This window comes from Apus apus, chromosome 9 (genome assembly GCF_020740795.1).
Source record: "Apus apus isolate bApuApu2 chromosome 9, bApuApu2.pri.cur, whole genome shotgun sequence".
NCBI lineage: Eukaryota > Metazoa > Chordata > Aves > Apodiformes > Apodidae > Apus > Apus apus.
This window is the reverse complement of record NC_067290.1, coordinates 20,578,184-21,151,076: the sequence shown is the minus strand read 5'-3', so window position 1 is coordinate 21,151,076 and position 572,893 is coordinate 20,578,184. Positions and strand designations below refer to the sequence as shown.

Below are 572,893 nucleotides of genomic sequence, written 5' to 3'. Positions count from 1 at the left end.
ATTGGTGTGTGGCAGGGTAGGGTGGCTGTGCTGGAGCCCTGGAGCTGGGGTCTGGCACACACCAGCAGCCGAGGGGTGAAGGCACCAGCCTCCAGATCCAGGAGGGAGGGAGGAGGGAGGGTAGGGCCCATCAGTGGGGGGAGAATAACCATTGACGGGGGAAACCGCAGCTCAGCTGGAGTTTTTCAAAGCTTAACTGATCTGAATCTGCAAATATTTGCAGTGCTGTTTTATTTGTGGTCCCTTTTGAGTTTTATTTTTGTAAAGAAATATTTAAGGAAGGGAAAGGGACTGTCTGTGATTTGGGAGGGTTTTGCCAGTGGTAAGGCAGAGACTGTTTAAGGACAGCAGCTCCATTAGGGTTGCCCATGGCAACCCATGGCACAGGGTGAGAGCTGGCTGCTGTGGGGCTGGGGCCAGCTCTGCACCCCTGCACTGCTGGGTAGGAAAGTCCTTAAAGGGGGATGAAATAAGCTCTTCTGAGCTCTTCCAGCACAGCTTTGAAGCACGAGGCCAGTTCTGTTCTGCAGGATTTTTCTCCCCAACCTAGAAGAGGATGTTTTGCTCCAGCTCAGGAGGTGTAGAGTTGGATTGATGGTGATCAGGGTGCCTTTCATGTGATTCGCTAGAAGAAAAGCTAAGCTGCATCCTCCCTTACAATGTTTTTCAAGAAAAAAACTCCAACTTTTTTTGGTATTTCTCCAATGAATTGACTCGGTCCTGCCTTATTGTAATCAATGGGATTCTTATTATTTACCTTGGTGGCAACAAAGAGCCATAGAAAAGTTGTTGGTCTTGGGTATAACTCAGTAAGAATTTGATACCTGGGCAGAAGACAATTGCCCTAAGTAGAAACTTTTAAGGGGTTTTGCTAGCACAGTCAGCTCTTAACATAATGTGATTTCAGATACCTGTAACTAATAAGACTCAAAATTCAGTGGCTTCAGGTGACAAAAACATAAACCAAAGGCAGACTGAGGTGGCTATATAAACACTACAATAAAACTTGCTTAAAAGCCCCAGAGGGAAAAATTTAGAGGTGCAAAAACAAGTATTCATGAAGTGCTGGTGTGTTTCAGTGGAAACACCTTTCCAGAGACCGGCACCAGCTGCTCCTTCAGGGCTGAGCTAAAGAAATTTCCTATGGGTAAGTGTTGTTCTAAAAAAGCTGAGGTTAATTATGCTTATATAAATCTAATTGGAGCTTTTATTTGCTTTTTAGCTCAACTTCTTCAGCCAAATCACCAAAAAAAGCATTATTTTCTACACTGAGGTTTCTGTGTGCTGTTGCCCTGTTTCAAGAGGTAATGGGCATGTCTCCAGCAGCCCCATGCCCAGTGCTCCTCCCAGGGGGCTTCTCCTGCCCTGCCCGGCTGTGGGAGCACCTGGTGGGGCCTCACCCCCCATGAGCTGCTGTCACAGCACTCAGCAGGGAATGGGGACTTGTCTGCCTGGAGAACAAAGTGCCTTCTTGACAGTTGGGATGGGCAGTGTTCAAGTACCCACGTCTGCCTCAAGCAGCTCCCAGGGGTCAGCTCCAGCCCCCCTTGCAGCCAGGGTCCCCCATTTTGGGGAGAGCTGGGGGCCTGAGTCACCATCACTGGAGGCATCAAAAAAAATGTGTAGAGGTGGCACTTCAGGACAGGCTCTGGTGGGCATGGTGGGGTTTTTCTGGGTTGACAAGTTATACTTGGTGATTTTGAAGGACTTTTCCAACAGTGACTGATGATGCTGTGATTTGAGGTGGCCGTGGATGAAACAGGGCAAACCCTCTGCAGTGGGACCCCAGGTCTGCAGGTCCCGAAGGTCACAGGCGTTTCAGTCCCCTGGAGCTCCACTGCCCTCACCACCCTCCAGTGTGGGAAAAAGCTCTTCCCATGAAGCAGTTTCTGTCCCAGAGCAGCTTCAACAGGTGAGCTGCAACAGACCTGGGGGGAGAGAGCATGCACAGCAGGGTGGGCTATGCACTCTGCCTGTGCTGCCAGCTCCTGCCTGCCCCAGCACCAGCTCTCCTGGAGCTGCTGGCGAGGCCGAGGGCTGCCTCCCTCCCCACCCAACAGGGAAGGCTCCATGCAGCTGTGTTAGTGCTGAGCCAGATGTTTCATTAAGGCTTAGCAAATTCCTCCTGAGCCCCACAAGGGCACTGGAGCACAGACTGTCAGAGACTGACGTTTTCTCTGCACATGAACTTGAAAAGCCGAATGAGACACAGGCCAACTTAAAGACCAGTGAATAAAGGTCTCTTTTATAAAAGAAACCTATTAATGCTTTGCCAAAACATTCCCTTGAGACTGCCTAAATAAATTTCCTTAGATTGACAAGGCTTGAAAAGCAACCTTTCAGTGGAACAGGGCTCGAAAGCTGTTCAACTGGAAGGCACCAGCCCTCTGGTTTTGCAGCTCTGAATTTACTCACAGAAGAAAGATCATTTTTCAAATCCAAGGAAAACTTATTGCAGCAATTTTTCTTCTCTGGTGCTTTTACAGAAAGTGAACAATCACAGACTTCGGGAATCTCCAGATTAATAACAACAAGTCACCTTTAATTAACTACGCATGGTAATCTGTGCCTAATGATGAAGGGTTTTCATAAATTCCCCAGGGTTTGGGATGGACCTGCCCATGGCTGGAAGGAAGCAGAGCTGTGCAAAGTAGCTCAGCAGTGCCACTGCCCAGGGAAGAGGAGGGATGTGGGAGAACAGACCATGAAAGGTGGTGAGAAATCAAGAGGATCCCTCTGTAAACCCTGCCAGCCAGTTTATACACAGGAGCTGAAGGAAAGACAAGAAGTGACAGGTTAGGGTGAAAAAACAAAATCCTCCTTGCTGCAATTAGTGTTGCATTCCTGTTCATCAGCCCTGCAGACCCACTGCTGCCAAACGGGGTGTTGGGTCATGCCTGGGCTGACAGGAGGGACACTGCCTGTCCCCATCCGTGGCATGGAGCCCGTGCATGGGGGCTCCCCAGGATGCAGACCCAGCTGCTGGGGCCAGGCTGGTCTCCAGGGGGTGAGAGGAACCATGCACAGCCCCAGCCTGGCTGTAGGGTCGCGGCAGCGCAGGGAACCTCATTTCCCTGCTGCCCTGTGGCCACCACTTTCAGCTTGTTCCACAGTGAACTAATGCAGGAAATGAAAGGTGAAATAGCAGAGGTGAACAGTTAGTGGCCTGTCTTCTCAGTGCAAAGACTGGTGCCTGAGGCCCAGCAATGCCTCATGAATATTCAGAGCACAGCTCCCAGCAGCCTCTGGCTCCTGCTTTATTTTTGGGAGAGAAGAAAAAAAGGGTGTCTGCAGACTTGCTTTCCTAATGTTTTGGCTGATCAGCTTAATTGTTTTTCTGCACAGTCCTGAATCATGCCTGTTCCTGCAGTTATTACCCAGACATTACTTCCACAGATATTAATGTGTCTCTTGTTTACACAGCGGGTGCCAATGTCAGGCCCTGAACCCTGTGCTGCTCCAGGAGCGGGAGGAAATCCAGGCACTGCCTTGCAGGTTGGCAAGGGCTGGGGCACAGCCAGGGCATTAATCTAAACTGAGGAGTGCTGGCTGTGTTTTAACACTGTCCAAATATTAACACCACCCAAAGGATGTGGAGGTGTTACCTTGACCTATCAGCATCCATGGCCAGATGTTACATGTCCAAGACACCTCTTTAAGTGCAGGTCTTGGCCATAAACTATCCAAAAGAAAAGACTGGGAACAAGGAAGCAGAGCAGCCTGTGTTGATGCTTTTACAGCCCGTGTCTCTTTCTAAGGCCTTCCACTGCAACTCGTCTAAAGCCACTGTCACACTGGTGCCCTCCAGGTCCAAGAAAGGTGAGCTAACCCCACAGCACTCAGAGCGGGAAAATTAAGCAGCTCTAGCATGGAAGTGGATGGGCTTATGGATTCCAGAGGGGGTGGATCTGTCCACCCTGGGAATGCTAGGGCAGGGACAGTCCCAGTGGTGTGTGCCTTGCACATTGTCCCCAGGTCTGCAGTGTGGCCACCACCCCCGGGGACAAGTGACAGAGGGGCAGATCTCTAACAACCCATCTGGCCAGCAGGTTGGCATCCAAATACTTTACATCGGGTTTGGAGGCAATCAGGTTTTATCCCATAGCATCTGTTTCCAACAGAGAAACAATGGGTTGGCAAAGCACCAGCGCCTTGTGGCAGGGCTCAAGGGGCAAACCCCAAACCAGAGGTTTTTAGCAGGAAGATGTTGCATTGTTTTGGGCCTCCTAGAAAATGTATTTTCAAAGAGCTGAAATTGCACCCAGCACAGCTGCAACTGGCTTTTCCTGGGGCTTCTGCCTGAACCCCAGAAGCCTGCAGCTCTGCCAGCTCCTTCATTGTCCCCAGCCTCACTTCCAGGGATCTGTGGGTGGGCTTCCAGCCACACGGGTCCCAGCGCAACAGTGGGTCCCCATGGGGCATGGGAAGACCCCAGGGACTGCTCTGCCTTCACCCTGACCCCCGTGTTCCAGGGGGGATGCAAAGGCTCACCAGTGTCCTCTCAGCCATTGCTGGAGCTTTGGGGTTGCACCATGTTTCACAGATGTCAGTATTTCCTGCAGCTTCTCCTCCAAGTCTGGCTGCAGCACCGTCGCTTCTTCCTAGGAAGCATCCTTGGGATCACACAACCCTCAGGAGCAGTTCCAGGGCTCTGGAGAACTTCCAGCTGGTGTTCACCTTTCTCGTTTTTTACTGCAACTGTTAATGTCTGCCAAGAAAATGTCAGTAATAGTGATGAAAGGGTTTATGTATTTTATATATATATATATATATATATAATTTTTTTTTTTTTTAATTACTATTGTTTACTGCATAAACCAGAATTTGCAGCCTGCCAAGGCCTGCTCCAGAGGCAGGTTCCTGGTTTAGCACATCCTTTATGGGAGTGCTTTACACCGGGTGCCTCCAAGGACGAACACAATCCCAGCATTTCCTTTGTTCTGTTTGTCTGAAAGGAGCTTGTTCCCTCCAGGTGACTGAGAACAACATAGACATTTGTGTTATTATTTCATACAGCTCATAAATCTTTGCCTGGTCATGCCAAGGAGCCCCATCTGCCAGCAGTGATGAGCCATCCATGCTGGGTCTTGGCTCCTAGGGAGGAGCTGAGCTGGGAGCAGAGTGAGGATGAGAGGACCTGGAAGAGCCCCGGGTGCTCCTGGCCCCCCAGTCCTGCAGTGTCCCCCTCCCCAGCAGACAGGTGGGTCCCCAGTGCAGGGGCTATGTCCCCCTGCCAGCACTGCCTCAGGTTGATCAGCTGGGAAAAAGCCAGGGGAGAGGGAGCTGGAAAGGAAGAGCAGGAGCAGGAAAGCCCTGCAAAAACAACCCAGCCAGCTCCGACATGTCCTGGCACTGCACTAACCACAGCCCAACGCAGAATTCCAGTTAGTTTTGGAGTATCAAATACCAAGTGTTTTGTGTGGGGCTAAATCACAGATTTCTGTGAGTGATCCTGATTCTGGGAAAACAAGGTTCAAACAATTAAGGAAAAAAAAAAAAAAAAAAAAGTGGTTAAAAGACTTCAGTTAGCTGCAGCTATCATGTTTGCTCCCATTTGTCTTGGTCCCTCCCTAGATTCTCCTCCTTAATCCCAAAATGAAACTCAATTTCTTTCATATGTTCTTAGTGCCTAAACCAATTCATGTATTTTCTCATCCTTAAAAACATACTCCCTTATGATAGCAAGCCTAATTTGGAGTAATTTTGAACCCAAGAACTACATGGAATAAAGAGTTAGAAACATTTGCTTGTCTGGGAAAACAAGGAGCTCCACAGACAATCACACAAACTCTTTTGAGCTGCTGCCCAATTGCTAATTACTCTTCTATGGCAAGGACAGCCCTGCAGGAGCAAAGACAGCAGAGAGCAAGAGATAAAATCGTTTCTCTGCTAGGCTGGGCTTTGACAATGACAATGAAGTTCTGTCCAAGCTCCAGCAAATAAACATCTCCTGTCTGGAGAACCTGTACAACAGGGCCCAGAGGGGAAAGAAAAAAAAACACACAACAAACAATGTCCTGATGATGCAGTGGGTTACAGAATGGGTCTAATTAGTGTTTTCCTGTACAATAGTAAAGAGTTGGTGTTTCTGTTGCTGTCCCCTGGTGTAGCAGGGGTGGTGGAGGAAGCCTGGTGCTCGTGGCTCTGCAGAGGCTGCCCCTGCCCTCCTCAAAAACCTGCACCTCAGTTTGTTGCAAGAGCTGGGACTGCTCCAGCCCTTCCCGTGGGCGCGTGGGAGAGGAATGTCCTTGTTTTGCAAGGAGCAGGGCCAGATGTGAGCTGATGGCTTCACCAGCTCCACCAGCTCAGCTGCCCCCGTCAGAAACCGAGGCAAGAAGTCAAGGGCACTCCAGCACCTGCCCCGTGACCAGAGGCACTGCAGCAGCTCTTGCTGCTGCTTCCTGAAGAGTGCTTCAAATATAGACACTTCTGTAAATGTTTTTCCACCCTCTAGGTTCTCGTCATAAGCAGTCAGGGCAGCTTAAACTGAAGAACGTCCCTGGCAGGGTCCTGTTCGTGCTCTGGTGGCAGGGACAGCGAGGGGTGCCTGGAGGAGCAACCCCCACCAGCACCTGCAGCATCCTGCATCCCCACCCATGGCTGAGCCCGAGGCTGTCCTGCTCCCTTTCCCTGTTCATCTCCTCCAAGATACACAACACTGGAAAATAGATTTTCCTGAGGGAGGGCAAAGGAGCATCCCTGAGGGATGGGTGCTGTGCTGCCTCCTCCCAGCCAGTGGCCACAGACATCCCCAACCACATCCTCCTCAGCCATTGTATTGCCAGAAATACCAGCAGCACGAGCTGGCAAAACCCACTGCTTGTAATAAAATGACTCATATTAATTTTTAAATGTAGCAAAACAAATTAGTTTATCTCTTAGGAGTCATTAACATGCGAGTTTTGTTTTGTTTGGGTCTATGCAATTGGGGAATAGCCCTAACCCAGGAATACCCACTTCATCTGACTTCTCAAAATTAATCTTTTTATTTCTAATTAGCTCTTGGCACAAGTTTTCTTTTTATATAGTACATCTCCAGAAGGAGATTTACAGAGTTGGGCTGTGAATTTCTGACATGGCAAGAGAAAAGTTCTAGAGTAGAGAATTAAAGCTCATTGTCCCAGGTCATCCCAGGGACATAAAGCCAGTTGTCCTGGGCCATCCCAGCTGTGGAGGAGCAGCCCCACAGCCAGGGCAGGACTTGGGTAGCAGTTCCCTAGCCTGGCTCAGTGGGATAATGCCCCATTCACTGGTGCTCCCCTTCCAGCCAGAGCTGCCAGGCAAGAGTGGTCACAGAGGGGACAGGGACAGAAAACCCTGGTGGGTGATGTTGTGAGGCTGGACATGCTCTGACCTCCTGTGTGTGGGTTATTCAGTAACCAGTGGAGTGGGAGCAGCAGCATTTAGAGCAGAACCTGCCTGTGAGCTGTGAAGCTGGTTGATGGTTATTCCCAGGGAAAAAGGTGTCTGGCTTGTACTGGAGCAACTAGCACCTGGAACTGAGTGGGGAGGGGGATGTGTGAGTGCCTGGGGCACATTTCCATGCAGACATGCCTGGAGTCTGGGCTTCTGTGGGAAGCTCCCTTGAGACACAGCCCCACGGCTACTCGGGATGTGTGCCAGACTGGTGGCTGTCCCCAGGTGCCTCTGGGAGGGGACACCAGCCCCAAGTCCCCATTCTGCCCCCCAGCTCCTTGCTGTGCTTTGAATCAGCTGCCAGGGGGGTGATGTCACTGGAATTGCCCGGAGGAAAAGGCCAAATAAGGCAGCATTTTAAGGAAAATATATCCTAAAATGGGAGCGTGAGTGATGATTAGTAAGCACAAAACACAGATATGATGTTACCATGTTGAGAGCACAGAGCCCCATGCAGCTCCTCACTGGTTCCTGCCCTGGTGCTGGGGCAGAGCTCTGGGGTCTCCAGGCTCTGGCAGAACTCGTAGAGCAGTGCTCTGGGCTCCCCTGCACTTCAAAGCCCCCCGAGCCCCCGTTGCTGTCCCCTCTGTATTGTTCCCCAGCTGTGGACACTCACAAAAAGGTACTTGACAAGTGCCAGGCTGCAACCACGTCAGCACAGTCACACTCAGGGAAGTTCTGCATCAGAGCTGCCAAGGTTCAGTCTTGTGCTGCAGCCACAACATCGTCTTTCCCTTGGGAGAGACTTTTGTACTTCTGTTAGTAATAAATCCTCCTATAACCGCTGAACTTCTATGTTTAATTAATGTTTAACCAAAAATGACTAAGACTTCTGGCCATACCCAGAGATCTGGCACACTGGAACCTCTTTGTAAACCCGTGATGAGGTTTTGGGCTGGTGCAGGCGGAACTTAGGAAAGGAGTCTGCTGACTGGAAGGGAAGGAACGGACCGTCTTCAGCTCCCTTTGGTCTTGGTATATAATTCAGGATCCACTTCCCAGTATAAATTTCCTCTTTTTTCAAAGCAATAGCCATGAGAGGCATCTTGTGGCACCCTGAGCACCCAGACTTCTTCAGGGGACACCTTCGTGGAGCTGGGGGTCTGACTGCTGTTTGCACTCCCACCTGCAGCATCGGGCAGCTGAACTGTCCTTCCCAACCTGGCTCCAACAAAAACCAGCAGCCCAGGTTAGCAGCTCTCTTGATGAAGAGCAGTGAATTCCCTCTCTTGTCCCCATTCATTGCAGAGAAGACCATTCATGTTCTGCTAGCACGGCCTAGGATTTATGGCTGTGATTTAGTAGGTACGAGTTACCTGCTTCTGTCGCAGACACATTGCCAGAAGTCTGGCATGCAACCCCCCCTGACATTACATGGACATTCCCTGTATTTATCTCCATTTCCCCATTAGTTGTGTGTTAATCTTGTATATTACCTCCTTGTTACTCTTTAAAAACTGCCAGCTCGTTTGTCTCGCGGAGGCTCCCACTCAGGTGCAGCTGGCAGCTGATTTGATTTAAGGAGCAGTAACTCTCGGACCTGTTGCTGGGAAATCTGCCCTGCTTTGGCTCCAGGCTGCCTCGAGGAGCTCCTGTCTGAGCCAGCCTCCAGATGGAGGGGCTATTAAAACACAGCTCTGTCCCAAGAGTAGGGGTGGGACAGAAGCACATTTCAAAACCAATGAATCCCAGAATGGTTTGGGTTGGAAGGGATATTAAAGCTCATCCAGTCCCATCCCCTGCCATGGGCAGGGACACTTCCCACCAGCCCAGGCTGCTCCAAGCCCCATCCAACCTGCCCTTGGACACTTCCAGGGATGGGGCAGCCACAGCTTCTGGACAACCTGGGGTGCTGCTGGATGCCAGCCATTCCATCGCTGAGGCAGCAGAACAGCTTTAACTGCGCCGGGAAAGGTAAGCTGCTGTTTGAGATCTGTTAACCACCTTTGGGCCTCTCCCAGCAGAGTGTTTCCTACCCAACACATGTGAGCAAACCTGCAGCTTCATGCCCAAGCACCCTCCATCCACCCCAGAGCATTAGAAGGTGAAGGAAACTCAGCCCAGAAATGGGAAAGGCAGGAGTGCTGAATTGGGAAACTAGCAATGGGGTTGAGAGATATGGCCAGAGGTGCTGAGCAGGGGATGTGGGACAACTGAGATGTGCTGAGCACATTGCTGGTGATCTCTGAGGAATGCAGCACTGAAACCTGTGATTGGGAGTAGGGGAGAGGACGTTTAATGATTTTAAAAGAGAAACTTATTTCTGTTCTCTGATTGGGTCTTTGAAGCATCTCCCTCCTGGGAAATTGATGTAAATGAGAGACATACTCAAGTTACCATCCAAAACCCACCAATATATTAATATTTTAATTCTGTAATGTGGTCTCAGCAAAAGAAACAATGCCAGAATGTAGAATGCAGTGATGTGCAAAATAGAAAGTCTCTTCTCGTTTGCTGGAAGCAGAAATGATCATGTTTCATTTAAGCTCGAGAGCTTGCAGAGTGCTGGTGCGGAACCTTCTTCTGTGTGTGCACCATGAACTGAGCTGAAACCCTCTCACATAATAGCAGTTGATCATCACATCATAGGAAAAATGAGAGAATGATGTGAGAGCTTGCAGCACCTCTGGGTCCTACAGAAACAGATGAACCTTCTGGGGGGGCTGGGGCTCCCCAGCTGCAAGCTGAGGGCTGTGTCCTGTCCTAGCACCCAGCAGGCAGAGCTGGTGCACTGCAAGGGTGAAGAAGGCCCAGGCAAGATCCTGGTTCCTCCAGCACGCTGAGGTGTTGGCTCTTGCTTTTCCACCAGGTGTGAGATAACAGACACCATCTGATCTGAGGTAAAGCTGGTGTAGGGTGGACACCACACATGGCCTGGCATGAGGGAGCAGCCAACCATGGCATCAGTTTGTAACTGATGAGTGTGTCATGTGTCCTTGGTGGCTTTATGAGTGACCAGGAGCTCTAGAGATGTTTTTATAGAAGCATCACGTGATGGTCTGAGTTACAATCTGGAGAAGGTGCCACTGGATATAAACTTACCTAAGAAGTTATGAGAAAATCTGGGAGAGAAAGTGAGGAAGTGGCTGGTGGTGAGGGTGGTGTCTCCATCCATCCCATCCAGCACGCACCCACAGTCACTGCATGGTCCTGGAATGTGGCTGTTGGGCACAGCCCAGCCAGATTTATGGCTCCTTGTGGCATTGCAGCTCGTGGAAGCAGATCTGGGCAAAGGAAGTTCCCTGTACCTGGTGTTGTACGGATGGTGTGGAGCAGAGTTCCAGCAGGATCCTGCAGTCACACCAGCGGGAGGAACAGAGCACTGCCTGGACAAGAGAGGGCTTTGCCTCTGGTGCTCCTTGGACTAAGAACATGATAATGCAGCTCCAGGTCCCTGTCACAGAACATGGGCATAAAAGAGCCCCGAGACAGACTCAACTCCTGCAATCCCCAACAGGTGACAAAACCTGAGCAGCTCAGTAGAAATGTGCTGGGAGGAAGGCAAGAGAGGAGGCCTGGAGGAGGGATGTGGAACAGACCAGTACAGGTAAGGGGAGCCTGCCTCTCCTGGGAGGACACATTTATTGTTTTTAAGTGATAGAGTAATAAAATAAATGACTTTGCTAATCTCAGGTTACAACCTGAGTTGTGTCTTATAATTGTTCTAATACTTTTAGAGAACAAATCATCTGCCTTTTAGTGAATTCTGGTCTTTTGGGTTGAATTAGGTAACCAGTAAATGATGATTAAATTAGGGATATTCTTCTGTTACTCCATAAAATGAAATGGGATTAGGGAATATATGAATGCAGCTCTGTAAGTAACAGTCTTATCTGCAAGGAAAGTGGCAATACAGTTCTGTGCATAAATATTGGGGAAGGAAAGCTGGGAGTGACCCAGCTGAGGAGAAGGTTTGAGCTGGAGCTCATATCTCACTGGTAGGACAGAGACCACAGGCAAGAGAACCCAAGTGTGTCCTGATGCCTTCAACGGCACCAACTTGGGTCCTATTCCACTGGGCAGGGCATGTTCCTCACAGCCTTCATGGAGACCTTTCGGTGTCCGGGTGGACTTGGCACTGGAGCTGCAGGGACCCCAGCCCCAGATGTGCTGAGGGAGCAGGAGCCTTTGGGATATGGGGCTGGCAAATCCCTGCAGGGAGAAGGGATGAGCAGGTGGGCAGGGCTGCATGGTCTGACACACACAGGAGCAGGGCTGGGGCTGCCGGTGGACCCAGTCCCAAGCACAGGAGGGGACCAGTGGCAGCTGCTCACCTGGGACACACCAGGGCCATGGGACCTGGGGGTGGTGGGAAGGCACCCAAGCCCCTAGGGGCTGCCAGGATGGGCTGCTGGCTCCTGTCCTGCCTGCAAGTGCTGCCTCAAGAGCAGGAACTGCGCAGTCTGAGGGGAGAACACCAAACAAAAGGCAGGCCAGCAAGCTGGAGTGTAAGTTAGAGCTACCCAGGGATTTCTTTAATTCATTTTCTGGCCTCAGTTATAGTCTTATATGTCTCTTTCCTTTAAGCAGCCAATAAAAACAGTCCTTACTATGGCAACTACCTCCTTCATCACTGAGACAGGCAGAAGGCACCATCCTAAGGGCGCTCATGCCAACTAGCAGTGAAAACTTTCCTAGACAATGTGTTTGAAAGGAGCTACTCAGTCCCATTAGCATTTGCCATTAACGTATTTCTTTTCCATCCTCCCAGGCGTGTTGGAGGTCTGCTTCCAGCTCTCTTGGGGATAATGAACACTGGACATTTTGCAGGGATGGTTCTTCCCTGCGAGAAGTGGGAGGGAGAGTCCCAGCTTTGATGCACTCGTGCTTGGAAGTCCCAGCAGAGCAGAGTCCTGAGTCCAAAGACAAAGCTGCTTTTTTTAACTCCCAGCTGCAGGGTGGTACATACCATGTTTGCAAGCCAGAGCTTGGCAAGTCTGCATAACTCATTGCTGTGGAAAGAGTCATCAGGATGATGTATTGAAGCAGCCATCTCCATTATGGTATGCCATGTATGTTTTTAAAAGCTATCTTTAAAATTAATAGTACTCTGTAATGCTGATAAAGTAGAAAGCATTTATAATTTGTTGCACTTCCAGCCTCTTTCTAAATCCACATTAGTCTGCTTTCCACTTGACTGAAGTGCATTTTTTTAAAGATATGATGGTTTGAAATTTATTAATAGTGTATTAAGGGAACAAAACCTTTATTATTTAAGGGGCATATCATTTTAAAGAGTTGTGCTTACTTTCCACCACTAATTTACATCTCAATATTTCGTGTTGGGCTCGCAGTGCTTGCTGCCACAGGAATGCTTGTGCTTATCTCACAGGCTTCTCTCTCTTGACCAGGGGTTGAATAAGGTCTGGTTCTGCTCTACTAGGAGTCATAGCCCCTTCAGCAGCTCTGGCTGCTTCATCCACCTGGGAGAGTCTGCACACATGGATGTGAACATCAAGGCAAAGTATTTCATTCCACTGGGGAGGCTTCAGGAAAGGCCACTTTGCACTACATTGAACTTTGATGGTTTTTAACCCTCAGGTTTGAAAGACCTGGGTTTTAAGAGCCTGAGGTTCAAACAGCGTGAATTATCCTTCAGCTTTCTTCTTTAAACAGGCATCTCTCCCTCTAAGCCTGTGCCTGACACAAAGAGTGGGACCTTGGGGTCAGTTACCCCTTTTCCACCTCATGAAGTCAGGACCTGTGGAAACTAAGGTGACCTCAGCAGAGCTGCTGCCTTCCCACACATCCCTCTGTGCTTCTGGTCTCGTGTCTCCAGCTCCCAAGGCTCTGCAACCACTGAGCACTGAGACTCGCCAGTTATTTTTCTGCCAGGTGATCACAAGGAGCTGGACCAAGCAGAAACCTTTCTGCTGGTGAAACACCTTGACATGCTGGTATTGCTCCCAGGAGGTCTCTGGTTTCAGGAGATTGTCCAGATCTGTCCCTACCAGGGGGTGGTGGCCCCAGAGCCCCCATGCTGGCGCTGCAGGGCCATGCACCCTCCTGGCAGGGTGGAGGGGACAAAGCATGTCCTCAAGGACATGGCACCAGAGAGGCACTGAGCTAGGACACAGACAAGCTCTGCCAGGGCTCCTGTGCTGCCAGATTCCCACTGTATAGGATACTTGATGCAGTTGGACAAACACTAAGGCATAAATACGCCTGAAAGGATCTATCAAAGTTATTAATGGTGTTTTTCTAACCTTCTTAATGAGGAGATACTCACTTCCAACAGCACTGCCAGTGCTGGCATCCTTGTGGTCTTTTTTTTTTTTTTTTTCCAAAGAGATTTAATTGAGGTAGGTATAAATAGCATATCAGTAAACAAGACCCTTTGGCTCTGTGAATCACGTCTGAAGTATTTGCAAGCCCTCCACAGCCTCTCTGATGGTGAAGAATGTGCTCATTAGGCCTGTCCGGATGCATTCTGCAATCCAGCAAGAACCTCACTTCTGCAGCAGATAAATCACTGCAATATTAATGCACTTGTTTGCAGACAACAAGGCCAAGGCAGCTGCTCAGAGGACCTTGGTGCGTGTGTCTGTCTGGACTCCCCACGTTCACAGAGTTCCACCCAAAAAGGGGTTTTGACACAAGAATTGCAGGAACCTGTGTTGATTTCATTCCATTTAATCCACCCCCTGCCTCTTAGTATTCCCCAATGACTCTAAAACAACCCCATAAACAGACCTGTGAAATGGACCCTGGAAAAAGCAGGCATCTTTCCTCTGAGTTCACTTACTTGAGATTTTCTCAGCTGACCACTTATATGACAAACATCTCTATTTAATCTTGCCTCAGCAATTTTAGCGAGTGGTCCCCAATGTCCTCGGGAATGCATTTTGTTTTCCTTCAGTAATCTCCATGGCATTAATTGCTTATGTTGAAGTGCATGTGGAAGTGTTTGCAGCACTGGGAACTCTCTCTTTATTTCTAGAGCCAAACTAGACATCAAGCCACACCTACACGTGGATACACACCTACACACTACCCACCTAATTACCTACATTATAAAAATTACTTGTAAAGCCAGGGTCAAAAAACACAGACACACAAAGCCTTGAAGGTGAAAGGTACAGAGTGTTGTTTTGACCTCAATAATAAGAGTTAAATGTATGATCAAAAATATTCTAGAATATACTTCGGTCCCAAATTCTTTAGTTTTCCTTAACATTTTTCCCTCAGCCCCTGAGAACAGCACACATCATAACTGCAGTAAATACATCTTACAAAGCTTCCCAGCTCTTCTCCAGAGCTGTTGCACTTAAGACACCTGGTATTTTGCCACTTCTGGTTGGGATTTAATAGGTTAAAATGGAAACCATGTGTGCCATGGAGGTGGCTCAGATGTCTTTCAGGTGTTTGGAGGGTGGTTCTGTTGTGGGAATAAACCTGGGCAGCTCCCTGCCTGGTTTATTCCAAGCTCGGGAAGAGCAGAGCCCTGGCTGTGCTCAGGACAGGCCCCCTGGGCTCCTGCTGGTGGGACACACACCGACCTGCCCCCAGCACCTGCTCAGAGCACTGGTGGGTCCTGCTGCTGGAAGGGACCTCCCGTGGCTTTTGCCAGCCCTTCAAGCAGGAGCTTCCACAACCCTCAGGCACAACAGATGGTTTCATGGTGATAGTCTTAGTGCTAAGGAGACTCAGAGAGAAGAACTGTAAGTAGAGTCCATAATCTTCAACTAGATATTAAATTATTGTTTTCCAATGATTTCCCAGCTCTTTGATGCAGCCCAGCTCACAGCTCTCAGCCTGGCAGCTGGCTCAGACACGAGGGGACACGAGAGACCCTCTGAATGAGGCTGGACCCTCCTGGTGCTTGTGCTGTGGGCAGACCTGGGCCCTGGGAAGAGGCTGAGGGTTTGGTGCAGCCCCAGAGCCCTTCATGGGTGGGTGGCAGATTTCAAGCTGAGCTCTGCAGAACTCATTATCTGTAATGAGCTACAGGCTCAATGTGTTGTGAAATTTCAGTGGGCACAGAATGAGGTAAGAATGAGTTTGTCACTGTTCTGGTCTCTGAGTGCATGTACTGGGGTGGTCTCAAACACACACCATCATGTGTCACCTCCACAAAAACTGAAGAAGTATTTTAGTTCTACTGCCCATTTCCAGGCACTGCACTTTCATGTGCTGGGAAAGCTCGTATATTCCAATGAATCACAGGCTTTTTCTTGTATAATCACCACTTCCCTGAACTGGCAGAGAAGTAACAATTCACTTAAACTATTTGTAATGGTAGGACGAGCTCTGTGGTGCCTGTAAATCAGCACCTCTCTGCTGACTCCACTGAAGCTACACTGATTTACTCCAGACCTGAAACTGCTCTGTTCATTTTTTTAACTGAGCCTTATTCTTTGTTGCTGTGACATCTGCGAAGGTCACAGGTGTGTGTGAGATGCCATATGAAAGGAAAGAGTACAAGGAGATACTCTTCAGTAAAAGAACCAGACAGTTCATTCCAGTGGATTCCCATAAAGTCCCAGTTCTCCTGCATCCCTTGAAGGCACTGACTGTAAATTCCTGAGTCCAGTCATGAAGGGACAGTTCATTTCCCCCTGAATAATTCTGCTGAGATTGTCAAACACGTGAGCTTTTAGTACAAGCTGTGGTGATACCCCCTGTGACTTGGTCATAAGCCTGTTAAGAGCCACTGGTTTGTTTCAGGTTTGTTTCAGTGTTTCACAAGTGCTGGGTTTCTGTAAATCCTGAGAGAACAGGAATTGGACCAATGCAAACTGTGTCTTGCTGAGATCCAGGCAACTACTGGTTGACTGGAGAACTCTGAGTACAGGAGGGTCCCTGCTGACCTACACTGGGTCGATTCATCACCAGTTGCCTTACTGGACAGCAGGGGCTTCTTTCTCTACCATCCAAAGGACGACACCTGGTTTCTTGCTCACGGTGTGAAGGATTTCCCAGATCCAGAAGAGTAACCTTGGCAGTGGGGTGAAGCAACCCTACGTGAGGAACTCCTTCAGAAGATGGCCACACAGACTCAGCAGTGCCCCAGAGACTCCGCAGCCTCTGACACCACCCAGGGACCTGGCTCTGCCAGCAGAAGTAGCTTGGGGAGGGTCTCTTCCCTGAGGAATCCTGTCAGAGGGAGAAGAAATGTCAGGTAGTGACGTGCTCCTCTTTGTGGATCGAATGCCAGCATCTGGCCCTATGCTCATACTCAACCTTTAAGTGTAAACTAGAATCAAGAGGCGCACCCCCAAAGACTAAACACGTACGGACTGAGTAACATCTCCGTTCGGTGAGGTCCCATCTGCCACCTAGGGAGCCGTGCGAGAAATGCAGCAGAAAACCTCGTCCAACCTGGCCTTAAAAACCTCCAGGGATGGGGCATCAGCAACCTCCCTGGGCAACCCATCCCGGTTCCTCACCACCCTTAGAGTGAAGAAGTTCTGCCTAATATCTAACCTAAACCTCCCCTCTCTCAGTTTAAAACCATCACCCCTTGTTCTGTCACTGTCTTCTCTGATGAAAATCCCCTCCCCAGCTTTCCTGGAGCCCCTTCAGGCACTGGAAGGTGCTCTCAGGTCTCCCTGGAGCCTTCTCTTCTCCAGGCTGAACACCCCAACTCTCCCAGCCTGTATCCAGAGCAGAGCTGTTCCTGGCCTCGGGTCATCTTGGTGGCCCTTCTCTGGACCCTCTCCAGCAGGTCTGTATCTTTCTTGTGCTGAGGGCAAAAAGGCAGAAAATGGGCCCACGAGCTCAATTTTGTCTTCATGGCAAATACTCTTGTTGTAAGATGGAAAGAGAACAAAAGTGCACCAGTGAGTGCTACTGAACAGGGCTTGTGTTCCCATCTTGCTGATGACGTCCCAGCAGCGTGGAGATGGAAGCCACCAGAGCTCCCTGCTCTGATCTCATCATTTAGTTAATAATCTTCACTTTTGGTAGCTGTTTTTAACCTGATGTTGTTTCCCACCCCCACTCTGTTAATTTCTTGAAAAATAAACCAATCATCACTGAAAATGCCAGGTCAAGAAATGAAAACAAAGAGTTTATTCCCACAGTTAAGAGCACAAGTCCTAATGCAGACTCAGTCCAGCAGCCTCTTGACTACCACTACAGCAAAGACACATGGAGTTTATTCAATAAATTCTGCTTCAATTTCTTGTCACGAACTGCCAGTACTCACCATTCAGTTCATCACAAAGTTATTTCTGCAGACAGTTCTTGATCTGAAGTTCATTTGTAGTTCATCTTCAGAATTAATTTCTTTTTGTTGGACACATTAATGGCATATTACTTGTAATTCTTCTAATGAGGCTGCCAGCATGAACACTTGCTTTTGCAAGTTCAAAATAGGCTTTACAAAAATATTCCCCAGTTGCTTAACATTGATTTACAAAAATGTCCAAGTTACTGGCGAAGTATTCATGAGAAGTGGATATAAAATACCCCTGAGCAAAGATGAAATTAGCTAGCCAAGTATTTTGGAGAGTCATTTCTGGTTGGGAGGTGAGGCAGCTGGTGGGCTCCAGGGCCTCCCATTAGTTATCCTGTCTGGAGTCCCTGTGGGCTGGTGGGTTCAGAACCACAGGTAACTCCAGCCTGGCAAGTCTCAGGCTTTGGGTCTTCCCTCAATTCCTGTTACAATTCCTGCATGCTAATTATAACACAGGGGCAGGTCACTGGATGGAACATGTGAGAGCTCAGGACTCTGATGCTGGTTTGGCTCTTGTCATCTTGCTCTGCTTTTGGTTGGAGTTCAGTGGCAGAGGCACCCTTCTCTCCCTCTGTTTTCCCAGTGGCCTTCTAGTTAGATTTTGTCTCTGAGCAGACTCATCTTTAAGTGATCTTAATCTTGATCTACAATTTCTCATTAAAAACTGTTCCCACATTGACTTTTTAAGCCATTCTGTCAGGGGTGCTGACTACTCTGTGCTAAATGAACAGTGGGTTAATGAGTGGCTCTACTTCTGTATTGAATCTTCTTAATGTCTTTTAGTTCAAAATCAGAATCAATAATCCCTTGATCAAGAACATGGAGATTTTAGACAATAATATTTTTCATGGCTCTATTGAGAACAAATGTGTTTGATGCTTCTGTAGGAATGCCAGCAACAAAAGCAGGGTTATCTTGGTCAGAACCTTTGCTGGATTTCTCTGAGCTCTGTGTCTGTTGGAAAAAAAAAAGGCCCTATTTAAAAGACAGAGCCTTTGCCACTGTCTCCTGCAGGTGAAGTCCCTGTCCCCTGCAGACCAAGGCTGAGCTCCCATCAGGATCTGAGCCAACATGCTGGCTCTGGGTGCTGAGGGGTTACTGATGGATTTGAGGGCAGCTGCGGAGCTTGAGGTGAAACCAACCCCCAGTGCCTCTCTCTCTGCTTTAGTGGGAATGCTTCTGCTGTGGCTTTGGCACCTGACATCCCTTCCTGTGGGGGGATGTGCCCAGGGACCCCTGAGCTGAGCAGGGCTGTGTGCTGGGGCTGGGCAGAGCCCAGGGACCCCCACACTGGGGCTGTGCAGGGACCTGTGTGGCTCTTTCCAGAGTTCTTGGCACATGGGTGTAATCCTTACCCAGCAGCATGGCCTGTGCAGCAGTAATAAATGCCAGCTGGCTCCTGAGGGGTGGTGCTGCAGCCCCCCAGGTCTGCACCCAGGGCAGGCTGTGCATGGGAACACGACCAGCACTGCCCCGGCTGCCAGGGGAGAACTTTGCTCCTGTAAAAATAAAAGCAGCTGAGCAACAGTCTCCCTAATCCTCTCATTCTTTGACACAGCCAGGGATTTGCAGCATGTTCCTGAGGATGAAATATGGGTGATTAGCATTTAAGCCAGGGCTACTCCTCCTGCATCTTTGATTTCAGCTACACAAAGCAGCTGCCAGGTTAAGGGGAAGGGTCAGGATCTCAGGTGAACAGGTAATGTGCCGGGAGGACCTGCCTCCTGCAGCCTGGAAATGCTTCCATCAAGCTCTCCTTGCAGCAGAAGAGGTTGCAGGGCTCCTGTTGGTATCTGGGGTATGTACATGAAAATAAACTGCCCAGGAATAATCAGAGGTTGAAGAGAACAGAGAGCTCTGCGGGCAGGTTAAGACCTTATTCTGCCCTGTCATGCCATAGGTATCACCAAAACATGTGTTTTCTGGAGACCAACGTGGGTGAGCTTGTGTTGCCCCAGGTTTTGAAAGGATCAAAGAACACAGAGGAGGCAGGAAAGCTGCCCAGGCTCATGTCAGAGCAACCTGGAATTGAAGAGAGCGGCCACAGCCCGACCTACCAAGGTGGGCAGCATCTGAGCCCCCCGGGCTGGGCTCCTTCCCCCTGGGTAAAGCTCTCGGGGGCATGTTTGGCACAGGGGGCACGACAGAGAAATGCTGCTGCCCTCACATGAGTAGAGTAGTGGTAGTGGGAAAGCAGATGTGCCAAGCAGCCAGTCCACTTCCTCAGGAAATCCTGGGCAGCCTTGTTGCACCTAGCAGCTCATCCTCCAAAGAGCTTTTATTCATATTTTAAACTTGGCCTCAATCCTGTTGTATCTACTTGGTCAAAATGAGTAATGACAGATCAATTGGAATGTTGATTGAGAAAGTACTGAAAGGTTTGGCTCTGAAAATGGAAAATCTGACTATCTAACAACATAATTCAGAGACCTCTCCTTAGATAGTAATGAAAAAATATCCTCTAAGTGAGCCTGGGTGATTCTTAACATATTTCTTGTTCACTCCTTAGAGAACACTCTCTGTCCCTTAAAAACAGAAGACAGAGGAGAAATGGGAGCAATGTTCTCAGCACAGAGCTCCAGCTGGAAGCAGCTCCTGCCCTGAGCCTTGCACATCAGGGCTGGGAATGGTTTCAGTGGAATTGCTTCAACTTTACACCAGTTGGTGACATTCCTGATAGGCAGGAGGGCTCTGGGGGCTTCCCAGGGGCTCTGGAGGCTGCAGTCCCATAAATCCTGTTGAAATTCAGTAGCTGTTCTGTCCTGCTGTGTTCTAATGCAAATACAGTTTGAACTTGCCTTTATGTTTTATCTCCTTTTCTGTTTAAAATGTATTTTGCTGCATTTGACCTCAGGGATCATAAACCCACACAGGTGGATGGGAATCCGTGGCACCTCCAGCTCTGCTCTCTGAACTGGGCTGTGTTTGCCGGACTCCGGTCGGTTTGTATCCAGGACTATTCTGATCTCTTTCTCCAAAGAAACTTTTTCATCCCCCAGGGCTGCCTTTCGTTTGGAGCTGTTATGTGTCCGGACTACGTGATGCTGCTGGGAGAGCTGGATTGTCAGCACGTTGTGAGTTTCCTGAAGAAGGTGCCCCTGCTCCAGCGCTGGGCTGTGGAGCCGCCTGTCCCCGCGGGGCTGCCTGCCTGCCTGGCAGATATTTGCAGCTGGCTGAGCAGCAATTTTCTGTAGCTCAGTAAGGCAGAGACCAAGGCAATCTTCTTCAGCTCCAATGAAGCAATTAACTGCCACAGCTCTGGTGCTGGGGGGTGGATTTCAGCAACTTGACCCTTTGATGTTTGGACCCAGAAATTATTCAGGTTTATTCTGTCATCCAGATGAAATTCAGCTTATCCAGAGCTTTCATCTAGAAGTAGCTGTTGCTGCAGAGGAGGGACAGAAGTCACACTGATCCTGCACCCTTAGAATTCACTGCTGGGTGAATGCCCTGAATGACACCATGCGGAACTGGCTGCTGTGGAAAAACAACTGAATCCAGGAATCTGTGGGGCTCAGCCAAGCATCCCTTGCTTGCTTTCAGGAGACACAAAACTTATTTTCTGCATCAGAAGCAGGACCAAAAATACCCTTTTTCTCTTCATTGTAATAAGGAGCAGGGCTTCATTCTGGGATCAGCCTGGTGTAAGTGCAGTAACAAGTTATTTTTAAGAGGAATGTATCACAGGATCACAGAATCATATCTATGAATACTTTAAGTTCTTGATAGCACAATGCCAAAATGAAGCAGCTGCATTGATGAGCACATCTCAAAGCCTGTCCTGGAGCCTTTCAGCAGCAGGAGCAAGATTCCCATTTATTTCCTTTGGTGTTGGAAAAGGCACCAACAGAAATAAACCAGAAATTAAAGCAGACACAATTTGATGGATACCTGAACAACTTAAGACCTACAATGGAGAAATCCAACAAAGTAACAGCAGTGTGCAGTCCCTGCCAGCACCTAATAGCTTTTTGAAGTCCTGCCCAGGAGGGGACACCTGAAGCTGCATGGAGGACACGAAAGTTTGGGTCATTTCTGCCTGTTTTTTTATCTAAGGCAAAGAAACTTGCACAGCTGCACTGTTCATCCAGAACAATGGGCAGGTTGTGTGTTTAGAAAACAATAGGGTTGTTCTCCCCTGACTGGTGCAGATGGTGTGTTTTCCTGGTGAGACCTGAGTGTGAAAAAAAGTAAACTCACATCATTAAATTAATTTTAATTATCTCAATAAATTATCCAGTTATTTCACTCACAATTTCTGCTCTTTGTAATTCAAAACCAGATGAGAAATAACCAGCTTACATTCATTCCAGCGCTTATTACAGCTCCTTGCAGATACTTTGCAAGGGTAGAATCAATTTTTGAAGAAAATGGGGTTTTTCCGTGCAAATCTGTTACTTCCACAGAACTCTGGAGTATAGTTAAGCAGGCAGGTCCTCCAGGCAGAGTGTGTTGCTGCATTCAGAGAAGGTCACAGGTCTCAGGCTGTAAAATGTGATGAAATGACTTTATATCCTGCAGACAACTCGAGGTTTATTTATTTCTGTATTCATTGCCTTGCAGCTGTACTGCCTGTGACAGCCCAAAGGCAGGCAGACAGGTACTTGAAATAAATGCTGGAACCAATAACAGTAATATCCTCTCTCCAGGACATTTTCTTTGAGTCAAGAGGTGATAAAAGACATAACCCTTCACCTGCAGGTCACTGTTTTCAATCTGATACACATCAGTAATGACCAAGCACTATCATCCACCTTCTCCGGGGCAGCCCGCACAGAACAGTCACTAGCTGGTGTTTGTGGAGTCCCTGGAAGATTTTCTCTACACTAGAGCAGCTACTGTCACAGTTGTCACCAGGTAACTCCTACTGCAGCCTCAGAAGGAAGGGGAAAGTGGACTGGCAGGGAAAAGGAAGTGCCTCTTCACCACCATCATCCACTCCTTTGTGTAAGACGTGGGACGTGCTAATAGTACTGACTTCAAGCGTTACACGTGAATTAAAAAGCAAATGCTTCTTTCCCAGGAAAATATTGACCCAGGGAGCTACGGACCCATCAGCCTCACCTCTGTGCCTGGCGAGATCATAGAGCAGATCCTCCTGAGGGCTCTGCTAAGGCAGAGGGTGCTTGGTGACAAGGGGTGCTTGGTGACAGTGTGTCCAGCTCTGGAGCCCCCAACAGAAGGACATGTAGGTCATGTCCAGAGAAGGGCCAGGAAGATGATGGGAGGGCTGGAGCAGCTCTCCTAGAAGAACGGGCTGAGAGAGCTGGGGTGTTCAACCCGGAGAGGAGAAGGATCTGGGGAGACCTTGGAGCACTTCCCAGTGCCTGAAGGGGCTCCAGAAAAGCTGGGGAGGGACTTTTTACACCAGCAGGGAGAGGACAAGAGATAATTTTGTTGAAAATACAGAACACATTCCAGACGCTTGTCAGGGCCACCTGTGCCTGCCCAGCTGCTCCCTTTCACGTTCAGCACAGGTGAACCCGGCATTTGAGGTGATGCGGCGCCAGGTGATGCTGCTACCTTGACCAGCCACAGCCCAGGCGAGGCCTCAGCATGGAGAATAAATAAATTGACTTCGCTCTCCCTGCCCCCCCTGCTGCTCCTGTGCCGGCCCGGGGGCGCGCGGGGCTGTGCGGGGTGTGCGGGGCGGGCGGTGCCTGCCGGGCAGCGGGACGGCCCGGGGGGCTGCGGGGGCTGCGGGGCTGCCCGCCCGGGGAGCAGAACGGAGCGTCCTGTCCCGTCCCGCCGGTGAGTCCTGGGGCGGCCGCGGGGTCCGGAACCTGCTCGCCTGGAAACGCCCCCCGAGGGGCGCGGGGGCTCGTGCTCCCGCTAGCTCCCTTGGGGGGGGGGGGCTCGTGCTCTCGCTAGCTCCCTTGGGGGGGGGGGCTCGTGCTCCCGGCTAGCTCCCTTCGGGGGGGCTCGTGCACTAACTAGCTGACTAAGTCGGGGGGGCTTGTGCGCTCACTACCGGGGGGCTTGGCGCCAGGTGACCCTCCGGGGGCTCTGGGGCTCGCTCCTGGCGCTGGGCAGGCAGCCCCGCAGGGGAAGCGTCCCCCCGGCTCCCCACGTTGGGCGCCCGCGGGCGGGGGGCTCTGCTTGCTGCCCCTCTGGGGCCTGGCGGTGAACTTGGGGGTGAACCCCCCCGTGCGAGGGAGCAGCGGCTGCGCTGAGCAGGGTGTGGGGCCTTCCCTGTCCCCGTGTGGGGTGGCGGTGAGAAAGCTGCCTCGTTCCTGTTGTGGCAGTTTCCTCATCTGTTAAAATGCAGGTTGCTGTGTTGTGCCAACAGGAGAAGAGCAAAGTAAATGTAAGGCATGTATTTGTTTGTTAAGCTCCATGTGCACATCCCTCAAATGGGTTATCTGCTATAAAAATAGGAAGAGGCTTTGCCCGGGAAGGGCCAGTGCTGGAGGTCTGGTCTGTGTGACCCCAGGTGTGTTTCCAGAGGGTCTGGGTGCAGAGCAGCCCCTGCTGTTCCCCTCTCCCACTGCTCAGGTGGCAACATCCTGCCCGGGGCTGCTGGCATTCTTCTTCCTGCTTTCTTCTGGAGGTGGAACAGTCTGGTGGGAGTTTTTTGAAAGGCAGGAGGTATTTCAGGGGCTGTGGAATCACAAAGCTGTTTGGTGGGTTTGTTAGCTCTGAGTCCCACTACTTGGCAGGGCAGAGGCTTTTGCTGTCAGATCTACCTGACTTGCACTGACCTACATTTTTATGGGATGAAATTGATCTCCTCAAAAAAACCCTGTTAAGCAGATACAGCTCATAGAAAAAATGTGTTTCAAAGAGGTGATGATTCCTGGTACTTCTGTGGCCTTTCTGCTCTCTCCTGGCCTTCAGGTTTCAGTTCAAGTATTTCTGGATGCTCTTTGAAGCACATTTTTTTTTTTTTCTCACCAGGAGAGCAGCACTGCAGTAAGAGAGTGATGCATGCATGGGGATTGATAGCTTTGGGTCACTGTAGTTCCCCAGCCTTCCAAGGATACTGCTGCTGTAGAAGGCCTAACTTAGAAGCAGAATGTAGATCTCAAGAGCTGACGATTAAATGAGTGATGGCAAAGCCTGGTTCATCTCTCTGCGGTGTGTTTGGTCCTGTACCTCCCAACAAGCCTCATTCTGTCAGGATTTATTATCGAAGGAACAGTGAATTGAGAACCTGGCAGATCTAAAAGATGTGGGTTAGAAGAGAAGTGATCTCGCCACAGTCTTTTGCACATGTCATGGTAACTGCTGCTGCTTCTCACAGCAATACCCAGGGGAATTCCACAGGAAGCATCTCTTTTTTATTTTTATTTTTTGTATGCTCCAGAGGTTTTAGATTTGACTGGACTGAGGGGAATTTTGATGGTAGTTCCTGTCTTGTTCCTGTAGCTGACAGGACCAGGTGTGTAACTCTGGGAATGCGTGGTGTGACGGGGAACATCCTTATATCATTTGCCACTGGTGTCACGTTTGTGGGTGACACTTTGAAGCCACAGCAGATTCTGACTTTTTGTAAGGGCAGTGTGTGCACTCTCACTTTTCTCATCCCAAACTCAAGGTTGTAAGAAGAAGATTGAAATGAGTCTTTGTTTCCCCAATAAGACAAGAAATAGAGCAGAAACCTGCTTATGTTTGGCCTAAGAAATCAGCACTCGGTGAAGGCTGCCTCTGTGGTCTGCTAGGTGGGCAAACCTCTGCCAACCACCTCTGCACAATTCCTGTTGCTGCCAAGCTGTAGCACTGGCACACATTGAAGAGTGTTTCATGGGCACAGATTTCATCCTAGATGCACAGCTTTTCTTACCACCTGCATCGTGCAGAGTAATGAACTTGTATCGACAGAAGCAAGAGCCAAAACAATCAGAGCGGGTTCTAGTTTTTGTTCCCACTTAAACTCTGTGTCTGTCTCTCTCTGCAGTGCTTCACTGTGGGACTGCCCTGCAGGTTTGTTTGAGCTGTATTTGAAATTAGGGGCAGCTTGTGATTTCTGGTAACACGTCTCAGGAAGAGGGAAGGTGAATTTCTCAACACTTTAAACTCTGTAAGAGGGAATCAGTGACTTGCAAGTCTAATCTGTGCTTCCACCTAGAAAGTCAGAGGACAAAAGCAAGCTACAGTGGGGGTTTGATTGAAGACTTGGCCAGCAGCTAAATATTTCCTGCCACTATGCTGGCTTGTAGAGGAGTCTCAAGAAAAAAAAAAAAAAAATTAAGTGGGAAAAAGTCATAGATATCAGAGTTCTCATTCCCAGTGCTGGAAAAGCCTCAGGCTGAAGTAATTGGAAAATACTTAAGATCTTATTGTTATAAGAGAGCCACATTTTGTTTTAGAATTATAGTGCAATAATCTTCTTTACTGATGTGAAGAAGCTTGGTGAATTTTAAAAATACTAATAAAGAGTAGTTAGGAGTGGTTCTATTTTCAGTGAAATAATCCCGTTGCTCTTGCTGGCTCTGTAGTATCTGCTAGTACAGCGTGGGGTGGCTGTGACACCAGGGTGCAGCAGCCTCCAGCAGGGGGGCAGAGCTTCCCTGGCACTGGTGGAGGTTCTGTTAGCAGTGGTGAGCCTGGAGGGCTGTAACAGCCCCCTAGTTTTTGCTGCAGGAAAAAAGGGTGTGCAGAGGGTGACTGGGCACGGGAGGGGATGACAGTGCTGCGTCCAGCTGGTGGGAGCCAGCTGAAACTCTGAGGGGCTGAGTTACTTGAAGACCCACAGAAAGTGGGCAGCATTCTGGCTTGTGCTGTGACTGAGGAGCAACGGTGCAGTGCAGGTGGTAAATGGCCTTTGGCTCATCTCTCTTCTGTCACATTGGAGTCTTCTAGGCTGGTCCCCAGGAGGAGCTGCTGTGGGTGCAGGGTTGCAGTGGGGCTGCGGTCCCCAGCAGCTGTGTCCTGTAGGGGAGGGCTGGTTGGTGTGGGTGCTCCTGTGGGCCCCTGCCCTGTTTCAGCGTGCTCCCTGCAATGACTGCAGTGAAGGTGCTCTTCTCATGGTGTCTGGGATGGGATTCCCCAGCCTGCGGAGCCCTGGGCAGTGCCAAGCCCAACCCCATGGCTGCAGAGGGATGGTGCTCCAGGGCTGCCTGGAGCAGCTCTGAGCTGGAATTCCCTGCTTCGCTCTGGGGGTATCTGAAGCTGTGTTGCCTGTGTGAACTCCTGAGGGCCTTTTCAGTCTAGCCTTTCTGTGATTGCACAGAATATTCACCTGCATATTTTCCCGTTTTTCCTTGAAAGGGCCTTAAATAATCCCTCCCCTCACCTTTCTGCGCCGTTCCCGCTCAGGCTGCGGGAGTTCTTCTTTCCTCACACATCATGATGCACAGTTAGTGTCACAAGATACTTTTCATGAAAGGAGACAGAGAAAGTTTTTTGTATAGTTCTTGCATGCTATTTGATCTCAAACTTCCAAGAGATTCAACGGAAGGAAGGAGGCTAATTATGTATCAAGGGTGTGCTGGCTGAGAGCACAAACTGGTTTGCATGCTGCTTCATGTGAAAGGGAGGGCAACATTTGCATCTCCCTATGTTGGAAACGGTGCTAGAGCTGTAACACTAGAGACTTTGTGGTGTTTGTTTACAGATACCTTGGGTTCTGATGCAAATTTTTACAGCACTTGGGGCAAATTAGCATAATTTAATTAGATGAATGATGAGAATGTTTACACTTCATTTTTAAATACCTGTATCTGTGGCTTAGCAAATAGCATACATTCCTGACTCTTTCTACAAGTGGTGTGTTAATGTCAAAGCATATATTGCTTCATTTTCAAAAGTTCTGTCCTTCATCTGTTCATTTCATTACCACCTCTAGGTCATTAGTGAAGTGACACACAGGGGGGAAATGGGAAATCAAATGACAATGTAGGTGATGTCTGACATTAGCAAAATGTCAGGCTTTCTGATGGAAGCATCAAAATTAATCTGAAAATGTTATACCAGTTTTAGTCATTTTCCTAAGAGATTGAAAATACAAGAGGCAGGCTGATGACATTTTGATTATAGTCTCAAATCGCAAAGACCTTACAGAACATGTCTTCTCCTCTCACATAATTAAAACCTTCTCTTGCCTTGATCTTTATTGTATTCTTCCATGTCGTGGCAGGTTTCAAGTTTTGCGTGCTATTGTCCCTTGTTGTTTGAGTAAATTTGACATGTCAATATTGCTGAGATGAGCACATGGCTCTTTCATTTTGTATTTAATGGTAGAGATGGCAATAAATTACGTGGTAGAAGCAGCACTGAGAAATTGTCAAGTAACTGGTACCCCAATAAGTGCATGAAAGTCAAGTCATGACTCGCCAGAACACCTAAGCACGTGTTCAGCTTTAAGCCCTGGGGTTAATCCCACTTGGTGCAATTCCTAAGGGGACCCTGGAGCTGTCCTTAGCCTACATGTCCTGTTTGCAGGTGCAGCCTCAGGTCCCCCTGGCGTGGCAGGCTCTGCAGGGCTGGTGCCAGTGCCTGCCTCCAGCTGGCTGCCTGCCCCTGTGCTCAGGGGGAGTCTGGGTTGGAGGGGCTTTCAAAACCACTCTGGGCTGCTGGGGCTGCCTGGGGGGGTCACTAGGCTGCTGAATCCAGAGCCAAGACCCATCTGAGCCTGAGAAGTTATTCTTAAATGAGAAAAAAACTTACGTACCCTATGTAGTTACTATCTAAGCTGCTAAGTAGATGCATCCTGAGCATCTAAGGAAGCCTGTCAAACATATAAGCCTGCTGATCCTGGGACTGGCAATGTCTTAAAACAAAACAGTAAAATTAACCCTTGCTACAGCAGTCTGTGTGCTGCTGACTAGTCCATTATTAGCCAGGGAAGGCAGAGGAGCACTGGCAGGTGGGCACCATCACAGCAACTTGTTGCCTGAGCCCTGCTTTGGAAAGCCAGGCTGGTGTCCATGCTGCAGACTTCCTCGTTTGGGTGGCTGTGCTGCCTCCTGGGGACAGCCCTGCTGAGCAGCACCAGGAGCTCTGCGATGTGCAGCACTCAAGAAAAGCTTGCCTTTCAACAGATGCCTCATTTCAGAGCTGCTGCTGCTTTATCTGCACACTAACCCAGGAAAATGAATTGTGTGATGGCCAGAGAGGGGAAGATTTTTCCCAATTTAAACCATTTTAAAGCATATTTAGTTCTGCCATCTGTTGTAAACAGTGAAGCATCCTGCCTGAGTGTATTATAAAGTGACATTTTTATGGTGACTGAGGGTATAATGGGCTCTAATGCAGTTGGAGGATGCTGTGTAGAGCTGTAGTGGTGAAGAACGTTGTTCTGATGGGGATGCAGTGGAAGGGCTGGGAAGCCCCAGGTTCAGCAGCTGAACAGCTGAGACGCTTTGCAGAACAACTTGGTGCTGATCTTTAAGGGAGGGTTTCAAAGTGTGATTTCCTAAGGAGACTTTCTGACCCCTGTTAGAGAATGTTTGCTAATCCTTCAGCTCTAGCAGGGTCACAAGACAGTCTAGCAGTACAAAAAATGGGCAGCTTTGCAGGGCAAGAGTGTCCTTGGTGTCACAAAACACCTGGGTGCTTTTCTGTACACGCTGCTCTTTGTAATCCCTAAGTTGTCAGTGTTTTCCTGCTGCCCTCCCCAACACAAACATAGCAGGACTGAAAGGATTAGCTTTAAGTTTTGATTTAAATCTCACAATCTGGAAGCTGCTGCTTAGGTTATTGAGGATGTTTACACCATTTGTATGAAAACAGGAAACAAATGTGTTGTGTCCAGCTCCTGGCATGGGGGTGCTGCACGGCTGCCACTGGGCTGGCTTGGTTCAGCTGCTTTCAGGGAGGGTCTGTTGTTGCTTCACATGTGCTTTCTACTTTCTCTCTGCACAAACGCTTCTCCCTTTGAATTTTCTGCCCTGAATACAGGTGATTGAAGCCTGGCACTGCTCAGTCCTGCCACTGCACTGCCTTTGTGCACTCTGCCATTGCCAGCTCTGGCAAGGGACGTTCTTGAAGCAGAAATATTTTGTTACTTTGATCCTCAGCTGAAACCCCAAGTAATTTTGCTGGTATGAAAAGCCGAAGTATCACAGGAAGCTGCTAGCCGGTGGATGAAAACTTATATAAAGTTATTGTGAAGGTTTGGGCTTTTGGTTGAAATCGTTGCCCACACTGATGGAACCACTTGATGTTACAGATGAATTGAATGTCTCTGCTTCAGGGCCAGGGAAGCACCTCTGTCCTCAGGAGACCTGTCCAATTTCTGCCCTGCACAGTTCTGGGCAGGTGTGCCCAGGAAAGAGGAGCAGGAATGCAGATGGATGTGGAGGAAGACTTTTAGGATGATTGTGGGAATACAGAACCTTTTGCCTGGGAAAGGAGGAGAACTTCTAAAATGTGACATTGCATGGAGAATGTCATCCTCCTGACTTGTCTGGGGAGGCCAGGGCATCTGCAAGTCCATACAGCTTGTCAGCTCTGGAAGTGAGCAGAAGCTCTTATTTGAATTGACACCATGGAGAATTTTGTAGCAGGATTTTCTGGCCTTCAAGGAATGGTGTGGCACGTAAAACAAACGTGTGCCATGTAAGATTTTTAAAGTAGTAGATTGTTTGGCCATTGACTGCAAGTATGATTTTTGGTATTAAACTCCACTGCAAGGGGAAAAAAAAGAGAGAGTGTCCCAAAAGGTTTTGCTGGACTATCTTATCCTAAAGATTTGTGCAGGGTTTCCTGTCAGTAGCTTTTATTTGCTGGTGTATCTCCTGACAAGTGCCTCTTGAAAAGTAAGTGGTCTTTAATTCACTTGTGCTCAAATTTGCATTCCCTTAATGCAAAACAGATGCAGCGATATCACCAGTGACAAGGAGTTAAGCTCACTTCAGACTTTTCTCAAGGATATTAAAATGTTATGGAAGACAAATGCCTAGACAGGAAAAATCCCACAACAGTCCTAAAGCAATCACGAAAAAAATGACGTGGGTATTTGGACTTTACGTTTTAATGAGTCTCTTTGAAAACCTTAAATCCATTTGCTTCTCCTCTTCTAGGCTTATGGAAGGGAGAAGACAATGTCTGTGAAGAGAAAATTTAACATTAATGCTGGTGAAGAAAAGTGTTATGTTAAGTATTAAATTGCTTTGCAGATACCCTCTGCAAATAGTGAATAAGTAGAATAGTTTTAAGAAACACTGTAAAATTAAACTTTATAAGATTACTTTTTTTATGGAATATGCAGTAGTGCCACATAGAATGAATGTATGTTTTTCATTATATTTTTATTACACATTTAAAGCACATTAAGGAGCAAACAACCATCAAAGAAAAAGAAACTTATTAGATTTAGCAAGTAATCATATTGGTTTTATGTCTGGTTGTATTTCTTGAAAACAGGGAGTGATGCATGTCAGGTGTCCTTTCAGGCTATTTAGTAAGCCATTTTTCTTTGGGAGAACAATATTAATGGCTATTTTGCTATGTTCACGCTGTATTGCATGAGCATTTTGTCTTTTTTATTACAGTTTCTTATAAGTGTGCCATTACAGCCTGAGCAATCCAGTGGAGCATCTGGCAAAATATATCGCTTTGATTTTTGTCTCTAAATGGGCAGCACTTTGTGTGGGAGCTTCTAAATTGTTTAAACATTTAGGCAAACGTTGGAGGTTTTGTGGGTGGAGCTGGAGAGTCATTCACATTGTCCTCCAGAAATGAAATGTGGGCATTTGAGTGAGGAATTTGATGATTGTTTAACACTGTTTTGGAATTTTTAGTGATCTAAAACTGATTTTCTCTTTCAGTTTCTCTTATGTGGTTAATGTTATTGTCAGTCATCTGTTCATCACCAGTATTATATCTGCCTTGGATTTTTGGTCTCGTCCAGGCAAAGCTCCATTGATTTCTTTCTGCCCAGCCCCTTGGGCTTTGCCTCCCTCCCAAGATCAGTGAGCTCCTGAGCTTTGGGACATCAGCCCACCTTGGCTGGAGCTGCCTGTGGAAGGTGTCCAGGCTGGGTGATCGTGCTCTTGGAGGCCTGGGCCCTGACTGTTGCTTCTGAATTATTTTATCCTCTGAAATGAGGGGAGTTACGTTTCAGTTAAGGATACTCTGAGGCATCTGTGCTCTCTGCTGTGTGTTCAGCAGTCCAGCCCATCAGCCTGCCCAGGCTTCAGGGCATGTCCTGGTGAGGGATGTTCTGTCAGTGCTTGTGTGTGTCTCAGGTTCTTTGGTGGGCACATCTTTTGAAAGGATGACGTTTGCAGTTGCTGGTCCGGGAGGTTTGAAAATGATGTAAGCAACTTGCCCTTCAGTGATGGTGGGGCAGCCTTGGGGACCCCTTGCAGGGACTGTGCCCCCCTGCCCAGCCCCCTGGTTCAGTCACCCCCACTCCACAAAGCAGCAGGGGGGAATTTGGGGGTTTGGATGGGTGGGGACCTGCCGAGGCTGGGGTGGCTTAGCTCCCCCTTCTCTGAGGCTTTGTGGGCTGCTTGCAAAACAGGCATTATATTTCGGTGGCTGTGTCAGCACCAGAAGGAGCTGAGCATTGCCTGGTGCCTGGGGTAGCACTGGCCCTCTGCTGGGCCAGGACATACCACCCTACTAAGGTTGCTGTGGGTATGATATGTACACTGCCTTGACCTGCTGGAGGGCAAGAGGGCAACACTTGTTTTCATGCTGAATCACTACAATAAATTTAGCAATGAGACTTGACATTCTCTGCCTAATAGGAGCAAATTTTATGCTCATATTGTGACTCTTTCATATAAAGGAAAAATAATGCCAGGCAGTAGTGTAGAGTTTTATCAGCTCCACAGCATCTACAAATGTCAAAGCACTTATTCACTTACGTGACAAATGTCACTTCAGAAGCAAATTATTTCTCTTAGTGGCAACCCGATTTATATTTGTGTAGCACAATACAATTTTTTTTTAAAGTGGATGTATTTTAAAGAATTGTTAATTTAAACTTCATCCACTGGAAGTAATTTGGGATTCTGTATTTTTGTGCCACCTATTATTAGAGCTACATCCTTGAATTTCTTCTTCACGGAAGCTCCTTAAGCAACTTTCCCATCATATATTAAACATTATAGGATTATTAATTCCTACATTATTACAGGAAAATTAATTAAGGGTGCTCTGCAGTGGTGATCTGGAGAGTCCTAGACAAGATGGAGCTCTGTTCCTCCAGGCGATGTGCATGGCTGAAAAGAGGCTGCAGGATAGCCCCAGAAGCATTAAGAAAAACAGTAAAAATTGACTGTATACTTCTTCTGAGAGCACCAGTAAGGGTTTTGGGTTTTATATTTGCCTGTATTTTGGCCACCATGCTGCTAGAAAAGCATTCCTTCTTTCTTGCTCCTCCTTCCACGTGACTTTTGTGCTTTTTTGGAGCCATTTAATCAAAATCCATGCCTAGCTGCGTGAAGCTGTTCCTGAAGGCAGAGAGATGCAGAGAGCTTTTGCAGCAGGACATCCTTTGCTGGGCTCATTCAGCTGGGGGACTGCATGGCTCCAGTGCTTAAAGATAAAGGCACCACATTTCTTCTGATCTTCAAGAGCATGTGCTGCAGGATCAAGAAATGCCAGGGAAGGGTTTTGGAAAATCACAGAAACAGACACAATGTTGTTTGTAAAACTGCCTTGTTAACTCGTGTGCAGTTACATTGTTATGAAGCTTAAGGGAAGTCTCTGTTTGTTTGGATATAATGACCAGGAAAGAACTGTAAACTCAGGGGAGGAAACTGATTTGCTAACTCAGAAATCAAAGTCAGCTTTGCTTGAGTGATAGGAAGCAGCAGAGTGCAGGCAGTGACCTACAGCTGCCCTGGAGAAACCATCACCCCAGTGCTGCTTCTCCAGCAGAGTCACGTGCACTTGCTGCAGTTGCAGCTGCTTGCAGAGTAAGTTATTTATTTTGCTGAAGATTCAGCTGAATTTTTACCTGAGACAGGTGAGCCCTGTTTGAGGCAGTGTTCTTTCATAGAATTTTGGACTGATGGGAAAAATTGGAGAAGTGTTTTTCTAGATTCTCTCAGTGGCTCACTCAGAGCAGCAAAGGCTTGTGTTGCATTTCCAAATCGATGTGATCCTCTGATAGATGCTGTGTACTTGAGTATAATTTCACTTTAATAACAGCCACTCCTTGGGAGGTCTTGGCCATCAAATGAAGGGAGAAAATGTGATCAGCATTTACCTAAACAATAGCTGGTGTTTGTCCCAGAGGGTGGGGTGGTGCAGGCATGTGCCTTTATAGGTAATGCTAAAAGATTTATTGAGTAACAGCTTTAAAATGTGGTCTGTGCAGCTTGTTCCTCGGAAAAACTTGCTCCTTGGGGCTGCTTGGGGGTGATGTGTGGCTGTGTGTTCCATAGGGCCAGTGCTAGAGAGGGGTGACAAAAGGGCTCCTGGTCACACTGGTGCCACACGAGCAGCTGGCTGCCTGCAGCTCTGCTCCAAGACCGAAGCTGTCCTCGGGGAGCTTGGAGTAGTACTTAATAGCTAAATATTGTTTCTTTTATGGCTTTGTTTGGGACTTGTCTCATTATTTTCCCACAGCAAGCATCTCTACATTCAGATAAAATTTTCTGGAGTGATTTAAATTAATTTTTAGACAATTATGCTCGTCAAGTGGTTAGGGTACATGTGTTATTGTATCGTTAGGGCAGTTAATTGCACCATTTAACAGGGTTATATCAATTTCCATATTAAGCATGATGAAAGCAGTGGGTACCTTCAAGGAAAGTGGCAGATCTGCATTTGAACTGTGCTGCAAGGTGCTTCCAAACAGGCTTTGATCAAAAATGTAAACTGAGTGTTGAAGGAGAGAAGTAGAAGAAAGTCTTCCATTCTGAAATGATTCATGTTGCCATCCATTTGAAGCCTTTCATCCTAAGAGAGTGCTGGCTAGGTTAGTTACATAAACAAGTGACAATTCCTGCGGTGAAGCTGCTCCCACCAGTCTGATTCTTGCTCCCCAAGGAGGGCAGTGCTGCTGTTGCAGAGAGTAATGGCCTTGTTTGGGTTGGCAGCCCAGGTCATGAAGATTTTGCTAACAGAGGACACCCCTTCTGAGCAGAAGGAGCGTGAGATTCTATTCAACTGAAGTGTGGGAAATAGAACCTAGTGACTGGTTTTGGTCCTGCTGTTGTTGGTGTGTCCTGGGGCTGGGACAAGATGTGAGGCTGGCTTCAGTTGAGTGGGGAATGGGGCTTTTTCCTCAGCTAATAGTGCAGCATGTTTAGCGAGTTTGAAGGCTCCCAGCCAGTGTAGGGAAGGAGAAGAAACACTGGAGTTGTGACTGGAAAGAGCTGTAAGATGAGACACTGTACAGAAGCCAAGGGAAGGTGAGAGGGTGATGAGTGATCAGTAGTGTGGAAAGCAACAGGGAGGGGAGAGGGAGAGGCTGGAGGAGTCAGGTGCAGAAATGTCAAGAGAAGGGATGTTTCCATATTATTCCCTGAGGTTTATTAGCTGTAGCATTTCCAAAAGGTTATGTTGAATGCATAGGAACAAGGAATAAGGGTGTTTGTGGTAGGTTTGAGCAGCAAACTGCCCTGCTGAAGAATTCAAGTGACATTTTTCTTGGTTTGGTGTTTTCATGCAGATGCTGCATTGTGCAACACTTTGCTCTGCTGAAATACCTTAGAGTTCTGTCATGCCCCATGAGACAATCTTATTTTGGAGGGCTGCTAACATTTAACTGTTTTTCAAAATCTTCTCGGGATGAATTTGTGCGGAATTACAGCAGCTCTAACTCACCTGTTTCTTTTTCATTTATCAATTTAGCCACATAAAATTGGTGCAGTGTTATTTTAGTGCCCAGCAGCCTCTACGAGTGGGACCTGGGTGTGCCTGGATGCGTGCAGGGCAGAGCAGAGCAGAGGGAGTCCTTTGCTCCAGAGCAAACTTACAATTTAACAGCAGAAATGGATGGATGTGGGGCAGTGGGGGGACCATTGCACCCAAGCAGGATGAATAATGTGGAGTCAAAATCCTGTCACTGTCGTCAAGTACTTAAAGAATCACAGAATTAAACATATGTGCTTAAAAGCTACATGTGTGGGTAAGTGCTGTGCTAAACTGGGCTGAAGAATGGCCCTGTGTGCTTCCTTGGATTGACACCTCCAGTCAGGGACTCACTGGGTATATTTTGAGGTTTCTCATTTTTTTGGCTTTAATTTGACAACGTGTTTGAGGAAGTTAAGATTGTGTACATGCTGGGTGGGCTTTCTCCCTTTGAAAAGCTTCTGTGAATTAATGTCTCCCAAGTGTTCAGAGGGTTATAAATGTGTTGAATGACTTAAGATGATGTAGCTAATCCTGCCACCTGTGATAAGCTTCTGTTCCAGACCTCAAAAGGGTGTTGTGTGCTCTAAACTGACATGTTCTCTGGATTTTTCAGATGGAAATGATCTTTTGAGGTCCTTTCCAACCCCTATGATTCTATGATTCTATGAAAAGTTAGAAATTATTTATCAAAAGGTTGAGTCTACAGGAACCACCCATCCAACTGGTTCCTCATGCAGGCATACTGAAGGGCCTTGGTGCTGTTTGCCTGGTCTCTAAATCAGAGGGAGGAGGAAGTATTTTGTGTTGCTCTTAGAAGCCAAAAGATGAATTAATTTTCTTCTGCCTTAGGATCAGTGCACAAAGTAGTTACTAGAGACTTCACTGCAATATTAAAGGCACAAACAGATTTGACAGAGTTTCCTTTTCCTGGTGGAATTTGTAGTAAATAGAGATTAATTATCTCATCTGTTTTCTTTTTAACTAGGGCTGTATCACATTAAGTTCCTCTAGTGGAACCTCTCTTCTCTTGGTACTTATCTCCTACCCACGCCTTTGCCACAGGATCATTTATGACCAATTGTCTGTTTTCTGAATTGTTTTCCTGAAACAAAAATGGATTAATTTTTCTTGTTTGTCTAAATGAAGCTCTTTAGAGTCATGGTATCAGTTGGGCTGGAAGGCAGCTCTGGAGCCTGCCTGGGTCCATCTCCCCTCTAAGGTTACACCAGGTAACTTGGGGTCACATCCAGCTGAGTTGAGCATCTTGGAAAGATTTTCAGCTTTCTTCTCTCTTTTTTGGGGGAGTGAATGTGCAGATCCTGCCCATGGTGAATGCCTGGTGATGCCTCTGAATTTTTAGGCTGCTCTAAGTGCAGAGTAAAAACTAACTTCAGTTTTCATGTTTTGTTTTAGTTCCCTCTTAAGCGCAGGATTCAAGTATCAGTTGGTGACTCTTCAGTAAGGTTTATTTCAGGGTTTCTTGGTTTGTTTTTTTTCTTCTAATCACTTTGTTCTCTTCTTGTGAAACAGCTTCGTGGCACTTAGTGTAACGTACTGGCAGTTTGATCCTCGTTGTGCTCATTTTATTTCCTTTGCTGGAACACCTTTCTCTACCTTCCACAAACCATATTTGTTTAGAAACTGAAATAAACATCAGCTTCTGAGTGAAGGAATCTCATTTTTTTTGCAGTACAGGACTCTGACAGGGATCATATTGGGTATTACTGTGATGCTAATGGCAGTTCATTGCTAAGTGCCTTCGTCCTGGAGAACTTGCAGTCTAAATTCAACTTGATGTTTAGAGGGAGGTCCTGTTCAAAAGGATGTCATCCCTGCAGAGGTGCTGGCTGTTTTTCTGTAGTTTATTTTGTGAGGGCCCTCTGCAGAACTACAGAGAGAAGGGAGTTGAGACGAGCCAGAGGCTGTGGTTGGGCAGACCAGGGTGGGGAGCAGATGCTGTGTTACATCCCTGTGGATCCTCAGGGTTCCTATTGGCTTGAAAGATTCAGGGAGTTTCTATTCAAGTAAATCTCACACAGCCTGGTCCTTTGTAGTTTACAACTTCAAATGTTGCACATGCAGCCTTTAAACCAGCTCTTCATTGTTTCCCACATTTGTGTGCATACTTGTGTGGCAGTAAGGATGGTAATTAAGTGTTGTGTACCCTGGGAATAGCACAGAACATAAACACATGTTGCAAGAAGATTTGTATCAGCTAATAACAACTTAGTAAGTGTGGGGGGGAGCTGGACACTGGGATTATCCCTGAGGTTCATAGAATCCCTGCTCTGCTCTGTCCCTAGATTTTCTAGGGTGATGAAGGTGTGGGTTTTCCTTTCTGAGAACAGGTTGTGTAGCTGATTCTGCTGTGTCCCTGTGGGGGACTGGTGACATACTTTAGACCTGATTTTATGACGATATGATGCTTTAATGCATACAAGCACAGTAAGAAGTCTTTATGGGAAGTGACTTAAGCTGTTTCAGTTTTTTAATACCTATCACATGATTAATACATATCTAGAAATGCTTCTTTCATGTGTGCTTTGTTTAAATAAAATGTTCTTGTGGTGTTGACCCATTTTAAGTTGTTCCATTCCCTATTTGTATTACTGATATTGGATTTTTTTTGCATGTGTTTTCTGTCAGCCACTGAAATGTGATTTAGAAATCCAATAATACTAATGTGCTGAGGAAATATGGCTATATTCAGTGAACAGGAATAACCCAGTAAAAGTATTGCTTTAATTTTAAAGCTGACCTTTTCTGTTATTTAGCAGAAAAATCCACGATTCCAAAAGGAAATAGACTTTTTTTTTTCTGGAGAGGATATATTGCCTACAGGGGTAAAAGATTGAGGGCCCATCGTATTTTCCCTGTGCTAATCCGATCATAATGGGGACACTCTTGACTAACTGACTTGTGATTGTGTTCGTACCAACGAGCAGATGAAAGTTTCCTGTAGTGGAGGTTTCTCCCAGCAGCTTTGGACAGAAATGTGGGTTGCACTGGGCACATCTGAATGGAACCTCCAAATGCTGCCACCTGCCCTGCTACAGAAACTAGGAGCTGCAGTCTTTGGGGTTCAGCTTATCTTCATGTTTTTCTGGCTGATCTGAAGCATCTTGGGGCTCCCACTGCTGCTGCTGCCTTTACTTTGAGTGATGGTATGTGCAGTTCTGTGCCTCCCATGGACACTGAGGACACCCTGTGAGGAGCAGACCCACCTGCTGGGATCCATGGGGAATGGAGCTCCCCTGACCCACGGGTGCAGGGAAGGCTGATGTGTGAAGCGGTTGTGGTACCCAAAACAGAGTGGGTTTAGGTCCTGTAAAATTACTGGCTTTGGGGTGGCTGCAGTGGGTGTATTGGGGGACAAGGAGCAGTGGGGACCCGGCCTGGGTGAGAGGGGAAGGTGGGAGCTCTGGGGCTGCAGCACCTCCTGTGCTATTCTGATCAGGTTTTATGGACACTAAATTATGTCTGTCACTGATTCTGGAGATGTTTGATCTCTAGCTTAAATCAAGACAGACCAAACACTGAAACCTGCCCTCTACTGGAAATCCCATTGCCTCTGGCCTCTCAAGCACAGCTGTCAACGGAGTGTGAGACTGTCAGTCTCTGGAGAACAGGCCTCGTGGTCCTGTTCCTCTAGCCAAGCTGGGTTGCTGCTGCCTGCTCCCAGGGCTGCAGGCAGCCCTCTCTTTGCTTTAGGGACTTGAAGGTGTTCATTGGTTGTGCACCAGTGGTGCTTTAGAAAAAGGATGTAAAGTGAGAACTGAGGGTATAGACAGATGTGAACGAACCTCTAGGGCTTTTTTGACATTAAGGTTACTACAAGTGTAGTTGTGTCTTGGTTTGGTTTTCTTTGTTTTCTAAAGAGCACTTTCTGTTCTCTAGTGGAATACTTTTAAACCCTAACCCAAAAACCCACCAGAAGTGAGATGCTGTATGTTGCCCAAAATATGGCATTTCTAGCAGGTCATCCAAGTCTTCCTCCTGATCATGCCATAAATAAACCACTCATCCAGTTTCACCTGTTTGTGCTGTAGCTGTGGAGTGGGTGGTTTAAATGCAAAAATCGATAGAAAATAGACCCCTAGTGGCCTGATGTCTGTGGCTGTTCCTTCTGTTGTGGGGAAGGATAGCTGGTGACAGGATTAATCAGTATAAACTTGTTAATTCAATATGAACACAAATACACCAACCAAATGTTTGTTTCCTCACCTTTTATATTACACCATTATCAGTAACTACTTAGCTGCAAATGGCTTGTGTGAGATTCTGTAGGCTATTCTGTCAGGAATACTTGTCTGAATCACTTATTGACTCTTGCCAAGGAGCAATTGGCAATGAACTAGTTGGGTTAGATTTTGTTTGGGTGGTTGTTGGGTGGTTGTTTTTTTTCCTGAGTTATGTGTAAGATTAAGGTAAGTCCTGATCCACCTTCTGGGGATATTCTGTGGTGAATTCTGTACTTGGCTCAGGAAATTATGAATGGCCAAGTCTTTTAAAAATCCAAGTGTTTTACTTTAATATTAAAATGGCTGATTTTCTTCCATCAGAGGTGCAGCAACCTCAAAGACAATAAACCTCTAAGATTTTGCATTCCATTTGAGATTGTATTTTTAGTGAGTTTATCCTCTACTGGTACAAAAGTTTGGCTGTGACCATCATGTTCTCCTTCCATACATCCACCTTCATGGTCTGTGCCTTGATTTCCTGGGTTACAGGATGTTTCAGGTTGGAAAGGACCATGGGATGTGTCTAATCTAGTGCCCTGCTCTAATGAGGGTCAGGATGAGATCAGGCTTTGTTGCTCAGGGCATTATCCAGTCTGGTTTTGAAAATCTGCAAGGCTGGAGATAATCCTGTTTCTAGATCTGTGTATGTGTTAGAGAAGGGATTGGTTTGATGGCACTTTGAGGCACGAGTACATTTTTTTTCCACCATATATGAATGTGCTTATGGTTTGTGATTTCTACCCATGCACATGAGCAGCAAGTCAAGTGGCAGGTTTCTGGCTGTCCCCTCCCTCCACCAGCCTGCTCAGGGGCTGGTGTCTGACCCAGCAGCAGCGGAGCTGCTGTACAGACTTGCCCACGTGAACCTGCTGAGGCATCGATGCAGCTGGTGACCTTGAGTGGAGCTGACATGTGCTGGGGTGGCTCAGCTGCACACACCTCCCTGCCTGCTTGCTCACTTGCTTGGTATCTCCCCAGAGATCTGCTACATGACTTTTCTCCTCTTGGTGTCTTGCTCTGCCTAATTTTTGTCTAGAGGTTTTTTGCTTGTTTCTGGACAGGTGCTTGAAGGGAGGACAGCTGAGCCTGTCTTTGACCTGGCAGACCTTTTAAAGGAGAGTCCTGGAACTGAGGAATGGGAAAGAAATCAGTTTTTCTGTGTAGGGCCTGTCCTGTGCTGTCATTTCCCCCTCCCAGTTGTGCCCACCTCTGGTTGCTTTGAATTACTCTGTCTGTTCCCCCTCATCCCCATTATCTTTTCTCCTGGTGTGAAGTCTGTAAGCAGTAAACATCCCTCAGTGTCATGTACTCCTCTTCTCAGCTGGATGCAGGAAATTTCCCTTTTCATCAAACTGGGCTTACCATTTGATACTTACGTGAAATTTTGACCTGGGTTTGACCTGAGGAGTTTGGAGGATAAACCACCCTGCAGTTGGAGGGAGCGTGGCTGTGTTTCCTTACAGATCTTAAGCTATAATGGAGGAGTGCAGCACCAGTAAGAAACATGAGCATGGCTGTCAGCTGCAAGGCTGAGGCCAAGGCAAGAGCTGGGACTGCAGTGCTGGGCATGAGCTGCCTCCTGCTGCCAGGGGCAGTTTGGAGAGACCCCAAAGTCCAGGAACTGCTCCTGGCAGCAAATGCTCCCCTTGGTGCCCAGCTGAGGTCCTAGTGATGGGGCAGATTTTGGTGCCATCTTCCCCCAGTGACCAAGAAGTGTTTTGTTTGGGGTATTTTGTGAGGGGAGTGTTGGTTACATTTTTCCCATCACACAGACAGGCAAACAGTCTCCTCTGCTTTGTCCTGGGACACAGTGGCACTGTGAGGAAAGCGGGTGACAAAAGTGCCAAGCAGTGTGGTGTGAGTGCCCGGCTGGGGGAGAGGCTGTGGGTCACAGATCTGCCTGGGCAGAGAGCACAAAGTAATAGTCTGGGGACAAAAAAGACTTCTGGAGGTGAGGAAGCTCTATTCCAGCAGGCTTATCAATAGGTTTGTGCATTACAGGCTGACAGCCAGGAAAGTAACTGGTGTTCATTTGGCTGCTCCTGTGTTCAGGGTTCTGAGTAGCAGAAGGAATATCTAAATGGTGTATTACTTAGCGTGTGTACTTATGTATCTTGGTGTTACCTGTGTGTGTGTATATACACACCCAGAAACAGTATTGTTGTAAGAGTTTGCTCTCTTTTGTTGCAAAGTGTGACAGTGTAACCGTGCTAATTTGCAAGCAAACATCTTGTAATTTTTTAGTGAAGTAAACTTGGTTTCCTGAGCGGGGAGTTCCTGATGCACAGCCTCGCTGGGCTGGCAGTATTTCTGCTCCTTCACTCTTGCCTTGCCCTTTTCTTCCTTCCCACAGCCACACCTCCCTCCCTCCCTGCCAGAAGCAAAAGCACAGCCACCCTCCCCCTGGTGAAGGGTCTCTTCATCTCTCTTGCTGCTGCTCTGTAGGAGAACTTGTACCTGACACGTTCCTTCTGCTCATAATGAGCTTTCACTCAAGTCACTGATCAATAGCAGAAACCAGCAGGTCTGTCTCTGTTGCTTGTTTTCTCTATCTTGAATCTGCCAAGATAGATTAGACTATTGCCAAGGTCACTCAATATGTTGCAAGTGAATGAAAAGATATCTAGTTGACTTTTTCAGGACAGGACTGCAAAAAGGCAGGGCTGGAGCTAAACTGAGTGTACAACGACAGATTAAGTCTGCATCAAGGTCACAGAGGGTATTTTTAAGCAAACCTTTGACACGAGATATGCATCCCCCACCAGTGCAGGGGCTGTTGGGCTGCTTGTTGAAGACAAAGCACCTTGGTAGGACACGTATGGTTAGGAACAAATGAGAAATTCAGGGATTGCAGTGAGAGAGAGACTTGAGTGCAGCTCTCTTGAAATCAATAGGGCATTTACATGCTTTTTGGGTGGCAGAGACTGAGCTGGGGGGAGTCAGAGGAACAGTCCTCCTGTGGGGGTGATCGGGGAGCACGGCCACCAGGGTGGGTCTGAGGGGCTGAGCAAGCACTGGAGGAAAAATACTCTGCATCAACAATGACTTGCATCAAAGAGAAGGAAGGTTTATAGGAAGAAGTATTGTATTTTATGAGACTGACTGCTGTAATGGATACAACTGCCTTCATGGCCTGTCTGTCTGAGAGCTTGTCTGTTTTGTTGTTTTTTTGTTTCCAACTTCTAGCAGTTGATCTAATAAAATATACTGTCTGTATAAATATTCTAGCCTCAGATCACCATGTCTGCCTCAGAAGAGCTAATAAAATTGCAGGCATATTTTCCTGGGATAGCTGCTTCATTTAATGGGCTGCTGTGGCCACCCATTTCAGAGCAATGCTTGTTCCTCAGGCTGCAGGATCTGTGTCTACTGAGAAGTCTTCAAGTAGAAAAGTCTGAGTCGTGGGTTTAGGCAGTTTTACAAATAAAACTGAGAATTGCTTCTGTAGAAACCAAAATGAAATCTCCACTTGCTGTTCATTCCTAGGTTTGGACTTTAGACTTTTCCAGAGTTTGGAGTTCTTTTTTATCTGTAGGAATTGCAAATTGGTTCCTCTGCACTGAGGTGCCACATCGCTGTGTGCGAGACAGCTTAGCTTTTACAGGTACTAGATGAGCTGTTTTCTTTCATTTCAGTTGGATTATTCTTGTGCTTTTAAGCAGCAGCCTGCACTTAATTGCTGTTTTGGCCTGGAACCAAAGTGGTTAGGAAGGCAGTGATGAAAGCAGCAGGAGTCTTAGAGATGTTGGAGGCATGTAAAAGATAACAGGGCCCTTCTGATTTCCTCTATTTCTCCACGTCCACAAGGACAGCCTTGCAGGGCTGAGCCCAGAGGATCAGTGACAGTAATGGATGAAGGAAGCTGTGTTAATTAGTTGAACTGTAAAAGAGAAATCTCATATAATTATCTGGAAAAGAAACCCCAACAGACAATTAGAAACTGCCAGAACTTTGCTGCAGTTGCTCTGTGTGACCCAAAGTCTTCAAAGGCCTGCAAGATTTCAACCTGTTTAAGCAGTCTGACTCGAGTGGCCCAAGTGTTGGCTGGAAAAAAGCAAATAGAAAAGACTGCAGCTTTGAGTAGACTTGCAGTTATCTTACAGATTTATCTTTGTTTTTAATTGGATTTTAAAGATGCTGATCATGAGTCATTGGAGGAGGCCGGAGTAAAGATCTAGTCCGGATGAAGATGGAACAGCAGGACTGAACATGCCTTGGAGCTGGCTTTGAAGCACACAGTGTCCTCCTTAGTGAAGCTTATCAAGTCAGTGTCTTCAGTTTGCTGATCTCCATGAGTGCCCAGGTTTGGTGCATCCAGCAGCAGCCACCAAGTGTGCCCTTGAGTTGCAGGAGCTGCTTTGCTCACAGGCTTCAAGGCAGACCCATGATTTTCCAGTGGTGCAAGTTCTTGCCCAACTGTCTCTTTGCTGCTTTGGCTTCCAAGCCCCTGGGGAGCTAGGTTTTGAATTCCAAGCCCAGTCTGGCATGGGGTGAGGTGTGTGCCAAAAGGTGCTGATGTGTGAGTCCTGCTCACAGCTGGAGTGGAGAGTGCTTGTCCTTCTCCTCCTCCATGGGACAGGCGAGGTGTGCTGTGTGGTGCAGCAGCTGCTCGTGGGTCTGCTGGAAGGATCTCACCTGACCTGAGATCAGTTTAGTAGCTTGAGGAGAGTATTTTCTTTTCTCAAAACTCTGCTTTGAAGTAACAGCCACCCATGGATTTGAAATGCAGCCTCAAGCACTTGTTTGAGTCTTCTGCAGCATGGCACTATTCCAGCTTGTGGAGATTGCTTTTCTTTTTCATTTCATTTTTTTCCTCCTTGTTAGACTGAGTCTCCCTACCTTGCTTCTGGTGGGAATTAGTGATTGGCCTTTGTCTCCTTATCCTGCATGCTGATTTACCTCCTCTGGCTTTCTCCATGGGAAGTGGAGGTGGAAAGAAAGTGGCAGCTTACAAGCAAAGGAGTAAAAGAGAAGAAGGGGCTCAGTGGGGCTATGCCTGTGTGGCTGGTACTGCCCCTGCCTGCAGCAGTGACCCTGTCACACCCTGCCACAGCACTGCTCAGCCACCCTGCACCCGGCAAAGGTGAGTCTGCCCTGCACTCAGGTGTTATTTTTCAGCCAGAAGCAGGTTAAGGTACAGCAGCCTGGCTGTGGCAGAGTCTGCCTGTCAGAGTGAAGAGGGTGTTCCAGCAGGGTGCAAAAGTCTGTTTCCAGGAGGGAGTGTATGCTGGGTTTTCCCCTGAGTTTTCAGAGATGCTCTGAAACACAGGTTCTGTGTTCTTGGAGCACCAAGGAAGAAGGATGTGGCAGTTCTCTCTCCTAGTGGTACAACTCCTAACATGAATGGAACTGTCATGTTGGTAATAGCAGTAGCTGGTTCAATTTTACCTCTCCATTTTCTTTCGAGCTGAATCTCCCAGCTTTTGATCTGAATAGCATTGTTGCAGTAGGGATGCTTCTGCTGAGTGTTTATAATGCATAGGGTCAGGAGAGCTGGAGCCTAAGGGTCGATGGTGAGGGGGGGACGGAGGAGAAGGGAAGAAGCAGGAAGGAAGTTGTCTTGTGATCTCTGACCTTCCTCTGAGCTTATGTAGATACATGGAATGGAATATCTCTGGCCAATTTTGCTGTCTGTCTAACTCAGCCTCCTACGGGGGTGTCACAGATCTCGTGGTAGCGCCTGAGCCAGCAGAGTGAAGGTGCAACCTTGAAGCCCCAGCAGCTAGAGAAACATTCCAATGTCTTATCAGCTTTAGAAGACCACACTGTTGCTAGTTAAAAGAAAGCTCACTGAAGAAAAAGAAGTCAGTAAAAGGAAAATTTGCTTCATCCTGGCTCAAACCAGGACAGGTCATTACCCCTTTGGAAAAACCTGTGCTGGAGCACCTCAGGACTGCCAGCTGGGACAGCATTCAGGTTCTTGTGGGTCTTGGGCTACAGCCTTCTACTGTGGTCACACTGCATGTGCTGGCTGAGAGAAGGTCCCTGGCACAGATCTGCCTGCAGCAGGTGGTACCAGAGGACCAGGGCAATGAGCACCAGTGGTTTATCACCAAACTTTTAGTATCTGGCTTTTCCAGCATGAATTTACTGTCATGGGGACATGCATATTTTACCAAATACCCAACTGTCTCTGCTTCCAAGCATAAGTTATTCATCATACTTAAAGTATTTCCTACTGTAATGTGTGATGTCTCAAGATTTCATACAGGATTGTTCTGTGGTCAAAGACTTGGCCAGTGCCTGGGATAAAGGGCACTCAAAGGCTTTTTGTTTGGCTTTGGATATATCCTTTAGGCTTTCTTAGTTGCTTAACGTCTTGTCTATGAAATGAGAAGTGATTCTATTTGTCTTACAGGGCTGCTGTAGGAATATATACTCAAAAGGTTGTGAGAGATGCAAATGCTGGGGCCGTACGTTGGGCAGGTGTACAGAAAAGAACTCTTAAATAGTCAGTAGAGAGGGAAGGTATTTCTTTCTATATACAGTGATCTTAATTTGCAAGATCAGGGAGGCAGGCTTGTTATCCTGTTTACTGATTTGCCATGTTGTGTTACACAGTATTAAATCAGGTAAGATGCAGTGTAATGGAATGACACCACACAACCTCAGCTCTGCTAACCTGACGTGGCAGGATGCTGTAGTGCCTGTTTCACTTCAAGCAGCCACAACGAAGTTTGACAGTGGAATGTCTGGCTGGGACAGACCCATGACATGTGACCTTTGAGTGAACCTCCCTTAGTTGTAGGCATCATCTCTAATTTATAGTTTTAAAAAAACTATCTAAATGTATCCTTTAGTGTGCTTGAGGTGAGAGGTTATGAAGTCCAACTTGAGTATCATTTTGTTTTCTGTTTTCTCAGCTGTAGCAACATAAACTGTTGGGGTTTCATTTGATATGCTTTTCTATCACTGCTATCAAAACTCTGGTGCAGGAAGCAGACTGAGATGGTTCTGGTACTTGATGTGGTGATTTGTCTTTGTTTTGTATTGTCTGCACTTTGTTTGGTGTTCTGAAGGTATTTCAGATGGATCTCTCCTACAAGGAGAACAAACATCGTGTTAAACCTTTATCAGTGTTTAGCCAGGTGTCCCAGCCATGCTGCACGTTTGTTTGGATAACTACCCCCATATTGCTGGGCAATCTGCAGAAAGTCTGCTCCTGTGGTGTTTTGGAAGATCAGACCAGGAGATCTGCTGAGCCTGTTGTTCTGCACAGTCCCTGCAAGGGGACCATTGCTGGGGCCTTAACTTAAACATGCACTTCTCGTTTTCAAACACTCCCTCCCTGTGACTGCTCCTCTGGTACCCAAGCCAAGCACCGAGGCTGACTTTTACTTTCAGTTGGCTGAAGGTGTCGTTTCTGTAAAGAGGCAAAGGGAAGTGTCCTGCCCTGCCCCTGCGGGTGGGGGCAGCAGTGCTGCTGGTGGGGCTGGGTCCTGCTTGCTTAGTCTGACTAAATGGCCATCCCAGTGAGAAACTGCCCTGGAACCACCTCCCAGCCTTCTCAGCAAAGGCTGATGACACAAGGTGCTGTGACTGGTCTTAATTTTTTATTTATTTTCCTGTTCTATTTACCCAGCCAAGCTGTTATTAACTCTGGCAGCTGTCTGGAGATTAATTGAATACTGTAAACATTGAATTTACCTCTGAATCACAAGAAGTGAGATAATTTAGACCTTGAGAAGGAGTTGGGAGCTGTTTGAATACTCTATTAGCTTGGACACAAAAACCTTTGGATCTTTGCAGATGGAAAAAATGATTTGAACAAATGAACAGTGTTTACCTTTTCTCTTCAGAATGTGTCACTACGTTGTTGGATTTGGTTTGATTTTAAGAGAAGATAGTAATTCCTTCCACTTTATGGCCTTGTGTGATGGAGTTTTTAGGATTTATTTTGTATATATTGTATAATTGAATTTCTAGTCTCTTTTCCAGGGTAATTTACTACTGATAATTTAAGGGTGTGTTGCCTTCTTGTTAATGTCAGGTCTTTCTTACACAAATAGACCTGCAGAGCTGCAGGTTGCCAAACAAGCACAAACAATTCTGAATTCCAGTTTCTGTCTTGCAAAGTCGAGCTCATGAAGTCTACTTAAAAGAAATAAAAACAGTCTAGGGAAGCCTGGTAGGTGGGGGTTAATGTATTTTTATTCCTACTTAATTCTGTAATGAGGAAAATGCAACTCTGCAGGGGAGTGGGGAAAACCTAAGTGGGCTCAGCTGAGGACAAAGCTGAGGGTCCACATCAGGTTTGGTTTTCTATTTGTTTCTGTCCCTGATTTTCTGGGTTAATTCTGTCTATCCTGGTTTTCTTGTTTTCCACTGAGTGTTTTCCAGGCTTTTGTGGTATATTGCTGCCTTTTGGGGGCAGGGGCTGACTAGTACAGCTTGTCCTCCAGCCTCTGATCCCAGTTGTGACACCTTCACTGTTATAGGCAAGAATGTACCAGTTGTATGAGTAAATATTAATTGCACTAAGTAAGCACAAAAATAACTCAAAGGGAAAGTAACATCAAGCTCCAGAAAAGCTTTTTGTTAGCTTAAAATGGTTGACAAAGCATCAGAGTTTGAGAGAACCTGCTCTCCTGAGAGCTGCAGCCAACACTCCCCATCTCCAGGTAATAACTGAGAAGGAAACAGGTTTTGTCTCATTTCTAGCCCACATGTTGGAAGCTTAAAAATAGAGATGTGAGCCTAGAGTTACAGAAACTGTTAAATTCTGATGGGAGAGGGAAGATTCTTGTCTGTGGTATGAAAACAAAGTATTAAATGTGCAAACCTGTACCTTTTCAATATTCCCAGTTTCATCATTGATCTTGTAATAGTGAGTGTCTCTCCCTGCAACCAGATAGCGTGAAAAGCTTTCAATATATCCTAAGGGCCCTTTAGAAGCTCATAAAGCAATTAAAGTGCAATTCAAATGCTCTGATTCTTACAGAGAATGAGTGATGATTTTTCAGGGTTCAGAGCTGTCAATATTACTGCCCATCAGCTGATTTTTTTTATTCCCCCCCCACCTTCTATTTTTCTGTGATAACCAAAGGCAAAGCTCTGAAAGGCATTGTCCATTGCTATAACAGAGCAGGGATAATAATATAAAAAAACCCAGATAAAACACCCTTTCAGATGATGCTTAGTACACAGTCTTGCTAAAAAGGGCAGGGTAAGGCAAGAGTAACAGCTTTAAGCTTGGAGCTTGGTTTGTGTGGAGTTTGCTTACCTACATCACAAGGGCTTACAAGTGCAGTAGTAACAATAGTCATTTAGAATAATTAGTGAAAAAACAGGAAACATAATTTTCAAGAGTTACTAATAGTTGATTTAAATAAGTGTTGACATAACTGAGATTTGGGGAAAAAGAAAGCACATAATTGCTTTTTATTCTTTACCATAGCAATAGGAGAGTAGTTACAGTGAAGAAGAGATGTGTAATATGCAACCAATGATCTAAATTGTACAGAAGCCTGTAGCTGGGCACATCTTTCACTGCAAAGTTATGTAGCTGGGAATGGAAACCAGGGGCCACCTTTGTAGAGAAACTCCCCAAAGCTGTGGGGAGAGCTCAGCACCAGCTCTCAGCCTGAGGATGTGGCTGCAACTGCCTGTAAACTGAGACAAGTATCTGGAGTGGAGGCACCATCCACATGGAAACTGCATGTTCCATCCTGCTGAGTCTGGCCCAGGAAAGAGAAATGTGCTTCTCTTTTGAGAAATGATGATGAAAATGTGTATCTAGAGAACAGCTATGAAGGAGTTTAAGTAGGGAAGGTGTGGTGTGCTGAGAGCCCCAGCCTAATCATGGCACCTATCAGAGGAGGGGTGGGACACCCTGGTGGGGGTGTGTGCTGATCTCCAGGGGAGAGAGAACAGCATCTCTCAGCAGCCAGAAATGGTTTCTCATTTCCCTGTGAAACTCTGGTCAACAGAAGGTGAACTGCATTGAGTTCTGATTCAGAATCTCTTGGGCTGAAATGTTAGTAATAACCACAGGGGCACTTCATGAGGTTTTTTTCTACCTTTATCATTGGCAACTTCAAAATAACATTTAGTTGGAATATTTCTTCTTTTCTTTCTTTGTCATCCCCTCTAAAATTCTTGACCTAATTCACTCAGAATTGTTGTTTGCAGCAGGAACTGGATATGTGGGGCCTGAGTTATGCATGGGACCCAACTAAGTTCTTACTGCCTAGAACTGGTGGGATAAATTGTTTCTATGGACACTTCAGACAAAACACTTGATGCCTTATCCCCCACCAACCCAGGATCAGTAACTGTTGTTGGTCAAAAATGTTGTTGAAAATCTTTGAAAACTAACTTTAAAAAAATGTATTTTCTGGGTAATGTGGGACTGTTTAATTTCTTTGCCAAAACAAAAGGAGATGGAAAAAACCCTTTTAAGTAAGAAAAATTATTCAAGGAGAAAGGAGAAACTTTCTTCAAAAAGAAAATGGAGAAATGGATTGTGTCATGTGAAGGATGACTTTCCTGTGACCTGCTTTATTTAGCTCTAAGAGAAGCCGTTGAGCATCTCCCCAAGTGCTGGGTGGGACACCAGCTCTGTGTGACACCCTGCGGTCAGTGTGGAGAAGTTCTGCGGCAGAAACTGTCCCTGGTGGTCCAGGGAAGAGCCCGCGCTGCTGGAGCAATTTGCAGACCATTTGAGAACCACCGCGGGAGTCACGCACAGTTTCCTACACTGCAATCAAGAGTAGCCAGGTCTGAACTTCGACATGAAACTTAAATTAATAAAGAAATGAGTCTTGATGAACAAGCTTTGGTTTCAACAGGGGGAGCTGGATCGCTTCGGCAGGGCTGGGAAGCGGCAGGCTGGAGCGCTGCGGGTCCGTGTGGCGCTGGGAGCCTTTTCCATCAGAGTGTGCAGGGTTTTTGTGCTGTTGCACGCTGTTCCCAAACAAGTCACTCCTGGGCCTGGGGCCTCAAGCCAAATGAAGTGCCTCAGAGCTCCAGGTGCTCTCAGGAGAGGTTGGGTTTGATGTGTTTGCTCCATCCTGAGCCCCGCTGCTCACAGAATGTGCCGGAGGATAACTCTGCTTCCCAGTGGTTCACAAATCTTCAGTCATGTCTGTCTTCTTTTCCCAGAAAGAGGGTAATCACAAGCCTCAAATGGAATTAGAGCGACAAATTAATCTTTGGTATAACTTGATTGAAAGGAAACATTTGGGATGAAATTGGCCTTTAGAAATCACAAAGGATGGAAAGATGTACTTGGTCAATTAGTGCCTCTCTATTTCTTAGCCAATTATTTAATTACTGTGCATTTGCTAGTGTTTTGCCTACTTGTGTTTTAAATTACAGGTCTTGTCATGATTTCAGCAAGTGTTTTCTAGCTCTTAATCTCACTGCTCCTTTCTTTTACTCTGTATTATGTTACTTTCTTTATATCCCTCTACAGATTTTTTTCCTCCGAGTTCCTGGCTGTCCCTGTAGTTCTCTCTCAGGACTATAATTTGTGTTGCTGGTGTCTGAAATTACTGCAATCTGTTTTTGTCATATGCAGAAAAGAGCTTGTCCAGTACTTTAGGGGCCTGGAAGTACCTTGTAGAGACTTGACAGCTCTTCTCTTTGAAGACCAGATTTCTCCATTTTACCTTGATGTTTCCTTTGCCTTTTCACTTCCACGTCATTTCAAAATTAATGCCAGGTCTGTGATCCTCTCACAGACATCTTGAGTTTCTTCCCGAATGTGGATGAACTGTGTTTCAGACTGGTCAGTCCATGGTTTGCCAGCCTGTTTTCCAGCTTGGTGAGTGTGCTGGGAGCCCTGCAATCAGGATGCCATTGTCCAGGAGGGCTCGGAGGTGCTGGTGCCCCTGGCTTGGGTTTTGTTCCCAGGTCTCTGGCTTAGCCATGGAGTATGCAGGTACTTCCATAAATGAGAGCAGGTTTCCTACCACTTCCCTGGCCATTCCCTTCATTTCTCAAAATGTGAGACTGTTCACTTTGCTTTCAGTTTGACACCTGCAAAGCAGGGATGGTTCTGCTGTTCCCTGAGTCAGCTGAACTGCAGGGGCTGTGGGGAGGGGCAGCTCTGGGCAGGGGTCAGGACTGCTGCAGGAAACCTGTCAGGTGCTGCAGAGTAGAGCTGTGAGGGAATAGGTTGGAGCAGAAAACTTAAACCTTTGGGGTGTATGCTGTGATGGAGCAAGAGAGGCAGTTTTGCTACAAAATTTAATATGGAAATGGAAGCAAAAGGGTCAGGTTGTAGCAGTATAGATCCTGGAGTTTACTTTGAGTAATGCTGGGCATGTGAGATGCTGAAGAGTTGTAAGATTCTCTGTTAATGTGATAATGAACTGATTTCAGATAGTTTTTACAGGAGTGTGGTTTTCTGCTCCAGACTCTGGGAAAGGAGGGAGGCAGTCTGAGAGACAGGGCTGGTGTGCCAGCAGCAGCTCCAGGTCATAACCTTCACCAAGTACCCAGGCAATCTTCCCTGATGGGATATTGATCTTGGTCTTGTCTGTTGCAATGGGTTCTGGAATGAGTTGCTATAAAACAAGAATGTGCTTAGTTTTATAGGACAGTTTTTTACCTCTGAATTTCTTTTTACATCTAACTTACTTCAGCGTGTTGTTGAAAAAATGGCATTTTTCTTCTAAAGAGCTTTGCATGTGTATGGGACTTCTGAAAGTTTTAAAAATAAGTGATAGTAGGAGCAGTCAAGTGGTGATACAAATGGAAGCGAAGGCTAGAGGCAAATTGTGAGAACTGGGACCTGTTGCAGACTTTTAATAGCAAATTATTGAGCTATTTATTTCATAAGAACAAAACCAATGGTGTGTGAGTAGTGAAGAACTTGCTTTGTTCATGGCATGCTTTCTCTCTCCAGAGATTTACTCTCCAAAAGGATTTGGGTCTGTTAAGTTCTCTTGGGAAATGGTAGTAAAATCTTCTGCCTGTAGAAGATACTGCAACCCCATTGGCTTTATTAGTGTGATGAAAGGTAGTGCAGCCAGATGATTCCAATTTCCTTGGTTTTGCTAAAGATGACCCTCTCCCTGGGATGAGTTTTTCTTTTCAACTTCTGCACGTGGGGTTTCAGACCAGTGGCACTGGTGTGAAATAGAGAGGCTTGAGTCCTTTCTCTTATCACGCTCGTGCCCAGTGGCACTTTTGCCTGAGGCTGTAGCTTCCAGCCTCCTAAAAGCACATAGGAAGCCTTTTCCAGCTGACAGCAGTGGAGGTGTGGGGATGCTCCCTTAGAGCAGAGCAGAGCTGCAGAGCTATTCCTCACAGATGCTCAACCTCTCCCTGACCTCATATCAGAGCTGGGTGCTCCCCTCTCTAGCCTTACTGAGTTATTTCTAAACTCTGCTTTGCTGCACAGAAATTGTCATTATTGCTCTGGGAACAAGAAATACACTCCTCCTGAGTGGAGGGTGGAAATCCCAACTGGCAGGAGGGAGAGGGAGGAGAACCAGCAGTTCTGAGGCAGTGTTTGCAGCCTCCATGCCCTGGCAGCTTGCTTTGATAGTTGCCAGTAACACACCTTTCCTTGGCCAAGCTGGTGCACACAGGTACTCTCACAACAGCAAAGACTGTTTCTTCTTTCCTAAGATGGGTGTTAGAGGTGCTACTTGGTTAGATGTTAAGAGCTGGCTCCTAGTATTTACCCTTGTGTTCTCTGGCATGTTTAATTTAGAAATCAGAGGCAGAACATCTGACCAACAGGTAAATGTGTCCTACTGGATTGTCCACTAGGAACAAAAAGTGTTCCCAGTTTTCCCTGACATGTTTTTCTCTCAGGCAGGTGATGTCTTCCTTTTCCTCCAAACCAGTGCAGAGCCAGCATAGCCTGCCCAGGTCTAATATCTCTCAGAACTGAAGAACCTTTCCCTTTATGCATTAACATAAAATAATGCCAACTGAAAATGGGGAGAGTATTTTAGAAGAACATAAGTTTCCTGTAATGCTAGATCTGTGCTTTTTTTATTGGGTTTCATGGTGTTATGATAATAGTCATCATTTTCTTCAATGCATTTTCTTGGAGGAGGAAGAAATTACACCACTGAATCCTCTGATTTCAGGCAGGTTCCATCCAGCAGGCTGTGAATTAACAGGCAGATGTACGTGTTTGGAAACGCTGTGGGAATGTTCCTGAAGTCTGCTCATTTCCTTCTTCTAAAAGATGGGCTTTTTTCTTGGCCACTGGTGCCTGGGGCTGTGTTCTGTTGTCAGCACCGTATCCTCATTAATGAGCTTCCAGGCTCTTGCAATGCCTTCTTGCTAAGTAGTTTATTTTAGAGAAAAACGAAGGTGATGTGAGACTGCGATTACGTGAAGTTAAACACACACCTATATTTGCATGTTAAATTTGGAAGTGTCTTACTTTTTTGTTTTCATGGCAAATTAAAACTGTAAAATGAAAACAAAGAATCCCAGAAGCTACATCAAAGCATCACAGAACGGTATTTGTGAAAAATGGGTTTTAGTAGAAAGGGATGATTTGAAAATCTGCGTCTGTAAAAACTAGTTGCTTGGGAGAACAGAGAGAACTACAAAGCTGAAACAATTAAAAATTGTAACCTTTAAAAACAGATGTGTTTCCTAACAAACCTGGCACCTTCTTGTTATCACAGACACCTTAACTGAAATATTTATTTGGAGTTACGGGAAGCGTAAAAATGGAAGAAGTGATCCATTTGTTTTTGTTGTTTTTTTTTACTTTCTGAAGATGTGATGTATTTAGTGTTAGTTCCTGATGCCTGTTGCAGGTGGTAACCAAGCTCAACATGAAGATGAGGTAGCAGAGTTGGGCTCACTAGGCAATGAGCTGCTGGAATGAATGTGGTTTCTGAGGGCAGACATGCAGAGGGTGGCAAGACATGAGTGGGGCAGTGGGAGCCTGTCCTGGGGGTGCTGCACAGCCACCTCAAAGCCCTGCAGGGGATGTCTGCAGGACATGGCTAAGAGCAGTACACCTGTGGGATCTGGTATCCAGCTGGGACCTTGTTAGGAACTATAAACTTGAGATTAAAACAATCATTTTCTCATTATGATAATTTGGGCCTGTGTATTTCCAGGGAAATGTGCACTTGGCCAGTTAAAATAGTGTGAAAGTGTCTCCAATGGGCAGAGTGACCCGTGTGAACACCCTGGTGCTGGGCAGAGCAGGGGGAGTGGGATGCATCCTGGAGTCCTCCTGTGGTTCAGACTAAGGCAACTTCCCTAGGGATCAGGGCACTGAAAAAGCCTCTTGACAAATTCCCCTTCCCCTCTTTTGCCAGGAACAGCTCTTTTAAGAGAGCCTGGTTTACTCTGCAGCGCTGCTCCCTCTGCAGCCAGCAGAGGAGGGTTGGTGGAACTAGTGATCCAGTGCAGCTCGGTGAGCAGCTCAGTGTGTTGCCGTTTGCCAGCTGGGCTGGGGGAAGCAGCCAAGTGTGCCTGCTTGGCACAGCTGGAGTGCAAAGCAAAGTGCAGCAGAGAGGGCGGAAGCAACGGAGATGCTGCTGCTTCCAGCTCTGCGCGGTGCAGCAGCTGTGTTGCAGTGCCCTGCCAGTGCATCCTGGGCTGCTGCCCCTCCTGCATCCCCCTCCCCTGACACCCCACCCTCACAGCATGCAATTAATTTCAAAATACCCTGAGCACGCTGTGAAATCCAGCTTTTATCTTCCTCTGCCATAGACAGAGATGACTGTAGCTCCTTAAAAACACGGGTCTAGGAAGCTCCATGGAAGAGATGTGCTATACTAGGAGAAGGAAAAATTAATAGGATGTCTCCTTAAATGAGGCAGAAGCAAAAGGCACATAGCAAAGTGATTGGTCAAGTTCTTGTGTAATTGCCAGGAAAGTCTCTCTCTCCTGGTTTTGAGAACTCTACTTGGAGAGGGACAGGCTTTAGCTCAAGACATCGTTTTCCTGTTGGCATGTTTGTGCTGTACAAGCTTGCAGACTGTAGCTGACAAGCATCACTATTTTCATCATTGTCACCTCCTGCAGCAGCTGAGACCTGGACATCTCAGGGGGGCTGTTGGTTGGTTGGCATCTTATTTCTCTTGTCTGCAATAAGGCTCCCACTGGGCTGCATCTGTAACATTCCGAGGCATCAGAATGGTCTCCCGCTGCCTTAGGGAACTTTTTATGTCTCTGCCATATAGGGAACACACACACTGCCTGTGAGAGGGTGGCACAGAAGAATGATAATTTATTAACTCTATAAAAGATATTTATATTATTGTTTGTGTGTGGGAACACCAAGGAGTAAAAGTAACGAGACATCAGAGCTGGAAGAGCTAGTAATATTTTTAACACTTTTAATTTTGGAGCTTTGGTCTGGAACTAATGTCCATTTTTTTGAGCCCTGCAGGCATGGCAGGTCAAGTGTTGCACCAAAGGGATTTCTGTTTGTCTTGCAAAACTCTTGTTCCTTTCCTCTCTAAGCGGATTCCTCTGTCTATATTACTGCTGGAAATTGCTACTTCAAAAATTACTAGTGATTAATGGGTTAATTCAAAGTAATACTATTGTACTTAAAAGCCCTGAATATGGAATTTTTGCTGTGTTTTGGAATTTTTGTAGAAAAAATAGTCAGAGCTTAGGTGATAATTTTCAAGGAGGTTTGTAGGTAGCTGTACAAATGTGAGCCAATGCTGGTAGGACTTTGATTATAAATTTCCAATTAAATTGCAACAATAGTGCACAAAACAAATAGTGTCATTGCTGGGTACAGAGTTAAGTATTATATTAAAAAGCACAGCAGGGAATAACTTGCTTTGTATCTTATCTGTAATATTAAATAGCATTCATCAAGTATTGTATGAGGCTCTGCTGTGTTTCTGTTAAGATAGAAGAGAGAGGAGAATCTGGAGAAAGGGGAAAATGTCACATTTAAAAAAACCAACCAAACAAAAACACCAAGCTGACGTCTCAGTTTGTATTGACAAAATGTCAGAGAATCAACTAACAGGACTTTATAAACTGTAAAATGTTTGGGGATATTGTAGCAAACAGTGTTTACAGGAGTCAGGATTGTTGACAGCAGCAGGTTTGTGTACTTGTCTGGCTCTTGCTTGGTGGAACTGAAGAAAAGAAAACGTAAACAAAGTTTTGATGGTGTTGGAAGAGCTGGAAAAGGGGAAAGATGAACTGCTGGCAGCAAACATGTACCCCAAGCTGAGGAAGCCAACTGGAAGTGCTGCCGTGACCCCAGCAGAGGGATGTGTCCAGCAGTGCCAGCAGATCTGCAGGGCAGTGGGCTCTCCCTGCAGGCAGGGGCAGCAGCAGGGGCTGAGGAGCACGGCCCCCACGCCTGGTGGCCCTGACTCACAGCCCTTGGTGCAGAGGCACAAAGTTGCCTTAGACACAGATGAGGGCATCTCCCCCAGCAGCAGGGCAGGCAGGAGCTGGGCCCTGTGCCCCCCTGCTCTGCAGGGTGCTGGGCTGGGTTCCTGCTGCCTGGGCAGCTCCCTTGGGCTTGTGAGAGACCTGGAAAATCAGGGCTCTTGACAGGCCATACATCCACATGTCATGTAAGCTGAGCGTGAATATTAGCCTGTCAAGAACCACAGAAGGAAGAAATTGACCTAATTTGCAGCAAGCTAGAAAGAAATTTCTTCTCCAACTCAGTTATTATGAACATTTGTTGTTCACAGAAGCCATCAAGTGTGAGGCAGACTTTGTACACATAGGCAAAATCACTTTTTTCCTCATGTAATTCTTCCGTTTTCACTGTAGCAAAACGTGAGTGGAACAGACAAATCCTGCCTGCCTCCCTTCATGGTCAGATTCAGAGTATTTTGTAAGGGAAGAGGTCCAAACAGGACTGACTCGGGGGGTGGGGCATTGCCTGGGGGGACCCCCAGGACCCTTCCCAGCAGGAAGCCCTTACAGTGTGGTGGGCAGTTCAGTGGGAGCCCTCACCCAGCTGTGATAGATCAAACCTGTCCAAACCTGATACCAGGCTGTAGTAACATCTGTTGTGTGTGCCAGAAGCTGGCCTGCAAAGCAGCAGAAAAGCCAGGGCTGCCTGTGGACATGCCCATGTGCAGAGATGGTATCACCTGCACTTCCAGAGGAGACAGCCTACATGGTTCTCTGGTGTCTGGAGCATCCCAGGATCAGGGAAGAGGACAAGCAAGGTTGGAATGGGTCACTGAGCTTAGCCTGAGCTCTCAATTACAAGTTATTCTTTCCCCAGACCAGGAGTGTGTTTGGGATCTGGGGGAATGCTGCAGTTTCCAGAGTGCCATAAATAAGCCCAAATAGGTTGGTGCCTGTGGGACTGTTGCTAAGGTGATATAAATGGTCTTTTGTTTCAGCTGCTGCAGAGGACAGTTCAGCAGCAGATGTTCAAACAGAGCTGAATTCAAACCTTTTTACATTTTTCCACCCTGAAAGAGAAGACAAACAATTTTGTGTCATGTTGAATAAAATGTTTAATGAACACTGATGTGTGAGAAAGCAGCAGGTGTGAAAGTTCACTTTTCTGTCATTGCACTTTGTATCCATTAGCTCCATGGACAGGGAACCTGACAGCAGAACCTGGAGGAGCAACTCTGAAAATCAGTAATACTCCAGTAGCAGTAGTAGTACTCCAGGTACTGAGTCTGTTCAGGGCTAGTAAAACTGATCCCAAAATGGCATGGAAGAAAAAAACAACAACAATGCAAAATGAATTAGACATAAGATGCCAGAACAAAGTCTTGCAGCCTTGTATCTTGATCTTGTGCTGCTGTTAATTAGAAGTGTGTAGGTGCTTCTAGTGTTCATACCATCCTTAATGTGGATCTCTTAAATGTAACAGTGAAACTCTAGAGGAACAGACTAGAAAAATGTATTCAGGTTTGTATAACCCTAGTGAGATTTAACACAAAGGAGAATCAGTCAATTCTGAATCACCCATATAGCAAATTATGTATTTCTGTATGTAGAAACAGCAGCTGATGGCAGCACCAGGACACCCCTGAGACTGGATCTCATCTAGTTAAAAAGCCTGACTTGGTATCTGCAAAAATGTGGGTTTTTTTGGAAATAAGGTGTTGCTTGAGAGAGCAGGAGTAGCCTTACATGATCTATTTCCTTTGTAACCTGGTTTTTTGTGCTTAATGTGTGGTTGCACGTGGAAGTGCTGAGACACAGGCTTCTCATGGCTGAGTTTATCGTACATTGGAAGCGTAAATCTTTGCTTCCTTTGCGCTGTTTCCACTCTGCTTGGCCATGTTTGCCCATTTGAGCTACCCTGCTGGAAACAAATGTTCTTTCAGTACTTGAACAAATAACTAGAAAGGTGTGCTGGGAGATTCCCTGGGTTTGCACTGTTACACTTGCCCCTGGCTGAGAAGTCAGCTTCCTCTGTGCACAAACCTCTTCAGTTCTGCTCATTTTAGTGCTGGGCAGAAGTGCAGGGGAAAAGTAGCATCTTTAATTAGGTAGAACCAACATAGTTGTAAAAAAAAAAAAAATGCTCTTTCAGGGACTGTAAGCCTTAAAGCTTGTCCTTTTTCTCTGTCTCAGCAGTTCTGGTGTTGGATATTGCCTCTCCTTGGGTCTGCACTAGCTGGTCCAGAGAGTTTGTAGCGGAGCCAGAATGAGCCCCTTGCTCACAGACCTCCCCATTTTCACTGATCTATGGTCTTCATTTTCTGCAGAAGCACCACAGGCTCACATATTGGCTCCAGTGCCATCAGGTAAAATTTGCTTCTATTTGTATCTTAGCTGCATGACCCAGGGAGTCTGCTAGTCTTGTGTCTGTCACACAGTTCCAAGTAACTAAATCCCATGGGAGTTAATAATAGATTGGACACAAATAATTTACAAATTCAAACAGAATGTTCCTTTTTTTGAAGGTTTAGCAATGGGGAAATTTAAAAGGACAGTAGTTAGCCATCAAGTTTAATTTTTACTTACTAAGAATATTAGTTAGGATGATATTTAAGAAATTTGACATTAAGAATTTATTCAGAGGAAATTCAAGTATCTTCGAAGCCTTTGTCAGTTGAAACAAAATGTGTTGTGGGATTATTAAATGCTGCTCTGTGAGCTTTGAATTCCAAATAAGAGTTGGGTTCAAAAGTGTCCCAGTGGATTGAAGAGGAGGTGGAAGGGAGTGACAATGGACTTGCTGTCTGACCTTGGACTAGTCACTTCAGTGCTTAATGTTTCAACTTGCACCTTGATCTGTGTGGTAGAAATAATTGTGCTTACCCTGCTTTGTAAAACATGGAACCAGAATCAATTGTTATTCTATGCAGCATAACTTCAGAATACTTGTGTTCATATCAGAATGGGTTTGTCAGGCCACTTGTGAAGTTAGTGTGGTGTGCTCAAAACAGGGCAATCTGGATTTGATCTGTGATTCTGCCACAGTTTTCCTGTGTGACCTTGAAAGATGTCTGATCTTGTCTTATCTTGAGCCCGTTGGTGTTTTTTCTTCTCTTAATCTTCCCCTTTATAGTTTCTGAGAATTGTAGAAGATGGGGAGATGGTCAGACACAATTTGTGAGAGCATAGTTGATGCTACAGTATTTTTGAGATCCCAGGCATGTTATTAGTGCTGAACCCAGCACACCTCACAGGTTTGCACTTCAGTGACCTCTTTTATGTTATTACAGTGCAATTAAAAATGAATAGAGTTCTCCTTCCTCTTCAGTAATAGTTAAATTTGCCATATGCTGGTAGGTTAAATGGGCATTGAACTGTTTAGCTTTAATTAAACAGTAAATTCTGGGGAGAAGCCAGGAGCACACTGTCAAGCTAAAGCAGCTGCCTGTGTAAACAGCTGCCCATATAAATCAGATTCTCTTGCATACAATAACAATTGTTAATTGAATAATTACCTAAATTTCATCTCTTAATTTTTTCCTCGGGAAACTTACATTTACTTGGAAGTGCTGGATTTTTAGCATGTTCTAACAAAGCTGGAGGTGCAATGTGTGTGCTGGCAGGTATGCAGAAGCTCCCAGGAGGTGAAGGCTGAGGCTCAGAAGTGGATGGGGGGAAATATCCATCCAGGAGTGCCAAAACCTCTGAGAGCTGTTTTGGGGGGTGGTGGGGAAGGCAGTGATGGCTGTGAGTTGTGTTGATCAGAGGCTAGATTCTGTTTGCCAAGTCAAAAACAGAATCCACTGAAGTCTTGGGAAGTCTCCCACTGATTTTGGCAGCAGTTGTGACCTGTAACAGCCTTCACAGGCAGCCTGGGTCATGCCTGGGTCCTGCACCAATCCTACTGGGACACCTGTAAAAATCCTGTGGGATGCTGGCCCTGTTGGGCTGGAGAGGTCATTGGGAAGGTTTGTGTGCTGTGGGACCTGAAGGAACACAGAGCCAGGTGGAGTCTGTTGCTTGAAGTGATACAAATAATGAAGAAGCAGGTTAGAAATGCTGCTGTCTGATGATGGGTGAAGGGCTTCGTGCTGCTTCCCATGGGGAATGAGGAGATGGGGGCTGGCTTGCAGTTCAGAGCTGGTTTTACTTGCTCTGCCATGTCCCTGCTTTCTGGCAGACTTACTGGTGATTTCTATAGTCAAGACTGCAAAGACTTCTCTTTCTAAAAACAGAACCTGTTTAACAATCCCACCTGAAGAGCAGAGTTGGGCAACGTTCACAAACCAGAGCTAGCGTGGGAAACATTTGCTTTGTATTTTCTGCACTAAAAAAAAAGGGAGCTGGAAATGTTTGCCTTGCTCTGTTGATACCCTTTCATGAGCTTTTCCTGAGTTGAGTAAGATGATGTCTTCCTGCAGACCTGTTGCTCATGGGCTGCTGTTTCCAACACAGCAATCATTCCTCATCCCTGTGTCTGTGTCTAGATGCACACATGGAGCACAGTGGGCACTCCTGCAGCACAGTGCAGCTCCACCCCAGCCAAAACCATCACAGCAATGACCTCCCATAAAGGGAGCCCAGCTCACCATGAGCATGACTGCTGGAGAAATGTCCATCTGGTCAGATGCAGCCCATTGTCAGTGTTTTTTGGGAAGTGATCCAAAGCAATCCATCACACTGCAGCCCAACATGGGCATCAGGCCTGATGTTTTTCAATCAGTAGCAGGCAATTCTCCATGTGCACAGAGCCATAAAACTTGATCTTTATTGATCTCTTCATATTTGCTCTTTTCCCCTAGACAGAGCAACAAATCTGCTGCTCTCTTTTTGTTCAAGAGGAGAAAATGCATGTCTTTGCAGAAGCTTCTTGCCATCTCCAAGGCTCTGTATCCGTCCTGTGCCTTTATAAACACGAAGTTTCCATGAAATCCTTTTTTTTTTGGGAGATACTGTTTTCTTTGCTGGTGTCTGTATGTGTTGTGTGTCAGTCCTTTGCAGGGATGTGGTCTGGACAGGGAAGCTACAGCCCTGGGGACAAGATCTTGTATGTAGCTCTGCCATGCAGTGGGTCCTGCAAGTACCCCTGGCTCACAGGAGACCATCTGCCCCTCCTGCCTTGGGCACAGACTGGAGGGTCCTCACTGGGCTCCTGCCCTGCCAGCCCCACGGGTACATTTCAGGCTACACCTTCTGCAAGGTGGTGAGGGGAGTTCAGAAGTCAGGAGTGTGCAGCCTGACACATGTTTGTGTGAGGGCCTCAGGGTCTGATGGTGAAGTCGGGCGTGAGGAGCCACATCCCAGTGCTGCTGCTGGAGCTCCTGCATGGCCCTGGAGCTGGGTGTCAAATGGGACTCAAATGTGAGCAGCTGAGAGGGAAATCAGCAGGGCAGCACTGCTCAGAGCACAGGCACACAGGGCAGCGTGGCCCCGGGAGAAGGCTGAGCAGGAGAGACACTTCTGCAAGCACAGTAACATGCTTGGTTTTCTGTTGTTTTAGGCACCAAAATAAAAGCAACAGGAAGGAGTAGAAGCTTAGGAAAAATGACCTGTGAAGAAGAGTAAACAAGCTCAGGTTCCTCATAGTAGGCAAACAGTTCTGAGCAAAGTGTGGCAGGTGATCAGATGCCTCACACTGTCAGAGGGAAAGCAGCAACCCATCCGCGCGGCTGGTGGGGAGGCACACGCTCCAGGGGAGACAACAGGAAAGAGAGGATGAGGCTGAATGAAAACTAAAATGTCTCCAGCACTAGAGCTTTTTGAGCATGAATTAGGCAAATGTCTGTCAGGATTGAGAGAGGTGTGCTCTGCCCAGCATGGGGCTGGAGCAGAGGATTTCCAGCCCCCGCCTTGCTGCAGCGCTGTAAGTCTGTTGCCTTCGGGTTGGCAGAAGTTCCTTCCAGCCTTCAGTTCTATGTGTGGTGTGCAGGTGAGATCAGAACCCTGAAATGGCAGACCTGTGGGTGCACAGCAGACATCTCATGGGCTAACCTAAAGGCAGCTCTCTGAATCGCAGGTATCTGACTGCTTTTAATCTGCACACTCCTGCAGTGTGATCCCGCTCCTAGGGTGGCCCTCTTTCAGGGTTGATGTCTTTGTAGCATGAAGCTGCAGCAATCCCTCTTCACAGAGCCAGCACCTTCTCCTTTGGGTCTGGATTTGTGCTTCAGTACTTACAGTTAAGAATCTTGCATAGAAACAAAGAATACTAACTCCTATTTCAATATATTGACATGTCTGTTGGTAGAAGCCTTCCTTAGCCAACCCAGCAGGGTTTGACATTAGGGAAGTATCTCAGTTCCTGCTCTTCAAACATGTATATTTTATCTCTGTCACTGCTCAAAAATTCTCACTTCCTTTAAGTGCAGATTCCAAACAAGGACTTACTATGTATTCCAAATTCTTTTATGTGATCTGGGAGAAAAGCATAAACTTCTGTTTGTTCTTGGTGTGCTGAATATGGCTCCCTCAGTTTGTCAATGAGCCTTTGGCACTGTGGGGAAGAGCACCCCAAGGTTAGCAAAGCTTTTATCTGTCCTATTCATTTTATAATAGAAAAGAAAAACCTGAATCTGTACCTTTAGCTGCTGCAAGTTTGTGGAATTCCTTTGAAGTTGCTCTCTAGTATGCATGTAAAAAGAATCATGGTAATTCAAGTGAAAATCTGCTAATAGTGATGTTTTCTTCTTTATAACAATAATGATGAATTTTGATCACCCCTAAACAAGTTCAAAAGATGTCAGGCTCTCTTTGTTTTATCAGTATAACGGAAACACAAATATACTTAAACCACTTCAAATAATTGAACACAGGGCAGTTGAAAGAAACTTCAACTGTTTGAATTATCCATCAGTATCAGACTAATCACCCAGATCCTTTGCTGTGTGCCTTTGGTTGAGAGGGAGAGAGTGCAGGGATGAGCACAGTGTGCTCAGGGATGTTTTCTGCAGTGCTTGGGATGATCTCTGTGCATTGGTGTGTTCAGCAAGGAAAGGTCTCTGCCTTGGAATTGCTCAGCAATGGAGAATAACGGGCATTTTTCACTTCTAATGGGGTATTAAAAACATGCACTCCTGGTAATAATAGGCTTGGAGCGCTGGGCTGGCATGGCTGGATGGTGAGGTCTGTTCTGAAACATCCTGGAAGTCCTGGAGTAGAGGAGTGATTGCTGGCAAACTATGAGAACAGCATACATTCAGGCCTTTTAGTACTGCTTACACCCCAGAGGAAAGCAGGTCTTTAAAGACATTTCCCAGGGTAGCATGGAGTAAATTTCACACTGATGCTCAGGGCAAACTTGAAAAGATAAGGTGTATTCTTCCTGGAAAAGTTGAGAGCAAATCTGCATGTTTTTTTTACTCTTGAACATCAGATTTCTTTCTTCAATTATTTTAAATAATTATTATATGGTCAAGAAGAGCTGTGGAAAACAATATGCATGTTTATTATTTGTGTTACATTTTTCTGAACAGCTGAGAGCAGTGAAGGGTAAGCCAGGCTGGAGCTCATCAACCAAGATTCTAACAAGTTTATACAATTTATAGGGTTTATTTAATGAGCTTGGATAATATGGAATGAAAATTGTTCCCAAAGGGCCTCAATCATCTAGATTCATCCTGGCACAGGAAAACAGACTGTAAATTGTCAGTTAACTTGTGTCTTATAGCTATATACTTTTTATGGAACAGTTTTCTTCATGGAGAAGGAGCATTGCCCACAGCTCAAGGGGTCTGAGCAGACATTTTTTGGCTTGGCTGAGTCCATTCTTTTTTATATAAAATCAAATGATGATGAGGGCACAGTCTGAGAGATTTACTGATCAGAAACTCTTTTCAGATCAGCTTTCCTTAGTGGTGTGTTTGATATTCTTTTGATTTTTAAAATTTAATCTGAGTTCAGCTGTGAGATGTGCATCTTTAGGACATAGGAAGTGTTCCTCCAGCAGTCTTGCTTTGTGCTTGAGTTTCCCTGACAACTCATGCTTTGTATTTATTCCCATAACTGATGGCAAATACTGAGGAACAAATTGAATAAAATGAACTTGTGCGAGAATTTGAATGAAGATGATGAGTTATTTAGGTCTGCTGATATGTGGGGACTCATTGTTTCCCAGCCAACATCTAGAGATGAGTAAACATAATCTAAATCATCAAGTGTGCGACTCAGGTCTAACTGATATTGAATGGAACTGAAATCCCCTTGGTGTCAGTGCATGGAAGCAACAGGGCAGCAGCTCCATGCACACCAAAGGAGAAGAGTGAGAGATTTCCCAAGGGCAAGGTGAGCAACAGGACTGACTCTGCTGCTGTTCCAGCAGCAGTGATGCAGTGGAGCCACAGCTCAGCCTTATTTTCCCTTGAGAAACTGGAGGCTTCAGAGTCTTGCCCTTTCCCCAGTTCCAGGGGCTCTGCAGCCATGGAACACGGTCACAGCCAGGGCTGCAGTGTTCTTCCCTGTCCCAGCCACATCCAGCTGCCTGTGCAGAACAGGAAGGACACCACAGTCCAAAGCTGATGTGTTTTGCTACCTGCAGACTGTCCAGCCCTGGGAAGGTGCTGGGAATGAGGCAAACCACCAGCACTGCTCTGTCTGCAGCCCACCCCGGGGAGGGATGCCGAGGAATCGATCCGGCGCCATCCCAGACAAACCCCTGCTGGCTAATTGAAGCTCTGCTTGGTGGCTGGGCGAGATGGCAGCGTGATGTGCCTCTGAACTATTTCCTCTGAAGTTCCATTAGGAGGACTGTCATGGCACCTTTGTTTAATATAGACACGCTGGACTGTGCTGGCACTAGGGACCGGGCAGGGGGAGGAAAGGAGCGGGGTGACAGCCGCACGCTGCACATGCATCTCTGTCAGACAGACAAGGCAGCTCTGTCACCCTTTCATCAGATGTAATTGAATGCCTACAGAGGTGGTAATTACAAATACTATCCAGGCTGCACAGGCTCATTTGTCTTTGTTTGTCATCAGAGCAAGTATATTGATCATTACTATAGCATTAAATATCTTCGGAGAGGAACAGGGAAAATCAGATTAATAAAGCCTGACATGCCTTGTGAAATGCACTTCTCCATGAAAGTCAGGTTGGGTAAGTAGAGAAATGACAAATGAAATTACTCTTTTAGCACTCTGTTGACCTAGTAGCTTTATCCTGGGAGAAACAGCATGTCAGAGAAAGCCACTTTGGATTTTTATTACTCAAGTCTGTCTTTATATTTTGGAGCAAACTGAGTCACTTTGTGTTTAACTGTGTATGCACAGCTTTGAGATTTTATATACTCTCTGGATTATGAACCTGACTGCAGTGGAGTTAGTGGCATGAAACCAGTGTGATGGAATTGTAATGAAAATCTGGCAAGTAAAAGGAGAGAGATTATGGTTCAGAGCTCATTTAAGGAAAAGGGAAGATAGTACAAGCAGGAAGCGTGGCAGTGCCAGGCAGGAATTCAGTGGCTGGGATTCCTGGGATGTTCACCTATTTGCATTGCTGTGAACAAACAGAATTTGACCTCTTGCACATTGTTCTGATATCAGATGTTATATTTTTATCTCAGGCAACAGAATAATATTTTAGTGCAGACTGGAATTTCTCTTGCTGTGCTCTTAAAAACAGTTGTGCCAGTGGTGACACTAGTACCTTGTAGCTAACTGCCAGTGGTTGCCCATTTTTCTTACAAGCTCCCAGGTTTCTAAGAAGAGTTTGAAGAGAAATGGGCAGGATGCCATGCAGGCTCAGTGTGTCTTATGCTGAATTTTGTGAACTTTTGATGTGCTACAGCAAGTAAAAGTTTCTGGTATTCAGATCTACTGACAAATCAGTGCTGTACATACAGAAGGATTGATTTACAGAATGTCATAGCTCAAATATTCTTTACAAACATTGGATGGTTTTCAGTCCTCCCTCTCCCAAAATTAAGACCTATTCTCACTGGATAAAGTTACACATGCAGGTATTTCCATCTGATAGATCAATCTTCTGTTAGTTACTTGCTTGGCATGCAGATGAATCCAGCAGGTGAAAAAGATATCCACTTGGTATCAAGCTGGCATTTTCTTATGCTTTTCCTTATGTTACAAAGTAGGAAATCTTAAGAGATGCTCAGTGAGTAGGTAGGCAGCATCATCTCTAAATTGTCCTCTGTGGTTGTGTGTTACTTTACACTTGACTGAAGATTTTGTACTTTAGCTTTTCCCCATGGGCTGTTTTTTAAGCACAGTGTATTCAGTTTGTCTTTCTTCTCAGCTATTTTTTAAGAATGTGGTTGTTGATTCAGAAATGGACCCAAGTTAGTCTGATAGTCTATTTCTCTCTCCTACAGATGCAAAAGTGTGTACTAAGCAAGGACAGCACAAGACTCAACCAGCCACTGGAGCTGTCTTGTTGGTTTTGTTTTGAAGTGTGGTCTCTGCCTTGAAAACATGCAGAGCATGTCTAGTGGGCTCCAGTATTCCTGAGCAGATCTGTAATGGTAAGATCCTTGGATCATCCAGTCAGGTATAAAAGACACAACCCCAGCCCCCTGGCCTAAGTGCTGATCCTCAGGTGTGGCTGCTGCAGTGCCTGGGCACTCAGAGGAGTACTTGGAATTCACTGTCTGCCAGAATGGGAGACCCAGCTTTACAGATGGACTTGCTTTCAAATATCCATAATCAGAAAAAGCCTTTAATCACTGAATTTTAGCCTCAAATTAGATTTTCATTCATGCCACTTAGCAGAACCTTGTTTTCTAAAGATACAATCTTTCCTATTTTGAAAGCTTGACAGTTCCAATGCTTAAAATTTATTGAAGCTGACATGTCTCCTCAAGAACTGTTTAATCTGTCAGGTTCTTCATTCTTCTATCATTTTTATCATTTAATGACAAAAAAAAGAAAAACCTCCCAATGAGTTTTGTTTTACTTGCCAACAATTATCAAAGTTTTTACTTGTGGGCATTTCTCTTTAGAGAAGAGGTGATTAAAAACTCCCAGTATCCTAAATTATGAATGATGATGGAGTGCAGAGCAGTGTGATGTCAGTGTGGGGTGGAGGCATGATTTGCTGGTCCTGCTGGATGCTCAAAGGCCACTGAGGTTCAGACACCAGCTGCCCTCTGGCCTGGCCTGGGGTTGTGGCACGTGGCTCCAGCCTCAGCTGACAGCAGCTCCCTGGTGCCTTCCTTACTGATTTTACAGCTTCTTGTATATATCCCATGTATGGACATAGCTTAATTTATAAACTGAATTTTAAAAATCTCTAGTGTTTTCCTTTGTGTTCTTACAGGCAAATTTCACTTTTCCTGGTATGTCAGCACTAGTGGTTGTTTAATACTTTTTTGCAGTTGAGGTCAGTTTGCTTGAATGAACTGGCAGATTTGGCAGAAAGTGGTAATCTCTCCTCTGGGGAGGGCTGCAGCTGGACTGGCAGGAATGTCTTAGATGAGAAGGTGCACTGGAGAGCTCAGGCAGTCTGGGCTGAGGGCAGACCCTGCCCACCTCCTTGCTGTGTCTCCGTTTGAGCTGGAGGCTTTCTCTGGTGTGGAATGAGTCACATCTTCCTCAGAAGCTACCCCAGCAGCAGTGGGATCTCAGCTGAGTGTGGGTGCAACAATAGCTGGGCATGCAGCAGCTGAGTTCTGAGGTTAACTCTGAGGAGTTTTACTCAAATTGGTAAAATGTGCAGATAATTCCCTTGTAACTTGGTAGTTTGCAGTGGCTCAAAGCAGGGCTGGAGTAGGAGCCTTTGGGTTGAGTCATGCCAGGCAGTCAACTTTGTGGTCCCTCCTGGCTGGTGTGAATTGCTGCAGGAGCATCAGCACAGCAGTGGGAAGATAGTAAACATTGGTGGGATCTGCTGAGATCAAAGACAATACATGACTGGGAGGTATTAGCACCGTTAGTTTTCCTTCACTCCTTAAGTGAAACCAATTCCTGACGGCAGTGGGAGTTGGTCTGAATAACAGATGGTGTCATATGAGTGAGAGTAGGAACATCAGGATTTGATTTTAGCATGCTCAGGTGGGGAGCTGCAGTCTACCTGGTGTTTCACATGCTCAGTTGTAGCAAGCAGACTGGATTTATTGTTCTGTGCAGGGAGATCAGCAGGATACTGCACACTGACAGTCTAGATTCCTAATCAAAACTCAACAAGAGATGCAGACTCATAATCAAAAGCATTTAATCTATGGAGGTTTAATTTTTCTGATGCTCCTAATCCTCTACATCTGCATATATAATGGAAGGTAAAGAGCCCATTGTAAGTGGCTGGTGTGGAAATATAAACAAAAGCAAGTTTGAGATAAGATGTGAAATGCCTTTGCAGTGATTTTAAAACTCAAGTCTCCAGCTGCCCCCTGGCACTGCAAAGGCACCAGTACAGAGTGCAGGATCTTGCAGTGGTTTCTCTTTGCTGTTTACAAAAATACAGATTTTGACACAGTTTGCCCTTGTAGTCATTGGATTCTGTGGTCTCCGCAGAGACAGAGACCCTCGCAGATCAGGCTGAGAGGATATGGGCAGTTGTGCTCAGTTCTTCACTCCCCTGAGAAGATGCAGCAGCAATGGGTAGCTACCTCAGATGCACACTTTTCCAGTGGGAAGAACATGTAGGAATGGCCAGTTCTATTATGTGCTGCCTGGGAAAGACACTGGGTGTCTGAGTTGTTTATGTGTCCCTGAGCTAGAACCTGAAGCAGGCAAAGCTTGGTGCTATGCAGAAGAGATGATAAGAGGTGGGGGTGAGAGGGGAGCAGCCAGAGCCAGGACACCTGGCAGTGGCCAAGGCTGGGGCTTTGCCTGGAGAGCCTAGCTCCAGGGGCCAGAACCTGCTGCTTTTCAGCTAAATGGCTTGTATACAGGTGCTGTTATCTTTCCATCATAATATTTACAGTATGTCACATTTAAATAAAGCTTGTCAAGTCTTTTGTTATTGCTTTTCAAATAGAAACAGTATTTTATAGAAACAGGCAGGGCGGGGGGGTTTGGCAGTTGATGGGAGTTACTGAAGGCACAGAGAAGCAGGGTGTGCTGCCTTCAGGAATGAGATGTTTTTGGCGTATTTTTTGCTCACTAGCCTTCCCCATCCCTGCACCAGGCCTTGCAGGTCCATCACCTTGGCACTGTGCACCAGTGAAAATGAATATTTTCTTTTCAACTCCCAGTTTCAGGTCTGAAGCAAGCCCCACCCTATGGGGCTGCCAGTGTTCTCAAGCTCATCTGTCTTTGCTTAGTGGACTCCAGCCCTTTGTTGGGAATGGGGCTGGAGGGGCTGGAGATGTGCCTGCAAGTTGGCACACTCATAGTCCACCAGCCCCACAGCACTGTGGGTTACCTGCTGATTTTATTTTCTGTTAAACTATCCTCTGCCTCTTGCATTGTCTAATCCAAGACATGTTATCAAGCTTTATGCTGTCCTAGGCAGCTCCACAATTACTTTTCTGCTCTCCTGAGCCTTCTGCTGAAACTGTAACTACTAGATATACAGCCTTTAAATACTCCAGAGACTTCTGTCATCAGCTCTGGTGGTCTCCAAACCAGACCCAAGATGAATAAGGCATTGCAGCATTATCTGTTAGATTGTCAATGGATATAAATGGGTGTAGTCAGTGAATTTAGCCTCACATCACCTGAGGATTAGGCCTTGTTTGTTCTACAAGAAGCTGCATTCCATGTTTACTCGTTAGAAGCAACAAGAAATGTGCATTGAGGGACAAAATATAATGGTATGAAAGTTCAGAGCAGAATAAACAACACAGAGCTATGAAATGAGCATGTAGTCAGTTGGGAAATGCAAAATGAAGACTACATTTTTGCTAGGGAAGAATCCTAATTGCTAAGAGAACCTGAGCAGAGAGTATAAATATCCAGGTCTTGCCATCTTGGCACTGGTAAAATCTCCACCCGTGCCCAGGGCAGCCCGTGTGCCCCTCACTGCTGCTTGGCAGCTTCTGCCCTTTTGCTGTTGAGAACAAGGGCCAAAAACTCTGTTCTTTGAAGTAAGCAAGTCAGGGATGGTTGCTCAGTGAGCCAGGGTGGGCGAGGGGAGATAAGCTTGGTGTTTTTAATGAGCAGCAATGGCATGTGGGCACAGATCTCCTTTGTGTGCACACCTTTTGTTTTCCTGCAGCGCCAGCCCAGTGGACATCAGACAGTGGCAGTGTATCAAAGCAGAGCTCACATCACTTTGTATCTCACCTAACTGTGTAATGGGAATCATTCCAGGCAGTAATAGTCCATCCCTGGGCAATGTGTTCATAGTTCTGCATATTGGGGCCCAGGACTAAGGAAACTGATTCTACTGTAAGTCCATAAAAGGGATTTGGGATGGCATCCAGTGGTGTCCTAGAGGTAACCTGCAGGACAGAAGCTGTCACAATCCAGCAACCTAACAGCAGTAAGAATAAAAATGTGTTTTCCTCCTCAGTAGATTACGGGTTGCTTAGTCTTTGCAGTCATTAATTGTGTGTCAGCCCTCGTGCAGGACACGTCTCAGCAGCAATGACCGGCCTTGGAACCTGCTTCCTCTCTGCACTGCTTCCTTCCCCTCGTTTCCTCAGCACTGCCTTGCCCAAGCTGCAGGGCTGGATGGAGTACGTGGACTGCTTGCTGTAACTTAAAGACTTCTGTTCTATTCACCTTCCTTTCTTGCAAGACAAGAGCACTCATGGAGCTTCTAAAGCCAGAGGAATTTTCCGCTTTGCTGTGGCAGTTGCTCTAAGAACGGCTTAATGAGGATGGGTTTGCCTTCTGTTGGATAGGCCTCGTGCTTTTATATAATTCAATCTAAAATAATGATTGGTTTTCTGTTTGAAAAGCTCAGAGCAGTCGTGCTGAAGCCAGAGGAGCATGCCAGGGCCTTGCAGGGCTGAGAGAGCAGGGCACAGCTGCTGCAGGGACCCTGGGCAGCGCCGGGTCTGCCTGCTGAAGGCAGCCTGGGAGCAGTTCTGCAGCACAGCTCTGAATTCCTCTTCTTGTCAGTTGTACTGCAGAACCTCTGAGTATCTGGAAGTGTTTATCTTGTATATCTGTGCTCAGCTTTTATCTTGCACATTTTCTGTGTGCCTGTGGGACTGGCTGCATTTTCCTACAGCTACTGATTCCCAAGGAACGTAGCAGCAGTGTCCCCTGCCAGGTGTCTGTGGGTTTTGCTGGACCCTGCTGCCCTGAGCTGTGATGGTACAAGTGATGGCAGGTGAGTTCCTCCCTGCTTTTCCTTGCCCACTGAAGCCTTCCTGCCCCAGGCTGCCCTGCTCTGGGGAGCCCTTCTCCTTCCTGATCATAGAATCATAGAGCTATTCAGGTTGGAAAAGCCGCTTGGGATCACCGAGTCCAACCATCATCCCTAGTCTACAAAGTTCTCCGCTAAACCATCTCCACCACCACATCCAAATGACCCTTAAATCATCCAGGGATGGTGACTTAACCACCTCCCTGGGCAGCCTATTCCAGTGTCTGACCAGTGTCTAACATCTGCTGGCAATGAGCTGCACGGGTGGCACGGGGTGCTGGCACAGCACTGGGGACAGCATGTAGTGACAAGCCTGCATTTTAATGGAGATCTAAAAAAAATTATATCTCATAACATTTCATTTGGTCTGCTTATTACTGTTTGACATAGAAAGGGCAGTCAGTCTCTGGAAAGCTACAGCTTCCCTGGAAGTCAGGGTGGGTATAAAAGTAATCCAAAATAAATGAGAGTCAGCCTCTGGGCCCCACTGTGGAACTGGGAGAAGAGGGGAGCTGGTGATGTCTTAGGGGTTTTCTCTCCCAGTGTTCATGCTTAATACAATGGCTGACAAAGTCCACTAAAGTGATGTAACTTGTATCACTAAGTTAAAAATATGGGGCCCAGGTAGCAGCAGAGCGGGAGCATCCAGGCAGTGTGACTTGGTGCTGGATCCCAGTTCATGGTGCTGGGATCCCTGCAGCATCTGTGTGTCCTCTTCCAACTGACCCCTTCCAGTGAGCAGCTCTGATCTCCCCTCAAGTGGGAACTGCTTTGGTGGTGCATGACAGCCAGCTGTTAAAAACACAACGCTTGTGAGGAATTCAGTGCAAGCTCAGGAATAAAAACCATGGAAAGATTTGGAATAATGCAGCTGTAAATTATTTAAGGCAAAAAAAGGAAAGCAAATGCTGCCTTGCTTCCCATAACTGCCTGGGACAGGAGGTGCTTTTTACTGTTGCTGTGTTACAAGGAGAAGGCAGCTCAAGGCCTGCTAATGGAGCTGTGTTGGTGCTGTCTCTTTCACAGAGGTGCTTTTTGGAATAATTTGCTAGATTCTGCTTGTGTTGTTTGTAAGTGGGGAAAAATGAGAATCTGAGGCTTACTTGGAGCCTTCTGCTGCAAGGAAAAGGACCACTGAGAGCATATGAATGGTGAGGGGGGTGCTTGAGGTTCATATTCGGGGCCAATGCAGCCGGTGGTGTCGGTGCTGTCACTGCAGTGCATGGCAGCTCCAAGAGCTTTACCTCTGGCTAAGGCTGCCTGGCACTGCTCCTTGGAATGCCACCCTTTGGGAAATAAAGCCTAGTGCTGTCAGCTGTGTGCCAGATGTGGGCACGTGGGGTACTTTCCAAGTGCCACAATCCTCCCAGCAAACACGCAGCTCCTGGATGAGGTTATTGCCAGCTGTGGGCTGCTGGGGAGCAGGGCTGTGCCTGCTGGCAGTGGGGAATCTTGGCACCAGTGGCTGGGACAGCTGCTCATGTCTGTGGCAGCACCAAGGCAGGCATGACTAAAATGTGCTTTAACCAATTTTTCAACCTGTTGTTATGGATTGTGTTAGGAGAGAGAACCTCTCTGGAGGCAAAACGTGAAAACCTTCCTCAAAACACAAGGAAGAATATGGAGCCCTGGGGGGCCAAGGGGCTTTGGTTAGTGGGTCTGGAAAAGGGAGTGGAAGTTGCAGACTGGACTGAGCTTGAGTCCTGACTCTGTACTTGGGCACATCTCTACTTCCTAGAATGGCTTAAGTTGGAAGGGACCCTAAAGACCATCTAGTTCCAACCCCCTGCATGGGCAGGGGCACCTCCCACCAGACCAGGTTGCTCCAAGCCCCATCCAGGCTTCCCTTGAACACTTCCAGGGATGAGGCAGCCACAGCAACCTGGGCCAGTATTCCCTTTCCTGACACAGCTTCAACCCCTCTCCATGCAGGCTCCTGCTCCCGTGGTCAGGCTCTTGTGTCCTCCTTCCCAGCGCAGAGCTGGTCATCTGCCTGAAGATACAGTCAGCAGCTGGTGGGGAGTTACTCCTTCACCTTCCCTTAATTCACCTTAAGGTCTGGCTGGTGCCAGGCTGGCTCCAGGCACCTCTGCAGCATCTCCATCCACCAGTGCTGCCGAGCGTGAGCAGCTGCTTGGCTCTCTGCGTTTGCGCAGGGAACTGGTTTGCGTTTGGGTGCCCTGATTGCTCTGTTAGTAGCAAACAATGTTGCCAAGGAAAATGAACCTGTTACAATATGTTGTTACTCTATTCAAATAGAAGTTGTGGCACCCTGCAGGACTGGCCAGAAGTCCAGGTTGCACAATCACCGCTTTGCCAGGAGCTGGTTCCCTGGCCCAGCCCTGGGGTGCTGTCCTCACTCTCCAGCTACACGGCTGTGGCTCTGCAGAGAGAGGAGCTTTAGATGCAGAGATCAGATGCTGGGAGCTGCCTGCCCTACACACAACCAGCTGTGACTTTATCAGCTCAAGCAGAAAGGCAGCAGCAGTGATGAGCTGTGCCTGTGAAGCCAGAGGAGGCTACAGGGTTCAGGAGCAGAGTGAGCCTCATCAGAGGGACAGGGACGAGGAGCTAATGTGACCTGTGAAGGCTGATTTACATTATCTGCTAGATAAAAAAGCAGATCATCTGCATTTTGTTATTTACAGTTCATCACCGTGAAATCAATTACTGAGATGCAATTTAATTAAGACAGGTTAGCACTTAATCTAAGACACTAAACCCGTAACAGTAATTTCAGTTTACTGATCATTGTAATGCTAATGGCTATTTGACATCTGTTCATTTAAATTGGGCAATACATTTTGGTGCCAATTTGCTCAGTAATCCCCCCCCAGACCAGGGAGAGCAGTGCCCTGGGTCACAGGGAAGGATGGTGCTCTAGTCATGGGGAGGATGTTGCCTTGTTTAATTCCTGCTGCTCTTAATGCTTTGGATAAATCTGGTCTGGGATGCACTTAACCTTTTTATACATTTACTTTAAGTAATTTTTCTTACCAGAGAGTTGAGTGTTTCTCCCAGCTGTGTCATTGACCTGTAGGTGACTTTTGGCAAGTTCTTTGGCTGTAGGTGACTCGGTAAAGACTTTCAGCTGTGAACCCAGTTATCTTTGTTGTTTTCATAAGGTTACCTGTGGGAAGGACCTCCCAGCTCGAGCAGGAGGCTGAGAAACTGTTTGCTCTCCACTTCATTGTTATTCTGCTTTTGTTTCACATCATCCTGAGGTAGCTGTGCTTTAATAGAAACAGGAGTGAGGAAGAAGGTGGGAAGTCTAAGTATAGCAGTGCTGCGGATGGGAGAGCTGAAGGGAGGACAAGCTGTCACCTAGAGGGTGGTGGAAGGATGCTCTGATTGTCCCTGCACTGCTGTGTTAGTTCAGTCCCAAGGGCCCCCTCTGAGAACATACAGAAATGCCCAAAAAGCTGCTTGAGCCAGGCCAAGGATTTCCCCAGCTGTGTGGAGCCCTTGGGGTAAAGCAGCAGCCCACAAGGACACCCACACTGGCTGCTGGAATCAGAGACTCCACTGTGTCCTGAGCTGTTATCTTCAAAGGGCAAAAATGTTTATTGAATTTCTTCCTAAGTTGTTGCAAATATTTTGCTGCAAAGGGCAAATTGAGCTTGAGCACTTGCCTGGACTTTTTCCTTTCTTCCCCTTGGGACACTGCTGAAGAGAAGCTCAAACGTGGTTTTCAAGAACAGGATTTTTTGTGTGTGCAGGCCAGTTACTTCTGAATTAAGCAGCATGTAAAACGCTATCTGTGAAGAAACCCAGGAACTCAACTTTTGCCCTCTTTTATTTTCAAAATGATAAGTAAGGTATTAAGAGAAATTTGAATGTTGAGAGCTGAATTTCAGGTGATGATTATAGGAAACCAAAGAACGACTGGGTCTGGTTTCTAGCATAACAGGTCTAAGGTAAAAATCTGAAAATTTAGATGTTTTTAAACATCTAAGTACTAGTTCCTTTCCTAACCCCAGGGTAACTTGGTTCTTCTTTTCAGAGCCAACAGAATTCTTTTATTCATGTTAATGGAACCATCACTGTTGACTGTGGTGTTTGTGAGAGTGGGGGCTTGGAACTGGATCTCTGCTGAGCTTCAGAAAGTTTTTATACTATAATTTCAAAAGTGACATTTGTAATTGCACCATAAAAGGAGGTAATATTTGAAAGAGTTCAACTCCTCTTTCCAGGATAGAAAATATATATTGTATTGCATTCAGAAAACATTCCAAGGGTAGAGGATCAAGCTGAATTTGATTTTCTCATTCTCTGTAATACTTTTTGTTGTCTTGCAAAGCTCCAGCTTTGAAGTGCAATGCCTATAAACTCTGCAGTACCAGCAACTGTTTCTCTTTAGTTATTTTCCAAGTGATTTGATTTCCTCAATAGCATTAACTATGCGGGGGACTAACAAGTTGTAATTAACGTATTCAGACATTTTCTTTTGTAACATGCTAGGATGTGAGTGACAGCATGAAGGGAAAAAGCAGAATAAAATAGGATGCTTGAGAAGATTATCACAACATAAAAACTGACAACTCTTTGGCTCCTGAATAACACATTGTATTACATTGAAAAGGAAGGAAAAAGCTATTTCACCCCCCCAAAAAACCCCATGGCTTAGAAATATTTTGAGGAGGGGAGAGATTTTCAAAAGCCTTTTTAATATTAGGCAGATTTGAATATTGAAGCTCACAAATAATTTATCACATGCCATGGTGTATGTAAAGTGGAATACATGATAGAAGAAAATCTTCTAGCAGGGGTGGTGGTTTTGTTGTGTGCCCTGAGCTGCCAGAGGTGGTGGCAACCAGGCCTGGAGAAGGGCCTGTCTCTTTGCTGAGAGATGCTTCATTTGCTTTATTTTCTGTTTTGAAAATCTAGTGTCAGTGAGTATGCACAGGCAGGCAGCCCAGCGCGTAGGCGACAAGAACAGGAGCTTGTCACAGTTTGTGGAAGGGCAGCAGCAATATCAGAACCACCCTGAATAAATTCCAGGTGCTCAGTTCCCCATCCCTGCCCTGTGTTCAGGCTGCATTTCACAAGCTCTGGTGGGACATGGCTTTGCTTTTTCAATGTAAGAGATTTTCTGAAGCTTTGTGTGGAAAGTCAGATATTCTGTCAACGCACCTAGTCAAAATAGCTACGTGGAACAGGGGACAAAAAAGGAGTCTTCTGTCCAGGTCATCTTGATCTGAGGATGAAGCTGGAAAGCCAAGAGTAGAATGAAAAGAGAAACTTATTTCCTTTCCATTTGAAAAACTAATTTTGTCTGCGTGAGCTGCCAGATAGAGCTCAGAGGGGGAATGTACAGGCTAAGCCATCTTCTTTTGTGAAGAAAACGGTATGTTAAGAAGGGGGAACAATTCCAGGAAAGCAGCAGGAAGATCTTGCCCCACAGCCCCAAATGAGGGATGTGCTCCACAGGTGAAGAGAGGAGGACCCTGGTCTCTGGGGCTGCCAGCCTGGCAGTGGCCAACACCAAATTTTGAGAAATGGGCTCAAGTGTTGGGAGTTCTTGAAGGAGTTCTGCTTCCAACTGCAGGGCAGAAGAGTTTGGATTCTTTTTACTCAGAGTTGCTTGTTTTGCCCTGGAATAGTAAAACATGAACAAAAAGCCTTTACTACTTACGTTTTATTTTTTTGGGGTGTTAATGGAAGAAACCATCCTAACCCCTCTTTACCTGGGTTTGTAGGTAGCTTCTAGGAGAGGAAGATGAGTTGAGCTGTATGAGTCTAGATCTGGTCTGGATGCTGTGACAGAGCATCACTTTTGTGTCTCTGACAGAGCAGTGGCAGCAAACCCTCCTGCCCTGCTGAGAGCCACTGCTCCTGCACTTTATTCTGTGCCAGGCAGTCCACAGTTGTCTCCTGGCTGTGGCCACCAACCAGCTGCTCTTTTTTCAGTGGCCCCAGCCCATCCCATGGGCTCAGCACCAGAGGTGGCTGGTTTGCATTTGGAAGCTGGCATTCCTCCTGGAGAAGACGCATTGGATAATTAGGGAGTGGCACTGGCTGCCTCTCCTGCCTCTCTGCCATCCATCCACCACAAGGTCATTTCTACACTTGCCCCTTCATGTTTATTTCTGAGTCAATAAAATTCCCATTTGCTCTGGTACATTTTGTAATCCCCAGCTTTCAGACCAGAGATTGATTATCCGTATTCCTAGATAAAATCAAAGTGCAGTACTTAAACCAGATTTCCACTCAATTATTTCCCCCCGACAGCTTAAATGGTGCTTTGAATCCCAAGATTAACTCACTAGTGGCTGAGACATCCAGGTTGGCATTTTCCTTCTGGCTAAATTTCATTTCTAAAAGCAGTTTTAATGCTGGTTCTTTAATGTCCATGAAACTGTGGGATGATAGTTGAGATTAGGGCTGAAGCCTGTGCTTGATATCTGGACCAGGTGAACTCAGGCCAGTCACAAGTAGCTCTTGGTTTCAGAACCTGGCCCTCCCCTTGCAGAACTCGGAGCAGAACGGCTGAGCTGGGGTCTTGGCTGGTGCAAATGAGTATCTTTGCTTTCTGGGGAGGTCAGCCAGTGCCTAAGGAATTTTATTTTATTTTTCCTTTTTTTTTTTTTTTTTTAAACACTTCTCAGAATGATCAGTGATTCCAAACCACCTTTTCCCTGCTTCAGTTCTACTTGAAACCAGGCAATGTGAGCTCTTTAGTTCTATGGAGGCAGTTTTGTAATCCAGAAAATTGAGATGCTGGTCAGGGAAGAAGAAATTCTTGATCTTTATTGCTGATACCCAAGTGTAAATTGAAACTGTGGCAACAAAGTCCCATATCAGTTACAACAAATTGCAGTTGTATGTCATGGGATGGGTTCTTAGCTCACAAACAGATCACAGGTAGTAGACTAGATAAATAATTGGAAAAGAAACCTACAGCCAGATCCTCCAGCTGCAGTCAGTTACCTACAGTGATACTGTAATTTCTGTGAAGTTATTCTAGCTATTGTGATTTACAGCTGCAATTAGAAGACTTTGAAAATGAGTATGATGGAATCAAAAGAGCTGCTCAAATGTGTGTTGTCAAGGAGACCACCCTAAAGAGGCATTATAATACAGGATGATGGCATGTCTCCTTTGGTGATTTTTTTCATCTTGAATTTTGGTCCATTTTCTTTTCTCCTTGGAGTGCCATGGTACAGGTTAAAGTGCACTCTGAAAAGCAGCATGTGGAATAACTGCATAATTTTGCAGTCTCAAAGCAGCTGCATCTGTAACTCATTTAATGGAGTTAAATGGACATTTTCCTTTTACTGTATCGTATTTGAAAGTCATTATAGACAAATTTTAAATAATGTCTGTGTATTATGGAGGATTCAGACCCTTGCAACTGAACCCATATTCCCTCAAGTGCTGGTTGTGAGCAATGCTGGATCAATCTGGTGGCAGAAGTAAAACCAAACATTTGGCAGTGTTTATATTTGCACCCTGGGGACAAATTATGAAGGAGTTGCTTGCTCTTTAATCAATTTTAGGTAAACAGCGCTGGTATACCTTGAACATCCATATTTTCAAATTGACTCTTTTAAATGCAAAGCCTCCCAGAAGTCAGAAAAGAGATTTACAGCTTTGGGAGAGAGGGGAGCAACCAGCACATCCCAGTTGTTCCTTTGGTGGATCTGGTTCAGCCAGGGAAGTGGCAGCGCAGAGTTGGGAGCTACAGCTGCTTTGCAGATCTTAATGCAAAACATGGGCCATTTCCCCAGCCCCGTTTGGTTCACTGCTCTGCAGAGCTGCATCTGCACTAGCAGCAGGCAGGCACAAGCAGCCCCAATACTGGATTTAGCACAAGCAAGTCTATTCATGTAATCTGTGGTAAATTCTTCAGACCGAGTCAGTTTGTGTTGCTCATACACGAGCTGCTCGGAGGGTTCAAGGAGCTGGGTGAATCTTTTGCCCTTCCTGCAGCTGGTGAAGTGAGGTGTTTGCCAGTGTCTACAGAGAACTCTTATGGAGAGCTGCAAGGTGAGTCAAAGGTGGAGAGGAATCTTATTGTAGGACTGCATCCAAAACTGCATGGGACGAGGCAGACAGGACTTCAGGGAGGAGACACAGGAGGAGAAAAGAGTGACCTCTAAAGCTGCTTGTGGGGTTGATGTGTTTGGTCCCTCTTGCCTTCACTTGCAGGCTCCCAAAATCTCTGCAGACCTCACAGAATCAAAGTCCTGTGTTTGTGTGACATACTAAGGGATGGTGTCCTAGGATGTAATTAGACCTCCCCCGTTGACCAAAGGTTTGTCCTGAGAGTTTCACTCTTGTAAAACTGGTTCAGTCAAACCAAAGCACTTTAAGCGATTGTCGCCTGAGAACATCCAGGTGCTGATTCCAGAGCATAACGTGTCTGGAAGGGGATCTGGCAAAGTTCCTGTGTATCCACTAGTGTGGTCACTCAGAAAAAGGAAACCCAAGCATACTGTAATTGCATTTTGCCTTTATTTGCTTTGAATCCATGACTTTCACTGTGATACCAAATGAAGGAGCTGGCTGACTATCAGGGGACACAGGACATCCTGTGAAAAGCATCATAGCATCAAAGAACACTTGAACACCTCTGTTTTAATTAGATGGTCTCCTTATGCTAGACATTTCTGGGTAGTTTATTTTTATGGTATAAGCTATTTGATGACTTATTCATTTAGATCTTCTTGCCTGTGATATCTGAGTAGCAGGAACGTGGCCAGGAGGAAGGTTCTTCTGTGAACAATTTAAAAATTATAATGGTTGTATCAAGGGTTAAACATTCAACATACATGTACTTGTCTGTACCTTTAGTGTAGAAAATACCACAGTAAATACTGTAGTCTGACAAATGTGAACTGTTTGAGGTGCATCCGTGTCGATTTAGGTGCAGGGTATGGAAAGTAGCTGTCATGTTAATGACTGCAATGAATGAAGCTTAATGATGTTTGAGGCTGAAATAATTGCATTAAGGCAAGAAGTAGGAAAGGTCTGTGAAGTCAAGTACAGCACCTCTGTGTAGCTGGAGGAAACAGTATTGAACTGCACCTGCTGCAGTGCCAAGTGCTTGGGCTCCTGGGGCCAGTGTCTTCATCTTCTCCATGCTGAAAAATACTGAAATATTCTGGGAGACAAAAAAGTAATATTGTAATTCTGTTCCTCTTTTAATCTCCATTATTTCCTAAATACAATAGTGTCTGGAGTGGGCAACATCTGGACCCCCAGTTCCAGTGGGGATTCCATGTCTTTGCTCTCCCAGCCTTGACCTCATCTCTAGTCTTCTAACAGTGAACACCACGCTCCTGGTTGCTGCCTGCACCCTCTGTCAGTTCCAATCCTTCAAAGCCAAACACTTTTCTGTTTTCCTAATTTGATACTTTCTGTATTGGCATGAGGCTTGGGAGCCTGCCAAAACTTGGCAACTTACAGACAGGCTTTGTTAAGAGTCAGATTGCTGAAGTGCAAGTCAAGTTCTCCAGCTTTTTCTCCTGGGACAGCAAGCACAGACAGCCCTGTTTGAGCAATTCTTTAGCACATCTTTCTGCACAATATTCTGCATTTTCAGCAAGATGGGACATCCTCTCCTAAGATTCAGACTTCATGCAGTGATTACTGCTTCTCTGCTACAGCTTAACTTTTCTGGCACGGCTTAACTTGGAAACCAAATGAAGGAAAATCCAATAAAGATAAATGAGATGTCTTTAAAGGCTCCAAAAGGAAATACAGTAGAGTCAGCAATGAATTTGCAAATACAGTTGGGTGAGGGACTTGAGGATATTGGTTTCTTTATGAGGTTAGGCTTATTGGCAGGTAATGAATGGCTTTAGGAGCAGTGCTTCTGCCAGCCATCATGGCTGGGATTCTCTGTATCTTCCTGTGTAGCCACAGAAGTGCACTGAACTGGAGGCATAAAATAGTAGTTTGAAAATTATGCCAAGCAGTGTGCAGAAAGCATTGACAAAGAACACTTCAGCTTCCTGTAAAAATCCTCATGGAAATCCTCTCTTACCTCTTTTAGGTCTCCTGCCGCCAGCTGTGACCAGAAGTTTCTGCTGCTCCTGAGGGACAGGTAAGTTGCTTGAACTATTACTTCAAAATCAGTTGCCAATGGTCAGATGAGCAATGGCACATCACCCAGGAATGGTCATCTTCAGGTGTATTCCCTGTATTTTAAAGGAATTAATTTCTTCCAGAATTTGGGTTGTCAGTGTTGGCTTTGGTTTGCCTGCTCAGGGTCCCTTACAGCAAGGGTGTGCACAGGTGAGGAACCACAGAGCTGGTTTTCCTTCCTTACTGGATAATTGATGCTCTGTAAACAAATGTCTGATGAATCACAAGTACAGAAAACAGTGTGGACAGACAGAATTCTGAATGAATCTTTGTAGCTGAGAGGTGGTACATACCTAGGAGTTAGAGCAAACAGGTCTGATGTACTAAGCTCCTTCATACTCCCATTTGTCGCTGCCACTTGGCTGGTGACGTCCATCCTCTCTAAGCACCAAACATCTGTATTCACACCTGAACAGTCTGGAGGAAGGGGCTGCTGGCAGGGGTGGCAGGGCAACGGGCACGCATGAATTTGCAGAGTTTGTTTAAATATCCATGCACAGCCTCACTGAGAACATGGTCACTGTGTGACGTTGGGCTCTGCTGAAGAGCTGTGAGTGTCGCTGGTGGTGTGAAGGGTCAGACTTCCTGCTTCTGATGGGTGAGACATTGGGGATCAGTTTCACCTCAAATTCACTAAGTGTCAAGCCCTTAGCTGTGTATGCAAGGTCAGAACTTTTGGTTCAGTGTTTTGTAATTTTTTTCACGTAGTCTGTACTTAGATAAGGCTTCTTCAAAGAGGAGTATTTCAGATTTCAAGGTCAGCCACGCTTGGTGTGGTGTGACCTACCAAGGAGTCACAACACTTCAGATTTCACTGGGTTTGCTCTCATATAGCATGTGGCTCCAGCAGCTTGCTCTCTGAATGCTGTTTTATAATTCTCTGTCCAAACTTTGCATAAATATCCCAAATAGTAGGACTTCTTACTTACTTCAGAAACCTGTTCTGCAATATCCGTTTAATAAGATCTGTGCTTGAGCTGTCATTTCTGATTACACGTTACCCTTAGCTTGTGTTGCTTCCTTCCTGGTGGTCAACAGTAGGAATGTCTATGTGAATCTTAGTGTTTCCTTTTTCTTCTAAAGTATAAATGACTGAAAATTGATCAAAACAACCATCCCACTTTGATTGTATATTTTATTTCTGCCAAAAGGTTCAAATGTAATGAAAATAAGACATTGAATGAGCATAACACATATTTTCCAGAAGAAACAGACACGTTTAACTTGTTTTGAAAGATGGGTGAACGTTATTTTTTAATATATTCCATATATATCTTCACTGTTGACAATTTGTATTTGAAGATTCTGTTCTAGGTGATTGCTGCACTTATGCTGTACAGTCATTTTACACCAACGCCAGGATCAGGAACTTAATTATAAAGTGGTTTAAGACAAAGGTAATGAAAATACTCTTACCAGAGTCTGCTTTGTGTCAGGCGGGGTAGTGACCTGGTGGCCTGGTGTGTGCTCCCCCTCACTTTGCCCCCTGGCACAGAGTGCCCTGGGGTGCTGGGCTTGGCAGAGCAACTGCAGGTCCTGTTGCTGCAGCCCCAGGTTTGGAGCAGTGTGGGTTGGAAGCCCTGGCAGGCAGTGCCTGAGCCAGCCCTGATGGTTTTCAGAAGTTATGGCCCCACCACCAAAGTTATAAGGAGCATCTGCCTAAATTTGTGCCAAAATGTAGACTAAAATGAGATGGAAATGGTAAACAAGGCTGTAGAGTGAACTGCTTGTTTATACTGATGGAAACGTGGTTGAGTCCCCAACCAGCATCAAGAGTAGTTGCCTTGTGGAGCAATGATGAGCCTGTTTGTCACTTCTCAGGCCTGTTGCAGGTCAGCTCTGCCAAGGGGCTGTGGTTACTGAGGGTGCAGGAGGGGCCCAGAGGCTGCGGTGGTTGTGCTCACTGGGCAGGTCTGCAGCAGGAGAGACAGCCACAGCCTCAGCAGGACTGCTGCTGGGACTGCCTTCAGTGGCAGGAAGGAGGCATAACTTCGGGTTTGCAGTCATAAAGCAGGGCCTGGGGCTCCTTGTTGCAACTCTTCTCCATTGGAATCCAATGAAAACCAGCAGTAAAAATCCCAGCTGCCCCCTGGTCACACACCAGAGGCAGCACATAAGGTGCTGAGAGTGATGCACAGTGCTTGGCTTGCCTTCCATCCTGGGGCTCTGCCCCCTTTGTCTTTGGTTCCTGTCTGATTGTCAGCTGATTAAACCCCAGCTGAGCTGGGGGGGCAGCAGACCGGTGTGTCTGCTCCCAGGTGGGCACTGCAGGGCTAGGAGAGCTGCCTGGGGCTGCCCAGCTTCACCCAAGCCCTCAGGAACTGGCTGCTTGGTAGGAATAGGGGTGAGGATGCAGAGCTGCTGTGCACAGTTATTCACAGGTGTCTGCCTAGCCTAGAAGAGTAAAAAGGGATGCTGGTCTAAAATATCACAGGGTATTTTATGCTTTATTCTTCAGCAGAAAAAGTGATAGGTATTGTTCAGCTGAGCCCTTTGATGCACACCATTGTTAACATTAATTTTAAATCCTTTCAAAACTGTCTTTGAAATGTCTATTAAAATATTTAATTGCAAGGTGCTTTTTCTTCTTCTCTTCCTGCATCACCCTCAAGTATATTCTTTATCTCAGAAAATGAAGCACTTGTGACTTTGAGGGCCTGTGCAGGGAAGAGAGACGATCAAAGAGCACAGGAAGGTAACAACAGCAAATCAGCCAGAGCCCTGAGTTTGGGAGGTTAACTCTTGTTTATTAGAGGATTTGTAGGACTTGGAAAAGAAACTGACTGCTTGTAATGCAGAATTAGTGCCTGAAAGCTTCAAGTTATCTTTATTGATTTTAGTTGTTGCTCTCAACATACCAGTAGAAGAGGAAGGAGCAGAAATATTTACTGGCACCTAACCTACAGGACAGCCTCAAAGCTAGGAAGGCTTAAGTACCTTCCTGTCATGGACTTTTAATGGGAAATAAATATTGTGCCACTCTTTGGGGCTTTCAGATTTTCCTCTCATGCATTTATCCTAGTTTCCCCTTTCCACACTCATGGGATTGATTCTGAGAGCTGGGGGATGCCCTTGCCTGGGGAGTTGAATCATTGGGCTTTATGAACCAAGGAGCCTGTGGTTGGCAGCAAAGGGGATTTGAGCAGCTCTGGAGGGCCAGGGACACAGTTGTGCCATGGAGCTCGTGCAGGAGATGCCTGTGAATTTTGGATGGAGGGTTCCTTGGGATTGTGGTCTAAGAGGTGAGAAAGGGCAGATGCTGAGGGCGAAGGGAGAAAAGCACGGCAGCCAAACATCCTCTGGCACAGGGGTGGTAGGAATACAGTAAAGACCATGAGGACAGAACCAGGAGCTCCTTTAGGACTTGAAAATCTGAAGAAGTGGTACAAAAGCAGAGGCACTTGACAAGAAATGAAGATGAAGGCAGAGCACAGGCCTATAATGGTAGAATGAAAAGCCTAAGGCAAAAAATGTTTCATTTAGCAAGTGAGATAAAAAGTGGGAGGAAGGAGTGCTCTAAATACGTGAGAAATCCAGAGATAGGAAATATAGATCTAATACTTGACAGAGAAGTAGCTACTTACAGAAGTGTCCAAAATGCCCTGATAACCTGGTTAGTTTTGACCAGCATAAGGGTCAGAACAGAGACCAGACAGGCAAGAGTTTATTTGGATCTGCTAGATAGGGCAGCACGCAGGATCTGAGGAAATTCACCTTAGAATTAGAAAGAATTAATCAAAACTCTTTTTGAACAAGGAGCAATTGTTTCTAACATCTTTTGGAGCCTAGAGGAGGTCTCAGAACTATCAAAATGCAAATACAGATCCAAAATATAAAAGGAAAAAAATACAGTCTAGTGTATTATTGACTGAGAAGCCTAACAAGTTCTTGGGAAGGCTCTGAAATTAATTGAAGAAGAAAAATCAATCCATGACACTTGGAAGAGGTGACAAAAATCGAAACAAAAGAACCATAACGGATTTGTCACAAGCATCTCAGATTAGTCTAATTAACTGACCTGGCAGGTAAAAGGGGATCAAATATTTGAGATCCTTTGGCTTTGATGTTTCCAGGTAAGCTGGAGAGGCGTGTCTACGTGCAAGATGCACATGCAGCTCTCTGAAACACTTGTTTTCAGTAGAAGCTGTCTTGATTTACCTGCAGATCTCTGTCAGGTGGAAGTCCCAAAGGGACTTGCTCTCCAGTCTGGGCTCTATTTTAATTGGTGATTTGTATGATGGAGAACTTGTAACATTTGCAGATGGCATGGAGCAGGGAAGGCTCCCAGGAACACTGGCGGACAGAATTGACACAAAAAATGACTTCAAAACCTGAGGAGATGTTTCTGAAACGACCAGGCTGAAATGCAGTGCAGGGTTGGGTGGGGGGTAGAGTGGGAAAGACTGACAAGGAGCTGGGGGTTCGGAGGGGCTGACACATTCAGCAAAAATAAAAGGTGCAAAGCTCTTGTCAAGGAGGGAAACTCCACCAGGAGTGTGTTAACAGAAGGGTCACGGGAGAGGAGACCCAGGAAGCCGCTCTGCCCTGTCTGTGGTGACTCCAGCCTGGCTGCCCTCCCCAGGGAGGAAATCCAGCTGGAACAGGGGAATGTCTTCTGCTCCTTTGTCATTTGATGGGTTTGACTGACTAGAATTCCAGACAAGGAGAGGTTTATTTACCATCATTGGAAAGTGCGTGACAGAGATTCATGTTACAAAATGGTGACTAAGTCATCTTCAGGAGGATGTGCTGCTGTGTATGATGGGCAGCATCCAAACATGGGGAAGTGTCCACAAACTAAACCAACAAACTGCAAGCAAAACCAAAGGATTGTTATAAAGCTAGTTAGTAAAATCTCTTTATTAACTTTATCCTGATAAAACCAATAAGTCATTACAACTTTAACCTGTCTGTGACTGCAGTTTTGCTCCATTTCAAAGCAAAGCTGGTCCTCGTCACCGGTAACACAATGTACCACGACTAGCAACAAAAATTAGCATCTTGGCAGGGGATATGAATTCATCCAGAAAATAAAAGGGGTGTCATTTAGACCATCTGCTGCACATGAATCAGGAGAGAGAACAGCTGAAACCTGGAGATGCCAATATTGAAATTCTGCTGGGAGGGGGAACAGGGGCCAAGTAAACAGAGGGGCTGCCTGGCCAGCAGCTGGGGTGCCAGGAGATGTGACTGGGCACCACCAGAAACATTTTCCTTCTCACTTGCCTTTCTTTCCGTATTTTGGAACCATTAACTTACAGGTGTGCTGTAGGAGGTGGAGGTGGGATGCTTTCTTCTGTGGTGTGGCTGGTCTGTGCCCTGCAGAGCTGGGCATGCAGGCAGTGCAGAGGGCTCCAGCTCTGCCCTGGGGGCAGGGTGAGACAATTGCAGAGGAGAAAGTACCAGAGCAGTGTGGCTGTTTGGATTCAGTTTTCACCATGGCGTGTGTGTGTTTGCATATAAAGGAAGTGCAAAACAGGCACCTGTACATCAGTGGAATGGGGTGGGTGCACATGTGGGGACAACCCCACCAGTGTCTGCAGAAATGAGTGTTGCTGTGGGCAGGGCAGGGAGATCATGTGCTGACCTTGCTGGGAGCCTCTGCATGCGGGTCCTGGGCTGGATTTGTATCAGGAGCAGAAGGAGGTGATGGCAGAGGTGGGCTGAGAGGCACCCGTGGGCTGTGCATGGGACCGAGTGCTTCTGGGCAGGAAAGGAGGTGGAGTGTGAGTGGTGGGAGGTGGGGTGCGATGGCACAGCACCATGAGGGGTGCCATCCTGCCTGCAGCCAGGCTGCCTGAGCACCTTCGTAAACTGAGCAAGCACACATTTCCATCTTAGCTCCCCAAAGCTTTGCTAGCCATGCTGGTTAGAAATCTCTCTGCTTCCAACCCAAATGCACCAGAGGCCACTTTATATTTACCTGTTCTTAGCCAATATTGTTGCAGGAATCTTCTCCCATCCCAAGGCTCATCCCTGGCCTCTTTGCAAAGAACAAACATTTCCTTTGGAGCCATCTCTGCTTAAACAAGCCAAGTGGTGTTAGATTTCTGTGCTGTCTTTAAGGTACTGGGCTGGAATCTTTCAGCCTTATTTACACGCAATAAAACTTCACTGCGCACTGGCTCTTTTAATGTCAAGGGAACATTCCCAGGGAGAAGTAACTAATCAATAGGTCTGTTCCAAAGCCTCCGAGGTCAATAGGAATTTTATTTTGGTGTCGTTGCATTCTGGCCTAAGCCCAGGGGGTGCTGATGGGAGGAGCTCCCCTGGGGCAGGGCAGCGTTGCTGGACCCCTGGGGCCCTGCAGCCCCACGTGCTGCTCCCTGGGGATGGGAGCTGCAGATGGGGAGGAACTGGCCAACTTGGTACCCCTGGAGTAAAATGTGAGTTACACAAATACTCTTGTATTTCATTTTCAAGTAATTCTCACACGCCTGGTGGAAGGTGAGCGAGACAGATGGTAACTGGAAGTTGGTGTCATTTCTGTGCTGGTTCAGTGGACCATTTAAAACAGATATTGACTCAACATGACCATATAAAGGGTTATATGCAGTGAGGGAGCCAGGCTGGGGGATTGGGTGATTAATGGGGAAAGCTGGGACTGCTTCACACTGAATCTTGATACCAAGTAGAGTGTTTGTTTGTATTCAGGGCTGTTGATATTGGTGTTATCATTCCCATCACTGCTTCCTCCTGAGAAGACCTGGGGCATCAGGAGATGCTCCCATGAGATCCAGCTGTGCCAGACCCCAGGGTACCAGGGAGCTCTGGGAACAGTTTTTGGCTGGTAGCTCACACCCCAGGCAAGCTCTGTCAAAAATGCCACCCTGCTGCCTGGGTTCAAGCTATTTCTCCTGCACCACTTCAGCTCCTTAGGGACCTGAGGAAAGGCAGGACCATGATCTATACTCCCGTGACTTTAAAATGACTCTTAATTTCATCACGAATCAAATTGATAATTTACAAATAAGTTTTATGCCTTTTCTTTTAAATTTTTGCTTCACCGTCCTTCCCCCTTCACCCCCCATCTCTAGACCTTCAGACTTTCACTTTGTTATAAAATTAAGCATGGATTTTAATAAATATGTTAAACACAGAAAAGGGCAAGACAGGAAGGAAGATGCCAGTGTGACCTCCCTCTGTAGCTGTCAGTAGGAACATGGCTCATTTGTGTCTTTTAAGCCACCTTAGGTTCAGCTAAGTGCTTAGATTTATTTTTATGGATTTCATTTTTAAATGAATTCACTTGGAAAATGTTACATTTAATTTATGATTACTTTCTGCAAAATTTACTTTCTTCATCTTTCCCATGTTTTAAAAACTGACTGCTTACTTAAGAAAAAAAACCACTTTGATGCTGTGGAAATAATGAGCACTGTAAAACCCCTAAATAGGGTTTTGAAAACTGTAAATTTTATTCCCAAAATGGCTGATATTGCCATTTATTTTTCTTAATCCCTTTTTCATTGCTGCTGAAAGTACAATGAGAAATAAAGGGGAAAAGGGTGGGAAAGACCCCATGTGTGGGGAGGAGGGAGAGCAGTGGCCCTCAGCACCTGTCAGGGGATGAAGGTGGCCACATGTAGGATGACAATTGACAGGTCTAATGGCAACTGGGATGGCTCCACTTTCCTGTTGTAAGGAGAATGGAATTGCTCAGGCAGGTGCAGGGCCACGTTGGCAAAGTGTAGATCAGTGTGACAGAAGTGAGACGTGGGTGCTTCTGTGGGGCTGCAGGGACTGAGCCGTGTCTCATGACACCGGAGCTGGTCCTGCCCTCTCGATGCATCAGCGACTAATCCTGCTTCCCAAACTTCCCAGAGCATTCCTGACACTGCCAGTTCTGGCGGCTGGTGCTGTCCTCAGGGTGTCAGACCCCCAGCTTCCTCAGGTCTTGTGACTTGTCTGTCTTTCTTTAGTCCTTAATTATCTAGCGGTAAGAAAGTACCAGGCCATGCGGGTGTTCCACCTGGATGCTGGTCCTCTTCAGCAGCAGCTCCACTGCAGGGGCCTCCACTCTGCTAATTTTTCATGGGCAGAACATTATACTGTGCAGATTCTGCAAGGAATACTGTTAAATTCATTATGCACAGTCCCCATCAGTCCAACAACTGGGTTATTGCTGTTACTGTGACACTGATGTTTCTGTCAGATTTCAGTTTACTCACTTTCCGAATCCAGCTGGGGATGAGCAGAGATGGTTCCTTCCCTTTGATTCAAAGTGACAACTCGTGTGAAAACTCCTCTCAAAAATTCTGGTTTTGTGACAGTTATCTTGCACCACTGGAGGCTGATAGACATGGACACAAGTTAAAAAACAACTCCACAGGTTGATTTCTAAACCAGAAACCAGTTAGTCTGCAGGCTCACCTGCCCGTCAGGTTAACCCGAGTCCTTCACCCCGTTACAAGGTGCTGGTGCTCAGCTGCACTTTTGTACTAAATATTGTTGTTGTTATGGAAGATCTGGTTTGATGTTGTTATAGAATATTGGGCTTTTTATTTCATTATTAATTGCATTTGGTAGCTTCTGCTGCTCCGGGGAGGCTCTCCAGGGTATAGATCCGAGCTGTGTGACTGGGTCAGCCCCGTGCCCAACCCCTCAGCACCAGTTCACTGGACCCACTTCCCTGTCCTGCCCAGCCCTGCTGGGTGCAGGGGGGGAAATGCTCAGCCTACAGGCACCTGCTGCCTTCCTGCAGGGGCTATTGCAGCGCCAGGAAAACAAGAACAGTAATTCTTGATCATAAACACATTTTTATGCCATTTAAATGTTTCATAAGGTTGTTTGTCATAATTAGCTCCAACCTGGGGCAGGACTGGGTCTGCCAGACTCTCAGCACTAACAGCCTTTGAACACAGACGGGTGTCCAGAGGGGTCTGTGTCCTACCTGGGGTAACCCAGCCAGGTCCTGTGCGTGTATTCATAACACATGGTGCCTCAATACCTGCTTAGAGGAGAGAAATGTGTTTGTAGTGACATCTTTTGAGATGATAGGTCAGCAGCTTTACAGTGGGTCCAAATATTTTCAGTGCTTGTAACAAAAAACCAAAACAAAAAAACACTGCAAAAAAAAGAAAACAAACACCATTTTTTCAAAAGTCTTTCAACACCTCCCAGCCAGCAGCTGTGAATAACCTCACCAGGTTCAAAGGACCATCTCTGAGTGTTTGGCTGAGTGAAATCTTCATCTAAAAGCACTCAAGATGCCAAAGGAGATGTCTGCAGGGATGTGAATAATTACACTCACAATTAGTTCAAAGTGTTGCCATGTGCTTTCTGGCAAGGTTGTTTCCAGCGTGCTCTGTGCAGCTCTCATCTCTAACCATGACACACAAACCCTTTAGCTCTTCTTGTGTGAGCTGGGGGCACAAGCAGCAGTGCTTTGGGTTGGCTTGGTGGCAGCTGCAGCTGGAGGTGCTCCAGGGCCCAAAGCAGTGCTTGCAATGGCAAAGTTTTCTGGTCTCTGTTGTGCTCACCCTACTGTTGTCCTGCTGATCTTTTTTTTTCCCCAGTGTTCCCTGTTTTTTTTTTGTTTCTTGCTTTCAGATTTGGTTTTATTTTCCTTTCAGTTATAGATCACTAAAACTTTCTCTGGCTGAATTCTAGCAACCTTGAAATGTGGTTGAACCTTAGTTTTACTTTGGCTTCTTGTTCTGGTTCCCATTTGCAATGTCAGTCCTTCCCAGCACACCAAAAATTGCTTTCTTTCATAGATTTCATTGCCCACATTTATTTTTTGTTCCACTACTTTTTATTCAAGCTGCACTGGCTGGAAGTGCTGTAACAGTGTCTCTGCACACAGAGGTTTGACACAGAGCGACAAAATCCCTTAGGAAGTTACATCCCCTCTGAAACAGAAACTCACACAGTTGTACCAGGAATTCTGTTTCATGGAAGAGCAGCCAATCTCTAGCCAAGTCTAGATCCCAGATAACCCTGATGAATCATCTTGTCCCTCTCCAGCTGAGCAGAGGCCAAAGGAATCCTTTCTCCTCAGGGAACAGCTTCCATCTCAGTTAACCTGTGCTGATGTGGCATGAAGCAGAACTCCAGAGGAGAAGGTGGGGATGGGCAAAAGGAGCAAAGGAAAGGTGAGGAGGTTCTGCTAAAGTTTGCCTGACAGACTTGAATTCCTAACCTGCACTCCCACCACCCCCCCCCCCCCCAAAGAAAACAGGAGATAATTCTGCACAGTGAAGCTTTTTACAAGACTTTTAATTATTCTCCTGGGCCAGAAAACAATGCAAGCCCAGCTTTATTGTGAGACATTGTCATTGCTGTCCCCAGTCAAATCGGGTTTGTAATTAGGGATTTCTTGAGCTAGCTGTTTGAGGTGAAGCTGAATCCTTTCAAGTGACGGGCAGTTGGTCACCAGAGACCTTCCCTGCTGGTGAAGTGGCACGTGTGGGATGCACATGTGTGATGTTTGCTCCCAGAAGCACAAGTGACTGCAGGGATTTAGCAAACAGTGTGCTGGGCTGGGCTCTGAGGAGTGCAGCAAGGATACTGCTCTTACTCTCCATCGTGAGCTGCCCTTGGTTCTTACCATCTTTCTTGTGCCTTCAGTGTGCTTTGCTTGTATTGATGGTTGTATGTGAAAGGAAATCCACTGAGATACCTGGATTTAGAGGTGGAAAGCAAGGCATGAAAGCAAAGGTTGCATCTGTTTCCTGAGGCTTGAGTTGACATTTCCAGCCATTCAGAATCATCTGGCAAGCTCAGCAGCCCCTGCCATGGGCTGCTCATGCCACATCAGTCACATTTCACGGGCTGCCCAAGCCATGTTTCTGCAGGCTGTGTGCCTGCCGGGCAGTTTGGCTTGTCAGAATTGTCAGTAAAACGTTCAGGCTGGTGCTTGTGTTGTCTGAACTGACAGACATCCTGTTTCTTTACCTAACTGATCTTCAAAGGGACAGTCAGTCATTCCAAAATCCAGAAATGGTGATGCCAGAGGGCCCAGGCCAGGCAGTTTGCTGCTGCCTTGAGGCTGGTACTGAGAAGTAATAATAATTTTTTTAATAGGGTAAAAAAGGCATTTTTTTTTTTTATTGGGATGACCTCTGACCATTTGCTTTGGCAGAGCTTTCTCCAAGCAGCTTTTGAGAACCATATGTTCTTAGCATTTCTGCTCTTGACACCACCCAAGGCTGGTGCTTTGTTCCCAGCTTCCCTGCCAGGCTGGGTGATGTTACCACACCAGCCAACCTGCAGGGATGGTGCATGTTACTTTTCAAGCTATCTCTGAGAGCACTGAATGGTTGTTGCTAATAATCTGGGATTATTTCCTGATGGAGCATGGCGAGGGGTGTGCAAGGAGCGTCGGGCAGCCTGACCTCTGCTTCAGCTGCCATGCTTTTGGAAGTCCAGATCAGTGAGGCCACGAGGCCAGGCCTGGCACAGGGACTGGTATAATTGCAATTAGTGTTTTATCTGGCCTATTGATTCAACTAAAATCCTGGCATCAGTGTCTGGACACTCTTTAATGTGCAAGCAGATGTCTGCAGCAGCTGCTTTCCCCGTGCAGATGTCTCCAACAGGAGTGGCAATGAGGTGGCAGGAGCCACGGGAGTGTGGGGCTGCCCTGGCCCCGAGCACACCTGGGGACACGTTTTTATGGGTTCTCCCAGGGCAGGGCCCATTCCCATCTTGCTGGTGCACTGGTAGGATGCATTTTTAGGGATTTTCTTGCTGTTTAGCCTTGGTTTTAAGTGAGTTTGAGTGAAATTATGATTTAAAATGAGTAATTCCTTTCTACCTTACTGATCTGTTTCCTTTAAAAAATATACTTACATGTAATAAGACATTCTGGTTGCATCTGATGAGTCTTCTAATTTATTCTTTTTTCTTAAATCAAACAGTTATATTCCCATCTTCCAAATGCAGCCATAAGCAGGTCCTCACAACCTGAACTATCTCTAGTTAGTGACACTTCTATTTACAGACTGAAATCTCACTTCAGAGATAAACGTATCTGCTTTGTCAAACCATCCCAATGGTTTTTGCTAAGCTTAATTTCCAAGTTTTGTAACTCCAAACATGTTGCAGTTAATTCCTTCCAGATCCTTCCAGGTAGACAGCCACACAATGGGAGCAGGGATGCAGGTCTGCATACTGTGAAATTATGACTGGTTGTGCCTGTCCCTCTGCAAGGTTTTCTTTCACAGTCCTCTGAATAATCTCTGAAGTCTGTACTTTAAATAAAAGAGGTCATTCTGCTTCCCTGCCAACACAAACAGGAGTATGATTTGCATGTCTAAATAAACAGCTCTGTTCTGCATAGCAGCTCCTGTCAAACCATGCACTGCCTGCTCTGACTTTCAGCCAGCAGGTCAGGATGAGTTTATTGAGGCATTGAGAGCTCAGGCCCAAAAGGGTGTTGGGATTTGAAGCCTCTGCTGGGTGTTGCTGGAGATCTGAAGGTCTGAAAGCTGATGAAGAAAAGTGAATTCCTGTCTTTAGGATAGCAGTCAGCACCTGGGAATCCCTACTAGCACCCTCCTGCTTGGAAGGTGTGTGAGGATCAGGCAGAGGACACGAGCGGCAGTGACAGAACGTTCCAGCATGGCCCAGAATCCCCCTAGGGCTGCTTGTTTCCATTGGGACATTTCTTTATTGAAAGGGATATCAGTAAAAAAAAAAAAAAATCCCTGCTAAATGAAGGGCACCTTCAGCCATCACATTCACCAGCTGAATGTTCCCTTAGGCCAGGGTAAATCTGGTGGAGAAAGCTGTGCATCTTCTCCAGAAGCAACCCAGAAGTAGGAGGAAACCTGTGTGCCTGTTCTCTTGTGGCTTTCCAGATGCTCAGGAATATTCAGAGTTTTGTTGTTTATCAGGCTAGAAACTGTGTATTCATTAAAAATAAACCTCTGCTGCAGTGTTTTCATGTCGAGGTGGGACTTCTGTGGGCCTCATTGTCATGCAGCGGATGGTGCTGCAAAGGAAAAAAGGAGTATGAAGAAATTACCCAGTGAAACAGAAGAAACCCTTTTATTCCCATCAGTTTTGATTGAAAGTGGGAGGTAGTGGAAGCAACACAGTAAAAGCTAATTCAAAATATTGCTGCAGATGATAACTCCCAGCTTCATTTTTCTGCAGAGGTAATATATCCTCTTAAAATAAATCAATATTTCTGAAGTCTTTGCTGGGTTTACAGGCAGGCAGCAACTGAATGAGAGGGGAGGTCTGGCTGGGCTGGGCAGTCTGGAGGAAACTCTGTTCTTCCACCAAAAGCACTGAAGTTGCTGCCACTCCCACAGAGAAGGCAGGATCAGGTGAAAGTGTTTGCTTTCTCTCACTAAAGACCTGAACTATGATTTTCCTGATGGTGTCTGAGCCTCTGGTGTCCCCAGGAATGTGTTACTCTAGCTAAGCCCATGGTTGCCATCACCACCAGCCTGCTTTGCTCTGGCAGGCTCTGCAGTGTGGCACAGGGGCCTGATCCGGCAGCCAGCTTTGCACAGGAATTCCTGCTCCTTCTTTATAGTTCATCTTTCTGCCTGCTGTTCAAAGTTATAATGACTTCTGGGTTACCTGCTGCACAGAATAGATGAATATTTTGTATCTGTTTTATCTATTTCAGACTAGATGATGTAGGATTAATTAATAAATTAGGGAATAAATCAGACACTATGAGCTAGAAGTAAATGAATAATAAATTAGAGAATAAATCAAACATTAAGACATCAGCAGTGCTCTGTCTTCTTAGTATGGAGAAATATGGGCTGAATGTTTTTTTGATTCTTTGGTAATAGTTGAAAGGAAAAAGCCACATGTGCAAATACCAAATCCTGTTGCACTTTGCACGTAGTTTAAAGATCTGAAAAGGAAAGAAACCTTTGCTTTTCAGGAAAGAGAGGGAAAATTACTAACAATTGTGAGCCTATTTTGAGTTACAAACCAGGCTCTGGTGAAGCTTTCCTTGGGCTTTGCTGTTGTGTTAAATCCAGTTTTCACCTGCCAGTGAAACCACGAGGAATGTTTTCAAAAGAAAAAAAACCTCAAAACCAAACAGCAGTTACTCATCTAATTAGTCACCAAGGGCACCGTGCTGGCAAAATTTGCTTCAGTTCTCAATGTATAAATAATGTTGAGGTCCTTCAGGCTGTTGTAGAGTTCGTTCATCGTCATCTCCATTGTTTGCTCCAGAACTTTGTTTATCTCTGGCTCAAATTTCTCTGGACGGGGTTCACACCCATCACCAGGTGTTTGTAAAAATATTGACAAACCCCAGACTTCTTTCAAATGTGAGTGATTGCACAGCCAGATGCTGAGACTTTGGCGTTTGCTGTTTAAGAGCTTTTGTTCTCCTGTCTGTACTGCGGGACTCAGGATGGAGCCAGCCCTGCAGGTGGGCACCGAGCAGCAGCAATGGAGAGGGGCTGATGGCCCTGCTGGGTGCTGCCCTCTGTGGGCATGGACCTGGGGTGGATGCAGAAGCAGGCATGGGATGTGGGCATGGATGTTTCAGCAGGCACTAGTGAGGTGTGTGGGTATGGGTAGGGCTCAGGAGATGTTTGTCCATGTGCTGAGAAGGAAGGAGGGGGTAGCTCTGCAAGCAACGGGGGCAGCTGGCTGTGGCTCCACCTGTGCTCCTGCCTGCCTGCGTGTGCACAACTGCCTCAGCTCCAGCTCCTTTCTAGTTGACTTGAAACACTGGCCACTCTTCCACCTGTAATGGCTGGACCTTGCTCACAGTCAAGTGTTTGAAGTCTCAGCTGAGCTTTGAAGAGCCTTTAGCAGTGCCTAGGAAAATGTTTAGAAAAATATGCACTCTCCCCTGATGCCAGAAGTTGCTCCTTGGGGACAGAAGTTCCTTTGTCCTGTAAAAAATGAATTTGTGGTGCTGAGAAGCTGCTGTGGTGATGATCATCATGGCCTCTGCCCCAGCACAGCTCTGACCTTTTGCTAAATCAGTGGTTGTCAATATTTTCTAAGTCAGCTGCATGTTCTTTTTGGCTCCGTGTTCCCCGCCTGTCTCTGGATGAGCACCTGGCAGTGTAATTCACTTCTGCTCCTCTCAGAATAGAAACCCATGATGCAGTGTAAGAATTTAACCTTAAAATCATGGAGGAAAACATTAAAAGCAAATCCTCTCTTTCAGAGGTTTCAGCTATGGTAATAATTCTGGCTTTAGAAATAGCAGCTGAAAAAATAACATGACATTAGTGATCTTACACTGAGATAACACTGGGCCAGACACGTGGTTGCCTTCCTCCTATTTCTGTTTTTCCCCTTAATTGGACATGATGAAATATGATGCTTTTCTAAATCCACTGTTTTTTCTCCATCACTCCGTATTGCCAGTGGTCTTGTCCACACTCTTTCTTGGCAGGACATGGAAGCACAGCCCTCTGTCCTGACAAGGCTGGCACATCAGGTCACAGCCAAGCCAGGCACAGCCCCCGTGTCCCCCCTGGTGTCACACTCCTCTTGGTGCTCGTTGTGCTGGGGCTGTGCTCAGGTGCAGACTCTGGGTTCTCCAATGTGCATTTGGTGATGTCCTGCAGAACGGCTGCTGAGGTTCCTGGTGGTTTGGAGTCAGGTCAGGCTGGCTCAGTGGATTTTTTTCTCTGTGTGTTTGATGATCAGCTTTGTGTCCCACCTGGAGCAGGGTGAGGTGCTGGGGAGCTCAGCTGGGAGGGAACTAGGCTGATCTATATGGTGTGAAGCACCCCTCCCTCACCCCTGGGTGTGCATCATCTCTCTGGGCTTCTACACAGGTCATTTTTTACAAAACCCAAGCTCCAGGCAGCTTGGAGAGTGATGGCTCTTTAAGCAGCAGGTCATCTCAGGATGACATGTTGAGAACTGGGAGCTTGTACCTGCAGATAGATGCAGAACGACTGAGGAGCTGGTTAATATGTGAAACTGTCAGAAACAAAGATGTCAGTGTGCAGTAACGCCTACTGGAGATGCTGATGGTGACAGCAGAGGTGTCTGGAGGCATCCCATGTGCTCAGCCCTCCTGTCTCCCCAGCTCCCCTCCCTGGTGGGTGCAGGGGCTCAGGTGAAGCTGTCAGGCCAGGGCAGCCACAGAGCTTGTGCTGCCCAGCACAGGGTGCAGCCAGAACCACACAGCAGGAACAGCCCTCCCTGGGCTGTGCAGATCAGTGCACAAAGGATGCTTCTGTGTGCCAGTCACTTGTTCCTAATAGTATTTGTTTGTGGGGAGGATAATCAAGTGTAATCATTGTTAAACGCACAAATGAAGTTAATACCTGGCATCTGTCATAAATATGGAAAGATTTTGAAAGCTGCTGAATCCAAGGGTTGATTCTAAGTGTGTCCTGCTGGGAACTAGAAGAATATTCCATAGAGGCTTTGAGAGACCCTGAGGACTGAGCCCTGAGTTAGGCAGAGGGGCAGAAGGCAGTGAGGGGGTGTGGGCAGGGTCTGCCAAACAGGGCTTGGAGACTTTCTGGCAAGGTTGTTACACACAGAACGTCTGTTCATGTGCATCTTCAGATGTTGCTGGTGCCTCCACAGTGCCCTACCTTGGGTGCAGGACACTCATCTCGAGCTATGGAGAAGCCTCTAGAGAAAGCCCACATCCGTGTTCCCTTGACCTGCAAGAGTGCCTGGCCCTGCACAGCCCTGCATGGTTTGCACTGGGGGTTTGTCATGGGCCTCTTCTTCGCCTTTAATGAAAAACAGTCAAGAAGCTGAACGTTTATATTTTCAACTATTTCAGTGACTGGTTTTAATTGCCAAGCCACAAATATCCAGATGGCCCCAGCAACAAATGGAACCAACTGGAGCAATCAGAAGGTCCCAGCACCCTGCAGACTGCTGTGCAGAATCACCACCAGCCCTCCAAGGCAGGGAGCAGGTGGCTCCCTTCCCTCTCATCATTCTTCATTTTTGTTTACCTCCATGTTCTCAGATACAGGCCAAGAGTGAAACTGGAAGACCAAGAAATGCCATCAGGAAATACGGTCTAGAAAAGAAGGATTGTGAAGATTTGTCCTCTTCTGGAATAAACCTCCCCAGTGACTTGCATGTACAAAAATAATGAACAGAGGGCCTGACAAAGCTCACTCCACAAGCAGGTGACCTGTGGAAGTACATGGGTAGGTCCCAGCTTGTGCCAGCTCGGAGGCAACTCAGCTGCCTGCACCAACAGCACCTCTGCCCACCCAGGCACCTTCTGACAGACCCTGGGCTCCCTGCTGGAACTCTCTCCTTGTAATAAAAGGCTATGAATTTAACAAAACTTCTTGAGGTTGTTAAATCTGAGCAAACAGCACTTTGAGCCAATGCTTAATGAGAGTTTGTAAAGGCAAAACTCTGCTGGTAATTCACTGAAATCAATTACCTGCCAGTTATTTTCTTTTAAATCTACATTTGCAGATTCTGTATTTTAAAACTGGTGCAGATGCTGAAGAAATTCAACGAGCTGGGATGTTGTGTGCTAGCCAGAGAAGTCTCATGTTATGCAAGTTTGGCATAGCAAGGGCAATCTTTTTTTCAAGGTAATGAAGTTTTCCTCAGTGAAATGCAGATGACGGTGTGCACAGTGCTGTTCAGCCTTCACTAAGGACTGTTCCTTGCTCTCCCAGGCACAGAGGCAGATAATCTCATTGCTGTAGAAAGAAATCTTGCTGTACTGAACATGGGTGCCATGAGTTCCCAGAATACACCTGCGTGTGGACACAGCTTGTTTAGAATTTCATCCATGGCTCTTTAATATAAAATGTTGGAATGGCCAGAAAATCATATTAATTGTCACTCCCTTTCCTGACCCAGTGACAACCTAATTAATCATGTCAGCAGCACACCATAGCAACAACTGGTACAGAATGTGATCAGCTTGTTTTGTTTTACTGCGTAGACATCAGACCAGTTTTAGGGCAAAAAAACCACCCAGATTTTGCATTGTTCTGGTGGCAAGGATGTATTTTTTCATTCTCCTCCTGGGCACACGATTAGATTCATAACAGGCTGCTGGCTGATTTCATGGTTACAGCCATGAAGACTGAAAATTAAATGATCACAAATGTGGTTGACTTCTGCAAGAAACCCTTGCCTGGCTAATCCATAAGGAAAAAAGATTATTTCATTATCCTACTTTTTGTTTGTCTTTAAAGAAGTGCTGAACAGGTAAACAGAGACTCTGGGTTTGCCCTTTAACTATTCCTCCCTGGCAAAATATGCAGAAATAACACCTTAACTCTGGAAATCAAGGTGGTGTTTGCAGGTGCAGGTGCTCAGGTGTGCTGTGTGTCCATGTACTGCAGGATGGAGACATGTGAAACATTGTGAAACAAGATTACCAGGAGACACAGAACATTAAGACCAGCCCTCGTGAATCCTGGACCCTGGATGTAAGAGAGAACGCCTGGAGGAAGGAAGGCTCTCCACTGGTCAGTGAGGATTGGGTTAGAGATCAGCTGGGCAAACTGAACACCCACAAATCCATAGCCCTGTTGAGATGCACCCACGAGTGCTGAGAGAGCTGGCTGCTGTTGTTGCTCTACCAGTCTCCATCATTTTTGATCATGGCAAACAAGAGTGGTGCCTGAGGACTGGAAGAAAGCCAGTGTCCCTCCAGGCTTCAAAAAGGGCAAGAAGGACAGTCCAGGAAACTACATCTCTGCTCCCCACCAGCTGTGCTGGTGTGAGGGCAGCCCCAGGAACCCACCAGTGCTCGGTGTGGCTCCAGCAGGGCAGCTACTGGGATCTGTAGTGGTGCCTTCATCTCATTTACAGGGTAGATTTCTCCGCTTCATTTTAAGGAAGGGGAGGAATGGAGCAATTTACGTGTGTTTGTGTATTTAGCATGAATGATGCAAAAAGGAGAACTTCCCTCAAGGTTTTGCCCCACTGCAGGAATTCCCTGCTGTGCTCCAGAGGGTGGCCCTCCATAAAACACAAGATCATTGGGAATAGTCTCCTTCTGCTCTCAGGTATATTACTTTACCTTTCCAAATTTATCTTAGCTCATAATGGGACAAAATGGTCCATTTGATTATCTTCAGGTTTCTGCTGGGCTCTTTCATCCCTGAGATCTCTTCCTTAAGTCTGGAGCAGCCCGTGCACTGGTCGTGCCAAGTTTTTCACACAAAGTCTTGGCAGAATCTCTTTGCTTAAAAATATTTCTATGTGTTTGCATTTATTAAAACAAATAAGTACTGTGAAATCATAGCTTAGTTAGGTTATGAATTATTTGCTCATTTTGTTCCATATTTATGCAGTTGCCAACATTACATATTCACAGTTGTGGCTCAGACCAGCCCGTGTCATGCAAATAAGTAATGCTGGTAAATCTATTTAAGGAAGTTAATATTGGTTTTGTTGTGAGCTGGCATGGTTATTCCACCTACCCTGCAAGGAGGAAGCGGGTTCCAGGCTCAGAGGGGAGCTGAGGGACTGTGAAACTGAAGGCAGGGGAGGAAGAGCACGGTGAGACCTTCCTGCATGTCTGCTGTGTCCATCCAGAGGGAATCCAATACAGATTAGGGGAAACATGGGCACATCTCAGGTGAGTTTGCTGTTCTCCAACATTTCCCTTGGAAGCTTTTGAACAGAGTAATTTGGCAGGCATAAAAGTAACCCAAAGCAAGGTTGAATCCGATTCCTAAGCAAAAAAAACCCACCTTAAAATATAACCACCAAAGACCTTCTGGCTTTGAAGCAGTATAATGCAGAGCATGCAGTAACCCAGGGACAGCAAAATAATATTTAAAACAAAGTAGAGAGAATGAGCGAAAAGAAGGAAAAAATTATGAGACAAGAGACTTTACAGTCATTGCCTGTTGGTTTTGTTACCTTGGTTGTTTTCCTTCTAGTACCATTAAATTATGTTTATACTGAATTATCATAAGGAAAAGGTATAATAAAGTTTTATGATGAGAGTCTTTGAGAGGATCAGTGTTTGCAGGAGGCTGCTGTTGACTGTCTGAGCAATTCATCTCCTGGTGGTTGTCTAAGAGGACCTGCTGATAGAATTGCTGCTGGTAGGAGGATGCCAGGGAAGTCATTTCGGGGAGGACAGGCAAGGTGATGCTGCAGGAGTGACAGCCTCTCAGTCTGGGTCAGAGCATAATTCATGTGCACTGTGCGTCTTGACCTCATCAAAGTGATGCAGCTATAAATTATCAGGAAGATTGATCTGCCTGTGAGCTTTACTGATCAGTGGCCCAGGAGATGTAGGCACTAGCACAGTGAGGCCCCAGAATGCTTCTGTGAACTATTGTAAAAGCTGTTGTAAAAAATATCTGGCAGTTCTCCATCAGTCATCCACGGCCAGTAACAAGTTTCTGATCACAGGACTCTATTTACTGGTCAGCTCAGGCTTCCTTGTGAATGATCAAAGATCCCTGCAAGGTCGCAGTGGGGTAATGGAGAATTACTGCTCAACACAGACCTGCCCTCGCTGTGCCTCAGAGTGGGTGTTGCTCTTCAAGCCATGCACCTTCATGACCAAGCATATGATAAAATACACGACACTTGGCTTCCTAATGCCCTTGAGATGATCCACAACTGAAGACTGATTTGGCTGCCCTTGACCTAATGGCTCTTCTTCCAGCCGTGCTGCAGGGGTAGGGATGCACCTACAAGCACGCTCCAGTGGTGCAGTTGATGGGGTGTGAAAGGCTGATTTTAGGGGCTGGTTCTGCACAGCACTGGGAAGAGCTGGAAGGTAAGGGTTTAGAAACCATAAGGGGGTTTGTCTTGAATTCAGATACATGTGATTGTTCTGCCCTGGAGCAGACAGGAGGTTTAAGACAGCAGTTCTGCACAGGGACCATCTGGTGGAGAGCAGCACTCCAGCAAGGATGTTCTGTGGGTGGAGGAGCCCCTTCCCATGGCAAGCTGAGGCTGTTTTCCTGCCAGGAAAAACCCCACCACGATCCCAGCAACCTGCATATGAGATTGAGGTGAAATGGGCCCACCTCTGTTGCTTTGAAGAGCGAGGGTGCAGCAGGAGATGTTGACTGGCAGACACAGGAACCATCCTGGGGTTTGTTGCCTCTGTTTGTCCTCAGAATCAGGGAGGACTAAGCAGGGTTTGCACACAAGGGCAGGTCCCAGAGTAGGAAGAGATGCTTTTGAGGAGGGTCCATTTCATAGACAGCCTATCTTTTAATTTCCGTAGGAAATTTTCTGCATTTCGGAGATTTTCTGCATTTCATAAACAGCAATTGAAAATCTCATATCTTCAGTTATTTTTCTTGCTCCCAAGTTCTCCACTGGGACAATCACAACAAGTGATAAGGTTCAAAACTTATTGCCATAAGACATCATTTAGAATTGTTCTGTCACTTCTATATTTCCCCTGTGAGAACCATTTCCTCCTAGCTTTTTATACTGAGTCCTTTACAGAGTTGAGCTCCCCAAAATACCTCATGATCAGCTTTCAAGAATGATGCCTACAAAAAAAAATGTTTGAAGAATTAAAAATCCCCCTGCAACTGAAAAGACTGTGAACTTAATTTACCAAAGCAAACGAGAAGCCTGCCAAGCTGCCAACATAGTTATTTAATTTGTTGACACAGAGATCACAGGAAAGGTTTTATTTAGTTCTATACATCTGCATTTGTTTGCCTGCTGATGAGGTCTCTAATCCAGCTGCGGCACCATGGAACCTGCTCTGTGTCCTTCCTGGCTTGTACAGCAAAGTGCAGCTGGGACATTTTCAACTGTATTTCTGACTCTTCCCCATGCCTGACTTGACCTTCTGGGCATGTTGTGAGGGATGTTTGTTTCCAGGGTTGTTTGGGGAAGGTGACAGTGGGTCACAGTGAGATGTGGATGTGCCTGCGCCGGTAGCTGGAATAAGGGGGAATAACCTCTGCACTTTGAACTTGGGGTGGCTTTCCGTGGGATTCTTCCAAAGAAATCTGTGTCTCTGCAGGTGGAACAGGAGCCAAAGCAGCTGGCTCCAGTGAGGGGGCTCCTGGCTTTGGCTCTCTTGCTGTGACCCTGCTCCCTGCCCCATGGAACTGGGACTGGGTGACCTGTCCCTGCAGCACCCCGAGACTCACAACCCCTCCCTGTAATGGGAGAGCTGGTTTGGCCATAGGTGCAAACATAATACAAGTGTGATGGAATCCTTAATCCCTTCTATTGTCAGACTCCAGCAGAAGAACATCTGCATGGTTGGTGCTGATGCCTGGGACAGAGCCCAGTCTCAAGCCTTTTCCCCTCTCCTGGGGTAGCACTGGCACAAACGGGTGTTTTGCCTGCTAAGCCAGAGAGCTCATCCCTGCCCTTGGGTCCAGGGTTGCAGCTCTGCAACAGGGCTCTCCCAGCCCCTAGTATTTTGCCCAGACAGTCAGGATCTATGTTCCCTGCCCAGGGGAACCTCCCTCTCATTTGCAGAGTTAATTGGCCTTTTCCTTCTGCTTTCCCTTTCCATCTGCTCATGCCCACCCTTCTGTTGCCGCTGTGGATCCTTGCATCGTGCCGGCTCCCGCGCTGTGCCCTGCAGACCCTTAGCCTGAAAATCCCCCAGAGTCTTCAGCCCAACTGCTGCTGGAACTCTGCGAGTGCCTGCCCTTCCCTGGCATGGAAGTGGGGGATGGAGCAGAGCAGAGAGGTCCCTCAGCCTTCTACCCGTTGCCAATGCAAATTTACTGTCAAGAATCAATTTATCATACTGCAGAAGTAATTCTGCAGTATGATAAATCCACGAGGACTGGACGTTGTCCATCCTTCTGTCTCAGGAAGGATCTCATCTGGCATTAAAACACTGACATCTGACATTTTGTCTCCTGACCTATGAATAACACCTGTGTCACAGTGATGCTTTATTATTTTCCTGGTTCTCTCTCATACGTATCCTTTTGGTGACCTCTTCAAAATTGCTGCTCACCGAATTTCCTCCTTTTAATCTTTCCTCACCAGACAATATCCCCAGTCGCTTAATCATTTTGTTGCTTCTCTCTGAATTCTCTCCAGTTGCTCAGAGTGAATGGCTCCGAGCCAGCGGTGATGAGGAGAGAGGGTGTGTTTAATGTGACAGTTATTTACTCCACCGAGAAAACATCTTTGTTTTCCTCTTCAGAGAAGAGGGCTTTGCATGGTCACCCCACTGCAGTGCCACTCCATTTCTTTCCCTCACAAGAGTCTGTTCTGCTGCTGCACTCGCTCTGTGCCTGCTTGGCAGGAAATGCTAGAAGTGTGGGTCTGGTTTTTACAGGTTTAGGAGGGCTTTTTTTCTTTTCTACTCTGGGATCATTACTTACTCTTGTCCTAGAAATTATCAATTCATCATCACCTTTCACTGCTAGATAAGGGTGTATTGAAAACACTTGCCAAATTAAACTTAAAATTTACAAAGTCTTGCTGACTTCTCCCCGAGAGGGGTTTTAATTCCCTGCGTCCTGTGCTAAGGAAAGCCGAGGGAATATGTTTGGGAAGGATCTCGTGCAGAGCCACCAGGGAGGTGATCTCATGCAGAGGACACAGAGGTGAGGGGCTCCAGCTGTCCTGCCAGCCCTAGTGCCATCCCCTTGTAGCCCATCCAGCTGAGTTTCCACTTCCAGTGGGATGCAGTACGTTCAGTAACTGCTCCTCCCACGGACCCCAGCAGGGTGCTGTGAAGCTACTTTGGGTTTGCTACTCAAAAATGACCTCAAATACTTCCTCCTGGCCCCTGAGCAGCGTAAGAGCCCCCAGGTGACCCCTGCCCAGGGGATCTCTCCCTGCCTGGCATCACCAGGAGCATCCCTGGGGAGCTGGATGCTGTTAGTCCAGATTAGTTCAGGTTGTGGAGTGATTGTTCATTTGAAAAGCTGTAGTAATATCTCAGGCTTTTACATAATGAAAACAGATTTTAACTCTATTTTCCCATTAAATGTTTGATAAATGGACTCTTATGTCTGCATAATATTTTGTGGTTGAAAGGCAACATTTGTTTGAAATTCCTAAAGCAGGGAATTTATCTTAACAGCTCATTTCACAGCACTGAAATATTCCTACTACTGACAATAAGAATATCACTTAATTTTTAAAGTGCCTTTCATCTTCAGGAATAACAGCTCTTTACAAACTCCTCCACCTTGCAAAGCTTTCATGGGAGAAATGCAGGAGCAGGGATCTGAGCCCTGTGTCACCACTCCCTGACACAAACTAGGAGTGAGCTGATCAGAGGGACAGGCAGGCTAATTATAGCAGAGAGAGCACTTCTGTTTATTCCCAAGTATCTTGTTAATCAGCAATAATGGAAAAGGAAATAAGAAGAAATTACATGGCAGTTAAGTGAGTTTTTTTGGTAAAATATATATTCTTAAATTAACCTAAGTGTTTCTGAATCATGAGAATGTAATTTAACCCATTTACAGTATGAAACTTGGATCCTACTTCCCATCATATTTTCAAGAGTGGAAGTAATGAAATGTTTAGTGGTGAGCAAACACTTCCTTCTTTGGGATGGATTTTTTAACACCCAGTTCTGCGATGATCTCCCTTTTGGTTGAACCCCCTTTCAGGATCAGGATTTCAGTCTTCACTACAGGGCAGAAAGCAGCAGGATCTGATCTTCATTTTGAGTCTCTTTGAGGAGGTTTATGTTTATGAGCATGTGCAGGCTCCTGATTGTGAAGAAAAAAAAAAGAAACACTGTAAAAATCAAACTTTGATCCCCTTGAGTGACATAAAGACAGGCACTAACAAGCATCTTATGAGCTGAAAATTGAATCTTACAGCACTTCAGCCAAGCAGTCTTGGAGAATTAAGATGAGGGCTGGAAACAGGAGACACCAACACTAAAGGCCAAGTATAAATATGCTTTATGAATTAGCCCTGTTGATCAAAAAACCCTGAATTTTTCACACAGCAGATAACTGAACTTTGGTTGAAACTCAAGAGACGAGCAGAGGGGAGGCCTTGGCACATGGGGGCTGGCAGGGATTGGGCAGGGATCAGGCAGGGATTGGGTGGGCAGGAGCCCTGGGCTTGGGGCCAGGGCCAGGTGGTGGGGCTGGCACAGCACTGACCCCTCCTCTGGGTCTCTTGGAGTCAAGGGGTTGGTGTTCACATCAATCTGTCTCTCCTTCCCTTTTATTGCGGGGAAAAAGGATGGGCTGGTTTATAACATCGTGGCAAACAGTTCTTTTTCTGCAGTTTTCTTCTATTTTTGCTGCCATCCCTCACTCCCCTTGGTGTGTAAAGTGACTTTCCTCGGTTGCATTTTACTTTTATAAAGGCTACAGGTTCCGCTTGATCTGCTGTGATTTCAGCAAAGCAGTGTGGCACGTTAATCATCTGGCTAATGATGCTCTAGTATTTATGTGCAGGTTCTCACAAGGTTGGTGTGCTCCTTGGTGAGGAGAAGCTCCTGCTGGTTTTGCTGCTGTAGCCAGAGCCGTTGCCTGTGCTTGCCTGGACTCGTGGCTGCGATGGAAAAGAGCCCAAGTGGCTGCTGATCCCTTCTCCAGCCTCCTCTCCCCCCCATACAGACACCTTCAGAAAACAGTTCTTCAAATATTCATGATTTCATCTTTTCCCTTTCATTTCTGAGGGTGCGATGCTATTTAGAATCATCTCTCTTATGAGGATAACCTTTACAATTGGGTAGGGAAAGCAGACGAGAGAAGAACGATGCTCACGAATTCCTGAAGGAAAAACTAGCAGAGGCTCTTATGTACTGCTCTCAGGTCGGACTTTTGAATAACCTGCATGTGTTTTCTAACACCTAAATGTCCTGATAATGAAGAACCTGCTCGCTTCCCCGGGACTCGGCCCCACACGTAACTCTGACATTTCCATCCTCGCTTCTGCCGCCCCGTGTTCTGGAACGGGCAGCGAATGAAGCTGTCCCAGCAGCGGGCACAGCAGCTGCGGGGCACGGCAGCCCCGGGTCACCAGCCTGACGGGTCCCTGCTCATTAGGGGCCCGGTGTTCACCTCTCAGTGGCTGTAACAGCTCAGGCACAGGGGAGGAGGCGCAGGATCGGCTGAGGAGCTTCGGGCCGGGCAGGCAGTGGTGTGAGCGGGGGGAGGGTCCTGTCTGGCAGGGGCAGGTTGGGGGCAGGCTGGGGCAGGTTGGGGGCAGGTTGGGGGCAGGCTGGGGGCAGTTTAGGGCAGGTTGGGGGCAGGTTGGGGGCAGGTGGGGGCAGGTTGGGGCAGTTTAGGGCAGGTTGGGGGCAGGTTGGGGCAGGTTGGGGGCAGGTGGGGGCAGGTTGGGGCAGGCTGGGGGCAGGTTGGGACAGGTTTGGGGCAGGCTGGGGGCAGGTTGGGACAGGTTGGGGGCAGGTGGGGGCAGGTTTGGGGCAGTTTAGGGCAGGTTGGGGGCAGGTGGGGGCAGGTTGGGGCAGTTTAGGGCAGGTTGGGGGCAGGTTGGGGCAGGTTGGGGCAGGTTGGGGCAGGTTGGGGCAGGTTGGGGTCAGGCCCCGCCAGGCCCCGCCCTGAGCCCCCGGCCCCGCCGCTGCCGCCCGGGCTGCGCCTGCGCGGGGAGAGGGCGGGTCAGGTGACCCAGGCGGACCAATCGCGGCGCTGCTGCCCACGGGGCTCCCTATAAAAGGGCTGCTCGGGCCCTGCTCGGGCTGCTGCTGCCGCCGGGATCCTGGGTCTGTCCTGAGGCCGCTGCGGCTGCTCCCGCTGCCCCCGCTGCGGAAGGACACGGCTCACCAGGACAGGTGCCTTCTCCTGCCTCCCCGAGCAGGGCCGGCTCGGCTGCTCCAGGGCTGCTCTGGGCTGTCCCCGGGCTTGGGCACCCTCCTCTGCTGCTGGGTTCACGTGGGGACTTTCCTGGTGGGGAAGTCATTGCCACGAGGCCTGTGGGCTCCATGGTCACGTATCTGTGGACGTTGCTCTGTAACTCACCATCCTTGTTATCGCTACGTCTTCCTTCTACCTCTTCTTGTGTCTTTTTTCCCCAACCTGAGCGTCTCTCTCCCTTATTCCCCCTCTCCCCTCCCCCGGAGGCGCTGGGGGGACACAGAGTCTGTCCCTGGCACTGGCTGTGCCGGGCAGGGGCTGGGATGTCCCTGGGGAGGCTGTGCTGGAGCGTGGGGATGGCAATCCAGCAATCCAGCAATCCAGCAATCCAGCTGGCTTTGCCAGTAGCAACGCATGAGTCCTGCTCTTCCTGAGACTAGTCAGCTGGTGGACCCGAGCTGTAGTGTTCTATTGCAGTCAGAAGTGGCTTTTTTTTTTCTTTTTTTTTTTTTGTAAGACAAATGTATCAAGCTTAATGTCCATGTCAAATATTAAATTTTCCCTTTGACATATTTTATCTCAATCGCACCATGGAAAGTGTTGGATGATCCACTTCTAGCTGACTATTAATGAAGTAAATTATCTTAGAAAATTTCCTACTCTATTCAGAGTACAGGAGCTACCATGCCTCATTAGATGCCTGTTGATTAGAAATGTGAAAGTGGCTTTTCTTTCTTTGAATTGTAATTAAAATTAATTTGATAGGCTTAACCCCTGCCCCTGTGACTGGCTGTCCACTGAATCTTTAAAGTCAGAAGAGCTGCATCTAAAATCACTTGTGTCCCCACATTCCCTCTCCTGCAACTGAGATCCTTTCTCTGCCTTTGCAAGCATGTCTAGGCTCGTGCTTTCCTTGTAGCCCTCCTCCAACTCATGAAATACTGTGTACGTGGTTAATTCAGGTGGAGGGGCAGGAGATGTGCTGGGAGAGCAGTCTTGCCTTTGCAGCCCTGTGAGCAGCAGCAAAGCTGGTTGCAATAACAGAGTGTTGCCCGTGGTTGTCACCAGATGTACAACACAGTGACTGCAGCTCTGAATCACTGGCACACCAGGGACTGAAAAAGTATTTAATTACTGGTCCCTTTGGGATTAAGAGACTAGGCAAGGGATAACATTTGTAATAGATTATATCTTTCTGAGAGCAGAATCTAGGCAGATTAAGTCCTGTATTCCTCACAGTTATTTTTGTTCTCAGGATGTATATTTGGGTCAGGAAGATCCTTAATGCTGCCATGGAAATGCATTATATGGTAGAGAAGGCTTTAGTTGTCACTGGTAACATGAGAAAGCGAGTCCCCTCGCTCTGCTCCCTGTCCAGTGCCTGGAGGTGAATTCCATTGCTGCTCAAAGCAGGGGGGTCACTGAGGGGTCAGGAGTTTCCTGCTTCTCAGGTGTTCACACCTGTGCAGGGCTGTGTCCCTGTGCACATCCTGTCCTTGCCCCAGGAGCCAGCCCCCCTGCCAGGGCTCTGGCTGTGGGCTCTGCAGCCACAGGGCTCCTGACCAGGTTTGCACCACGAAGAGGACAGTCTGAAGTGCTTCACCTTTTGGGCCTGCTTGAAGTGGCTCAGACCTTTTTTTAAAAACTTGTCTGTGTCTGTCCATGTTTCCTGGAAAATTCACTGTGTTGGGAGGGGAAGGGGCCCAAAGTGTCCAGCAGCAGTCTTGAAAAATGCTGTTTTAGTAAGGTCACAGAGAGGAGCTGCTGCAGGCCTTGAGACTGTGCTTTAATTACTGAGCTCTAGTTTCATTCCCACACGTATTTCTTTTGTGTTATGATGAACATAGCACAATTGTACTGAAAAGCCCTGGGAGAATCCCTAAAAATAAGTCCAGAAAGAGGGGTTCCAGCAAGCTGGAGGAGGCACTTTTCCGAGGTCACACATTTGAGGATGCTGTAGTGCAAAGCAGCCATGGAAATGAGGAGAAGGTGGAATTCCAAGCCATGTTCACACCACTGATCACCTGCCCCTGATGCAGCAGAGCTGAAGATGTGCCTTTTCATCCTTCCCCAGGTGCTGGTGCCTGGGGGTTTGCAGGTGATGGCAAGAAATCCTGCGGGTTCTGCGCTCCAGAAATTTCCCATTCCCCTGGGAGCAGTTGCTGGCACAGCCCTGATTTCATTACTTCTATGGGTGGTGCCAAGCAGTTGGTTTTGCTCCAGGCTTTCTCTGGAGTTGGGGTGTCTGGAACAGATGACTCAAGTCAGTGCATCCCCAGGCAGTTCCTGACACTAGGATGCAGTGGTGTTTCCCCTGGGCCTCTCCAGTGTGCCCAGCTTGAGCAGACTCACAGGCAGGTGGGGAAAGCCAGCAGCTGGGTCTTGTGTGATTCTGTGTCTTAAGGGTGCTTGGAGTGGCAAAATAAACTGATCCAGGGGTGAGCTTAAGGGACAAATCCTGTTTTCTCTCCAGACCCTCTATAGGGATGATCTTGCAGCGGTTGGAAGCTTTGCAAATGGCTTGCAGGACACAGCAGCTTCTGTCACCAAAACCTGGTGCTGAGGTTTGCTGCCCACCTGGTTTCTCTGAGATCTTTTGGAGCCCCTTGCCAGGAGTAGGACTTGCCTCCTGGTCATCAGCTGGGTTTGTTTCACCAGCTGAGTTAAACAAAGCAGCATTTCTTACCCAGTGAGTAACTATTCCCATGCCCCTGGCTGGGATTCAAGTGCTTTGCAGCCGTAGCTCAGGGAATGCCGTGTGGAATGTGCTGAACTTGCTGTATTTGCAAGTCAAAAATACTGATGCAATTAGTGCAGCCTTGGCCAGTGGCCACAGCTGGCAGGTGTCTGGCTGAGTCCTGGGCACTCCTGGAGGTGCAGGGCAGGGAGGAAAAACAGCAGATTCTCCTCAAGTGGAATGAAACAGTGGGATCTGTCTCTCCTAAATGAGCTGTTTATAAAGGGCTTATGTGGTTAACTTGCACTCAGTGATTTATTCCTCTTTCCTCCTCCCTGTACTCCCTGTGCCTACTGATAGTCTAAATTAAATAGTTGTCATGATTTAGACATAAGGAATTTCTCAGCTGTCTGAGGCCCCAGCTGGACATCAGGATTCCTGGGAGAGGATGAAAACTCCTGCAGCACTGATTTGGGAATAAGCTCTCCCCAAGAGTTTCAGTATGCTGATTAACTCTGTTCCAGCCAGCTCTGTGCCAGACCCAGCCTGTCTGCCCTGCTCAGGCTCCCTGCTCTAGTTCTCTGACCAAGTACTTGCCTGGTGGGCATTTCAATATTTCACTTGTGGCTCCACAAGCAAAGGTGCACACGTGTGGGGCTCTGGCCCTTGCCCACCGCTGCAGTCCCCAGCAGGCCCTCAGCACCCCTGGCTTGTCTTGAGGTTTATCAGGTCCCACCCATCTTCCTGAGTCCCACCCATGATGTGCTGTTGGGTCAGGATCAGTCCCTCAGCAGCAAGCTAACTACCAATTGGAAGCACTGTGGTTCTTCATATGCCCTGGTGGAAGTTGTTGTGTTTCCTGGGTCAGATCTGGCCCTATTTGTTATAAATGATGCCAAAAGAGCTTGGTTTGGCAGTGATTGCCTGGGGAAGGGGCTTGGGGAGGGAGCTGCTCCTCAACATCAGCCTGGCACAAACACCACCACATGGTTCTTTCATGGTTGCAGCTGCCACTTTACACACCCACAGCATTTATTGCTCTCCCATTGAAAGGTTTTCTGCCAGTTTGGCCCTTTATCAGCCTCACATTGTTAACAGGGACATCTCCCTATAATCCCAAGGGCCAGGGGAGTTCTGCAGGGCTCCTGAGGCACCTTGGGCTGGGCAGGGAGAGCCCAGGCTGTGGTCAATGCCCAGCTGCTCTTGCTGGGGAAATTCAGGGGATGTGCAGGGGAAAGGGTTACACAGCCTGGGGGGGGAAATCCGAGGATCCAGCCCCTGTCATTTCCCAGCTCTCACAGCTGCCCTTATTAACTCTGTTTCTAACCCAGCCCACGCTGCAGAGGCTATCAGGATGAGAAGTAATTCCCAAAATAAACACAAAAGGGAAATTTCTCTCCATAGCTTTAATTTGCAGGCAAAAAAAAAAAAAAAGGAGGAATTGTGGATGGATGTTATTTAGGCCAAATTGATTCACCCAGCTTGTATACTCCTTTCTGCACTGTATTTGCAATCAAAAGTCCATACATAATTAATCAAAAGCACATGAAAATCTGCAGGAAAGGAGGGCTGCTGCAGCACATCTCCCTGCAGCTGGCAGAGCTCTTACTCCAGAGGCAGATTCCTGCCCCCTGGCTCCATCCAGCAAGGCCCAGCCAAGTGCTGGGGTCCTGTGGGGTTCCAGCCCTCCCCAGCACTGCAGAGACTGGAAAGATTGGAAAGATGGGGCAAAAACCTGTGGTGCCAGACCAGGCAGCCACGGTGCATTTTAGAGCAACAGGTTCTGTGGGTTTAATAACTGGCTGCAGCTGAACGTGTGGCTGTGCCTCAGGAGGAGAGGAGAGCCCAGGCACAGCTTCCAGGTTTGTTCCTCTCCTGTCCCAGGGGCACGGGGGTTTCATACAACGGGGTTTCAGGCCAGTGTCCCCTCTCCTGAGACACAAACGGTTAAGCATCATGCTGTAATGGCAACATAAAATTGTTTCTGCAGCCTGTGTAGACCCAGTGACAACAGGTATTACTCATTGTCAGCCGGGTCCTCGAGAGCACTTTATTAAATTGCCTCTAAGACTCAGGAGCGGGGTTAATTATTTAGGTACCTTAATTTTCAATACATCTCTGTCTCTAGCCTGCAGTACCAGAGATCTAAAACTTTGGTTCTAGAGGCAGGGATACAAGAATCCAAGAGCAGTATTTGAGTGCAGTCGCTGCCGTGTGAAGGAGTTGTGATTTACAATGATTCTCGATGCCTAGAATGCAAAAATGAATATTTAAACAACACTAATAAGTTCTCCTGGATGTACAAGACCCCAAATTCCCACCAGCTGCTGGTGTCTCTTAGTTAAATGTTCGTACATGTCCCCGTTGATGCAATGAATCCTGTTCCAGGTTGTCATGGCAGCAGGCACAGGGAGAATCCATTGCTCCGAGGCTCCTCGGGGCTCTGCTGGGCTCTGCCAAACAGGCCATGGCTGGGACAGGGAATTCCTGCTGGGAATGCTGGTGGGGGCTGCGGGGAGGCACTGGTGGGGCTGGGCTGCCTGTGCAGCGACTTGGGTTACTAGGGAGTGGGTGCCTTCCTCATGGAATAGTCTGCACTCACCTGTCCTTTGCTGAGCACCTGTAACCTGGGGCTCAGGAAGGGCAGGAGCAGCATTTCAGCACAAACACACGCTCTGGCAAAGTGACAAGAATGATTTTCTGGTTTAGTTCTATTCAATAAATAATCACCCCACTGGAAGAATTTGCCTGACTGGATCTACCAGCATGAATTAAAACATTCAATTACACCACTGGGGGAAGTTTAAATATTTACTTATTCTTCAGGGGGTTATAAACTAACCCTAAGGACCTCCATAAACCTTAGCCAAGACATTGACGAAAAACTTGAATTCAGACCTTAATTAATCTGGGGAAAACAGAGTGGGAGCCCCAAGAGAGGCTGGGCTGGAGCGGGCTGTGCAGGAACAGGCACACCCAGCTGTAAATAGCTCAGGGTCAGTGCAAGCCTGTTGTGGGGATAATTAAAGCCCGCTGTTCCTGACATGTTTCATGGTGGTCCCTGAAGTGGGAGCCTGGGCTGCTGCTGAATAAGTCAGGTGCTTTCCAGGCTCCTCGACATTTCTGCGCTTGGAGCTGAAGCCCTTCCCGGTGGTGGGACCCGTGCTGGAAGGGGCTGGGGGAGCCTCTGACACCCACCCACTCTTCCTGCACCTTCAGCCAGGGAACTGCATCCATGTAAACAGGTTTGGGATCGCCATGAAGCTACCTTTTCCCTTCCCAACGGAAAAGTAGGAATTGAAATTTGCTCACCCGATATATGTGTTGCTGAATTAAATTAGTGTTGTCAGAGTGGGATAAATTAGAGTTTTGAGAAGAAATTAGCGGTATGGGGAGGTGCAGCTCCCAGCAGGAAAAAGGTGGAAGGGCAAGTTGCATTTTTACTAGACCCCAAAGTGCTCATTTTTCATGGTCTGGAAGAGCATTACTCTTAAAATGATCTGCTTGCTGTGATTGCCCTTCCTGGTAATTTCTTCCAAGCAGGCACATTTATCTGAGGCAAAAAATAGGGACGTTTGCAGAGATCCCTCCAGGAGGCACTGACACCCTCTGCCCCAGCCCGCTCTGCTTCACAAGTGGCAGCTGATGGGTAATTTCAGGAGAAAAGCAAAATTCTGCTTAAGAAAAGGTTGCCCACTTGGCTCTCATTTTGCTACAGGCTGATGCTGAAGTCCCTCTTTGATTTGGATTTATTTTCTTGAATTATATTGATATAAGGCAAGGCTGCTTTGAAAACCACCTTCCCTCTGCAGATTATCTTGTTCTTCAGGCACCACTGGGCTCCTGCAATGAAGGCTCCACATCTCCTCAGGGCAGGTGAACCTCTCAATAGAAAGGACTGCAAATTGGGACAATCCCTGAGGGAAAGCAATTCTGGGGATAAAAGCAGATATGGAAACTACAATGACCTACTTTTTCCCAGTCTTTACTTGCTCTACAACAACTTGCATAAGCAAGAAAACCCACCTGTGTGTCAGGTAGGCATGGAAGTGCTGTTTAGCCTGAGCCAAAACTAACAGAAACAAAGAAAGTGGCAAAATTAGTGGAGCTGAGGATGAGAAGGAGGATACACAACTTTCCATGGATCACTGCAGGCTTTGGTGAGGACCTGTTGAGCTGCACCTTCTCTTGACACACTGCTGCTGCTGGGCTGAGGCATGACTCCAAAAGCACTGTGAGGGGAAATCCACATGTTAAAAGCTCTTTTTGTCTTTTTCAGTTGTTTCCCTTGGGTTTAGGCACCAGCAGACAGAGCCCTTTCATCTTCCTCATGGGCCACCCCAACAAAAGCCCCCCCACCTCTGCCAGATCCGTCGTGTGAAGCTGAAGTGAAAACGGTTACTTTTATTTGAGATACCTCACTTCAGCAGTGACAAAATCTCTAATTAAAGTGAGTTTCTGCCTGGCACAGGTGAGGGCAGTCTTGGCAGGTGAACAGCAGCTCATGTGGCCTAAGCTTAGGGAAGGCTTCCTGTCCCTGACGGGTTAGAGAAGATTGTGGTTCTTTCCCCGTGGATTGATTGCCAAAAGGGTTCTTATTCCACAAGGGACACGTTTCAGGCCAGGTCCTACCTCATGGGTCAGGAGCCCCTGGCAGCAGCTCCACTCCAGGAGTTTCCCAGCTGCACAGCCATCTTCTCCCATGCCTGAATTGGCATGGAAATAAAATGCAGGCAGTGGACTGAGGCTGGAGGGAGGAGGCAGAGGTGTTGGTTTTACTTTCCTGGGTAGATCAGATTTCAGCTGAAGAAGAATATCTGTTCTGTGGTATCTAAGCACAGACAGTCTTCAGCCTCTGAATAAAAATGGTGCCAAATATCTCCCTTTAAACTTGCATCCATTCCTCCTGCTCACTGTAGCTCAAGCCAGGTTCAAGAGACCTTCACAATGGGAGATGATGGTTGCAGTTTCACCCAGGTTCACACCTTGTCTTCGCGCGGTGCCAGCTCCTCACCGGTCGCGTTTGCTTTGCCTCCAACTCTTATGAACCAAATATTTGCAGGATTTGCAGAACCTCTCTCTTGTTTAAATTCAAAGGAAATACATTTCCATTTTCTCTACTCTTTAACAGCCTCGATAATGGAGTTAAAACCAGCTAATTACACAGGACTTTAACAAGTGAACTGTGGTCATGTGCAATTAGAGTCTTTGCTCTGCTGCTGCCGGGCTCCTCCAAACTGTTAATGACTTCGATCCACTCCTCTGCACGGTGTTTAGTAAGAGACAGTAGGAATGGGTATCTTCCCTCCTGCCCAGGGCAGCTGGAAGCCTTCAAACCCTGCACAATCTGGCCCTGCAAGCAATGTGGTTATTGCTCAATCATGCAAAACCCTCCCAATGCCTCCCTGGCTGGGCCCGGGGTCACAGGCCTGCAGAGTTCTGTTGTTGCCAGGTGCAAACAGACATTTATTAATTGAGCAATTTCTCCTGACCTTGATGGAAGCCATCACTAACAGTCAAACAAATAGATTAGCATCATAATTTTTCAAGGCTAGGCTTAGAAATTAATTGCATTTATCTGGTTTTGGCTGTTTTGCCCTGGCAGTGCTTTACGTTTTTTTCACGTTTCCCTTCCGATGTGCACAGATGCATCTATCACACTGAGGACAATGCTACACCTAATTTACTTCAGCAAATGAGACCAATTAAAAATAACTCAGTAAAAATGATACTGAATCTTCAATTACTTGGGGCAGATGAAGAGCAGGGCATTCTGTAATTGACTTGTTCATCTTCTCGTCCTCTAAAACTCCAGTCTGAATGTTACCCAGGGTGGTTCACTGGCTGTTGCTGTTAGTACCAGCTACTATTTCTACTCTATGACCAGTATAAATCACATATTACTGTTTTAGCTTTCTGGTTGGAGGGAGGCTGTGATCTGTATCTATGTGAGAGGTGGAAGAAGGGGCATTTTTTTTCATCAGAACTACTGTTTTCTTCCAAATCTGCTGTATCTGGTGTGTTCTGACACCTCCTGCTGACACCAGCACACACAGCTCTGCTCAGCTTGTTATGAGAAAGACAATCTAGTCAGTATAAATGAGGCATTGTGCTTCCAGGAGTGGGAATTGTGGATGCACTGTCTGTTGGACCTGTTTTGCATGATTTGTAGGCAACATCATATTTCAATAAGTAGCAAAAAATGAAATGCCATGAAAATGATCAAAACTCCTGCCTTTTGTGAGTGCCTGCCTGGTAAATAAGGTGCTGCCAGACTTGCTGTGCTGGATTCATTTCTTCAAGAGAAATTAACGACTAATTACGAGGATTTTGCAGAGAATCCACATCTCTAATTAAGGCCCTGCCACACATGCTCCTGATTCACAGCTAACTCCATGTGTGAACAGTCAGCAGCTGCTGCTCATCTTGCCCAGACGTGGCCCTTTCTCCTTTTAAGGCAGAGAGGCCACCTCAGCTGGGCTCTGGGAGGGTCTCAGTGTTGAGATGGGTCATTCCCATCAGTGCTGTGGATGTTTCCAGTGGGGTGAGCCATGGTCAGCCCTGGTGGGGCACGCTGGGCTGTGGAGGTGAGCAGGGGTTTTAGGGTGATGGGTCTCTTCTCAGCTCTGGTGTTTTGGAGGTGTTGTGTTGGCCCTAGCCTGCTGCTGGCAGTGCCCTGCCTTTCCCCAGGGCTCTGCTGGGGTGCCCCTTACACAAGGGCCTTGCTCAGTGGGTTTGTGCCAACATTTTTCTCTTCTGATTTGCCTGCCACATAAATAAGTTTAATTGATGAGTGAGTCCAAAGTGCTTTGGAAGTCCTTGGATGAGAGCTGTTGATATGTGTGTGATGTTCTGCAGTCACTTGTTTGGATCAACGTGTTTGCACCTTCTTTTTCTGTTACTAAATTTGTGTCCCTTTGTTCACTTCTAAGGCAATATTTCAAACTTTGCATAAAAATGAAAGGCTTTGCTTTCATGTTTGGTGCCTAATAAGGTCATGTAATTAGAAATGAACCTTCATCATGATACGTGAACGTTGCCAGTGCTCTTTTCTGCTAGCAGCCAGTGCAATCTGAAGGCTGCTCTATTTGCTTCCTTTGATCAATAATTTAGGGTAATCATTTTGTCTCTACAATTTTTGAAGTCCATATATATTGCATAAAATGCAGAATAGCAAACCCCAGAGTGGATTTTAAAAAGCTTTTAATGAAAGATTTTTGGCTTTTCTCAACTGAGAGGGAGGGAGAGGAGTGGGTCAGGAGATGTGAACAAACCTGTTTGTTTGAGGGCTTTGATTCCTGAAGATTTATTTTCTTAATACTGTTGAGTAGCATTTAGACTGTCTCCAGCTCCTAGGAGCTTATAGAAAAGCTATTTTACTGTTTTATTTTAGCCTCTAGCCTTCCAGCCTCGGTCAGGAGAAGTGGGACTTGCACATTGTTCTATGTCTCACAGCACTGGTTGGGGAATGGGAGGCAGTGAGAGGCTGCAGCATGAGCTCTGCCTTGTGCTCTGGCTTTGCTGTGCAGAGAGGTTGAACATTGCTGTGTTGTAAAATCCTGTCAGCACACGTTCTCCAGCTTGGGTGGCGTTGGGGCAGAGGGGAACATTTCACTTAGGTGATTGTTTGTGTATCTGCACAATAGTCACCAGAAATGGTGCTTTATAGCGTCTGGTCCTCTGATCTTACGGAGAGTCCAAGAGTGACCTTCAGCAGGGATGACAACCCTACTCTGGTGCCAGCAGGGACCTTTTGCTGAGTCCTGAAGGGTCATCCTTGGCTGCCTACCCTTGCTGCTCCTTCAACTCCAAACTTCCATCTGAATTGTCTCTGCTTTGGTGGTTGTTTCAGGGAGCAGCTGAAGAGCTGCTCCTTCTGCTGCCGTGGGGTGCTTCAGCTGGAGCTTCTTGCTGGAAGGAACTGTTTTTGTGAGGAATTGCTCACATCCAGGGCTTTCCCTTCTGCAGTTGTCATTGCCAACCAGTTCAGTGCAACTCAGGGTTCTGTAAGGGCCTGGTCTGTCACCTGGGTGTGAGTCAGCTTCCCATTCCCAGCCTGGCTTCCCGCAAGTCCTTCCAGGGCAGCCTGCATGTTAGTGCTGGTTTTGGCAGCTGTCTTAACACTGAGTGTCTCCAACAAGCTAAACAAAACAATGAAAAATCGTTTCCTGAGGTAATTTATTGCTGGCAAATATTTATGAGGTGTTATAATTGAAAACCAAACATCTATATGACAAAACTTCGCTTTGCTCTTTCAATTAAATTATGTTCAGACTCGTGTGTCAACTCAGAGGGCAGGCTGGTTGCTGACAGGGTATTTCAGCTCTCTGAGGAGTACAGATATTTTATAACTGCAACGTTATCCTGCTGTCCCAGGATCTTCCATGCTCCTGGAATGAGACAAATATAAACCTCTGAAAAGAGATGATGAACAGGGCCTGGAGAAACAGGGAAAAGGGGCAGAGGAAAGCAAAGACGAGGCAGGTGTTTTCTGTTACTAACATTAGAGCTTAGTATGCTTTGGCCAAATGACTTTTTTCCATGTACCACTGCACAGAAAATCATCAGTCATTAGAGATACGACAGCCTACACATGTTAAAATTCCTTCCGTGTTCAGCAGTAAAGAAAAAAATGAGATGTGGAGCTAAGACCATGTATCAGGGCAGCTGGTGGTGATCCATATTCAGTGCAGTTCGTGTTCACTGGGGGCTGGTGAGTTTTGACAGCACTTATGACACACACAAAAAACCTCTCAATTTCTTGAACTTTAAGTAGGTGTTTTCTCTCACCTGTATTTTTGATTCAGGAACCTAGGAGGAGAAATAATTGGATATATGGAGAAAATAAGGGTCTTCAAGTGTAATGTTCCCATAATGTACCCTGGCAGTTCAGGCAACGCATTTGTTTTTTTAATCCTGGAGTGCATGAATAAAGCATAGCAGCACATTGCACAGTTCACATGTCCTGGAAATAGAGACAGTCTCTGGGCAGAGAGCAAGTCAGAGGTGATGTCTATAAAGGCTGTCCCACGTTTTATCTTCTGCAGCATCAGGCTATAACCTCCAATTGCCTCTAAAAATTCCGGGCAGCTTCTGCTGGATGCAGTGCTGTCTTCCTGATGTTTACTCTTCTTAAAAGATTTCAGTGCCAGAGTTGATAAAGACATTTCATTGCCTGTTTGCAGGGACCTGTGCACAAAGCAGCTCTGCAGTGGAGGAGAGCCTGGGGGGATGTTCCCTGTGGGGTGTTGGCCCCTCTCCTCCTGTGCCTGCCTCCCAGGAGGGGATGGGAAAGGTGGCTCAGCCTGAGCATCTAGCTGGGTCACTGGGGCTTCTTGCTGCAGCAACACTAGATAGGTACTACTTTTATAAAATATATGTGTTTATGTGTATATGTACATACATAGTGTGCTATTTGGTCTCTGTTGCAGAGTGGACTTAAGGGTTTATGCTAATTAAGTTTGGATTAACATAATTTATTTTGAGTCCTGTTTTTTGCCACTTCTCTAGTTGCTACATAGAAGTACCAAGATGCCAAAAAAATTCTTTTCTAATAAGTTGCAATAAGTAAAAGATGTTGTGTTGATCTAAGCCTTCAGAGCAGTCTAAGCTACCAATACATTCATTACATTTCTTCCAGACCACTTCCAAGTAACACTTACCATTAAATACAAAATGTGCATCTCCAGTCTGGGATCAGCTATTAAATTAAGCTCATGGATATTAATAAAAAAGGGCCTAAGGCTTGTCTTCATGCAGGCAGAAAGGAAGCAGCAGTTTGGCAGCAAATAGGATTAAGAGTATATTTTTATGGTACACTTAATGTGTTACATTTTAAGACAGGTAGCTGTTTAAGGAGGGGGGATGCTGAAATGCCAACCTTCCCACTTGTAGGCAGGTATCTTTGGCTTTACCTTTTTCTTTAACTGATGTATCCTGATTGTTGGCTCGTTTCCTCTCAAGTTTCCAGCAGATTAATGGCTTGAACTCTTGAAGAAGGTCTGAGGAGATCCCAGGGGCTCCAGCCTGGCGAGCTCAGGGGGCAGAGGAGGCTGCTGTGCCGCGTGCCCAGCGGCGCCGCCCTCCGTGGCAGGGGTGGCTGTGGAAGAAGAGCCCCACAGCTCTTCTGCTGCCACTCCAGATAGACAGCAGAACAAGATACTCATCGCTTAAATTATTCATACCGGAGCAAGAACATCAGCCTTGCAGGCTCCATCTGAATGTCTGTGGCAACCAGAGAAGTGTCGTGCAAAATGACAAGCCTGAGAGGTTCTCACGAACCCACAGGAGTTGTGTGAGATGATGTGTGGGTTGGGCCAAGGGTGCTGCTGCTATTCTCTCTGAAGGGACAAGTCACTGAAGGTCAGCTTTAGAGCCTTTTTCAGCCTTTAATTCCCGTGGGATGGAAATAAGGATTTGACCCTCTGTTCCAGGGGCAGATCTGAAAAGTTTTACTCAAAATGTGCTTGACTGGAGAGATGTTATTGTAGCAGCCAGTGGGACAGAGCTGTGGGTGGGAAGGTCAAGCTTCATTATATCAATTTATCACCGTTTCCAAAATTCCTAGGGATCTTGTGATAGTCTAATGCCATGTTTAATCAAGAAAATAATATTTGCAGGTAGAAACAACTCCTCTTGTTTTTCAGTCTGCAGAAGAACCAATCTTACTTTCTGTCCACAAGCAATTTCCCTGAAATGGCTGTAGGAACCCACCTGACATACAAATGAAGCTCTAATTGCAATAAAGGGCTATAGAGCTTACTCTGCACCACTAGCTCATGCTCAGGTGTTTTGCAGCCAGTGTTGCAGCTCTGTTTAGTGTGTCAGCCATAGTCGTGCATGATGGCAGTTTGCCTGGGCGAGTGTCATCAGAGAGCATCAAAATCCTTCCTAAACCAGCACTTCACTCCAAGTCTTGGCTGAACTTTGCTTCAAGATGAACAACCAGGTACATAAAGCCATGGCTGACCTGATCTGGTGCTGGTGGTAGGTGTGAAAAATGAAGCTTTTGTACAAACTGCATAGAAAAAAAAGTCTGTAATATTTCCCATCCTCGTTTTATATCCCTTGGTGTTTGTTAAGGAGAGATGCAAGCACAGGACACTTCTGGAGGAAATAAGTATCTTGTGCTGATGCTAATCAATTAATGGGAGAGTGCAGCTTCACAGAGGCTTTGGGAGGCTCTCTGCCAGAGGAATGGCTGGCTGCCCCAGATACAAATCTACCTGGAAATAAGCAGAAAAATGGCACTGAGAGAAGATCGATACTGAAGCGAGAAACTTTTAAAACTCTTACTGAAGTATTAAGATTTGTGCCAAGACAGCAAAAAGAGGGTTAGAGACAGATCACAATTGCACCTGATAGGGCTCTCAGAGGGACAAGAAAGCTTTCACCCTGGCAGAGGCTGCCTGCAGAGGCACAGGAGCGGGACAAAGCAGCTCTGAGTGGGGGATGATGCACAAGGGCTGCTCTGGCTGGGTGAGCTCTGCTGTGGGAACGTGTGAGAGGCTGCATCAGTGCCCCTGAGCCTCCCTGCTCCAGCCACGGGCACAGCCTGGGCAGCCACAGCATCAGGAAGGTACAGGGAGCTTGGCTTTGCATTTTATTTGTGGCTCTGGAGTAAGTTAAACAGAGCCAGCCCTGGGAATCTGGCTTGAAAGCTTTAACACAATGATGTGTGACAATCCTGGATTTTGGTAAATCAGGAGTCAATAAAGACAGGTGTGAATTCACAGCAAGGACAGCCAGAGCACCCTGGCTCAGGACGTGATAAGGACCAAGCAGTCTGTGTTTCACTTGGCTTTCCATTTATGACTGCATCTACTTTTCTTTTAATATTGCATTAAACCCCTGTGTTGAAAATGCACTCCTCAGAGCTACAGGGAGGTTTCTGGTGTTTGTTGGTTCGGGTATGATAAATAGCAAACCGGGTGAAAAAAGGAGGGTGAGCACTGGTGTTTATAGCATTCCATGCTGGCTTCTGTCTGGTGTTGCATTACCATTTCCACTGATATTGAAGGAATATTCTGGTTTTTATTTTAACCCCTTACTACCAAGGACTTGAGTATCAGCAGATTGAGCTAATTCTGCTTTGAGCTCTAAATGCAGGGGTTTTCCCCTCTGCAGTACCCTGCCAGTGCCACCTCATTACAGCAACGTTTCATAGTTGTTGGGCTGCATTTTTTTAGCACAGGAACACTTGTGCTGTTGTACCATCTGTGCAGCACAGAGGGAAATCCATCCATCCCTGTAAACCCTGTTGCTGGACAGTGCTGTCCCCAGGACTTGGTGCTCCTATGCAACCACCTCGTACCTCTGAACCACCTCTGAGTTGTTCTTATAACATCTTACCTCTACCTTCTACTAAAGAAATCAGGCTGGTGGTTGTGTTTCACCCAGCCTTGGTTTTGCTGGCCAGGGCCATGGCAGAAAGATGGCAGCAAGCCCTGCCCTGTGCCCCAGGAGCACTCTGGGGGGGATGCTGCCAGTGCTGGGCCTGGTGTGCCTGCATTTATGTGCTGAGCTGCCTGGCAGAGGGACTGTGCATTGTTAACTTTCAGACACAGCTTCTGCATTAGCCTGTCCAAGGCAGGCCTGAGCTGCAGCATCAATACAACCTGAGGCACGTCGATACCTGTCGGGGAGGAGGGCTCCAGATGCTTTGGAGCTGTCTGTGGGTATTACAGTTATCCATTGCCAAGCTCTCGAGTGACCTTCATTGTTCCCAGCCTTCATTAAGTGTTAACAGGTTAAAAGGGAGCAGGTTTGAACTAGCTCGTGGTGAATCCCTGCTCCCCCTGAAATCATCAGGAGCCTTTGCTGGTTTGGTGTGTGTTTCATGTTGCACAGAAGAGACACACTCTTTGCTTGGTTGCCCAGGCCTGTGTCACCTGCAGGGTGACAGGCTGTGTGATGCCTGTGCTGAGTGTGTCTGTGCCTCCCTGTCCCATTCACACCCCTCTGCCTTGGTCAGCTGCAGTGAATCCATCCTTCCCCACCCTGCTCCTGGGAGCTGGTGTTGCTCCAGGCTGCCACAGCCAGCGAGGGGCTCTGGGGGGACAAGGATATGCCCTAAGCCCCAGAGAATGGCAGTCACAGCCCTGTGCCCTGCTGAGCCTCTCTGGAGTGTGGGGGAGAAACCAGGCTGTTATTAAATAATGCTCTGTGGCTGATTGTAATGACAGAAACCTTGCTTGCAGTCCCTGGGTGGAGCTGATCATCAGTCATCTCCAGTTATTAAGCTGCTGAGAGAGATGGGAGGAAGAGTGCATTTAGTTGTTCCCATTTATATGCCCAGTTACCAAACCACTTCTGCCCAAGCACAAGGCTTGGCAGGCTAAGTGAGGGTAAATATTGCAGGAAGAAGCAGGAGGTGGCTGGTGACCAAAGCACCAGCCTGGTAGCCAGGGTGAGGGGAAGAGCTGGCAGGTGGGAACTCGTGCAGGCTCTGGTGGGTGATGGGCACTCAACAGCATCCTCCTGTCCAAGGATCCCTGGTGCCTCCTCAGCAGCATGGTGGGCATAGGGCATGCCCTCCTTCCTGGGCACTTACCTTCTCTTAGGGAGTTCAATAAATTACCTTTAAAGGTATCTCTTTGGTCCTCTTGAAGAGATAAAACAGTCCGGGTTGAGCATACCTGAGACATCCCCAGTGTGTCCAGATGAATGTGGCAGTTGACCTTCTTCTCACTTGTTTTTTTCACCATGGTTTGCCATTTATTCAGATTCTGAAAATGTATCTTGTGTTTTGACAGTCACACTGAGATTGTGTGAGTTTTGCAGACAAGAAAGGAAAGCAAGGAGAGAAAGAGACTGACCAAATTGTTACTCATTTCAATTTTTGATTTAGTGATCAAGTAGGTTGGATGGCAGAGCTGGCTGGATGCAGACCTGATCTGGGTGGGAAGGCAGGACTTGACAGGTGGTGCAGGGCTCTACAGGACACGAGCTGCTGTGCCTACCAGAGGGAAGGGCTCTGCCATGTCCCTGGTACCATCACCATGCTCAGCACGGCTGATGTGACTGGGGTGGCTGCAGCCTTTCATCATCCCAGCTGTAATGTGCCCAGCTGCAGGACAATATAAACCAGCTGAGATCCAGGTGTGTGACTGCAGAGCAAGCCCCAGAACCTGGCACGGGTGGCTGTGGTGTTCCTGTCCCACGTCTTGGTGTGGAGCTGCACACAGGTGGGCAGCAGCTCTGTGCTGTCCCTCTCCTCTGCTCACAGCATGTCCCGAGGCTCTCCCCCCTGTTGGTGCTGTTGGACCAGCAAGTGCAGAAGCCCAGTTCCTTTCGGCACTTGTTCAGCTGCTTGAATGCATTGGGAAAATCAGTCACTAAAAATAGGGCTAATTATTCAGGAAAGTGTATCGTGTCATTAGACGTGGATCGTTCCCCTGAGCTGGGCTTGGGGAGGAGCGAGGCCATTATGATGACAAGTGATTATATCCACTCTTACTTATCTCTAGAGGTAAGACCTCAACCAGGAGGGCTAGAAAACAATTCCTAGTTTGCTCTGTTGTTCTTCCAAAAAAATTCCTGTGGAAAAATCTGAGTTTAAGGTAATTTGTACTTTTCAACTGTACCCTTTAAAATCGGAACATTGACGGTGAAAATCTACTTAAGAAGGTTTAATCTTTATCTCTACCCTTGTGCTGGTGCTGGCTCAGAATTTGGAAGAGTTTCGAGTTGCAAAAGGCTGGTTGATGGTGTGAAAACCTGCACTGTGGGTGATGGCCCCTGCAGCCAGTGTGGGGGTCCAGAGACCCCCAGCCCTCCTGGCCATCAGCTGGGCTGCAGTCTGCAAGGGATCCTGCCATTTGGGTGGTGTCCATGTCCTCTCTGGTGGCTCTGTGTAGGCAATTAACACATTTCCAGATAAAGACTGTATTTATTTATTTTTTTCCTCTTAGACAAGGGGCTGGGATGATTTAGAACTTTAATTAAGTTTCCCAATTCCAGATATAATTAATGGCCCTTTTCCCTTGCTCCTTACTTGTGGCTGAAGCAAAGACTGGGGTTCCTTACAGAGCTGGTAACCAAGAGGTTCTGCAGAACATTCCCCACTGTCCGTGATGGATCTGGGGGAAGATGCTGAGTCTTTGCTCTGGGCTCAGTGTTTGTAATTCTTCTGTAAGTCACAGAGTTGTGACAGGTTTTTCAGCCTGGAGAAGAGAAGGCTCCAGGGAGACCTTAGAGCACCTTAGACAAGGGCAGGGAGTGAGAAGGCAAGAGATAATGGAGTGGAACTGGAAGAGGGAAGATTTAGGTTAGACATTAGGAGGAAATTCTTTAGTGTGAGGCTGATGAGACCCTGGCCCAGGTTGCCCAGAGAAGCTGTGGCTGCCCCATCCCTGGCAGTGTTGAAGGGCAGGTTGGATGGGGCTTGGAGCAACCTGGGCTGCTGGGAGGTGTCCCTGCCCATGCAGGGGGTTGTGACTAGATGATATTTGGGGTCCCGTCCAACTCAAATAATTCTATGATTCTGATTGCATAACAGCCCAACCAGCAGAATGACTTGCTAGAGCCAAGATGAACAGGAAGGGCAGCAGGGATTTACCAAGGCAGGAAAGCTGGTTTGTTTCCAGAGAGCTGCTGGGCTGGTGCTCTGACTGTGGGCTCCCTGCTCCTGGATTTCCTGGTTGCAGGTCTGTGGCAGTTCAGCTTGGCTTGAAGGCATCAAAAGGATTCTGTTACCTTTATCTCTTTTAAAACATGTTTAATTTATCATTCAAATAGTGCTTTAACTTCAAATCAATATATTGAAAAAAGGGAGACTTTCAATGCATGTTTTAAATATTCATGGTCATATTGAATATAGAAACCTGCTGTTTGAGTAAAGAAATACAGTACAATGGTTAAAACAATCACCAGGGTGGGATTTCAAGCCACTTTTTTTTTGCATGATATTGGATAACTGGATACCATAACTGCCTTTGTAAAGAGCTGAGGAGTTTGCTTAGATAGACTATAGATGAAGGTCTCTGTCCCTGGCTGTGTTGTTGCTCCCTTGGGTAAAACACCCGCCCACTCTTTGCTCGGTCGGTTGCAGCTGGGCAAGCTGGGGACAGGACACTGGCTGTGGTCTGCAGAGCCCAGGGTGAGGGACAGCAGTGCCAGTCAGGTAGGGCTGGTGGTCCAGGTAAATATAAATGCCTGAAGACAAGTTTGCAGAAGGTGGCTTTGAATCAGAATTCAGAGATGGAGGAAGAGCCCGTGACCTGTTTCCAGTGCACCGCACGTTTCTTGCTTCTCCTTCTTCAAAGTTCTAACAAAACAAACCCCTTGCTTCTTCTCCCACATTTATACAAGAAATACTCTGAGTAAAAATAGTAAATGGAGTGGAACAGAAAAATATGTCAGGATTATTTGTATCCTCATAAGAAGCCTGGCAAAGCTGAGGAATAGGCAGGAGAACATCAGGAGTGGGAGCACACAGGCACAGTAAATATCCCCAACTTCTCTGTGGTTCAGCAGCTGTTTCTGTTATGAGTCCCAGCCCTTCTGTATTTCCTCTTCCCCTCCCACGCTCTCCCCCAGGTGCCCTATGAACAAAAACAACTGTTATTGCAGTTTTATCAGGGAGTCAAACTCTCTGCGGAGAGTGAACGGTTTTCCATCAGTGGTGTTCCTAGTTTGACATACAATGCCAGTAAAAGGGTGTTTTGCCCACCTGTGGGGCTGTGTCCTGGGTTAGTGCCTTGTTGTGCCATTGTTCTGCTCGTGGTACCGCTGTGTCCTCCTGCACCAGTCCCCTCTGTGTTCCAGCAGTGCCTGGCACAGCCTGGGCATGGGGTTTGGGGTCTGCAGGGTGGCAGCAGCTCAACCCTGCACAAAGCTGCTGGGCTGCAGAGCTTGCAATCCAAACCCAGTGCTTCTCTGGTGTTTGGTGACTTGGGAGTTGCCCGTGTGTTGCAGTACTTGTGTCAGGAAGACATGGGCACCTTTGCAGTTTCAGTTCTCCAGGTGCTTGCCTTCTGCTGCCTGCCCCCGTCGTAAGAGGTTACCCTTGAGACATGGGGACCCAAAGAGACACGTGGCACCATGTGGGTCAGGATGAAAGGATTTCTTTTCTGCAATGAATTCTAAAGTGTCCTTCTTCGTTCATTTTAATTAGCATGCTTCAGCCTGGCTGCCACATTGCTGGGTGCCAAAGAACCACATGCAGCCTGCTAGAGTTGGCATTGGGTAAGTCATGGGGAATGCTGGGTGGCTGTGAAATTCATTTTACCCAACATGGAGCAGGACTCTGCCTCTGCTGGAGGTGCCTTTCTCCAGAGGGACAGTGGGAAAACAAAGTCTCACCTACATCCTGTAATTAAAAACCACACAGCACTTGCCACACCATGTTAAAGATGTTAATTGGGGTGTTCTGGCCAAAGTCCAGCTGGCTGGTGGCAGCTCTCTGTCCCCTCAGCAGCAGCTGAGCTCCAGTGTGGGATAACAAACATCCCTGCCTGCACCACAGTGTTTTCATGGGAAAACGTGTTCTTTTCCCTCTCAGTCTGGTGTTAGAAAACTTTGTATTAATTGCAAGAGATGCTGGGGTAGAAAGTATGGGGGATGGTGGGAGGCATTGTTGTCCTGGGGCTCTGGGGAGGCAGCACTGAACCCAGCTCACATGCCTGGTGCCTCTCTGGGTCTGTGTCTCCAAATCCTTGAATGACCCAGTTCTTTCCTGTGCTATACTGGGAACTTTGGGGACACCTTCTAATGGCCACCTCTTGCTTCCTGAACCCTTAGACTGCCCCCAGCTGGGCTTCCTAAGTTTTGGTTTAAAACCTGGACGAATGGAAACATCTATTTTCCTTGGCAATTTTGATGTTCTTAAATCTCCCCCACACCTGCAGCCTGGCCCTTGGGGAGCAGCTCAGGGAGCCACTTGCTCCAAGATCAACCTAAAAGGTGTACCCAATGTTGTCAGGCTCCTGGGGATCCCATGGGCTGCTCTGCTTGCCCTTAGCACAGGTAGTGCCATGGGCAGTTTGCTTCATTAAGGCAGTTGTAATTAATTTACAATGCAATGAAATTACATCGATGGACATAAACCACCAGAAAACATGAGTAATGTAGCAATAACTCAAAGTCAATACTGGTAAATATTTAGATAGGCTTCGTAGGAGTTACAGACAGGAGTGATGTGGTGCCCTCCTCTGAAATCTATAACGTGCTTTGATAGGAATATTAACATTCAATATATGAGCTCATAATTGTTTTATCTTTCTTATTGATGTGTTTCTTTTCTCTGCTGCATCTCTGACTTCAGGTAAGTCTGTCCCTGCCCTGTGCCTTTCCTCTGCTCTGTCCCCAAGCCCCCCATGGTTTGGCTGCCTCATTTGGGGGTGCCCGGAGCCAGCTGCAGCTTCCAGAAGACACTTCTTCCTTCACCCATGCTGCTCTCCAGTAAAGGCACGAGGGCATCACAGCAGCCTGCCTGTCTGCCTCTGCTCCCATCCTACAGCCAGGACCAGAGGTGCTGAACCTGCAGTGAGCAGCAGTGCCTCGGGCAGCATCTGTGCCAAGGAGCAAAGCCTGCCCCTCAGCAGGGCCTGCTGGCTGCCTGGCACTGCTGCTTACAAGTGCACACAAATGACACACATAGAAGAAATTCTTTCCTCTTCTGATAATTTTGGCCTGGCCACCTGCACGTCCACTAGTGTTGTGTTTAATCGCAGAGAGATGAATTGCAGCAGGTTAAGCAAAGTGCATTTGTTTTACTTGTGTGCTCTTCTCCCTTTTTAACACCCCCTTTCTGTTTTGCTGGTTTGTGCTTCAAATGTTAATCAAGTATTTAACAAAAGGCTTAAATGAAAGTTAAATGAGATTTCATTCACTTCCTAATCTCATTCTGAGGAAACTCAAAAGCCTTGGGATGGGAAGTTCAATAGAATTGCAGACTTGTCTGTTTTTTAATATTATTTTACTGTGTATATTGCTTTATACTTGAGCAATTGTTACATTCAGTTGGACATGAATAACCCCTAGTTTCTAGATACCAAAAATCTGTAAAACCCTGTATGACTTTGTTAGGGTTGGTGACTATATTTTTACCTACACCCTTTGGTAGTGCAGGGTTTCCATCCATGTGAATCCCTCCTGCTTGTCTGCCCAGGGTTAGCACAGGTATGAAGTGACAACCAGGTCCTTTTCTGTGCCCCTTTCAGCCCAGTGTGCAGGGGGCAAAGAACTTCATGACAGCAGAAGAAATAACCACTGTCATAGCAGGGTCACATTCTGTGGCTCGTGTGACACAAATGGCTGGCAGGCAGGTTAATTAGAAAATGAGAGGATCTGTCCTTGAAAAGTTTTCATAAAGCACCTTTGATTTTTAGGGTTAACAGGTTGATCTGTCTCCATGTTTTGGCTCTGGCCTGAATGGAGAGAACTGCTGCTTTAGGGTGGCTTGTGTAACAGAATCATTGCTTTGAAATGTGGTAAACTGGTGTCAGGAAAATATCCTCCTGGGTTGTCCCTGCCTTGAAGACAAACTGGCCAGGCCACGTGTGTCCAGTTCTAGGGGTGGTGAAGAGAAGGCAGGAGAGGTGGGCACCTTCTTTTTGTTTAGGCAGCTTTGTTGACACATTGACATTCTAGTTCCTTAAGTTTCAGGAAACAGCAGTTTTACATAAGCATGGCTCTCCTCTCACCAGGACTCAAAGCTGCCTTTTTTGTCCTTCTCTGTGTGTTGTCCCTGTCACCTGAAATGGGTCTTGTTCCTTCAATGATCCAGGTTCCCAGGGCCTGGCTCTGCCACTGGGATGGACTGTGGTCACCATGGGAGGAGGTGACAGCCTCTGACAGCAGCCTGCATCCCTCCATCCCTCCCTCCTGCCTCCTCACCCTCTGAGTGCAGAGCCTGGCTCCAAAAAACTGGACTTGCTTGCTAAGGGAGAGCACCTCAAAGCTGTGCAGCTGGTGAAGATTGCCAGAACAATAGGGATACAACTATTTTGACTTTGATTTGCAAGGAGAGGATGATATTTGAGGATATGAGTTGAGTTCCCCAACACCCTGAATACATTTTTTCCATGCATTTCTACCTGGTTTGATAAAAGGTGATTATTTTCTTAGCAAGTATATTTAATCCAGGAATAATTTTTTTTAAAATTGAAAATACCTCCTTCCCACAGTGGAGCAGTGAGAGTTCTTGGAAGCAAGGACTGAAAATAAATGCACAAGCAGATCTGGACATACACTTAAGAGATGTATGAGGAAAAGAGGCAGCCCAGATGTACGATTGGATGACTCAATTTTTGTCTGGTGTAATTCTCCTTAATAAAGTTACACCAAAATAAAATTGGAGTGATGTACTGCTGGCTCTGGCCACAGTGGCTGATAGGAGGGGCCTCTACTCCAGAGTGTAACTCTGTGCTTGGATGTGCAGAGGATCCTAACAAGGAGCAAAAATGGTGCCAGCAAACATCAGAAGGCATGAAACTGCCCCAGGAATTGTGGAGTTGTTAAGAAAAGCAGCAGTAGTGGATAAATTTAGCTGTTCTTCCATAAAATGCAAAGCAATGGAAAATAAACGCAGGAGCTGGAGAAGATGTTGGTGTGAGATACTGGGTCCTGCTCCTTCTTTCCCGTGCGTGGCTGGTGGCACTGGTGGCTCCTGTGTCTTTGCTGCCTGCGCTTCCCTGCCTGCTGCTGCCTGTGGGTGCAGGGACAGAGGGATGGGCTCTGTGCACCCATGGGACCCACAGGTGGGTGCAGAGGTTCTCACTGCAGAGCTGGGAGGGATGCTGGCCCCTGCAAACAGGTTCCTCTCTTGGCAGTCAGCCCTTCATAGCTAATAACAGGGGAATTATTAACAACATGGAATGTTTAAGTGCCTCAGGTAATTAGAAAATATGTTAGTGCTTTCAAATAAGTTAAATGTATATTAAGTACCAAAAGAAAAGCAAGTGCCAGGAATTAGACAGGTCATGAATAAAACATGTTTTTGCAATGTTACCTGGTAATTTAGGTAACTTCACTCAGTGCCTGGGTGGGAAGTGGCTTCCTCTGAGCAAGCCTCTAATGTCTTCCCAAGGTGTAAGGCAGGGGCTGGGCAGCCCTGAGCTGCTGTGGGGGCTCTGTCACCTGTCCCTGGGGGCACCTGCCCATTGCTGGGGGAGCAGGTGCCCTTCCCTGAGGGAGATGCTTGTGGTGGCCTTGGCTGTGCTGCCCAAAGCTGGAGGGGACAGGCAGGGCTGCCCATCCCTTGGGAGCCTCCTGCTCCTGAACCCAAACAGCTTCTCCAAAGCACATGAGATGTTGTGGCTGAACCCACGGGCTCTGCCTGGCCCCATGTGCTGCCATGGGGGCATTAGGCTCCCTGAGGGTGGACACCAGGTCTGGGCTGAAGATGGGGGAGCAGAGTGAGAAAAACCCCAGGGGGATTGCAGATAGAGCCTGTGGTTTGCAGCCAAACTCTTGCAAAGCCCTTCAAAGATTTTAATATTATTATAAATATTTAAATGTGTTAAATGCAAGTGTGCGTGGGTGTAGGTTCATTGAGCATCTTTGAAATGAAAATAATGAAACAAATGATCTCTGCTAAATAAAATAGCAGCTCTGAAAGCTTTGCAGGGCACAGTTCAGCTGTGGAGCCCTTTGATAGTTAACACCACCTGGAGGAGCGAGTGCCGGGGTCGGGCTAAGCCTCGGGAACACAGGGCCCTGGGAGCTTGAAAGGGCTTTTGATTGCTTCAAAGGCAGTGCCTGAAATAAAAAAAGGAGAGTCCTTTTCCACCCTCTACCCTGTCTTCAAATACATATTTCAGACTCTCTGCTGCAGCCCAGGGGGAAGTGTGTGGAGGGTGCTCTGAGTGCCCAGCACCCAGAGAGGGATGGAGGGATGCTCTGATGTCCCCAGCCCCTCCCAACCCAAAGTGGTGGGACAAATCCCAAGGTTTTTTTGACTTTTAGTAATTTCTTGGGCAAAATCACTACCCCCCTGCTCCTGTAGCCCACAGTGTGTTGGGCATCAATGCCCCCATAGTGCCAGCTCTGTCCCTGCAGCCCCCCTGCCTGGGGCAGAGGGTGCATGTGGGGGGACACGAGGAGCTGCTTGAGCAGCCTGTTGCTGGTGGATTTTGCCTGAGATCGTGGAGCTCTGATCAGTTCAAGCTTGTTTCATCTCAGCTGTCTTCCCCTAATCCAATTACATTCGATACGTAACTTGCACCATTTAAAAATTACCTTTATGTCCTCCCCAGACTTAACTAACCAGTAATGAATTATAATTTTATTGTACTTTGGGCCGTAAAAGTGTATTGTATCTTACCATGAAGTATCTTTATAAGCCTCACCAGCTGTTTCATAGCCCCTTTTTGCTTTGCTTTATTCCATCTCTGCAGCAGCCCGCACAGCCCGGGCACGCCGAGGGGGCAGCACAAAGCTGCCTTATCTTTCACTGGTAAATATTTCTTAACTAATAATTTGATTCCTCTTAGGATTATGAAGCAATAACAGAAATTAAAAGAAGATGCCGATTAATTAGAGGATAAATGGCAGCGTGGCCCAGTGCAGAGCCCTGGGTGGGCAGGGGGAGAGGAGCAACCTGCACCAAACGGGTGATCTTCTCAGTGTCAGTCCTGCAGACCCTTCTTTTTTATTTAAGTGTACCTTCAAACTATTAAGACTCACCCTAACTTGCTGTATCTCCTCTGTTGCTCATTTAAAGCAATCTTCCAAACTCAAATTTCTAGATTTATATGTAAATGCACTCTAGATCAATTAAAAGATAAACCCAACTTTTATGTGGGAATATAGAGGGAATAAGCTTGATAAAATATAATTCTCATATCCTGATCTTTGTGTACAGTGATCAGAAAGTCATTAATCAGATTATTTTTTATCCCTCAATAATAATTTTCCAGTTTGTGGTCATTTTTAATCTATAATTTGTAGCTTTTTTTTTTTAATGTCAAGAGAGATAACCTCTGTGTAGAGGATCTGTTTGGACCAAGGAGACAGACTTGTGAATCACGCTAGGAAGTGAAACCTGGGGTGAGCCTTGTGTGAAAACCACCTTCACCAACACAATGATCTCTGTGTTTCAGGGGAACATCCTGCCATGGGAAGGCTTTGCTGGCAGGAGGGAGCAGCAGAAGCTTTGGCTCCCCAGGATCCCATCACCAGCTTTGCTGCCTGTGGAGCCCCGGGAACCACCAGTGTGGGGGCTGAGACCAGAGCTGGGCCAAACTCTGCACCCTCCAGGGGGACCTGGGGTGGCTAAAATCCCTGGAGAAGTCCATGAGGTGAGGGTGCTGAGCAGGAGATACAGTGGTCAATGTTAATGCTGTAAGTAAATGGTGAGCTGCTGGGGGTGACCCACTGTGGCTCCCACCAAACCCTGGCTCTCTGTATCTCACCACAGTTCTCAGGTACGATGGGCTCTGGACATGGGGACCAGGGGCTGGACTGGCAGTTGTTGGCACACTTGGTCTGCAGCAATTGCCTTTGCTTTTCCAGGGTGCTGCTGCTTTGTGCTGTACTAAAACAACACTGGAAATCACGGTAAGATAAGAACTCCGTGTTTCATCCCAGTACAATCACAGGAGCTCCCCTTCCTTCTGATGAACAGTCCTGCAGGCAGGAGAAACTTTTCATTATCCTGGAACTTTACATGTGCTGCACGTTGCAGAGCTTCACCGTGGCCAAGAGATGCATATGCAACCTAATCTTGGCTCTTTGTGTGTGCCAGGGGATTTAATGCTGTAGCACCAGGGGCCATTTGGTCCGTACACAGCAGCAGCATTTCAATAAAGGTCTCCCAGGTTGACTCCCCTGGGGAGGCCAACGCATTCTTAAAATAATATAGGCATAAACATCTGCCACACCTGAAATGAGATGCTGGCTCTCCAGGTAATTAGCAGCCTTGAAGAGACAGAGTGCCTAAGTTTTCTTTGAGGAGCAGATGAGGGGTTCATGGGCACAGCTGCTGCTTCCCGTGTCCCGCAGACCCGCAGGGCGGGACCGACTCGCTGCACCGTTTAAAAGCAGCAGCAAAGAAAAGGCTGGTGAGGCAGCATTTCCCAGGGGGGCAGAGAAGAGGCTCTCGCTTGGCCGCTACTTCCTTTAGACGTGCTCAGGGACTTCTCTCATACACGTCTAGGGTTTTGTGCCTGTTTTTTCGCTGGAGAGCTGTGCGGAGCCCAGGCTGGGTTGCCGCGGCAACGCCGCTCCCGCAGCTCCCGCAGCTCCCGCAGCTCCCGCCGCTCCCGCCGCTCCCGCGGGCGCTGCCCGGGCGGTGCGGCTGCTGCCGCCTCGCTTGGGAAGCTGTGCCAGCCCAGCCGGGGGGCCCCTCTGCAGCCGCCCCTGCCCGAGGGGCAGCGGGACCTGCCCTGCACCCCCTGAGCCTGGGGAAGGGGGAAAAGTCATAGCGAGCTGGTGAAGGACATCAGCGGCGTGAAAGCTGCAGCCCCCCGGTGAACCCTGCTGACGGGGGGGGCACCCGAAGGCCGGTGCGGGCTGGTTCGGCCTCTGCCAAGGGGGGCAGCGATGCTGTGTGCTCTGTCCCGTGCTCAGCCAAGGGGCAGAGTGGCCGGGCGGCTGCTTCTGCACCCCGTTCTGAGCTGCTTGGCTGTGCCAAGCAGGGGTGGTCCCAGGCCTGGGAAAAGGGGGGTGGGACACGAAATGTGGGACCGAAAACTGGGGCAGCTCGAGAGGCTGCATTTGCAGGGGTGTCCCCGAGAGGAGCAAGGGTTGAAGGTCAGCGCAGGGCGTTTCTTCTGCACATCTTGGCCATCAGGGCTGCAGCTCCCCTTTGCTGCTTGGGGTCAAGAAGAGGAATGTGGCAGGGCTGGTCTCACCCCCAGCCCCAGAGGGCGTGGCTGGGCAGCCTCTGTAAAACCGCCAGCTACATCAGGAGGGGGATGTCCAAGATGTCCCCCGAATTCCCCAGCCCTGCTGTTGTTCAGATGTTGGACTAGAAGGGTGAGAGGTGCAGTGCCTGCTGCAGGGCCCAGTTCTGCAGCCCACTGGCAGGACTGGAGATGTTCCCTTTGGCTCAGCTGAACGGAGCTTTTTGATCCACACTCTGGATTTTTATTTCAATTTTCAGAGAAGTCCACTTCAGCTACTTATTTTAATGAGGATAAAATTGACAAATGTTCATTGTTATTTTATCTACTTCAAAAGGAATTTTCTCTTTATTTTTAGAACGTGCTGTTTGTGGAAGTTGTAAATAATTTTTCGTTATGGTCTTTAAAAATAGGCTTTTGCTTCAAATCACCACATATGTATTTTGTATTGGTGTGCAAAAAAAACCCCTAAAATCCTATTTTTGAGGAGTTGTTTTAGAACTTAATGGAACCACATACATCAAACAACTATGTACAGATGGTGGTTCATTTGCTTCACTTTTATTCTGTATCAATCAAACCCACCAAAGTATCCTGGGTATAGGAGCACAGCATGCCCAACTGCAGAAACCTATTTCCAATTATATCATGGCTATTGATCAAAACTCAGTAATCTGTATCTCAGAAGACATTAAGAGTTCAATCCAAAGATCAATCAATTTTCTTAATCTTAATTGCTCACTGCAGTGAAGGGGTTCCCTTTGAGCACACTCATGTCTTTGTTTTAAGGATGAAGCATCTATGAAGGCACTTGAATCATTGTCTCCTCGAGAGGGAACTGCATATCCAGGCTTTGGGGGGCTGTGGGTGCTGTGGGAGGGAGTTGTTGGCCCCTCCACCCCGTGTCTTCCCAAGGCTCCTTGGCCCTGCTGTGTGCACAGTGAGGGGTGAAGCCATTAGAGGGGGATGTCCCTTTGTAGCACAGCAACTTGCTGTGCTCAAGAAAACCTGTGTTGCTGTGCTTGTAGGCTCAAAAGGATTTTGGAAAGAGCCTCTTTGATCACTGAACAGTTTTTTGGGCAGCCACAGAAGAGAGACAGAAACTTCTCCAAAATCCCCATGGGTTTTGCTCTGTAAAGCAGGTCCAGTCCCATCCAGTAACTGCTGCCCTGAGTTAGTGCTGGGCAGCACGCCCTGTGCCCCTGGCTGCTCTGCTCCCAGGGATGGGGCTGCCAGCCAGGGCAGGGAGAGGTGTGCTGGAGCAGCTGTGGAGTTCTGGCTCATCCACGGGGTGGCCTGGAGGCCTCCCTAGGGGAGCAGCTACCCAAGCTGTGTACAGCATCCCTGTCTGTGCAGCCCCAGGCTGTCCCACCGCAGCGCGGGGCATCGCCTTCCTCCCCTTGCCAAGCAGCTGGAGTCAGAGCTCATTGGTATTCCCAGTGACGGCAGCAGGAAAACTTTCATTTATCATGAGTTGTGCCTCTAATGAAATATCCATTTCCCAAATCAACTGCTCAAATTTCCTGTCACTTGAACGACTTGATATAGCATTGGAAGAGTTGCTTTCGAGTGCTAACAACCGCTGGGCACTAATGCACAGAGGAAGGGCTCTGAGCCCCTAAAAGCTGAGTTTTCTTGCCAAAACAAAGTATATGACTGGCAGGAAGAGTTTTTCTAAGCTCTGTGCACTCTCGATGAAGTCACCTCTATGATTTTTCTTATAGGTTAGTACTCTCCTGCCGTAACTTCTACTTGAAGGAGCTCTAAGTGTGGAAACTGCAGCTTCAGTTCGTGCTGTTGGTGAAAGGCCTTCCCACCTTCTCTCCCAGTTTTCCACCCCTGGGCAGCCTATCCTGCCCTTTTCCCTGTGCTGACATTAATTCTCTTTCCCTCAGCTTGTTTGCACTCCCTGGTTTCCCCTCTGCCTGCTCTCTGCTGCCAAAGCCAGAGCTTGTACCGAGCCCTGGGGAGCGCTGAGCTCTTCCATGCTCAGGGGCTTCAGCAGTTCCCTTCTCCGGGATATTGTGTTGGCAGGGCCCTCCAAAACCCCAGGAAATGATGTGACCTGCTGCTAAACTGCCACATTTTCAGCATTTTGTTTGGAGTGGGGGCCTGGGCTGTGCTCCATGAAACCCCCAGCAGCAGGTATTGCTGAACGTGGCTTATAAGAGCAATATCCGTTCCCCATCAGGCTGCGAGGCTTAACGAGGCATGATGAGCAAGGTCTGGAGACCAAAAGTCCTGTGAGGTGGGTTGGCTTTGGAGGCACTGGAGAAAAGAAAAGAGACAATGTAAGGTTGATTTTTAAGTGACAGAGAAGGAGAGGAATACTGGAAAGCTTTACTTGGGAGAGATTTGTAAGAGAAACAGGGGAGGAACTGCCATGCGTCATGTTTCCTCGTGGTCCCTAGCAGTGATAATATTACTAGGAATATGAAAAAATAATTAATTATGGTGTGAGGAAGGGCAAAAATTAAAGACATTTTTTTCTATGAGGTTGTATTCTGTTTAATCTAAAAATAAATAATTCACTATTTGTGATTTATATTGTTAATTTAAATGAGATTTTTCTTGAGCGTGAGGCTGCAGTAGATGATCATGTTTGCAGTGCCACAGGCTGTGTTATGTCTTCTATAGAAGACAAAGTCCTGGCCTTTGTGTTTTGTGATTCAAGTTTCAAATTACATTATTCACCTCTGCCTCTGTGGTTTTATACCACATTCAGGAGATGTGCTAACACTGCATTCTTGTGTGCCAAGAAGATGTTTCTGTTTTTTATCTTTATGAATGACCACATTATTTATTTGGAATGCACCAAGTGCCAACAAGTACTCATGCAAGCAGCAAGCAAACCTCACAGCAAACAATGTGACACTAATCTGTTGTTTGTGCTAAAATACAGAAAGGAAATTACTGCTTGGCTGTCATGAAGCTCATAAAGGAAAAAAAAAAGAAAAATGCCACCGAAAAAGAATAAGCTTCAAAAGAAAGTTCCATTATCAGTCTGTTTCATGCCTTGTAGCTCCAGCTGCAAACAATCCCTTTCCCAAATACACCCCCAGGATAAATGGCAGGACGAGGCTGGTGGTGGCAGGGAGATAACACCCCAGCTCCTCCTCTGGGGGAGGGAAGCTCTGCTGGGACTGCTGCTGGAATTTGTTACATCTCATCACCATCTTGGGGGAGAAAATGAATATGTATCGTCTGTTATCTTGTCATTTTTGAGCCAAACATCTTAAAATACATTTTATGTGAAACAACCCTGGGGACTTCAAGAGCAGAATAAATTATTAGAGCAGTTTGAGCTTGGAGTTCCCATACTTGCTTTAAACATGGCAGAAGCTCTTCCTGGTTTACAAGACTTGCTTTTGCTTAGTGGCTAGAGCAGCACAGGCTGTGCAGCCACCTGGCCCCAGCCTCTCTGCCCAGGAGATGTCCAGAGCCTGGGATTTGGCTGAGGGCTCTTCCCCAGCAGACAGCTGGGGCTGCTCCCTGAGAGCTCTTGTGGGTGTGTAAGAACTGTCTGGCACAGGCAGCTGGGCAGTTCTGGGCTCCTGTGGTCCCAGAGCTGCTGCCAGCAGCTCTGCAGGGTTCTCAGAGCCACAGCTCCCCAGCCCCATCCCTTGCACCACTGACCCCTTGCATGTCAGTGGTGCAAGGGGTTGAACTGATAATTATAAAAAGCCCTTTGGATGAGACCTGTTCTTTGCCACCTCACTATGTCTCAGTGCTGGGAGGTGGTTCTGGTCTGAAAACACTCAGGGAGATCATTTGCAGTGATCTTTAACCAGGCTCAGTATTGTTGGCTTGTTCCCCACCACAGCACTGACTCCCCACAACCAGTTTCACAGGCAGGATGTGATCCCAAAAATTGGGTGGTTTGTTTTTTTAAAACATTGCTGTCTAAATTGTGTCATAGTCTCAGTGAAGCACTCAGACAGTATATGTGGAGTCCTGGAGAGAAAAATATTATTTCTGATTTTCACATAATGGAGCTGCCGCATAAAAATGCCCTGTGCTGAGTAATGTGGAAAGCAGAGCCAAAAATCCAACCCCAGATTTTTTCCCAAAGTGAATTTTGGTCTCCCACATCCACAGCAAGAACAAAAGTTGAATTTCTGCCAATAGAAAAGTATTGCAGCTTACATGTGCCTGGCTTGTCACACTCTGGGCTCCACCAGGTGAAGTTCCCAGGTCCCACCCGGTGCAGGGTTCCCTGCACAGCCACGTGTCCCAGCATGGAATGGTAGCTTCAAAAGAAACTCTTTTCTTCTCCTTTTTTTGTCCCTGTTGATGTGCACGTTTAGTATCATTTCAGGTGGAAATTACAGATTTTCTAAAGGGATCTATTTCTTTTTCTTCCAGGGGCAGTGAAGGAGCTAACTCTGAGAGCAGGGAGTTCCCAGAAATTGGACCTGCTGCACTGGGAAAAGCCTCCTCTTCCTCCTCCCACCCTCTGCTCCGTGGATCACGCTCATCACATGTGGGTATGTCATTGGCCTCAGCCTTGAGGACACTCTCTATATGTGCAGACTCTTTAAGACATGTAAATTATATATTATGAGAGATACTGATGGTACAAGGTCCTTTGTATAGGATCTCTAGGTGGGATTAGAGCTCACACAAGGCCTGTTTTGGAGGGGTGCTGCCAAGGCAAGTGATGCCCCACGTGCTTGGATGGACTGGAGGGAAGTCTGAGTTGCAAACACAGGTCACTCATTTTCCTGGTTGCAATGCAGAAATTCCAGTTAAATGCAAGACAAAAGCCTTCTCCTGCTGGAGCAGCTGAACATTGGTGTGGGCTGCCCAGGAGGGCTGTGGGATCCACCGCTATTAAATTTAACTATTAAAAGGTAGTTATAAACTGTCCTTAGCTGAGATTTGCACTTCCAAGGTCTTAGAGTAATGGGAGACATTCAGATTGATCTGAAAGAAAAAATATCCTTGTTTCTAAGAGGATTTTGCCTGTAGAGGTGGCTGTGATTGCTAGAAGTGAAGGGTCATTTTGTTGTGTGTGTAGGTCACCCTGTTCTAGCAACAGGTAAACAAAACCAGTCCTTAAAGCCAATGGTATTTACTCTGGAGGGTGTTTTGGGATGTTTGCTGTGAACAGCTGGAGCAGGGACAGGACTGTGGCTGGAGAAGAACTAAAATTAATGTATTCTGGGATTTCTGGCTCTCTACTCCCACCCCCTCCACATCTCTCTTTCCCCTCTGATCCAACAGCCCTCGGGCACCAGGGCCCCTCTCCAACCCGGAGACATTTCTCACCCCTCTATTTAAGAGTGACTGTTCTGAATAATTTAGTGCATTGGAAATCTTTGTTCTGTACCTCCAGACTGATGTGGAAATTTGTCTCAAACTTGAAGGCTATCTGAAATCAATAATATCATCAACTTTACCCACACTTGCAAAGATAATATTTCCATAATATTGCCTGATTTCAAAGGGAAGAGAAAGGCTGTGCAGCAGAAAGTCATAAAAAGTGCTGCAGTGAAGCAGCATTAAATTATAGAAAACTTTTCCAAGACCATTAATTGGACTTTGTTACAAGATTTAAATGAGATATTGAAAATCAAACACTGTGGCCTAGTTTTAATTGCCTGTTCTCTGATAGAGCATAATCTGGGAGATGTAGTTTCTATTTTGTATCTGTAAAGAAAGACTCAGTATCCCTGTGGAGAAGCAGTGTCATCTGTTCACTGCTGCATGGATCGACACAGCATTCAAAGTTACTTCTCCTGCATGTGCACTGGTTCCTCAACACTCCTGTGTGCCAGCACGCGTGGGGAGCATTGGGTGGTGGTGCTGAAATCCTGCTGCAAGCAGCTCTGAGTGTGGATACCTCGTGGAGTGTCTTAAAACCGCTGCTTAGCCCTGCTCTGGCTCAGCGCTGCCACCTCCCTGCCAGGGCTTCCCCTCCTCTGTCTGCCTCTGCACGTTTGTACCCCTTGGAAAAGGGCTCCTGGGGTCTCTGCCCACATCAGGACCTGGATGTGTGTGACCATATGAGCCTGGATGTAGATGTAGCTTCACCTTCTAGTCCCATCCCAGGCCACTGTTCCTTGGCATGAACTTGGTGTTTCATGTTCTTGGTTTTTTTTCATTATTCTTGTGCTACCAACAATAAATGTATCCTGTAAATGCAGGTATTTCTTGCTGTTCCTTCCACCTGCCCTTTGGTAAGGCAGCCCCAGCTGCCCTGGCTGTCCTGGGGTGGATGGATGTGCTGGTGCAGCCCGTGTCCTCCCTGGGAACCCGGGCCTTGGGCTGAGGTGCCCAGGCTGTCTCTGAAGAAATTTGTAGAGCAGGAGGATGGGAATATTCCAGATGCTGGGGCTGAGCTGACAGTGGTGGGAGCTGCAGTGATCTGTGGGGCATCCAGCCCCAGGAGTGCTCTGGATGTGCAGACATGATAAATTGTAGGATGTCTCCTTGTAGATCTACTGTAGGTACGTTTGAAGCAACTGCAACTCTACATTTCTATTGTGGAGTAGTAGCAGGAAAGTGGTAAACAACTTCAACTTCTTTTCAGTGGAAGGTAGGGCTGGCAAGAGGTGGGAGAGAGCAACTTTCTGTGTCTGCAGGAGCCCCACATTGTGTCCTCCTGGGCTGCTGGTCTCCCATGTGTCCCTGGAGAGGAGCTGCTGGTCCGGGTGGTCCAGGAGGGTCTGCACAGGGATGCACGCTCAGTGCAGAACTCAAGGCTTGCCTTTTAATGCTGCAGTTAGGAGAAGTTCACCCTCTGACATTTTTCTTTTTTAAATTTTCATAAACTGGTGAATATTTGATGAAAACAAACCCAGTCCAAACTGAGCATACCAGTGAACTGCTTGCTTTGGGGTCTCAGGGTTTCCTCATAGGTCTGTAGTTAGTGCTTGTTTGAAAATAAATGCACCTGCAGGATGCACTTATTCCTGTTTTTTAAGTATTGTAAAAGAAACTGCCAACATTGGGAGCATGTGGTTCATGGGAGAGAAGGTTTAATGCAACTTGGTAGCAGTGAATTTTTAATGCAGCAACAATCCAATAATAGCCATAATGTCTCACCTAATGGACAAGTAAGCAACACTGGAGAAATTACAATAATTCACTGTATTAATACTGCAGGTTGAGCAGTAAACAGGACACACAGTCATGAAAAAGAGACCAGTTTAAACTCAAAACATATTAACTCTGCCCTTTCAAGAAGGTGTGCAGCTACTTCTCCTCAGCAGCTGGTAGCACAGCCTGGTGAAGGGATCCTTGGCTGGCACCTCAGCACAGCCCCAGTTCCCATCTGCCTTCTCTCCATGCCACAGAAATGCCATGGGTTCCACACCATGGCAGTGTCCATTGCCCTCCCTGCCAGCAGCATCCAGCTGTTCCACATCAGCCCAGGCTGTTCCACAGCCCCCTTCCCTCTGAGCAGCCCAGACACAGCCTGGGGAGGCTGAGCTCTGGAGGGATGGGGCACATGCTCGGGGGTTCCTGCTGACTCTTCTAAATCTGTTCTCTCAGCACGAGTCACATCCAAACAGAAATGGGCACTTCTGGCCCAAACTTAAACACATACTTAAAAGCCCCAACCAGATGAGAGCAATAAATCGAGTAGCTAAATGCTGTGTGTGTGGGAAATGGCAGATGTACAGATGGCAGGAGAGGCAAAACGTATATAAATCTGACAGCTTGGAGAGCTATGGTATTTACACCTGGTGAATGCTTAAAGAGAGTGGCTGCAATGCTACCTCTCTGTTCCTCACTGCTGATCCCTTTTCCTTTCCTCTTCTTTTTTTTTACTTTCCCAGTGGGATGTTGCATTTACAGAAAGATGATCACCCTGAGCTGCTGCCCATTGGCTCTAGAGAGCCACAGCTCCATTTCCCAGGGGGTTGCTGAGCCTGCCCTCTGGCTTTAAACCCATTCCCAGACATTCAGGCTTTCCTCCAGTTTTTTTTATCTGGACATTTTAATCCACCTACAGGCATGAAATACTCTGTTTCCTTCTGTCTCTTCCCTGCTATGCTGGCCAAACTGTCCATGCAGCAGGGCTGCAGTTTGAGATTTCCCCTTCAGGAGCCAACACTGGTCACTAGCAGCCAGTCCCTGGCAAGGGGAAGCTGCACTGAGGGAGCAGCAGCTTCTTGAGAAGGTTTTGCACCAGGGCAGTGCTGGATGGCCCTCCATGAACCCTGCAGGTTGCAGTCAGGGAGTTACATCAAGTTCTAGCTAGATGGAAATAATGATGTTGCTGGCAGATGCTGTAGGTAACTCTGTGGGCAGTCATTTATCCAGCCCATGCTGTCCGTCAAAGGCTGCCAGACAAGGCTCCATTTCCAGTGGATGTTCTTTTACCAGCTCTATGGGATGTATCTTTCCCTTCCAAAAGCTGTAGCTCGTGTGCAGGGTAACTCTGCTGGCACAGCCACAAGCTCCTCACTCAGTTCATGTCCAGGGAAATTACTGCTAATGTGAATCAACCTAAAAATTAGCTGCCCAGCTGGAAATCTCAGGTGACCAAAATAATCTGGTTGCAGAGAGTGATTTCACCACCAACAAAATATTTGACTGTGAATTGCACTAGATGTGTGAAGTCTCAGGGTCGTTCTCAGTGGCTGTGTTACCTCTTCCACCCTACACCAGATGCCAGGAAGCCACCAGGTTCTCTCACAGACATTCACTGGCTGCTGAGTTTTTCCTACATTGAGAACACTGAAGAAAACCCCCTGGGAGTTGGGCTGTGTGTGCTCCAGACATGCCCCAAGCCCTCAGTGCTGCACAGACACGAGACCAGCCTGTGCGCAGAGCAGGACCTTCTCTGACAGCTTCATCTCTACTTAGCCTTTTCTTCTGATTAATTAAGTAGTTGTTTGATTACTAATCCCCATTCATTACTTCCCAGTATTGCTGTTATTTTGTCTTCTGGGTCTAGAAGATTAAAGCACCCAAGAAGCAGCTGGAACCATTGAAGATCCAAGTGGGAATGGTGTTATTTTCTAGGCAGGATAGGGCTGGAAACATTTGTCTTCCCCCATGATTAATAATAAATCAGGCCTTCTATAATTCCTACTTTAGGCTTTAATTTTAAACAATCTGTTGAAATACAGTCTGTGTGCAAGAAAGGGCTCACGACAGGCTTTGTTTGGATTGGAAACAGAAGTTGGGAAATGAAAAAAAATGCAGCAATGTAAAAGTTCAGCCTCATGTAATAACATATGGTCACGGTCTGGATTTGTTGAACAAGGAAATTCATGTCTGCAATCACACTGTAAATCTTGACAATTGTAGAGAGATGAAAAACATCGTGCATATGAGAAACACCCCAGCCAGCAGTGCTTGGTAGCATCAGCCCTGGGTTTTCCAGTGGGAAAATTGGTCCCATCAGAGCAGGGGTAGGAAGAGTCTGTCCGAGTGTCTGCAAAGACAAAGGATGGAAAGACCCAGTAACTGTGTTTGCAATGAGACATTATTGCCACAAGCTGAGGAACCATGTGATGATCTTGTCAAAAGTGATGAAGTAAGTGTCTCAGCAGAGATGCTGTTTGACTTTCTCCAAGGCTTCAGGTTCTGCTTTTCCCTCTGGTGGAGGTGGTGGTGCTGCCAGTGCACCTGGGTGAACATGGGGCTCAGCCACTCCATCCCTTTGGGACATGGGGGATTCATTCCCATGGGCTTCTGTCAGGATTGCATCCTGGGACTAGATACTTCCCTTCTGCTCCCAGCATTAATTTTGCTCTTATATTTGATTTCTTTATGAAAAAATGTGTCATACAGACATCAAACAATTTTTTTTAACAGAAAGGGAGAGCCCTACACAACTCTTATCAGTGAGCACTTGCAACAAGGGACATTCAGTCCTTTGTACAGCTCAGTGTTACTCAGCAGTTTATTCATAAAGGAAAAAAAAAAAAAGCTTCAATAGGAGAAGTAACTGGTAAAATAACTGGCACTGACAGGACACGACAGGAAAGTGGAAAATATTGCCTTTTGCCAAGTGGGTGAGGGAGCAGAACTTCAGCCTGTCCAAAACAGCACTGGTGGACTGGCTGATTTTTGCTTGAATGGAACAATATTTTACCCTCTGTGGGAAAAAAAAAAAAAAGTGTTTTCAGGCTCTTGGTCAAGATGTTTCTATGGTAACTGATATAATTTCATTTTAGTGATGGATTACAGAGAAAAAACTCCAGGGACGCTTGAGATGATGGAGTTTCCTCTGGCAGAGCCTGGCAGACTCTTCCTCTGCCGTTAGCAGCAGCTGAGGAGATGCTCCATGCACTGGACACAGCTCAGGGACAGATCCTGGAGGAGCTGCTCTGCTCTGCTCTGCCCTGCCCAGGAGAGAGGCCGAGGTTGTTCCCCCTGGAGTGCTGGGGCAGGGGGGGCAGCAGCTGCCTGAGCCCACCCACCCAAATGCCTCAGACTTGCCTGACTTGGGGGTTTGTGTCTGAACCCCGCGGGGAGGGAGACCAGGATCACACTCTGGATTTGCTGCCCCCTCAGGGAGGGAGGAAAAAATAACCTCCCTGGGAGAAGTTGGCAGCCTCCCCCTTTGCTTTCTCAGGGTTTGTGGCCCAGGCATCATGGAGTTTAAGGTAATTTATATATATATATTTTTATATATATATATATATAGAGAGAGAGAGAGAGAGCGAGAGTTCAAGGCATTCAAACAGTGGATATATTCTCATCTAACCTGTTTCTCTCTCTTTTTTCTTCCCTTCCTACTTCTGTTTTTCAATATGGGAGGTAGGAACCTTGATGTATTATTTTTTCTGATCTGCCAGATCATGTTTTCATGCTGAATGAGGGTCCAGGAAGTTACTCCAGGCTGGTGCTGATGTACCTGGGAGCAGAGCTTGCCCATGAAATGTGTATGAGGTGATTTTTGCCTTGTGAGCAGTTCTCCCCCAGCCATGCAGGACTGATTGCCTTGGTTTTGTACAGAATCAGCACACGACAAAACGTGAGATCTTTGGAGCTTTGCTTTTAAAAATCAGCTATTTCTACTGCAGGTGCAAAATACAGGTTCAGATGTAGCAGACAGAAGAAAGGAATTTTTTTTAATATATGTATTTTTTTAGGGGATCAATATTCCACAGTAGGGAGGGAGATCCATTCCCTTTATAAACAACATTTCATTATGCCTATTAACATAACAGTCTTTTCATCTCCTCTGTCAATACTTGGCTCCATCAGGCAATGTCTTATCTTTAAAGTGAAAAATCCATCACTGTGGCAAAAGGGAGAGATACATTAACAGCCCACCTGCTAATTTATATTGGAGGCTTGAGGCCCCAAAAGTGTTTTCAAATGTTCTGGTCTAAAACCAGCAGGTTTTGTATTAATTACATTTTAGTCAGACTGTACTTGCCTCTACTCCAGAGTCAAAGAGCTGCACATGCTGAGCTGGCTTGGCTGTGGCTTTGAGGGTCCCCTGGACTCATGCAGCCCTAGAGAAGTGAAAAAATGACATGGATACTTGAGAGTATCTTAATATATTAAACCAGTGTTGAAATGACAACATTTCTGATTGGAAAAATGCTTCTGAAGCCAAAGAGAGGAGCAGTTGGTGGCACCTGAGACTGGGTCCCACCTGTTTGCTGTTGGAGGTTTTGCACCAGAAGGATGCAGGAGATGTATCTGCATTATTTAACCCCTCATTCCAGGCTTTCTTAGCACTGTTAAGACTAATCACACTTTATCCTGACACGTCACTGGTTTTTATTTTGTGGAGTCATTATCCTTATCAAAACATTGTGTGTCTGCTTAGTGAGGGGAGGAAGGTTGTTCAGTTTGACCATGTCTGTTGAGAAGAAGAACTCAAGTGGAGTTCCAGGTAAGGTCATTCCCAGGCTAATTGATCTTGACCACTATGGAAAAAATAAGGGGTGTATTTTATTCCATGTTGCCATTGTGCACCCCCTCACATGCTGCAGGCTGCAGTGGTGACTGAGCCTCCAAAACTGCTTGTCATGTGCATGACACCTGGTGTTAGCAGGGAAATAGTTACAGTGCTTAAATTCTGTAGCAGGTGGCAGGGTTAAAAATATTGCCTCTTTCTCCCTGAACTACATAGGGGTGTTCTGCACAGAGCAGGGTCAGGCCAGCAGGTCTGCCTGGCCTCTGCTGCTTTCATCTGGCGCAAACCTGTCTCAGAACCAGATTTCTACATTGTTGAGGTGTAAAAAAAACAGTGTTTCATCAGTTGCAGGAATTCTAAAGAAAATACAGACTCAGTTACCTGTGGATCGTTTGTATCTGCTGGAGAGCAAGGAAGGTGCCTTTGCAGACTTGGGGTGTTCAACCTAGATCTTGCAGGGCAGGAGCATCCCATGGGAAGAGGGGCAGGACAGGGCAGGAGCATCCCATGGGAAGAGGGGCAGGACAGGGCAGGAGCATCCCATGGGAAGCAGGGCTGTGCCAGCACGTGGCTCATCAAATTCAGCACACACAGGCCCAGCACATCATTTTAGAAAGGTTAACACCTTGGCAGAGGTAATTGCTGTTCTTCCTCTCAATTCCAGTGTAATTTCTGATTTCCTATTCTGTTGTTTATCTTTTGGCTAAGTAGATTTTAAATAAACCAAATATTTACAGTAGAAAAGCACTATAAAATAAATATTTAGGGAAAGCCAAGCAAACAAAACACACTAGCATAAATATTTTAGGAAAGCAAAACAAACAAACCCAGAAACCTATACAGCCTTAAAAATCTAAGGAGGAAAACATCACAACCAAAGCCAGTTGATAATTTGAACACCAAGTTGAGTGATTTTGTGTATTAAACTTTTTTCCTTCAGCTGTTGGGGTTCTCTGTCCTCACTTCCCTGTCACCTCAGCCTGTACTTCCCTCCTCAGTGTGTGCAGAGCAGATGCTGAACGCCTGATTTTCCCCAGGGAGTGTAAGTTATTTGTCCATCTTTGCCAAGCAGGATGTGTTGCTGACATTATGATACAGGACCCATTAGTACACACTCTATGAGCAGGTGTGTGGTGTTTATTGTCACAGCAGTTGTCGTGTCCTCCTCTATCAGGGCAAAGCTGGGCTCCTGTGACCAGTCTGCAGGTGAGGAACGGCAGGTTGTGCACAGGGTGTAGCTGGAGCAGGTTGGAGCAGCCAGGGACTGGGTGCTTGGCAGCTGAAGCTGTAAATCTGTCATGTTCTTGGTTCCCCTGGAACCAAGGGGTACCTAGTCCAGCAGGACATGGGGTGACCTACAGATTTCAGAGCCAGGTGTGTGGAGGAGGTGGCATGGGGCTGTTAGTGGCCACAGGGACACATACCTGCCCGTATCCATTCTTTATTCTTGTGCCATTTGCATTTTCTTCTGCTGGGCAGAACAATGAAGGCAAGCTCAAACACTGCGAAGGAACATACCTGGGGAAGAACTACCTGCCTTTTCATCTTGCCTCATGTCTCCATGAGCCTTGACAGGCTTTAAAGTCCAGGGCTTCAGGCAATTTCCTCGTGGCACATCTTCCTCCCAGCACATTATCCCCATGTGAGCCAAACCCGAGGGCTTTTTTTGTTGTTGTAAATAAAAACAACCTCTGTAGAATGTGAAGTGCAGTTGGCTTTGAAGCTATAATTGTGTTAAGAAGGGTAATGTGGTGGAAAGACTCTGTCAAGTTTCCTTCATGGTGATGAGAACAGATGCCCACGTGTGTGTTTCTGCAGTTGGAGAGGTTCCTTGAGGAATGTGATGATGCTCAGTGTGGGGATGGGAAGGACACCGGCTGCTTTCTAAGGCCACTGTCATCAGAGAAGAAACTCCTGAAATCCCTCAGCAAGGATGAACCCCACATGCAAAGGGGTGACATTTTTGGCATCATAAAATGAGAGACAAAAAGCCTTCTGTGGCCTCTGTGCTGAATCTTCCTTAGACAAAGAGGAATTCAGCTGCTTTTCCTGCTGCCTTCCTTTCCACCTACCAGCCCACACATCAGCAGTTCCTCCTGTCCTGGTGGAGCAAACGTGTACCTCAGACCCCACCTTCTGTGTTTCACTTCCAAGGTGACATTTTTAGAAATTCTCCTTAGTTGCTTTTTTTCCCCTTCATGTATGTAGTATTTATCCTTTTTTTTTTTTTTTGCCAGATAGAAGCAATTAATCAGCTCCAGTTACTGTATCTTTGTGAGGGGAAGTGGTTTTGGTTTTTTAAAGGCCCTACTTCACAGCTCTCCTCTGGCCCTCTCGTGAGTGCAGGGCTCCTTGGAACTCTCCTGATTCCTTCTCCTGGGATGAAAAGGCACCAACTGTGCAAGCTGGTGCCTTCAGCTTTGCAGAGAAGAGGTCTCCGTGTGTCCCAGTGCATCAGGCATGCCAAATGCCTGTCTCTGTATCTCAGAGAGGGACTTTCCTGGGGCAGTGAAGGAGGGGAGGGCTCCCCAGCAGCCAGTCCTCACCCCCACCAGCAGCTGGGTCTCTGAAGGTCTCACCAATCTGACAAGGGCTCCCCAGGAGGTGGGAGGGAAAAGCAAAGCAATGTTTCTTACCAGGATGCTGTCATCCTGTCTCAGAGGAAGAGCTCAGGATAGAAAGGGTCAGTGGCAGCACCTTGCAGCAGAGGAAACCTCTGGAAGAACCCTACTGCTGTGTGTGAAACACTTCAGCTAGAGCAACACTGAAATGCTGGAAGGGGAAGTTAATAATTTGGTACGAGTTACTTAGTATTAGGTAGTTCATTATCTTACATGGGTAGTTCCATCCAGAGAAGGTTTTGTGCAGGTCACAGCAGATAAGGCCCGGGGCTCACGCTGGTGGTGTGGCTGAAATGAAGTGTGGGATGGTTGCTAATTAAGTGACACTGCCCTGCTGGAGTCTCTTGGGGGACAAAGAGCATGCTGACATCTAACTGAAATGACAGGATGTCTAGGACTGTATCAAGGGCCCAAAAGAGGGTTGTACAAGCAACCTTTGGCCACTTCCAAATCTCAGAGTGATTCTTCCACACTATTAGCAACCTTCAGTGCAGCTTTCTGTGCAATACCTGCTGTTCAGGGTGACAGTCAACACCCAGCCAGCACCCTGCGGGCCACTGGGAGGACATGCCCACAAGCACAGGTGTCTGCAGAGGTGCAGACCAAAGCTGAGGGACTTATCAAGAGACTGATGGTTCACCAGCCTCATCAGGGATGGGAGGCTTGGGGTGTGTCTGTGTCACTCAGGAGCAAGGAGTGCTGGAGGAGGGTGCCAGGCTGGGGCTTGGTCTTCTCCCAGGCGCTGTGCCCACGTCTGTGCCCTCCTCAGGAGCTGTGCAGACACCCTTGCCCTCTAGTGTCTGCAGTTCATACCTCGCCCTTGCTTGTCTCCCGTGTGTGTGTGAGGAAACAGCTCCAGACTGTGTCATTACTCAGTGTGCTTCCTAGTTCCAGATAAGAAGGTAAGGCCCACACAGCAGTGCCGTGAGGAAAAGGACTGAGAGATTTCTGAATAATTCTCCTTTTCTAAAATTATTCCTAAATTACACTTTATTTTGTTGTTTTAATCTCTCATAGTCTACTGTTTGGTGTCTGTGTGTCACTACAGGCAGGTCTTACTGGATAGGTGACCCCATGCCCAGTTGTCCCAGCAGGTAGGCTTGGTAGGGTCCTCCTGCGGGGCGAGGGGCACCAGTGGTGGCCTCGGAAGCGTGTTGGGGCTGCAGCTATCACTGTGCTTCAGAGTGCTTAAAATACTTGATGAAGCTGAAGTTTTAATTACCAAAGTACTGCTGATTATCTGGCTTTCCTCTCCTTTTCTGCACGTTCTTAGTTTTTTTTTCTGAAGTTCTCCCTTTGCTGCTCCCAGCAGAAGGTCCCAAGGGATGAAGCTGAAGGCCTTTTTTGTGCATCCCCCAGTTCTTCTTGCCAGGGGATGGCAGCTCTGAGAGCCAGGACAGTGGGGAGCTGTGCTGCCTGGGGATGCTGCTGTGCTTCCCAGGAACCTGCAGCAGGGCACAGACAGCCCAGGCACAGGTACGGGCATTGGGCACGATAGAGGGAAAGGACAGAGCTTATGAAATCCAGTGTCTGGATAAAAGAGGAAAGGGAAACTTCATGGAGGAAACCAAAATTTAGTGTGACAGAAATAGGTCTTGGAGAGTCTTAGAATCTTGTAAATTTTGTACTTGTCTATCATTCCAGTTTAATTGCCATGTAAATAATGCCTTGGGCTTGTGCATGGATAAGGATGATGAGCCCAGCTGGGGGATCATGCTGGCCACTCGTTCCTGTACTTGTGGGAGCCCAAAAGAGCATGGAAGCACCAGCCAGGAGACAGGAAGAGGCCAGAAATGCTCCCCCTCTTCCTTGGCAATGCTCTGTTGCTTGGCTGTCAGTGTCCAGTTATCTCTACACAGTCACTAACCCTCTTTTCTAGGTGCTGGGAAAGGCACTTGCAGTGTAATTTATCTGCTCTGAAGCCACGTGTGAAAGAGCAGATACAGGATTATACCAACTGGAATGTTAGAGCAAGCCTCTCTTATCCTATGATTTAATACAGCAGGAGACAGCCATTTTTGTAAGTTAAAAAGCAATATATTGAGATACATTCATCATAGATTAACTGAATTTCTTCCTTGAAGGGGCTCATTGAAATGTATGTGATGTTCATTGTTGTGTGAGATGCTGTTTAAAACTTTTAACAACAAGATAAAAGCTTGTGACTAGGAGCAAGAACTGCTGTCAGTGCTGGATTTAATAAGTCTTTGGCTGGGACAATAAGCCTGTGATAAAGCCAGACAAAGCCTCTTGCTTAGAAGTTATTTTGGCAGGTGGAAAGGAAGGACATTCTGTCACTGGGTTCAGGCTGTGCATATCACTGAGGACAATGACAATCTGGCTTCCAGACTGTCTGCACCAGAAAGTTGGGACAATATTTATCCCCCTAATAAACTAGAGGCTCACGGGTGATGTACTTTAAAGGTGAACATATCTAATGTTTTTTGAATCTAAGAATTTAGGTAGAGCATTTAATGATTAGGTGAAATTCTTTAAGTTCCATCAAAATCTCCGGTTTGCAATGAGACTACTACACCAAAGAATTAAGAGCTGACATCAAACTGAGCTAATGAATTATTTGGGAACATTTCAGATTTGCCTTCAGTCCCAGTGCAGCTCTGAGCTGGACCTGTGCCAGAGAGGGGCTCAGTTCCTCTCAGGTACGTTGCTGCTTGTGCCACATCCACCAGAAATGAACTAGCCAGGGCTGGAAAGAGAATTCTGCAGCTGTCAGAAGAGAAAACATATGTATATATACTGTCTGGGTGTCTACATGTAAAAAAATGTGTGGATATATGTTCCTATTCCTACCTGTGTGTTAAGACCTGGAGTAAACTCAGGCAGGATGAAATAGATCTGTGGCTTTGGGACACTGGGAAGCAGTTTCCTCTGGCTGTGTGGCTTCACCCTTGGTGCCTAAGGAGGAGTTTAGAAGCTTTTCTTGTAGTGGAGACATCTCTGGAGCAGCATCTCCTCACCCTCCTGTACCCTCACACCCTTCCCTCAGCAGAGGAAGTTACAGCCTCTCACCAGTCCCTGCCCTCAGGGCCCTGTGCTGGGGTTAAGCCCTGCAGAAGTGGCTTTAGCTCTGTCTCAAGCTCACAGAGTTGGTTGCAGCACAAGAAGCTGCAGGTCAGGGTGGAGGCCCCATCCCAGGGGCCGTGCCCTGCAGAGCTGCACCCCCTTGGCAAGGACTGCAGTGACAGAGACAACTACCCCAAGGCAAACACAGGGCAGCAAACACAGTGCCTAACAAACCTTAATCACAAGGCTGAGTCAGGCTCCTTAGCCCAATTAGCACACCTTAGCACTAATTATGAGCTGCAGCTGACCAGCCACATTATCAAACTGTGCCCTTGTACCTCTGTGCATCAGCAGCTGTGTGAGGAGCTTGGGACACGGTGGTGGGCCTGATTTTAAGACCTTTCCCGTGCTGATTAATAGTTCACAAATCAGCTGTTACCAAGTTTATAGGACTTCCTATTAGATAGATAGGATGTTGAGATTTACCCCTTCCAATAGGTGAGCATTAGGGAAGAAAACTGACGTGTGGCAGAACACAGGGAGCTGCATGTGAATTGTGACAGAGGGACAGCCTTCTTCCTTCAAGTGCATCAAGTGCAAAGGGGATTAAAAAGGGGTAATTTTCTTTAGGTGAGGGTGTGAAGTGAGAACTAGGACCTGCTGAAGTCCATGGGACAAAGTAGGTGACACTTGATGATGGATGAAGTGATAAGATTAGGTTAACTAAAGATTTTCATAGCAGCTAATGGGTTCAGAAAAATAGCTGCAGCTCCTTAAATACATTTTGCACAGACCATTAGCCTGCCAAGAAAACCCATTTGCTCCCTGAATAGCATCACCAGTCCATGTATTAGTCCCGTTGTCTAAGTACTATGAGATGAATCACATGTAAAATTAATTTCATTGCGAAAAAGGAACTGGGACAAGAAGTCACATTTTGATGAGTTATTTCAGTAAGTCATTTCTTTTTTGTATGTTTGTAAATGAAAGACAACAGGCAACTTTTGTACTGTAAACAAAACGGTCCTTAAAAGCAGCTCACCTCTTCAGTGAAAACAGCTTGGCAAGATGAGAAGTTCTAGCTGATTGAAAAGCAATCAGACCAGACACCAATAAAGTGCCATTTTGGAGGAGTTTATTTTGCATCTGAGTGTTAGAGTGGCAAGTTCCTGCTAAAGCTCACCCAGGAAAGATTATGCCATTTGCCTCCTGTACTTTCTACTGCTCTGTTTTATTCTATTAATACGAATTGGCTGGAAAGCTTCCCCAAGATCCTCCCCTCTTAAAATACCAGAAACAGAATAGAAGTTCACACTGAGTCATTTATCCATGAGCAAAAGGAACACTGATGCTTTTCCATATGTTACAGCAGTGCACAAATCTGCCCCTCACAAGCACCACCCACTCATATTCTAAAGGGTTCAGTTTTTCCTCTTTCACCAACACTTGTTCAGCAACTCGAGTCAACATATAAAAAAATTATAAAAGAAGTTGTGGTCTAAAAGTCCCCAGTTTTTAATAGCAGACCTTTAATTTATTGTTGATGAATTTGGGGAGAATGTAATGAATGAGGGGTTTCTGTTCAATAGGAGTAATATGAGAGTCTTCAGCAAACACAGCCACGACCCCATGGTTTCAGCAGCATGAAATAATACAGATACAGCCTTTTTTCCCCCTGCTTTGTCCCTGAGATTAAGGAAGACTTTTACCAACTTTGGAGGACAACAGCAGCATCAGGAAAGAGGAAAGAAAAGCAAAACCTGTGCTTAACAACAGCCTTGATGCATCTTTGCCAGCAGGGACTGAACCTGGCACTTTGGAGCTGGAACTGTCAACACCTGACAAAAGCAAGATCAAAAATACAACCTGACAGGAGGGTGACAGCTCTGCAGCCCCTGGCGCAGGAGCCAGTGGCATGGGGGGAGCAGGAGGGGTGTGTGTCCTGCAGACTCGGGACCAAGGGCAGAATTGCTGCTCAGCTCAGCTTTCCAAAGAGACAGTGAGTGGCCTGGCTCTCTGCCGCTCATCTTTGGATGGAGCTGGTGCACAGGCTTAGCTGGACTTTGCTGTTGCTGCTCCAGGTCAGTGCCCGTGGAGCAGCGTTGTTTGCCTTTCCCTCACGGTGCCAGCGAGCAGTAAGGTGGGCAGAGCTGGCACACGCAGCCCTGCTGGCCTCCTGCCCTGGCCACAAAGCCACACCTGAACAAACCCCACTGCCAGCTGCAGCCAGTGCCCAGGGACAGACACTCTGTGTCCCCCCAGCGCCTCCGGGGGCAGGTGAGAGGGGGAATAAGGGAGAGAGACGCTCAGGTTGGGGAAAAAAGACACAAGAAGAGGTAGAAGGAAGACATAGCGATAACAAGGATGGTGAGTTACAGAGCAACGTTCACAGATACGTGACCATGGAGCCCACAGGCCTCGTGGCAATGACTTCCCCACCAGGAAAGTCCCCACGTGAACCCAGCAGCAGAGGAGGGTGCCCAAGCCCGGGGACAGCCCAGAGCAGCCCTGGAGCAGCCGAGCCGGCCCTGCTCGGGCAGGCAGGAGAAGGCACCTGTCCTGGTGAGCCGTGTCCTTCCGCAGCGGGGGCAGCGGGAGCAGCCGCAGCGGCCTCAGGACAGACCCAGGATCCCGGCGGCAGCAGCAGCCCGAGCAGGGCCCGAGCAGCCCTTTTATAGGGAGCCCCGTGGGCAGCAGCGCCGCGATGGGTCCGCCTGGGCCACCTGACCCGCCCTTCGCACGGGGTCTGTCTGTCTGGGGTCGGTGTGTCCAGGCTGCTCCACGCGGGACGCCCACGGTTCCCGCCGGCTGCACGTGCCCCCCTCCCGGCGGGGCCGGGCGCGATGCCGGTGAGCAGCATTCCCGGCACCGCGTGCCGCTGCCGCCTGCGCGGCCTGAGCAGAATCAGCCGGGCGAAACACGGCACGGACCATTTTTTTAGGAATTACTTTCAGGAGGCAGGATTCTGTATCACCGTCTTGTTAGGGCAAAGCGGGGGTTGTGTATGGAAGCAGCTCATCCTTTTTTTGTTGTTACAGCCGTGATGGGGAAGGTACAGGAAAGGTTGGCAAGACTGGAGGCGCCTCCCAGCGTGGAGAGAAGAGCAGACAGACCTGTTTGAGTCTCCAGCCTTCAGGCTCCCACAACAGGAAAATGACACTCGAGCAGATGTTGCCAGGTCTTCCATGCCAACCCACCTGTGCTGTGGAGAAGCCCGCTGGGGCCGGAGAGGTGCCTGTGTCTGCAGCACCGGTGGACACTGGTTGGCCACACTGACTCCATGGGCACTTTTCTCCTGTGATCCCAACCACAGAGACCCTGAGAAAGGCCCACGGCAAGGACAGGAATCAATCAGGTTTGCAGACCATATTTTTTTTGTCTCCGTGAGCAGAAGGGAGCAGAACACACTTTCTTCTTTGGCCACAGGGTTTTTGGATCCCCCTGTGACCTCCTTCCAGCAAGGCATTGGACCTGCAGTTGCCAAAGGGGATGAGATACGTTCCTTTCTCTTCTTTCTCTTGCAGTTGTAGCGATTCATAGCAGCATAACCAGGGCTCAGAAGTACCTTGTAAACCACTTCCCCCCCCCCCATTTATATGGAGCTGCCTGGGGCAGTGCTTTGGGCTCCTGCAGCAGGGAGCCCTGGAGTCAGACCCAGCCTTGCAAAGCTGCTGTTTGAAAAAGCCACAGCAGCAGAGCAGCAGTGAGAACCATGCCAAGCAAGGGGCCTGGGGCTGTGGAAGAGCTGATACTGCTGTGATTTCACACTGTGTGAGCAGAAAAGTCCTCCCCCGTGCTCCTCCTGCACGCTCTTCGCAGGCTGGTGGAAGCCAGCAATACTCTACAGTTGGTACATCTCAAGATGGCTTAAAGGGATTGTTCCTGTACCCATGGAATAAAGTGATCTACTCAGGATTTGGTAAAAACCAAAAGTTGTAAAATAAAGGAATAAACAGACACAGAGAAGAGCCCACAGGCCAAGTGCAAGGCTCCAGGGAGACCTGAGAGTACCTTCCAGTGCTTAAAGGGGCTCCAGGGAAGTCAGGGAGGGACTTTTCACAAGGGCTTGTGGTGAGAGGACAAGGGATAATGGATTAAAACTGGAAGAGGGGAGCTTTAGATTAGAAATTAAGTGGAAATTCTTTAATGTGAAGGTGGCAAGACATGGGAACAGGCTGCCCAGGGAAGCTGTGGCTGCCCCATCCCTGGCAGTGTTGAAGTGCAGGTTGGCTGGGGCTTGGAGCAGCCTGGGCTGGTGGGAGGTGTCCCTGCCCATGACTGGATGAGCTTTAAGGTCCCTTCCAAACCAAACTATTCTGTTAAAATAATGCAGCTGCTCTCTCACTTGCCCCTCCCCCCCCCCCCCCCCCCCCCCCCCCCCCCCCCCGCTTGCAATGACCCTTCTTTCTTTATTTCCTCAGTAAATATTAAATAAAGCTGCAATGATTGACAAGCTCACAAAAATACAGGACACTGAAGTTGGCAGCTCCAGATGTGGGAGGTGCAAGTTCAAAGCTGTTTCCTCCAACGTGTGGGCAGCAGGAGAATAACTAATAGAAAGAAGCCCACAGGGCACAGCCCAAAACCCACGGGAGCTTTTGTAGCTCTGTGCCTACAGACACCCTCAGCATAGGCAACATTTGTCTCTTTGGAAGCAGTTTTGGGCAAGCCCAGGACTGCTGGCAGCTGGTGGTGAGTTCTGACTCCATGGGAGTAAGCTGTAGGAAGCAGAGTCTCACCCTTTGGCTTTTATTAAGTTGTTATAAATAATATTAATTATGCCTGCAGTACAAAAAGCACTGATCAAAATATTTTGTCAAACATCTTATCAGAAAGACTGTTTACCAAAAAAAAACACTCAGCTGTATTGAAGCCTTTAGAAAAAGCTCTTAGAAATTAATAAATATGTTTGATTAGCACTGTCAGGGATGCACAGTCTGTATATAGCAGCATTATAGTGCATTTAATTCTATATAAAGGCAATTAATGTCATAAATGAAGACTAAGCTCTGACTCAGCCTGAATAATTGTCATTATCTATCATATGGCATGCCCAGAAAAACTTGACTCTGCAATGATAGGTATGAACAATAAACTTGGCATTAACATACCAAAACAATTAGGGTATAATTCAGGCTAAATGATAAATGGCAACAAAAAATATTATAAAAATCACTCCCATTCTTGCTTTTTCCCAGCATCAGCGCAGAGGGGTTTGCTACAGAATGTTCTTCATGATGAGAAGTGAAAAAAAGCATTGTTTTCTGGAGTACATGCTATGGAGAGTTTAAGGTGAGTCAAACATTTACTGTTGCACTGATATTATTAAATATAAACATGGATGCATAAATATTTTGCTGCAACAAGCACGACTGTGTGTTGATTAGCAGAGATGTTTAGATGTGTGTGTGTTATAGTCATTTACTGAGGGAGGTGCAGCCACCTCCAGAGAGGGACTGGCTGATCCCACAGCTGGGGCAGAGCAGACGGGGGGCTCTGATGTCCCTGACCCTGCTCTGTGTAGGATGAGGCTGGGTCTGCTCTGCACTTCCAGGAGTCCCAGCAGGGACCTGTGACCCTGTGGCCTTGCCTGCTCCAGCTGCACCACCAGCTGGCTGTGGCTGCCACCCATGAAGGGCACAGATCAAAGCCAGCATCTTCCAGCTACTGCTTCAGTACCTGACAACATTGTCAGGGTTTTCATGCCTCCTGGGTTGACTCCAGGCAGTGATCAAACTAGAAAGCCATCCAGGAGGGATCAGTCACTGAAGACTCTCTGTGCTAACCTGAGATGAGTTGAGAACTTTGCTGCTGAGTCTGTGCAGGTTCAGACTGTGTCTCCCACCAGCCAGAGAACCTGTAGGAACACTGCACACCGTGAACCTGAGGCTTGGGCTGGCTGGACCCACTGTGTGTGCAGGTGTGAGAATGTGTGTGTGTGTGCCCACACCGCCCTAGAACAAGAATAGAAGCAGGAAAATGAGAAGCTCATGTTTTAGTCTCTCTCGGATCTAATGCAACATGAGCTGGGAGAAGAAATTAAAAAAACCTAAACAAACAAAGCCCACATCTCTCCCTCCCAGCAGCACCTTCTCTCTCTCCCACCTTCTTCCCCACGTCTCCAAAAAAGTGAAAAAAAAACAACAAGCCAACAAACAATTTTTTTGGCCTGTTCTGAAAGAAAACTAAATTAGGGATTTTGAGCAAGAATCCCTGTTTGATGGTAACACGTATTTAGCTCAGTACTGGCTCTGCCCTTGTGTTTTTATGCCGTGTAGAGAAAAAGGATAACGTTGCAGAGCCTCTGCCTTCATTATCTGCTGGGCTGGTAATTCGTTTCTTGCTAACAAAGGCTTGGCTTTGTTGGAATTTCATCTTTTGGCTGTTGTAATTCATTCTTATATCTATGAATATTAAAGCAAGGCCAAGAAGGGCTTGCAGACACCTCTCCAGCCCTCATGCTTGTGTGCAGAGAGTGTCAGTCAAGGCCTGACATGGAGGTCTTCATCATTATGCAATGTGGCCCATGTTGCAGCTGTCAGATTTTCGTTTGATGCTGATTAACTTCATCAGTATAATTGTTCAAGTTGTCTGGAGAAAATGGGAGGCTAAATACCTTCCAAAGTGATCGACACACTGCGCCCAGGCCGCTGTTGGGATGCTGAAGGCACCTGCAGGTGCTGTGCTGCAACCTGAATGAGGTTTCTCTCACCTCTTGCCAAAACTTCTCCTTTTCCCCCCTCAGCTCCCCCAGCAGTTACCTGGCAGAATGATTTGATTAGTTGTTCATTTAATTGCGTTCTGGGGTGCTGTTGAAAGTAGCATCCTTCAAAGTCATGGAGAAGACTCAGCAGTTAGAGACAGCTTTGGCACCATCAAATGCAGACAGGGCAGGAGGGCTTCATTTGCCTGTGACTGGGCTTTGGGGTTGTTATAGATCCCAGCGCTTAAAAAGGCACATTTATTTGCAATTAGCTGCCAGCTCCCCCAAGACCCTTTCCAGGTGCTCTTTGTGCACAAAGCCTGCAGTACCTTTGTGTCAGGCCTTTGGATGCCCGTGTCTGACAACCTCATGAAATAAACTTTAGTCACAAGGGGGGGGAGGGGGAGGGAACAACTGAAAAAATATATTTATTGGAGTAAATAAAAAAAAGTTAACCAAAATCCTTTATTGATACATTCTTGGATAATATCACAGGATTGAGAGAATGGAAAGGAAGGGAGGAGGTTGCAGCAAAGATTGGGTTCACTAAATTGGCACATAAGCAGCAAGATTAACGAAATTACTTGTTACAAACAGTAGAAAACATACATGCTTTTTTAAGTCCTTATCACACTGGTCAATCATGGTGGGGCATCAACAAAAAAAAAAAAACAACAAACCTCAAGACATGTAAAAGCCATATTCTTTCCTCCAAATATCATAAGAATTAGTGAAATTATTGCAAAATAGTCATATACCTTAAATAAAATAACAAAATAGAACACAAATACAAATATCAAACATAAATTATTAACATGTACCATAAAATACATTACTGGCATGCATTCCAAATATCAAGACCTGTACTAAAACTCAGCAAAAATCTTTTCTGCTTCCTCTGCAGCCCATCAGAGTCGGGAGGGGGGGGGGGACTAACTTCGCCAGCACAGTTTTTGGTCTTTAAATTCTTTTTTTGTTTGTTTGGTTAAAAAAAATAACATATATGGATCGCAGTGATACAATAGTAATCATACAAGTCACGTACATAGGTCTTTTAAATCCTTAGTTGGTTGTTTTTTTTCAGATGTGCTAAGTCGGAGCAAACAGGGCCTTGATGAAACTCTGCATCCAAGAAACAAACAGTGAACTCAAACCAACATGGATGGCCATATGCAAAAAATCCTCACAAACTGTACAGAAAGTTCAAAAACTTGCAGTCTGGAAGTACATAGAAAGACAGAATTAGCCCCTTAAAGTCCTTGCAGGTGCCCCCCGCCCGGGCCGGTCCTCCCGCCCGCAGCCGGGCCCGGCAGCTCCCGCCGCCGCGGCAGGTCCGAGGCCACGGAGCAGGTCCAAGGCAGCTCCCGCCGCCGCGGCAGGTCCGAGGCCACGGCCAGAGGCAGCGCCGGCCACGTGCGAAGCCGAGAGCGATGCAGGGAGTGTCAGGGAGCGGCCCTCGGGCTCCTCTCGCGCTTTCCCGCAGCGTGGCCGTGCCCTGGCCCCCCGAGGGAGGATGCACATCCTCGCCCGTCCTCCGCCCCACGCGGGCTAGATCACCAGGTTGTTATAACTGACGTACTTCTTTTTTGCAGCAGGGCCTGGAAGGGAAGCAGAGGAAGGTCAGGACCCCGCGCCTCGGGCAGGGCGCAGCGGCAGCTCCAACGCCCCAGCTCCTTCCCGCAGGCACAGCCCGACGCCGTGAGCTCAGCCCAGGCCTGCTGCCAGCTCCCCACATCCCAGGGAGATTTCTTTTTTTAAAAAAAAAAACAAACAGTGATGTTCTCTCCAACTTCTTCAATCTCCTGGGCTAAAGTAGTTTTTTTTTTTCCTCAGAATTCTTATTCAAGTGTTACGACTTCTGACAATTTCTCAATGTCGGGATCAAGGTACCAGCTTTCCTAATTCTGACCTTCAAAATTAAATCTGTTTGCAAGGAGGAATAAATAAAGCCAGTCAGTAGCTCCCTTGTGAGCGATGCCATGCTCTTCTGGCAGCAAAAACTGCAAATATTTGCAGCTGAATACAAAGCAAAATATTCTGCAGTACTTTGGCAACACTGACAGATTAGGGACATATCAACTGATAACGTGTTCTCCACCGGGCATGTTAACAAAGACATCACTATTTATATGCAAATTCTGTAACTGGATGTAACTACTTGGTCTGGGCTTATGAGATTTTATATTGAACCGTGTTCCCATGAATACAGAAAAGGCCTTTCACCCCCTTACACACTTTTGAAGACAAAAAGAAAAAGCAAGTCTATGAAGTACGTATGTTCTTGCAGTAAAGATTAAAATCCAACGTTCTGAGTTATCACAAGACCAGTATAAGCTAATGGGTATGCTCAAAAGGTTAAAATCACCGAGCATTGCTGCTGTGCTCAACTAGTCTTTTTCAGCATTTGTGGGTTTTTGAGTAACTTGGATTCAACAAAATATATTCACATGAATCATAACCAACCATGCACAGAAAAACCAGATCTAGAAACAAACCTGAGCCTCAGTGCATCCCCCAGTAAAATACAGATTTGGAAGACAAGTGAGAGAAAGGGATAAGGCTGATTTATCTGGGATTGCTGGAAACCCTCTGCTCCTTTTGCCTCCACCACTGGAGAGATCTGCTGGCCCCAAGCACCCCTCCCTCTGCTCCCACTGTCTGTGGGTATTTCCCTTGGCATATCCTACAGACAGAAAGCATTATTCACCAGAGACCACTGTTAATTTTTTTGGGGGGTCTGCTTTTCAGAAATATGTTTAAATAAGAACAGGCTCTGGACGAGCAACTTGGAATATTTTGAGAGCTCAATGCACAATTAATTCATTTCATTTCTTGTGGTGTTCACTGTCTTTTTTACTGACAAAGATACAATCTCCCTCCTATGTGTTTTCAAGACTGTCATTTAAGAACCTCCTGGGTAACTCCAGTGCTTTGCAGGGTTATTCTGAGACCCTAGTTCAGTTGTTTCACCATGTTCCATAGCAGAGTCTGAGCTGTCTGCTCCATCACCCACTGATCCTACAAAATGCTGATCGTTTTCAGCTCCCATTAACTTCTCTCGGACACGAAGGTGTTCAAAGCATGACAGGATGAAACTCATTATCCTTCAAGGCTGGACTGCAAATATTCAATAAACTGGTAAGCTATTAAATGCTGAAGAGAGGTAAAAGGCAGCTGGCAAAAAAAATACCATCATGAAAGAGGTTGCGAAGTAATTACATGTATTATTTTGTGATATACTTCAGCTTTGTCCATTACGTGCTCCAATTTCAAATAGCGGCAGAGCTCCTATGACAGAGGAGATGTTGATACTCTCCAGTGCTGGTTCATCTCATGTCAACCCCTCCAGGAAGTTTTACTGCAGCATTCCCAGCAAACCTGCTATTTTACTTGATGGGTTTTCTCACAAATCCAACCACAGTAGCTCATCTCTCATTTTCAAAATGACAATGACCCACCAGTGCCAAATGAGTTCAGCCAAGAAATACTGTTGACAGTGTGTGCTTCCGTAACCTCCCATGAAACGATGGGCTCCACTCAGCTGAGCCTGAGACAGTGGTTATCTTTGGCAGCACTCTGCTTCTCAAGAATAATGTAGTTGACAAAAACATCATCCATAATTTAGATAAAGTGATCAATAAATGCCTCATGATTACTTTGGAAAGCCAATCTTCCCTGGCTCTAAAGGCTGTTGGGCCAGAGCAGGTCATGTCTCTTGTTCTGTGGCTGGTGCTGTTCCCTGATCTGCTCCTGCCCTACCTCCAGGAACCTGGAGCTCTGCTGCTGTCCAGCTCCCAGAAGTGCTCCGGGCTTGATCTGGAGTCTCCAGCAGAGAGCCAGTCCACCTCCACAGGGAGTCTCTTCAGAGTCTCAGCTCATCGTTATCACAAGCAATTAGCATCAGGTATGGATTTGATTTTCCTCAAAGAAGTTAATTTACATGAAAATGGGGAATGCTAATGAAACATCAGCATTACCAGAATTCACCCTGTTGTAATTTATCCAGGATACACCAGCATTCCCTGCCCTTTAAATGGAAACCAGATACAGATCTCCTACACTCTGTTGCTGTTCATGTTAATGGATGACAGCTTTCCAGCAGAGAAAACACATTGTCCTCTTGCAGATAGCATATGCATGTTAATTAACATACATATGATTGTGTCAACCTCAGCCATCCCTGCTGGGAGGCAGAGCCACTGGCAGGGGGGGCAGCAGCACTGGCAGGGGGGCAGCATGTGCTCTGAAGCACTGGCATTGTGGGACTTGGGGGAAAAAGGGACCTTCCTATTTAAAAAGAGGCTGCAAATTGCTGCTAGTGACAGGCAGCCTTTTCTGCTCATTAGTGGGTATAGCAACAGTGTTATTAGGAGAAGAAATTAGTATGGGAAATACCTGAAGAAAACAATTCTGTATGTACAGACAGGGCTGGAAACAACCTCCAGCCACAGGCAGGTGTCAAGCAGAGCACAGCAGGGGATTCTACTGCTCCCACTATCATTTTGCCTTAACTTTGCTTGAGATGGAAATTGTTTTGTCCACATTATGGTGGGACCTGGCCTGGGCCATCACACTTCAGACAGGCTGGGAAGGCCTTTTCCCACTCCTCATGAAAGGATCCTGCCCTCTTCCCTTGCCAGCATCCATCTCAGGACGCTGGCAGGCAGCCCAGCAGGAAGGATGCGCTGATGCTCACGGGAAGTTACAGAGATGAACACAACCAGGATATCGACATGCGGAAAATAAACAGTATCTGTTCAAATAATTAAATTGAATTATACCCCTTTCCTTTTCAGCTATTATCAGCCCTGCCCAACAGGCAGTGGGGGGCAGTGACAGTCTAGACCTGTCCCCTGCCAGCAGTGGGTAACAGGGTACATCTCTGTGCCAGCAACATATTAAAACAAACACACAGAAGCAAAAACCCTCTTTGGATATGTAAGTCTCATCACTTGACTGGTTTCCATTATCTTGAGCATGGGCTACAAAGAAAGAAGCTCCCACAGCATCCAAAAGCAAGGCAGGTCTGTCAATACTTGCTCAGAGTCAGATTTAATCACTTTCACTTCAATTTTATGCACATTTGTAACCTCTTCCATGCTTAAAGAGAAAAGATTTACAGTGCAAGAAATGAACCTTATTACAGCCTGCAGGCATCTCAAGCTATCAAATGCATGAAACATGATCTTAGTATTTCCAGCACTGAGCAAGAACTGACATCCTGATGGCTACAGGTCTGGAACTTCTGCTCTGATTTCCTTTGCAGTCACCGTGGCAGATGATGCTTCCCTCCTCTCTCTCATTTTCCTAATTCTTGCTTAGAAACCTGTATCATTCATGCCGGGCAAAGCAGAGGCTTCCCATCCACCTAAAAGAGAAATGTCTGCATGTGGCTCCTCCTCTGCTCCATGCCCGAAAGACAGAGCTATCCACATGCTCTGCTGCCTCTAAATTGGGGAATATATATGAGAAAGAGATGAAAGCAACAGTCCTAAATGATCTACCTTCTTGCCCAAAACCTGACAAGTGGAATGAAGCTTGGAGAAAATAATATAATTTTATATTTAGTATCTAAATGTAAATAGATTGGTATATCACACGTTCACATCTCTCCTGTTGTGCTCCTTACCACAGTATATTTGCAGCTTAGCTGGTATATAAATGCCTACAGTTGTGTAAAAAATATTTCATTTTCTTGCATGTGTCGGGGGGTAATTGCTTGTCTCTGAGCTGCAGCCTGAACTGCCTGACTTTTATGCAGATTAGCACACAGAACCTCATGTTTTAATAATAGAATGCGAATATATTAAATTACAAATACAACATTAGTAAGAAGAGTGTTCCTCCTAATCGCTTTACAGCCTTCTCTTCTCATCAATTCCAGCACCCAGAGCTGTCACAGCTCCCTGTCACTCTGGGTGAAGCAGCCCCAATTAGCACTCAGCTGCCCGCGGGTCACCCTGGTGTTCCTGTCACCCCAGGGCTTTGCTGGCAGATGACAGTGACAACAGGGAGGGAGAGGCCACTCAGGAGACTGTTTCCTGGTCACTAATTTATCTGGTCCACCAGAGGCCCGACACAGCCTGGTGGCAAGGGCAGCAGGGCCAGGTGATCAACACTGCAGGAACAGTTCTCTCTCTTTGGGGAGTTGTATCAAAACTGAGTCAACCACAATACAAAAGTGAGTAGAGTTTAACCTCCAAGGTGGACAGCACTGGTGCTGAAGCCCTGCCCAAGGCGTGAACAACCCAAACACACTTCTCTGACTGCCCCTACATCCCTTCTGATGGACACGGCTCTCTAGATTCTCCACATGGGATAATGGGATTGATCGTCCTTGGCAATCACTGGAGAAGCTGGAGGAGGGAGCAGAGGAAGAGGCTGTTCCACAGAGCACCCTGGTGGGAGGCAAGGGCTGCCTGCAGAGGGGATGGGCACCTCAGAAACCGAGAGAAAAGCCACTGGGTAAGGGAGCTGATTCCCACAGCCAGCGTTTGAGCTCCGTTTGCTGCTCGTGTGACACATGGTGCGTCACATCACGTGTTACTGGTGTGCTGCTTGTAACCTCCACAAACTGCTAGAAAATCAAAACCAGAATGAAAGTGGGTGGTGTCAGTTATATTTTAAGTTTGTCTTTCCTTACCTTTTTTTCCCCTATATGTTTCAAATTTCTTAGTAAGATTTCAGCCCTCTGCTTTGCTCTTGTAAATCGCTTTTCTGTCTGATTCCAGAAGAAACTCAAGGCACCTGAAACCTTCACCCTGTTGCAACCTCTTTGTGAGAGACACAAATGTTTGTCTTCATAAAAAATAACTAATTTGGTTGTGTATCTCACACCATTTGTTTCACATCCCTCCATTCAGGATCACCTCGCCCCTCCCACCCTGCTCTGCCCCATTGGCTCTTTCATCTGAAGAACATTGGGGCATGCAGGTTCAGCTGCTGGAAAAGGACATTCTGCACGTTACCACAAAACCCCAGGGAGTGAGGCCCAGGGCTAGCTAATTCTCTAGAAAATCCAGAATCTGTGAACAGCATAATTAATTCATTAAACTCCATCAAAGAGCACTCCAGGAGGGAGGCATGTGAGGGCTCATGGTGAGGATGGTGCCGCACCGGCAGAAAACAAACCCCCAGCTCCACTGCAGTTTCACCAGCTCCAAAACCAAATGTGATTTTCAAATGAATTGGTATCCAAGGCACAAGACCCTAAATTGTCACTGCAAATAGGATCAAATTAAGCAGCCCCAGAGATGGAGCATAAAGCTGAGAAGGAACTAAAACAGCATAAGAAGAGACCAGGCTGTGTCGCTTAGCAACCACCACCTCCTCAGGTGGGAGATGGGAACCCAGACACATCCGCACGGCTGACAGCCGTGGCCTGCTGATGGGAAGGAGCTTTTCCAGATCTCTGTGATGGGTTCAGTTGGTGCTGTGGTGGTGAGGACCACGGGCCCATGTGGGGTGAGCAGCAGCCCCAGCGTGAGCAGCATCCTGAAAACCTGCAGCGCGGCTCCTGAGCCGGACGTGCCAGAGCACTGAGGCTGCTTCAGTTCTGTCTACTTACATCTGGTGCCACCCCGGTGTCTTTGCTCCCAATCTGCAAAGCACTGATAAGGTTTCTGAGCTCCCACCTCAGAGGCAGATGAGGAGGTGAAGCCCAGCACCCATGGAACCCCCATGATTAATGCAAGGGAGCAGGATCAGAAACACAGCCCGAGGGATCCTGCACTCCAGAGCTGCTTCAAACGCACTCGGTAACCTGGATTCACCCCTGCTGCATTCAGAATGCAATTAATAACAAAATGATTGCTTCATATTATTAGCATAATTATGTTTATGCATATGCATGCAAATGTATTATTCAGAGCAGGGCTGTGCCAATGCTGCAGCATTTCTACCTACCCAGTGATCACACCGCTGTCACCTCTCACACTTCTGAATCCCTCCTGTTCCAGCCAGGGCTGCTCTGTACCTTCAGGGCTCACTTAGTATTTTCCCTTTTAGAAGCAGCTGGTTACCCAGTTGTGCAGCCCTGAGCAAACTCGGACTGCAGAGCTCATGAGGTGAGGGATATAACCACATTTGCAGTCAGCCTTGGACCCAGGAGACTGGCAAAGCACTGTACAGAGCCGTGCCAGGGCCACAAGTAACAATTACAAACATCCAATATCATGGGTTGCTTTGGAGTTCCCAGAAGGATTTAACAGGAAACTAGAGTACAACCTTGCCAGCTCCCCAGGGCACCCCTGGATTTGAAGTAGGTTTTTCTTTAAACAAAAGTCCATTTGAGCTTAAAAGGCTTCCAAGTAATAGCTGCCATCAGAAGTGCATGTTTTTAATTCATCAGGTTTTCTATGATGCCCTTTTGGTGAGAAGAGAGATGTATCTGATGGGAGGAGCAATAGAAGCAGTTCTTGGGTGAGATAATGGCATAATCATGGGAACCAGCTCAGGTCAAAGGGGCAACAACAGGACATTCTTCCAGGCTAAGGAAGCTTGTTAGGGTTTGGATACATACAGTACGTGTTTGCTTTGTCATTCTGATAATGGATCAAATTGAGACCAATCTGCTGTTGTACTTTTTATCCCGACAGAGATGAGGAAACTCTAAGCTCAGACAACGTAGGGAGAGTGTATTAGACAGGTGCTCGTGCTACAGTACAAGGCTAGAAAACTCCAACTTCATCTTCAGTAGGATAACAGCCATTAATTACCACGAAACAGGCTTTCCCACAATGAATCTCAGAAAGGATGGGAAGCTTATCATGCTCCAAAGCTCACAAAATGATGTAAAGATTATTCTGCAAAATCATTATGCATCATTGCACACGGCACTTACCTCTTAGAATAAGAAGACTGAATTGCTTACTTGAAAGTTGGGCAAATTTTCATGTACTGCACTAGATAAATAATGAACTCTGGCTCCTGCACTGGCTGCCAAGCCACACTTCCCAGCACAGGAGGGAAGAAGCAGAGCTCTTGGTGCCTGGAAGTTTTGCCTGATGGCACAGGGTAACCTTACACTTCATAGAACCAGAGTCATCCAATGGTTTGGGCTGGAAGAGACCTTAAAGATCATCCAGATCCAAGCCCCTGCATGGGCAGGGACACCTCCCACCAGCCCAGGCTGCTCCAAGCCCCATCCAACCTGCCCTTCAACACTGCCAGGGATGGGGCAGCCACAGCTTCCCTGGGCAACCTGGGCCAGGGTCTCACCACCCTCATAGTGAAGAATTTCTTCCTAATGTCCAACCTAAATCCTCCCTCTTTCAGTTTAAAGCCATTCCCCCTTGTCATTCACTGCCCTGTCCAAAGCCCCTCCCCAGCTTTCCTGGAGCCCCTTCAGGCACTGGAAGGTGCTCTGAGGTCTCCTTGGAGCCTTCTCTTCTCCAGGCTGGACACCCCAACTCTCCATCAGCACATTTAAGATGTCTTTATAAAGAGAAGTATGGAAAAATCCTACAGAATGTAGCACAAAATGTACACCTCTCATGTTGAAGACACTTTTCTGGGGAAGTCCCCAGTTAAGGTCTTGCCTAGGGACTGCAGAGGTGTTGGAATCCCACAGCTGCTGGAGTGGAGGGCAAAGCACCTGCTGGGCTGGGCAGAGTCAGCACTGCTGCTGTAACCAGTTCCAGAGCGGGATAAAAGAACATGTTCCCCCAGCAGTGGAGAGCCCTGGCATTCATCATTTATGAATGTTTACCAATGAAAGTGATAATGCTCAGTAAACAGAAAAAAAAAAGCAAAAAAAGCATGTCATTTATTTCTCTGCCTCTGAACTGCTTATGCTGATAAATCTGTCAGCACCAACAAACCTCTTTTGTTGGGCTGGAAAGATGATCTGAGCTGCCTGCAGGGACAGGTGCTGCCTTCAGCCTCCTCAGGACTGGGAAACTAGATAATGTTTATCAGCCACACCTTTGACTGCTCTGCAAGGTATTGCTCAGGAAGGTGCTTTCAGAGACAAATTCAAGAGGTTCTTGTCAATATTAATTTTTCCATCTGAGCCAGAAAAGGAAATGTGACTTTGAGTCAAAGAACAGAGCCAGACACTTGCTGTTCAGGGCCTGAAAAATCATCATGTTTTTGCCCAAAAGATAATGACAAGACTGAGATTTCGAGCCAGGCAGTAAGGCTGCACTAGTGAAGGATTAGTTCAACCCTCCTAAATAAAAGCTAAGATCAGCCACGCATTGTGCTGCTGAAGAACATCAATCTCGAGCATGTTTGGCTGCAGCTTTCTCCTATTTCCTACTTGTCTGCTTTGCTGATAAAAACTTCTGGGTCAGGGATGTCTGGAAGTAGCTGCAATGCTGGGATCAAGGAATAAACAGCAGAGTCTTATCAATGCTTCCAGAAAATGAGGGGTTGCAGAGAGGCTTAACAGCGCTGCTGGTGAGTGTGCACGGGGCTGGGATGTGCTGGGAGCAGAGATTCCCAGGGATGTGCTGTGGGGTTCCCATGGGAGCAGAGATCCCTGCTCCAAGCAAGGAAACAACAGGGAACACGATGGCAGAGCCAGTTCCCAGCAGTCCTGGATGAACCTTCACATCACCTCAAGTCATGGTGCTTTTAGCAGGAGGGAGCTAGGAAAGTGCACAAGGTCCTTGGAAACGTGTTTCCAAATCTTGACGAGATTATGGCAGGGAAGAAACAAAACCAATTCATACTAATGCTTCATTAGAGCTGACAGTACAGAAAACATACTCATTTAAGCTACATTTAAAATGTTTCCATTTGAATGCTGTGGACTGGAAAGATAACAAATAGTAGCAAATTATTTTCCCCCTGCTTAAAATAAAGCAATTAATAGTACTTTGGTTATCTCACCTGGAAAGCCAGGCTCTGTTGAGAGCTGTTAAAGCCAAGTGTGAAAACGGTTTGCATGAAACGTAATTAAAATTATGACCTCAGCAATCTTCTAAAACATCCCAAACGAGTCCTGAAGTCAGAGCTGTAAGAAAATTATTCTTCCTACCTTCTTGCCTCCTACACTTTGTGTTCCTCTGCTGCCCCTTCCTGCCCCTCGGCACAGCTGGGGCTGGACACTCCTCTGCCCACACGGCAGGGACACTTTTCCATGCATTCCTCTCTCTCTTCAGCAAATTCCAGCCAGCATTGAGTGGCTTTGCTTGTGAGACCTGGGCTCTATTGTCTCTGCCTCCAGAGAGGGAGTCTGTAGAGCTCCAGCCTTGTGCTGCTACTGGCAAGATAAATATCATATAAACAGGAAGATGAGCAGCAAAGGGACATTTCCGACAAGAGCCACTGTCTTACTGCCCCAAAGGAGATGGATCTTGTGTGAGAGAGTCCAGGTGGCAGGGGTGACCACCCAAGGGTCAGCAGAGAGCAGTAAAAATGCTCTTTCAACATGAGCCTCTGCTGCAGGTGTCAAAAAAGGAACATTTTAAACTGTATTTTCCTAACACTTCACAACTTTGGGCACCAGCTTAAAGCAGAAGAGTGACATCACACCCAACTGCAGGACTCCAGGCACTAGAAAGATGTGAGGACTCCTGAGTTCTCCAGAGAACGTGTGTGTTTGTTCATCTGCATGGACATTTGGGTCTGTTTGCCATGGGAAGCAAATGAGGACACAGCTGCCCCAGTCTTTGTCCCTCTCACATGGGAAATCTGAATTACTGAGTACAGAGCAAAGGCAATGCCAGACCCTGGGCTGGGTGAGGTTCCCACCTCCAAGGTACTCCCCTCTTTTTCTTCAAGCTGGCCTGCTCACACTAGTTGGCAAAGAGCTGCAGGTAACAAACATCTTACAGAAAAATCAAGTGCAAAGAGGCTATATTCAGGGGAAAATTTATCCATGTTATGTCATTCTGTAAGAGAGTGTCTAACAAAATTACACTCCGAGCTGCATGGTTAAACAGCAGGATTTTGCTGCAATCAACATTTAATTTTTTTTGTAGAAAGTCTTGATTTCAAATATCCTGGAAATGTTTAACAGATGATACTAATAGGAGTACAGATTTAGCATAAGGCTCTTTATTCCACAGGCACGATAAGCATCATGACAAGTGGTGTAACTATGGCAACTATATTTTTTTTTCTTTCTTCTTCCACTAAGCAGCAAAAGCAGCCACCTCACTAGAGGCAGAGCCAGGCTCTTCTCCCAGGTAAGAAAGAGGAGTAACTAAACCAAACACCAGACCCCAGGCCTGGAACACCTTCCTTTCTTGTCATGTGTGCTGGTTGTGTTGCATGGGCATTTGCATGTTTTTAGCCATTCACCTAATTCCCCTCCTTTTTGTTGCACTATTGTTAGGAATTAAAAGCATACCTTTGCTCCTTGCTGTCAGAGAGACTTTCAACCAAACAATCTCACCCCAAAGTCAAAGCAACTCTTTTCACAAGCAAAAAGATGCTCCCCTCTTTATCAGCATACCTCACTGAAAGATGCACGTTTCCTTTTCTGAAGCTTTTAAAGAGGGAAAAAAGCCTGTGACGCTTCCAGAGCTGCTGGGTGTGAACGTGGGACCTATTTGCAATAAGAAAATAACACTGAGAAAGACTAATTTCTTATGTGCCATCTTTTTGATTTGCTGCTGCTCACTGGCCCCAAAAAGCAAACAAACCCAGGCCCCTGCTGCACAAATATCTCCTCTGTTTGCTATCTGTGTCAACATAAAGTAAAATCCATCTCATTTTACAGCATTATTTCATGTCAGTGACAAATGAACACTCAGCTGTGCCTCACGCTCCTGTCACTCACATGCTCCAGCTCATCAGCTCTGTCACTTCCCAGCACTACCCTGGAATTTTCTAAGGGTTTGTTTTCCACAAGGTGACAAAATAAATCGAGGCCTGGGGTAAAACCCCTGAGGACAAAGGAGAGCAGGGGGATGTGCTGTGTCAGGCCCTGATGTGGCTCCACCCAGGGGGTTTTGCTGTTCTCACCTGTTCAGTCTCTGGGCAGTTTCCCTCACACCCACAATCACGCCCGCAGAACCATGTGGCTTTGTGCCTTACTTTTGAGAACTTCATTTGCCTGTAATCGTGCTTATTTTCCATTCTCCTGGCCTTTTCACTCCATCATTACTATGATTAGCTTTTTGAGATCACCAAATTCTCAATAGCTTTGTGAACAAACACTCCTTCCACTGCTACTGCTCTGCCTGCCTGCGAGCTGCTCTGCTAAAGCCTGGGCTCCAGGACTGCAACCACCACCCAACTTGGAAAAAAACACAGCAGAAAAGAAAACACACAAAGATATTTTGTTCTGAATAAAAATGCAGCAGCAAAGCCACCGGCTCTGACACAGAACTGAAACCCCACTCCAGAAACCGGAGGGAAGGGGCTGTGCTCCCTCCCCGTGAGCCTGGGCTCCCTTCTTCCTTGGGGAAAGCCAAAGGGAGCCTTGGATCCCCCTTGGATCTGCTGCTGGGGACCTTCTGCTGACTGACCTGCACTGCCACAGGTGTTCCATCCTGTTCCTTCAGTGGCAGCTATGAGCAGCCTTCCTTTATACCCAAGGGGAAAAAAAAATAACTCACTGATTTAATACAGGTTTTGCTCCTAACCTGGTCGTCTGTACAGATTTCATCACAAACATAAGCTGCTTGCTTCTGAGCCAGATGTTGGATGTCCTCACAAGAATTCCTTTTGCTGTCCTTTGCTCCCTGCAGTCTGTGGCAGCTGTTGTGATGCCAATGGCTGTAAAACCATTGCATGGGAACTGCAGCAGAGCAGAGAACTCGGCACAGAATTTTTAATTACGTTTTTTTCATGAAAAGAAAAACAAAGAAAAGTTATGCCTTGCTTTGACAAGCAGGAAAATAAAGTGTTTACCTGAAGGCCTGGGTTACTGGCTGCTGCTGGGCAGAGCTGAGCAGGACCATGTGTGTAAGCAGAGAATCCCTCCTCACCACCCCTGAGCTCAAGGCAAGGGGAGCACGGCAGGGAACAGAGCATCACACTGAAGCACAACCACTGCACTTCACAGGTCATCAGAGTGGGGCCTGTCAGGGTGACATTCACCCTGCTCAGGAGAATGGGTCTCATTATAAATATATGGAAGACAAGAGCCAAAAGCGTTTGTCTTTTCCCTGATATTATAATTTATGAATTTGACAAATTCTCCCTGAGAGGATGTAAGGACTGATAAATTAGTCAGAGGGAGAACTCAGCACTGCTAAGACTTGATTAGGCAAAAAAGGGAGCGAGGGGCTGCTTCATGAAGTGTAACAGTATCTGCAAAATGTACAGCTCACTCTTCTTCTGAATTTCCTAGGAAAAAAGATCACATAAAAAGACAAAGAGAAACAATGGAACAAAAGAGGAATACTAATATACTAATTAATGCTAATCTGTGTCTCAGAGAGATATCTAACTACCTAGCTTTTAATATCCAAAGCACTTATAGCCACGGATAAGGTGTTTTACCCATCACTGTTCAAACATCAAACTATAAGGTGAGTGTTTAAGTGCATGAAGAATTTCAGGTTTTAAAGCAGCCTGACACTTCCCTGCCTGTTTACAAGTCTTGTCTCATGTAAGTGATGAGAGGTGTGAGACAGTCTGCAAAGTAATTAATATGGGAGCAGGCAGTTATGGGAATGTTCTGAAGTACATAATCAAATCCAGTTATTTTGAGCTGTAGAAAGAAAGGCACTGATCCCCAAACATTCCCTCAGGAGGGCCTGGTGCAGGCTCTGGCAGGAACTGTGCTGCACCCAGAGCCTGCAGCCTCCCCAGGCTCTCATGGCACCTACTGCCCTGCATGGCAGGCTTGGAGCTCATCCAGCAACATTTCCTGCCCACAGAATGATATTTTTAAAATAATAATATTAATCTCCTAATTAGCTGGAGTCCAGCTATGCTTAACAAAGTCAAAACGATGAAGACCTGGCTTCCCCTGACCTCCCTTTGGGTCTCATTCAACAGCTGCAAAAGGACTCATTTCTGAGAGGTTTGAAAGGGAGCATTTAAACACCACCTCCTGCTCTCAGCCATGCAAAGTGTTGTTGTGGTTTAAAAGCCATGGATCCTTTGTGAGGGCCACGCTTCACAGCCTGAAATGCCATGAAATGCCTAACCTGGCATTGCCAAGGAGAGTAATTGCAAACTCCCTTGTATCACACAGATGGTTTAGGGAGAGAATGATTCCTGGCACTAGGCTGGCTGCCTGGCATCAGGGTGCTGTCAGGGATGTAGAGAACCTGAAGGAAAACATTGATGCAGGTGGGGAGTGAGACCTGGAGACACTGGTGAAAATTAAAATGCAAATTGAAAGTGCAAATGCAAGTGGAGGGGGGAGAGAAAACCGAGTTTAACTGAAAAACTGGCTGAAAAGGGAAGTGAATTTGTTCAGTGTCTTCTGTGCCTGAGCACCTCCCCTCACCAGTGACCTGTTTTGCAGATGAAGCTCCACAGCCCAGCGGGTGCCACTGCACAGACCCAGGGTGAGAGGTGGGGCTGGGCACCCCCAGCACCACTCGTCCCATGGTCAGACCAGTAAAATGTCAATAAAATCCTTTACCACTTGGGAAACAGAAAAATAAGTATCAGGGACCAACCCGGGGTGTTGCACAGGCTTGTGTGGGTGGAGCTCTGCAATATTTTTAAAATAAGTATATCATCGTTAGAAGAGATTTATGATAAATGTTTAGCTTGTCAGTAAGCCATTCTGGAATAAAAATAGAGTGAAGACCTGTCAAAGTCTTTTGCCTATTAATTTTGTCTGCAAATTCTCGCTCTTCAGCAGCCCCCACAGAACAGAAAATCCTTCAAGTGAGGTTAATCACAGAGCACTTTCTCAGGATGAAATTAGCCAGATTAAAACAAAAATGATGCTCTATTCCAGAAAACAATTATTCTATGCCACGGACTCAGAAGCCTGATGACCTGCAGAACATCACACAACTGGGACCCAAAGCCTTCAAAGAGCTGCCCAGTCCCCAGAGACGCTGCTGCTGGAGGGTGAGGTGGCCCTGGGGGTGTCCCAGGATCCCAGGGGCTGTGTGCAGGAGGACAGGCATGGAAAATCCTTGGCATTAGAGTAACTTGAACTATTTCCCTCTTCCAACATAAGCCCTAGGGTGTTTTGAAACCTTGTCACGACTCACATCACAACAGCTTCATTGGAGCATAACCCAAGCACACGTATCCTAGGAGTGACCTCAGCACTTTGCAGTCACCATGGAAATCCCTCTGCCTGCAGATCCAGCTAAAAATGTCTTGGAAAAACGGCTGGAACCCTTTTGGAAGTAGCACCCAGTGCCCAAGCCCTGGTGGAGAGCCCCTGCCCCAGCTGGCACTGACCTGCCCTCGCTGCCAGTGCTGCTCTGATTGCTGAGCAGTGGTGGCCGTGGCCTCAGGGTGGACACACCAGCCCTCCCAGCTCTGCCCTTGCACAGGGCTGCAACGATGGGCATTTTCAAATTAACTCAGATAGCACTGGAGATGAAGTCATGGCCCAAAGGAGCAAGCAGGACCAGCTTCGGGGAAACCCAGCGTGAGTTCAAGAGGAATGCCAAGGTCAAGGGTCTGGCAGCTGCAGCACCAAGTTCAGAAAACCTTTCTGCTGAGCAGGGAGCTGCTCCTCCCTGTGTCCTTGACCCCTGGCAGGCAAGCCCTGTGGCACAGAGAGCAGGGGGAAGGTCAGATACTGCCCTAAAGGCTGAGGACACAGCCCCAGCTAACAGCAATCGACCTTTCCTCTCCAAAGCAATGAGATCCCTGGGACTTACACATGCTCAGCCTCTGGCCCAGATCCAGCTGAAGTTCAGCAGCAAGGACGGACAAATGAGGAGAGGTTGCTGCCGAGTTGCAGCGTTTCAGCACCGTCCCCGCCAGAGCAGCTCCAGGTGCTGGAGGACCCCGGGCACAGCTCGGTGCAAAAAGCAACCAAAAGAACAGTGCCCAGAACAACAATCCCACCGAAAGAAGCAGGGGGGCACTCTCCATTGAGTCTTGCTCTGACTGCTGTTATAAGTTCTGTGCAAGCTCATGGGCACCACGTGGAGCCTTCCCAGAGCAGAAGAGCAACCCATGCCATGGCTTCCTTGGTCCACCTCACCCCGCAGCAGATTCCAGTGGAGCAGCACGTACCACACACAGCAGAGTGCTCAGGAACTCCAGCATGCTGGAGGGACGGGCCAGAGAAAGCCACAGCCTTTGCACCAGCTTAGGAGAAGTCATGGAAAGTGCTGCAGAGGTTTCTGCAGCAGCAAGTGGGACTCCACAGCTCCTCAGAAGCACTTGGTGTTTCTTTGCCTTGTTCAGGTGATGGACAATTTTCTCCCCAACCCAGATACCACTTAGAGTTTTTCAAGCCTTGTACTCAAGTCTCAACAGCAAGGAAGTCCTATTTGTCACTCCCAGGAAACAACTGGAAACATTATAAATGCATCTCTCTGTGCACCAGGCAGCAGGAACCGATACAGCCAAGAACAGCTTAAGCCCTGTGTTCATACTGACACACAAGGTGTTACAGCAAAACAGAAGTCAGTTTACAACCAGGCTGATGTTTTCCTGAGATCACTGCTTTGCTTTCAAGCCAGTGTGTTGCTTCTTGCTGTGCTTTGCTTTGTATTCCTGGGAAGAACAAATCACAGCACAGCAACCAGAGCTGCACATCAGCCCAGCTGGAGCAGAGACACTCTGGGGGAGAAATGGGAAACAGTCCCTGGTGCAGAGGAGCCCTGGTGTGGACAAGACCAGCACAAGCCCAAACCACCCTCGACTCTAGCATTTTTCACAGCTCGGCACGGCCCAAACTTGAACGTCTGTTCAAAGCATCTGAACGGGCAACTGCTTTTTCCAGGACTTGGCTGACAAAAGTAGTGTGCCTTTGCAGACTGCAAGTCTTTGGTACACGGGAAAAATAATTTCTAGAAATGTATGAGCTCCTAATTCTTTAAATTTTCAGCATTTTTAACATTTTATTTTAGAAAAGGTGTCCCTGCTCATAGCAGGGAGGTTGGCAGCTGATGATCTTTAAGGTCCCGTCCAACCGTAGCCATTCTATGGTTCTACGAAAAGTGATTTCTCCTGAGACAGTCTCTTCTATCTCCCTCCTATTCATCTCATCTCCTTCCTCTGGCAATTTCATCTTCACATACTTGCCCTTTACTCTTTCACTTTGGATTTGCAATAATACTTTGAGTGGCCCTGTCTTTCCAACTACTTTTTTTTATTTCCCTCCGAACCATCCAACATCGACCTTTCTGACTCTGGCCCTGGGTGAGGGGGGTCATCCTGATGATCTTAAAGAGCTTCCCACCTTGAAGGAGGCTTTCTGTGTAAGTTAGGATAATGGCCGTGATTCAAGTACAATAAAAAGCAATTTGAGCACTTCACAAGAACTCGAGTTGAACTGAAACTGCAGCTGTGGCAATTTACACCAGCTAAAGATATTAGGGTTGTTCTTTTTCCTATGACTCAGAGACTTGATTCAAGTAACATTCCTACCTTTACTGACATAGGTGAAGGACATGGAATAGGAAGGACATACAGGAAGGACATAGAGCTCTTGGAAGGAGTCCAGAGAAGGGCCACAAAGATGATCCAAGGGCTGCAGCACCTCACCTACAAAGACAGGCTGGGAGAGCTGGGGTGTTCAGCCTGGAGAAGAGAAGGCTCCAGGGAGACCTTAGAGCACCTTCCAGTGTCTGAAGGGGCTCCAGGAAAGCTGGGGAGATATGGTGTGTAGTGATAGTACAAGGGGTTAATGGTTTTAAGATGGAAAAGAGGAGATTGAGGTGAAACATTAGGAAGAAATACTTCAGTGTGAGGGTGGTGACACTGGCCCAGGCTGCCCAGGGCAGCTGTGGCTGCCCCATCCCTGGCAGTGTTGAAGGGCAGGTTGGATGGGGCTTGGAGCAGCCTGGGCTGGTGGGAGGTGTCCCTGCCCATGCAGGGGGGTTGGATCTAGATGATCTCTAAGGTCTCTTCCAGCCCAAGCCACTCTATGATTCTATCTACGATTCTATTAGGGCTCAGCCAGTCATTCCAAAGGCTGGATACAGCAATTTCTTCCAGCTCCCCCTGCCCAGTGCTGCAGCAACCCATCCCCAGAAGCCACCTGAGCCCACACGTGGAATTGCAGATATGAGAAATGGATATTAATGGTCGTTAGTCATTTGTCTCCAACACCAAGTGCATTCTTGTTCCTCCCATTTCACTAGAATAGCAGCAGTACCCAGCTGATGGAGTCACAGAGACAAAACCAGCTCACAAGATCACAGGTGGGCAGTCACAACACGCAGAAGCAGCCAGCCCTCAAAAACTGTTCACTGGAGGTTGTTCAGGAGCGGCCACTGGGATCACCCACCATGAAAAAAATAATTGCCAACTTTTTTTGAGCCATTTATATTTTCAGCATGGAGAAGGTTGCTCACACGTTAGCAAACATTATTTTTCTGCTGCCAGGCAACCCTGCTGGTAAAGCTGCTAGAAATGACTCAGAAAACATTTTGTTAGTCGTTAGATCTGATTGCCATAATTAACTTCTGATCATTTGTTTGTTCCTTTTTAAAATTGTTATCAAATATCTCCACCTTCAAAGGCTTTATTGGAATCCACCTCTGCTGGTGGGAAGCAGAAGCAATCCCTGGTTTTGCTGGGATACAGCTCAGGGATCAAAAGCACCCAAGTCCTGGGTCTCCCCTTTTCAAAAAGCACTTCAGAGCCTTGGGTAATGGGCACGTGAACAATTTTTAAGTTAGATACTTGTTTGAACACAGCTGACACACATTCCTCATTTATGTATATAATAATAACCAATAATAATATGAGAATAAAGTAATAAGAAGCTAGATTTGTCCTTACCTTTTGGAAGGTAAAGCAGGCAAAAGCTATACAGTAGGTGGAAGAGTGTACCAAGTAACAGATTTTTGAACACTCTTTCTTACTGGTGGTATGCAGTCTACAGGAAAAGTAAATATATTGGTATGTAGAACAGATCTGTTCACAATAAACTCTTCAAATTCTGCCCTGTCACAGGGGCCATGACATTACTGCAAGTGGAGAGCTCAGATTAGAGCAGCAATCGTGGAAAGCTGAGAGATGCCAATATACAAAATTAGCTCTGGGTTAGAAATAAATGGACCAGTTCACAGAAGCTCAGGTACCTGTGAACACAGGAGCAGCTGCTCAGAAAAGAGCAGGTCTGGTGGATGTTTTGGTTTTGGTTTTTTTTTTTCCTCTCTTCCCTGAGTTCCAAAGCCTGGAACATTTTGGCTTTAATTTCAGACTCCCCAGCCCTTCCTCACCCCTGCAGGGGCTCTCAGGCTCCTCCACAACATTAACAACCATTTTATTTGTTTTCCTTAGAAAGATGGAATGGGCAACATCCTGTCAGTGATGCTAAAAAGGCTGCACAGGAGTGAATACACAAGCACAGCAGGGCCTGGTGGTGGCTGCAGGTCTGAGCACACAGGACAGGTGTCTGTGTGCCACAGGCAGCACCCACAGCTTGCCACGGGAGCCTGGAATGGCAGCACCCTTCTCAGGGCATGGGAAAGGCCAGGCTGGACACAGCCTGCTCTGCCTGCATGGATGCACAGGACCAGCACCTAGGGAAGCCCTGCTGAGAAATGGAAGTGTGCAAATGGTGCCTGGTCTGTCTGGGGACAAGGGCAGGCACTGCACTTCCCTACTGACAAGGGGATCCATGGCCAGGGAAGTTCTGGTGAATGCTGAATAAAAATCCTCTGGAATATGTCAGCACAGGTCCTGAGCCCTCAAATCACCTGCTGACTTAAAAGGCCACAAACTTATAACCCTACTGAAAAAGAGACTGAAAACTATGTTTTTAGACCTTCTGGCTCATCTGAATCTGCCACAAACACACACGAGCAGGACAGAGCTGCTGCATCAGGGAACACAGGCTCGTGCTGGATGGCAAACTGGAATGATTGAGGAGGTTTTCATAAGTAACACAGTTTGAGATGGAAAAGCCTGGCCTTAATATATCCCACTCAGCATGGAAACTGTCCCAAGACATGAATGGGGAGCTCAACCTGTGCAATTTCTTTCTTCCCATATATCCCAACTAAAAGCTGCAGCACAGTGAGTCCCGTTCCTCCTGATGGGTGGGATACAAGGTCCCTGCATTCCAAGTGATTTTCCTCCCACGTGAATGCAGTTTCCTCTTTTATACTCACGCTAAAACCCCAGGGCTTCAGCCTAGCCCTCCAAAATGCTCTGCACATTTTTTCCAAGCTCAGATTCCCACAGATCACCCAAGACCTGTGTGCAGTGTTTCCACACAACGCCCAGCACCACTGCTGAGGACCACGTGCTCCCAGGAAACCACTCAGGTAATTTATAGGCCTTCCAGCTCTACATGCATGTCTTCAGTTCATTAGGAATTGTTTTCACATTTACTAAATCATGGAGGTTTTATCAAGACTATTTTTCTGGAAAACCATCCATGCTTTCATTTTGATTTTGACTCTGGCATATAAGTAGGACAGGCCATAAATTTGGGCTTAGTCCCCAAACTCCCCAATGTTTGGAGGTACATGAACCCCATTCTCGTGGTTCGGTGTTAACTATTTCTGAAGAAATATGAAATATTGGTGTATTTTCAATAGACATGGCAACTCCAGTCTCCAGCACCCGAGCAAGCCATGAGCAGCAGCATCACCAGGCAATACAGAAGAAAATCAAACTGGAAAACCCAACTGTACTTTTGCACTTAGGAGAAAACTCTTGGTGGCTAAACCAGGTCATCTCAGCTCATTTCACAGTGCTGAGGAGTCTCAGATTCACCCCTTAATCCCTTCCATTAATCTACTTCCAGCCTAACACAGTGACTTTCAGAAGAGCCTGGCACAGAACTAACCACCAGGACTTCCCATCCCTGTGCTCCTCAGCTAAATTGCTGTGGAAACATCAAAACCTTATTTATTTTTTGGAAACCATTTTCAAAATTTCACTGAGAATGTGGAGAGCTTTGCTTGCACGACACTGCCTTTTTGAGCTCATCACTATTGTTTGCAATTTTTCCACCTATAAGTGGAACTGCAGACATTTTTTTAAACAAAGTATCTTTTTTTTTTTTTTTTTAAGAAGACACTCAATTCAGGTATTCAACTAGTTACTTGTAGAGACATATGTGCTGAATGTTGCCTGATGAGGGGGTTGACTGACAACCTATTTAACACTCTAGGAGAGCACAGAAGATTTTGTGGTAGCCCATGCTGGGACTAAATGTACCCCAATACTATAAGTACAGCAGTAGTTTACTTAATCTGATTTTCTAATAATTCTTATTAACACACATATCCAGGGAACAAGATAGTAGTAGTAGGTGCAGCTGATAATGTGAACAGATGGTACTATATATAAAAATAATGAAAAGATTTAAAAGTAAATTCATTTTCCAGACCATAAAAAGTTTAAAAGCCCAGTACTTGGAGAAAGTCATCTAAATGAATACTACTGCACGTTTCCTGACTGCCTGGGTTGAACAGACACAGTTCTGTGCTGCAGAGGCCCCCATGGCAGCACATGAGTTCACAGAAAGCAGTCTCCTCTACACACACCTGTTCTGAAGTTGTGAGGGATTCATTCCCAGGGGGGAGGGCTCTAGATCAGTGTCACCAAAGCTGGGCTGCAGCCTGGATGCTTAGGGCAGAAACTGGGAGATCTTGGCAAGCAGAGGAATTCAGTCCCTACTTCTTAAAAACACACTCTAGTATATGGTCCTGAGTGGAAAGATGCTGCTTGTACCAGGAAGATGGTGGGTTAAGGGAGCAATATTTGGTTTTAATAAACATCCCGCCTTCCCAGGGAAAAATCTGACTGTTCCTCAGCAGGGGGGGGAATATTCTTACAAGTCTGAAAACAGCAGTAAGATGCAGTGTGGGAGAATGAGAGCAGGAGGGGACACACAGAGCAGGAGACCCCCAAGCTGCAGTTCCCCCAGGGCTCTACCTCTGCTTCTGCATGGAACATTCCAGCATCACAACTTGGGTATTTTTCCTGTTTTTCAAGTCTTTGAGGGGAAATTTGACCAGCAGTTCAACATCAGACCCTCACCTGCCCTTTCTAAATCCCCATCCCTCCTCCTCTCTGCTCTCCCCTCCCTCCGTCTATCTCAGGGCCCTTCCCGACCTGCCTGTCTCAGGTGCTTTGCTGCCCCAGCTCCCCAGGAGGGCTGGGTTTGCACTCTGGAGGTTGGAACTCGGCAGCAGCAGCTCAGTGAGGGGTGGGCAAGACACAGAGCAAGTGGAAGGGGCTCCTTCAGCCTGGCCTGGGTCACCTCACGGGCTCCTCCTGGCAGCAGCTCTCACTCCTGTTGGGTGATGCCCCAACACTGGAAATGAACCCGTTTCCTCTGCACTAAGGGCTCTGTTCAGGAGGAGGAGGCACAGCATGGTCCTTCACTTATGAGAAGTTATTTCCTCACCCTCTCATGTCAGAATCATCGTTCAGTTTCCAAAGACAAGTTTTGTTTTTCCAGTTAGAATGCACTTGGCACACCTGCGTGGTGAGACATCAGAGAAAAATACTCCAGGGGTGAAGAGAGGGAAGAGAAGTGCTGTGTCAGTGATCTGCTGCCTGCTCCCCCTTTGCTGTGACAGCAGAGTTGCTGCTTTGAGGCAGATACTCAGTTAATAGACAAGAAGTGGCAGGAATTTCAGCAGTGAATGGATGAACGGATCACGGGCAAGGAAAGGGCATTTCACCACATCCAGATCTGGTTTTCATAAAAACTGCAGACATGCCTAAACCTTTCCGAGACACTACAAAGTTGTGCAGCTGTCTCCTTCCTCAACTCCTTTCAGATTCAAATGCAAATCAAATTTGATGGCCTCAGTATGTAATTTTGTGCTACAATATACCCTGCTATGCACATTAGCAAGATGGAAGCATCTTGTCGATCTATTTTCCTTTTAAATCAGTGGCAAGATTTGCATTCACTTTTATAGGGCCGGATAAAATCCTTAAATGGGAACCTTCAAAGACTGTGGGATTTTTGTAAAGAAATTTTGAAAGAAACAAAATTACAACTCAGGTTAGCAGAGCTATCAGTGACTTTGGTACTTGTCCCTCTATCCATCCCGGAAACTGCACCTGCCGGGGTGGGGAAGGTTGGGGAGTGACACGGGCTGAAGGCTCCAGCTCTCAAGGATGCTGTGGATCTCTCACACAAAGGAGGGAAGGGGAGAGGAGTCCCTCACAGCTACCAAAATGTTCTGCGAGGAGTCACTGCCAACTGGCACAACTCAAAACCCCAGGAGGAGAGAGAGGATTTCATATCCTACATGGGAGATACCCAAAAGCTTGAAGCGCGAAGATCAAATAATAGACAAGCCCTAACCCCTCAGGTCTAGGTCAGGGTCTGCAGAGGCTGCAGGAGCAGGAGCTGAGCAGTACTCACTGTTTGGGTCCACGTTCTCACACAGCTCGGTCTTGGCTTCGCCGTTGGGCCGGTCGCTGGGCTTGTGCGAGAGGCGGGAGGACATGGTGGCTGCTGTCACCACCGCCTTGAAGCTGCGCTTCCGCTTCTGGACGTTGAGCTCGGGGTGGAAGATGATGATGTACACCTTCGGCATGTAGAGCATCCCCAGGGCCACTGAAGCACTTAAGTTCATGGATATTGTAAGTGTGGTGGTTTGTATGTAGAGCTAGGAGACACAACACATGAGACACTATTACCAAGAAGATGACAGCGTCAGATCTGCAAACATCAAGTAACCGTTTACTAGCAGCGTTTAATGAGTTTGCAGCCAAAGTGAGACCTTTGCACTGCAAACCACCCTGAGGTCCAACAGACACCAGCTACACACCAACAGCCTGGGTGGAGGCCCAGTGCCAGAACCTGTGAGTGTCCTCAACTATACAACTGCTGCTCAGCGCTCCTGGCAGAGCTTGGAAGACTGGAGATCAGATTTGGATTGCATTAATGCTGGTATACATTTAAATTTAGGTCTCCCGTGAGTTCTAGAAGAGGAACTATAATAATACAGGTTAGCCAAAAAAGCTTACTTTTAAAAAAAACTTGAGGAAGGTGGGAATTATTATTTTTTTTGTTTTACTGTGATGCTTCATATAATAGTCATTGAATAGAATATTCATTGAAATAACTTCACAGAGAATACACAATTATTTGTGTGCTCCTGATGTTCAGCTGTGCTTATGAAAAGGCAGTATATCTGCAAGTCAGAGAGCAGGTACTGCCACCAGATGAGTACTCAAAGAAACCACACAGATTCAAAAATGTACTCTGCAAATATACAGGGCTAGAAAAGCCTTCGTCTTTCTTTTATCTCTTCACAGGAGACAACAGATGAACTAGAACAATTCTTGTGAGTTCAGAGGACTGGGCACCATTAAAAGGCAGAAGGCACAACACAGGTGTGGGGGAGCTGGAAAGGCAGCAAAGTCTGTGCAGATCCTCTTCAAAAATTAAATACACAGTAAATCCATAGAGATGGGAAAATCATTACCCATGGACGGTGCTTTCATCAGAACACTATTTCCCCTTCTCCTCCTATTCAGTGCCAATCAGTCTGAATTTCTGATGGAAAAGCTCCTTGAATAAATATAATAGCAAAGTAAAATGCTGACTCTGCCCAGGTTTTTCCAGATTCCCATATTTAGAAAGATAATAATGTCTCCAGCCTTGTGAGTTATATCTACACAAAGGTTGTTACTCCAGTGATTAAGACCACTGCTGGAGGCAATAAAATGCCTTACAGAAAACATAAAAAACATGCTGTGCATGGATGTGTCTCCATACAGAGAAGCAGAAACTAAAGTGCTTTCCCAGTTTCTACTTACTATCAGAAGGAAATTCCACTCATGGTATCAGAAATGTTGCCCTAGTCAGGCCTTTGGGACACACCCCTCTCACCTAGTGAAAAGCCACACCACTGGAGGCTGGGGGGGAGCCCAAGGAATCACCTTGTCTGAAGCCATTGACAACAGAACCACTGCTGCAGGTCACCCTCTCTACCCACGTCCTGAAGTCACCCTCTGGGGAGGCTTCACAGTCTCCCAACCCAACTCTTGCAGAGCCCCCAGTCTCCAAACTATTCAGTCTGTCCCTGAACAAAGCTGCTAACTGTCCTCTCCTGGTGGCATGGAGAGCAGGTGACCATCACACCCTCTGTCACCTTATTCAGTATTTTTAAACACTTGCTGTCCTTTGGAGAACTTGTGTCGAGCAGCATGGCACCACGGTGCCCCTGTTGGCAGGTAATGCCATCATTTCTCCTAACTTCAGCCACGGGGGAGACCTCAGGCTCTTCTGTCTCTTCCAAGCCTGGACGTTGTTGTTGACCTGCTGCTCCACCCCAGCCTGGTGCTCCTCTGAAGGACTCCTTGCTGAAGGTTTGTTCCTGATTTACCTCCTAGCATGGCTGTGAGAAACAGGGTCTGCTTTTCACAGTCAGGCTGGTGGCTGCTCCTCACCGCAGTTACTACCTGGCTGGTTATTCCTCACCTCACACCTTGCAGCTGAATGTTGTTACACAACAGATTTACACTCTACACCTTCATTTCTATGTGCATAAGCACTATGTCTCTTTATGTTGTAAGAACATTTAAAAGAGCAGAGAGTTGGCTTCCTTGGAGCTGCTCCTCCTCTCCACCACGTTCACATAAATCAGCTGCAACTTGGGGTCAAGTGCCTTGCGTTGATATAAATATCACATATTTAAATACTTATCAAATACATTTGATAGCTGGAGGTGAAATATATAAAATACAGCATTTAAGGGCTGAAGGATGAACTTTCTATTCAAAGTATTTGTAACTTACCACCAGCTGCTATTATGGGGATTATTATTTCTATTTCATAAAAAGCTCCTGCGACTGTGACAGGAGCTGCAGGTGCCACCACCTCTAAAGGTCAGGAAGATGCTGCAGACCCAACACATCACATCCCCCTGCAGGACTGTGGGTCCCAGTTCTGCACCCAGAGCAAGCCCCTGGGAAGGCAGCTTGCTGGGCCTGCAGCTCCTGCCTGGGCTGCTCAGGACACTGCTGCTCTGGGTGTTCAGCAAGAATGACCTGTGTCTGTGTCCCAGAGATGCCAGCACAGCTGGCAGGCACGGAGAGGCTGCTGAGCAGCATCACTGAGACCTACATGGCTGCCAGGCTGGGGAAGATCCATGTCAGTGAGGGGCTGTCACAGCCACACAAGATGGATGGGTCCAGCAGAGCAGTGCTCTGCTCAGCAGTTCTCTCAAACAGCCTGAACTCACAGAAAATCTGTTCCAACAGCCACATGGTGATAAATGCATGGTAATGTTTTGCAACTAACCCCTGATTCACTTTCCTAGGGACCATAAAAACCTTTATACAGTGTTTCACTTTCCTAGAGACTATAAAAACCTTTATACAGAAAGCAGGAATTTGGACCACAGGGCAATAAATAAATAAAAAACCAGGAGAGAAGGCCCAGTGGCCCAGAACTGCCAGCATGACACACATGGTGAAGTGTTTGTGTTCCACAGACAGAAACAGCATATTTATGTTTGATTACAGATTTTCTCCACCCAAATCCCACTCCTTCTTCAGCATGGAAACAACAGCTCCCCACAGGAATTTTGATGAACTTGTTAGCTAAGCAAAATAACTTTCATCACCACACTTGCAGACACATATGTCAGACACACTGTGTGTGACAGCAACAAAAAAACCCTAGAAAAGCAGAAGATGCATTTTGAGTATGAGCTGCTTTCAAAAGTACTATAGAACTTCAAAGGGGTGCTCAGCAGAAGTATTTGTTGCCTACGTGTGGCCTTGTCTGAATTTTGGAACAGCTGATGAGTTGGATGTGCAGCACTAACATTCCAGTCCAAGAAAAAGAACAACTGCAGATTGTACACAGCAAGAGAAGAAGGGGAACCTGCTTTGGAACAGGACACCCAACCCAACTGCTGAGCTCGTGGCTTTGCAGCAAGACCAGCAGGGCTGACCTGGGGCTGCTCCCACTGCACAGGCTGCAGCCAGCACAGCACCAGGAAAGGCTTTACTGGGTGCACACAGGTTCTTCATTTTTATTTCCTTCTGCTCTTCAGGGGCTGAAGGTTAAGCAGTTACTTAGTCAACAGGGTCACCTGCAGCAGCAGGCCAGCCCCTCTCCTACCCTGCAAATGCTGGGAGATAGAAGGGGGAAGGAGCTTTGCAGGAGGCAAGATGAGCAACACACAATGCTCCTCATGGCAAATGGAGCTTTCTCAAGATAAGGGAAATTAATATATATGCTTATTATGCAGAGCCTTAGCATTGTGTATTTTATCTCAGCTCTGTGGTTTTACCAGTCAAACATAAAAATGCAGTTTACATGAAACTATTCCATTTCTTATTTCACTTCTTCTGATAAACTCTCTGAAAGCATTTTAGATGAATGCAAATGGGTGACTTAAAACACACAGGATAAGATTTAACCTACAATGAGAGTCTAATAATTCAAGCTTGCCTGTCACAGCTGGCTGGTGAAACCTGGTAGTTTTCAAACCTGAGATCAAATTAAGAAATTAAGATGCAGAATTGGCAAGAGATGCTCGAAGTTGACATGAATGAGAACTGGGACTGAGCTAAGTATTGCCAGTGGGAAGCAAAACTGTCTGAGGACAAGGTGGTGTCGGGCTGTGCAAGCCCACTCCCATGGAGAGGTGGGAGCCATGTTTGCTACCATGTAAGGACAAAGCAGATTTGGAATTTTGACCAGTTTTAACTTAATGTTAAACTTAACCCACTAGAGTTACAAATGCAGCAGACTTTGAAAGAAGCCTGCTGGAGAAAACTCAGTCCTAAGGAGATCATTCACATGCAAAGGCACCTAGATTTTATCACTTATTTTACATAAAGGATTTCCATTTGAATTTTAGATTTCTCTGTTTTTCAGATTCTTGCTTTATTCATGCAGATGATGAAAATTACCTTCAAAACCTTGAGAGAAAATTAGACTGGTCTTGAATACAGACATCTAATAACCAGCAATTTTTATAGAACAAATTATATCAATGGAATGGATGATTTTGCAGGAGCTCAGATTACCCTCAGAAGTGAAGCCCTGCAGGATCAGGGCTTTTGGGCTTTGCTAACCCAGCAGACAGATTCTCAACTGCTGGGCCATAATAAGTGAACTTACAGCTGCAGATCTTAGAAAGGTCTCCTTAGGAGTCACACATACTTTTCTGTAGGCGAATGCTTTGCATTCACTGCCTGATCAGGAGCAACTGCCCCTTTTCTCTAACTCAGCTTTCTAATTGCACAGTAAATTCTGTTATTTTGTAATATGGAAATAAAGTGGTGACTTTGGATATTTTTGGACTTGTGTTATCACAAACCAATTTATCTCCTTTTTAGATGAGAATTAATACCAATATTCCTACATATGAAGCAGACAGTTTATAAATCTCCCAGAAGACTCTTCCAGGTCATGTGAGGATTTCAACTCCTTCTCTACATTATGTTGTGCAAATAAGGAAGTGAAACATCTTTTAATAAAAATTAAAATTAGCTCCCACTGCATTCTATGTTTGCAAAAAAATGGAAGGTAAAACGACTTGAATATAAATGTGTCCTCAGGCATTTTAGTGTCTAATGTCCCTGCCCACTGAAGTTACCACATCATTCTCATGGCAAATAAAATACCTGTTTTCAAGTGAAACTTGTGTTTCTTGTACCTTGACTTTGCTCAGAAAGAACCCCTGTCCTTCTGCCTCCAGCAAAGGTGTTGGCACAAAGCATTGCTCCATGCAGCACCAGCTGGGACTGGGGTGGCCTAAGGCCAGGACCCAGGGCAGATGGCCCCATACAGTGATCCCCATTTGCAAAGCAGCCCTAAAACTACTCCAATTGAAGAGAACCTGAGGAGCCAGCAGACATTTACATCCCTTTTGGGACCTTTTCTGCCCCTCCCATGAGGATTTGGCTGCTGTCACAGCCCATGGGTGCAGGGTGTGTGTGGGGATGGACCCACAGTGCCACCCCCTCCTTTTGGCAGCACCATATCCTCAGCTGGAAAGAAAGACCCACCTGCAAAAGCAGATGCTGTTCTCATGGCCCGAGCCTGCTTGATTTATGGGAGTTTCAGGCATTGGCAACTTGACCCAGACAACCACGTCTTTCCAGAGGGACTGTGCACTTCTGTTGTCTGAGGGGTATCAAGTGCTACCTGTGAAGCTGTCCTGACAGCTCTCCTTTCTGCCCAGGCTTTGCCAGGATGTTGCCCATTTGGGCAGTTGCACTGTTGGGTGTGTGTTCCACAGCATCTGGAAGACAACTGGGTCCCTCTACATGAGCATCAACGGTGCTTCAGAAACACCACTCAGCAGCAACAGGAGACAGGCTATGGTATGTAAATCAGGATGCTCACTCGGGTTTGCAGATGACAAGGGATGCTTCCCAAGGGATGTCTGATAAACAAATCATAGTAGTTATGCTGATTGCAGTTATTACTGCACAAAATAGCAAGGCACACAAATAGCCTTTGTGAAACGCCTGTGGGAATGTCACCGAATCACTCACACCATTTCATTAGAAATTCTGTGCTTAGTAATTATAGGAAAGGTGACACTGAAGGAAATGATGGGATTTTGGTTTCAGAACATTTCCCTGAGATGGTTGGTTGCTTTGCAGGGCAGTTCAGGAACACCCAGTTCTGGCTGCTCCTGGTGCAAAGTCCAGGTGCAATGGATGGGCTGCACATCCCTGGCACACGGGGCACTCAAGGCCTGAGGGACATGGGGGCTTAGGGCATATGTGCCCTCATCCTATTGCTTGCCCTGTCACTCCCTGCCCTTGTCCCAAGCCCCTCCCCAGCTTTCCTGGAGCCCCTTCAGGCACTGGAAGGTGCTCTCAGGTCTCCCTGGAGCCTTCTCTTCTCCAGGCTGAACACCCCAGCTCTCCCAGCCTGGCTCCAGAGCAGAGCTGCTCCAGCCCTGGGATCATCTTTGTGGCCTCCTCTGGCCTCCCTCCAACTACTCCACGTCCTTCTTGTGTTGGGGGCCCCAGAACTGGACAGTTTTATTTTTCCTAAACTGATTTTCAAGCCAAGCCCCACGTTTGTTCTACAGCTGAACAAGCGCTTTGTGCGCCTGAGGGGAATCATTTGACCGGCAGGTTGCAGCAGCCCCGATGCTGGATGGCTTTCATCAGTGAAAATAGTTGGTCTATTAAGTTAGTGTTCTTTGGAAATTCTCACAATATTACAGCTGGTAGATCAGAAAAACCTGCAGGTTAACTCTGTGGATATATATCAGTGCAACAGAAAAACAAAAACAGATCCACGGGAACAGCAAGTACCCTCAGAGCAACATCACAGCTCCCCCTGAAGACATGAAAGTAAAGGTGAAAGTTTGGAAAGCAGCTCCAGCTCCCCAAATTACTTTTCTGTTACACTCAGTGATAACGACACCTCTCTTCAAGAGGCCCCCAGCTATCTCTGCTGGCCCTCAGGAGGCAGCAGCCCGTCCCAGCACAGCACTGAAACCCAGCGCCAGCAGCACAAACGCAGACCCTGCGGTGGCAGCTCTGCCCCGACCAGGGGACACAGGACCCCAGCCCCCAGCCAGGCACCCCACCACTGGACTAGGACAGTGAAGAACTTGGCCAGCTCAGAAGAAAACCTCCTCACACAGGCAGGGAGAAACATTTTGCCTTTATATTCTTTCTTTTTTTTTGCCAGGGCAGTTTCAGACAACCCCTGTTCCAGCAGGTCCACAAACCTCTGAAGGCTTTTCTTTTTTTTTGTCTTTGCTAATAATAAAATGACTAAATTTCACAGGTTGCTCTGTGCTTTTTGCCTTACTAACCAGAAATTTAGAGTTCCAAATAAACTGTGGAAGTAATAACTAATAGATCATCACAAAAATGTTGTGTGCCTGGGTGAGTTGCTCTCCTGCATTTAACTGGAGACAATTATTACTCCTACTAAGAGAACAAGGGGGGAGCTGAGAAGACATTTGGATGTGAAGAATCACCATCATTGAAGCAGAAAACTAAACACCATTAATCTCTTGAGGAAATTAGCCAAGCCTTGCACGCTATATACACTGCAACAACAACTCATGGGCTCAGTTCCCACAGCTCTATCTCCAAAGGTGATGAAAGGTGGTCCAGTGGCTGGTGTGGCTGTGGGTGTGCACAGCTTATAGCCTCAGACACCCTTCCCACCTCTGGAAAACATGGATCCCCATGAACCCTGGCAATGCAACGCAACCTGCCTCACTGATATGGCCCCTGACACACACCAGCTTCAAAAAATCCCTGCAGAGAGGCAAAGACCTGCCCACTTCAACTGGAGAGCCCCTAGAAATGATCCCTACGGAGCAGGACCCCCCAAAAGGCACCAGTCCCTGCATGGCATGTGGCTTCAGCAGCTCATGCAGGGGCTTCCTGAAGCACCTGCACAGCCACCATGCTCTGTGACAGCAACTGCCTGAAGTCACTATTTATACCAACAAAACAAGAACACCTCAAATAGAAGCACCTAAAAAGGTCAACTTGCTGAGGGCAAAATCAAAGTCAGATCAACAAACTGAATGGTCCTGGAGATGTCACCATTGCAGATCCAAGCCCTCCTTGCCACAGGACCCATATCAAGTTCCTATGAGCAGCATTTATAAAGAGGTCTGAACCCCGCATGGTTACCTTACCTATTGGTAAGACCCTGGCCCAGGTTGCTCAGAGAAGCTGTGGCTGCTCCATCCCTGGAAGCATTTGAGGCCAGGCTGGATGGAGCTTGGAGCAACCTGGCCTAGTGGAAGGCACCCAAGAATCACCCTCCTCGCCCACAGGATGCCACCCACTGCCAACAGCTGAGGTGACCTGCAGGGCAACCACAGCTGCTGCAGACACTGGGGCTCTGCCCTGCCCCAGGGAACTGCCAACACCAACGCTACTTTGGTGCCAGATCTGACATTTCTGGCCGCCTGACAACAGCCTGTCACGTTCTGAAAAGTTCCTCCAAGTCTCATCACGAAGTGCTGAGGTTTGGGAGAAGAAGATGCCCAGAGCTGTGAAATTCTCCTTGTCACAAACACGTCAGGTGGGATCTCGTTCCCTCCTGACGAGGTGGTAGAAGATGACAGACACCACAGCACGAGCACCACACCGGGGGAAGGAATGAGACTGAGATCATGCTGCTAAACCCCCAGCCCTGCTCCCCAGCGCCAACATGTTGGTGGTTCCTGGCTTGGCACCCACAACGTGACACACCAGAGTTATGCAGGTAACAGGGGTGATGAATTATGTTCCCACATGTTTCCAGCAGCAGGAGGCTCAGCACACAAAAGGGAAAATTGGGGTCATATTCTGAAAGATCACCACCTGCAGAGGCCGGTGCCAAGGCAGACAGGACAGCAGGAAACAGCTCTAAAAAGACTAATTTCCAGTTCCCTCTCTCTGCACTCTAAAACTGTTCCTTCTAATGTCACACTGCCAAAGCCAGCTTAAATTTTCATGTCCTAAAAGCACCTGACACATCAAGTTTTTCAGCTTGCGTTTCACAGGCAAATATGCAGAGAGAAGATGAAGTAATTGTATATATTTTAAATGCATTTTAGCTATTTGAGATAAATATTTTATACAGCCTGTTCCCTTATAATAGGAGCTTCCTTATGCAAGACATTTGCATACATCAAAAAAATGTTTATGGATTATATCCATGATTTGTATGATAATTCAAAAACCAAATATTAAAGCACTTGCTCTGAGAGTTATGAGGCAGGAGGAGGAGGAATTTTGTCTCCAGCCTTTGAAAGAAACTCTAGCAGCTTATCATGAAGGAAATTAAATTATTCAGATAATTGGACAGAGCGGCGATGGAAAAGCATGTTGCTACTTTCAAAGGGCATCAAATGCCTGAAAGAGAAATGGAAGCAGTATCAAAGAACCATCCCACAAGTCAAATGGTTTATACAGACTATATTGAGCAGAGACTCCACGTCTGCTGGAAAAAAAGAGCCATCATCCCTTTCCGTATCACTTACAGAGACAATAAAGATGCCCATGAACTACTCAGAATCACAGGGACCTGCTCAGCCAAGAAATGAACAGTGATGGCCCTGGCTTCAGTCAACAAAAGATTAAAGTTGTTTCAAATCAGTGCCTCCCTGGAACTGACTTTATGAGGATTTCTGAGTTTTGTTGTCTCTTTGAAGTAGAAATTGGGCAAAGACGGATGTGCCAGCAAAACAACCTTGCAAGGACAGTAATGCTTGAAGCAAGGTCTCCCACTAAAATTGGATGAAGTTCTGTCTCCTTTCGGATTCATCTGCTCTTGGTCTTTGCTTCTGGACACAGAGCACGGGGACGAGAAGAGCGTGTCCCAGGTGGTGGGTGGGTGGGCAGAGCAGTGGGCATGGCTCTGGGGGCAGAGGATGGACCCTCTGCTCCTGGACCTGCTGCCACAGGCACCGGGGAGCCAGGAAACAGCTGCACCCATCTCTCCTGTCACTTTTCTTCTACACTAATGGCATGTCCTCAAGCCGATGGAAGAATTTCTGAAATGGATGAAGGGCCCTCAGCCACGAGTGTTGGTGTCCAGCATGGATGTGTGTCCACAGGAGGTATCCTGAGACCCACCAAACCACCTCGCTTGCGCCACTCCAGGGCCTTCAGGTGCTAAGGAATTTCAGTCACAGCTGAGTTTGGCTGTATTTCAAGCAGACAGAAGTGAACAGCTCAAGAAATCCCATTATCAATCCTCAGAACTGTCTAATATCTCTTTGCTTGACACTCATGTTTGTTGTAATAACTATAAAATAAGTTACACATCACTAAAAGAGACAAACACGAAGTGTAACAGAAGGAACGTACATCCCCAACTTCTATTATTAAAATAATGGCTTTTCCCTCTCTCACTGGCTGAGCACTTAGCTTTTCTGAGCTAGAAATAATTCTTCATCTGTCATTTTTAGCCAAAGATTACATCATTGGAGAAAGCCTTCATTTCATTCTTCACCTTCACCACTGCAGTGCTAAACTGACTGACATACAATCTTGGCATTTTAGGGTATTCAGTGCCAGACTTCAGCTGCTCTTATAAATCATATTTCTCCACACTTACTGCATTTTATTCATTTTATACATGACCAGAGATTAGAGTTCAAATGAAATAGATTTTGCTAACCTTCTTATATTCCAAATGTCAGTAGTCTAGAAATCTTTAATTTTACTCACTTCAACTACTGAATAATTCAGTGTCAAGGCAGGGGGAGAAAACCAAAGCAAACCTGTTGAGCAGAGCCAGGTGAGGTGCTGGGGCTGGTGCCCTGCACACCTGCACTGCCCTGGGTGCCACCGGCACCTCCTGAGGAGGTGTGACTATGCACCCAGGCTTTTCACACAACACAACCCCTGTGATTACCAAAATCATTGTCTTTATCCTCAGATTTCCTGTGGAAGTGCCACGAAGCACCCCTGGCAGCCTGGGGAAAGTGGCACAGCAGCAACGGCTGTGGCAAAGCCCTCAGAAGTATCCTAAGGATCAAATACTGCTTGTAAGAGTAGAGACCAGAGAGCCCCACCACACTTCTGACTTCTCCCCACCAAATACTTGCTGAGTGACCACAAGACAAAGCTATCTCACAAATTTTCTTAAATTATTAATGCATTCTAGAATAGAAAACAAACTTAGGTCAAACGACTTCAGGACAATTCCTCTTATGTTAGATGGAGGAACAAGCAACAGTGAATATTCAGTGAAAGGTATTGATTATAAAAAGACAAATTAACTGCAAGCTAATGTGTGTATAAGGAAACATACAGATGGGCAAGTGGATGGGGAACTAAAAATATTATGGTTCTCAAAAGCAGTCAAGCATAATAAAACCATTCCAAAGAGGCTTTTATTCAAAGAAGCTGCCTTGTTTTCTAGAACTTTTACTTTGCAGCCATTCAGAATCCATGGTGCTAGTTAATAGTTCAAGAAAAAGGAAGAAGGGTGCTGTTTAAAAATAAAATATTATAGATGCTTAATCTTATGCTGATAGCATGCTAAGGCAAACCTCTCTGATCATCAGCCTAAGAAGACCTTGTGTGCTTAGGATGAAACTAGAGCTGCCAAGGCAACGTATTCTGACCTCATCACTGTGACTCAGCGGGATACCCATGACACAAGGCTCCAATATTTCTTCTGCATCCCTTGCATGGAGCTTTCTGGAAGCTGAATGAGAGAGGCAAGGTATGAAACACCTCAAAATGTGAAGAATCATCCTCCAAGGAAAAGCAGGATGGAACTCCAGAGACAGCAGGAGCCCCTGAAGCTCCTGTCAGTCGGTAGGTTGGCTCCTTATGTACTCTCACAGCTCCCATGGAGGCACTATGCAGGTAGGCTCCTCTGTCCAGCTGCAGGTCACCACTGAGGACAGGCTTGACAATCGACAGTAGCTCATGGATCTGCAGCAGGTTGTCATGGCAATGAAATGCAGCTGATACAAACTGCTGCTCTGCCTTGACAGCGCCGGAAAATATTGCCAAAATTATTCATAGCCTGGAAAGAAGAGAGGCACAAATGCCCTAATGGTTCTCTCCCCACTAGATGCTGTTAACCATTTGGGGTTTTGCAATTTTCTTTATTTTTGTTGCACAGTAAGTCTGTCAGCCTGACATTATGATGGCAGACAGCCCTCTCCTTTATGTACTCAGGTCTTGCAAAATTAAATTTATAATCCAAAATAGATATAAATATTTTTATAGCTTTATAACCACTCACAGAGCAAAACTGGAAAAAAAAAAAAAAAGGGGGAGGGGGCTGCAGTGCATCTCTCCATGACAGGCTCCACCAGACTGGACTGGGGTCTCAGGTGGAGCTGGAAAGGACAACGGGCAGATAAGGTATCTGTGCTGACCCTGCTCTTGGATGTTAGGTTTTCCTGAGCTGTCAAGTTCAAGTCTTAACAAGGGGAAAAAAGAAGGAATTTCAGCCCATGCCATGCTCCTAATGAAAAACAGGGCCCCACGCAGAGGATTCGTTTTACAGAGCAAGCTTCAAACTTTTTTTCTGTCCTTTCACCTTCAATTTTGTCTCCTCGATCCAGCCATATGAATGTTTTATTTATATCCAGTCACTTCCACCCAGCTGGAAGGCCTTCTCTGAGATAAAATTGCTCTTTTTCTGAGACAGTCCAGTTAATAGATTCTCTTTGCATCCACTCTCTTCAGGAACTGAACCTTCTTGATCTACCAACACACCAGGGTAACAAAAAAACCCTCCCCAAGCCATCCACCCTCCACACAAAACCCTCTGGCCCTCCTAGAAGAGCAAGACTTACTCTTCTCTGCAGCTGGAGGTAATACCTTCAATAATTACAGAATTCTGACCATACATGTTAGTGATGCTCTCATTTGATTACTTAAAGATTTCTGTGAAGTTGCCCCACAGTAAGACTGAAGGAGCTCCTGCCACGCTCAATGCCTGCTGGATCATTATTTCACCTGCATCACCAGGTCTGGGAACATTTTCTGGAGAATGTATTTGATTTCCTCATCATTCTACCAACTTCTCACTTGACAGTGCCTCTGGCAGGGTATTCATCTTTGGAAGCACCTATCTCAGGTACCCACTCATCCTGTCCCAGTCTCCAAGCAGACCCACGTGGCTGGTGGAGAAGGTCTCCACCGAATGCTTTCTCATGGGTGGTTGAAGCAACCAAGTATTCCTCTACACAAGAACAACCAGCACGCAAAACCTCAAACCAGTCCCAGAAAAAACACCTTGCTCATCTAACACATCACAGAACTGCCCAGCCCTGCCTGTTCCCGTGCTAATTCCAGATAGCTCGCTGTCTTCACTGTGACCCTGCCCTGGAGAAGTCAATGGGAATCTTTCTGTGTCAGTGAAGTTTGACCCAGGCCTACACTGATAACATATTCCATGTATTTGCATTAGAAGTAAGATCTAATTCTGCCCAGAGGCCTTCAGGGGAATTCAAAGTGCAAGCTGATGCCAGTGGAGGAGTGGGGAGGAAAAAGGCTAATCCTACACATACTGCTTCTCTTTCAAGACCTTTGGAGTAGAACGCTGGTTATTTCAAAGCACTGACAAATATATATATAAAGCAAGCCAGATTTTTACTTCCTTTAAAAATTATAATGTAATTATTATTTAAAACAGAGCATTTACATATTGATTTTGCTACTTAGAAGCGAACTCGTTACTGCTGGAAGTGTCCTGGCTGGTTTCAGGATGCCATCAGAGTGCTGCAGAGGGAGCGTGTGACTCTGCACTTGGAATGCATTTTGGGATCTAGAAGTTGCATCCAAGTCCAAAGATCAGTCTGCAATTCCAGCCAATCACCAGCTTCTACTGGATGCCCTGAGCCAGACAAGGGGCTGCCCTGATCCCCCCTCAGCCAGCTGCTCAAAACCCATCACACCACAACCCCCAGGACAACACACAAGTCCAGGAAAGACCCATCCAGGACACAGAAACACACTGGGAGTTTTTAAAATCGTCACATTTTAGAGGGGTGCACTAGAAGGTGTTAATTCTCTCTATGATTCCTTCAGAGCTGTCCAAGTTTGCATTTAATTAACTAAGTGACTTGAGTCGTCCAATTCTTCTTGCTACTAATGTACCACAATGGGAACAAAGCGTTGCCACAGCAACTCCCAACCCATCATAATCCATCAGCAGGAGCTTACACAGTCCTTGGGTTTCTGTGGCATGCAGATGGGTGCTGATTGTTATGCTAAAGTGGGAATGGGTAATCCCAGAATACAAGATGCTTTAGGTGCTCATTTAAATGAGATTTAATTACCAAAAATCTATCATTTTAGGACCTGCCAAATTCCAGTTGTTCTGCCATCCCCCCACTGTCAGGAGGTATCCATGCGTGCCAACACTAATCCAGAGCATGAGGAAGGACCTTCCTCTCTTAATTATCACACATTGCATTTCTTTTATTGTAGGAAGTAACTGAATCTCTGTCTCAAGTTTGATGCTGCAGTAAGAATTTACAGCAATATCCAAACCATTTCCAGGATGGTCTAACGAGGTGGTCCCTGTGTCACAGCCCACAACTCCTCACTACCAGCTGCAGTTCAACTCAGAAATTAACTCCCACGTGTCACACCTCAGAGATAACACCACAAAACTCTGACTTATTTTGAGCTCCTTATTTCAGCAGATTCATTTGGGCTACTTCTATGGAAAGCAAAACCTGAGTTTTACACCAAGTCCATTCATGTGTTTAACCCATGACATGTCCAAAGTTACTGGCCCACAGACCCTATTCTGCACCTGTACTTTAGGAAATACATTTTTGACCTGATAAAAATAAAAAAAAATCAAGCACTGTTTCTTGCTGTCTTGTTGCACAACATACCTGCTTTACCTGAGATTTATTTACTGACTTCTATGCCCTATTATGTGCCAAGAAATAAATGCTGAGTACCTGGTAGCTCCCTGAGCTCTGCATGAGGAATCCACAAGGAAGCTTGTAAATACAAGGCAGCATTTTTGTGAAAACCTGTACCTGCTGTCAGTGGACACAACCCCCAGGCCTTCAGGGAAGGAAAAACATCTAAAGCCAAAGGAGGAATTTTTCCGTGCCTATGATTGCAATCAAATCAAGCCAGTCCTGCTCCTCCTGGGAAGTGTCCTGTAATAAGGGTTGTCTGATGCATTTACCTTTCGAGCCACAGCCCTGGGCAAGGGATGACCCCCTGTGCTCACAGACCTGGGTGTCCATCCAGACCATGTGTTTATTTTTTCCCAAGCAAATCCTTGCTCAGGTCCAGGTTGGGCTAAATCTGGTGCTGGCCCTGGGCTGGAGCATGGGCTCTGCCCCAGCTTGGCCAGCCGTGAGGACATGGAGCAATTATCAGTGGGATGTTGAGAAGCCCTGACCTTTCTTTCTTATCTTCAGTCATTACCAGATTTCATACTCCAGTCAATAAAATACACTAAAACAACATTGATTTTGAAGTTCTGGAGAATCAAACCCCTTAATCTTTCTGCTTAAACTTCCCTGGTCTTTCAATTAAGGTACCAGAATAAATCTCAACTACTACCTAATATCAGTTCTCACAAGATTTTCTCTCCAGCTGTAATCATCTTTTAAGCACTTTAGCTAAACTAATTGATTTCCATTCCCTTCTGCTAGGATCACTTAAAACAATCCAGTGCTAAGCTTTTAAACGCATTTTGGTCTTCAACTTTCTGGTGAATTATTGTTGCTAGTTAAGTTTGTTACAAGAATCTCTTCCGCTACCAAAAAGAGCTCTTTTGTCTTCAAATTATATTTACTTACCTCCATTAAACATTACAGGTTGCTCTGATGTTGAAAATGTAAATCACAGGGAACAAGAGGAAGATGATGGCATATTGTTCATCACATATTTTGTCCTCCCGCTCCCTCTGGATTCTTTTAAATAAATGTCTCTACTCCAACTCTGAGTCCAATGAAGATCTTGTGAACGCTCGAGATCTTAAATTTACAATGCAAAGATAATTTTTTACTTGGTCAAAACACAGCATGTACATTACTTAATTGGTGAAACCAGATGTGTCGGGGCATGGGCAGGGTGAAACCTCAGGTTACCCTGCTCTGGCAGAGGCAGGTAGTGGCTGAATGGATGGTGGTTAATGGACAATTAGTAGTGCAAGAAGAGCACTTATTGCCGGGCTAGGAAAAGGAGTTTCACCTCCTTCCCCCACTCTGAGTTTTGTCATCACAGATACTCCAGCTATCTAAAGGCCAAATGCCAACACAGATTGAATAAGCTCCTGACATCATTAACTGCCAAGTGCTAAACCTGAAAAACCCTTCATCAAGCATTGATAACTAAAGAGGTCACCAAAGCTCTCCTGCCTGACCCCATCAGCAGAGATCTGGCTGGGAAACCTCTGCAGAGAAGGGAGCCTGTCTTGTAAAACAGGCCTCAGCACCACCAGGGCTGCTGGATACATCCCCAGTTGCTGCCTACTATTTTCCCACTACTCAGCATGGGACAGAAAACATGGATCTTCAGTCTCTGCTGCTGCGAGAACACAGAGCTGGGCATGCTACCAACAGCAAAGAGAAATTTTAAGATGGAAACAATCTCAAAGCACCAAACTGCAGAAGGAAAAGTTCTTCCTTGGCTTTCTTTTCTGCTCTCTAGACAGGGCATCCCACTCACCTGGTGAGGGCTGTGGGGTGGCTGTGCCACAGCTACCAGCAAAGGGCAGACCTGTCACCACCAAACCCTGGGTGGTGGTGGCACGGATGGATGGTGGTTCCAGCACTGCTCCAGCCCTGGTCTCTTACTGGGCTTCCCACCTCCCAGGGCTTCTCTCTGTCACACTGAGCAGAGTACTGGCCCAAGGAGATACCTTCCTTAACAGGAGGAAAAAACAACAAAGAAATCATCTCTCTCAGCCCCCTTCCCTAAGTGCCCTTCTCAATTTGCCCCTCACCCAAGCCCCAGAGCAGCTCCTGGATGGGCTCGGGGCCATCCCAGTTTGGCAGGCACAGACTCACTCTCTCTCTGAAAGGCTTTTCATTTCTCACAAGGTACCAACCCTCTGACAACAGTTCTCAGCCACTTTCTGCCACACACACACACACCAGGATGGGTCAGTGAAGCTGCCAGGGAGGGCAGGGCAGAGCATGGCCAGTGACAGCTCCCCTGTGCCAGGCACCCCGGGGGCTCCTCTGTCCCTCTGCAACCAGCTGACATGGTGTGGGGGCAGCTCAGCGGCTGTGGGATGAGCTGGCTGGGGACCATGGGACATGCCCTGTGACCTGCTGGTGGCTGTGGTCCTTTCCCAGCACCCCATGGAGCAACCGACCCACCTGCACCGACCCAGCTCCACCAGCCTGCGCGGTGAGGAAGGAGCCTCTTGCTTTGCTGAGTCGTTTCTGAGGAGCACAAACACAGGTTTTTAAAGAAGTGCTTCAAAATACAGGAGTATAAACACGCCCCAAATCACTTTTGACGGAGGACACTTGGGACACAAAATTCTTGCTTCAGTCTGCAAGCATTCATTGTTGTTTCTCTCTAACCTTCTGCTAAGCTTATGCCTCAAAGACAAAATGTAAGGCAATTTCTTTGACTGAGTGTGATGGTTTCTACTTTTATTATTATTACATGCCTGCTTAAACCATTTAAAAGAACAAATAAATCCTTCAGGTCAATATTTTTGTGTACATCCCTTACGTCTAGTGAAACCTAGTTTTCCCTTTGCATTAAATCGGCCTTGCTAGACTGAAAATGCACTTTCAAGAATAGCTGTTTTCTTCCTCTGCAAACCCAGCCACATTCAGCTCCCTGGTATGCACAGAGGACCTGACATTTTTGTGTTAGGAGATGTTACTCAGAGCAAACTGCAACCGCCTCCATGAGCAAGGGAGGTTTTGTTTTGCAGTGGGGCAGATTTCCTTACCAGTCCCCACAGCTTTGGATTTTTTAGTGGTTTTGTAAAAAAAGTCATTTCAGCCTCTCTCAGGTAAGACACCAGCTGAACTACTGGCTCCAAAGCCACACATCCCCTCTTCCTTCCTCACTGCTTTGGTGCAGGGTGATGCAGTTGTACTACAGGTAGGACACCCATCCCCAGGCTCCCTCTGACAGACACACTTGGCTGACTCGCTCCCTGCGTGTTTGTTTTCTGCTTCCCTTTTGCTTCTGTTTATTCTAAAATGAACAGCAGGAAAATTTCGCTCTGAATGTGTGACCCAAGTAGCAGCAATGAAGGATGCTCCTTCCCCTGGGACTGACAAGGGTACTTGATTCGCTGTACTTTCCCAGGCAGCATAAAGCATTCATGGGCAATGACAAAAGTGCTTAAGGACCCATTCTTTCTGCTGAAATGGTTTGATCAAATGAAACCCTGACAAGGGACAAGTTCAGCAAGAAAATTGAGAAACATCTGCATAACTTACATTGTATTGAATAAGCCCTTCATGGTTCTCTTTTTGTTCCTGGATGAGCTTAGAATCAGCAGCCATTATTTCTTACTCAAAATAACATTATTATGTTTCTACAATACCCGTGGGATTCAGAAACTGGTTGTGATCTGCTCTCACAAAATGCTGCTTCAGTTCTTAGCATTTGGCTTACAATGTTAGCCATGATCTACAGGGTTTTTCTCAAAAGATGATTAACTCTTGTTCAAACAAAGGAGCATTAATGAGAACTGAGGTTTTCTGTAGTGAAAACCAAACTGCACTATCCATGGTGCAGACCTAGCAGAGCACACCATCCTCTGGCCACCAGCTGTAGACCAATCCTGTAGAGTTTAGCACAGGGAATGACCTTTCAATACAGCCCAAAAGCATCACACCTGAACCCCTTAAGCAGGACTCCCCCAAAAAAACACATGCCAGAGGAGAACCAGGGTTGCAGGAATATATCAATACCTCTGGGAAACCACATCATCTTTGTAATGCACTTATGTCAAGCCTCACATACACAGGAAATTCAAAACAGTCATTGAAATAGATTATCGCAAATTGAAAGTATCTGCAAAGACATTAAATAAACCACCCTCCCCTGTTCTGAGTAGATGGGATAATTTTATGATGACTTCCTTGTAAACTAACTTTGAAGAGCTATTTTATACAGTCACCCCTTGTTCCTACATGTAGCTACCCTGAGGTACATGTGACTATTGGCACGGCTCAGAAGCACCATTTGTGGAACAGGGGTTTTGCAGCACTGAGTTTCTGCTGTTGCTGGCACCGAAATTCAGCAAGTCTGAAAAAATCCCCCCTAACGCCCAACAGCAGTTGCATGGTTGATGCAACAGCTCTGCTGGAGAAATTGTGCTGTCAGCTCAAGTGAGTTTGACATTGCAGAGATATCAAAATGCAAACAAAGAGAAAAGTTTCATCAACAAAGTAATTACTCCTCTGGACTCAGTGGAATCACAATTATTTCACAGAGAGGTGTTGTCAGTTCCTGCTGCAGAAAGAAACTGCTCTATAACACAACAGGGGCCTAAACAGAGATTGCTTTTCATATGGAAAACTCTCTTGGCAGTTCTACATTTTCTAAAAAACCATAAGGAACCAAAAAAGAACATGTCAACACTATGCGTTAAACACCTACACATTTCTCCCCTTAAAAAATTATATCGCTTTTTAGCCAGAGAAAATTAAGTATGCACTAGGAATGACAGAGCACAAAGAAAATCCTCTTTCACACTTTCCTTGGCACCTTTTTGAACCATTTCCATGCTGGTGTGTGGCAGGAGGGTGGCAGCTGGCACCAAAGTGTGTGCCCAGGCAGGGTCCCTGCCGCTCCGGGGCTCTGAGCAGGGAACACCATGGGGCACCAACACCAGCCCTGTGTTCACTAGCCCAGTCAGCTTGAGATGGTTCATACCTGCTGCCTCCAGGCTAACAGGGCAAAATGGAAACACAGATGGCTGAGCAGGAGGTTTTCACTCCCTGCTTCAATGACTGTAGCAGCAGCTGGGCTGCTGGAGGCTGCACTGGCAGTGTGGAAGAACAGCCCACCCAAAAGCCAGTGAAAAATGACTAATTCATAGTTTTGCCCCAGAACATCCCCTTCCTTCCCCAAGACGGTACCTCCAGCAGCATCCCCTGCCATGACACATCCTCAGAGACCTGCCGTTTCTCTTCAAAGGGAAGGGATCATCAGCTATACATTTTTGGTCTCACTAAGGGGCCCAGTAACAGAGAGCAGAGAGCATGGCAGGAACCCGGCAGCCCCGTCACCTCGTGCCCCTGCTCACAGAACTGGTGACTCTGCCCTGGTCTGGGTGGGCATGTTTTCCCCTCTATAATGCAAACTCCTGTCAGGATTCATTTTCCATCTTCTGAATCAGCTTTTTTTCTCTCTCCTCCACAAAGAAGGGAATGGAAAAGGCTGGAATTATCAGAGCAAAGAGATCCCTCACTTTCCCCACCAGACATCAAAGCAGCAGCTCCCAGGCTTCAAAGAGTGCTGGGAGGCAGCGGGAGCACCGCGGGGCTGCACCGGCTCTCGGCTCCAACCAATGCGTTTCTGTGAGGAGGCAGCCACAGACAAATCCTAATGTAGCATTATTACTCCATTACGAAGATACCTGCTCCAGTAATTGAAAATTTCACAAAATTGAATGGATTGTTAATTATCTTTTAGCTTTCATCTATACGTTCCTGAAGGCTATTGCTGCATACGCGGGAACACGACGACTGCCCCGCTTCTCCCCAGCTTCCCTGGGAGCCTGCACCCTCCTCCTCAGGTAATTATGTGCAGCAGGATTGTGGCCCTGGGCTCTGCCTGCTCTGTGCCTGCAATTAGATTTTACTACAGAAGTACATATTAACGTTAAAGGAGCATTACACTGCAGCAAATGTGATAAACCAGATCAATGTTAGATGTACCTTATGCTTCTGTTGTTTCAAGAATCATAATCACCATTAATTTACGGTCTTCTGAGGGGTATCTAATTACTCTAATCACCTCTTATTTCACCCAGAGTATGCACCTTTTTCTGCTACCTAGCTTTAAATACTGCCTTGACAACAGAGACAACACAGATCTGCAATTCTCACAGTCCTGCAGCCTTTCACTGGCTCGGCAGAACTGAGGAGGTGCTGAAGGCAGCCAGAGAGATCTCCCAGCCAGGAGCAAGTGCAGGCAGACATCCCTCTTCCAGAAGAGTCCTGACTTGGGAATACAGTGCAGCCTCCTGGGCACATTGTGCACTTTTGCATAGATTTATCATCAAAATTTCTTAATTCTGCCTCTTTGAAGAGCACAGGGGTCAGCTCCCACATCCTGCCCCAATCCTGGTGATTATCTTCTGCCCAGCTGGGATTGCCCAGTCTTCCCACCCAATCATGTTAACGTGGTTAACACCATCCTTAGGGCACTCTGCATGCCATGGTGGTGAGCACAGCCTGGGAACACATACAGAACAACACACGCTGCCCACCTTAGACTGTATTTCTTAGTGCTGCTAAAATTGCTACATGCCCGTGGATACAGCACTTCTAACTTGTAGTTTCTAAACCCAGTGTAAAAAGCTGTAGGTTTCTACCACATGCAAGGAACTGTTATTATTGTATTCATTTCTGAAACACTGCAGGCTTTGCCTGGCTGAACATTATAAAAATTAGTGGTGGATAAAAATGCAGAATCGCTATATAGTTCCAGAAATAAGTGAAAATTAAAGCTTTTAAAACACATTTAAACATAAAGAGATATTTTCCCACCACTCATTGTTTTCTACCCAGCGTAGAAACACAATTACAAGAAATTTCATGGCAACACGTATTAATGTACCATTTTAGCCTCACTTCAGAGAGCAGCAAAACTTCAGGAAATACTTAATGATTTACAAAAGTGACTTAAAGTGTTTTTGAAACACCAAGGGTCAGGTCAAAACCGGTCTATAGAAGTGCAGCCCTGTTGGTGCAAATGAGGTGACATTTGGATGTCCCAACGCCAGGTTCCACTTCTTACACACTTCTTTGTGTGTTGGTTTCTGCAGAGCTCCCAGCTGCCCAGCTCCACTGGTGCTGTGCCTGATGGGCACTGAGGACCTCATGCAGCCTAAGCAGAGAGTTCCCTGGGCTGAGCTCTTCAGAAGTCTGGGCTCCCACCTCTGGTGGATGCAAGTGCCCCAGGAACGGCAGCGAGCAACGTGCTGGCAGCAGCCCCAGGCACGGCACCTCCTGCACTGCTGGCAGCCATGGCTGGCTGTAAAGGAGATGTTTTTACACCCATCTCTAATAGCTGGAGAAAACAGCGTGGCTGCCAGCCCCAGCAGGATGCTCTGGGTGCAGTGCAGGGCTGCAGGAGAGCCCTTGGGAGGCTGCACAGCTCTGTGCCCCCAGTCCTGACCCGCACAGAGCCCCGGCGTGCAGAAGGACAGAACCACGTTCTTGCACCTCCCATGCATGACTCTCCCACAACAAGCAGGAAGGCATACTGAGAGCCTGAGACAAGGCAATGATACTCTAAGCCAGCCTGGCTTTCCTAGGAGTGTTGCCTCAGGCACATTCTGCAAAACAAAACAGCTTCCAGTTGTCTAGAAGACACAGCCACCACCCAGCAGTAAACCTATCCACCACAGGCTTCTCGGAGACGAGCAGCCTTCCCCAGCCTCATCTCCTGCTGGGGCACTACCAACCTCCCCTCCTTTTCAGCACCAACCACTAGAACAGCTTTTTCTATCTCAGCTTTGCTGTGCCTTCCTCCTGCTGAGCCCCAGGCCAGTTCCCCTCCTGCCAAACACAAGTGACAACCCCACTCCTCTCTGCTGCACTGAAGCATTAGGGCAGGGTCCATCCAGAAACCCCAGGTGCCTGACCTCAGGCCACTATAATCATACTTTACTTTGATCTTATTTTGTCTTTCCCCACCCCTTTCTTTTCCCATATCCTTTTCTCTTGCAGCACCCTACTAAGCAGGTATTCCTGCCATCTAACCTCCAAAGCCAACAGTGAGCACTGGGAAGCAAGCCAGTCTATGCTAGTTGGACTTGATGATCTTCAAGGTCATTTGCAACTAGGATGATTTGATGATTCTAGCCCCTTTTTCCCAAGCTGTCCTCCCCTTCAGGAGCTGGAAACAGCAGCCACCAAGGGGCAGAAGCCAGCTCTGTTGGGGAGTGGTGGCTCAGTGAGTGTCTGGTTGTTTAGGGACGAAAACTCCCACAAACACCAGAAACAGAGAAACAAGCATGTGGCAAAAGATCAATGACTCCAGAACTCAACCCCCTTGTAGCCCTCAGGGCTGCAATGAGGTGAATGTAAATACTGATATTATTTTTTTTCAAGGCTAAGTCATTAGTAGCAGTGACACATTTACAAGCCTTCTGTGCTCTTTTTTTACTAGGAAGAACATCCTTTCCACTTGGAAGACAAAACGAATGCAGAAGGTAATAAAATAAATCTTATGGAGAACTCCGTCAAGAAGTTGTATGCTTAAGATTTTTGACTGGTTCTACAGAAATTAACTTTGAAACTCTATAGACACGTGAAGGAATTCACAAGGTTTTCTATACACTTTTACAGTCCTGTTCTTAATATAACCTGATAGAAATAACACAAGCCATCAGGATAATTTTTGTAATAGAGGTTATCACAAAAAAAATTCCACTGCTTATTTAATTTCTAGATTTCAAAGAACATTTGATTTTCTCTCAATTCACATGAAAGCCTCCCTGTCAATAGACCAATACTCCACAAAAGTGGACTTTATTGTATACTCTTTTCTTGGCAGATCTCCAGACCTTCCAGCTCCAGCCTGTGGGGCTGTCACTAAAAATTAGGGGAAGCTGCTTTGCAGCTCAGGCTTGTCTCAGGACAGCTCTAATGTCAGGTCATTATTCCATGTTTTTTTCATTTCCAAGATAAATTAATATTAGTGGTTAATGAGCTTTAAGCAGGTACTATTGCTAGAATGCTCCTTTAAATGAAAGCTACAACTCACAACTGCCCTTGAATGAGCCCCAAATTATGGTAGATTCAAAGTCCCATTCCCTGTGAGCCTCTAAGACTGATTTTCTCCACCATCCAGCAATATAAAACTTCAACAAATGTTGCATTAAAATCCTCATAACTCCCAAATCCACATATGCAGAGTTGCTTTAGCAACTGTCATCTCAAGCCTTCCCGGGGGGGAAAGAAATGGGTGTCCTGCCTGGTTAATCAGCATTTGTGTTACAGAGAATTGAAGGGTAACTTAGTTTCACCAAAAAACAGATCTTACACTGAAGTGCTTTGGTCCTAACATTCAGATTATTTAACCTGAATAAGAATCCACTTTGCCTGCACCTTCAAATTACAGTATTTTGTAACATTCAACACAATAAGTAAAAATTTTGCTGCCAATTATACCTGACTTGCACTGCTTGTTGATTTGAATAAAATGGGCATTAAAAAAATAGAGAAACAGGAAGGAAGGGGGAAGAAGAGATCAGATTAAGGACCTCAGATTTTGTAGTGGTTGTGTTACCATTAAAAAGAGCCCTCAGCCAAAACGTTTATACAATCTGGATGCAGAAATAAAGTGATGGAACACAATGACTACCTGGTCAACCCTTCTCTGCTTCTTTTCATTCCAGAATGAATAAAGCTCCCAAGCAGGAAGACCACAGGCTGGGAAACCATCATCACTCACTCCAAATCATTATAACCATTTTAACTTGGAAAAAAATCCTGAAAATGCTTAAAAAAAGAACAAAATCCCATTTGGAGAAGATATTCAGAAGCCCGTTGACAGTTATTTCTAACTTGTAGACATATCCAGAAAGGTATTATTTTAATTTTAGCAATTACTAAATAAAAGTAATCACAGCTACGAGGCAAAAAAACCTCTGTGAAACAAAAATATAATGATGACATATCCCTCTATATTAGTTCAATGACATAATTTGGGAAAATAAGGCCTTAGGGGAATATGCAACATACACCACTAGGTCTGTACATAGCTAAGGAGCACTGATATGGACTTCAAGCCATGAACACAATGATTTCTTTTAAGCTAACAGGTAGAGCTCTGTCAAGTTTCCACATTGCATCCCTCCTCCAAGATCAGGACAGCCTGCTGGCAGGAAGCCCCCTCAGCTGCAGGTACTGAGGAGGGGTCCCAGGGACAGGCCAAGTGCCCCCGTGGGTGCTGGTGTGGCTGCTGCACAGAGCAGACTGGTGGTCAGGGCTGCCATTCAAGGGACCCAATTTTTCACTGTTACATTCAGGAAATTTAATCTAAGCAACAGTGTATATTGGGTAATTCTAAATAACTGTAGGAGAAGAAAATAGTTTGTGACCTCATAGACCTTTATAATCAGAGCTGAGCATTGTCAGGAGGAAGGGAAGCAGAGCAATGAGAAAAAACCCACCCTAAGCAAGGTTTCTTAACCCAAACCCCAGCAGTTCCTCCTGCCCTATTCATCTCCTTATGACACCAACAACACACCCCAGCCCAACATTGCCTCAGTTTCCCAGCACATCCTTCCTGCTCCATTAAAAAAAAGACATTCTTTCAAAAAACTTACTTTAAATTTGGGATGTGCTTTTTATCTCACCTACCTTCTCAGGAGATCCTCCTGCAAACAAGGAGGAGTGGGACTCCACCACCAAGCTACAACTCCTGGAATAGGTTTAGCAGCTCTTTAAGGCCACCTTGTTCCTGGTGAGATTCACCCAAATCAGTGGATCATTTAAAATAGTTTTGTTGTCAAAACGAATTATACCAGGAGCATAAAGGCAGTGTGTCATGCCTACAGTCCCTCTCCCAGCATGCAGGTGAAGCTGAGCAATGCCACAGAGGAGCTGGGCAGCAGGTGGGGATGGACACCAGCCCCTGTCCTCAACCCTAACACCTTCTGGACCTTCAGTGGATGATGGTTTTAATCCTTAGGAGCTGCTCAGAGTTCAACAGTAAAGTGACTCCCTCCCCTCTGCAGGGACTTCTCTCCACATTTAGTGGCTTTCTACCAAACACACACTCCAGGGAAGGATCTTTCTGAGTAAAGACATGACAACATTCCAGTCACTCAAACAAAGGGTACATCAGCATTTTAGAATATCTACTCATAACCACAGGAAAGCACACGAGAGCTCACCTGAAGCACAGCCCCCAGACCCTAGGGGACAGCAGTGATGCCCAGGGGTGGAGCGCCAGCTCCGTGCCCCTTGCACCAAAGCCAAAGAAGCCCAAAGCACAGGGGAGCACAGTAAGGACACCCATATTCCACTTCCACTGGGAACCACAGGCTGCAGTACCAAACCCAGCCTGCAAATTCCAACTGATGATCTGCTTTCTGAATGTTTAGATGGCGGGCAAAGAAAGCCAGGAAGGGCGAGCTGTGCTAAGGTCAGGAATTTGCTTTTTCCACGTGCCACCCCCTCCACAGAACGGTTTATCTCCACCCTGCAGCTCACACTCTGACATCCAGCTCGCCTCAGACCACACCAGTCTGCTGCAAATGCTACTGCTGGAATGATTTGCCTTTTATGAATTACTTGAGCATAGATCCAGATCTTTTTTTTTGCTGTTGTGGTTATTTCCTACACTGAACGAGGTACATACTTTCAATGGGCTTTCTACCAAACAACATTCTGCTTGTATTTATCGATAAAATGAAATAGATCCACACAATGAAAATCACAACATTATATATAACACCATTTCTCAGTTTAAAAGATTGTGTTGCATGAGATTTTCAGCAGGTGCAATTTCCATTTCAGTGAAGACCCGTGTGGCTAAGCTTAAGCACAATCTTTTCCAGAGGAAATATCTGACAGGAAATCACTATCCACCACAACAAGGTACAGCCCCCTCGGCCCTCCTCAAAGAAAGGGAGACAAAAGCAAGCCAAGCAGCAAAGCTCCTGCAGATTGGTCTCCATGCAGAGCAGAAGGGGGAAGCCCCACCAGCAAAGCCAGAGGTTTCAGAGCACTCAGGTGCTGCAGCACCCATGGGACCCCTGCAGGTACCAGCCCTGAGGGCAGCCACATGGCTGCACAGGTACGGTCAGACTGGGCCATCTGTTGGGCTGAACACAGCAGCTCTCTATCAAGGGACTGCAGCCAGCCCCAGCAGCACGGCAGGAGCTCAGGGGGTGGCAGATCCTGGAGTTCCCTGTCCCCAGTGTCCCCCAAGGCTGCAGGGAGCAGCAGCAGCTGGTGCCACTGGCTCGGTGCATCACGGTGGGATGTTCCCCTGGGCTGGAGCACAGCAAAAGGAAGGGCTGGTTCCTAAGCCCTCTTCTGTGCTCTGCGTGAGACTGAGTTTATCAGCAGCTCTTTTGCTGTCCTACATGAATTTGTACAAGAATCTCACACTTGCAAAGAAGTGCAGGATAATTCTGCTCTGTGACTGCACGGAAACCTACAGCTTTTCCTACTAAATGATCTTCAATGCTGGCAGCAGCCTTTGAAATCCTTCAGGTCTTTCTATCACCTATTAAATCTTTGTAGACAACAATTTAAAGCACTTTATCTTGGTCACCTGCAGCCGGAAGCCTCCCCAAGCAGGAGCTCAAAGCTGCACTGTGCTCCCTGCATCAGACCATGGCTACAAACACATCCAACTGCCTTTAAAGCTGCTTATGCAGCTTCTTATCTCTCCCTCGACAGGGAGAGTAGGTGTTGGAAGCATTTGTAAGACTTGGCACACCTCCTTTCCCATTGAAATTAATTCCCTTTAGGGATGCAAAGGCTGCCTGTACAGCCCATTGCAGAGGCGAGATGATAGGTGAAAACCTCCATCATCTCTGGCTCCTCCTGGGCCATCCTCTCGTCCAGCAGCCAACTGAGGCCAAAACAATTGCAGCTCTGTATGACCAACCTTGTGAACTGCAAAGACCAAAGCTCTGGTCCTTCCTATGGATGAAACCTGTAACCAAAGCACAGACCCACCCAGCCACCTTGCAGCATTTCCCTGCTATTTAACTTCGATAACCCAAAAGTGTAACAGCTACAAATTTGGAAATGATATCCCTGGCACAAAGAGAGATGTGTTAGCTGGGAGCTGAAATTTGCTCACTCCTTTAAAAGATGCAGTAATTTTATCCACAGCAGTGAGCTTGTCCAAGCCTTGTGTGAAAGAACAAACCTGAAAGGAAGATAGAAGGGAAAAAAGAGTAGCAAGAAGCCAAAGGTCTAAATCCATGCAAAAACTGGGGGAGAACATTTGAGGCAAGGCAAAGGATGCCTGGCTTCAGTCAGAGTATGCTGGGGAAGTAGATGGGGTCAGGGCTGGAAGGATAAAACAGTCTGAGAGCAGCTCAGGACAGCCTAGTATTTCCATTTCTCCCTCAAGACGGGGCTTGCAGGTATTTGCCAGATGACTGTGAAATCCCAGCTCTCTCTAAAGAAGATTCAGAGAGCAGTAACACCAGCTGTCTATCACCCAGCATTACCTGGAGCCACCTGGGCAGCAAGAGGAAGACACAGAAGGGACCTGAGACCCGTGAGGTAACAGGGTTGCAAAGCTCAGTCCCCCCTGGGCTGACTGAGCCCTACACTCAGGAACAGCAGATCGATTTTTCACCTCTTGGAGGCTGTTTACTCAAAAGCAAAGAAGGGCCTCCCTTTTTAAATACCTCCAGTGCAAATCTGAAAAGGTTTTGTCTTGTCAATAGACCTTCCAGCAATGTTTTGGAAAATGAATTGTATTGTCCTAATTGTATTTAAAAATAACCCCTGCAAGACTGCAAGGGTCAGCCTAGCCTCAGCAGCTGGAGCACAGGACAATTTCCACGTGCCCTGGGGCTGCCATCTGAGAAGCACAGCACTCACCAGGCCAAGCACTGCCCTCAGTGCTGAGCTCCAGAAGCACACCCGTCTACCCGACTGTTTTTCGACGGTTTTTTTTTTTGCTTACACCTTGTATTCAACATGATTTAGTTAAGAGATGCCTCTCTCTGGACAATGTGACAGCTAATTCCCGTGTGTCCTACTGAAAGGATACAATTGAAATGGATGCAACAATAAAACTAATAGCTAATATGATTGCTATTGATCATTTGCCAGTTTATCAAATGAAGAGCCCACCAGCTAAGCAGAGAAGGGAAACAGTGCTATCCATGGCACGTGTCCCAGGAACGAGCTGACTGGATGGCTGCCTCTAAAATCTGTGTCAAGCTGAACATCAGAACGTTGTTTACAGCTGCACTCAATCCTGATACATCAGAGGCACGTTTGCTCATTTTTCACCTACCTTTTCGGCTGACTGGGCAGTGCCAAAAAATATTGGAATGAAGGCAAGCCATACTATACAGGTAGTGTACATAGTGAATCCAATGGGCTTAGCTTCATTAAAATTCTCTGGGACACCCCGAGTCTTGATGGCATACACAGTACACGTAACCATGAGAAGAATGCTATAGCCCAAGGAACAAATGATTTGTAGATCCGTAATGTCACATTTGAGGACTCCTCTGGCTTGGTCGGGGTTCATAGTTTTCTGCTCATCATAATCTATGATGATGTTGGGTGGGTCAACCGCAAACCAAATAAAGACACCTAGAAGCTGGACAGATATCAAGCTGGAGGTGATGGCCAGCTGCGAGGTGGGGCTTATCAGCCTGGGCGCTGTCACTGACTTTTTGCCCTGTTCAAATATGCGGTAGATGCGGTTGGTTTTCGTCAGCAGGGCCGCGTAGCTGATGCACATCCCTAGGCCCAAGAAGATCCGCCGGAAGGAGCACACGGTCACGTCTGGCTTGGCGATCATCAGAAAGGTGATGATGTAGCACAGGAATATCCCCGTTAACAGGACGTAGCTGAGTTCCCTCCCGGAAGCCCGGACGATGGGAGTGTCGTTGTATCTGATGAACGTCGCCATGACAAAAATGGTGGCGATAATCCCCAGCATGGCCAAGAAGACGGGTATGACAGCCCAGGGCGAGTGCCACTCCAGCTTGACGATGGGAATGGAGCGGCACCCCGTGCGGTTCTCGTTGGGCCGCTCGTTGTAGGAGCAGAGCAGACAGGTCACCTCGTCAGCCTGGTACTGGTAGCCATCGCAGAGCTCGCAGTGCCAGCAGCACGGCATCCCCTTCACCATCTTCTTCCTCTCCCCTGGCTTGCAGGGCAGGCTGCAGACCGAGGGCGGGACCTCCCGCACCCCTCTGCCCCACTGCATCTCATCGACCTACAAGACACGTGGAACAGGAAGAGGCCGGTTAGTCAGACGTTACTGTCAGACACTGGGGTGGGGATGGAAGGAAGTGGGGCCAAGGGGACACCTACAACAGAGGAAAACCAAATGGGTGAACTTTATCTGTGGAAAGCTCCTGGGAAAGCCCCAGGAACCACACCGGCCCGTGTCTTCGCGTGGGACTCCAACGCGTGACTGTGTTTGCCACCTGAATTTTTCATTTTTATCAGCAGTTGATTCTGGTGGAACGACACACACCACCAGATCAAAGAGTGCAGTGTAAACCTCTGCCTTGTTTCATACAAATGAGCAAGAACACGGCAGTACCTTGAGGGAAGGCAGGAGCTGCAGCCACACACCTGCTTTCCATGCATTGAGAGCTCGGGGCCCCTTACTGAGACCAGGACAAGAGATTTCCCTTCTTGGAGCTACTACTGACGAGGTCAATAGCTTAACTGAGGCGGGAATGTGTCTTATACAGGGCATGGCATCAGTGAAAGATCTGCAACAGGAGCCATGTAAGAAGTATGAAGGACAAAGAAAATAGTCATCAATGAAAAAAGCAATAGTTGAGTAATATTTCCTTTTGAAGCCACACTCTGCCTTTGAAATACCATAAATGCTTCTGGGAATGCAAATTATAAATTATTATATTAAGTAAATGGAAAGTCTCACTTAAGACACCACAGCCCCAAAAGGTGTGCACGAAGGCTCCCAAGCAGAAAATTAGACTCGCAAATCATTTCAGAATATTCCAGACTCAGGCCACTAGGCAGTTTCCAGGAACAAGGGAGGTTCAGCATTGGAGACCCCCTGAAATTGTCCAGACTGGAACCACTGGGAAGGTCCCAGCACTAGTTCATTGCACCAGTTCCCAACTCAGCTGCCCAAAATTTCAGGGGCTCCAACAGCTGTTCTGTGCATGTGGGGCTTTTCCAAATACAAAACCTGGTCTCCTGGGATACATATGAATAAGTGTTACTAAAAACAAAATTTCAGCTATTTTTCTTTTAGGTTACTGAAATACTTACAAGCTCCATTATTTTTCCTACAAGAGAAAAATTCTAAGATGAGTTTCATGAATCAGCTGCCTTGATTGTTAATGTATATAGGAAGACTAGGAGTTGCAAGTCTTAAATTGAAGGATTAAGTTGCACTTTCCTAATTTAATTCAAAATAGATCCTGTATCATCTTCATTTCATATATTTGAAAAACCCCTAAAGTCACACACTGCTCAAATACTCTATTACCAAGAGTCTCTGCTGTGAATGTTAGAAAAATAATCCCTCAATAACAGATATTCTAGAGGTCTGCCACTGCTTGAGAAACTTCATTAACCTTCAATATTCACAACTTATTCTGAAAAAAAAAAAAAAAAAAAAAAGATCCATGAGCTCTTCTTTCACACCAGGCTGAGCTGGAGGAATGTAGCTGAGAAAAGCTGAAGGAATGCTAGTGATAAAGGAGAATACAAAGCCTCATTTAATTGCACTGGAAAATGGTAGTTTGGTCTTATTGGAAGCTCTTACAAGGAGCCAGAAAATCCAGTTCTAAGCCCAACTCTGTCACTGCTCCAACTCAGAGCAGCTGGTGACCCTGCACAAACCTGAAGTTGAATTCTTAGGCTGGGGAGTTCCTGGCGGGAGAGCTGGGGTGAGCTGGAAGGGGTAAGCATTGCTTGCTGCAGGGGCACAAAACCAGATGTGAGCAGGAGGGAGAACCCAAGAGATGGTGAGGAAAGCTGACCAGGGCCAAGATGTCTGACCCTTAAAACAGGTGTGAAAAGTTTCAAGACGACTCCTTAAGAAACCAACTGACCGACAGCTTGTACCTTCTCTTACTGTTCTTAGCCTCTGTCTTGTGTCTTGCCCCTTGAAAAAGCAGCCTGAGCCAGGGTAACAACTCACCTGTCTTGTGTCTTGCCCCTTGAAAAAGCAGCCTGAGCCAGGGTAACAACTCACCTGTACAGCCAGCAGGTGAGAGGCATCTCTCCAGTCTCCAGGCTCCACTTCTACCAGAACTATTAAACACATCAGTTACTTGATGCCCGTTTTACAGCACGCAGTGATATGAAATGAGAAGGGCATCCCTGCTGCATAGATTTCCACCCATCCCATGATGAAAGGATTCTCAGCCGTTTTCTGCATGCTAATATCTCACAGCAGCACAGAATTACCAATAATGTGGGATCATGTCCCCACGCCCCCGAAGGACTACAAAAGGATGAATTTCCATATTCTCAAACATATTCTGCTGGGCAGTTGGGACAGCCTAAAGGTACTTTATTCTGCACAGCTACTGTGTGCAAAGAGATAAACAGAGGATCAGGCAAAAGTCCTTTTTCTTCTCTCCTGGGCAGACTCCACAGTAACTCCACATCACTGGCCTCAAAGATCTGCAGCATTTTGCTGCTTCTGGCAAGAACATGAATGATGAAAACTGCCCATCAGATAAACCACCTGGCACCAGAGCCTGGCGCTGGAAGAAGAGAATTTGAGTCAAGCTAGAAACACTCTCCCCACTCAGAACAGAGTATTTTTGAAACATTGTTTGTCTTTGAAATTAATTGTTGCATAGCTCCTTTCAGAAATGCAAACAAAAGCAATAAAAGGTTCATCTGTGTAGTTGGCTGCTTTAGCATCTACACAATTGTGCCTGATGAACATTTTTTCTGTCCCCCTTTTCCTCTTCCTCCTTCTTCCAGCTTTTACTGCAGTTTCCTTGAGATAATTCAGCTTTTGAAAACCTGAATCTAAAAAAGACTTCTATTGTGGCAAATAATTGTTATAGTCGGCCATTTCTTGCATTTATTAAATCTAAACCTGCTTATATTGAATTAATGTCTCCTGCCAAATCTGCGAAGGATGAAAAACCCAGACTGCACTAGATGCTGTAGGCACAGGTCTCACATCTTGAAAAATCACATCTCTGCCCATCATCCACTTATCATCATGTTAACTGGCACCTCTTCAGCAGTATAATATGCAGATTGATGCTATTAGAGTTCACCCACTGATTATTTGATCTGATAAATAGAAACACTTCCCTGCCAGCTGATTCACGGTAGGACGTTCAAATCAACTGATGAAGAGCTTCAAAGTTGGCCATGCTCCATGGTCCTTGGGTGCAGGAGAGCCACTATGTTCCAGCAGGACTCTGTGTTTTACCCTACCACCACAGCACGGAGGGAAAAAAGCCAAACACAAAACCCAAAAGCAAGCAAACAAAACACACACACACAAAAAAAGAAAAAGCTCCCTCCCAGGTCCAGGGCCTTCTCCTCACCCTGGGCCAATGCAGCACCATCCTGGTTAGAGACGAACTCAAACGTTTTTTCCCCAAGCTCTCCCAACTCACTAAAGCCTCCAGCTAGAGGGATGGGCTCCATTTCCAATATAAATTCTCATTATGTTCACGACAGAACAAACATTAACAAGAAATGCTTAGTCTGCCTCATAAGGACTGACATAATTGTTCATTTTAATGATTAAAGTAACTCAATATATATGTATAATTTAAACATCACTGTTGTTTTTTTTTTTCTCACTACCACAAACATTTCTATAATAAGCTATTAGTTCTGAACTAAATTGTTTCATGCAATGTTTGATTAAAATAAAAATCAGTACAAAAATAATTACATTACTGATAATTAACCTACTTGGGAGAAAAATAGCCACATTCCCTGATATGACTTTCATAACAACTGTGCCATTAATTTCATGGACACATTAGAAAACAATTGCAGAGGATTGTGCTCAGATTTACTGCCACCTTTACGATTGCTTTTAGACTCCAGCTACTAAGTCAGCAGTTCAAACAGTTTTTGTACATTCAACTTTACAGAGAGCAATATTTGCGTGACTTAGCTCTTAGGGCTTAGCTATTAATGTCTTGTAATTAGTTTCTAAATCCAAGGCTTTAACATGGTAATGGTTTTAAGCTAAGAATATGTCAATAACACATAGTCAACAGAGCCTTCTGCAAAATATCAGCTGAAATCCCTTCAACAGATACCAGCAATGATAAGCCAAACTACCAGAGAAGGAAGGGAAGCTGCTGCCATGGTTTGCCCTGACGCTGTGATAAGGGGCTTCACCTCATACTCATTTATTACAGCTCCCCAGCCTGAGGTGGTGACACCAAAGCCTTAGAGGTGTTCAAAAGAAGCTACTTCAGAGCAAAAGCAAAATCTCCTCCCTTTTCCTGCTCTGTTGTATTAAGTATCTTATATCCCTTCAATCCATCTTCTTTATAAACAGCAGCTAAAAGTCCTTATGTCTATTTTTTGTTCTTGTTTCTCCTGCTGCTGCGCTCCCTGTTTCTGCCCTAAGGGAACAGTGGCTGCTGTGGGGACACACAGGGCTCTGCCCACAAACACACCTAGGACAAGCAAATCACAACTCTCCAGCTGAAGGTGATGGACACCCATGGCTTCTCAAAGTCTTCCAGCCAAAAAACCTGCAATTTTTCATTGTCAGCACAAATCAGAAACACTGTCAAGAAACAGTGGCAACATTCCAACCATGACAACATTCCCATAAAGCCAGACCCTCATCTTCACATCTGCTGATTCAGAAACCTATTGAGGAGCAAAATGGCCCCAGGATCAGTCTCTCCTAGAAAGGGTACAGCTCCAGTTTCTTCCTCTCATGAACGTTGTAACACCTCCTGGGAATCCCTGGCGTGAGCAAGATCCCACCATGCAAATGGGCCGTGTGACTGTGAGCAGAAATGAACTTCCCATAAAGCTTTTGGAAAAGGTGGGACCAGCTCACTCAGTTGCTCCTGTGGGAGGAGGATGGGGCTGCTTGGTGGGGGAGAAGCTCAGCACCCTTGGAGATGCAGGGATGCTGTGGGACCAGACCTCAGGGATGCTGCCTGGCTTTGCATCTCCAGTACCTGCAGGGCTGGCACACTGGTATTTCACTGGGTGACTGGTGGAGACCTAAAATGAAATACTGGAGGCCAGTCATCTCTCTGTATTGTTCCCTAGTAAGAAAACCCTACTTCCATGGTCATGCCTTTGATAGCTGCAGGTGCACCCAGGAGAGGCTCCCTCCTCTCACACTGCACGTTCAGCCATACGTTACCTGTCATGGATAAAATTTCTCCTGCCACTGGTTCCTGCTGCCCAGAGCAAAGGACAGCTGGTATTTGGGAACAGGTATAAAAATGTGCATAGCAGCTGCATCCCATTATATTTAACACACTAAATTAACCACGATTTAAACTTCAACTAAAACCATCACTTTTGAACCTACTCTGTAACTTCTTGTTAGTGACCTCCTAATAAGCAGTTCTTAACCTACATATAAACCTCAATTATTTTTTTCTTCCCTTTCCTGATCTTACCTTTTCTTTCACTTATTATTTGTCACAATTTGCTACCAATCTTACCTGCTTTAAGGGCACCAGCAGCAAGTTACACTGAACACTTGTAATAACATCTTTAATGAGATCCAGAGGCTATTTGTTCTTCATTAAAGCAAGGACATTTTTAGCACAACACTGATAGAGAGAAAAATGCTTAATCTACAACTTTTGCAAAAATGCTTATTATCATACATTTCTGTTGACACACAATAAAGCCTAAAATTAATTATTGTGATACTTTTATATTTGGCTACAGCTTTGTGTTGGCCTCTCACTAATGGGAGGGGATGGATCATGCATCTTCAGTATTCATCCTGCATCTCCTGCCTATTTTTTTCTAGTTAAAAAAAAGAGCATGTACTTCCAAGTGTGCATTTATGATGCACAATTCTTATCTGTTTAAACTGACAAGTTAGAGCCAATCTGTCTTCTGAAAGCAGAGGTAATCTAAGACAATTTTTCATCCTTAAGTAAGTGGCTTGGAAGGAGAGTATCTGTAACCAGCAGCTCCCTACTTGCTCAGAGCCCAGCCTACAGCAGCAGGACCGAAGGGTTTTGTTGTGCAGGATGACAAGAAACCCCCAACCCAAAGTACCCAAGCACCTAAACCACAGCTCAACATGAAGACAAAGCAATTGCTCAGGGGTTTAAGTGAAAAAAAACCCTTTCAAATATTCAAGGGTTTGTTTCTAATACATTCACAATGCTCAGAAATCAGCAGGTTTAAATCCTAAATAACAAGGCTGGATGAATCCAAGAACTCTGCTTTTCTCCTGACAACACCTTTTCTGAGTTATTTTTCACAGTGTAGACATGAGTTGACCTTATCCAAATTTTGAGAAAAATGTGAGCCCTTTATGTTGACTTATCTTTGCCTACGAGCTGCTAACTTTTTTTCCTGTTATTTATGACTGTGAAGAAGGAACAACATCTGCCAAATCTGATACACCACTTTCCAAACAGAAAGGGTAATAACTAGAGATGCACCAAATGGCATGTGTGTAATTTGGATAGCATTTATCTTGAAGTGCCTGCCAACTCAAAATGCTTTAGTTTATTTATCCTACTAATTCCCAAGCTGATTTAAAGGCTGGTATTTGCTAGTCAAATTATTTGGTCCCGGTTTTCCCTTTTTAAAGAATCAGCATCAATGGTACAGTAATTTCCTCATCGTGTCTGGCGTGCATGGTAGGATGACACACAGGCCAGGAAGCAAGATGAAAGAAATATACAATTCTGAGGGAAACTCAGGACCTAACTCATTTAGGCCCTAATTGGATTGCTGCAGTGTTATTAATACTATTAAATTACCTTGCTCGGATTGTACTCAAGTCAGTCCCTAAAAGAACTGCAGATGGTGCAGAGAAAATTAGGGTTGGCTGATGGGACTTTAATTATTCTGCACTTGGGGCCACTCTTCCATCAATGCTGCAGTCACGTTGTGCTGAAACCCAGGGGGAGAGGAGGAGGGAAGGGACGTGCTGGGGAGGGATGGGGGCTGCAAGGGAAGGAGCTGGGAACCAGTATTGGTCTAGTTGAAATTCCACTATAATTCTGAAAACAAACAAACAAATGAAATCAGAGTGTTATTTTGTCTGGGGGCTTGAGGGTTTTTTGTTGTTTTAACCTTGCAAAGCTAAGGAATTTTGTGCCTCATCACTTTTCTGCATGCTAAAGCAACATCAACACCAACCTTGCCTTTCCCCCCACCCCAGCAATCCCTTCCCATCTCTTGGAAGAGTAAAAGGACTGGAACTGGTCACTTCTTCCCTCCAGCCAAGTGTCCTAAATATTTAAACTGCAAGACATGGTCCCTGCTCTGCTCTTGAATTCTCCTTCCCACAAACAAGTTCAAGCCTTCATTAAAACCAGGGAGAACATTCCAGCACCCTCCCCTCTCCCCAGGAGTGGCCAGCAGTGGGGAGGTGGGATGTGCCCCGGGATGAGCGGGGACCATGGGTAAAGATCCCATGTCCTGAATGAACTCAAACCTCATGTGATAGTGACTGAGGCTGTGCCACCTTTCCCAGTTGTATTTTGAAAGGAAAAGGGGCCCCAGTTCTGCTTTAGCAGGTCTGGGTCTGTAGCACCTTTTGCCACTGCAAGGGCGGGATAAATATCCATTTCTAGCTACCACTGGGAGCCAGATGCTTGGATGCCACTTTTGCTGGTCAAATACCTACCCTCCACACCACTGAACAGTGCAATTAACAAGTAAATGACGTTGTTTCATGGGAATAATTTGATGCAGCACTTTCATACAAAATGTACATTTTCAGACTAGTGGAAGAAGAAACAAATAAAAATGGAAAACAAAGCAAATAAAGGCTTTTCAAGTTCTAAGAGCAGGCTAAAGACCCTTTTTAGCTGTTTATTTGGGGCCATTACTGCCTATCATGTGGATTACTAGCTGGAGACACACTAAAACACACACTATACACCAAATATTACAGTCTTGCTGCAAACCATGACACTTTTCTATGGAAATCAGTACTCAGGGACATTTAAAAATGATTATTTTTGACCCACTCAATACATATACTCTGTCAGGAACCTTTATGCTTTGCTTAATGCTGGAAAATCTAAGGACTGTTCACATGGTCCTGATGCATGCAGAGCTTTTAAAATGCCCTTTATGAGATTCCATTCTCCCCTCTAAAGCAAACAAGAGCAATATTATGCAATCATCATAATTTCTATTCTACTATCCTTGGCATTTGCATCTGTATGGTAGCAAACTTTCATTTTACAAAACCCAGCTGGATTATGTTTTGGACCTACAAAAATAACTTTAAGCCAATAGTTCCTGTATCTGTTGATACAATAGCTTGAAAATTTGTACATGCACACTTGAGAAATAAAACTGGAGACAAAGGAGCAAGGCTTGGTCTGCTGTTCATGGTCACAGGAGTGTTGGGGTGACAGGAGGGTGCCAGCCCATGCCTGCTGAGATCCACCAAATTGAAATTTCAGGCAGTAAAAGCCCAGCAGCCCATAATGCTGCTCCCTGCTCTGTCAGGCTTTGCAATGGAAAGCATGCCTCAGTCCTCCAACCATGGACAGCTCAACAGAAACCGCCCTGCATTGCACTCATCCTCTGTGCACAAGCATAAGAATAAAACTGCATTTGCTCCATGGGCCAGGACACATCCTTGAGCTGTGCCTCCCCAGAAGATTTTGCTAGAAAATGTCCCCACTGGCCCCATCCTGACCTCTGGAAGGGGAATGTCAGGCACTCACAGCTCATAGAGACTGGGATATTAAGTAAAAACTTTCAACCACACCAGGCGTGGCAAGAGAAAACAAGGTGGGTAAGAAAGGAGGCAGCCAAGGCTGAGGTGAGGAGGCCTCAGCGCTGCCCGCTGCACTCGCTGGACACCAGCCTCTGTGCTGGCACCTACTGCCTCCAGGACAAAAGACTACACTTGTGTGGCAGAGGAAAAGACTAAACTTAGATCTGTTAGATCTAGAAGCAGAGATTCAAGCACTGTTTTGCTGGTACTTCTCAGATTCTCCCACTTTTCCAGGCACAGCCTTGGCTTGCTGTTGCCTGCTGTGCCAATTGTGTGTCCCCACACACCCCTGCCCAGCAATTCAAGGCTTAACCAGAGACAGTATTTTCCATCAAGTTTCTTTGGCCAGGGTAAGGATGAGATGGAACATAAAAGCTGCTCCAGCACCTCCATGAGCTGGCCTACCCCTGAAGCAGCCCTGGGACTGAGGGCAATAGCAGCAGCCCCAGTGCCCAGGCAGAGCTCCTGAGGTCTGGGGGTCCTGCTGGGCTGAAACGTGGAGGGGAGAAGGATGGAAAAATTTGGCAAAGCCACAGCTAAAGACCACAGTGGATCTAATTAGAAACCTGAGTCTTCTACCAGGCCCCCTGACAGATATTTTCAGAACACTCAATGTTCACCTGCTGTTGGACCAGTTGTATCCTACAGCACCAGGAAGGGGGGCTGCTCGGTGAGCAGAACAGCTTGGTTGCACACATATAGTGTTTTTCTCCAAGCAAAACAACACATCTGTCACTGAAAAGCATCTTTCCACTTCCAGGTATTAAATAAAAGAGTATTACACCCTCAGTAACACACTAACTGACATGATTACTATTGCCAAAAGCAACCAAACCTGTTAATTATCCATAAAATATCCCAGCAAAGTATTTGCTCTGCAATATATTAGCTGACAAAAATACATTAGACTTGCAAAAAAGGATTTACAGAAGCAATGTGTAGGAGCAGCAACATCACCTAGTTTAAAAACACAGTGATTTAGTTTTGACCATCTATTTCTTATGTTACTCATTCCGAGAACATAAGTCCCCCTGCCTACAGGCTCATGGGTATTTAAAAGAACACAAGATGAAGCAGATTCTGAAGTCACCAAGTCTTCTGCTACGTGATTTTTTTCCATTATAGCTTTTATGAGCTCCTTACCCTTCTGTTTTGGTGGGGTTTTTTTCTATCTTTGAAAAGATGTGTAATGCATCTTAGATATTCTCTCAGCTTGGTTTCTCTTAGCATTTATATCCCAGCAAACATTTTATCTTGTGACATTCTCAGACCTGGAGGAAAATTATGCCAGTGCTCAGAGTTGGCAAAAGCTGATATAGCTCAATTCCCTTTGCTTTGCCTAAGGTAGCACAGCTCCTGCTGGATGCATCACCACCTGGGCAAAGTGGGTCAATAACAGGGAGGAAATGACATTCCAGGTCTTTAATTCCAAGTCTGGGCTGGTTTTCAGAGTGAGGTGCTAGATTTAACTGTTGCCTTTCTAGTTTGATATAGCAAAAATTGATCTAGAAAGCTCCACTCATAAAATAACCTTTCTTTTCTGAAGAAAAGGACAGTTTTCATGATTTTCAACAGTGGCAAATGACAGGATAGGGGTGCATGCTGCTCTGGCTCTTTTCTTCATGGACTATTTCCTAATTCTGTGGATGGTGGAGGCTGATGGCTGCATGTCCTCATTCCCCTGGATGGCTGTTGGCCACTCACACCCAACCTTCTCAAAACTCCCAACACCTCAAATTTTCCAAGTCAGTTCCCCCACACCAGAGGTGCCACCCCGAAAACTTCCTGAAAATGTCAGCGAGGCCACAGTGGCTAAAATGATTCATATTGTTTCAGCTGTCAGAAGCCAGTTCCTGCTGGATACAACTCCATCTCCACACATGCCAGCGTGCTGTGATGTGGAGCTAATTAAATCTAAGGGTTTCGCCAGTTTCATTAAAAACATCAACAGTGGTAATTGTCAACAAGGGGCTGCACCAGCTGAAAGCTCAAGGTTCTGCACTGACACGTGAAAACAAAACATACTAATCTTGCTTAATACTTAAAACCTTAATTTTAAATAAGACCCTGACCTCGTCTGCTGAATTTGTTTAATGAGACTGTCTAAGCCCTGAATAATGCATCCCTCCTCCCAACCCAGCCTCACAAGATTTCAGGCTCCAGGTTTAATAAAGATGTTTTATCTTTGTACCAGCTTCTCATTACAGCCTGTAACAGGAATAGGAAATGACACTACAAGGGCCCATTTATGTGACAATAACAGAACTGGGAAAGGAAATTGATGTCAATTTTTATCTATCTTGACAGAATCTTTGAACCATGATTTTGAGCTTACTCACATGTTGCAAACCAACACAAATATTAGAGATTATGTATTGCAAAGGTTTGTGGAGGTAGATACAGCCTTCCATATATACACAGATAAAGGCAGGTAAACACACACATATTGGCTTTTGCAAATATGGGGTTGGTGATTGTAAATTCCGTGCCTACAGGAGCTAGAACTGCAAATGCTACCAATAATTGTGCTTTCAGCTGCACACAACTTCACTAAAAGCTGAAATTGTTTAAGCTGAAATTTGCTAGGTTGAGCAATGTAAAATTTCTATGTTTAACTTTCAGATAAAATACTTCCAAATTTGAGGTCAAATATGTTCTTTTAAAAGTGTCTAAAAATTCCCCAAATAACCCCATGGTCATTGTGGTGAAATTCTCTCATCCTTTGTTATTTGAAGCACAAACTTCCAGCTGGCCAGACCTGTGCCCTTTGCTCTCCTCTACCAGGCAAATCCCAGGCTTCAATACATGGGAATTTGCACATACTCCAGAAAGATTTACCTTTTGCTACTAAATATTCTGGGGGAAAAAAAAAAAACACAAACATTTTCTCTGAACATACTCTACCTTCTAAGAGAAAAACAAATCAAAATCCAACAACAAAACCAAAGCACAATGAAAACAAATCAATTTGAACACATCGTTTGAGAAAAATTCCATTTGTTGGCAGAATATTCCTGAACTTCAAACTGTGTTGAAGAGTTGCTAGGGTCTAATTGCTATTCTGAATATTCTACCAAAGAACATAGGTAGGTACAGGTCTCTGGCCTGAAGTTCACACATTTAATTACTCCTTTCTTGCTATTCATAACACTTATTTCTGTATTGTCTAGCAGAGATGTTTATGACCTGTAAGCAGATTAGTCTGAGCCCAAACAGGTTCTGTAGGTGTTGAACGTGCAGGATCTGCATAAATGGCATGGATCATCACAAAAGCTTTGGCTATATTTTTATTAGTGGGCAAAAAAAAAAAAAAATAGAAGGAGGGAATTTGCATAGTTTCTTGCCTTGAACCCCCTGTCCCTGCTGCCAGGGCAGCCTCCCCCCTCTGCAGGGTGCACACCCACCCTCCCCATATCCTCACCCTCTGTTGGCTCCAAGACCAGAGGCTCAGAGGCACTCAGAGGCTCTCTAAAGCAAGACTTTTTTTTTTTCTTCCCCATTTTTCATGCTCCTCTGAAATACTGGCCCCAAACTACAGGGAAGAAAACAACTTGATGCAGCTCTATCCCCAGGGAGGAGGGAGTTATTAATAAGCACACGGCAAGTTCCTTCGCACCGTGTAACATGAGTCAGGATTTACAGGGGGAGGTAGATCTATGTAATGTACGTGTTCATGGAGCCATATTGATAATTATCAATACTATTAATCTTCTGAGCACTTGTTTAGAAAGATTGCAGCAATGCATCACTTACTGCTGGGGGAAAGGAAGGAAGGGCTGAGCAGCCAGCCTGCCCGGCGCTGCCTGCCCAGGACTCGGTGGAACCAGCACTCGTGTTTCAAGCTGCAACTGCTGCACATGACTGAACAATTTACCATTCCAGGGCACATCTTTAAAACAATACAGATTTCTTTGTTCATCTCTGCACACAGTACATTTAGGCATCTTTAATATGTATCCGTTTCTGTTTGCAAACAAATTCATTAGAGAAATATTTTACTTTTATCTGAAGCGTTCCAGTTAACCCTGTCGGATGCTTTGCAAGTGAAATGGGTTTCAAATAAGAGCTACTTTAAATCTCTACAGGGCAATAATGGACAGGACGTCGTGTTTTCCATCATTCAGTCAAGGATACACCTTCTTCAGCCATCCTGAAAATGTGCTGCAGTGTCTGATCAGCACCTGAGTGCCCAGTGGCACCTTTATGAGCCATAACACTGAGCTGGAAGAGTGCACTTGACAAGTTGGAGATGCCAATGTAATTAAAACAACTTGATGCACCCTATGTGGACACTAATAGGCTAGAAGTACAGCATTAATTAGGCAATCAAACTGAAAAAAACCCCATTAGCTTTTTGCTCTAGGAAGATATCATTCTCTAATGGCAAATAAATAGGTCTCCTGTTACCATTTCACTACTCACCAAGATGAAGGTGAAGGTGAAACAGGGCAACATGTTCACCATCAGACTGCAAGTGGCAGAAAGATGGTAAGAGATAGACACCACATCTCAGCTGGGTGCTCCAATACACCATGGAGGTGAAAGCACATCCTCCATGGAGAGCTTCCTTCTTGGTGTTTGGTCAAGACCTCCAGTCCACCATGCAGGACCTCAATAACTCAACAACTCCTTTGTTGCCAGATCACAGGAAGCAGCCAGTGTCTGGTCAGGTCTCTCCAGCCTGGTCTTGGCAGTGCTGACACACCCAAACCAGGATCAAGACACTCAAACTAAAACAATAAACAAGCTCAGTCTTTTAATGAGCCTCAAAAACTTGCCAGTATGAAACAGGAAAATAGACACGAAAGAAAAGGCCAAAACTCTGGCTTTTTGGTCAAGTGCAAGTCTGCCACTCACTTCAGTGACACAAGACATTCAACTGGTACACCTGCTTGTCTGTGTCCAATGGCAGCCTTTTAACTGGGCAACACCTTTGTGTAAATCACATTTCTAACAAAAATTACCCACAGCAAGACTAGCTTTACTTTACTTTTCAACCTGTATAAATGCTGGGAACTTCTACATTTTGCTACCATTGTAGAAGAAAATGGGAAGTGGAACATGTACATGCCTGTCTGCCCATCCATCTCTCTGCCCCAGTTCCCTTCCTAACAACTTTTGAACTTGCTGGCCAGCTTGAAGCACATTTGCTACAAGCAGAGGTTTCTAAAGAACGTGCCTGCAGGACTGGTAAAATGCAGCAGATAGTCAGGAGAAAGATCAGCCACTACTAACCATCTCTCTCCCCCTTTGGTTTCACCCAGCCAGCCGAGGAGTTGGCATCTGTGTAGTTGAAAGCCAGCCCCCATCCAGGCTGCCCTGGCACAGCAGATGGTACAGGGGTGTAGGGGAGAGTCCAGGCACTGCAGGAAAATTGTGGACATGTCTGTGAGAAGGAGTCACTGGGAACATGATGGAGAATGCTGCTGTGATGGGGTAGGCAGAAGATCAATCCCTGGGAAAATAAGATTCAGCAACTCCACAGGAACTTCTTTCTTTGCTTTGGGGTTTTTGCAGCTCAGGGATGCTTGCAGAGGTTTGGATGTGAACACATAATAGACCTGGGACCTGCTGAGTTAACACTGTATTGAGAAAGAGAAGTAATATCACCAAATTTCCCAGGAGAACCTGCAGTTCCTCTAGGAGTGATCCATTTCTTTCTCCTTCAGGCACATCAGTTCCTCCAGGAGAGATGCCTTTTTGTTTTTGCCAGGCACTTGCAAGCAGTGGAAGCTGGATTCACAGAAGTCAGGCAGGTACCAGAGCTGGTCAGCCCATTCCTTGCATTCCTTCAGGGCCTGCAACCTCCAAGTGCTTTACAGACACCAACAAAGAAAGGCACATGTCACAAGCACCTTTTGTTACTGGATCCATGGAATACACGGGGGAAACCAGAGCAGGGAGAGTTCATTCTCTTGCTAAAATCCAAAGGGAAACACGAGGTACAAACACAGACCCTGCGCCCCTTGGCCATGCTGCCTTCATGCACAGTCAGCCTCCCTGTCTCCTATTGCTTGAGCAGCACAACTCTCAGAGATCTAGTCATTGCTAAAGTAAAAAAAAAAGTTACCCATTTAAAAAGCAAAACAAGCCCAAACCAGCTGGTACATCTCACACCTCCTTTTTCCCCATGGTAGATTTTCTGCTTTTCCCCACTTTTGAAACACATGGTTAGGGCTAAATACAGCCAAAATAGTTCTCCCCATAACACTGCCACTGCCTGTACCACACGAGTGTGCCTCAGCCCCAGCAGAGGGAAGCACAGTCCTGCCTCCGGGTGCCACCACGGCCATGACCAGCAGCTCTCCTCCTGGCTGCATCAGCTGTCCCTTGGCTGCCCAGCGGGCCGGGGGTGGGACGCTGCGTTTCAGTTGGGATGCAGCTGGCCACACTTCTGATCCTGCAATTCAGGGCAAAGCATTTCAAACTGCAGGAAGATACCAGCTATAAGCATTGCAAGCTAAATCTACACACAGGGGGCTGGAAAAGGGCTGGGAGAGCTTGACATGATCACAAAAGAGAGAGAGGTGGGAGGTGCTCACCCAGGACCTCTCTGGGGAGCGGGGTGGGCACCTCGTCATCACAGCTTCATTCGGGGAGAGCAAAGCTCTGCAACAGTTTTTCATGGAATACTGGCCAGGCCATTTAAAATTAGACATCTGCTCATTTCATCCTGTGTAGATAGCTGTGAAATACAGCCAGAATCGCTACTGAATCATGCACGAGGCAAAGCTGTGCTAGGTTGCCTGACATCAAGCGGGCAACAGAAAACGCGGTGATTATAGCCTCCTTATGTCAAAACTACATCACGTCCCAGGTCTGCTGCAGGGAAAAGCCATAACACATTTCCTTGGTTATCGACCAAACTCTGACCTCAGATACAGAAATGTAAAGCCAGGGTGAGTCAACTGCACTCGGAGGAGACGCTTCACACTCAGACATGCCAGAGGACAGCAGAGCTGGGGAGTGGGCTCTGCCTGTCCCCAGCACCAAACACCTCTGCCTGGCACACAACAACCAAGGTGATCTCCTGATGGGATGAAGCAATCAGGACCAAGAGAAACACACACTGTGAGACATCTTCTAAAGCCAGGTTCATAAACTCTTGACAAGAAAACAAACTGATACAGGATTACCTGAAGACTAGCAACTACATTGTTAAAGACCAGTAACTGCTTTCATGGAAATAAAATGGCAAAAAGTTCTTGTTCCTTCTTTGAATGGTGACAGTGATAAAGACAAAAATAATTACTCACCTGTGGTGGTCTTCAGCACTTATTTACCTGCTGCCTTTGAGATGGGGAGTGGCTTTACCATTACGGCCTGCATAGTAGGGCAGAGCAACTTGTCTCTTTTGTAGCTGAGGAAATTGAGACACACAGAACTAAACCAGACTGGCCAAGATGACAAGTCTCTTGGAAACCAATTATCACTTCAGCATTTTGTGAATTAAAATTAGAACTCTTGCCAGACTACCTGTTGTTCCCCCTCTCGTATTGGTATTAAATAAATAAAATCTGGGGAAATATATCCTGAAATGGTATCACCACAATGTTTACTGAAGATAGATTGTAGCCTTTGGTAGTTTTTTCTGGGCTATATTTAATAGTAGCTATTATTTTGGTTGGTTATTTTAGGGAATCCTTGACTTCTCTAAACTCCACAACTTTATTACTATAAGAAAATACAAAGAGGGACTAACATAGCAAATCTAATCCTATGTGAGAAAGTAGGACCTGTGAGTGAGTAGAAGAGAAGTTACTGAGAGAATCTCAAGCACTGATTTAACCCTGTAGCTGTGAGGTTATGAGGGCGAGGAAAGTGTGCTTTTAATGGAAACATTTAACACAACAACAGCAACACAAATCAAGCTCCATTAATTTAGCTTTAAATTTTAATGAATCAGGATGTGCAGTTTATATAAAGAAGGATTTACTTTATAAAATATTAATTTATTTTTTTTTTGCTAAAGGAACTATAAATTGCAAGTTAATACAGTTTTCCTTAAATAGAACATCAAAACCTGACAACCATGGAAATAGCACAGAGCACACCAAAATGAGCCAAAACTCAAGAGCAGCAAGACCTGGTGGTCAGTCTCAAAGGCTGGTAATCCACACCACTTCACTTCAAAGAAAGACATGAAACCATTAAAACTAGAAAGAGAGAAGGTCCTGCATTGGGTTCCATTCCTAGTGATGGAGTTTGCTGACAGCCCATGGCCACATCCCAGCAGAGCTGCCCTCTGGACAGGGGGCTCCATCTCCCATAGTCAATGGGCTGGTCCTGCTGGGGCTACACAGGGACCCCAGGCAGCAGCCACAACCACTGTGACCACAAGCTGCATGCCAGGCAGGTCCCGGGCTCCTCTGCAGTGTCTCAGGACTGAAGCACATTCCCACAGTCTTCCCTTTGCCCCTGCACACTATGGGCAGAGGAAATCTAGCAGCAGAGGCTGAAAGAGCCAGGACACACCACGGGTGGACAATGCCAGAAGAGAGACCTCATATTACTTCAGATGAAAACTTAGTGACTGAGAGAGGGAAACCTTTTTGCAGCAACTGGCATTTCACTTCAGGAATACCTTGGCTTTGTTCAGGCTCTGTTGCTGCAGAGCACAGCAAGCACCATCTTTGTGCTTTAACAACCACCTACAACGAGTCACTCTCAGGTGACACTGGTGCCATTTCCCCATGAATTTCAGGCTCAAGCCCCTTGCCCAAAGTCAAGCAGGAAGCCTGGACCCAGATCCCCAGAGACCTGCCATGGATCATCATGGTACAGATGCAGCTGACACAAGAGCCTCCAGCTCTCTCAGCCACCAGTCGTGAGTTTTTCATCTGGGAAACGTCAAAGTATCTTGGGGGTCTTTGATCTCCTGCTCCTACGTGCTTGTTTTTCTTTAGGCATCATTACAAAAAGGCCATCTCATTCATATGGATATCTCTGCTACGTGCTTAAAAGTAACTCCGGAAAAGTGAGTCACTCAAAAAACATTTAGTTTCAGCTTTCCTAAAACTAGAAAAACTGAAGAATATGACTAGAAAACTGAAGAGCATCTGTAAATGAAAGCCCATTGGTTTCAAACTACATCATGTTACTGCTTCATTTTCCAAGCTGGCAACTAGGGACTTCAGACACACAAAAGTAATAAAATTTGCATGATCACCTCATGTCTCTATTAGTCTGAAGAGCTTTGGGAGTCAGGGTACTGCAGGACAGGGTAAAAGATGACAACGTGCAAAAACCCCCACATTATGTAGCTGTGAGGAAATAATACAGATCCCTATCGATTTTTGCAGGGTGCAAGAACAGAATTTAGTGACTATACCTGACAAAAGGGTGTAAGCAAAGAAGAAAACAGACTCACATTGAGCTGGAGATCATCTGTCCACTGGCCGACGAGGCGGTAGCCCGGGGTGCTGGTGTTGGTGGTGTGGAACTGGAAGATGTCGTAGCGCCCCGGGGCATCCCCATTCTTGTTGAACATCACTGGAGTGCCAGCACTGCCTGGGGGAAGGAAACAAGGCAAAATCCAACCAACGCCAAATCTTTACAATATCTCTTTTATTTAGTCAAGGTGAAGGGCTTTCAGAATGACAAGCTGTTCCAGGCAAAGTTCATCCATCCCCCCAGCCATCCAAACCAGAAACCTGGGCACACAGCTGCACCATCCTAGCTCTCTGCCAGAGATTAACTATCACTGCCCAAACCTACTGAGAAAAAATAAAACAAAGCAAAGCTAGATCAGCCTTACTCCACTCTAGCTTTGCACCAAGCAAGAAATACCAGAAGGCTCTTTCTCCTGCCCTCCAGCCTCTCTCTTTCCTTAGGGAGTTCTTCAGTGAAAATCACTCCTGTGAATGGAGTCTCTAAATGATTTTTTTTTTTTCCCCAGAAAATGTTCCCATCTGCTTCTGAGAGATACTGCTGTCAGAAGCCAGCCCAGGTCTAGTGAATCTTGACTAGCATCCAGAAATAGCTTCCTCCTCCACAATATGTTCTTGTTCCCATAATCTGCATGCAGTTGGGATGGAAAAGAACAGACTAAGCTACAGGAGCCTTTTCCTTGTGTACTCCCATATTTAGGCTGTGTGATACAGACACTGGCTGAAAGGTGTCTCAGCCAGGAGCAGTACAGGGTGAGGATCCTGGACTCACTTCATTTGACTAACAGGAGTAAGGATGTGGAGGGCAAGCAGCAAGGCAAGGACACCCCACCACTCTTCCCGTGTGCCTGGTGCCAAAGGGCAGCCTGGAGCTGCCCCTGCGAGGGGATGGACCATTCCCTCCTCATCTTCAGCAGAGTTCTCACCAGAACAGCTGCATTTTAATTACCACAGCATTACCCTTTCTTACATGAGAATTCAAAGCAGCATTGCATTCCCACAGATCTCCAGGTGAAAACTTTGAGGGTGACATTTATTTCAAGACATATTAAAATAGGTTTCGGTAGGGTAGAGTAATATTGTGTCAAGATTGAAGATTATGACAATACTCGAGCATATCTATATTCAAAGCTTCCTCCTCCTGCGTAACTTTTTTGTCCCTAAAGCAATGAAAAATCTCTCTAGTTGTAGCATTGAACTTTAAGATTATGGTTTTCTTCATGATTCCCATTCTTCATTGAATTCCAGTGAGTGCAAAAAGACTTGAAGCAGTGAATTAGCATACTTTCCATTCTAGCCTGGTAAATTGTTTCCTGTCTATCCTACAATCCTCTGAGATCAGATAGATTCAGTTCAAAGGCTGGCACAGAAAATCTTCAACCAAAATCTCCCCTTCCTGGTTCCTTATGAGCACAAGGCAGATATTTAATTGTCATTACAGATTAATGCAGCCAAAATACATTTACAGTGAAAACACTCCAAGTGAATGAGAAGAAATAGCTGTAATTCCCAGGCTCCTTCAGAAAAATCAGCACAAATGGTAAATGGGATTTAGCTAATCAGGACTCTTAAAAGGCTCTATATTATTAGTTAAGCTCAGTTTTGTCAGAGCTGACAAAAAAGTATAATTCAAAGGGCAGGAGATCAAGTGAGGCTCCCCAAATGCAACGCAGACATCGTGGATTCCCCACACCCTGACAAACCCTGGCCTTGGCACAAAGAGCCCATCACCCAGCCACAGGGAGCCCAGCAGCCCTTCACCTGCAGGACTCAGGCAAAGAAAGACACCAACTAAATTTCTAGGATTCCAATCTCTTAATCATGACAAGGTGAGAAATTAATTAACAGGAGAAGGAGAGGGTGCCAGACAAGGGTAACCAGCTACAGTTTATTATTCAGTTCATGTTTCCTGCGGTTGGAGGACCTGAAGGGCTCGTACAAACAGAATTTCTAGCTTTTTCACTGGCAAAAATACAACCGCTTTGCACTTGGAGATTTTCAGAATCTTGCTGCATGAGCACTTGAGGGTTTAAGTTTTCCATATTTGGGGCTTTTTTGTTCTCAAGGGAGTGTGACGATATCAAAATTCATACTGAGTTCCTACTACAAATCCAGTCTCTCTTCATTAAAGCACTGCTTGAGCTCCTGCTGCATGAATGTCATTACTTTTGCAAGGAAGAAAAGGCTCCAAAGGCAGGTACAGGTAGGATGACTTCAACTGCACAGTGACAAGGAGACATATCACATGCAAAGAGGAGCCCAAGCTCATGGGCTCAGGATGCTTGAAAATGGGCTGCATTTTTTCTCTCTGGCAATTTGGACAGAGCATTCCCACTGCTCTTTTTTTTCTGGTTTTACTACAAATTTAGGTAGAAGGCTGGGAGGACAGGATTTTAAGCACAGCTGAAATATTGCTTTCCATGTCCTAACCTTCATGAGTGGGAGCTGCACAGGTGACTCAGGCAGGGCAGATTAAGATCAAGGCTAAAGCCAAGGCAGCTCCACCAGCCCAGCAGCACACTCCTCTCTCCCTGCCCTCCCAGCCATCACCTGACGGCTGAGGAACCGTGTTGCAGGAGCTCCCAGGCTTTATCAACAGGAATACAGAACCCAGACCTGCCTCTCCCATTGCTTCCTCCATTCCTTCAGCCCTTTGTGCTTTCTCCATTTGGTGAGTGACACCCCTGGGAGGGCTGAGCCAACCCACAGCAATTCTGAGAATTCACTTCTATAGAATACTGAGAAGCAACTGGCTTCACAGCATCTTTCCATAGCTGAAGGAAGCAGCCCCAGGAGGGCTGCAGCTGCACACACAGCCTGGGCACACAAACACATGTGCAGTTATGCAGCATGAGTATTACAAGGAAAAGCTACACTCTGTCCCTGGACAATGAACCTTAGAAGGAATTGCTTCTTTGCCCATGGAAAATGTCTACACACCCAGATAGCCTCGAGAAATTAAAAAGGTTTAAAGCAATTTCAGTTTATCCACTGTTCTCCTTCCTGTGCTAACAATCCAACCACTATGTCAGTCCCTGGGCTGGACAGGAGGTCCATGTACATGCACAAAGAAAACCAGCATATGGCCACGAAAATCAATCACAAATGGAGATGACTTTTAAAAAGCCTGACCAAGGAAAGACACTGGACAGTAGGCAACATTAGCTGGATGCTCAATTCCTCATAAATTATTTCTCAGCCCTATTAAAATGATTAGATGGCCATTCACCACCTTTATATGCCAGAACTGTCAGATGGCCAGGTATGAGCTGCTTCCCAGTATTAACACAGCCCCAGTGCAATGCTGCACAGGAATGCTGTACTACTTCTACAGGAGCTATGTCCTTTATAATTAACCTTCCAAAATGAGGAAAGTAGAACTCTCCAAACCTCTGCAGATCATTCACCTCAGAATTTGCTCCTGGCTGTATTTAATAGCTCGTACTCCAAGGGAAGGAATTTAAATCTTCTCATATTCACCTTGCTGTTTGTATGATGATTTATACAGAGAGGAACAATATCCTTGGCAGAAATTACCAAGCTTGACCCTGAAATACCATCTGTGTTCCTACTTTTAAATCTCCCAGGTCCTTCTGGCTATGTGTGGGTTTTGTTGAGGTTTATTAGCAGGTGGCAGCAGGGAACTGCTGCAAGGCTGCCCAGCAAGAGCAAGGAGCTTCCCCAAATCCCCTGCCCAGGCAGCAACAGCCCTGCCTGCCTCCCACATTTCTGGTTGGCATTGCTTATTCAGTGCTTCCCCAAACCTGTTCTAAACAGGGGTCTGGAGGTCTAACTATTGGCTCCTGGTTAAATCTGAGCTCTGTCTCTCACACACAGCTCAGGCAGGAGCAGTGAGACCTGGGAAGCACAGCAGCAGGGTTTATGAAGGGGAAATAACAGCAGGTTGCTGTAATGTGACCTGCTGTGAGTGAGCTGCTTGGCTGCCTCTGGGCTGGCTGCAGGTGAATGTTCGTTAATGAACTAACAATATTAGAGTAAAACATGTAGAGGAAATTGTGCTGATATTCATCCTCTGCCATGAAGAGAATACATGAAAGCCTGCTGTACAGTATGAAACCAAGGGCTGGTACTGCAATCCCCACTGCCATGCTTGGGAAGCATCTCTTGATAAATAAGAAAAGAGAGAAAATTCTCCCATCCACACTCTCAGGATGTTCTGTCTCCTCTGAAGTCTCACTAGAGGAATAAAGGTTGGAGTAACTACTCTGTCTGAACCCCTTAGCTCTGGCTCAGCCAGCAGACCTGACCCTTGAACTGTCCTCTCCATTTTCCTGAGCAATCAGCTGAGCTGGGTCCAGGACACAAGAATCTCATGCAGTTTGTCTTTGCCAGGTACAGGAAACCATATAAATGAAGAAGAACAATGATGTGTTATGCTAACAAACTTCTGGGGTTTCAACAGGCGTATTTAGCCAGAGACAAGCTCAGGCTTTTACCCAGCTGTCCTTCCCCCAGGAAATCAGTCTTCTGGAAGGTATCCTGAAATGGCAGCAGTGATTTCTGTCTTTGGACAGTAGTGGCCTATTTGCCTTGGCTAAAACATGATGTTCTCAAACAGATGCTAATCAACCATGGTCTTCTGCCCCAAACTCTGGCGGAACAACACAAACAAGTCTTGATACGCATCGAATGAAAAGAATAGGTATTGTGAAATGAACTGGAAAAAAGCCACAGGGGTAAATAGCAGTCTGGCCTCACCGTTGAAGTTGACACCACGGATGTACTTAAGCAGCTTCTTGCCTCCTGCATGCTCCATCTCGGGGCAGACCCCGGGGGAGTCTGCACACAGGTCCTTGTTCATCTGGTGCAGCGCGTGGGCCATGGCGTACACAGCATCGATCACAAACTGCACCTTCCCCTCCTGCTCGTAGGGAGAGTCCTTCCCAATTCTCTCCTGTCCTGCACGGCAAAGCCAAACACACACACACAGTAAGGACAGTGTTTTCCTGAGATCAAATACAAATGAATCCTCTCAGAGCACATTTAAATAACTTTTTCAGTCAGTACAATAACACATTTTGAGTTATGGTTTTACTAATGAAACCACAACCAAACCTTTATTGATAGTAGAATCCTTGACACTTCTAGCAGGTTATTCTACCATAATCCAGAGAAACAAAACCTACCACAATCACAAACTTGAAACTCTAACCTACAGGGACTGTCTTTGAGGGAGAAAACACCCAACTCTGTATGCTCCCAAACTGTGTCTTTGGAAGAAGAAAGCATTTAAATAATGCTTTGTTCGGTTGCAAATCCCAGCCTCTAATTGAAAGGCAGAGCCAGACTGAGGGAAGCAAGCCTCGCTTCAGACACAAGTGAAGGGGGTTGCTGAGGGAACACACCAGCTCTTAACGGCACCTGGGGAAGCTCAGCAAGTCTGCAGTGAGCACCCCCCTCTCTGCCCAGCCTGACATGTCAGAAACCTCTGCCTTGAAAATACTTTAGCAGGTGAGAACATAAAGCATCCAAATGCTGGATACCACCCCAAGACGTGTTGGGGGGATGAGCAGGACTCTGAAAGGCAGTCCCTGCTTGGCCTGGTGTGTCAGGAGCTGCCACTTCTCTGCTCCCAGAGCTGCTGTGCCACAGGCCCTGGCACAGCAAGTCCAAGAGAAGGGAGGCACTTAGCAAATGGGAAGCTGGAACACAGACATCAAACCCTGAAGAGCCAAAAGAACTCGAGAGTGAAGAAGGTGAACCCAAATATTTTATGCAGTTGGCTCATGCCTTAATTCTTCTCCCCTTTTCAGACATGAAATGAAAATGTAACCTGGGGACGTGACTGTAAAGCCAGGCAATACAGTGGTCTTATTGTTTTTATGGTTGCATGAGCTGATAACCAGGTGCCTCTGCAATTAAGCAGCAAACCAGTTTTTTTCAGAATTTAAAGCAAGGCACAACAGGCTAAGAATCAGGATTCTTTATTTCTTTTTATTTTCTGAAACTGTCTGCTACCTTCTTGTTTTACCTTGGTCAAGTAACACCCGCATGATTCAATCTGTCCAGCTGCAAAATGTGTGATTACACTTACCTATCTCACCAAGGTTTCATGAAACCTAATTACTGCTTGTGAAGGGTTCTGAGCTGCATCAGTGAAAGCAGCAGCAGTGCAATCTATTCTTTTCTAAGGGTGGGAACACCACCCTCACTTGTTCCACCCACAGCATCCCGCTTCTTCCTAACCTCGCATCAGTCTTGATCAGCTCCCTGCAGTACCTGCAGGCCTGGCTACTGCCAGGAGCTCCAAGGAGCCAGCCCTTGGAGTAATCTCTTGCCAAGGTTTTGGAGACCTTCCACCAAAGCAAACGCTGGGCTGGAGGATATGAGAGGGGAAAATTCCATGGTTAACATAGTTCCATACAAATAGGGATGAGTGAACTGAAATGGGCTGATTGATACCAATAAGGAAAGGACACTGAGTTGTAAAGGCTGTGAGAACTAACAATTTTTAGGAGAAGCAAGAAGCCCATGTCCCTGCTGCTGCTCACCCAGCACCTCTGACTTGGGGCATTTCCACCTGCAGCAGAGCCCCTGGTCCAGCCCAGCATCCTCCTCCCTGTGCAGCAGCCCCAGGATGGCAGAGCCCTCAGCAGGGAGCACCCAGGTCTTCTCCAGCCCTGATTCCCTTGGGCACAGCCCATCAGGCTGAATTCTCTCCTAGCTCCTTTTCTATAAGCCAACTTTTCCAAGTCTTTTTTTTTTTTTTTTTTTTTTTTGGCCTGTAAAAGAAGGCACAGTAGAGCTGCAGTCCTCTCCCACAAGTCACACTCAGCAAAGAGATCCAGACAGTTTGCAAGAAATTCTGCTGATATGTCTCACCCCTTCTCTTACCCTCAAGGTGGCTTCACCTAGAAAGTTTACACAGTTCTGGTGCTGGCAGCTCCTATAAATACAGATAGATCACAGTCTCTCAATAAATTAATCTACTACATGCAAATATGTACATATTAAATGCATATTTAAAGTATAATTCTTAAATATATTGTAGTTAATATGTTTATATAAGTATAGGATTTGTTTATAAATGTATATAAAATACATACACTCCTTTATCTACATCGTTAGTGTATATATACATTTATACACACACACTGTATTCAGTCCAACAACGTGGCTCCCAATCCAACAGTGAGGGTGTAGTTAACACCCAGTGACTTCCATTGACTTGTTACAAGTCAACCAGGCCTAAGAAAAATCCCACTTTCTATGACTTCTCCATATATGCTATAGCAGCATATTTTAGATTTGATTCATTGAAAGATCAGGCACCCAAAGGAGGAGCTGACCTACATAATACCCTCAGTCCCAAACAATCCTTCTTCCTGGCCTGGAGAGGTGATGGACCAGAGTTACGAATAAGCCCAGAGATATCTCCACCTCCTCACAGAGATTCTACAAGCACAAAGAATGGCTAAATATGTTCATGAGTGATTTGCTTGAAGATAAGCAAAAATATATCCTCCCAATATGAGCATATTTAAATATCTACACCTTTCCCCCTTTTTCGTTTCTCTCCCTGATTATCAAAATGCACAACTGATGTCTGCCCCACTCAGCCTACAGATTGGGTTTGAGATCCTCGCTACAAAAGCCCCTCAATTTTATATCTGAAAACATAGAAATCCTGCAAATATCCAAGCAGGATAAGAGAGCTTCCAGGCTGTGAAGACCCACATACTGTCCTTTTCATTATCTCCCTCCCCTCCCACTGATTACAGACATTATTGCATTTCCAACCCCTGACAAGGAAAATGCTTTTAAGCGGCTTCAGCTCAGCTACAAACCAAATTAGCAAGGCAACAGAAACGCTTGCCAAGGGGGTTGAAATGCTGCACACAAACAATACTGATTGGGTGTATGAAATTCCAGAAGCACGGTTGGCCAGATGCACAGCAGAAAGTCAACCTTCTGCAGTGGAGGATCTGTGAAAGCAACCTGAGCAAAATCCACTTAAAAAACAAGAGCAAAGTTAACAGTGTCCAAGTACAGAAATAATAGATTTGAAAAACTGAATAGAATTTCCAGTGGCAGATGCTTTCCTCTTCTGGAGAGCCATTTAGTTGAGTATTAAACATGTAGAATTTGTGAAAAGCCCAGGTATGGAGTCACATGCAACTACCCACCCAGAAAACATGTGAATTTCTACAAGTAGAACAAGAGTGTGCTGTCCTTCATATACACAGTGAAACTGTTGTAATTAGTAGTCCAAATTTGAACTAGCAAAGAATCTGCAAAACAATTGCCATGATTTATATATATCAAACAGTCCTTAGACTTCTACCCTAAAAATAAAAGAAAAAAGACCACAACGAATCGGCCTGGCTGAGCAGAGTGTGGTCCTGGCTTGGTTTTCTTTCTGGTTTTGTTGTTTGTTGTTGTTTGTCTTTTGTTTTTAGCTTGTTGAGCCCCAGCAGCCATGCAATAGCATTATTTTCTTCTGCAATGAAGCAGCTGACACTCGAGACACACGTGCACAAAGTGATTTCAAGAGAAGGCACTTTTGTACCATGGACTTGAAATGGAATAATTGGGATATCAGGAGAAGGATGAAACACAGAAGCAATGTATTGACATGAGCATTTTTTGCTTCCAAAAGATCTATTTGAAGGTGATGACAAATAATTTAACCTCACTTCCTACTAGAGTCTCAAGTGCTCATCATCGTGATTCCTAAGAGACTGAGCAGAGAGGGCTCTTGCTTTAGGCAAATCTTCACAAGAGAAAAATACTGCAACAGAGAGGGAAAAAGGCCCCAAACCCAGAGTAGTAAGAACACAGAGAGAAAGAAACCTTCTTGTACAAGCTCTGTCAAGTGACACAGACATGAAATGCAAGTTTAAGAACTCCTGGTCACACTTTCTGCACCTCCATGAAGGCGACACTTAGCACCTCCTTGGGTGGAAACCGAGCTGACAACAGCAGCTGCACTTTACACTTTCTCAACATCTCTCCTCCAGCTGATTTTTCTGAACTCCTTGTTGATCATCACATAATGTAGGGGAATATGGTCTGATGTATAAATAGTGTTGCGAGGACAGTTTTTATAGCATGTAATTCAGACAGACATGAAATTCCCACTTCATTGGTGCTTCCAGCAGATTAATTCAGACATTGATTCAGTTTCTGAGGGATCAAAAACATTTTCAAAGGAACATACGTAACGGTGTGGCTGAGAACCTGGTGATAGTCATCATTAACAAGAGATTGAATTGAAAGATCACAGAATGCTCACAGATGCAAACAAGCAGCTATTATTTGCACAAGTTATTCAGCAGCTGGTTAAGTGCTGATGGAAAAATATGTACCTGCATCCATCTCCAGCAGATCCAGTATTAGGAACCTGATGCCTGTGAGCAAAGAGCCAGCCATGACACAACTGTTATTCTGTAAGGGTGCAAGTGCCCATGGATGCCATCCCACCAAAGCTTCCTCAGCTACACCCAGAGCAGAGGGCAGAGACAAGGACATGTCCAGGGCTCTCCAAAATAAGAGCAGAGCTGCTGATCCTCAGATACTCACCTGTGGTGTAGACACCACTGCACACGCAGGAGGTGTGAAGTCTGAAGGCTTCTCCAAATAAGCTTTTTATTTGAAAGCAGCTGAGTACTAAAAAGCCTGAGAGAAACTAACAATATGCTAGGGTAAATATTGTAATTTAAATAAGCAGAGTATGACAATCAGGCCACTTTGCAATATAATCCATGTATTGTCATTTTACAAAGAAATACAAGATCCAATAACACAGCTATGTAGTTACAGTCATCTCTCCAGCCCATGCTCATTTGGAAGATCTCATTATAGACAAAAGCCCTTATCTCAAGACCATCAATCCAATCCCCATGGATTTTCTTGGGGAAAGCAGATGAACTTTCAAGTTTCTACTGCTAAGCACACAAGAACATTCTTCCATGTGAGGATAAGATTTCATCCCCGGCAGGCTCTGGTGAGCTGGCTGAGCCAGGGCAGCAGCCCAGGCCAGGGAGGGCAGAGCACCCACCTCCCCTGTGCTGGTGAATGCCTTTTCTGCCTTCCTTCTGAAGGCTAAAGAAACCTCTCCCTAATCTTCTCTGCAGCCTTCAGTGCCAGCACAGCTCCACAGCCTCCTGCAACTCCAGTGGAGAGAGAAAGCTTCATACTGCACAAAGCTGGAAATCAGACCAATTGTTCTATGCCAACAACAAGCAGGGAAGCCTTTTTAACTAGAAATGCTTTTTTTCTTCAGTTGGTATACACTGACCCACAGTCAGACATCTGCATCAGTAGATCTTCAGAGACAGAGGCAAGGCTGTGCTGAGTGACTCCAGTGCCACCTCCAACCCCACAGCAAGCAGCTGCAGCCAGTGCTAACTATGCTCACCAGCTGATACTCTAATCCAACTTGGGAAACCAGGCTCTCACAAAGCCTTACAACTATGCCTCAGCTAGGAGAGGCAACATGTTCCTGTGCTGTAAATGCTGCTCACTCTTCAGTATTAAAGCAAAAACCAACAGGAGCAGAGCACAGCAGAAAGTCCTGCTGAAAATGTGGCATTCCAAAACCAGGAACAACAGCATTACATAGTACGGATTATGATAGCAATGAGAATTCAGCAGTTTGCAGAAAGCCTTGATGCAATGAGTTTTGTGAAGCTACGTCCACCTCCATCTGTCAGGCAATGGTCATTTTCCCCAGTTGGCCTCATCCAACCCACTGCAACAGCGTCTGTTCTCAGGTGTGCTTGTGTATCTAAGGGAATAGATTTTACATTAGAAAACTGACCTAAATTTCTTACCTGAGATGTTTTCTGTGCATACAGTATTCCTACTAAAACATACGTAGTAGGTCTCATTTATATTCCAATGCTGAAGCACTACAGTCAGAAAACAAACCATCCCAGGGCTGGCTGGCAGGGCTAGAAACCACAGAGCCCTTACAGCTCCGTATCATTAACATAGAAATGAAGAAAGCTCCCTCCAGCAAAAATTGCCAGTGAAGCCAGTGAGCAAGCAAATGTATAGGAGAAGCACTTTTTAAAGACCAGAAGGCCTAAATTGGACCTATCTTTATATTTCAGCACTTGGGCAAAAAAAAAGCAGTTTGCAAGAGAGGAATGTGTCTGTAAATGGCAAGGAGACGGTCACTGAGTCATGGGGCTTTGCTGGAAAATCACCTTGGCAATCCAGAAATATAAATTACTCTAAGAAATGTATTTCTCAAAGATAACAGGGCTTAGAAATCCATAAAACTAGTTTACCTTAAGAATAAACTCTTCAGGGTTGGTTTAATGTCAGTTAAACCAACCATCGCAGGGTTCTTTTAGGAATTTCAGGTATCTATATTTTGAAGTACTATGACACTAAATGAGATGAAAGCACAGAGGTCATTAGGCTACAATGCATACTGGGACAATTTGGCAGTATACGGAAAACATTTTGTATAGAAAGGGCTGCCCACAGCCAGTCAAACTGCAAACTAGTGCATAACATGGTGCATTTGCTGCTGAACTTGCACATCACATTTTTCAGAAAAAAATAACCAGCTTTTCTTTCTCATGGGCACTGATACGTTTAGGCAGTCTGAAGAACTTGGAAGTGTCACCTCACCTGAAGTGAGCTGGACTTGGTAAAAAGCAGTTTACTGGAGAGCATATTTTTTCATTCATGAGATACGTCATGGATTTTTATTTTTTTCCCCGTGAACATGGCAATTTGAGAGGGAGCCTATAACCAAGATAATCACCACGAGAAAGAAAAGAAAAAGCAGAACTTGTCAATGGAAACATGTCACAAAACTACAGATCAGCTACTCAGCAGCAAGGAAACTTTCAGAAGGTGTCCTGAGAAGGAGGTGCAGAAGAGGCAGCCATGCTGCAGCAATAGGACAACAACTGCCTGGATCACAGTTATTCACATCACAGCACAGGATGTCATTGAGAAGATAGATTTCCCATCCTGGTCTGCCCTTTAACCTTATTCATAGCTTGCAGGGCAAGCAAAAGAAGATAAATTTTAGTCTCTAGCCTTTCCACACTGAAATATTATCTACTTACACACATGCACCAATACACATTTCATCCCGAGGAGCCTGGAGGAGAAGATGCACAGTGATCTCTGCAACAAGAGCAAACCAAAAGCTTTTCTGCTCCTGCCCTTGTCATCAATCACACCACAAAAGCCTGGGTGGAAATCCACCCTGAGGCACATGAACATCCTGCTGGGCCCAGAGGCAGCTGAGAAAGGGTGTTTGAGCTGAGTATTTGACCTAAAGCAAATTATGTTACAGTTTGTGTGCAGGATTCATGACAGGCAGCCTTACATGAGGGATTTCTTATGTCAGCACCTTGACTAACCACTGCTGAGGAGTAGACTTCAGTTCAGGACTGCTTACTGCCTGGGCAGGACTTCTTACGGATGACAACAGTGGGCACTAACAAAAGGACTTGGTCAGCTAGAAAATCAACTATAATTGGCCAAGATTTGGAAAAATAAACACTGCTGATTTTTTTTTTATTGTCCTGTAAAATAAAATACCAAGAGGGACAGCAACAAAGCCTGGACCTCCATAGTCTGAGCTGCTCAACCACAGAGCTTTCAAGTCAGTTAACTTGCTTTTGCCTCTTGCACAGAGATAATAATGTTCCCCCAGCTTTATGAAACACAGCACAGAAAAACATCATCCTGCTGCAGAGAAAATGGACTGAGAACTGAAGGGCACTGCCTGCACAGGCCAGACAGAGCTCTGGCCTCATCCTCACATGGTCTGAAGGAACCTGTCAGCCCCAGCCTCCAGCAGCACTGGAGATGAAGCACCTTCAGCAGGGTCACTGGGAATCAGTCTCAATGTAGCTCCACATCCTGACATGATTTATGCAGCACTGGGAACAGTTAAGGTCTTCTGCCACCCTCAAGTCCAACAGATATTCATCCTCATGAATCCCATAAAGCTGTTCTCATAAAGGGTGACTCACACATACCATGGCTCCTGGCATTTGTTTATAAAAATGCTTTAGATATTGGCCATCTGCCATTAAGTTGCTTGAAACATCTCAGTTAATTTATTTTTTTCCAAGATGAGGAAGTTTGATGGCATTTTGAGAGCTATTTTTCTTTCTGTAGTAAATTGCACTTTGCTAATCTATTGATGCACTAGATCACTTTTTGTAGTCAAATGATAAATAAAATTCTGATATCCGCAGGCTCTGTTCTTTGCTATGTCTTTTGCTGCTCATTGTTTTTCTCTCCCTAGCATATGGCTTCATAGCACCAGCCATCTTGACTGTAGGAGAAAAACTATATAGGATATTGCTGTTAGCTTCCTTGTCCTCTAAATAAATAAATAAAGATTCCTAGCTCCTGGTATTTTAAACAAAACCCCAGATAATGAAGTGGTTTGCAAAAATTATCTGGGCTATCTTCCCCCACCCCTCCTTTTCCATGGCCACGAACCTGGGCCAGTGTCTTGCCATCATCACAGGAAAGAATTTCTCCCTAATATCTCATCTCAATCTCCCCTCTTTTAGCTTGAAACTGTTTCCCCCGCCCCATCCCTCCCTGCCCTTGTCCAGATCCCCTCCTCAGCTTTCCTGGAGCCCCTTCAGGCACTGGAAGGTGCTCTAAGGTCTCCCTGGAGCCTTCTCTTCTCCAGGTTGAACAGCCCCAGCTTTCCCAGCCTGAGAATTTGTGTCACTCCATCCTGCAGGGGTATCTCCCAGCATGTTCCTTGGACAAGTCACTGTGTGAGCCACCTTCTGGGCAGCACCTCCAGATGGGTTACACTTGCAGATCGTGAGAAAAGCTCAGACTAATCTGCATTTTGATAAATGACACCACCCCTATGTCACTTCATGAAGGCTCCTGAAGTGTAAAGGTACCTGAATGAAGAGCTGTGTCTGCTGAGAGCAGGCAGGTCTTGCTGCATCCTTACTGGGCAGTTTCACCACCAAGGTGGTGGGTCACTGCAAATGCCAGAGCTGTGGGGACAGTGGGACACTCCAGGTCCCCCAGGGCACAGCTCCTTCTCCCACCAGGAGTGTGGGCACTGCTGGGGCAGGAAATGCTCCATACCCAGAGGCGAAGAGAGGAATGTCAGACCTGTGAGCAGCAGGGTTGACTGCACCAAAGCAGGTGACAGTGACCTGCGGCTGCCTGGCGGGGTGGGACCCTGCAGGGCTGGTAAATGCTCAGCACTGTACACTTGATGTCAGTCACTTTGACACTTATAAACAGCCCAGTTCATGACAACAGACAGACAAAAGACCCATTTCATCATCACTGTGTGGCTTTGCACAGTGACAGCTCTGCAGGAGAGGCCGCGCCGCGGGGCAGAGCCTCCCGCACAGCTCCTGGGCACAACCACAGCTCTCCCCTGCAGAGCTGGTCCCTTCTCCACAGGCATTTCCTTCTGTTAATCCTTTCCTAGAAAAGCACATTTTTTTACCATCATGTGTGGTGCTGCAAGCTACTTCTTTTCCCAACAGGAAAGAAGTGCACAACAACACAGGTGTCCCTGGCAGCAGCACATCCCACCCTGAACCGCGCCAAAAGGCATCGGTCACCAGCAACAGCCCTACTCATTACAGAGGTGTGCTGCACTTGATGCTGGCTAACAGCAAGGTAGGGTGGGTTGAACTTACTTTTTCTCATTCGACATCTTATCCACCCCAGCCAGGGAACACTTTCCAGCCTTAAATAAACAACATTAACGTAGAATAGAGAAATAGTTCGGGAAGTTGTGACAGGAAAAGGTAGGTCTCCCTCAGAGAGCAGCTTGTCTCCTTGACGCCAGGCAGGTCGTGGCCAGGAGCTGCTCCCTGCTCTATGCAAACACATCCTGCACCCTGCTCCAGAGCAACAAGCACCCTGAGGAACTGCTGGGCTGCAGCCTGGGACTGCAATACAAATTACCAATCACACTGTAAAATGATGATGCTGATGCTTCATAATATGATCGCATCAGGGGGACGTTATGACTCTCATCCCAACAATGTAATTCAAAGCTAATGCTGTTTCTGATGCACAATTTACTTCAGTTTGCAGAAGAGGGAGGGGAGATGCCAGGGCACGTCACTTGGTGGAGTTTGGAGCTACAATGCAGTGTTTCAGCTCGACAAGGTAAGTTAGCCAGCAAAACCAAATGTTTCTGCTGAATCTGCGCTGAGGAGGGGCAGAACTTTTTACTTCTGCATCAGAAAGCACAGGCTGTGAGGAACTGTAATAAAATAATGGCAGAAAAAATAAGATACTTTGAGAAATTATCCTAAAGATCTTCGAGCAATTTTTAGCCAAATTCCAGCCTCTGGGGGAGATTCCAAATGCCAGACTGAACAGCAGTGTATTCCCAGCGGTAGCTGCACTGTTTCCAGGCACAACACTCCCACTCCCATCCGCGAAATGAACCCAAAAGCAGATGACATGAAATATGGAAAGTTTGCATCAATTTTTAAAGTAAAACACAGCCTCCTATGAACTAATTCCCTTTGATCCAAATTCAAGGCAATTATCCAACATGACACACTTAAGCTGCTGCTGTAAGAAGGAGAAGGAGCAGGCAGGGAGGGCAGAGGGAGGTGAGGACCAGGCACCATTCCCAGCTCCCTGCCAGTATCCTGGGAAGCACACTCTGCTCAAAGCCCAGCCACCACTAGTTCAGCCTAGAGAAGATCCCCAACCCCACACTACAATCCTCCACACCACAGCCCCAGGCTCACCAGGGACCTGGTGGTCTGAGAGCAGTTCTTCTGACTGTTTCCATCTGACTTTTCTTGTCCTGCGAGGCTGATGCTGCTGCTCCATTTTCTCTACAACCTACACAAATTCCATTTATGCTTTCAATCTGTCCCCAGCCAAGCTTCCTGATACAAGCTGTGCAACTGTTCACTGCAGCCCAAGTCCAGCAGCACGAGGAGGGGGAAGTGACTGAAGTTACCTGTGCATTTACGGTCCGTGTCCTCCTTCTTTGACCCACTGATGGTCAACTTGCAGTTGAAGTTCTCCTCCCAGTACTCTGCAAACCAAACGTTCCTCCTGTTGTTCTCTAGAGTGCGGGAGGTGAAATAGGCATCGAACCCTGCAGGAGGAGACCGGGAGAAAGCTGAAGTCTGGCTCATACTGCACGGGAATGACTGCAGCCTGAAAAACAAATGTTCTGCTAATGTCTTCTCCAATATCCAGCACACGTCTACAGCTCTACCCATGAGAGATGGCCGTGGAGAGAAAGGAAGGCTGCTGCATGCTGGATCTAATCAGCTGCATCTTGCAAGTCAATTACTCTGCTACTAACTGGGAGGTACAAAGCAAGGGAAGATATATGTAAACCAGAGATTAACATAAAAAAGTTATAAGCAAAAAGCATGGATTAGATATAACCCAATAAGGAATGAAAATAAATGATATGGTGCAGCTGATATTAGGCTGAGCAAAATACAACTAATTTTGTAGTTAACACTCCAGACCCCCAGAGAAGACAGCCTTATCTGCCTGAACTGACCATTATCAGGGCATCTGATGATTTTCCTAGCACGGATTTTTCCCTTAATTTCCTTTCACAAAGCTACAGATAAACTCAGAGAGCAAAACTTCTATTAGGCAGCAACATCAAAGCTTCTGCTTAAGGAGACAGTTAAACTCAGTATTCTTCATGTAACTTTCCAGAACTGCAATCCCACTTCAAGTTCAGTAACAAAGGTGTTTTTCATTTTACCACGAAGGCTGCTGAGGTATTCCAGCCATGCAAATCTGAAACCTGGATAAAGCAGATCAGTTGTGAAGAGGATTTGAAACTGCTGTTTGCACACCGAGAAGCTCAGAGGCAAGTTACCTGCCATCCTAAAAGTGCAAATCCACTGAAGATGCAAATCTCAGAATATCTGTTTTGTCCCCTTCCTTGGCTTTGCAGCCTGTACCAGCACTGCAGAAGGTGGAAACAGAAGCAGGAAGCTCTTACAGACCCTAAACCATCTCTCTGTATTGCATGATCCCGTGGTCCCTTTTAATTTTGCAGTTAGAAATGACAGTAAATGCATATTTCATTGAAAGAGAGAAAAAAATGCCTTGCACCACAGCCAATAATTTCTCTCACTGAACTAGGTGGGTAAATTGGCTCAATCTGGCAGTTCTCACAATGAAATTGAGTCAGAGGAAAAACATATGGCCTTGTTAAATTAGCATAGCAATCCATCCACCATGGGATAAAAATAGACAGCATGTAAACAGATGTTTTCAAATAAGAAAGAAGATTAGGAGTGGGGTCAATCTGTCTCCTTGTATTAGTTTTGTGTACTACTGACCCCACTATAATATATATATTCCTAATTCCAAGGCTAATTCATGACTCACATCCAAAGCCCACTGCTCATCAGACACACATACATCCAAGAATCACAGCAGAAAAATAATTATCAGGGCCTTCCAGAAACAAGCTGAAAGCACATTAAAATTTTAGCTGCAGCCCCACTAAAAAGAAAAATAAATACAAGTAGGTTTCTCCTGCAGCAAACACATCAGGGTGCTCAAGAATGATGACAAACCCTCAGCAACGAGGAAACCAGCTGTCTGCCCTGCTGTGGAGTGGGTGAGCAGCACCTGAAGGGCTGCCCCAGCTCATGGAGACCTGCCAGCACAGCATCAAGTGGGGCACAGGAAACCCCCAGCTGTGCACTCAAGTACCACTCAATATTTGAGTGCACTCCAGGTACGGCTTCTCCCGCCCTTGATGAGGTTTTTGCAACTTTTCAGAATAAAACTACATGCATGGGCAGGAAAAGAGGCACCCTGTGATGGCAGAGACCCCTGCTCCCCTTCTGCTGCATTTATGCTAAGGCAGGGTTTATGCTGAGCCTGGGTTTCCCACCTTTTAGGGAAATGATGCAGTGAAATTCTCCTGCCACAGCTAGTCTACTTAATGACAACTTGGTGACATGTATGTTCCTGTGCCTGGTCTCTAGAGGGGACAGCATGACTTCTGCACTTCTGGGGTGAAACCTCCTAAGCAAAATATTCATGTGGATAGGCCAGAAGAAGAGACTCTGTGATTTTTAGATACACAGAAGCCAAACTATTTTTCCTGCAGACCTGTGTGTATTAGTTTTACTCATAATTAAAAGAACATTTCAAAGGGGACATTCAGTCATTCAGCAAGATATAACTGGCTCAGAAGCAGTGCACCTCACCAACATGCCAAACTGACTGACCTCTGGGAAAAGTGCTCTATAATTTAATAAAATGAGATCAATAAGTCTTGATAAAACTGTATAGAATTCCATATGAATTACTCTAAACCTTTACAGATTTAATAACAAATAATAACATTGTCATTGATTTTTTTTTAATTGATCCCTCTGCATGCTCAAGAAGGAATAGAGATCCCTATTAAAGAGGGTACATTTTTTTATTATTATTTTGTATTGATCGAGAAAAGCAGGCAAGTGACTGACAGGGGGACAGAATTAAGCAGCCAGCCAAATTTCTATTAATTCCTTACTAGGTGGAAGTACCATGCCAATTGTCCTATTTTCAAACAGGCTGAGGATCAAGAAAAGCCCTCCCATAGGCAGGATCAAGTGGAGGAGGCCTCCATGGCTGTGAGGGCAGGAATGTGCTTGCAGGCACCATCTGTAATCTGATAAACACTCCCACCTTGCACCCCAGGTGCAGACACACACGCACAGCTGGGCTGTCAGGCACCACAGAGCAAGACCTAGAATGTTTCACAGAGCCTGAGATTTTCATCCAATTTAAAGGTTAGAAAAGACTGCCCAGTGGAATCCCACTGCTTCTAGAAGGTGTTTGTTTTTTTTCTCCCTGCATCATTCCTGAGATCAGGGACGTTGCTGTGATTGTCTGAAACACCCTGGCAGGATGAACTACACACCATGCTCCTTGCCCTGTGAGTTGAGCCAACAGATCACTACCATTTCTTTTTTATCCAGAAAGGTAAATGTGTTTTATGTACTTCAAAGCAACTTAAAAAACCCGAAACAAACAAAAATACCCCACAAACCCCTCCCCCCAACAAAAAACCTAAACAACCCAGGAGAACAAAATATTTTTAAATCAAGAAAAAAAGATCTCACTATTTTTAAACTTCAAATTAGATGCCTGGCTTGTAAGTAGAGCAAACCCCAAGTATTCAGTTGTCAGGCAATGCTGACCTTTGGCTAGTGTTACTGCTGCTCTGCAACCTTGTCAGGGGACTTCAATCCAGCATTAAGAATCTCATGATGGGTTTCATCACTTAAACTCCTATTAAAGAACAGTTTGTAAAGCAGTTACATATCTACATTATTGTACTTTGAACACTAAGCATGAGGCTCTGCTATCAGTCAGGACTATTTCTATGGTACCCAAGTGCCACAAAGCTGTCCTGCAAATACAAGCAGCCCTATCAAAGTCAGGAGCTTTGAGTCAGAGGGACATCTAAAATGCAAATCTAATTTTAGATACCTTTTTTGTTTTTTAATTAATATGATTAAACACCATTGAAGAACAGGCAAACGTGTTCTAGGGAATAACAACAGACTTAAGCCTGTGTCTAAGCTCAGTCTTTTTGAGCTGAAGACATTAAGAACTCACATGCATAGTGCTAAACAGAAGAGTTCTGGGCTCAGGGAATGAGATGAACCCACCCAAGAAGCTGAATACTCAAATATAAAAATAGGAATAATCACTTCTTACCCTTGTACACAGCCAAGTGCTAGACTTGTGTGACAAGATTTAGTGATTTCCCAATGTTGCCCATGCATCATACTTAAGAAAATTACTTTTTCAGCAAATACCTTTAAGAGATACAGATAGTTATTTTACGAGATTTCACAAAAATAAATAAATAATAATGAAACTCTTATTACTTTAAATCATGGTGATCTGATTAAATCATTATTCTTACACATAGTGAGATGATACTACCTAATGGGTTTCATTTGTTTTCCACCCTAGGATTAATAGATAAATGAACCACATAGCAATGAAACAGACTTACAGAAGGAGGGGGGAGGCAAGAGAAAGGGCCCCGGTCCCAAACACTCTCTGCAGGGCTGGTAAGTCCAGGCAAGGGACGAGTGTCACTTGGCTGTGATGCCACCAACCCCGAGCACTGCAGGTGCTCCTCCTTCACTTGGTGGGATGAACACTCGTGGTGCCAGCCTAGGCACCCCTTGGGTGGGGACAACAGCAGTGACATTAAAATCCCCACGGGAAGGTGGGGGTGTCTCCCCCTTGCTGGCTGCAGTCAGGCCCTGCACCCCAGGTTTTACCCAGGCCCTACTTTCTGCACCATTTACAGCTGGTCACCCAGCCCTGTCCCAGGACCCACCCCAGCCCCCTGCCTGCTCCCCAAACCCTTCTGGGCTCCTCCTGGAACGGGGCATCACGATGGAAGAAGGAACCTTTGTTCTCAACCAGAAAATGAGCCTTGCCGGCTCGTGGCTGCTTTTTACACCTGAAAAACCACCCCCGAGTGATTGATTTCTAACATTAATCTCGCAGCTCTCCTTCCCTTTGATGACAGACTTTGCCCATTTTCTGCCTGAAAGCTTCCCTGGCAGAGAAGCCGAGGGGATTACACGGGCTGTGGAGGACAAGCCCAGCTCCAAGCCCCTGGGAGCAGTTTGCCGCGGCCAGTCGTGTCACGGAGGGAAGAGAGGCAGGTTCACCGAGGAGGCACCGGCCACCGGGAGAGGACATGCTGCTGCCCAGAGAGATGGAGTGCAGGAGACAGCCAGAACACAGGGCAATCCCTTGGGAAAAGATGGAAAGAGGGGGTGCAACACTGAACTGGCACCAGGGGAAGCAGCAGCAGCCCAGGGAAGTCTCCAGCAGAGAACTGACCCAGGGGTGGCCCGTGGAGACCCGCTCCGTGATGGTGTCAATGAACCAGGGGTTTTTAAGAGGCCCTTCTGCCACCTCACTCACACACTGTGAAACATCTAGCTTGTGTGCCAGCAGCGACTTCCAGGGCTCTGGGGCTGTTCAATCAGGAAAATAATTAAGCCTAATTAAACCACCAAGTTGTTGACCTACTGCATTTCTCATGTGCCTGAGGAGCGAGTTCTCATTCTCAAGCCCTCGTGGCTTGTGAGCAAATACAACATATTGACCCAATTTCAAACAAGTAGTGATTCTATCAATTTAGGATATTTGTATTCTCATTTGCCCCAGGTGTGCTCACACCAGGGCTGGGAGCTGCACAGACCTTATGTACCCAGCTAGTAAATCATCACTTGCTATGGTCACTGATGCCAAGTGGATTGAAAGCAGCTACTCCATGTTCTGATCTCCTTATCCTTCAAGCCAAAATAGTTTAATTTATTGATACTAAGTCTGGGATAACAGCATTAGATGTGGAATGATAACATCAATTTTAAGGCAGCTAGTCTTTTTTTCCAGATTTTATTCTGCTGCTCAAGCCACCCACTAGGCAGTATTAAGGAGCTGCTGAAATAGTCTACAGATATTTTCTTGACCTTCTTACTCAATAAAAAGGCCGTAATACGAGGTGATTTTATTAACTTCCTTCATGCCATAAGAATTCTTTGCAGTTGTTTTTAATAGTTGCCAATTAGAACAGTGAAAAAGGCTGGTTTAGTTGGTATCATGTTAGACTTTTCATACATGACAAAGCACGTACCAAGGAAATCCAGCTTGCCACACTTTGGGCAAACCTGGGATTTCAAGCTGTAAAGCTTCCAATATGGAAAGAGATATATCTTGGCTAAGTATCATTGTTATCACATTCATAAAATTCTACAGCTGCCAGGGCAACAAAATCACGACCTAGGTGGAGTCTCACCAGTGCTGCAATAGAAAGGTTAATATAGAAGTCTATTATTATTAATTATTCTGCATTTTATTGCCCTCAGGAGCTTCTTACTTCCCCATTTATACCAACACAAACCTCAAATGCATTTCTCCTGTTCCTATTTTACTGCCACAGCTGAGGGGAGATTTCCCCTTGCAGCCTTGCCCTGGATGGGCTCAGGCTCATCCTTCTAACCCCGAGGGACCCACCATTCTCTCCATGAACAGCAAAAAGCCCAAGTCCCTGCTGCAGAGCATGGAGAGCTGCTACAAGGCAGCAGATGAAGCAGGCATGTGTTCCTCCTCCTCCCCCAGACCACTGCAGACTTCCTCATCCAGATAACTTTTGCATTTTCAGCCACAAGAGGACTTTGGAAGCTGACACCAGCATAAGTCACTGAGGTTGTTAATGCACACAGTGCTCTCCTTTCAGCTGAATACTCCACTTCTTATTCAAATGACTCCTGCTGCTGGAATGAATAATTTTTTATGAATTGCAATGCTCTGAGTCCCAGCCAAGGGAGGAATGCTGCTCACACCAGCCCACTCTTGCCAGTGAGGATCTGTATCTGCTGTGAAGATTATCACCAGAATCAGGCCAAACAGAACAGAGTTAAAAATACACCCAAAAGCTGAATGCCTGTCCCACTAATTCCTCCTTTCCTGCTACCCAGGTATTGGAAACGGATTACTTGTCTTGTCAGGACCTTCTCCCTGAAAGACTCTTTTGGACTCTTTTCCCTTCCACCTTAGCATGAGTGAAAAGATTTTTTTTCTTTTTTCGTTTATACTTCTTAAATGCACCTTAGTTAACAGCTTGTGTTCCCTCTCACTTGCATACCCAGTCTTCCTGGAATTAGCTGTTGCTTTCTGCTTTACTGAAATGCTTCTGCATTTACCTCACCTGGCAGCAGGCAGCTCAAGCAGAGTTAAACAGTGTCACCCAGGGACATGGAGCAAGGCAGGAACACAGGTCTGGATGCAGATCACTCTTTTCCTATTAACAACACCCTCAATTCTGAGCCATTATTTCATTTAGTCATTTGCAGCTAACTATTTAACTAAGCCCCTCTGCGTGCAGAGATGTCTCCTTCCCACCAGGTTTCTGAGTTCTTCCCTCACATCCTTTTTGACTAAACAGAGAAGCTGCTTCACAGATGGAGCATTTTAATAATGCAGAGCAGTAAAATCAGAGAGATACAGAAGGTCTAACTGCAGAACATGACAGTGGTTTTCTTCCCTTTGATACCAGCAGCAGACAAAATGCACACTGCGTATCCTTAAAAGCATTTCCAGTCAAGCCATCTGCTTGCACAATTTAAATTGAGGATAAAAATACAGAAATCCCTCACCATTGTTATGCGACTGGAGTAAACCCCAACAAGGTCCAACAAGTTCAAATGAGTAACAACAAAACACATCAATAAAGCAGCACATGTAATGAGCATGCCAGAATAAACAGAAGGGGAGGGGGGAGCAACTGGGGTCCCTGCCTGGGGCTACAGGGACAGCTGAGGGCAGGTACTGTCACCCCCTGGAGCATCCCAGCCTTGGGAACATCTCACCCAGACCCCTGTGGACACAGTCGGCTGCAGCAGACCAGCTGTGCTACACACAGGGGGATGCTCCACCATCCTGTGACCCCACCTGAGCTCTGAGCCAGGAAGCCAGAGCAGCCCAGCGCTGACCCAGGCACTGCCCGCCCGGCACACACTGGAAACCAACTTGCAGAAAACAAAGGGATGCTCAGCCACGTTGTTACACCTTCCTAGCAAACAGAAGATGAAAGGAAATCAAAGCTGCCTCTCCTCCTGCCTGTGGTGGGAGTGGGAGAAGAAGGCGAGACACGTCCCGAGGGAGGCTGAGACGTACCTGGCTCCTGCAGCTCGGGGGGCTGCTCCTGCCTCCACGCACCGGGCAGCCCCAGGCTGCAGAACTCACTGGGCTGCAAGTATAATAGCCTCATCCTGCATTCAATTCCTTCAGAGTTAATTTTCTTTCTTTCCCTGTACGTATTTGGCTGTGCCTCGCTGGAGTGTTACCATGTCAACAGGAATAATTACAGCATGGGTAAATACATTGATGCATCCTAAAATGTATATGCAGCTCACAGACACACACACCCCCAGCCCCTCCCAAACCAGGTATCCAGAGTGGGCACAGCTTGTGCTGTTGACATGGTAACACTGGCTGAGGCAACCAGCTCCTGAGATGCTGCTGCAGGTGATGGGCCTTTCCTGCAGAGCCCCTGCCCATGGGACAGGCTGGCACTTGGAGATGGGAGAACTGCCCCTGCACAGCCAAGTTCAGGCTCAGTTTGAACTGCTGTGTGCGCAACCAATCTTCTTTTCAAATTCCACTTGAGTTAACATTGACAAGAAAACACTACCTGCAAATTCCATTGCAGTCTCCCATTCCTTCTACTCTTAGAGTCTTAAAAAAAATATTAAAAATTAGTTGCTTGATTTTTGCCAACTGATTTCTTGATTAGAAGGCATCTTTAATAAGGTCAGCCAGCCAGCCAGCATGTGCTGGGATGTGAGCCAGGGACATGGTTATTTTCTCTCCCTCCTTCTCTCCAGCCCTCTCAGCTGACGCTGCAAACACCAGGTTTCAGCTTCCAGTCTGGCTGTGTGCATCCATCACACCAACCCACACATACTATCCAGAACAAGTGCCCAAACTCGTGTGTGAAAAGACAAAGACAAGGGGATGATTTCTGAGGCTGGGGGACATGGCACCACCTCTCGGGGTGCCCTCCAGCCCAGGGGGTCCCACACAGGAGCGCCTGGATCGCCCCAGGAACTTCTCGCTCAAACACCCCGCAGCTTTCGGGGAAAGCTAAAAAGCTTCCCAGTTCCATTTAAATATTTCCCAAGCAGAATATCCGCTAGGAAGCCAGCCCTCATCACGTCTGGTTTCCTTCCACTCCCAGTTCAGCATCTCCTCTGGGACCCTGGCCAGCCTGAAGGACCTCCAGGCAAGCGCTCAGGGCCAGTTCCTGGCTCGGACCCTCTCTTCATTTTTCTGTGCACCCAAGAAGCCAGGAGGCTCCAACACAGCTCTCAAAGAAATTCAAGCCTCTTCCCCAGGGAGCAGCACATGGATCTTCTGAGAGATAAATATCCAAGAGCATCTCCCCTAGTGAGAGGAGATGGGGGCACACAGTGAATCCAAATCCCAGCATCTCCCTGCTGGAATGCTGGGCACCAGCTGGGGCAGAGCAGCAGCACCTCCAAACCCAGCAGCTCTGGGGGAACCTCTCATCAGAGATGCCTTAGTATAGACAAATCAGGCAGCCTAACATAAGAAAACTTTTAAATGGCTCTCAAGTTGCAAGATAATTTGTATTCCCCTCTCTCCATACCAACACATTAACCAAATACATTATTTCCATAATGAGGAGATGAACATCTGTGTGGCTTCCCAAAATTTCAAGTGGCAATACTCGAGACAAGTATTCTCTCTTTGGGGACTGACACATCAGCATTTTAAATAATTGCCAGGGCTAAAAACATAATTTAAATTCTAAGGAGACATTAAAGAGTTCAGGTGTGATTTAGATTTTTTTCTTTTAAATAAAGCACACCAATTTAATTCCACAAATTAAAGTTGCTGCAGTATTGTATTAAACTTTGTACAGGCCCCACGTAAGTGAAGTGCTTAATGCAGATTTTAACAGAGTCTGAGCAACAGGAATACCTGAAGCAGCTGCTGTTTCTGAAAACTGCTGTGAGGCAGAGCTGGGGCTCAGAAGTGCTCTGGCTCACCCCGCTGGTGCAGCAGAGTGCCCTGCAGCCCTGGTGAGCCCAATGCCATCCCACCAGGCAGAGATGCCATCCCAGCTGACCTGGCTTAAGATCTTCGTACATTTTGTCCAAGAAATCCACTAGATCTCCAGAAAAAAACCCAGCACAGACAACCAAAAACACCTCCAAACCCCAACAAACTCTGCAAAGAGGCAATTTCACCTCTTAGTTTCTGACTTGGGTAATTGCTTACAGCACCTGCAAAGCCTCAGAAGCCATGTCCAGCCACGGACACGTCACATTCCCAAGGGTCTGACATGAGCCCAGTGGGGAAAGGGGCCCATGCCCACCCAAACCTCCTGATCAGGAGCAGCCCCCACCCCAGATTTTGCTCCCTCTTGGCACTTCAGCTGTGCATTACAACCCACACCGGTCCCTTCAGCACCTTCCTTTCTACAACACCCAGATCATGTTCCTGTTGTCCTCCACCCCTTCACAAGGCAGCAGGCTGGAACCAGCCCAGACCCACAGACCTGGCAAGCCCAGGGGTGAAGGCAGAGGAGAAGCAGGCTAGTTCCATGCTGGTTCCAGCAGCAGAGCCCAGGCAGCAGCCCCAGCACTCCTGTGCTGAGAACAGAAGCAATGATGAGAATTAACAGATGTCATTAGCAACTCCTTCCATTAGATCCTACAATATTTTTCTTTGTAAATGTGCTATATGGAGTGGTAAATAAACTGAGAAACACAGACTGAACTTGAAAACAAAGATAAGCATTTCCTTGCTACAAAGCTAACTGAAGGCTACTTGAATTAGGTCAACCCCTGTAAGTACCTCAGGAAAGGAATTACAGAGAGAAATAGACACACAAGCTTAGTTGCACCTCCCAAGTCTCAGTAGGAGCTTAGTGCATCACAGGTGCTCAGGTACAGAAAGCCAAGAACCTCATCCACTCTGCTGGGGGTGGAGAAGCAAAGCTGCCTATGCCACTTCTGTTCCTGGAGATTATAGGGCAGCCTGGGCACTGCAGGTGGCTGTCAGAAGTGAAATAGCAAACCACTGATGCTAATTAGGCTTGATCATTATTCACAAGCAATTGCACATTCTTTTTTCCATAGTAATAATCAATTTGAGGCCATTCAGTCCATAATTCATTCTTACAGTTCTAACACAATTCCTGTTTGGAAAGTGAGGTACAGCAGGACCATGCACAAGGAGCTGCTGCTGAACCACAAGCAGAGCTGGGCGATCAGCACAGGGGCATTGTTCTTCTTCTCTCTTTTTTTCCTGCATTTTTATATGTTGGATTAGTAGAAGCCTTTCGTTTCTCTTTGTTGTAAAGAGACAATAACGGCCTGTGACTCCTGGGAAAGCAGGAGGGGAGCAGCAGCACAGGGGGCTCAGCCACACACAGCCCTGCTCCCCAAACCCCATCACCAGCTGAATCACGGGGCCCACCAAGCCCGGGTCTCCTCTGGATTCTGGGAGCCATCCACGTGTTGCTGAACTCCTGGCAAGGATGGGAAGTTTGGTGCCAGCCTAAGCTGCCCTGGCTCTGGTGCCTTGCAGAGCTGCTGGGAAGCAGCAGACAGCTGGCTGCTGTGGGGGGAGGAACACTCCCGGGGAGATGCTCTGACCATGCACACCCACAGACACCTGTGCAGAGCAAACCTGTGGGGGAGGCCTTGGAGGTGCCTACCAGAGCAGGAGTTGGCACACAAGCAGAGCAGGCTTCCTAAAAATAAAATTCTTCCTTTCTGGATGGAAACACTCTGCCTGAACGTGTCCAACAGACGGCTCAGTGTTAGATCATTGACAGAAAAATTGTTCTTCAGAAGATGCAATTCAGGGTGTTTCAAAACAACGATTACTGATGAGATAGTTGAGCAGTGATCAATAGCTAAATGTTATCCTGTGAATTACCTCTTACAGCACCCACCATTCTGTTTTTTGTGTATGTCTGTGCACATCTCTCTCTCTCTAAACATCCACCCACACAATCTCCACTGTCCTGAAATGACAGTTGAATATGAACATCAAAGAGAAAATGCCCACATAAGCCCCGGGAGCAAGGCACAAAATCCAGAAACACAGAGACATCCCCCCAGAGGATGTATGAGCTGGCTGAGATCAGAGCAGCACCTCGAGCTGAGGGAACCCAGGCTGCCCTGGGCTGGGTCAGCAGCTTCTGGCCTTTCAAGGGGCCAAAGAGAAAGCTGCCCCAGATCCTTATCGCACAATGGTACTTTATGGTCCAATTCTACCTAATTTCTACACTATCAAGCAGCAGCAGCATTAGAAAAGGTGCTGGTTCAAAGCCCACTTGAGACCAAATTTCTTGCTAACACTGGTGTGGTTATGGGCTGTGCCTCATGCTGAGCAGAAGCAGGTAATTCTCTAACTCCCTTCAACACTCTGAAAAGATCACACCGCCAAACTGGCCACGAAACCCCAGAACTCCAACACCTGAACACCACAGAACAGCCAGATGTGTAGCTTGAGCAAAACCCCACACTGAAGTGATGTAGAAGCTTACATTTTGGATTGCCAAAGTGTGAGAGTCTTCTGATTTTTGCCTCAGGGGAGCTGAGGTTTGAAGAGCTGTGGGACATCTCCTTCCAGTCCCTGCAGCACAGAGATCCCAGCTGAGACTGTGCTGCAGGGACTGACAAAGGGAACCATAAACAAACGAAACCTCAAAGCTTCAATGCCTTCATTTGAAAGGAACAATAACATTAAGGTGAAGTTTCATAAAAATTGTGTTTCTTAATGTTTTTGTATCTGAATATTAAAAAATAATGCTAGCCTTAAGCTACTGTATCTCTGAGCTTAGTGAACCTTTCCCCAGAGCCTTGGTGTCAGCCCCGTGGAGCCCAGCCCTGCCTTGTCGCTGCCACCCCCAGGGCAGTGCCTGTGCAGTGCCTGCCCACAGGCAGGGACCAGCCCCTGGCCTGACTACAGCTTTACCATCTCCCTCCATCCCGGAAAGCTGGGAATCCCCCTGCAGAGACATTGAATTGCACCACGATTCTTATCACGAAGCTTCACACTGAAAGAAGAGCAGGTAAGACGAGCGGGATGTGACACCAGGCTCCCCGAGCATCCCACCCCCCGGGCAGGCTCAGCCCGGCCCCCCCACACCTCTGCCCTCCAGTCCGCCCATCCTTGCAGGCTGCACTGGCACAGCACAGTCCCTGCATCCACAGAGAATCAGCACTAAGCCAGGAGGCATCAAAGCTAATCTGACCTCCCGGGAGGGACTTTCCAGCAGGCTGGAATCAATAGGCAATAAACTTTTCACGGCTGCGAGTGTGTCCTGAATTCCCAGGTAACCGTGGGATTAATTTAAATTCAATTAACGGCTTCATCAGCACCGGGAAGGATACATTCCCAACGGGTTTGCAGGTAGAATGACTTTAAAGACTGTGTGATGGATACAGAAGAACAAAAAAGGTAAGTTCTTCCCTCAGCTGTGCTTGGGCAGCTAACAGGTCTTCTAGATTGAACCTGAAGTGCCATCTCTGACAAAATGTAAGGCATGAAATAACTATCTCATCAGATGATACATTTCTGCATTTACTTGCCTAACAACACGAGCACATGTTAGCATCTTCATTCCAAAGCTGCTAAAGACAACTTACTCATGGGGGGAAAACTGCAAATAAATATTTATACATATATATTGTCCTTGGTGCAAACTTTGCTTTTAAGAAATAGCGTCTAAGCCAGAGTCGCCCTGTCAAACTACTGACACAAACCAGCCTAGACATGCACTCCCTGATTGTTGGTTGTAATTACACTCTTTAAAGCCCCCGAGACCAGAGCTGAACCCACTCATGTGCTGCATAAAATCCAATACTGCCTCTAACACAGAGGAAAATGAACCCTGAGCTCCTTCTCTTTACTAGGCTGGGGATGTGCAGGTAAAATATTACAGAGCCACTAAAGAGTGACATATGATTTAATTCTCTTTTTTTCTTAAATCTCCACCTTCCAGTGTTTTTTTTTCCAGGTTTCATATGGTCCAGGCAAAAAAAGAAGCATATCACCTCTTGTTGGAAATAAAACCAAAACATTAAAAACATGAGTCACCATCTATCTGAAAGACAACTGAAAAATTCAAGGACAGCCACGTTGGTTTACAGCACTTGCAATGTGTTGCTGTGCACTGAATCTGAGCTATCCTCTAACCTCTGGGCAGAGAGCTCCACCAGATTGCAAACCTTGGCCACAGTTTGCTGGAATTGAATTATTATTCTTAAATATAGTTGAATCCCAATGTCTAGTTGCATCAAATTTTGCCAGACTTTCAAAATAATTAACATCATTTTGAAACTTTGCAAGAGCTGCTGGAGGCACTTGGACTCCTTAAAAACGTGGCTACTGTTTTCAGAAATCACTTCTCTCCGTTCTAGTCCTAAGCTCTAGGCTTTTGGGATGATTCGTGTTTCCTAAAAAGGTCTTCAATATTTTCTACAAATCCTGCAAACCTCAGTGTATCAGAGTGGGTGGATTATAAAAGAGCATCCAAAATTCCTACTTTTTGTTGAAAACCCCAGTTTCTATATGTGGAACTTGCAGTTCTGCAGCTCAACACCCAGTCCCTGTCCCCAGGCATTTGCTGAGTCTCAGGACTGGGCTGAAGTTCTAGTGACCTTCTGTGAGGATGAGGACACCCCATGACACCCTTGTTTTGGGAGATTTCCAAGTGGCAATAATGAGAACCCAACATTTTGCTGCCATTCTAGAAATAAACACATTCTGTTTTTTTCCCCTGAAACCCTCCCAAAACCTTTCAGCTTCAGTGCTAGGTGGAGAAGTTGGCCATGGAGCTGGTTCCACACACAAATTTTCTTAAGTCATTACTATTTAAGTGTGCACTTCCTCTGGCTCACTGTCTACTGCAATTATGCAAATGAGATGCAACTTCATCCTTTCAGCATAATTACATTAAGCACAATGGGGCTATATCAAGACTGACTCCAGATGAATAAATTCAGTTCATGTAACAATTTCCTAACCCACCCCATGGGACTACGGCAAAGAAAATCTTGTCCCAAGAGTGGCATCAAGTATCAAGACAAATAACTGCCTAGCTGGGGCTAACCAAGTGTGTTAGACCCTCAGTGGAGTTGGAGCCTGCTGGGATATTCCCACTGTTACCAAAAATAGGAACTTCACTTGGCATATACGTAGATAGATGCAAATATGCCAACCCACCTGGATGTCACCTCTGCATCCTGACCTGAAGAGCCTCGGCTGCTCTTCACAGACATCAAAAATCTGACCATCCAACACCTGCCATATGCACTTGCACATGCAGGCATGTTAATCTGCAATGCAATGGGCCATCTCCTGGCTCGCCAGCCTCCCGGGTTTCCCTGCAGCACCAGAGGCAAGCAGCACCACAGGGGAAGGTACTGGAGCTGCAGTGCCTTCCACCCCCGGGGAATTTGTTAGGAATCTGATTCCCACATATTGCAAATACCATTTAGCACAGTGATAAAAGGAAAGAAAGAAAGAAAAAAGAAAAAAAAGAATGCTCTTGAGGAGCAAAATAATTATTCATCCTTACTAAAGAAGTCCTCACCAAATCCAATGGGAATTAAGCTGGTGCTTGACTGCTGCCCTGGAGCCCATGAGCGGCAGGGTGGGCAGCACAGGAGGAGACAGCCCGGCTGGAGACCGCCCAACATACCATCCTTCAGGGCAAATTGAGTTCCAGTGTGCTAATTTTGTTTGTTTCCAACAATCTATGGGAAAAATCAAGGCTTCTTATTTCATTTATTTTAGGTATTCATCAAAAGAAATGCATTACTACAATCTAGGAAGCAGATGTTCGTTGCTGGATGATAGAAGAATAACATTAAAATGTCTCTTTCCAGTTCTCTTGGATTCATGGCCAAATGAAATTACTACAAACAAAGAAAGAAAAACAAAACCACATCCAGCAGTCTAAAAGCAAGAAAGGCAGACAATCCATATGGATAATGGCCTCACTGAGCACGGAGATGCTAATGCCCAAGGATCACTTATTTCTGTAAGTAACAGATTTCACTGGATGTTTCTCTGGGTGAATGGAACAAGAAGAGAATCACTCTGAAAGGGGATGCTGAGCTCTGGAAAACTGCTTCAAGAGAATGGGAATTCTTCCTTTCTGGAAAGTAACATGTAACTTACAGACCTCAAAATATAAATCAGCTGCACAACACCTGCTCCTCAAGCTGAACACAGTCCTACAGGTACAGGCAAAATGGGATTTAAGCATCACAAACATGTAACCACGGCACCCAGGTGAGCCAACTGCAACCAGCCAACTTTCAGGGAACAGCCTAATACAGTCACTGAGTAAGAAGATATTTGCAGGCTCAATCAACGCTTTTTCTTTTTGCAGATGCACTAAAAAGGCTGGTATTTATAACTGTTATTTAACCAGCTTTCTATACCTGAACCCTTGCACTCTGTTACTGCCACTTACTGCTGCCAAAAGCAAACCTCATATTTCCCACTATGTCCAATGTGTTTAATGTGTCATGTAGAAGGAGAATATTTTAAAGCAAATTAATTTGGAAAGTTTTTAATCCTGTGTGCTGGTGGCAGACTTTTCATTTCTGTGTCAGAAACCCTCAGGGATGAATACAGACAGCATGACAAGATTATTAAAATATCCTGGTTTTCAGAAACAAACCACTTCATTGTCTATCAACTTCTTGTATTTATGGAGAAGTAACATGTGAAAATGCCTCCAGGGTTTAAAAAATGTAAAGCCATGAAGCATCTTATATACCTGAGAAGAATAACTAGTGAGGTGGGAGTGCAGACACAGTAAAAATTAATGCAAATATTTGGTTTTGCAATGAGTGAAGACACCAGGACCTGTTCTAACGTGAGCAACACGTTCAAGGACTCTTTGTGCCCAACACAAAGCCACTTGCCAGCTGAAGAGTTTGTTTTTTTTAATCAGTGTCTCCCTTCTAAAGAACTTTATTTTCATATTATAGAGAACACAGACTCTAATCAGTGAGTTTGGTTTGCTCAGAGGAGGTCATTTGGATAGTTAAGCATCTATACAGACAAAAGGGACAGCAAATTGAGGAAAGATCAGAAAACAAACATTTCAGAACACAAATAAATGTTGAGAAATGAAGGGATTAAGTAAAAGTTTCCCATAATTTTTACATACTCATGTATATGTACAAGTATGTAGTTCTGTGAAGCACACAAGCAATAGGCATAAATAAATATAGCCCTTGATCTGAATGAAATAAAAGTTAAGCTAAGTTTAAATGGAAACTGCTGATTTAAACATGAATTTTTACTTCTTCAGCAGACAACTTACCCACAGGTTCAGAGACAATATATAAAACACAAAAGATTTATCTTCCATGTATATACATGATATGTTAAGATAATCTGGGTTTACTCTCTTTTGGGTGATAAAGGCCCTATCATCACCACAGCTCAATACAGCCTCTGAAAGGGTGCCTGCAATAAATAACTGCTGGTAGAGGAAATAACGTGTAGTTTTCAGATGAGGAACAGACCTTCAGGAAAACTTCAGGAGCTGAAGACTCCCTCAATGTACCTGATACTCCCTGCACCACACCAGGCCTGTACACATTTATACACAAAACACATGCAAGGAAAAGTCACGGTATATCCCTTGGGTCCCACCAGTGCTCCCAGGAGCAGCTCTTACCCTCGATGGTGGCTCGCTTGGGCAGGATGGTGATGGCCCCCTCAGCAACGTCCTCCTGCTGGAGCAGGGGGCTCACCTTGGAGCCCCACGTGTCCGAGCCCACCCAGAGGAAATGACCGACCTGATCCGCCCTCTTCGCGGCCGCCAGGATTTGTCTGCAGGAAAGAACATTTTGTTCACAAATTAATTTCAGTTAAACGGATAATTGCTTGTGGGAAATGGTGTGTGGTGACTCAGAACAAACTGAAACAGCATATTCCTGTCACCAACAGAGGCCAGGAATGTCACACCACGTTCCAATCCATGCAGCACAGGTTGGACCTTTCTTTCAATTCACCCTGTATCCTGAGACTGACATCTTGATTCTGCTAAAAACTTAAAGTTCTGCCATTGACTTTACTGAGACTTTTTCCTAACTTCTTTGTGTCTCATTTTGGGGAATTGAGCCTCTCAGCAACTGGCAATGCCACCACAATTTTAAACTAATTTAAAATTCAGGAGAAGGAATATGGAACACGGGCAAGTGAGAAATGAGCATCACACTTTTAAAGTATTCTTTATATTATTTTATGACCAGGTGGTAGTGGTTAAACCCTGAACACCTTGTGTGGCTTAACCTTGAAACCCCAGGCCATTTTATCACTAGTAACCATTCCTGGGCAGAAAACAGACCCTGAAGTAATTAATAAGACACAGGAGCATGAGCTTGGAGAGAGGAACATCTTAGTGCCTTTTTGAGAGGTAAGGTCAGGTCTGCCTTCCAGTGCAGGAGTCACCTTATGACAGGAAAATCTCCCAGACCTTAATGGACATCCCCACCCCCCACACTGCCCAGTCTGGGGCTCCACATGGGCTGGGGCAGCAGCAGCATCTCCCCTCCTGCTGCCACCCTCCACACCCCCATGGGGCTCTTACCAACAGAGGTTTCCACTTCACATTCTTACTTGCTTTCTCTTTCCTGCATATCTATCAAGCACAAACGAATCCAGCCCCTCAGTCCTCCTTACTTTATGTCCTCATCATTGGCAAAGATCACGATGGCCCTGGCATTGGGAGTTTCCAGGAGCTGCTTGATAATTTTATCAAAGTCGATGGTCTTGTCCTTGCGGTCCTGGGGGATTTTCAGGGACTGAGCAATGCAGAGCCCACCTGGTTGAGAAAGGAGAAGAAGAGGCCCGTGTCACTGGAGAGCAGAGGGAAGACAGTGGGAAACATGTGGCTGGAAGAGGAGCCTGGGAGGAAGAGAGACTCTCTGATGGGATTGCTGCCCTTAAGGAGCACTCTGTCTTCACGTCAGAGCTTTCTGAGGGATTCATACAACTACCTGTGTGCACGGAGCACTCACTGGGGTGTGCACAGACTGCAGCCCGGGGAGGGCCATGGATTAAACAGATGGGCAAAAGCAGGATCACAGAAAAGCAAAATAAACAAATAAACCAGTTAGTAAAGGGATTAAAAAACCCAGACAAACCCAACAACAAACAACAACCTGAATAAGCTTGAAGTGATTTAAAGAAAAAACAACAAATGACAGGCTGAAAGGCAAGAGATGTTGACAAGGTGTTAGACAAACTTTGCCATGCTGAAGAGCTGAGATTCATTTTAATTTTGCAAGTAGAAAGATACAGGATGAAAATGCCTCCACTGAAACAGCTGATCTGAAATAGGAACAGCACAGGCATTGAAATATTGGCAAAGCAAAGATTGTTCAAGAAAATCCTTATTCATTCAAATGTCCATCACCCAGTGGGATGGAGGTGCCCAAGCAACAGTGGCCTCAAGATAAACTGTATGTCTGGGAACTGGACTTCTCATAAATACACACATAAATTGGTGGCACTGCTCAGGTCCCTGCAGTCATCTTTGCTTCTGCACCTGTGAAACAGGTATCATTGAGCCTATCATTATTCTTCCTTGCCCTTCCTTGACTTTCCTTTCCCCTTCTTTCCCTTCATTGCTTATCCTTGCCCTTGCTTTCCCCTCCTTTATCTCAGACATTAGGAGGAAATTCTTCACTATGAGGGTGATGAGACACACGGGACAGGTTGCCCAGGGAAGCTGTGGCTGCCCCATCCCTGGAAGTGTTCAAGAGAAGGTTGGATGGGGCTTGGAGCAACCTGGGCTGGTGGGAGGTGTCCCTGCCCATGCTGGGGAGTTGGATCTGGTTGATCTTTGAGGTCCCTTCCAACCTGAACTATTCCATGATTTTATAAATTAACAAATAATATCACCACAATATATGTGATAAACACATCCATAGCAAAACCCACTCAGTTTTAGCTCAGTTCACATATTACACTTATTTGGCCTGTTTTAGGAGAAAAAATAATTGAAAAAGAAAACCATGAAAAAACCCACCTCTCCAGTGGCCCTCTGCTTATGATTATTGGCAGATGAAAATGCACTTTTGCCTTCACTGTTTTGTTTCTCAGTGAGAAAGACTAATCTTTTATGGCATCTTAGATACCAACTTCCTCAGTATTCTGCACAATGTGTTAATTAATACAGTATCAGAGCTGCATAATAAGAAACAGCAGTGGGGATGAGTTAATAAAAAGACAGCAGGACAAAGGAGATCTTCACAGATATGCACTAAAATACGGGTCGAAATGCACCATTAAATGCAGTAACAGGGAAGGTGGTTTCATGGGAGGAGCCCAGGCCCCTGCCAGCAGATACACCAACACCTGCAGGAGAACCAGGAACCCTCGTAGAGACCAAAAACATGGCTTGAAAACTGCCAAACGTGGCTCTGCTGCAGAGCTCTGAGCACTTCATAAAGTAGGTCAGGGCCATTTTTCCCTTATTTTAGACGCAGAGAAGCTGAGACACAGACGTGGCCTCAAGTCAGGCCAGGTCGGTTGGTATGAACTGATCCAAAAACTCTGGGGAAAGATCAGATTCAGTGGGAAGAACTAAACTGCAGGAAAGGAAAGGTTGAGAAAGAATAAAAGAGAATTGTAACTACCAAGTTTTTCTCTTACTCACACAATGTTTCCTTTTGGTTTATAATTATTACAACTGGAAATTATTGCAACCTGATTTTTTTTCTTTAAGAGAAAACTACACGGATTTTTAAACATAGATTTCATTTTTGAATAAGGAAAGTTACATTGCATTGCTAGTAAGTTCAAACAGTTTAGACATTTCTTAAAAACTCTTTCTTGTTATTTTCCCGAGTCAAAATCGGACAGAATCAACTCAAACCCCTGAGCAGAGTTTTCCAGCCCCACCTGGCAGGGCTACTGTGCTGGTGAAGAGCATATCCCCCCACACCAGCTCCAGTTTGGAGGCTGAGCCCCCTGAGCAGGGCCATGGCATTTCCCAAGGGCTGGAGCTGAGGGGAAGCCACCAGTGTGTCCATGCTGAGGACAAAGCTCTCCCCCCTGCCATCAAGCCTAAGGAGAATTTAAAGTTGTCAACTGCTCCTGCAAAGCCCCATGCCCTCCCCTGCCCTCCACCAGTCCAAGCTTTGAATCTCCCATGAGAGATTTCCATTTCCCTTGTTAAACAAGTATGTGGCAAATTTGGAGAATTCATTGAGAGAAAAGACAAAAAAAACCCCAAACAAACCCAAACCAACCCACAGACTGCTACAGAGCTCCAAGGGTTGTCACTTGGAAACGTGTGCACTCCCTCCACTGCAGCCTGTCAAGAGGCTCCACTCCAGCAAGAGTAGGTAACTGGGATTCTGCAACCAAGAACCAGATAATCTTATGGAGATCACAAAGATGGGAGATGCATTAATAAAGAAATGTGAAGTGCACTAAGAGCCACATCACTCCAGCAGTTCTGCAGTTAATTCCTCTAACAATGGAGTTACACAAATGCAAAGGTGGTCAGACCAAGGAGGAGGAGGCAGTCAGTCCTACACCACTCTGCCCCTGACACTACCTCCTTGCTCTTCCAGGCTGTCTCCAGAACTCTGGCTCTGGCATCTCTTTCATCCTGCCCTGCTGCCTGCAAATGGCTTTGTAATTCCACTGAATCCAGGACAGGAACACCAGGAACAGATCTGGTCAGTTCAGCCTTTCCAGATGCGCCGTTGTCTGGCACATAAGCTGTGAAAACACGCAGTAATCCATGCAAAGGAAAAGACAACAAGGCAAATGATTTCCTCAGGCAATAAATTGAAAATTATTTGGTTTTACAGCTTCTCGTTTTCCCAGGGGTTTGTGCCACTTTGGCAAACTGACCCTCTGCTTTGGGACTGTTCCCAGCATTACAATTCCCCGCGCTGCAGCCACTGGCAGCAGGCTGAGAAAACACAGAAATGTCAACAGTTTAACCCTACTGCCAGATTTGGTTTTTTTGGCAAACAAACAAAATGCCAAGTGAAGCTGGGTCCTTTCTCCCAGGCTGATGAAAAACAATTCTTCTGCCAATTGTTTTTCCCCAGTAGATCCCTCTGCACTTCATTCTGTCACTGACAAGACTCACTGTAGCAGAGTTTCTGTCTCAAGAAAAGTCATTTCTAGTTAATCTAGAAATAAAAAGAAAGAAGCTTCTGCAGTTTCACCTTGATCCTTATCAAGGCCCCTATTTTCTCACATGCTACTGGAGAAGCTTTAATGAAGTGATGCTGGAGACAGAGGACGTTCATCTTGAGGTATTGCTCAGGATGCTGCCAGTCAAGGATGTACAAATACCTGTGGGTTTTTTTTGTTTGGCTGCCAGACTAAAAAGAGAAGTTATAGATTTTATTACTTTTGGTTGGTTGGTTGGTTTTTTTGGTTGTTGTTGTTTTGTTGTTGTGGGTTTTTTTTCTGTTTGTGTTTTTTTGGTTAGTTTTGTTATTGTTGCTAGAATTTCAGTCTTCCTCGTTAAAACAAAAAGCCATACAATGAATTTTACTTAAAACAAAATCCTGCATTTCACCTGAACTGGACACATCCCTGCCCACACAGCACACCAGCTTCCTTCTTTCTCCCCATTCCCTGCAGAAGAGTCAGATTCTGCCTCCCAAGTATTGTCAAAAAAATGGTTTGCTATGAAAACTTGTTCTGAGACATTTAAGGGAGTTGGTTTTGAGCTCTGATAATGCAACAGACATTTTGTTAGTACAAAAAAGGAGGAAAAAAAAATCACAAACCCAGTAATTTTTGCAAAAGATGAAAAAATGTGAAGTTTCTGCTCACACTTTTCTTATCTTTGACCTCCTGACTCTGAGGGTGCTTTCACAACAGAGAAGGACCCAGAGCTGCAAAGATGGTCCAGCCCAGGCACCCAGCCTGGCCCACCACACTCCAGCACACCCCAAAATCCCCCCACTGTGCTGCCTGCTCAGGTGCTGCCCCAAAAACACACTGGAGCCACTGCTACAAAACCATGGTTAAACAGGAATGCTGCCAAGGCTCAGTATCAAAGTGCTTTTTAAGTGCACATTTTACTTTGTCCCTTTTGCATTTGGAGGGACTGAAAAGCTGTGGAGATGGTGCTGAGGGACATGGCTTGGTGTTGGCCTTGGCAGTGCTGGGTTAACAGTTGGACCCACTGATCTTAAAGGTCTTTTCCAACCAAAATGATGTTATGATTCTATTATTTTACCACTCTCAGCCCTTGGAAAGAGGACTGGATCCTTTCATGTGACAGAAAGGGAAAAACTGAGGTGGTGGCAGAAGACCTGAGGATGAGCCCCAGGTGCCCCTTCCCTGGCTGCCCTAAGGACCCACAACCCCACAAGTACTCCTGGTGCAGAGGAGGTATTTCTCCAGGGTTCTCATTCCTGCTCTAAAAGGTTATCCCAGGACTTTTTTCATGGGAATCCCACCTGTCTGTGATAGACGTGGGACAGTGATGGGCCCCATCACATCCTGCTCTAACTCACCAGCAGCTTGAGGACAGGAAGGCAGGTGGAGCCATCTGGGTAGCAGCAGTTACAGAGCACCCAGGAACTTGGAAGAAGACAGAAAGTCTTAAAAATATCACAGGTGCCTCTTCCCACCTGTGAGAGGGTCTGTGCTGAGCTCTGCAGGGCTGAACCCAGGGGAATTCGCTGTGCAAGTTCAGGCAGGAAATTGTTCAGGGTTTTAAACACCTAAGTCTGGTGTTTAAAGGTAATGGATGTATCTGGTAATCAAAGTGTTGCTTTAGTATCCATGGATACCCACGATTATATGATATTTTGATTCTGGTACAGCACTCAGTACATTATTTTGCTTCCCTGAAAGTCTCCAAGAGCTATTTTTCTTATCACCACTTAATTGGATTATCAGTTAGCAAAGACACAATGGAACACTTTTTCAGATGATTTATCTACAGAGATACTATTTTTGGGGTAATCACTTTTAGCAATGCTGGAAACATCGTTTCAGAAAGTTACATTTGTTGTTGATAATTATTAAAAGGAACTCTCAGTTAATTTGATTAATACCTTACTTTTAAAGTAGCTAAGAGTTGCCTCCTGGATGCTTGTTATGAGAACAACAATGGGCTGGCACGGCTGCCCCAGCATGAAAGCAGCTGATTGCTGTCACAGGAAAATGGCACTTGAAGTGCAATTTAAGATTTAAAAAAACTTAAACAACAAAAATAGCAACTCCTCAAGCATGGAGGAGTCCTGAACCCTCCTGGAGATGCAGGGTGCCCTGCCCAGCCCTGCACAGAAGGCGCTGCCAAAGCAGCCAGCAGGAAACCCCCACATTTCACTAGGGGAGATGAATCAAACTGTGTGACACAAGTTTGGGATAGCCCAAAGGAGAGGAATTAACTGGGGAAGGAACAAAATAAACATCAAAGGCATATAGTTGGGTTTATTTTTCTTGTACATTTTATTGTATGTGTTACTGCTGGGTTTTGGCACACACTTACACACCCTGCATACCCAATTTATTAACTGCAATGAATTTTACTTCCAAACCTCATCTATTCTGCAGAAGAAAAAGAAACCAGTGGCAGTAACTCTGAAGACTGAGTTTAGAGAAGTCAGTAGTGTTCCCATGGGAAAACTTTGGTGCCACAACTGAGGATATTTCCCTGATAAAGCAGACTTACAACCTAAAGGAATGGGAACGATAAATATTATTTCATATTCTTGAAAAACAGCTGGGCCTGCCAGCTTCCTTGCTCTCAAACTCCTCACCACTACAAGAGTTACTCAAACAACTGACTCAAAAGCCATAAAATCTTCCCAGAACAATCTCTGGAGAGTCAATACATGACTCACATGTTTGCTTTGCAGAAGAGCAAAGGTTGTGCAGCAGGAGCCTGGGTGTCAGGCAGGGTTTTAAGTGAGTCTTTGCTAGACGTGGGAATTCTTACTTATTCTTTTAAATAAGAAACACAGCAGTGTCCCCAGTGTCCACTTTATGGGACTTGCCATCAGCCTTATGCAAGAAATACAAGATTTTCAGTAAAGTTAACCTAGTGTAAGGAAATTTCCAGTCCCATTTCCAAGTCTGTAAATTCACAATAAACCAAGCTAGCAAGATAGATCCTGACCACACTGCTGGACCTCTGATATTCCCCTGTCCCATCAAGGCAAGAAAGTTGACCAGGAACAGGTCTGAGGCCATCAGTACAGTCCATATGAAAGCTCTCAAGCACTCATCCAGCAGCAAAGGCTGGACCTGAGCACTGACCCATGTCCTCACTACAGCACAGCCTGAAGGAGATGTCCTTGGTCATCTCTTCCAGCCCCAGTTCTGGCAGATGTGGTACCAGGAAAATTTAATCTATCAAAATCAGCTCACTGTTAAAATTCCCAGCCAGAAATGGAAATAAATGAATTTATTCTGACCCCTAAAATTCAAACAGACCCAGGCATATTCAGAGAGAACTGTCTGGACTTCATTTGATGGCATTTGCTGTGCTGATTTAGCTACAGCTCCATCTGGAACAGACATAGATCTAGAGAATGGAAAATTCAGGACCATGAAGTTATCAGATTTCAAGAAAAAAAAAAAATAAAATGAAGAGGCTAAATCAGCAGAGTAATCAGGAACCTCGGGGAAAAAAGAACTTGCATTCACAACAACCTGACTTACAGAGAGACCCAGAAATGACAGTTGGGTCATTATGTCTAAAATAAAAGTTCTAATGAGACTCTGGATCAGGCTTTGGCTTCTTTACTAAAAATTATTAATATCCTACTTACCAAGAGTTACTCAGTTCTTTTGTATGCCCGTAAAAGAAGTTTACAACTGCCCTGGTGTGCAGATCGGCCAGAATGTAAATTACATCTCCATAGCATCACAATTCAATTGTAAAAATAAAATGTGCCTCAATACCAAAATTACATTAAAATATGAAACTGCAACAATTTTACCCAAGGGAAAGCAGCCTTGTGGATACTTTAACTTAGAAACTTTCTACCTATTAAGATTCTACAGCATCACTTTAAAACCTGATTTTTGGTAAGCTTGTTTGTTGTCTCCTTTTTTCACATTAGACCTCATCATAACCAAAGAGCAGCAGACCTAAAGAGATGCAGAAGACTCCTGTTTCTAGTACATTATCACTGCTGCTTAATTCCACCATATCATAGCCTTGCTGCATAGTTAATGACATTCCTGGTGCATTTTATCACCTCAAAAATTGTCCTTTATTATGGCAGTAAAACTGCAGCAATATACAAAAAAAATTAAGACTCTCTCTGGAAGATCAAATTAAATTATAAGAATGGTGTGAGATCACTATTTAGAAAAGATTTAGAAGGGCACCATTTGCTTTTCAGAATACAGAGAATAAAGAAAATGAGGATATCTTGTTAGATCAACAGTCTCCCATGCACTCCTGTTTGCTCACACCACAGCACTCCACGGGGTTTGAGAACAGACTCAGTCAAGGTATCGGCAGTAAAAGGGACCTGAGATTTATTAGCTTCCTAAAACCTCTACTGCTAAAAGCACATTTGAGCCACACAGTGTAAACCATGCAGGAAAAAAGCAGTATAAAATAAAGAATTCCATTTCTGCTTCAAACGTTTAAACCACTTTTGTTGTTACAACTTTACGACAGTAGTGCTTAAAAGACCCACCCGGATCAGGACTGCCCTGTAAAAATCTCTCCAAGGGGATAACTGTGCTCAGGCACCAGCCTGGAGTGGAGAGGAATGGCAGGAACGGGCTGGGAGAACATCCCGGGTGCATCGGCCACTCTGCGGGATGAAGAACCAGCGGGGGCAAAATGCTTCCTATGACCCCATGGGGAGCAAGTCCTAAGCTAAAGCAACCCTCCCGCCGCCTGGTAAGCGTCTGATGTAGGCGGACTAGGACCTGTGCACAAAACCAGCAAAGTTCTCAGCAGTGATGTCAGAACACTTTATAAACCACGGCTTCTGCAGGAACAGCTGTAGGAGGCAACATCTCTGGCTGCAGGGAGAGACAAATCCCCAGAAATACCCTGTTTCAAAGCATCATGTACAGCCAAGGATACAACTTGGAGCTATGCTCAACACCAAGCACCAGCTCAGTATCGCGGGCTTGCAGCTGGCATGCAGATCCTCAAAGCTGGCAAATCTGAAGCCCTAAACTGAAATTTGGAGGGAGATCCAAAGGAAGAGTCACTGATGATGGCCCTTCTGTGGCTGCAGAGCAGCCCTGACCCCACCGAGCACCACTGTGGTACAAAGGGTTCCTGGAACATGATGCCAGAACCTCAAGAGAGGGGAACCCAACAAGGAGACCTCCTGAAAATCAATCTGAAAGGAGGCTGGATTCCAGGGAACCAAGTAAGAAATAAATGAACGGATAAAACATTCCTTGTTTTCTGGTAAACAAGTGCTAGGATGAAGATACATCCAGTCACCCCGAGTTTCTCCAGCTGAGGAGCTGTGAACTCAGCCCTGCCACCTGCCATGACAGCCCTCTAGCTGCACAGCCCGCGGGCAGCCAGGCTCAACCCCCTGGCACCTCCAGCTCCTCGTTTGCTTCCCCAGCTGCCTGCATGCAAGGCTGCTCCCAGACAATACCTGCCCAGGCTGCTTTGGCTCCCTTGCAAAAAGCAATTTCCTGCGGGCTTCACACGCGCTAAAGAACCCGGCGCTCGATGACACGGTTTCATTTGTCTGAACTGCCTCTTGGAGCTCCACACTGTAATTTAGGAGGCTGCTCAGTGCTGTGCTGTTCTTGCAGAGACATTTCCCCCCTAGTAATAATGATGCCACCTCTGGATAGTGAATCATTATAAATTGCAAGCACCAAATGATCTCTAATGATGAAGCTTTTCTAACTACAATTTAGAGTGTTCCCATGTTCCTAATTCATTTTTTTCTTGGAGAGGTAACACAGCATTTTAGCCTTCTCTCAGTTAATGGTATTTTCTTGGTTGTTATACATCTGTTAGGGCAAGTGAAGACTTGTCAGTTCTTCAAAGAATGAGAAATCCAGAGAAAAGCAATGACAAGTCTCAGAGGGAAGGGAGGGAGGATTAGAAATCTTTGAAGTATACTTTTGGAAGGAAACTTATTTTCTGATTTTTCCACCCAAGAAGAGACCATCATTTACAACATGAAAATAATTCCTTCATGAACCCAGTGTCAGGCTTGCAAAGGCTCTGCAGTAGATAAGGGACATAAAAAGAGACTGATGGGAACTCCTGGGCCTTGAGTTAGTGAGAACAAAAAGTGAGACGTGACACAGAGCACAGAACTATGCAGGTAAACAGGATTTGGCACTCACTTAGCTAGAGAGATCCACTTGAGTTTTGGCAAGAAGGCAAAGGAAACAGGACATCAGGCTGGGGACATGGAGGGCTAGAGGAAGAGAAGGTGGCTTCCATATCGTTGTTTCCTCTCCAGTTCCTGGTGTTTCATCCAAAGGAAGGCAGAAGAAATCTGCTTATCCCTCCTGTGTGCTGCTAGTGGGGTGAAGATCTGCTCTGTGCATGTTTCAGCCACCCCACCCCCCATCTGGGGACCTGCTCTCTAATTAGCAGACACGAATCTGCTCACTGCCCAGGTTTAACTGAAGCCCCAAGTGATGCTTTGCACGCTGTCCCAATCCCCAGCCCCACAGGACTGCAGGTCCCTCTCCTGTGGGGATCACACCAGAAGTAAACCACATGTGGTCTAATCTTACCCAGAGATAATTAAATGAAGCATTATTAGCAAATAGTCATTATATTATGTATGTTCATATTCCATAGCACCTTGGTGAAAGCTATCCAAACCTCTGATCACACAGACATCAGTTAAAAGCATCTATAAGCACAGCATTCTGCCCAATCTGGAGAGCAAAACCTTCTCCAGTCATCACATTGGCAGCTGGGATGACTGAGACCTCAAAAGACAGTTTTTTTCTGGGAGGTCCCACCTGGGTTTCTGATTAGTCCTCGGTCTTGCTGCAGCATATTTTCTCTCAAAAGCTTTACACACCAGGTCATTACTGCCTGCTTGTATGCTGACCACTGCCTTCTGGGACTCAAAATGTGTCAATTCAGCACAGCTAAGAGTTATTTAAATAGAATGTTTCCAGCCCTTGGATGGGGAAAATAAAACAAACAAACAAAATAGAAACAAAACTCCTTAGAATTCTAGGTCTTTTCTTGCCTTTTGTATAACCTTATCTCCTTCACATTGGAGTAATGTTCTTAACATACAAGACTGTGCTTTAATAACCCTCTCTCAAATGCGTACTAAAAATGCAATATAGTTCAATAAAATCCCTATTGCAGCATTGCAAAAACCACCCCCCCGTGGTAATCAGCTCGATTTAATGAAGTTCTGCAACAAAACACTGTAAAAGGCACACAAGTCAGAAGCAAGCCCTTGAAGGCAGTCCAGATTTCATCCTCACAGCACCTTATCCCATGCAACATGAGGACTGGTGGAAGATAGAGATGGGCCAGACCTCAGCCACATGCTCATAGGCTCTAAAATAAAGTGTGTGTGAGGTGAAAGTCAGGCAGGTGGTCAGGAATTCCTGCCTGGAGATGAGATGCCTGAAGAGCTAACTCTCTTAAGTCATGGCTGGCAGAGGTGGACGGGGACACTTCCTCAACTGCTTTCTAAAACACAGGGTTGAGTAACTCAGACTCTAAGAGCAGCTACACTGAGTCCTGTGGGGTAGGGGCTGGGATGCTGCTCAAGGACATCCTGGCACCTTTACACAGGATTTCAGCTTTCTTCCCCGGCCCTGACTGGTGGGCTGCAGAGTGCTGAGCTACACACACATCTCTGAGCTGCTGCAGCAGCTCTTGTGGACACTGGGACCCAAAGAGATGCGAGTGCTGCTGTGAAGGGACCATGAAGGACCTGACACATTCACCCCCTGTCTCAGAAAGCAAAGCTTTGCTCCACAGTCACGGGCAAGCTCCTGAAGTGTCTGAATACATTCACCCTCAGATCAAAGTTTGCCATATCTCAAGTCACAACCTTAAAATAATCTGCAGCAGACCCCAGACCTGGCCTCTGCTCAGCAAGTGCTTTTCTTCTCTGCAATTTCCCTGCAAGCCCATCTGGGAGAGCCAGACATGGGGTTAGGAGTGTGAAAACTCAGTCAGCAAAGAAAGTGCTTGGAGCCACCACTGCTCCACAGCTGGCTGCATCCACCTCACATGGCGACCTTGGAAGAGGGATTGAATATGGTCCTACCTGAGTTATTTCAGCACCAAGCTCTTCATTGACTGCTTTCTAAAGAGGCTTTCCAATGAACAGCCCATTAAAGACAACGTGATTCTCTTAATTTGATGCTGAATTCAAGAGGTGTATAAAATATTTGTCGATATTTGGACTACCTAATGTGTTTAACTGAAAGAAAAGCAATTGCTGCAGAAATCAATCCTCCAGTAAAAACCAAACTGCCCTGCAAAGCATCCAGAAACATTATGAGTCTTTAAAGTCTTCATTTTCCATTTAATAAATGGAGTTATGGCACTAGTCTGCCTGATCTTTGGCAAGCTAGTTTTGAAGAAACTTCCTTCACAGAAGGAAGAACAAAGGAAAAATAGACTTTTGTTTTTGCTCTTGCTGCATACAATAAAAAGCCCAAACACAAGGGTTAGGACTTGGGGGAATCAGACATGGGTCCTCCAGGCTGTGATGGAGGGATCCTCAGAGATGCCGGAACCACCTCACAGGAAGGGTCACAGGGAGGGGGTTAGAGAGGACTTTGCAGCACATGCTCTTACAACTTGCTACTTGCCAACTGAAAAACGTGACTTACTAAAACAAGTGAAACCAAGTGAAAACATACACAAAAACAGTAGTAAAGAGGTAAGCCAAGGTTTTCAGGGTTTGGGGGTAACGCTTCATTTCTGGAGAAGATTTCTTAAGCACCAGTGTCAAGCAATGGAAAAAACCTCCTATCTTCTAAATCAGATGTGTAGGGAAGAACATCCACCACCATCAGTTTGTCCCAATTCACACCTCATCCTGCATGTTTTGAAGACTCCACAAAGCTCACACTGATAGAATGAGTATCCCACGGGAGGAGGGTAGGAGCTATGTCATTGCCTTCCATTAACACAGGGCACTCATACACTCTTACAGACTTTGCCTTTGCACCCAAGCAAACCCAGACTCCAACAGATGTTTTTTCACCGTGTGAGCAGAAGAACAGTGTCAGCTTGGTCTGAGATCTGTCTCCTGCAGCCCTGATTTGATGAACTGTGCATCAGAATTCAGGAAACCCAAGAGCCACACACAAAAAAGGATAAGACAAAATTAATATGCTGAATGTGCTCCTTTCCCTCACTGATGGGGCACTCGTCGCATTAGTTTAAATTTAATTAAATTTTCTTATATTATTTGCAGATCAAATTTCACACTCTTCCACCTACACCTCATGACATGCACCCCCGGCTACACTGCTGAGCAGCCCATCCTTTCAATTGTCATTTATTATATCTCATGGGAATTTCAGAGATTAAAAATTTCAGCTTGATGGCTGAAAACATACATGTGCAACTAATCAGTGTGAAGAGGAATTTTTGCTTGTATTCTAACTCCCTGTGCTTCAGGATGTGACCACACCACTCATCTCCCCTGTGCTAAGCTCACTCTGCCACCCCAGCTGCCTCAGCCAGCCAGGGACTGGCTGGGACTGGCCACAAGCTTCAGCATTTTTCATCTGGAATAACCAAGAAGGGTTATATTTTCTCTGGAAATCGTTTGGCCTATTGCTTGTATGAAGGAAGTTAAGTGATGTTTTGAGTACTACATACATTAGAATTCAGTAAATCAATCTAATTTCTAAGAAAAAAATATTAACTTTTACTTCACATGAAACATCCACTTTCTCCAATTTAAATCCATTCTGTGACGAGAAAGATGATCAAAGTTATCTTTATTTGGCATGAACTGCTAGCACAAGTCTAGGAGACATTAACACTGAAAATTAATTCCCATTATTCCTCTGAGTTTCAAAGATCTTAAATTACTAATTCTTCCCAATATTTCGGCGCATTGGAGGAACTCAATTAGATTGATGACAGCAATGACTGAAGAGTCAGCCCATCAATTCTATTAAACTTCTCCCTGGTGCTCCATGCCTGCCCACTGACTGAAACCTGGTGCAACACCACAGCAAAGCTGCTTTGCTCTGACAGCCAGGCGAGCAGAGCACACCGAGCTCTCCACTAGAAATCCTCTCTCCCGCACACGCGTCGCCTCATGTCACGGCTCATCTCTCTGCGTCACGACACGCAGATACATTTTACAAAACTCTGTACCCCCAGCTCAAGGTGAGCTGTTCCAGCAGCTGCAGCCTAGGCAACCTGAGCCAGTGTCACACCACCCTCACAGCACAGAATGTCTTCTTCATGTCTCATCTCAACCTCCCCTCTTCCAGCTTTTAACCATTCCCCCTCCGGCCTATCCCTCCCTGCCCATGTAAAGAGATGAGATGCCACAGCCTCAGCACCTCAGGGCTGGGAACTCACTCAGCCCTTCAGCAGCAGCACCCCCCCTGTCTTCAATTCCCATTTATTTTCTTTTTGAAACTTCCAGAAGTTTATTTATCTACCCTGGCCTCAGCAGGGCCAGGATGTGTGCACCAGCAGCAGGGCTGCAGCAGCTTCTCCGTCTGTGCCAGACAGTCCCCAGCCCCCCTGCCCGTGTCCCCAGGCAGGGTCCCACTGCTGACAGCCTGGGACCACTCTGCTCAGACAGCAGGGCTTGAGGGGCACAGGGCAGCAGCCGCTGGGACTCTGGGCACTGATCCACCTGCCTGTGGCTAATGCAAAGGAACAGAAACAGCCCGAGTCTTCATTTTGCTCTTTCTGCTGCTCATCAGACACTGCTCTGGGCCAGAGCAGATGCTGTGTCCAGAGGGGGAGATTCCCAAACATGGAGCAACTTTTAAAAGTTACTAAGCTTACTTCTCTAGGCTTCTCAGAACATGGCAATGTTCTCTGCATAAAAAGAAGGATAAAAGAAGAATATATGCATAATTTCAGCAAGTCTTGTTTAATCTGCTTAGTTTCATTTGTTCTACAGACTTCTCATTTTGGGGAAATAAATGTTTTTAATTAAGTTGACTTCCTAGTTGCTTAGGTAATATCTGATTGTCAAATATTTTGAACAGTTCTGCTTTACCCAGGCTGTGTTACCCCACCAATAGCTTTAGTTTATTGTGATAAAGCAATTTGTTGAGTCATGCTCCTTTTCCCTCTACATCCAATCTTGATTCCCCAGACAGTGCCAGTTCTCCATTTGTTAATCCATATTTAATTTTTAAATCACAAAACACCATGGTTTTAAAGATAAGCTTTTAAAACGCCCTCCCACACAGCCTGTCTTGCTGTCTCCTGGGATATTGCTGATAACAAGCAAAAATCATGTGCTTCAAATATTAATGAAGAAGCTGCTACTGAAAACCAGGAACTCAAGAGGCCAGGTGATCATCAGGTGGAGATATGATGTAAAATCAACCCTGGAAACAAGAGGCTAAGGAAAAGAAAAGAGTACTCAGGGCAAGATGGCAGTTTTGCCAGTGTCAGATAAGGATCTACACGAGCATCACTTCTCTTCAGCCCCTGGGAGAGGGGAAGGAGCTCTGCTCTCCAGTGGGGATGGGGACACCATGGCACAGGGGATGAAAGGTCCCCGAATTCCTCCTTCTTGGGAAGACAGAAAATGCAAAAATAACCACCAAGGTGTTGACCTGTCTTGCTTAGAGAGTCCTTGGGACACACAAGCAATTTTGCAACACGAGACAAAACCTTTCTTCTGCAACCTGCCTCACCAAACTCTAGGCACTTATTAAAAAAAAAAAAAACAAACCTCAAAAAACATTTACCATGGAGCTGAGTGAAATACCCTCTGTACCTTCCCAAGCTCCTCACCTAAAGCCTGGGAGCACCTGGTGCCAGGCTCTGCCCGGGGGATGCAGGTAAGACCTGTGCTGGCACCTGCCCAGTGCTCCAGAGCCCCTTCCCAGCACAGAATCCTAGCATCACCAAGGCTGGAAAAGACCCTTAAGATCCTCAAAGTCCAGCCTATGACCTGACATGACCACATCAGCCAGACCATAGCACTAAGTGCCACATCCAGCCTTTCCTTGAACACCTCCAGGGATGGTGCCTCCACCACTGGGCAGTGCATTCCAATGTCTAGTCACCCTCTCGGTCAGGAAGTGCTTCCTGATATCCAACCTAAACCTCCCCTGGAGCACCCCACAGATGCCCAGAGGATAACCCAGGCCTTCTCACATAGAACACGACTCTTATTCCATCCCTTTCCAAAGAGGCCAGAGGTGAGTTGGGCACAAACGCTCCCCCAAGGTCTGGGCAGGAGCAGGTGGTTCCTGGGGCTGTGCAGAGGGGAGCTCTGCTGGCACCCACTGTCTCAGTAAAGCTTTTAAATGCAAACTTGAATGCTCTTACACCAGGTTAAAACCAAAATTGCTTTGATGATAAATTTTAATTAGCAGTACTACTCACAAAATACTAAAATAATCTGATGGATACAGAGAATTCCAGCTGGAACAGCAGCACATGTGAGTCCTGTGCCTGATTTACAGATCTTGGAAGCAAATCCAGAGGAGTTCCTTCAGCCTTTCTTTCCAGATTTTTAATCTTGCTTCAAAAAGTTACACTGCCAGGAGACTTTTTTTTTTTCCTTTTTTTTTGGTAGCTCCTTTTTAATTACTAGTGCTGGCTGATTTGCATATGCCTTTTATTAGAGTTAAGGTCACTGTCACTAGATACTTTGTCTTTCAAATATCAAAACAGTAATACCTCATTCTGAGCTCCTTTATTAAAAATTCTATATTCATTTTCTAACAGAAAAAAGTATTCTAGTTTTTTTCATCTGATTATTTAGATGCCTACCAGCACACCTGCATTTGTCTGTGTCCTGTTCTCATCCTTGAGCCATCCCTGAATAAATTAGGATGCATTTATACCCCTCTGTGTAACAAGCAGAAGGCAGTGCCCTGCATGAGGGGCAAGAGATTTTTACGGTGATTTGATTTGCAAGATCTGAGAGGCAGGAACCCCCAGCTCACATCTCCATCCCATGGGGATGTGCCCAGCCAGAGAGATGGGCTGGAAGTAGCTGCTCCTTTCTTAAAGGTGAGGAAGGTAAATTAGATTACTTAGAAGTAAATGAAAACTCAGATTACTGAGGCTCTCTGGGTGAATGCCCTGTGGATCTCTGACTGCTCCTGCTTTGGCATCTCAAAAGTAATGACACTGATTTCCTGTTAACAACCACGTTCATGGGTCACAGATGAGGTCCAGGAGCCAACACTAGAATTCAGCCCTTGAGTCTCAGGTCACTCATGGATTACTGTACCCTGCCTGCAGCACCTGCTGTCTCTCTCTGCCCCCTTGGCCAGACAAGCCCCAAAGCCACAGGCTGATCAGGTAACCAGCTCTTCTGCCTGTCACCCTTCAGGCACGTGTCCATTAAGACCTTCTCCACGGGGATGGTAGGACAACTGATGATGGCAAATGCCAGGTGGCTCCTCCCAGCCCATCCCCAGGCAGCACACGGTGGCACTGCCAGATGCCCATCCTCACCCACACCCTGCACAACAGCATCTCCTTGACAAAGGCAAGGAAATAATGCCCAAGTACAAACACAATTTTAAAAACATGCCTTCTGATCTCTCAAGATCCTTGGCATTCCAGCCTTTCGCTCCCCAGAGGCTCTCAGGAAAAAAGGCTGTTTCATTCTGTTATCGTTGTTTTAACTTTATTCAGTAGTTTAGAAGCACAATGTGCTGTTTGCTTTACACAGCAAATGCAGAGTTCAAAGATGTTCAAGTCCTCTGACTGGGTTTAGAGAACACTACAGCAATCTCCATTTCAAGGCACCGAGCTTGTGCAGCAGAGGAGGCTGTAGAAAAAGCTTTTTTTTTCTGCCCACATTTCAACAATATAATGAAAGTTTCCACAGTTTTAAAAATAAGTGTAAGTGCTTTCTTTTAAGACAAGTTTTGTGAGCTGGGGACACAGCATGAAATATTTTCACAATACCATTTCATTCCCAAAAAATCCCACCGGTGGTATGGAAATCAGCAGAAGAAAAAACTAACATTCAGAATCCCCTTTCTGAACCCACACACCATTTTCTCCCCATCACACTGTAAAGTACAAGATATTCCCATGAATTTGATGTAGTGCCATGACAGGACAAGGAAAGGACAGGAGAGGTTTAATCCTCCACACTGGCTTATGTCCCATTCTGCTTTGTCCTCAGAGAGGTACCTTCTCCTCAAGTATCAGTTCCCATCCACCCTGCAGTAAGAATGTACTTCAAATATTTGCTTTTTTAAAAAAATAATAAATGGAATTCTTAACATGATGGTTCAAATGGCTCCCTTTAAGTCAGTAAAATGGAGCATCATAAAAAGGATATTACGTTGCAACACTCAGTCTCATATTTCTTAATATCCCTTGTTAAAAATGTTTTAAAGCTTCATCAAATCTCACTTATCAGATGTCCTCAATAATTTCATTCAAGTTCATTAAAAAAATGTTGCAGTTCATGACAGTATTTGAATTCAAAACACAAGCTACTTAAACCCTCTTACATCTACTCTGACAGAACTGGAAATGCACTCTGAGAAGATAAACAAGTGTATATTCAGGCACTATTTATAACACTCTCACTTGTGGCACCACCACGGCCTCTCAGCATTTAAACCAGAAAACCTTTGGATCTGAGCTACTAACACTCTGCTTCAGATGGCAGGAGGCTTCTTCTGGCTTCTTATAATTGAAGGACAAAAAAACAGGGTACTGGGAGACATTTCTGGTTTGAAGGGCAGGGCTTGTTGGTGTGTGAAGGTGCCCCTCTCACAGGCAGCCCGGATGGAAGGGGTTCAAAGCAAATAATCTGCAAAAGCACACCTTTTACACCCATAAATAAAGGGATTTTGCACAGAAGTCATGGGCGTGAGTGTCTAGCAACGGATCAGAGAAGGATACTGAATTTACTGAGGTCCTAGTAAGCCTGCCTTTAAAAATTCAGGTAGAAATAAAAATTGGACACTCTGTGATGTTATAAACTCACAAAACTGCCTCTAAAACCCTGGGATAACAATGGGAGAGATGTGCAATATGTGGCATGGTGCAGAGCTTCATGACAAATGCCTACAGAGAATTTCAGAAGAATGGAAAGGATTTAATGTCAGATATTGTGAGACTCACAGAGAACACATTTTGATGGTGCTTTCCTTCTGTCTGTCTCCACAGCAGAGAACAAGAACACAACAGGGAAAAGCAGGGCTGCACATGGAGCTGGGATGATATTACATTTCACAGCACAACCTGATGGCTCAAGATTTCACATGAGCTGTGACTGCCTTTTCTATCCAGTGTACAAACGCTGTACAAAGGAGGATAAGGAGGATCTACCACCTGATCTCATCTCAGCATCTCTAATTCAAGTTTTACTTAGCAAATAGCTTCATCAGGGTGGACATATTTTAAAAATTAATTTTCCTAGGAAACCTTTTCAAATGTAAGTAATTAAAAAAGGTAATTTTGTCATGATTGTCCAGGATCATTATTTACTGGCATCATCTTTATCGGAGAAACCATCACCAGTAGCTGAACATGTTTATCATGCACTGCCTCACCAGGGAGCTGCTCTGACTGGGCTTCCAGCCTCCTCCCCTCTGTCCCCCCCCAGACAGCCCCACTGCCTGCCAAGTCACAAAGCACCACCAGCAACCTGTCCCTAAGGGTGCCAGTCCAACAGGCTGGCACTGGGGACATGACTGAGTCCAGACACCTCTGAGTTAATTCATCAAGTAGTCAATTTATCCACCCCAAACCTGAAGGTTTTTAGAAAGAAATAAAAAAATTCATAGTTTCTAATTGAGAGGGAAGGAAAACATTTTGTCCATCAGAGCTCTTTTTTTCCTTCTTTCCCTTGTTCCTTTTTTCTGCCAGTTCGCACCAGCCACACAGACCTGATCTCCAATCTATCCACAGATAAACTTCAGCATCTCTCATCCAAAACCCAAGGAGCTTTAGGGCAGAAACCAACTCCTGTCCCCAGCTGGGAGCCAGGCCCAAGGCAGTGGTGCCAGCACACGCTGTGGGCTGCTGTGCCCTGCCCAGCAGGTCACTGCTCAGCTCCCCAGGCCCTGGGGAAGGGCTGAGATGACTGAAATGATCTCAGAGCACAAACTCATGCTTGAGATCAGTTCTCCCACTTGGCCTCTTAGTGCACACGCCGGGTCCCTTCCCAGGGTACAGAACAGGCAGTCAGCACACAAATGGAGAGACATTAAGGCACAGCAGGCTGATGGAGTCACATCATATGAATATTCATCACATGAATGTGATGAGGTTTATTTTATATATCATTTCACCAATGGTTGAAAGAGAAACAGAAACACTTTTTACCTGCCAAACTATGGAGTTCACTGTTCTGTTTTCCCTGCTACAGCTGAAGCCATCACTAACACCTAAAACAAAGCAGAGAGCTGCACTTGCATATTAAATGTCTAATGACAAGATGCAGAAACCAGTGCCATTCATACCAGCTCTCATGGTATGTGTTCCAGCACTCCCTTCTGTGCCAGCAACTCCCATTTCCCTACGATATTCACCCAAAGACCAGACCAAATTAAGCTGTTCAACAACAGGTGAAATTTGACTATATGGGAAGTTCCCAGGCAAGCCTGTGAGCTCAGAGGGTCCCTCCTCTCCAGGGCCAGAGGTGGAAGGGGGCCACATGGCACCCTCCCCCGTGCTGAACCCAGCTCCCAAGGGCTGCTCGGGGAACATATGCTGGCACAAGTGGAAAAAAGAAAAAAGATGTAGGAACACAAACGAACAAGGAGAAATGCAGAAATGGAAGGAACAAAACATTTGGTGCAGATGAGCTGCGACTACTAGGGGCTGCTGGTAACCAGTAAACACCAGTTGTTGCTGTCCAAATGGATGCTGCTTGCAACTCCACCGAGAAAATAGGTCACAGCTTCCCTGCGTGCTTCATCATTTTCCTTTATCAGTTCTACCTTCTGAGTGGGTTTGATACTTGCTAATATAATCAGATTTCCAAAGCAGATGATACAATATCTGCTTTAACACAACATATTGGTGCTTTTTAAAAATTTCAATCAGAAGCTCAGAATAGCTTGAAATTTCTATCCAAAGTAGATAGGAAAACAAATCAAGAGCAATAGCAATGTTGAGGTGAAAAAGAAAAAAAAACAAGACTTGTTTGAGGCCACAGCTTTGCCTTGAAGCTGGCCAGGCAAAAAAAAACACACCACCTACCAATCAGTACTTCCCAAGACTCATTAGTATCTCCTGGTTCATTTGCTGCCTTTTATATCTTTCCTCCCAACAGCTCCTAACCCTTTGCAAATGAAAGCTGCCTTCGGTAAGAATAACACGTGGAGAATTTTCCTGGCCCTCAGGTAGAAGCCAGATGCAATGAAGGGCTGCTGCAGCCTGCAGCAAATCCTTGTTTTCCCCATCACCTTCCTGGTCTGAGGAGCCCCAGGATGGCCCCCCCGTGGTGCTGCTCCACTGCTGCCCCGTGTGGGCTGGAGAGCAGCAGTGCATGGAGCACCATGCTAGAGAAATTCGAAAATAATCATAACCTGAGCCATTCCCCTCTGTGGTTGATTTTCATTTAGCTGTACCTGCACATAAAAGAGCTATCAAGGAAAGCTATCTGTTACTTGCCAATTCAAAATGACTTCAGAAAGCAGTCCCCAAGCTGCCAGTGATAGATGTCCAACAAAACAACCTCCTAATCTCTGCAAATTGTTGGTAAGAGCTACATTAAACCAGCTTGCCATCAATCTTTGTTCTCTTTGCTGTAACTCAACTGGATGTACTACCTACAAGTACTTAGAAGAAACAACTGCAGTGAGCTGTGCTCTAGAAGTAAAGCCAGCAACACAAATAAGAGCTTTGCTTTCAGGATCTCAGCCCTGCCTTCTACTGCTTCCACTCCAAGGGAAAAGGCAAGGAAGGAAAGACAATTCATACTGACAGTGGCTGCTTCTTGTCACCGTTACAAAATTCACTGTTACAAAAAGTTTCCACCATTCTTACATTCAGAAAAAAAAATACATACTTCCTGGATAAAATTGCAAAAGCTTTCCCCCCAGTCATAAATTATTTAAAATAAGTAAAAAAAAAAAACACAAACCCAAAGCCCCACCCACTGCAGCTCTCTGGCTCCAGGCTAGCTCAGTGCCTGAGTGATTGGTGTTGAATCACATTCCACTTATCATGAGCTCAACAAAGGTGAAAAGGTTAAAGAAGTCGGTGGCACTGACCATAACTTCCAAATTCTAGTGAATGCACTGGGGGGTTTTTGCCTGCCAGCTGGAATATGAGCTCAAGTGGATTTATAGCCCGCCCACTAACAGCTAACAATGACTCCCAGGAGTCAGCCCAGTCCTGCTGGAATGGTTTGATGGGTTAAGTTTACTTAATTTTCACTGTGGATGGCCACTTCTGCCTGTTTATCTCACAGGAGGATTTCATCTCTGCAGCACTTTATTTTCTACAGACACATTTTCTGTTTCACCTTTTCTTCCTTTATTTGGCAGAAACAGAATTCAAAATTAAAGCGCAAAATACCTATGATTTTTCTCCAATCATCTTAGAAGTGGTGACTGAGCCATCCAGTTCAAACTTACTCAGCCAGTTTGGCCAGTGATGTACCGGAGAGACAATTCAGGGATCTCCTGTTTCCATGGCAGATCAGGATGAACAACATTTAAGTCAAGAGAGTGAAATACACAGAGAAAAACCCCACAATAACATTATGGAGGAAGGAACAGGAACTGCACAGAAGTAGACTCATTAAGCTATGAACATATATAAAGCTAATCAAATCTATCTGGCTGTGACTGAACGGGGGGGCAGTGGCAGGGGGGCTGGCTGGCCTCAGCCCCTCCCTCACACCTGAGAGGTGCTGACTTTGAGCAGATGCCCGTGCTCCCCGGGGAGCAGGTATGTGCTCATCAACAGTGCTCCTCATAAATTGCTGAATTGTTGCAACCCTAAACTTCCTGATCCCTCAAAGTCATCCTCAAAGCCAGCATTCTGGCAAGAAGCCTCAGCTGGAGACTGAATGAACTGAGAGCACAGCCAGGTGCAGTAGTGAGGTCCAAGCTCCAGTATCAAGCAGAAGATACCTTCTTCATCTCCGACAACTCATGGAGAGTCTGTCAGACATGGCAAGCAAGAGGAGTAGACTGTCAATCAAGGCCACGATTATTTGCTCTGCACAAGTTGATTCTGCTTTTTTAGACAGTTCTTCAGCTGCCTTGGCAGAAACTGTGTTCACTTAGAGATCATATGCTGAAGGTTTAGGAGATCACAGTAATGTGGCTCTGGTCAGTACACTAATTATTAATGTAATTAAATACTTAAAGATGTGGCTGGTGGAGACAACCCAATCTGCATGTGGGTGAAGGTTGTGGGCTGTCTCAGGAGCAGATGATGCAGGCAGCAAAGCTAGAAAGTACTCACGAGGTTCAAAACAAAATACGCTGAATGACCTAAGAATTTCGGTCAATTCCTTTAATTTTTCTACCATTTTAGTTATCTTGCTTCAAGTAACTCATTTTATCAGATGTTAGTGTATCTTACATGGCAAGCTAGCAGCTCCATCTTCTCCAGCTGGTACCCTACAAACCCTCCTATTGTCTTCCCAGCAACTTCTAAGATTGCTTGTCATCAGCCTTGCCCCCTGACTAAAGAGGGCCAGGAACCAGGTCCTTTCAGAGCTCAATCGTGTCTCCAATTTCTTGATCATTTTCAGAAAGGGCAGATCGTTTTCCAAAGGCATCAAAGGACTCCCAAGCTCAACCACTCAGGCAAAATGAGAGAATTTAAAAAAAAAAAATCACCCTGAATTTCCTAAGAATTATCAGCATTATAGCAGTTATCTATTTTTATACTACTTTAAAACACCTGCTTTTTTTCAGGTGAATGACAATTGGCATTTTCACCACCATTATCTGTAGAGTCTGGAGGCAAGGAAACAACAGTGAAGAGAACATAAAGAATTGTTCTGGATTAAACACAGAGTCAGTACCTATGATATTCTTATTCAAAGCTTCTTTTATTTTCTGTTGGCAACGTTGCTTGTGATAGCAGATCCAGATTCTAGTCGACCTACACAGTAATTCCTCTAGCACAGAAGCACACGCTGCCTTTCACTGCTTTTGCAGCACAGAAAGGTAAAAGCACATAAGTTTGCTTTGGTTATCGTGCCACTTGAGCTGTAAAAATCAAATTTGAACAAGTGTTCCAGACTTGTCCAATTCACAGATCTATTCTTTTTCAACAGAAGGACACAACGATGAAAAAAAAAATAGACTTACTATTTCATACTGAGGCACAAATCTTGCTGCTTTTATACTCATGGTACTAAAGAACTTTATTCTACAGGGCCTGCAGGAAGGAGGGAATGGAACTTCTCTCCTTCAGCCCTGTCAAGGTTTAGCAGTTTAGCACAAGAAGCAAACACGGGAAGACAGGATTGGAGATGCATCAAAATAAATTTCAAGCCTTTCCCACATTATTCTGTTACCCTCTAATCATCATAAATCAATCCTCCAAAATGACAGACCTTGTTTCCCTTTCTGGCTGTCTCACTGCCTCCTTCCAGAAAGTCTCATAGCAGCATCACCCACCTGCCACTGCCAAACAGCCCAGAGCTCTCAGGTCCACGCTTCAGATCAGTGTCACATGTAGAGAAGCTCTGGTTATTTGGTTGAATCCTATCTGATATTTAAAAAAGTACTAAAGCTGCACATGTAACTCTGCTAGCTACCCTGCCACACACCAGATGCAAAACAGTCCTTTCAAAACTTTATTTTAACACCCCCCTTTGCACAGAGCCCCTTTCCCTGGGACACAACGTGTGTTGCATCATGAGAAGGACCCGGGCAAGGGGAAACCAGTCTTTTGGCTGGGAGAGCTGGATACATGAGCACATCCCTGCAGTGCTGGATGCACCAGGAAAAGCCTAGACAAATGGGACCCTGCAGCCCTAGCAGGAGAGCAATGTTCTACTGTGAAATTATTTCAAATTGCAGGTGTAAGACTAGTGAGAGCCTGGCACTGAGGCCAGCACTGAGGCCGCCCTGTGCAGCTTGCTGCTCACCCTCATGATTTGTGCCCAGTGTAAGCCCCCCCGTGTGCCCCCAGCTATGCAGGGGGCATCATCTCCTGCCACCAGCTCAGTGGCTTTGTCAGAACAAGGTGTGTCCTCCAAGGCCCTGCAGAGCCATGGGGGAGTCGTGCCCAGGGACCGCCTGGGGAAGGTCCCTCCCTTGCTGGAGCGGGCAGAACCGCAGCCTCTGGGCAGACAGGACTCTCCTGGGAGAGCAGAAGCTGCTGGAAATAGCACCAAGACACAGCATAAAGAAGCTCATCTCCCCATGGACGAGCCACGGGGTGTCCCCCAGAGCCTGCTCCAACTGCCTGTGTCCCTTTCACTGTCCACACTCCAGGAGCAGAAAAGAACTAAAATGTCACAGAAAACAAAGCTACAGACTTAGAGGCACGAGACGCAAAGGATGAGCCCACAGCTCATTCCTGGCTTCCAGCACAGCCTGTATCCAAGTTAGTGACATTCAGATCACGACTCAATGGACATTTCCAAAGTTCAAAAGTGTATGTGTTTATAGGTGTTAAGGAAAAGGCTTTTCTCAAACAAACCAAGGAGTACGAACTGGCCTTGCACCTAACTCCCCAAGAGGTAAGACACACCAACAAAGCAAACCTGGAAAAACAACATCCTGAAAGAGCTTAAAAACAGCTATTGTCCCTATATTCTGATCTAAATCCTGAGGTTGTAGCCAATAAACGTATTTCATTACTGGGGGAGCAAGTGATGGCACAAAATACCAAACTACAGCTGAGCCAAATAATTCAGAGAAGGGGAGGAAACAAACCCCTGCCCTCACCCAACCACTGTGCTGTTTGGAGGGAGAGAAGCCAAGGGGGATAAAACAATTTAGAAACAAGTACCACGGAAGGATAGGCTTGCCAAAATAACATGGACAGCCATTACAGTGCAGAAAATGTAATCCCTCTCTCCATCTACATTTCCTTACCTTCGCATTTCCCATCCTTCCTTTTAGTACTTACAGAGAAAACATTTTTCCCTGTCAGTAATCTTGTTTATTTTAATAAAGAAGTCACTTACTAAAGCAAAATCTTGAGAATCAACTGTTGACTCATAACTGAAGAGAAATTCCCACAGGCAAATCATTTTAGTATTCTGTAAGCATAACTAATTCAATTAACACCAGCCAGAAGATGATTATGTAAAGCTGTAAAGTTACACAAATATATGGCTAGAATAAATAAAAATCCTATGTTAAGGAACACTTTTTGTTCCTGGCAAGAGTACATTTTGTATTTCAATTACTGGAATAAAAACTTGACTATGCCCAGAGATCTTTTCTGAACACGTGGAAGTTTCACGAACCCCAAATCATGCAAAAAAATTACAACTTCACCTAAAAAACAGTGAATGTTCTTCCTTAAATTGCAATCCTCTATTTAAATAATTATTAGAAGTTGTTATGGCAGAGTTATCTTTGTTAATTAGTAATAGATCACATGAAAATATAGTGTGAAATGAAAATAAAATTCAGGTCTAATTTTAAAAAAGACACTAACATCCTTTACCCTTTTTTTTTGCTCTGTACTAAGCTAAAGTCTTAACAAAGAACATGAAAAGAAAAACACTAGAAAATCAAGGAAGTGGAAAGAAGCTTGTCTTGTGGCTCACCCATGCAAGGAGAGAATTTAGGACTGTCCTTGAAAGACTTTTTGAAAAGACTCCACAAACCCAGAGCACAATTAAACCAACTAGGGAGCCTGAAAGTTCTTATACTAGAAAACACCTTCTTGCAGTTTTTCTTTGGCACAAAAAACCCCAAACCACCAAATAAAACCCTTGGCCATTTGGACAAGAATTAGAAGCTGAAAATGTAGACTGAAATGAAATCAATGTGAATTCTTAGGTTAGCCAGCCCAACTTATCTGGCTGCTTTTGCTTCAGAACCTGAAGACACCCTGGCAACCCAAGTGGTGTGACTTTACCCACCTGGATAGCTTTGAGAATATGGAAAGAATTCAGAATAAATCTCATCTTTTCTTTCCTTTAAAAAGCATGAGAATTTCCTGCCTTGAATTTTCCTTCAGGCTAATTTAAAATTCCAGCTCAGCCAGAGCTAAGCTGAACTTTCTCATCAACATGCACTGAGATAAGATGAAGTTCCCCATTGACGTCACTTTTGCCTGAAAAAATGAATTTACAGGAAAAATTACACACTTTTTAGAAATGTGTGAATTAGGGCTAACTGACACAACTCAAAATAAAATGCTGGTTAAACAGTCATACGGATGGATCCCAAAACACAGGGCAAGGCAAGGACCAGTGCATCCTACAGCTGGAGCAGCTGGATCCCCAGTGTCCTGCAACAAACTGGGAGATCCTGGCATTCTCACCCTCCCCCCACCCCCCCCCCAACCCCTCCCAGTTGGCTCAGAAGCACAACCCCCCGTCCTGCTGGAGCAGGCAGAGTCAGGTGCAATTTGCACCCATGAAGGAACAAGGAAAACACGAGTCCTTGGAGGGAACAGCGAGCTGTCCAGCCCGGCACCAGCCTCAGGCTCCAGCGCAGCAGCCGGGAACCACAGAGCTCACAGGAAAACAGCATTTTCAGTTCCTTGAGATAAACATTGTGCACGACCGTGTGACTTGCAGGATAAAATTCCCAGCAAACCGAGGGATTCACCGCTATGGACTCACTGCACAAAGCCACAAGCTGCTGGAGAGAGAAAGCTGGAGACCTGAGGACAGGTCTGGGTTTTATCCGACTCCTTTTCAATCCCTCCTTCCTTCCCCCAAGACACAATCTCTGTGGCCACTCTGCCTTTTGTCTTTCCAATGCCTGTTTGATTTGTTTTAGAGTAAATCATTTACGGTAGATTTAATTTCTTGGAACTGATAATGAGTGTAGCTAGATATGGATCCTTTCGTTTAAAAGTCTGCCTTGCAATTTAATCAGCCTTTTCAGCCTCATCACCAGCTTGAAAGCAACGTGGGATGGTTGTAATGGCAAAGAAAGAATAAAAAAAAGTAGACAAAAATTAGATCAATGATTTTATCAGGAACACTGAGCTGCTCCCTCTAATAAAGTCAAGCTGTAATGCCCTCTCTCAACACACTTGCACCTCCCTGGGGAAGATTAAGTCTCTGTAAGCAACCTGGGGGTTTGTCTGCTGCTGAATAACCACATCCCTCCCTGACCAGGCTTGTTTCCATCCCGCAGCACAGGGGCTCCTATCCCTATACAGAAAATCAGGAAGGAAGCACCACCATTTGCATGGATCTTCCCATTCCCAAGTTTCCCAAGAAACATTTTGATGAACGATGTGGCATGACATTCACAGCTACTCTCTGTACAAACACCTGGGTTCCTACCTACAGCAAATTTGGAGAAATACCGAAGGAGACATGAAAACCACAAACATCAGGTTTGAATCTTGCCCCTTCTCCTGTTAATATATTTCCACATTTGACCAAGTTCCATTTTGCTGCCAACGTGTTTCCTTGTTTTACCTTACAGAAAAAATGAGTCCTTGAATGTTTACATAAAAAATATTGAAAGAATTCCTCACTGCAAAAGAGAGGGGATAATACTACTTCACTAAAGCCATACAGAGATTAATAATGTATAGTATCTTAACTGATGACTGAACAGCTTCCCTTCAAATGCACTGGTTTTGGGGCTGGAAGCTCAAAAAATGAACTGACAATCAAATGGTTTATCTCACTGAAAGTTGGTCACTTATACACAAGAGTTAATTTTTCAAGAAAAAACATCAGCTGCCGAAGCAACGAGACACTTACACTTGGTTAGTGTGTTTAAAAGACTAGCAAAGAGAACTTCACTTTAACAGGATTAGAAATCTCCCAAAAGGCTCCAAGAGCTGGAATTTTGCCCTGAAAAAAAAATAATTAAAAAAATTAAAAAATATCCCAGAGCAAGTGGAAGAGAAACTGGGCTGGATTTCCACAGCTAAGTTCCTCAGGTGTGCCTGGCAGTGAGTTCCTAGCAGGCAGCTCCCCAGGCAGGACAGGTCCCAGCAGCGTGTCCAGCTGCCCCAGCCCCACAGGGAACAGCGACACGAGGGGTCTGTCTGAGCCACACCATGCTGCTCAGAAATACCCTTCCCACACATTCCACCAGTGCCAGATTTCTTGCCTGAAACTGACAAGCCATAAGCTTTTGCAGCTCAGGCTACTGCAGCTTAGAAAAAAAAATGTGGGGATCACTATAATCAAATTCTTTATCTGTCAAATGCTCTTCGTGACACCTGGAGAAAATTGCTTTGCTCCTCTCTCTCACTTCTCCACCTCTAAAACAGGCACGCTAGGACCTGCTCACATCACAGGGGCACTGATGTGTTAAGTCATCAGTGAGGTCATTGTATATATATATATTTATATAGGCACCCACAGATTTTGGGCTGTGTGATACTGGAGCCTGAGAAGCAAGACAAGAAACCCTGAGTCTGACATTGCAAATGGTGACTTCAATGGTGGGGAAGAAGAGCCACTTTGGCTTAACTGGCTTTCCTCCTTGCACTTGAAAGGATTAAAAAAATACATCTGTGGCTGGGACAGAAGAATTTCCTCTTTCTTTCACATGGGTAACTTTATATCAGAAATAGTAGGAGCTTTCCAGCATAGAGATCTGAGTTTGGATGGTTGTTTTCTGCCATAATTCCTCACAATTGCACAGACAAAATTCCTACTCCTGAATGCCACTAACGAGACCCTGAGAACTGTTATCCATAATCTCAGCAGTCTCATTTATTCTAATCTATTCTAAGAAGCATTTGGTCTTCCTTAAGGGTAGTCAGCAAGATTCTATGTTCCTGTTGACAGCAGAAGAGTAACACTCCAGTGGAACAAATTGCATTCACAACAAACTATCCAAATTCAAGTGATCATGAGATCAATGACTGCTGCAGGTTGCAGCTCGAGCAGGAATGAGAAGAAAACCACGGAGTGGCAAATGCCTGTTGATGATGGTCTGGCAACCAAGCATGAGTAGGGCCACTCCCAGAGGATTCAGAGTGACTCTTGGGCCAGCCCCCCCAAGGTATAGCCTGGGGCCATGGGCAGGATCCCACCTCCCTGCCTTAGCAAGTCCTGCTACTGCAGTTCCCCTTGGCATTGCCTTCCACCTCCTTCTCTGGTGAGGATCTGGCCTTGTCACTTCCCCAGTGAAGAAGGGAAGCCCCAAATCACACCCACCTTTCTTCCTCAGTTGTCTATGGATTATCCCTGGTTTTGGCAAGAGGGACACCTTCTGATGATGTTTCTTCTCTTCCTAAAACTTTCTTTAAAATACGTTAAGAAACTGTGCCTGCAAGAGCTTTGGGAGGAAACACCAGGCACTCCTGGTGTACAATCCACTCAGAGTCACCATCCACCATCTCCTCCCCCAGCCCCTAAGATGTGTCCTTTTTGTCCAGCTTGCCACAGTCAGGGGATGCTCTGGGGTGCTGATGGAATGCCAGATGGGATGCCCACAGGACATGGAGTTACTACCAAGGCAGGAGGGATGTGTTACTGGTGATGTCCAGAGCAGACACTGGCCTTGCCCTGCTGCGTGTGAGCACTCCCGTGTGTCTCCCTAGGGACAGGAGGGCAGATCAGCCCAGGGAGAGGCAACTGGACCCAGGGAGAGGCAACTGGCAGCATCAACAGCTACGAGCTGGCCTGGAACACAACCAGTCTTCTCTCTTGCTCCTACCCCCCAAAATACACTTAACCCCAACAAAGGTAACAAAATACTTGAATTTTTCTCCCTGTCAATCACACACACAAAACTATGGGCTACAGCTCCACAGGGGGTTCTGATCCTGCCTGGATTCCTGCTGTAAGGATCATTTGCATTGAATGAGGTGTAGCATATCCACACCTGTAACCACCAACAGAACATTTGCAGTCTGCTCTTCCTCTTCCATTTTGCACACTTCCTGGGGAGGTGCTGGGGCTGCAGGTGTAGCTGGGCAGCATCACACCCACCCTCTATCCATGGAAGAGGATACATTTTACAATCTAATTAATTTCCCTCTTAAAGGAAGAGACAGACTAAAACCTTCCACATTTGTAAAAGATCTGCAAGCTACTTTCCTGTTCTCAGTTCATCTCTGAGACACTGTAACATATTATCTTTATTGACTTGGTGTCAGCTGCTGCAATTTGCAAACAGAAATACAATCTTTCCAAGACCCAGGGTATCCTTTATTCATAAAGCCATCTTTCATAAAGTTAGTCACAGAACCAAAAGATGTTTTTCCCAAGCATGATCTATGCTTTGACAATTGCAGACCTCCTTACGTATCAGAATGCCAGTGACCACATCTATGAGCACTTACTGCCAATTACTCTTCATGCTCTGCCTCTAATTAATTTAGCCCAGTCAACCTTTCTGTCTCCAACCACAGTGCCCAGCACTACAGTAAGTCACATTGCTGCTGTAATGATGGTGCTGGCCTTTGCTCTAAATCTGTTTCCCCAAGTCCACACATTGGACTATGAAAAGGAGAAGTTGAGAGGGTAATTAGTTTTGCTCACTTAGGCAGATGTAGCTACCCAGACAATGTTCTCCCAGGCTGTTCTAGGTATGGCTCTTATCTAAAATATTGTGACTCTTTTCCTGATCATGTCATTGTCACATACTTTGCCCTGGAATATTTCATATTTTGCACTTTTCTGGTCCTGTCTCTAAATCTTTGGTTTCCTTTACATGACTTTATTTGCATATTTTGAGCTATCAACCAGACTGTTGCTCAATTAACTCCCTAGTAATGCTCTTCCCTGAAATTCTGCACACAAAGAAATTCTGTGCCACTAGAAACAAACCTGCAATGAAGCAAACCTGTTAACCTTGGAAAAGAAACCAGTAACCACCTGTGTTTCAGTAACAAACACAACTAAGGCAAAAGAGTGAATTTTGTCCTTTTTCCATCAATTCCACCCCACTCATCTCACAGACAAGACAGTGCCTCATTGGTGAATCACAGCTGTCCTCTCAGCTCCCCCCAGCAGGCACATGTGGGGGCCTCCTGCAGGAACACCAAGCCACCTCTAACACAGACTACCTCAGAGATGCTCTTCAAGTACAGGAGAACATAATTCATTTCAGAAGACATCTTTATTTCTGGAGCAGAGAGGAAGGGAAGCTTTAAATCTACACAACTGTATGTCTTTTACTTAAAATTGAAAGCTGAATTGGAGGCAAATCCCTTCAAGAGACTCTGAAATATCACTAAGCCAGGCCCTCACCTACTGGAGCAGTGATTTACACCTATGGGTGCCCAAGTCCTGTGTCCACACCAGGGTCCCCAGGCAGCCACCCACCCTTGGCTAGTTCTGTCACTCACCCTGCAGGTGACAGCCCAGGACACAGCCCCCTGTCAGCACACTGTTCACAGCAGGATCAAGACCTGACCTAGGGAAGGATTTTTTTATATGGATTTGCCATTGCAGGCAACATTATTTGTAGGGATTGGCTAAACAAGAGGAAGAGGGAGCTCCTCTTGGGTGGAGATCAATTCATGACACAACCACCTAGATAAGCAAAAGAGATATTCAAGAAAGCTTTCAGTATCAGACATTTTAAATCATTTTTGATATAGGATGTGGCAGGAAAAATCCTATCTTCAAACCCAGCTGCTAATACACCTGTGCACATTCATGTCCTAGTGAGAAAAGCAGCTTAAGTACTAATGACATCCAAATTACATCTTTCCTGTCTTTAATGTTTATGATTCTTGGCTCCTCTTTAAGAAAAAGATGTCATTAGAGCTCAATCAATAGCATTCTGCTTTAAGAAAGGCTTTCTGAAGCTGACAAAACTGCACAAGTTTAGCTTTGAAACTTGCTTGAATATTTAAAAAAAAAAAATCACAATAAAAAGAACATGTTTCATTTTTCATGCTAGGGGTCTTGTTGAAGTTTCTCAGGAAAATCAAACAGCATCTACAAAAGACCATGTTATTTTGCTTTATTTAGGGGCAATGCAGGGTTGAAACCAGGGAGAAGAGTTAGGAATGCCCATCCTGGATGCAGGTCCCTGCTGGCTGCTGAGCAGGAGCACTTGCCATGCTCAGAGGTGCTCAGGAGCCAGAGATTAATAAAATATAGTAAAATATAGTCTACCCAAGGTTGGAAAAGATCTTTGGACTCAGTCACTGCTTTCCTCAGAACCCCACTCTGCTCCCCTCCACAGAGCATGGACACCCCTAGGGTCAAACAATTTAAAAATAAATTGCACTTCTCCAAAACAGAACTCCTATGAAAGAGGTTTGCAGCTCAGTCCCAAGCTACAGCAATTGCCCAGTCTCTCCCACTCCAAGTAACTGGGTTTTGTTTGCATCTTTGGTTTTTTAAATCCTGGAATGCTAACTATTTTCCCCTGTTTCCCAGCAAAATATGAAGAAATGGCTAAGAGGGCCTAGAAGATCTATTTGTTCTTAAGTCAAATGAATTATTTTCTTGGACACTGAAGTTTCCACTGCCCTTAATCCAGAATCTCTGAGGCATTAACTCCAGTGCAAGGGGAGGAAGAAGAGGGAAGCAGAGACAGGACATGGTGGGGCTTTAAAAAAGAGATGCTGCTTTTAATGAGTTCCAAAGTCCTCAAGTAACATTGCAAGTTGCTGGACTGACTGCCCTGTCACTCCAGCTCTGGCATTTGTTCTTGGAAAAGACTGAGAGAAAAACTGCATCAAAGGAGCAGCATCGTTTGCCAGAGCCTCCAGACGGAGAAGACTAATAAAACTTTGCAAAGCACTCAAAAGTGCTAATTGCTTTTTTAGTGCATCTTACAGAGGGGTGGCATTACAGGGCATCTGAGTGTGAAGAACCTGGCAGGGTTGATACTGTCTGGGAGCTGTAGGGATCCTTCAGAATATGTTTATTTCAAGGAACAGCTTGGGCATGATGGACTTTGGCTGCAATATTCATAGAATCATAGAATGGTTTGGGTTGGAAGGGACCTCAAAGATCATCTAATTCCAACTCCCCTGCATGGGCAGGGACACCTCCCACTAGACCAGGTTGCTCCAAACCCCATCTACCTGCCCTTCAACACTTGCAGGGATGGGGCAGCCACAGCTTCTCTGGGCAGCCAGATATTGTGATGCTGCTTCTGTCTTCCCTCCTGATGTCAATAAATCGAATTATTTTATTGCAGCAATTGGAGTCCTAGCTCTAGTGAGTATTTTGTGGTTTCCTAAGAAGGAAGAACACAAAAATGAACTGGCTCAGGGAATTACTAAGAGGTAAAAACACAAACCTGGGAATATCCAAACTCAAATTCATCCTGATTTGAGGTAAACAGGACACTGTCCTTATCACTTCATTTGAGCTGGTGAAATAAGACCAATTTTGATACATGAATGTCCAAAGAAAAAATCCCTCATCCCAGCCTTCAAATAAAAGCTCCTCTTTGATAAACGCAGACCAGAGATGAGTTCTGTACCAAAGTGAACAGCATTTCCTCTGGGAGCATGACTCTCCCAGGGATTTTTGCCTCTGGTAAGACATGGCAGCAGGTTCCTGCCCGACAGCGCCAGGGCTGTGTGTGCAGGGCTGTCACTCTCCCACCTCACACAAATGCCAAGGCCACAATGCTGAGACACGACTGTTTAAGGCTGGATTGATTTCTGTACGTACAGGGCAACTGCATCTCCAGTCAATCTGGATGGAAACCACAAATGCTCAGTGCCTTGGGAAAAGAATCAAGACACCCGGGTTCCTTTCTATCGATCCCGATGTCCAAAGGTGAGCCTTCAAGTGGCATCTGGTTCTGACACTGAAGCAGTAAGATATGAAACAAACCCTCCCAAGGAATAATAAAAGAAAGCTTGGCATAAGGCACACACTGCAAAAATGAAGGCCATTTTCTTCACCAGAGTCCACGTTATCCAGCAGTGATATACCAGCAGTATAATCTTAATTAGCCAATAAAAGTTTTTAGACAATCTGTCTAGACTTTCTTTTGCCTGAACATAAAATTGGCTTTAAAAGACATATATAAGGAGCAATGAAAAGTCAATGAAAAGCTGTCAAAAAAAGCTTCCTACTGTTTCACATCTGCACCCCACACTCTTCTTAAAACACAATCATTTAGTGAAATCCTTCATTTTTTAAGCAGAAAAGCTGCTATATTTGGGTTTACTGCGTTGCAAGCTCAGAGCCAGCTTCTCAGCTCATCAGTGGGAAACCTAACCTGAGAACACTGCTCCTAGAAAGCTCTGATCAACCCAGCTCAACATGGACTTTCATCTTGAGGAAGCCAAGTCATTAGAAATGATCATAACTGAGCACAGGGGTGTCCTGAGGGCACCCTGGGCTTGGTCCTGCTCGCTTTGACATGGGTCTTTTCCCTGATGCAGTAACACCACTGATGCAGCAGTGCAGGGGTCTAGGTAGAGAAACACCCATTTACAGCAGAAACAGAATTTCACCACCTGAAGAAAACTCCTTTTGTCTCACCCCAGCTGGGCAGAGAGGTCAGGAGAAGACCTGCCTCTGCCCTGCCTGGCTGTCAGCCCTGCTCTGGGGGCTCCTGAATGAGCAGAACCAATGTGGGGGCCAAGGGACAGCCCTGGGGAGAGGTGTGAAAGAAAAGAACAGAGTGATGTGAGGAAATAAAGTATCAGGCTGGAAAAGGGATAAAATATAGATAGAAGATAAACTGAGAGTTAATTAAAGAGTTGATTAGACATAGGGATTAGTGAAAGTAAAGGCAGAAACAAAATACATCCAGGGAATTAAATTAAAATTCAACTTTAACCAACACTTACAGAGAGGATTTTCTTGATCGTAGCCTGAGATAGCCACTTCCAGATTTTCACATCTGGATAAAGTCTTCCATTGTAAAGCAGCTACCTGAAATACTTCTACTTTAATTTTGCATGGGAAGCCACTTTCCCTTTACCCCAGAGCTGGGCATTTCCCCCAGGCCCGGCAGGCAGGGAGCTCTCAGAGCAGGGAACCTCCTGCAGCCACAGCCTCTGTCAGAGACAGGCAGCAAAGACAACCTTACGGATTGAAAACACATGAATCTTGAAACACCTAAGTGAAAGGAACCAGAGCAGCCTACAATATAAACTCTGTATATTTATCTTCCCAACATCCTGGCTATATGTGTAAACCACTTAAAATGCCATGTTGCAGTTCATATTTTCAGCTCAGATATCTTGTTGAATAGACTGCGTATTTCCAACACAGCCTTGAGAAATAACTTTCCTAAGAACGTGTAAGAAAAGAGGATAAACCCCATTGATCATAATTTCCTACCTGCTGTGATTTTGCAAAGCAGGTACATGTACCCTGTTAGAGTGACTTACTCCTCTCATTGATCTTTGTTTCTCCACAAGGCACCTGGGCTGGGGAAGGCTTAGACAGCCTTGGAGACAGACCAGGAAATATTTCTGGCATGCCCAGAAGATCACTAGCCGTGCATGAAAGCCATCTTCCAAGAGTGTGAAGGGTTCAGGACGTTTGTCATCCTCTGTTGTCTGAGGACGGAGAAGGAATGAAGAAGACAGGGGAGGGTGTGTGATGGAAGAGGCATCTTAGAATTATTTATGTGCTGCTAGTCCCCCGTGGCTCTGAAAGCTGTTGCTTGCATTAGCACCAAGTGAAAAGGGACTGCGAAGTACAGAAGGTCCAAGAAGAGGCAATATTTTGTATTTCCTCCTGGGATGCAGGATTTCAGTGACAGAAACTGGAATATCTTGCTGCATTTGATTATGTATTACCCTTCAGAGGCAGGAATGCATTTAGAGCTGCTCCCAAATGAGATTCCAACCAATTCATCCTACTTTGCAGAACAGACACATCCCATGGGAAAATCTCAGTGTCATCACAATATTTCTGTTTTCCATGGGGAAAGTCAAAATGACAGCAGGGACTTCCTCTGCAGAAGGTTTTTATGAAGTTCATTTTATTCCTTCAGGAAAAGTGACAAGAGGCTTCACACCACACACCGGAATAGGCACCGTGGGTGGAGGCAAAGTGGGAGCCAGGATTCCCAGGCTGCACTTCTCCTCCTGGCTCGGCTGGAGGCAGGAAAAAGCATAGTGAGGAGAAAAGGCACCCAGGTGCAATTGTCTAGGAAGTCATGTTTCATGGCCCCCCCCAGGAGAAAAAAAAAATGGGTGGTGGAAAGAATTTCCTTCTTCTCTTTCAGAAGTTCTAAGCTTTCACAATTGGAGCCAATTCTGTTTCAGAACTCATGAATTTACTTGTGAAAATAAATAGGATATTCTAGCTCACTCTGCATGGCAAGCCTTCCTTCCTCCTTTTCCCCTACTCCTCCCCAAAACATCAGGTTTTACACTTCACCAGGACCTTCTCCTCAAGCTTTCTAAAACCCACCATCAAGCTTTCTGTTCCTCCCACCACCATTTTTTTGCAAGCTTTGATTCTTCCCAGCAGACATGGACACAGAACACACAGGAACGCTCTTGTTTCTCCCTGCTCCTTCCTGCTATCTATACCAAGAGGCATGTATTACCCTTGAGATGCAGAAAACCTTCCAAAGAAGAAATGAAAAAAGCCTGGGTTGGGATGAATAACTTACTGCATCTGCATCAAACCAGCTTCTTCACTTCTGCACCACGGGACTCGCACGCTGCAAAATGCAGGAGCATCCCCGGGGGGGTCTGGTCAAAATGAATGTTCAACCACACATGACTCTGCCTGGAAATGACAAGGACCTCACCAATCACTTGTTTGCAGCTGATCCACGTGCTGCATTTCACAAACAAGCAATGTTTTGTGAAACTTGGGGTAACATTTTTGAAGGATGCTGCCAGTTATTTGTTCAGTTACAAGAACTGCCTATTTCAATTTTATTCTGTTCTTGAAATGCAATCTCCAAACGTTCAATAAATGCCACAAAAAGGCAGATACTTATCATTAAAGTGGCTTATGCTCTAACTGTGACAGCAGCCTGCTACAGCTCTCCAATAACACTGTGCCAAGACACCAACTGTGTGAGATCACTCAGGAGGACAGAGTGCAAGTCCCTGCATGTACCAGCATGGAGCTGGTCTCAGATTTCACATAGGCAGACACCAAGGTAATCACACTTTCATGTCTTTACCTCCTTCCTTCTCCCCAAACTCTAGTTTATTGATTTTTCATGAGTCTGCTTGAGAAGAAGGAATTGCTCAGACCCCTGCTAGCTTCAGCACAGAACCACAATGCTTCTGGGACAGAGGGGCTCCTGATGCTGCAGCATGGTCAGGGCTGTCCCCAATACCCACAACTGCCTCAGTAAGTGCCCTATCAAAACACCCCAGGTATTTATCTCCAGATGATAACAAGAGATAGGAAAATACATCACATACATACCAGCCTTGGTGCCCACACTCCCTGTGCAGTAAGAGAGAAAGAGATGGTCAGAGGGCACCTCGGGGCTCACCACTCTTTGTTGCTGCACAGGGAGCAGAGCCAACTAACCCAGGACATCTGTTCTGTCTCAGGTAGGAAGGAGCCCTGCTAAAGAGGTGATGATTGTATTCACATTTTGATAACCTCAAAGCACAGGCAGGTGCCTAGAGCGTTTCTCAGCATCTAAGCCAGGCACCTAATGAGTTTTACCCAATATCCCAGGGAAGTCAGGAGACCAATAAACACCTCAAGGTGTTGAGATGTCAAGGACATCACCCATTCACTCCTCTGACTGGCATCACTTCTCACCACTGTCATTAAAAGACCACGCACAGGGTGACAGATTTACTCTGCACAGGCACACTTTGCTTTTTCTTTTCCACTATCAGAAGTGCACTGTTAAATTCTGAATGCAACCCAAAACACCCCTGAGGATCAAGTCCTGTGCATCTTCTACTAGATCAGTTACAATTCAAAGAAAATGCATTTAAGTCCATTAAGCCTGACAAACTGCAGTACACAACGCAAGCTTTTTCAACTTTAGAAAACAGTTCTTCTTTACTTTTTCCTGAAATGACAAAGCATCTGTTATTTGACAAAATATAGGGACAAGAATAGATTTCATAATACAACTTCATATAGCATCACTGAGCACCAAAAGGAACAGATGCATGAATATCTGAGAAAAACAAAGAAAAACAGAAACCACTTGAAGAATTCCCATATAAACAAGGCGATTTCATTAGTGGTTTAGATATTCATTTTTGCTGTGTTTGACCCAGAGAACAGACTCCCTAGTAGATAAATCAAGGCCATTCCCATCGGAAAGTATCATTCATCACAGCCAAAGGAAAGAGCAGCCCTGTGCTGCTGCCTCTCCATCCTGCTGGACCTCTGCCCCTTCTTGCAGTCCCTGAGCCACCCACACAGCAGAAAACCCCCAGGAAATGGGCTGCAGGACCAGTACTGCACAGGGAAAGCTCCTGTAAGCCTCGAGCACCCTCAAGCTTTAGAAAAGCACTGGGGGCTATGGACCACCCCCACACACTGCTGGTCCGTGAAGTAACAGCACCGGGGACACAACGCTACCTCGACAAGGTTGGGTTTTCTGGGGCTGGCTTTGGTGCTGCACTCCAAAAACCTATTTGTCACCATGTTGAGCTCAGCTCTTTGCTCCAACTGAAGAGCTGTAGAGGCTTCAGCAAAATGCTCCTTCAGGTAAACACACAGCCAGGCACCAGGGCGGGCAGCACAGCACCACAGCCCATCCCCACCAAACCAGGGACTCAGGCAAATGAATATTTGAACAGGGGCTCTGTGAAAAGCCAGGTCCTGTTCCCCGCCACAGAGAACAGCAATCAGAGGCCATAAATTCTGAGCATGGCTGGATGATGGGTGATATCACCCCCTGCCAGGATGCTGTGCAAAGCCTCCCTAATAAATGTAAGTATTTGTTATTTATTGGCAGGGTCAGCGCAACCTTTGCCCACCGCAGCGCGTCACCGCTACGTCACCGACTTTCCCTTCTTTTCACCTTGGACTATGTTGGAAAGTGACTGCTCCATTTAATCAGAATTCTGAACCTCTCTGGTAGAGCATTAATGGAGGAAGAAAAAAAAAAAGAGATGTGTCATTAACATTGGAAGGTAAGACACAGGAAAAAACCCAGGATTTACTCGGCCATAGGAATCAGTACTTTATGGAAGAGACAGACAGAACAGTCTCCTTTCCCTTCTTAAAACAGTCAGTTGTACAACTCCCTCCTAGGACTGATTGAACTCCCTCATGCTACCCTGCACTAAATTTGTGCTGATGGAATTCCCACCAGACAGCATCAAACCCAAGCTCTGTTACATGAGCACAGACTGGGGCTCCTGGCAGACACTGGGCAGACCTGCAGGAGCCTGCGAGGCCGCGTGAGTCACTGCGGGATGATACAGCAGCTCTGGGCTTTCAGCAGTGGCAGCTCCCACAGCAGATAAGTAGTGAATTAGAGCAGCGTATGATGATACACCATGTTTGAGGCTTTCAGAAAAAGGATCATGAGACGATTCAGATCACCAAAAAAAACCCATCAAAAGATTCAGATCTTACTAGAAACACAAGTCAGGATAGAACACAAACATCAAGGCTTTAGGAAAAGCAATCATGTGCTCACATTTAGGTGCCTGAAGAGGTTTAAAACAGCTTTTGCTACCAAAACCAAACCATAGGAGATATTTTCTGAAGGATAATTTAATTGTATGTAGCTAATTTGGAACTAAACCAATGCAATAGGAGATTATAGGAGTTAATGCACAGGTTAGAACAGCATGTAAAAAAAGTGTTTCGTCTCCCTTAGGTGCAGGGACACTTAGTGTCTCCGGTCAGTGTGTACTGGTGAGTACACACCTGGTTTGTACCAGCAAACACAGAGCTAGGAAAAACAAGATTAAAAGGAAACTGAAGTTTCAAGGTGGGATAGAATCATAGAGCATTTGGGGTTGGAAGGAACATTAAAGGGCATCTAGTTCCCACCCCCCCGCCACAGGCAGGGACACCTCCCACCAGACCAGGTTGCTCCAAGCCCCATCCAGCCTTGAACACCTCCAGGGATGGGGCAGCCACAGCTTCTCTGGGCAACCCGGGCCAGTGTCTCACCACCCTAATGGTGAAGAGCTTCTTCCTAATGTCTAACCTCAATCTCCCCTCTTCCAGCTTAAAAATTTAGAAAAGAAATACTGCTCAGTATTGCTGCTGGAAAAACAAAAATCTGCTTATGAGGAAAGAGGGACTGATGATTTCAGAGGTCTCCTCGATGCCCTGGCAGCAAATGGGTGTGGGTGCCCCCTGAGGAAGCCCAGCTCCTGCAGGATGTGCAGCCCTCACCCGCTGCAGCCAGATGGTCCAGCCCCACGTAGCAGACGGCTGCGCCGCACACGGAGACGGAAGGATCACAGAAATGACTGTTTCAAAAAAGTCTTCAGCAGAAAAAAAAAAAAAAAAGGAGAAAAGAAGATAAAGCGACTGTGGCAAGTGGTGTGATTCCAGTGGATTAAAGTTTATTGGGCTTTTTTGTCCTGTCAGGGTGCTGAAAGCCTTTAACAACCATGACACCACAACTCGAAGTCTTCAGAAGAAACTTCAGGAAACAGAGCCCTGCCAGCACACTGCTACCACAGACTGAATCCTTGGGTTTATTTCCCCATGTCTTAAATACACGGAGGAAGAAAACATGCTTCTCCAGAACTTTTCTTCTCCAGTCCTTCCAAATCACCAAGGACATCAACACCTAAACTAATTAATTCTCAATCTGCAGATGAAGATACTCTGCTCTGTTCAATACAACAGCTCCAGTTTGTTCAAAGAAGCAGCTTGTGCCCAAAATGAGCCTTGTGAGCAGAAATACTTATTTCTGAGCTGGAGCTGGGCCAGGGAGCAAGGCAGAGGGAAGAGGTAAAGGCAGCAGATGTGGGGGCTGCAGAGCTGGCCCTTCCCTCCACCCCCTGTGGAGACCACCCAAGTCTCCACCAGCAAAGCAGCCCGTGCACTCATCTGTGCAAACGGGCCTTTTGTGGAGAGGAGATGATGAATAGATGCATTCTAGATCTTTCATTTATCAGTTGGGAGGCATTCAAGTGGTCTTTTGCTAACGACTTCAATATATATATTTCTTACAGATAGCAATTAACCTTCTGGTACAGATTAATCTTTTTTAAAAAATCAAAGATGAATTAATCTTTGAAATTCAAGTATGCAGTAGTTTCATTAATAATCTGAAATTGTCCTTTAGATTTTCCATAATTAGACCATTTCCCTAATTTATTAATCCCACAGACTGCAGAGCATGTTTCAAATCTTCATCTCCTGCCACAATGACATATTCAAACTCGCTTGAAGTACTCATAATAAAAGTCACTTTGTGAAGAATTATTAACTCAAAGGATCAAGCAAAGTCTTTATGTATTAAAGCATATTTGAAAACTAAGCAAGCATAGCACTTTCTACTCATCCTCACAGTTCTTAAGATCTTAGCTGAATCAGAAACAAGTTTGGATAAAACAAGGAATTTAGGATAATTAGCTGCTACAGATTCAATGCCAAAGATAATAAACATGCTGGTACCTACGGACTAAATAATCTTTTCTGCCAAAATACACTGCTTATGAGATAGAAGGCAATCATCTGAGAGCTAATAACGACTGTTTCCTGCCCCTGTGTCTCAAACTTTGACTAATTACCTCTGCTCTGGGGCTGTTCCTGCTGCTGGCACGTGCCTAGTGCTAAGGATAACAGACACAAGGACCCTGCTCTGGCACCTCTCCCACCTCTGTGTTGCTGCTGGTTAAAAGGTGTCCTGGGGGCAGGGTTTACACCAGCTCTGAAATGCTGACAGCCAGCCAAGCACTGGAACAGCAAACTGCAGCCAGCACCACAGCACAGCCCGGGGAAGCCAGGACTAAAATCCTGGAGCCACACATGCCCCTAGAGCATCATCCCCACCTGCACCTGGCTGCAAAGCTTGTGGTGCCCCTGCTTGGTGCTGTACTGACCTGCCTGCTGGGCTGTGAGCAGGGGCACCCAGGCTGCCCACACAGAGCCACGGAGCTGGCAGCCACACAGCACCCAAACCTGCTTGAATCCAGCACGGAAACGCACGGGAGAATGATCTCAGCAGGGCTCAGCTCTCCTGAGGAGTATCATGTGCTTCAGCTAACTGGAATATGAGGTAAAGTGTGCCTCACCACCTCAGCACCTCTCCTCCCCTCCACCCTCCCATAGCCCCGATTTTTCCCTCCCAGTTGGGAAGAACTGATAATCCACAGCCTCCTGATTTCCAGAAGAATACAATCATCTGACTAAGGAAAAACCTTCCTCCCATTGCTGTTGCATTTCTGTTGCTTCTGGCCTAATTAGAGGGCGTGTTGATTGGCACCCCCAGCACCACCTTCTTTTCCTTGCCCTGCAGCAGGACGCTCTCCCACCCCTTCCCTTCCCCTGGCAAGGCACACATCTCAGGGCTGTATTTGTGAAGGCACCATGTGAGAACACACCTCAGCCAGGCCACAGGCATCTAGATCCATTTCAAGGTACTAAACAGTTAAACACACTGATGTTGGTAGCAGCTCCCTGTGCTGTGAAACCTCCTGCCCCTCATTAGAGAGCTGCTTGCTTCGTGCCCTCAGACACGCGTTTCTTAAATAGATGGATCAAGGAGCTGCTAACGACACCACAGCCATGAGTCAGTAGAATTATTGCTGCTTATTACTTCTTCAGGAGGCTCTTTCCAAACCCTGACATTACAGCAAGCACCTGACAGCCTGCTTAATCATTTCTGTCACATAAAGTGTCCCCAGGGAGACACAGCCACACATGGCACCAGGAAAGCAACCCCCAAATCACTGCACCCTCCATGGCATGTCCCCAGAGCCTGGGCAAGTCCCTTTGCAATGTCACCCTGCAGAACAACACCAGGGAGATGGTCACAAACAATACCCCAAGCTGGAGGACAAGGAGTCATTTCCCCATAGGGATCAGGTCAGGACTTATCTCCAGCCAGCACTGCTCCATCAGATATCTAGACAACAGCATCTTTTTACACTTCCCAGGGTTTTAAAAAGGCAAGGAACTTGCTGACAGGTACTAAAACCCCTCAGAACGTCATCTAAGCTTTATCTGTGTAACACAATAAAATCCAGCACAGCCTTAAGAAGGGAAAGCAACTCTATGGAATTGGAGGCAGCTCCATGGCTGGATTATCCCCGTTTCCAGACAAGACAGGCTGCGTATGGAAAGAAAGTTTAGGCACTACCCCTCTTAGTATCTCAGTCTTGTAGGTGTGACCTATATCTCCATGAAGGATATTCGTTTGGTCTTATGCCTTGTTTTTTATGAAGGACACTGAATTACATGTTGACTACATGAACAACTCCTGTCATTAATTTCATTCTACAGAAGGTCTATAAAGGGATACAGTATTATTCAGATAGAGTTTACCCTTGACAGAGAGAACATTTTTCTGGTATGATTTTGCAACAGTGGATATTTGCAAATAAAGTCAATTTTAAATTATAATGAACACTGGCATTTGTCACTTCCTGCAATATTAAATCCAAACCCATTTTCTTTAATACCACATAAACATGCATGCAAATGAATAGACAAATTCATGCAAGTATAGGTTCCTTCTGTGACAGCAACATGGTGAAGCAATTCTGGATTCCCCCCTCTCCAGCCCTTTCCTGGAAGCACGGCCACCCTCTCCACCCATGGCTGCTCCAAGGGACCCATCAGCCCCATCCCCTGCATGGGGGCTCCTGGGACCCAGCCCAGGCTCCAGCTTGCAAAACCAGCACGGGTGGAACCAGCTTTGTGACAAGAAAGAGATGGACACCTCAGATGGCTTCCCCAGCCCCTCCTTCCCTGCACTCCTGATGGCTATGACACACTGAGGGAGCTGTGGATCATGGCTGGATTCTGGACACACTGCCATGGATTTACATCTCTGCTCCCTGCAGTGCCACCTTAAGTCCTCCCAGGTTCTGACACCTCTGGGGAAATTCAGAACTATTCACCCAGAAGAATAAGTGAACAGGGGAAGGGTATGAGCACACTGACACAGCAGGCACACCTTCAGGATAGGTCTGCTCTACCTTTTGTACCACAACAGGAAAACACTGTGAAATTAGAGATTTCTGTCAATAAAATTATAACTGTTTCACTCGGTACCATAAGCCTGACCCAGCACAAGACACAGCATCTCCCTGACCTCTTGGAGCATCTCTCACAGGCAGGGACATTGTCCAACACACTGGGGATAGCACTGAATGGAACCACTAACAGGAAAAATGTGATGGGTCACACCACAGGCCTGATGTTACCCCACACCACACTGCTGAGTTTGTTGCCTCTGTATCCCAGGACTTCAAGGAAAAGATGATGAGTTTTCTAAATGCAATTGCTCAAAAGAAATGCTAAAGAAAAGCAACACAAGGCAGGCAGTGATCTGAGAGGTGAACAGCAACATTGTGACATAAGGCAGCGTCTGGTAACAAGCCATCTTCACAGAATTTCTAGCTGTGGAGAGATAAAAGCTCAGCATTTTAAAATCTGTCTCCTACCCATGTCAACATAATAGAATGCTGTCCAGTGGAGTAGCAGGAGCTTGACAAGACTCAGGGCACTCTATTTTCTCCAGAAATCACTGAAAACCACTGAGGTTTCAAACTCTCTGAAACTCCAAAAGCAAGTGAGGAATGCGAGTATCTAGCAGCCATTAGAGAGGCATTGCAAAGAACTGGAGCACCTTCAGAATCAGAGATATGTTCTAGAAAAATAATACAACATTTGGTACAAAATAACATTCATTACTTCTATAGCGGTTGCTGGAGGGAGGACGGGCGTTGCCTACCTGCCTCTCTGGAAATTTGCATGAAGGACTCGACTCCTTTTTCTCCATAATTCCCTTCAGATGCCAAAGTGGACACATAATTCCATCCCAAAGCTTTCACAATGTCCACCATTGCTTGTGCTTGGAAGGAATCTGGAGGAACCACACGTGAGAAGAAATCATAGCGCCTGTCATCACTCAACTCTGGTGCAGTTGAGGCATAACTGATTTGTGGGATCTGTAGAAAAAAATAATTTCTGATAAATATACATATTCATACACTCATTGCACTTCCTGCAGCAGTTAGCTAAAGCAGTCAGCTTCAGCTGAGCCTCGGCTCATCTTCCTTGTATCCATCTCTATTTCTCCACCATGTTGCTTTACAACACACAAGTCAAAGAAACAATCTTTTCATTGACTTCAAGCGACACAAAAATATCATTAATCAATTGAAAACAACTGTACATCTGCACATTCATAATGTCTTCCTTTCGGGCAATCTTATTCAAACACAGCACACAAACCATTTTCTCACTGTGTCCGTTCCACTGGTGTCCTGGTTTCACTCCCATCCAGTTGTTCAGGATGCAGAATGCAGCAGAGTTTAAATCTCTCCCTGTCATTGCTGGCTGAAAGCCACAAGGACCCTTCAGCAGTTTCTGGAGGATGAAGAAGCTCTTAAACATTGAACTGGGACTCCAAGTTTGAACAAAAGGATGTTTATTTTCCATTCTTTCTGATGAAGAACAGTTGTGAAGGTTGCTGAGTGTGGACATCTCTGTCCCATAAAGAAAACCTGCTCACAATTCAGCTCTGTCCTAAAACTCTGCCTGCCCATGGCAAACCAGCTCCTGCTTTTCTTTGTCTCGGCAGAGTGAGAAAGAGACCAATGGTTACTTTGTGTATCAGAGAGACCAGAATACGGTTCAGGGCTATTTTCTTCCTGATAACAAAGGTCCCTGAGCAGTTCTCAAGCTGACAGCATGTTAATCCCCAAACACATTATGCAATTGTTTGAGTAACAGTCTGGGACTGCTCCTTAACTTAAGGAACCTGCCATAATTCTCACTTGAGATGCCAAGGAGGGAAAAAGAAGATTTGCAATGTACACAAACATGATCATATATAATGACTTGAGACTTCTAGACTGCAGAAAGGTCAGTATTTCATGCCTCAGTACAAGCATCTTTCTGCATTCTCATATTCTGTCTCAGCACAGCATTACTACAAGTATCTATGAGCTCTCCTACCCTCTCAGAGAATGACCATTCGTACCCCTAGGCTCAGCACTGCAAAGAGCTCAGAGCCTTCGGTTCCCACTGAGGTCAGAGGCAGTTAGGAGCAAATGCAGACTCTCCACGGGACACAGACAGTGTCTGTACATCAGGACCCACTTGAACAACCACTATAGCAGAGTAAAAGCAGATCAGTAAAGCAAATCGCTGCTGAAGGCCCATCAGATAAGGGAACTGGTGCAAGGCATCCTTAATTATTAAATACCCCAACATTTGTTGAGACTTATTCTTGTTCATCAAGGTAACATCTACTGATTTATCATAAACTATAACTAATTTCAAGCCATAGAACAAGAGGAAATGGCCTCAAGTTGTATGGGGGCATGGGGGGCTAGGCAGGATATTAGGAACAATTTCCTCTCTGAAAGGGTTGTCTGGCCCTGGCACAGGATGCCCAGGGCAGTTGTGGAGTCACCACATCTGGAGAGATTTAAAAGCCATGTAGATGTGGTGCTGAGAGACCCGAGTTAGTGGCAGTTTTGGCAGTGCTGGGGTAATAGTTGTACTTAATGATCCTGAAGGTCTTTTCCAACCAAAACAACTCCATGATTCTATAACACATGACTTACTTAAGATCTGTTCAGATTTGTTCAACATCAGCCTGGAGCGAAACATGTCCCACAGCCCTTGCTCTCAGCCCTGCACTGGTGGGACATGGGGAGCTTGAGTCCAGGCCCTGGCACAGCACTGCTCTGACTTGCTACGAATTATTAAACCCGAACAAACACTGAAGCTTTCAGGGGGTGTGTGGCTGTCACTGGGGATGCCTGGGAACTGAAGGCCCCATCACTTGGCACAGCCTTTCCTTTGGATGCCCCGTGTCACTCCTCTGCATGTCCATTGGTTTGACCCCTAGAGAGGTGACTAATCAACCTGAAAGCTGGGATGCTTTATGTTTTCAATGCAAGACAACAGTTGTCTACAAAGCCTTGCCAGATTTATTTTACATCTATGGCCTCTGGACAGCACATTGCCAGCAAGACCTTCCAGTGCTGCAGTCACAGAAAATTAAAAAAGTTACAATTGAGGCTGCTGGGAAGAGCACAGTGTGGTGCTGAGCACTGGTCCATCATTCACTGCTCAGTGTTCTGCCTCAGGGCCAGCAAAGCTTGGGGACCACTCTCAAAGACAAAGAGATCGATTACACCAATTTATCAGGGTTCATTATCTTTAATCTACCCTAGGGATGACTTGCTGCTAACACCAACTACAGTGGTTGCACAGGAAACTCTGGGCACCCTGGCCAACAAAAATAATTGAAATTCCTCCTCTGTCTGTGCCTGCACTTGCTGTTGTAATAAATGATTGGTGACATTTTAGGATCGCTCTCTTCTCATTTGTACAAAGCAGTTAATGGGCTTGCTCAGCTGCTCATCAGCTTATTGCATCTATTTGTTGGATGGTAGGAAGTGGAACAGTTAACCAGGCTGACTTTATGGGTGCTGTTTACCCATTACTAACCAGACAAACCTCAGTTCCACAACATACAGTCCCACACACAGAGCTGTACTGAGATAGCCGGGTGCTGCATTTTTTAATTGTAAAATAAAGGTTGAAATTCGCCTTTTTCTCTGCAGCAAGTGTTTGTATTCCAACTTGCCAACAACTGCTTTTTCAACTAAAAATCTAAAGGAGCATATTCTGCACATTTACAAAAAGCGAAGCTTCTACAGAATTTGCTCCAGTGCTTACATTACTAAAGAGACTTTTTGGGTTTTTAAGTCTTTTTTTCTCTGTCCATAAAATGTTATTCACTTCTGGCTGTTTCAATTATCTGCAGCATAAAATGCATACACTGGGGTTTCTACCATTTCTTACAGGGTATCTAAAGCAACATAAAGTTATATGTATGAGGAGCAGAATTATCACAAGATTTTGTCTGAACAGAAGTGTCCTCAGCCAGCTCCAACACAGCCACTGCAGTTCAACCTTCCCCTGTGCCAGAGCACGGCACACTCAGAGAGATGCTTCCCTTCCCACATGTTAAATTAATCCCCTGTCTTCCTCTCTCAAGCACACATAATCAACACAATAACCAACTCTCCTCCACCCTGCTCAGTTTGTAAAACCATCTCTCAGCCCTGCCAAAGGAGCTGAAGGACCAGTCCTGTGCTGGGAATTCTCCCATCCATGCGCAGACTCGAGACGAATGAGCAACAGGCAGAACAAGCTGTGGTACAATGCCTGGGATGCCTGAGCAGTGAAGATGATTTAAGTGTAGTCCTGCTGCTATCTACTGTGTTCCCTCAGTGTCCACTTGGATGAACCAATCCCTGCCAGTTTTCTTTCTGCTTTGGTTTTGAAAGCTGCTTCAGGCTTGCCAGAAGCCACCTGAGCATACTGGCCAGCCTGCGCCACGCTCCAGCCAGAGGAACAACTGGAAATTTCCCCATTTAATCCAAATTACACACTAAATAGCACCTAAATAAAAAGGTTTGCACTTCCCCTCCTTCCCTATCACTTTTCCCATTTTTAAACACACCACTCCTCTTAAGCCATACTCATTCTTCTTTTGGTCCTGCAAGGGCTCTGTTGGAGATATAACGTCCTGCTGCCATGGGAGCAACTGGGCTGCCAACAAACCCAGCAAGCAGCCAACGTCTTCATGATACCATCACAGCACAAAGTATTTTAAATGAGGCTGTTTTGTTTTTTTAATTAACCTGATAAATATTTTGTGTCTCTTAACTGATTTATTTTGCTTTCATTTTGGTAAAATCTGCCATTTATCATTGATACTTCACATTCCAAACTTCAGTTTAAAGCAGCAACCTTTCTCTTCTACCACATTTTTATATTTTCTGTTTTGAAACACGTTGGAAACATCAAAAAGCTCTAGGAAATTACAGTCTGCTTCCCAAATGCCTCTAAGATCTTGGCAGAAGAGTTTGGATCCTTAAGGCACAGGGGATAAAAATCCCCTGGCAAGGAATGCCTGCAGTCCTCCCCCGGGTGTTGCAGAGTGGGCAGCAGGTACCAAGGAGGGGTCCTGCCCCAGCCTTCCCACCACAACCAACCTGGCTGCAGCTGGGGCAATGGGAAGGACACTGGGATGAGTAAACAGAGCACTGAGGTGGGAGGCAGATTCTCCTGAAGGCCACCTTTGTGTTTACAGCACTATGGGAAGCATCACACGTCGCCTGCCTGGCTGATGTTCTGATTATGGCAAGAGTGAGTGATTAATGCTGGGAACATTGAATTCATCAGTGATTAATTAATGTTAATTTATTTTTAACATTGAACATTATTCTTCATTTGTTTCATTTTCCCCTGCTAATGAAAAGCTCCCTCTGGATCACGCTTGTCTTGCTTGAGGACCAGGGCCTGTCTGGGAGCAGCTGCACCAAAAGCTGCAGCAGAAAACACACCCAGGACCAACACATCTCCCCGATGTCTCCTAAGTCACTCTTTGCAACATGGAACATCTTCCAATATCAGGTTTGGAAATACGTATTTCAGAGTGAAAAGCAATTGAAATACAAACTTGTCCCAATTCTTCATTTCAAACTTATTTGGTATTATTGCCACTCCCGTATGCTGCTCCTCCACTCACTGTCCAGCAGACCCTTCCTTTCAAGCCAAACAACAGGAAGCGGTGAGCTCCTTGCTAACAGCCAAGAGTCTCAACTGGAAACACACAGGAGATAAACCAGCTCTCTCCAAAGCTGAGAGAACTGCCAGGAGCACCGGGCTCACTGCCTGCACCCGCCACACCCCTGCCTGGCTCTGCCTGCACATTCATGGCACAGCCAAGAACCTCATAAATCAGGGGAACCATAAAAATAATTACTGCTACTGTGCTACTTCAAACGTGATTGAGTGGGTCTACATCTCCTCAGTAACTTATTAAAAGACTCATAAAATGGTGCACCTGAACCCAACCCGCCAAGTGACAGTAGTCAGAAAACTTCAGAAAAGGCAATTTCCCAAAAGCCCATGTGCAATTAAGATAATGCATGAATATACCTGTTGAGATATTAATGAGCTCCCATCAGGGTAATATTAAGTTCACAGTTTGCTGCGTTTTTACTTTCAACTTCCTATTAAGTTTTATTGATACGATTTCCTGACAATAGAGGAAAAAAAAAAATGCCCTACTTTGCTAAAGCCTCTTGAACTCATCTCATTTGGCAGCACAGTGTCAGTTCTCACAAATTGCAAAATCCTGCCAGTAACTTAACTTTACCAAAATAAGATGCCTGAAGACTTTTCACTTGGCTGCAAAACTCTTTGGTGTGAACTGATGGATGACTAACAATCTCCACTCTGTTTAGGTCCCAGATTTTATTCATGTAGAAATCTATCATGTCAGGATTTAATCACCAGCTAGTACAACTACTCTTTGTTCCCCATTTACATCTCAAACTGCATAAAAAACAGCTTCAGCACCCTGTGAACTGCATTTCATTGGTTTTGTTGCCTTGAACTAAAAGGATTTGGAGTTTCTAACCAGCTGTTTTCTCTGGGCAGAACCTCTCTGAGCTCCCTTCCTTTTCACTTTGTACCAAACAGGAAGAAAATGTTACCTGAGATACAAACCTTGATCAGATTATGACTCAAAGCTTGCAAAGATAATAGGAACTAATCTTCCTGCTGATTTCCACTTGGCTGGAGGGGGAGTTCAAGTTCACTCCAGTCCTCAGGAGCTGATGTCCCTGGGCTGGTGTCCCTGCCCTGCAGCAGCTGGTGGCCTCATCCCAGCCATCCTCAGGGGGGACAGATCACAAATAACACCCCTTCCTTGTCTTCTCCTCCTCACCAGCCCTCACAAAAACCAAACACTGCTAAATTTGTAACTTTGGCCAGATTTTCTGCAGGTGTCAATCTAGCAGCATGTGCCCTATTTATGTCCTGAAAGGTGCATATGAAAACAAATATTACAGCAGTTTTTGCTCTAGGGTTCTTAAAAGACTAAGGAGTAATATTCCCAACAGCCTGAGGTAGTGATGAGAGTAAATCCCTCTCAAGTGCTTTGATAAACCAACCCCTTATTATATTTTACAAAGAAATGTCAGAAGTAGTGCATTTCAAGGTGGTTTTTATACTCAAGAATGAAATGTTGATAATGAGAAAATGAGGAAATATAATTAGAAAGAAGTTTGCACCTAAATCAATTTAGGGAGAAATAAACAGTATTTTGTACAGCTCTGCCACAGCCTATAAGGTGTTTACACACCTTTACACACACAACAGGGAACCTGTGAGTTCTGCTGGGCAGGCACCAACACAGCACAGCTAACAAAGGGCATTTGTGTAACCAAAAATCTTTCCAAACCACTCATCCATTTACAGCTCCCCTCAGTGTCTCCCACTCCCCTCACCAATTGCTAAAGCTACTGGTGTTCAAACCAGGTCCTGTTTGCTCACATCTGCTGTTCCCCCAGAGTGAATTCCTAATGAGGAATTAGAGATGAACACAATCACCTCCAAGGGAACTGGATAGATACTTCATATAAGGTACAGGAATACAAACAGAAACAACATCAAATACAAATGAGCAGCTGAGCCTGGAGGAGAAGTGCATTTAATAACACGGAAATATCTTCAAGAGCAACAAATGAAACACTCAGAAAATGAACCCAAGATACAATTCACACACAGGAATTTTGTCTATATCCACACTGGCCTGTTCCATCAAACCTCATGGGTGCCCTGTGGCTCCAACTCGTGCTGCTCACCCTGTACTATGAGTTCAGCTAACAGGTGAATGGCAAAATTCCATACTTCTGGAGAGCTACAGGTGTTCTTGACAAGTCAGCAATGAAAACTGGACAAGGCCAGTGCTGTGTGGACATCTCAGTATCAGATAATTCAAGAGTGACAGCGACAGCAGAACAGCAGTGTCAGGAAGGGTAACAGCCTAACAAAACCCAGGCAACTACGGGAGGAGTGCTCTGTACTTTCATTTCACTGAGCACAGACTTCAGCTTCAATAGATAATGAATAAACATGAGAAGCTCCAAGCAGGTTGCTGGGTGGAATTAAGAGGAAAGGCCAGTCCTATTAAAGGAGTTACTGTAACTGAGCAGGGCAGGAACAGACCTCACCAGAGATGTTCTGGGAGCCATGCACCCCTGCTCTGGTGTCCAGGCAAGATGGACAGTCCAGACAGTCCAGCAGACTGCACTGTCGTGTCCAGAGCCAGGGTTCTCCCTGATGAGACCTTTAAAAATAAAAAAATAAAAAAATCAAAACTCCTTGATTACCAATATCATAATGGTTGCAATCCATTACTGAAACAAACATCTCCTTCCACTGCTACTTGGGTTCTCCCAAACTGGCCTTCTAACTCAATGCTTTTTAAAAAATTAATTTCAAACCTGGAAAGAACATATGAAAGAGCCCATTTCCAGGCACATAAATCAACCTTCTTCCCTACCACAACTCTCACGGCACTCAAGTGGAAAGACATCTTGCATAATATTGGCAAGCTGGGAGCATTTTCCATATTTGCAAGGTCTCTCCTGCTTCCTTTTCTAGTATAAGAAAGTACTCGTATTAATTACTCAAAAAAAAAAATTTGCAGCAATTAAAGGGACAATAATTACAGCAATCAGTACTGTCCACATGGCTCATGGGAGCAATTTATCAACTCAGAAAGCAGGAAGAAAAAATATTATAAAGATATCATTAAATGAGAGGTGCCCATAAATATGAAACATCCCAATATTTCAACTTGATGACCTGTGCTTAGAACTTGTGACAACCCTGAGCCTCTGGCACAGCTTGGGCTCTTATGGCTGCAAAAGAGGAGGTGATCTCTTAGTTTTTAAATGCTGGAAGAACCTTGGACAGATGAGCACTGTCCATTTACACATCCCTGTGTCTCACCCATGCAGGAGGGTGCTCAGGCACACAAAGGCAGATGCCTGCTCCTCACTGGACCTGCTCCACAGGGCTAAGATCAACAGATTCTTGCACCAACTCAATTTATAATGAACCTACTCTTCCTACACAGGCATAAATGACATTTTAAAAGACTCTTCCATGACACTGCCTTTGTCTCCAAGCAAGGTTCTCTCATTCCCTGTGCCCATGGGCATGTTATCCTGCTCCCACTCCACTAGCCAGTGAGTCCCGGCTCTTCCAAACTGCCACAAGATGGTAAAAACACTTGAACCAATAAACTAGAGAAACAACAAGTCCTACAGGTCACTCTTATCTGTTATATTCAGCAGGAGGGGAACAAGAGTGAAGTGGGCAGTATCAAGTGTGGGTTGCAGTTCCAGGTTTCTGCCCCCCAGGCAAAGCCACCTACGTTGCAAAACAAGGAGCCACCAAAGACCTGCTCAGAGACCTGCTGCAAATGGAGAAGCAAACAAAGGCATGAAGCAGCAATTGAGAAATAACCTACTTTGCTGAGTGTTTAGAGATCTAGAGCTCCAGTAAGTGCCTTTTTTGCAGTTAACAGTCTAATAACCTTTGCCATGGGCAAGAGTGCTCTTTATAATCAAGCTCCTTTGAGCAGGGTTTATGAACCAATTCAAAACGTTTCTGATACTTAAAAATAATTCACTCAAACCTCTGGACCAAGCTGTGCCAGAAAGCACAGCTCCCCCTGTACTGCCACTACAAAAATAGAACCCCTTTGAGGAAGGCAGCCCAGGATCTCAACACCTCTGTCAATATTGCACATTGTTCCAGAAATAGGTGAGGCCCAAGTGGAATTCAACTGTTCTTTCACTTTGTGTCCTTTAGAGAATTACCTAAATAAAACTCTCAGTCTATGCTGTGGCTTGGACACAAAAGCTTCATACATATTGAAAACTACTCCTTTACCAGACAAAAATATGTTCCTCTGTGTACCCAAAGACATCATGTTCTTTAACATTTCATAGCTGCAACAACATACAAATTAGGTTCTTTTTGTTTGCAGGTATTTGTCTTTGCAAGACCAACCATTATCACCTGAACTGTTATTTTTCCAGTAAATTGCCATTACTTGGGACTCTCTTTGTTTCAAAACATTCCGTGAAAAAATTTGCAAAAAATGACCAGGAACCACTATCTGAATGTATAGTGAAATGGACAAATATTTTTAGATACACACTTGCCCAGTTTGTGTGTAAAACTTACTCTTTGGCCATAAAGTTCTGTTTATGTGACCACGAAGAAGATCACTTCTAAGTGATCACTCCTCAGAAGTAAAATGAGTTTTTATTTACCTTACTTACATTTAATATTATTATATAAAATGCAGACAAGTCTAAATTCAGTTCTCTAGTTTAATATTATTATACAAAATGCAGACAAGTCTAAATTCCGTTCCCCTGGCTGACCCAATAAACGCACCCAGCTACAGGGAACCTCTTTGAGCTCCCATCTTCAAAAAGAAACATTTTACCTACTGCACCAGAGAGATTCTCTATAATAAAGACAAAGGAACACCTGCTATTATGAAACTTCAGCACTTACTGGTTTTAAGTGAAATATTTAACTTGTTGAGAATTTTAGCTGGCTTGCTCATAAAACTTCCACTGGTTTGCAGACCGTGTGGATGAGAGATGATTGGCACAGCACATTTATATCCTAGTGCATATTCATTGATTTTACAACATTAACTAGAATATTCCTCCTAGGATCTATCAGTTAAACTACCAGTGGTGACTGCTCATCTTTTGCAGTGCAAGAATGCCCAGCTCTTCATATTTAACTCCAGCCCTGATAGCATGAAAGCTTGAGAGCAGCATTAAAATAATAGATGGCATTCTGCTCCAGGTAATTGGAAATCTTAACAAAGCATCAAAGGATCTTGTCTATTATGAGCTAATACTTCAAGCCCATTTTTATCTGCACTCACACAAGGTGATGGGAGTACAGGGACCCTATAACCTTTCTAATGGCCCCATTTTTTGTAATCATATGGTACAACAAAGCTGCTTATGCAGCAATAGTCTTTTCAACCCCTTGCTGGGATTTAAATGCAGCCTACAAATAACATCCCCGGACAACCTGTCACACTCTTCTCCCATGACACACCACAATGCCCAAAACTTAATTACAAAGTTATCTTATGAAAGAAAGAGAAGGAGCAGGTTTAAAAGAGGCTGGTGCTGTATTCTCTGAGGCTGTGCTAAGACTGAACCTACTTTGGGGGCTGTTTACACCCAGCACAGCCTGAAGCAGCACGAGTGAGATCTCCAGCAGATAAAACAGGCAATGTTATCTCCAAGGGAGACAACCAAGGTCTGTTTTATAAATGCTAGAGATAACAAAACATGAAAAATACAGGTGCATTTGTACAGCACTGTTAAGAGTGAGATGAATGCTTGTCTAATCCATCAAGTCCTTGGGAATGGGCAAGGATGCTGCCTGTCCTAGGTAGGCTCCCATTTTGGAGAGGCTGACATCAAGACACTGTCTGCATTTCCAAAGAGGGAGAAGCCAGGCAGCGTGGACAGAGAAGTGCTGGCTGCACACCAGGTAGGTATCCAAGCACAAATAAGCCTGCAGTGACTGGAGCTCACACATTCAAATCTGGACTCACAAATTCCAATTATTTTGAATATAAATCAGAGCCAGAAGATAAACTCAGCAAAGCAGCTTTTATGTTTTATTTATGTGTACACATCGCTCCATTCATCGCAAACATATAATTGAACCTTATATTGTCTATGCATATTTTAAAAGGCTTTTAATCTGCAAGTATAAATCTCACTGATTTTGAAAGTAGCCCGATAAAGACAAGAACAGTGAAGACTTGTTCAGCAAATAGGCTGAAATATAGAAAAGCTCAACAGCATAACAGTTTTCTGAAAGTAATGCACAAACACAGAGACACAAACCCACTCCAGTGGAAACAAATTGCAGTGTGGTACAACTTGCAACAATCATCCCTCAGAGCTTAGTTATTAGACCAAATGAAAGCTGTCGAGTTAGTATGTGAACATGTCTCATAATTGTCTTTCCAGATGAGCATCCATGTTTATGTTGTGGAAAACAAGGCTGTGAGTTCAATATTTACTCCTGAATTTTCAATATAGCAAAGTATCTTATAGTCAAGGAGAATAATTCTTATGGCCTTCCTGCCTTCACAGGGTAACACAGCTCAACCCTCTCACTACTCATTTATCTACATTAACAGCTTCTTTACAATTTCACTGTAAAGTTAAACCTCTGGCAAGCAGCTGAGTGTCATGATGAGCAAAACTGGACTTCAGTGAACAACTTCCCTGTCCAGATAAGGCAAAATTAAGAATCTAAACTCATTTAAAACAAGTCCTCAAGTGGTCTTAATTTTACCAGACAGTCTTGCAGCTCCCCTCCTCGAGATCCTCCGCAATGGGCAGCCTTTCTTCATCCTTTGGGAAGTTTGAGAGGCCCTTCTGTGCTGACCTGGGGGGTGGGGCTGGGTCTGTCCAGGGACACTGCAGGATTATATTCAGCCAGCCTTTGATTCCATGCTTTCTTTAATCTAAAATAAGCATTATCATGTGTAAAAAGGCCTGTTATGCCCTCCGAGCAGAAGAAACCAAACAAGGTCCTTCAGGTCACAGACTTCAGGCTCAGTGGAGAGCAAGGAAAGGCAGCAAGAAGAGATGTGAGAATGATTATGGGAGAAATCTGCATTTGACATTTCTTTGACTACATATACAAGAATTATAGGGCATAGGAAAGTTTCAGTGAATATCTACACCTTTCATTTCCTTATATTTAATCTCTGGCCTTTACAAAGTGCATCATCACCCTGTAATTCTTTCTACATATATATAAATATTTATGCATTATTACAGAAAAACACAAGGCAATCACACTTTTACCTCCACTGGTTTTCTTCACCTCGACATTAAGCTTGCCAGCTAAATAATTACATTTCTTCTTATCTAACTTGTGGGAAAACAAATTTAATAACAGAAATATGGCTAGAAAGACAAATGCTTAGGGGAGAATAATTTTCAGACTTAAACTTCACAAGCTCGGTAGATTATCCTGGACACTGGATAATTACTCAGCATGTCTTTATCACAAAAGTGCCTGGACATTCTAATTAATCCAAATTGCTTTCTAAGGGCCATGTTATTAGACATATGCAGAAGCAACCAGATATAGAAATATGTATTATTTTTTTTGAGAGGTCTGCCTGTAGCAGCTCTGTCTTTCAGCACCCTGATGAAAACCACCCCACGGGGGCCACCAGCTCCATCCCTCACTTTGCAGCAAGCCCAGAGCCAAGGAGAGGAGCCCACAGAGCACTTTGGGCTACCAGAAATGTTCCAAAGAAGCTGCAGGAGGATCATGGAGCCTTTTATAAAATATATATAAACAAACTTGCCAAATCAGAGAAGGGGAAGAATCAGTTTAACCCCACAACATGAACTTGGTGGCAAAGCCCCAGCAGGCAGGGCACAAGGGGCTGATTGCACTGGTGCTGAGGGTCCCAACTCACAGAGACACAAAAACATCCCCTAGGCCACCAGGACCAGCTGGGCAGTGGGAAAGGCCTTTGGCCATTAGGGCAGCTCTGTGCAGCAGCCACAACCCAACAGAATTCTGTTTTTCAATGATCTCTTATATATTTCCCTTTCTAACGACCCATCTGTTGATCCATCTACCTATCCAACTAACTATCCATCCATCTTTTGTACTCCTCATGGGAAATCATAAATTTCTAGCGCTTGTTTCATCTCCAAGTGAAAATAATTTTGAAATATTCCCATACAGCACACAACCCCACCCAGGGCTTCTTCTGAACTTTGGCTTCAGCCTGCATCTCAGCAGGATGGCCCAGCTCCCACTGCCGCAAACCAGAAGGGGCTGGGGAGGTCCTGGGGGATGGAGCAGACACCACCCTCTGCCTCATCTCTTCCAGGGCAATTCAGCACCCACAAGAACTGATCCTGGGAGGAAGAGAGTGCTGGTAAACTGAGTCACTGAAAGGATTAGGGAAAACTGCAGAAATCTCCAGTGTTCTTCATGTGATTATTTTTATCATCATCTGTCCTCTTTAATTCTCCTTCTTAAGGATGACTTTCCTTGAACCAAATACAAACTTCAATTACTAAAGCTCCTCTTTACAAGGCCATATACATCATTTGGGGCAGCAATTTGCCAGAACAGACACCTTTCTCCCCCAAGCAATCTTAGGCATTCCTATAAAATCACACAGAGGACAAACATTTATAGGTGCATGAACCAACAGAACAGCACAGAAAATCCCTCATCCTTCAAGAAAACACTCATCTGTGTCTAAGATGAAACCACTCCTAAGAAAAATGTACCAATAGCCATTTTTACAATAAATAAAGTTACCTTTCCTAAACCTCATCTGCCTCTTACCTTTGCTGAACTGGCAAATGTTAATCCATCATTAACATAATTTTAAGTCATTAAAAAAGATCCCAGTGTTCTGCCAGGTGTCCTTTTGAAGTTCCATGTGCACAACTTTGGGGCAAATTGCTGCCAGCACTCAGTACAGGGCACAGCCCATGCAACTGTTAATAAAAGGAAGTGCCTGTGCAAAGTGCGTACCTCAAGTAAGTCAGGTCTAGTCTGTTTTTCCTCCTTGTAGCAGAATTGTTGCAATAGACTTGAGATGTTGCACATTGTTACAGCTGGGCTTGTTTAGGCTTTGAAAGGAAAGGTGCAGGAAGTGTAAATAAGCCACTTTTACCCAGATACTAAAACACTCTCAGGCCAAACTCGACAGTTTTCTTCTTGCAGTTCCTCTAGCAGCACAGACACAGTACTCTGGACACTGGACTGGCACCTGCAGGACCCCATGGCAAAACCTGGAGCACCTTTTTCTGCCACGAACTGACACCTTGGCCTCTCTCTGGGACTGGATGGGCATCTTGGCTGGCTCAGAACTGTGCCTACAAGTTGGCTTTAAGCTCCCAGAGATCAAACTAATGGGCTCCCTGGGCAGTTGTATTTTTGTAACCTTTCTTTCCATGTTTGACTCTTTCAGTTGTGGGGATCTTCCTGGCAGCTACGTCTTGAAGTTTTGCATAAGATTTTTTAGCTGATCTGTGCACAGGGCAAGCGAGCTTCATCAAGATGAAAGAGATCACTCTGACCCTGAAAACCTCTGAAGATAAAAGGTACAGAACCCATTTCTGGAAAGCACTAAATATTTCAAAATCCCTGCTCTCTGGAACAGGTTCCTAATCCTGGAAGCTCTTGTGCTCATCATTATTTAGGGTTTGATCCTCCAAGGTGCTAATGCACCAAGAAAAGAGAGCAGAGAAACCTGCTTATTTTCAGGAACCACATGAAGTGAGTGAACTAGGGAGGCAGAGCAGAGAAGAAGCTGCAGTCAAGAAGGGATGATACAATACCACATATTTTCCCTTTTATGAAGTTAAAAGGGTACGTAGAGCCTCACATCCTCAGCTGGTGAAAATTGCCATTGGCTTCAATGGAGCTCTACCACGTTACACAGCTTGAAGATCTGATGCACAGAATTAACACTGCAATGAATGGTGCTCTGCAAATAAATGGGCATCTGTACTTACCACATTAAAATGAGCATAATTACTTTGGAGATCACCTCATGTTTATGCATGGACAGCTTATACCCTAAATCACTGTATTTTTTACTTCTTGTTGAATAGATGCAAAATGTTGGGTGTCAGATCACTTGGAACAACTGAATATAAACAGGGCCTCATCAGCTATCACCAGACAAATTATGCAGTGCTGGAAGGTCCGTAGGAAGAAGAGCTCAGTTGGATGGTGGTGATGGGATGTGGTTTTCCCTGATAGTTCCTTACCAGCAGGACAAAGCTCAGCACGTCACCCTTGCTGACAGGAATTAGACAAGCTCCATGCCCCACGTGTACAGTAGCCTAAAGCCATCGCACTGGCTGAGCTGACTGTAAGAACAGATTGGCCCTTCCAGCCCTAATTCCACAAAATGAGGAGAGGGGAGAGGAGGGGGAGGAGGAGAAGAAGGGGAGAGGGTGGGGAGGGGAAAAGAATCTTTACTCTCCATTTGAAAATACTGTGAGAATTTTGAATGAAAAAAAGTATCTACATGAATGTTAAATGTCAGCACTCACAACAGGAGCCTTTCCAGACAAGAACCCATCAGGGACTGTCTTATTTCTGGGTGATAGGCTGTAATAATACATAAGTGACACATAAAAATCCATGTATTTTTTCAAACACTCAGCATACGACTCCCATTCCTTTGTTGCACCTCCTGCTCTGACTCTGCGGCACAACAGCATTTTTATCAGGATGCTGGTAGCTTTTTAAATGCTGCCTCTTTACACTTACATCTTGCAAGTGTCTATCAGATTCTGAGGTGTCAGCTTTTGAAACAAGCATAGGGTTATTTCCTCCTCCTTCATCGCTTTATTTTCTATTCCCTTCCCTCCAGTTATTTATTCCTCTGGAGGGTGAAAGAACAGCGCGAAGGAACAAGCCCCCTGTGCATACTTCATCAAGATCTGTAGACTTGCTACTAATTACTGCAGTCACAGTTATCAACCTTACAAGCAGCTCCAAAGGATGAAGGCAGCTCAGCAGGTCCTGCTCACCCTGCAGCTTGCTGAGCAGGCTCCGCATCGTGCCACGTTTTGGGAGCTGAGAAGCCCGGGAATCTGGGAAGCGCCCTGCTCTGGTATCACAAGCAACCAGCAGGAAAATTAGCATTGTAAAACGGCAGCCTAATTTAGATAAGCACTATGTGAATCCATCTAATTTGTATACAGAGTCATTATATGGTCACAACTGAGTGACTCAAGCCTCTTTCTTTTCTCCTTTCCTTCCCCTCTCCCCCCTAAACCCCAGTGCTCTGGGAGGATCCGCAGCTAGTGATGCTCTCCTGGGAGCTGGCAGCTCAGTGCCAGGCTGGAGTGCCAGGAGCATTGCTGTTCCTGGCTGGGGAATGGCAGTGGTGGGCAGGGAGGGGGCAGCAGCTCTGCCCTGCACCCAGCCCTGCTCCCCTTGCCCAGGGTGCTGGCCACCTCCTCAGCAGCAAACCTGAGTCATCCCCAAATCTCCCCTCTGCCCAGCCTGCCAAGCTGCTTCCCAGGTTTTCTCATGGTTTTCTAGGGCTGCCATGGAGCTATTCCAAATGGCTGGCAGCTCCTCTCCAACTAACACAGTCCCTGGGTGCCCTGGGGATCAGGACTTCCAGTAGCACAAGTGTCCCTCACTGCTCCACCATTTGCAGCTGGTGCCCCCCACACTCACTGGGGGGACCTAACTGGAGCTGCTTCACTTGTAGGCTTTGTTTTCCTGCAGACTTCTTCATAGCCAGAAATGCCAGAAGATTTTAACATCCATGCTGACAGCTTGGAAATCACCATGTTTAATAACAGAAAGCTGAAGGGAAACGAGATAAACAGAAATTGTATCCTGCCCTGGTCCATGTACAGTATTCCAGACATGCAGGAGATCTTTAGCTACCTGGGTGCTTGCACTCATTCCATCACCATGGTATCCAAGCAGCTCACAAGTCTTTAAAAATAGAACTAATAGCATTTTCTCTTTATTTCTTCCTTTCAAGAGAAATGCTTGAATCCTGTATGGCTTTATTTTATTTATTCATTTGTTTGGGAAAGAGGTGGAGGGAAGCACACAGCCTCCACTTCCTGCCAAACAAAATGTACAAGAATAAAGAATTGTCTGTGCAGCTGTACAAGTCCCAGTACCTCTGGGTGCTCATATATCCCCAGGGACTCTGCTCAGCCTGATCCCAGTTCCAGTGGAATTCCAGATGGCCACCCTTCCTTACCCCTGGGTGGGATGGGGAAGTGGGGAGAGAGAACAAGCACTACGGAATCAAGAACACCCCTAACCCAGAGCTTCAATCCCTTAGATCCAGACAGGAGGGCTCTGCAGATCTGTGAGCACCAGCAAGCTCAGGGCAGCAGCTCTGAGGGAGCACCCGAGGGGTCCTTGCTGCCTCCTCAGAGCCACCACACAGGGACACAGCCCCACCACCAACACTCTACAGAAGGGCCCTGGCCCAGCATGGTGGATCCCAGAAGACACACATGGTCTTCAGATTCCTTCCTTCCCCTGCTCCACCTGCCACCTTCAGTTTTTTCCCCAGGCTGGTGAAACAGGTCAGGGTATTATTTGTATTTGCTCTTTTACCGTCCCTCTCAGCAAATGTGTTTTCTTAATAAGATGGCAAGAGGCCTGCAGATCTCTTGAGTTTCTCTCCATCCCTACAGCCTCGTGAAGGTACCCCAGATACAACCCCAGCCATCAGGGACATGGGTGTGACAGACAGGATCTGTGCTGAGGACACAGTGCGGCTGTCCTGGCCTGGTGGGAGCAGCACCCAGCCTGGAGGAACAGAGACCCAAAGCTTTGGGGCTCAGTGGTAGGAGGTGAGACATTATTGCCATGGTCTCCTCAGGAGTAGGAGGACATTTTAAACTTCCCTCTATAGGTTGTGGGTATTAAATGTCACTCTTCCCCAGCAATGTGTCCCCAAACTCCCCACTCCAGAGGTCCTCTCCTGCAGATACATCACAAAACATGTGGAAACAAGGCAATGGGACAAGAGGTAATGAAACAAGGGATGACTCTGTCCTCTTTCTGCTGTCCCCTGACAGAAGGCAGCAACACCACCATGCTCATTTTACAGCTCACAATAAGAAGAATAAAAAGATTTATCCTGGCAAAACTCATTAAAGCAGGCAGGAAAGTGTCAGGCCTTTCATCGTTGTCTTCTAGGACTATGGAAATGAGAGAGGGAAAAAAGCATCTTTCAGACCAACCCTTGCATATCTAGGCCAATGTGGAGGAGTATTCCCTGCAGATCCCCAGCTGTTCTCTCCTGCTTGCTGCAGAATAATTACAGCCAACAACGTGACTTCAGTGGTTCCCCAGAAGCAAACTTCCAGATCCTCCCCACATCCCCAAACTGTTTCCCAGCATCATTCCTGGCCATGGGAATCACCAAGGCCTCAGCCACTCCCGTGGCCAGGAATGACACCAGGAAACAGTTTGGGCCTCAGACTTGTGCCCACGATTGACACAGAAGTTAACCTCTGAGATTTATTCTGTCCCATTTTGCCACCATAATGGAGAAGGAAGAGATACTAATTAGCTCAGTGCTGTTGCAGGAATGCATGAATATTAATGTGACCATCCAAACTAATTTCACCAATTACTACTGTTACAGCAGCTCTATTACAACTCATAAGCCAAGCACTGATAGGAAGATCACTCCTATTAAGAGAGCAAGAACAAGTGTTAGTAGAGCTCTATCATGCCTCAGATGACACTAACAAGGCTTGAAGCTTTTTTTCCCCTGTATAAAATAATAATAAAAATCTGTAAATATTTCAAGAATAAAAATTTGTAATCATTCATTAGGACAAGATATCTCCTTTATTTTTCAGAGCTGCTTTTTATCATCATGAATGGGAATGGTGGGGTCTATGACCTGGTCTTTCATTCCAACCTACCCAGCAGGGGTCACGGTCCACTGAGGCCACCAGCCAGGCTGGCTCTGCACCTGAACCACTGGTGGCTGGTTGGCTGGTGCCAGCCAGACACACACCTTCCCACCCCACGGACTGAACTCAGGGGAGTTTGTCACCTCCTGTCCCTAAACTCTCAAGCATGGAGCATTTAACACTGAGAAAGACAGGAAGACCCATTAAACTAATGAACTGATCCTGGATTTGGGATCTTTATTCTCTTTCTAGATTTCACATTGGTATTTCTCTCTAAAGTGCTTGATCTCAGAAAGACGTCAGTATATGAAGCAGCTGATTGCTTAGATGACATGTTAGTGCTTAACTGCACTTTTACTATGAACATAGTGTGGCATTTTGCATTTGTTTCCTGCCATATTTTTCCCCCCACTCTGCAAACGCTGCCAATACTTGGAAATTATAAAGCTAAAATCTACTGCAATTGCAAAGGAATTAGACCATTTCACAGGGAAAAGAATAATGATACACATTTAGGTCACATTATCAGGTTATACTGATGCAGAACAACGATGACTTATCACTCCCATTTCTGAAGACAACCACTGCAGGACAAGGCAGCAGCACTGTCTGGCAGACAAGCACCTATGTCCTAAAACAGAACATTAAGAGAGATATCACAGGGTCCTAAAGCAGCTACATCTGATCTGAACACTGCCAACTTCTTTAACACAATAGACTTAAGTATTGAACCTATGTACCTAAGCAGATGCTGAACAAAGATCTTTATTATTTCAGGGAAACTCGCTTTAATAAACAGCTACACAGAACACAGGCTCTAGGCACAAATTTCCTGCCCTGTTGCCTGGGATGCATAGAAGTAGGGAAAAATGAAACAAAGAAAACACCCCACTGGTAATGATCAGTGGCAGAGGAAGCTGCTTTAAAAATCAACACAGCTCAGGCTGTTATGGGCCAGATGTAAGACTCCCTGAAATTATCCAGTATTTTCTATCCCCTAATGCTGTGCAATTTTGGAAGAAAACAGCTTCTCTGTGAACAGCACGGAAACACGCAGCGGCCTTTGAGAGGTTTTTTTTCTCTGCTTCCACCTGCTGGTCAGACCATCATAATTTTTGACGGAGAAGAACACTGCAGATGGAGGGAAAACCCCTTCTGAACCCATGAGGGCGGATTGTTCCCCCCTGGCCCGAGCCCAGTCTCTGCATGGAGGCTTTGCCGACACCCCCAGCACACGACGGGGCATCAAGTTGCTCTTGACTCTCTGCAAACACGGCCACCTCTTCAACTTCTGCACTTCCTGACCCACAAACCCTTCCATCCCCCTGGTGGAAATGACAAATTCATGTGCAAATACTGGACACGGTCTTACAGACCATGTAAAAAGAAAGGAAAAATGGAAATGTGGTCTCCATGGCAGCACCATGATTTCTATGGTAATACCAACAAGGAGGAATTTAGCAAATAATAATTATTTAAGTGAAAAACAGTCTCAATAGACTTCAGAAGGAGTTTGTGGTGTTTTCTTCCCCAGAAGTGACACTCAGTGAAAATTGGAATAGCCTCATGAAAACTGTTCCTAGATAAAATTACTATTAATGACTTTCACCAAGGATGAATATCAAATTAGAGCCAAATTCTGTTGTCATGTGCACTCACGTACATAATTCATTATTTTAATGTAAATCTGCTGCATTTGCTAAAAAAACAGATTCATCTGTTACAGTAACCATCATAAACATTTCTATGAAGTATTCTTCTACTCCTGGACCACAACCCGTGGATGCTGCCCAGAGTGCACGTATGGAAGCAATGCTGATGAGAGGAGACCATCTTGTTCATCTCAAATAAATGCAAACCTCATTTTCAGAGTACCCAGTACTATTCCAAATGGCATTTGCTCTGTCACGTTGAACTTGGGGAAACAAAGTATATCCCGAAATATGCCTGAAGTTTGGTATTTGAAAAGGAGGAGGAAACCCCTGCAATGCTGGAAACCAAGAAACAAGGACCCAGGCTCACTGCAGCTCTCTGCTGGGGCATTGTCCTGGTGACCACTTCTTGACACCCCTCTGCCTGGCAGAGAGGAGCTGAAAATTGCTGAAAACAGGAACATCCTTTCACTTTTTGAAGTATGTGCTGCAGGCAGTTCCCCACCCATGCTAAGGCCCATCATGAAACTGAAAACCTACTATTTCCATGTGTACCTCAGCTCTTCTGCTCCAGCCATTGCTCAGAGGGCAGATCCCTCCTTGAGCTCTCATCTCCAGCACAGACTCCAACACAACAAGGTTAGGGACCATCACTTGAACATCTCACCATGAGAGAGCTGCTAGCGGGCCAGTGGTGTCCAGGTCAGAGACCCCTCTCCTCTGCATGGAGGAAGGAGACCTGGCTCAACTCTCCCTCAAGAGAGAAAAACCTTGACTATGCCTTGACACCAAGCAACTGACTTCAGAGAGTTACGAGCTGTTTGCACAGGTTCTTTCCCAAATGTGTTTCTGCAGAAGACTGGAAAGCATCAAAACCAAGTGATGCACTTAGCTATTCACACTGGCCTTTCTCATCCTCTGCATTAATAATTAAATGAAATTATAGCACACCACGTACAAATAGAGTCAAAAAGGAGCAAAAAATTCTTCAAAACAAAATAAATGTGGTAATGTGAAAAAAACACTTCAGAACAAGCCTGTTCTACCCTTCAAGCAGCAGCTTTTATTTTCCTTTCTGCTTTTTATTTTTCTAAAATCAAGTGCCTCTCACAATGTTTCTGCCACCCCGAGCACAAAGGACATCAGCTCCAGCAGAAAGCGGCATCCTGCAGAAGCATCGTAGGAGGTGGCCTCAGTAGATCAGCCAAGGATAAGGATGAGATTCTCTCTTTTTGGTGAACCCAACCAAGATCCCCGAGCAGCTGCTAGTTATAAATACAGTATCATCAACTGTGCTCACCCTGGGGGAAGGAGTGTGCACACCCACAGTGCATTTGCAAGTCATTTCCATCTTCTGATAAGAAAATGGATCAAAACACTAGTTTTTCAACAGAAATTTCCAGCTGGAGCAGAAGATGAAGCACTGAAGAGCTGCTCTAGTCCCAGAGCCACTGATGTGGAAGGAGCAGCTCATGGTACATGAAGGGGAGAGGACAAGGAGCAGAGCTTCCCAGGCCAGGGCCGTGGCTGGAGCAGGGAAAGAAATTTGTTTCTCACCCTTCTTACTCATCCAAACCACAGCAGCGCTAATAGGATAAGATAGAACGGAAATGTTCAACAGCAGTAAACCAGACACAGAGACCAAAATCCAGTACTGAAAATGTTTCAACATGCTTTACAGCTAACTGTACCCTTTGTCATGGCTCCTTCATACTCCTCCTTTCCCACCGAGGACCAGGTCTTTGGTTTCTTCCCCTCAAGGCTTTTCTTTTAAATGGGTTTATCTTAAAAGATATTGACTGTATTTCCAAGCCTTTCACACTGCTCTGTTACATAGCCCTGCTCCATCTGGTGCTTGCAACACCTTCCAATTTAGATTCATCTGGAATGAATCCAGCAACAGCTTCAGAAATACTGAAACAGATGCTTTAAACAATGTCTCTTCCACCTTTTGCACTGGTGGAGAAGGGAGCTGCCAGCCCTTCCTGCCCTCTCCTCTGCACAGCATCGTTTCAGACTCCTGGGTCCGTAGGGTTCACCAGGATTGCTGGAGGAAGCAGCACCTGACTTGCAGGCTGTCACGGCTATTTGCCTGGCTCTGGACACTGGCACCAAGGAAGCCCCACAGGTCCTGAGCAGTTCCTGGTTTCCTCCATGTGTTCAGGAGTCCTTGCTCCAAACCCATGTCACTTAAAAACAAAATCATAAGTGGTTTGGGTTGAAGGGGACCTTAAAGGTTATCTAGTTCTGACCCCTGCCCAGTTATCTGCTGCTGCCACCTCCCTCTGCCTATACCTATAGTGTCTCCTCCTTCACCACATCTGTTGCCAGTTGGCCCAAGTGCCACCAGGCAGGTGGGTCACCCATCCCCAAGCAACCTCCCAGCACTGCAGCTGGGGCTGGCAGCGAGCGGCTGGCAGGGACGGAATGTGTCCCAGGGACCTTTCCTGATTTCCAGGTATCCCCGGAGTGCAGAGGGTGAGAGGCAGCAGCTGCCCTCCAGAGGCCTGTTCCCAGAGCAAGGGGGGCTGGAGGAGCAGCTCAGGTCTGTGCTCAGGCCCAGAGCAGCCTCTGCAAATGCTCAGCCCAAGCCCTGCAGCACCTGCTACCTCCAGGTCGTTTCTACACACTCAGCAGCACCCACGTGCCTCCAGTCCTTCCTGACTCTTCCTAGCCAAGACTGCTCTACTCCTGAGGAGCTCCTGGATTTACAGATCTTGAACCACCTGTGAAGCTGCTGGCACAACTTGTACATACACACAAGCACAAATATTTAATTATCAGATGTACTGGTCACACAGACTCCCAGCCCCACATCCACAACTGCCAGCTCAGTACATAAGCCACATGTTTATTTAACCGACTCCACTTTCTTCTTTGTTTTCTTTTCATCCTCATGATTATTGCCCATCATTCAGTAGGAAGTTACATCTATAATTCAAAACAGAGCTTCAAACCTGCCTCCTGTTTATGATGAGGGTGCCGTGTAGCACTGATCTAGCTTCCAGTATGCTGTAATAAAGATAAATCCAACTCATAATCCTTCCCATTTTTAAATGCAAGCTATCACCAAACAGGCAACCTTATGTTAAGATTTCTCAAGCGTTGCTAGTTTTTCAAGTCCATATATAAAGTAATTCTTTATTCCCCGACAGCCTAAACAGGAGGTAAAATTCTCCCCACAGAGCACCTCCAGGAGTGAGACAGCTTCAGTTTGGAGTGCTCTGGAGTGCATTAGGACACAGAGGACCTGGCTGGGTGACATTTGACAGATAAGTATGAACCCCTTTAAGTTTCTCCATGAATATTCCACTCTGGGAGGACTTCCACAGCAAGCAGCCCTCGCTGGGAGCTCGTGCAGCAGACAGGACAGCTGAGAACATGGAATGGCTACAGTCTCTTTCCAGACAGAGTGATTTTAATTGCCAAAACTATTCATAAGCATTTGCTCTCCTCTTAAAGGACCACAAAGAAAGCTAAAGCATGAAGCAAGCAGGAAAATGAACAGCAGTCAGAAATCAGAGGGAGATTCACCACTGCAGACAGACCCACACCCACTGCCGGCACGGGTGCAGGAGGGGGTCACCTCCAGGGGATGCTCTGGAGCATCAGGAGGTCAAACATCCACCCTAACCTGAGAAATCACCCTCACGCCTGATCACAAACCTGTCACAGTCACTGGAGGAATTCCCATTAAGGAAATTATTTTTTGTGGTGGGTGTTTAGGGGCCACAGGATCCTGGAGTGCTCGCTAGGCAGGAGCTGGGCCACCCTGGTCCCCACCAGCCTGGGGGGCTGACACTGCCACCAATCCCCTGTCCTCAAAAGAGCTTGGTGACAACTGTCAAGTTGCATTGGGCAGATCCCAGCCCTGCTCCTGATCTCAACCCTGTGCCAGCATACTTGGCAGGGAGGCCAGGAGCTGGGCAGTCAAACCTTCTCTCCAAGAACACTTAGGAAATTTATTCCATCTCGCCCACAGTCTGACCAGAGCCATCAGTTTTCCATCTGTACTTGTCACTAGCGCTGGTTTGCTCAGCACACAAAGTGAAATATGGCCTTGTACCAAAGCCCTGGCACTGGGAGGTTTTCAGGAGGCAGGGTTGGTCCATCCCACAGGCACCTGCACCTGGAGCTGCTGCACTGGGAATGCCAGGAGAGGAGAATAACCCCCCCTGGTCCCAGCAGCTACATTCCCAGAGACACAGGGATGCCCATCTCATAAAACCAGAGGTGGTGTGCAGCAGCTAATTGTGCAAGAAGTGTGAATGAGGCACTTAAATGCTGACCTAAGCTTTGAGGAGAGAAAAATCTTCTTTCATTTACAGTAGAAGAACAAAAGCTGCTGTGAAAACCCTCCTGCACAAAAGTTTTATCTGAAAATGCCTTCCACGTAATTAAATGATACAGTTAATATAAACCAAGTATCAAAGGGAAGGGAAAATAAAGGTTTGAAGGGAAGGAGAAAAGATGTTTTCAGATCCGATTTCAAAATGATGTTGCATAAATGAGAAAGCAAATTTAACAATATTATTGTACTCTATCATTAGGAGGAAATGAGAACAATCTACTTATCACTAAACTGCATTTTTTAAACAAAAAAAAGCAGCACTTAAAACTAAATACGTGGCTTACATAAAGACCATAAAAGCTGGGTTATTCACAACAAACCAGTCTGAAAGAAGGTTTTAGCCTGGTTTTCCTGGTGTGTTCAGAGCTGCAGTGTGCCCAGTGAGGGCAGGGCCAGGTGGTGGGTGCAGGTAGCATGGGGCATTCCCACCATGAGGAAGGGATGGCAGCATCTGCCCTTCCCAGCCCAGCAAAGGGGCACCCACGGAGGCCACCACAGGCAGAGATGGATTCACAGCAAGTCCCTTGGCCAAAGGTGTAAGGTCCCAGTGGCAGCTTCCCAAGCAGTGGCATCACTGCCGGGCTGTTGGAGCTGTGGATTAAACCTAGTCCCAGGTTCTGGGACATCCCAGAGTGGGCTCAGATCTCACCTGGTATCTCACAAGCCTCAGGACAAGGCAATGGCAGCGAGCTGAGGCTCATCACCACATTTTATTGTTTCAATCTAAAGAATGTGCAAGTCAGCTTTTGATGTCTGCAAACTTGCATCATGACTGTGCTGTGTTCTAAGCCTAACATCACCTCCTGTCTCATGGGAAGTACACAGATTGCATGGATTAGACACCTTTTGCTCCTCAGGATCTAAATGGAAGGCTCCCTAATCAGATCTGTGGATCAAGGACAATCTGCCCATAAATTCTCACTGCAGGTAAAAAACTGGATGCATTTGCAAACGTGTAATTCGCTTTTGTATGAAGGAATAAAAACAGTGAATAAGCTGAGTTTCCAAAACCCTCCATTTGGTACCAATTCTCTCTGCTCAATAAATTCAATAATCCAATAAACCTCTTTTATTACAATTTCATACTAAAGTCTCACTCAAAACTCAGCAAGGTTCAAGGTGCCCTTGCCCCCACAAGTGCCACTAGACCCCAGCTTCAGATTCAGCTGTTTCCAACCCAGATTTAGATTAAGTAGAAATTTAAAAATAATTCATATAATTATCAAAATTATTCTGTTCATATGGTGGCTGAATTATTCTTTCAAAAATTACCATTACCACTGAAGTACCAGAGACACAACTAATGCCCAGAGTAATTAGACACACTTGAAGCACCTTGAGAAATCTGGGTTTAAACACATCAGAATCACACTGAAGTTCACTGCAACAACTCACACAAAATTAAACTAGTGCTCAGCTACTTGACAGAACCAAACCCACAGCTACGATTATATTAAGTATTTGGTTCCTCTACCTTATGTGACTTAAAGCAAAGCAGAGGCTGCCCCTGACTGAGTTCCTGATGTAGGTAAGAACTATGGAAAAACAGAAATGCAATTTGAAAAATTCACAGCACACACAGCCCAGGGCACTACTACCCTGCTGCTCCTGGGGGGACATAGGAGGTATTTCTGGAGTAAATGGTAGACCAAGGAGCATCAGTTGCTCTTGGAAAAGATCTGGGGCTCCCTAGGCCAGCAGTGGCTGGGACCAGCAGCCAGGCTCCCTGCTCTCTCCATCCTTCAATCCCTTTCACCTGGTTTATTCCAGGGACAAATTCCCCAGGATCAGGGCTGTGGCTCTCACGTTTAGGTCCCTCTGTGCACTCCTCACCCCTGGCACGGGTGTGCAGAGCTGGTCACTGATGCTGGAACATGCAGCAGATCCTCTCCCTGCTGCAGAGCATCCCTAGGGCAGCAGGCAAGGCCAGCTGCTGGATCTGGCTGCAAAACCAAAGCCTGAACTCCACTACTCACGCCAGGGAAAGCAGGAAAGCTGGAAAGCTTCAACACACAAGCTTTAAGATACATCAGAATAAGAAGAAGCTTTTGATATATATTTAATTGTAAAACTCAAAGAAAATCCAAGAGCAACCTGAGGTGAATAACTGAGATGAGAGACTGAGCTAGGAGAGCTCAGAGAAATGCAAAGAATTGCACATTTTCCCCCAGCTGAGGATCCTTTAGACAACACTTCAAACAAGGAACAGAAATCTAGACGTGGAAGTGGCTGCTCAGCACTCTGACAGCCTGGACAAGGCGTGCAGCCTGAAAAATTCAATGCCTTAACAACTGGGAGAAGGGTATTATGTGTTATCACGGATGGTTTCTAAGCAGAGCAAGGTGGAAAAAAAAAAAGTGGAGCAAAGTCTTGGGAAGGTAAAACTTGTCCCAGGCCTAACTGTGGGAAGGCTGCAAACTGATGCTCCCTCACTCTGAGCACCCCACAGACAGGTAGTCTCTGGCAGCTACAGCCAGCAGTAGATTAAGCAGTAGAACTGCTAAAAAGACTATGTGCAACAGATTTCTGGCACCAGTGAATGGACTGGATTCATCCCACAAATCTGGGAGCCCTTTCTCACTGACTTTTCCCTGAGAATTGTGGCAATATTGTTTGTTGTTTTTTTTTTTTTTTCCCTTCTGAGCATTATCTTTATTTTTAAAATCTATAACTCAGGAAAGGAGGAGCATGTTTTTCCTCCCACAGCCAAACTCAATACAGCTCATCTCTATTTGCATTAAACCACCTAGAAATGTACCCTCCTGGCTGAGCCCCCCTGAACTGCCCAGTTGAAATGGGAAAATTTCATAACGATTTCTCTCCATCCAAGCAGCAGCCCCACCATGACCTCCTGTTCCCCACCACAGATGCTGTGCAGGGGGAAAACGAAGCCCCAGTTCCAATTCCACGGTCACAGCCATGAGCTCTTTGTTCCCCAGGGACACTCGGTGGGACAGGCCCTGCCTCACCCCATTCCTGCTCCAGAGATCACCCTGCAGAGCAGCTCGCTCCAGCCTGGCTGCAGCTCTTGGAGGAGCACAGAGCCAGTGAATCATTTGGGTTGGAAAAGACCTTTAAGATCATCGAGTCCGTTAATCCCTGTCAGCCCAGCCTGGCTCTCCAAAGGCACTACTGGTGGGAATCCAGCCCAGGAGGTGTGGATGGCTGAGCATGGGTGCCCAGCACTGGGACCAGGGGGCTGAAGACTCCTCTGAACTGATCTGGCTGTTTCCAGAACCAAAGCAAGGCACAGGGCCATCTCCTGCCAAGGGGCTGCCCACTCGTGACAAACGACAGCAGGGACTGCTCCTACAGCGGGAGGGCTCAGCAAACTGGGGGGTAGCTTGAACAGAAAGAAACAAAAAAAGGTTTAGAAAGACACACCACGTTATCAAGACATGAAATACAATTTCATTCATAGAGGCAGGAAGACAGGGCTGCAGCTGGTGCCAGGAGAATATCAGAGAGAGGGAGCAGAGCTGCCACACCAGGTCCTGCACGGCTGCTGCGCTCCCGAAAGGCAGAGCGTCCAAAATACGTTGGCACAGAATGTGACCGAGATCCTGGCTCTCTGCTCACTGACTCAGAACAAACCCACCCAAACCTCCAGCCAAGGATAAAGTATGTCACAGTTGAGAACAGGTGCTTGACTGTACAGTGACAAAAACTATAAATACATGATGGCTGCTTATTACATAAACACACAGACTTGCAGCATCATGCACCGCGAGGCTCAGCTCAGCCTGAAACCACAGAGAAAATAAGGGATTGATGACTCCAAGGGCTTGGAAAACTGCTCTTCCCTCAAAGACCCAACCTGCTGATGCTTTTCCAAGTTTCCCCTTAGTGTCACCACTGTGTCACCATGCTGCCACTTGTAAGGACAAACCAGAGAGCCTCAGGTGAGCCCAGTGTGCTCCTCACCCCGCACACCTGACCCCACTGATCTGCAGGGCCTGCACCCAAAAGGAAAAGCTCATTCTGGGATCTTTGCCAGACAAACCCTGTATTTTACAGTAAAACTTTGACTATATTTATTCATGTAATCCTTTCTTTTTTTTCTTTTTTTTTCTTTTTTTTTTTTTCCCCTTGGCTAATGAAGCTTTTCCTCTGAAACTTAGACAATAAAAGAATCACCAGATTGGAGGGGACAGCCAGCCCCTCCCTCCAGCCTCAGTCCCTGAGGCTTTTTGGAGGCTCCAGCTGCCCCTGCCAACCCCAGTGAGAAGCAGACCAACTAGGACCACGGAGGTGGGCAGAGGCAGCACCAGGAGGAGGCAGCTCCAGAAGATGCACACATTTACATATGTTCTCCTGAAAAGTCAAAATCCATACATAATCCAGAAGAGAAACAGCATAACATCCCTCTGAGAACTAAGGTGGAGAGGAATGCCAGGACCGGAGCAAGTGTCCTAACAAAAGCTGCCTCCACTCTGCTCCCCCTTCCCCCCAAAATTATTTTGGAGCTGGGGGGCAATCACAGGAGATGCAATCTTGGTTTAAGAGAGAAGCAACTTTCCCTTGCCTTCAGGAAACACATATTAAAATTTAATTCTCATCAATATCTTTTATAGCTTACAGAGTTAATGAGATTGAATCCATTTAGTTTTCAAACCATTAAATAAAGTTTTGCATTGATTTACAGATTATAGGTTGATATATCACAGCAAAGATCCTTCCTGTTTTATTAGCCTCTTGAATCCTTTTTAAAAATATTATTCAGTCTCAAATCAATAGCTACCCTAGCAAAGAGGGGAAAAAAAAGAAAAGAAGCTATGAAAAGGGTCCCAAATGCAAGTTTTAAACTTGTGGGTTAATCTTACCTAAAGCACTAAGAAAACATCTGGATACTATCTGAGCGCAAAGAAGGGTTGTGCTGCTTCTCCCAAGCCCCCATGGAAAGGAGATGGTAAGTACAGGCCTTTTGCATTTACAAAACAGAACATGCAATCATTTCTGGCCACTAGTGTTTGTATCCATTTGGATGATATTTTTACATGGTTTTCAAATAAAACAGGATTAGTATAGATAGCCATGACATTTCCCACAGGAAGCGGAAAGAATCTCAGACATGATAATTCTGTTGTAAATAATGCATTTTAAAAATCCTTCCTCAACATATTTTTTTTCCCCAAAAGCTTTAACCAGTTCCACAGCTGATGAGTCATCACTACTTGAAGAGGCTCAAGAATGACTAATTTAAAATTTAAAAGTAAAAATGTGAGGGTTATGTACTCTGAGATGTGGCCACATTCACCTCAAAGGAAATAAGGAGGAGATAAGACTGAAAGAAGAGGACAACTCCTGCCGGCCCTTGGACAGCAGGTATTTTTCCTCACTGTGGGGAAGGTCCCTGGGCTGCCCACCCACAGGCTCCTTAATCCTGCAGCAACACGCAGCAACTGATGAGCAGATTGCTGAGAGAAATCACAGCCTTTTGCATCGGTGCTTTTCTGGATTAATCCAGGAGGGAGGCAGAGCTGCAGCCTCTGCAGAGGCAGAGCAGCCAGGCAGCAGCTTGGCAGGGGCCCAGCCCTCTGCAACAAGTGGGAAGCACATCCCACAGCCTGTGTGCAGTGCAGGAGTCCGGGGGCAGAAGAGGGAGGTGCAGACGTGGCCACGGGTTCAGCATGGAACACTGTCAGTTTAGAATCCCACATTTCCTTCCATTGTCAAGGAAAAAGTCAGTTAATGAAATACCAGCGCGTCCGTTGAGCTGCTGTCACTTTTCCCCGTGCTCAGGCTGTGATACTCGACTGGCAGTGGGCAGGGTGGAGGGAATAAATAAATGGCTAGCTTTTTTAGCCACTTAGCTCCCATAGCTGGCAACGACTGCCGAGCGAGTCGGGAAAATTGAAATATATGAACCTGTGGCAGAGCTGCTTTAATACTGCCCAGGCTGAGCTCAGGAGATCTGCTCCTCCTGGGGTGACAGATTCATCAGAGGTGCCAAATGCAATTTAAGTACTTAAATGGCAGAAAAGTTGTACAGTATGAAACTTCAGTACTTCTGATCTATCCTTTCTTAATCACATTTTTTATAGCTGTGAGGAAAGAGCATTTTGTGTGGTTATTTTAAACCTAAAAGACAGAGACAAGCCATTGGCATAACTGAAGGTCTGCACTGAAAGAGGACAGCTTTGCTGAGCCTCATGGGCCCCTTCCTCCTCCAGCAGGGTCCTGTGCCCATGCCTGTCCCCTGGGAAATCACTTGCCTCCAGCTGTTTTATGCTATTTTTAATACCAACTGCTTCCAACCTTCATTACAGTAATGTAGGACTGGCTGGAACTGCCTCACACCACAGGAAGACATCAGCAATGAGAGACCTGATTAATGAAAAAAGCCTACATATAAATATACATGTTAAGATTGCATAGCAAACATCTCTCCCTGGTGAGCTAGCTGAGCCCTGCCTGTTACCAGAAGTATTTATTTATGGTGTCAGCATCTTGTTTCTTGTAACTTGCTGCAAAGTGGCATTTCAGCCCCTCACGCAGCAGTACCAGGACTACGATCCCGTCACTGCCTGATCCAGCTTTTACTCCTCTTGCTGGTTTGTGAAACAGGGACTTTGCTCCCCCTGTGCCAGCCTGGGTGCTCAGAGCTCCTGCCCAAATGGCTCATTCTAACACAGAATATGCTGCATTGCCAGAGATTCTCCTAAACCACAGAAACTCCCTCACTTTCGGAGCCACCCCTCGCTGGCCCAGCAGGTCCCATTTCTTCACCCACACTGGTCCCACAGGAGATGAACTCATCTCCATGGTTGTTGTCCGGCTCCTCCATGTGTCACCCTTGCCTAGTGCTGCTGACATTCAGAGGCTCAGCTCTTGTCGTGATCTTATTCATTTACTGTTTGCAGTTAAACACTGTTTGTTTGGTGTTTGTGGGTTTTTTTATATATATTCTACATGAATTTTTGCAGGTTTTACACACTATTTTACGTGCCTGCTTTTATTTAAAGAAGTCTAAAATTGCCTGTCCTGCTTTTCCCCCGCTCTACACCAGTGAGCCCTTTCTTTTTCCCCATGGTAACTGCTTGTTTCATCTGTTCATTTACCTCAGTGCCTTTGCTTTGCTGGTTTCATCCAGCTTCAGAGCCCTTCCTTGCTCCTTTTCGCACTGAGCCTAACACATTTAATCTCCCTTTTTACTTTCATTGTCTCCTCATACACACACACTTTGATCACGAGTTTCTTCTGGCTGATTCTGTTTCAGCAAATGGATGCACTTCAGAGAAAGTGCCTCCAAAAGACCTTTTTTCTCCTGCATTTATCTTCAGGATGGTTTTCTGTCCTGCTTTGCCTCAGCAGTGTCAGTGTTCAGACGCTGCCTCCAGCCAACAAATAACTTGTACATCACACCTGCATTGCCAACCATGAGCCTCCCACTCCTGTCTTTGCAATTAAAGGGAAAGAAGATGCTCTAGTAAGAAAAATTAATTCTAATTTTTCCAGTTGGGTGAGAAAAGGTGTGTGAAGACCAGGGCTACTACTTTGGGCAGATCTAATTATAACATTGACTATTGTTATTATTAACCTCAGAGCTTCCCTGCATGCAACAGCCAGGGATAAAGCCAAGACCTTGGTTCTTCTCTTGCACCTGCTCTTGACCCCCAAGGAGCACTGGGGGGATGTGGCCCCAAACCAGCAGGGCTCATTACCCATTTCCAGCACAAAGCAGCCCAGTGCAGGCAGGTGATGATCTTTCTTCCTTGTTCCTTGCACCAGCATGTAAAACAGGCCAGGGTATTCTCAGAAACAAGCTCTTTTGGAGTTACTGACTCCTTACTGCACTTTGTAGCTTGCACATAAAAAAAATAACAAATAGGAAAAGATCTCATTTTCCCTACCTAGGGAAAATCATTCCCATGTAGCAGCATTATTATACACTTCAGTTCAGTCCAAGTTACAGATGAAAAGCTGTTACTAACTCACATAATGAGGAAGGTTTTCCTTTACCTGAATCCACTTCAGAAAGAGCAGAATCAGAAATGGCACTTTTCATCTAATCAGTGCTTTGCCCGAAAACATAGACCTAAATTCCCTATGAAAACAAACAAACAAACAGTTCACTTAAAATTAAATCAATTTGCTTTCTACTGTACTCCTTGCCCAAGGCATTAATTTGTTTAAAAACTGCCAGAGCCCAGGCTGTCCTTGCCCCGGGCACCACCATCCCCCAGCTCCCCAGGGGTGTGCTCTCAACACTCCCACTTTCTTCCTTTTACAACTTCTTTTACAGAGGCCCCCGTGACCCCCCCTGTGTTTATTATCCTCGACAGTTTTCAGATAACGCAAGGCACACATCTAAATACCAGAGACAATTTTGCAAAGCCCCTCAAAACAAGCTCCTGAGCTATAAAGTATGCTCCAAGGTCTCACTGAGTGCAGGCAAAGCACTGACAGCTCCTCCACTCCAGTTTGGGTAAACGAGGGGGAGGGTGCAGCTGAAATATGGCCTTCAACACTTGCTAAGATGTGATATGAATATGTAAAGATGAGGAGATCCATCCAGTCTACCCTGTTGCCCAAACTTGCTATAGAAGAAACCAGTGTGGGGGCGAAGACCTGAAAACATCAGTATGGGTGCAAAGCCTGGCGTGCAATTCTGTACAGCTGTAGGGCACCCCAGAAAAATAAGGGATGACACAACACAGCTACCCTCAATAGCATCCTGCAGGGAAAGAAGTTTGTAACTTCACCATCTAATAGAGTCTTTGAAACTTCCTTCTGAATCACTTCCCTCTGACGCTTCTACTCTTCCTTTTACTGTGGTGAATATTTCAAAGCAGATCCTATGCTTTTATTTAAATTATTCTCTCTTCCCAACCCAAGCTTTTCAGGGGATGTCAGTTTTCTAGTCAGATGGTCTATTTTATCTTTTCAGAGAAGCACATTACACAGATGCTGGTCTGCAGTGTTTGATGCTGTCCCACCTGAAGGACCCTCCCCACACTGCTGGGTGAGCAGGACCTGTGTCAAGCCCACCCATGCAGAAATGCTCTGTAACCCCTGGGTGCCCTTGGATGAAACCAGTGGTCAAACAATGCAAAACGGGGCACCCATTCAGACTGGCAAAATCACCCATATCTGTCAGGGCAAGAAACCTCCCATTACCTCATGGATTCAAACCATATCCTTCTTCATGCTGATCAAACAGATAATGCACCTTCTTTATTTAAAAGCAACTAACTATGCTAAGTAGTACCTGCTGAAATTTATGAGGAAATTAATACCATTTGCTGTTTGAAATGGGAGGAAGGCACATGTGAAACATCTGTCTGAGGATCCAAAAGAAACATTTAACTTGGAATTCATAAATAATTCCCTGATACCAGTAAGCTCAACAGCAAGCTCTTGCTAAATTTCAGGCTCAGTCTTTCAAAACAATAATTCAGTGTGTCAGTTTAATGGAGAAAACACGGGGGGGGGGAAGAAAAAACAATGGCTGGTACCCATAAAATTCTGCAGATCAAATGTCAAAGAGTAATTAAAAAGAAAGGAGGATTTCCATGGACCTGAATGTATAATTAGGAAGGGAGCTACTGTTGAAGTGATACTGCTTAATAATCTCATTGTAAAAACTGACAAAAGTTGCATGCAGGAGAATTATTTTTGAATTATTTAGAATGGATAGTTTGAAAATTAAGTGGGAAATGGACACTTGTACTATTAAATGCTGCTAACGTGCAAGTCTCCTGAACTAAAAAGCTTCTCAATTAAAATACTTGCAATTTAGTGCCATTACTTATCAGCTGAGATGTGTTTTGTCCTGCCATTCTCTTCAGGAATGCGTTTGTTCACTGGATTGGGAAATTAACAGCCCAATCCAGTGAAGTGCTGTGCTCTCTCCTCCTGCAGAGCAAACTCCCAGGGCCTCACTGGGCTCTGGGTCACACTCCAAACAGAGCTGTATTTCTGATCCACACCGTGACACCCATCCCCTGTCCCACCCATATTGTCTGGGAAGAATAAACAGCCGGTGGGAAGCTGAAGGATTTTGTTCCTTTGAGGTTATAGTTTTCAGAACAGGAATCAGGTGCAATAGTGGGGCTCAGCACGAGGCCAGGGAGGATTTTTTCCCCCAGCAAGTTTAGAAGGCAACTGCATCACAAGTGACTCCAGGAGTAACTGGGAAAACCTCTCACCGAGGGGGTGACTGCACCACAGAGCCCAGTCCCTTCAGCCCAGTCCCATTCCCTGCCAGATGAGCTTCTTCCCCTTGCACTGAATTATAGATGTTAGATGATTCCTAGATAGGAGTGTTAATTATTAATAGGAATTATCTGAATTGATTTTCAATTACAGAATATTATTTTCTATTACATTGCAATAAGACTGCAGGAATTCCATTAAATTCAAAATGAGGATCATCAATTTCCATCAAGACACATGTAAGCTAAATACATTATATCTCTGTTGAAGCCAATGATTTCCATTATCCTTTTCCATTCATTCAAAGTGACTCCATTTGAAATAAGCTTTAATGACTGTGATGGTTTATCAGTATTCTGGGCTCTCCAATTTGACAGGGACATAACCTGGCTGCCACCACCTGTCCATGCACCTTCCTGAGCTGGAACCCCCTTGTGGAAGCTGGTGCCTGGCTGCAGAAGGCAGCAGCTCTTCCAGACACCTGCCACTTCAGCCCCTGCAGTAAATGCATCTCCTGAAACCTGACATATTCAAAATTGACAAATTGTTGTTTTTTTCTCCTGATTAAAAAGGAGGGAAGAAAAAAAATGCTTTTTTTTTCTCCAAAGCCAATTTGCCTTTTGACCAGTCCTGGGGTTGAGCTAAACCCACCGATGCCAGCACTATTCCACTGCTCAAGACATGTCAGGCTGGGAGAGGATTCTCCCTGAAATTTGCATGACTTAATGTATGTTTGTAATCCAGCTGAAAGGAACAACACTAGGAAGCAAGGTGCTGACCAGATGCCTGCCAAATGGTTCTCTGCTTTCTAAATAAAACAACATGGAAAGTTAAAAGCAGAGTCTGCCTTTAAAGAGGAGGAAATACGTTCCATCCATGCCATCAGGTAAATGAGGTTGGCTGTCTACAGACCTCCCTCACTTGGACCCCTAGCAGAGCATGGGTACAAGTGTAAAGCTGTTCTAACACAAGTACCCTTCTGATTTTCAAGGATTTCTCACAAAGAACCACCAGTAAACACATAAGAGACCTCCCCTGTGAAGGATCTTGGCCATGACAAGGTCCCTGGGAAGCATTCACTGCTCTTCACTAACACTAGAGAAAATCACAGCCTGGGCTCCTAAGTGGTGCCAAGTCCCGTCATGGTGCATATACATTGTTGCCAGTTTAAATGAAAAGACCTCTGGAACAGGTCAGAAAAGGAACATGCAAATATGGGGGGGTTTGTCTGTTTTTGTAACTTCAGCGATGTGCTTTTGAGTGCCCTGTGTCCTGGCCTGCCCAAGGTTACACTGCAAATACTGAACCTGAACACAGGCTGCTCCAGATCTCAGCTTCCCCCAGCCTCCTGGCATCACCTTTCCAGTCCTTCTCCCATTTAGCTTTCACCAAGCAGAGAGAGCAAAAATATGCACTGAGAATTATTTTTTTAAATAGAAACCATGACCTCTCTCGTGCTTTTACAACTGCCTTTCATAGCCCAGGCACTCTAACAGCTGCTCAGTACAACTCAGTCATTCCCCCACATAGATATTTCCTTCTTGGAGATTATAAGATACAGAGAACTTTATGCAGGAACACTAAAATAGTAATTTATTTCTAAGCTTTGTGCAGTAAAATAAGCATTGGATTTAAACAGTTCTTCACCATATTCACAAAGTGGGGAGAGACAGAAGCAGGGTCTGTGTCCAGTGAATGGGCCTTATGGACCTTATGCAGGTGGTAAAGCAGAAACATCCAGATGGCTGTTGGGTTTTGGTGACATTCATTCTTTTTTTCTGCTGCTTCTGATATTCATTTTTTAAATGTTACTTTAATTTTTAAAGGGCTCTTTCAACATAAAATGAATAGAATATACCAGCCAGCATTCTAAAGACAAAGTCAATACATTAAAGCCCAAATAAAGTGAAAAGTCTCTCCCTCCCCACCTCCACCACAGTGTAAGTAATCTCCAGTTTGGCTACAGAAGGCAGCTTTTCAATAAACAAGCAATATTATTATTGCTGATAAAAATATGATGCTATCTACAGCTCAGTGAGTCCCCACTACATTAGATACTCTGAAAACATCAATAAAAGTCACAGCTCATACATCAGGGGATTTACTAGCCAAAAAAACCCTCCCAAACCAATGAAGTAGAAAGATCACTAGTATTAATTATGTTTTCATCAGAGAAAAAAAAAAAAACACCCCAAAACCAAGAGGCATTTGCTTGCATGCCATGTCAGGTGCAGTGTCTGGAAGACTAAGCTATTGGAGCGCAAAGTCTCCCAGCTGGGCAGCCCTGGTCACCATTAAATTACTGACTGCACAGAGCCCTGCAGGGCCCTCATGCTCTGGGGTTATTTCCTTTCATGAGTCCTTTATACAGTTATTTTTCTTCTCCCTGTGTAGGAGGAAGAGTTTTATAATGACTTGGAGCAGATGGGTAAGATCTGCGTGTCCTATTCCAAGCACCACTGGTATTTGTCTGTGCAGATGGGATGGGAACAGGCAGAGAGCAGAAGAAACACAAAGCTTTATGCTGACCTGAGTCTTAATCTCTCATTACTGCCTCTTTTTCTCATCTCACCACCCTGTTGTCCCATCGGACAGAGCAGTTCCTTGTAAATGCATGTAAATCTGCAATTAAAATAATTTTTGTGACTTTTAGTAACTACTAATAATTTTGGGTTGTGGTTTGCTGAGCCTGAACATCTTGACTTGCATCTCCTTCCATTTGGCATTGCTTGGTATGATCATAGCAAGGGTGGAAAAATCCAGAGGGAGCAGACACTGAAAGGGGGCACCAGAGGGAAGAGGGGGAAATGGAAAAGGGGAAGAAGCCAAGAAAAGGCCACAATTACATTGAGAACCACCTTGAAGGCAAAAAAACCAGAACAATGTAAAGATAATAGAGGGAAGAAGGAAAGGTCATGGAATGGCTTTGAGCAAGGGACAGACAGATTTGTTGGAGCAACTGGTTCTGTCTGTTTAGTTCTTGCTCTGTTAAAGCTGGCAGATGATTCACCAACAAAGCTGGTGGGGCAGAGGAAGATGAAATTGAATTTGCAAGGAGAGGTCGAGGCTGAACACGCAGAGTCAAGACTCTTCCCCCAGGAGAAGTCCCCAACACTAAAACATAATTAAATTGCCCAATGATATCAAGAACTAATAAACCAGGAGTGGCCCAAGACCAAAGCTGTAGTGACAGACACAAGGACTGGAAGTGAAGACACCAGGAGAGCTGGCCCCAAGAGGGGGATCGTCAGCATTAAGTGCTAAATTTAAAGGGATGTAGTTGCTAAGAAAACCTTTTATTCTACTTATTATTCTAAAATATTATTCCAAAGCCCAACAGATTCAGAGTTCTTTAGAGAGAGTGGGTACTGTGCACAAGGGAGAAGATTCACTTACAGATATAAGCTCTCTATTCAATTTTACAGAAATTCATCATATTTCCCTATAATACATTAAACAGTCAGTTTTAAAATCCCTTTGAAAAAGATCATTTTCTCCTGCAAAAAGTTTAAGTCAAGCCAGTCCCCAATGATTGCCTAACCTTGAGAAATTGCTCCTTTTTTTTTGGATGGACTGTAATAACTTCTGAACGACATATCTGATCCACTCAGAAACGTCTGGGAATTAAGCAGGCATCAGGAGGCAGAGTCCAATTGATTTTAGAGAAAGCCAGGAAAGGAGAAGAGTAAATGAGCCACATATTACTCCCTTTTATCTGGTTAGCAGATTAATTTCCTTCAGCAACTATATAATCATTTATAAATAGTTGATGGCAGCTTTACAAAGAAAAAAAAAAAATCAGCTCCAATTGACATCTCAAATGCCTTCCATGTGGAAAAAAATATGATGGGATGAGGACAGGGGCTGAAAGGGTGAGGGCAGGCAGGAGGGATACGGTGCTACACAGGCTGGCTGGAGGGAACTGGGCTCACTGGGGTGAATGGGGCACCTTCCTGGGAAGCCCCCAAGCTACTGCCCCAGGGCTGCAGCACAGAGACCCCCCAGCCAGCTGTGATGTTTAAATTGCTATTTGGAAGAACTGCAAGTACAAACTTAGAGAACTATACAGCATCCACTGTCTGTTCTACTCATAAAATGAGCATTATACAGTGTTTTTACAGTTTCCCTTTCTTTGCTTTGGCAGAGTTGATTTCGGGGCAGTTCTATTCCTTGCCCCAAAGCAGTAACTATGAAACCCTCTTCTTTGGTTGGTTGTTGTGATTTAACCCTTGAGATAAGGCATCTGTTAATGTTAAATTACATGTATGTGGAACACAAAGTGCTTCTCTCAGTGAATAATTATGAGCAGCCTTCACACTCCTCCCTGTCAGAGAAGGCTGGGTGTGCAGCACTTGTCATGAGCTTGGCTCACAGGTGTTCTGCCACTGAAAGAACGTTACTCACTTGCAAGAAAATGTACTAAGTAACAGCAATAACATAATGATACCAGAGGATCACATAAGCATGCTGAATTTCACTTTTTGATCTTTCTGGCCATGACTACAGCTTTCCAGAGTATCCTCTACCTGCTGCTGATCATTTACTTGGTTATTCATTATCTGCCCATCTGAAGCCACCATTTTTCAGCAACCTGAAGCTAAGCTTGCTGGCTTCTAGTGGCAGAAGTACCTCTCCCAGAACCCAGATGTCTCTTAAAATACTAGAATGATCTACTAATAGCTTTATGGGGTTAATTAACTGTTTCTTTATAGAGATAATAGAACTTGCAATGAGTAACATCAGCATTATCTTTAGTGCTAACCCCTGCAAATGGAGACTGCAGGATAATCTGTGCTGCTGGATATTGCCCATTATGCACAAAATTAAAGCAGGGAATTTACACATGGTGATCACCATTGGTATTTTATTACCTTCAGTTCCTATCATAGACTGGTATTCACACAATAGATGTGCAAAAACTCTTTTACTATAAACTATATATTCTGCTAGAATGCTCTGCCTTTTATTCATCTAGGGTTTTATTTTTCCTGTATGGAACCCCCACCTCTCCCAAGCCTGGTGAAAGCACTACATGGACTCTGCATCACATCCTCAGTACTACAGGAACACTCATTAGGATGCAAAGCGAACCTCTACCACTTTAGGAGATTCCAGAGGTTATGGAAATCTTACACTGAAGATCAAATCCTTGCAAGGAACTATAATGCTCCAGCCCTAAGATGTTCACAAGCAAGTCACAGCACAACACCAAAAATACCAAAGCAAACAAAAAACAACTGAGAGGAAACTAGGAATGAAGCTGCTTTCTCACTAAGGGCAGGTGCACGAGCACCTGGATTTCACTGGTGGGAACGTGGTGCTGGGAATGCAGTTTCTGACACCTCCCTCCAGCCCCATGCCCACAGGCCTCTGCTTCTGTACAAATCCAAGTTTCCTCCCCAAACCCTTAAGCTTGGTTTGTGCTCAGCAAATCCTGCAAATCCATACCATCACTGAAATGAAAAAATAAATCATGGCACTGCTCTGCTGAAAGACAATCCCCAATTTTCCAGCGGGCAGAGCAGGTTTATGAAAGAATGAATCACACAGGCAGGAACTCCAGTGCTTTCCAGGAAAGAAACCTCTGCTGTGCAATGTCCCTGTTCAGAAATCTCCCTGCCTGCTGCTGAGCAGGCGACAGGGAGATGATTTCTGTATGAAACCCCCAGTATGAAACCCAGGGGGTCCCCAAGATGCTCCCACAGAGACATCTCTGTGCTACCCCCCAGGACCCTGCCTAGAGCTCTCCCTCAGGCTGTCCTCAGCATGGGGGGGAAGATGCAGAACGTTTAGACTTATTTTTCCATTAAAAAAATCAGTAATGTGAAACTCAAATGGGATCTTTTTCCTGCAGAAAGCTGATTTTTCACCCTCAGCCTAATACAACAGTGTTGTGCATCGATGCCCATGACTGCAGAGGAAGCCTTGCCATGGGTAGGGCAACCTGCAGCTGTAATTCATGGACCAGTGACAGATCCTGCAATACCCCTTTTTTCAGCATTATCTGCAATTTAAGGAACAAACATTTCCAGTGTGATGGTTCAAACCCACTTAAAATGCAACTGCCCAATTCAGCTGTTATCCTGGACCCTACACAGAAGGGGCTGCCCCTCCCAGGCCATTTCTTGTCCTCAGCTCTACACCCTCTTAATCAACAGGAGCATCCTCAGCAATTTCAAGGCATGGCCTCACCCACCTCCCCTTGCAGCCACACCCAGGCTCCTCACAGCACAGAGATCTTTATTCCAGGTGCATTGGTGGTCACAGAGCAGGGCATAAAGATGCCCCCTGGAATTTGTCAACTCCTGAACATCCCAAAGAGGACCAGGACGACTGCTCCTCATTGAGTCAGACATTCACAAAACATTAATAAAACAGAGCAGACAAGCACCTTCCTCTGTATCTAAAACCCCTGAGCAGATGCTACCACCTCCTCCTGGAATCCTCAGGAAAGAGAGAATGAGAGAAAGCGAGTGTGTGCGTGCCAGCCAGACAGGATGTTTTGTTGGGGTGAATTCTGGTCACAGTTGCAACATTCTGGAAAACTATTAGAAACCATTGCTAAGCAAAAATGAGTCAAATATATGCAATTTGTTGCACTCCTCCCTTCATTTAAAGCCGTATATATTCTTCTCATCTTTGTCCCCCGATGGCAAAGATGGCAATGAAGTTGCAAAACAACACTGAGTGAATTGTAACTAAAGAGTCCCAAATTAAATATCAGTGGTGTACAATTTCATCTGTTGTTTGTTTTTTCCTACAACTCATAAAAACTCTTCAATTGTACTTCTGCAGCTTAGGACATCAGCCAATTCTCTAATTGCTCTACAGCACCATTGTTATGAAGAGACACTCCATCCTACATGTCCTGCAGCTGGTGAACTAAATCACCCCTTCATACAGGTGATGTGCATAGGAACCAGAACCACATTCCCTGGACAACCACCCACGGCTGCTCAGGCATGGAGTCTCTCAAGGAATCAGCTTGAGTCTCCACAACCTGATCCAGGTGGTGTCTGTGCCAGGGGTGGGATCAGAAAAGTGCTGTCAGGAGCAGGTTCAAGGTTCCCAGCCCTTGGGGCTCATCCTTGGTTCTCAGACCACCCCAAAACTCAGACACAGGTCTCCAGACATAAGCAGGAACCTCATTTCTGACTGTGGTGCAGGCATGAGGACAATTTGACAGTGTGTCAGGTAAGTTTAAGCTTCTAGAAAAATACCTCATGAACTCCTCAAACCACACATCAGGCAGAGCTCTGGGCAGTGGCACGTGCCCGTGGCTGCTGCCACCAGCCCCAGCCTGGCAGCAGATCCCTTCCAGGAGACAATCCATTTCAAGCAATTTAAAGCTTTCAGATCATCCCCTTCTTGTCTTGCTCCAGACAAATCAAATTAACAAGACTGCTGGGAAACCACTGGGACTATTAGAGTGTGGTTCCTTACTGGCAAATACAGGTCATTTGCACACAGATAAATTCAGCCAACTTTTTGCTTTTTCAGACAAACAAATTATCACCATTTTCCCTGCTCTCTCACTACAAATTGTTGATTTTTAGAAGACTGTCCCCTGCTTTTCATGCCCTGCCCCCCTGGCTTGCCCCAGAGAGGCTGTTACTGCACAGGCTCCATCCGGCCATTATTCCTCTCAAGATCTTATTTTTGCCTCTGCTGTTTTTGCCCATTTTGGGGACCAGTGACACATCAAGTCTGTGGACTCTCCCAGAGCCCTCTGGTGTTGCTAGCCTCCACTTTTTGATCATTGTTTATTTTCCTTCTTAGGCATCTGCTAATTTTCTCAAACCCTTTTATGTTTTTAATCATATATCAAAGTCTCCCTTGATGATCTCTCATTCTTGAAAGATGTGCTCCTTATGCCATCGTGCATAATTAACTCACTGGTGCCAGCTGCCTATCGGACACATTTCTGTATCCTCCTTTGAGTTTGCCTAGCAGATAGCTACAGAAACAGTTGGCTTTAATTAATAGAGCTGCCCTTGTTTCCCTTACTAAAAAGTGCCTCACCACTCTTAAGTTTGAATTCCCTAATATTAGCATTACCACATCCTTCACATGGTCCTGATGCAATAATGGTCAATTATTTTATGTTATATTTATTTTTAAGCAGAAGCTTAGGGAAGGAAATATACACAAAATTAAGTGTGTCACTGCAAAGCTTTCCAGAAAATTCCCTGATCAGATCCTTATAAATCTTCATCTATGCTACCACTTGCAGTAGATTCATTTGGGGTTTGTGCTAATTCACTGGAGAGTCCTGTAATCCCTTGTCATAAATATGAAGAATTTCACCCAGCCCATTAAACAAGCAGAATTATAGATTGTCAGGAAGTAAATCATCCTCCCTTTTCTAGTCATATCAACAATGGATTGAGAAAAATTACTCATTCATTTTTATAATCCTTTAATTCTTGCAGATGTTCCTTTGAAAATTGATTTAAATCGATGAATCACAGGGCAATATTGGTGTACATTTTTCAAGCTGAAGATACTGCCTTCAGCAGAGCAGGCACAACACACACCCCTGTGCCCATCACCACTCCTTGCTGCTGAGTGTTTAACACACTTAAAACTCTGGAGGCAGCTCCTGAGGCTGCAACAGCAAATGGGCTTTAATTAGATGGGATCCAGCACTGGCCACAGAAGGAAAGCACTTCCCAACTCCTTCCATTGCCTGTTCCCTAAAAATAACCACAAGACAGTACAACCTGCTGTGGGCTGCTGCTGGTCAGCTGCTCCAGAAGAGATACTGCCCTGAGGTAATTTGCACAAGAATAAACTGAATCCCTAATTTGATCATAACCACTTTTTTCCTTGTTTTGTGACTATGGTGGATCTACATTTCAGAAAGGATGATGCAGAACTACCTGCTGAGCCTGGAAAAGTCTTCTCTGACAGAACTGGAAGAATGTTAAAAGTCATGTCATTGTTGGTACAACATGAAGTTACCACCCTCTACTGATGAGAATGGACTTACAATCCCCTACAATACTGAAAAGCAACAGGAGAACAACACAAACATTTACATGCATCTACAGAAACCTTTACAGATTGCTTCACATCTCATTTGGCCAAATTTTACACTGCAGCTTGGTTATAGACACGGGGCAGCACTAGAGCTTATGGTCTCCCTATAGTGGCAAGGATGCCCTTCACATCCCTGAGGAGAGACTGGCCAGAAGCAAAAGGAGATGATCACAGCTCCCTGTGAGCACAGGAACTAAATCAAGCGTGGGTTTAGGGGCTGCTGGATGCAGGGCACTCATCTCCTGCAGGTTTTATTGTTACTTTGACCCCTCCTCATGAAAGATTTTGAGTTAACCTTATCCCTCCAAGGAAGCCTGACATTGAAGCCCAGCACCATGCTCCTGTGGACCTGCAAGTCCAGGGAATTCAGTAAATTCAGCAGGAACTCTGCTCCCTTCCGAGCTGCTCCGGGTGTGCCTGGCCCCGCTGGGGACACAGCTCCTGCCACCACCAGCGTGCTACCATGTCATCCTTTTGCCATGAAACTAGAACAGAGAGAACAGGAGTTTGTATCTGGGTAAGTAGCAGCCACTGCTTGTAAACAATTATTTAGAAACAGAATTTGAGGATCTCCTCAGAGTAACAATTCAAAGAGCTCAGGAGAGATTGTGTTGCCCCGTTGGAAGCATCGTGGTCACACACAGAAAACTTTTCCTGGCTAATCCCTTAAGTGCATTAGCTTTCCACCAGAGTGCTACGGCTGAGAAAGGAGATCAGGAGGAAGCAATTGGTGCTTTGCCTGCATGATATAATTACCACTGAATTATATTCCAAAATAAGGCAGCTTTCATACATTTAATTTAATTTAATTCAATTCAGGGCTGGAAACCATTCCTGTTATTGTATCAAATATATGTTCACCTTGCCTTCAATAATCATGCACAGAAAACGTGCTGGGGGACATGGAGAGAGAGTCCCTTCGATTCATTGTAGAGGAAGAGTGCACGTGCTACCAACTCCACCTTCCCACATGTTTCAGTCTTTTTCAGGTCCTGGGACCTTGACCGAAAAAACTCATTCCAATATGAGAAGGAAACATCCTTGACCTTGTCTAGGTTTCTGACCTTGTCTGTTTCTGATTCTAAGTAATCTCTGTGTTTGAACACAAATCAGTATGAAAAGCCAGGGCAGCAGCTTGGGGGGGTGTCCAAGTGGTTTGACTTTTGTGATGGGAGAGCAGAATGGCCAACTGCCCACTCAGCACCAGCAAGTCATGGATCCCTCAGCCCTAAGCCACTTCTGGCCAGGAACTAGGGTCACAGCAGACTCACCCAGCCCCTGCAACCAGTCCAACAGGAGGGATTTAAGGAATGACCCATGAACCTCAGCACCACGCTGCCCTAGTCTGGAGCACAACCCCAGCTCCTTGAGGTTAACAAGAAACAAAGAGGTTGGAAAAAACTTAAGCCCAGAGAGAAAACCAGAGCGACTCTTCGGAAGCAGGAGGCACCAGTTTTGGGGCAGCTCCACCTCCCCCATTCCCAGGGACCCTTGGACACCCAGACACAGCTGTAGGGCCCCCATGCCTGCCCCATCCCACCCCCAGGCTGCTCAGGGGGAAGAAAACTATTTTCTTCTCCAAAAGCAACCTTGCTGCTGAGCCCCAGCACGCCTGTCCCGCCACGGCAGGGCTGCTGGGGCCTGCGCACAGTATCCGCTCTGCAGGGATTGCTGCTTTTCTGGGGGCTAGAGAAACTGCATGAACCCTGCAGGATGACAGTGCCTTTAGTGCAAGGATGTGCTACAGTGCCCAGACAAGGGGAGCTCTTTCACAGCAGTGATTGCTGCTTCCAGTGGTTCTCTTCCCCTCCGATTGTTGGGGTTTTTTTAATAAGTAAAAAGTTCCTAGGGGGTTGTTTTTTAATTCTCCCAGCAGAGGGCAGGCTATTGTGTCAGGGTATTAGTAACAGCAATGCTTCTCATCCATCTGAGAAGGACAAGATGAAATCAAGGGTACATTCAACAACAAGATTGTAACAGATAAAAGGAGGTGGGATCTGGACCAACACCAAACTCAAGTGAAAGACAGTCATTCCTGAGGGAGAAGAGAGGACAGGGATTTGAAGCGAGAGAAGCAGCACCAAAAGCCAGCTGCTTTCCTTGCTTTTCTCTTCCCCATTCATGCACAGCAAGAACAAGCTGCACCTTTTGCTTCCCAAAGAACAGACGAACAACACAATTTATCAGGTCCCAGGCAGACCCTGCAGCTTTCCTTCTCAGCAGATCTGCTTCCCTACAGCTCCCTAAGGGGGTTGGTCACCACTCCAGGTCCCCAGGCCGGTCTCCATCACCTCTCCACAGGCTGCAGAGGGCCAGGTCCCAACTGCAGCAGCCTCACCACACATGGAGCCAATCCAAGAGACCCAGAAAGCAACTGGAGGGAGAAACACTGTCTCTAAACCAGCCAGGCAGCACCAAACGTGTTTCCAGCAGCATCCTCCAGCACCGCCCACCCTGGGCAGGAGCACCAGGAGCAGCTTTGCTACCCTTAAGGTGCAGACATCAGTTAAAGCTGCCAAGAACATGTCCATTTGTCAGGAATCCCATCCAAAACACAGCCACTGAGGCAGGCTCTCTCTCTCTCTGCCCCCAAACACCTTGCTCCCAAGCCTGCCAGCTGCACTCTGGTGTTTCGGAAGCAGCAAACCAGAGAGAGCTCCAAGCCCAAGCAGCACGCAGAGCTGACTTAGCAAACACTTGCAGCAAAGAGTTCAAAGGAGCAGGGAGAGATTTTTCATGAAACCTACAGCACTCTGCATATTAATTCACAGTGGAAACAACAAGCACTGAAAATAAATGGAAGTGACACATGGACCTGTGAGATGCAGGAGATCAGGACACATTACACAACAGCTACTGTCAGCTTTCCTGGAGAATCGATGCTCATGTCCTGCAGTCTTCATTCTCCCCCTGCCTGCAGCAGAGACTGAAGCACCTGACAGCAAGGGGAAGAACCAACCCATCCATTAGTCCTTGCTGTTACTTAGGAAATCAGCCAGCCCTCCTAAATTTTCTAGTAATTGACAATAACTAAATTAGTAATGTGCCCTAGTATTTTAGTAGCTCCTGGCCAGCTTCTAGGGGAAAAAGCCAGCCAACAATCTCCACCACTCTATATTTTCTAGCCTTTGATTTCCTGCAGAAATAAGAGATATCCCAGAGTAGACAACATTGGAGTCAGTTAGAGTGCAGTGTAAATAAGTCATTCTGGAAAAAGAGGTGTCACTTTTCTGTAAAATTACTCTAAATCAATAAAATCCTTTCAATAATTATCTTTCAAAACAGGAAGGTCTCAGTTACATCTAATCTGATCTCCCATGAACACAATATAGGAGTATTTGGTGTGTTTGATATGACTCGGATGTAACCCCAGTACCCTATGGAAATAAAGCTCCTGACTAGAATTAAAATTGCTTGCCTAAAATCCTTCTCACAAAGACCACCTGACAGTCTTACAGCTGAAAGATGACTCTGAAATTGCTCCACATGGTAAAAACGTCCCCAGGATCTGAAACCAGCTGGTAAGACCCAACCCCTAGCCAATGGCTGCCCACGATGAACAGAGACAACAATTCTCTTTTGAAGAACAAGATTATTTAATGAGGCTGACCTGAGACAGAGTAAGCAGGCACAAGAGAGAAAAAGGAGAAGAAACAAAACAGGAGACCCCAGTGCCTGCTGAGTCCCTCTAGCTGGAGCACTCCTCCAAGTGAAACTCTCCCATCCCGCAGCAGCTTCACCCACACATTAAACATCCCACAGCTTGGAGAGTGACTGGAGCTTACCTAGAGCAGAGGGGCAGTGCAAGTGCCCAGGTTTGGATCAGCTGGATTCATATCTTTAACAACAGCAAAGCCTTTCTAAAGTGAAGTGAGCTGTTCACAACAGCAGAGGACTTGCAGTTGCCCTCAGCCACCAGGAGATCCCTTTCAGGGGGCAAGGCAGAGCTGTTCAACACTCAGCCTGCAGCAAGGATAATGTAAACAGATATTTGGCCTGTGGACTTCATTGCTAGAAGTGCCTTACTAGCAGGACACACAACAATTTTCAATAAATCTAATATTTCAAAAGGCTCTTTCTGCCAAAGTAGCACTTTATACCTCTGTCATTTACAAAAGTGAGCAATAATGCATTTCAGATCTAATGGGCTCTTCAGCAGAGCCATCTCAAAGTGCTTTGCCAACACTAAATAACTGCCATGCAAGACATAAGGAAATTCACACATGAAGATTGCTTCCCCCAAATTAAAAAAAAAAAAGTAGCTACCTCCACACTGAAGTCCAAGAGAGAACAATTTACAACACCCACCTTACACATGCTCATAGAAAAATAGATGATTCAGAGGAAAAGTTCTGCAGAATATAACTTTAACTTATCTGAGTTGAGATTTAGCTGGAGGAGACACTCCAGGAAATACATCTGCTCTCCAGAGAGCAGCCAGGGAGCCCTGAATGACTGCTGTGAGCACAGGAAAGTCAACAGCAGAAACTTGGGTGCCTAAAATACTTTCTTGCAATATTGGTTTGCTACTGACTGAGATGTGAAGCTGCTGAAACTACAACTGTTAGCATTTGAATACTCCACCCAGAGCTGGAGCAGCTTGGCTCAACTGAGACAGCAAAAATAACAAAAGCTGCATCACTGCCAGGTCACCCTCTTCTTCCACAGAGCATGTAAATGGTATTGGCTTTGACCTGTCTAAAATATGCCCCGTTGGCTGTTAGCAGAGACAGGCAGAACCTCTAGCATGTTAAAATATGTAATCATTTAGCTTGCACTTTGCTAGTTTCAAGTACACAGAATTCCTTCCCTCAAATCAAGGAGTTGCAGAGCCAGGAACATGCAGGCAGCTGGCTGAGCCTCCAGCCAGGCTCACAAGACCCCAACACCCCACACATTCACAGAGGGTATCTGACAATCCATGGGATCAAAATCTGATCCACAAACTGTAACTCAGAATTGACCACTCAACCTCTCACGTCTGTGCAACTTTCTGAGCTTCCAGACTACAAAGGATGATGGATTGGACAAACCTATGACTGTTGTTTCCAGCACTTGACAACTAGGAAAAAATTACATGAGTGTTTATCATCAGAACAGATGTCTACAGGGCAAGAAATTCAGGATGGCCACAAAATAACCTCCAGTTCATGAGGGAACAGTTCTAGAAGCTGGGCAGCCAGGAAGAATAGAATGATTTTTGATGTCCATTGACTCTCATGCAACTTTTTCATTAGAAGGAAGAACAGATTCTTGTTCTTTTTTTATATCTACATCAGAAATGTCTTTACTTACAAGCTTCTCCTTTAAGAGCTGCATCTTTTGCTTTGGTTTCTGCCTCCCCTGACTTTTCCTGGATTTTAAAGTATAGAAGAGGGTTTTTTTTTTCCTCCATCTGTAAAAAAGTGTTTGTAAAAATACCTGACCAGAAAGCTTGTCTGCTGTCCCATGCAGAAGCTGCTGGGAGCATCTACCCAAGTTGGAGGCACTTGTGCTGAACCAGCTTGTGCTGCTGCCACCTCCTGCCAGAGAGTCCCACCAGCTGCTGGACAGACACTGTCAACCCTGATGGGACAGACTGGCACAACTTCATTTTGGCACATCAGAGAGCATGTTCCTATTGCTGTCTGCAAAATATCAAGGAGATCTATGTCCAACATAGTTATGTTAACCTCAATGACTCTCACAGCATGAGCTAATGGTTCCCATTCTAAAACACACATTAAATACATTTTGTAACTTAGAAATGGTACAGCCCTACTTTTTGTGTATGCTTTGCCTTTAGCCAACTTCCTTAAAAACCAAAAACCCAAACAACCAAATAAAAACAGAAAACACACCACCACCACAAAAAAACACACAAAAAAAGACAAAAAAACCCCAAACAAACCCCAAAGTCCAGAATTAGCCCAACCTTAGAAGCCAGCCCAAAGAGGAGAGGCACTGATACCCGACTCTCTAAATGCACATGAAATGAGGTGAGTGTTGTACAGAGGGGGACACCTGCCCTGTGCCTGGCACCCTGCAGCCTGGTTCAAGCATTACATGGACAGCATCAGTTCGCATTTTTAACACCTCTTTAAAGTTTTCCTGTCAGTTTCTGGCTTTTGATTGCCCTCAGATATAAGAAGAATCTGAGACTTTTCTACATCACAGAGAACAGGGAATGAAAATTAGCTTGGCTAGAAAGAGAAAACTTCAAAGTGAGAAGCCAAATAAAACAGGCTTTGATGGATTTCTGTCAAAAAAAGATAATATAACTACCCCTTTTCCCCCCACTGATCTCACATAGAAAACTTACATTAGACTTCACAGTTTCCTTTGTACAACAGTAAAACATTTTTTGCAGTGTCTTTTCAGCTCATCACCAGAGGATAAAGCCACCCTTGCCAGCAGTTGGGGTACACAGCATTACACAGTGCGTGACACCGCTGGGGGCTGCCTGACTTCAACTGGCAGGTCAGGGATCTGCAACAGGTCTGGCTGTGCAAAGCTTCACAACACTGGGACTGACAAATGCCAGTGACCAGAGAACTGCTCTTCTCTCACAGGCTCACCTTCCTCCCTACCAGTAGAGCTCACATAAATCCCAAGGCAGTGGAGAGTCCCACTTCACCTGCAGCGTACGCGATTATGATGCCAAGGTGCAATTCAGCAAGAAGAGAGTGAGACCATTGGTGGAGCTTGTTGTCCAGAAACTTTCAAACTGGATCAAAATGGAAGCATTTTAACCAAAAGACAGTGATCTATATACATCAGGTCCGTTTTCTGAATCAATGATGGTACAGGCTTTATAGAGAAAAGATGTAAAAATAAACAAGTGTGCTCATATCACTAGAGTTTGCATAAAAATCAAATCCCTTTTCCTCCACAGCTAACCTTGGCAATGTACTGCTCCCACTGCTTGGTGGCTGCTAAAGAGAAGGACAGAGTTTAAATCTGAATGATTATGCCTGAAAATAATTATTTGCTTGCACTTTTAAGGTATTGAGATTCTCAATTGTTTAAAAAAAAGTAGAAATGACAATTTTCATTAGTACTCCAACACAGAAATGCTGCAGTTACCAGAGAGGGCCTTGATGACTGGAAGAGCTGTTGTGCTCACCTTCAAAAAGGGCAAGGAGAAGGATTCTAGGGATCTACAGGCTGGCTGGTCTCAGCTAGAAATGCAAAATACAGGATGGACCTTCACATCAAGCCCAAGAGAAGCGATCTGGGCTGGCCGTGCATTTTCAGCCCCTCAGCACATTGCTGGGTTTTTAGCTTACATTTCCTACCCTTTGGGGAAACCAGGTGCTCACCCACCAATGCCACTTGCCCTTATTGCCCCAAGAAACGGGCTTAGAGAATCGTGGGGTTGTTTGCACTGGCTGCAGGTGAGCTGTGTGGTGGGAGCACTTGGTGTGCACAGACACCAACTGCATTCAATGCCAGGAAAAAACTCCCCTGCCCAGAGCATTTGCTTTTCAGGACCATTTACAAAATTCCAAGCTCACTCCACAGGTGTGGGGGAATCAATCAGAACGTCATACTGAAAATGTGAATCCCACTTTTGGTAATTCAGCTGAACTATACATGGGAAACTCCGTGGCTGGTGGGAGCGGACACGGGCAAACACAGCCCTGCAGGACTGCAAACACTTTTGATCCCTGGCTACTGTTATCTTTCCATCCAGTATTAAAGGCTAAGCTCCTTACAGGGAGCTTTTCCACTGCCCTGCATTCTGAGAGAGCTGCCTCAGGTCTTGAAGAAAGGTCTAATCTTTCTACCCAGGAGAAAGGCAATGCCACTTTTCCTCTTCCTTGCTTCAGCAGGTGGAATCCTGGAGGATAAAATGACTGCACTTTTCTGAGCAGCACAGGCACGATCCTGGGCTCCTCAGGAAAAGCATTCTGCTTTGGAAGCAGTGCAAGTAATTTATTTCCACTGCTACTGTCGTAGTGGCACATCCTCCTGTTATTAATTTAAACCAACTAGAGTAATTAGTTGCTGAAATCTGCAAACTCTTTCCCCTCCAAAATTAAATACTTGCATAAAAGCATTTTCCAATCTCCAAACCTGATAGCAGGGCTGACACAGCACAGCTAGAACTGAGACATGCAGAGACTTATGCTCCAGATCCCGGAGAGATGGAAGGGTGAGTCACACACACAGACTACAAGAGAGTCCCTGGTATATTTATATTAAATCAGTTTACTGCTGAGATAAGCACTGATTTGGGGCTCTTTTGAGAGCAGAGCATTTGAGACAGTTGAAGTTTGCAGAAGTTACACTAATCAGATCATACATTACAACAGGCTTAGTATTTCACTCCTGACACTTTATTTTCAGCTATCAACAGGGCCATTTCCCTGACTACCCAAGATCACCCACCATTTCCAAGGGCAATGTGATGCCAAGGAAATCAGAAATGTAAGAGAGGCAGATAGAGCAGAGAAGTGCACCAGGAGAAGGGAGAGCATTTCTAGATACTCCCTCATTATCCTGCTAATGACATTAGACTGGAGAGAGAGGGGCATAAAACATTTAATAAAAAATTAGGAGCACCAAAGACTTTCAAAACCACATATCTAGAGTCTTGTCCTAGATGGATGCAGCAATGTATCCCTAGAAATTCAAGTGCCTCTTTGATATTCCAGCTCAGCTGCCTGAGGAGGAGCACAGCCATGAGGCCAGGAATTAGGTGTCTGCCCATTTTCCCAAGCACCCCAAATTCACCAGCCTCTGAGACGGAGGTGTCCTTGCACAGCACTTCTGACTGCCCAACAGGTGCCTGTCCATGCAAATGGAATGGGATACAACTCAGTGTCCTGCCAATATATGTCCCATAACCATTTTGGAGAACATCTGATGACTTAGAAATCCTACGTTGGAAGCTGAAGGATGATCTCTTTTTTAAATATTTCTTTTTTAAGCTGGAGTCTTCAGGGTCCATTAGAATGACTAACTACATAATGAACATAAATCCAGCCATGAGCTGCCCACACATCGTAAAGAAACTCTTGAAATTACACAGGAGGAGCCTTAACTGCATTAATACTTGAAAAATACTTTTATCACATATATAACCATGATATTTTTCTTCACTGCCAGTGTTCCTCTCTGGTGTTTCTCAACAGGTAAGAAGAACACACACAACTGATGAACACCACGGCAAGGTTTTGCTGAGCATCCCAGAGGATCCTCAGCACATCCTCATCCCCTGGAGAGCAGCACACTGGAATCAGGCCTTCTCCATCACTGGGAAACATTTACAGGTATGGCAATGGCTAAGCCATGTGACAAAGCAACAAGCTTTTCAAAGAGGACACTGGCATGAACTTGACAGAAGGGCAGAACAATTGCACCCTAGCGGTTTAATTGCACTGCGAGAGAATCCGGCCTATTCAGAAGGCACAGAAATAGCTGGCAGCTTCATTAAGTTGGTGTTATGTGGAAAAATGTTGAGTGGTAGGTCAGGCTTTGCTCATTACCTTAATGGGGACAGCACTCACACCGAGATCTGACGCCTCTCGAGCTGTCACCGCGAGAAGCACAGAGGCGGGTGGATGGAGACACAGACTGCAGAAACTGGAAGTTGGAACAAGATGATGATGGGAAATCAAATGCCCCGGCAAAGCAAGACTTTGTATCAATACTCAGTGTAAATGCCATCAAACCCTCCTTTTGCCCCCGTGAACTGCTCCAAGCAGAGGCCGCTCCTCTGCCCCGGGCTGCCCAGCTCCAGACAGGAGCTGCTGGCTTTGTCCGACGCCAGCTGAGCTCAGTGTGACTTTCTGCAGGGTATCTGAATGACTAAGTACACAAAAGCAGCTGAAATCAAATTATTATCCACTTGGCTTCCCTCCAACCTCCTGATCAAGTTGCCAAATTACTTTCCATTAACTTTTATTTTTCCCACAGCCATTCAGTTTTCCTCTGTACTTCAGCCCTTTGCCAGTAAGTATTTTAATGGCCAACTCTTTTCCTCCCAGCAATCTCGGGGTGGTCTAGTGGCCCCACAACCCTGGCTGTCCTCTGTACATTGGCATACAGTCATGCATAGTAAAGAAGCTGCCTAATGCCCATAGGTTTGATGCAAAATCCACCCAGGTCTAAAAATAACCCTTCCATCAGCTCTCCCAGTCTTGAAGGGAAAAACTATATATCAGACTATGCCACAGAAATGCTATACCTATTATATACACTTATAAAGCCATATAGAGCTATATATATATAGCCATGAAAGAAAAGCTTTCCCCCAAGAGGACAGCCAAGCCATGGAGAAGGCTGCTCAGAGCTGCTGTATGGGCTCCACCTCCGAGGTTTTCAAGACCAGGCTGGATAAATCCCTGAGCAGCATGGCCTGGCCCAGAGCCCTGCTGAAGGCACAGCCCTCAGACTTTCCCATCTGAGTTACTCTAGGATTACAGCTATTCCACTCTCGTCTTGCTTCCCCACATACAGGTCATACTTACCAAGCATTAGCACATATTCTGTCTCATGGGATGTCCAGTTTACTATACTTTTATACACTACAGTGAGATTCAGTATCAGTCTAATTGAGAAAAAGAGTGAGGAAGATGAAGGGAGAGAGATGAAAAATGCTAGAGGTTTCCAACCCAGCCACTAAGGAAATTTAAGTGGTCTGATGTCAAGTCATCACCATTTCCATAAGCCTGAAGCTGTCAGCTGATGGATGAGGACATACAAGCATCTCTATTTTGCAGGCAGAAGCAGGAAGAAATATTCCCGTGTTTGGAGTGGCAATTTGACTTAAAGCCACTGGGGTTTTAAATACTTGACTTTAGGAGGCTCACCCCACAGAAACCATTTCAGTTATTCAGCCTGGAAAACTGCCTTTCAGTCATTCTGCTGGGACTGATTAATTATGCTGCTTCTAGGGAAAACATCTGAGAAACAAAGATCTAACATCTGATTCACTCACTCTGGGTAGAGCGACCTACCCCCTTTGCTGGCACTTGTGCTTCAGCTAAGAGCTCTCCATGTGAGGGAGAGGAGGGCAGCACAAGCAAGGCCAAAAGCAGTGAAATCCTGCTGCTGGGCACCACCACAACGTGACAAGAAACACAGGTTTCACCATGTAATTTCAGACCCATTAAAGTCAGCTTTTTTTTTTTTTTCCTCTTGCCTTTTTCTTTTTTTCCCCTGGGGGACATTTCAATCACAGCATTAGTAGCACATTTCCAACATACATAAAGGCCTAGTGAAAAAAAAAAAAAACACAACACACTTCTATTAATGAATCTTGATTTACCTGCAAATTTTCTGCTCAGTACTTCACCTGCCTGGTGTTTATCCCTGCGGTGGCAAAGGCTTGTGGTGCCAGTGGGACAGAGACCCACGCATTCATTCAGATAATACTGCTGACTCTATAAATACAACTTCAGAATATCCTTTTTTATAACATCAGGCCAGATTTCATAACTTATTTACTCTGAACAGCAGCTAACCCCACAAATAATCCTACTGACTGCAGCAGAATTACTTCCACAACAAACCCAGGTGAACAACAGGTGGCAGAGCGAGGCCCGGGAGGTGTTTGAGGTTTGGTACCATCATACAATGTATCTGGTTCACTGAAGGTTTTTCATAGCATCTTGGGTGAGTTTCACACCTGTAGCTTGGGCACTTTAGGGTGAGCAAACCTGCCAAGTGGCAGAGCCTGCCCACAGCCCCTCTGCTGGAGCCTTGATGGTTTGATTGATGCTCACCCAAACTACCCACGACCCTCACAGGGGAGACAGAGAAACACAAGGTCTGTGTCACCACACACCTCTGAAGACACCTGAAAACCACCTCAGGGTGAGTAACTGCTCTGGAGGCTGACACCCGTGCCAACAGGCCCCACTGTTTCCCCAGCATCCCCTTCCTCATCTACACCCACCCTCTGAGCTGGCACACAGCCTGGGGGCTTCTAATGTCATCCCCCCCACCAAGGGGCATTCAAGTGCTCACAGCATCATACAGCTATTAAGAAACAAGGCATCAGTATCAAACCCAGAAGCTGTTCTAGCCCAGTGGATGCCAAACCCCTCCCCTACTGTCAGTCTTTACTAAAGGAGGGTCAGGACCTGCAGAGGGCAGAGAGCTGAGCTCATCCTCAGTTGAACACAAGGTGCCCTCCTGGTTATATCCAGACCAAGTACATGGCCCACAGTGAGCAATTTAGAAAAGACACATCACCTATTGCCATCTTGCCATACTGGTGATCCCCCACCCCGCCTCCTCGAGCAGCATGCTAATAACCTAGAAGAGGTCCCCTGGTGTAGCACCACAGCAGTCAAAAGATCCCCAATCCAATAACAAGAAATGAACACTGAAACATGTGGCAACCCAGATTTCCACACTCGGGAGCCCCACCATTTGCAACACTCCCTTTGTTTTCAGTCCCAGCACACTCTGCTCCTGCCCAAAATAGCAGCTCCTCACATTTGCTGGTCACAGAGGACACCTGCCTGGCAAGAGCTCCAGGTCAGGTGCAGTCAGGCCCTTCAGAGAAGGACTAATCCTCGCTGCAACCACCACCACTTCTGCCCCAAAATGCATCCCACAGACTTGGCAGAGAAACCACATGAAGAGCTACAGGGAGCAGGCACAACAACGGGCTCCACACTGACAGGCACCGCTCCAGCCTCCTCCAGGAGAGGGATGTCCCTGCTCCTGTCATGTCACTGCTTTCTCTAATTACATTCACAGTTTCTCCTCTTCTTTGATATTGCTTTTCTTGTAACAAGAGGAAAGGGTGGAATTTCATTTCTGTTGTTTGTGCTTGAGAAAGACTCATTAAAGTGTGCTTTGGGATGTAGATGTTCTGGGTTGGTTTTTTTTCAAGTATTTTTCATAATAATTTACTTGAAGGATCATCAAGGGACCAGCCCGCATGTACATTTTATGCTGTATCATTTATTTTTTCAACCATAAGCAAGATTTTAAGCAAAACAGAGTGATTTATACTACACTGAGACATGTTAATAGATGCAGGCAAGGGCTGGATCCCAAGTCAACTACAGATCTTCTTCAAGCCAAAGCCTGCACCAGCCACTGCTGCAGACACAGAGGTACAGTCAAACTCTTATTAGAAAAACTGCTTGGGACTCGGGTCTACTCTCTGGAACACTGAGTTGTACGGAAGACCAGAGGTAGTTTGCAGAGCCCAAAGGGTTTTTCTGAGCACAGATGCTGGGGGACATGTCTGGTGGTTGCCACCAGCACATGTTGGAGGTAAAAAAAAAAAGCACATGTATGTGCAGGTATGGATGTGGAAGGAAGAGGGGCTGTTGAGCAGCAGCTGGACAAAGACATTCCTTCCTTTAACCTGTCTTGGTTCCCCCTAGCTGAGGTGGCTGTTCAGGACATGTTGGATAAATAGCATTACATTAAGGACACAACTGACCTACAAACCATCCTTGTGGAGCTCTCTGGGAGCTCCCAGGTCTGTGCTCAGCCCTTCCACCAGCCACTACAGGCTCTGGGTGGGAAGCAGGAGGTGGCTGCTCACAGGCCTGGGTGGCTGATTCCCAAGCATCTGCATGTAGCTTTAATGGTTCTTTTTATCTTTTGCTCCCTTCTAGTGTTATTTCAATGTTGATTTGCATAGTCAATATAAAACTCTTTACATACAAACTGCCTGCAAGGATGACACCATCAATCCTCAGCCCTATTCATAAAATTTATTATTTGTTTCAATTTAAGAGAAATCATGGCTGGATTACACAGTTGCTGATGAGGATTTCTATTTACATTTACAGCAAGCAAAAGACATGTCCCCATTTTTTGTTTTTGAACTCATCTATGCAAATGTGAAAGAGGGAACAAAAAATAAAATCAGAGCATACACACTCCTCAATGCTTGCAGATCATGTTCTACAACTTATCCCTCCTTCAGACAATATTGCAAATTAGTCAGCATCTGTACAACATCAGGAGCATGAGCTTGATCATAAGAAAGAATTACAGGATATTATTAAGATAGTTCTTAATCTGATGTGGCTGTGGAACCAAACACTCAGACACGCTGGTTGAAATGAGATGCCAAAGGCATGGGTGAGTTTCCCTGCTCCTGCCTCAGACGTAGGAGTGCGGGTTTCTGATGAATTAAACACATTTTCACTTCCAGAAATGGATTCACCCATATAGAAATGTCAAGTTTCATGAAAAACAAGACTGCAAAGATTAAGGGAAGAAGAAACAGAGTTTCAGGAGATATTACGCTTACCTAGTCCGATCTACTGAGCAGCATAAAGCTTGTAATGCAGCAGATTTCACCAAATAATTCTTTTGACATAAATCTCACAGGATGCAGGGAAAAAAACCCAGGGATGCATCACAAAACCAGCTGAACTCTGGCTTCCCATGTACCTCAGGAAGGACAGCTTAGCTGGGATACTGTGTATCACCCTCAGAGGAAGTTCATAAAAGTTACAGCTCCTCTGAAAAGAAAGAATGGCTGAGTGTGAAACAATCCAAACTGAAGCTGAGCAGTAAGTCCTGCCTTGGCAAAACTGAAGTAAAATTGTTTTCCACAACAGCAGCAGCAGAAATGCTAGGTCTGTATTGTCCTCTGATAGCAGATGGATGTTCCTCTGAAGGTTGGTGTGATGGCACCAGGAACCTCCTGCCTGCCTGGACCTGCCAACACAGGCAACTTCCACTGATCTCCAAAAGCCCCAAAGTGGGAGCTGCTCAGGTTACTGAAATTCATCTGCAAAGCAGGAAAAGTGCTAACACACTGCAAAGATCATTAAAGCAGAGCAGTTATCTGCTCACAAACCTCCCAGCCCTAGTTTGGATCTAGCTAAGCCTGAAACAGTGCCATCCTGGGATCAAGGAGTCATTTTCTTTTCCTGAATTACCAGCTCCAGAAGAGACAAGACACTGGAAGGATTGATCAAGGAACTGAACAATCACTGCAGGACTGGTAGAGATGAAAGAAGTTTCCTCACTTCAAACTTGCTCAAACCAATACGAACACCAGCCTTTCATTAGAGGTCTTAAATAAATGAAACACATGCAAATGTGGCCTCCTTTCATTCAGCTGGTTTGTCTCTAAGATTTTCACTGTCTTTTCTTTTCCAGTTGCCTGTAGTTATTAAAAGGGTGTCATAATTTGCACACAAACCACAGCAGCAAGCTGAATGCTCACCCAGGAGAATGGGTGTTTATCACAAAAAGTGCAACTCTGCTGTTCAAGCAGTACCAGCTCCTGCTGTCCCCATTTTATTCTTGTAACAGAGCACGAATCAAAGCCCAGTGGAAGAGTCCAACATTTATGGGTTTCAGCAGCATCTGCATCAGACCCTTCAGCCTGAGATAAACCCACTGACTTCAGCCAAGTATAAACACAACCTGAGACTTAACACATCAACCACTTACCCCCTCCCCACCTGTTTTAAAGATTCCTTGAACTGGAGGCAGTGATATAGATCCAAACTGAGGAACAGCCAACCTCTTACTTATTCTAGAAGACAGACTTGCCCTAGGCACCTTTAGTACAGAATAACAGCAAGTTACTAATGCAAAATAAAGACCAGAATACTCAGTCAGGTGGAGTAAGATTCAAGCCAAGGAGGTCCAATCCTTCTCTTTTCACGGCTCAGTTTGAAGTCAGACCCCACACCCCACTCAGTGGCAGCCAGTGCTGCTGCCTCTCACTGAGCCCTGCTGAGCATTGCCACGTTGTCCCACTAACACACAGCCCTGTGCTGTTATTAATGCCTTCATAAGAAAACCAGATGTGTGAGCTTCTTTCTGTGTGTGTGTATATAGTTGTTGTTGCTTTCTAATCACCGAGTAGCATTTGCCTTAGAAATTACTTTTCATTGGAGGTACATCTGCAACCAAGGAGCTGCAGAGGGCTGTGCTGCGGGGCGTGAATGGCACGCCGGTGGCTTAGGGCCATGCCCAGCTTTGCTGCAAGCACTGATTTGTTTATACGGACTAGGCAAGGGTTTACAATCAATCCAGACTGGCACAAAGTTATTCAAAGATGAGTCAGAAAGAAAAATAGTGCCCAATAGATTAAATCAGCCATTGTGAAACCCAATCTGTTCAGAAGCCATTGACACCACTGGCTGAGAAGGCTGCCAAAGTGGCAGATGTTGCTGAAGCTTCCACCACGCAGCATCTGGGCCGGGTGCTGGTTGATTAAACAAAAGGCAAAGCAAGAAAGCAGAGTGCTTGAAGTGACCAGGGAAGCCCCAGCTCCCTGAAGGTCTCACCTGCTAACCCAGCATAGTCATTTGGTACTTGAGTTGAGCTTGGTTTGCAAGCGTCATCTTCTACACTACAGGTGTATGCAATATTGAAAACAGTCTCTTTGGTCTAAAAGAACATCTTTTTGTCATGAGATTTCCAGGTACCTGGGATGGGGTGGGGAATCCAGTCACCCTTTTTCCCATTTCAGAGTCAAAGAAGCTAAAAAGTAAATAAAGGAAGAATCATCTGACATATCCCATTTCCCTAGTGACAGCATTCGATGGGAGAAGGAAGGTGGTGGCAATAAGTTTTGTCAAGATTATGAACCAGACCTCTGCTAGTAGGCAAGACCCCTGTCAAGATGCACCTACAGGATATGACCCAGGTGCTATGCAGCCCACAGAACTGGCCAGGGAATGCTCCCAGGCTTCACACCCCAGCATCCCACCAGGCTTCACTGCTGTGGGCACAGGGGCTCTGGAGGGGAGCACTGGCTGGGAAGTCCAGCAGCCCGGGATCTGTGCCCAGCTTTGCTTCAGGGAGAGCATCATTTCTCATTTGTGTATCTGTAAAACCAGATTAAATACTGCTCAGTCATTTTCAAAAGCAATTGGAGAAATGACCCAGAAATTAGTTGGAAAACATTGCATGTATTCGTCATTGCGTCTGCGACTAGACACGGGGGAACAGTCCCCCATAAAGAAAAAACAAAATAACTCTCCCTCCTTCACTCTCCTTTACCTCTTAACATTAATTTCTTTCATGTTTTAAGACATGAGCACTCTCTTGCAAAGCTTAAACACACACACATCTGCAATCCTCTTGCTGTGATCTGGAAGTCAGTGAAACAATCCCGGACTTGCCCACATGGCAACAACTCAAATACTCATTCTGTCAATTCAGAAACGCAATCACCCCAATTCAGCCTCTGGTATAAACACTTACTCAGAGCAAGGCTGAAATGGGCTTAATCCCTGTCCAGTGTGAACTGAACTAAACCAGACAACAGGCTTCCCCATGAAGAGCTAATGCAGCTTTAATAACCTGAGCCAGAATGAACCCATCCCCTGTAGTCTGAGCTCATCCCCACTGGAAGAGGCCACCTCTGAGCCAAAGTCATGCCTGGGAACGTGCAAAAGGGTGAGTCTGGATGAGAACATCTCATCTAGTAGTTTTCAGCATTTTTTTAATGTAAACAGTCCCAAGAAACTCAGCCAAGATACCAAGTTAACACTAAAAAAAACAACAACCAACAACCAAACAAACCCATCACTCATGGTAAATCCATCTCATTTCATTTTAACATTTCTGCACTTGGTTATGTTTCCACAGAGAAAGACCCAGCAGGAGCATATTTAATCTAAGCAGCATCTTGCAATGATTTATGATAATTGATATTTAATGGCATGATTTTAGACTGGTGCAGCTAGCTTTGACACCCGAGAGATCTGAAAAACCTTGCAGTGGAGGTTCTCTGTACACAAAGAAAATTGCCTGATTTTGAGGCCAGAAGAGGCTGAAGTCTCTAGAAAACATTTTTAGCCAGTCTTCTTCAAAGCGGATAAACAGATAACCCTAAGAAATGGAATTTTAGTAATCTTTCTTTATTGCAATGGACTGATGGGGAGAAAAGGGTGGAGGGGAAAGGAAAAAAAGGTGGCAAGAGGTACGGCTGTGGGATCTGGAAAGCAGATGTGGGCACCAGGGCTGGAGAGGACACCTGAGGAAGGGAGCGAGTACATATGAGCACAGGGGAAGGTTAAGAGATAAGTTGTGTGAGGGGGGTGAGCTCACACACACACCCAGAACAGCAATCCTAGTTCTCAGTGAGTCTCACCATCACAGAAACCTGAGCAGTAAACAAAGCTGGGAGCACTGAAATTGGATTTTTAACTTTTTTCTCCCCAAGAGCAAGAGGGATCAGTAAATCAGATGCTACAGGTACTACAAGCCTGGGAGGCCAGTGTATGGAGCAGAGCAGCATCTGCTAAGCAGGAGCTTCTCTGCTCTACAGCACTTAGGGAGAGCCTCACACCACTGCCCTTCCTGGCAGAGGCCCACCCTGACCTCATTAGCTTAATTGTGTGCAAGATCTTGTCCTGTCATTATCTGCAAGTCATTATATTTCTGATTCATTTATTTTAGTTGATACATCCCTTGCATTAAAATCCTTTATTCCTGCATCCAGCTGCTTGCTTCTCAACCCCCAGCATCCAAGACAGACAACAACATCCAAAAAGCATCATTAACTCCTCCTCCCTTTGGCTCTCCACAACTCAGTTTCATAACAATGTCCCCAGACACACTCTGTCTGTGCCTTTTTAGCAATCGTTTCCTTGCTCTCACCAAGGCTGCAGTTTTAACCTTACAAAAAACCCTAACTCAAGCCAGCTGAGCACTCACAGGTTTCATTGTTCAGCAGGGACAGCTGAGCCTTTTTGGCTCCCTCCCCCTCTCTCCACTCCCATCTAGACAAGGAAGGCCAAGCATTTCTCCTCTTCGTCCCTCCCAGCCCCGCACCCAGCAGAGCCTGGTCCCCGCTGGCACCCGGCTGGGGACATCCCTGATGGCCACAGCAGCATCCAGGCTGGCTCTGCTCCCAAACACATTCCTGCTTTCCCACTTGATGAGAGCACGTTCCTCCCTAAGCACAGGTGCGTGCACACACAGTGCAGGCAAGATTAACGAACAGAGAGCTGACTCAGTTTGCCTTCGATTCCCTGAATTTTCCAGAGTCATCTCAAAGCCCAGGGAAGCAGCGCCTGGCATGGAGTCAGCACCCACCTCCAGCCTCAGCATCTCCCTCAGAGCCACCTGCCTGGGGACCATCCCCGCGGGACAACCTGTCAGCCCCCTCACCCCAGGATCAGGAGGGGCCATTCCCCAGCTTGCTGCTTTCCCTCAAGGAGCAAACCCCCCCCCACACACAGAAAGGAATAACAGACACCGTGGTTGCAAATGCATACCCACCTGCACCTCACACTGTCTTGGGTTTTTAAGAATCCCGTTACCTTGATGATTATTTCTCTTTCACACTGTTTAAAATATAGCTCAGAGTGAGGTAACCACATCTCTCAGTGCCAGCTAAAAGCCAGGCTCAGGTGTATCATTCTGCTCTGCATTTCTGGAACAGCCACCAGGAAAGGGAACTTTATTGGAGTCTTTTCTCCTCGTTTTCCAGTACTGCCTGGAAAGATCACCTCGATCTTCTGGATTGCATAATGACAAGCCTTTCCCTTCTCACCAGCCTCTAACAAGGGTGGTTATTTGAAGCACTTTTAAGTATATCCCTTTGATTTCTACATTAGCATTCACTAGGCAGGAAAAAAATGACAAAAATAGGATTTGCTTTAATGCAGCCTCCTTGTTTATTTCTTAGTATTTCCACCCCTTGTAACTATGTAGGTCAAACAGATCCAATCAATTTCAGTGCATCTGTCCTAACACCAGTAACATGTAGGTTAAATGGCCCTGACACCAGGCTCTCCAAACAGGAATATGGCTGTGGGAACTCCCTACACTGCAGTGAGTTTGACCCATTTATTAAACTTCAGTTGTACAGCCAACATTTCATAATCTACTTATAACTGCATACCTGATCCCCTCCAAATTCCCTTGGTGCTCCTAATTCCAGGCCTCCAGCACCCTCAGACAATGCAGCAGCCAGACTGCAGCAGAGGGGGTGAAAGCAGCCAGCACAGGAATGGGGGGCAACACACACAGGCTGGGCACCACCAGGGCTGCAGCTCCTGCAGCTCACCAGGGAAACCTGTCCTTTCTGTGGAACACGGGTTGGCAACAATATTTAGATCATTCACTGCTAAAGGCAGCATATCTCTAAGTGCTTTCTTGAGAAGTCTAGCCAAAAATTGGGCTGGCAGAAATGCAGAGAAGCCAGAACAACCCCATGCCACCTGCTGCCTTTGGAAGCTGCTAATCCAACTCCAACCCCAGGAGAGCCAAGTGACACAGGCAAGCCCCAGCCCGTGCCCTACACATCTAGTTTAAAAAAAAAAAAAAGAAGAGTGGAAAAAAATATTACCCGATACCATTTCTCAAGCAAACCTAAGTGGTTGTCAATACAATCTGAATCAAGCTCACTCTGAAGACAAAAATCCCCCACACAGTAAGGACTCAAGTCCCTTCCTCCCCTGCTGCTGCCTGGATGTGCTTGAGCAAGAAACCATCCATCTTATAATTCCCCTGTCCAAGCCTCCCCAGAAGCACAAGTCTGAGAGCCAGCAGCCCTGTCCTCTCCAGCATCACCAATGTTCATTTTCCAAGCACTTGGAAGGATTTTCCATCTGCCATGCCCAGCACCCCCAGACAGGAGCCAGACCTGTTTGCCTCTTCCCTCCCAACAGCTGGGAATTCATTACGTGTCCCACACAATTCAATTCTATTTTTCCTCAATGAGCACAGATTTGGCTGAATTACTGCATCATTTTCAGAAAACAAAGATATTATTATGAAATGCAGTTTTGAAGGAGAAAGGCTTTCTGTGGATGAGCGAGAAATTCATGACCTGACAGAACTCTGAATTCTATGGCCTCCTTGTAGGGGAAAACTCAATGCATCATTTCTGATCAATTGTACTTTCAAGTCCTTTTCTTATTTATGGGTGACTGGGAAGAAACTTGAGCAAGCAAAATAATTCATGTTTGTTTGCCCAGACAAAACCAAATTTAATAATGCAGCCTTTTTAAAAATAAAGCCATGCATTACAAAAAGCACACTTAAAATCAGTCTTTGTAGAAAATTCACAGCATGAACTCCAAAGTGCTCCCTTTCTTCTTCTGAAGCAAAAACCTCCTCTGAGGTACATGTACTACACTTCATACACCACTAAAAAAAGAACCAGTCCCTGAACTTCTGCTGCAAGTCAAGAGACTTCTCCTACTTAGATTCACAAATGCCAAAACTTCCATTCAGTTCCTAAGGCCATTCAGAGAACATCTCCTCCAAGCACAGCACGTGGCAGCATCTGAACACCCATCCTGCACCAAAAGCAGTCACCCCACCCCAGTTTGGGTGATCACGTACCTGAAGAGAACATGCTCTTTCCTCCATGCTGCTCTCTGTCCTCTCCCCTCCCCACCTGCTCCTCCCTCGTTTATCAGCTTACTCATTTGCCTCTTGATTAAGCCCACCTGTGTCTCCAACTCCTGGATCCACTTCCCACCTGCTTTACCCGTGCTCCCTCCCTGGCCATGCTGCACTGCTACTCTGAGGCATTACTTTTTTTCCTTCCCATTTTTATGTTCTACAGAGAATGGCATTTTAACCTCCTCCTATGCCGATATTTTAATCCCTTCAGTTTTATACCAAATTTTATCAGTAAACAGCAACAGCTGCTTAAGCACCATCCTTCCCACCCCCTGTGAATGTTGGTTCCCTGGCTGGCTGGCAACACAGTCACCTGCCAGTGAGAAATCCCAACACACATGGAAAACAAGCTGGAGCTGCCAGAACCCAACAGGAAGAGGTTTGCCTCGGAGGGGCTCGGACCAGCACAGAGGATGTCAAGGAAAACTGGGAGTGAATATGAAGCTCAGAAGCAAGGAAGAAGGAAAGGAAACTGTGTCCCACCTGAGGATGGTTTTGTGGCTGTGGCTCTCTCAGGGAGTCACAGCATGGAAGTTCACTGCGCAGCACTCACAGATTGTCTGAAACCATCTGAGGAGCTTCCCTAATCTGTTCTGCCTCTCAGCTTCCCATCTGCGAGGGGGAGATAATACATCTTTCCTCCAATCCCTTTGTTTTCTTCTGCTTAGAGGGTAACCTCCTTAGAGCAGGGACTGTCTGATTCTGGCTGTAAACAAATCCTTCGCAGAACAGTTTTGGTGAAGGGTTTTTGACAACTCCCCCCCCAGGAACCCCACCCACAGTGAAACAAAGTGGCACCAAAGCAGGATGCTGCCTGCTCTTCCCAACAGCAAACAGCACTCAGGTGCTGCTGTGTACCTTCCCCACGGTCTCAGAGATTGCTTTAAGAATTATTTTTGTGCTTTCTTATGACTTTAAATGAAAAACAAATGATGGCAATGTTGAAAGCATATATATACACATATATAGAGATTATTTTTTTCTATTTTATGTGTGTCTTGAATTTAATTTTGCCCCAAAATGCTCTTAGGGGATTTGTTTACTTATTTTAATAGTCCTAACTTTAAATCCATTTTAATGTATTTGTGCACCTTTAGACCAAAGTCACTGAGGCATTTATACCACAGTGCTGAATTGTATGACAAAGGTATGCACAGAAAGAAACCCTTCCCTTTTGTGGAGCAAGTATCAGCACTGATTGATAAATTCCAGTGAGGTGATTGGCACACACAGAGTTGAGGGACCCTTGTTAAACTGGGACATCTGATGATAACTACTTGAGAAGATGCACATGGAGAGAACCGTCCCTATTTTAATGTCAGGAAATTAGAAATATTACAATGAATTCCAATTTTGCACATCCATCATCAAAGCCTTTGAAAAAGGTCAGTATCTAAACTTGTGATTTTCAAATGCCTACTGTAATTTGCCTTACTGGGGTAATTACAAGGACAGTTCCCACAGCGTAAGACCAAAATAGTCCTGGGGGACTCTTCTTATTCCTGATTGTCAAGAAATTTCAGCATCTGAAGGAAAAAAAGTGATGCATTTCACAGGCATAATGAGTATGATGGTCACAGTAAGCATTATATAAAGTATTTACATTTCATGCTTTCTCTGAACTGGGAGCTCCCTGAAGTCTGGGGTAGCCTGAATATGCTCAAATGAATTATTCTTTTCTTTTTTTTTTACATTTTCAAAGTATTTTTCTACTTTTATTTTTTTAGGCAAAACTATTTCAAAACTACTTGCTGAATTTGACCCACATTTCCAAAAGGCCACTCTGAACTGCTTCCACTTTCCCTGCTGCAGTGAATTCCAGCTGCAGGAGCTCGCTCAGATCCAAGCTTTTAATCTCTTTATTGCTTATTCTGATTCCACCCCAGCCCCAAGAAACCAGGAGCTGTTGCCATCCCAGGGATGTTTGATAGCTATGAATAATCCCAAGATCCTGCAGAATCATAATTAGCATCCTGCCTCCAAAACAGGGAATATTCCAGGTCCAGGGCACTCTGGCTGAGCTGCTGCCAAAGAAGGAATGATGGCCTGGGGGCAGCATGGAGGGACCTCTGCTCACTGGGGAAAGCTGGAGGAAGAGTGGACCATGTTCATGGGGCTCACAGCACCAGCTGCTGCAGCTGAGGGGAAAGGGCACTGCCAGGGACATCTGCTCAGCCTGTCCTGGTTAAGGACCATGATGAGGGTGACCAGTATGACCTGCTCCCCATCTCGCTCCCCACCCTAAAGGAAGGGATTTGGACTTGAGACAAAGACAATCCACCACCAGGTCTTTTTGGAGCAGCTCCTTCCATGCCACTACCAAAGGACTTCATCCCTTCTGGGGCCTGAGAGCCCTGAGAGGTTAGGGGAGGGTTTCTTCTGCTTACCAAGCAATAACAGCCCCTGAAAGATAACTACCAGCTATTCCATCTACATTTAAAAGTCAGGTTCAATCTCTCCTTATTACAGTTGCAAACCCCCTTGCTAATGGATAAAGTAACAAAGCTGCACTTCCAAAGGCTGTAACTGATTGCAGTTAACCTTAAAAAGTCACTTTTACAAACAGAGCAGTTTCATCTGGATGTAAATTTTAGTTCTTGTACAAGACTTAAGAACAGGTTCCTCCCCATTATTCAATTTAACAATAATAATAAAAACCTCCATGACAACTATAACAAAAAGACTCTGATAAAGCCTGAAACCTTTTTGATAATGAAACATACAATTTCCCTGTTTGAAGCATAATTCCCCAGAGAACATTTTTTAAAAGATACAGAAGAACTGTCATTTTAAACTGTTAATGTAAAGAAGTGGGTATGAGAACAGCCCAAGTGAAAAAACGACTTTCAGAAGAGCTGGAGAGAGAACAGTGGGTGGAAGAGACGAGACAAGCTCAAGGCAGCGTCTCATTAGGGCAATTACAGGAGTCAATAAAAACTGGCAAAACTGAAAAAGATTCACTAGGCTGTTTGGTTCAATTTCCAGTTAACTCAGGGATGGAGAGGTCACCTACAGCCAGCAGCCTCTCCTTCAGTTCCTGCCCTGCAGATGAGTTAACCACACTGGTAACATCTTTGTTCTCTTGCCATCCAAGCTTACCTGCTGTGGGATCATGGCAGCTTCTCACCACCCCTTTTTTAAGTCTGTAATCACTTACTTATAATATACTTTGAACAACATTAATTAAGAGCAGATAAAGTCTCATAGAAGAAACAGTTACATGCATTAATTAAGGGTAGTCCTACTCTCACTCAATTCAAATCTTAATCTTCCAAGTTTTCTCATCAATACCTTATCACCATAAAGACAGAGAGGAATTAAGAAACTGAGAGGATGTCAACTGTTTGAAGAGGATCAAGCACTTGGGATGCCAAAATAACCAGCAGAAGCAGTGGATTTGTGAACTAAATACACGAGAGAGTCAAAAATGCAAACCCATCAAGGCGACAGGTCCACGTGGCTCCCCAGCTGGGGTCACTGACAGGCTCCAGCACAGGAACTACCTTTGCACGCTCTGTTTCACACGTCATAATTTCTTACCATGTAAGATTTTAATCAAATTTCAATAGCCTTTCGTACTAGTGAGCATTTTCAAATTGGAGAGCATCTATGAGATTTAATTGTGATTACATCTTAAATAAAACATATGACCACATTTCTCTTTTTTTTTTTTTTCCTAGACACTCTATCTGTTGCATTTTCCAGTGCAGTGCTTCTGTCTCACCAGGCCCTCCTTGGCTGTAGACACATTTCCAGCAGAGCTGCCAGCACTGCTCCCCAGAATAATGTTCTTGTCAACAAGGTGTGAATTTACAAATTCATCTGGAGCTGCAGAATAATAAAGTGCAAAGTGTGGGGGGGAAACAACTAATGAACTTGAGAAATTCATTTTAACATTAAGAAAAAAAATAATGCTAGAAAATATGCCTCCTTTTAGATCTGTCCCAGCAATGCCCAAAATCTCAGCGGGCTGGATTTTTCAGGGCTTGGCAGTTCATCCTGACATCAGGGTTTACTTCTGACACTTCAGGGATAAGGCTTCTTACACAGAAGTTAAAGATATAATTGATTCCCTTTGTCCTGCCAAGCAAAAGGCACTAATCCTCCTGTGGGCTGGGTTAGGGCTCTCCCAGCCTTTGGTTCATGCCCACAAATCCTTGAGGCCCAAACACCAGCCAAGGCAGAAACCACATTTCAGCACAACTCTTCCATCTGCCATTCTGTGGAAGCTGTTGCTGATACCAGCTGATTACCAAAACCAATAATGGTAATCATACTGCACGCATGCATGGCCATCATTCTCCAGATCAGCTGGGACTTCCCACCAAAAAAACCCAAACACCTTATGTTTAAAATTCAGCAATCCTGGCAGCCAGAGATTAATCCCTGTTAAAAGTGGACAGCATTTTCTTCTGCGTGAGAAGACACTTCACTTTATCAGTCTGTTACACTATTGGCAGGGCTTATTTCTCTTCAAAGCTGTGGAAGAAAATGTTGAGTTGGTTATTTTGTGTTCATGTTTGACAGACAATGAGCAAAACCCTGAAGTGAGGGCCATCTGTAATTCTGCTGACCAGTTCACTCCAGCCCAAAATCAAGGTGCTTATGCACTGTCAGTACAACCATTTTTAATGTTATATTGGCAATTAGAAGCCCCAGTTGAGGTCAAAGCCTTGGTGGACAGCTCTCCAGGAACTTGGGATGTCCTCACAGTGAAGGATTTAAACAACACATTCAAATTCTGTTGAGCTACACCCTGATTCCTGTGAAAGGGAATATTTTATAGCTCAAAAACAAACAATGTCTTCCAAATATTTTTCTCACATCAGTGATGCCTGAAATTAAGAGCCTTTAAAAAACAGGTAAAGTGCTTCCTGGGTTTTGCCTTTGCCAGTGGATTGAGGTTTAATTGTTCCTGCTACAGGTTGTCAACTGTCAAGGAAAAGAGATTCCATCACGCCTGGCCCAGCTGCCAGCAGCCCCTCACAGAAGCCAAACAAGGAAAAGTTAAAGTCTGAGGGAGTTCTTTGGCCAAATTAGGAATAAAAATAAATTTGATAAGGGGAGACAGATGGGAGCAGCGTGACTGCTCCCACCTGCAGCTGGCTGCCCTCAGCCCTCCATCCCCAGCACAGCTCACAGCCCATTAGGGCCAATTCTCATCTGTCTGAGTGCTCTGTACCTTCAGGTCCATTTTCTCCCTAGTTTCTATTTCTAAAATTGCTGTAGCTTGTAAGAGTATTTTGTTCTGTGCAGTGACAGGCTGTCATTTAGCCTGAACATGCCCCTTCCCTGTGTAAGCATCCCAGGGAACTCACTAAGCACCTGGAGCCTTCCCTTCAAGGTTCACTGTGACACGTAGCTGGTTTTCAGCAGAGTCACCACATCCTGTCTCAGCTACTGTCCCACTGTCACCAGGGGAAGACCACAAACCAGGAGAAAATCCTCCCAAAACAAGAGGGCCAAACCATCCCTACACTGCCCACTGATGTCAACATGGATTTAGCCATCCCAAAGCAAACCAAAGTACTGACCCAGCAAACATGGGGCAAAATCCTCACTGATTGTCCTTCTTATCACATTGCTGCAGTAAGAAGGATGGCCTCAAGCACAGGGCTGGGAAATTTGTTGCAGCTTCAATTTTCACCATTGAAACACTCTCCAAAAGACAATCATCTGTTAAAAACCAAAAGTCTTAATTAGTTTCATAGAAACAACCAACATAATTTGTTGGTTTTCAGGCATAGGCTGGGATAAAATGAAAATGGGAGGAAGTCTTTGCAAACCACAGCACCACTAAGGAACCTCCAGGATACCAGGCAGAAGGCAAAGCACAGAACTGAGAGGTAAAGCAGCACTATTATTAAAACAGTGCCATTTTATTTCATTAAATAACTGGCATTTTTCATTTGTCCTCATAGAAAGCATGAAAAAAAAAATCTCAGTCAACAAATATGACAAAAAGATTAATGAACAGCACCAGCACCATTCAATGGAGAAAGATGGTGTTTCCTCCTAGCTCTGTGTTTAAACTGTGCCACATTATTTCTGTTATTTTTAATGTGTGCAGTATTTATTATAATTTAATTGATAAGATGCTCTACAAAAACAACAGGGAAGACAAAAAGAACAGTCTGCTATTTTTGCTAGCTCAGTAGTACCTTTATAATGGCATAAGAGAAAAAACTTTATTTCATGAGCCCAATAGCATCTTATCTAAAATTCACCCTGGAGATTAAGATCAACTATCAGACCAATTTTCCAGGCTACTAAGGAGCTGAGTGAGGAACAGTGAGGGGGGGGAAGAGGGAGAAGCACACACATTCAATTGCTAAAAAATTCAATTTGAAAAAGTTGCAAAAGGAAAAACAAAACCATATGTATAAATAAAACACTGCATAAAAATGTATATAATAATTTGCTGCATAGAGTTACCAGAAATGAGGTAGTTCACCCGTGGAGCAGTTCATATGTTTGATAAACCATTACACCTTTTTTCATCATTCAGCATGAGTGTTGTACCCCAGCTGCCCCTGCCCTATGATCATGGAATCATAAAAACACAGACTGGCTTGGGTTAGAAGTGACCCTAAAGATTATTTAGATCCAAGCCCCTGCATGGGCAGGGACACCTCCCACCAGGCCAGGCTGCTCCAAGCCCCATCCAACCTGCCCTTCAACACTGCCAGGGATGGGGCAGCCACAGCTTCCCTGGGCAGCCTGGGCCAGGGTTTCACCACTCTCATAGTGAAGAACTTCTTCCCGGTATCTCATCTAAATCTCCCCTCTTCCAGCTTAAAACTGTCCTCCCTCATCCCATCCCTCCCTGCCCTTGTCCCAAGCCCCTCCCCAGCTTTCCTGGAACCCTTTCAGGTACTAGAAGGTGCTCTAAGGTCTCCCAGAATATGCTAAAAACTTTAATTGCAGCAATTCATACAACATCTGGATTTCATGTGGGATAGAAGGCAGCATGGAGAGACCTCACAAGAATGGGTTTAATCCATGGGATCTCTTATGGCACCTGATGGCAGCTGCCACCACCTCCTGACTTATATGCAGCTGACGTGCAAACATGTCCCAGCAGCTGTCTGAGGAGTCCCACATCTGCCCCAGGGCTAGGCTGCAGCCCCAGATCTGCCCCAAGGCCAGGCCACAGTCCTGGGGCTCACAGCCCTGCTGAGCTCCAGCGACTGGCTTCACCGGGGGCTGAGAAGAGTTTTGATCAGCTGCTGGGCTACAATCATCAGGAAAGAGTCATGATGTATGTGAATGCTAAGTGCAGGGTTACAGCACATCTCTGAAACAACCTTCAGTTCACTTATGTGGCCTTCATCACAAACACAGCCACAAAACACACTTTTGAATAAGCAATTATTTCATTAGGAGATGGATTTCTGAGAGAGAGGAGCAGGAGCTTTGCTTGTCTCCAGCAGCACATGCTATAGCAGAGTTATCAGCCTCATTCTGCAGTGCTTTTGTGCTTAGAGGTGTTTATTTTCTTCTGAAATGTAAGAAGATTCTTTCCGAGAAAGTAAGCACAGGGTTTGGGAGCTTTTTAATAACAGTTTGATTCTCTAGGAAAATGTATTTATCACAGGTGGGAAAAGCCCTATTTTTGTAATTTCTTTCCCTTCTTCATGGCTTTAATGCCCTTCACAGTGTATCATCTCAGAAAAGTATTCCTAGAGATGGAGAGCTGCCTTTCCACAGCCTTCAGCGCCTCTGCTCCACAGCCTGCACACCATCTGACACGGGGCTGGGGGCTGGGTGGAGCTCTCTGTGCCTCAGACCCACCTCTGCAGCAGTCCTGGGCATTCTCCATAAGGTTTGGAGAACTCAAGTCATTTCTCCATTTCCACATCTCCAGTGTAGCTGCCAAAGTGAGCACCAGCTGCAACTCCCTAAGGGCTGATGCCATCAAGGTTGCTGCAGGCAGATGGAAAATTAATTTTTTGGTGTCACCTTCCAGGATTCCATGCAGGACACAAATCAGTTTACCTGGGACACTGACACTCCAGGATGGGAAATGTTCTCAGGCCCTGGAACAGGCCTGGAGCTCCAAGTTGCCACAGACTTGCTGGGGAATCAAGATATCAAACGAGCCTTTGCTAATTTTGAAAATCCTTCACTGCAGTAATGCTGTACACACCTTAAAAAGATAATTTCCTTTACATCACTAACACTCTGAGATTTTCTGTACTGCTGTCAGATAGAAAAACTAAAAACCAGAAGAAGTCATTTAATTATTTTTTATTGTCAATATCATGTCTGTGCATTCAAGGACTACCACAAAATTACCCTCCTTTAAAATCACTGAAACAACTCTGTTAGTGCTGGATTTTATTTATATAAAAAGAACAACTTCCAGCAAAATTTGAGTTGACAGTTTCCCTTTAACTTTTGATTTATTCCTGCCAATTTTTTATTAAATAGGATTTGGGCTTGATCCTACCTATCAGGATTCCACCTTGATGGGATCAGCATGGGAAATGACTCTGGGCACTCAGTCTTGTCTCTTCAGCAGCAAGGCAGTAGCACAATTAAAACTGGTGGTGATGCTGGCCAGGCTCTTGGGAGCTGTCATTCAGTTCAAGACAACAAGGAGAATTCATTAGCTTTGAGCCATCTATCAGGCTAACCCATATCTTGTGTAACAACCCCACACAAGGGCACCTCATCATACCTGATGCCCCAAAGATCACAGAGCTGGCAAATGCACCCATTTCCAAAGGGAATCAATATACAGAAAAGAAAGCAACAGCCTCAGCTGGTGCAACCTGCCAGAGCTCCACTGACATCCATCAGTGGGGATCGTGACCCTTAACATACACATTCTCTTTTTAAAATTAAATAAACCCAGTTATTGCATGAGCCCTCACTAACCAGGAACAGACAGAAGCCCTGGGAAGCCCTAGCCCCAACACATCCTGATGTGAGGGCAGGCAGGATGGGAAGCATTATCCCTGCAGGAAGGGATAGAAATGCAAGAGAAACAGCAAAGTGGGAAAGACATGATAAGGAGGTAACATAAATAACCCTGCCAAGAGGCCTTTATCAACCTCATTTTATATGCAATAGGAAGGACAGGAAGGTGAGGAGGCAACACAGATTGTTCTGGCTCTATCAGCAGAGATGCACAATCTGAACTTGGAAGCTTTAGAGAGAGCAGCAGCAGGTGTTGGGCACAGCCAGGATACATGTTGCAGCACAGGAGGGGGGGTCATGGACCCCAGTGGCAAAGAAAATTCAAATGCTGAAGGCTGAGCACGGGGAGATCAATGGAGAGTGTCACCCAGTGAATACTAAACTCCATGTTGTCCTTGAGATAGACAAGATACAGGCTGGTATGTGGGATTCAATCAAGTTGCCTTTGATTTATTTAGTTAACATGGAAATTAAGTACTGAGATACATGGGATACCCTGTCACAACTCCAGATGAACACTAGAGATCACCATGTGCCCAGACTGGACTCCCAGAATGTCCCCCCCAAGGTCTGGGTGGTTTCAGCACAACCCCACCAGCTGTGGCACAACTGGCTCCTCTCACAATCTGCAGTTTATCTTGTATGAAGGAGCCGAGTTGTTGTTGCTGCTGGAAACAGAACTGCTGCAGTTCTTCAGGCCCAAAGTCTCCCCTCTCATAGAGGGAAAATTCCTGCTTTCCCTGATGTTCTTGGTATGTTGAACACACCAACAGCTGGAGACAATCACCCTGCAAGGCTGTGAATTCCTGCTGTGCTGCCCAGTGCTGCAACACATCTACAAAGCAATTGCAGCCAGTTTGTACTCTCTGCAAAAATACCATGCATGTGATGATGGGGCTGAATTTAATGACATTAAAACAAATCTCCATTCTGATGAATGCATAATTACTGTTATTCAAATATTTATGAAATAATAAATTTATCATAAAATCTTCCACGTATGAGCTTGCAGAATGTTCCTCTATGAAAACTCTCAAATGGCAGCAGAGAAGAACTTGCAAGGCATAAACCTTGAGCGTTTCCATCTGAGACAATGTAGGCACAAAGGTCTCCTGAGATCCTGAACCCTCTGTCCCCTCCACCCAAGATACTGAACAGAGAGAACTGGGATGTTATTATTTTCTTCAGTTGGAAAAACAGTTCTTTAAAGAAGGGCTGTTGTGGAAGCCAGCTTCTCATGGGGTTTTTGGTTGGTTGGGTTTTGACACAAGTAGCCTGAACTGGAAATGCACCACTGGGATGAGATGGAATTGGAAATAACCATCCAGACCACTGAAAACTGAGGCTAATATCTTGAGCCTGAATCAGACTGAGATGGAGTTTCACAGATCCCAGCTGAGTGGATGCTCACCTGGAGGATAAATCCCTCCCACTAAAGCACTTAAACCCTCTATTTTTTGTACCTAACTTCCAGCATCAAAGGGAGAAAAAAGGAAGATACCAAATACACCATGAGCTGCACTTAAGCATCATAGCCTGCTGGGAAAGTACAGTCAAAACAAAACCAGGAAGATTTCCAGCAAAGGAGATAAAAGCTCACTATTAAGAGGCGGGAAAAAAAAAGAAAAGTTTTTCATGAAGGTTGTAGAATATTCTTCAGAAAAGTTTATAAAATAACTCAGGCAAGCACCTGCTAGGAACAGCCTGGTGAGACAGGTCCCATCTGGAAATCTCTAATGAGGGAAGGAGAGATCCAGGTTTGCATCAACCCACCTGAGGAGAACTTGGATCAGAGTCATTTTTCAGGACAACTGTGGCTTGAGGTTTGGGCTTGGCCAGCCCAAGTTGTTAACATCCAGGAGCAGCTGCACATCTGTAGGAGCTAGACCTGAGAGTATCTACAGCAGGTAGGGAGCACAGGGATCTCACCAAAGCCAGGCCCAGATTTTCTGCCTTTTGAGCTGAAAGAGGCAGAGCAGGTGGTTATCCTGGATACCTCCACTGCCTTCAGCAGAAGAGCTTTAGAGGGCCTTGTGAATCATCAGTAATGAGGAAGGCTTTAGAAACACTTGTTTTTCTTCAGATTTCTCTCTGCCTGGATACCCACTCCACTCCACTAATGACCTGACTAGATTGGATTCCTTGCTCTCCAAACAACCTTAATTACATGCTTTGTAACTTCCAACATTATGATGAAATTCATCACAGTCCCATGTCTGGGACAGTCAGCATTGTCACTCATTGAGATTAATCTGAATATCACTATAAATAGAAATAACAAGATCTGGTATTAGGAGGCAGAGTATCGTGTTGGATGCCTTTAATGCCCCCAGGCAAAACTCATTTAATCGACTAAAATACCTAATACAGTACATGCAGTGTTACAGTATTAGTGGTATGAGATTCAAAACCAGATCAATGTTTCTTTCATAAGAATTAATGCCTTGAAATGATGCCTTCATTTGTCATTCCAAAGAGGTCACCTTATTCCATCTCAAAGATTAAACTGGGAATTGCACAAACCTACTTGCTCCATACAAGTTTCAGGCTACAAGCAGACAAGGTGCAGGACCCCCTGGTGCTGCCCCCCATGCCAGCCCCCATTATCTGCCAATCCTCTGCTCACACAAGCACCATCTCCACGGGCCACCATCCCTCCCTGGCAGAGCCACTCTTCTTCCACATGACTCTCTGCAATCCCTGCTACCCAATGTCTACAGAGGTGCTGAAAACTGGATTCAGAGCCCAGATTATTGCTAATATTGGATTTTGCTTTGTCAAGAAAATAAATTCTACCTCCAAAACACCATGTTCCAGAAAAATATATTTACATCCCATTCACACACCAACATCCCAACAGAACCATGTGAATCCTGCAAGTGAGGGTTTTCCCTCACTTTTGATGCACTCAGTAAAATTAAGATTCCACATCACTTAATACAGCCCAATATTCCAACATCAGCAGAGCAGAACAGAGTGGCTGAGCTTCTTGACGTGTCAGGTGCATCAGAAGCAACAAGGACAAATATTTGGAGGCTGATGAAAATGAAAGCTTGCTGAGAAACACAAATGCCATTTTTTTGAAAAGCGACAAAGAATCCAAGTTCACTGCTTCCTATCTTTAGCTTTTTGTTAAATTCTCTATGAGCCCAACTGTAAAATGTATTGTTTTCCTGAAATATCTTTAAAAAAATATAAATTAATCATTGATCCATGTACTAAAACCAGTGTTGTCTTATTAAAGTTAGAAGAGGAAAATGCTACAAACTGGTAATGAGTTCAAAATATATTAGTATCTAGAGAAAAACAGTGCTAAAGTATGTTCATTTTCTTCCCAAATACCAGTGATAGCCCTCATAGTAGGTAGATTGCAGTCAATTAAATTGGCCATTTACTACCCTCTCATTAAGTCAAGTTCAGCAGGAGGGGGCTCAGCATGAGGCTTTGGCTTTGCACCCAGAACCTACACAAATGGAAACCTCTGGGCCTATATCCCACATTCCAGTGGGAAACAAACGAGTGAGAGAGAGAGGGAGGAACAATCAGTTTGCAAATGCTTTTGCTGCAGCTTATAGAAACTGATTAGATGAGCAGCACAAAATTAATTAGAAAACCAAACACTTCAGAAGCACCTCTTGAAATCATGGGATCACGCGTTCTGAGCAGTGGCTCTTGTACAGTCCTTACCCTTTTTCCCCAGGACTGTGCTACCAGTCCAGGTGGAACAGGCACTGCTGAGAGCCAGACTTCATTCCCTGAAGCCAGAAGCTGAGGCAGAACCACCATCTCCATCGACACCAGTGCAGGCACCTCTGAGGTGCAGCTCAGCCCCAGCCTGTTGATGCCAAGAGGATCTCCTCACCTGGAGCACCCTGGGAACACATACCCTCTCCTAAAGGGAAAGCAGCCTCCAATTCAGAGCTGCACTTCCAAGCTGCCTTCCTTTCCAAATCATCACATTTCTCCTGCACTACCTCCAGAGCAGAAAGCAAGACTGCAACTTCCACCTGGCGCAGGCAGTGCGAAGGTGCCTGCAGAAGGAAGCCCAGCCAAAAGCCCCCTTGCAATTTATACTCCCAATCTTATAGTATTCCTTTATCCCACACTGGTGTCTAAAAAGTTCCCTCAGTGATCTCGGTAACACACCCTATGGGCCACACGAGCCATCATTGATAAAAGCAAAAAGCTATTTAGGTAAGAAAGGATTGCTGACTGACCCTTTAACGTTACATCCACTGAGGAGAGAAACATGAAGCAGTAATTAGTTCATTATTAAAGCTTGTAATGAGAAGTCTGCAGTTCTAAGACAGTCTAAAAATTAGTTTTCCAGTATAAAGAAAAGAAAACAATGTGCTGATATTCCCCATATTGCATGGTTCTCCCAGAAACTATGAAACAGATGAAACATTTGGCAATTTTTTCAGCATAGTTATTGAATTTCATGGAGTTAAATTTGTAAGGAAAGCTCTTACACTGAAGTAACAATATTTTTTACAGTGCAAAACTAGCAGCCTAAAAACACATTGCCTTGAGCTCCCTGATGCATTACGAAACAGCTTTCCAAATTGTTTCTGTTTTATTTTTAGAGCAGATATTTAATTTACAATTGGCACTCTATTTATTGCCCTGCTCTAATAGAATGGTGTTTTGAAAAAGTCGCTGGATTTGACATACTTGAGTATTTATGCATTTCTATCTGCACTGCTCACCACACACCCTTGTCTCCCTGCTGTTGCAGTCACTGAGGCCCTGCAGCACAGACAAACCTGCACCCTCCTGCTCCCAAAGCCCACGGCTCAACAATCCCTCCTGGTCCAGGAGGGATGGGGCACAACCCCTGGAGAAGAGGAGGTCTTGTCTTGTCTACAGAGGGACGTAGCCAGCAAGGGCTGCCTCACATTAATTCCTGCCAGGGCAATCACAACCCTTCTTGGGAAGGAGCTGGAGTTAAATGCTACAGATGCAGAAGCAAAGCTTCCAGCCAGTGTCAGCTCCAGCCCTTCCGAAGTACCATCACCAACTGGAGATAGCTGGGCTGGCTTGTCTCCAGAAGGGAGTCACATATCCAGGGGAGCTTCAGCATGTTTCAGGAGTGGGGTCCCACTCATTGCTGAAGGTGGGGCCTCGGTGCACAGCTCCAGAACAGGATGCTCCTGTGAACACTGACTGAAGAACTCCCAGAGGGTCCCACACAAAGTTCATGGCACTGACAGAGACCAAGGGCAGGTAAAAGCCTCCCCCTTCCTCAAGCCCCCATGCTTCTGCAGGCAGTTTCATGTCATTAGTTGTGGTCTTGGAAGGGAAATCCTCAAGTACTTGGCCTCAGGAGACACCCAGCCCTCACTGGCAATTCCTGTGCCCATCTCCAACACATCCACACATCCTGTGTGACTCAGAGCAGTGACCCCCTGTGACTACACCCGAGGCTCTGCAGCCCCAGGAGCTGCTCTCCAGCAACACAACCACAGCAGCACCTGTGCCATCCCACAGCTCCAAGAGAAATCCTCCTGCCCTGATGAGTCCACCTTTTATTGAAAGGGCAACACAGGGATAAGTGGGAAGAGAGATACAGAGGCAGGGGAGGGACTTCCTTCATCACACAGGAAAAAGCCCAAGTCTAATGTAGATCATTCACATCATTTTGTAGCAAGGAAAGCTTGTACAAAGCTTCCCACAGCAATGACACTCATGGATTCAAACCAGAGGCCCTCAGCTTTCCCCTGCTGGTCCACCTGTTGGCAGTAGCTGAAGGTGCTCCCAAAGCTCTATGCTGGATTGGGAACAGGGAGGTGAGCTGCATGGAGAGATAGCAGAGCTTCACATGCAGGGAAGAAGATGAACAGCCTCAATCTCTACCCATCCAGGACAGAAAGCCCTTTCAGCATCAGCAGCTGGCTGAGAAAGCCCCCCTGAGCTCTGTATAGGTTACATCCATATTTTCTCCCTATGTTGAGGTACAAATCCTGCTCTTCCAAGATACTGTCAGATAAATGTAAACACTAGTAAGATTTCTTTGAAGACTCCTCCACAGATGGAAATAATTCTCATCTACAAAACGTTAGGGAAAAGCCAGTTTGGGCATAAACATAGGTGTTCAGGAGCCATTCACCCACCCTCACCACTGCTACAGCTGGTAAAGCCTACAGTAACCCACGGGAAACAGGCTGGCTGCAACAGCTGATGCAGCTGAGAAAGCATTTGTGTTAACAAGGGCTTTATCGTTTAATTGGTTGTTTTTTTCTTTCCAATAACTTACCACTTCTCACCCACCCCCACACAACAGTACTTAACTGCTTAATAGGTCCAGTTCTCCTCCCCTCCCTTAAAATAGCTCTTTCTCTCCTGTTTCTCTCTGGCTGGGCATGTTCTGATCTGGGTTTTGAAAGGGGAGAGGACAATAAAGCACAGTTTTGTTGCATGAAAAATCTTCTTAAAGAAGGCAGAACTGAGCTGTGGAATGCATGTTCACTAAGATCTCTCTCAGTATGTACTAGTTCCTGCTTTCTGGCTGATTTGGTTAAAAAGCAATTTTGACCAGATGCTTGGTCACAATACATTAAAATGTTTAGATTTATACAAATATCTCTACATGCACAAACTGCCCAAATGTCTTATTTTCTGAAAACTCCCTACGTAACATATCACCAAAGGTTTTGCAGATGTTATGGCATTATCCAAAAGGCTCCCAGCGCCCAGGATTCCCTCCTGAGCAGGATCTCAGTACAGAGTGCCCGGGATTTGCTCCTGAATGAGATTCAGCACAGAACAGCGGGCTCATTTCAACCTGCTGGCTGGTGGAAGCCTCCAGCAGCTCGGTGCCTGCTGAACCAGTACTTCAGCAGAACTTCAGCACCGCTCACATCCCTCCAGGCTTCTCAGCTCCAGCAAGAACATGAGATCATCTGTTTTGCAGCCCAGGAAGGGGCGTTTGCGAGGCAAGAAGTCTCAAACAGAAAGTACAAGGCACCCAGCCAGGCCAGGCTGGCTCGCAGGGACCAGCGGGGCTGCCTCCTCCCGGGCAGCATCTCGCTAGGAAGACCCAGACACTAAAGCTGCACAAATGGTCAGCGTCAGTGTGCTGCTGCACCCAGAGGCAATACGAGATGTATTTTAATTTGCCAAGAGGGGCAGGCCAGCAAGGAAAACACAACCAGATCCTTAGTGCTCTTTCAGGAAAACGGGCAGAGCAGAGGGCAGCGCTGGGAGAAGGCAGATCGCTCCGTCTGCCTGCTGTGTGACAGCCCTACCTGGCACCACAGCCAGCTGGGAACGAGGACAGCGATGGCTGCTGAGAGCAGCGAGGGGATTCGCCGTGAAAACCTGACAAGTTTTCCCAGCTGGGAAAAGCGGGGTATCTCTCCACCCGCGGCACAAAAATAAAAATAAAACCCCGCCACCACCTTCCGCATGCGAAGGCGTAGGATAAGGGAGCGAGAAACTCCGCTGCTCACGATACATCTGGTGGCAGTTCTGCCGCTGTCCCTGCACCCCCGCTCGCTGCCGGGCCCCGGCTAAACCCGAGGGGACCCCCTGCCCCCCGGGGCCATCCCTGCCCGCGGCCCCCGGCTCCCCCCAGCCACCGGGGGACCAAACCTCGGCTCACCCCGGACCGATGCCCTCTCCCGGACCCGGAGCGCCGGAGAAAGGCAGGAGGATGGAGCCGGGGAAGGGGGATACAGGTCTGTGTGCCCCGAGAGGCAGCGAGGCTGAGCCCCGGCCCCGAGAGGGGCACGATCGCGGCGGCCCTGGGGGACCAGAGCGGGGAGGGAAGGGGCAGGAGCTGCAACACATCTCCTCCGCACACACACACACGGTTCTTTAATCCACCGCTTCTGCTCATCCCTCAGCGCTTGCGGGAACCTCCAGAGCCGCGGCCGGAGGCGCGGAGCTGCGGCCGGAGCCCCCGGGGTGGCCGCGCTCCCCTTCCCCACCGCTGCCTCCGTCCCTCCGGGGGTCTGGGCTGGCTCCGGACCCTCGGGAGGGGCAGAGGGAGCCCGGCCCCACAAAGCTGTTGGGTGCCTGGAGTTGCCCAGCGCATCTACATCTACAGTGGCACATCAAGTGCCACTGGGGAAAGCCCCCCTGGACCCCCCCAGCCCCCGGGCCGGGGGCGGCTCTGGCGCTGCCCGCACATTGCCCTCGCACTGTGCGGAAATCTTATGCGTGAAGCCCATCCCGGCCGTGCCCCGCATTTCTGCCGAGCCATATTTCTCTCTAACGCAAAGCCATCTCAACCATCGCCTTCTCTCTTTCCGCCGCCCCCCCCGCGGCCCCCCCTCCTTTCCCTTCACGGCTTGCTTCTTGCAAATGGGGCCATAAATCCAGAAAGTGCCACGCTCCGTGGGGAAGGGAGAAGGAGGGAGGATGTTGAAACAGAGAGGGTGGCTGGAAGGAAAACGAGATGCTCCGAAAGAGAGGCTAAGGAAGCACCTGAAGGGGCACGAACGGAGTTGAAAGCGGCGGGCAGCCGCGGCTGCTCCAGCGCCCGTCCCCGGCGGGCAGAGCCCCCGGCACGCCCGGGAAGATGCTCCGAGACCCGCCCGGCCCGGCCCCGCGCAACCCTACCTGGAAGAGCCGGAGGATGTTGGCCACCATAATGGACACTGAACTTCCCGACGCCCCGATCACTCCAACTACTTTTTCCGGCTTGACGAACACGGGCGGCTCCCCGTTGGTGCACCTCACGTCGGAGGTGTCCTTCTGGATGAGAGCCTGGACGAAGGTGAGGGACTGCTCCAGCGCGTAGGTGTCTCGGGAGCAGGTGTCCAGGATGCGAGCGCCCAGCGTGACATTGGGCAGCAGCTCCGGGTCGCTGTTGATCTGGTCCAGGGCGTAGAGCATCGCCTCCAGCCTGTGGATGCCGTTCTCCTTCTTGATATCCCCGCAGGGCACGCCCGGGGGGCCCTTGGCGTGGACAGGGAAGAGGCCGCCCAGGGTGATGTCCCCTTCCAGGCGGATGGAATGGGGCGCATACATCTCCTGGCCCCGGGCCGCCTCCCAGAGCAGGAACTCCAGCAGGCAGCAGGGCAACTTCAGCAGAGTCAGGAGCCGCAGCAGCCTGCCCGGCCGGACCATGGTGCTGCTGCTGGTGCCGCCGCTGCCCGGGCGATGCCCCGCGCTCCCACCCGCCTTCATCCAGCCGCAGCGGCCGGGGCGGGATGGGGTGGGGTGGGCCGGGATGGGGGGCGGGATGGGCGGGGGGCTCGGCCGCTCCCGCCCGCCCTGCCCGGCGCTGGCTCCGCCGCGCTCCGCGGCAGCCCCGGCACTGGGGAGCGGGGCCGCGCCGCTACCGCTTTAAATGGTGGCCGGTCCTCTCCGCCCCCCGCCCCCTCCGCCGCCCCGCCCGCCGCCGCTGCGCAGGATGCGGCCGGGAGACCGGGATGGAGATGGAGCCGAAGGGAAACGGCCGATCCCCGCCACTGACCCGGCCCCTGGGGTGTTGGGAGCGGGGGGAAACAGGTGGAGCGGGGACCCCCGCGGCGCAGGAGAAAGCGGGAGTCGGGGCAGCCCCGCTCGCCGGGGCCCGATCCGGAGCGCAGCGGCCGCCTGCGGGTGCGGGAGCCGAGCGCGGGGGTGCGCGGCTCAAGGCTCCTCCGTGGGGGGACGCTCAGCCCCACCGGAGCTGCCTCTTCCTCCCCCTCCTCCCCCTCCTCATCCTCCTTCCTCCCCCTCCTCATCCTCCTTCCTCCCCCTCCTCATCCTCCTTCCTCTCCCTCTTCATCCTCCTCTCCCTCCTCCTCCGGGCGGCGGGGCGAGCTGGGCAGCACGGCGGGGTCCCCCGGCCCCAAATCCTGCTGCCCCAGAGCAGGGGCATTCTCGCAAGCCTCTTGCATCAAAACCCCAGTAATCTGGGTTTTTTTATATATATAAAAGAGAGATCCTCCTCCGCGCCGAGGTGGGTAGCAGCGGAGCCAGTGAGGAGGAGGAGGAGTTTGGATGTAACCCCATACTCCCAAATCCGAAGTAATGCAGCTGATCTCGTTCTATTTTAAGATCTCCAGACCCATTTTTGTTCAGCACACCCAGATCTCGAGGGTGCTGGAACATCCTGGTTTTGTTCCCTTCATCCCAACCTTGTAACAACCAGAGAGACAACACCTGTTGCCATTCCCTGCTGACCAGCAAATCCCTGCCCTGCCACATTCCCAGTTCAAGAGTAATGCAAAATGCATCTCTGACACACAGTTCCCACCACCAAACCAAGACCATTTTTTGGAGACAGCCTTTAATTCCTCCTTCATAAATACCAGGTCAACTGTAGCTGCTGCTCATCATTTGGCCCCAGCAGCTCTCCATGTGTAGTAGTTCAGCCTGGCTAGTCCAGCCACAGCTCCAAAGTGTCACTCATTAAGAGACAGTGACAATGATTGCTTCCTTTCCAACACATTATACTTCAGTGAAGTCAGAGAAACACGACCTGTTACTGCTGTAACAGTAAAGAACATCAGAAAAACTGATGGTTTTTATCTCTTTCAGCCTGGCCAAATTTTCCCTCATAACACTGAAATGTTGCAGCATGACCAGTCTGGCAGACAGAAGTGAATGGCTTTGCTGGTCAGGTCTGAGATGGAGCTGGCTAGCGATTAGAGACATGCCTTCCAACAATTCTTAAGGCATTTTCACACCTTAAAAGCTCTGTTTTTTTAATATTTTTTTCTTTACTATGTTTTGAGGCTCTTTTATTTTCCCTTTCCCTTGTACAGTGCTGCTCTGTGTCCACTTGTGTTTGACAGGAGTTACTACACCTGAGGTTTCCAAACTGGTGCTATTCAAATACCACCACAACCAGGAAAGGCATATGCATGTTCCTTGGTGAAAGGGGACATTTGGAGAGCAGCCACAGGACTGGACAGACGTTGCAGGTCTGAGGATTTTGCAGTAGAGCCAGGATGTAAAAAACATAAACAACAATAAAAGCAGCTGGAGTTCTCCACTAGAAATTACAATTTTGGGGCTTGGGACCAAAGTTCAGTTTTTTAATGGACTGAAGGCATCATGAGAGATTGTTTTATCGTAAGTTGGCTATCATGATCCAGCCTGTGCCATCACCCAGACCTTGATGTTAATCATTTTTGCTCCTCCCTGGATGGAAGCAGAGCCGCGCTTCCCTGACAAACCTGCACATTTCCACTACCATCATCCTGAGAGTCTGACTTTCACCTGGAGGATGGGGGGCACACATGCTGGGGAGAGGGTCACAGATGCTGGTGACTTGACCTCTGGCTCCCCCAGCTCCAGGGCTAGACACCCACTCCTCTTCCAGCCTCTGCCAGTTGAGTTGCACCCCAGCCAGTGCCCATTGATCCCCCTTCGGAGCCCACACACCTCTGGACTCTACTTCAGTGCTTCTGCTGCTCAGTGCAAGGGATTTCCTCCTCAGCTATTCCTTGGTGCCATCAGCTCCATCTCCCTTTACCCCTGAACTGCAGAGTTACAGTGTGAGCTTTTCAGCATTTATTTACCTCTTAAAGCTCCTCCTGGAGAACCTTCGATGTATTTATCAGTATTAAAAGATCTGACTCTAGTGGTTGAAGGGAAGAGTTTGCAAGCATGACTCAAGTTTGCCTTAAGTGCTCAAGAGTCAGAAAGGATATGAATAGAAATCATCTTTTCTAACAAATCTCATTGTTTTGCAGGAAGCTACCTCATGATTTTGAAAGCTTCCTGGTGTGGTGTTGTGTTTTTTTTTTCCCTTTGGGCAAATCTGTGGTTACAGCCAACATGTTTATCCTCTCAGAATTACAGAAAACCCATCTGCTGTCTGCTTCATCCTCCTTTTCCTCACAGGTGACACCCTGGTTTACCTAAAAAATTAGTCTCCATATTTCACACCAGATTCCCTAAGGGGACATAGAAAATGACACATTTGATCAAAGCAGACCCAGGGTCCATCCTAGCCCAGTATCTTGTCTGGGAATAGCAGCAGATGTGTCAGAAGAAAAGGCAGGAGCTCTGCAGGGTGCAGATGTCTTTAATCTGTTCCTACCGTAAGTCTCATCCTGGTCTCTCATATGTAGAAATTGGTTTAAGCCCTGAAGCATGAAAAATTATTCTAATTACATTACAAAAATTGATATAGTTAATCATTACTCTGGATATTCTTGATATTCATAACAGTGGCCAGTCCCTCTTCCACTCTTGCAAAGTACTTGGCTCCAGTGGCCTTCCGTGGTAAATAAGCACCACTGTTTAATTGGACACCACCTGAAAAAAACAAAAACAACAAACTGTTTATCAGTTTTCAATTTCCTGCCCTTTCAGTTTAACTCTTAAAATAGCCAGTAATCTCCCTTTCATCACACCTGATCTCCATCCGCTCTGTGCAGGCAGCTACCTACATGCAATCTGGCCCTCTCAGACATGAAACTAAATATAATGCAGCCTGTGCATCTGTCACTGCCATATTTTACTTTGAAGAAGCATTTCGTTTTGGTTTGGATTACTGAATACCTGGAGGTGAGATAACGCTGAGTAAAGACACCATGAGCAGATCCCACCTGTGCTGCCTAGCAGCCTGTATCCCACTGAACCCAAAAAAGTCCCCTCTTCCCTTAGGGCCCACCAGAACAGCTACCCCAAGGGCACTCAACAAGCAGTTCCTAAACAAAAATTAGATCATGTCCCCTCCAAACAGAGCTCACCCACTCTTCAAGCCAACAGTGAGAATTTTGAGTGACAACATATTAAATCACGTTGAAGTTGTAGCCCTGATCTGAACTGACTCTCAGAAAGCAGTGTCCCTCTTGAACTGGGGAGCCCAGGACTGGACACACTACTCCAGATGTAGGGAATGGTGGGAGAGTCATTTCAATGTGATGTTTTGTATTTCATTTCACAATCAGTCTCTCCTGTGTTATATCCAAGTCCCAGCAGAAGTGACTCGCTCAGGTCCCAGCCCTGGGAACGCTTCCTTCAGCTCCTTCCTGCTCGCACCAACACCGGCTGGAGCACCTTTTCAGAGCAGAAAGAAGCTCTTCTCTGTTTCCCACCTGGAGAACAACATGCAGGGGAGGTCAGCATTGGGTCTGGGGACACCCAAGCCCTCCCACTGCTCCTGGCAGGACCAGACACCCACCCGTGCCCCTGCACACTCCCCCTGCCCCCATGCCTCTTGTGCTGTCTCCCCCATGAAGGTTTGCTTCACAAAACAAAGAAACACAAACCAAAATCAAACTTCACCAAAAATAAAAACAACAACAAACAAACAAACAACAAAAACACATAAGCAAAAAAAAACCCCAGACCCAAAAAGCTGGCCTGGTCTTTCTAGCAAGGGAATTTGTTTAGCAGTGAACAGCGGTTAAACGCATCCAAAAGTGTATGCAAAAATATTTCTTGTCTGTCAAATAAGAGGGTGGATTCAAACTGCTGCTGGATAAGCCCAGGCTGTGCCAGGAAGAACTCAGCATCCTGGCTGGCACCCTCAGGGGAGCTCTGCCATCGCCAGCACAGGAGGAGCTCATTGCTTCTGCTTCCTAAGATGCTGTGTAATTAGACACGGCTTTGATGTGGGCAGCTGGCAAGGGGAACACAAAGCCCAGGTACCACAGGCCAGTGGGAGCAAAACAAAGAGCAACGGACTAGCAGAAAGGGGAAACAAACCAGTGTTTCACTTTTTTGGTGATGTAGCATCATGCCACCCAGCACAGTTGGAGGTCATGCATAACAAATGTAATGGACACGGTACAAGCAATTAATTTGTTGGGTGAAGTCAGTGTTGGGAGAGCAGCCAGAGCTGCTGCTTATCTGGCCTTCAGAAAATAATGAATTTTTGGAGCAGAGGCCAGTGAAAAACTCTGATCCTTAGCTCGGTGCTTTGCTGTTGCTGTTTACAAAGAGAAGGTGTCAGTGTGGCTCTGGCTTCCAGGGAGGGCAGGGGACAGCATATTCTCTTCAAGGATACAGTAGCTTGGAAATCTTGCTAGATCTTACTTTATACAAGATTTAAAAATATTGCATGTTTCTATTTTATTATAGATTATTAAAATATACCTTATTAAAATATATTCTAAATGCTAAATAGATTACAGTTTATAATATATTGGAATTTAGAAAATATCAAATATGTGCTATGGATTTTTCCCAGGTTTATGGAAAAAAAATTAAATTAATCCTTTATGCTAAGACACTAACCACCTGGGCCTCACTCTCTGTTACAACCCGGTCGTGCAATCCCACCCCAAGCCAAGTTATCTTTTCCTGATGCCTGAAAAGATCCACAAATCTACAGACACAGACAGTGATTTTCCATCTTCAGCCACCTCCTGGGTCCTGCCTCCTGTGCACAGGGCTGTGGCTGCTTAAAACAAGCCAAGACCCTGGCACAGGAGAGGACTCCATGTGGGACCTGGCCCAAGCCCTTGGCAGGGAAGTTTCCCTCCCGGCTGTGCCAGGGCAGGTGACAACTGTGCCGGCAGATGCCACGAGCAGGAGGGACCCTGCAGATGACGTGGTTCAAGGGTCCCTGTGGTGCAGCCTCCTGGGGACCCCCCCACAGCCCTCCAGCTGCTCCATGTCCCACCAGTGCAGGGCTGGAGCCGTCACCTGCCGCTCCACACAGGGGACAGGACTGCGTCACATCCCGGGATGACGGTGGCACATCCCTGGGTCCCTTCCCTGCTGCTAAACTCTCCCGTGGGAAGGGATGTGCCTTGGCACAGGGGCAGAGGAAAGCTCACCAAGCCTGCAGGAGAGCTCCAAGCACTGCCTACCAAGGTGCAAACCTCTGAGAAGTGCCCACCTTCGGAGAGCAGGCTCTGTGCTGGAAGAGCAGCCCCAACAGAGGGTGTCCAGGTGCAGTGACAGCCACTGTGCTTGTTTCTGTCATTGCTTACCCTTTGCTATGTCATATCCTACCTGTTAGGAGACCAACATACTTGGAAAGATAACTTCTGATAATACTACTTGAAAAAAAAACATACACAACACTGTAAGTTTTTACAACTGCAGCCATGGTGAATTTTGCCATTTTCACCAGTACAAGTTACTGATGTCAAATACCACCATGTGGAATCTGCAGGGTAACCAGGGGAAAATACTGTCGACAAGTCTTGGGTTCTTTATTTGAAATCATGTGGCTTTTGAAACCACAATTGTTTCCGTTAGGAAGACAGTCTTGGAAACACCAGCAGTTTTCTAAACACCAGCAGACACTCAGTTTTAAAGCCAAACTTGTTATATTTGGAGAAAAAAAAAAATAATTGTTACACCACAATGTCATCCATATAGCACATGTTTAGAAAAAGGAGTCCCAGGCAGGGGTTGGGCACCACCTGTCCCACTGCCAGGGAAAAGCAGAGACTGTGGGGGAGGAAAGTCCTTGCTCCTCCTGAAAATGAGTTTTGGGTCAGTTCTGAGCAACTCCCACTTTCTAAAGGAACTCCACTCAGTTTAATCCCTTCTGTCTTCAGTACAGAAGGAAACATGAGGCATTTTTCCCACCAGACCACATAAAACACATATCCCCCTGGAAGCCCCATCAATACCTGCCCCCTGGCTTTGAAAGCCACCCAAGCATTTGAGAGGGACAGATCAATCAATCACATGGGACACACTTTAAAACTGTTCCTTTGAGACCACAAATATTTCAAAGAGGCAGCTCTGTTAGGTGGCTCTTCAGCCAGATCATCAACATCGCTGCAAACCAGAGAACAACAACTTCTTCTTTTCAGACACTTACTGTCCTCTTGGCCTCTGATTTACTAAGAAAACTTTGATTTTCTTAAGGCTCAGAATGTCCCCTCCAATGCTAAATTAAAAATGAAGGAGTTGCACATTCCTGATAATTCAATAACACAGCTTTCTAGAAAAAAATGATGGTTTTGTACAGCCAGACAGGACACTGGCCCAGCCAGGGGAGGCAGTCCCCTTCTCTCTGTGATGCCTGGAGATTCTCTGTGCAGGCATCCTCCTCCTCCCAGCCTTCTGTCAGAGTCTTTCCCTAGAACAGCCACAACACCTACTTAAAAAGCAACAATAACAGAAGCAGAATCCACCACTGAAAATGCCAGAGCCATGACTGCTTCCTCAGCCCGTTCCACACACCTTATGATGGAGCCTTTAATTTAAGGAGTCAAACATAACTTTATTTTCTGCCGAGCCTTGTTCTGCCTGTGCTGCTCAGCTGACAGGACAGGCAGCACTTGCTGCATCAACAGTGATTTGGTTCCTTGCTTCATCCTCATCATCCTCAGTCTTCAGTGTGTCCCCAAGACTCCCTCCACAGAGCACTCACCACCTCCTGAGTCAGAATTAATAACTTCTCCCGGGGTTCTCCCACCTCGATCATTACTAGAGTGCCCGAGTGTTTCAAAAGCAGTCATTTTTTTTCACACAATAAGTAGTATTATTATCCCTGTTTATAGAAGGATTCTGGTCAGCAGGCTCAGAGTGATTCAGATAAATATACCATCGATTTTAGGGGCTGAGTTTGAGTTTTGTATGATCTGGGATTTTTTAAGACATTTTTTGGAGCTGGAGGCTCTTGATGTGTGCTGAGTGAAGCTCCCACAGCTCAGCCAGAGGTGTTGGGTCAGGCAGAGCTGGACCCACCAGACCCACACCCCTGTAAGTGGGTCTCTCATAGTTTTGCCATTGCTGCCCAGAATTATTTTATTTTATTAATTTTTTTTTATTTATTTTTTAATTAGGATGCTCAGAATTGTGCATTGATCACCTGTTGAATTACTTTGCCTATATAAAATAAGGGTCAGAAAGATTTTGTTCACAAACTACTTCCAGAGGTCTCTGAGCCACTGAATGGTTCACATCAGAATCAAAAACTGGGGCACATGAAGAGTTTTCACACTCTTACCTCCCTGAACTTAAACATTTTTTAAAAACATTCACTACTTCTATTTAAACAAAGAGAGGTGGCTTGCCACAGGAAAGAAAATCATGCATGTCATTTAATACATTTTGTAGTTTGTTTTAATAGAGTTGCAGAAAACTCCATTTCATGCAAAGCAGCAACATATCCCCAGGGGCTGCTGAATCCCTTCCCAGGGGCTCAGAGGTAGCAGCCAGGCTCTGCAGCCCTGGTTGCCACCAGCCAGTTCTACACTACAAGCTCTCTTGGTTGAGTCCCCACCGAGTGAGGTGACGTGATGTCAAGCACTATCACAGCTGGCCCTCTTCCTAATTAGTCCTGACAAATCTTGATAATCAATCATTAAGAGCAGGAGCTAAGCATAAAGGAAAACAAACAGCAAGAATCTTTCTGTCATTCTCTCTACTTCAGTGGCTGCCAAAATTGAGTCATGAGGTGATTTTGGAACAGAAGCAGAATTCAGGAGTGCTCTTTGTAAACCAAATTTTAAATTTTGTTGAAGGTCTCTTCGTGCCTGTGCACTTTTTATGAGTGTAGAGCTTTCCCCCATCTATTTGATTTATTTTTTATTATCTCTTCCCCTTCCTTCTCTAGAAAGTCACATCTACATAAGGTTTTATCCCTGTGTACAACAACAACAAACTCGGGCAAAGCTCCTTGGCAATCTGGTCTCTAACGATATCAGCTTCCTTTCTGTTGATGTGGGCTTATGTTATAGATTTTTACCTTTCTTCGTTTGCTTTGCTAGACCGAGTATTAGATATTCGTGCCTTTTCCCCTTTTTTGGTACTTTATAATGACTTTATTTTTATGTCCTATTATTCTCTCTTTTAAGCTGAATCTTTTCTTTAGCTTCACCTCTCTCAATATTCACCCTGTGCTTTCCCCCTCTGACTCTCCTGTGTCCTACCACTTCTGTGTGACAACCATGCAAACACACTTTTAAACAAAATCAAGATGTATTCCAGGCTGTTCTCCTCATAGATCCTCAAATATTGAGGTTTCCATGTCCCGGGTGAGAGCCCTGCAGTCTCAGATTGCTCTCTTGTCAAAACTTGCTGCATTTTACATGGAAAAAAATGAATACTTTTCAGTGACTGGAAATGTTTCATCACCTACGAGCTGCCCTGACAATGTATTTTTGTTTGGGATGCTTTGTTATTGTAATTACTGAAATAAGATTTTTCAAATCTCATTTAGGGATTTGGAAAATGCAGGTGCTAAATTTCCTCTCCTAGGAAATCCTGGGCTAATAAGATTGGTTGCTTGAATTAAATGATTATGGAAAGGAACTCAAAATAACTTGGAGTTACTGCAGAACAACCCCAAAATTGTCTGTATGAAAACCCTCTCTGTCCAGAGCAGCAGGACTCGCGTGGCTGCTCTGATGAGGTGCCGATGACACCAGACAATGTGCTCAAAGGTGCCAGGATCCTGTCTGGAAGTAGGTGAACTACTTTCAGCTGGAGAGCACACCTGGGTGGGCTGACAGGCTCGGAGCTGATCCACTTCCACTGAGGTCAGTGAAAACTCATTAATTTAAAAGATTGGACCATTAATTTGAAAGCTATTGGCAGAGCAGTGGGAGCAGGTCTGAAGAATTAATGCAGGGACAGAGGACACCCTTGCAGTCTCACCATGTGAGGTGGGTACAAGCAGAACCAGGTTAAATCCCTTAAACAGATGATTAACTGGGCCGCAAGTGATACAAAAAGGCTCTGTGTGCATATCAGTGTTTCTACACCTAAGAGAAAAGGGGTTTTATCCTCCATTAGTTCCAATCAATGACTTTGCCCTCATTGTGCAGCAGAACAGCAACCATGGTGGCACAGGACTGGACTCAGCCCACACTGCAATGCCCTGGGGGGAAATACAGGTGCAGGCTCCATCCCTTTGCAGAATTCCCAGGCAAATCCTGATCATTCACTTGGAGACACAACTATTGTTGACCCAAGCTAAACATTATGGAATGCAAACTCCATCACTCTCCTCTACTACAAACACACTCCATCTCCCTCTGAGGCACAGAAAGCAGCAAAAGTGCCAACTCTTCTATCAATTCCTTATTTATCACAGTAATTGAACATTGAGGCAAGAGTCTAAAACACCACCTTTCTTACCCCCTTTTCCCAACAGGGGCACAGAGAAAAGCACTGTGAACTTCTGGAACTGCTTCATGGCCAACAACTCCAGCAAGTCTCATTTTGTTGTGATGTGCACAGCTGAAAACTAAATCTGATACAGATACTGGATCAAACCTTGTTCTCTGTGGCAATCTAATTTTATCCTGACATGTTGATTGCTTGCTCTTCATCTGCAGTTGCTGTCCCAAAGGGTGCTAAGTGAGGGAAGCTGTATTATTATTTTTTTCCATGAGAAGATTACATGAAACACATTCAGAAGAGCACACAAGAACAATGTGAGTTTTGTTATTCACAAGGCAGCTGGGAAAAGGGAAAAACTTGGAGCTGAGATTTTTGAGGGCTTCCACACAAACATGGATGGTACAAAATACAATGGCATTTCTGACTAATCAAGCATATAGAGCCATTCCACAAACAGGGAATTGGGGCACAGGGGGGCTTTTGAAAATCCCTGTAGGTTGCCCTCACTGCTTACCATCAGGTGGGAAACACTGGCTCTCTTGGAAAAGCTGAGCCTTTGACACATGACACATCTAAGGACAAATGGTACCTATTAAGAACCCACAGCTCCGAGATCAACTAAATTCAAACCCAAAATTAAAGTGCAGATTTTACTCAGGAATTTTACAGGAATTTTGTATTCCTATTATTAAGAAATTCTTTACCAGATGCACAAGCAACATTACAAGGGGATGCTGAGCTCTGCTGCAGTGTAGAATTAATTACCTGTGATTTAAATAAGGGCTTGCAAAAATTAAGAGATTTTTCACAAACTTCCATGGATATAAAATTACAAATTAAAGCAAAGCAGTCCCAGCATCAGACCCAGCTGGGAAAAAAATTAACGAGATCCCTTGCAGGCACGTTACCCCTGAAGCAAAGGCAGATACAAGGAGACAAGACCCATGTCAGCCCAAAAGGCAGCACCAGGAGATCCTGTGGGACACCTCAGCAGAACCTCTTCTCCTCAGACGTGTGATGTGCTTCAGTGTGAGACCAATTTCCCCACCTAGTTCTGGTAGTCAGGGTACGAGTCCTTCTGACAAGAACCCTGTCAAATCTCTCTGGGTATCTCACCTGGGGGCCATGGACTCAATCCAGCAAGAATTTATGCACATTAATCCTGCTAATGAATGGTGAGAAACTGATGTGGATATTTACAGCACCAAAACACAGCAGTTAATTTTCTTGTGAATATTTCAGAAAAAAAAAAATCATTCGGACCATCCCATGGAGAAAATACCATTTCCACCATGTGACAGTGCAGAGCATCCTCCTGAACCTCACTCACATGTGAAAAATCCAAACTTTGAAGTGTTGCTTCATTTTAGCAACTTTTTTTTTTTTTTCCTCTTGACCCAGATATAAACAAGCTTTTACTGTTGGGAAATGAAATGTTCATGCAGCAGGACTTGTTTCCCCATCACTTATTTTTTAATGAATAGGAGAGATTTTATTTTTTCGCTTTAATTCCCTGCCTTGATAGTGCTCTGCATTATCTGTAAGTCTGGAAGTTTCCTTATATTCCTGCTCTGCTTTCCCCTCTACCAGAGTGTAGCTCTGGCTAAAGCAAACAGAAAATTTCAAAACATAGAAATGGTGGCTCAGGATTGGCATTAGTAGCCAGGAATAAATCCTTTTTAACAAGGTTTCTATTAAAGGCAATTTAGTTTGAAGAAACAGAAAATGAAATTAAGAGTGCTGCTGGAGCATATGCTAATTTCAGAGGGTTCATTTAATTGGAGGGACAGCTGATGAGCATGCCCAGCACGGACTCTGCTTCTAGCTCTGCCACAATCGTGAAGAAAAAATGTCTTGCACAAAAACATTAGCTTGTCTTGTTGTTTAATTAATTAGCAACTTTTCTTTTCATGCTCTTTGAGGAAGAAAAAGGAAAAATGGGATTTTGGAGAAAAGAAGGACAAGTAAAAGGCAGGGAAAGCCACAAAAGCTCTCGAGGAGGGGAAAAAAAATGCCTCGCGTTGTTTCTTGTGTCTTTTAACTTGTACATCCACACGTGGGTAGTTCAACAGTAAGTGTGTCACAGCAGGGAGTCCCACATCACCAGAGGGAAGTCCCAGCTGCCTGCAAAGCCAAAGGGCAGGGCTGTCACTGGGGCTGGGACAGGGCAGATCAGGCTCCCAGCTGGCCCCTGGCTGGCAGGGAACCACCTGAGTGTGCAGGAGGGTTTTTTTCTTTTAATCAAGACATTAGTTCCAAATACGAATTCTGATTCAAACCCATAGATCATCAACTTACCATCAAAGGAATGTTTTACAGCCAGCAAGATTAGGATGTGTTGAGCATTAAAGCTACATCGTTTGAAATTGCAGTAACTACTCACAATCTCTCTGAAATAGATCAAATTACCTTGCTTTTTTATCACCAGGAAGGAAAATGTCCATTTCCAAAATATGAATTTTTACTGTCACTTTACATCTATCTCTGTTTTTTATGGAGCAAAAGTTATAAAGGCATTTCAAACATAAATTACCTGAAACTCCTCCTGCTCAATTCCCACAAGAACTCAGCTCAGATTCTCTGGATCCCAGTATTCTGGAGTTCATTGTCCATTTTGATACCAATGCAATCATGATATTTTTCACATTGAAGGAGCAGAGTCTAAAAACCAGGAGAGGGAAATAAGTGGCTGTTAATTCAACCTTGTGAGCAACAGACCTGTTCCACTGCCACCTCTGCCTTTGGTGTCCAGGTCCTCCACATAACGTTTCTCAGCAGGATTTCAGGTTTCCAGGCAATGCCTTCACCTGGTGGTTGTGCTGTGCTGTGCGCAGCAGACCCTGTGGTGGGTCGGGCAGCTCTGGCCCTCGAACACAAGGGGGGGTGTGAGGGAATGGAGTTTGGAGAAGATTAATTTCCCCCCAGGGCCGGATTCTGTGTATTTACAGAGGAAGGAACTGCACCCTCTGCATGGTTGGGGTGGAGAAACTGGACTGTGAAGATGTTACGCAGCAAAAGGCCCAATGCTGGAAAACCAGCAGCAAAACCTGGCAAGCTTAGCAGCTGCATTATTTAAAATTATTTAATTGACAATGAGTGTCTGTATAACTTGTCTTCAATGTAGGCAAAAAGCTTGAATCCAATTGCTATGCCAAGATCAGTTGATGATTAATCCCCAATGCATACTTTTAATGTCAGACCTAAAGACTTTAGGACAAGGGTCCTATTTTTACTGTGCCACATGACATTTTTCATTTTAAAAGTGCAGTTCTCTTTCAAGAACAGTAACTTCTTATTTGGTTAAGTCTCTGCCTTCTCCTGAAATACTTGCTTAGGAAAACATTCCCAGAGAGGTAACAACCAACAATGGAAACAACACTCAAACCACCATCAGTTCTGGGCGTTCCCATCAATCCAGCCCCTACTGATGCTCCTCTTGGAGCTCTTGGTGTGACATGATTTCTCACTTTCAATTCTCAACCTGGAACTACACAAAATTCTCACATTTCCCTGTTGCTGGAAGCAATGGAGAGTGAGCTGCAAAGCTCCTGGGTCTCTGTGAGAGGCAGGGAGCATTTTGCCCAAAACGTACCTGCTTCCCTCGGCATGCTTCATGCTAATTGAGCCTTAAAACTTGAGTCGAGCTTCCTGCTGGCAGTTCCCAGCCCACAACACCACATGTTCCAGGGCCATTCTGCCTCTCCTGGGCCCTGGGTTCAGTTCCAGGTTTTCCACAGCTTTCCCCTGTAGGACTCTGGGGAACGATCTCATTTCTTGCTCAGGCAGTTCATCTTCTGCTCAGTAATAACATACCCACTAATTCACATAGCTCCAAGACACTTAGAACTATAGCAATAAAGCTTGCAAACATATGAGAAACAGAAAAGCATGTAAATATGATTCAAATGCAATCTGAAGTTACTAAAAATCCAATTGAATTCAGATTTCTCTTCTTTCACTTCCCCCAGCTGATGTTTCCCCAAAGCTGCTCTCTTGAATTACACGTGCACAGTCACCCTCCATCTAGGCTGCCTGCAAAGCCACCTCACAAAAAATCCCACCTTGCATTGCTTGTGGAGAAAAGAGATTGAAGTAGGAAAACACTGGCCAGAGTGTTCCATATTCATGGCTGGCAAACTAGGAACACGTCTCTGATACTGAAAAAGGTGTGCAGGGAAAAATAAAATGTCTTACTGCTATTTCCAAAGGATAAGAGAGTGTTTACAAAAGCAGACAGAAGGGTTTGAACAGTTTAGCAGAAGTGACCGCTGAAACCACTGCACACACGAGTATAAATGGGGTGTGGATGAGCTTAGGGGAGAGATCAGGAGCCCAAACCTTCCAGCGGGAGCAGCAGGGGCACAGGCAGCAGGTCAGAGCGATGCTGTCTGGGGAACTGGTTGTGGTGTGATGACACCCAGGGTACGAGATTTGGGGAAAAAATGGTCATTTCCACATTTTCAGTCCTGGGGAGCAAACAGGCTGTTGATTAGACTTGGTCGGCATCACCATTGTCTGCTTCTCAACACCAGGGCAACATGGATTTATGGAAAACTGTTGCTTCTAAAGCTTCTTTCCATGAGAACAGCAAATTGGCTGACAAGGGTGGTGGTGTTGAGCACAGACCTTCCAGGAACAGCCTCATATAACAATGGCTAAGAAACTGCTCTGATACATGAAGACACCTTCTACAGAGCACACACAGTAAATTGCTGATTTTTTGTAAACCACCATCATCTTCCAGGTGCCACAGAAGGGAGCCCCTGGGCAGGAGCTGGGCTTCTGGTGGCAGTGGCTGCAGACACAAGGACTGTCACTGCACAGAGACCTGCACTGGTGCCTGACTGCAACCAGAGGTGGCAGCACAATGAGCCCACAACTAAAGCTCAAATACAACATCTCATCTGTGGTACATCAGACTGTGTGGAGGCCTCCATGAAAAACAGCCCTAATACTCAAAATTTAGAAACACCATCTGTTAAGAGACTTGGTTAAATAAAAATATCTCATTACTGAACATAGATCTTGGAGAGGGATCACTTTCTTTCCCTTACATCTGATTTTCTTCAGCCGGACCATCGCAAATAGTTGCTGCTCAGTATTTCTGAACAATTTCCAATGGTTTCTGACAGGAGCCACGTTCCTAACCTGTAGCAAAAGGAATAACTGTGCTATTAATCTGGAATGGGTAATAACTCATGACATTTGAATTATGTTGCTGAAAGGTGTCTTTCCACCAGCCGTATATCTGCTGGTAAATAGCAGTTCCCCTCATTACAGATATAAATCTGTTGAGGCATGAATGCACAGTTGAAAGTGATGAAAGTGTTTAATAAAGTATGTCCCAGCAACAGAGAACGTGATGAGATTCAACATGTTGACCACAGGTTTTTGGATGTGCTGATAGAACCACAGACCCTCAGGATGGCAACACACTCTTCATTCGAATGATAAATGCAAAGGGGGGGGAAACACTTAGTTTGGTGACTAAAATTGTTCCAAGAGATCTGAGCAACCAATGAGGCATAAAAACCTTTTTAGCTATACAAGTTCTCATGGCTTCTTACAACAGGGAAGGGCACATATTATGTGCTCTGCTTAGAAACAGGAGACCTTTAATTATTTTGTTTCTCAGGTGAAGTTTTGTGAAGACACGTTTATCCCTTGTGGTCTGAGTTTGACACCTCTAAGAGTCACAAATCTCTGAAAACCAGAAATCGGAAACAGCTAAAAACTGTAGGTGTTTGGTTTTGGTTTTGGTTGTTTGTTTGTTTTGTTTTGTTTTTGTTTTTAATGAAGTTAAAACCCCACAATTTAAAAAATTGCATCCTGAGTCAACCATGTTACAAAAGCCATCACATCTTAATCTGAAGTGGCCTTTGTCTTGGTGCTTTGTTTTCAGTCTATTAGAATAATTTAATTATTTATTATTATTTTTTTTGTGTGTGTTATTTTTGGCAGTGGATAAAGACAAGTTCTTTTCCCTAAGATGGATTATTCTAATTGCAGCCTCACCAAAGATCACCAGCACAACTTCTTAAGTGTCCCAGACCTCACAACTCACCAACACCAATACAAAGACTGAGCCAAGGATAAAAACAGTACAAATACTTGGATTGCAGAAGACTCTTGAGTTTGGCCCTAGTGAATACAGGTTGTGGAACTGAGAAGGCCTTTTCTGACCTGTTAGATAAAATACATGATAGCTCAACACAGGTTGGGTTTCATAACTCATAAATGATAATTATTAGACACAACTGCAATTTCATCCCAAAATTTCTATCCCACTTCCAGCTCTCTCCCTTCAGCTGGGTCTGGGAGGGAAGCTGACAAGCTCAGCCTCTCTGACCTTTGGGGAATAAGCAGAGAAGTTCATTTTCAAGCTGCCAGTCTGGTTCCCCTTGCTGGTGCTACATTCATTTAGCAGCAGAGCAGAACACTGAAATGACTCCTTTTTAATATCTGCAAAGATTTTCATGTCACGTTGGGGGTGGTTACGACTCATTACTGCTGCTTCTTTATTTTTGACTTATTGATGTACAGACACTTTCCATCCAAGTATTAATTAACAAACTAACAAACTGCATTCTTAATCCAGATGTTCCCTTGAAAGGAAGGGATCTTTGACATAATATCTGCCTATTGGAGTTCAAATTATAAAAATGATACTCTGATTCTGATACCAAGCTTGCTGTCATTGAAAGGATTTCTCACATTTTATTTTTCCAGAATATGCACACATAAACAACTCTCTGTTTCCTGGTTTTCTTCAACAAAAGGCTAGAGGACAATTTGCAGCCAATGGCCAGAGTGAGTGCCCAGATCTGCAAGATCAGAAGAGCAGCAGTGCTGCTCGTGCCACACTGCCTGGTGGGCCATCGCTTCCCCCACCCTACGTCCTGCATCCTACATCCTGCATTGACATCCCACATGATACATTCCACATCCTGCATCCCACAGTTATGCATGAAATTCTAAATCACATTTTTGGGGGGTTGCAATAGCAGCAGAGGAAGGCTGGGCACACTTTTTCTTTGGATAAAGAGAGGTCTCACAAGTTAAATGTTCTTGATAAACAATCTTCCCATTTACACCCCATGAGGAAACCAATGAGGAGTCTTCTTAATTGAGATCTTAATATGAGCCAATATGTTACGTGGTATTGAAGAACTCACTGATAGGCAGCAGTATATATTTATGGTGACTAACACCAGACCCTCCTCACAGACTTCTCCTTCACTACACATAAAAAATCAACCTCACCAGCAAGCGTTAAAAAACAAACAAGAACAAAAATCACTTATTGGCCCCGTCATTTTACAATCAATTCTCTGGGCTGGGTACCAGTGAAGATTAAACCAATAAAGGGGTTTTTATGAGGGAACCTGGATGTGAGAGGAACAAACCTGCTGCATAACCCAGAGCTGGCATGCAGTCCTGAATTAATAGCTTAATGTAATTCAGTTCTTGCCGGTTGCCTGGAAACTAACTAAGAAAAAAAGTGAAAGCACAAACCGTAATGGGTGTAGAGGGCTTAATAGGGAATTATTGATGCCACCAGACTGTTAGACAGTCTGATATATTTCTAACAAAATCACTCAAAATGCTCCTTTATTATTATATGTTATTCTGAATAACAAGGCCCAAGGCCAAAGAAGATAAAACGTTACCTAAAGCAGTGGTTAATGCAGACAGAAGAGCCTGGCAGGCCAGTGCTTGCCACCACGCCAGTGACAGACTCTCCCCTCTCCTCACTGCTCTTGCCTTTATCTCCATCTCTCTTTTTTTTCCTCAACACAACTAATGTTCTTGAACAGCAAAAAGCAAGGGAGCTCCTGTGCATTCCTCACAGAGTCAGCTGCCTTGAGGCCTGCTCAGACATGGGGATGTGTCTCTAATGTCAGCCTAAACCAAACCTGTTCTCCAAGGCAAAGCTGCAGCTGTTGGCCAAACACTGCTCAGCTGAAAGTTTTAGTGAATGCTCCTAGTTATGTTTGGTGGGGGAAAAAAACACCACCTGATCAGTTCACTGTCATTCCAAAGGCTGGCAAGTCCTTTCCTTGGGGAGATGAATCCAAGCAGAGTTTACAGGACTGTAGGCAAGGCCAGCAGGACACAGGGACAGGCACCAGCATGGGCTTCAGCAGGACATCATGGCTTGCTGCAATGGAAAGGTTCCTGCTCATTCCAGCAAGGACCTGGTCAATCTGAGAAGGCATGAAATTAGCAAAGAATGCAGCTTTTCATTAACCCAGAAGGCAGTTTAGTGACTCTGGCATCACAGAGCAGACAGGGTTTTGGTGCCAGGCTTGGGTTGCAGCTCACCCGAGCAGCTCCAGCACCTGCACCCTGGTGCCCAGTTTTTCATCTTGGAAGAGTTACTTAGGGAGGGTAATTTTTATCCTAATTATTTTTGACAGGAACTGGGTCAGTTCTATTAGTTAAAAGTTCAGCTGAACCGTTAACTCTCTTCTAATTACTTCTGGATTAAATAATTTGCAACACCAAAAGAGAAAAACACTATTACAACTGCCCTCTACATCGTATTGGAGACCATCCACAAATACACAAATAAACCAACTTTGTACCTCAAAGACGAATTCTGGCAGGTTTTCAAGGGGTGAGGTTGATCATATGTTAGAAACAGCTTTGAGAACAGACTCTAGCTCTTCCTCCTTATCAAACGTGCGAGTGTTCAAGGGATGTATAATATGCACCATAATATAGAACATATTGTAATGTATAACAGAGCAGAACTAATTTTGAATCTGCTGCTGATTTATCTGTTGTGTCGAAATATTCAATAGATTCCTCAAGAGCATTTTAAATAGTCTCTAAATAAAGCAAGTCATTATTTCTTACTAAAAATGGAGCTCTTACATGATCCAGTTACTGAAAAACCAACAAACCATAATTTGTTTTTAAATTTCACAATTCCCTTTCCTGTTTCTAAGAGATCTACAGTAATGAAGTATCAACATAGAGATCAAATGTCACAACAATAATGTCTAACCAGTTACAGATGGTACATTACATCCCTGCAACCTAAGATAAGAAAAACATAATCACAAATTCTTTTAATTTCAAGTCCTTAGAAACTGTGGATATAAATAGAATTTAGCAGACTAGTTAACTCATTTTTCACTATTATCCCATTAACCACAATTTCTGTTTTCCACATCTCTCTTTTTATGGGATCTTGAACCAGCAAAACCAAAAAGTGAAGCTATTTCAAAGTCTCCACTCATTAGAGGTGTTTATATATTACCCAGAAGGAATGGAAGTGAGGATGTAGGTTTCAGACTAAGAAAGCAAAAATCACTTTTTAAGCAGACTTCACTCTAAACTAGTCTAGATGTCTGGTAACATCATTTGTGTATGAGAGCCCCATGCCTGCTCCATACCCCCGTGTCTGCTCATTCTGGCTTGGACCCCAAGCACCCGGCGTCACAGCTGACACACATTGTCACAGCGAGGGACCTTGGTGGCACCTTGTTAATGAGGATGCCATAGGCTGCCTGCAGAACAAGGAGTGCTTTTTCCCCCATAGGTCTTTGAAAACAAACTCTGTAGATTTAGACCATGGTGAAAGTGTTTGGTGGGAACCTCCCCCTTCTCCTCAGGCTTCCCCAAGCCCTTGCACCTTCCCTAAGTCCACAGTGGCTAAATGAGCTCCGTACCTGATACCCAGCACTGCACCCACAGCACTGGGTCTTGTGATCCTCTGCAAAATTTGAAGTAGAGGTTGAAGCAGAGGAACACTAGGTACCTAAACCAGCCATACATTTGAAATTATTAACATGAGCCTTATTTAAAGATGATTTCACAAGAAAAAGCAAGTGTGGAGAAGCTGGACGTAAATCATAACCTTTTGAACCATGTTTACATGTTATCCCACTGACAAGCTAGGCTTATGGATGGCACGGTGAAGTCAGCCACCTTGGGAATGTCAGGGCTTTCATTCTGCTTTCTAGCATGTTTTAAATCAGATGAAAGTGGTTGAGAAGCAAATAATTTGACTTGACATTATAATCTGCAGCACAGTTAAAAACCTTGCAGTCACCAGACACTGATGTGACCTCCACATTGACCAAACCAGACTGGGAACTCTCTGAGATGAGGCTGTGGAGAGCAGCCATGGAAGCTGAAATGCTATTTTTTCACATTCATTTCCCTGACTATAACCACAATACAGCTACTGGCAGGGTATGTGATCAGCCTGGAGCTATTATGCCAGCAAACTACAGCTCAAGACAACTCTCATCAGAACCTTTTAATGGAGATTGCTGTCTCCTTGCCATCTGTGGAATTAAAGTGATTTATTTTAGTTCAGGAACTGTCTCTTAGTTTGTAAACTTTTTTTATGGTGGAAGTAATTAAAAGTATTCATAAGACTTTTCTTTTGGAAAGAGGAAGATGTCCTCCTAAAGTTCAAAAATGTCAAAGTCTTAATTTTTTTTATAGATTCTGGAATAAGTCATTCACAGATTGCTACTCTGCATAATAATTCACAAGTTACAAATACTGGTATTCATAGTCAAAGCAGAAACTCCTAAAATCTCATAGTTTTAATGGGAATGTTGGCAGGTCCTTTATTATGTCAAAGTGATGTTAAAAATTCAGGTATCAAACTATCGATGCATGATAAATGGATGGTGAGCTGCTCATGTCACACCACTTATTAAGTTGGTACCATAAATTATTCCACTTAAAGATCAATGTTTACTCCAGTCTCTCTCTTTCCATATTATTGCAGCTATTTTCTAGAATTTGTTTAACAACTACAAGAAAAAATAAAAAACAACATGTGAAACAGGAAAATTAATTTTCTTGATGCTGAATTGTCCTTTGTTATCTAAACAAAACAACAGCTGAAGGTGTTGCAATTAATAAAACTCACTAGACAAGAGAGTATGAATCGGAGATGGATCAGACCATGGAGTTTCTATATTAAATGAACATTCCAGAAGTTGAATTAAGAAAAATAAAAGGTCACATGAATTTTTGGAGAATGAATCACTATCTATCATCCAATTTATACTTTCTATTACCAAATGAGAATTCAAGGACCACAGCTAGTACAGACTAAAAGTGCAGTTACTGTCAGGTACAGAGCTCCAAGGCTAAATCTCTTCAGTTTTGCACAAGATTTTCTCAACAGCCACCTGCAAAACTCTCTCCCACTCTTTGGCATTTTTCTTGCACATAAAACATACATAGAAGCCACTCTTGCCCAGCAAGGGTGCTGAGCCAGTGCTGTCAGGGCATTTGTCATGCTTAACCAGTGGAAGGGTATGTTTTTCCAGAGATGCTGTCACAATTTTACTTGGAAAGTACAGTCTACATTTTGTGAGATACCTAAAGGTTCAAACATTAAATTCACCTACCTTTAAATAAAGAGTGAAGAAGGAGGAACATCTTCCTATAATGTTGCCCACTGCATTGTGCTTCTATTTATATAGTGGCAAGAGAAAGAGGCTCTTGCAGGCCTCCCAGGCAAGTCTCTCACATCTCAGGATAAATTCTCCCAGCCTACAGATGAAGAAAGGAACATTTTTTTAACACTCTTGTTAGCCATGCTACAACCTATTATGGGGTCCTGAAGGTCAAATACCTCTGTGCTTTTTATTGCATGATCCTTGTAACAGGTCTCCCAGGAAAAAAACAGATGATGATTTGGCAGAAGATGCTCGAACAAACTCCTTAGTCTCACAGGTTCAAGGTGCTAAATAGCATCAAGTACAAAACATAATCTACTTTCATTCCACATTCTAGCCTATTACCTCCAATTTGTATCATCTTCCTTATTTTACATAAGAAGCAGCCTGCAGTACAAATCAGATCCAGCACAACCATTTGCTATGGAGACTTACACTTTGCTGAGTTTATGACATGAAAAAATAGTTTTGCATTAAAAGCAACAAAACAATCTCGGAGGAGACTATTCTCAGCTCTGTTAGTAACAGTGTGGCATGTGGGAAATGAGAAACTATGCCATTTCCTTCTCTATGCAGTTAGAAAGGTTTAAATAATTAAACCAATTATGCTTCTATAACAATATGAAATTAAGTTTTCTTTGCTTAAAAAAAAAAAAAAAAGAGAAAACTGCAATCAAATCTACCTTTGTGTGTAAGTCTATGCAGGACACACAGCAGTGCTGCTCTAGGGCAGATAGTGAATGAATTATTGAAGGAAGCCCCTCGTGCATCAGCTGTGCCTCTGCTGCATATTCCATCTCTTCCTTACCTATCCTGTTGTGAATTATTGCCCATCCCATGATGTTTACACCTGAGATAGTCAAACACTTCACCTACATGAGCACATTTCCTAACAGCCTGGGGAGGCAGGAGCACCTTCCCAAACACCAGTTTCCATCCATGCTTTAGACAAGCTCAGGTTTTGTTCCAAGACTCTTCCTTCTACCCATCTTCAGCACAGATTCTAGGGGGCTGCACAACTAATGGCTACAGGACTGTAACTCTAAACGTGTCCCCTTTGCTTTAGCAAACACCAGGATTTCTACTCTGGAGCTGTTGTTAATGCCTATAATGGCAACTAAACTTAAAATAAAGTTGAAAAATTGCAGATCTCTTCATGCTTCTAACAGGGCAACAAGGGCATTATTACCTTTGCTGTCAAAAGTAACACATTCAAACTGTGGAAAAGCTCTCCATGGGATCAAGGCTCAGTCTCAAATCACTGGGAATACACACAGATATATATTCACACACACAAGTCTGAATGAGCTTCTCTGTCTGCAAATGATTCCCAGACAAACATTACTCAACAGTCCTCTCTTCAAAGTATGCTTGCTGAAAACCAGAAAAGGTCCTGTGTCCCAGGAATGCTGAAGAAGGGACATCCTTTGCTGGAAATTTAACATTTAAATTAAAATTTCAGATTTCATTGTCAGTTTTAACCCTGCCTGTCCCATTTCCCAGTACAGCCTCTTCTCAGGCACTCTCGTGGTTGTCCCACAGGTGCTGCTGGCAGCTCCCACGCTGCTGCTACCAACACACCCAGCAGGTCTGACCTTCCTTCCTCTGCTTTTCCCTGCAGTCACTCACACTACGTGTGCATGGGGTGGATCCAGAGGATGAATACTGCCTCAGCCACACAGAGTTATTACCATCACCTTTATGTTGGAATTTCTTTTTCCTTCTACTGACATCTAATTTAAATGCTGTTTAATGACTGTTTATATTAATGGATAGTGGGGATAAACTGGAAAATCTCTGTGGGCTGGTTGGCATCACTTCTGCTGGCATCACCTCTGCTGGCATCACCTTCCATGCTGCAGAGTCTGGGAAAGAATGTTGGGAGCCCAGGCAGTCACTAGACAACAGTAAAATCTCCTCTCAGATCCCCCATGCAGGGAAGGAAAGCTCTCCCAGGAGAGCAGCAGGTGAGGGGAGCACACTTCCCTGTGTGCAAATATTATTGGCCACAGGATCACTTCTCCTGTGCTGGAATAGGGCTTCATTTTCTGATCCTGGTGATGGATACTATTCCCAAGTAATCTTGCAGATAAATGATCCCTCCCCATCTCATTTACATAACTATTTTATCACAGTGTGAATTAGTTCTTCACACTTCTGCACAGCTACATCTCAAACACAACATTTTTTTTACTGAGTAATAGAAACATCTATCAAATAAAAAAAGATTTCTGAACTTTGTAGGAGATAACTAATGCTAAATATCCCCTAATAAGCCTCATACTCGTTCTCTTTGAGCAATGCAAATACGCAGGTTTTTCCATCAGTTCCTTCATAATGTGAACAGATTCATTAAAATCCAAACCATGAAACCAGGGCCAAGCAGAAGGTAGGGCACCTTTCCTAGGACACCACAGGGAAAAGCAGTGAGTGGTTATCCCAGTAAAATACAATACAGCTGTGAAGTCTGAATGTGTAAAAATCTTCCTTCTTCAGTACCTTCGATAGATTCCTAAACCATCTCTTCTTTCTAGCAAATAGTTTCAAATTGAATGTTAAGAACTTTAAAAATGGAGAATTTGGAGACGGGAAGAGCCATGACTTCCAAGGCAATCTGGTTTTGCTTAGATTGCTTCCTTCAGCACTCATCTAAAGGTGTGAAAACAGGCTAAAGTGAGGCCCAGCGCTCGGTGGCCACTCAGAACCTCCTGAAGTTCCCCCTTTCCAAACCCAATGCCAGCGGGACTGGCTGGGGCACAGCTGGGCACAGCTGCAGAGGTACCCTGGGAAGAGCCCGGGCAGGGATCCTATGAAATATAATTATCCACCATCAACAATATCTGATTTAAGCTGTTTTTTAAATATGTGGTGGTGGTGATGAAAGGTAATAGAAGATTGTGGCTAATCATAAATTAGAAGCGATCCCCTACACATGCACTTTTTACCTCTCCCCTTTCACCAGCAAAGCTCCACCATTAACAACCTTTTCAAATGTTACCTGCCAGAGGAATGTCCTTTTAGTGATGATAAGTGCTGGCGTTCGGCCTAGTTTTTGACTGAGGTCATTACAAAGTTGTGAGCAGCACATCCCAGAAGAAAGTGAGGACTGTGCTGTTCTGATATTTATACCCCGTGTGCTGTGCCTGGTTACCATGGCGCCCAGGCACCCAGTCCTGCCTCCTCTCTACAGACACACAAACTGGAATCTCATCTTTTCTGCACACAGCTCCTTCATTATCTGATGGAGAACATTGGCATCTCTTCACAGTAGCTCTCACTGACTTATTTCAAAGTGCTTATGTTCTTAACGTGGATGCTGACATCTCGGGGTGGTTTGCATAATTGATATTCCCCCCTGTACATTATCTGTGGCCTGACACAAAGGCATGGCCTTCACTGGCACGCAAAAAATAGAAAAGGTAGCCACAGAATCATTACCTCCCCAGCTAAATGACTTTGCTCCTTGCAATAGCACAGAATTACAAAACTTGGTGTCAGCGTGGCTGTCGCTCCAGGAATTCAGCAGGAAATACAGCTCCCCGGGACTTGCCCTTGTATCAGGGATAGATTCATTCCCATTCCTTCCAAGCTTATGCCAAAGTGTCCTTTTTGTATTTTTTATTTTTTTTAACAGGGTGAAATCTGCACAAGCTGTATGAAATTGCCACCTCTTATAAAGTAATGTTTATGTTGAAATCAAACACATTTCCCTCCACATGCTGCAGCCTTGCTCCTCATGTCCTGTACTTGTTCCTCACCCTTGGGACAATAGTTCAGAGCTGAGTTTCTTCTGAGATGTCTTTCAAACCTTAGTGCCCCCACATAATCTTTGATTTCTCTTTATATAAGTAAAATATTCCTGTCTAATAAAAGTGTGGGATTTACCTGTAGGGTAAGGTGGAGCTCAGCCTTTCTGACTTTTCTGGGGTTTGTCTTCTGCAGATCTCTGACCTATGACAAAGCTCTCCATGCCATGTGGGAAAAGGACCCAGCAACTTTCATCATCTTTCTCTTGTTCTGTAAGGATTTTCTTTCCTTTGAAATGGCCTGCATGACACTGTGCCAAAACAAACAGGATTCCTTAATTCAATGGGTATTTTTTAAACAAGAGAAGAAAACACATGCAAAATATACTGGGGATCATTATTGGAAAAACTTGCACCAGACAGCTTAACCTTTGGAGATTATGAAGAGAAACAATCGCAATCTCTCTCCAGAAATAAAGCTATTTTTCTGAGCAATATCCACAAAAGCTGACCAAGGTTTTTTACTGTTTCTGTCTGTGGTTGGAAACTGTAGGTCCAGCAACCACATCAAAAGTGTCTGAGTCTCTCGTGTGTGTCCCAGGTAGGGACCATGGGGCATCTGGGACAGTGTCCCAGGAAAGGTGATTGCTCCCAGGAGGGGAAATGCTCTGTCTTGGGGGTCAGGGGCTGAACTGGGCACGTGGCAGTGCTTGGTCTCTGGAGGAAAGCAAAAGTATCAACAGAACTTGAACTTTAATACCCACTTTCCCTTTGCAGTTACAGCTTTGATCACAGCCATGGCAGGAGCTCCCAGCTCGAAATGGACCAGAAACAGAGGAAAACCTTCCTCTGGTCCTTGCACAAAAGCAAAATAAATGCTTAGTGAGAAATTTAGGCCAACCCTTCCTCTTAAGAGCATCAACACAACCACAGAACAACTGAAGCAGCACCACCACACACTGCCAGCAGCCAGACCCTCTCTCAGCCTTCACACTCTGCCAAGAGCTCCCACAGAAACATCTGTATACCTCAAGATTACTTGAGACTCACCTAAGTACTGTGCTTTCACTGCCAGAGTTAATTTCTCCATGGAGCCTCTCAGCTCAGCGAGGAGTTTGCCCACCTTCCTGAGGACCGAGCCTCCTTCAGGCCGTGGGCAAGGCAGCCTCAGGAAGGCTGTGCCAGCTCTCCAGCCCCCGCCACGTTCTCCCATCCTCCTCCTGGGTTTGCAGAGCAATTCAGTATCCAAAGCAGGTCTTTTATGGTGGCTGTGAAATAGCTCCTCCTGGCAAGGAGCACAGCGGGGCCCCTTGGCAATGGCTCTCCAGGCACGGAATGTGAGGAGCCCTTTTGGAGGCGGGTGCTGGTGGCACCTGGAGAGGGCAAGGCCAGGGATGCCCAACCCATGATGCCAAGAATAGGGAGCAGCAAGAGAGCACCAGCCAGCACCTTCTGCGTTTCACAGAATCATGGAATGGTTTGGTTGGAAGAGAGCTTTAGGTCACCTAGACACAACCCCCCTGCACGGGCAGGGACACCTCCCACCAGCCCAGGCTGCTCCCAGCCCCATCCAACCTGCCCTTCAACACTGCCAGGGATGGGGCAGCCACAGCTTCCCTGGGCAACCTGGGCCAGGGTCTCACCACCCTCACAGGAAAGAACTTTTTCCTAATGTCTAACCTGAATCTCCCCTCTTTAAGCTTCAAACCATTGCCCCTGGTCCTCTCACTATACACCCAAACCCCAGCTTTTTTGTAGGCCCCCTTCAGGTATTGGAAAATTGCTATAGGGTCACTGTGGAGCCTCCTCTTCTCTAGGCTGAACCACCCCAACTGCCTCAGCCTATCTTCAAAGGGGAGGTGCTCCAGCCCTCTGATCATCTTCGTGGCTTTTGTGAAGGTGAGAGGGCAGACCCTAAATATATACACATATATTACATTTTGTCATGATGAAACGCTCAGAAAAGCAGAGAGCAAGAGAAAGAAACAGAGATACTACAGTACACAGAGTAAATTAAAGGAACAAAATTAGAAGCAATCTGTGCTTCAAAAAATGTGGTCAACAGAATGTATCACCATGACAATTCTTGCTAGAAGCAACCAGGGATGCTGCCTGGCACTGCTGAGGGAGTGCTCCTTCAGCAGTGGAGAAGCATCAAAAAGCAATTTGCAGCACCAAAAAAAGAAAGTATCTGTAGTGGCATTTTGTTGACTTTTATTCTTAAAATGTGAGAACTAGACTGGAGAAGCATTACCTCGCACTGAATTTGATGAAAATCCCAATCACAGTTTTAATGACAGAAAATCAGAGACATCTTTAGCATTTTCCTTGGTGGTTGCATTACAGACAGAACTAAAATAAAGATCAAAGATTTATATTGCAGATATAAAATGAAATCAAATGAGAGCCTCATATTAAGGCACACAGAGGTGGGCTTTAAATAATAAAAATGGTTCTGAAAGGAACTGTAAAGAGAGGATTAAGATACTTAAGCACTAGAAAATAAGAATATTAATTCCTTTTAAAGGTCATAATCTAGTCTAAACCACATAGAATACGTGGCAGCGAACTACAGCACAACAATGCTCCTACCAGAGCTGGTGGCCTCACTGCAGTGCCTGGACAAGCCATGTCCCCTGGTCTGCCTTGTGTCAGGGCTGCCCAAGGACACGGGTGGCTCAGGTGTCACCTTTTCCCTTGGGGATACCTGCCCATGGAGGAGTAAAGAGCTCATCTTCCCACCTGGAGCAACCCAGGCAAAACATTTTGGGAGGTCAGCACAGCTCACCATCCTCCTCCTCCCCTTCCAGCTCCCACCATGTCCCAGCTCCCAGGTGCTGGATTAGAGGAGAGGCTGGTCCAGTTTTAACAATGGCTCTGTTGAAACATCATGTTCCTGAGTCTGGCTGTCCCACCCCACAGCAGGCTTTGCTGGCTCCCTGTGTGGAGACCCACAGCCAACAAAAACAGCTTGTTTTAATTCTGGGTAGCTGAGAGACAAATGACAGAGCTCTCCTGATGGATCAAGTCCTACAAAGGTGCTCATGGGCATCATATCAGGGAGGAGGTTCAGCTTAAGAGTGATAAAATAAGGTTTGAATCTACCTGGAAAGAAAGCCAGGGAGCCTATCATGGGGGGGGGGGGGGAAAGGAAAGATAGGAATATTTTGATGACAAAAAAGACAGTGTCAGCAGGTCAGACCTGCTGTGCTGCCAGCCCTGGCAACCCCATCCAGCCCCTCTGCACTTAGGGGTTACCGTTTGCTGTATTTTAGAGAGTTCAGGCACCAAGGAGAAATTTCTTCTCTTAAAAACATAAATCTGTATGAGTCTAACTGAAGGCAAAACATGATATATGCACATGGCAGGGGCTGACCTTGAGCTGGAGAAAAGTTTAAGAAACTTGCCCCTTTGAAACCCCCCCCCACACACATTCAGGATGCTTGAAATGCTTCCCAACTATCCAACGGTTTCAGCAAGTTGCCTTAATTTTTTAGAAGTTCTTAAGTAATGTTTCTGTTACATCAAAATATATTGTGCCAAGCGTTTCATCTGGAATGGAGTTTCATGTTAAAAAATAGTAAATTACTTAGCAACTAAAAGGAAATATTTAATGTGAGGTCAAATGGAATGTTGACTCCGGGGTGAAATGAAAATTTTTAATAATTCTTGTTTTAAACAAAGTTGTTTTTCCCCAGGCAATTTAGAGCTGCCAGGGAATAAAAGAAATATTTTGCCTGCATCTAGGTACCGTATATAGGTAATATATAATAGAAAAGACTGAAAAACTCCATTATGTTCCCATTCCTTTGTCAGAAGTAGAACTGCCTGGTCTGAGCAGTGCTTGTATATCTAAGTAATACCTAATTCTCAGAGAAAACTCACCAGCATTGCTATCAAAGCTAGCTATGTGCTGCACAAAATAATCAAATACTGTCAGAAAACAGACTGTTCCAGCAAGTGGAGGAAAAAAGCTGGAACAGAAAATGAGACAGTGCACATTATACTCATAATTCATAATAAAATTTTTTTTTTTTGGCCAAGAGAATATCCCTCATTCCACAATTTGAAGCATGGATGAACATGGGGGTCAATCCCCCCCTCACATGGCACTTGGGATGATTTCAGTTGGCCCAAGCAACTGGGACTTCAACTGAAATGCCCCAGCGACAGCATCCTTGCAAGGATCCAGCTCCAAGTGCCTTGGTACTGCACCTCTTAACGGACTGGCCAAGGATTGTCTTCTAATTGGAAAAGAGTATTGGAACTAACACTTTGAATCCTTTGAAAAGTTATTTTCCCACCATATTACTTCCTAAAATCATAAAGCCTTTAACTAGATCTATGGCACAACACCTACATGTTGTTAAAACAACTCACCTTGGTCAGATAGGGATTATCTGATGGATGCTAGTCATCTTTGTCACCTAAAATTGTCCTTAAAAATGTTATTAAAAGAAAATCAAATCAAGGATGAAAAATAATTGCAAAAAAAATCATATCATAAAACAGATGTTAAAGTGCATGAAATAGATAGCAGAAAGAAAAGCTTTAAAATATTGTCAGAGATTCAAAGAATAGCTTGTATTTCAAACATTTTTAATCTCTTATTCTTCTCCCACATTTTTTGGTATGGAAAGAGGTTAAAAACTCAAAGATAATGAATAAACAACTGCACTCCTTCAGTTCCAAATATGAGACCTGTACTAGATCTGCTGCTTTCAGAGTTCCCTCACCAGAAGCCTGGCTTATCTATGAAAAGTAAAGAACTGGTATCAATGAAAAGTAAAGAACTGGTATCAATGTCTTTGCAGGTGAGCAAAGGTGACCCTTTGATTTCCCCTGGGAAGATTTCAAGTGGTTTGCTCCTCCTCTACACAAGTGGCCCATCAGGTACCACCTGGCTGCCAGCAGGGCTGGATCCAGTGCCAGCAGACACGCAGAGGCAAGGGCACCAGCCACCTCTGACTGCACCTCAGAGGGTTCCACCTCCTCCATCCCCCTTGCAGCCAGTGCTGGCCCTTGCCCTGGTGCCAGCAGGGGAGGAGAGGGGCTGTGTCCCCCCATGGCCCCAGCAGCAGTGCTGTGCCACCAGCTGCCCAGCAATGAGGCACAGTTCAGTTCTACAACAGCTTTCCTATCAAAGCACCCCAAACTGCTCTGTGTACTTGATCCTCTGTGTCTTCAGTTCACGAGGCAGAAGGAGACAGAAGGTTTCAGAGCCACAAGGTGCAAATTTGCCCCTGGGATCTTAAAACGCTCCTCTAGAGCCCAAAAGTAAACCTCAGGTTGTTCTCATGAGCACCACAAAACAAGAGCTTGAGGCTCTGCCAGGAAGAGAAAACAAGCGAGGGCTGTGAAGCCACCTCCATGGCCAAGCTCCTCTGCACTGTCCAAGGCTGGTGGCCCACATGGACTGGGGCTGAGACCCAGCTCAGCTCTGTTGAGCTTTAATGAGGAACACATGGCTTGGGCCACCATTCACATCCACAACTTCATTCTGTGTGAGTCACTTCATCCAACCGACTTGTACAGGCATTCAGAAACCAAAGATGGTGTTTACTGATGCACAGCATCCTGCTAAGTGCTGCCAGCTCCTCCTCCACCCAGGATCCCTGGTTGGCACCGTGGGCTGGGATGCCTGACTAACCCCCCGCGCCTGCCGAGGGGAGCCGGGATCTGCATCGACACGAGCAGTTGGGACCTCTGCCTGGTGACTCACGTTGTCAACTGCTGAAGTGACAAAGTGTTGAATTTCCTCCACACCCCGTGTCACGGAGCATCAGCAGCGAGGGGGCACAGCTCTCCCCTGCACACCCTTCCAGCTATATTTACTGGCGAAAAGACGGAAAAACATGCTCCTGTCACATTTTTAAAATAAAACGTATGTGAATTTCATGAGGAGTGCCAGATGACTGCACGCAAGGATGAGGAGATACTAATGCAGACAGTGACACCTCCAGTTTCTTTCTGCTGCCTGGAGAAGGCACCAGCAGAGCTGGCAGGCTGGTCTTTGGTACCCAGTCCCCTCCTTGCTCAGGAGGGAGGGAAGGGCAGGAGACACATGGGAAACACAGTGACCACCAAAAAAATCACTAACAGGCCAAATTCTGGTCTACCTTTTAAGATGAGCCGACAATGGGCAGTGGGGGAAAACAGAAACAAGGGTGTACTTTGAAACGTTTTCATTGTACAGAAATTTAAATTCTGTGAGAGCCCCACTGGTGCATTTTTAACAATTTTTACTTTCTAGCAATTATTTAAAAATAGCCACTCTTCAAAGTGTCTTACAAGGATGTGCAGCCTTTCGCCTGGAACCGTACATCAGCAATTATAAAATGCAAAGGGCAACACTACTCAAATAAAAGAGACCTTAGACTCAGAAAGGTTTTAGCTTCTCTAAACCTCATTTGTAAGCAGTGGTAAAATGGAAGAGTAAATGCAAGAACTTGATAGCTTCATGTCAGAAAAGACATGAACCTTGACACAGCAATGTCAGCAAGACTAAAATGAGCTGTTAAAATACCCAGAGGGAAACACCACGTGGTTTCTAAAGTGGCAGATTGAGAAAAAACCCCAAACCATGGTACTGGATGAAGACTGATGAAATCTATGCCTTGTTTCTGCGATGCTCTGGGACTTCCACTTGAAAAATTTCAGTCAGAACATATTAAATTGCCTCCAAATTAAAGTGTCAAGGTAAAGTTCAGCAAGTGTAGTTCAACAGCTCAGTAAAAAACACGGGCAGCAAACAAACCTCAGTCTGATTTTACTTGGAGCACCTGAAGCTGAAGAACATGCCTTTAAATAGAGGCACTCCAACAGCAGCCATGGGATAAAAAGCCAGGTCCTGTAGCAAAGGTATATAGGGAAAGTGTAAGTGCCTGTCAAAACATTTTAAATAAGATTTTTTGAGCTAAAACATTATTTAGCTTTTCCAATATAATATAAAACTAAACATATTTTAAAAGTTAGGGTTTTTATTGACCTTCAGGAGAAAAACACTCTTGATGGCTGTTGGCCATTGAGGGTGGCAGAGAACGAGCTGTTCCAGCTCATGAGACTAGTGAGCAAACTACTTTTCAACCCTTTGTTCCTCTACTTCGAGCAATGGCTCAGCACAATTTAACAGTTTCCAACTAAGTAACTAAAAAAGCTGCAGGTCTTTATTTTTCTAGGGTGAGAAGGGCAAACAACAAAATAGAAGCATCCCTGTTGTCAGGGTACCATAACATTTGTCTGGCACAAAAGGTGTCTCATCACAGACTGTGTGACTGGGTGCCCATCTTTGCACTTCCCGGGGCTCCACAGATGGAGATGGAAGGCTCTGAGCTGCCTTTAAATATCTCCAGTAAAAGACTGTAAAGGGAAGAAAGGGTAATTTTTTCCTCCTGGCCCCAAAATGAGTTCCCTCCAAAAAATACTATAATGGGTTAATTATTTCTTGGGAGATTCAAGCAAGCAGTGAATTGACCAGACCACATGTACCCCCTGGAATGGCTCTCTCTTCTCTAAAACTTCAGTACAGCTTTGTGGAAATCTTATAAATTGAAACAAGAGATCTTCCTTGGATCATAAACTCTGAGTGGAATCAGTAGATTCTGTGATTTTATGACACTGACCTTTAGACCATCCTCTGTCTTTTTACTCTGCAGTTTATGTATCAGAAAATATCAGGACGTACTGAAGCATGTGTGCTTGCGCTGCAGAGCCCGTCCTTCCCACCACCACAGGCAGGCCTGAAACCCTTTACTCACTCAGATGGAAGGGTTTTTTTTGTTATTTTGTTTGGTTTTTTGTTTTGTTTTGTTTTCTGAGAGACTGCTTAAAGCAATGGATAAGAAGAAAAACAGCCCTTACTTATAAACCACTTCCAGCTGGTGTCAGCTATCAAGATTTTGTTATTTGCTTACATAATTTCCTTTTAAAGACATGTTTTCTATGTTAAGACTATGTTTTGAAAATTCCTTGGCATTTTAATTGGCTTTATATTTCAATTCCCTTGTCAAAAAAAATTGACTTGCTCAAAAAACACAACCTGATTTCTCCCTCCTCCTGACAGCCTCCAAAAGGCTGCTCACTTTCTGCAGAAGTTTGCAGTTCATTGGCTGTGGTTATTACAAAAAACTTCTACATTTGAAAAAAGTCTGGAAAATCCAGTCATCTCACACAGTGATCAACCAGTAACAATCTGCCTGTGGGCTACTGACTCAGAATTAGAGATTCCAAACCAACTTTTTCATTTCTTCTCTTCAAGCTAAGAGCTACAAAGACAGAGAGCCAGAAAAAGAAAAAGGCTACAACTGGCTGGAGAGCTGCACAGCCATAAGTAAAGACTTCTGGTGGAAGCTGCCATTTAAAATTGTACCTTCTGCCTCCAGTTCCTCCCTTTTTGGCCATCTTTCCTTACACAGTTTGGGTTGGAAGATGGGGATTGTTCTCGTAGTTCTCCCTTCAAACTGGGCTATCTGGAGAGCAATGAGGAGGCACAACATGATGGAGCTGCTCAAGGACCACCAGACAGGAGCATCCAGAAAGCTGCACACCCCAGAGCCAGTTTTCCTGCAGCCTGGCATGTGCATTTACCAACATGCAACCAATTAATTCCCAGGGATTGCCTGGTACAAGGGAGCTGCTAGCAAGCAGCAGCTATTGCTCAGAGGTAACCTGAGCAGCTTCCAGGCACCAGCTCCCTAGGGCTGGGCTTAGGATATCCCACGTGTTCCAACCTCCAGCTCTCCAAGAAAAAGTCAGGATCCTGTAGCAAAGGTTCCCACTTTTCACTTTCCAAGAATTCAGCTAGATCCAAGTTTTCTGTTAAATCTCACTCATTTTGCATTCTATAGCCAACAGCGTACCTTTTTGTTTCCTTCCAGGGTCTTCTGCAGGTTAGAAGTATTAGGACCTGATAAAGCTTATCCAATTTCAGACGCTTCAGGAGAAAATGAGGAAGGCTAGGCTTTTTTTATACTAGCAAAGAACAGTTTGCTTGCCTCAGTAAGTTATAGGTTAATGGCTACGCATGAGAAAACAATGATAATGGCCAGTTCTAAGTAAGATTCAGCTTCAAATTGCTTGAAAACTGAAAAGAAGGTCAGCACGCCCAGTCAGCTGCCTCTGCACTTTTGTTTTATTTAGCTTTGCAAATCAGAGTTCTCTTCGCTTCCCCAGTCTCTAGCGTGAGAGTAAAAAATGTGATTGCAACACTGAAATTTTACATCATTATCTACACTGCTAGGCCATGAGTAAGACCAGCCCAGAGGACTCTATTGATCTACATCTCTGTGACTAGAACTACTTTTTATTTAATTTTTTCCCCCTCCAAACCCTAGTGTGTTTACATATGGCTGGAATGATTTGGAAATCTGTTTACAAGCTACCCAGTGTAATGGAGAAGGATTTTTCTTGCACCTATGAGGGCACATACTTACAGAGGTGAAACGGCTGCAGTAGCTATTTTAAAAGGATCAAGAGTGGAGAATAATTACATGGAGGCTGGGGACCAATAAAGGGAAATCCACAGAGAACTCCAAAAACCTAAGAAATAATCTAGGTGATCCACTAAGAATAGAGTGAGTCAGGAGAAGAGGACTTCGGAAAAAAAGTTAATGCAATTTGAACAAATTGCCTATTATTGGATTGAAAAAAAATCATAATGCCAACAATTTCACTTATGGCTTTTTCCTTCTCCTGCCTATTGATTCTGACAGGCTGTGTGCTCGGGTTGCTGTTAGCTGAGAGGCTGCCCCCACTTTGCCTTTCATATGAGGGGCCTGACCCACAAAGGAAGGTGAAAACTGATTATATATCCTCCCTGAATTTGATGTGTAGGAATTTCACTGCTTAACCTGAGCTTTAGCATTTAAAAAAAAAATCAGCAATCATTTCATCAGGCAGCAATGAAGTCTGAGAGGTCAGAGTACAAAGTGTGGGGCAATTAACAAGATATCATTCTGTAAGTACATTAGTAATAAAGGAAGACCAAAAAAGGAGTTGGAAAGCCATTAACCAAGCAAGCTGAGTGTTTAATGAGCTTTCTTTGCTTCAATCTTCATGAAAAAGGCCAACTGAGAGCAGATGGTCGGCACAGTAATACTGTAACAAAGAGGGAAGATTGTAATCTCATAAAAAGGGAATGGTGAGAGTGCCTAGCTAATTTAGATGTTTTCAAATTGGTTATGCTGATGAGCTTTATCTTCGCATACTTAAGGAACTGTCTGAAGCAATATCAGAATCTTAACTACTATTGTGGAAGAGAGAAGAGGGAAAGACAGGGAAAAAGAAGCCATGCCTTCAGGGAGGAGAAGATACTGCTTTACATACCAGCTCACAAACCATCCACTCACAGAAAAACACACAATCTTTCTATAAAAGCACCAAGATGCCAAAGGCATGAGCAGCAGCAAACAGCATCTGTTGAACTGCTCCACACCACTTGCAGCTCCTTCTGTGGGACATTAAAGAGACACGGCTTGACTTTAGCCTCCGCTACTATCGTGGCACTTGGTGATAGCTTCACAGCCTACAAGACCATTCACTTCCAGAAAACTATTCAGAATGAAAGGAGGAATCTAGCACAGTTTCAGAGAGCTCTACCTTGAACTCAGCATTATTAATCTTCTCATTACTGCGCAGGTGACGGAAGGACTAGGCTTGTTACCTGGGCTGATAACGCTGCGCAGGGAAGGGCTGCAAGCATAAAAGAGTCTGGGATTAAAATTCAAAAAGGTCTTGAGAAATTGAAGAAGTAATCTTTGAAGAAAGCCTGTTAATCAGGAGAAACAATACAAGATACTCTACTTGGGCAGAAATAATCAATTGTGTAATTACATGCTGGGGAACAATGGGGAGAATGAGCTGGGGCTGTCTGCTCTGGAAGAGGAAATCATTGGGGATGGGAAAACTTCTACTAGGTCAGTCCTAAAAAGCCCATATTGGAGAAATATATTCTATTATATATTCCATATGCTAGCCAAGCTGTGGGCTAAATGGAGGGAATTGAAAAAGGACAAGGAATGTGATCAGAGGTTTGGGAAACATAGCCAAGGGATCAAACAAAGCTCGAGAGTTGAGCCTTAAACCAAAAAGTGTGAGGAAAGAACTGAACTTAAAATATACTCAAGTTAGCAGTAACGATGAAGGAATGACTTGTTCTTCAGGGTTTTGTCCTATCCACCATGAACTGAGTGAGGAAAATAACAGGCAAATCCCAGAGAAACCCATCAGGCTCCACAGGGCAGAGCTCTGTGCAGGACCAATGTAACGGCCCTGCAACCCATCTACCAGGAAATCTTTGAATTTGCAATGAAAAATTCAGGAAGGTGAATTAAAATATTCATGGATATTTAATAACAGGGAAGATGATAAAAATAATCAAATAAATTACTTCTTCCACATTGTCACTCAATTTTACCTGTAGTTCATTACTGACTCAGATTACTGAAGGCAGAAAAGATATTACACTCTTGTAGGAATATTCAGACTTTGCTACCTGATTGCAATTTTTCAAATGAAAAATGCAATATATCAATTCTGTAATGAATTTTAAAATAGAGTCAAATGCCCTCAGCAGTAGACCTATCATTTAAAGAGATCACCTGGATAAACCAGGCTATGGAGAAGTGTCCCAAATGGGGTGAGGTAGCAGATGAGATGTATCTACACAGAACAAGAGTTATTACAAATAGCACTGGGGTCTCAACTGTTCTAAAGTAAAAGGCACAAGCACAGTCAAATTGTAGGGAAACTGGGAGATCAAAACAAGAATTGAGGTTAGAATGCAAAAGGTATCTTAACAAAATGTACTGCTAGTCGTCAGATCAAACAATAGAAGTTAACCATTAAAATGTTGGCAACTGACTTATTACTTCATTTTATACTAAGCCCAGAACATTAATAATCAACTTTAAAAGGATTTTAGACTCTTAAAATCTAAACCTCAATGATGAAAGATTGCTTAATGTTAACTAATAAAGGTAATAAAGGAGCTAATATCTCTCACCCTTGCCTGGCCACAGCTGGGTGCCTCTGGGTGGGTCTTAATTCTCAATAATCCATCTCTCTGGCAGGTGTCCCTCCTGGAGAGCAGGAGGTCCAGCATCCTCCTGGGAAAGTGTACAGGAGTGTCCTGATCAAAGAGAGGAGCAGGCTTTTATAAAGTGGTTTGGCTGTTGTCATTTATCTATTTAGCCATACCTCCAAAATCTCTCATTGGACAATAAAAGGAAAACTTTGGGAAAACCCACGAAGGCCCAGTTCTCACCAGGCAAACTCTTTGGTTTATCTGTTGGTCCTTACGTTATCTCCATTTCAGGCCTAGATGTGGCTGGGCTGGGCTCCATATTCTCCAGCACCAGAGAGCAGCTGATGTTATGAACATCAACTTGGCCTCTATTTGTACCTTTCAAGGTTGTTAACAGCTCAGAGCTTGCTGGGCCCTTTCCTTTCTCATGGGAATCTTTCCACTCCAGGCCTGGGTTTGCAAAACAGAAAGACGAAAACAACGGAATCATTGAGGGAAACTGAGGTAAGCATATTGAGAGATGGAGAGTCCTGCTACAAGAAGCTCCCTCCTGGAAATAGAGGTCAACAAACAACAGTAAACACAGAGAAATTAGCTCAGGAAGGGAGCTCAGACTGGGGCAGGGAAGGGCCTGTGTTTCTCCATCAAGCTCACCACACTTCAGCTGCTTCATGTTATAAATAGGATGACTGTGAAAAGACCTAACCCTCCTTTCAGTGTTTTGTGGGCTTATTTTATTCATTTTCACCTTCAGCAAAGGAGCATTTGCCAGGGAAAGTGCTTTTGTACTTAGCAAAAAATAAAACCTGTGAATCACCAGGGAGGCTGAGTGGGAAAGGTCACCAACTGGCTTCTGTACAGCAGCAGACGTCTGTTTTATCGTTGTAGGACCTGAACTCATTCATGTGATCATCCAGCTTTGGATTTTAAAAGACAGGATTTGAAGGTGAGAAGCTTGTCTTTCTTCAGAGAGGAGCAGAAAGGAGGTGACAGATAGCATGCTGCTCCCCACCAGCACCCATTCCCTTGCCCAGGCCCTGCTAAATGAGTTCATTCCATTTCTTCAGCTTTGGAATTGGACTAAACCAGGATCTCCAGGGTGAGTATCTGCAGAACAGCACACCTTGGGGAAACTCCTCTTTAGCCCAATAAAGATTAATTTATGTCTGTCCACAGATGAGTTTGACCCTCTCCAGGTGGGAAGAGCTCCCCGTCCAGAGGGGCTCCGTCCCCTTCTGCTGCAGACCCACCTCTGCTCCATCAAGGAAAAGCCCCTGACTCAGGCAGCACCTTCCTGACCAAATGCCTCAACCAGAGCATGAAGAGCCCTCAAAAGGTCCTGGGAGATTGACAGTTCAACGCAGACAGGGAAAGCATGACATGCAGCTCCTCCAAAGCAGAAATGTACTAGGCATTCCACCCTTTCATGGGGGGTCACAGCCCACAATGGCCACACCCCTTCGCCTGAGACTTACTGAGCTATGGGAAAATCGCCTTTGCCAGGAACGCTGGTCCTTTATTTGAGAGGAAAGGTGGGTGACTAATTCTCTCAGGTCCCCAGGAAAGCCCAGCCTGCTCTGCAAAGCCAGCAGTGTGTTTAGGGCTCTGCCACAGCCACCCCTGCCAACCACAGCCTCCAGAGCAGGACATAATAGCTCTCAAGAGCTACATCAGGAGCAACATTTCCTCCTTCAAAACATTATAAAGCAAGATAAAAACGACTTACTTAAAGCCAGCCTTGTCTTGGCGATGATTTAAACTAACTCACCTCCGACTGGAGCTGGCTGTGAATACCAGCCGGGCACATACTGCAATGCTGGGGATGCAAACTCCTTCAAAACCTCAGTAACTCAATGGTCTTGGTCCACGTGGCCACAGCTTTCTATGATGGACTAGCCCTAGCAAGAAAAAGATTTAAAGGAAAAGTAATGCATTTATTAGTCCTGTTTTTTTTCCCTGCAGCACCTGAATCATCTTCAGACTGCAAAGCTGAATTGTTTTGCCCCCTAAGGTTTTTAATAACTTCCATTTGTTAGTGAAATGCTGAGTTAAATGGCAAAGCTATTTAAGCTCAAAGGCATTTTAAACTCATGACAGTCATCTTAGACCTTTATCAGCCATTTTAGTGATATACAGCATATTCATAGATAATTACATGCAGAAGCATCCATAACTTTCATGCATGTATATATACACACACATTATCTACTGAGCAATTAAGTAACTAAAGCTGTGCAATAAATATACTGTGATTGTCTTACCTAATTACTCTGCTACATAAGTCATTTGTTCACACAGGGCTTTTCCTTAATTTCCTACCTTTACATTAATCCTTCCTCTAACAAAGAGGAAATCCCTAGAGCTCATCTTCTACAAGTTTGGCACCAGGACCAAATCCACAAAAACACCTTAATTTCCTACTTTATCTTCTCCAACCTGTAAATTAACAAGAAGCCAGGCTCCTTTCCCTTGTTATTCTTTGTCCTTATTTTATTCTTCTTCATTCTTATTTATTCTTTACCTTCTAATATTTCTACCATTAATGTCCCTCTTTTTCTCATACATTTCCAGATGCTCAGAAGATCTTCCCAGGTACTGCAACACAGCCACATTTTCCCATTTTCTGTGCAGAAGGAGATGTGTGCAAGTGGGTAAAAGAGGCATGAACATCAATTTATTTCCTTTTATGGCTCAATACAGATTGTTCTTTTCTCTGCCCTAACTTCTTGCCCCCAGACCCAGCTTTTCCAATTCCTGGTTTAGGATCTTTCCCACAGGGGAAGGGGCAGCTTGCCCATCTGTAGCCTTCTGAACCACTCAAACCATTTCTTTACTATACATGTGTCATGCAACTGCTCCAGGTTACCCACTCCTCACTCTCCCAGGCCATGCTGTGGTGTCACATGCTGGACATACCTGTGCCCACATCCTCTCTCCTGCAGCTTTGGTCAGTATCTCACTGCTTTCATCCCCAAAGAAGCCTATATAACCTTCTGGCATTCAGCCCTTAATCCCCCTTTTTGGACAGAGATAGACCAAGTTCACTTATTTTGGCCAGAGTTACCTCTTTGAGCAAGAAATGAACCTCTATCACCTGGATGTCAGGTGGTGCCTCTCATTCACTCACTTCTTGGATTTGATGATCTTCAAGGTCTGTTCCAACCAAGATGATTCTATGATTCTGTTCTATGATTCTTTCTCATGTGCTGAGATGTTTCTACTCAACTTCTTAGTGCTTTCCTCTTCCTCCATCACTTGCTCTGTCTATAAAATTGAGTCTGTAAACAAGATTTTCAGTAAGTTTTTTGGTAACTATTAACAAATCCTCCCTGCACACGAGCTGTTTCATGATGCTGCCTGATGCCCAGATTCCTCCATCTGCAGGTTTCCCAGCCAGATGCTGCTGCCAGTTTTTGATGTCCAAGTTCCACCTGCTTTGCTTTAGGACAGCCCTTTCGTTTAACCAACTCCTTCTTAGTAAGTGTTTTAGTATTCAATGATCTCTGAGATTTTTCTCCCACTGTAAAATCTAGGTGATTTTATAAAATGCAGTTAATTTTACAGAGACCAAAATAGATGCAAGAGGCTCAGCATTTCTGTGGGTGTCACATGAACCTCACTTGCTTAAAAAACCAAGGTGGAAATGAGAGGCAAGGCGGGTGATTTGGGGTTGCAGAGGGACCTCAGGAACACAGGGAGTGACGTGGTCACATCCCTCATTGAAAGGTGCAGCTGGGTGCAGCAAAGCTCACACCTCTCACATCTCAGAAAGGAAAAAGGGACACAGCAAAGTCATACTAGTCCACAGCCAGATTTGGCCTAAGCACAAATTGCCAAAAATGGGAAAATTACATGCTACTTCCTTAACAGTTGGGATGAGGTAGAGACGGGTCTGCCTGTTTCTGCCCCACATACCCAGCAGTTCCAAGAAATGGTACTTGATAAATGACTTGTTTTCTTCATGCTGGTGTTCAGGTGTCACTGGAGTAGGAGAGCCAGGAATTACAGCCCACAGTGCTGCTGTTATTATTATTTGGCAGTAATTCCTCTAAGTTTCTTCCCTGGAGGAAGACACAAGTAGCTGGTCTCCTGCTCCCAAGGTCACCCCACCAGAAAATATTAGCCATTAGCTTCTATTAGTTTCAATTATCAAGGTACAGAAAAGCAAATAACAGTCAATTTGTAGTATTACATGGCTTGTCTTAAGTGCAAGAGTGAAACACTTACCCCAAAGCATGAATAATGCCAAGGCAAAGTCTCTATGAAACCAGCCAGCACCGGGAGGAGGAGGGAGACTCACCCCCTGCACCCCAGGCAGCTTGGGGGAGCTCCCAGTCTGTCTGTTTTCCTCTCCTTTCTGTAAGAAGGAGCTCAACATATGGAGGGGCTGAGCAGATTAATTCCTGATACAATTACCACTCTTTGGGCCTCCTTTATAGTCCTCAGAAGGTGTGAAACAGGTAATTTTCTAGTTGGCAGGTACAAAACACACACTCCCAACAGCTGCTGCTGAGCTGCCAAGCTGCTGCTCCCCTCTCAACTGCATCACTGCAATCCTTCCTGCCTCACACTGTAGCACAACATCTGTCCCCTCTGCCCAGCTGTGCAGCAGTGTGTGTGGGGGGGTGTTACTGCTTTAAACAATGAGGGATATTTCATGTCAAAAGGCAAGCAGTAGTGATTGGATATGCTCACCTGAATTACCCCATGATCTCAGTAACTTCTCAGCCCACACAGCCAGCTCTGTGTCACAGCCACATAAAGAGCCAGGCCAGAGTGAAGGACCCTGTCCCATCGAGAGCAGACATGGGCTCCAGCTGGGAGCTCCTCTGTGGGAGCCCTGGAGAGACAAGAGTTGGGCAGCACCAACAGCTGAGCCATGGAAGATGGAGAGAAGGCATCAAAGAGGGACATGGAGGCCTCCAGGTCTCTCATAATTTGAGTCTGCTGCTTGTTAAGTCAGCCCTGAAAGGCAACTCGGAATTCAGCCTCAGTCAAGAACTCAAAAACCATAAGATTCACTTAAACATCTTATGATTTAAACATTAAATCCTTTTGGAGTTTGCTGTTCCCATCTTCCATTACTCATCTGCTGTTCCCAAGGCTAGAAAAGATCCTGAAAAGAAAGTGTGAGGGGAGGAGAAACCCCCTTTTCACATCCTTCCCCTGGGAGCCAGAACTTGGTGAGGAAGGAGCATGTGAAGGGTCTCCACATCTGCAATAAAATGGTGCCACCACATTGCACCATCACCTCAACAGCATCACTCAGGAAAGAAAAAATAAAACCAACAATAAAATATTTAAAGGTGCAGATTCCATGGAAAATGCTCAGATAGTACAGGTGGAAGGGAGGTGATGGTGAAGCCATCATTTAACATTAAAGATTTGACTCCTGAAAAATCAACTCACATGCTAACATTCACCAGAGGGTTTTGCTTCTGTGAGGCAGAGAGGAGCAGGGAAAGTCTCACAGACACATCCAAAGTTTTCAGGTCTTGAAGACTTTGCCAACCATTTCTGTCAGACATGATCTGGAGCTTTCTGTCAAAACGGTTTTGAAACTCAGATTTAAATCTACTAAACACAGGGACAAATAACCATTAATAAAGATAAGTTTGTGCACGTAGAGGGGGGGAAGCTGCAGTGGGGAGAAGGAAATCATTCTCAGCTTGTCTGGTTGAGTTTAAATATTGCAATGGGGTCTCCAAGGTACTCAAGGTCAGGCAGCTGACAAACTGTTTCCCATACAATGAGATTTTCCATTTTAGCAGTGAAGGTATTTTTACCAGAGAAACAATAAAAATAGGCTTTTAGCCTCATTTATCTTCTTAGTGTTCAGACATTTTCAAGTTTTGTCCCAAAGCTGTATTTTCTTTTACACAAGACACTTAGAAATCCCTGCAGGTTCAGGGGAACTTTCATGGCCATTTCCACATCTTATGTTTAGAAAGAGGAGTTCTGAGTTGCCACAAAACTAGAGAGATTATGTTGTTTCAGTACTGCCTGCCCTCAAAATAGTTCTCAGTTGGCTTTATGACTCTCCCCTATTTCCACAGCATCCCCACCATTACCACTCTGCTCCTCCTACAAATACTGCTGCCAGCATTATCCAGTTTGCAACAGCAAAATTGAGTTTCAACTGCTCCCACATCTTGTAATGTATTAGGATAGGTAAAAGTTTGTAATACAGCATGAGTATCAGTGGGAGTTTGAGGTAAATTTAAGAAAGGAGACACTTAGATTATACTTCTAGGCAAAAAGAGTGTGCAAATAGCAAGACTGATTCGCCTACCCAAGAATTTACTGCAGGAAATGGAGAAGAGTCCAAACACTCAGCACACTGAAAATGTGCTGGGAATAAGAGAAAGGAAAACAGAGGGAACAGTCCTGAGTTGAAGCTGATGAGCTTTGTTTTCATTTCTAGACTGGTTTATTCTTGACTTCTTTGTGAAAAAAAAACAACACAAAACAAAACAAAAAGTGCAACACTGGAGATACTGCTAAAGTGCTTTTTCTCTAGGTGTTATTCAAATTATCTGTAGTCTAGCAAACATAATAGATATGAATTATAGTTGCTAGCATTAAAATACCAAAACGAATTGTTAGCATATAAAATTGATATGATCTATTCAGATGAGTTACTTTGAAATATGGTACACAGCACCTATCTTGAATCATAAAACTTGTCAAAGGAACCAAAAGTTTATTGCCTCAGAAGATTCATGCAGCAACGCTGAAACACTTGATTTAGGCCTGAACAGCCTTTTATAATTCTTGCAAGTGTGCAATCAGTTCAGAAGATTTATTTAAATGCAGAAAAAATAATTTAAGAAGACAAAGCAGCCCTTTCTCTAAATCAGATCAAACAGAAGTCCTTTCAAAAACAGTTTGAGGGCCAAATTTTCCTCTTTTCTTCCTCTAATTGTATGCTTCAAACAACCTTTCCACATGATTTAACTTCTTAAACACACCAGTTATTTATGAACCCAACAAAGCATGTTTTTTCATGGTGGCAATGAACAAACAAGTGTGTTAGATCCTAACTCTGCGATGACACAGATCTGTCCAGCTGTCTGCGTGATATAAAGCTGTTGAGAGGTGAGATGCCTCCTGCTGCCCCATGCCCTTTGCTGCTGCAGAAGTGGCATCATTGTCCCCAGACCCACCAGCCCTCTCTTCCCTGCAGCAGTGTCTACCTGCCATAGTTAGAGGTAGAAAAGAAGAGGAAAAAAAAAAAAAAAAAGCAGGCCCAATTTCTTTCACTAATGTAGCCTTGATTGAGATTTCGTTGCATGAAGGAGGGGAAAAAAAAATACAATAGGAAAAAGTATTGATACGACAAAAATGTGAAGCAGCTGGAAACAGAGGAGGGCTCAGGAACCAAGGCCCTGGCAACGGAATTTCTGCGCAGCTTGCAACATTAATCACAGCTCCTCCCCTAACAGCCCCAGCCTGGGAATTCCCTTTCCTTCATATGACTTTCAATCAAACTCAGACAAACCAAAATTCAAACTGCTGTTCCTAAATGTGTACTCTCCAATGCACTATCCCAGCTTTTCTGAGATGTAGACATCCTTCCAGCTACAGAAAGACAGTGCCTTTTGAGTGGGGTCTGTTCTGCAGTTCCTGCCTTTTTCTGCAATGATTAAAAAGATTAACTTCAGTTGTCAGTAACCACAGTGAAAAGCACTGAATGCTCAACTCTTAATTGCAGAGGGAAACCCAAAAATTAACCTTTATTCATGCTAGCAGCAAAAAATGCTAGGCTGGAGGCTCCTGTGTTTATTACTGAGGAAGAAAATCTTTGGTATCTGCAGTGAACTTCTCCCTGGATGCTGTGCCTGAGAAAGGGATCACTGTGCTGCTGATTTTCTTGCCTGATAAAATGCCATCCACAAAACCTGCAAGTTAGAGGCTACAAATTCCAGTCTTTACCATCTTAACTGTGCCTTCATTTTTATTAAAGTATATTGCACCTGTCATAACAACATTGAGTACCTGTTGGCAGACACAGGATGCAGAGCAGACCGAGCACCAGCCCCGCTCCCGGCTGCAGGATCCGGGCTGGGTGCTGGTGAGAACCCGAGGACACACGTGGAAGCCAAGAGCCAGCTGATCTCCAAGGTTGAAAGCACAAGTGTCTTGTGGGGACCAGCATTTGACAGAGGCTTATTTATGCGCCCAATAGAGAGAACGGTCTCTTTCCCCATTTTGGTGGAGCAGAATCCAGCCAGGATAACTTCAAATGAGCAGCTGAAGCTCCCTGAGCAGGTGCTGGCTCCATTGCACTCCTGTTTCTCCACTGGGATCAAGTGTGTAGGACTGTCTCTCCCACAGCACATGGAGCTCCCGCTGCAGCACATCCCATGTGGCTGGTAACATCAGCAGCCATAGATGATGAACTTTCCAGGACCTAGAATAAAATGATAAACAAAAATGTAAGGGACCTCCAATACATCCAGGCGTTGTTTGTGAGGCTGTTACAAGCCAGCCAAGCTTCCAGGAAGAAATTAAACTGTCAATATTTATTTCAAATCATTGAAGCCCAGAGGCTGGAGGAAGGCTCACAGGGGACAGCAGCCCTAGGCAGCCAGCTGTCAAAAGTCACTAAATCCAGTCTGTGGAGAAGCACTAGACAATGATCTGAAGCTAATTCAAAGGCTTTCATGTATGTAAAGTGCATAAAGCATCAAAAATCTCTTTTTGTCTAGAGGCCGCATAGCTGGGAAGGTGTTTAAAATTGCCAGAAGTCCCTATCATGGTGCAGTGTCATACTGCCCCCTTTGTTACACCTGTAAGCTGGGCTATGTCACCACAGAAGATACCCAGGTCAATACTGCAAGAACTAAGAGAATCTCTCAACAGTTACCATTTTGGCATTCTCTTACAACATTACAAGACCCCAGACTCTACCTCCACCAGAAGCTACTCATCAGAAATATTTCCAAAGGATCCCATGTTTTATTTCAGAAGGTCCCCAGTGGTTATAAACAGCCACAAAGCTCCGGGGACTGCTGGAGATGATGTCAGCTGATGCCCAGTGCTGCCTCTGTCCTTCTGTTTTGGCCCGAGAGGAGCTGCTGAATTTGAGAATTTGCTGAAGCTGAGAATTTCCTCCAAGATGAAGGCAAGTTTAACCACAGAGCTTTGGTCTGGGGCCAACTCTTGTTCTTTCAGGCAAAAAACTTTAGCACCCAGCATATGGGAAATGTTATCTCCCTCCGGATCAATACGTTATCCTACTGTTTACAGGAGGGAAATGAGTCCAACCTGCCTTCTCAGCTGGTCACAGAACTTCTCTCAGTGGCAGCACACTGTGAGACACCCATGTCTCCATGCTAAGACAAACTTTACAGCAATGCAAGGATGGTGCAGAAGCACAGCTCTTATCAGATTACAAGGGCTAGTGTAAGTTCTTGGATATGATTCTTTCAAAAGCCACTAGAAAACTGCAATGTACGTTTCTATGGTCAGTCTGCTCTACCAAAACCCCATGTTTTAGCAATGTTTTGATGCCAGTTGATGTTTCTAGGAATTGCACAGCAAGGAAGTATGTCACCATGTCTCACCTGGTGGGATGAGTATGTGAACGTACCACAGTGTGCAGCAACAGCCCTGGTGCAAGTTCATGGCATGGCAGGTGTCCCACCAAGGCTTGTACAAGACAGGAAAACCTCCTGGACCAGCCTGCAAATCTGGAATCTGGAGAGAAACAGCAGGATCTGTGAGTCCACACAAACTCCCCAAGGTCTTTGGGGAATTCCCAGACAGCTCAATGTTTAAAAAAGAACAAAAGTGGACACTTTTATAAATCACATTTTATTTCAATTACACTGTTATGCAGTAAGGACAAGACTGTTTATCACAAAGAGATCACTTATTTATGCAGTAGAGTTTAAGTTCTTTAGGTTCTATAGAGTGTGCTATATGCAGTAAATACATAGAATTGCAGTAATTAATAATAATTAGGTTTGGCATTATTTTATCCACCCTTCCCCCCCTTTTCTATTCATCTTTGTGACAATTCCTTATAAAACTGTAAACATTCCTTTCTTTTTGCAGCTTAATCTCCACATGTTTATCAGCTGTAATGGCAGCTTGGTCACAGCAATTAAAATACATGACACCTACTTGCTAACGCAGACAAGAAAAGTAATTTTCTCTGTCATAATTTCAAAACATTTGTTCAAATTGTAGCCACAGAGAATACACACATGTTAATGCATTAGGTGCCAAATCCCCTTCCATATGACTCAGGAGAAGCAGGCACCAGCTTCATCCAGCAATAAATTTGGTGGATAAAACAAGAATCTGCCACAATAAAAGCCAATATTTGTTCTTTCCTAATGTATAATGAATCGTGGACAGATAAATATTACATTTTTCTTGATGTCAAGAGAGGATCTTGTCTGTCCTTTAGGGACATAAAGAGCAGGACTCCCCAGAGCTGGCAGCAGGGTCAGGGGGAAGGTGTGTTTCAGGAAACTCAGGGCTGTGTAAGAGACTCCAACAACCAACAGCTCCCCCCCCAAAAAACAACATTTTTCTTACAACAACCACAATTCACACAATAAACTGCTATATCATGGAACACCAGCCAAAATGATGATAGAAGCTTTGGAGTAAAACAATGAACCAATGAAGATAAACTCTTGTCTGAAGGAGGCAGTAAGATCCAAACAAATCATAGCTTAAACACACTCCCAAATTGGTTCATGTAGCACCAGACCATACTTACCACTGAGAATAAGGTCAACTTTAAACCAAGCACTTAAGACATGCAAAATAAAAAGATCTTTATCATTTAGTTGTGCTCAGGAGGCTTTTTTGTTGTTGTTGTTGACACAAATGCTAGTCCTGTTGTTTTCCTACACACAGTGATCATTACTGATCTCCTGGGTCACATGACATTTTCCACACTTTCAGATAGAGCCTTGGGATTATTGATCCATGGATCAAAGTGCTTGGGCACTGGTGGAGAGGGGGTCTGCTCTCCATCTGCTCCTAAGGGGCAGGAGTGACCAGGGAAACTGGAGGAGGTGAAGTGCTTCTTCTCTAAATGGCTGTCAAGCCCCTTGCAGACCATAAGTAATTAAGTCAGTTCTCTCCCCATTTTATTTTTTTCATTCAACCTGAATGGTGATGAACTCCAGCCTGAAAATATGTAAAATCACAGAAAACTCTGTGTGGGTTGAGTCATTGTTTAAAATTCCATCAGAATAGAACAAAAGCTTAACCATTATCCTATAGTGCATCTTGTCCTCCATTAACCTCTGAGCTCAAACTGGGCTTATTTCAAACAATCACAAAAAAAAGCCATAATATGAGGCTTAGAAATTAAACTTATTCAAAATCATGTATTTTGTGTCAGCCGTTAATTTGGGTCTTACAAATCTGGAGTATTTAATCTTATGTAGAAGATTAAATTGTTTTCAAATTCTGAGAGGAACATTAAAAAAAGCCCCCCAAAAACCCAAACAAATCATATGCATTTCCTCCTTGGCAGGAAATAGGAAACACAGAGAAAAATTAGCATGAACTGCACACTAAGGATCCAAGACCTGTGCAGCCCCATGGCTTGGTGTAACAGGTCTAGTTAGCTTATGTCAGCTATTGCTTCCAGCTGTGGTGTGGCAGCAACATCCCTCCTGCTCAGACCCAGCTCGCCCCAACAAGAGGAGCTGTCAAAATAGTAGTTGTGTTTGAGCCTCCCCAGTACAGCAACACAACACCCAACACTCTGCTCCTGAGCAACAATTTCCTGAGGAAAGCAGAGGCTGTCACCTGCCACCTCTCTGACAAGGAGACTAATCCTTAACAAGAGAGAGGAGCTGCCTTTTGCTGCAGCTTTGATCCACGAGGAGTCATGTATAATGGAACAGCTGCAGCTAATAGTAACAAGACATAATTTACTCCTCTTTGAATGGAGACACACTCCTCTCTCTTTTCTCAGCAGATTAGAAGAGCTCCCAGCAAGGGATGGCTCCTGCTTGGAGCATGCCCTACCCAAGGGCAAGGCTGCTTGGAGAGCCTGGGCAGATGCTCCAGGAGCAGTGGGAACACCACACGGTGCTGGTTGTATGGGAAAAGAGAGAGCTGCTGGCAAACATCCCTAGGGTTTCTGGGAGCATTGCACCTCTACTAAAATAGCCTAAGAAATAATAAAATGAGGTCCTACTCCTTCCCAACACAAGCAAGAGATTTACTTTCTTTCCCCTCCCAGCATGCTGTGCTAAGCAGTGTGACTCCTGGGAAGATTTTCTTGCATTAATTTTGCCAACATAGAATCACAGAATCATCATGCATTTGGAAAGGGTTTCTGAGATCACCGAGTCCAACCATCATCATACACAAAAAAACAATCCCACAAAAAACCACCCACAACCTCAGCCATTAGAGTATGCCCTGAAGTGCCACATCTACATGTTTCTTGAATACCTCCATGTGGATACCTTCCCTACTTAGAGTTAGGAACACCTGCTGGAATGACACACGAGGCAGGGATGTAGCTGGGAGCACGAAGCTGGCAGCTCAGCCACACGCTGCACACTGGCAGTGAGCTTCAGCAACATGATGTATTTTGACAGCTCTCACAACCTTGCACCTTGAGGAGCTTCCGAGAAAAGAGCTGTTTCTTTACAGCACAAAACATGTTAACTGAGAATATAAATCCAATTAGGCAATGAAATGTGCTTCAAAAGGAACAAACAAACAAACCAACCCCAACCAAACAAATCTAACCACGGATTTCCAACTTCCCATCCTTCTCTTTTTTTTTCCTGGCATCTCTTCCTGGTGGTGAGATGGCTTTCCTTCATTCTTTGAATACTCCCAAGGAGGAACCAAAGTCTGCAGTTCCCCAGGTAAGTTCAGCAGGTGAAGACACAGACCTAAGTAGGGGGATGGTGCAGTCTTGCACCCACAATCACAAGATGCAAAACCGCACAGGACCTGGAGCAGGTGGTGGTACCAGAGGAGAGGACGGAAGCTCCTGCGGGAGCTCCTGCCGCCCATGGCAGAGGTTAAGATTGCAGGTTGATAATCTAAACCCCCAAAGTGTACTAACACCTGAAATTAACGGCAATAATGTGGGTATGCACCTGCTGCTTGGAAAATACCTGTTCAGAACTTGATCAAAAGCAGCTTTAATTAAAGGAGGTGAAAAAAAGAAACAAGCAAGAAATCCGTCTTTTACATCCGTGTTCCTGGGATGCTGCCTTTGTGTGTGACATAGTGCACGGAGAGAGGGGATAAAAAAACCCCACAAGCTGAAGGATGTAACGCAGGGACGTGAGCTTCCCCGCAGCCCCGCCAGGCATCCCGCCGCAGCCCCGCATCCCGGGCATCCCGCCGCAGCCCCGCATCCCGGGCGTCCCGCCGCAGCCCCGCAACCCGGGCGCCGCCGAGCGCAGCAGGGCGGGAGCAGGGGGGTCTGGGGGTCCCTAGGGTGAGCAGGGGCGGCAGGGCAGCCCCCCCCACCCGCAGCCGGCACCGAGGCTGCTCCGTGCACGGTTGCTCCTCTCAGCCCGGCCTCGGCGGCTTTTCTGGCCCGTCTGCGCGGCCACTCGTTCCTGAAGCACCCACCCCTTTCAAAAACCTTGCGGAAATAAAATTGCCCTTCTGAGGAGGGGACTTCTCTGCCAAAATGACTCGCAGTGGTGCTGCTCCCCTTGAGCCTTTCAGCCGGGCGCTCAGGGACACAAGCAGTCGCTTGGTCAGAGGACAGAAACACTGGTCAAACGAGAACAGCGTTAACAGCTGAAACTCAGAGTAATTGCTGGAATATTTTTAAAAAACTATTATTTAAAAAGGAAGTACCCCTGATGAACACACAGGAGTGCCAATGAGAGTGCCTCAGGCATGAGGTGTTTGAATCTGTTACACACTGAAATAAAATTTCTGGGTGGTTTTGGGGTCCATACCACTGAAAATTGAGAGACCTCTTCTCTCCAGCCAGAGCAGGATCTCTGGCTGAGCCATACCAAGGTGAATGTCTTTTTTGCCTTGGAAACAGACTGTAGGCAGCAAATGCCTGCATAAACAGCAAGATTATTATGCCACGCTATGGTGGGTATTTCCACTGAGGATACAGGAGTTCTGTTTTCAGTTCCACTTGTAACGAGATACAGTCGAGAGTGCTACCAAGTACAACATCTATGTGAAGTGTATTCTAAGGCTTATCAATGAAGTTACATTATATCAAGTTTACATCCCATTAAAATAACATCATTCACTCATAACCCTTACAGTCTTAAATGCTATAGGAAAGCCACAGTGTAGTTCTTGCTATTTGAGAATAAATTAAAGCCCTAGAACTCACTAAGCAACCTATTTTTCAATAAATAGGGCTTTCACGCTACACTAACACACAGCAGGGTCAGAAAAAAAAAAAAATAATAACCCTCATTTATTTTGCCAGGAGGAAAAAGCCACAGACTGAAACTCACCCCAGCTCCATCGTCATTATATGCATTTTAGCAAATGTATTTGAAATGCTGTGCAAATTCTTTACTCAGGGAGCCGCACGACATTCTCTTCCTGACGGCTGTGAAGCATCTCACCGTGGGCTCCAAGCTCCCAATACGAGTTCTCTGACTCCATGAGGCTGTCTCATTAATTACTTCACCAATATCTCCATTCAGTTCGAAACTTGTACATTTATTGCTTCTGTAAAAGTTAAAAAAAAGGTTAGACACATCTGTCCACACCTGAGTCATAAAACATAGGTGCATGTGTTCAAAGAAGAGCAAGACCCACACCAGTGTGTGGGCAGCAACGAGTGGTCAAAGCTCAGAGGGTCTGATGCTTTCAGTCATAGGGAGGTTAGTTAGTTTAATCACCACAAATAGCTACAAAGTGTTTTACTTGTGGACGTATCTTTTCACGTGGTGGTTGATAAGGAGGAACGTGTAAATGCTGCTGTCATTTCTCCTTTTGCTGAAATATCTGGAATTTCTTAAAGGCAGAAGGTAAATCCCGTGTTGAGTCTGCATGCTCACCCAGCTGCACTGCAGGGATGTTTGCACCAGTGGAATTCAGCTGGGAAAGGAGAATAAGGATCACCAGGAGACATGCTGGCCAGGCTTCAGCAGGATAACCAACAGCTTCAAACACTCCCCTGACTGGTGAAATACCAACAATTCCATTCCCTTTTTCAAAGAAAATGAACAAAACCTGGTTCTCCATGTCCCACTAAATGTAACATTCACAAACCAGGCAGCTCCCTGTAGTTTTGTGGGAGCTTCTCCTGGGTTTTTTCCTCTCATATCCAAAATATTCAAAAATTATTGACCCAGAACCTGAAAAGAATGTCAGAATGACTGGCAAAGTATTTACTATTCATCAGAAATCATGCACGCAGTCAGAGCTATTACACGGGTCCAACAGTTATTTGCCTCACCCTCCGTAGACACAATCACAAGCAAAGCCTGATTATACAGACAAAATGCACATAATTTTCTTCTCATCTGACCCTCAAACTTAGTAATTTTCTCTTTTATAACATTTCATGAAGAGGAAGGAATATTATGAGTAGGGGAATGAAGAATAGGTAACAGAAGATAATAGTAGAAGGAGTCAGAAAAGAGATGAAACATCATTTACTACAAACAGCAGCACTGGGACTTCAGGGATTACATCGACAAAGCATGGACAAAATCTACATTCTCAATATGGACATTTCCTTGCATCTTGTGTAATTTCTTTTCACTTATTTCACAGTGTATTTTTAAGGATCAATTTCAGTAAAAGAAAAGTACCTCCCTTAACGATAAGTACAGCATGTTCCTCTGAGCACAGGGCTATCGTCTGGCCACATGAGGCAACAGTTCAACCATTTTTGGCAATGTAGAGAGGCATGACATGGCAGAGAAACCAGACAGAAATAACTGCTCAACAGAAGTTAGCTTGTCCTAATGAAAAGTATTCAATGTACTATGCTTTATGTATGCAATCACAGAAACAAAAGACTAATTATTGTTGGTAGTTCTGGCATCACCTATGAAGTCTGACACACAATTCTGCAAATGTGCTTGAAATTGACACAGCCCTGTGTCATAGCTGTCATGTACAGCAATAGCACTGCTGGTTGGTCTCTTCTTTTTATGGGAAATTTTTACTCAGTGCAAGAGTTTAAGCCAGTTCTGACCCTCCACATGTATTGGGATGAGCCACAGATTTATCGAGAGACCCCTTTCTGCACTAAGTTATTCAGAGCCACGCAGAGATTTGGGATACTTTGTATATTTTATGGTAAAATTAAAAAACAAAACAAAATGCAAACAAACCACAAAAAAAATCCCCCCAAAAATCCCAAAACCAAACCTAACAAACCAAAAAACCCCTCAAAACAAAAAACCCAAACCAAACCCAACTAAAAACAAACAAACAAACAAAAAACAACACAAAAAAACCCCAAACCAAAACAAACAAAACCACAATGAAACATCCTTTTGGTAGGAAAATAAATGCAATGAAAGAAATTTCATCTTTCTGAAGACATTGTGGAACCAAGATAGAGCTAGAGGAAGGTAACTGTCTTACTCCCTTAACCCTCTTTTCTTACTTTGTTATGAACATACAGGTGAAGCTAATTTCTCTTACCTAAGATGGCCCTGCTCACTGCTGGTCTTTTACGGCTGAAAGGTGCCTCAAAGCTGGATCCCACCCTCTCTTTGAAGATCTTGAGTCAATCATCCACTTCTCATCTTCCTTCCTGTGGTTACTGCGAATGAGAGGCAACATTATTGCCCACACTGAGAATACACTTTCAGAAATAACTTGGTCATATCCCACTGAAACAGCTCATGTGTCACCAACAAAGCTTCAAGCAGGCAGGTGCAGAGCCCCTCTGCTCCCCCCTGCCCTTCCCGTGGTTCTCGGGTGGGTTTGTCTCAGCAGAAGACACATGTCCCCTCTCAGGCTGGCTCCATCAAGCGTCCTGCAGTGCCCTCATGCAGCAGGGAGGAGTGGGAGGGCTGTGGTGCCTGTTGTAAAATGATTTTATGTGAAACAAGGAATGACAGCGAGTGATGGGATGCGAGCAAGATCTCATTACCTGTGAGACCTGAGACAAGTCTCCTTCAACCTGTCAAGCTCTAAAAAAACGTTTATTCTTGACAGTCTCCTGCTGTCACTCCCCTGGCACAAGGACTTTTGTTATCTGATCCCAATATTCACAGCATGAAGGACCAGAAGAGAACATCCCATCAATGTCATGGTTCCTACAAGAGGTTTTGTCCTTGTTGATGTCTGCCTTGACAGAGAACTCCTGGGCTTGTGCAGTTAGGGATTTTAACCAAAAAACATCTTCCATGACGTGACAGCTGGAAGAACTAGATTCTCACCAGAAACCCTTTCCTCTAAACACATAAACCAAAAGTTCACACCAGCACAAGGGGTTTCAGAACAGCAGAAAAGGCACCTGCATTAGGTTTCTTGAATGCCTTCCCAGTAGGTCTTTCCACTCAGAAGGACACAGGGAGCTCATGGAGCGGAGCCTCCTGGTTTTGCTACATCAAGACCTGCAGTGTAACTAGACCTTTAAACTGACCAAGGTGCAGGGAATGAGATCTGAAGCTAAATCAACCTCTAACAACACTATGCCCACAATAGCTAGCTAAAAAATGTAAATAAATATGAATATTCTGATTACTGCTGCCACACTCATTTCCAGTCTCCCAAGACCCTTAGCACAGCCATCCCTTTCTCTCTGAAGAGCTGACAGGCAGATTCAAGTACTTTCATTAGACTCCCTTTGTTTGAACGTGAGCAACTGCTGCAATCTCCCAAGGATAGTTTTTCAGTGAACTCTGCTGGTAAATGCCAGGCTGTTTCTGTGTGCCCATGAAAAAAGGGAATCTTCCATACGACTACAAGTTGTGGATGTAAAAAATCCCAACAAAGCAAACCCAAACATTTCCCAGAGAGAGCCAACATGCTTTTTTAATTTTTTTCCACACACACATGAAAAATTATCTCAGTCAAATTCCACTGTAAAATGCACTTCAGAATTTGTTTCACCAGCTTCATTACCCAGACAATGGGAATATTTTTATTTTTCCCGAAGCAAGTATTTAAATGAGAAGACATCTGATGATACACAGCCAGCAAGTGGTTATGAAAGATAAGGGGCCAAAATTTATCTCTACTGTTACTGTACATCGACACTCATGTGCTATAAACAGGTACTAGAATGGAATAAATCAGAATGGCACCAATGAGCATAATCCTTATTCTTTATGGTACAGCCTAGAAATCAGGATTCAGAATCCCATTTTTCTTGGCATTGTGAGAAAAAGAGCAGAGGAGACAGCTGGAGAGCTAATAGCCTGTGTGATGGACAGGATGCTACAGGAGGGAAAAGCCGAGCGCGGCAAAGCTTGGGAGACAGGGGCAGTGGAATATCAGGGAGCAGAAGCTGCAGTTTGTCGCTTAGCTGTGCAGCGCCAGAGGGGTGAGCTGCAGCCAGCCAAGCACAGCCAGACTTCAAAAGGCATTTAAAGGTTAACATAACAGCTTATAAAGATGAGAGGACTTCTTTTCCTGTGCAGAAGGGTGGTGTCCTCCATGAAGGGAGTTGAGGGAGCCAGGCACGCAGGTGATGGGAAGTGCTGGCAGAGAAGGACGTGGCATGGAGGGGACATTTTTTCAAGTGCTGCTTGGGAGGAAGGGGCAGGATGCAATCGAGAGGGATGTCTGCTTCCAGTAACACATTTACTGCACTTGGAAGGAAACACATATGGTCTGGATGAGGATCAAAATAGCCTGGAAAATCTCCTCTTGGGTAGAGCTCCGGGACAGTTAAACCGTGCAGGCAAGGTGAGGGGCAAGGTGAAATGCCAGAAAGAGCATCTGGTGTGTGGTTGTATGGAGTTACCTGGGGCAATGCAGCTGGATGAGAGTCAAAGAGCAGATCAGAGCTCCAAAGGAACAAACAGTCTGAAGCAGGACAGAGCCTGACATGCCAAGGAGCAAGATTTATATTGGCATTTCTAGGAAGAGAAAGGCTACGATATAAAATCCAGACCTCATTACATGCTAGAGAATCCACACAAGAAAAAAATGCTTCTCATTGCTGCCCTGTTAATGGGACTACTTTAATAACAATTGTTTAAAGAGGAACCCATTCTTTCAAATGTCATCCACATGTCATTCATATACTCAAACTGAGATAAAAAGAAGAAAAATGTCAGGATAATTTCTGTCACTGAAAAGCCATATACAATAATCTCAAACACAGGTCATCTTGAAAAGAATTATGAGCCTATATATATATACACACACACACACAGCCCTCATGGAAGGGACACAGCTATTGATGGTGGAAAGCAGTACAACCTGTGTTACCTGTGACCCACCTGGGGCCAACCCTCACCTCTCCCAGGAAGCAACACCCACCAGCTCCACATGTCCCTCGGTGGTCCTCACCCCTTCTGCCTTATGAAGGTCCTTGCTCAACGTACAGTTCAAGGCCAGAGGACGTGGGGATGTGTGGCTCACCAAGATCTCTGTGCTTACAGTATGTTTGACCTCAGGGCACAGGTTACCGTGCAAAATACACCTGGTGAGAGAGAGCATTTCTTTACTTACATAAATAAAACTATAGCACAATAGAAGCTGCCTCACAAGCTGAGAGCTGCGTATGGCTGCAGCTCCTGTCTCTCTGTCCAGGCAAGGCCAGGGCTGCAGTGATAGCACCCTGGTCTGGCAGCACCAGGCAGGTCTGCCTGCCAGTCACTCGTGCCACATCAGGGACAGGCTGGCAGCCCCACCACGGGGACACCCCGACCCAGGGAACTGTGCTTGAGCAGCTCGAGATCCCCATCTCATCTACGGGTGATTTGCAGGGTGGGATCTGCCAGCAGCTCCCAACCAGGCTGTGCTGGAGAGCTGAAAACCAGACTCCAGCCGGGGGTTGGGATTTAGCCTGGCTCAGCCTCAGCTGAAAAACTGTTTCACATTATGGGTTTTATATATTTAAATTCATGGAAATGTGTACTTGTATACTTATATTTCATGGACTATAAAACAATAATAACAAACTCCAAATTAGTCATTTCCTTTCAGATAATAAAGTCACAATGAGGAAAATTTGTAGCTTCCAATTGTTCCAACCAGTGTTCAAAACGACATGAAAATCTCTTCAGCAGTCATTACTGCCTAATTGTTTTGGAGAGCTGCAAGAGAATTACCACAGCTTTTGTTGTTGTTGTTTGCTTTGCTAAAGAAAAGTTAATTTTATTCAAAGTCATTAACTATTTCAAATCCCTTTACTCTTAAACAAAACAGGTAAGTGAATTGAGAAATTCTGTTGAACATTCTGTTAAACCGTTTTTCTACAAACTGGATCGTACAGCTCATTTCTCTTGAACCTTCCAGAGAGCAACTCAGATCTGCCAAAATATGTTGTCTTGAGTTCATTGCCAAGGTATATTTTGTGGTAAACTGGTTATCCATATGCAGTTCTCTAATCCCAGTTTAGTGCTGGGAGTTGTTAAACTCATGAATTATGCGTTTCAGTCTGTAAACACAGAAGACGAAATGCTTACCATAGGGTTAGCTTACCTGGTATTTTTAAAGATGGTGATAATTTATCTAAAATAAATAAAGATACTGTCTCTCATTTATATTATTTGGGGGATGCTCTTGCATTCCTGTTGCCATGTAGCATTGGAGGAAGGTGCAGGGTTTCTCTGGCAGCTTTAAGAGGCCCAGGCACACCAGAAAACAGAATGTGAAGTGCTTGAGATAGTAGACAAAGAAACCTGATGTTCAGGTACTACTCTGAGGCTCAGAACATCTTGTTCTTAACTCTCTTACAAATTCCCTGTAGCAGCTTGAGGTCTGAGCAAGGCAGGCAGCATCTGTCCTTCCCCTGCCTTCCCTCCCTCACAGGTTGCTCCAAGCAGGAGGTGGTTGCTCCTGTCCTACTGCAGGCACCAACACAATGAAAATAAAAATCATGCTTTGCTCTACACAGATGATCCTTCAGGCCTTCTCTTTACACTCTGTGTAGTCTCTTTTCAGGCCTGCTCCTGGAAAAAATCCTACCCAGTGGGTCCTGCCTTTTTTCCCTAAATACATCTGGATCAAATCTGAGGTGCATCCACCAGAGCAGAGTTTTTCAGGATTAAATTATTCATTTTTATGTTTCATCTCAGACTTTGCTGATGCTTGGGAATCTTTAATATCTCAGCTTTAATCAGTTTATTATTATTGTCATGTCTCTTACAGAAACTAGTCAAAGACTGTTAACAACTCTCTAATTAGGGTACAAATATTAGGAACAGGGTAACTTTTCACACCTCCAACTACTGTTGATTTGATCAGAGATTTAACTGTGTCTCTTCCTAGAGACCTTATTTCAGGTTTTTTATGGCCAGGGTCAGTAACCACCAACACAGAGAGCATCACATCTGGCTGCATGCTTATTCTAAATTTCAAATTATACTGATCATTTGTGTGGTGGATAAACTCTAGGCCCCTTCTTTAAGCACCATAATCCTGATTACAAGACAAAACCCCAAAGCTCTTACTGCAATGCCCACGTGTGCACTCAGGCAGCTAAGGCAGAGCTTTCTGTAGCTCAGTCAAAATCTGTTGTTCATGCAAAGAGCTTAGTCTTTTGGCATTCCCAAAACATATGAAAAAAAGGGATTACCAATGCCTATCCGCTTCTGTCCTATGTGTGGTAGCACTGTGAGCATCACAGACATCAACCAGTTGTGTTGGTGCAAAAGGGTGATTCTCAGACAGCCTCTTGCTGGAGGTTACCACCCCAAGGGGTGGGTCAAACCTGTTCCTACTCCTCCCATTGCTTGCCAAATGAACCCAGTTAGCAAACAGGATGCCAACATAATATCTCTAGCCTCAGGTACTGAGCAGAGAATGCCTGTGTGCTGTACAGATCTCATTACTTTCAGTAACGAAGAAGAAAATATATCAGGGACCGGGGTTGGTGTTTGTGCATCATCACCATCAGATGCCCTAAGCTTCCTGCAGTGCCATAGGAATGCAAAGCTGTGATGCCCCCATCTGCTGCTGCTTCCCTGTGGAAAAATACTAATATTCAGAAAAAAAAATGTGGGATATTTAGCCAACATCCTGGTTCCTACAGAAATGTTTCAGCAGCAGCCAGTGCCTAAGTCAGTATGATTCATTGGATCAATAATTCTAAGGTCTGTACCTAAAAGGTTGAAAAATGTGATATAACCTGGCAGAAGAATAATGATTGTAATGTTCAGCAAAATGGTTAATGAGGCTTGGAAAAAGCAGACTTTGGGTGGAGAGAAATATGTACAGGTTTAACCTTGCACACTAGCTCCAGCAGAACATTCTGTATTGCAGTTTAACTCTAAAGTCCCCAAACTTTAAAAAACATCTTTATTTTCTTCACATTTTCACTCTTTTACTGATTGGCCTTTTCCTTTCCCCATTTTCACACACTGGTTATGGGAGAAGGACATGGCCTCTTTTCCAAGTCACAGCATCTGTAATCATCATTTGTTGAATGGTTGATTTTGGTAGCACAGTTACGTAAGGACACAGAAAATACGTTTTTCTTTGTCTCCTAACTGAATGTTTTGATTCTAATTCCTTCTGTTTTCCCTCCATCAGTCCCATCCTACTCTAAATAATAAAGGCCTGTCCCAGATCACAGCTTTCTTGTACTTTCACTTCCCCCAGAGGGTGCAATACCAGCCTATACCCAAGTATTTGTGCTCAAAGCAAGCCAAATAATAGCAATACTGAGGCATCCAAGGCTGTTGATATTATTTTTAGCATTTCATTAGTCTAAGAGAAAGACACATTGGTAATTAAAATTTTATTTCATTTTTTCACCCCATTGGAAGAATCATCTAGTCCACAAAAGCAATTCCCCCCAACCTCATCCCACATGTGCCATGGCCACTGCCTCTGTGCTTTACCTAGGGTGTGGAGAAGAGACCCATCATTAAACCAGTTGCATCAGGAGTCCAACCTGAAGAAGGAAATATTAGATAAATAAAACTGTTTATCCAGATAGTCAAAACCTCACCTTCCTCCTCAGCAAAGCACCCACCATGCATTGTCACCACTACAATTTTTCTTTAAAAAAAATGTAATTTGCCATTAATTCATTTATCTTCCAGAAGCTGAATGAAGGAAGTGAGCCTGGTAACAGCAGTGAAATAGTCTCCATTGAGCCCCACATTTGTCAGCCTGCATTAGTAAGAGATCTATTAGCCATCTTGGTGCCACCACTGATGCTGCAAGCTGCACGCTCCCTCCCCATCTGTACAGCCTCATGTCCATGGTGAAGACAATTAGATGTTTCTGATCTCTTTTCTATAATTCACTTTTCTATCTAATCAACAATTATCCTTAATGAACTTTCCATTGCTAGTTCAAACTCAGCAGTTTCTGTTGCCTAGTGCAAGACATAAAGGAAAAACGGGTGGCAAATGGATATAATGTTTTATGAAGTGATTTCTGAATAATTACACTTTAATTTTAAAGCTGTTTAACAGCCAGAGCAAATGGCAGACAAAAGAACTGGAAGTGAGCACCGTGACCTAGGAAACTGCTGCAAATCCATTTGGAAAAAAGCCCTTTATTAGAGAAGGGTCTCCTTGCCATAGGCCTATCAGTCACACAACTAAAATGCAGCTTAGTTGTAGAGCAGGTATTTTATAATTCTCTCTTTGTAGTCATCCGGGTGGTAAAAATGGTGTAAGTAAAAGATAAATGTTTCTGTCCTGACTGAAGCTGCATGGAAAGTTGGAAAAGGTTGTGAGTTGACCCTGTTAGTCCTGATGCCTCAGAGAAATAACTGGGAGGCTGGTTTGCATGGACACCTGAATTAGTCAACAGACCAAATTCCAAGGTCAAGCTAACCCACCTGTCTCTTACCTGAAATCCCTCTGCTTTCAGACACTTCAGAGGTCTTTGGAGAAGCTCCTGGGGCAGTCTCTGCTAGCAGGGTGGGTGGCCAGCTGGGCAGGAGCAAACACCTCCAAGCTTTGTGAATTTTCATGCCCATGCACCCAATCAGTCACCTCCAGAACTTCATGGAGTTCAGTTTTGGTGAGAGGTTGGGGCAGGGGCTGTGTTGGCCCTTTCCTCTGGCCACACAGCTGGGCTGGGAGCTGCACCCTGACACCCAGAGCTCCCTGGGGAAGAGATGCAACTGAAGCTAACCAGGTGACTTGGATCCAAGCCCTCATGAAACACCAGGTGCTGTATAAAGTTACCACAAGTTTTGTTGTTGTATTTTAAGGGGAAAACATATTTGTCTTAACGGCAAATAAAATAAAATAAAAAGGCAGCCACTGTTATTTAATTCTCTTTACAAGCCCCAGGCAATGCTGGGTGCTGGGGCTGAGCAGCAGGAGGCTTCCCTACACTTCAAAAGAGCAGCTCCACCTTTCCACTGTGATCCTGTCTTCAAAAGCATTTAGTGCCCTCAGTCTCTGTTTGGAGTGAGACAGAGCTGAAGGGAACTCCACCCGCCACCTCTAATGACCAAACTCTGCGTGGCTCCTGCTACACTCCCAGTTATTTCAGACATCCCTATCCTGTTGGAGCTGTTCTTTGGTGCCCTGCTCACAGCGTTTGAACCGAAGAGTGTTTGAACCGAACTGTGTTTGAAGGCAGGGGCCCACCCACCAGCCCTTACCTGTCATTTTCCTGTTGCTGGCTGGGACTTCCACGCTGTTTTCCCCCAGAACATCCAGATATACCAGAGAGGGCAGCAGGTCTTTTGCACAGGGCTGCAGTTCACTGGTCGGTAAATGCCTGGAGTTTCTCCCACAGTGACAGTTAACTGCTGTTAACTGGAGGAAAGTGAGGAAAATGTTTGACTGGGAAACATCCCAAAGGGCTTCTTAAACCACAGCATCCCTTCACCTGCCATTGTCCAAAGTTCCTGTACCAAACCCACCAAGGAAGGCAAGAGCAAAAGGAAACCCTTCATGGAGACACACCTTTATCTTCACTACATCTGAGAAATTACTGCTTCCCCTCTGGAGAAGCATTTAAATAGTGAAAATGTTTTAAATTTGTTGGAAGTGTTGAGGCACTAGTTGCAAACCAATTGTTTTCTCTACAACATGGGGTTTTTGAAGGAAAATGGAGCCAAGTTGTGTATTTTCAGAAGAAATACTAGTTGCTTTGCTTTCTCAGATACCCCTCCTGGAAACACACACTGTGTGTGTTGTAGTTACTGCCAATTGTAGTGCATGAAAAATGTGTGGAAAATATTATAACATTGTGGAAGTTCAGGGGAAAAAAAGTGTAAACTGCTGCTTATATCTGTTTTCCAATACATTCACCTGCAGTCCTGGCTATGCCAGACCAGCTCAGACCTGTGGATTGTCTGATCAATAGCAAACAAGAAGAAAAGTATTTTCAGTTCACTGGAACAAGCCAAGGAACAGAAATAATAATGGAAGCAGTGATTCGATCAGAGGGAGCTGTAGTAGGTGGCACAAAAACGTAGGACAAATGTCAAGCACACAAATAAATAGCACTGCTGAAGTGAAGAAAACATGAGTTATCAGAGTGTCTTTTGGAAGGGCTCCATGGGTCAGCCTCCTCCTCCAGAACTGGTGCTCTGGCTGGAAGAAAAAAAATTATTCATGGAAGTAAAATCATGTGAGGCTGCAGCATTTGTCAAACTCACTGTCCCAATTTTTAAGCCACAATCACATCTGCCTTCTTGTCATTTTTAGGCTTGAAAACAAAGAGAGGAAAAAAAACTGGGAGCTTGCAAGAACAACTGCTTTCTAATTCCTGATGTTTGCCAATGCCTCGTTGGTTCACAAAGAAGATTTTTCTTCCTGTAAGTTAAAATTAATGAAAAGATAAATGTGTTTTAACTGGTAGGAATGAGCTGAGGGTCTTGTAGGCTGTCAGATGTTACAGAAATGGTTCATTCTTTAGATTGTCAGGCAAAAGACAAGTCAGAAGTAAGAACAGGCTTTGGTTTTTTAGTCTCGGGTTTATTTAAAAACATTCATTTTACCATTCCTAACTAGAGATTAAATGTGAACTGCCCCTGTGCTGACACATGGCAGAGACAGCCTCTGGCCTGCTGGCAGCAGAGCTGAACCTGAGCATGCTGGCACCCAACCTGGTCACAGCTGGACCCTCCAGGCTGCAGAAGAAAAGCAGTTCCAAGGACATGCTTGTTCCTCGTGGCCTCAGCCCCACCGGGCTCGGCTGCTCAGCATGTCCATGTCCAGTGGAGTGAGGAGATGGAGGTGGAAGAGAGAAATACCATTTGGCTGCAAGAGTCATGAAAAATACATTGTGGAGAAATGCCTGGAGGGGTGAGGGATGGTAATAAAGTGCAGTAACAAAGAAGAGTGCTCCAGCCAGGAGCAGAAAACAGCAGCATTAATCAGGCGACGGGAGCTGCACAGACCTACGCACGGACGGCTCCGGCTGACATGGGGACGTGTGGCACTGGCTGACATGGGGACACAGTCCCAGTGATGCCACAACTGTCAGAGACTGCCAGCTGTCATTCCAAAAAACCTAAACCTGTCTCTGCCAGTGGTGTCAGCCTTGCAAGCACAGATGTTTCTGTCTCCGGCTTTCCCAGCTGCCGACAGGTTATCAAAGGCTCAGGAATGAGTCAACCTGTGACTTACCTCCCCAAAGCTTCCCTTCAGCTCTTCATCACTGCCACTGGCAGGAGTGGTCACAGCCGTCTCAGTTCCACCCACCCTGCTGGTTTCAGATGATGCTGATGTTCCTTGTCTCAGGAGCTCTTCTAGGACTTTGTTCAACCTGACTGCTCTGAGCAGCTGGGTAGGACCAGGCATGAAGCTCCTCACCACCTCCTTGTGCCCCTGCCAGGGCAAACACCAGGCACGGGCCATAGAAGTAAAAAAATCTGAATCCAGTCCTGGGAAGTGCTTCCAGTGGAGGAAACAGGGCTTTCCCTGAGTGAAGATCAGAGTCCAGACAACTCTTGGTAACTGAACCCTTTTGGGGTCCTGCTGAAGAGCAGTCTGTGATGCTGACATGGGAGGTGGAAAGTCCTTTTCCATACCCGTTTCAATTAGCATTAATTTGGAGCAATTGTGACTAGAACTGCAGAGAACATCCCCCATGCAATGGTTTGTGTACATGCACCCAGTTCTCACATACAAAATCTACTCAATTATTAAAGCCTGCTTTTCCTCCATCATCTACAACTCTAACTTTCCAGTTATGACAATTTTTCATTTCTAAGACCCAAAGTGCATGATCCTGTACTTTTTAATTATTATTTGTATTATTTTCATTACTGCAGCCCTTCCAGACATCCAGTTGTTCCCACATACCAAGCCTCCTCTGTCCTGGCAATACCTTGCCAGGTATCACTGCCAAATTTCATTAGCATTTAGCCACACTCAGCACCAGCCTCCAATCTTTTCCTAATGAACTCTATTAATCACTCCAGTCCTACAGAGTAGTTCTCCTTTAGCATAAACCCTACCTCATTATCTTGTGCCATTTTCCCACCTGTCCTACAAGTAGGTCCTAAATATAAATGACTGGGTAGAACAATCTCTATTTTTTTTTTATCTTGACCCTGCCTGCTTTTTGCAGAGATACAGAGAGGATCAAAGATCTGTATGATCCCTTAGTGGCTCACAGTGAAGTTATCCTCATTAGCTCGTCCTGCTGGGAAGCAGGAGGCTGAAACAATCCATAATTAACAAGGGAGGAGTGGTGGTTTTGTTGCCTGTCTCTGTGCCAGGCCTTAAGACAGGTTCAGGACTTTGTGTTGGTTGAAACCTGCCATAAAGGAGCTCATCCTTCTGCCTCTACATCCTGACATGAGAGGAACAGGCTGCAGGGACCAGAACAAAATCAAATTAACTTAAATACACCTTTCAGTGTGCTTGCCACTGGATCTGCACTGTTTCCTTCTCACAGATAACCACGCCATACAATATTTCTCATTACTAAATTGCATAGCATTGAGCCAGAGGGGACTGCTGTTTTCCTGGGAGCAAAGCAGTTATCCACACTCCCTCTACATCCTGGGAGCAAAGGAGGCAGGGAGGAGGAATGTCTTTGCAGAGCAACTCACGGAAGTGCAGGTTTGCTCTGCCCCCAGTGTGAAGCCTCCAACTCAGCCCACGTTTCTTTTGGGAGCTGTGCAGCTGTATTAATGCACATCTGCTGCTGTACCTTATGCTTTTAAAGAGTATATCTATATATATATATGTATATATATATATACATATGTGTATATATATATGTGTATATATATATATTTATATATATATATATATAAAGCAGGACTTATATTGCTTCCTTCCCACATCAGTGGAGCTCTCACCCTGCTCTCTGTGGAGTGCTCTGCTTGACCTACCCCAGAGAGTCAGCAAAACCTAAAATCTCATCCAAAAACTTCTCCATGGAACCTGACCTGCTGCCCAGTGCTGGTTTCCCGTGGGCTCTGGTTTAGAACATGCTTGTCTTCAGGCACCCTTTGCAGTACAACAAGGCACATCAAACACACAGGAGGCAGCACCCTGGGTCTGCCTTCACAGCACTAGAAGAACAAACAAGATGCCAGGAAGACACAACTGCCAACTCTGATCCATTACACTTCCCTACAATAGCCTTCAGCAAATTCCAAGCTTCATGTTAAATCACCTGTTAGTTATAATTCAACATATAGCAATTCATAATTCACTGAGTAAATTTCAATATTACTCTTTGGAAAAAAATTCCTGTACTGCAACACCCCAGCCTCAAAACCCTTTTCCCCCCACACCAAGAGTGCAGCTACCCAAAGGAGTGCCAGGCAGACTGGAAATCCAATGCATTTCTTTCCACATTCTGAAATGGTTTAGGTAGCACACAATTTGTCTTTTTGAAGAATTTCCTCTCTTTTGACAAGTAAATAAATGTCTAACTTTCTGTTCCTTTTACTGCCAGAAAGAAAAAGAAGAAAGAGAAAGAGGGGGGAAAGAATCTGCAGCAGGTTTGCTGAATATTAGTTATTCATTTTATGAAACACAACAAGGATACTTTATAAAGTAATCCAGCTTTACAGCCACTGCAATGTTGCCTTCAGTTTTGTGTTATTGGATAATTTGTCAGTTCTGGCACTTTGGCAAGTAATAAAGTAAAGAACAACCTCTAGAAGCAGAAGAAAATTATTGAATCTAGTTCTTCTTCCCCCTCATTGTATTCTAAATGTAAACTAATTTTAAACAGAATAGTGTTGGCAGAAACAAAATAACTTTTAGTGTTTATGAAAGACACAGCACTAAAGATGCGTGTTGGAGAGGTTTTTTGGTTTTGCCTTTTTCCTCTCTTCCTCCCTCCCCAAACAGATCACTTCCCAATAAATGGTTTGAGCTGAAGGTGAAAAATCCCATTGCCTGCTCAGGTAAAGCTTCAGCTTGCACAACCGGTAGCTCCCAAGAAAAGGAACATTGCAGTGACTTCAGGTGTGGAGGGCTGAGCACAGCCACGTAGATACAACTGCATCTTTTTACAAACCTAAAATTAAAACCGTACTTAAAACCCCACTTACTTGCCTTGTCTCACTCAGTCTGTTGCCAACAAACAAGCAGACATTTCCAGGCCAGAGGGGATGGTCTAAAACTGATGTTATTGTTGGTTCTCTGCTCCAGAGAACCCAGTCCTCCATAAGAACTGGAGCTTGGGACACTTCCAGAGCATCCTCCGAGACACTGAAAACCTCTGCTACCCCTGAGAGTTAAAGGAATCCACAAACAAATCAGTATTTCCACAGATGCATTTTGTACAGTGCACCAGGAGGGGGAAAAAAACCCCAACATATCTAGCACTAATGTCCTGATTAGATCCAAATTCCTTGCCAGCTCACATCACCAAACCCTAGTGGCTGGAACCAGCATTTGTTTTCTCTTACAGATTGTCTTAGAAATGAAGGAAGCACTCATGAGGCTTTAACCTAGTAAATGATCATCAATGATTAGCAACTAGTTCCCCAAGAACAAAAAAAACCAAAACCATCAAACAATTAAAGCTGCCACATTGGGAACCAACTTCTGTCCTTACAGCTGGCCTGCATCTCCCTCTGCTGCTACTAACAAACAAGGATATAGGAAAGTCCACAACACAGATTTTGAACACATGTATTACCACGGGTGAAGGAGACAATCACTGACTGTGCAAAATGCACAGAGTTAACAAAGAAGCAGATGTTTCAGTGTTCTGGGTGTAAATTGCTGCTGAGTAACTGTGTACAGTCACCAAACCTCATCAATGTTCCGCCCTTGAATACTGTCATCAATGGCAGGGAAAAGCAGATCAGAATATTTTTCATCAATATACTTGAAATTATAATTTTAGTTTTTGTAAAGAAATGCAACCATGTCTGCTAATCAGATAAAGCAGCTCATATTTAGGGCAGGAACATGAGAAAACAGCTGCCAAAGCAAGAAAGAAGAGGCTGGAGCTCTGATCAATAAGCTGGCTGCATTTGTTTCAGCTTTGCAGATCCCAAGGAAAATGATACTGAGCCCGAGTTTACTATCAAAACCCCACAGTAGTAGGTGGAAATAGGACTTTAATGGAGAAGAGATATTCCAGGGTATTAAGCCTCTGTCATTACCTAGAGCCCAAACCCACCATTATGATTAGCACTTTGCTGCCTTGAGGGAGATGAGCTATTAACACTATGGAATAAAAAGCTCTGGAGAGAAGCCCACAGCACTTGAGCGGGAAGAGTAAATCTGGAACATTTATTATTGCCTTGTTACTGACAACATCCATGTGTCATTACTTTTCTCAACTTGTCCCACATCTGAAACACAGGAGCTTAAACTGACTTTTGAAAACCTTGCATAATCAATAAGACACAAAGCAAAGGAGATGTTCGTGCTTTGAAAGACATTTCATTTAGCATTAAGTTTTATCAATTTCTCTAGTTCTGCATTTCTGATACTACTACACTGGGAGAGCAAAAACTGACCATGTCACCCCAACTTTCCCTCCATGACCAGGTCGTGCCAGGACTACACAAAAGTAGTGCAAGAAACAAAACCAACTTCAAAAGCCTGACTCTGCAGACTGTGTTGCCCTAGACCTTTTCCAGTTGTATTATGTTGGGGGTTTTGTTGGGTACATCCTGAATTATCCTTTAATCATGAGACGCAGCTACAGCCACTGGGCCAGCAATGGCCAGACAGTGTTGGATGAAGCAGCAAGTGCAAAAGAGAGATGAGAAGAGCTTTCAAGCCCATCGCTGCACTGCATCCTTTCATCCCCAGGGACATGATTCACCTTAAAATGTTGCTTGTGGCTGAAGATTTCACTTTTAGGCTTCACTTAGGCAATTTTGCCTTTCAGCGCTCTCTTGCATGTTAATGATTTCACCTTTGCCACTAATTAAAAAAAAAAACCCACTCTTTGCCTGCTAGTCCATTTTAAAAATTAGATAATGGATCTCGGTTAAAGTATTTTTGAGAGCAGTGTACAAAATGCCTAAAGCCAGCAACAGTTTTGTGGTTCCATGCCTCTGTACAAACAGATGGTTCATGCTTTCCTGGTCATTAAAAACTACCAGTGGAGAGGCTCAGGAACAGCTCCCATAGCTGCAGGGACAGCCCAGAAGCCAATTACACACCCACATCCCAAACACTGTCAGGAAATTATATTCCACAGCTTGGCAGCTGCACCAGCCAAGCCACTCTACGTGAGCATTGACCAAGGGTGTCAAGGTGGCTACTGATCCATGTGGAGGTGGAAATGGAGTTGAATCATTGCTGCCAGAAATATAACTATGTCCTGACAATTTAGTAATAGAATTGCATGGAGATGATGACACTGTTTCTTGTTTTCCATTTGAACCCAGACTAGGAAGGAAAGTGTGGTCTAGAAAGTGTAGCTAGTGCAGCAAGGCAAGAATTACCAGTTTTATGTATCTTATTAAAACTTCAGGTCTCCTGTTATAGTCCCCTACTTTGTAATTTTTTTTTATTTATTTTGTTTTAGTTTTACAATAACGACAAACATCCGAATAATTTTCCTAGCTGGACAAGAGAGCAAAAGAAACACCAAGTGAATTTTCCAGACTAGTCCAAGGGTCCACAATAAATAAACTGTCAAAAAAACCAAAACTCTTAAGTTGTTTTGCTACTCTAAGTAGCAAAATGGTCTAATCCTAGAGCAAGGACCTCTGGCCAGACTGCTCACCTGGTGCAATTAAGCTACAAATCAATCATGATAATTACAAGAATATATCTTTTCAATTTTTAACTGGGGGAGGAGGAGAGTGATTTCCTCTACAGAAACAAACCCATGTTCTAATTAGCTTAAACATGCAATTCCATCATGACAAAACCAACTTAGGGTTCTTACCTGCTGGGGCTGAATGAAGAGCTGCAGTAGATGAGAAGCAACATGATCTTGGAGGTTTGAGGAGACAGAAAAAATCAGCAGTTACCCAAACACGAGCAGTTTTCTAAATCTTCGTGCAATGCTGGTGAATCAACAGCAGGTTTCAACACCTGATGCAACAGAGAAATTAAAACCTGTATTGTCCCTCAAACTTTTTATGTAGCAGAATAAGCAAGTGGATTTTATTGCCTTTGTATCATCACCTCTACAAGGGCCTGCAGGTTCATACGGGTTCCTGGCTTCTTCCCTAATCTTTTACCCTTTTTTTAGTTTGCTTGGTTTTGTTTGGTTTTGTTGTTGTGTTTGGTTTTTTTTTTTAATTCTGTGCAGTATCTTTTCTGCCTGTGTCCAAAGCAAAACCTACTTCTGCCAACTGTCTTCAGCAGTGCCCTGCCCACCTGAGGAAGGGGACAGAGGCAGGAGAGGGCACAGGTAGTTCCTCCAGGAGATGATGGGCACCTCAGAGAAACCCTCCCTGGTTGCTCTTTTTTGCATCTTTTGGCAGTGCTTGCTCAGCATCAAGACCATCACCCCAATTCAGGTTAATTTCCTTTCTTCACAAAGAAAATGAAAGCTTTGATAACTTTTGATGTCACACAGATGCAGCTCTGGCTGCAAGTGCTACAGACAGAGAGAGCTGAGGAACAGGAATGCTGTTAAAATGAAATCCTTTCTTCAGAGCTCACAGACGTTCTACCTATTTTCTAGTCTTTTCCCATATCTTTGTATGACCTTTGCAGATATTTTCAAGCACAGCTGTTGCAGCCACTTCCATTCCCAAACTCTAAAACCAAGTACAACATTTTCCTCTTCATGCAACTACTGCACAGAATTTATTCCAGTGCCCCTCTATAACTGTGGCTACTCCAGTACTGCTCCAGGAGAGCTCATGGAGAGAAGTGCCTGTAGCTGGGAGAAGACACTTGCTGGTCGAGCAGCAGTCTGGGAGGCTAGAGGGACCCAAGTGTTTTATATTCACCCCATTTTGCTTCACCATGTTTTATTACAACACACAAATCTGCTTTTAGGAGGGGCACTGGCAGACAGTAGGTTCCAGTTTTATATATCTTATTAAAACTTCAAAAGATCTCCTATTATAGTCCCCTATTTTGTTATAATTTGTTTTATTATTTATTTCATTTTAGTTTGACAGTAACAACAAATGTCCAAATAATTTTCCTAGCTGGACAAGACAGCAAAAGGAAGATTAAGTGAATTTTCCCGACTAGTCCAAGGCAGGGCATTTGGGTGCAGTTACCTGGGTTCAGTTTCCAGCTGTGCTGCCTGGCTGGTGGGTAACAGGACACAAACCACCACCTGCAAAGGATATTCCCTGGGAGCTATCGATTTAGGAGGAAACAAACATCCCACCCCCAGACACATAGAAACAACCCTCAAACCCCTCATGTAAAAGCTGAGTAGGATGATAAATTAATATACTCCTTTTATCCCTGTTTGTTGTATGGGGCTTACCTTCAGTGAGAGAAGTGAAACAACGCTGTGATCCCTGCTTGCAGCATTCCCTGTGATTTGAATTTAAATGTTTCAAGATCTAAATGTGGAACAGCCAAAACCTTCCCCATCTTTGGTGCCAAAGCAGTGAAACGTGAAACTTTGAACCAATACAGCTACGTTATAGTATCCTGTCCTTCAAAACAGGAAAAAGGTGGGGATTTTGTGTATGAAAAATTGACCACTAGCATCAAATTTTTAATAAAAGTAAATGTAACCTGGCTCTTAAAACTTGAATTCTAGTTGCAGCTCCAGCACAGTAACCATAGAAATAACTAATCCCTTCCTACTAAAATGCTGTTTGTCCTTGATCATTATTTTTCTTAATTGAACTGTGCTAGATACTTGGAACAAAATTGCTTTGCAGCACAATATATTGCATAAAAGTTGCTTCATTTTGTAACCTGCCAGTACACCATGTCCTAAATTTTAACAGTTTTCTGGGAAGCTCCTTAAAGGCATCTTTAATTTTTAATAACTCCCTGGAAATCTGAAACGGAAGGAAAGGTAGGTCATATTTTTGGGCATCCCATTTCTGACAGAGCTCTTTGAACTGTGCAGCTGTGATTGCGTAGATATATTCTCTCTGACTTAGATTCTTATCTAATGAAACTTTAAAAGCAGCGAGTCCAATTCCAGAAGGAACAACTGCTTACTTTAACATTTTTCAACTACAGTAACCTTTGACATCTGTATCTTCCTTTCACACAAGGGTGATGAGGATGTGTTCCTATGCCACCACCATCCTGCAGGGATTTGGGTCCACCCCAGCTGAGATAGTTCCATTTACCCATGAACCCACATGAGAAAAACCCCTACAAATACCTTTCCTTACATCTGGGGTGCAGTGTGAAAGCTGGGGCTGTGCAGGATCCACAGCCACGTGTTCTGTCACCAGACTAGGAGCCCCTTTGCTGGAGCAGGTTCCCACTCCTCACAGACTGCAGCTGAGGTGGCACATGAACGGGCAGATTTCCAGCACAAAGTCTTACTAATTTGCTAGCACAGGTCAAGCCTTCTCCTAAAATTATCCTCCCCCTCTTCCCCTGCATTTGACAAATTGCCCCCAAACCTTTGTTTTAGCAATGACATAGAAGCTCAGGACAACAAGGCATGAGGTGGGAATTTATCCACCCCTGAGAATAAATTCCTTCAGCAGCTCCAAACTTGACTCCTTCCCCCTACACCATGGCAGGGAGCACTGGGATCTGCCCGTGCTACTGGTGTGGGAAATGTTTGTGTCTGCTGGATCCTCCCAAGCAAGAAGGCATGTGCTGGAGTCAGCAGGAACTTCCCCAAGCCCCCTCAGCACCAAGCAGGAGATGTTCCAGTCCCAGCCCATTGCTCACTCTAATTGCTGCCCTCTCTGAGCAGACTTCCAGTCCTGTTTTGAGGAGACCAACATACCCTGGCATCTCCCTTCAGGCAATGACTCGATATATCAGAACGTCTTGATATTGCCCTGAAAGCCTGTCTTTTTTGGCAACTTCCTAGCTTGTGTGTTTGGCATTTAATCACAGGTTTTGAGAAATTATTGAAGCCCTGTGAAGCTGTGATCCCCAGAGCAGCTAAAGAGGATTCACAGCCTTTAATCCCCTAACTTGTCCTGTAAAGACACCAGGGCTTGACATAGGTTATATGCTGTGTGCGCCGGTGCTACGTGTACATCCTCCATCAGGCAGCTAGGCAAGCTGCTGATCAGACAAGGCCACTCCACGCTGCTCTCAATTCCTCCTTGTACCCAGGCACAGCTCCCTGCAGCACTCATCACTCGCAGTATCTCCTGCTCTTGGTTCCATTCAGTTCTGCTATGAGAACATGAGGGTTTTTTTCGTGCACGCACAGGATGCATCACACGAGAAATCCAATTTCACAGTGCAAAAAACACTTCTAAGGAATACATTTCCTATCAGAAGGTGCTTTTCATGGCCTGCCATCACGCTGAACAGAAGTGTGATTCTTCTCCCTGCATCTAGGAGAGGGATACTGATGTTGTGGAAAGAAGGAGGAGGTTGTATCACAAAGCAGAAGTAAGAGCTGACACCCTTTGGTGATGGATGTGCAGGGTAACCTGGGCTGACAAACAGCTGAAAAGTCTAATCTGGTTATTAACATGTACACAAACTGAACACCTGATGAATGATGGGCCTGAGGAAACCTGTGACCTGGGGACAACGACGACCAAATATCAAATCAAAGATCAAATATTTATCTACATATTAGCTAAAGTATAAAAATAATTGGGCAGTAACATCCTATTGATCTAAGAGCAGTGCAAGCCAGCAGGGGTGTGCACGCAGCGCTGCTATCTTACCTCTCTGGTCCCTCCCTACCTCACTTTACACCCTCTCAAATTCTCTTCATCCGGACTGTGTGGGCATAGCTGGTAGTGCAAGAGAATTTACACATCATTGCTTGGCCCTTTGACATTTCTGTGGAAGCAGCAATTAGCAGCTTAGGGAGCTGTGGCGTGTATCCCTCCTGGCTGAAGTCCCCATGCACTTTACCTCAGGGAAGGCATGAGAAACAGAATGAAATCCTGTGGCCAGGTGAAGCCTCCTGGGGACAGCAGACACCTGTGCTCCTGGCAGATTCTGCAAGGCCAGGCACATATCATTGAATGAGTACTTCTGAATTCCAGAATTCATAAATTCATAAGCCATGAACTATAATAAAAGTGACAGAACTAATAATCAAGACTCCGTGCTTCACAGTAGACAACAGAAATAAAAAACTGCATTAAAAGTACATGTTCCTTACTTCTCTAGAGGTCAAAAAAATTGCAAGGGACACCCTCTTCACCAAGACCTAATGAAAATACTGGATAATCTACTGGAAGCATTTGAATTCCAGCTGTCCCCAGTGGAGCAGAAGACTGATGCAATTATTTTTTGCTAAGGGAAAAGTGTCCAAAGTTGTGGTTGCTTGTCTGTAAAAAGAATTCATCCACCTTGATAGATGCAATGGAAGCCCCATGAGAAGGTTATAAGACACAAGCAAGTCTGGTGGAACATCAATCCTGACTTTGTAAAAAATCAGACCAGCAAAATCCTCAAAGCTGTCAATAAAACAACCAAAATCTCTTCCTGGGAGCTAAATTGTTTGTCACTGGCAGGGGCCCAGCTGGCCGGAGAATGGCATTAGAATTTTTCTGACCAAGTGCATCCATTTTATCACCTCTGAAATGTCAAACAAGCCAACTCCCAAAGGTATCTTTTCTGGCAGCTGTTAAAACAAAACCAACGAACAACAACAAAAAAAGACACACAGAAAATAGCAGCTTGAGTTGTTCTCAATCCATTTTCCCTTCCTTTACTCAAATCTAAAACATTGTCATTTTTCCACCCATCAGCTTTTCTCTCTGAAGCCACTATTTGAGGGACCAAGGTATTTTGCTCCCCCCCCCCTTTTTTTTTGTCTAATTACACGTGTCACATTTCAACAGCTTGTTTCTCTCTACGGTTGTAAAGAAGCTACCAAATGAGCATGAAATCCCTGTGTACTGGGTCAAAATAATTATTTTCATTAGCACAGACAGTTGGGATAAATATGGACAGCCATGGAAGCTGTGAGATGACAACAAACTGGTTATTATTTGAGTGAAATAACAAGTAATGAATTTGATTACTATCAGTAGCATACAAGCAATTCTTTTCCCTCCTCAAGTTCCCTGGGTCATGTAGAAGTTATTAAATATAGGATTTACTAGGCACTATCCGTACATAATTACTTACCCACATAAAATGGCATTCGTGGTTTACGAGCAGTTAAAATGCTAATATTTGCTACCCCATGTCACTCTGGGGCTCAGACAGGTGGGGGAAAAGAAAATAAAGTGCCCTCATCCATAAAAACAGTTAACACTGAAATTTTTCCCAGGTAACTTGTTGCTGTGGTCAGACTGACACACAGCTGGACCCTCAGATGGACTCAAAGATGTTCTCTCTTTCAAAGAGACAAAACTAACACACACATGTGCCTGCCTGCCCAGGGTGTATGAAGTGAAAGTCCAGCGTATTCAGTAGAAAACTTTCATTTTTGGATCAAAGCCAAACAAAAATTGAACTCATAACTCAGGATCAAGCATAAAAACAAGTTTCACCTGAAAACTTTTGCTTGTTTCAGACCAGGTGAAAAATTTACATTCCCATTGCCAATGAACACCACAGAAGTAATCACTCCAATCCTATTTTCCAGGAATACCAGATTCCCTTGCAGACCCTGCTCTGCACTGAGCATCCACAGTGCAGGCAGGAGTCTCTGCTTTCCCTGAGCAGCTCTGTGCTCCATGGGGTGAAGCAGGAGGTTCATCAGGAGCATCATCTGCCCCCACCCCACTGGCGGGCAACTCCCAGCTTCACTACCCAACTAAAGATGATAACAGAAGATCACATGGAGAAATTACTCAGGGATGGAACATCTCAAAAAACCCCAATGCTTTATCTAATGCCAAGTTTGGAACATATTACTCAGAAATGCAAACTAATTCTACAATGAGCAATGGGCTCATATAAAGTATTTAAATGCCAATATATATTTTTGAAGAATCAACAAATTATGAGGGAAAAATATACCAGAGATTGCATTTAAATATTTTATAGTACAAATTAAGCACAAAGACATTCACATTTCTCAGTGTTTACAACAGTTCATAATTGTTAAGCTTAATAGTAATGCCAATAAAACGAAGTAGTAGTGAAGACAGAAAAGAACAGCACTGTTTGGATAAAGTGTAGGCTCACCTTAAGTGTTCGGATCTAAAGCGAATCCTCAGTCACAGTAATTACAGGACCAGGCCCTAACCAGCATTTTCCACCCTCCAGTGTCAGGAAGACACTGAGTGCCAGAGATTAAGGAGTATTTGGTCACCTTAGGATGAAGACAGACCATTTCCAAAACACACATCTTATGTTTGCTGTGTGGAATGATTAAGAGTTATGTTAATTACTAGTTTCAGAAACTAGCATAACAGCTAGAACTAAGGATAACCCCCCCAAATGCCCACAGAAAAGAGCAGAAAAATCTTTTTCAGTCAATAATCCTTCCTTACCATAATCACAGGCATCAGCAGTCAGACTGAACACATAATTGACCTATTTAGCATGTCAACTTTAACTTGCCAAATTAATTCATTTATACCAGCCCCCCTTGCCCCACAGTATTTGCATATTAATCTGCAGTATTTGCAGGTATGTATGCATTATTGATCAATAAATCACTTAGTGGGAACCAGCTTCAGTGCCACATGACTTGGTGTTAACTGCAGCTGCTGCACGGAGCAGGTTTCTGGGAGCACTGCTTCCCTGTGGAGCCTCATCTCTGAAATATTTACAGATCATGCACTGGAAGGGACCTGTGAGCAACCACTAATGAGGACTCATTTACAACTGGCAATAACTAATACCTGAAACCTACCTTTATAACACCCTGTAGCCACTCTACGCTATTAAAGAGATGCTTCCACCCTTGTTTATAACTCTTATTTAATGCTGTCAGTCCTGAATTCAGAGACCTGGTACCAACATACATTTGTTAGGCATTCTGAGTGTAAAACCTCTACTTCCATTTGCAAGGCAGCCAGAAGAATCCATCAACCATTAGGCAGACAGAATGGGACTCACCGTGTGCCAGCGTTCCACTGATGAACAGCTTTATACCCCACTTTCTCTTGCCCAGTATCTGACCCACCTAAAGAGTGTTGCACCAAGAATTTACAGATCAATTCCTTATACAGCTTGGTACAATGTACCTCTGCTCCACAGCATCATTCACAGAAATTCTTCCCCAAGGTGAGTTACAGTTACGGAGCCGTATCTATCATGCAGTTAGAGAGTTAAAATATTGGCAAAGTAAAAAAAGAAGTTAGAACCTATAACCACTGAAGAAGAAATTATGTTTTCAAATGTGATTTGCAAGTAGACAGTGAACCAACACAGCACAGACCAGGGAATACTTCTAGAGGAAGAGGAGCCAGGGAATGAGAAGTGGGGGAGTTGCCAAGGCTCTGTGCTCCTTTCCTGCTGCTGGCACAGACCAGCCTCACCTGCAGATTACTCACTGTGGGCTCCTCAGGAAGGTTTTTAGTACCAGACCTTATTTCTGGGTTTTCTTTTTCTGCTCACCATAGACTTCCAGCCAGGTTCACTGGGGTTACTCAGAGGAGTTGCCAGCCCAGGTACCACAGTGATGTCTTGTGGTACAAGTGACTCCTGCCCACAGCAGGACAGGGTCACACCTGGCAAGCTTGGCAACAGTGAGCCTCTCACCCTGTTTGGAACAGGTTTGCTGGGACTGAGAGGTCTCTGTACTAAGGACCTTGGATTTTTGTATGTCAAAAAATGAATAAAAGGAACATACAGTTCCAGGGCATAGAAGTGAACACTGCTGATTACTGTGCCTTCCAGTGATCCTGAGAGCACACGGGAGCTCTGGTCTCAGCACAGATTTGCAGAACAGTGATGTAGCTTCTTGTGGGAAAGGTGTGAGCTGGTGGCAAGTGAGGGAAGTGGTGCCTGCACTCCAGAAATCACAGGTGGACAATTCAGTTAGTGCTGCATTCAAGCACTGTGCATGTAAACCTGGATCCATTCACTTTGGAGTCAACTTTGGGTTGCATTCAAGGGAAAGGCAGGGAACAGGAAATGTTAGACTGAGTCATCCCCATCAGAAGTGTGTAAAACTTTCCCCTCTCTGTCAACGACTCTAAGCTGTCAGTGGTCTAAAAATATTAAAGAGGGATCTCCGTCTCTGTCAGATCAGTCTGACACAGAAACGTGGTTATCAGCATAAAAGAATTAAAAAAAAACAACAAAAAACCCAAAAAAAAAATCAACGTCAATCCATTTCTTCACTGAAAAGCAACAATCTAACAAGACAATAGGAGCTTTAGCATTGAACACGATTCCTGTGCATTCTTGAAGGGCATTCTGGAGAAAATTGAACCAAAGGGATTCTGCTCAAAACTACCACTTTCCTCACTGAAATTTCCATAAGTCCTCCCTTATTTCCAAAGACAGCACAAAACAGCAAGGGATCCTCCAGCTAGAGCTGCTTTTCTGACAAGGAAGACATCAACAATTACTGCAACAGAAGGAAGTTAGAAAAATTTCTGCACAGGGCAGAACAACTTACAGGGCCACCTGCAGTCTCCACTGTTATTTTTTTATGGTTATGTCCTTTTAGACATGAAAGGGTATTTTTTTCCCCTCATTAATAGCTACTGAAGGTTTTTCTGGCTGATACTCCAAAACTGATGGAGAAAGACAAGCTTCACTAGAGGATGTTTCCCTCATTTCTCAGCCAAGAAAGCAAAGGCAAAGGATGAATGTTGTCTTTAAACAGCCATACCCAAGTAAGACATGACTCTGCAGCTGCATCAATCTTAAAAATAACAACTATAGTAAGAAGAACAGCAAGCGAAGAATAACAATTTAATAAGTTAGTGAGAGTTAAGGACATGAGGAAGAACCTATTGATTTCCTGAGTGCTGGAGCAGCTAAGAAGGGAGGCATGCAATAGGCACAACACCCGAGGTCCTGCTGCTTTCAGAGGAAGCCAGGCTGCTCTTCTGCATTACATAGACTGAACATGGAGTGCACATGCTGCCTGTTCCACCAAGGAGCCTCAGCTTCTCCTGGACAGCAGCAGCACCTCCCACTGCTTCTAACAACCACCTGCACACCAGGCTCTTGAGCTCTGCTCTCTGAACACCCCATGGCACTTTTCCCAGAGGTTGCAAGGGGTCACTAGGTACCTATTGCAACCTTTTGTCTTCTTTCTGTAGGGGGAAAAAGCCTTGGGCTTGACTGGCTGGTGAAACATTGCCAGGCCTTGCCCTGGGGAGCTGGAGCAGCAGAGCCCAGGGGACTGCCAGGGGATTCAGCCTGGATAAAGCTGAAGAGTGGAAAAAAGGAGAGGAGGGGGTGTTAGTGATGGGACAAGCCAAGGTCTTGAACACAAACACCCTGTTCCTCTCATCAGTTGAAGCTGCTCAGGGCACACGAGTCTTCTGGCACACCCAGATTCACACAACAGCTCCAGGCTGAGGTGGCCAATAAACCCATTACCCCCCCTGAACTGGAAGTTGTATTTTATCTCAATAATGCAGTATTTTGGACTATAATAATTGCCTTTGGCTGCTGAAAAGGAACTGGTGCATAAAAACATGATGAGTGGTCAAAACAGAAAAGTGATTTTTTAACTGGATTGTGGGGAAAACTAAAAATAATGTAAAATATTTTTTTTTAAAAGGAAAACAGTGAACTGCAGAACTCTGAAAAGCCTTGCTCAGCCAGGACTGTGGGCTCAGCTTTAGCCTTGTAAATGATATAATTCAATTTATCTCAGTCCCCTCAAAAGGGTGGCAGCGTGAAGTGCTGACACAGAACCCAGCCTTGAGACTAAACCTTTGGAGTTGGACACAAAACCTGTGCTGGTACAGCAGCAGCAAAGTTAAAAACACAGGGTACCATTCCTGTGGCTACACTCCAGTGGAAGAAATGGAAAATTCTGAATAAACTGTTCACAGCCACATGCAGAATTGCTCCAGCCACTGTAAATCACAGTGATTTACAGGCAAGACGTAAAATGAAAATTACACCAGGGGTGCTTTCCAGTTAATCAAGTAAAGGAGATCTTTAATTGCTTTATGACTGAAAGCAGAGATGGGTGCTGCAGAGCGGAAAGCTTTGGTGTGCTTCAGGTTGAAAACCCAACTCCATGTAAAGGTCAGCTCCTCTGTGCACCATGTCAGCTCCAATACAGCTCCAGAAAAAAGCAACAAAAACATCCTGTTGCTGTCTGCCTCTGACAGAGATTTGTTTTTGATGAAACCCAATCTGAATGCTCCATATATACGTACTTAGATCAACGTGGATGTTGAGAAATGTACTCATTTGATTACTGAAATACCTATTTTAATTATTTAATTTTTCAAATCTAAATTTTTTCACCCTGTGCTATTTTGAGATCTAAAACCTTTTGCATTGTCACACTAAGCTGAAGCAGTTTTGATGGTGTATTTCTGACCATGAGAGGAGTGGATGGCTTGTTTCCAGATCCACTATCCAAAACATTAAGGAGGTGTATCTGTGAGGCCTGAATTGTGAAATTCAAAGTCCATTGAAAAACTGGTCCAAGCATTTGTTTTCAAAGATAAAGCACTGTATCACCTCAAAAAGGTGCTTTGAGAATATATGTGTGTATATATGCACAAATATTCTAAAAATATTAACATTTAAGTTGCTTTAATTTCTTTAGAATCCAAAAGTGAATTAGCAGAAACGCAAAACCACTTTGAGCATTCAGAGCCAGGTTCAGCAAGGTATCTAAGCCCATGCTAAAACAACCATTAGCCCAATGGTTGTTGGACTTTGCCTCTTCAGGTACGTTGGACATCACTACCTCAGGTAAAATAGCTGGAAAGCTCAAAATATAAGTCTAATGTTAATATGTGTAAACTAAGACCTAGCTTACAGTTCATACTCAAAATACAGTGAGGTTTAAATTGAAAGATAAACCCTTATTGAATTGCCATTCCCAAGTAAACTCAGTCTCATTGTTTAATCCTTTGGACTCCGTGATGAGCTGCTCAGAGCACTTTTCACACAGCTTTGTTATAAAACAATACTGGAAACTTGGATAAACCAAACCTGTGGTGCTATGGGGAGCAAAGAGCACAGAGTGGCTATTGCAGACATATCACTCTTGACAGGGCTAAGCAATAAGTGATACAGATAAGTGGGGCTGGAATAAAATATGATTAAACCAGTCTTTTCCATTCCATTTTGATTTAAGAGTACAAAGTGCAAACTATTCATCTTCTGTCTGGAGGCAGTAAATCAACTGATAAAGAAAAGGGAAAAGTAAGTGAGGTGCCAGGAAAATCAAAACACCATGTGCTGGTAAATTGCTTATGGAAAGGAGGAAAACAGGATTAACTAACAACGCAGATGTGTTGACCCCAGGCATCATCAGAGTTTGTGCAGGCACTGAAATTAACATCAAGAAGCAAGCAGAAAAAGAAAGAGTAAATACCAGTAGAGTCAAGGTGTTACAGTGCAGAAGAGTCGAGGTCAGCCCTGGGTCTAAGGCAGGTTCCCTGTTTATTTGTCTGTTGACTCTGGCAGCAGCTCACTGAAGGGATGTGCTTCCAGGAGCAACAGGCAAGTCTGCCTGTAGCTATGCTACAAAAGAGTTATTTGAGAGACTGGGGTTGATGAAGGGGGCACACACAGGCAGGTGTCAGCACTGGCAGGTGTCACCAGCAGCAATGGCACAGCCAGAAGAGGAGGGTCATTACCAGGCAGTTATGTTCCCTGGGGCTGCAGGGGAACAGTGGTCTGTGACCACCAAGGAAGGAGAGACAAGTCCACAACTGCTTCCCAGCAGGGAAAGGGCTGTGAAGGCAAAGGCAAGTCATGTTCTTTGGATACTCCTTCAAAGCTGCAGTTTCTTGACCTGCGAAGCCACCTTATTGCTGCAAATAAATGGGGCATGAAGTGATTCCCAGTCCAGGATCCTTTGCCAAGACAAGGTACAAAAAGGTCCTTAATGGGCTGAACTGGACCATAAAGGGTAAAGCTGGAGAGATGCTGCCTTGGGCTCTGCTGCTGCCTGACATGAGATCTAATCTGCTCCTGATGCCAAGCAGGGGACCCAGATACCACTGAGCACTGTCTGATCACCTCACTGTCCTCTCTGCTCCCTGGAGACTATAACACATTTCTCTTGCAGCTGCAATTTGCAGCTGAGGTGAAATTTTTCTGAGATTGCAAGTCTGGGAAGGAAAGCCAGCCCCCTTCAGGTATATAAATCTAATGTCATTTGCACACTAGGTCTGTGAAACAAGTATTACTTCTTGCTGTTTAACCGATGTCAGCAGTTACAGCAGATGGGCAGAGAGAGAAGACGCAAGAAATAGAAAGTATAAGCAGATCTCAGCCCTTCTGACTTCACTTAAACCACTGCTGCTACTGGAGGAAACAGTATTAGGTTTGAGACCAAAGTAGTTGCACTGGTTCTTGGTTTGGAGGGCTTCTCTGCTCCTCAAAAAGCCAATTACACAGAGCAAATTAATCAGTTCCAACAAACCAACCGTGATCTGTGTGGAGAGGCAGGTCCTGGTTCATGCTGGAGCATTCATCACAGACTGGCCACGTGTGCAGTTACATGCACAGAGCTGGGGTGGTCATTTCAGAGCATTAAAGACCATAACAGCCTTAAAAACCCAACTCACATCATGTGCATTTACCCAGAAGAGCTTCTCTGTTCTACTTTGCAGCCGTACTCAGCCTGTAATCTGTGTCATTTCCAGAGTCATTATGTTACCTTGCACAAATGGGCCAGAACTGAAGCTCTTGTTAGGGACAAACCAGAGAGCTCCTCTTCCTCAAAACCTCTTTCCTAAAAATGAGTAGGCAGCAGTAAGGAGAGCAATGGTCCCACCACTCCTTCCCAGCTAATGTCTGCTCAGGGGCACCTCCAAGAAAACCTTTCTAGGATGATCCTTCTTACCCCAAGAGGTTTGCAGCATCCCCAGGCAAGCCAGCCCTGGTGGCACACCCTGTACTTAATCCTTGCCCATCAGCCAAGTGCTAAACTAGATCTGCAAGCCTGGAGAGCAAGCTCTGGCTGTAACTTGGTTCAAAAGGGAGGTACAGCCATGGGCACTTTGAAGCTACCAGCAAAGATTTCTCACAGAAGCTCAGCTGAGAGTTCTCAGCTTTTTAAGGGAAAACAGCAATGGCTTCTGCTAACCAGAGCCCCCTCCCCTGTACCCAGTGCCCTACACAACAGAGGAGCCCCTCACCCCTGCAACCCAGGTCCAGCCACCAGTGAGCCTGCAAAGACAGGTGCTTACCTCTGCACCATGTGCTGTCAAACAACCACAAGGTAGCAGAGCACTGTGTTCAGTAATGAAATGAGGTTTTTGGACAGTGACTGGAGCTTTAAGTATTTTTCCCCTTTGTGTATTGGGAAACTTCTGGCTGAATAATCCTGTTTTAACTGCAGTGCTTGGAGTACTTGGCATTAATTCTGCAGGCACATTGCCAGGATGGTTCTACCAGGCTGCTGGGTTACACTGTCACCCCTTGCTGACACCTACTGACACATAAACCCTGGGCCAGGACTGACACACAAACCCACTGATGCACAGCAGAGACATGATCCAGCTTTCCCCTCGGCAGCATTAGCAATAAGGATGGGACCCTGCATCTTCCCAAAGGAATTCCAACAGCTGCAGCATTCCAACAACTTCAACTGCAGAGCTGTTAGTGAGGTTGTAAAGAGAATACACGCACGTCGCTTCGAAGTCACACGAAAAACTAACTCACATCAGTAAGAGTTTGGATATCAGTCCCATGTTGGGCTGGGAAACCTGTGGGAACATGGTGATTCAGCTGCTGCAGCAGCTGGAAATGGTGATGTCATTTAGGCCACTCAGCTGGTGTCGCAGGCTGCTTCCAGACCTGCTGATCCCCAGCCCTGGCTGCCTGGGGAACAGGAGCCCAGAGCCAGCAGAACTGAGCCTGGGGAGATGAGCACTGGAAAGGGATGCATCCCAGGGGAATATCTGCCTGGACATGAGCCTGCAGCAATGCAACATTTTATATTTTCTTCCATTGTGTATGTTACTCAAAGATAAGGTTCATGTACCTGACCATGATTTATCATCATCAGTCTGTACCTGAGCAAAGCACCTCTTGGTTTCAGTCCACACTCCAGCAAACACTAAAAGGTTTTGCTGAATCAAGTCTTAGTAAAAACCCCAACCAATAATTTCCAATATTACTGAGTTACTGAGTTGGGAGTAATTTTCACCATAATGCCCTATCTAAAGAAACACAGATTTACACAAAAGCATAAATAAAGACAGAATGACCTGATTTCCAGAGATCAGTTGGGTACAGAAACACAGAGTATCATTTGTTCATAAAACACACTCCTGGCCACTAAGTGAGCTAACAAGTCTGTGAGCCATGGGAAGAAATACCCAATTCTGTCACTATATTCAGAAATATGGGTGTAACTTGATCATGCCTGCTCTTTGAAAGCAGAATTACTCCTTTCTCTGTTGAGATCTGTGCCTGGAACCCTGCTGGTTTCAGCAGAGTGACCAGAGGCACAACAGGGATGCTGTGCTGGCCCCAGGTGCCACCAGGACATGAGGAACCACTTCATTGCCACCCTTGGTTATGCTTGTGGAAATGCTCCCACAAGGTGCCATTAAAAGTGGGTGTCACTCCTTTCTTTCCATGGTCATCAGAAGCAGGAGGGTGAGAGGCACAAGTAAAGTGAAACTGTAGTAACAACGTTGGCCTGACCTAAATTATCTTCTGTTGTCAACAGGGTGCTGGAGCCTTTATCTCAGCTGGGTCTGAAAACCAAGTGCTCTGGAGTCACTGCAGAGATGGCCCCAGCACTGCCCTGCCCCTCTCCATTGCCGTGTGAGCCTCTTTCAACTTCAACAGCTCTGGGCTGCCCCTCTCTCAGCTCACTTCCAACTTCAGAGCAGCTCCACATTCCACTCCTGTTTCCCTCCCGTCCCATTTCAGCTCCTATTCTGTCCTGGGTGGGCATCACCTCTTTTCCCCTCCCCCAGCTTGGTCCTTCATGGAAAATATTAAACATTTCTGCAGCTTCTCAGAATCAGGAGCTTTGCTACAGCAAGATAATTTCTTTTTTCCATATAGTGAGCAGAAAACTAGAAAAAAATCTTCAGGAGCATTGTTCTGCTCCATAAACACCCACTGACACTGGAAGCAAGCAAGGGAAGACAGACACAGCTCCTGCCTGAACCAGAGGCTGTCCTGAGCTTCTTGCCCAGAAACACAACCAAGGGCACAGCTCAACGAGAAACCCTGTACTACTGGGGCTCAAATCCCTGTACTCAGTGTGCTTAAACAAACAAAACTAAAATATCCTTATCAGCAATTTAATTTTCAGCCCTCAGCTCAGGTGAATACACAGCATCTCCTCCTAAAAATCAAGATGAAAACCAACATCAGTTGAGAATTATGCTTCAATTGTACTAAAGCATCTGGAAGTACATCAGGCAAAGCCATGCCCGGAATGAGCTACTGCTCAGACCACTGGCCTGGGCACATTCAAGTCCTGCTGAAGCTCAGTTGTCTTCTGCTGGGAATTTTTCTGTATCTTTCCAAAATATTATGGCAAGAGCTGCTGGCTCTGACCTCAGCATAGTCAAGAGCAGACCACATTCAAGCACTTCAAGAATACTCTGCATTCTCTAAAGCACTAAGGTTTTTAAACAATTAGAGCACCTGGTTTGGGTGATAATTATCCATGAATATACATTGTCCCCTAACATTTGTTGCTACTGTATAAGAGAAATTCTGCTGTCATCAATAATTAGAAATCAATTACAGAGCTTTGTGTGCAACAGAGGATTACTCTCATGACTTGGATGCCTCTATTACCAGCACTTGTGAAGGTGGTAATATCTCTTACTAATTCTTAAATCATGTATGAATATAAAAGTGCCCATGGCATTATTCAGTTGCTATTCAAGTCCAAGGAAAGCTGCTTGTTTAAATTAAACAGAAGTCCTGCTTCTCCTGAATTCTGTGCAAATGCACATTAGCCATAAAACATTCTCCTTTTTGAAACAGGTAACCTGGGCATGCTGCTCATTGATTCAAGCTATGAAACCAGCTCTGCTTACATTTTTCCCCAAGATGTGATGTACCATTTTTCCTCATCTTGTTCCAAGGAGCAGGGGCTGTACCTGTGGGTCCCTTCCTCAGGAGCGACCACAGATCTGATGGTTCATATTTCAGCCTTGCCTAGAACTATTGACACACTCCTCCTGAGGCATAAATCAGATTTTTCTCACTTCCATGGCCTGCTTCACTCTTAATTTCTCATTAGAGATATCTTCGTGGACCAGGAATACTGGAGTATTGAGCAATTCACATTTGGTCTGAGAGATTTTTTTTCCCCATGTTCAGCTGAAAACCAGGTCCTAAATACAGACCCCTGGTGAACCTGTGGCTCACAGCATGGCAGCTCTCACCCTGATTTTGTCCTTTTTTTGCTTCATTTTCTGTCATATGTATGAGAATATCTGTGTTCTATTAGAGAAACTTCAGGGCTTCTTCTCCCAATGTATATATTCTCAAAAGTTGTATTTTTTCTTCCACCTGCAACAACCTTGCCGCGCTGTAACTCTAAGATACTAGGCCTACAGCTAACTAGTCCTCAGACTCCAATAAAAAAACCAAAAAAAAAAACCCCAAAATAGTGTTTGGGTTAGATTTCAGTAATATAGACTGTTTTCAGAGTGGTTGTTTTTAATCCAAGTGCAACAAAATTATGAAGTGTCTCACAAGACCAAATTTAAATGTAACATGAACTGGTATGAGACCAATAAAGTTTCTTCCTCTTGCAAAATGATCAATCACATCACAAAAGCCACAGTCTGTAGCACTTCCAATCACCGAGGAACAGACCAAACTGAAAACAGCCAAAGAGTTAAAGAAAATTTTAAAAAACCCAAAATGGAGGAGCTCCAAGATCATGGGCAGAACCACAGGACACACCTTCAGCTCATCTGAAATGTGCTTGTCACAAAAAATGAAATGTATGGAGAACACCCAGGGCTCAATCCACCAACAGAATTACCGCAGCAGCTGCCCAAACCAGCCCATCAACAGCAGCACAGGCTGAGTGCAGGGCACTCCGTGCCAGATTTGGGGGACAAAAAAAAAAAAAAAAAATAAGCCAAAAAACCTGTTTCATGCCTACTTAAATAGAAGGTTTCATTTGGATCAGAGTTGCTTTTGTAACAAAACATAAGGGAGGAAACCTTTCCCTGCCTGTTTGTGAGTTTGCACACCCACCAACTTCTGCAGAAGTAGAGAAAACAGAAAGGAAAAAATAGTAACCTTCCCAATCCAGCAGGTGGGACTGGGATGGTCAGTCCAGGGGAGTGATGGGCAGATACAGCCCAAGTGCTACAAGGCTCAATCCAGTTTAACAAGATCCTTCTTTGCTCTTCCCTCCAGCTCCACATTTCAGGGCAGAGGAGACAGCACCCAGGGCACAGCAGCTTCCCTCAGCACTTGCTGCAGCTTTTTGGTACAAGGTGCTACCTGACTGACAGACAAAGCAATCCTTCCTTTCCTTCTACTTTGGAGCAGACAAATAAGGGTAGAGAATTCTCTCATGGAATTATTCAAAGTAATTTTTAAATACAAAGAGGTTTTATGTACTTTTACTTAGGGCACTGAAAATGAATGCTTCTACAGGCTGTTCCCTCTCTAAATTACTCTTTGCACCTTCTCAGCCACCTTTGCTTATCTAGATTGTTTCTGAGAAAAACCTGCTTGTTTACCCACATCTGTAACTGTGATAAAGTGTGATTGAAAGGTTGGTATGTCAGATAGAGAGCAGTTATCACAGCTTGATTTGGAGCTTGGAATTATACTCGACTATCCTCTCCAAACAACGTACCTTCCCAGCGAATTTATGAATGGCCTTCCCTAGCTTGGAGGATAAAGTAGCAGAAAAGGGAGTATGAGCTGATGGATGGCCTTATCAGTGATGAGCGTGAGATCCATTTGTGCTGTACTGGGAACTTCATGAATCAGGAGAAGTCCCTTTACACTAATTAAATGTCATAGATAAATGGCTTCAGTTTTCAAACAGTTTATCCTTCTTTCCATTCATTTTCAAGCCAGGGGAATTGAGCTGATCAAGACTAGAAGCACATTAATACTTGGTTTATAATTGCCTGTGGGTGTGGGAGAAGCTGCTAAGCATCACTTCTGAGCAGCTACACCCTCATCGACCTCCCATCTGGATCCATGTCCCAACTCCCACCAAAGACAGCCTGGGCTGTGCACTGGGAAGAGCCACCAGCCACATGTAGGCTGGGACAATGATTCTGCTTTACACTGGCTGAGAATTCACAGCCCATTGTTACTTATCTCAAATAATTACTGAAAACAGAATGAACTTAAAGTTTGTTCAATAAGCTGTCCAGCTGTAGGGCAGGCTCAACATCCACATGGTACTTGTGCCAATCCTTGAGGTCAGGCAAAGGATTTTTGTTGTTTGGGTGTTGCTGCCCAATCAATGCACATCTCTGAGGCCCTCAGAATTTTCCAAGCAACTTGGGATGTTTTGTTGTGAGTATTTTTGTTTCACTTTCAGTTACAGTCAGTTTGGCTTCTCCTTAAATACAGGGATTAATTTTCCATCACTATCCAAACCCACAAAGATCTGGGACATCTGTTCTGGTCATCGTCTTAACGAATGACAACAAGACTTTGTCTGACACTGTCTTCATCAAATTCTACACATTTTTTCCATTACACTTCACTGGCTCCAACTCCTGTGTACTAGAACAATCCATACCTCTGGGTGCTTTTTGAAGTAAACTAAAATATAATCAAATACAATACTTTCAAACTTCAGAATGAAGTCTGCATTAAACATCAGCTGCTCAGGAAGCCAACTGGAAAGGGCTGTGGTGCTGTCTACCTTTTCAAAAAGTTGGTGCATGAGCAGGTGCCTGAGGGCCAAGCAGCAACAACAGAGCAGCCATGGTGAGAGGGGGCTGACACTGCCAGGATGGGCTCCTGGCACATAAAATGAGGGTGCTCTGCAGGAACTGAAAACAGGTAGGAAAGGAGTTGAAGCTTTCATAGCTATCATCATCTAGAAAATGAAGTGGCAACCCGGTGGCCCACCTTGCCTCAGATGACTCAGGATAAAGTGGCTATTCAGTCACTAAAGCTGCTAATTCAAAATGCCAAGAATAAGAGGAATTGAGCAATTATGCCTGTGTAGCATGAAAGAAAAACAAACATTTTATCATCCGCAAGTAATGGAAAACTACAGTTCTTCTCTCAGTGCTCTTCCCACTGATGACTCAGCCATCAGATTGCATAGGCTGATCCCATAACTTGATACATCACCTCCTTTGCAAGCAAAGAGAAAGCAGGAGTACATTTTTTTAAAGGGAAAAAAATGTAACTTTGTAACAGCGTTATTTTCTCTACGATCTTGTTAGTCACATAATCCAGTACAAGCCCAGACTAGTATGTGGAGCCTTCACACTTCTGTAGCTGCCACAGCCAAAGATACAAGGAGGGGAAGTGTGCAGGAGGCAGCAGGCTTTGTCAGACCAGCTGATGCAGCTGGATAAAGAGTTAAGTCCTGAAGCACCCAAATCTTCTGTGGCTTTGTTCTTTGCATTTGTTTTCTTGTTTGGTTTTTGTCTTTGTTTTCTTCCCCCTGATCCATCCAGATGTACCACCTCTCCCCTGCCTGCCTTAAGACTGTATGTGAAGAAGTGAAATTCAAACCTTTGCTAGACCACCCAAAGGCTTTCCCAAAATTCTGGACTGACAGAAATTACAGTTTTATTTTAAATTAACACATTTCTCCACAGTGAATAATAAACCAGACATTTGGATTGGAAAACAAAGAGTTAATTTGAGTAAGGAATGCCTTAACAGAGTACAGCAAGTGCATCTAACTTATCAGTGTGGACGATGCCTCAGAGTTGAGCTGCTGAGAAATCATCAAGCTGGTATCCAAAGCTGTGCAACTGGGTATAAATAGTAGAGGTAACAGCCTAAGAATTTTTATTATTATTATTTTTAATTTTCAATTAATCTGTCTGCTTCCTATAATAATTTAAATTCAAGATATTTCCAAATGCCATATTAATCTGTCATGTCTTTAGACACCTTTGGTACTATTTTAATCAGAAGAACAAAGGTATGCAAAAACCCATTGATCCATCATTTCAAAGGCTTAGGCTTTACTTGAGTTGACAGAGAAAAATAAGTTTCCCTATATAAATCATCCTTATCTGTTTGGGGCAATTTCACCAAGTTTTCCTTCTCCGATTAAAAAAGAAGGAAAAAAAAAAAGGATTCAGACTTCTCAGCTGCCCCATCAGAGGCAGGATGAAGACCACACCATTTATTCCTTTCCAGTCTTTTGAAACTTACTTGCAATCAGCAACCTTGCTGCTGGCTCTGACAGCTGAGGTTTTACACACCTCAGAGCATCAAAGTGTCCACAATGCTGGTAGAAGGATTTCTCATTCAGAGGCCAAATATCACCACTTCATACCCAGATCAGAAGTTCAAACTTCTAATTTAGAACTCTGGCCATAACAATGACTTGGTCAGCACATTCCTGAATATCCCCCATCCAGTTTCCAAGTTTTTTTATCCCCCCTGGTGGGTAGCCAAGAAGGACAAGCCCCTGATCCCCACGCAGGCATCTCCTTTTGCAGTTGATGAAAGAGGATCACAGATGGTGTGTAGTAAAAGACTGCCAAAAAAACCCAAAAACAAACAAACAAACAAAAACAAGCAAAAAACAAAAACAAACCCAACAAGGCAGTAAACAGCTCTCCATGTCCATGAGGAAAGAGTACAAAAGCCAACACCCTCCAGCTGGTAGGACAACCCAGCACTGGGGGGGCTCTTACATTGGTTGCTCGGCTGGTTGAAGAAGCACCTACACAATTACCAGTGAGGAGCCACTGTAGTGCAATTAGAGCAAAAGGGTGAATTAAAACAAGCTTCTAGAAGTGACCAGCCAACTATTGTTTTGAAGAAAAAGAAAATCTGCAGATGATAATGACAGGGTGGGCACGATGAAGCACATCTGTGAAATGACATTCCTCACCTAACGGGGCTTTTCCTGCTACTGCTAAATATTTTAATTAGGCTGCAGTAATGATCCAGTGCCATCTTCTACCTGCAGCTCCCCTAGGGCTGACTTACAGAACTACCAAATCTACATGAGTCTTCCTCTCATCTTTCTTGAGACTTTGATGCCCAAGAACTACCAGAAGTCCCTAAAACGTGATGCTAAATAAACTAGATAACTTCTAAGGGGCCTTGACAACCCTATTTTCTTTGATGCTGTGATTATGAAATAATTTAATACAGCCATTGATATTTCTACTGTTTTTCCACACTGCAATGCTATGCTCTGTGAATGCAATATCCCTCCTGCCCATGGAATGCCAGTTTTCTTGAAACAAGGAGGGAACAAAGATCACCCAGAGACCCTGGCAGCCAAGTCTGATCCTCTCCAGGGAGGAGGGCAGTGCAGGCAAGAGGAAGAACTTGTCTCACCAAGAGCGTGCTCAGCCCTGTGTGACTGCTGACTGTGCTGGCTTAGGGAGAGAAAAGGTCCCCATTGCTTGGTTGCTTTGTGCCTACAGCCTGGCCTTCACCAAGCACTGGAATCTCTCTGTCCTACAGCTCAAGTCCCAGTGTCCAGATCAGACTGACCAATGCCTTCCTGAAGGCATGGAGAAGCAGAGCTTGACACATACAAGGATCTCAGAGGTCGAAGCAGGAACTCCTGCAGGAATTCAGGCAGCAGCAAAGTGGGGCTCATAATCCCAACTTTGGGCACAGACGTATAGGTGCCACCAAAGATCCTTTTCTCACCCAGCCTTTATATTCCATTCCTCAGCTTTCCCAGCTGTAAAATGAGGTTAACTTTTCCAGTGCCTTGCAAGGGTAGTGTGAGAATAGCTCTGATGCCACAGACATCAGTGAATTACTTTCTTAATAAGCTGCTCAGATACGACATTAATAAGATCTGACATCCCATGGAGAAAAACAGTGCTGCTCCAGAATGCTAAACAGGAAGCCATGAAGCCTTCAGCAAGCTCAAGACTCCTGATAAAGTTTGACTACCCTGCTCTGAAAGACTCTAGGAGTTGTGATCTCCTGGGACAAATTTGCATACTGTTCCCATATGGGAGCTGGAAGATCTACCAGGAGGTCACCCAGCCCAGCTCCTCTGTACTCCAACAAGAAGCAAAGAGTCTCAAAATTCAACAGTGAAAGATATTTCACAGCTTCTCTACTCAATTACAAACATACCCAACACATTCAAAGCCATGAACTCCAAACTTCTGTGAAGTTCTCCTTGGGTCTTAAATAAAATTTATCTCCACAGATAATATTTTATGATTACTGGGCAGCAGGAGGGTACTTACATTTATGGAAAAGAATAAATAAAAGAGTAGAAGAAAAATACAGCTACCCTTCTCCTACTAAAAGTAGCTAAAAATACTGTGAAAATACCTGCATAAATGCTGCAATAAACTGTTTGCTGTCGTTACTGCAGCCACCAGACATTGCCAGGTCAGGCAGGAGAGGGGAAGAGCTGCAAGTTTGCCATCACCTTGTCCAAATGCCAAAAATATTTTAGAAAAACTACGCTACCGTGAAAAAACTTCCAAACGCCTTAAACAGTTTTCTTAGGAGCAGCCACAGTAAACATCACTTTGCTGTCTGACAATGCCCTGGTAAGTTAGATTTGTAGAGCAAATCTCAAGTGGAGAGCAGCAACATGGAAGTTTTCTGCCCTTTCCTTACCCCAATCCTGGTTCAAGAACCTTTCCATGGGGACTGGACACTTGCATTCATAGCAAGGTCGTTTTAAAAAGTGGCTCAACTAAGTCTCTTGACAAACATATTACACCACTGGGAATTGTCTCCAAAGGCTCCACAAAGCCCCAGCATGGAGCAGCTGGGTTCCAGGAGCAGTCGCACACAGAGTGGCTCGAGTACCAAGCCCTGACATGTTTTATGGGTTAATTTGGTGTTATTTAGTGCACTGCACAGCAGCACTAAATCTTCACATCCTTTTTACTGCTTTAAGTAATGCTTTAAGTTCTTGCTAGCCACACAAGCTGGTGTTAAACCTTTTATATTTATTTGTTTAATACACAGGGGAGCTGCAGAGTACATTCCTTGCTAGAGGACAAGCCATGCCATCTCAGTTATGAAGCTCTATTTTTGCAAGGCACTTTTCCCAAACAAGTAGGGACAAGGCAACAGGAAATAAGGAAAAAAAATGCCAACCCCCCAAAAATCCTCTAAGTATTCTCTCTGTAGAGGTTGCTGGTTTATTTGACAATCAGATTGATAGCTTTTCCACAGAGCATAGAGCATCCCTGGTCACCCAACACCATCTGGGGGAAAGCCAGAATAACTCCTGGAGCTTTCCCTGCCCTCCCCCTTTTCTGAAAATACTAAGATTATTTCATCTGAATCTCCTGGAGTCAAATCTATACTTTAAGATGCACATGAATTAGTGTATGACAGTCAGCAAGGAGATAAATTACAGTAGGTGTTCTTTCAGCTGGTCTTATCTGAACACTGAATATGAGATGGTGCAGCTGCACACCGTGGCTCGAGTGAGTCATTAAGATACATGCCTAATAAATGTTACAAATCAAGATAACACTTGATGAATCATAGAAAATGTTCTCAAGTGTGAACTAGTAATACCTATAAATACTACAAAACATCTCCAGCATTTAGCTGTACTGTTTGAAGTGTTTCCCCAGCCAGGGAAGGTTGGATAGATTGGCTAGCAGATGGACACAAAGGTCCATCAAGTACATTACCAGCTGCCTTCCCGTGAATGGCAGGCAGCGAATATAGCTCTCAAGGGAGTTTTCCACCCATCTGCTCTTAATAAAATTACACGATGAAGTTCTGAACCAAGGCTTTGTAATTTTTAGCTCCCCTGTTCAACAGTATAACTGAAGAGTTTATCCCTGAAAAACACACTCTTTACAGACTGGGAGAAACTCCTGGTACCACTGGTGTTTCTTCCATCACATATGCTATCTGAAAGCCTTTGGTTTTTCCTTTTCCAATTTACTAGCAGGAGTTATTATACTCTAATAATTTTAATAGAACAATCTCATTGTTCTGCTGCTTACAATGAAACTGGGTTGCTGTTCAGTGGCATGGGTCTTCTATTGGGGAAAAAGCATGTTGGTGAAATTCTATTTTTATCCAAGAAACCACAGGGTCCTGCTTCACAACTGATTAATATAATTATACTAAAAAAATCACCAGAGTCCACAGAATGACAGTGCAGGTGGTGGAACCTGGCAAGATTCAGTCCCGTGCTCCCAAGTGATACATTTGAAGCTCTATTTTAAGCTCTTCTATGTTTGGTTTTCTTACCCTTTGATAATTAAAAAAAAAAAGCCAAAAAAGAAGCAAACAACAAATGAAACCAGATTTGCAAGTGGTGAAATTTATCAGTCATATCAGATATTAACAGTTAAAATATGCAAAATCTGAGTGGAAATACTGGCAAGCATAAAGTGTGTCCGTGAATGTAAAACATTCTGGAAAATTCTTCCAAGCTGCTTCATTTTCAATCATTAGGCTCCTGCAGATAACATTCTCCAATTAAAGCAAGCAGCAGTACTCTAATAAATTTTAGGTTTTCTCTTCAAGCCTGTGACCACAGAGGTTTGCCCACAGATGTTGGGGGCTGTGGACACAACCTTCCTGCTCGAGCAGGGTCAGGAGGAGGATTTATCACTTGCTCTTTGCTTCCAGATGCAAGTCCTGTCCTGCATGACTCTCCCTTTTTGACTGAATGAGCAGCATTTTTGTAAGTATAAAAAAGACCCAACTAATTTCCTGGAGCTCACTCTGTGCTACCAAGAAGACTAAGCTATAAAGATGTGCATTAAATGGGTTTATCAGAGCTTAGCAGAAGTTAAGTAAACTTAAGAACTTAAGCTACTACTGGACTCCTAGAGAGTATCTAGCACAAAAAGCAGCAACACCAAACTCAAAACAGGAGCTGCTGCTGGCCCAGGTTCACCCCTCCTCTTTACAGGGGACATCTCACCACACCAGACATCTTTGTCATTGAATGCAACACGATCTGAATCGGGCAATTTCCCTCCTGATGCAGCATCAAAACCCCAAAATGTGAAGAAACACACACTTACTGAGCACGATTTAAGGGACCAAACAGCCACATACCTTCATTAAAGAAAAAAAAGCAGTTAAAACATCTTTTAACTGACCAGCTACGTGGGTGTTTGGTTGGTTGTTTGCTTTAATATGATGCAATAGACTTAAGTTTTCCTAGTCAAAGTACTATATGTAGAGGAAATCTGTACCCTTCTTTTTGCTATTTCATTATTATTTCTATAGTATTTTAGAAGACTGGATGGAAGAACACTGTGTAGGTATTGAACTTATAACAAGTTACTCAAAATACTTACAACTCTGAACAAATTACCTGGAGATATTAATCATGCTTGTGAAACACTGATGAAGAAAATATTCACACACCTGGCATGTTCTCCCCATGTAGGGGACCCAATCTACATACAAGAGTAGCAGAAAATAATTTGGTCACTGAAGTGACATCCAAGTGTGCAAACTGGACAAGGGGCTGCAAACAAACCAGCCTGGAGTGTCTGTGCTGACAGAAACCTGTCAGGATGATGGCTCAGCAAATTTCTGTGCTTTGAGAAGGTGATTAACTCAACTGAGCTTCAACTAAATAATGTCACAAGAGGCAAAACCAAAACCAGATACTTTGAGGACTGCAGAGGTTCCCCAGTGACTCATGGGAGCAGCTTTAGAGACACTCGCCTCTAACCAAGCTGGATGCTTTTCTGGTTCAGAGCTCAAGTCAGCATGGAGAAGAGAGGCCAACCATTTTTTTTTTTAAGTTCTACCCAGAGAAAGCTAAAGTGAATATTTTTTTAAATCTACATTAATTACAACCCAAAAAAATATATATAAAATATCTTATAAAGAATATGAAACCATTCAGGGGTAAATCACATGGGATAGAACAGAGTGCTTCTAATGGGTTTTAATTAGAAATCTGCAGTAAATTTCCATTATTTAAATTTACATTGAAAAATAGTAAATTATTAAGAAAAAACATCCTCTGCATTCAGTCTGGTCTCCCTTCTCAGCAACAAAGACATCCAATCAAAGAGTATGTTCCCTGAACTGCCTATTGCACGATGCCAGAGCATGTCTCAGACGAGAACAGAGCACAGCAGCATGGACACTGCTGGGCATCAGGAGGTGGGATGCTGAATTATTTAGTTTAGGAAGATGCATTTCCAGTGCTAGTCTAAAATTAAAAGAGAAACATGAAGTGATCCTACACTGGCAAACTCAGTCCTACAGCAGGAGTTAATTCTGGTGATTAGCAAGGCCCAGGGTAGGCAGGCTCAAACCAGTCCCAAGATTCAAAGCATCTGTCCTTACATCAGCAGAGAAAAGGTGCTGAGTGACCCTTCTCATCCAGATATGCAAATATCAAGGCTTAAATGGAGTTGTTGTTATGAGCAATAACTGGGCTAGAGATAGTGACTGTGCCTATGTCCTCAGAGCCATCCCATCACCAAACCTTAACTGCACATGAAAGGTGACAAAGTACACCTGGTAGCAAGTCTCCAGGAGATTTACACCCACTTGCAGGTCACCAGGAAAAAGAACAAGAAGGAGAGACCCTGCACGTGGGAAAGCAACACACTTGCTGGAGATCAGATTCCCTCAAATGGTCTTGCTTGTGAGCCCATGATTACACCTGCCTGAAAATCCCACTTGAGCACAGACCCTCCCTAAATTATTCACGTGCCCACTGAGGAGGTTCCCAAAAGCAGGCTGTAAGTTGGTACCACTGCCTACAGCAAGTGGGGGAAAATGCTGTTTAATACCATTAGTAGTATGACTGCACATTCCTCTGTTCCATCTTTTTAATATTGTGAGAAGTCACATCAAAAACAAGTGTCTTAATCTGTCTGTAGAAATCCCAACGTGTCACTAACAACCATCACAGTATTTTGCCTTGTCTTTCACCAGCATCTCAACATCAGCTGCAGAGGCTGAATGCACATTAGTGCTGTGATTAGAGAGACAGCATGGATTAGAAACAAATCCTCTAATCAGTCTCAATTAGCAGATATTAATTCAATTCACAGAGAAGTTTTGCTGAACCTCAACTAGACTACTTTAAGAGGAAATTAAATTAGTAGCTCCATTCCAGAAGTATGGAAAAAAACTATATTAGCTTGGACTGCATTAAGGCAGTGTCCACATGGATGTGATCCCAACCAACTCTTGATCCCTCAGACAGCTTTGAGCTACATCTGGAGCTTGGTCCTGGGTCTGGAGAAAAGCCCTGTTCTGCATGCAGTGTGGGTGCACACCCCCAGATTTGATCTGCTGATCCTCTCCGGTGCTGAGCAACCCTCTCCTGGAGATGTAGCCAAAGCTCCCCAAACCAAACAACAACAATATCAATAGTCAAAGCTTCCCAGTCAGAAATCACTGATAAGAGGCCTGGGTCTCCTCAAATCTTGGCTTCTCTGTGTGGTTTTTTTGTTTGCAGGGTTTTCTTTTTGTTGGTTTGGGTTGTTTTCTTTCAAATGCTCCAAACCCCAATGAGTAGAACCCGTTGTTTGCACCCCACAGTGGGGGTGAGGAGGGGGAAGTGCTAAAGGGTCTCTGTTACATCTCAGAGCTCTTACTGGTTTTGTTTTTTTGTTTTAATTAGCCAAAGATCCCATCAACAAGCAGAGAACTGGTTTAGGAATTATGTATATATTAACCTACTTAAGCAAGGGAAATAGAGTAGCAGATTCTGTATAAATCTCCTAAAAAAAAAAAAACACCAAACAAAAAAACCCCCACAAAAAAAAGCTATTTAAGCCAAAATTAGAGGTTATTTACCTCCCCACCACAGCACCCCTCAATAGGGAATGAAACTGTTGGGGCAGAAAGTTATACATCATTTCCCCAAATGCAGTTCCATGGAAGGTACTGGAGCAGCTGCAGACTGACACCTCCACATGAGCACTGCTCCAGCTCCAGGAAAACATCAGCTCTGTGCCAGGCCCTTCATTGCAATCAGCAGCTTAAAATTATCTCCCTCTTACAGAGGGTAATTGAACATGAAAACACAATCTTAAAATCTAAAGAGGACAAAATGTTCTCCCCTTGGGCAGGCAGGAGACAAGGCACCTCTCTGACATTCTCCCCAGGGCTGGTTCATCCCTCTCTCACCTCAGAACTTGAGCTCTTGGGTCTGGGTAAAACACCAGTAAAACATGTTGTCCAGCTCCCATGAGCCATCTTTAAAAATCGCAATTCTTAAAAACTATTTCTCGAATTCTAATGGCCACCTGCCAGCCAATTCTTCTTTATTACAGAGGATTCTGCCCTTTCCTGACATTTTACAATTTCTATTCTTAAATAAATCTAAATATTTTCTTAATTACTGTTTACAACAGGAATTTTATGAATAGTTAGATAATTGCTTTAAGATATGCAATTAAATATTCATCATGTGTTCATTATTCTCTTCATATGGTATTCTTGAAACAATTTTCCATTGAGAACATATTTCTATATTAATTCCTGCAAGACGGTTTTAAAAATTAGATTAATATACTTTCTCCTCACTACACAAAAATACATTTTCCATTAAATCTGAATGAGTAATTTGCTATGAATTACTTATTTGATGCATTTAGGCTTTTTCCTTTTTTACTCCCCTCCTTGAAATTCTCCTTACATACTAGAAATTATCCCTGTTCATCACTTAGGTTAATTCAAATTTTATCTGCAATTCTTGAATCATGAATAGTTAAAAATATCCAAAATGTAATCTAGCTGCCCTATAAAATTATTTCTAATAACATAGTAATCCTGTATCCAAAACAGTCAAGAAATTAAAACTTTGCCAGTGAGAGCTGTTCAACAATCAGCAACTTAGAATTCAAATATTTTTCTGGCCTTCTAAAAAGAACTGAGGAGTCCAAGTCAGAAGAGGGCTTTGAAACTACTTGCCCTATTCAGGTTTTTTTCCAAAGTACAAGATGCAGCAGGGAAGCTGCCAGATGGTTGCCTATCTGACCAGAAACGCCCACAGAATTCTTGTGTTTGCTTCATTTCTGAGACAGGAAACAACAAGTGAAATGCAATTACTCTTCAACATTTTCATTGAGCAGTAAAAACCCCACATGCCTGGGATTCACAAACCTCATTTGTAAAGGATTTCTACTGGAAAGCAGAACTTCCCTGAGTTAGTACTTGGAATAAGATCAACTCACCAAAATGCCATTTATTTTTCCTGTTCAGAGAAGGAAAAGAAAATCCCTTGACAAGTAACAGTTATTTTCAGGGCATGGCACTTGGGAGCTACAGTGCTCTGCAACACAGAAAGTATTTTAAGGAATTTTCATAATACACAATAAATCGATGTGGATTTTCAAACTGGGCAGATTTACGCTCTTTTGATGATGCAATGACTAAAGAAAATCAATACTATTTCCTTTTTAATAACCCAATTACATCATTCCTCCTCAGAAATAGCAGTGTCTGAACCAGGACATGTCAGATCCACGATTTATTAGGGATAAGGAGGCGGGGGGACAGAGCAGGGAACTGTTAGCTTTTGTGTAGTGTAACTGAAAACATTTCAGAGCTCTGTGATTTAGAAGATTTACTTTGTGGAGTCAGAAAAGTTCTTGACAAAGTCTTAACAGAGCAGAACCACAAGATGAATAAGCACAGAAAGTCCTGAAGACCCAAACATCAAGCCTGACTGTAGAGATTTGCAGGGTGTTCAGCACCTGCCCACTCCTGCTCCCACTGGAGTCAACAGGGGAACATTCAGTGTTTACAGCCATGAAGTACTTGCTCAAATAAACCTGTGCTTGATTTTGAGACTAGTACAAATACATAATCCCAAGTGACTTACCACCATCTTCAATAAGAACTTCAGATAGTTTAAAAATAAAAAAAGTACATCTTTCTTTGTGGAAGTCTCCTGACGTAACTTCTTTTCCAGACCCACGTTTGCTACAGGCTTAACTCATTTTTCTTCATTTTAAAAGAAAATAAAGGCTTGTCTTAGCTGCACTTAACAAATAGATTTCCCTTTTTGTTTTCCAGTTGACATATATAGCAGTCCAGCAAGTCAAATCAGGTTACATTAGTGCTCAAACAGAATAAAACACAGTAAAGCTGGCTGATGGAACACGGTGGGAAGTGGTTTCATGGGTCGGCCTCAGTAGGATGAACTTGATGAGCTGTGGTAATGATTGCAAGAACCATGCAGGGAGGAAGGAGAGGGGAAAAATATGACAGGCAGCACATAGTCGAGAAATAGATTATAGAAACAGAAACTGCTCAACTTGCCTTTATAGATTTGCCCTTGTTTTGCTAGTCCTTCCTTCCCTTCCCCACCAGACCAGCTGAGCAGACATCTCGTATTTCTTTCCCAAATCTCGGTGTGTTTCCCTGCCTCACCGAGTGTGTCCATGACAAGCAAACATAAGATCCCTCAGTTCAGGCAGGGCAAAACAGAGACTGTATGTGCCTGTATACTGCATGAAAGTGGGCGCTGAAGCAGAGAATGAAGAAATGCAAATAAGCAATGCAAACCTGCTTTGATGGCTATTAAAAATTAAATTCTTCAAGTATTCAGCTCATGCGTTTTTCAGAGCAGGTGGCTAAGAAGGAGCCACGTCCAGCTAAGCAGGTGACATGCTCACCATGCTCAGGAGGCAGTGCACATCCAGCCAGTCAAAGACTCTTAACAATATGAAGCCAGAAGTCTTAATTTACTCATTAATGGAGAAATTCTCCAAGGAAGTAATAAAGAAATAACTACTACTGACAGCAAATTAAATAGGCTGATGCAGATGAAATCTATATCTGGTACAGATAAGGAAATTATGTCCAGGAGTTAGCTCATGTCTAACCCATTCCTTCATCTGGCAAGTACAAACACCTCACAGTAGGCTGATAATGACTACAAATCTGGAGATTCAGGTCATCATATCACAACAAAGGAAACTATTCATATAATGTGAATAATATTATCTGAATAATCATGACAGGTTCAGTTTGGTTTTATAGTGTAAAAGCTCGTTAGACACACACCCCCAAATACTGGGGAATTCAGAGTTCCCAAAATCATCTTCCTCAGTCAGTCAATGTTGAAGGGAAAAGGCTGTCAGCTGCCATCCAGCAACATTCTCATGTCAATCCCTCCCTCTTCCAAACTCTTCATGAGGTAAAAATCATATTTAACACAGGTTGAGCTCATAAGGACCAAAGCTCCTGAAGACAAATTAAGCAAAATGTCAGTGCTCTTGTCAATCTTATCCCCTCTCCTCAACAGGGCAAACACATCTCCAACACAGGGATCAACACAAGGTACCTTCCTGTATCTCTGCTGAACAAGAATGTTTGCCAGAAGCAAACCAGGCTAGAGAAAAAGCAGATTTGGGTGCACAAAGAGAGCAATACAGGAACAAGCAAATCTGAAGAGCAAAACAAATTCAGTCACTGGAAAGCAAAGGTTCACACTGGACAGGGCCTTTCTCTGAAGGAGCTGACATCACCTTAATGCAGGAAGGAAAACAGGAGTTCCTAAAGTAGAACTTTAACTGTTTCTATTTCATAAATATGCAGAAGACAACTGATTTTTGCCAGATTAGTAAATTTTCCTCTAAGTTTCAGAATGAACCAACATTGCCAGGAGCTGCTGAGGCCTGACATGAGATTTCTCAACCACTAATCTGGAATATTAGTGACACACGTTACCATTCCAGCATTTTATGCACTCATTTTTAATCATCCAAAATAGATTTTAGTCACCTTCTTGCAAGTCCCATTACTCGTTAACGTTTACGATCACAGTTTTAAAGAGTTTATTTTTGGTGACATTTCAGTTGTTCTTTCTCTTGTTCTTCCCAGGGCTAAGCTGTAAAGCTGCACTCTGCAGAGGCTGCCTGTTACATACTTCCTCAAAACGCAAATATTTTCTATTTTATGGGGATTATCTGAAACCTCAAAGTCAGTTCTGCCACCAACACTTCTATGCAAGTACAACAGTCATGCAGATGGTGTTCAAACTCTAAACCCTGAAAAAAATCTGTAGCAGATCAAAACTGGTTTGTCTGGAGACCCTTACACAAACCTACATTTAGCATAAAATTCAGAACATAATTTGACCAGATTTGTACATATTAACAGAACACTGTGATCTAACCAACTGATTAGCCATGAAATCAAACACATTCAGTATGAAAAGCCATAAAAGATCAGACTCCTACAGGAGGACCATGGAGATGCCAGTAGACTGTGCTGGAAAAGCTAATTGCTTGGAGGTAACATTCCACCTGTCAAACAGGATGCCAGCAGCATTACAGGCTTCTAATGATTTTAATTAAAGGTCTTACATTTAGCCACCTTAGTTTAGACATAAAATTAAAGTTATACTGACTGCCATTCACATCAATAAAGTGTTTTACAGGCTGTGACTTTTCTGTTCCTTTTTTTGTAGCCCAGTAGGTTGCTCTCACAAACAGCCACACAACCCTCTGTAGCCTTCACCAATAAATCTTCATTATTGAGACATTTTTATTATATTAAACTACATGCACCTTCCAAGGAGAAAAAAAACCTTATTGCCATTGAAAGAAAGGATGGCTGGCAGAGCATGATTTACAGTAATTAGCAAGATTAAGAACCACAATTAACTGCAATTAGACAACAGAATATTAAAGGAGAAAAATTACCATGCAGTGTCTCAGTAAATAAATACATGGACAAGGCAGCTTCTGGCAGATGAAGCAGAGCTGGTCAGCCTGAGCCACAGGCCAAAATACTTCTTCATACCAAGACAAGCCTATGTCATGCAGAAACAATCTGGGTAAAATAATTGTCAGGGCTGAAGCAAAAGCCACAACTATCCACCTTTGCAAACACAAGAGCCACATATTTCCACTCCTCTGATGAGTGACTTTATAGCATGGAGAGCTCACAGAACAACTGGCCAGCAATTTTGCAAATAGAGAAATGCAAGATGTTTACACAACATAAGAGCTTTTCAAGTATCCCAAACAGCTTTGACTTCTTTCCTTCTGGAAAATTAATAAATTGGCACTGTTCCTTTAAAATATTTTTTAAAATTTATTCCAACACCTTTTAAAAAAGTCCACAAAATTCTGAGTACCCAACAAAAGCTCTATTATTAAAAAAAAAAAAAAAAAACTAAAAAAATTGAAAAATCTCTGGAGTGACCCCCACCACAGTCCTGACATGGAAACAAGAGACACAAGCAAAGGGCACATCCCCAAGCAGCTGATTTTACTGCCCCAGCAGAACCAGCTCTGCCCGGGCACAGCTCAAGCAGCCCCCCAGAGCTTCCAACCAGCCCTGCAGCTCCTTTTGCACAGCCCATCAACTCCATTTGCCCACAGGACAAACAGTTTGTTGGAGCAGGTCTAGGTTGTTTTTTTTTTCAGTTTGACAAAAAAAAAGGTTTTTTCTGAAACAGACGCCCCCCCAGTCAGCAGGTCCATGTGGGGTGAGGGAGGCAGCTCACTGGCATCACTCCGTGCTGCACGTCCAGCCAGCAGAGCCCTGCTGGTACATACAGCTACTCAGGCTGTTACTGGTTTGTGAAATACCCCCTGTTTACTTGTGCACAAGAGTCTGTCCAAAGCCAGCATGTTTGTCTTCTGACAAATCAGGAAATAAAAACAAAAACAACCCCAAAGTTACATTGTTTTCTCTTGTAACTTTCTATAGTCTAAACCATAACTTCTCCACACCAGCCTCACACCAAAATATTTACCAGACCTTATCCTGTAAGTAACTGTGCTGTTGCAGACTTCTCTGTCTATTACTGGAGAGGACTATACTAGGAAAAAAACACACACACACAAACAAAACAAAACCCAAAAAAAACACAATGAAGGGATTCAAAGTCACCTGGAGGATACAGCCAAGGTTTCTGTGAAGGCATCAAAGAACTGTCACTCTCTCATATTAGGACAGAAAACCAGAACAAAACAACTGTTTGCAGACAGAAAACACACACCTACTGGGGGAAAATACTTCTTTTAAATACAGAAATAACTCTACCTTTTTTTGGATCTTTGTTCCAGTTGAATTTCCCACTACTTCCAGCAGTCTCCAGAGTCCCAGCAGTCTCCTTCTATGAACTCAGGAGCTTGGCCAGAGCCCTCCTCCAAGCTCCAGCCCAGCAGAAAAGGGCTTCCACCCTCCTCCCAGGTGAGCAGAGCCCCAGCCCCACCTCCCCACACCCACCCAAACAGAGCAGCAGGTACAGAACAAAGGTGCTAAAGCAATAAAACCAGTCAGCATAGTATCACAGGTGTGTGGTCTTACAGAGCAAGGACATGGCTCCCAAGGTGCAAAGAACTGAGGTCGGGGGGCCACGTTTCCCCTGGCAGCCAGAGATACACATGAATATTCAAAAAAATACATCTGTGCAGAATAATTCCTAAAGAGAGCTGAAGCTGGCAGTCTAGAGATATGCAAATATGGACTGAATGAAGGCATTGCTGGGTCTTTCCAGTCCCCAGCACAAGAAGGCAGAGGATTTTCTGCAAGTGCTGCAGAGCTGCAGCCGCGTGTCCTGTGGCTCTGCCAGGCACTCCAGGCCTCACAAGGCACAGGCTGAAAGCTTTCCAGTTATGTAATCATGTGCATTAAAACGTCTGCACTGTGACTTTTTAAAAGTAGGTGAATGTGTTGTCTGCTCTCAAGACAGTCTAGTTTCAGGGTAGATGAAGCAAAGAGATGCAAACAACAACTGTGTGAGGCTTTGTGTTGAATCGTAGAATGATTAAGGTTGGAAGGGACCTTAAAGAATCAAGCTGGGCATTAACTCAGTTCACCTGCTTAGCTGGACGTGCAAGGAAAAAAACACAGAATCCATGTTTCTTTTTCTGAGCTTCATATGACACATTCTTGCCCTGCCTCAATGGCAGTTTCCACACTTTAATTACTGTTAAAATTTCTAGCTTGCTTTAACTTCAAAACCCACCAATAAAATCCCTCTCTGCACACCATCAGCAAATGTTTGGGGTTCTCTGGGCTCTTTCTGTATTACAGGGGTGGGAATTACCAGTGGTTTAGGAAGCTTCTGCAAGTATGCTCTACAGCTCTGGTGGGTTTGACACAAGCCTCCACCAGGGTTATTTCCAGGCGCTCTGAAATGCTGTGATAGTAAATGAGCCTGAATTCCCAGGGGGTCCTGGCTCATCTGCATTGCTCCCAGAGATCTCCTCAGCTGACACCTTGAAAAATGAGGATGATCTGCTACAACCTGGCTTAATTAATTGAACTGCTCATCCCCTCTCCTCCCCCACGTTACCACACCTGATGTGCAGAGTCACTAATCTGGATAATTAGGGCAGCGAAAGCAGGGACACCCAGGGAGGATGTGGGGAAACACCAGAGAGCAGTTTTATTAAAAATAAATCAGTCACCCATAGGCAAGAACTCTAGATAAAATTAACATGTAAAACTCATTTTTGCTGTTTCTAATAAAAAAAGCATTTAAATCTAACTTGTCTATAGAATAGAGCAGGTGTTCCTGTCACTTTTTGGAAGACATTTCCCCAGTGCCTTGTTCAGGACTCAGACTTCATTAGGTCCATATTTTTTGTAAACAGGGACTTTTTGGTAACTAGTGCTGCCAACTGCAGGACTCTGGCACTGAGCAGCCTTTGCTTCTCCCATGGTAAACACGCTTGCTGCCAAGTGAGAGCAAAGAGGCATTTTTCAAAATAATTTTTACAACTGGCAAGTCTAAATATTACTACAGCTTTTCATCTTTTCTTCTCAAATTCTATAAACAAAGTTTACTTCAAAGGAAATTAGAAGACACAATGTTGTTATCCCCAAGACTTTTCATGAACTCTTCATAGACAGCTTCATATTTTACATAGTGCTATAGCTTAGATACTGTCTCCTAGAAAGCTTATTTCAGATAAATAAGCAAATAATGATGAGAAACCTCCTGCAAGCAGTACAGCTCACATCTTTAAATTCATATATTTAATAAAATAGCTTGTGTGTATATTTGCATAATGAAGTGAATGGAAAATAGCCACTTTATCCCAATAATATGCTTTAGAACTTACAGCAGTAAATTCATACCCAGAGATGTTGGAGAAAAGTGGAATTTGAGCCAACGCTTTTTATTTTGCAAGGTTAATCTGTGCAAGACTAGGTACCTCATGAGGGGTTCAGAAATACCCTGCAGTCATTTTTTCCATGAATTCTGGAAAGATAGTCTAGCTCCTTTGCTTCAGTTGAACCAGAGCACCACAAGAGCAGGGGTCCAAGGAGGTGATGGGACATAGTGGGTCACAGCACCAAAGCCCTTCTCTTGGGAGATTTCTGAGGAAGGGAGAAAGTGTCTTGTTAGTTCCTTCAGTCTGTCAGATTGCATTTCACCAGCTACTGCAAAGGCAGTGCCATAATGTATTTTTCTCATTAATCTGAGTTTTCCAGATGCCTGGAATAAATTAAAAGTCTCTTTCAAAGAAATACCCCACATTTTGTAAATTAAAGCTATGTAACAGTCACAATTAGCATTTTAAATATTTATCTAGAAGAGTGAGAGCTGCTGACTGAAGTCTTCAGTTTCCTATGGTAACAAGCAGTTTGATTTGTCTTAATACAACCCTTTAATAACAATGAAAGACAAGTAAAACCAATCCTTCCCATTTGCCATGCAGAACCTTCAAAGGAATGGATCTTTTTTTCATTTAGTTTTAACTAGAATGGTGAGGCTGCAATCCTTAATTGGGGCTGTTCTGAATACCAAGGTCCTGGTACACCCATGTACTGAGAATTTTTATTTTAAATCTCAATTAGGTTAAAAGCTGAAAAAAGCTGCAGTGGCCCCAGTGGGGCAGAGGGAGCCAAACACGTGCCTGTTCCCACCGTGTGGAGTTCCAACACGCAGCGCTGCTCCAGAGGGAGCGCAGAAAACTCTTTAAAGACGCTTCTCCTTGCCCCCTGTGCTCCGGTGCACACTCTGCATCGTACCAGGAGGAACAGAGGCTGAGGTGCTTGAAAGCTGCTTGGGTACTTACTTTGTAAATCTGCAATCAATAGGAATCAAACACTCTCTGAGGTCGGGGCCCGAGTGACCTGGCCAAGCTCGGGGTGAGCGGATGGAAGGACGATGTCTCCTGAACGCAACACTCCTGAACCCATGGGCCTTGTTTGCCCCCATCATCAACACAAGCATTGATTCTTCACATGGAATTTTATTCAAGTGAAATGCAGCTGGGGGACCTAACACACAGAGAGATTTACTTTGCATAGGCAAAAGCTGACCTGAACAACTTCCAGGCCTGGGTACGGGGCTCCATCGATATTTTTTGCAGTTACTTTTCTCCCCAGACAGGCTGAATCTACATTTGGCTTTGTGCTGAGAAATGTAACTTTTAGGAAAAGTTCAGGCAGGGATCTCATTACTCCCTCAGGACACAGGACTTTATGATCCTCACGATGCTTTTCACTTTATGAAGTCCAAATTAACATTCCAGTATGTAAAAGCTTGAAATTGTAATCTAAAAGAGTTCAGAGTCATTGGAAGCATCCTGGTTTTAATTAAGCACCTTTCTCTACAGCCAGGCATGCTGGAGTCACAGTTTAGCTTGTTAATTATGTTGTGCAAGGACCACTACTCTGTGCTCCTACTGAATGATTTATTAACTCCCGCAGTATAAAATCCTCTCTCTAGTACTGGCACACCAAAGACAAAGGAGGTAATTACTGTGCCCAAAGCACTTTAACTTCATTTATACTCCATGCACCACGAGCACCACCACAGTGCCCTAAATCACACACTGTTATTTAGTCCCCAGCAGCCTTTTCACCGTGAGGTGTTCAGCATCACCCTTCGCTCGCAGCTGCTTGGGGCAAAGCCCGAGGTAACAGATGGAGTTCCACAAAGGGGATGTGCTACACCTTAACCAGCTTGCTGTTAGGGAACAATTCCTTGCCATTCCAGGCTCCAACAGCATTTCTCATGGCTGAATGTGATCTTTTGCTGTGATCGCAGCACGAGTTATGGTAGAAGAACTTCCATCAATTCTGGGTGCAATTAATCTAGTAACACTTCTAACATTCATGGCACTTTTTTTTCCTCTTTTCAGCACTGGAACATCTTGATGTATCTGAAGTGAAGATGAAATAATATCTTCTAGATAACATGCATGTAAAAAATTGTGTCTCGGTTTCTGAAAACATAGAATCATGGAATCACAGAATGCCAGGTTGGGAGGGATCTCAAGGATCATCTGGTCCAACCTTTCTAGGTACTACTATGGTTTATATGAGATGGCTCTGCACTCTGTCAAGCTGTCTCAAAACTGTCCAATGTGGGGGGAATCCACGTTTCATTTTACTGTCTGGCCCTTTTCCCTAACAAATAGATAAAACTTTAACATGCCAGGGAAGACCCAAAAGCAGGACCTGTCTGGAAAAACGTCTGTGACATGGGATTGCCTGTGTGTGCACATCACTTGCTTAGAGTCCACATCTCCTCAAAACTGATATAAAAAAAGAATGACCCAAAAGGAAAAAGAAAATTGTAATTTTAAGGTGAAGCATAAACATTGCCAAGAGCACTATAGCTAGTGTCATTTGGCTGCCTCTTCCCAGGGCTGCTTCCATGGCAGACATGAATCGGTGGGAAAGCTTTGGCACAGCCAGGAGATCCTTTCCCCACTTCAGGAGCTTAAAAACTGAGCCTAAGCGTTTTGCTTGCAGAAGGATGATAGCAGGCACCGCAGCTCCCCTGGTTAGTCATTGTTTCTGTTGCCTGACAGGGGTTAACCCCCTGGTGTCAGCCATGTACAAGTGCAGAGCTGAAAAACAAGCCCAACATGTGAGCAAATGGCCCCGTGGCAGGCAAGGCTGGGCTCCCCACACACAGTCCCCTCACTGCTCCCTTCAGGAGACAGAGTTTCTCAGACACAGAAAACATGTCTTCAGGCTGTCCTCTAAAATTAAATATTGATTCAGTATTATCTGTCTCTCAATGAATATGCATTTTCCCAAGGGTCTGTCATTTTAAACACCAGGGTAACTTTACTGCTCTGCAGATAAACCAAGTGAACATTCCCCAGCTGGTACCTTGTGGACACAAGCAGTGAATGCATCAGGATGTGCTGCTCACCACCACCTCAGCCGACCCTCTTTGTTTATTCATCAATACAAATAATTTGGGAGAGCTTCAATCTAGCAAAGCTCTGCCCTGGACCCAGCAGGTTACTTTCCCATACTGCCAAACATGCTGTAGTGAAGTTAATTGGACGTAAGTAGCATTGGGGTTTTTTGCTGGAGAACGTAATTTGTTGCTTGGTAAGCTGTGTTCATGGTTCTAGATGCAATAAATATCCTGAGAGGTGTGGAAATCTGGTAGAAGGAAGGACATACATGTAAAACAGAGGGGGAAAGATAGCAAGGTTCCTAAGACTGAAATGCTGCTTCTAAGAAGATCACAAATGCCCCTTTTTTCCCAAACGTGGCTGCATTAACAACTAAAGCATGAGAGCATGTATTTTATCCACATTAACTAGATTTAAAATCTCTCTTGTTATGTCTCTCTATCAACCACTAGAAATATATCACCATTTACCTTTAGGCTCTGATTTTGTCTTCTCTCCAAAGAATTACCAGAAAGATTTTTTATTTTTTATCTGGTATCTTTAGGTATGTTTGGGTGACCCACCCAAGCTAACTGCTGGGCATTAGTTAATCAAAAGCAAACTGAACCAGAACTGTAGAAAACAGAAGTAGAAGCACACCTTAGAACACCCTGAGCTTTGGGGGAAAAAAGCCTGTGACAGCTCTTTAAATATTGTAGAACTGTGTCACTTCATATCAGCTGTTAATCTGGTTCCTACACTTCACATTAATGAAGGACTGAATGGCTGGGCACTACTCTGGAAATTCATATCTGCACTTCCCTGGTGCTTTACCAGCCCTTAATTTATTTTACATGCAAACCTAGTCACATATGAAGCCATATTACAATGTTACTTGGGAGCTGCAAATTGGTTCTATTAATCTTATTTACTACAGCTATTTTGAATTTGAAATCGTAAGAACTGGATTGTATTAGAATAGGTCACCTTGACCTAATCAATACTAATCAGCTACCAGGCTTTGTGAGATCAGAATGGCTGGCTGTGCCTCTACTGAAGCCTCGCTTTTCACTGGCATGTGAAACCCTCTTTTGCTTTTCTACAGGATAAGAATCTGAAAAAAAGCAAGTAACATGTACATATATTTGTATGTTAGATTCAAATGCAACTAGTGCAAAACAAAAGAAAATAATGGGCTGCATTGGCAAAGGCAGCTCAATAATTAGTTTCTAGCTAACAGATGATAATAAACATTGTATTAATGAGAAACAGAACTTCTGCTACCTTGATGTTGCATTTATCAATCAAAGCTGTCCACATAATTACAGTTTTCTTCCTCACCAAACTGCAATCTGTTTGTTTCTCTTGTTATTGCTTCTAGTTGGCATTAAATCAGGACCGAACAACAGCTCAAGGTGATGGGCTTCCACTGTTATTCACGGGGTGCAGCAGAAACCAAGTACTCGAGGAGTACATCCTGTCCTATGAGATCTCATAGACAGTATTTACAGCTCAAGGCCTTTGTCCCTTTATCCACTCAGAAAATTCCCCAGTGCCCTTCCAAAATTCTGCTTGATATCTTTCTTTCATTTAAGCAGTTTTAATGTCTGTTCCCTCTGCAGACACTGCCCGCTTAATTATGCTGCACTTCAAATGACACATGCCTGGCATCCTGACAAAGGGTTCTTAATAACCCTCTCCAGGAAAGCAGAACCAATAGAAAACATTTTTCAAAATATACACATTCCCTTCTTCTCCACTTCCCTGCTTTCCAGCAAGGCACTTGGTAACCCTTTTTTTTTACAAAATATGCTTCCATAATTCTCTATTCAGGAGTAAAGGTCTAAGAGCAGGACTTGCTAACCAGTGAGTGCTGGTAGGTGAGTAACCTGCAGACCTCCTCAGCACCAGCTTTGCTGCTGTGTTTATGCTTCCAGTGATTGCAAGGTCTGAAATCCAGGTGGATACTCCATTTCCAAGGGGCTTCTGGGCAATGCAAGCAGTAAGGGGGACCAGAAGGATCCCAGAGGCATTTGCAGCACTCCAGGTACCCTCGAGCCCCTGACAGTGTGTCCCTAGCTGCTGGTTAGGCTGGACCAAGGGTGTCTTGATAGTCCACAAACAGAGAATTTCCTGCAATGCCATGTAAGTGTGCAAAGACCACAATTCCCAGGATATTTTTTTTTTTTAAGGGCCAAGGATTTCATAAGATTAGCCAAGGAGTAATTAATACCTCTTAGAATAGGAAGGGACTGTAGAATGAGGTTTAATTGTCTGCAAATATGGAACAAACTGCTTTCTTGTTCCTTCTGCACTGTAAAACATCCATCAAAGCTCTGATCACCTCTTTGGTGATGGAAAACCACACGGGTTGGCCAAAAGCCTGTACCCTGCTACACCCTAATCACACTCTTCTTCCAGCCACAGGAAAGGAGAAACGTCCCCAGCACTGCAGGTGCCCCAGGCACAGCATGGGGGATTCAGCATTCCCAGACACAGGTACCCAGCCAGGTATCTCCAGCTGGGTCAGTCAAATTACACGTGGGATTGATGCAAGTTCTGCAATTAGCCTTTAACAACAAGACTCTACTGTCAGTGAAAATACACTGCTTGAGTTACTGATTCTAACTCTGGGGGTTGCTGTCACCCTCACCGTGATGCAAGATCATCATGTAAAAGAGGAATCATACTTCATTTCTGTTGCTGGCTGGCAGACATGTCTCAAAGTGTTTTACTTGGAAGCACTAGGATAACATATTGGGAAACCAGAAAACATAAGGGAAAGTCTGCTCTTGCCAACAGATTTTCCTGTTCCATCCCACTGGAGAGCCAGGGCTATAAATGGCTGCAGACACTCCCCGCCGTTGGCGTTGGTGCCGTGGATGGATGAATGGTCTTTGGGTTTTGTACAAGACACAGTGCCAAAGCAGCTCTTTACTTTGATATTGATAAAGAAACAGGCTCTCTGCTCTGATTCTTTAACGCCCATATTAAAAATAAACCACAAATATTAATTTTGTATGGACTAATTTAGAAATCCTCTTGCTTCATAACACCAAAAAGCTGTGCCAGGGAGGTCCACACAAGCAAAGAAAAAATGTCATGGAGAGCTGGGAAGGAAAGGGTGTGGGAGCTGAGGGAGGAGAGACAGCATTAATTACGCAGAGCCTGACAGGTAGAGGAGAAAATTTCACACTTTTCAAAAGGAAAAAAATTAACAGGTGATTGAAAGGAGGGAAAACTGGTAATTTCTTTGAGCTGCCTAAATAGTTTGTCAACCTCTTAATGGAGCTCCTTGTGTTAGAAAGAAATGGAAAACAATCAAACCAGCACCCTGTAAATATCCACATTGGCATATTTCTGAATATTTACAAAGTTTGGGGTTTGAGGGACGTTTGTGCTTTGAGGTTCTGAGTTTTTCAGTTAAAATACTGACCAAATCCCCCAGCAGCTAAGCTGACCTCTCTGCTTTGCCTCCTCAACACCTCCAGCCCCCTCTGGATAAGAAAGGGAAGGTTCTCTCTGTGACAATGTCTGTGGCAATTTGTAGCTTTAAAACTAAGTAGTTTTAGCAGTGCAGAGTTTTGTAGTTGTATGTAGCACATACTATATACGTGAAGGATGACAGGCCAGAAGCTGAAAGCCCTCAGGACACTTCCAACAATGGAACCAGGCCTTAGGTTTCACCGTGCACCTCACTGGGAGAAGAAATGTTGATGCTTTCTCAGATTCTGAACTGACAGAACATGAAGCCGGAAAATTCTTTTCATTTGAAACATAAAAAAAAGAGGTATAATTCAAACTTGATACAAAGCAAAGTGCTTTGAAATTACCAGAAAATGGAACATATTACTTTCAGCAAAGCAACAATAAAGAAAGAAAAACACCTGGATTCAGGAATGGAAAGTTTCTGAAGTATTTTGCAGGACAGGAAAACAATTTCATTCCCAGGTTCCTGAGGGAACTGAGAAGAAAACTGGAGATTCAATTTATAAAAGGCAGAAAAGAGCCCACTGAGCTATCAAACTGTACATGAAAATCTGTCCAGATGCAGAACAGCAGCACTCAAACACGCTGCCACCTTCTCTGACTGACATGTAAAGTGCTTTATTGAGTTTCCCCTGCCATTGGAAGCCTTCTGCTGCCAGGGCTCAATAAGAGTTAAATGCCAAGGTACAAAACCCAAATGATGGGATATAAAATACTGCAGTGACACACTGTCAGGCTGCAGAGCTGGCAGCAAGGGAGGCAGACGGACCAGTCTCTGCAGCTGTGGCTGACAGCTACTTTCTCCCTAAAAAAAATCCACTTTTAGGCTACTTTTGTACCAAACTAGTGAGGAAGAGATAAGATGTTTTACTTTGGTTGTTTTGAGGAAAGAAAAGATATGACAGCAAATATCCATACAAGTTGGAGAGAGTTTTGGCTGGTGTTTTGGGCAATGGGACTGCTAAAGGACTGAGAGTAGGGAAGGGCAACAGCAATAAAGCAAAAACAAAGCAATAAAGAAAATAGTGCAAGAAACCCAACACCTTCTCCTGAGATAGTTTTAAACAAATATTTTAATTCCACTCCATTTTAGAAGTATCTTAAAATAATTGAAGATAGGATATTTTTATGGTGAAAGCAGTGTCACATCTTGCCAGTCCAATCTAGTTGTCAGCATCCCTAGAGATAATGCCAAACTTTCATGTTAGAAATTTGGAAAGGTCCTTATAGCTCTATTTTTTCTGTCCACTGGAGTTTAGTTCCAAACTTTTTCAGCCCTTTCAGCCTTGTGTTTCAGCTAGACAGTGGCAGAAAGACCTCCCACCTGCAGGCAGTTTGTATTTAATGTTCCATAAAGCAGATTCTCTTCTTTGAAGAAATCCTTGTCTATAAGGAACCAGTTTGCAAAGCTCCAAATACCAAATATAAAGCAGAAAAACCCAGAGAGAATGAAATTTGGGCAAATTCCAGTGCAATGCAATTACATTCCAGCTGCAAAAGAGCTGGTCGAGAGGCACACATGGAAATAGCAAGAAGGTTTTTTTAAATTAATCAAAGAATAAAGTGTTTCCAGCTTATCAGCTTTCCTGCCTTCTTTGGGAGAACACCTGGTGGGAACTTCTCTGGGCTCTAACCTGGGTGGGTGGGCCCTTTCCAGCACTTCATCTAAACACCTCATGGCAGATTTTCTTGCAATGCATTTCCCACCTATCTGAATTCCATTTAATTTCAATTATCTTCCTGACCCTGGCCTGGGAGGTGTGCTTGGCTTGCTAGCTCAGTTTCCTTCACCCTTGTTTTGTGGTATCTACCAAATCAGTACACAGGGAACATTTTCTGTTGTACTAAAAGATTAGCATCTCAAGAATCAGGAGTTCTTCACAGAAAAAGCCATCCAAATCAGTGAAGGAGGCAAATTAAATCAAGTGAAGTTGATTTTTATATTTAAATGAAGGTTTGGAGAGAACTACACTTCAGAAGTCTAACAAACATGTATTTTATGAGCACAATATATTCAGCACTAGTATTAGAATAATGAATAAAACATACTTAAAATGCAAAAGCTTTGTGAAAAACATTTCAGTTTGTGCAGCTCTCAGGTAGCACAGGGGTGAGTGACTGTGCTATGTTTGTCTATTCCAGTCTTAAGCAATCGAAACAAAAAGTTACTTAAGAGAAATTTAGCTAAAAAATATCAAATATACCCACACATGACTTGAATTTCATGAATGAATATGTCTCTTACAGCATGCACAAAGCAATAAGACTTACATAAATGCCCTACATCATCCAAGTAGTCACTTTCTGATCTTCAAAATCCAACAGAATTATTTATAGCTGTGTATGAAATATTCATGGAAAAGTGTCCATTGCCTGAAATTTCTGGTAAAGAGTAATTTTACTTGGTTTTTTTTGCATTTCTTACTCCCATAATAATTTAGGTCAGGCATGAGCCAACAATATAATTTGTAAAAAAAAAACCTGTGATGAGTAATGCAAGCTCTGCTTTGCAGCTGCTTGCTTTCCAGACAAGGCAGACTCCAGAGTTAATTGAATGTCATTCAGGCTGGCGGGGTGTCCACTAAGGAAGGAAGTAAATGGAAATGTCTTAAAACATCTGAAGCCTTCCACAGTCCACAGGTTTTGTCCCCACAAAACCCTGCCCTGACACAACTGAGCTGAAGGTGACATCTGGTTCCTCTGACTTCATTTTTCCTCCCATTGACCTCCCCAGTTCAGGGCAGCCCCTGAGCTGAGGCCCTTGGTGTGTGTGAGCCCAGCCACCCAACACGTCTGGCCACCTCCAGCAGAGTCAGGTCCTGAGCATCTCCAGCCTGTTTCCACTCTTCATAATCCATCAGGGAACCTACAGGAAAGCTGGAGAGGGAATTCTTACAAGGGCAGGGAGGAGTAGGGCAAGGGATGGCAGTTTTAAGCTTAAAGAGGGGAGATTTAGGTTAGATATTGAAAAGAATTTATTTGCTGCAAGAGTGGTGAGACCCTGGCCCAGGCTGCCCAGGGAAGCTGTGGCTGCCCCATCCCTGGCAGTGTTGAAGGGCAGGTTGGATGGGGCTTGGAGGAACCTGGGCTGCTGGGAGGTCTCCCTGCCCATGGCAAGAAGGCTGGGACTGGATGGTCTTTAAGGTCCCTTTCAGACCAGACCAGTCTGTGGTTCTATGATTTCAGCAGAAAATCTTGATCTGACAGGCCCCACACAAGCAAGAGAAAAAATCCTCAGAGCCAACTGATGCCCCTGCCCTGCTTGGATTGTATTTGCCAAGACGTGTCAGAAGAGGCATAGAGGGCCCCTATTTATGTATTTCAGTTTACAAAGATCATGGTGTAAAAGGAATCAGTATTCTCATCTCAAAAATACTACTAAACAGCAATTATTTTCAACACCTAGAAGTAAGAATTTTAAAGTGCTTTGCAAATGATAGTTATGTATCTAAAGAAGTTATGTATCTAATTAGACAAACACAAATGGCAAATATAAATATTACATACTAAGTATTTAGGCAACCATACAAAAAAAATTACATTTAGAGAGTAGTACTGAATAACAAACTAAAGTCCCAAAGTTTTCAAAGCTATTTAGAACACACCCCTGAATATTATTGTACTACTTCATTTCCAAAATTTACTACCACTCTTAAAAGCACAGTGGTTTCAAGACACATATCTCATGCTCCTGCTGTCTCTTTGCTCATGTCAACTTGATATTTTTGCATATTTTATATTTATTTAAAATTTAAAGGCAGCATTTACTGCGTAGCAAGTCCTAAAAGGCTTTGTGTATCATACATTACACGGATGTAATGGATAAAGAACAAGATGTATTTACTTCACCACGTGAAGCCCTTTGCACATGACAAAATGGAAATTAGAACAATGTACTCTAATGTCAGGTAGTGGAATGAGAAGAATCAAAAATCACCTCTTTGTTACATTAGGTCGTCATTACCATTTTAAATAATTCATCTCCACAAAAATTCTTGTGGATAGTTGAAAGGCAGAAATGATCTCAGGAAGCAGGTGTTTTTCCCATTGCTGCCAAATAATTTAGGATGGCACACAGTATTTTGACAGCACAGATATGTGAGTGTGTGTGTCTGACAGGCAGAAATTTCCCTCCAAGACAAAGGCTCTGAGAAGGACAATATGTAATTACATCAAAGGCTCCAAACTGTGAAGGTTGAGTGGAGAACAAAAATATGACAATAAGGCTCATATCCACAGGTTGTTTATTTAGCAAAATGGGAAAGATCGGGTGTAATTTCCAATTCTGACTTCTCAGCCTTAACAAAACAAACTCAGTGGAAGCTCTTGGAGCTAAGACACTGGGACGTGGCTTTTGATTTAGATGGTCAGAAGTTGTAGGCTCCATGTTTTGACTGAGACATTCTGTGTAACACCACTTCATCACCTTTTCACAATGCTCTGAAGCCAGGTGTGAACTTGAAATTTCAGATATTAAAATTAGCTGCACTCAGGGAATGGTTTTGCGAAGATGAGTCAAAAGTTAATAGGAAAACCTCAGATGAGCCCAGGCTTACTAAGTACAGACCTTTATTGTGAAAATATTTACTAGTCTCAGATGACACTGTGAGCATCAGTGACATCCAGATGAACATCTCCAGGCTGCACATTTGGGGTTTCAGAGTGCTGGGGGCAGTTAAACATTGCACAGACACATACACACAGGGGTCACATTTGTTCTAACCTCAGCAAGAAAATTTTCTCAAATACTGTTCCCTCCTGCAAGCAGGACAAAGCTTCACTAACATTAATATTCAGGTGAAGTTAGTGCTGTTTGCCCTGGTGATTGCTGGAGAAAAGCAAATGTTTTGCTTCCTGATTCCAGAAGGAAAAATTGTGGCTCAGACCAAGACCCAACCCTTGTGGCTGCACCCAGCCCCCAAAGCCCAATGGTCACCCCACTCCTGTCCCACTGGGATGGAAATCAGACCATACACTCCTCAGGAGAAGGACCCTGCCCATCTCCTTCAAGGAGACATGTCCCAGTGTGATCTATAATAGTTGCCTCAATGCTGGCCATAAATACTGTGGCATTCCCATGAGGAAAGTACAAGAGGAGGAGGAGGGTTTCTGTATGGTCTCTTTTTCCTTCACGAAAATCTGGCTGCAGATTTGAATAATTAATAACTAAAATTGCAATCCCAATATTCTTCTGAATCTCATATTTTTTCTTGTGTCTTTCCATCCCCTTTCATCATCATATTTAAACCCTGAGTCTCAAAGGAGCTCTCTCCAATTACACGTAAATTCCCATTCTTCTGATTTTTTCTACCACTTTGTGATGGTATGATCTGATGCACAGCTTCTACAGCTCCACCATGTCATGTCATCTGTTTGTAGATCATTAAAAGCACAAATGAAAGGTGTGATCTGGTGGGTTGGAAAAGGACAGATCACTCCTGAAAGGCAGTATTTCTCTACTTGCCAGAGAAGAAAGGAAAGGGAACAGCTCAGTTTTGACAAAACCTGCTATGAGTTTGCAATTATACACTAGAAGAAACTGCATTGAAGCAGATGATGTGTTAAAACTCCTTATACATTAAAAGCTTGAAGATGCTGCCACTTCTTCATTTCTCGTGTTTTGTATGAGAATTGAGTGTCTCTACAGGATACAACTCCAGCCAAACAAAAAAGCTACCATTAAATAAAAAAATCATGTTAATAGCAATATTATGAATGCAAGAAAATTTCACATGGATTTTAGTTATCTGTTTTACTCTCAGAGGACAGTTACATTTACTGTGCAGCCTCATTTTGTTGTAAAAAAAAAAAATCAAAATAGTATTTATCTATTTGACAAACTGAAGTGAAAGAATCATATCTTCCACTACCTTGAATGATAAACATGAAGTCAAAGAATTCTAATCTCAAGAGACATAGTTAAAAGAAACAGGACAATTATTTTGCATAACAGCAGCTTTTCCTTTTCCTTGCAAAATTCCCCTCCACGTGGACACTTTATTTTGCTGGATTCTTTGCAGCGGGTGGGAAGCAGAATTTGTTAATTTTTCTTCCCATAGCCTAGACTGCAGCACTAAGACACTGACCCAGTAAAGCAAAGCAAACAAAAGAAAAATCTTTGGATTCTTAGGGAGTTTGATCAAAACAAAACCTAAAAATTGTGAATGTGTGGTTGCTGTGTAGCAATGGGGATGCTCAGATCAGCAGTGCCAGGACAAACACTGTGCTCCTGGGGAAAACCAAACCAGCCAGCTTACCTGGCCTGAGCATTAATTAAACATAGGAGACTGAAACTCCACAGGAAAATATCATCCTGCCCAAAACCTCCTCCAGCCCACCTTGCCAAAGTGCAGCACTGGACTTACAAACTGTCATTTGAGTAGTTTATAAAAACAGAAGGGGGAAGACGAGGTTTAAAAGAATATAGGAAAAAGACACAAGCCAAGTGTCATGGCACTACAGGCACAATAACCGTTGTGAGGAGCAGTGAAGCAAACCGTGCAGGAGATGAAGAGCAATGGCTGGCCTAAAGCTGCACTTCTAGTGATCTGGGTTTAAAACTACCAGCCAGGCTGGGAAGGTCAGAATCCAAACAAGTTACAAACAATCGCTGTAGAAATTCAACTGTCAACTCCCTTGCAATCCATGTCGACCTTTGCCACCACCTCTTGCATCCAGCTGTGGCACTTGGATGGAACCAGTGGCCCTGGATGCTAAAGCAGCACGTCCTGCAGGTTGATGTCATGACTGAAGCCACTTCATCCCACCTGCCGCTGCAGGGCCTGGCGAGACATCACTGGTCTCACTGGAGTTACAAGGCAACTTAGGAAGCCAGAGTTATGAGCCCTATTATTATGCCAGAACAAAAAAGCAGCTCATGTGAAGGGATTTAACATTACCTGGGACAGGGAATTAAAGCCAAGTCCCCAGACAATTCCCTGGAGAGAGCCATCCCCGAACCCGGCTCGCCCTGGGGACACAACACACTTCATCGCATTCTTCTTCTCTTTCTAAAATTTCCCAGAGTCATCAGCTTAGCTCCTTCCCTCCTCCCGCATTTGCAGAAGATAAAATCAAGAGAATTAGGATCCAAAAAAGCCTCAGCAGCGTGTGGGTGAAAACAATAAACCCCCTTGTTCTCCCTCAGACATCCAGGCAGATGCGCACGACGCTGAGCCCGTCCCCGCTGGGACACGCGCGCCAGGGCCCGTCCCAGGGACTCCAGAAAAGGTGATGAGTCAGTTCCTCTATCTTGATCAAATTCGTCTGGAACTGCAACACCAGCAAAATGCAGTTTTGTCGCCAAGAGGAGGGGAGAAATAGAGGACATGGATTAGACACAGAGGACAGCAACAGCACAACCAAAACCTGAGATTCTCAGTAAGCCAGAAGGAAAGAAAATCACCGACACAGGTGCTGTGGAGTAGACAGTGAAAAGGGCAAAGAAAATCTGTATCCTGCACAGGCCATTCCAATTCTTTACAGCACAATGTTTGCACTGTTTTGGTGGGGAAAAAAAAAAAAGTCCCCATGAAGAAGGGCTGAGTAGGGGTTTATTCATGAGGTGCTGGGACGCAGCTGCCCCATGAGCACACACTGCAGAGACTGAGGCTTCCAACTGTATAAAATGTAATGGGAATGGGGAAAAGAATAAAAGAGGGTTAGGACATGAAATATAAGTATGACATTATTAAACAATATTATCATACTTCACGGTGTAAAAAGAATAAAAAGTGGAGTTAGTGGGTTGTGCAAGTTTTTCTCTCAGAAGAAAAAATACAGCACCACCTAAAAAGAGACATGGCAAAACTTTCTTTCAGTCACAAAAGTAGCCACAAAAAATAGGAATTTGTTTGACTTGATATTCAAATGGACTTACCTAATGAAACCAGTGAATCACTAAAAGCACTAAGTGCCTTTTCAGTTCCCACTCACAAAGCACAACAGGTTCACATTTATGTCATATCTCTCTAATCACAGGCTTGAAAGTGGAACCAAATCAACTGCAGGAGTATCAACCCAGTGAGGGAGAATCCAGCTGTGTCCATTTGGGAGTAACTTTAAGTAAAAATTGTACAGATTTCCCTTAGAGAGCCACTAACAGCACTACAGAGCTGAGCTGGAAACTGGCTCTGTTTCATTCCCAGGTATTCTGTGTTCCATGAACAGCATTAACTGGGAAAATATCAAGTACTAAGGAACAACCCAATCACCCAGTACATGAGCAGTTCATCAAAAATCAATTATTCTGTAACCACTGACCACTATAATCTAGTTTACCTTTGGTGATAATTTCAGCCACTCTAATAACTCAGTAAATTATTGAGAAGAAACATGGCTACAAGTAGACAGCCAAAAAATGGTCTGAAGACAGAAAAGTGAGAACTCTGGTAAACAAACAGCCTTCTGGACACCTGGAACTTCAATTTTGTGCACCACAGTGTGCTGTGAAAATATATTAATCCTTGCTAGAGTGGAAAAATTTCCCCTTTTTGGTGTTGCAGTTTTATCTTACCTGGCACTTCCACCCCTGGTTCCCCCATGTCCTTTCATTCCAAATAACACAGGAAATTTGCAGTCCTGGAGAGGTAAAACCCATTACCAAATGTGCTTCACTAAGCCAAATTCAATGCTTAAAGGTGGAAGGTAAAAATAAATATGCAGTCCCCTCATTGGAAAGAAACTGGTGAGGCATACAATAAATACATAATAAATCCCAAAGCTGCTTGACAAGCTAAAGAGAAAGTAAGTTAATGTTGTGTAAAAGGCACACATTTACTCCTGGATTATCATCATTCTTCTGGATCACAGCACAAAGATTATGGAGAATAAACAGGTGTAGTTTGGGAAGGGACTTTGTATTTTGCTGCCTTTCTCCTATCATGGTTGTGCTGCTCCTTCTTTGGCCAGTTGGCAGGGGCTGTGCACAAAGTAAAGCAACAACAGGATATTGCCATTTCCTTTAAAAATTATTTTAAAAAGAAATTCCAAGGAAGTAGAGGAAATTCAATCTCTTAAATGTCATCTATTTTTTATGTTTGTGTGTGAAAAATACCTTCTGGAAAGGCCCTTCTTAAGAAAAGTAAATTTAGGGGTATATTTTGATTCACATCTATTTCATTACAGACATAACTGGAAAAAAAAAAACAAAACCAAAAACAAAACCAACACCAAAAACTTTGACTTACTGAAAATAATCTTCAATTAACATGAGGACAGTAGTGAATTTACAGCATGATGAATGATGTGACCATGGCTCCATGCCCAAGTGCAGAGGTGACAGCATAACCCTAATTATGAGAGCAGTCCCAATCTATCTGTACCTTGAAAGGATTTTTAGGGTTGGATGTTTTCCAAAGTAACCTGCTATGATTCTTAAGCTAGTAAAATGGAATTTGTCTACAAGAAGTAGTGGGGATGCAAATATTCAACAGCACAGACAACATTTATTTCTCTTTTTCCCTCCCCACTTACCCTTTCACATTAGTGTTGTTATTGTTGCACATTTAAATTGGAGAACTGCTCAGGCCAGAGTTCTACTAAAATTAAAATGTGGCAGCAACAGCTGTTTGTCACTGAGCTGGAGTTCACTTGGCAGAAGAGCATCAGTGTGTTCCACACAGCCAGAACAAAGTCCAGTGCAATGGGATTCATTCCCAGCCCATCAACTTTGCAGCTCTGTAAATATCATAGAATCATACAATGGTTTGAGTTGGAAAAAAATTTAAAGATCATGGAGTTCCAACCCCCTGCATGGGCAGGGACACCTCCCACCAGCCCAGGCTGCTCCAAGCCCCATCCAACCTGCCCTTCAACACTGCCAGGGATGGGGCAGCCACAGCTTCTCTGGGCAACCCGGGCCAGGGTCTCTTGGGGGGAAAAATCATAGTTTCAAAACATCACAGGTCTGTCTACACTGTTTTCTTTTTATTAAATATGTTTAGCCCTTCTGAACAACTTCCCATCATGAGGTTCCAGCTGCATCTGAAAGGTGTCCAGCCCTGCTCCCTCCTGCCTTCGGGAAGGGTGGATCTGAAATAGGACAGATGAAATGACTCCCCAGAGGTTGCAGGGCCAGGCCAGTAGCTGAGGTACAACCAGTGAAGGTTCCTGCTAAACGAGGGAACACACAGCAAGCTGACAGCACCACCAGTGGGCTCTTCTGATCTTCTATTCTGTTTGAAGTCATTACACTCTGACAATATTCGGGTGTATTAACCTAGTTTTTGCAGGAAGCTGGAGAGAAAACACATCCACAAAAGGATTAAAACTTCCCTGAGACTAATTCCTGGTTTTTCCTCAGTGTTCAAACCCACATTTCTCTCTGACAGAAGGTCTCTCTGCTCAGCTAATTGCAGCAATTACTTTTTATTCTTTGATTAGTTTTTCTGGATTTATTTTCCAGTGCAAGTCGTTATTTTTAACCCACTCATTTAAAAATTCTCAGGTGTGGTTCACATCCTAAGTCAATAGCAAGAGGTAACCTTTTAATGCCATCATTTACCATTCATTCCTGTTGTAATTACATGTTCCCTTGTCTATTTTTTTTGCAGGATGGCCACTCACTGGGAAAAGAACCCACAAATGCAAGACAGAGACTTGGAGAAAAAACAGAGACAGTTTGGATGAAAAATAATGATAATGAACTTAAAATTTAACACCATTCTTATGAACACTGAAAATCACTTAAAAAAGGAAAGACATTCCTAACGTACACCCAGGAAATTGAGAAGCAAAGGGGTTCTGGCAGCTCCCTGCAGGCAGCAGGGTGAGCAGGACACTGCCCTGCAGCTCAGCACTCACAGCTGAGGGTCCCTCTGAATTCACTCTGTGTCCCTCAGGCTTTGAGTCAGTCCAGTTTGGGCTTCACAGCACATTTTCTGGAACAATTCAAAATCTGTGTAACTCCCTGCAAGCCATAACCTGAAACCAGCCATACCATGGAATCATTGAATGGTTTGAGTTGGAAAAAAACTTAAAGATTGTCCATCCCACCCCCTGCATGGGCAGGGACACCTCCCACCAGCCCAGGTTCCTCCAAGCCCCATCTAACCTGCCCTTGAACACCTTCCAGGGATGGGGCAGCCACAGCTTCTCTGGGCAACCTGGGCCAGGGTCTCACCACCCTCACAGCAAAGAATTTCTCCCTCAAATTTCATCTAAATCTCCCCTCTTTCAGCTTAAAACTGTTCCCACTCACCCCACCCCTCCCTGCCCTTGTCCCAAGCCCCTCTCCAGCTTTCCTGGAGCCCCTTCAGGCACTGAAAGGTGCTCTAAGGTGTCCCTGGAGCCTTCTCTTCTCCAGGCTGAACTCTCCCAGCCTGTCTCCAGAGCAGAGCTGCTCCAGTCCTCAGATCATCTTCACGGCCTCCTCTGGACTTGTTCCCTCTTTTCCACATCCAGCTCCTTAGAAAGGAAGCCTACAAGTCCCTGCTCCATCCCTTCTACACCTGCAGTACAGCAAGAAAGAAAAAGCTACAACAGAGATGGCAAAAATCTCAACACCCTGCAACTTTTGACTTTGTGTGCTGTCAATATCCACAACTTCCTTTCTACTTCACCCATTTACCTTTGCCTGTCACAGCTCTCCTTTGCTTCCAAGACCAAACAGAGGATGAACAAAGCCCCAGCAGAACATGGCTGTAGGAGGACACGTCCACCTGCCTGCCAGCCCTCTGAGCTGCCTCACTCCATGGTCCATCCAACAGAGCCTGCCCTATGGGCAGCAATCACTTCCAGAGCTGCCAGGGTACACACACATACCTTGAACCCATTCAAACCCACAGAAATGGGGGTTATTGGTACAAAACACTGGATCAACTGGACGGGGACTTGAGTGAAGTAACGATTTCCCTGTAGAAGGAGCCTGGAGAGGACCTGGTGATGTTCTTCCCAGAGCAGTGCCCAGGGGACTTGTTACTCTCCCAGACGAAGCACCAATTTGGCAACTCACACAGCCTGAAGAAGAGCAAAGCAATTCTAGAAACTCAGTTTAAACAAGTTAAAATCTGTCCTGTGTGCTGTGCCAGCTTCTACTTACACATTCCTGTTTTGTACAAAGGAAATAAGAGCAAAATCTGGGCCCAAAACTGCCAACAGTTCTTTGCATACTAATTTCGGCATTTAAAATAACTGAGGATATATAAAAGCACATTTTATATTTGAAATCTGGTAGAACTTGGGGGGGGAGCAGGTGATGTGGGTAGAAATGGCTTTGGGGTTGGGACTAGATGGTCTTTAAGGTCCTTTCCAACCTGATCCATTCTGTGATTCTATGAAAAACAACCAGAATGGGCTTTAATATTTCTGCACATTCTTTGCTAGACCTCCACCAGGCAGACTGCAGGTCCTCCAGGGGGCCAATGGTCCATCACTGGAGAAATAACTCCATTTTACCTGTGCTGGTGCTGGCTCTCACACTTAGCTGCTCGTGCTTGCACAGCTTGCATCATGGAGCTCCATGTCTTTGATCCAGAAGCTGCTCAGACCTTCACCAAGTCTCCCTGGCATGCAGTATCTGGCTGCAGGAGAATTCTGGCAAATCGGGGGGTTTTGCCACACAATGGAACAGGCTTTTTTCAGTTTTTACAGGGTGACTAACTGAGCCAGAATTTTCAGTGGCATTTTTTCCAGAGCTGGAGTTACCAAAGAGAAAAGACAAGGACAGGCAGGTGGAAGCAATGCAGATAATGTGGCCAGCACCTGGCTGCCAGCTTCAAGGGCTTGTGCTGTGCTGCTTTGGCAACACCTCTGCTGTGCTGAGGGTAAGTCACAGCAGCTGCTGCCAGTTGTTAGACCTAAACACCACCACAATTCCTACAGCAGGACAGAAACCATTCAGTCTTGATTATTGTGCAGTAATTTGCCCTAGGGATGGGACTGCAGATGTGGAGCAGCACCAGTGTGCCCCCTGAGCACCCACTGGCCCACACCTGGCACAGCTGGCAGGGTGCAAATAGTTCAACCAGCCTCAGGACAAGTACGAGCAGGGTGACCAACTCCACCAGGGTAACTGATGGCATCTCAGGCAGCCTCAGACAGAGCAGTTTGATCACTCATTCACTGGAAACAATCTTTCTCCGGGAGACCCAGTCAATCCCACAATGGCTTTTGTGGCAGGATATCATTTCTGCATCCCGCGGGTGGCACAAGGAGCCAACAAAGAGCCTGGGATCACAGCACAATATTTCCCCTAAACAAAGTCTATCCAGTGCCATTCACAGCAAAATTGTCTGAAGTCCCACCAGAAATGAGGCGAGCAGACCTTGTTTTTCAGAGACAACTGCTTCAAAGAAAAAGTTTTACAGTCTTCTAATTTTTTTTAATGATGTACAGGTATTATCCCTGAGCACTTTGTATCAGCAGTTATTTTAAGCTTCCCAAAAATCCATTTCAGGGTTTTCATTCATTCACTTGAAATAGTGCCAGCTCATGCTTTTAAAAAATATATGAGCACCTCTCTGGGGTTTGCACACCAGGCATAGGCTGTGCTGCTACTTTAGGATTGTTCCATCTTAACACAAGTATTTCCAAAAGTTCTTTAGCTTATTACAGAAATAAACGTTTCCAGGAACTCTATTATACAGCACAGCAACCTGCATGGCAATGAACCAGGAAATCATTACTTTAAAAACATATTCACTTGATCACTTGAGAATGGGGTGACTACTTAGTCTAAGGTTCAAAAAGTTCTGTGAAGCAGTGCAAAGCAGCTTCAGCAAACCCCTTCCCATAGCTCCTGTGACACCAGGGCCAGTTCCTCAGTACTGGTGAGGTCCTTTACTCGTGGTAAAAATCACATTTACCTGTTTAATTGCAGTGATGCTTGGGAACATCAGCCATGGAGAGAAGTCGCCACGTGCAACATGCTGTACAAACAGAATATAACCCCTGCATCAGTGATTTTGCAGTCTTAATTACAGGATTTATGTTTGTAGACAGACTTTCAGAATTGGAATTAACCTTCTTTATCTTATTTTGTACTGGGGGGTTTGCACATATTATTGTTTATGATTGAAAAAGCATTGCTTTGAAGGCGCAGATAAATCCTAGCAGGCCATTTGGAAGCTCTCAAGCGTGTGTCACGCACATAAACCAAACGTGTCATGTATCTTACTGCTACAGCTCTCCTCTCCCTACTTAGTTTGCATTTAATTTTCATCAGTGAATCAAATGAGGCCAGAATACTCAATCTTGGGGTGGAAGGAAATGTCCTTTTTATCAAGCAAAATAACATGCTTTTCAATGAACTTGCTCTCCCTAGAACAGCTCCTCCATAGGCAAATAAAACCCCAGGAAAAGGCATGATATTGTCATGGATATGAATCTTCCTTCTGTTTTTCTATCTATCTATTTCTATTCTATCTCAAACTACTTCTAAGCAACTTTAGAAATATACTGTAGGGTTTTTAAATGATGAGTTAGATACTGATATTTATGTTTAGATTCTGAATGTTATGTCTATTCTATTAACTGCAAGCGCTTCAACTTCTGTGCCCTTACCTTTATCACTTTCTTAAATAATGCAAGAAAAAGAATTTTCCAAAGGGTTTAAAAAAGGTATTTGAGGGAGACAGGAAAATGGGAAAGACAGTCTATCATGTGCACATATTTGCTTTTTTACACCAAGTTTTATCTCTATAGGTCACTCTGATCAAACTACAATAACCACAGTGGCATTTTCCAGATTGCGAAGAGAGCTTGTTACTCCAACACAGTTGCAGCATCACACTGTAAAGACTTAGAAAGTATCTGAATTTGTATTGGAAATTAGAAAATTGCCCTGAAAACTAGGGAGAAAAAATGAGACAGAAGTAATCTAACCCAGGCAAAATTAAGCTGAAATTATAGAGCAGGTACATTTACTCCTCCATTTATAAATGCAGACACACATCTGAGGGCTTTTGTGTGTAATATAAGGTATGTTTAAACCTTGGTCATCAAATTACAGTCTTTCTGTGGGGTATTTTAGAGAATAAAGACATATTTTTGTCTTCAGATGAGCTGTAAAGGGCTCTACACATTAATGGCTTTTTGCTCTTTAGTTGGAGCACAGGGGTCAAAACAACTCTACTCTCCAAGGTCTAAGTGCATTTGCACTACAACATGTTTATAACACTCTTTGCTCCCTCTCAGCTTCCCTGGTAAAGGTCTCCCTTTCCTCATTTCTACAGAATATATGACCCTATCTTACTCTTGTTTCCCAAGTCTTCTCCCAGCACAGGCTGCCAAACCACCCCCCTGGTCTGCAGGGGCTGCACTCCTGCTGGAAGGCAGGGGAGCTCTGAGCCACGAATAGCAAGAGTATGAAGTTTTATCAGCCAACACAACTGCTGTGATGATGCCTGTACTTGCCCCATTTTCAGACCTGTCTGAAAATGAATTTGAATTTTGCAAGTCTTTGGGTTTTGATGTTTGGGTTTTTTTAAGGTATCCAAATATTAAAGGGTATCACAACAGTCAACTACAGCTCCACATTTTGGGTACTTTAAATTAATCTCAGTTATGACTGATATCTGAATTTCTGACATTGGTTATGGTCAGCTTTCCACCTTTTATCCCTTCACATCCCATCCCTCAGGCTTCTGGGCATCCCATGTGTACTCTGAGGAGCCTATCACCATGGCTTGTGCACATTTCTCATCTTTTTGAACACCCACCCATGCAAGTACTGGCACGTGCACCACTGTACAGTAGCACCACTGCCTGTGCTGACATAACACATTTTTTATGTTACTATTATGCCTTTGAATTAAATTATACCACTTTGAGAGCAATAACAACCAGAGCGAGGGGAATAGTTTGTGACAGAAATCCAAAGTGAGCTTGTTGCAAATGTAACGCATAGAAGGAAGAATAAAAAAAAAGGTCTCTCCTCCCTTTCTCCTCCCCTCCAATAGAACAGATTTCATTTTGGCTGGAATGTAAAGCCCCATGGAAGGAGCAGACAGACTTTCACTGACCTCTGGAGCCTGTGCATCCTCCAGCTCCGGCGGGCAGGTTGAGGGGAGCCATAAATTCTCTCTTCAGGCCACTTGGCAGAACTAATCTCTTTTAATCTACTCTCTTTATGGCATCTCTTTGGTCTGACAAAACTCCAATTTATTGACTGTCAGGAAAGACCAGGAAGCCTATATCTTTCTTCAGCACTTCACATTCTTCAGCTGCTTTGAGTGCCCAGGGAGTGAATTTAAAGGAAGATTTTCACTCACCTCAGCCCAACAGAGATGCACGGTGTTGTATCAATAGACAGAATTGTTCTGGAATTATAAAAAAATACATGTATTTAACAAATTAATTAAAAATTAGGACTGTCTGTTTTGTTCAAGTGGTACTCATCTTCTTATAAGCAAACGAGCCTGGAAAAGAGGACAAGAGATGGGAAAACATCATTTCCTTAGCGAGGTCACCAGGTGCTTGGCCAGCAGCACCAGGGAGCCCCACAGCAGAGCTGAGGACAGCACTGCCCTGCCTGTATCACTTCATTTCCTATAAAACTCATTAGAAGTTTTGCTGTGTGGCCTCGGTTTAGCACTCTTCCTTATTTTCAGGCTGAAAAAAGAAAAAAAAGACATCATGTCAGGGCTTTGTGACAGCTTAACTGATTAGTCCCATGGCTCTGACTCCACTGATGGCCCCCCCAGTGTGTTTTGGGAAGAAGTGGGGCCATTTGTGAAGCAGCTGGACTCCAAGATTGAAAATAGAAGTCAGACTTGAAAATTCATAGGTTAAAAATAATTACCTTTGATTCTGAAATACCTTTTTTTTTTTTTTAACCCAATCTGGCAAGACTTACATCAAACTAATTAGTTAAGGAAGAATATTATTTGTATAAGATGAGCTCTTAAATGTCTTTAATAAGATATTAATTAGCATAATATTTTAAAGGGCAATAGGTAAATATTAACTGTATTGGCTGTGTTTTAACACGCACAATGACAGCTATCCTGACTTTACAGCTCAAAACTAAGTTGCAGTTAGACCAAGAGGGTCACCCCGGGTCACACAGCAGCAGCACGAATCAAGCACCAGCATTTTCCATACTGATCCAGTGCTTTAACCACCAGTTCATCCTTTCTCTCCCGATTCCCTGAGCCTACCAGTCACCACAGGACAGAAGATGGAATTTAACTGCAGTTACATACCATGTTTGCCATCTCACCTCAAAGCATTTAAGGGAATTAATCTGAATCAGTTTGTGAATGTGCATACAAGTATTTGCAGAACTGGTCCCTGAATCAGAAATATTTTAAAACACATGCCCTGCTAGGGTAAAAAAACCTCCTGGACCGCTCTTTGCTGCTACGTCTATATGTTGCAGCCATAAATTGTAAACATAAGGAAAAACTCCTGCAAAGCCCCGATGGAGCCTGGAGCTGAAAACGATCTGTTTTGGTCTGCTGGTTTGAAAATGGTTTTCTTGATGAAACTCATGAGTCCGCTGGAGACTGAGACACAGATGGATGAGCTGAGCATATGATAAACCTGCTGCATGAGTTTGTAGTTAATTGCCCATCATCTTTTTTGTCTCACCATAAAAAATGTCACGCCCACCTTGCACAGTAAAGGTAACCCGGGTGCCATAAACCATTTGTCTCCTGCGCTCGCTTTGCAGCCTCACCCGATCGGTCTTGTTGCTGGAGTGCTGCTGAGACAAGACAGATTTGCTCAGCCTCTTTACAGATGAAGCACACGGCATCTTTTATCAAATGATCTCCATTCTCTAATGAGAAGAAACACCTTCCAGAGTCATTTGCATACTAATATCTTTATTTCTGAAACAACAGGCAGGTGGTAACTCATAGAACCCTTAGTCAGAACGGAGCCACTTCATTTCCACGGGCAAAGTGTGAAGAGTTGGCAAAGGGAACATGCCCTTCCCATGGACATGGGGCACCCCGGGCTGGGCAGGAGGAGGGGCCAAGGGTCCACTACTGGGAACATTCAATGGGTGGGGAGTCCCCAAGAGTAGTGACACTGTCCTCCCGCTACCTGCAGAGAACCCACCAGGAAAACAGCTCCTACCTCCTGCAGAGCTGGGTGCAAGGCTGGTCATTAAACCACAGGATGAGAGGGCTTGAGAACAGGAGCTCACACAGCAGATGCCATCAGTGCTTCTCAGGTGTGCTTATCACTGGCTACACGCTTGTCTCTCGCTTTTTTCACTATTACCTGGGGACAAAATATTGCAGAAACAGGTCATTTCAGGGCAGTACATTAGTCCTCCTCTGGTAATAAGAAAGATAAAAGACTGCCTGACCACTGCACTTCTACATCTGCTTTCAAAAATCCACTTTTCTTGCTTGAATGCCACAATATGGAAGGGCTGCTCTTCCCTGCAACATCTTGAAGAAAAATGGTGTCAGTTTGCTGGTGTGTTGGACTTCCTGCCTTCCAACATCTCTGCTCATCTGACCCGAGTCTGGTGAGCAACATCCACTAAACAAGGGAAAAAGAGGAAAAAGTCTTCCTTGCACTGAGCCACTTAAAAGAAAATGGAAACCTTTCCTTGATTCTTTCAGCTTTGCCCAACCAGCCATCTAGAAACAGCCAAAACATTCAGGGATGTCAGACCTTTCCCAGAAAACAGCTTTTCTTCAGCGATCATATCCCTCAAGTAGGAACAAGCAAAGTCTAACAGGCAGTTAAAGGAAGTGGCCCCAATTTCCCTGATGTGTTTTACAGCTCATGGCCCCGATTTACAGAACTTCACTCTTTGGCAATTTTTTTTTTTCCCCTGTTCCTTACCCTTCCCACAGCTCCCCGTCCAGTACCAGCAGAAAGGAGAGGAGATGCCAACACTGTGCTCTTTGAAAAGCACTGGGAAACAAAGACTCTGCTGAACACCCAGTTATAAAGTTTGCTGGATATAAGCAGGAGGGTCTCATAGAAGAGACAAACTCTTCCAACAGCCATCACGTGGCCTACCCTGAGGCATTAACACCAGTCACTGAAGTGGGACCTGTGTTTATGAATCTAAGAGGGTGCCTATTTTAAGCACTTGAGAAGTGATGAAATTACTAAAAAGAGTAATCTCTAGAAATAAGGTCTAGAACTCAATCTTGTTAGCATTAGTAACTATTACTCTCACTGAGGTTCCTGTGGAACTGCATTACTGAGGGCCATCTTTCCCCATCCAAGTAAGAGGAGCCATTCCACATTCCATGTGTTTCCTTCTGACTATATTCAAACAAATACTAAATGGAAGGTGTTTTTTTCCCATATCTTTCAAAAGGCTGCCACCATATGGGGGATTTGTCTTAATACAAGGTACAGGTTTGGTTTTTGCAAATAGCTCTTTCCTCAGCAGCAACTCAGGCTCTGAAAGGAGATGGTGCCTGGATCAGCCCAGGAACTGCACAAGGAGGAATGACACAGAAAGAACAAGTGCTTTCAATAAGGCTATTCTTAAGCTTAATTCTTCTTGTGGACACATTTTCTAAGGAAAAATAGATATATATTACCTTCTTTGTTTAGAGTATCAAAGCAATGTCCTGACTGCTCTCCCAGATCACCCTCTGATGCACATGTTCCCTTTGCCTGACACAGAGATGTAAATAGCCCAGCACTGACTCACTGGAGAACGTGCAACCTGGGAGGATACAGTAAAAAAATGAATCTGATTTACTCAAAAATTTTGTTCACTGTTTCCATGGCTCAAAGATACCAGCTACTGCATTCCCATGGATTTGAAGTGCAGGAAGGGCAACACAGGCTTGGTGCGAAAACAGAGCTCAGAGGAAGAGCTTTCTCCCCCTGGCTCACTGTGCTGGATCTCCAGCTGGATGTGCTGCAGAGCAGGGAGGTGGCTCACACTACACCAGGCAGGGATGCTCTCCAGCTGGAGCTGTGGCCTCCTGACCACCTGGTGGCCCACCCCCAGTGGCTGAAGTCAAGAGGAGTCAATGAGGCTGCAATGACACCAGGGTTGGATGCCGCAGCTGGCAGTGCCCAGCATGACTCCACAGAGCTCCTGTGCACAAAGTGAAACAGGAATGATGCTGTCAGAGCAAGGCTGAGCAGCCAGGGTCAGCACTCACCTCATCTCCAGCAGACACCAACCTGCCACTTCCAAATGGGATGTGGAAGGGCCACAACCCTTTCTTTGTCCAGATATCTACTGAGCATTGCTGAAGCCCAGGAACGGAGTTGTCCACATGAAGCTGGTGGTTTCCAGGCCTATTTGCCTTTCAGAGCACAGGTGTCCATGTCTGTGCAGAACCAGTGGCAGTGCCCAGGGCTCTAGGCACCTCTGCTCTCTGCAGAACTCTGCTTTGCAACAAGAACTGCTGGATTGCATCCAGCTAAAAGTCTAAACAATCCAGCCTCTGGCAGTGTCTAGGCACTAATACATTTTCAAAGCAAGAATCCACAAAGCTCTTCAACACAGATACCACTGCAAATGGAGAGGAATTTATGAGGAAGCACAGCCTTAGAGAATCAATTTCCTCTTCTTTGCTGCTGTCCCAAAAGAGTCACTACTGTGTTCAGATAATGATTAGGAAGATGGAGTTTGGACCAGAAGCATGTAGAAATATAGGAACCAGCTTCCTAGGTGAGAAGAAAAAGCCAGCTCACATCTTCCCTGGGTCAATCACAGAGCTACTCAGGATACAGAGTGAGCAGAGCACCAGCAGAATAAAAATGATGGCTTACTCTGGCAGAGGAATTTCTTGTGCCAGAAATACATGAATGGAAAAGTATTTTTTGCTGGCTCTTCTGTTTGTTCAGCAAGATAATGAAAATAAGGTATTTTTTATTTTACTAGGGATCCCTCTAGCTTGAACACTTTAAATACATATAAGACCAGCTGTTTATCCAATTATACAAACAAACATATCCTGTGCACTTCAGTGGATCTATATTGAACCATATTGCCAAGAATCTGGCCCACAGATTTTAAGTTAATGTTTCACTGGGCCAGAGGTTGCCTTAATTACTTTTACCTTAAGAAACCTGTTAGAAAGGCTTGACTTCTGTACTCAAAAGCTCCTTCTCCACATACAAGAAAATTGGTATTTCCATACCTTCCTCTTTATGGTCAAAGGAAAGGGCCACCATTGCAGGGTGTTTTTTTTTTTTATTTATCTTACTTAATTTTAAACAGTTCGTATGTTACTAATGGATTTTGTTTGCCTCATAAATTCCAAGAACCCATTAGCTGACAAGGAGCAGGTGAGGACTCCTACTCGAGAATAGCGGAAGTCAATAACAGTAACAAATTAAATATGCTCAAACCATTTTTCCTTGGTCTGGCTCTGCCAGTTCCCTTGAAAACCTGACACCACTGAAACGCTAATGCCCTCCACTACAGTCACTGGGGTAAAAAAAAGAAGAAAACAAATCAAAGAGGTGTTATATAAGAAAAAGAAATGACCCAAGTGTGCACACAGCTCCAGCCTGAATCCCAGCAGCTTGAAAACAGAACTGCAGAACATTTTGGCTGCAAAATACTGTGCCTCAGCCACATGAAGGAGGATTCTACCCAGCCATAAACCATATCTCTTCATGCCAAGAAAACTGAAAAGATAACGAGTGGGGGAGGAAAGAAAAAAAAAAAAAAGATAAAAGAAGAGAATTATTGCACTTAAAATTTTATCATTAACAACAACAGGTTTAAATAAACCTAGGAACCAATTGCTTGTCGTGTTGCCCTCACACAACCACAGCAACTGGCAACACATTCTGTGCGCTGTCGATTGCTGCAAAGTGACTGGAGCTTAAATGAGGTTTTATCTTTAGTAAGTGTTTATTTCACTCCCCATAAAGTAAAATGCTCCACAGTTTAGAAATAATGTATTCGCTGCCCTGAGTATTATGGTGAAGCCATTATTTTTATTGCTGGCTGTGTAAAGAATATTTCATATTTAGGTAAGATGGGTGTTACGAAATAAATAAGTAGGTAGGAAGCTGCATAAAACCTAGGTGCAAAATACACATACAATTATGTGCCTAAGCAACGCAGAAATATGTTGTACCTGCTCACAGAAGTTTTATAACTGTGAGAATAATCTCTTCTTTACATGTGCAATTACTCCAAGTGCATGTGCAATTACTCCAACTTCAAATGCAATTACATCAATTGTCCAATTACATCAAATGTTTTGCCAGTGAGCTAGAAGATAAAAAAACACAACAAAAACTAAAACCAAACAAAACACACTTTTCTTTGCTGTAATAAAAATTCAATTTGCATGCAAGGAATAAAAAAATGTTTGTTTTCTGGGATATGAAACTAGATTACCTTGGTGTATTGTGCTTTTCTGTGCTTGAATGAAGTAGAAGAGTTTTTATGATATAAAAACAAAAGGTTGGGACTGCTTTATAGCTTGGCATTTTCCAGAAGTACGTTCTCTTGGGCTGCTGTAATTACTGCACACTACTTCATTGTCATCAGAGAAATTCTTTTATATTTACAATTAAGAAGATATAGTCTTGGGGCATTAGATTTTTTAATAGAAATCTTGCTCTCCATAATTACTTGGAGTGCTAGGAATCACATTTATTTCATTTGTCAAAAATGTGCAAATAAATGAAGAATTCTAAATTCCAATCTAGAATTCTGTTGCCAGAATGACCCAACAGTTGCTGTTTTTAATAGCTCAACAGATGGTAGGAAATCCCTTAATCCACTTGTGATCAATTTAGACTTGTGAATGAGAGTATCTTAAAGTGTCACCCCAGCCAGATTTGGGGCTAAAACCCTCAACAATTTCTGCTAACAGGGACAACTTGCCACCAAGCAGCTGGGAGCTGGGGAGTTCAAATGTAGCCCAGACATGTGCAACTGAACCTGGACATCCAGCAAGGGGGTTGCAACAGGGGATGCTGAAATCCTTGTCTGACCCACGCTCCCCTGCCTACAGCCCCAGACAGGTGATATTCAATCACTAAACCAATATTAAATTCTAAATGTTAAAAAAGAAAATTCATTTTGTCTGCTTTGATAGATGAATATTTAACCTGGAGGAACTAGAGGCTGCTCTCGCTGGAGCTGAACAGCAACAAAACCTGCTCTGCCCTTTCCTTCCTCAGAAACAGATGGAGAAAAAATACTGTCTAAGGTAAGAGCTGGTGTAGGTGTCATCTATATGTCAGTTAAATTCAAATTCCTGTTGGCTTACATTGTCCTGCCAACAAAAGACAGAGTCTCTCTGTCATTTACACCTCCATTTAAGAAAATAAGCAATGCAGGTTGGCACTGACAACTGACACTTCACAGGCTCTTGCACTTTTTAGAGGAATAAACAATAAAAATGGCATCACAGCACTGGAGCTATTTGTGCTTCAAAAGTTGACTACTGCAAAAATTAGAAAATCTTATGTAATTTTTACATAAAGCCCAAGATGAAACATACACAAATGCATCTGTCATCAAAGAAAACTTTTGACTCACGTTAGTGTTTCTTTTTCAGCCTCTGTAAAAGGGACTCGAGCAGGGACCTCCCTCTGGCCAGCCAGTCCTCAGGCACGGGCTGCACGGTGGATCCACGCACTGCTTTCTCTAATACAAAGTTACCTTTAATATTTCTTCCTTGCAGTTGTATTTCTTTACTTCCAGTGATTCTCCAGACCTGGCCAGTACATAGCAGCACGTACTTGACACTCGATGGAAGGCACCAGGGCCTGTGGCTGCTTCATTTCCAGTTCAAACCCAGCCCCTCACCTGGCAGGGACACACATGTGAGCTCTGGCCTAGAGGCACTATTTATTGGAACCATCAATTAGACTTTGGGAGAAAGTTTTCAGTCAGAGAAAAGTTGTTGTTTTTAAAAAACTATCTTTACTCTCCTTGTGAGGTACCCAGAAGTGCTGTGATCCAGCAAATCCAGCCACCCGCTGAGAACTCCGGGGCTCTTGATTGCCACGTTTCTGAGTTGCAGTTCTGGCGTTTAGGAGTACTTTAAGGTCATTTTTGCACTGTAGCCATGGTAGAGAGGTTTCAACAGAACATTACATTAGTGGTGAGAGTTGTCTTGTCCCCTGTGCAGCCAGTGAGGATGGTGCTTAACACCCCAGCCCAGAGGTGTGCAGACACTGTGCCAAGAAGCTCTTCAAACCCACAGGAACACAAAAAAACTCAGCACAAGAGAGTTGATGTCAGTGCGTCATCTTTCTTGGTCTGCCAAAGTGTCACAAAGTAAAAATCAGCTCATACGTAACATGAGTTTGGGGGTTTGTTGGTTTTTGTTTTGTTTTTGCTTTCCTTTCTCTGCCATAAAAAGGCCTGGATACATTTTTGAAAACAATCCTTTTTCCTTGTGATAATCTGTGTTCTCCTCAGTCACATTTGGTTTTGCTGTGTAAACATGCAGGCAGTTGTGTCTAAGACTGAGATTTTAAAGGTAAGCAGGAAACTTTAGAAACAAATGCCTTAACAAAATATACAAATGCAGAAGCAAGATGTTGTGATTTGTGTTTGCTGGCCCTTGAGAGTGCCAGGCTCTTCTGGGGTGCCTCCTGGGGGGCTGCTGCCCGACAGTGCTCATGGCAGAGGTGCTCACAGGCAGTTCGGGGTAGGTATTGACTTATCTGTGAAACAATTTTTGTATCAAAATAAAAATAAAAAATAAAAAATAAAAAAAATGGAGAAAGGAGCTCTGAGACTTCCCCAGAATAGTCCAAGAACAATTCTTCACTCAGTAAACAGCTTTGGGGCATTATACTTGCAACTGCCCAGCAGTTCTGCAGCCAAACATTTCTGCAGACAGGAGTAGCAGGATTATGGGATGTTTGCTTGGGAGCAGCCTACAATAGTGGGCAGCTGAGCACACAGGGAACTGATCTGCCTGCCAACAACCACCAGTTGCAAACATTTAAGCCCCTGAAATAAGACCTTAATGCACAATATTATTTTCATTTCTTTTCCCTTGCCCATCCCTCTTCCCTTTTGCCTTAAAATCACCAGCCACTCTCATCCAAGCTTGAGTCCCACACCAAGTTTGTGTTTGAGCCATTCAAACAGACCAGTGAATTGTTTTTACTGGTTCCCCAGTGTCATGTTACTTCAAAGACAGAAACTCCAGGAACCATTTAGAGTTCTGGGACAAGAAAAAGGTTCTTCATAATTTTAAATTCACCTTCTGGACAGAAATATAGAAAGGAGGTATTTAATAGGGCTTCCCTCTACTGTAAATCTTTTGCTTTGACTGATTTAACCAGATAAAATTATGATTGAAACCTCTTCAAACAACATCTGGTCTTTCCACTGCCCACAGAGCAGTTACAAGTTTGTAACTTTGTGGTTTCAAACACAACTCTGATATGCAACCCAAACTCCTATTTTTAATGTTTCTCTCCTAGGAAAAGGACCAGTATTTTTGCACCTTTAAAAGTGCTAATCTCAAAGGCCTTGGTTCAAAGAATACACTCAAAGATATCTTAAGGATATTCTTAACTTAAAATCTGTTTCCACTGATATTTGTGTTACTTACCAAAATTTCAAAAGAGATTCATGACCATCTAACCAAAGACCATTCTTATTGAATATGTTTATCTCTTATTTCAGCATTATACCTGAAAAAAAAAAAAATACAAGCACCTAAAACAGCTCTTCCTAGAAGGAAAGGGTCGCAGTCACAAAAGTGGCAGCACATGAAAGATGCCATTTGTGCAGCTGCTGCACCACAGGCTGGGACACCTTGTGACACCCACTGTTCTCTGCACTGAGGCACCTACAGTCACATAACATTTCCTGCTGCATAAAGCAGAGATGAAAAATTACCCTGCAAAAGTGCAGAGGGTTTTGACAATCTGACACTCCCAGAGACAGAGGGTGATGCTCCAGGCTGTGCACCTCATGCTGTGGAGCACTGGTGTGGTCAACACCCCAAACCAACAGCTCATGCCTGCCATACGTTGTGATTCCCGCATACAAACAAGGCAGCAGAAATCCAGTTAAACTTCAGGAGTTCACTGTATTTGTAGTGGGGTTTTGCTTTGTGTCACCTAAACCCGATGCTCTACAAGCTTCCTAGATCACCACCAAGGTTGTAAATTAGGACAGACTTTTGTATTGCTATGTTTGGTTTTTTTTTTAACTTACACAAGAAATACCCCAGTTCTGGTTACTCTGGAATATCTAGGTCAAACCCATCTTCCAGGTACTGCAAGTTTTAGTTTTCATTTTTATTCTTTCTTCTTGGCACAGGAAGGGATATTAAAATAAATTAAAAAAAAACCCAAACCCAAACAACAGCTCGAGAAATTCAAAGTTTCCCAGCTTCAGCTGACCCAGTTCCTGGCCCATTTGTTTCCTTTCTCAGCAAGTTAACGTTAGAGGAGGTGAACACACCGTGGTACTTAGCTGCAAAAAACTAACAGAGCAGTTGTGATGTGCACAGCACACCTAATTTGAGATGTGAGGAAGCTGAGCAGAGACAGCCACTGCCCATTCCTGCTCCCTAATCCCTTCAGGGCCTGACAGATACCATCATCAGCCCAGCACCTCGGGAGTGATGCAGGCTAAGGAGGTCCTGCTCCTGGCCACAGTTCATCCCCCTCCCTGTCCCCATGACAATTCACACTCCTTCTCACAGTCCAGTGCAACTTTTCAGTGACAATCTTTTCCTCTTCTCCTCAGCAGGCTGCAGCAGGGTGAAACCACTATCAGAAACTAAAAAGCAGCCTGAAATCCTGGGTCAGTCCCTACAAATTCAGAAGTAAATGGAGACTGGAGAGTGCAGCTGAGAGCATGGCTGGGGGCTTCCCCATCTCACCCCAACCCCTTTCACCTCTTCCTGCCTTCCTAATATCAGTACCTCTAGCAACCATCTCCTGTTCCTTCTTTAAAATATTTCTTCCCATGATGAGGTGACCTTTCCCACCCCTGTGCAAGTTACCTCCACCTCGATGCACCTTAAAAAGCACATGAAGTTTTGGAAACCTTCTTGCATCATCTCTACACCTGTTTCCACATTTCTCTGCTCATCACACAACAACACAGGAGGCGTCCATTGCATATCCAAGTTGAAATGAACTCTGCTTGGTTTGTGACTTCCACTTTCTGGTATTTTCAGGCCCTGTGCATAGGAGTGAAGAGGCACTGCTTAACTCAGCTAAACACACAAAAGCTGCTCTTGTCTCACTGTGATCTGTGATTTAACAATACACATGCAAATGAAATCAGTGCTGGTAAAAATACCTATAGTTGGCTCAGGGGAGAATTAATAATTAAAATCTGCCCTGTTTATGTTGAGGTTTCATTTAATTCTGTTGCATGTATTAAATGAAGAAACTACTTGTGTGTCCAGTGCTCTGTTTGGCAGTGGAGGTGTGCTCAGGGCAGTGGAGGTGTGCTCAGGACAGCCCACACCCATGTGGAGGGAGGGAGAAGGAGCATGTATGGAGATGTACCCACATCCCTTGTAAAGACACCAGCAGTGATGGTGGGTCAGCAGCAGGATGCCTTCTTCTAGTCATGCCCAAAACCTGCCATTCATCATCTGAAACCAATTAGGATTGACACCACTACGAGGTGTAATAATGTTGCATAAAGTGTCCCCTAAGGCTACGAGTATTTAATAAAAGAGCAGCCACCATTCTGCACCATGTTCATGTGAACAAATGAAATTTAGAGTGAACAAATAAAATTTAGAACAAATAAAATTGATGTATTAATATGTCCCTCTGTTCTGGGCTCACTCCCTCCTCTTTGGCCATGCCCTGCTGCCACCAGCTCAGCTGTGACACCAAAGGGGAAAGCTGGGCAGGAGGGTAACAGAATTTGTGCAGCAATGCCTCCATCCATTGGCAATGTCAGCCAGCAGCTGTGAGCCCAAAGCAACAGGATGCTTCCCTCTGATCCCATCGGGAAGCTCCTCCTTTGGAAAAGCCTGGAGTAGAAGAGCCATCTCATCACCTCACCCACAGGGCACAGGACAGAGTCCCACCCATCCCAACCCTCGCTGAAGGTGTTGATTAACCTGCAAATAAACACCCCAAGCTTGGGAGCATTGCAGGGTCATAAGCACCTTACAAGATGAAATCCCTTCTAAATCGTAACGTAATTATCTGGCTGTTGACAAGATGTTTATGAGGTGGATTAGCGTTCTGGAAGCCGTGGGTACAACAGCTGTCTTTCATTTAGGATTAGCATAAAAATCAATCAAGGCCCCTTATGGAGCCAGGAAGCTGAAGCTGTACCAGTTCCAATAAAAACAAAAGGCAGATGAAAAATATGAAAATTTGATGAAGGCAGAGAATACAGATGAGGGATGGACAGTACCTGCTGGAGATGTGTGCCCACATTTGTTTGAAAATAGTTTTGCCATTTAACACTGATTCTGGAGCTTCAGGGAGGCAAGGGAAGGTTATCTAATTAACCTGTAAATACTGGTTTAAAATTGATCTACACTTTTAAACATTTAAAGTTTTCCCGTATTTCACCACCAAATTAGTTTTCTGCTGCCTGAGTTTATGGGAATTCTTCTGGAAAAACACTTAATCATGTTTCAGACACCCAATTAAAGCCCACAAATAGGGGTCTCAGAAACATCCTGAACAAATGCACCAAATACACACTGAGCATTCCCAGGTGGTTTGAAGTCTTTCATTTGGACTTTTCTTTGTGGTCAACATCATGGTTAAAATAAAGAGAAAACATATTAACACTTATCCAGTAATAACTAAATTTACAAGTAAAAATGTGTACAGCCAGATCCAGTGTAAAAGGTTTACATCAAAACCACTGAAAAGACTGCTAGGATCTCTAAGAGGCTGTGATGTTACTCAGACTTCACTTGTGCTAACCTATTGTCAAGCTACAGAAATCAGCACATTTTATTTGAATGGGAAAGAAAATTTCAGAGTCTATTTGAATGTTACTCCACAGATAAGGCAAGAGAAAATCTCTTTCCACAATGTTACAACTTCCAGTTTTTCCCCATAGGTGGATTTAAAGTAATTGCCAACTCAGAGGGCTGCAGTTTAATGATTCTAACACCAGCAGTACCTTGAATGACTACAGAAAGATCCAACCTAAAGAACATCAGAAACAGTGTCCTACAGAAATCTGCTCTTTGCTGCCTTGGACACTATTGGTAATTGACTGTGTTCATGGATAAGTCACACAGAGATGTTCATACATTTCCACATGAAGCAAAACCTTGCAAAATTTCCTAAATCTCTAAGCATGGAAATAGGTGCCTAGTTCTCACAGAGCTGCTACAGTCCACGCTCAAGCAGCTGTGGCTGTTTTCCTGCCCCACACTCAGACAATCAGCTGTTTATTCTATTTAGACCAACCAATATTTTATACTAACTCCCTTTCCTATGGTTTTAGGTTTTCTAAATCAGACGAACTTTAACATTTCTCCTTCTGCCCTTCTCATTTAAATATTTCTTGAAATGGCACTTTCATGGCACTTCTTTGCCATGCTAGCCGGTATTTTGGACTTACCTCAGTCACACACCTTCCCACCACAGCTGAAGTTGTGCATTTGTTTATAATAGGCACATTCTTCTGTTGCTTCAGGATCAGATTTTCATCTAGGAAAACAGTATAAATTATGATCTAACCTGAGACAACAGAATAGCCTAAAGAGAAAAAAAAATGTTCACTGTGCACTCCCAAATGAACTAGTTCACCATTAAACTGTGTCACCTTGGTAGTGTGGGTAACTGTCCCCAAGATCATCAGTTAAACAAAGGTTGCTTAAAATTCAGCTTGTACAGAAATGGCAGCCCCTGTGGTGATGGGTTCTCTGCTTGGACTTTGGAAACAGCACTAACCTGTGCTAGGGACAAGTGCTCAAGCACACGGGTGGGACAGGTGAAAGCTGGTCAGATTTTAAAAGTTCTTTGAATCAGACACTGGAACTCCTGCCTGCAGCTAATTCACTTGCTTCTGCACAGGCGCAGAAACTGTGAGACGGGCTTTGATTTTTATTTTTTCTATACAAGCTGACTAATGGCTCTAAGGAGAGTAAATCCAGCACAATGGTAATTATCCATGTGCAAAATGAGGTTTTGCAGGAGCTAAATTTGTGCTTTTTGCTTTTTAATTGGTGCGTAGCACCAGCCAGCATTTACTGTAACACATCTAGGCAGAAGAAAACATGGAAAAAGCTGCAGCTTAATGCTACAAAAGAGGAGTCTGGTTGTTATTCTTACTTCTGCTTCTTGTTCAGAGCTCCTGACAGGGACAAGCATCCCTCACACTGCAGAGTGTGCCAGCTCTGAGCTGAGAAAGTCTTCCTGCCCCACGGGGATTGAACCAGCATTTGCATCAGGGCTGAGCCCCTTCCTGACGTGGACAGAATCACAGAATGGTTTGGGTTTGAAGGGACCTTAAAGATCATCTAGCTCCCATATCCTTCCATCAACAAGGACACGTTCCACCAGCCCAGGCTGCTCCAAGCCCCATCCAACCTGGGCCAGGGTCTCACCACCCTCACACCAAAGAATTTCTTCCTAATATCTCATCTAAATCTCCCCTCTTTCAGTTTTAAGCCATTCCCCCTTGTCCTATCCACTCCCTGCCCTTGTCCAAAGTCCCTCCCCAGCTTTCCTAGAGCCCCTTCAGGCACTGGAAAGTGGTCCAAGGTCTGCCTGGAGCCTTCTCTTCTCCAGGCTGAGCAGTCCCAGTAAAAAGTCAGGATGCTATGAAAAAAAAATTTTGCTTTTTTTTAATAACTTGCATGTGTGTGTTTTTATTTTTCTTTTTTGAAAGGTGACAGCTCCTGATCTGTGACCTCTGAGAGCATCTGTCATCTGGAGGAAGCCCTTCACAATTTCAACACACGTAAGGCACAGCAGAAGTCGAGGCTTGCGCTTTTAAATCATGTGGATCAGTGACAGGTTTCTGACAAGGAAAAACTGCAGATTTATTTAATGTCCTGCAGAAGTTAAGCAAACAAGGAAAGGTCTCACAAACCCACTGCTTCCACTTGCTGAGTTTGTTTATTCAAACGACCCAGACCTTGCAGTGTGCTGCAGAGGGAAGGATTAGAGCAGCGAGCAACAGTGAAGGACAAAGACAAGGTCTGGGCTGAGCCCTGCCATAAACTGAGCCATTACAGGCCTCAAGGGAAGGAAAAATACACAAATGAGAAGCTCTGCATCTAAATATTGGCTTTGAAACCAAATGCTCATTCACATGCAGATTGTCAGGGCACTGGCAAAGGGCAGTATTCCTGGAAACCTGGGCTAGCAACTGGGGAAAACAGACACTCAAATTGGGTTAAAATGTAGAGTATGGACTTACAAAGCTGCATAGACATCGTGTGAGATACAAAAGTTCAAACGCACTTTAAAGAAAACAAGGTCTGACTGTCCTGAGTTGCTCTTCAGAAATCCCAAGGTCTCAACAAGCTCCAGGAACCCCTTTTCTCCCTGTAACTGGCCAGGACTGGAATGAACAGAACAGCCTTCAGGCCTGACCTTGGCTAAAGACAAACCAGCAGCCTGAAAACCCATGCCAACCATATTCCAGATGGGCTTTTAAATTCTACCTGTGCTGGAGGGTAAACAGCACGTGGTGTCTGCTGGAGACGTGGGCTGGCAACCTGCAAGGTGCTGAGGGGTCCCCACTTCCACCCTATGGATTCCTGAGCACATTTTAGTGAACAACACTGAAATACCACACATCTAGAACGAGTAGCTGTTTGGAAAACTTCTGTCTGACAATATAGGACTGTATTATACAAATAATATACAATATTCATGAAAGGTTGCTAATTGCAGTATTATTGTCAGGCATAATGAGACTTTCAAAACTTAATGACTTCCCTAGAAGACACACACGCTGCCAGCTCAGTAGTATCCCTGTTTTTTATTGGAGCTAATACTCAATTTAGTGCCCACAAATCACAAACATAAAGACAACAAACAGTCTGTTCCTCTTTCCTGCTTAAACAGGGTAAAACCATCAACTCTTCTTTAACACCCTCGAAATACTTCCAATGTTTTCCCTCAGGTGGACAAATACCATCCTGATGGTTCTTTTCTCAGGATGGGATGAGTCACAACAGCTTCAGGTACTTTGTGTTATGACTAAACTCCATCACTGAGACAACAAAGGGCTTCTTGCAGCACCCCCTGCTCTGCCCATATTTCAGAACTCCCACTATAATCAACAAACATTTTACAAGAGTTATGGGGGAAGTAGCACAATTAAAGCCTATTACAAATCAAAGAAAAGTCTTATCTTGGTAGTATATAATTTTAACTTTACAAAAAAAAATAATCCCGTGAGGACTGTGAGAGCAACACCCAGCATTTGATACCTATGAATAACTGTGCAGTGTTTAGCAACCAAAAGCAGCCCCCATCGTTTGGTGTCTTGTTCTTGGTGCCACCTGTGCCAACCAGAGACCCTGCCCAGCGGCGGCAGCAGTCGCACACGATGGAAACAGTCATGCAGTGACATAACTTTTCTATTAAAATAAATATATGTTTTTATACCTAAATCTACACATATATACACATACGCAGCTATGTCACAGAAGTGTCTCTCAGAATATGGAAAGACCCAATTGACTAACTGGAAGCCAACAACTAAAATATTATTCATTCATCAGCAACATCTTGGAATTTAACTTCATGAAAATGTTCCTCCTTTTCACTAAGGAAACAGCTTCAAATGTATTTGTGTACTCGGGCACTTCAGATGTGAATCCTTTTCTCTCCCTGGGAACTGCTTAAGACATTTTATTGATTACACTTTTGCAATTATAGAGCACTCTAAAGCAGAGCAGTGACAAGCTGTTTGGAGGAGTATTTACTCAGGGAAATGCATTGAGGCAGGATTATCGAACACGGTGGTAGAAGCCTCTAGCCCTTCAAATTGCTATTTCATGCAATGCACTGCTGAAGATTTTTTTGATTTGTTCCTCAAAAATATGCTCTGACACAGCATCAGAGCAGAAGCTTCTCAGGGATCTGTGAAAAATCGGTTGGCATTTTCTAACTGGAGAGGTCTAACAGTTTTGAAACTCATACACTGGGTCAAACTGAATTTACAGTTGCACACCCAGGTACTGCACTGATAGATGAAAGTGGAGTTTGCCTTTTGCCTTCTGAAAGAAACGGGCCTCATGGGAAGGCTGCAGGTAACACTATAAAAACTGCTGCATTACTTACATCCCTCTTTCAAAATTATTAGGGCATCTGGGAGAGAAAGTTCTGTCCCACTTAACAGGCATTTGGGCACTTCAGAGGTATTCCTGTTGCATTGTTACTGATCTCCCACTGTACCACAAAACCTCACCTTAGACATCAGTAGCTCTGAGAAATCCTTTTCTAAAGCACATAACCCCAGTAAGCAAAAAACAAACAAACTCCAAGCTTGATTCACTGAAAAGGAGCATTTTTTTCCTATTCTTACTCACGCTGGTGTGTAGGGATAAGCAGCCCAAGCCAATCCCTTCCACAGCACAGGGCTGACCCAGCCCACAGGAGTGAACCAAATTCTGCTGCCCAGAGGTGGGGGCAGCAGAACTGCCCTGCCAACCCAGGGAGGGCTGGGGAAATGGCACGAGTAGCACCCATGAACTCACCTGAAAAATCTCCCAAGGGGTTTTGAATATAGTTCATTGCAAACAATGCCTTGTGGACAGGAACTCTCTGTAGCTGGTGATGTGAAGACACCAAACCACACAAGATGTTCTTTCCTTCCCATGCACTGAGCCAGGCTACATCCAAGCCCTCTGTAGATGGGAATAAATTCACACTGGGACTTCAATAGCAAGATGAAAAGGTAAATGAGATGCAGCTGCATCTCATACTCATAAAACAGTACGTTGCACTGTGCCCTACAGCTTTTAAAGGCAAGGCAAACTGGCCTAAAATTCATGTATCTGTCACTAACCCAAGCAAAAAGCCTGTGCACATGCTCTGAGCCAAGTGTGTAACTATGGTCAAGGATCTCATGAGATGTAGGCAGCACCTCAGCTTTACATGTTCCTTCTAAAAGATGCTCCATTTGAACTAACACTTCCAAACTATGCAGGAGCATTTCACAGCTCTGATTTGCTCTGCACATCCCATCACACCCAAATCAACTTTTCTAAGAGGAGAGGAGGGTGTAGGGGAAGGCCTCATGTTGTTTCCTGTCTTTTGATTTAGAATTCAGTCTCCAGCTCAGGGAGCTCAACCAGCAGCCCCAGGGTGAGGGGAACACCAGAGATGCTCCACACAACAGTGGTGGAATCAGTCCTTTGTTGACCACTCTGAAGAAGCAGAGGATCAGATGAGCACATGGATCAGGATCCATCTCCACACATGCTCTTGGGTCCACTCAGCAGCACAAACTCCTGCTGATGCTGTCACTTATGGGCAGGTAAAACCAGGGGTTTCAGTTTTCTACTCTTTGACAGAAGAGACTGAAAAGCAGGAAGGAGCTGTGGTTTCTCCCCAGGGGACATTGATAAGGGCACTCTGGGTGACGTGTAAACAGACCAGGCTATTTCACCCTGTTTTCCTTCATGAATTCAGCTGGAATCTGGTGGAGCACACCTGCAGCAGGCAGGAGGTGCCCCTGCACAGAGCTGGATGGAAGATAAGTTTCAAGCTGAAAGCTGCTGCAGTCCCAGCCCCAGGCTGTGCTAAGCCCCTCCAGCCAGGGCCAGCACAGCCTGGGATGGTGAGAGGTAACACCTGCAGAGGCCAAACCTACCAAGGATGAGAAATTAAAGCAGACCTGCAGCCAGCCCACGATGAATGTCAAGTCAGGAGAGATCAGACACTTCGCTTTCCTGCTGTCCCTTCCAGTGACATCTTGCAATGGATTTCCCATAATTACACTGGGCTTTTTCCCAGCTGGAGCTTTCAGGTGTAGTCTCCACAGAGATTCAGAGGTGGCTCCTCAGCAGGGCTCAGCAAGACTCACAACCCTTCATGGGGTCTCTGCAGCTACCTGGGGATGGCCACAGAGCAGCCATGGGGACAAAAGCCTTACAGGGGAGCCTAAGACCTGAGTCCTCCAGGAGACAGAAATCAGAGCTCTCAAAGCCTGCCTGCTCCCTCTCTTACCAAAAAAAGGTAAGCAAAATAAGCACAACTAAACACACATCAGTGACAAATGCACTGAAAGAGCTTTCTAACAATGCAAAATTCCAGGCTTTGTAATAGTTCCCAGATCAGAGGCAGAAGGTCACATTGGGTCAAGGACACCTAGAAATTCTTTTTCTACCTAGATCTCATTGAAAAATGTGCAATTTAGATATGCTATGCAGAAATTTGTATCAGTAAATGCTTTATTACACTAGTCACCAATATGTTTTTCCTTTGTCCTTTTGGATGCATGACATAATTTTCAAAACATTTGATACAATAAATTGTTCTAGATGTTTACCAGATCCTTAGAGGAAGAAAGTTTATGCATCCTTCCATTAAGTGAAAGAAACTTCTTCCTCCACAATTTTCATTTATTCAATCTGAAATCTAAATCATAAAAATAATAACCATGAACAGCATTAAAATCTCATTGTCTTCTCTGCAAAATCCATGGCATTTAACTTATTTCTCTGTGACTACCTGCTGTTGTACATTTTCCCCACGGAGAAATGACTAAGAGTTACGTGATGGTAGAAATGCAGCGTAAAAGAGCAGCAGAAAGAATTGTGAGAATTGTGTCCCCGAGACCAGCCCAATCCCTGAAGCTGCTCAGCTATAAGTTGTATCCTCGTGGTACCTGTCCTGTCCAAATGAGACATCTACCTTTGTTGTCCCAGAAACGTGGGATTGAAATTGTCCCCAGGTGGACAATGTGCAGATGGTGCCACACCAGCGTTCAGCACGACGCATCCGGGAGAAAAATGGCTGAGAGATTAACAGCTCCCTTTTAGGAAAAGGCATTTTTAAAACCCTGTGAAATTACTTCATGGGAGTAAAAGTTAAACTGGATCTTCAGACACCACTAAAGGGTTTTGATCCATTAACCTCAGAAGATAAAACAAGATAAAAGGAACATCACAAAGAAAAGCACAGAGGAACTATTTTCCAGCCTTACAAAGCCAATCTGAGGGAATGACCATCCAGGCTGTGTGAGTCTGGTCACTGGCAGCCAATTCTGCAAAGTCCATTTCACAGGATCCCAGCAGTGAGCACAGAGCCATTTCTCCTCAGCACTTTGCAGCTCTTTGTGTTGCCTGATGTGGTGCTGCAGCTCTTTGGTGGGGCAGGCATTTGAAGTCAACAAGAATAAATGACAGAAACAGAAATTATCCCGGCACAGAAACTGCTGCTACATCCCCTGCATGTGCCTCCAAAGGCACACACACACACACACACAGGGACTGTGTGCAAGGAGCTACAGCAAAAAGCAGGAGATATTTCAAGTATTTTAAAGAACACCTACAAAAAAACAAATAGGGCACCCCTCCACAGCCACTATAGTTCCCATAAGGAATGGAAACTATCATTTAAATCATGAGAAGTGCTAAAACCAGGCATCACAAACCTGATTTCAGTGTTTATGGACCACAATGCCCACACGATTGCTAGCAAACAAAACAATAAATTGGTGTGGAAAGGAAGGGGGACTATTTTGCAGTATGTTTCTCATGTCATGCAGATTCCACTCTCTTGTAGAGAATTATTCTCACAACCACCAAGATGTAACACTTCTAAAAGCACAAATGTCAGTATGCAATTTAATTAATTTTGAATACAGATGAAATCAGAAACTCTGCACTGAAGGTTTCAGAGCCAGACTTACTTCTGGGGTGCATAACAGGCTTAGCAGCACTACTGTAATAATACAGATAAAACCTTTACTGCAGATGTGTTGAAGGCCATTAAAATATCCAACTGAACAAGCTCCATTGGCACCCACACTCCCTGGTCTGACTCTAACACCTTTCCATTTTGCTGCTGGCGGAGTAAAGTGCCTCATTTATTTTAAATATCTTTCACCTACCTTGCTGCAGGCCAAAGCTCTTCAGGATTTCCTTATTCCCTGTGGTCCATTAACTGAATTTGAGAGATGACCTCTCAAAACCCACCTGCTCTGGATGCTGCCCAGTAGCTCAGCACAGCTCACTGGTGCCAGTCCTCACCTGCCAGCACAAGAGATGCCCTCTGCCACCACTGTGCCCTGTGCCAGCTCCCTTCCCTCTTTGCAGCTGTTTGGTACGTCCTCACTGGCAGTGAGAACCTGGGCAAATCCAGAAGAAACATCTTGTGATAACCAGTGGATTGTGATTTGCAAATTGCCAGTTAAAGTGGCTGATGAAGTTGGCAAAGATGAGTTAGAAGACAGCAAAGTCTTGGTGTCAATGTTAGAAAGGATTTAGAGAGCAGATTGGGGCCCAAATCACAGTCCCTACAACTATCCAAATAAAAGGTTGGTATCAGCATCTACCCTCCAGCCTCAGCAGAGTGTTTGATAAGAGCCTTTGAGCAAAAGTTCTCAACTTGAAGTAAGAGCAACATTTTTTTCCTTTACCCTTTGACAGCAGATGGCAAACTGAGTGTAGTGCAGAGCCCAGAGGAGAAACCCAGCCCTGAGCTCCATGGAGGGAAGAGCTCCGTGACCTAGCTGCTGCCAGACTGGGCCCCACGTGGGGCAGGACAGGATCAATCTCACACAGAGTCATCTTCCATGGCAGTCTGTCCCATGGAAAGCATGGAAGTCTAATAACTACAGTAGAAACTATGCATCACCTCTCACTGCAGACGGTTCTGCTCCCCTAAGTGCCATGTGTCTGCTTCATAAGAAGCTATTTAGTCCCAAATACCTCCTCTCCACTGTCTCATTGGACTTCGTCAAAGAGCCACTGAAGAGCCTTTGTGCAGCCTTGAAGCAGCCCTTCCTTTGCCTCCCTCTGTCCTCTCCTGTAGAGCATTTTTTTAATCTGAATTATTTAGCAGTTCTATCATCAGATATTGTTTTCCAGGACAAGGAGGAAGAGAAAAAATTAAGAAGAGGGAAAAGATAATTCCTAGTCTCAGTCATTACATGCCAAATTTCTACTCTGAATACATTTTCACAATGGATCACACTGAAAATGCTGACAGCCTCTTAATTGGTGTTCTGCAGAGTGCTGTACACAGCCACACTGCAATAATTTGGAAATGTCTTGTTTAAAATACATTCAGGCTATTCAAAGCAGATATTGATATTCACTTGTAGCAAGAGCGCGCCAGCAACGCCTCCCAGGCATCTCTCGGCAGCAGAACCTGTGCAGCAGCAGGTGGGATCAAATGGTGACAAATGGGATGGAAGGCAGCACACAGGAATAAACTATATAATATCCTATTTGTTTCTCCACCGTGGCTGCTTGCTTTGTTATTTTTCATAAGCTGGCAGTGTGAAAGCAGCTGAAGCACAAACCCATTCCTGTGTCTGGGTCCTACAGAAGATTGGAAGCAATTTCTGCTCAAAATGCTGTCCCCAGAAAAGCACAAAGCATCTGTGGGGACACCCAGAGAAAGCAGAGCTGCCTTCAGCAGCAAGCACTAAGAGATGAAACCCCAGCCTGCCTTCAGAGTAGATTTGCAAGGAGGGTTTATTAACAATAATACAATTGCCATCTCAGAGAGGAAGAAAACCTGCAACCTGAGAGCTGCCTCCGAGCAGCCTCCTGGCTGCTCCCCTGCTGAAGGCATCGTGTCTGTTTGCACACAAAACACAAACTGGCTCCTGTTGTGCCCAGGCCCACACTGAAAATTGGGGGATAAAAATGACTCCTCTAAGGATTGCTTCATACTATATCATGTGTACTTGCATCTGGTGAAGATCCAGGCTTTAAAATTCTTTCTGAGGAAGAGGTAGCAACGAAACAAACAAACTGAATTTCCAAAGCCTGCCATTTACAAGAAGAACAGTTATTCTGTTTTACAAATCTCGTTTGTGACACATGCAAAAAGGACTTAACACATCTAAACACCATCTAATTAGGAGAATAAGCTCTTTACAGAGATTGGATCCTGCACTGTTCAGCCTCGTGGGAGCTCTGCCAGTTTCTTCCTCTGGCCTTATTTTTGTCCAGGCACCACAGCAAGTTTTGTTCATCAGTCATGTATGAAACGAGACAACAAATTTTTCCCTCCCTCCTACAGACAAGGGAAGGCTTGATTAGCTGACACCCACTCACAGTCTGAGGGACACCCAAGCACCAGTGTCACCTCTGGCTCTAAGAGCAGCACAGCAGCAGATGTAAAGCCCTGCCCAATACTCAGGTCAGTTGAGCTGCTCTCTGGAAGTACCTTTGAAAGGCTGCTTAATTCATACACTTCAACCATGCAAAAGGGATCCAGTATCCCCATTGCTCCTGGAGAACACAAAGATGAGTTTCCTGCAATATATACACATAAAGAAGCCAAGGATGGGTTGCCCCAAGTGTTGTATGGCCTGGAATGAAATGTAAGCTCTTTTTCTAGGAGAGACTTATTTTTTAACTTAGAAAAATACATTAAGAAGTGAAATACCATATGCTTTCCTGTGGCCCATCTCCCCACAGTCTCTGGCACGGCTGCCATGGCACTTTTTTAGGTCTCTAAAGGCCCAGCACACTTCATAACGTGTCCATGTCCAGCGCCACAAGCAAGTCCTCCTTGATCCTGTTGGCAGAAATCATAGCATCACAGAATGGTTTGGGTTGGAAGGAACCTTAAAGATCATTGAGTCCCAACCCCCCTGCCATGGGGAGGGACACCTCCCACCATTCCAGGTTGCTCCAAGCCCCATCCAACCTGCCCTTCAACACTGCCAGGGATGGGGCAGCCACAGCTTCTCTGGGCAACCTGGGCCAGGGTCTCACCACCCTCATAGTAAAGAAAATACTACTCTCAGCCAACAGAGAGATACACTCACACCAGAATCCTTATAAATAACATTCTACCTCTTTGATAAGTTTTTCTTTTCCATTGTTTCTCTAATCTATCTCAGTCTTCTTGGTACACCAGATCTCCACTCCCCGAGGACAGGAAGATCTGCAGCACTTTCTCACAAAGGCTGTCCATGAAGAGACATCTGGTGTGAATTTGCTCCATACAAGTCAACAAACAGACCAGCTCCTGGAGGAAATGTCTCAGCTCTCAGGTTTCAGGGAAGACACGATGGACATTGAGCATCCTAACTGGTTCTGTAGGTACACTGAGAAAAATTAAGCTGATAAGAAAATTAAGCCTTTTTGGTGAATATCCAAAAGAAAGGATATAAATAATGCTCTTTGAATTCCAAGATGAAAAGTGACTGAGCAGAAGAAGTAGGATCCTTCTTTCAAGCTGACTCTTTCAGGAAAGGAAGCAGGAAAAGTTTATCCTCTCTACACTAGATGCACTGAACCCCTCATCTTTAAGGAAAACATGGGTCTATTTTCACCTTGCTAGAGAAATATTAAGGTGAAAACACCCCTCATGTCCTCTATAGTCCTCATCAAAAACCATGGACTGACAGAGAACAGAAAATGTCCCAGGTGCTGCACACTGCTACATATCCATGGACTCCAGCTCTCCCACAGCTACTGAACGTTCAAGTGCATCACTATCACTTTCATTTCCAGAGTAACTACATTGGGCTGTATTACCTAAATATCCAAAGAAGCTCTTTCACAGACGTTTTGAAACAGTGTTTAAACACAAACATTCACAGCGTTCACAGAGGCTGTGTTTGGCTTGCCACTGTGGAGCTGACACCAAACCCAGAGTTAACGTACCCATTACTGAGGGTCTCCCCTTATACATGAGGAGTTAAAACATGTGCAGCCATACCATTACTTGCCTACAGAATAGCAATGCTGCCTAAGAGCAGACAACACTTAAAAACAATAGCAAAAGACAACATAAGTATCACTACAAGCATTTGGTTCCACTCTAGGTGTGCCTATGATGTTCCATATAACCTATGGCTTTCTGAAATAAAACTACTTCTTAGTTTTGTTATTACAGCTGTAAAGTGTTCTTTATTGTTGCTGTGGTAGAAATACTGCTCACTCAGAGGACCTTGCCTTTGATGGGAGCAAGGACAGATTATTCCCAAAGGCTGGCATGCCTTCATGCACAATTCCACTAACCTGTTGCCCACATATTTACAGGCAACTTCAGAGAAGCATTTTGTTGTCAGATAATAAAGTTCTTTGCAGCAGCAACCATGGATCTAAGTGACAAATACTATTTAATCAAGTGAAAAATCTATTTCAAACAGAAGACAAATTGCTTCGAAACTTGGTAATTATCTATCTGGGATTAATAATCAACTCTAATTTAATAATTGGCCTAATATTTCCTTTTTGAAATTTCAATAATTAACCCACAGTCTCTTAAAAATATTTCCAAGCATTTTACAGAATCATCTTATTTAATGAAAACAAAGTTGGATTAACTGTCATTGGAAAAAAAAAAATCACCAAAGCACAAACTGAAATCCTTAGGAGGCTTTCACAACACAATCCAGGCTGTGACAAGACAGGTATCATGAGGGCTGCCATTTGGTGTGTGTGATCCTTCATGAGAGTTCTGAGGAGCTCAAAGCATCTGTCAGTCACCTACCAGCTCCTGGGCTCAGCCTTACCCACCCCTCCCTCCACTCAAGAAGAGTCTGACAGATGTGTGTCCAGAGAGATCAGAGGTGGCTGACATGGAGGATTAGACCTGCCAGTCACACAAACAAGAGATTCCAAAAGGCAACATTCTAGCCCAGCCAAAGTTCACCCTCTCCTTGCCAAGCCTACAGCTTTGAGGCAAGCCTAGAAGACTCTGCTTTTGGCACAAGCTGAAAACACTGGGTCTGGGCACCGAAAGCAGAAGTAGAATGCCTAAAGTTAACCTTCAAAACACAAACAGACTAACTCCCAGAGGCACTGAGAGCCAGCAAGGACAAGCACAGCTCCACGCTCCCAGGAACCGATGGGTGGCTGCTGGAAGTGCAACCAGGGGTCCCAGACCCTGCTCCCACCAAGCACAGCCTGGCTGCCTTTGCACGTGTGCAGTAGTTTGTCTGCCAGGAGAGCCTACCCGGTGTTTTCCCCTGGTCAACTAATGCAGGACGTCATGAAAAGCCTTCTAAATGTTTGTCTGCACGGCATTTGCATGCTGGAGGAACCTGAGCTCTGCCAAGGGGGGGGAAATCATTTCATGTCAGAAAACGCGCGTCCGCATTGGTGCCAGGCTGCTTGTGATAAATCTGTGACTGAGCAACTTAAGGTCATTCATCTACGCTTCAGCCTTTTTCTTTCTTATAAATGGGCTTAGAGACATGCAGTATCTTATATAAAGAACAAAACCTGATAAATCATTTGAAAATCCTCAGCTTGAGGCAAGACCTGAACAGAGGCAGCAGGGGCAAAGATCGACAGCAATGGGGGGCTTCTCCAAGAATTTCTAGATCTTCCTGCAGATTTGGTTCCTCTGGCATCTGTGGAGATGCCCATCTGAAGGGCTTTTGGCTCTACAAATTTTTCATCTACTGATTTTTGCTAGAAAATCCCTTTGCCTGGAGGCACACTACAATGGAGAACCTCACCGCGTGTTTTCTGGTGCTACGGGGTAATTTTAATTTTGCTGAGAAACAGGTTTTCCCTTCATAAAATAACAATCGTCTCACCCAGCATGACATGAAGTGTTTTGACCTCACATAAGCCCTGAAAATGCTCTTCATTCCTCTGGCATGAAAAGCTTCCATGCTGTTCTTGGGAGATTGTAAGCTGAAGTTCAGCACTCCTTGTTGTGCCAAAGTGACAAAAAAGGTGTATGGGGATGAGGTGGGTTAAGTTGCAATAGCTGCTTCTTTCTCATACTGTCAAAGAGTAATTGCAAATCTCAGAACCAGAGGTGGAAATAACATGCTGAAATATCACTGAAATCTCTGACCAAACTCCCCTGCAGGACTGAATTATTCCCTTCTCCAGTTTTGCAAAATCAGCGAAACTTTTGTATTTCCTACGAGACTGGCTGCATCATGGTGGCTGTTTCCCCTGGCTTAGTTCAAAGAAGTGATACCTCTAAAGTGAGCCTTAATTTAGAAGTTTAGCATTACCTGCAAGATTAAAATATACTAGGCAGAGAAAGTCTGTTAATCTATTTTCTAATACCATTATGAAACCTATTATCAACCCAGAAATCAGTTACTAGAAATATTATTAAAATAGATTAAAATGAAAAATAAAAATTAAAATATAATATAATAACAACAACAACAATATCCTTGCCTTTTAGTATTTATAAGTATCTTTTATAAACCTATCTTTTTTACCATAACCTTCATTCAACAAAGTACAAAGCCTCTTCTTTGAAGGAAGCAGAGGAAAAAGCTGGTGTACCTTCAGGAACCTTGCTCCTGCCTTTTGCCTGGTGAATTCCTTATTACTCTCCTTACTTAAAAGCTTCCTCCTTTATTATTGCCCAATTTAAAGAGGAGCTAATCCAAAACTGTGAAATCAAATCCCATTGATTTGGGGGCAGATGCACCAGTTCTTTGAAAAGCAGACACATAAGAGCCAGCACACAATCTATTCCTACAGAAAACCTCAATCCAGCCCCCAGAGCTGGCTCACCCCTCAGCCAGTCAACACCACAGACATGTTACTTGGAGTAATATTTCTTCTCCTTTGTTGTTGTTTTTTTTTTTTCCTTTTTCAGTAGGTTTGCTTTCTTTCAGGATGAAAGTTTCAATTAAGGACAGTCTCACAAGATGGAGAGCATGACCTCTAACTTCTCACTCAGCTGCTCCTTTTAACTTTCCAGCCCAAACCACTAACTCTGTTCTCATTTTCCTTGCTGTGACTCATGAGCATCTTCAAGTGTTTCACAGGCCATCAGGCCATCTCCCCCTCCTATTGACAAGAGAAAACAGCAGAGAACAAACCCATTGCCCAGATTAATAGAAGAGCCCTCAGGTGCAGGACACCCTGGGGTTTTCTGGGTGCCACAGAGAGCAGGGTCACAAAGGTGCTGCTGGGGCACCTCTGAAGGGGATTCTGCTCCAGCCATGACATGGAGCATCAACACTCTGCTCCAGCATCACGGACTCCAGCCCTGCAGGCCACCACCAGGGAAGGTCTGACTTTGGTCTGCACAAAACCACATTTTTTCTGTAGCTGCAGGGCTGGCTTTTCTCCTTTCTGTCCCTCCCTGTAGCATCCAGTGTCAGCCCACAGAAACCAGCCCAGTTTTTGCCACAACACAAGAACCAGGGCAAAGCAGAACTTCAAATCCAACCTACTACAAAAAGGAATTAATTTCTGTCTGAACGTTCATCAGTTATTACTGCCCCTGAGTCTGCTTTAGACTTTACTTTCCTGTTGAGGTCTTTATATCATACAGTGCTCACTTCAACCCAACACATGCAATATTTCAGGACTCCTTGTGGAACTACAGCTGCTTTTCGTACTTTTTTCCTCTTTATGTCAGTTTTCCTCTTCACATGCATTTGCAGTCTCTGAAGGGAAAAGAGGTGGAGAAGAAAGGTGAAAATGCTTTTTTAGACCTATAGCAATCAATAAAAGCAGTGCTACAGAAGCCAGAGTGTTCTCTACTGCATTGCCTGCCCTTGAAATATTGATACTGTTGTGGGAGATTTTTGCCTTCCTCCTGCTTTTTGAAAATACAGATAATATAAATGTTCCCATTAGCAAGAAATATGTCACATCAAAATTAATGGTATTCAGCCAATAACAGTGCTGCTCTCTGTCTGTCAAGTTAACTCAATTTTAGGTTAGCAGAACAATTATTCCATCCAAATCTTAGAGACAGAACCGAATGAAGGCAATTCTCCCAGGAGTGTGCTCCAGAGCTGAGGGATTACCTGGGAGCCTTTCACTTCACAATACCCTTTTATTCCAGTGCTGGGCAAGATTCTGATCCCAATAAGGGATCAGCAAATCTGCAGGAGCTCACAGCCCCAGGGCAAGTCTGGAGAAATGGGAATGAAGTCACTTACCTTTTCAACTGGTTAAAAAAAGATCAGAATCTGCCTCATATATGTTTGATCATGACATCTTGTCTTTCTTAGTTTTAAGGCCTAAAAGGAGACCAGTGCCCTCAAAATTGTCTTTGAGACCAGTACAAAAACCTCTTCTTATTGAAATATTGAACAGCAAGTAAGATTCTTGTTAAGACATCTCAGATGAGAGATTTTTTTCACTTGCCCTTCTTAATTTAAAGAGCACTGTCAAAAGATAAAAATGTGTTAGCAGTTTTACTAAACTCAAGCAAGGCCAGAGTGCAGGTTTCTGCTACAACCTCCAAGAACGACATTAAATCTTTATTATAAAAAAGGTTCTAGAAGGATCAATGCTCAAGGGTGATTAAGTGACTAAAGCACTTAATATGAGCAGTGTACATTTCACTGGCTAGCACTGGACAAAGGGAATGTGAAATCAGGTTGCAGGCTAAAATGCCCATGATGACACTGGCATAAATCTATCTTAAATACTTGGGGAACAACAGCAAGAATATGACTCTGTTCATAAGTGGTTACAGCCAAATTAGTAATGCCAAAAGCTCCTGTAATACAAAGATCAACATGAACAGTCATAAACTACAGCTACCCATGCTCCAAGCACTTTACATGTTTCATAAAGCACTCAGTGGTATTTCAAGAAGTGCCCAGGCACTTACCTCCTGTTGATATGATTAAACAAACACTTCTGGAAATTATACTGGGTGCCTACATGCTTTTAAAAGTAAGCTTGCTGCAGATGTGTGGAGAACTTGATCAATTCAATCACTTTTAGTTCAATCTAAATGTCTTCCCAGAATAAATTTCTCCTCACCAGGCCTATCTGGGTTCAAATATCAGTTTCAATTCAGTACAGAATTTATACTGGAAAAAACATCCTGTGCTTAGGAAACAGGTCTCTCTCCTAGCTTCAGCTCTTTTACCATCTCAGCTTAATTGTGATTTCTGGCCATGCTGGGAATTCTTGGGGATTTCTTTTACATTTCAGTTAGCAACTTCGTGTGTGCATCTTTGACTCATGTCAAGAAATGATATTTTCTCAGCCTGACTAATGTTGACTAGTGCTGGTTTCCATTGTCCTACCCCAGCAGATTAAGTGCTCCAATTAAAAACTCAGAAGAGGCAGCGTGGTGAAGCAAGTATGTTTAATAGTGACATTTCCTTTCTCTTGTGTACATTTGGCTGAAGATATTGGAGTTCTGGCTGGTTTTAAATCAGTACCTTGAATCACTTCTGCGAGATGTTTTGTGTTGCAGGGATTTTTTATCTCCCTCTGTGGGAAAGAACTTTGTTACCTTTTCACTTCCACTGGAACTTCAGAACAATTCCTGTTCCATGCTACAGAGCTGGAACTCTGCAGCAGCTCCCTGGAGATCAGCAGTTTACTCCAGATGTAGGGAGCATAACCAGGACCAGTACCCAAGCACACAGTAATTAGCTGACAGGTCCAGCAAAGCCTGGGCAGCCATGCAACTTTTCCACTTGGTTTCTTAAGTTCCCTGTTCCCAAAGGAGTCCCCAGCTCCTCAGCAGTTTGCTGCAGCTGTCATTTTATACAGAGATGACAGTTCCCATTCTGGAAATTGTCCATTGAAGCCCATTAAGAAGTCTAAGAGTTAAGCAGTAACTACAAAACAACCCAAGACACATTAAGTCAATCTTTTTATAGACCCTGGTTGAAGTGTTCTAGCAATATTCATGAATTGAGATCAAACAAAAACTACTATCCAGAGAAACTAGGAAACTGCTCTTGTTTCTAAGTTTAAAATCTGGCTACATGCCTTCTAATATTTAAGCCAGGTTAGATGGGGCTTGGAGCAACCTGGTCTGGTGGGAGGTGTTCCTGCCCATGCAGGGAGTTGGAACTAGATTATCTTTAAGGTCCCTTCCAACCCAAACCCTTCTATGATTCTATGAGGTAACCAAGAACTAGCAGCTGTGCACTGGTAGCAGTCTCACAGTTCTGCAAATACCTGCAGAACTCCTAGAAAATATTCAGAAAACTCCCTGCCTGAAAAAGCTCTTGGGGTATGAGATCCACATCTCCTCTACACCAGAGACACATGCCAGGAGGCAATTCCTGCAAGGCCAGCTCTTGAGATCAAAAATGCCCCCATAGCTTTCATTTCCTTAGATATGCACCACATCGTAGACAAACCAGCTCTTGTTAAGAGAAAACTGCTCCATCAAGCCTTGCAAGCCAGAGTAAAAATATGGGGGGAAGATGAACAGCAAATTGTGATGAATTAAAACCAAAAATGAGATGCAAGGTTGCTGTGGGCTCAGCATGTTTTTCAAAATCTGTTTGACAACTATTGCTAGAGAATGCTCTGCTAAAACAAGGGAAATATTGGAACATTAAGGTTTTCTGTTTTGGTATATTTCTGCAAAAAGAAAATTACTTCTGATCATCTTCTCTGCAGGAATCTATTTTTTAATCCATTTTCTTCTCCTTTTTTTTTTTTTAGGTTCAAATACGCTCCATTCAGACACTGGCAGGAAAATCAGGAGTTGATTGCAACAGTTCTGAATAACACGCTCTAGTAAAATAATCCCAGAAGCCACCAGACAATGTGAGAGGTATAAATGTAAACTAAAAAGCTCCTAGTTTTACACCTGTAGCACAACACTTATAAAGTCTAAGAGAAACTTAACTATAATTTCATTCTTGCCAAGCCAGTGAAGAATATTATTTTTTGTACAAAGTGGAAAAATAAAATGGGCATCTGTTTCATGAGCCATGGGACAAAAAACTGTTTTCTGTCTTAGACTAAGATTAAAATGACCAGTTATGTGAGAGTAATTTTTACCATTACTTCATTTTTTTACTATCACTATTTCTTGAGTAATTGCTCACCATTTATGACCTCTTCAATTGCCCATCTTTGACTCCACATGCTGAAGCATAAACTTAACCTCATACCTAAATGTCGGGACTAAGCAACTAGGTTTGTGCTTTGGAAGATCGGAGCCCTTTGTCTCAAAACACCAGGAGATCTCAGAGACCTGAGCAGTCCTCCCAACTGAACATGGGGTAAGAGAAGCCTTGCTAACTTCCCATGAGCAAAGATCCACAAAAATAAGACATACTGACCGAGCTGGGTCATGTACAACAGCACCAGGACCAAAACCAAGTTGATGAAATTTAGTGGCAGCCTCAATCCTGCACCAGATCTGACAACATTGTCACAACAGCTCCTTTTGAGTTCAAAAATGTATGAAGAGATGATAAAGGGGTACTTGGAGAGGCATCCTGACACTTCAGGAAGGCAATAAAACTTGTTCACAGGGGCATGTTGTCATACATATCCAGAAGAATACAGTAAGTGTTTAAGCAATAGCAAATCTGTAACATGCAGGAACTACTTACTGGTGTTGCATCATTAATGTCATGCTAAGCTTATCATCAGCAAAGTCCAGAGCCCCTCTTCCTAGGAACAGCTCTTCTTAGGTGCCAAGATGATTCTTGATTGGTTAAAAACACCAGGATGCTCATTAACACTGAAATACCATTCCCAGTAAAGGAAGCAGAAATTTCACCAGAGTTTTCTTTTTGATCAGACTCGCCCTGGGTTGGCAGCAGAGCTCCCCAGCAGCCCATGGACCAAAGGGAATGACTGGTACTGACAGCATTGACTGTGTGAAAAACAAACAAAAAAACCCAAACAAAAACAAACCACAAACCAAACAACAAAACCAAACACCAAAACAAAACCCTCCTCTGTGGAAATATGTATTTTTTAGTATATTTATATATATATACACTGGACTAGAAGCTGTTGTTTTGCCTAAATATGAAGAAGCAGCAACAAATCTGAAGCCAGAGAAAACCTGACACCCTTTCAGATCCTACAGCCCTTACAACAGGGTAAGGTACAAACACTTCTGCTGGGAGTTGGTTTGGGTGACTGTAACAAGAATTTTATTGTCACCACGTTTTATGGGGCAGCCAAACACAGACTGATCCCAGTGATTGGCTCACAATGGCTCCAGCCTCTTTGACCAGCTTGTTAGGGACGACACCGGAATGAAGCAGGAGTTTGTCACTTTTACACTCAGTGGAGCACTCTGAGTGGGATAACAGAAGTTGTGTCCCTCCCTGAGCTTTGTGAGGATGAGTTTTAAAGCTTTTATGTCCCGCTGCATCTCAAGATGAGTTTCATCTGAAGCTGCAGAAAGACTACATCCTAAGGGCTGCAAAGTCTAGACAGGTAACAAGGCTTGGGCACCTAACTCCTCTCTTGTGGCTCTGCCTAAAGATCCAAACATTTTCAACTCCTGCTTTCTCACCAAAATCCCGTGAACCTCAGTTTTGTGCATCTTTAGCTCTACTTCTGGGAGCTTTTCTGTAACTGTTCCCATCTCAGAGTGATGCTGGGGTGGTACTGGAAAAGTTTTGAGCATGAAACTTGAAGGAAGGAGCCAACCTAACGGGCAGCAGGTCTGAACCTCCTCACAGCCCTGGGCACCCAGCTCTGCCACAGACCCACCAGCACCAGACCCTGCTGAGGTAGGAAATGCAGCCAGTTATTCCTATAGCTCAGAAGTACAGTAGGTATGGCTAAAAAGCCATGTAAACCTCACTTGTGGCCATTCAGAACTTTATATAACTGTAGGGCTTGCTTTATTAAAAATTATTTTAAGATGCTTCTCCAAAAAAATCTCTGCAAAACTGAAAAGACATTTGTACTCCAGACTGAGGAAGTTCACAGAGGAGGTTCTGCTTCTGTAACTATATCAGCTGCAATTTATGTTTTAGGGCTATACTAAAAATATTTTCTGAACAAAAAAAGGGTTTTAGTGCAGGACATAAATGGTTGAAATGCAGCAGCTATTACAGAAATGGAAGGAGGACTACAAATGCCTACATAAATTGAGAAGTTTTGTTCTCTGCCAGATACACAGGCTGGTGAAATAAAAGCTGTGTTACAGTGATGGGAGGGCATGGGGTGTCAGGACAGATCCCTCCCTGGGTGAGAAACCTGCAGGAACCTGTCTCTCCTATTTCCCACAGCACAGATCATGATTTGCTGTGAAGTTTCCAACGACACAACCTCCCAAACACAAACAGTGGGGGAAGGCTCTGCTGCTCGCTCAGCAGCAGCTCTTGTATCTGTACCAAGCAGCCAGAACAGCACCAGGGGAGCTCAGCTGCACCTGCTAAGAGTCAGAGGGAACTCAGGGGTTAAAGGAACCTGTCCTGAACCCATCTGTATCTCATTTGAGCTTATTTCTTTCTGATGGGCTCAAAACATTTCATGTTAGCAACTCTGGATTATCTATGTATTGTCTATATAGCTGTATCTAAATTTGTTGTACCTATTTTAATAACTTGTGTTATTAATAGAAGTTTACGAAGTTGTTGCACAACAAAACTCCCCAAATTCACCAGAAGAAACATTGTTGACTTTTTTTTTTTAAATCCTTAAATAGATTGGAACAATTTTGACTTTAGCAAAGTGACATTTTCATACCCAGAAGTGTTGTATTATAACCTGTCGACCTTCTAAATGTTTTGTGTAGGAATCATTACCAGAAGTCTCTCTAAGCTCTTGAGAATGTATGATTTCTACATTGCAAACTGTTCATTAGTCATCTCAGTTCAGAACACATTCATAAAAATGAAAAAAAAATAAATCAGAAATTCAGGCTCTTTTATTTCTAGACCTTTAGAAATTTGATGAGAGTCATTTAAAAAAGTGATAATCCATTCCAGGCACCACCCAAGGAGACAATTACAGCAGGAAAGTCCTCTCACCAGTCTGCTGGCCAGTGACAACTTGCAAAGCACAAGGGCTCAGTATTTCTCCTTTGCTGCATTTTCAGTCAGTGTTTTATTGATTCCCCCCCCCCCCCCCCACAATATCTTTTATTTATCATTTTTAATCATGTTCTAGTGACCTCCACAGTTTATAACTGAAGGAACAACACAAACATGATTCAAGAGCAAGTAAAAAGTAATAAATAAAAACAGGAGAAAAATCTATATTCGGAAGCATGAGTGCCCAGAAGTATTCAGAATATTTTAAAGTGCTTTTTCACATAGGACTCTATGACTACATGGGGAGATTTTTTATATATTATTGAAGATGCCAAGAGATGCATCAGCAGCTCCACGGGTTTACTGCAAACTATCACACTGCCCATTAAAAAGTGTCAAATAACTGCCAATAAATTGAATATAACTCACCATCTTTTCTTATTTTCTCCGTGAAGTCACTGGCATCAATTTGTTCCTACACCGACAGAATTAGCCCAGTATTCCCAGTGGTACCATCAGACCTCAAGAGCTTGGTTATGAAGTGAGGGCAGCAAAGGATGACTGGTGCTCTGCTGTGGGAAGTAAAATGGGCAGGAAAGAGAAAAAATAAAATGAGTGGACAAAGGAGGGAGTTCAGATAGATACAAGGAAGCCCAAGTTCTATGATCATTTGTTTCCCAGATTAAAACTGAAGGAGGAGGGGAAGAAAGCAGCAAAGGAGCTTTCAAAATACCTACTTCTTAAAACATAATCCTGTCAAGTGTTGCCTTACTGCAAGCCCAAGCCCTCTGCTGAAGCTGCAGGGTGTATTAGGAGCTGCAGAAGCCACAGACTCTGGCATAGCTCTCTGTAAGTCACAGCCACCTGCCAGTTTGCTGTGCTGAGCCCTTCCCCTGCTGTGCACCTGCCCTCGCTGCACAGCAGTGCCAAGAGAGAAACACCAGCTGGGTGGGATGAAGGATTTTGTTTAGAAGACCTTCCAGATAAGCCCATTGCAAGACTTTGCTCCCTGTCCACCCACCCACACTGCCCTTCCCACCCACCACATCAGCAGAGCCCTGGCTTTGCCAACATGCAATATTGTGTCCTTAGGGGAGACACATCACCTTGACTTGGCACACAGACACCTGTCTGTGCTAAGAAATAAAATGCCTTCCTGGGCACCAGTTAGGCCTGCATGGTACCTCCTACCACTGGTAGCTGTTGCTCCACACTAGTGGGTGAAGCTGGTAACAACACACAGCATGAGTTATGCTTCAAAGACCAGTAGGCACCCCAACAGCCAGCTCTAGAAGAGTTCAGCCTTTCATCCCCATGGGTGGAAACATTCATGAAATCATTTTGGTTGGACAAGACCCTTAAAAGGCCACCCTTTAAATCCAACCTATGAGCCAGCACTGCCAAGCCCAGCCTCAGAATTACTGGATAAATATGTTTGTGCTGGCCAGGGAGTAGTCAAGAGATTTTCACCAAGATTTGCCACTTTGGAAGCAGATAAAACTCACATAACAGGTGCTAGAAAAATGAAGACTTATCCCTGTCAAGGTCATGCTGGCCTCAGTCCAGCAGAGCACTTCAACCCATATAATTTTCGGCACACAAATAATTTCACTGTACACAGTATTAAAGCAGCTTATAAGATCTAGGCTAATACATCTACACCTTTTCCTACGAAGCCTTAAAAGTACAAGGAAGCCTATAAAATCATTTTATTAATGCAACATCTCCCTGAAGAGCTAGTCTTGACCTTTTTCATACTGAAGAGTAAATACATTTATCAAAATACCCAACAATTAACCCCAGGGAGAACAAAAACTGAAGTCACCTCACATGACAAAGGACAAAGCCCTTGTGGCAATCCCCTGTGACCACTGCTGCAGTGGCACTGCTTGCACTTACCCCATTCAAGGCTCCACATCTTCAAACTTGAGCCTCAGGGTGGCAGTTTGATTTGTTTCTGCCCCGTGCCCACTCTCTCTGCCTGCAGCCCCCCTGCCATGGGTCTGGGGGCAAAGTCCAGCCAGGAGCAGAGCAAAGGCCAGAGGGCTGTCACCAAGAGCACAGCAGCCCATTATTAGATTGTCAGGAATCTTTGATTTAAAGGCCATAAAAGCTGTATTTTATGCTGGATTTTGCTCTACCAAGGGTTCTCTAGCCTGTATGGTTAAAGTGCTTAAGAACTGAGAACCCTCCAGTTCTCATTGCATTTTTTATTTGTTTATGCTCTTGGCATATGACACCAGCCTCTGCACAGTCACTGAGAGAAACAAGGTGTACAGCACCTGGGTAATGCAAGCAATCCAGAAGGAGCTGGTTCCACACTTGTGGATTTATTGCCAAAGCAAAGGTACCAGAGTGAGATACATCCACACACAGTCAGAGGCAGGACTTGCTGCTCTGAGTACAACATTCACAGCGTGTCTGGTTCAAGATTTACAGATACTTAGACAAAAAATCACCCCACCTAAAAATCAAAGCCATCTTTTGCTCTAAGAGAGAATTAGTGATGGAGGAAGAACTGGAAAATATTTTCACCTCAGGAAACTTCTCTTAGAAGATAATAATGTACTCAGGGCAGAGCCTCAGACAAGCTGAACAACTTCATTTCAAACACCTCCCACAGCAGGCTGGGTCTCCCCCTCATCCTTCACCCTCCATCGCTGCTGCACGAGCTGATACACCCTGAGAAGCCAATTCAGGCAGACAACCGATCTTCTATAAACTGTAAAAACAAGATTAGAAGTGCTAGCCTGTCATCATGGGCATTTTTTTTCTGAATGTGCCTTTTGTGGCTGATTTTGCAACACTGTTTTCTTGTGTCCTGTAGGCATGTGCATCCTGGCATCACTTGAAGATCCAACTCTCATTTTCCATGTGGTGAGGGAGCGATTGCCCAGCTTCTCTTCCAGGAGGGCAGAAATGTCTGGGACTGGAAGAACCTCACCCATTTAGACAGTGCTGCTACCACCAGGAAAAAAAAATAAATGGGTTATTTCCCTTCTGTCAAAACAACATGTCCTGGAAGATGCTTCGATTTTCCCACAAAAGGGACTAGAAGGGAATGAAAATTTTAAAAATTTAAAAAAAAATCAGAAAGACTACTGAGGAAAGAAAATGGTCTCTGCAGAGGAATGCTAATCTAAGGCAGAGAGAGTGAGAACTGGTCTAGGAAATCAGGAACAGGGAGGTTATTAAATGGTGATACCCCAGGAGGTGCTTGGCAGATGTACAGCCTCCTAGAACCCTTTGGTCTCTCCTCCAGCAACCAGCACCTGCAGAGACAAAGGGTCTCTGGCTGGGGTCCTGGGGTCTGCCCTCACCTCAGGGACAGCAGGGTGGCTGCTCCCTCCCCAGGACCATGTCCCCCAGGGCAGAGGTTGTCCTCTCTGCTTGGAGACACATTAGGAGAGGCTGGACAACAGCCTTGGCTTGACCAGGAGCCTTGTGAGAATCTCCAGGTGCCACAGACACGGGGTCTGTGGGTTTTGGGGTCTTTTGGTTGTTTTGTTGTGTTGTTTTTCAACATGATATGAAGATTTTTTAACAGATACATAACCCCTTAGAGTTCACATTCCTTGTAGAATAAAATCTGCAGGAAGCTTTGCTCTCAGGAAGGTGTGTTCCTTGCTCCCATGCCGTGGGGCACTGCCAGTAGGCAGAGTGCTGACAAGCTGGTCCAGATGGGTGCTCCTGGGTAACAATCTAGGCACTCTCAGAATGATGCCTGAGTGGCCCCCCCCTCCAGCAAATCTTGGCTTTGCTGGCAAGCATGGAGTGCTTCACGTTGAATCCTTCATAACAGCAAGGTCAAAGTCAGAGGTCTCACTCTCCAGTGGCAGCTGCAAACAACCAAGCCTGAGGATAAGTACAAGAAAGTGGTACATGTGTCCAGGGCCAGCACCCCAGCTCTGCAGCAGAGGCTCTGACCACACAGACCTCACAGTGAAGTCATGAAAAGATCCTTTTGGGTAAAAAACATGTTTTGTTTGGGGTTTTGGTGTTGTGGGTTGTTGGGTTTTTTAAAATTAATGAGGTCTTGAAAACTAAAGATACAGAGAGTGTTATGAGTAGAGCTAATAGAAAAATACTATGCAACCCTCCAAAATGTTCTTTTTTTCTCCAGAAAAAGCTGTAATACAGTCAAACAAAAAAAAAAACCTGGGTGCAGATGTGTTGTCTTGCAGAAGGTTCCTGCAGAGCATGAACCCCCAAAGCTCTTGTTTGCCCCTCTAGGCTGGGTTCTTGCAGTGCTGATAGACCTTGACCTGCCTTTGGAGGTGCAGTTTGCCCAAGGGAGCAGACACATGGACTGGACAGAGACACTGAAGTAAACAGATTAAAAATTCCATTAAGCTGTGAGTCAGTTTAGACAAATAAAACTATTTAAACAATTATTTCTGTTTGGAAAGAGAAAGAGCAACGGCAGGAGGGCTGGGGAGGAGAGGGATGTCCACCCCTGGCTACCTGCTTCCACAGAAACTGGGAAATTTCACCAGAAACTTGTACTTACCAAGAACATTTCTTGAGGCAGCCAGGAGAGCAGGAAATGTTTCTAAATCTAAATGGCAGCTTTGGAACACGATTTGGTGCAGAGCCCAGGGCAGCCCCTCTGCTCAGACCAATCCATCCTGGCTCTGTTCCCCTCCCCAGGCCTGGGAATGCCCTGTAGGCAACATATCCCACAGGTGAAACAAAAAGAGGCTCTTTTTGTCTGAGACAGCAGAAGCTTTTGCTAATGGCACCTCAGCTGGATTATGCTTTGCTTCTCTTCTGGAAAGGACAGTCCTCCTGCTCGTTTTATGTTTGGTGATGATTTCCCTGAAAGCAAACTAAGAAAAAAGGAAACGCAAAACAACCATGCACAGAACAACACAAGGCAAGCAGGGCTAGCACGAGAAGGGCTGAACAGCACTGCTGCAATGCACCCTGGTGGAAAAAAGCAAGAAGAAATCCTGGCTAGTGGTGAGGAACGCTGGAGTGAGCGCAGAAGATGATCCCAGTGCTCAACAGGAGCAGCTCTGCAACCTGAGCAACACCAGGCACCTGAGGAGCCTGCCCATGCCTGCAGGGATGAATCCACAGTGTTCCTGTAACAACTCCTATCAGCACATACATCCCTTCAACAATACACAGTGGGATGCACAATCTGATCAGACCCTTTATTTGTGATTTAAAAAAAAAAACCAGCACACAGATGCAAATGAGCAAAATAGCTCCCTACCTTGTATGTAGATCTCAATGTCAACATTGATCTAGCAAGGGTCATCTTGGCATTGGCTTCCAGTCTGGCCAGGATCCGGGAAAATACAGAGAAATTTAAAAATAACAAATTATGTTATAGTCATAGCCTCATGAGCTAAAAGGTTAATCAATATTTTCAGAGAATATCATAAAAATCTAAGCTTAGTATAAAGGAAAAGAATCCGAGTTCCCCACAGATGCAAGGAAAAGAAAACCCTGCACATACATTGATTGTGAACATCAGGTAGCGTGTTGCTGTTCTCACTTTACAACCACATATTGGGCTTGACAGGGTTAGAAAGCAGCCAGAAAGAAGAGAAATAAAATTGTAGCAGTCAAATGGAACAAGGGATCAATCAGCAAGGAAAAAACCAAACCTTTGAACCCAGAGAGCAGCCCCCAGCAATGAGGAACACCTGAAGCTGCATCTCCAGGGCAGCTTTGCATGGATGCTCTAACCCAGCAGCTCTCAGGAAATGGAGAGGGCAGCAAAGGAGCAGGGGCAGAGCCAGGGAGGCTGGAGGAGCTGGAGCCTGATGCTGCACGATATAGCAAGGAAAAGGTTTCATAGAGATTTCTCTGAGAGAAAAATGACATGTCCTAGAATCTTCAGGAAAAAAGTCGGAGAGAAAGGATATAGGAAACCTTTTCACACGTAAAGGGGCTTTTGGTTAAATTTGGTTCAATTAATGTGTTCAAAAAGGCTACTTGGTTGGAGCATGTGTTAACAATCACACTTGGTGTTCAGAACACCCTTGTCCCCACCAGAAGTGAATTTCTCCACTGACTGGAACTGCAATATTGATATTCTCATGCCCTAGAGGGGTCTTTAACTATGCTGATCATCTGAAAACTGCTGTAATCGGTGCATTTTTAAGGCACGATATCTGTATGAGATCATAAAATAGATATGAACATTTTCTAAGCCTTTGTGGCTGCCAGTGAGGTGCTGTAACTCACTGTGAACCAAGGGCTCAAAGCCAAACGTTCAGATGATCAAACACTGCACATCAAGCAGAGCGTTCACAACAGAGATCACCAGGACATGCCCAGCATCCAAAAAATACTCAGGTGTATTAATATTATCCTCCAGCTGATTGAGCTGGCAGCCTGCAAACCCACCTGCCAAACATGTGGCTCTCCACGTTATTTTTTTCCTGAAGTTACTGGGGTTTCCTGCAGGTGTACAAATTCCAGATTTGTCTTGTCCAGCCAGAAGGTTTTTTTTTCCCTGAATTTCCATGTCTGCCAGCAAAACATCATTGCTTCCTTCAAGCAAAGACTCCTGCAAAGGAAGATACAGGAAAGACAGGAGCCACTTACTGCTGGCACTCAAGAGTAGTTGGGACTCAGGACAGGCTGGTGACTATGAACCACGAGGAGCTGCAGGTTGCCAAGTGCCCAGGACACTCATGGTATCTTCTTCTTAACAGGAGCCTTTAGAAAGCCTCACTGTCTGGTTTGGAACAGGGGCAGATGAAGCTCTGGAGGATCACCAGGTGGTTCTGCAGGACTCTGAGGATCCAAGAGCTTGCTGAATTTTCAAGAGTAACTACAACTTTGCAGCTGAAGATCAAATCAGGCCTCCTATAAAGTGACACCAGCCAGAAGTTATTAGTATCAAAGTAGGCATTTTGTGCTCACTTGCAGCAAAGTAACCTCCAGATGTCTTTGCCCTGGAAGGCTCCAAACAGTCATGCTGGCAACGTGGGACACGGAGAACACTCTGACTTTGCTGATGTAAAATGGGATAATGAGCATGACTGAAGCAAAGGAAAAGCCATTAGTAAATCAGGGCTGATGGTAATCAGGGAATAATTAGTTATTAACAACAAGGAATAAAGAAAATTTTCATGGTCCAAGGTGCTACCCAGTATTAGAAGCCATTCCAGACATCATCTCATTAAACAATTTTCCCAGTTGCTCCCTAGAATAATTGGGAGGATGTATTTTTATTTTATTTGGATTTTGAAAATGCTGTGTATTATGACAACCACAAATGGTAGTTACAACTCTATTAGAAATCAGCAATTTTTAAACAAATTATTAAAAAAATACATTCAGATCTCATCACATCAATGAATCAACTCAATAGAGGTGGGTTCTGGAGGGACTCACGCCTGCAACATCCCAACACCCACTGATCCCACAGAATGGACAGTCCTGAAGGGACATCTGAATAAAGCATACATAAATTGGTTGTAACATAGGAATAAATGCAAGAAATGTCTAGAAACTGCACAAATAGCCAAGAGTTACTTTTTGAATAAATTACTTAGTGATCATCATGGCAAGTTATTTTGCCAATTTTCAGAAATTCCAGTCAGCCCATAAAAACTAACATTTTTAGATAAAATATCTATCATGATTGTATCAGACTTGCACTGCTCGCTCTAACTATAAGCAGTAACTCTTTTGGTGACTGGACATTCTTATTTACTAATTTCTATTTTTCATTATTTTTCTCTTAATTACTACATCATTGACTGGTTTTGTTAAATATATAGTTTGATGGGAAAATAATATGCAACACTTCAGCAGACCAAAATAAATTCAGTTTAGCACTGACATCTACACGAGATATAAATGCCTTATTTCATTTTCTAGTTCGTTTTAGCTCTGTTTATGTCTGTGTAGTAAATACCAGTAAAATTAGGCACTGTTTATAATTTCAAATTATAGCTGTGCATGTGTAGTAGGATCACATTTGTGTTGGCAGCAGCTGGTGGGAATGAGTGAAAGTGTCTAAGATAAGTCTGCTTCTTAGCACAGCTCCATCACCCCCAGTCCCGAGGCACACGACACTCCAGAGGAAGAGATAACAAAATGTTATACAATCTCAAAGTATCCAGACTCCCATACAGTAACTTTTCCTTCAAACAGTGACTCAAGTTGCTATAAAACCCATTACTGGAGTAATTTCAAGCTAGAAACAAGCTTTATGAAGCCTTTTTAAGCAAGCATTTCCCAAAGTAATCCTTTATTGGCACTAGGAAAGATTGAAAGAACTAATATGGCTCTACCACTCAGTAACTCCAAACGTATATCTATTAAGGGGACATTATAAATCATAAAAGTCTGTCACAAACAGAGACAAAGTAATGGGTTGGAAAGCAAGGATTAAATAAAGTTTAATAAAAAATTATTATGAAACAGTGATAAATGTGAATCAATACTTATTCTGTAATTCAACCATATTTCTTTCACATGAAATATCCCAAAATGTCTAAGTTACTTCCAGTATTATCTGTTTTTCAGCTCAAACAATTTCAGAGCAACTGCTTCCAATCAAAGGCTTTTACTGGGGTTACCAGTAAATGTCACTTATTCAATAAATGGGGAAGTGACATGGCATCACTCATCTTGTCTAGACATGACACACAATAATAAACCTCTAGAGAATTATATTTACTCTAGTCAAGAAAGCCCATGAAACAAACAGGGAATGGGATGTCTGGGAATAAAACAGCCAAGAAAGAGGGTGCTCACCCTGAGGCAAAGGTACCTGGTGGGGAAATGGGGTGACTGCCACTCACAGGAGATGTCACAGCTCAGCATCACTCTGATGGGCACTTCCAGGACTTGTCCTCAGCACCCATCCCCTGCTCCTTTCCTCAGGCTGTGTTTATAGACAAGGTAGAAGGATACACGTCTTAACCAAGGAACTAGACCTAGTTTACATTCCCAATTCTGGATCTGCATGGGAAAACACAGTACACTAAAATTTTAATCCTATTTCAACACACACTCCCAATGTACTGCCAAGGACACTGGGCTCCAAGAGATCTTCTGGGAAAGGAGTTTCCCCTGGGTGCACAAGCCCTCCTACTCATCTGCAGGACTGGCCAGATCCAGCTGTTGAACTGCCATCAATTAAGTTATTTGCATCCCAAGTGCTGCCATGAAGTCCCATCTAGTGATTGCACAGCAGTAACACAGCACTGCTTAATTGAGATGGAAAACGAATGAGAACCTTGGAGTGGGGGAGGAAAAAAAAAACAGCCTTTTAACACACCTGGTGCCATCTGATGGTTTTACTGGTCCTTCATGCTGGAAAAGCACTCCAAGTGCTCCTTCCCTGCACAGCAACACGGCAGGTCTGCACCAGTGGGAGTGGGAAGCACTGTCTTTGGGGGAGCATTTTGTTGGAATGGATGGTAGTGTTTAAAGTTTAATAGAGCCCAGGCAATTCCACCCCACTGCCTGCCTGGATGAGGAAGATATCAGAAATAGATGAACTTCAAGATAAAATGAGACTTTCCCCTGCACGCGCTGGAGATTGCTGTGCTTCAAGTGCGGGCGATGGGGATATTTCCTCTTTGTGAGGAGCTATTCCCAACTATCCCTGCTACATTCAGGAGAAAAATGTCTTCAATTTTCACATACAGAATGTACCGAGTGATTTGCCCGACTCGTATTCCTCTCTGTCCAACATTTGTCTTGCAGCTGGCAGGAGGCACCGGAGCAGTGTCTGCTGCCAACACCAGCACAGCTGAAGTGGTGACCCCTTTGTTTTGCAGGCGTGGTTGGGATTTTTCTTCTTGGGAAAGACAGGGATGTGATAGCTGATGGCAAAGCCTTGGCATACAACCCCACTCTCTCTATCTCAAATACGAGAGAGAGATAAACCAACCTGCCAAGCAGAGACCAGGGGACTGCAGAGCATCAGATGCCCTGTGCACCTCCCATCCTGCCACATCACTCTCTTCACCTTCGGCACCATTTTCTTTTCCTTCAGAAAAAGCAATTAAAGCTTCCAGAAAGTGACTAATGTTGCTTTAAGGGTTGGTTAGTCAGCCTGAGTATATATTTAGTATAATTCAGGATTTCTCTGTTCCCGACAGATTAGATAATGTGGTCAGTGAATTTGAAAAGAATAAATGCAGAACTCATTTGCATCAGTGCTTTCAATTTGCTCAAAATGTTTTCTCATTTAATTATTAGCCCACGGTAAACTAGTTATCAATTAATTGCTAGAAAATGGAAGCAAGTGTGTGTTATTGCTTAGATCTCTAATTGGCTATACTGTTGCTTTCTTGTTAAATGCTAATTAAAGTTTTGAAACAGCCAGACATTAGTTACCATTAAATGGTTTAACAAGATACACTAAGGTATAAACACATTTATATTACACATTATTTTTATGCCAGATTACAGAAAACCCAAAGCAAGGAGGACAGATTCTTTTTCACTAATATATGCCACTGTTTACATGGTTCTGAATTAAATGAGCAAGGAGTAGCAGAAGAGGTTTTTTCATCAGTGCTTGTATTTTTTTCTTCTTCTTCAGTATCTCCTTGATTTAATATCACAAAACGTGGCTGAGCTGTGCCTCCCAACCTGACTGTGCCAGCTGCATAATGTGAGCCTCCCTCAGATGCACCTCTTTGCCAGCTAAAAAACATGATCGACTCTGCCCCCTTCTCAAAAACACACCCCTATACTTCCAAACTACCATAATATCATTCATCTCACCTCCCTTCTCACCTGCCAGCCTTGTCTCTTTAAATACAGGACAACTTCCTCACTGGATGATACCAAGTTATCTCATTGCCATGAAGATAAATACTGATTTATGCACAAGTTTATCATTTCACCATATTCATCTCAGCAACATTTGTGAAGAGAAGAACATCATTTATGGCTTCCAGACACCAAAGGAGCAAATTCCTGAAAGGAAAGATATCAAACTAGATGCTTATGTTAAATCAAGTTTATGTAATTTATTAGAAATTCAAACTATAAGGGAAGAATACAGCTGTAGCAACCACAAATGTTATTTTTAGATGGCATTTCAAGCCTCCGATTGAGTTCAGTCACTGGAACAAGGAATGTAATAGATTAAAGCTGAGCTTCTCCCTTAGGCACTGCACTCAGTTAAAAGGTGTAGTCAAAGGAGGAAAAAAAACAACTCAGAAGGACAACATCATCATCTCAGAGCAATTTGCTACAAAAGAGGGAAGATGTCTAAAAAAACATGAGATGCAAATACAAGCAGTTCGTAGCAATCACAAGTACAAATACTAACTTTTTAATGCTTCTAATTTGGAAGCAATAAATAATTTCATTATAAATCCAGATGTCAATGAAAATACATCAAGCATTCATCTTTCAGTTCAAGTGCATCTATAATCAGCTCATCATGGATAAGGGAGGAGATGTGGACAGGCCTAAGTAGGAGGAAGCAGCAGTAAAACCCAGTCAAGTCTGCTGAGTTCTTCTGAAACTGAGATAGTAATTTAGAGTCCTAAAGATGGGCTTTCTGAAGGTGTTTCAGTCATTAGAAGTCCCACTGATTTTCTAGTGGAATATTTTATGTCCCTGGACAGTTGAAAAATCCCATTCCAGGTCTCAAGTAAAGAAGCCAAAAAGTCAGAAGTTTTGGCTGAAATTTGACTGGCACTGAACTGCACCCAAATATGGCCCTTTAGCACCCCCAGGGTCTTGCCAATATTTCAGCTGCTGAACTGATTTTTAAATGCTCTTTTGAAACAAAAATATTTGTCAGTAGAGGTATTAGTTTCCCTGCAAGAGGGTAAACAGATGCTTTAGACTATGCAGCTGCTGCTCTGTATCGGGAACTCTTCACGCCCAAATATCATGGGTCACTTCTGTCACCAAGGTTGAGGAAAATCACACGAAGATCAAGAATTGTTCTGATTTCTCTTGAAGTTATTATTATTATTTAATCTACCTGGAACAATTTTTTAGAACATCTGGGCTGAGTTAAGGTTATTTCCTGCAATGGACTCACACAGAGAAATAGAAAGTGAGGGAACGTCGCTCTCCGCTGTAAAAATATTGCATCAAAAACAATGTGCTGTGTGCTCCAGCCTGGCAGCCCAAGGTCCTGCCAAGGACACTGTGCTCCAAGAGATCCTCTGGGAAAGCAATTTCCCCTGGGTGCACAAGCCCTCCCATTTATCTGCAGGACTGGCCAGATCCAGCTGTAGAGCAGCCATCAATTATTAAGCAATTTGCATCCCAAGTCACACACTGTGACTTCATTATGCTATAAACTTGACAACCACCAAAGGAAAATAGACTTCTTGGCCTAAAAAGCATAAAATAAGAAAGCACAGATGATGGCTAAGAGAAGGGAAAGCATCAGAATTTAGTCATATTGCACAGCATCTGCAGGAGGGGTCCAGCACCCATCCTCCCAAACTGGTCTCAGGCTGGGTGGGTACATATAGAATCATGCTTGTACATTGATTTATACACATCACATGGGAAGTAAGATCATACACCTGCTAAAATTCAGGGGCCCAGGGGACAGCACATATTGCAGGAAAAGAATAATTTTAAGCAAATTCAATTTTACTGAAATGCTGTTCATTAGCAAAAGAATTCTTCCATCTTGCTTTTGTGCTCCAAGAAATATGCATGTGGTGGCTTTTCTTTCTCAACTTTCAACTCCTCTAACTCTGCTGAGTTCAGAAGAAGTATTCCAAATATGGGCCAGTGTGAGAGATCAAGTAGGGATGTTAACACATAAAAGAGTTGTCTGATTCCTGGCTATGCTCTGGAATGTGTCCCTAACCACACAGAGGCTACAGTGTAATTGTCTTCATTCCCCACGTATATTTGTGTAATGAGAATATAATTGTTAGTGGCTACAAGACATATCATCTCATTACAGCCAAGCCTGGTACTGTGCATTAGCTCCAGCCTCTGTGTATGGATTCTGTTTCATCTCTCATTGAGATCCATAAACATTTCTGCTCTTCTGTACCCAGACAAGCCTAATTCCTGCTCTCTGACAGTTATCATGACTCACCAGGAGGACACAATGCCCTGAATTACTTTTAACACATTTAATTTACCTCCTCGGAAACACAGCCAGAAAGCAAGGGCTTGAACAACAGGCTGCCATTATCCCATGGCACTCCTGACCCTTGGAGAGTAAGGATGCAAGAGGAGATGGTACCTGAGGGTCCATCACTGCCCAGAGACAGGAGGGGGTCCCTGGAATGAGGGCTGACTGGGAGCCCAGCCTGCAGACAAGGACTCACCGTGTGATCCCAGAGCCAAAGCCAGGGCTGGCCATCACTGGGTGCTTTTCCTGTGGATTTTCCCTGGTTGATACACTGCTCCCCAGCATTTCCAGGAGCCTTCACCATCAGAGCCATCAGACATCTGCCTGGCAAAGGTTCCAAAAGCTGAAAGACTAACCCAGAGTTCCCCTCAATGCTATGTGAGATGGTCAGACATGTAATACACAGCTGCACCACGACCAGACACAGCACAGGTAAGTAAACATCTGGCATGAGGTAGAGATGCCAACATCCAACCTGGTGAGTGCAGCACTGCAGCCAAAGAGAACTTCAGAACACCAAAGCAAAAGGGGTGCTGCACAGTGGAGGAACACGCTCAAATTCCTGTGAAATTAGAGATATTCTAATATTCAGGAATAGGAGCCAAAGTTTTAACTTCAGACATGGAATGAGAATCAGGCCTCAAACTTCAGTAAAGCTTTGAAAAACCTAAGTGCCCTTGCCATGGAGTCAATCTGGTCCGTAATTTAGGTAGTCAGTACTCAAAATACCCACAGGTAAATGAGGACAACCAGAAATCAGCTGCTGGGTCTATCTGATGTGCCCTTTATGACCAACAGACACACTGGATTATATTTTCTGGGGAAAGGGGGCTCTGCAGCAAGCCCACACCTTCTTCATACCTCCAGCAGTGAGGGACCCACAACTTGAGAGGACCCCGAGCTTCACGTTCAGAGCTTCCTACAAGTACTCTTTACAAGGACAACACTGGCCGTGATGCTAATTGAAAATTAATTACTGCAGGCCAAGTCACACACAGATGATGATGTGGATGCAGGAGCACTGTCTGTTGTGGGTACAAAGGCAGCAGCAGGACATGCTGAGGAGCAGCTTCCGTGGGGCAGTGGTGGCCCCCAGGGGATCCTCTGAACTAGATGCAGCACAAGGGTGATCACCCATGGGACACGAGCTTGGAAATCCAGAAGGAGCTGTGGTTTGTTACAACCACAACATACCTCCATCCTAAAAGCCTGCTGATTCCTTCTGGCCTTTCGAGAGGTGTGGCTGCTTTGAATACCAAGTGCTTTGAATACCAATACACTGGCACTGGTGAAAAGGCACAATTTTATTAATTTGATAAACTGGAAAGGCTTTTGGAAGAAGCTGTTAAGGTTCAATGAATAAATCCATTTTTAATACAAAGATCATTTATGTGATAGCCCAGAAGGATTCATTCCCTTGT

General features: G+C 45.1%; 1 protein-coding gene and 1 long non-coding RNA gene across 6 annotated transcripts; one reads left to right on the top strand and one right to left on the bottom strand.

Moving 5' to 3' along the window:
- Positions 1-108,634: 108,634 nt before the first annotated feature.
- On the top strand, positions 108,635-166,264 carry LOC127388141 (uncharacterized). Of its 4 annotated transcripts, none has more exons than XR_007890321.1 (6): positions 133,870-133,981; positions 134,457-134,654; positions 140,565-140,686; positions 156,722-157,038; positions 158,882-158,975; positions 161,982-166,264. It is a non-coding gene; the product is annotated as an uncharacterized LOC127388141 (long non-coding RNA). The 4 variants fall into 4 exon arrangements; XR_007890319.1 differs by having other exon boundaries at positions 158,882-162,272; positions 163,429-166,257; XR_007890320.1 differs by lacking the exon at positions 133,870-133,981 and adding an exon at positions 108,635-108,712 and having other exon boundaries at positions 158,882-166,260.
- Positions 161,967-395,590, bottom strand: GRM7 (glutamate metabotropic receptor 7). Of its 2 annotated transcripts, XM_051627271.1 has the most exons (11): positions 395,044-395,590; positions 312,408-312,624; positions 267,192-267,333; positions 266,185-266,339; positions 248,872-249,012; positions 237,663-237,863; positions 232,925-233,064; positions 213,943-214,878; positions 184,742-184,988; positions 180,178-180,274; positions 161,967-161,984 (listed from the first exon to the last, which is right to left on the bottom strand). In XM_051627271.1, exons 1-10 carry the CDS (start codon positions 395,551-395,553, stop codon positions 180,204-180,206), a joined length of 2,760 nt encoding a protein of 919 aa, XP_051483231.1. In that variant the 5' UTR covers positions 395,554-395,590; the 3' UTR covers positions 161,967-161,984; positions 180,178-180,203. The 2 variants fall into 2 exon arrangements, with proteins under 2 accessions (XP_051483231.1, XP_051483233.1); XM_051627273.1 differs by lacking the exon at positions 248,872-249,012 and having other exon boundaries at positions 395,044-395,579.
- Positions 395,591-572,893: the final 177,303 nt, after the last annotated feature.

Excerpts from the sequence above, each read along its gene's own strand:
- GRM7 (XM_051627271.1), bottom strand. The coding sequence starts at position 395,553 with ATGGTCCGGCCGGGCAGGCTGCTGCGGCTCCTGACTCTGCTGAAGTTG. Across the intron at positions 267,334-312,407 it reads GCAAATTTCCAGAGAGGCAG|GTGGGCTCTGCATTGCTCAG; the intron begins GTAGGCAACGCC and ends TTTCTCAACCAG. Across the intron at positions 233,065-237,662 it reads CCGTGGTGTCAACTTCAACG|GCAGTGCTGGCACTCCAGTG; the intron begins GTGAGGCCAGAC and ends TCCTTCCCCCAG.